This window comes from Nipponia nippon, unplaced genomic scaffold, assembly GCF_047370975.1.
Source record: "Nipponia nippon isolate SJK-2023a ecotype South Korea unplaced genomic scaffold, ASM4737097v1 scaffold_11, whole genome shotgun sequence".
NCBI classification, from domain to species: Eukaryota; Metazoa; Chordata; class Aves; order Pelecaniformes; family Threskiornithidae; genus Nipponia; species Nipponia nippon.
In genome coordinates this window covers 23,482,330-23,940,259 of record NW_028262302.1, presented here as the reverse complement: position 1 = coordinate 23,940,259, position 457,930 = coordinate 23,482,330, and the positions used below count along the sequence as shown (strand labels likewise).

General features: G+C 43.1%; 8 protein-coding genes and 2 long non-coding RNA genes across 32 annotated transcripts; 7 read left to right on the top strand and 3 right to left on the bottom strand.

Annotated features, from left to right (window-relative positions):
• Positions 1-9,041: 9,041 nt before the first annotated feature.
• On the bottom strand, positions 9,042-13,579 carry LOC148056881 (uncharacterized). Of its 2 annotated transcripts, none has more exons than XR_015702367.1 (3): positions 13,188-13,579; positions 11,568-12,398; positions 9,042-11,348 (listed from the first exon to the last, which is right to left on the bottom strand). It is a non-coding gene; the product is annotated as an uncharacterized LOC148056881 (long non-coding RNA). The 2 variants fall into 2 exon arrangements; XR_015702368.1 differs by having other exon boundaries at positions 11,568-11,718.
• SYNE2 (spectrin repeat containing nuclear envelope protein 2) lies at positions 12,880-213,091 on the top strand. 5 transcript variants are annotated; one of them, XM_087747929.1, is made up of 118 exons: positions 12,880-13,000; positions 31,266-31,381; positions 42,147-42,208; positions 43,155-43,250; positions 43,517-43,594; positions 43,686-43,778; positions 45,005-45,186; positions 46,861-47,057; positions 47,576-47,676; positions 48,448-48,549; positions 49,308-49,445; positions 50,296-50,460; positions 52,335-52,447; positions 53,129-53,285; positions 55,237-55,333; positions 55,477-55,664; positions 55,834-55,998; positions 57,298-57,471; positions 59,240-59,398; positions 59,669-59,842; positions 60,789-60,923; positions 61,080-61,235; positions 62,428-62,639; positions 62,917-62,992; positions 64,080-64,198; positions 64,786-64,909; positions 65,764-65,921; positions 66,379-66,526; positions 67,717-68,315; positions 69,159-69,338; positions 70,338-70,488; positions 72,962-73,120; positions 73,823-73,984; positions 76,400-76,501; positions 77,842-78,042; positions 79,054-79,219; positions 79,974-80,086; positions 80,861-81,063; positions 81,440-81,559; positions 81,661-81,949; positions 82,731-82,900; positions 84,920-85,232; positions 85,537-85,701; positions 86,589-86,942; positions 87,455-87,589; positions 88,374-88,535; positions 89,905-90,051; positions 95,047-95,202; positions 95,608-95,873; positions 97,022-99,131; positions 100,662-100,984; positions 101,994-102,138; positions 102,821-103,036; positions 103,418-103,683; positions 104,476-104,632; positions 107,399-107,554; positions 110,360-110,500; positions 110,842-111,024; positions 111,539-111,676; positions 113,718-113,903; positions 115,371-115,493; positions 117,528-117,710; positions 121,546-121,671; positions 124,065-124,259; positions 124,850-124,924; positions 126,226-126,345; positions 127,007-127,114; positions 133,794-134,027; positions 135,885-136,052; positions 137,093-137,218; positions 138,168-138,280; positions 138,753-138,894; positions 139,835-139,966; positions 140,547-140,699; positions 140,957-141,166; positions 142,296-142,397; positions 143,418-143,537; positions 143,709-143,909; positions 145,717-145,890; positions 146,469-146,600; positions 148,527-148,723; positions 149,813-149,945; positions 150,872-151,054; positions 151,505-151,651; positions 153,319-153,495; positions 155,297-155,452; positions 157,089-157,238; positions 159,622-159,792; positions 161,989-162,122; positions 162,433-162,637; positions 164,647-164,826; positions 166,309-166,437; positions 166,992-167,146; positions 167,493-167,640; positions 168,866-168,960; positions 170,335-170,569; positions 171,983-172,177; positions 172,955-173,080; positions 175,031-175,186; positions 178,837-178,995; positions 180,011-180,177; positions 193,160-193,322; positions 196,946-197,133; positions 197,293-197,443; positions 197,931-198,113; positions 199,760-199,897; positions 200,747-200,941; positions 201,793-202,075; positions 202,435-202,503; positions 203,308-203,444; positions 204,372-204,501; positions 205,706-205,917; positions 208,628-208,828; positions 209,198-209,326; positions 209,832-210,020; positions 210,706-210,795; positions 211,015-211,064; positions 211,882-213,091. In XM_087747929.1, the coding sequence occupies exons 2-118, from the start codon at positions 31,303-31,305 to the stop codon at positions 212,105-212,107; spliced, it is 21,051 nt and encodes a 7,016-aa protein (XP_087604055.1). In that variant the 5' UTR covers positions 12,880-13,000; positions 31,266-31,302; the 3' UTR covers positions 212,108-213,091. The 5 variants fall into 5 exon arrangements, with proteins under 5 accessions (XP_087604055.1, XP_087604060.1, XP_087604059.1 ...); XM_087747930.1 differs by lacking the exon at positions 12,880-13,000 and adding an exon at positions 18,868-19,179; XM_087747934.1 differs by lacking the exon at positions 55,237-55,333 and having other exon boundaries at positions 55,575-55,664.
• An 87-nt stretch (positions 213,092-213,178) lies between these two features.
• ESR2 (estrogen receptor 2) lies at positions 213,179-269,380 on the bottom strand. Of its 10 annotated transcripts, none has more exons than XR_015702363.1 (10): positions 257,902-258,111; positions 254,045-254,517; positions 246,440-246,615; positions 243,557-243,673; positions 233,279-233,578; positions 228,024-228,162; positions 225,568-225,701; positions 223,744-223,918; positions 213,540-221,320; positions 213,179-213,307 (listed from the first exon to the last, which is right to left on the bottom strand). XR_015702363.1 is itself a non-coding variant. In XM_009462205.2 (9 exons), exons 2-9 carry the CDS (start codon positions 254,476-254,478, stop codon positions 221,131-221,133), a joined length of 1,665 nt encoding a protein of 554 aa, XP_009460480.2. In that variant the 5' UTR covers positions 254,479-254,517; positions 269,297-269,380; the 3' UTR covers positions 213,222-221,130. The 10 variants fall into 10 exon arrangements, 3 of the variants coding, with proteins under 3 accessions (XP_009460480.2, XP_087604061.1, XP_087604062.1); XR_015702361.1 differs by having other exon boundaries at positions 213,222-215,828; positions 217,648-221,320; XR_015702364.1 differs by having other exon boundaries at positions 213,222-214,381; positions 217,648-221,320.
• A 44,959-nt stretch (positions 269,381-314,339) lies between these two features.
• Positions 314,340-358,217, top strand: MTHFD1 (methylenetetrahydrofolate dehydrogenase, cyclohydrolase and formyltetrahydrofolate synthetase 1). The gene is made up of 28 exons (XM_087747928.1): positions 314,340-314,496; positions 323,631-323,715; positions 326,046-326,105; positions 326,817-326,870; positions 327,241-327,377; positions 327,512-327,612; positions 327,950-328,086; positions 329,498-329,609; positions 334,228-334,355; positions 335,026-335,123; positions 335,850-336,023; positions 336,550-336,686; positions 336,977-337,023; positions 339,095-339,202; positions 339,304-339,378; positions 341,001-341,103; positions 342,288-342,364; positions 343,326-343,466; positions 346,474-346,542; positions 347,079-347,190; positions 347,381-347,520; positions 347,964-348,005; positions 349,061-349,161; positions 350,111-350,288; positions 351,401-351,508; positions 352,751-352,903; positions 356,993-357,101; positions 357,277-358,217. Exons 1-27 carry the CDS (start codon positions 314,456-314,458, stop codon positions 357,080-357,082), a joined length of 2,808 nt encoding a protein of 935 aa, XP_087604054.1. The 5' UTR covers positions 314,340-314,455; the 3' UTR covers positions 357,083-357,101; positions 357,277-358,217.
• A 2,291-nt stretch (positions 358,218-360,508) lies between these two features.
• AKAP5 (A-kinase anchoring protein 5) lies at positions 360,509-367,043 on the top strand. Of its 3 annotated transcripts, none has more exons than XM_087747927.1 (2): positions 360,509-360,665; positions 362,595-367,043. In XM_087747927.1, exon 2 carries the CDS (start codon positions 363,247-363,249, stop codon positions 364,636-364,638), a length of 1,392 nt encoding a protein of 463 aa, XP_087604053.1. In that variant the 5' UTR covers positions 360,509-360,665; positions 362,595-363,246; the 3' UTR covers positions 364,639-367,043. The 3 variants fall into 3 exon arrangements, with proteins under 3 accessions (XP_087604053.1, XP_087604052.1, XP_087604051.1); XM_087747926.1 differs by lacking the exon at positions 360,509-360,665 and adding an exon at positions 361,020-361,203; XM_087747925.1 differs by lacking the exon at positions 360,509-360,665 and adding an exon at positions 361,316-361,389.
• Positions 367,044-375,346: 8,303 nt separating this feature from the next.
• ZBTB25 (zinc finger and BTB domain containing 25) lies at positions 375,347-379,364 on the bottom strand. The gene is made up of 3 exons (XM_087747923.1): positions 378,901-379,364; positions 378,172-378,351; positions 375,347-376,949 (listed from the first exon to the last, which is right to left on the bottom strand). The coding sequence occupies exons 1-3, from the start codon at positions 379,362-379,364 to the stop codon at positions 375,923-375,925; spliced, it is 1,671 nt and encodes a 556-aa protein (XP_087604049.1). The 3' UTR covers positions 375,347-375,922.
• On the top strand, positions 379,192-381,507 carry LOC148056880 (uncharacterized). Its single transcript, XR_015702359.1, has 3 exons — positions 379,192-379,288; positions 379,992-380,308; positions 380,482-381,507. It is a non-coding gene; the product is annotated as an uncharacterized LOC148056880 (long non-coding RNA).
• Positions 381,508-381,995: 488 nt separating this feature from the next.
• ZBTB1 (zinc finger and BTB domain containing 1) lies at positions 381,996-408,570 on the top strand. Of its 7 annotated transcripts, none has more exons than XM_087747922.1 (3): positions 382,586-382,765; positions 392,521-394,260; positions 405,381-408,570. In XM_087747922.1, exons 2-3 carry the CDS (start codon positions 392,541-392,543, stop codon positions 405,389-405,391), a joined length of 1,731 nt encoding a protein of 576 aa, XP_087604048.1. In that variant the 5' UTR covers positions 382,586-382,765; positions 392,521-392,540; the 3' UTR covers positions 405,392-408,570. The 7 variants fall into 7 exon arrangements, with proteins under 7 accessions (XP_087604045.1, XP_087604048.1, XP_087604047.1 ...); XM_087747921.1 differs by having other exon boundaries at positions 392,521-394,432; positions 405,381-408,567; XM_087747919.1 differs by lacking the exons at positions 382,586-382,765; positions 405,381-408,570 and adding an exon at positions 381,996-382,115 and having other exon boundaries at positions 392,521-395,030.
• Positions 408,571-413,197: 4,627 nt separating this feature from the next.
• On the top strand, positions 413,198-415,645 carry HSPA2 (heat shock protein family A (Hsp70) member 2). Its single transcript, XM_009462210.2, has one exon. It carries the CDS (start codon positions 413,347-413,349, stop codon positions 415,249-415,251), a length of 1,905 nt encoding a protein of 634 aa, XP_009460485.1. The 5' UTR covers positions 413,198-413,346; the 3' UTR covers positions 415,252-415,645.
• Positions 415,646-427,692: 12,047 nt separating this feature from the next.
• Positions 427,693-442,529, top strand: PPP1R36 (protein phosphatase 1 regulatory subunit 36). Its single transcript, XM_087747092.1, has 8 exons — positions 427,693-427,704; positions 428,263-428,313; positions 428,663-428,834; positions 428,956-429,022; positions 433,940-434,083; positions 440,052-440,248; positions 440,336-440,524; positions 441,798-442,529. Exons 1-6 carry the CDS (start codon positions 427,693-427,695, stop codon positions 440,113-440,115), a joined length of 510 nt encoding a protein of 169 aa, XP_087603218.1. The 3' UTR covers positions 440,116-440,248; positions 440,336-440,524; positions 441,798-442,529.
• The last annotated feature ends 15,401 nt before the right edge of the window (positions 442,530-457,930 follow it).

Below are 457,930 nucleotides of genomic sequence, written 5' to 3'. Positions count from 1 at the left end.
GGACTATAAAACCAGCTATTGCCTTTTCAGGTTTCTAGGGAAACACCTTCTCCTTTAACTTCTGATCCAACTTGTTGGCAAACTGACCTTTAAAAGCACACAGAGAGGCACGGACTACAGGCATAAAAATTCAGATTTCTCAGGTTTTCACAGCTAACGTCAGATACGATTGCAGAGGAGCAATATATAGTGCGTGCCACTATTCGGTGCTTACCTAAGCATGCAACTTTAATCTCCATAGTACAAAATGGGCAAAACACAAGAGTTAAGCTCAACAGCGAGATCCCTTCCTTCTGCTGCTTTAACCCTTCCGTTTTAAGGCTGGAACAAGAAAGTTTGATTCCATGGTGCTTAAAACTGACAGACAACAGGGCTGGTCTCAGCGCCGGGCACCAGCTCCCCCCCAGAAACTCGGGGTCACGTAACGTTTACAAGTCATTGGGACGGACTTTGAAAACGTTCACTGTTGGTGCCTTTCCAGCCGCTACCAGCAGTGGTGGTAATTCCTCCTTGGGAAATTCCCTCCCAAATACTCATGACCTGCCGGCCCGCAGCATTAATTGGGATTTCCCCCTTGGCGTGACTGATGCGCTTCCCCGCTAGATGTCATCGTTGCTTCTGCAAATCACATGGGTTTTGATTAAAAGCATTTAATGAAGGTCCCTCGTTCAGACAGGCCTTCACCGCACTGGTGGGAGCCCGGACCTGGAGGAAACGCTTGCTGCAGGAGCTTTGCACCAAAGCACTTTTGACCTCATGAGGAGGATTTGCCATGCCGATGCGTGTCGCCAGGATCCCACCTCCTACCACAGCTCTTGGCACCACTCTCCGAAAAACCACTAACCATTGGAGTTGTTTAATTGTATTTGCTCCTTTGGCAATGAGGCTATTTGTAATTAAATATGACCCACGACAGCCTCAGTTTTACATAGCTGTAAAGTCCCTGCAGGTTGCAGTGCCGACCTCCTGACGGGGTGCTCTGCTCTGAGGCTCCCAGCGCTGGTGCAAGGCAGAGTCCTGGCTTCGACAAGACCCTGTTCTACAGGAGCAGAAGGAGTATTTCTTGTTTTCAGTGTATTCAGCTACCTGGTTAAGGATATCTCAAGAAACCGATTGACAACTGACAAGGCAGGAAAACTTGTTTTCTTCCTCTTACCTGAGACAGGCAGAGAGCTGAGGATGACAGCTAGCCCTTCCGAAATCTTGAAATCCAGGAAAAAAGTCCAAATCCAATTACAGGAAATGCTCCTTTCTTTAATAAATCAGTTATTTTATTTTTTTTTTTTAAATGTAAGTTCTATGTCTTTTCCTGTATGTATTCAGGACAGTTAAGATATTTTGTACAGTAAAGATACATTGTAAAGCACCTGTTTACTCATTTTTAATTGCAATCCAACCTCCATCCAGTCTGACCTAAGTAAAAAATAATCTTGTTAAAAAAAAAGCATCGTTCACTGTTTCTAGTAGTTTTATTTAAAAGATAATTAGGAACCTGAATAAATGCATATAAGATACAGACTCACTTGAATAAGTAAAAACTACAGGCACCCTCCTGGTTAGTCACAGCTAATTCATTCTAACAGTCACTGAAATCAATCTTTCTTTAAAAATTGAAATAACTATGGAGACCCAACGTAAAAAGAAAATAAAAATACCAAATAGATTTTTAAAATTAAGATTTCCTGATTGTTGAACTCTGTCATTGTTAAAACTCATCTTTTCAATCCATCCCTGGGATATACAGTTAATTGCCTTTTCTAAATACAATGCACAGTAGGCAATTACCCTTTTGCAGCTACATCTCTGGATTCAGCTTTTTCATTAAATTATAATTATAATGGGTCGTCGAAGTTGTCATGAAAATGCAAGATTAGTAGCACTGAAAATGAAGGTTTAATGGCACGAACTAAACAGCAGCTGTGAGGAACTTCTCTGCGTTTCAGCTCTGGCCTCTTACCCCATTCCCATTTCACTTTTGGACTTGCCTGAAGTGGATAAGGAGCACGGAGCCAAATTACACAGTGAACTTTGTTACTAAAACAGCATGGAGTAATACTTCGACCTTGAGAGAGATTTAAATTTTGTTTTAGGCCATGGTGGCAGTGGAATAACAGCATCTCCCTGTCAATCAGGGCTTTCTTGGGGGCCCATCTGGAACTTGCAGATGAGTCGTTTCATTGCTCCAACAAGCACGGGCTCTCCCACATCCAGCTTACCTTCACCCTAAAAGGTGTGTTCTTTTATAGAAATACAGTCTGCTCATGCACGGCTGCCTGCAGCTTGTTTGGAGAGACCTTGACCTGGCTTTTCATTCCAGGTTGGTGAAACATCCAGAGCCCAGCGCTGCATCTTGCTACAGAAGCGTGAGCTGCCCCACAGCAGGGCAGTTCACTGCACATTTGCTTGCAAGCATCGGTTTCTGCCCGCCGGCTGGCACTGCAGGTCCTGCCGTGGCCCAGCTCTGCTGTCAGGTCATGCTGGAGGGGCGGCTTTAGGGTACGGCTCAGCTCATCAAACCGCTGGCAAATCCAGTTCCCCTGATCCCTCACTTCGGTGCTCACTGGCACGGTGAGTCAGGGCGCTCAACCAGCCCAGCCAGAAGCTATTTTTATTTTTTGCAACGAGCTGTTGGTTGCTTCAGCTCCCTGAAGGGCGAGATCGCTGCGTGGCCAGTGGGTACCAGTGCCAGCGCTGCAGTCCTGCCCAGCCAGAGGTGCGATGGGGAGAGGAACAGGGACCCGGCCCTGCGCGCTGGGGGCTGTGGGCAGGTAAACGGGCTCAGCCACATCACAAAAACACACGCTTAAGATTACTCCCTTTGCACTGCAGCTAGTAATGACATGACCATGGGATGAATTTGCTCAGTAAGCTGACCTGATTGATCAGAAGCATCCCAGAAAGTACCTCCATGAAAGAGTAGAATAGAATAGAATATTTTCAGTTGGAAGGGACCTACAACAATCATCTAATCCAACTGCCTGACCACTTCAGGGCTGACCAAAAGTTAAAGCATGTTATTAAGGGTGTTTTCCAAATGCCTCTTAAATATTGACAAGCTTGGGGCATCAACCACCTCTCAAGGAAGCCTGTTCCAGTGTTTGACCACCCTCTCGGTAAAGAGACGCTTCCCGGTAGCTTTCTGTTGGATCTGCTAGTTGAGCTGACTCACCCTGCAGGCCTCTCATCACCAAATCTGGTGCAGGACGGAGGGAGAGGGCATGGCTGGGGCGGCTCAGGATGGGATCACCCTACTGTGACCACCCCACTTAGATCAGCTTAAACAAAATGCTGGCTCACGCCCACCCACATGGGCAGAGCTGCCAGAACCTGCAGCCTGTGCCCTGCCTGCTCCCCCCTTCTCTGCTCCGTCGACCATGGACCCTTGCGCTGGCTCCAGCCAGCCAACTGAAAACCAACTACGTGTCTTTTCCCAGACCGTTCTGCAGCTGCATCGGCTCATTTAAGCTGGGATTTATGGCTTCCATAAGTGCCAGTCCTGGTGCGGAGGAGATGTGAGGACCATCCGGCTAGAGGTGGTGGGGAAGGACAGAAACGCCTCTTGGAGCAGCAGTAAGGTCTTGCGTCAGCCGCCCTCCAGCCGAGCCCTGGCCCTGCCAGGACTTCATCGCTCTTCACGCCCACGTTTCCCCCCTCTTTGGCCTGCCCCTTCTCATCTGCACGAGTTTCTGCTCTGCTGGGGACTCCTCTGCTCCTGCCTTCCTCCAGACACTCACCAGGACCATTTTGCTCCCTGCCCACCAAACCCTGAGGAGGCTCAAGTGTCAGTTCGACCAGCTTAGGCTTGAACTGGTCCAACCTCCACCTGTCTCCAGCAGGAACGAGCTCCTGCAAGGGTACCCACGACAACTCCATTACCTCTGACAGCTCCAGGGCCGTGCACAGGCTCCTCTTACCCTTTTTCTGCCGGTGGCAGCAATATGCCCCTTTGACACAGGAGAGCCCTGGATGTTATGCCCTACAAACCCTAATAATAACAACTCCTGGAAGAACTGCAATCATCACAAAATTTCTGCCATGCCTGCAAGGTGTACTTCTTTGACCTTGCTTTTCCCAGTGCAAGCAGTATATGATACGTGATAATATATTGCACTGGCCTACGTATCAGTAGATATTCTCCAGAAACTAAAATTTGGAAAAAGCATTTACTTTGTTTCTGCAGAATAAGGTCAAGGGATTCACTGTGCGGCAGCCGGGAGATGTCCAGCAGCTTCCTCTGGTGCCCAAGGCTGGAGGGGGCAGCTCGGCTCCCCGCTGCACACCGAGACCCGGTCTTGGTCGTGTGTATCTGAGTAAGAGATCTGGGACTTGCCGCAGGACAAGCCCACGTCAGGGGCAATTCAGGAGTGATAATGAGAGGAGTAACTCTGATCGGCAGAGGGGACAAGGGGTTATCGCTGCCCTCCGAGGCTGAGGAAGCCCAAAACTGGCTGTAGGAGGTGTGATCGGCTGCCTCCGAGCCGGGCTCCGAGCCGGGGCTGGCAGCCAGCACGGTGGGTGAGCTCACCCTGACAGGTTGGCCGTGGGGTGCAGCATCCCTGGGGTGGGGAGGGCAGGTTGCAAGGCCATGGAGACATGTGGGGAGAACGGGGGTCGTGGGTCCCACCCGTGGGGCCCTGCAGGGGCTGGGGTGGGATGACAGCAGCGCTGCACCAATCCCGCTGATTTAACCCCAGCTTTGTGCCGGTACGGGCACTTTTTGTTGTCATTTTCCTTCCCTTTCTTTGAAATATGAGGGTGACTGCTGATTGCCGACAGCCTGATGTTTGGGCTAAACACAAAATAACATGTTTGTTTTTTCCCTCCGCAAACTGCAAGCAAGGTGTTGCTCTGTGGTCAGCCCCAGGCAGCGGATGAGCAAGCAAACCCGTGACCAGTACTACTAACGCGTGGCTGGTGGCTGCCCACACACGATGCGATGGTGGTACATGTGCTCCCATGGAGCAGAAGTTCCCCCAGCGCCTGGCACCATGGCCTCGACGGCCAAAAATAGCTGGGCCTGTCTCAGCGAGGGTGATACTGCCGGGGGGCTGGGGCCACGCTTCAAGGGACAGTCTGTCATGCGGTCAGAAAACACAACCGCGTCATATTTGGCATGCATTTCCCTTGGTTTCAGGAAAACTATTTACAAATAAATACCAAATCGTTTGCCCAGGAGGAGAGGACTTGGCTAAAAACCTGCCATGCCACTGCACAAGTGTTTGGCAGCTCAGGATCCTCACGGCGGGTTTAAGGGAGAGGACGTGTCCCCTAACGCTGCTTTTAAAATAGACCAGTGTGTAAATGAAAGAGCAATTTAAGGACTCTGGGCGATGCAGGACAGTGAACATTTCTCAAAATATAGGAGCTGTCCCCACACAAATTATAACAGATGACAGTTTACTAAATATATCCGCAATGCCAAAACAAACAGCACTAAGTACCAAAACAAGAGGTCACTGCGGTCCGTCTTCCATCCGCCACTTTTCTTTCTGATCTGCGAGGGATTTTCACCGGGAGGACTGAAAGATGAAGCAGAGAGGTAAAGCGTATGCAAGCGTCTGCCAGGCAGATGGATTCCCATTTTGGCAAATGCTATCAGTTGTGCCTTCGAGGGTCAGTGCAATATCTCATTATAGTCCCTGCCTATCCCCTGTGACCAAAAAAGTCACAGTCGCCCAGAAAATCTTACACTGAAGACAACAGCAGCTTTACACAGGTAAGGACTGAATGAGACTTTCAAGCTAGAGACCAGGATAAATTGCAAAATAATAAAGGTAATGAGAAGTTAATTGTATCTCTTGCCCTGAAGTACATTTTAAATATCGTCTGCTTTTCAGGCTTGTGCATAAATACGCATAATTCTGCATCTTTAATTGAAATATGTATTCAGCTCGGCTGTTTTTCTGCTGACAGCTCAGTGGAGTTACACTGTTAATAATCATAACAATTATTTAGTGGTATTGCGATCCTGCTAAGAGATCTGAGCCATGGTCTAAGATTATAGAAACCTGGAACCAAAATATATGCCCAGCCCAAGAGCTGAAATCCACTCATAAATTTGATAGTAAAAACCCCTTTTCTAGCCTTTTGTATGAAAATATCAGCCTAAGGGAGGCAGGAACCCACATCGAACTGAAATTTTTAGAAACCATAAATCTAATTCCCTCAGCCCTTCTTGCAAATCTCAGCCAACTGAGTCATCAGTGAAGAAATAATCATTTTAGTGGGATTCCTAAATAGCCCCTGCGCAGGACTCATCCCAAGTGAGAGCAGTACACGGAGTAGGGCAGTATCCAGGCAGGCTCGTGTTCGCCTGGGCTTTAATCCCCTTGCAGACAAAATCCTGAACTCGAATGCATGGAAAATTGCTGTTGCTAATCTTATTTTGCAGGAAAAAATTGATGTACTTCAACCAGCATCGTTGGCTAAAAGGCAAGGTACTGCCTTTTAGCTTCTGACTTAGAAGAAACCTTGTATGCACATACACTCCACTGGCTGGCAAAGTTTCTGGAACTACATTTTTTCCTTTAAAATTCTGAAGATAGATACAATAGCAGCCTGAATTCCTCTTTTTTGTGTTCTGTATCACTGCACAGTGGCAGCAGGGCAGTAGACATTTCATAGGCCATAAAACCAGAATGGGCTTAATCCTCTTCTCACACTAGATTTACATTTGTGTGACTGTTAGTGAAGTTGGCAGTAAAGATGTTGACAGAGCTGAGGGCTGGCTGGGGCCCAAGGGCACTGATTTTTAAAGGTGGTGATCAGGATTACTAAATCCTGCTTCCAAAGAAGCCTTAGCCCCACTTCCTACCCTCGAGAGCTTTTTTGTTCTCCATTGAATCACGGTTGAAAATGGGCTGTAGCCACCCAAGACATGTAGGTGTTGCAGTGGAAGCAGAGGCAAATCAAACCTTTTCCTGGAGGCAGCAAGGAAGGAAAAGGCTGTCAAGAGATTAAAACAGTCGTTGCTCGAAGTGAAACTACTGCAGGTCTTGTCTGAGCCTCAGAGAAGGGGCTTCAGGGGTGAGAGAAGGCCATTAAACGAAAAATGCGTAAGCCCTTGGGTGCCTTCTGGTGCCCAGTTTTGCTTTACAAGCACCTGGAGCTTGCAGATGGCCCGTTGGAGCTATTTTGCAAAGAAGCTGCTTGCCCAGCCGCTGTTATTTCCTTGTACGTCCTGCAGGTTCCTGAATCCAGACCTGGCATTTGACCACTACACTGTGTTTCTCCAGCTTCTGCTATGGTCAGCTGAATACAGTGTTTCTTGGAAGGTTTCTCTTACCCAACTTCTGAAAAATAGAGCCAAAATTGAGATGCCAAACTGCTGGTAGGATGCAGTGTGCTTGGGAGGCACCAGCCAGCCTTGGAGCATGAGGGTAACGCTGATAGGACCGGTGTTGTCTTGATTGCAGGCTCATTACAGTGCTCTTACAAATATGCTGCAGTACAAGTGCTGCAGCAGCGACAGGCCAAGGATAGAAGAGGCAATAATTTTTATTAGACAGACTAACGTAAGTGAAAAAAGTGGATAAACTTTTGGGTTTAAGATAAGGGGATTCTGAGCCCAAAACCTGTCCTGAGTTTACTGAGATCTGGTCAAGGTCTTACAGACTCCTAAAGGTCCATTAAGACCTTGACCTGACCTTATCAGGAGTCTGACAGACTCCTAAAACACAGTCTCCTGAGCCCACTAAGGCCATCAAGAATGTAAGGCTTCAAGTGGGATCCAAAAAGGCACTTAAATACCTGAAGCAGGACTTGGACAGGTCGCAGGTACCTCAGCAAAAACCTGTGGTCCGAGAGACTCCACTGAGCTGGTATTGAGGGCTGGGGGTGCTCAGCTTTGAATTTTAATTTTCAGGGTGGAACCTGAAGTTACGTCTCTTTACGCAACAAACCCGCCTCACCTGTAACCAAGGAGCTGGTGCACTTTGGGAGGTGGGAAAATGTAGACTGGAAACCTTTATTCATGCACAACGCCTGCATTATAAGTGGAGCAAAATGAGCCCTGCTCAGTTCAGATACAGGTAGCCGTCCTCAGGAGACTAACCTGGGCTGTGCCTCCGTATGAGCAGGGTCCGGTGCCTCTGCTCGGAAAAATTTGGGAGCTCACCCCAAACTTAACTGAAACACCTCACTCATATAGTGCTGCATAGGAAGATGAAAGTGCATGGTGCAGGCTCCTGGATGCTGCTATAACATTCAGGAACTGATTTGTAAGCATAGGAGTCTTCAGTTTGTCCTGTCTTTAGCCAGGACCCATAGTCCACAGGTAAAATCAGGGGAAACAGGGAACTGAAGAAAAGGTAAGGATATTTACTTTGAGAAGCGTAGATTTCCTAATTATGAACCTATTCCAGGAGATTTCCTACAGATTTGCTGCAACTTCAGTGTTACTAACCTATTTTTCTCTTTTGGAGCTGTGCTTTTCTGTCCTTAAATTAGCTCGTGACCTAACAAAGCATTTAAGCACGTGCAACTTTAACCATCTAGATGTTTCCACTGACCTCAGCAGGAATAATCAGGTGTTAAAGCCAGTGTCCATGCCTAAGTAGCCTGCTGGATTGCCGTCTTACATGCTGGGGACAGTGTCATACATAAATGTTTAGATTAAATGGGAAGGGAAAAGGGAGCATTTCTAACATGATTACAGTCAGATTTCCTTTTATGTTTGTCGTGGTTTAACCCCAGCCGGCAACTGAGCCCCACACAGCCGCTCGCTCACTCCCCCCACCCCAGTGGGATGGGGGAGAGAATCGGAAAGGTGAAAGTCAGAAAACTCATGGGTTGAGATAAGAACAGTTTAATAATTGAAGCAAAATGAAATAGAATAGTAGTAATAATAATAATATAATAATAAATAATAACATACAAAGCAAGTGATACACTATACAATTGCTCACCACCTGCCGACCAATGCCAAGCACATCCCCGAGCAGCGATCTCTGCCCCCCGGCCAGCTCCCCCAGTTTCTATACTGGCATGACACCATACGGTATGGAACAGCCCTTTGGCCAGTCGGGGTCAGCTGCCCTGGCTGTGCCCCCTCCCAGCTTCTTGTGCACTGGGCAGAGCATGGGAAGCTAAAAAGTCCTTGACTGGTGTAAGCACTACGTAGCAACAACTAAAACGTCAGTGTGTTATCAACATTGTTCTCATACTAAATCCAAAACACAGCACTATACCAGCTACTAGGAAGAAAAATCTATCCCAGCTGAAACCAGGACAATGTTTTGCAGAGGAAAATAGTATGCAAAAGCTGCACACGCCTACATGGATTCAACCTTTCTTTCCTCTTTTTTGAACTCCTTAATTCTGAAAAACAAGTTGCGCGTGATTGCTGAAGAGAAATTCTCCCCGAGGCACTGGGCCATGGGCATTTTTTGAGGGGCACTGTAGATTTAGGCAGACCCCTGTTCACCTACTTCTGGCTACGCTTTCCCACTCCAACTCTCTTCCTCCAGTTGCACCTCGGTGGAAATGAGGTGAATTGTGCCTGGGAACTGAGCCAGGGTAAAAATAATTGAGGTGGGGAGGGTGCTGCTTTTGTTTAAGGAGTCTCCTGGTCTGTTTGACAACACAACAGCACAAAGAGCTGCACCAGCACAACAGAGGGAGCGTAACCCCACTGCTCCATCAAAGCGCTGCCACCAAAATTGGCGTCTGCCGAGCCGCAGCCTTATCTCCTCAGCATTGCTGTGCCAGCAGGGTGGAAGGTAGGAGAGTCCCAAGCTGAGTTTCGACTCTCACTTCTCCCTCCCCTTTCCCAATCCTTCTCTCTCCTGTGAGGGATGGGGTGAGCAGAGAGCAGCTGGGCACAGAGGCTGAGGTTTCTGGCATGGTGCTGGTCCCTTGTTCTTTTGCTGTATTGTCCTGTTCCCAGCTCCAGCTTGTGCTGTGCGTTCCCGTCTCTGTGCTGGATCCTGCTGCCCCCTCAGTTGTGCTGACATACCTCTTTGTGTGTCCATACCGCAATCAAATCCTGGAAGCAATCCAGCTGAAAACAAAGTATTCTTCTCCTGGACTAATTTTCATCCGGCTCCCAGCTCCAGCTCCAGCATGCACACCGTGCCAGCATGGCACAGTGGGTTGCACGCAGGGGAAAGAGAGGGTCACCGGGCCAAAGGTTTGTTCTGGCAGACTACAGAGCAAACATGACTTGGAGTATTTAAACAAACTTAGTTTACACAGCCATCACTATCCTTCAGAGTTAACACTTTATCCAGCAGACTTGGGGAACTTGATCTCCCTCCATTGTTGGAATCCAGTTGTGCAAATTCTGCACTACAGAAGGGATGTCCTACCACGAAGCTCATGCCGTTCATCCATGTGGGACCTGCAAGTGCGAGATACCTGGATGCCTTGTACAAGAGACATCCTGTGGCATCCAGCTCTGTGAGTTTGCTGTTCGGGGTGGTGTGGGAAGGTTGGGGCAAGACGCACTGCTGAACTGATCATAGACTCCTTCAGGAGGCACATGGGAATTGTGAGAGCTTCTCATCCCCTCCACAGTTACCTTCACCATTGCCGGTTGTAGCCTGTAGTGCTGCTGTGCAGGTCTTTTCCCCAGTGCCCCGTGCATCTGTCCGGACAGCTCATTTCGGACACCCATGGGCAGTAGGTGAGAGCCCTGATCACACAGCTTCCAGCTGTTCACCTTCCACGAAGACTGACCCATGGCAGTCACTTGCTAGCCTCGCTGGCAGCACCCATATACCTGTCAAAGCAATAGTCTGAGCACAGGGCTTTAGCAGTTCCTAGCTGGAAGGCTGTGTATAAAAAGAGAGACGAAAGCTTATTTTCAGGGTGTCAGGATGTACAGAGTAATCAACAGCCAGAAGATGTGTATATAAAGTAGGCATATATGACTTAATTCTGTCTTTGTGTCACACACCTTTTTTTTTATGGTTTTATTATTTAATTACTCACATTATGCCTGTCCAATAACAGCAATTAGCATTAGTAATATTTAGTGTCATATCTTCAAAGTGCTTTACAACTAGTTATGAAATGCATAATTTGAGTGAAAACAAACACCTTGGGCTGGGACCTGCGCTTGTGTTTGAGAAAGCCTGGCAGGTGCCTGCAGTGCTGCGTATGCTGGAACGAGGAGCTGTGTAATTCATGGTGGGGTTAAGCCAGCGGGAAGAGCACGGAGCGATAATTCGGGGTGGTGTTCTCCAAGGCACAGAAGGTCGAGACTCTGTGAGACTTCTTTTGCTGAGTTTAATGGCATGTGGAAGAGCCTCAAGTGATCAAGAGGGGGGGTTGAAATAATTCTTCAATTAATAAAGCTTGGCTTTGATATTGCATCTTCTCTCATTCCTTAAACACAAGACTGAAATCTGGCAGTCAAAAGTAGTAGATCAGTCAGAAATGCTTGTTTCACTTTGAGGATATGCATTACAGTAGCCATAACATAGAAGTTAGGAAACTACAGCACAGCCTGAATGCAGCTCTTTGCTTTCAACTGTGTCCCTGGAGTATCAGACAACTGTGTCTCTTTACAAACACTAATTAATCCTCGATAAAACAAGTAAAAAAAGTACACAAAGAGCACTCACAGGTCAATTTGTTGCAAGGACGGCATGAATCGGAGCAGGTGTTTGCAGGGCAGTCAAGTTGTAACCAGCTTTAACTGATGCTTTTGCAAGACATCATGTTCTTGGGCTCCAGCTGAAATAGCACTTAAAAAGGTGCAGGGTTCACTTTTGTCTGGGAAAGAAAAAAAAATCCTTACAGAAAATCAGGGCTCCAAATCTGGCAGAACTTCTTTACACACATCTGTGGGTATAAAGAGAAACTTGAGTAACTAGGTACATTTGGCTTTGTAGCCTTCAAATACAGGACCTCGCTTGCTTCCACGTTTTTAAGTTGGTTGATGTATTATCAGCACAGATTGAGCAGAAACCCAATGTATCGGCACTGGCAGAAAGTGGCTTTTGGAAAGTTACATTTTTCTTTGGATAGCTGGATGACCTCTGGCTGTGTAAAGCAAATCTCAATATTTATATCCTCTCACTTTGTGAAGTCTACAGCCCAAAGCTCTCCAGTATCAAATGGAACAAATCTGAGAAATTCCTTCCTCTCCCCCTCAAAAAAAACTTCTCTGAAGGTCCAAAAAACCCCTAATTTGCTGCACGTTCATGTAACTGGCCCCCATTGACCCCTTCAGAGATCCGGCTGGGCAAGGCCAGGCGATGTGGTCCCTGGGGCCGAGGAAAGAGCCTGGATCTGACAGAGGGGAAGGCGGCTCCTGCCTGGGATCTGCGGCTGAGGTGAAGGGAGCTGAGCTTGGTGAGGGCTATGGAGGCCGTGCAGGAACCGCAGGGGTCTCCAATTTTTGCCTGCTTGTATTTCTGATCTTCTAAATTTGATGTGGAGGTGCTGCAGATCTGTGACAACACAAAAGCCGTTTATTTCTTTGTATCACCTGTGACCAGAACGTGGTTATCAACACGCAGGTTTTCTTACTTATTTCCAGCACAAACCTGTACCCGAAGCGCAGGGACACACACGCACACACAGGGTGCTTGCGGCCTTGCCTGGCGGCCTTGCCTGGCTGTTTCCCAGCGGTGGGACGGGCAGTGCCGTCCCGGTTGGCGCTGGGAGGGAAAACACCGGGAAGCCCCGAGCACGAAAAACGAAGCCCGGTGAGGGCGGAGTGCGCGGGGAGCGGGGCACCGTCCCCCTGCTCTCGCTGGGGCGTCCCACGGCACAGGCACAGCCGCGGGCCCGCCCGGGGCGCTCCTGCGGCGGCCTGCCGCAGGCAAACACCACACGCGTGGGCAGAGCCGGGAGGCCGCCCCGGGGAGGCGGAGCGCGGGCCGGGCCGGGCTGCGGGGGCCGCGGCCGCGCCGCCTTCCCGCCCGCGGGCGAGGAGCGCGTTCGCTCGCTGGCAGCGGCCGGTCCCTCCTCCCCCTCCGCCTCCCGCCCGCCCTCGCCGCCGCCGCCACCCGCGCCCGCCGCCGCCGCCGATGCCGGGACTGCGCCCGCGGTGAGTCTGCCCCGCCGGGAGCCGCCCGCGGGAAGTTGCGGCGCGGCCCGGCCCGGCCGCGCCTTTGTGAGGGGAGCAGCGGTTCTGCCTGACCCGGCCCCAGCCCCGCCGCCCCCGGCCCGCCGGTGTCGCCGCCGCCCCGCCCGGCCCCGCTCCGCTCCCCTCAGCTGCTCCGCCGCGGCCGTACCTGCCGCTCTTTGTTCCCCGCCGCCGCCTTTGTTCCCTCGGTGCCGGCTTCACCTTCGGCACCGCCCGCGTCCCCCGCGGGACGCCGCTGCAGGGTGGGCGCGGAGAGACCCGGCTCCCGGAGCGGGTTCCCCCCCCCCCCCAAGCCCTTTTTGCCGGGGAAAGGGGGGAAAACAACCGCGGGGCAGCGGCGGGAGTTCAGCCGGCGGGGGGGCACGGCCGGCGGCGTGAGCCGGGTTTTGTGGGAACTCCCGCCTCCGCCGGGCCCGGGCCGGCCCTCCCGGGAGCGGTGTCCGGCCGGGAGCGTCCCCGGCCGGGAGCCGGCGTCGGCGGGCTCGGGGGCGGCGGGGAGCGAGGCCCGGGGGAGGGAGAGCGCGGGGGTGCGGGCAGGTAAACGGCCTTTCCTGCGGCTCCGCGTCTGGGGCGCCCGGGGTTATCGCCTGCGAAGTCGTTATCTCTTGGGTTGCGTATTTCGAAACGGATGGTGGACACTTATTCAGGCGAAGTTCTCGGGAGGAGGAGGGACTGCTTTCCTGCGAGGGCCACAGGCGGCACGGGCATTTCTTCAGTCGCTGCTGCTGCCCTGGATAAAACGTTGCCTGCTGAGGACTCGCGCTTTCCGTTCTTCCCGCCGCACATGGGCTCCTCTCTCCTCCCGCCTTGCGTGCCGTCTTCCCGCCTGCCTTCCCTCCCTCCCGTCTTTCCAGGACTCCTGGCAGCCTCCTGTTTCCTCTCGGAGCAGTTATTACGGATCCGCGTTACTGCGGCCCATGGGATGCCGCGCGTGGGGCGTCTGTAACTTGGCGCTGACTTTGTGTCAGGTGCTGCGTGTGCGTGGATTTCAGGGAAGTCTCTCTGTCCTCCTTTCACCTCGGTCCTCTCCCTGGCCCCCCCAAAACAGGGTCATTTTTCTTCTCTGTTTGCCTGAGAGCTGCTGGAGGAATTGGGAGGTAGAGCAGGTGCACGTTCCTTGGGTTATTCAAAGTGTACAGAGAAAAAACTTTGAGCAAGTTTGTTGGAGAGTTTCTCACAACCTTTGTCAGGTCAGTCACTGTGTGTTCCTCACGCCTCTGCTTCCCTCTTTCAGGGTGCCCCACGTCCTGTCTGTCCTCTCCCCTCTCTTTCTATCATTCCCTCTTTTTCCTCCCTCTCAGGGCGATCTCCGTCGCAGGACAGACAGACAAAGACGTAAGCGCCATGTGCAGGATCTTGGTTAGTTGTTGGGACTGTTGGCCAAGCTAACAAAACCGTAGCTTGGCGGGCACGTCTGTTTATACCTCTGTTTGAAACGCAATACCTGCAGAACGCACACACATGGCCTCTGGCGCCCAGTTAGCTGAGTCACGGGCCTCGGCCACTTCTGGGGTGGTTTTAGAGCTCCGAGAAGGAGCACGGTGGCGGCTGTTAACGCGCTGCCCGCAGTAACAGCACCCGCCACCCTGCAGGCACACACACGGCCACCTCACGTTGAAATCAGGGCAGCCTAAATAATTGATTTCCAAGGCAGAAGAAGGCATGGCATAGCAGGAGGGGACGGCGCAGTCTGGAAGCAGGGGAGCGGAGGCCCTGGCACCTGCCAGCGAGGGCGATGGGGACAAGTTGGAGCAGAGAGGGGTGGGCAGTGACACACGGGAGTCAGGAGGGGTGATGAAGAATCAGCGGTGACTGCGATAAGCATATCGCCCTGTGCTGATTTGTACAGTGGCAGTGTTTGGGCCCCCCTCGTGCGAGGTGCTGTGCAAACACATATTCAGAAATGTGTAAACGATGTTTGTTCTCCCCTTCTTCATAATTTCATAGATTTCATAGAATGGCTTGGGCTGGAAGGGACCTTCAAGATCATCTAACTCCAACCCCGCTGCCGTGGGCAGGGACGCCACCCACCAGACCAGGTTGCTCAGGGCCCCGTCCAACCTGGCCTTGAACACTGCCAGGGACGAGGTGTCCACAACCTCTCTGGGCAACCTGTGCCGGTGCCTCACCACCCTCTGAGTAAAGAAGTTTTTCCTAACATCTAATCCAAATCTCCTCTCTTGCAGTTTGAAACCGTTCCCCCTTGTCCTATCGCTATCTGCCCTTATAAAGAGTCTGAAGGGTATGATATAATGAAGGGTAATGAATGATAATTGCCTTTTTACCCTAGTTATCTACAAAAACATACATCATCAAAGTTCCTTTATTTAAACAGTTCTTTACAAATAACCTCAGGAAACTGTATTTTAAGTGCTGTTGATATCATACCGTGTTAAGAATTGAGCATGATGGTTTAAGAGGGGCAAAGGAACTTATTTTTCTCCAATTAAATCTGACTAAAAGTTCATGAATATAAATGAGAACTGTGTTGGTGTCAGTAGCACTCGGCCAGTCCCGTAGTGTGCTAGCTATTTTATATTTATTTGTCAGGCAAAGATTTTAAGCATAGACACAATGAAGTAATTCAAGAAGCGGCATGCATTGCTGGGTAATGATCTAATAGGTTGAAAATGCTTTATCTCCCTAGCCGTTAATTTTAAGTTTTACGGTAGAAGGGAAAGTAACAAAAGAAAAAATTGTTACTATTTGTTCCTTTGCAGTTTTTAACTGTGGGGTTTATGTTATTTTTTCTGATAGGTTTTTGGGCAAAGTTGCTTCTTGTTTCAGGAGAAAAATGCTTTGTTTCAGGGGAAAAAAGAGCCACAGTTTAGTCCTTTTACTTAGTTCATTGTAAGTGTTGTAAAACCCCTTTACCAGTAATTAATTCCACAAACAGCAAATTTAGCGCCGCTCGGTTTCCTCTCCATCTGAATGTAGAAATGAATTAAAGAAAAATCCCAAAGAGAGCATGAAGAAGCACAGCTTGGAAGATCAGGTATAAAGAGCCTCATTCATTTTGGTTTATCTGTAGTACAGGGATATGCCCTTACTCCATGAATCATCTCCTGACATCTGTTTGCAGCGCTGTTTTCTTAGCAACTGTGTCTCTGTTTTAGGTCTGGACTCTCAATGGCTGGGTTTGTACGGAGAGATGCAAAGAGATGATCCAAACTCTTCCTAGCAAAGCCGTGCCTTTCAGCCAGTTTACCCAATTTCTTTTCTTCCCTGGGGCACAATAAATACCGGTTTTAAAAGTCTACCAGCCGAGATGCTTTTTCTGTCTATGCAAAGAGATGCTTATCTGTTGCTTACCACAACTGAAGTGTTTCCCCAACATGATCTGGCAGCGTGGGAGAGCACCTATCAGGTTGCAATGGGCTGTGTCATTTCTGATGTTGCAGGAATGAGCCGTGTGTGCCACCACGCTTGCCCTAGGTTTCCCACAGTTTATTTTGAACTGTCACGGGGCTTTTAGATGTGGGAGAGGACGTGGTCTCGGAGGAATGCTGGAAATGTGGATGGTGATGGCAAGGACCCACTCCTAGCAACGTGCCTGTTTGAACAAGCGCTTGGATTAGGTGGTGGGATTATACGTGTGGAGTGCTGTATGAGTAACGCTTTGGGACTGGATCCTTAAGCTGCGATTAAAGAGAAGGTGACATTTCATATACCTCTCACCTAATCTTCCTTTGCCTGAATTTCATCCCTGGCTGGTGTGGGTGGAAGACTCCTGTAACTAAGACAGATGTGGCCATAGCTGCTGGGAGATCAGGTTGATCTGATTTTTGCCCGCTGTGCTCTGCGGAGGGGATCAAGACCTGGTTTGCATCTGGGAGAGTTTTTTACTTCAGCTGATGTGGCTGAATTGGTCTGGAGCATAAATGTATGTCTGGGAGTACAAGTGTTATGTCCATACTAAGGGACAGGCTATGTTCACCCAGCTCCCTCCTGTGCAGATGTGCAGCTTCCCCAGGAGGAGCAGGAGATTATACCTACTGGAATATGAATCCAAAAATGTAGTGTATGTTATCCCATAGGACGTGGATTTGACTGCCTGCCCTTCCTGGACTGACTTGTGTCCTGTGGAGCATGAAGGGTGTCAGCAGCAAGTAGTCACTGTGAAGGATGAACGTATTTTGGCTTGGGATAATGTCGAGAGGGGAAAGACCCCCAATGCCTGGAGCATTTTGTCTGCGAAGGGATTGCAGAGCGGAGACAGGAAGGCTAAACAGTGTCTCTGAATACTGGCCAGCTTCCTGCAACCTTCATGGTTTGCACACAAGTCCCAGTGTTAGGGAGGATACGAAGAAGACAGCCTCTATAGATCACCTAAATCACAGTGTTCACAGAAGGACACGAAGAAAGCTGCTTCTGTGGAGATGCTAAAGGGCCAGGACAGGGACAGAGGAGGGAGTGGGGAAAAAACTTCTGTTTAGCTCAGCCGCGCACACGGGTAGGGAGCAGAAAGCTGGGCTGGGGAAAGGGCTGGTGCAGAACAGGCTGTTCTCTCCCCACAGGAGGGGAAGTGGGGCAGAGCTTTGACTCGGCTTAACTTTGGTCTCTGGTCTCTCATAGGGAGGCATGTTTGCTTTCTAACCTTCCTGCAGCCTGCTGATAACTCCCGACACAATGCGGCCGCACAGATTGGCTCGAGAGGTTTTTAAGGAATTGCTGACCCTGATGCAAGCAGTACTGTTTGTGGCCAGGGATGGGGAAGAAGAGAGAAGAATGGTATTAGTGATTTGAGCTTTAAGACTCAACTTGCAAGTTCTATCAAAGGAAATGACAATTAAGATGGAAAACAAAGCACTTGTAATTACTTTTGTGGAAGTGTAGGGAGGAGGAAGAAATGTGGGTTTTACAGGAAAAAGTTTTGCTTGCTGAATCTTTTGGCCTGTTGGTTGCCAGGAGAAAGACAAGAAGTTGGTGAATGATGGAGTGAAAGGGCAAGGCAGAGAGGGGAATGAATCCGCTGCTGAACATGCCTTGTTGGTCTGCGGTCAGCAGCCCATGTACAACTGGCCACGAAGTGGTTGTAAAGACACTTCAGAAATGGGTTTGGTTCAGTTTGCGTTACTCTGTTTCATGTTGGATTGGTTTTTGTTGTTAATAACCACCTAAACGCCGCAGGGAGAGAAATGAAAGCTGCCCTGTGAGCAGCATGTCCTGCTTCTTCAAGGCTCTTGTGTAGGGAGCAACATGGAGCTTTCGTTGTAGGAATATTTGATGAAAGCTTCAAGTTCAATGACTAAATGAAGCTCTTCTAGCAAAGCCAAGCCCTCGGTGAGGGTGGTTGCATGTTGTCTAGTTACAAGATATTTACGAGGGAGGCAAGCACAGCGCGCTTGCCCCATGTGTTTCTGGTGGAGACACTCTTTCTCACTTAAGTGTAAACTGAGGGGGTGCTTCTTTGTTTACTTCTTTTCCCCCATCTTAAAGGGGTGAGATTCATCTTGCCAGACTACAACATAACTATCTGCATGAGGGACAGTTGTCCAGACTCCTTTCATAGTCACTAGAGAGGAGCAAACACTTTTGGGCCATGATTCATCCCCACTGAATTGGACATCTAAAAATATATCGGACGAGCTGCCCTAAAAGTGCCTGTTTCTCTCCATTGTTTCTGCAGAGTTCAAACAATGAACGCACATGAAGGCATCTCTCTTGTAGCTGTTTAGTGTCAGGAGAGCTGAATCTCGGCCAAAGTGTCTCATATCCCAGCAGAGATTCTAGGAGGGCTGCTGGTGTCCTCATTTCGACCAGACTTGGCGTCCGTGTAGGTTGCACACTGTGAGGCGGTGTGCCTGGGCGGCTTTATCAGAGACTGGAGAGCAGACAGCAATGTCCAGTTCAAAACCTTCCTCCTCCCCTGGTCAATCATTGGATTCAGAAAAGCTTCGGGCTGGACCCATAGCGCCAGACAATCTTCTGCTATAAATAAGAGGCCGAAAGGGATTTGCGGAGTGGCTTTTTCACGGTCGCACATCAGGTTAGCGGCAGAGGTGGAAGCAATGAGGACGACTGCAGGCTCCCAGAGGTGTGTTCCTTCCCCTGCCCAGGCTCCTTCCAGCTGCCTTGCAATGTGCTGCTCTCCCGGGGGTGAGACCGGCTGCCTGGCGCTTGGTGGTGGACGGCACCCGGTAGGTACTCGGTTCCTTTTCACAAAAACTTTTTGCAAAATTATTTAAGCTGTTACTCATCCTCCTTTCCCTGTCCTTTCTCTTACAAAAATCCATAGTTCAGGGACATAGTTGAATTATTGTGTATCTGCTGGACTGGTGTGGATGATTGTATGTGTGCTCTCCATCTGCAGCACATGGCTAAACCTTGAAGGGGTAAGTGTGCTTCACTTCAGGCTCGCAGTGGCCTAAGGCAGCATGTGTGGTGCTCAGATGATGTTTAAACCGATATATCTAAAACTTGCAATGCGTATCTAAATGCAAAGCTCAGGGAGCTTTGGAGCTGCGCAGGGAGCTGTGACCTGGTCTGCTCTGAAGTGTTGCTGCCACCGCTGTGTTATTTAGTAGCCTGGAAAAAAACAATCACTAGCTCTTCTGGAAAAAGCCTAACTTATCTGCAGAAGTAAACCAGGTAGGTTAAGGATAAAATTCCTCCTGTGTGGAGAGCTAGTTTACAGCAGAAAGACTTCCTTTGCTAAATGAGCTGAGTGTCTAGGGGGAGAATTTGTTCAAGGAATTTGCTTGTATAGCAGAGATACGAAGTACAGGCAAGTACTGAGTGTCAAATGGATCCTGTGCACTTCTGATTTTGGACAAATACCAGAGCATTTCCTATCTTTTTTGATACGTGAGAAAGAATATGATAGCAGTGAAATAGAAAGAACGTGTTGTCTGAGCCAGGATTTGATTCCTGAAGTTCTGCTTAGGGGGTCTGTGGGTGAGCTCCAAGAGGTGAAACAAATTGCAATTTGATCCCAGAGAGAACAACTGGGGAGAGGAGGGAAAGAGCAAACTATTAAATAAGAGCTGGGAGAAAAGCCAGTCTCCAAAAATAAACATTGAAGATCAATTCCAGGTATTTCCTGGTATTGTCACCTTGCTTCATCAACCACTTGGACTGTAACAAGCGGTTTCACAGTTAGCAGACTGGCAGGTTTAGGGTTGTTTGTTTGTTTGTTTGTTTTTGAAGAAAAAAAAAAGTGTCTGATAGATTATTTGCAATGTTGTTTCTTATGCAGAACTGGGCGGGATGTTGGTGATGAAATACCCCTGGGATGGAGAAGGCAGAGCTTGTTATTGTAAGAGGGAAGTAAGAGCAGAGCCGGCTTTGTTTCAGGGGAGTGGAAAGTCTGAATTTTCTTCCCAGTTATGTGCCCAGGGCACCTCAGGAGTTCCTGCAGGGGAGGCAGCAAACACTTGTGCAATGTAGGTGTGAGCAAACGCTGTTCCTGCAGACCAGTTGTGCCTCACTAGATCTATAGGTAGACTTGGAATGGCTTTACAGATACTGTTTGCAAGTGAAAGCTTCACCTTTGAAAAGCTTGGAGGTGACTCTGAACATGTTTCTTCTTGCAAAGTTTTTCCGAAAAGCTGGTCCAGGATTTTACTGTACCGAAAGCCAATGCCTGGATTGTAAGGAAATGGAAGCATATCCTGTTCCAAGGACTTGCATTGGCGGTCACACACCAGCTCCTTGCTGGATTTCCATCCTGGATGGTGACTCTGAGAGGTGTGTCTCTGCAAACCATACAGAAACATGCCCCAGTGGGCTGGAGTTGGCTGGGGCGGCCAGCCGTGGCTCGCAGCTCGCCTCACCTGCTTGGCCACGGCCTTGCTGCGGCTGCCTGGCCCAGGGGAGAATGGTACAGCAGCTCTGCTTACACAACACGCGTCTTCTGTTGCTTGACTGAACTTGTCTATAAGTAACTTTGTGTTAGTAATATTGCTGCCTTTCAGCAAGGGAGATGCACGGGGCTCACAGGCATTTGTCGTGTTTTGTCTTCTTTGTAAGAAATCCTGATTCCCAAAGAAAGCAGCCTGCAGCTCTGCGATTCATGCACTGATGAGGAGACTCTGTTATCCTGCATGTGCAGACGGGAAATGCATGAAAGAAGTAAGGCATCCTTTAGCCTTTGCTGCTTCTGATTTGGATTCCTTGGCTTTGCAATTGCAAGTGTATTTTTTTAATTTGGTTTAGTGAGAACAATTTATTCTAGCAGGTTACTGTGTAGCACCAAGTTCTTTCTCTTGGGTTGTCTGTGTGTAGTTTGGCTGTTTGGTCCTCTCTGGCAACAGTACTGGTAAGAATAACAGTGTTTGGCCTCGTTTTCACTGCACACACAAAGTTATTCTACAGGCTTGAAACTACGCTATAAATCAGAGATTTAGGTTTGTGTGTTGTTTTTTTTTTTTTTTTTCTCCTAAAGCAACTAATTCTTTGAAAGCAAAGAGAAAGACATTTTATTTGTCTTAAGCAGTAAACAAAAGTGCTTTACTTTGCGGAGCAGTGTAGAGGCTCTGCTGAGTTGCCTGAGCAAAGCGCTGATTTTCTCCTGCAGCGGAGGGTCCGGCACAGCCAGCGTGGGAGGCAACACCATCGAAAGGCCCTTTTCATCTGTGCAAAACTGGCATAGACATGCGAACGTGCAGGCTGCACTTGTGGAAAGGCTGCTTTGCCCACAAACTTTGAAGTGCATGGGACAGAAAGTGGAAAAACGAACAAACAAGTCCCTGACTAGCGTTTGGGGGGGAGTTTTCAGCCGAAAGGATTATATGGACATGAAAAACTTGCTCTTCAGAGAGGCAGACCCTGCAGGTCAGAGCAGAGGTGTGCTGGGGAAGAGCGGTAGTTTGCATTGCTGTAGCCTCGATTGGACATGCTTGAGAGAGCAGCTGATGAATTCACAGCTGCCAGGCTAGGACCCATCATTTAAATTTTAATTTGCCCTTCAAATTTTGGCAAGCTTCGTTTGCCGTTTGCTTGACAAATCTCTCTTTTGTGTCCTCCTCCTGCCTGCGTAAAACAGCAAGTGCTACTGGAGAGAGCTACTTGCAGTAGATTCCTTTTCTCTGCTATATTTAGTGATCAAAACAGGTTTGTGATCCTTACTGGAATACTGCCAAAGCAGATAGGTTTAGCATGAGACATGCCCTTTCTCTTTTGGCTCCCAAATACACATTGCATTTCACTTTCCTCCCCTTCCCTGACACCATCAATGGCTCTGTCTGCGGAGGTCTGTTGTGCAAACATTGCACTGCTGCTTCCAGTGATTTTGCTCTGTAAGAACAAGTCCTCACTCTAGTGAAAACTCCTGCATTTAGATTGCTGCTATCCCTACCTTTCCCTTTTCTTAATTGCCTGAAAGAGCAGATTACTGGTTTTCAGGAAGATGTTTCTGAACAAGAACAGCCTTATGACTTAATTGAGAAACTCCAGGCCTTTTATTGCTTAGGCGAGCTTCACTCAACGGAATAATCTGTTTGTTAACCATCTGACTGTTTCCTTTATTTGGGGAAAAAGGGAATTAGGAAGGCAGTGGAAAGGAAACATTTGTATTCCTTCAAAGGCAGAATATTACTAGGAGCCTGATTCTCATTAATATCATGTCATTAATGCAAAGCAGGTGTAGTTATTATATACTGCTATTTTAAATACCCTTTACACCATGTAAAGTGGCTCCAGTGTTAATGGCTGTGAGTCTCTATTAAAACACTAACCAAAGAATTTTGGTTGCAGTCCGAGGGAAGGGAAGAAACATTTGTAAAAAAACAGAAGAACTTCTTGCAATACATCTTGCTTGGTTAAAGCAGGCAGCGTTGTCCAGTTTGTTCTGATGAGGCAGTCCCCTGTGTGCGAGTTAAGCTTGCTCTGACTGCAGCCGATTCCCTCCCCCTTCCCTTCCCGATGGTAAAAGCTGACTCTGGGCCGGGAAGTGCGGAGGAAGGGGTATGATGAGCTGTGCGCAGCCCTTCGCTTTTGCGATGGGAACTGCACGCCTAAAGGTCAGCGGTCTGTCCGCATCCCGCGGCGCCGGGACTGCTGTGGCCACGCTGCACCCTTTCCCCTTGCCGAAAGGAGCCCAGGCAGAGCGCGGCTACTCAGTGCTGTGCCTGGCTACCAGCCTCGCCTGAGCCCAGGTAGCTGGGGCAAGGGGGTCAGATAGGGGCGTCTTTCGTGTGAAAATGGAGAAGGGCTTGTAGGAGTGAAACGACAGCTCTTGTCATCTTGTTGCATGCTTTCCTAGTTAGCCAAGTGGGTAGGAAGAGGTCGTGTTTATGCACTGGATGTGCTTCCCAGGTACGGCGCGGATCTTGAGCCAGCTTGTGTTTCTCATGTTGTTTTTACGATAACCCTTCCCGTTATCTGTGGGAAGCGGCCTTGGGGCTGTGGTGCGGCTGGCGTGCCAGGCGGCAGGGAAGCCTGTGAACGACCGCTGCTTTGGAAAAGCTTTTCCATTCTGGTCTCACAGCAACACACCATATAAACGACATGGCTTTTTGCACATACTTGGAGGCTTCCAGGCACTGCACAGGCAGATTTGGGCTGGGATGTGCTTATGGGCTGTATTGTCACCCAAACCCTTGACTTTGATGGAGCCATGAAGTCACCATAGTATTTTTGGCTTCCTGCATAGCAATGTACCCTGGGGTGATCGAGGGGCATGGCATCAGCCTTCTGACCTCCAGGCATTCATCACTCTCTCATTTTACGTTAACAACTGTGATTTTGAGTTCTGAGCAGTTCTTGTTTTTATTAACGACATGGGAAAACTTGGAAACGAGTCGAGATGTGAATGTTTTCTCCAACTTTAGTAAGTATGCTTTGGCACTGCATTTCCACTTGGGGACAGATAAATGTGAGAGAGACTCTTATTCTGAGGGCAAACAAATGCATCGTGCACCTCCACAGGTCAGCTTTCGTGAATATGTGAACGAGGCGTACCTCTGTTAATAAAACCATTTGTGTGTGTGTTAACAGCGTGGAGTTAGTGCAGTTTTCAAACTGTGTAATTGTACCAGAATGACTGATATATTACCACCCCCCGAAAAAATAAAAGGTCCAGAAAGACACTTTCCTAACCACGTTTTTAAATTGATTAATGCCATGGGAAGATCCATTGTGCTTCTGTAACAGGAAGTATTACTGGTGTGTAAATCAAAGACAAAGCAGCAACATTTGCTGGCCTTAAAAAGTGGTGCGGCTTTTGTATACTCATATGCTTGTTCTGGCACGTTTTCAGAAATTATAAATAGATCACTGGGAAGTCCCTGGGTAACAAAAATGTACTGCTGCTGTTTGTCATAAATAAACTAATAAGACATGTCTTGGTCTTGCAGCTCTTATTCTTTGGAGGAGTCCTTACTTGTGCATATAGTTTCAGCGCGTCTGTTCACACGAGGCAGGACTATTTCTGTGGCAATGGGGTGTAGCTTTGTGTCCATCTCTCTGTCTCTTGCAGATCTAATGCTCTCTGGGCTTGGTTCTTTCTGTTCAGCCTTTTCCAAGCTTTTCCCTTTTCATTCCTTCATCTCCAGCTACTGATTGCTTAGGAAGACCCAAGGCCAGAGTTGTTTCAGCCTTATCCCTGGCAGTGCAGTCTCTCTAAGGCTACATGCTCTAATACTGCTTCTTAAAGGACTGGCTGATACCCTTCTGACTGTAGTAGGGTATTATGAAGGATCAGAAGGCTATGGCCTCTTCTCCCTATCACCTTCAAAGTGATGGAAACCTAATGGAAGCCCTTTTCTTCCTCCAGGAAAGCGCATTTAAGTGCCATTATTGCCTACTGGATGATAACAAATATTTTTTTTCTGCCAGACAGGGAGAAGTTGTCAGCTCCTCAAGCAGGGAAGTCAAGGTAGATCTGTCAGTGGTGCTGTCCTGATTTTTGCTGTCTGAGGATCTGGCTCTGAAGGGAAGGGGATCAGTATGTTTGCTGTGTGATCCCATCCCATTGCTATGTGGACCTGTAGAGCAATGTTGGCAAGCATTTTAAATGTGGAAGGCATGGAATTCAGTCTGGAGTAGGACCTTAAGCAAAGAGGGTGATTTAGTGTAAAGATCTTGGAAAATGCATGCTTTAAACAAACCTTCCTCCCCACCCCTGTCACTGGGTGAAAAAATGGTGAAACCCTTGTAAATGAAGTGTTGAGGAGAAAGCGTGATCACCAAACTTCAGTGCTGTGTGAACTTCTCCGACTTAACAGAGGCACGAGTACATCAGAAGCAAGGGGAATAGGCAGTATTGTAAAAAAGCAAAACCCCAAACCATGTAAGGGATTTTCTGTGATAATTCTTCAGGTCATATTATCATGATCTGGATCCCAACAATTTGCTTTTAAGGAGACTGTGACAGACAGAGAAAAATAGTTTACCAAAAGAAGGCGGCTCAGCAGCCCTTCGCAGGGCTCAAGACTTGCACTTCTGAATGTTGCTGCTTCTTTCTGAATGTAAAATAAACTGAGATCTTTGTTGATAACCAAAAAGGAAAAGGGTCTTCAGTTGGCCTGCATTGTGGAGCTCTACTTCCTTTGGACTAGTTCACCAGAGATAAAAATCTGCCGTTTCTGTTCATGACGTTGGCTTGCCTGAACACATGAGTAATAGTAATCTGTTGCTAGGAACAGACTTCAGTTTACATGTAGAGGCCACTATGGAGGGAAAGTCTTTTGAGTCCCTGAGTGGGTCATAAATAATCAGTGGCACTTCAAAGGAGGAAAAGTAAAAACAAACGGTTGGAGATGCCATGCAAAGATGTCTGTAATTCCTGTTGCAACACCAGTGGAAAGCACGTAGCCTACATAATTGGGAAAATATGGGGCATGTGTCTACAAAGGCAAAACCAGTGAAGCAGAGATTTCCTAACAGTGGGTTATAATATTCAGCCACCTCTAGCTGGGCTTGTTTGCAAGGTATCTGCTGCTTTCAGCTTTAAGGAGTGCACATCTGAGCTAATTTCATGCCATATGATTTTTCAAGATTGGCTCATGGGGAGGGGTCTGAGGGTATATCGGTGTGGCAGGCTGTGGCACCGTATAGGGATGTGGGAGTTAGCTGTAAACTCAGAGGCTGCAGACGGTCTTACCTGGGACAGTATGGAAATCACACCAACTAGTTTACCTTGCTTCCTAATTTTGCAGAAGTAACTTTAAATAATGAACGAAATACACATTTTATATTTTAACTCTAGTTACATACATTCTTTTGAAAATGGCAGCGGTTTCGCCGTAGAGGAGCGTACTGTGTAACTGCTATGTTTTTGGTACAATGAAATCTTACCGTGCTCAGTACTTGGAACAGCTGAAAGACAAGGTTTGCAAACGACCTTGATCCAAACTGTGCTGTTAAGGCCATGAAATCCTTGCTAATGAATCCTCCAAATCCATCTGAAGTGTTTTTTTCCCCCTTTCTTCTGAGACAAGAATGTCCTTATAAAGACTCTGCTTAAGAAGAGCATCTCTTAGGTCTCATTGGGACTTAAGCCTCACTGGAGACATGGTATTTAAATCAGTGTTGTCTATTCTCATGATAAAACCTCTGGAATGAAAAGCTCGGGTGTGATTATTTTCAGGTTAGTTCCTTGAGATTTCTAGTCCACTACCTGCTCTTAGGTTTCTCTCTGTCAATGTGCTTATGTCTTTGTGTTACTACCCAGTACATTTTTTCAGTCTGCTGGCTAATTTCAGCTTAATTTGGGAAAGGAAGAGAGATTCCAAGGAAGTTAAGTTGAAATTACGTGATATGACTGTGCTGATCTAATTTCCAGCTATGTTTTTACGTGCCCATTGTGAGAACGGCTGGAGAGGTCAGGGAAGAAGTACTCTATCCAATACCCACTAGAGGAAAGCCTGGATTTGAGTCTTATGAGTGCCCTTATTGTGGGAAAAGCTTTTATTGATGGTTGAACCATTTGAGCTGCAGGTTGAGCCCAGGTGGTCAAGAAATTACTCCTTTGGAGAACACCAGTGGAAAGCTTTTCTCTTGAGGAGGATATTGGCAATGCATCTTTCTTGTGTGACTTCTCCCATGCCGAAGACAAGATGAGCTTGCGCAACAGCTCTGGTGCAGTTCACTTAAGTTGATGAACAGGAAACAAATCTATTGGAAACAAGGTCCCAGTGTTCCTGGAACTCTGTCTTTGGCTCTGTGATACTTCACAGGTTATTTCACAGATTATCCCAAGGTATAAGCACTTAAATGCTTTATTAATGCTAGACTCTCCAGAAAGAGGGAATGACAAGGTCATTTTCTTTACCTTTGGTTTTATCCCCACTGAAAAGGCACGCTATCATTTGAAAGCATTCGATTTCTTTTCAACACTATGGGTATATATTTCATAGTTGTCCAGCATTTCATGGAAATGAAGGATTTGGTTTAGCTCTGCAGGTTCGTTGAGTTGTTACAAAACAAAATAATCAACTTAAATATGAAGTAGAAAAGGTGATTGTTCCTAATGCCTATGTAAAGCATTACTAAGCAATCTTACCAATAGCTTGATGGTTTTAGACTCTTCAGAGGTTGATATGATATAGTTACACTTAATATGCTTTATTTGAATGAAATTCGGGGGGAAGGAGGGGCAAAGGGACTAGCATATTGTCCCTGTATAATCCCTTCTCAGACAATCTGTACCTTGTACCTTTTAAAGAATACTAATCCTTGCAGGTATGTCCTCCAAGAGTGTCCGTGTGTCTCCCTTTCAGCGTGGCTGGGAGTCTTCTGTTGGGGCAGGGCAGGAATCAGAGGCAGCGCAAGATGTCTGTGCTGTGTTGGATGGTGAAGAGGGTTTCAGGGACGTGAAAGCTTTAGCATAAATTTACCTCGTATTAGCTGCACGTTTTTATAGCCTGCACTGTGGATTTGTTGAGTGGATTTCTGTGTTTAAAAAAAGAAATATTTTTAAAAATCCCATCCTTTTGGGAAGGAGGCCTTAATTTGACCTTAAAAGAAAATAGGAGCATATGCCTTTTTATTTATACATGTTCTATGAACGTGTGCCATAATTAAGGTAATTAATTAATAAATTAAGTAACTTAATTAAAGTTAATTAATGCTTTAAAGCTTAACATACTTTCTGCTCTAAAATCCTGAAAATTTTATTAACTTCAGCTACGTTCATGCTTAGAGATCTGAACTCAAGATTCAGAGGCCGCAAGCTGCGCCAGGGGAGGTTTAGGTTAGATATTAGGAAAAACTTCTTCACCGAGAGGGTGGTGAAGCATTGGAACAGGCTGCCCAGGGAAGTGGTTGAGTCTCCATCCCTGGAGGTATTTAAAGAACGGATAGATACAGTGCTTGAAGACATGGTATAGATTCTATGATTCTATAACTGAGACTGGGGTCCCGTCACATGAAGTGCAGTACAAGCACATAGAAGGAGACGCTATGTACTGTGTGGTTGCTGTAGCTGGCGAGGGATGAGGACAGAGGAGGAACAGTCACAGAAAGGTTGAAAATGCATTTTGTTTTGTTTATGAAACTTCCATTAATTCAGTTTGTGGCTCTTGCATATTTTTTCTGTTATCATAGAGGAATTTTAGTGCCAAATCCTGTTCCCTTTCTCTGCACTATACTCCCAATGACCTTATCATCGTGCAAGTTAGGTGAACATGACTTGGCTTCGCCTGTGTCATCGTCTCAAATTTGGATGCATTAAAGTCAAACAGATATATATGTTTTCACTCTTTGGGAATTTTGTGCTGCTTTTGTACCTTTAAATGAAAATCCTTAAATAGTATTGAATTTAAACTAAAATGAAAAAAATGAGAATAAACTTGTGTTAAAGAGAACAAGGGCATGCATTGCCACTGATGTTGAGTGCATGCCCCAGAACCACAGGAACGTACGTACATAGTTTTGGGGACGTCTTGCTTGTAGGTTATGCTGATGTGGCAACGGCGGGTCTCTATGTGTGTGCTTCTAGTCCTATCCCTCTTCCTTTACATGGACACCCAATTTGGGTTATAACCTTAGATCCAAATTCAGGCAGGCTCATTGATTTCACCTGTGGATTCACTGTTGCCCAGTATTTACTATTTCTTAAATATCCCTGAAGGCCTACAGTTGGCCCCTGGAAATTTCAAGGTGGAGGGGATGCAGGTAACTACCTCTGTGTCCTGGGGGCAAAAAGCAACAGATCTGATGATGTGGTTTAGATTTTGCTTACGTGGTGCCCATTTGGGTCTTGCTGCTAACATAACAGCCTTCAAGGTGGCAATCACAAAATCAAATTCAAGACAAACAGTGATACCTGAAAGATATTAAGGCCGCCTGACATTTTGCATTTTTAGACTTTGGTTTTGTATTGCTTGATCTTGAGAGAAAAAGGCAGGAGTTTCCCAGGAAAGATTGCATCGCCTTGGGCAGTGCTGCTGGGAGAACTGGATTCTCACCCAGCCCCTGCAAGATGCTAGCCCTGGCTCTTAAAGCCTGATTTGTATCAGTGGCAGATATCTGCTTGGTTATTTTTTGGCTGTCTGACTCACACTTCTAGCTCAGGAACAGAGGACCTCTGAGAGCTCTCCGGGCTTCGAAGTCCAAGTGTCCTTTAATAAAGGCAACCACTTTATGTTGTCTATTTCTGAACAGATCAAATCTTAAAATCACATAAAGCCTTTGTGCCAGTTGCCTGTATTGGGAGGCTTTGTTAGAACCCAGTATTTAGAAATCTTCTTCTGATTTCCATCCTAACCTCAAGGCATGCCTTATTTATATCATCTTGTTCTTGTGCCGGCTAAAGCTCAAATACCCCTTTTCCTCCTCTTTTTGCTAGGCTAGGCAAGCCACGCTCTTGTAAGATATTTAGATAGCTCTCATCTTTACCTGCCCCAGGTAGAACTCCCCTTTCTTGAATCTGGTGTCTTGAGTTTTAGTTGTAAGTTGTCGGTGACGTGCAGAAATGCTGCGTGCTCACTGCAGCAGTTGGAATGAGTGCTTTGGCCATATGAACTAATATCTATTTCTCTGGGAAACCAGAGTCAGATTAGCAACTCCTTTTTCCCCTTTATTCTCTCTGTGCCTTTTCTTGTCATCAGTAAAATGATGTCCCATGGCAGGGGGGTTGGACTAGGTGATCTTTAAAGGTCTGTCCCAACCCGAACTGTTCTGTGATTCTACAGGTGGGCAATAACCCCTGATCTCACGTAGGTGCTGTAAATGTGAATTGATCGATGTTTGTGAAGCGTTCAGATGCTGGGGTGATGAGTGCCGTAGAAAATCTTGTGAGGGACTTAATAATCCTGTCATCAGAGCAGCTCTTGGATAAAGCACAAGGACGCACATTGTTCAGGGTGAGGAAAACAAAATAGTGAATAGCTCCTCATTAAATGCGCGTTGTCCTTTCAGTGCAGGGAGTGAGGCAGGGAGCGAGGAGAAATAGTATATAGTGGAGTAAACAAAGGCTGCCTCGTGAGCCATATGCACAGGGGACTGAATGTAAAAATTGCTCTGGCATTCTTTAATGTTGTATTTCCTTACTCATCTATTCACACCCTTTATTTTGACGTATACTTAGTAGATGAGTTATTAATATATGGTGTGTAAATCCTAGTACTTCTGATGAAAAGATTACAGTTATTTAGGCAACAAAGCTTAAGGTGAGCCCTTATTTAATTTTCAGCTTTATTTCTTTTTGAATTTGTTTGACTTGGAAGTTCTTGATAAAAATGAATCTGTATCTCAGTATCCAATTTTTCCTACAGTGGAAAATTGAACTGCAGTAACAGAAACAGTGTTAGACTTTTAAGAAAGACATAGCATATTGTTCACTAAAATTGCATTAGGGATAGGGGAGGTATCCAAGGAGAGGAAAATGGAGGAGCTGGAAAAAGAAACGCCTTCGTGGGGGTTGAGGAATAACAAAGATACCAGACAGAAACAGCAGTTGTGGTTGTTCTCATCTGATAACCGCTACTTTTTCATTTGTAAGCCTTTGTCACCTTGGCTTTCTCAAAGAAAGCAACGATATTTGAATTTTCGTAATCCTAGTGCTTTTGTTTTCATGGCAAGACAGACTAGGGTCTATGGTTTGTGTTATGGAGTACTGCCGGCCACCGTTAGAAAAGAGTCAAGGGACCAAAACTTGGATTCACGCGGTAGGAACTGGTGCTTTATTCTGTATGAGCTGAGGAAACGGCCAACCAAGGGAAGAAAGCCCAAACCAAAACACGTGTCTCAGCGCCAGACACTTGAGCATCTTTGATATCATCAATTTTAATTTAAAACTGTACTGATTTTCTTCTTTTTTCCTTTTTTTTAATAATTTCAGTTTGGAAATTGATTGAAGAATTTCCATAGGATTTAATATGGCATCAAAGCAGTCATCTCCCTCAACAGAGGAGCAGGCTTCCTCCGAAATAGATGATCTCTGTCTGTTGCTGCAAGGTAAGTTACTGTAGTTTTCTGCACCTTTTTAATGTAGATTTTTGGCAAAAATCTGTGACTGTGCACAAGTTGAAGGGAATTCTGAGAAACCTGTTAAAACTAGTGTTATGATCAGTGTAGTTAGTTCATGTCTGTGCTTCTTTGCAGATGTTTCTGTTTTTCATGAGAGATGTTTCAGCAGTGAAATGAAAGATAACAGCTCTCGTACTACTTTCTCGCGGTATTTTCAGATCTGTTGCCTTTTTTGGTACAGATGTGCTCACTGGTTTTTATAGTTTGTTACTCAGAATACATGTTACTGTAAACTGTTTTCAAGGGAACCCCCAGCATGAAAACAGTTATGCCATTTCATTAGTTTCCTTGTTTTCAATTTGCTGGCAATTAGTTGGTTGCATTAAGCTGTCTTAGTGAGGCTATTAACTACAGTACTGTTTTATTTTATTTGATTTGTTTTTCTGTTCTTACTGCTATGTCCCCTGCATGTGTAGAAAGATAGCTTGTGGCCAAAACAAATAGAAAATTTTTGTGGCTTCTAAACAATTTTCTAACAGGTCAGAATCTTTCGTCCTTCCTTACAATGAGTTATAACTTGTTAGGCAAGCACTCACTGGCGGATTTTTAATTGTTCCAATTTAACGGCAGCTACCTGAACAGTTAAGTGATAATGAGTGCATCAGAGCTGGCCTCTCAGATAAGCTTTCTGGGTTTTCCTTAATTGTGTGTTGAGTTTTCTTCTCTAAGAATTTCCTGGGAAGACTGATTTTCCTCTAAACATACTCATGAAAACATTCATGGCGGTTATCAAGGAGGCTAGTCCAGGCAGCAGGACTAGTACTGCTGGAAAGCCTGTCTTCGGTGTGTTTAGAGCTCGGTTATCCTAGAACGGATGGGCTAAGTCATGTTTCCACAGAGCTATTTCCTTTTAGCTCACTTGCAATGAAATTACTGTGCTTAGTTGAGAGAAAATATGTTTAAAACAGATGGTGCAAAAGAATATTCTGCCAAGTCACTTTTATGATCCATATTTGCACTAATGTTGTCATTGAAGCCATGTGTTTTGATGAGTGAGTGTTAACAGTGGTCTAAAGCCAAATGTCTTTAATGGTGAATTTTCTTCCATTTTGCTTCAGTGTTACATTTTCAGGAGAGCAAGCAAAAACTCCCAGCAGACAGGAGCTAGTCCGACTGTTGCACTGAGCACAGCTTGTCAGACACGCATTTGTTGTGCCAGTCAAACTCAGCCTTTGGTAGAAAGAGTGAGGTGGCTGTTGTCATGAGACGGGTTTGGAAAACGCTATCGAGCTTTAAGGCAGAGGGTGCTGAATTAAAGTTACATGGCATTTTAGAATAGGGTTTTATTTTGAAATAATATTCGTGCTGTTTTCTGAAAAGTCAGATTTGTGTTTGTGTGTCAAATAACAGTAGGGTGTTTTTGTCAATATCTCAGTGAAAGAGCCCTGCTTATTAAAATTGAAATTACTATATTTCTTTCCTGTTAATAATTCCTGGATCATGCTGAAATGAACACACTGCAAATCTGGGGCCAAGCTGTATGTGCCTGACTGTTGTAAAACACCCGGAGACGTCCCTTAGAAGTGACATAAGCAATTTTTGTAATGATTAAAGATGCAACAACTGGTGCAGACACGTTCTGTGTATGGAGTTGTGATGCTGCTGCATCTGCTCTGAGTCAAACAAACAAATGGCGACACAGCTGCGATGAAGCACCAAAGACACGTTCCCTGATGTGACGTACAGAAAACATTGGTAAACCTGCAGATCTGTGGTGGCAAAGGTCAAATAAGAATAATAGTGTCACTCAAGGAAATGGGTTTTTCCATTAATAGCAATCTTGGGATGAGATTTGCAAAGCGGCCAGACTTTGATTACTCTAAGTCTTCAGCTTCACCTGGAGAAGTTTTAGAGAAATCTCAGTTTCAAGGAATGGCTGCTTATAACTATTAGAAAAGCAGCTTACTTTCTGGGTGACTAAAGGTGGGTGTAAAACTGGTTATGATCTGCTTTTTGAATTGTTAAGGTATAGCTTCAAAGAGTATGTCCGGCGTTGTATAATGCACAGCATAACAGGAGATATGTGTAAGTAGTTGGCACAGAAGAAAAAAATAGGAACAAGATCTGGTCTGGATTGCTAATATTTTATTCTATATTTAAATTCTTTGTGATCCAATCTTCTATTATTTCTGAAAGGCATCCAGTGATGGTAGAGCACTTGTCTGGTCTGGTTAATGAGAACAAGATCAACTTAATGTGCATATTGGTTTTGTAACTGTGAAGTTATATGCCTAAAAAATGTAACAAAATGGTTAGCTTTTTTTTTTTTTTTTCTTCCTTACCATGCATGAAACCAAACACTCATTTTAGGTATGTTTGACTGTGATTTAAGTCACAATCTTCTGTGCGGAGGACAGCACTTCTGGGAAGAAAAGGAAGGAAGGAGGGGAAGAAGAGCCTCCTTAAAATAATTAGAACAGAGGTTACTACTTAGTAGCTCTAATTATTATACAAATCCTATTAAATTAATGCCAGTGGCTTAATATTGTAAAAACCTGCTTTAGTGGACTTTCTGTTAGTGGGTTTTTAGGTATAAGAGTGTTCAAGGATGAACGTTCACTTTCCTTAATAGTGTTTGGCCTAAAAGAAGCAGTAAAGGAAGTCAATGGAAAATAGGTAAAAATGTAACTTTGTTCTCAGTGAGTCTTTCTTTTCAACTAAACTTTAAGGAGATTTAATGAAGTTTGAAAGACACGTAGAAAATAGGTAAAGAAATGAAAGCAGCATGGTTTCTAATGTTCCCATCTCCAGACATTTTCAAATGATGAAGCTAGGCACAAAATCATGAGGCTAAAGTAAAAGTTGCAGGAATATAAGTGCTTATATATGTATCTTTTCAGATTTATGTGTTTTTCTTTAACATCTTACAGTTTTCAAGCTGATCTCCACAACCAAAAGAGTAATAGTTAACCCCCTCCCTCCCTGCCAAGAAAATTGAAATTGCTATGAAATTGCATGATGTCAGGACTTGGCCTCCTTTTTTTCTCTTCTTTTTTCCTTCCCTCTGTCATAGATATTATAATAAAATTCAATCACAATAAGATCAACATTATCTGTGCCCTGTCCTCCAGCACCTCGCTGCTTTCTCCCAGTTTTTGCATGCAGCACAGCTTACAGCAGCTGCGAAAACTGTTTTGTGTCCTGGCATAGCCACCTAAAAATGCACGTGAAAAGCCTGGAGCTGGACCTATTATGGATATATCCTATGGGGAAATATTTAAGGGAGGGATTTCTCCTGCCAGGCAGGCTGCCAACATTTTGGTGAACAGAGGATGCTTGCCAGGGAGATGCTGTGTTATGGCATGTGGTCCATCTTTGAAACCTGAAGTCACTTTTGCTGCATCTGTGGAGGGAGCAGGCAGGAGCTCAGGGCTGGCAATGAGCACGGGAGGAATCACGCGGGAGCCCTGTCCTAGGTCTCCTCCTCCCATAGCTTCCCTCCCAGCATTGCATTACGGGCTGGCCCCATAGAGGGATCCAGCCTGGCGCTCAGCCTTCTATAAATGGAAGAGGCACATTCAGGGTCCAAAATTGTTTTCGGCTACCTGAAATGAGGTGGCATGTCCCCTCCTTTGGTAAGAGAAGGGCTTCATGGCAATGTTTTGAGAACTGTTGAAGATATGACAACTCTTTGCTGATGAGCCTGAGCGCCGGATTGCAGAATCGGGAACGCGCAGCCACTTCCAGATGGGTGGCTGCAGCAGAAACTCAACAGTTTGTGGCGCACTGGAGCGGGAATATTTTTTGCTTTCGGGATGTAAATCTGTTTACCGGTGGTAGGATCCAACCTCCACTTTCCCTCCCATGCACAAATCCTTCCACTTTCTTCCCTAGGACAGCAAACGGACCCTATGTGTGGCATTTCCCACCAAGCCTGTGCAGAACTCGTTTTGCCTTTTCTTTCCATACTTGCTGAGCTAATTCAGACACAAGAGAGTGTGTTTTAGCTCTCGGAGTTTGGGGCACGTACTTACTCTTTTGCTGTTTAATTAACTGCAGGGGTCCTAATTTTGGCTCTGCTTATTAATCCGTGTGCATGTTACTGTTTATTACTGTAACCTAAAGGATGATCATATAAGGATGTGGCTGATAAAACTCTTTTTGAAGAGTGTTTAGTGATAAAAATGAATTATGCTATTTTCATGCAGTTATGTCTAATCCTTTATGAATGATTTCCCTTCAAGTGAAATCGAAAATATGGTGATATGTGCGGATAGATTTTGTTGTACAGCTTGTAGCAGATTGCGCTCATTTCCGTGTAAAGGAAGATACCTCTCTGAGACCCGCTTAATTCATCCAGAGGTCAGGTAGACTACTAATTCTTACCCAGCGTTTTGGTTTTTCTTAGCCGTATACTTCATCTGTAGGGGCCAGTATGTTACTACAGCTACACTTTTCTTTCTTTAACCAGAAGGATCAAAAAGGTTCATTAAACATTTATTATGATTTTTCAAGGGTGACTTTTACAAATCTAAAAGCTCCCATAGGAGCTGCACAGAAATTTGTGCCCTGTTTATGCTGCCTAGGTGAGGATCTGGTCTGCAGTTCCCCTAACTGTGTGGCGTCGTGGCCTGTGATGGGACTGATGGCACCCGAGAGGCAACCGACACGACTGCCTAAAAAAATCAGTCATGGGTATTTTTATCTGTTCGCATGCCTAATGAAAAAAATCGATTGTATAGTTCTATAAATGTGTTCCCTGCTAGATAAATTTCAATTTGTTAAGGGCATTATCAGGTGCCCTTATTGGTTAAAAACTGCCGTTAAAATGCCTAAGGAGTGGATGGCTTCTGAGGCACCTGTATAGGGCACTAAAGGCCACTTACGTTCAAGTCCCTGCTTCACGATGGATTTTCTTTAAAATGTTAGAAAAGCCACTTAAGCCCTTATCTTTAAAAGTATGTTGATATCTAAATGATGTGACTTAGTGCCTTTAAGAATTTAACCTGCAGCCTCTGTCTATGCCCCCAAGTACTGCAGTGCCTCACTTCAGGGGCTGTTGGGGCAGTAAAGCCGCTTCAGAGCAGAGCGGCTCCAGGATCCTGGCAGTGAGAAGAGCAAAAGTGTTTAAGAAAGCTGGGAGGGCAAAACTCAGTGTGAACACGCTTCCTGAGTTAGCAGCACTTTTGGTAAATTGGATAATTTGCTTTCAAAAGGAAAAGGAGGTTGAAGGGAATAGTGTAGGAAAGTTCCCACTTGCTGCACAGACATGGTAGTAGTTAATTAGTTAATATTTATACGATATTTGGTTTTGAAAAGACCCATTCCTGTAGAAATATTTTCGTCACTTTCATTGCGCTTTGGATAAACTTCTTAATCTTAACAAAAAATACTGTGTTTGTTTTTAATTGCTTAACACCATGTTGCTGAACATAAATGCTGGAAATAACTCTTTTCCCCAGCTTTCCTGTCTGCAGAAAATGAAACTGTTACTGGGTGGAAGGGAAGGGACTATATAAAGGGCTCAGGGGTGAATTGCTCACCCTCTCCCTGGGTTGGCAAGTACTTAACGGTTCTTCTGATAGTTCCTATCATTTCCAGCATGTACCTTCTTGGTGTTTTAGTTCATATCAGCAGTGCTGTCTTGAAGGAGCTCTCCCAGTTATCCCTGCTGACCATGCTTTCGTTCATTTTGCTGAGCTGTCAGGGAGTGTGGAAATAGTTATTTTGAATGAAACAGGAATAAATGCTCCAAGAAGGTACCATGGCTGTCTGTGGGCATTCAGGCTAGAGCTAGTCCAACACAACCTTTCTTCCCTACACACGTGGTGGGTACGCTACCTCCTGAACACCAGCTCTTTCGATCTGCCGATCCGTTCCTGTTGAGCTGTGCTGCTTGCTACTGTAGACGTAGCCTCAGCTGACCTGAATGGTGAAAGGAAGATATAAAAATATCATACACAAGAGCTAATTCCTTCTGGTGAAACAGAGATGGGAAGATGACAGACAGGCTTGCGCTCATTAATTTCAGATAATTGTTTTAATTTTTTTTTTTTTTAAAGAAAAAAGCCACACAGTTGTAAATGGTTCACTGGCAGCAATGCACTGGTCCTCGCGACAGAAGAAAACCTCTTTGCTGTTTGGTGACGTTGTTTGACGAGTGCGGACAGACAGGGTACATCTGCTGTCCCGCTTCCCCCAGCTCCCTGCCGAGGGAGGAGACGGTGCTTTCCTGTGAGCTGCCATCTCCGACCTTGGGGAAGGGAGGCACGAAAGGCAACAGAAGAGAGGAGATTAATTTTAAGTCTGGCTTTTCTGTATTCCCATTAAAGGAAGGCTGAGAGTAAAACCATGGCTGGCGGCGTTCCTGCCCTCCCCTCCTCTTCCTCCTGGGAGAGTGCAGCGCCGCTGCAGTCCCTGCCATGTCCCCTTAATGATTAGTCTGCTTTGTAGCACTTGTTGATAGCTCATTACTGGATAAAACAGTCATTGTCCAGCAGCCTGTATTGATTTTCAGCTAGCCTACGTGACACACTGCTTCTATGTGTTATTCCTCCCTAAAGAGTTGTTCTGAAGATTAGCTTTAAAACACAGGGTGAAACATGATACATTTTGGGTGTTTTCAGATTAGCAGGTTCTTATTTTGTTCTCTCAGATCCACTTTTTGGCTCGGCGAGTTTTGGCCCAAAAGTAAAGGTAACGATCAGTTTCTTTCTGATAGCTTTTTTTATTCTGGGTCAGTGACATTTTGAAAACTAGGGCAAGAGAAAACCAAGGTCACTTAGAGTCCTATAAAAAGGCCTAACAAAGAATCCATTCATCCTCATAAAAATAAAAATCCGTATTAATTAACCACGTGGTAGAGATAAGAATTTGAGAGCTTGATTAAATCATTAACACCTCTGAGCAGTGGAGTAAGGGGGAAGCTGGGAGGGAAAACACATTCGGACTGAAAATTGAAATACGACTGTCTGCTGTGGTGCCAGAAGCATATCTGTACTGAGCTGTGTGTTGTGTGGCCTGGATGGAAGCTGAGTGACTGCTGCACTACAGTCCAGGGAGATATTGGCAGGCATGGAGTTTTGTTGTTCATTCACAATGAGATTTTTTTATTATTATTATTTATTTGCATAGGAAAATAAGCCACACTGCAGCTGAGGCTGCGGCTGCTTGGAAGGCAGCCCGGTGGGTTGCACTAGGCAGCGGCTGTAGCTTGGGGAGGGTGTAAGGTCTCCTTAAATGCATGCAGTGAAATAACCGCCTTGTAGTTTCGCCAGGTGAGATGTTTGCCTGAGAGCTGCCCATTTGAATCAACACTTGCAGTATCTGGCCCACATTGCATGATGCTTCTGGACATTAATATGGAGAGATTCAACCAAAACGAGACCAAATGTCCTCATCCTAACCATCTTTCTGTAACCAACCCCAAAAGCAAGTTCTCCAAATCAGTAGCTGTAGTGAGTGTTTGGCAAGAGCTACAGCTGAAAGAGTCACTGGCGTCAGGCAGAGTAGTTAATATTTGCTTTCCGTCTGTTTTGAAGTGCCAGCAATACCAGCCTTGCCTGCCTGATAAAATTGAGCACAGCTACTCAATAATCACTCATTAGGTAATTGGAAAGGCTCCCACATGGGTATTCAACCAAAGGGTGTGGCTGGGTCCTGTGCTAACATGAAGCCAATATCTCCATGCTATTTATGTCCTCCTTGTGAGCATTGCAATGTTGATTGGTCTGTGTGTCATGTTTGCACTTATTTTCCGTTTTCCAAACAAAACAGAATTTTGAGATTGCATTTTTGTCCGTGTCTTTTAAGACTGCCCTTATCTTACTGTTCGTCATGATCTCTGTGATGTTTAAAAAGAAGCATAAAACAATCCAGCAAGCAGGGGAAATCGACTGTTTCATGCTCCGACAGGATCATAGTCTTGCAGATTAGAGGAGGACTGTTGAAAGACGTGTTGGCTACAGGATGCAAAACAGCCCTCGACACACGTAATCCATGAACGTTTTTGTCACCACTCGCCCGCCGGGTGAAGCAGAAGGAGGTCTGTGGGTTGGATGGTGGGGTTAGGAGCGGGAGGCTGCATTACCCTTAAGCGGCTTGCTTCGGTTCGCAAGCTAACGAAGCTCTGCGTGGCAAGCCCTTCAGGCTGTCTTGGATGATGAAAAGACACCCAAGACTGGGGCTTGCGTTTGCCAAATTACCAGAGTGTAATAAAGTGTGGGACATTTTCCTCTGAGTCGCATTTTCATTTTCATGGGCAGAGCAGTCAGGATTTTTTTTTCCCCCCAAGGGCTTGATATTTTTGGTAACTTTCATCCTGCCCAGCCTACGAAAACAAACATATCTATGGCTGAGTAGTCTTGCACTTGCCTTATTATGTCAACCTTGCCTTCACATTAATCTTCTGTGCAAGAGCGTGCTTTCAGAGGCAGAAGAGATCATCTGCTCCCACCTCATCTCCCAGATTTGTTTCTTCTTGCAAGCCAGTGGCCTGGTCGGAGTCTCCCACTGCCTCTCCCGTGTGGCGGTAGGATTTACCCTGGCGGGGAAGTGGGCAGCGAGTACCCCCACAGCTGCCTTGCCCGCCATCTCCTTCCAGGCCCAGGCCATGCACACTGCCCTACCGCCCGCCGCTCCTCAGGGAGCTGCACCGGGGCCATGGTACAGGACATGCACTGTCCTCTCCTGTCCTCCCAGCAGGGCAGTGGGCCAGCAGCCCATCCCATCTGCATCCCTGTATGCAGGAGCTCCGAGCCTCTGTGTTGCCATGACCCCAGCGCCCAAAGCCCCATCCTCTGCTCCTGGCTGCTCGAAGCAGCCCCTCCTGCCACCCAGCATAGCAGGGAGAGGGGCTCGTGCTTTCTCTCTGCTTCATACCTCTCCTGCCTCTCAGTCTTTGCCTTCCTGCTTGCCTGTTGAGAGGCAAGCTGGCAGGAGAGGCAGGAGCACTGCAGACGGCTGCCCGTAGCTGTGCTCAGAGGGGCTGGCATCTGCCTCAGCCCTCAGAGGGAAGGGCCGAGACCAGCCGTGCAGCTGGCGCAGGCCAAAGGTGGTGGTTTGGTGACCAAAACATCACCTCTCCAAACTGCATCATCTTGCCTTCCCTCGGTTAATAGTCTATTTGACCTGCTTTGTAATTTCTGGGCTATTAAAAACCAGTGCAGCCTTTTGCATTTTTATTCAAATGGGGAAGAAGGAGGGGATGGCCGCCCTTCTGCAGCTCCAGGCAGGCCTCTTGCAGGGGTGGTACTGCTTTTTGGCCTGTTTGTTGGGAAGCCAGCCCCAACACTTCCAGTCAAAGCTGATGTGGAAAGGGAGAGAAAAAGGAGTTTGTGTTCACGCCTGCTCCCACGAGCCACTGGGATGGCTGCGGGTGGCAGTGCCTGCGCAATGGTGAGGCCTGAAAGGCTGTGATCTCAGGGGCCAGCACCTCCTGCTCTTACCTCAGACCTGTACGTAGACGTCCAGCAGGGATGTATGATTTTGGTGGTGCTGCGTCTTGGGAATGGGGTGGTTTTTTGGGAGGGAGCGTGGGCTGGGGGGTCATGTGAGGCACAAGTATTAAGATGAGCGGCTGAGGGAGCTGGGGTTGTTTAGCCTGGAGAAGAGGAGGCTGAGGGGAGACCTTATCGCTCTCTACAACTACCTGAAAGGAGGTTGTAGCGAGGTGGGGGTCGGTCTCTTCTCCCCAGTAACAAGCAACAGGACAAGAGGAAACGGCCTCAAGCTGCTCCAGGGGAGGTTTAGATTGGGTATGAAGAAAAACTTCTTCACTGAGAGGGTAGTCAGGCACTGGAACAGGCTGCCCAGGGAAGTGGTTGAGTCTCCATCCCTGGAGGTATTTAAAAGACAGGTAGACGTGGTGCCTAGGGACATGGTTTAGTGGTGGACTTGGCAGTGCTAGGTTAACGGTTGGACTTGATGATCTTAGAGGTCTTTTCCAACCTAAACAATTCCATGATTCTAGTTTATCAGTGCGTCCCAGCCTGAAGGACCTGGAAGAGCTGAAGAGCTGGATCTCTGTGTGACCAGGTCACGTTTTGAGTCCCGTTTCACTGTTTTTTACTGGGGCATGAGTTCAAGCACTTCCTTCTTCCTCCCTCCTATTTTAAGACCCCGTGTGCCCCTTTTTGGCCAGATTAATGGTCTACATACCCTAGGGAGGGCTTAGCCCTGAAAAGGATGCTGTTAGAGGATATATTCCCCAATGACAGCCTAATAACCCTCCCTAGCCCTTCAGTTAGCCTAGATATCCTGTTGGATGGCTTCACCTACAGATTTGCATTTATCTCCTAACCCCAGCCTCCATCCTGGTCTCATCACCCAACTCCATGCATGGCTTTTCCCAAATTTCAAGATGAATCTTGTACTGATGATGGCCCTGAGTCTTTCAAGGAACGCTTAGGAATGGATGGAGTTATTCTAGACATACCGCTCTGTAGGATGATATGTTCACACCTCTGTTTGCATTTGCTGAGCTTTTGAGAAAATGTTCATTAGTTGCTCTTTGCAGCATCCAGTAGAAGTATGCTTGATGGTTGTGGAGGTCCTTGCAGTATTGTCTCTGCAAGCAAGAAAATGTCAGCACTAAAATAAGAGTTGAGAAAAACTAATATTAAATTGTATCTTAATATCTGGAAGAACGGACCTTAGGTTTGAGATAGATGCCATGTGTCTTTTTGAGAAAGAGAAATAAAACCAGATCATTTTTTCCATTAAACATTTTTTTCTTTTTTTTTTTTTTTCCCAGTGCAGCGAGAGTTTACACAGAAGAAAACCTTCACTAGCTGGATAAATTCAATACTGGCAAAGGTAAGAAGGGGATTCTTTAGGAAAGATGTGCCTTTTGCCCTTTTGATTTGGACATGCTGTATGGAGATTAAATTCTGTAGGAATAAACAAAATTAATATAAGATTTTAGGTACTGATTGGAAAAAGTAGCCTCTGGAAAGCATTTGTTTAATAGGTGTAACAGCATTGTATTGGTGTTGATCCAAAGACATTTGTAAGAGATGGTGTTTAAGTAGATGACAGTATCTTTCTTGCTGATGTGGTAAAACATACTTGTGCTGGATTGTGGCACATGTCTCAGGGTTTTATGAGGTTCTGTATTTATTATTAGTTTTACTGTGTTTAGGTAAGTATTATTGTATTATGCAATCCAAAAACATGAGTTTAATGGGATCACCTGAGTGACTGGTATTAAGACAAACCACATAGCTTTCACAAAGCAGCTCATGCAGCATGTGCTGGGGTTCTGACTTGGTCAGGTAAAAAAAAAAAATCCTGTTTTGGTCCCCCCTTGAGCAGAAGCTGGTGAGCTCTTGGTAGGTTTGTGTTGTCCACTAGTGGCTGAAAAGAGTGAGCGTTTAGTTATTCAGCTCTATAGTAAAATTTGTACTCGGGATACATTGAGTAAGAAGTCAAAATAGGAATTAACTGCTTCTCTTAACTTTCCCTTTTTCAAAGTTTTTTGGGTTTTTGCCACATACCTTCTTGAAAAGTATAAACACGTGAAAATGAGGGCTAAAATTACCCTCATAAAACTGAGAGGCAGGGCAAGAGGGAATAAGAGACAGACATAATGGGTTAGAAGAAGCAGGATATGGCTGATTAGATGCAGGATTTATATTTCAGCTTATTGAAAAAATAAAGGATGCTAAACATTTTTTTCACAGAGTAATCTGTGATATTCTGTAGTATGTTGAATTCAGAATGACAAAAGATGGTGTGACAAGCACTGAAATTTATTTTGCAGCATACACCTCCTTCTGTTATCTCAGACCTGTATACAGACATACAGCAAGGACATTTGCTTTTGGATCTGCTGGAAGTGCTTTCGGGTCAACATCTGGTAAGACAGAGTAATAAAAATATTACTTCAATCCTTCATCAAATCCAGCAAAGATTTCTGGATGCTTAATTTTAAGCGTATGAATGATCCCTCTGGAGTCATAGAGCTATTTGCAAGTAACTTACTCTTACACCACTGACACTGAACACACTGAAATAAGTTGATCTGAAGTAATTTGTGAATCTTTGCAGGACTTCCCTTACCAAAATACAAAATAAATTTAATTTTTACAACTGAGGATGTAACCTGTTCTTTTTGCTTCACAGCCACGGGAAAAAGGATTTAATACCTTCCAGTGCAGAAGCAACATAGAAAATGCTTTGACATTTTTAAAGAGCAGATCAGTGAGTATTAACTTCAAAATTCACAACTAAAGCCAGTTTAGCTGGTGGAACACTTTCTTTGTTAACAATGATCCTTTTTTTTTTCCCCTAGCTCAAGCTCATAAATATTCATGTTGCTGACATTATTGAAGGAAAACCTTCCATTGTGCTTGGCCTAATTTGGACAATTATATTTCATTTTCAAGTAAGTATTTCAGCGATGTAAGAGAGTTTTAGTAGAGCAAAAAAGCACAAAAATGTGTTGACTTACGTGGTTGCCAAATGAGATGAATTATTACAAAGCAGAAGATTATTTTCTGACATCTGGAAGTGGCGGCTCAGGGAAGAGACGCACCAGTGCATCTTGCCTGTGTCTCTGAGCTGCTTCGCCAATGCAACGATGGCATTACAGCCTGATGAACAGTATCTGGCTGCAAATGGTAGGAAGGAAAGATATTGAGATTTTTTTTAAAGTAACCAGTTAAAAAATAGGCTAAACTTTGCCTATCTGTCTAAGGCCTGCAATGATTACGCTCCAAATAGAGCAAATAGTGCCAAGTGTCTCACATCCATCTCCCTCAGGGGCAGCCTCTCTCTTCAGTGTTGGCTGTGCTCGCAATGTGTAATTCTTGCTATTATTTTTTTCAGTACCAGGTGCCCAAAATAGCATGAAGGCTGTCGTAGCGATGTTTCTTATACAAGATACTGAGCATGCATCTCGTGTGGGGTGGTTTGAAAGCACAGGGCCTTGCTTTATTCATGTTGTAGGACTGCAGAGGATCATGGAGCCAAACAGTCATCTAGCCAGAGCCCAGCAGTGAATTAACACAGGTGCACTGGGGGTGAACTGGTGACTGGGGCTCAGGAGAGCACTAAGAAGCAAAATTACTTAGCAGTATTTTAGCCCATATTTTTCTTGGTAAAGGTGCTTTGGTGCTGAAGATTCTTGTGCTGCACATAGCCTATGCATTATCTTTTTACCTAAATCAAGCTTCTCTAAGCAAATGTAGATCTCTGAGGTCTGTGGAGTAGGTTTTCTTGCACCCTGAGTGAGCAGGCAAACTCTGAGCGTGTCTAATGCATGACGCTGTTGACAGCAGAAAACACAGCTGCCCCGGGCTGCTTTCACTGGGAGGAGGAGTAGAAAAGAGCATTGAGTGAGAAGGTCCCTTGATACCATTGCTGGTACCCCCAGTATAACATGGAAGTCTTTGGGTGAATATTTCCTACCAAAAAAATCACTTAAAGATGGGAATTCAGCACGAAATAGTTCAGGTTGAACAGATAAAAAACCCTGATCTGTTCTTTGGGGGCAGGGAACTACTATTACAGCTTTGATTGAGTCCTTTCTAGTTCTCTGTGGTTTTCTGCCATTGATGTCTTGGTAATTTTTCACTGAAGCCTGATTGACTCTCCTGTCATCTCTCATAGATTGAAGAACTTGCCAGGACACTTGCTTGTACTTACAATCAGCCTTCACGTGATTGTTCAAGTGCTGTTGACTCCTTTCCAAAGGCAAGCCGATCAGCTAAAAAAAGTGCTAAAATTAAGGAACGGTGGAAGATCTCTGCTACAAAGGCTCTTTTGTTGTGGGCAAAAGAACAGTGTTCACTGTAAGTTCCATCCAAGACTTATAAATAGTATGTTACACATTGTATTTACTGCTTTCCTCTAAACGTGGTGATATTTTCCCCTGGTTTTTTAACATTAGTGACAGCTTAGCAGAAAATCCTTTAGATTTCAGGTGTTGTTACCAGTACTTTTAGCATCAATCAGGCCCTAAAAGTTTTGACATGAGCCCTTTAAATATGGTAACATGAAGCTAATCCTGCTGATAAAATACCACAGTGTAAGTTGAGTTGTTTGGCTTTTCTCTTTTAGGGGCTCCTGTGTGTTAAGTCTAGTTGAATGTTTACATGATTTGCTAGTTTTAATCCTCATGGCTGGCGCTGGTTAACAAAGTTTCAATAATTTATTTTTTTTTTAAAATGGAAAATGTAGGATTTCTAGGGTTCCCACATCTCGCGGTTTTGTGTCAAAACACTGTGTGATCCCCAAGAAGGACCCTAGTCCTAGAGGTCCTAGTCCCCAGTTCTAACAAGATGTTTGCTTATGCTTGATGTCCAGATAGCTCTGTTGATTTCAGCAGGAGTATTCACAGCGCGCGATCTAGAGCAGATACAGGTATTTCTTGCAAGGGACAGGCTCTACATTTTCTTCAAGGGCTACTGCTTCACTCCGGGACATTTCAAATATGTTTTACAATAATGACAGCCCTTTCTCTCCAGCTCTTTGGTTGCTTTATGTTCTAATAACATTCTACTAATATTCCGTGTTGTTAGTGGGAGATAAAGGCCTTCATCAGCACATCAGAGGCTTAATGCTTGGGAAATGTTTTCAGGCACTGAAGTTTCCCTTTTAGCTGTGTTTTATCAGAACAAGGTTGATTGGCATGTAAAAAACAGCTCTCTGTCCATTTAGTCTTCCTCTTTCTTTTGCTTGTTTTGCTTTTTCAGCAATATTGCTGTCTGTTTTGTAGCATCCTTTCTGAACTGTGATTACGTTAAATGATTTTGTTATCAGTGAATCCTATACTTTTTGGTAAAAGAACAAATCTTGTAAGTCCTGGCCCATCGTTTTGTAACTAAATTTGATCACCTGAAACCCCACATCTTTTCCATGCCATAACATGCTCATAATATATGGGCTCTTTCTGGAAAGTTGTCCCAGAATTCACTGCGGCTTGCAGAGCTGGGCACCTCACAGCACTGTCCAGGCTCCGCTTAACAGAAGATGTTTTAAAGACACTAAGCTAAAAAAGAAATATTTTTCCTGCGGTAATAGATCACTTTTAAGGTTTGGATTTTCTAAAATGCCAGGGGCGATTCCAATACTCCATGCCCTTACAGACAAATACCTACATGTTCTTCAGTGCTTTGCTTGTTGTTTTTTCCATCCCATAGAATGCATAGATACTGTGCACAAAGGTGATGTTCAGAAAGGATATTGGATCAGCAAGGTTTTATCTTCAGAATGCAACATAAGATAAAAACATTGAGTCATTTTGCAAAAACAGTATAAAAATATATAATTGTAGCAATTGGTAGTACTGGCTGTATTGTTGTCTGACCCAGCTTCTGCAGAAGTTCAGTGGCAACGTTCTCTATAACTCCTTGGATTTGTTTCATACTCTGTTTTACTGAATTTATATCCTATTCCTAAATTTGTACTTAGGACATCTGAGGAAACAGGCTATAACATTTTGTTTCTAATCATTTTTGGGATAGGCATGGCTCTATCAATGTGACTGATTTCAAGTCAAGCTGGCGAAGCGGACTGCCTTTTTTAGCCATCATCCAAACCTTACGACCAGGTCTAGTTGATTTGGAAAAGGCAAAAGCTAGAAGCAATAAAGAAAACCTTAAAGAGGCTTTCAGAATTGCAGAACTAGAGCTGAATATTCCACGGCTTCTTGAACCTGAAGGTAAATGATCTGCTTTTTTTAAATCTTTGTTATCAGAAGTGAGATTAATATAATCCTATATGCGTTAACTTGTAATACAGGAAAAAGTAAGACTGTGCTTAAGTTTGAAATGGAACATTGATCTTTACTGTAATGCTCAAACCTGAGGTTCTTTATTTCATAACACTGACTGTAGTTAGGATTTGTAGGGTTGTTGAATTGGCAGCAAATGCAGGAACAATATGCAGAAGAAAGGATATGAAACTTTCCCGTTCATGGGAGAAACTTTTTCATTAGTTAATCATGCTATATTAACATGGGAGAAACTTTTTCATTAGTTAATCATGCTATATTAAAATATTCCCAAGGAAAAAAAATGTTCATTACATATTAATTTCTGTCCATGGTATGTTAACTGAGCTGCTGCAAAATAAGCATGTTTATGGTAATGTGTTTTAATAACTGCAGTATAGCGTGTAATTATGTGATCAGGCCTAGAAGGCTGCATAATTATGTAAATGGTGTATTGGCTCTTGTAGATGTTGACATTATGAATCCGGATGAAAAATCAATCATGACTTATGTGACTCAATTTTTACAATACTCCAGGAATTTGCATGAGTCTGAAGAAGACATGCAGGTATGTCATATGGCTTGTCACTGAGGCATTTTTAAATGAATGTGCATCATGGATGTGAAGAATTATCAGTACTTTCTTTGCCCAGTTTATAACCTGACTCAAGAACAGTTAGATAGTAGATCCTCAGATTCCGCTACTGAGAGGGCTGAATTGGCTTGACTGTTCTGATGCTCCTGTGTGGTAGTCAAGACTCAATGTGATAGATTTTTGATGATACAGGTGGAATTGCCGTGCAAGTTGTCTTGTTTTTTCATTTAACTGTTACAGAAGACATTCTCAACCCTGTTTGTCTTCATGTGTGCTCTGAAGTCTATATGTAAATATTGGGGTAGAGGCAGACAGATTTGCAAGTGTGCAGAGCAGCCCAGCGTTGAATTTAATAGCTCACATGTAAAATGGACAGATGTTGTGACTCACAGATTATACTGGTTGGAAAACCAAGTTTTCTATTCTCTATATTCTCCTATGAGAGTTTATGTATTAATTGGTTAGTCACATATCTCCATACTGATAATCTCCTTTCAATAGGACTGCAATCAGGCTCTTCTTTTAAGATGTCTCCACGTATCCAGGTGCCAGGTTTAAAACTTTGGCCTTGCTCTATAATAGTGCCTGACCCAAAACTCATTAGAGTCCCCAGGAATTATTTATTTTTCAATAGCTTTGAACGGGGTTTATCATATGCTCAATGTGTGTTGTTTTATGGAACAATGTAAATGAAAAACAAGTCTTGCGAAATGGAAAAAGGAAATTTTCTGCTCTAATTACCAGGAAAAAGTAAGAGAGGCCGTGAGCTGGTTGGCTGCACAGGAGAAGAAGTTAGCAAAGTTGCTTATCGACACAGAGAATGAAACATATTACCATAAGTCCAAAGTAAGTTGCATTTCATATTTAACTGCTTTTGCAAAAAGAAATATTAAAAATATTCCCAGAAACATAGCTTTTCATCTTCATTGCCTAAACTGAAGTGTTAAATAAACTTTTAAACAAGAGTTGGAAATCTGACGAGTTTGGTAAATGCCCTCAAATGATTGAGGGAAGGATAGGATGAAATTCTTTGTTAGGAAACAGATACATGCTGCTTGGTTTCTGAGCAGAGCAAGTTTTTTTGGAGAGAGTAAAGTAGTGTCTTTTAATTAATTGACATAGTTGAGGACTTGGGACAACATTCAAGCACATAGGCCCTTTACAGGGTCACCTTTGCCATTTCCGTGATAATAATAACTGTAGGTTTTACCCAACTAATGTTGTAGAGGAGCGGTTGAAATGTTGGCTATAGATTGCCCCAGAAGTAAAATTTCTTTTGGTTTATATTGTAGCCAGAGTTTGTAATAAAATGGCCCATGGGGGACTGTGAGGGGAGGAATTTTCCCTTTCTCTTGGTGGGAGGGGAGAACCATGTCCTGGCTGCACTGACATTATATTAAATACAGATTTTGCTAGTGAGTGGCACCTATAATTTCAGATGCAAATACTGCCTGGAGACAAGTATGCCTCTTTCCTGCTATCTTGCCTTTCCATGCCTCACACCCTTTGAAGTTCATGGAAGTCATACCAATGTGTTCAAAGGCAGTACTTGGCTCCATGAGCTTCCACCTGAAGTCTTCTGTGAATTACTCTTTTATCCCTAGGAAATGATGTCATTTATACAAGCATTTAACCAAGAAAAAAACGCCTTTCTGCCTGTGTTGTCATCAAAAAGAAGTGAAGCTGAGCTGAGCGAAGGCCAGCAGCAGATGAGAGAAGAGTGGGATAAACTGCTCTCTCAGGTCAGAGGCATTTCTAGCTTACTTTGTTACCAGCGTGAGTGTGTTTGATGAAGAAGCCTAAGTCTACCCCACGAACTTGCACAGGGAAAAGCGGGGAGGTGATACTTTATTTGGATTGATATTGACTCTGAACCTGAAGTCCAAACTGAGTGGTGTACAGGGCCCAAGAGGAGGCAGAAGGTGACTGTGTATTACCCTTCTGCCTCCTCAGCCTCAGGACTGTGAGGCATCTGTGAAAAATGGCCTGTGTCAGATTATCTTTGAGCACTCTTCTGATCAAAGTTTTTGGCCTATTTATGCTTAAAAGGTTCTTTTGGGACGTAATTATGGCTCAGATAACGATGCAGCTGGGAAATGTGTGTTAATATACTCTTTCCCACGGCACAGACAGTGATATAGTGAGATCTGGTTGGTCAGCGCTTCGCAATGAGGTTGGCTGTGTTGTCTCCTTCTGCCACAAGTGGGATGTGTTGGGCCTTGCTGGTAATTGCTCTTTATGGATGAGATGTTCCCCTGTCAGCCCCAAGATAGAAAGCTGTCCAGAGCATCCCTGTTTCCCCTCTATTTTGCAACGAATTTACTATAAATCTCCCTGTTGCTGGGCCTTGAGATGGTCACCAGCCGATGATAGTAACTGCCAAATTCTCTGTAGTGTTTCAGAGCAAATCTGGGTCTCAGGTAAACATAGCTGATTTGCAGCTGACTTCACTGGAAGCTCCTTTTCTGAATGGTGACAGGTGTTTTTTTTCTGGAATGTCTAGAGCATCAGCTTACGGAGCATATGTCAGTATCTTGGGAATGGGGAAGAAAATAATAGTGAGAAATTTAATCACTTGTTTTCCTTTTTAAGATTAACGAATGGAAAGTGAAGCTGGACCAGATGTTGCCCTCCCCTCTGGATAGCATTGAGGCCTGGCTTCAGGAGGTAGAACATCTGCAGGCAGAAGATTTGCCTGATTTGCAGGACCCATTTAAAGCAATGTTTGTCTTCAGAGAAATAATTATAATATTTAAGGTATGCTGATCACAAAGGAACATTCTGCTTCAGTCTGACCTAGCAAAGCACTTGTTATGGAATTGCTCTTTGACATTTTGGGAAGCGATGTGGATATGTTTATCTTCTGAAGATGAAAAGCTCTTCTGAACATACCTTTGAACAATGATGAGTTTAATTAAATAACTGCATGGGTCTATAAGGAAGGTTTCTGACTTCACTGGGATGAGATTAAATTTGAGTACTCTCTGAATGAGTAAATGATGGTATTCTTTTTTATGTGGTTCCTGCAACTTGTTTGTTTGTTAAGTAATAACACACAGTAATTGCATCTTTATCTTTAAATCTATGCTTAATGCATACCTATTCAGAAAAGCACTTGGGCCCAGGGTTACGTTCCAGTGAGTTCATGCAGTTTGTGTATTTAAAGTTAAGTATTTGCTGAATCACTCTGTAATTCCATTCAAAGCAATGGGAGGTATTTTGGTACCTTGGTACCATGCAAGTTATTTATTCTGATCTTGAAATCTTTACACTGATAAGAGTTTAAATGTCCTTTGGAGTTTGAAAACTTTAAAAAGAGTAGATGTGTTGATGCCTGGTTGATCATCATAATGCTGTACTTGGGTTTTTTTATTAAAAAGGGGGAAGTTGGATGTTTTTGTGACGTGTCCTTAGAGAGAATTTGAAGGAATGGGAAATAGAGGTTCTTGTGAGTGGCTTGATAACATCCCTTTTTTGTACTGTTGCTAATCAGTTCCTGATATGAGAGATGGCTTTTGAACTAAGAACAGCTTTGCCAGAATTTAGCCATTTGATCTATGATTTTTGTTGTTCAGCCTAAGTAGTTAAAGCATTTCTAAGAATGAGACAGAAAGAGATGTTGTTTTTTATTCCCATTGAACATATCGATAAAATCATTAAGTTCCTTAAGGAGAAGAAACCCAAGATACTTAATTTCTGTCAAATCCTCTTTTTCTGATGGGATGACATTCTGCTGAGAACTTTTTTTTTGCCCTCCTTCCTCTAGTCAGTCCTTTTAGTAAGTCTCATGTAGGAATCCTGTTACCAAGGTGGTGCCTTATAATGGAAATTTTACTTTCTCTTAAGATCTAGGAAATTACCCACCAATGCTCATAATTGTCTGACTGGAATAGTATTAACATTGCAAAATCAAGTGTTTAAAATCTGTGTACTATTTTGGGGGTTCAGGGCTGCCCCAGGATTTAGCCATTTCCATTAACATGCTTTGTGGCAGGTTTTATTACATAGTAATGAACTTTTAGCATATTTCTTTATATGCCATTTATAAATATGGTTATCTTCTGTACAATGCATTTTATGTTTAATTTTTACATTGAGAATTTGGTGCTGAGATACATGCCCACAAAATATTCCCCAATTATGTAATACTGGCCATCAGAGGGATAATGCAATATGCATCTAATGGTATTAGATGGAAATCTTTTGAGCATTCAAATAAAGTATTAAGCAAGTGTGACATAATAGGTTTATTCAACAGGTTTTCCTGCCAGTCTTTGCTAACACATAGCAAAGAACAACTTAATATCCTGAAACAGTTACAATGCCACTTTTTTCTCCTAAAGATGATAGTGAAAGTGAGGAAAAAGGTAACAGCATGGGTAGTGTAGATTCATGTTCCTTATATTTAACTAGATGCACAGTGGTAAAAAATCATGTGGTACTGCACTAAATATGCACTTTAGAAGGTGATGAGTACTTTCATTGCATTTTAATGAGTAAAGACACTGGAAGATTGTCTTGTGCTGACTAGTTCTTAATAGCCCTCACCCTAATGGCATGTGACTTGCAGGTTCCCAGGTGAAATACTCTAGAATTAAAACGAATGGCTTACTATATCTTTTTCTCCCCAGGGTCTGATGGATTGTTTTGATTCTCACTTGGACACCCTTCAGTCATTTAAGAATGAAGATGAGAAGAATATGCCACTAGTCTTGCCTGAAAAGTTAGAGGAAATGAAAAGAAGGTTGTGATCCTCAAATTCCCTCTCTTTGACTATGTTGTATTCTAGCTTTGCTATTGACTTGCTGTGCTATTCTGAACAGAGCACATAATTTATAATTTGCAGAAAAAGAGCATTTTCCACCTAAGCAGATTAATACTGTCATGCGGAACAGGCAGGTTCCCTCATTGGTCCCATGAATGTCTAATTATTTGTAGAAAGTGGAGCTCATTAATGGGAACTTTTTAGATGCCCCTTTCTAGTGTGGATAGGAAACACCCACTAAGGGTAGGAAACATGAATATTTTGAATATAAAAATTTCTCTGGGGGTGTGCATTCTCTAATTTTTAATTTCCACCTTTTAAAATCACTACAGGTTGTGCAACCCCATATAACTGTTGGAGGATATTTTCAAAAATGACCAGTGAATTGTGTCTGTAACCTGAGACCCTTTGACATACAGATGGCAGATGCCCCTTTTCTGGGCATTTAAGATTTTTCATAAGTTGAGCAGTCAATATTGACTGAAAATTGTTGCTACTTAAAAAAATGAACTGTTGTTATCTTAAAATTTTACTCCTGTCGTAACAAAATAATGTTTACAAATATGGAATTCTGAGTTTTTAGGCTAAAAACCTTATCCATTAATGCCTTCCATATCCAATGATTTTGAGTCAACTTTTGGAACATTTCACTGTTTGCAGATTCAGCAGTATCCGTTTCACAAACTCCAGCACCTTTCTTGAATACCACTATGGACTGTGCTCAGCGATTGTCAATGAGGTGATGATAAAGCTAAATATCTGGGACATGAAATATGGGACAAAAGAGTCCGTGGAATCACTGCTGGAAAATTGGAATGTAAGTTTAAAATATATGTGTCACACCCTGACAATAATTCTTCCCCACCTCTCTTTGATTGAAGCTTATGTCTGTCCTCATCTGAAGATACTATGGTAGTTGGTAGAAGCGTGGGAGGCTTGTCAGATCTGGGATTTATGCAAAGGAGGACAGGTAGACTTCCATAGAAGTTTTCTCCATGTCTTCCCATTTTCCTCTGAATGAGAGTTCTTTCTTCAGTTTGGAGAAATAGAGCGAGCTGTGACTGCTTGTCATTTTCTCTCTGCCCTTTATTATTCTTTATTGAGAAGATTTATGGCCTCAAGCTGCGCCAGGGGAAGTTTAGGTTGGATATTAGGAAAAACTTCTTCACCGAAAGGGCTGTCAGGCCCTGGCACAGGCTGCCCAGGGAAGTGGTTGAGTCCCCATCCCTGGAGGTATTTAAAAGACAGGTAGACGTGGTGCCTAGGGACATGGTTTCGTGGTGGACTTGGCAGTGCTAGGTTAACGGTTGGACTCGATGATCTTAAGGGTCTTTTCCAACCTTAACGATTCTATGATTTCTTTCTTTCTAGACTATTTATAGCACCAGCAGTAGCAGGCCTTCCCTAGCTCAAACCTCTCTGGGGTAGTTCAGTAGTTGCTACCTTCAGAAACAACCATTACCCACAGTGCTGGATAATACTGCCTTTTGCTGTTGCCTCTTCCTTTTCCAGTTCCCTTACCTTCTTAGGCTTCGCAGTGAATACGAATTGTCTTGTTGTGTTATATTTTGTGCTTAGCTCAGCTTCTGGGCTCAAGTTATTAAAGTGATGCCACGTGTAGGCCTATGGGAGGGGATGGATTACCCTGCCCCAAATACTGCCAAAGATGCATCAAGAATAGGGGCAGAGAGATGAAAATGCTGATGCCATCATTTTTGCCCCATCTCCAGTTAATGGGACTCCCCCTGAATTCCATCTTAGTGGAGTTTCTAAAGAGTTTCTCATAAGCTTTTCAGACTGGCAGATCCCTAGTTAAATTAGTGGGAATTTCACCAGCATCAGAACTGTGGACGGAGGAAACAAGAGGTTGTATAAAATATCAGTTTCCTGAGCAGTATTAACCTTACCCTGTGGTGAGATGGGAGTACAGAGTTGATCATCTGTGCTGAGTTTCTTGATTCAGTTGGTTTCATAAATACTTACTATCATGTTATTTCTACAGTTGTGGTTCACAGTCTTTCTCAAGCTGATAGAATATAGAGCTTTCCCTAGGAGCTTAAGGCTTGTTGCTCGCTCTCCTTCTGGTCCTATGATGTGCAGTCCTGGCTGAGTGGTGGCATGGCAGCCCAGGTTTGTAATGGCCACAGGAGAGGTTGCTTTGTAGCCTGCTAGATCAGACATTTGAGGATTGGGGAGCTCTGGGGTGAGATGCAGCTCAGACAGAGGGGGGCTGAGGATCAACCCTCTCATTCCTGTGTGAAAGTTCAAAGTGCAAGTCTCCTCCTCTGCTCCCGTTTCTTCCTCTCTCACCCTTTCTGTCCCCAGTTTGGATGTCACTTGATCTGTGGCAGGAGCTAGGCATGTCGACATTTCTGTTCATGCAAGGAAACCCACCTCTCACTTTCATCACTTTTTTGACTTATGTGACTAAATTCTGCCTGACTTGTTCTAGATGCCATTTCTCAATGTTGCCCTAGGGCCTTAGCTTTTTGAAATAAACAGTCCTGACTCATGCAGGGCTGTGACTCAGGCAATGGCATTCAGGAGTTAATATTGCCATTTAAGTTCCTGTCTGCATGAGCAGAAGAAAGAACAGGTCTACTTCAGGCTAAAGGGTGCAGATGAGTTGCTGGATTGGCTTTGCTCAGTTTACATTTAACCTGCAGGTTATAGGCTCATATTGAAAAAACTGTATCCCAAGCTGCATTTCCTACCTAGTTTTATGTGGGTTAGTGTTACCCACGCCAATTACTTTTCACTTTGGGCAGAATTTCATTGAAGAAAAGAGACTTGAAACGCAACTAGAAACTGCTACTCACATCTGTGAAGATTTGAAAAACAAAAACATAAGCGATCCTGTCTTAGGTAAGTTCGTGCACAGAAACTGATATGAAGACCTCTATTTTGAACTGATGTGCTGTCACCAGTTTTAATTTCCACTTATGTTTTGTGTAAAATAACCTCTCTGTTTCCAAATGTATAATAATATTCCCTATTTGATGTCCTAGCTGGAGATGCTCAAGAAATTAGCAAACTTTTTAAGGCAGTGGAGTCAAAGATTTCTATGTGCAGAGACTATATTTCCAATGTAAATACCACCCTACAGAAAGTCCTGTCTTCCTGGAGTAATTATACAGAAAACATCCACTTACTGAAGATGTGGCTGGAAGAAAAACGAAACGCACATCCGAAAGAGGTATGTGGTTGGATTTCTCTTTGTAATGACAGACAGAGATACATGGAAGCCTCCTGGAAGGAAATCATTACACATGACAGTGGTGGTTGTTGTTGCTTTTCTGTTCCACATTTTGGAAATAAACTTTTGGCAGAGTTCTGCTTTAAATGCTGTCAATGCCTCTGTCTAGATCCCTGCTGAGATCCTGGCGAAGTGGAATTCAGTTCATGGTTGCTTAAATGAAGCTGGAAACTATCTCATCGAAGTCAGCAAAGAGCAAGTTGGATCAAATATTGCCAAAGAGCTGAAGAAACTGAACAGGAGATGGGCTAAGTTCATCAAGAGGACACGCTTTGTAAGTTACTAGTTTCATGTGGCTCTTTTGCTATGCAGCCTTCAAAACCATATTTTCTAGACTTATCAGCTTGCTAATCAGAGGTTAATAAATGTTTCAGTCAACTCAGTATTGCCAGTTTTAAAACAGGAGGAACAGAGAATACACAGAGGCATCCCATTCTTAAGTCTTTGTGACTCAGTTAAATGCTCTTTATGGCACGATGGAAAATGTTCAATTTTTTAAATGGAAATTTTAAAACCACTTATAAAAGGAAATCTTATTGCAGAATAAAGCTCTTTATTCAGTTCTAGAGATGGAAGTAATCAATTTGTTAAGAGCTTGTGAGTCTTTGCTAAATTGTATAATCTCTGCCTCAGCTAGTAAAAAGTAATTATCGCTGCATAGATATTTCTAGGGTTGTGCAACTTTACACCAGCTCACTTGACAGGTTTTTAGGCTGCTGTAAATTCCTATAAAACCTGCTTAATGTTACATATATTATATTTCCTAGAATGCTTTCACAAGAATGACATTTTCACTCTGCCTGGGAATATTAGAACTCTTAATTTTCTAAGCTGAGCCTTTCATTGACATTTATTAAAGGTACTGCTGTGATAATAAACGGTGGCAAAAAATTACAGCATTTTTATAGGAGATGAGCTTAATGAGAATGCAAGAACATCAAAGGAAACATGTTCCCAAGAGTGAAGGAAGTTCGGAGTTTCCTAGAAAAACCCATAGTAAGAGACGTTTTTAGGAAATATATTCAGAAAACAGAGATAAAGAGGCCTCTTGCACCCTTACAAGGGCTTAAGGACTTCAGGAGTTATTTTTCTGGCATTGCTTTGGACATTGTGGCTATAATATACATTATATTTATTTTTATATATAAAAAGGTGAGGGCAAATGCTTGAGCTCTGGCCTGTGACTGACAATACCATTAAACTGTTAGCACGCTCCCTAATCTTGATTGGGTCAATACCAGCTATCCTTCTCTTGGACAATTCCCTGGCATAGCCCTGGGGATGCTGCAGCCCAGGAGTTATTCTCCACAGCAGTGTGGCTGTGGCTGCTTGCTTATAGGGGAGCGGGCATGCCATATGGGCACAGGTTGTGCTGTCCCACTTGCTCTCAGGGTTGAAAAACTGAGCCTTACATGGTTTATTTACCAGTATGTTTGGCATTTCTTTCTCCTTTGATCCCTGTTGGGTGCAAAAGCTGGAAAGTAACCTAGGTGGTGACTGTGTTGCAGGAGGGTAGCGGAGACCCATGAACCGATGACGGGTATGAACATCTTACCCTGCTCTTTCTTTATAGCTTGGTGAAGAGAGCACAGATGCTGCTGAAAAGACCAGGGAGCTTCTGGGGGGCCTGAAGAAAATTGAAGAGCTCCTTGGAGGGGTGGACAGCTGGGCAGCAGAGACTGAACGCCTGCTCGGCAAGATCAGTCATGAGGGGCCTGTGCAACCTGAGATGGAGGAACATTTGCAGGTGAAAAGGGAAATACACTGCTTAAAATATTTGTTCATCATCTTTCAGCACGGATTCATGGCTGGGGTAAAATGAGCCGTCATCAGTGAAGCAGAAATGAATGTGGATTTTGTGCTGTAATACTGGTAAAAAGTCAAGGCAATGCTAGTGTTTTGATGTTATTTCCCAGGATTGCTCCCAGACGAGCTCTAAATGAATCTTCCAACATCAGTGTGTCCAGATGACAAGCAGGTGCCAATGAAGTGCTGTTGGTGTCACTGATCAGCAGCTTGCTCTTGAGCGATAATAATTAAATTATTAATTAATTAATTAATTCGCAGCAGACTAAAACTTTGCAAAGTGCCGAGTTGAGAATTTCCCCTGGTCATACGGTGCTTTCTGTCATCTACCCTGCAGTGCAGAGAGGAGGCTTGGGACAACTTGTCTGTATTCAGGGCTCACCTGTCAAAAACTGGAATACTTGAAGTATTTTCAGCAGCATGCTGGATAATTTGTGCATCTCAGCGTATAGGAAGTTGCTCTAAACACCCATAATGAGCATTGATGAATTTCTTGTTACTTCCACTAGCCTCTATTGTTTCCCACGTCTCTCTGCCAGGGATTACTGTTTCCCCTCTTAGCAGATGGCAGGTAGAAATATGTATATATACCTCAGCAGCTTCAGTACAAAGTCTGATTTATTTTCTTCGCCTGCCAGTGAAGGTAAGACTGAACAAAGATGCCAAGCGTTGCACTGGAAAAGCTGAAGTCTTACGTTGCCTTTTGCTATGTCTGCAACAGGGCCAGTATAATCTAACGGTAGGAGGGTGACCACCGGCAGGAGGTTTCATTGGAGCTCTTCTGTCTAAGGGCTAAAATTAAACATAGATCTTCTTTGGTACATTACATCCACCTACAATAACTGTGTTAGTTTACTTTTGGTTTGTGCCTTCTTGCACTGTGTTTAGTTGACAGAATTAGGAGTGTGAGCCTATGAAAAAAATCTATTAATCTTTTTGTAATTGTGGGCATATGTTTATAAAAAAACCTTCATTTTGCAGTGTGACACTAGTTTGTTAAAAACAGTGAAGTAACAAAAGACATCCTGAAATATAGCCTCCAAAAATGTGACTGGTATTGTATCTCCATATTTGTGAGCAGAAGAGATCAGGTCGCTTATTACCTGCGGTACAATAGGTTGAGATCCAGAATAAAGCGCTGATTATCATTAGAAGAATGCTAATTGTCAACTTCAAACAGGAGAACATGTTGAATATTCATAGATCAAAACAGCTCTAGTAATGACATTTCATGATAAATATTCAAATATGACACACTACTTTCGCATGTAAAATACCCAGCTGCTTCCTGCCTTTTGTTACTGAATACCACAAGAAAATCTGAGCCTTGATATGTGCTTACTTCTGGATGACTTCATGATCAGCTGATACATAGCCAAATGTGTGGTTTGTACATTCATTTGGAAAGCTGTCTAGATGGGAGAGCGTATTTAAAAAATACTTCTAATTGGCTCTGAGGCAAAGACATGGGAGGTATCACATTGACAGAAAGACTGTTTCAGCAAACAGAATCCCCTGTGGATGGCAGCAGACTTCTTTCTCTCTACACAGAGATTTTGCAATGTAACACACTGACCATAATTGGAATATAAGATTTTTCCTTGACCAAACATTGACCATCTGTGATCAAGGCTGGCTTTTTCACTCAGTTCCTTTAAACAAAAAGACATAAATACTGTAGAAGCTTCTAATGCTTTTCTTTCAACCAGAGCTTGGCTGCAAGGGGAACCTCATGCCAAGAACAAGTTGTGGCAGCAGAAGAGATTTTGCAATACCTGACGCAAGATGTTTCAAGTCAGGTGTCCCAACAGCATTCTCACACCACTGGGCTGCAGGCACGAATTAAAGAAGCCAGAGACAAAACAGAGGTACTCCTTTTTTATTGTTGTTGTACTTTATACACACAGACATCTCTAATTTTAACATTATGTGATTAGGAAGTCTCCTTTTCATTTATGTAAAATAAAAAAGGGTTTATACTATTGGAATCAGTCTCCCAGACTCTTGCCAAGGCAAAAACTAGAACATTTCAAAGATCAGTATCTCAACTCAAAGAACTTGAGTGATTTTATGAAGCAATAGTTTTATGTAATTACTGACACTCAGGCATGTTCTGAAAAGAGTCTCTTTCTTCCAAGGCCGTCATGGGTGACATGAACAACATCTTGTCCAAATCTGAGAGGAGACCCTCAGAGAAGGAGGCTTTGCTCAATTTTGAAGAATCCCAAAAAGAACTTGAGGCCTCCATTTCAAAGGCTGTGCAACTTATCAGTCAAAAATTAAGTCCTGAAGAATGTATTTCAAGATATGAGGTGGGTTTGTTTTCTCAGCCAGCTGAATTTGAGTATTTCTTAGTGCTATTTAGTATCTAAAAGGCTAAGGTACCACAGTGAGAAAAATATTGGAATTTTTTTTTGGTAGCTATTAATGCTTTTATCAGATTTTTGATTTATTACAGTTAGCATATATTAGGTTGGCAGACAGCTTGAATGAAGAAATGTACATCTGTATGGCAGTTTATTCAGTGTCCTGTCTTAACTTAAATTACTTCATCATCCCATCAGTACTCATCATGTTCTGAACTACAGCCATTTTTTTTGCCTGATTAATAATTAAGATTCCCATCAAGAATCACATGCCTGAATTCTTGGACAAGTTTTTAAAATGTGATTATGAATACTGAATCACCTCTTTTTCCTAGTGGCTTACTGGTAAAGAAAGTGTCCAATCTCAAAATCTGGATCTCTTAAAGGAGTCCTTTAAGTCCTTCCTTAAAATGGAATTGCCCAAAATCTGTGTTGCCTCATCTTGCACTGCAAGTCCTGGGCGGCCATGTGCAGGAGCAGCACAGAGCCTCACTCCGGGCCATCTCATAGGGTCCCATCGCACTGAGGTAGACCTTTCACCCGCTCACTGACAGGCATGGGACATGGCCATGTACATCGCCTAGAAATGATGCAGAGTTCAGGGACCTTAATCTTTCTTCTTTGGTACCAAATTTGCCCCTAAAAGAGGGATTATAAGAACAACATCTGCTTTTCTCCAAAAAAGCGTACACTGATATTGTTTGCAACCTTTTTGCAGGTGTGCAAGGATGGGGAATGCGCTCATACTCACCCATGCAAGAGCTATCACAGCCCATACATGCAATGCATGCATGCTTTATTCATGGGTTTTGTATGCTACTGATGTAATTTTATTAAGTAAATAAGCTACATTCAGTTCTGTTTATTTTTCATTATGATGCTTTTCTTGCAGGAAGCTTTTAATGCTCTGGACAATAAAGTTCTTGACAAATTTTTGAAAGCAGCGGAACAACTGAAAAATATTTCATCTGATCGTGAAAAGCTGGTAGTGGAAGAAAAGAGTAAAGATGTTCGTAAAAGATGGGAGGTGAGATAATATAGGAAGGAGAATCCACTGTCTGTTCTCATTAGGCCTGGCATCTTTGAAAAACAATTTTTTTGCCACAATATATTCTGAGGTTTTTATTTGCTTTGTAATACTGTCTCACCATCTCACAGAGATAATGTGTTCTGAATTTTGCAGGCAGTTCATCATGAAATTATATCCTGTGTCCAGCTCCTAGTAGAAAGGGAAAAAAAGAAATTTAACACAATTTTTAAAAAAATCAATAAGCAATTAGGCAAAGAGAAGAAACACCTAAGTATGGATAAAACCAAAGGGCTCATCAAGGAACATGAGGTACCTGCCACACTCCGTTTCTGCTCGCCTACCTCTCTTTGTGAATGCATTGTCTGTCCTTCTTGCTCCTTTTTAGGTACATTATTGCAGCCTGTGTTTGTGGAACAGGGCCCTTGTGCTCCGTGGTATGTGTACACAGAACAAAGAGGCCACCCAAATTATTTCTTTACCTTTTTTGACTGCAGGTATTAGCCTCCTCGCAGACTGTTAGAATTACCTCCTTCTTACATGGATGGTATCTTTTTCCTTTTTTTTTTAAAAGACAACCTTGAAGCATTAAAACACATTTAGCTGTGCAAAGTGTAAAAATAAGAAATGATTATGTGTTCTGTGACTCCCTTGATTTGTTACAGTTGCATAGTTGGTGTTAGGTGCCTTCAGGTAAGAGTATCTTCTCACAGTGCAATAGCTGCACTTTACCTCTGTGTTTGCGCTGTGTATAAATTAACCACAGAGTTAGACTAAAACATTCATGTTTCACTTGCCAGGGTGAGTCATGGTGAATCTTACATATTCTTTAAGCAATGGGGTTTACCCTTCATTGCTTCCAGTATTTTCTTTCATCCTCCTCTTTGAGATGCATTGATGTGGCCAGTTTACCACTTACGAGGGTAAGAAATTGCTCTCCTGATGTAAGCTGGCCTTCATTGAATTTAGTGGAGTTTTAGTCTTTGCTTTTCACGGGTTCATCTTCAGCAAATATTACATATGCAAGAGTAAAGAGAAATAAGCATTCTCAGGTGCATTCCTGCTGCTCATATGTTTGTTAGATTTTTAGTATATATTGATTTCACCCTAGAAAGTACAATTATTGATGGGGAATATCTTAAATAAATTTTCCAATTCTATTTTTTCTATAGTCAATGGGACATGTATTTCTGATGTCAGTGAGAAGAGGACTTGGGACCAAAAGTAGCTAAAATTGTAGTAACAGAATGAATTTCAAAATCAAGCAAGAGTCAGTATAGTCTTGTGAATGCAGCTGGAGAACATGTTGCCAGAAATCCTAATTTCTTTCCTGGCTCTATTTGAAAAAGAATCAAGGGAAAATAGATGTTTCTCTCCTGGTTTGACAGCTTACGCTTTAAGTGCATTCATCCAAGAAGGCAATGGCAGTAGAAAAAATGCATGAGAATAATTGCATATTCTTGTGACTTAACATGAGTTTATTATATTGTTTTTCTTTGTTTAGACCTTTTTTTCCCACGAAGGCAGCCTGAGGGAACTTAGCAAGTCATTAGAAGACCTTAAAATATTGGGAAGACTATCAGAAGAAACTGTCCCAGGCATACAGACATTGACTGCAGACTGTGAACAAAAGCTAGAAAAGCTTCAACAAATTGTGGCAGATACTCACGCGGCCCTGCTGTCTCATGCTGGAAAAGGACAGTCATCTAAGAAAGAGTGGGTGACAGTGCATGATGTGTTGTAGATTCATAGAAATCAGATATATGGATAAATTTTGTGATATTGTAAATGTACTGCCAAGTACATTAGTATGTACATTACTACGGGCAGCTGTACATTTAAACATTTAGTATTAAGTTTCATAAACTAGCAAGTACAATATTTGATTACCCTTCATCACAGCTGCGCTGTTTTTAATCATTAGGCAGGATTTCTTTTTTTCCCTTTGTATTTCATATTTTTTTCTTAAGCTGAAATTTCTTTTAAACCATAGGGGCTCCATTGTTGCTTCTGAGAATGGAGAAAAGCCTGGTTCTTCTGAACAAATTGATATCCTTTCGGTACAGGAGGTAAGAAGTCCATACTTACTATTAGAAAACAGTGCTATGTCTAGGGGAGATCATTGGCAAAAGGAAAAACTGATTATTTCTGTTACTATTCTTATTGTGGTAGGACCTCAGGCCTCTGGTCAGACATCAAAACCCATTGTACTTGGGAACGTAGATTAAGTAAATATTAAAAACTAACATGCAAGGAACAGCACTAGGCATCCTGAGGAGATGTGAGTCTCCAGCCTTGCATTATATTTTGCTAAAGAGTGGGTTTCAACTGAAAGAGTCTTGTGTGAAGCTGTGTTCAAGTGCAAATTCCCAGTAACTTGAACAAGTTTCAGAGGACACAGAGAAGAAAAACAGTGAAGGGTGGGAAGCATTTGCTTTAGAAAAATACAGGGAAAACCAGAACACATGTAACTTCCTAGAAATAATTTCAGAGAGGCAAGATACTTCAATTCATCATTTCGATGCCACAGAAGATGTCTCATTTAGGATAAACATTCATGTAAGTAAGGCTGCAGACAGCTCATCAGACAGCCTCCAGAGTGGGGATTTATAGGAAGGGACCCATTGCATTTACATGAAGTTTGAAGATATGTAGGAATTAGCTATTATCAAGGAATATCTCTTGTAAGGGTACTAATATTATCTCTGATACAATGATGAAATCTGTTCTCTCATGGATAATCAAAGTATGAATTGTATGACTAACACCAGCCAGCCTCAAACTGAGGAGAAGAGTATATGCAAAGGCATTTGGTATAAGCAGCCTGACAAAAGCTGCAGAAGACAGTGCCTTGTGGTTGCCCAAGGATGTCCACGGAGCCGCAGCAAAAATTTGCACAAGTGGATTGTGCTTGACGAAGACCCAGTATCAGTGGAAGGAATGAATGACCTTGGCTGCAAGTGTTCAAAAATTTGCTCTTTTGGTTCATGACTGAGTTTAAACACATCCTGTATACACGAATGGTATCTCTTGTCTCCTTTGGGACACATAAAGCAATTGCTTCTTTCAGGAGTTCACAGATATCTGTTAATATTCACTAGGTATTGACACAGCATGATGCAGAAGTCATCGTTACCTTTTATTATTTTTACTTAGACCTCAAGACCTGCTGCAGATATAGTTTTGGAACCAGACGTGAAACATCACAATGGAGAAAGCTATGCAAAGAAATTTGAGGAAGACAGTGATTTGCCCATACCAGCTTTATTAGAGAGGTATTTTTTAAAGGATAAAATGCATGTATATTGAGATGATACTATGCTAGACATTCCTAAATTAATTGAATGTATCAAACATAGGGTGCACTTTTGCTATGCAGAACTCTGTTCTTGTTTGACTACAGTTTACTTAATATTGCTCTGTAATTGATAAGGAGGCACTACAGTAGCTAAATGCTTCAAACATTAGGATTTTGTAGCAAGAACAGTTAGAGCTGGAAAACTTCTCCTCTTTTCTTGGGCCAGAAAAATCTGTATCTGCCTTACTAATAACTTCAAATATTGCAAAATAAAAAAAAAGTGTCAAGTTTTTAAAAAACTGACATTTTTACGTTCATAAAACTGAATTTCAAGAATGAGGGCAGGCATTCACACTTCAAAATTAGCCAGGTGAGCAATTTCTCAGCTCTTTTATTTGTTGCTCATTTATGCCCATTCATTTGGGACTTAGGTAAAAATATGCATTTGCAATAGACTGTGCTTATTTTATACAGTAATCTATTGGTCAGCAAGTCCCAGCCCCTGCCATGTTCCACTAAATTAGAAGTAATATTCTGTCTGAAAGTGATTGCATCTTTCTTTAGCTATAACACACAAAGAAGTAACCTGGAGGAACTTTTGCAAATCAGCAGAGATAAAGTAGCATCTGGCTTTACTGATGAAATAAAAGGCACTTCATGCCTTCAGAATAAGCTGCTTGAACTACAGGTAAGTATTCATCTTTTAAAAACCTACTTGGAGCCTAAATTGTTATTTTCTCATGTAGAGCCCTCACCTCTCTGCGTTCATGTGTATTGCCAAGGGAAAAGGAGTGTCCTTACCACCAGGTTTGTCAGAAGTAGAAGGGAAATCAAGGGTTTAGCATTCAGCAGAACTGCATTCCTACTTAGCAGTGGAGTTTTTCTAAGTGTTGCTGATAGAAGAAATTGGTGGCGCTCAGTTTGAGATCTGTAGGCTGAAATAGGTCTAATGGAAAAATTAACTATGGAAAGTGGCTTTTTTGTCAGCAGGAGTGGTAAGTGATGGACCATGGTCAGGGCTGGAGGAGTCATCAGAGCTGAATGATCAAATGGCAGTGGTGTATGTGCAAATGAAACTGTTTCAGGACTTATAACTTGATCAGGTTTGTGAGAACCCTAAGGGAATGATAAAAGGCATTATCCAGCTGATGTTGGAGAATTTATTACTGCAATTTTTCAAGTCCTTGCTTGAAGGGAGTACAAAGGTTATCTAGCATCTCAGCACTTCATTCAATTCTACGTTTGTTTTTTGTTCTTTTGAACGTAACTAAGTTGAGATATTTTCCATTCATTCTTGTAGTAAAAATCGCTGAATCATATTTATTGAACCTTTTATAAAATGTGGCCAAGGCATATATTTGACATGGAAATTTTCATCATAAAAAGTGGTAGAGATTTGCATGCAGCTAAAAATGGAGTCTTAAAGAAAACGAAAGCAATAAATACTCTTACTTTCGGGTGATGTTTTCACTTTTTCTGCAGAGACTCTTGTGACTGTAATACGGTATCATACAAATGCAATTAACGGTGGATATCTTTTAGGTGATAGAGAGTGAAACCAATTCTGGTTGGACACAATTGGAAAACATCTCATCTACCTTAGAAAATCTTGTGGACGAAGTGCAGCAGGCTGCTATCTCTGAGACAAGAGGCAAACTGAAAGGAGAATGGGAAGAGCTTCAGGGTATTATAAGTACCAGGTATAAAAAAACAATTCATGATATTAGCTAAGGAATAGTTCATTGTAACTAATGTGTGTATTGTGAAGGGAATAGTGTGCGTTACAGAAAATACTTGCACATTTTTAACCTTTTTTTTTTAATTGCATAAGACTAAGCTTTTCTTCATTATACTTGGTTCCTATATACATTGCAGGCAGTGTGAATCTCTCCAAGAAGCGAAGAGCCAGGTCTTTGTAGCATCACCGTGCAGTATTCCAAGTTTACTCTTATTTCCTTCAGCCTTTTGGTTAAATTCGCTGGGATTCATACTGCTTTTCTTATTAATCAATGGAAGAACTCATTTGACCTCAGGAGGAGGAGGATTAGATCTGTTAGACAGTCAATTACATTATCTTTGTGGCTTTTTGTGCTGTAAAATGTTGAGTGTCTTTTCTTGCTTGCTTTCCCAGTTCATGTTTTGTTACCTTTCTTGTAGAACAAACTCTTTAAGGACTGCTTTGGAAATTGTTTTGCCAATAGAAAATGAATCCATTCTTCTATGTGAATTAGATCAGCGGCTGAAGAAAAAGGACATCCAGCAGTTTAATCTGATGAATAGTGATCTTGCTTATAGTGAGCTAAAGGTAAGGGAAAATGCAGAGACCATACTCTAGCCAGAATAGTTTTTAATATGTCTAGGAACTAGAGACCTTAATGGGATTTTCACTCAGAAGTTTGGGACCGCTCACAAGACTTTCCAAACCTTCTAACATCTAACAGCATTTTAGTCCCTTTCCTTTAAACGTCATTGTTGCTGTAGAGCCAGCCAGAGACCCTCAATAGGCTCTACTGTAAAAAGCATAGTGGTGAACATTTTGTCTTAGGTTAGGACTTCCCAGATTTATAATTTTCGCACCTGGCTTTATATCACTTTATGGAGTCATATACATAATGTGGTGTTAATTTGTGAGCTAAGCTAAGCTGCCTTGTCTCACATCTGCTGAGGTACCTGAGCACACCCCAGGATGGTTTCGGAAGCTCTGCATGTATGCAATAACTTGTTCACCTGCTATCAGTATCTTATGCTGGGGCTCTGGTCTGTCTATTAAGCAGGGTGAATATTGTTTTGTTCTTGATATGCACTCCAAGCTGAACACACCAACTGCTACGCGGAACTGAAAGTTTGCATTTCTCTGCCCTTGGCTCTCGAGCTAAGTAGGGTTTAGGTCTCTCCAGCTGTAGGGCAGAGAGCATGTGCGCTCTCTGTCTGAGATGACTCTTTTTGGCTGGAAGGGCCCTGCATTCTTTCCCAGCTCTCTGCACAATTGGAGTTTGACAACACTGACACACTGCTGTTTGTCTGACGGCTGTAACCAGATATCACGCAGACTTCACCAAGAGATTTTTAAATGTGTGTAAGTCTCCTCCAAAAGTATAGCATAAAGAGCTTAAAAGATAGCAGAGCAACAAATATCTATGTGCCTGCCTGTGCTCTGAGTGATCTCCTGCAGTGAGAGCCTGCTGGTTTCAGTCCCGGGAGTCTCATCATCTTTCTCTCCTTTTTGTCTGATTGCTGGAAAGATGCTTGGGCTTTCTGTAGCGCTGACCAAATTCCCTGTGTGTGGATTACCATTTTATTTGATTTTTCATATTTTTCCTTCCCTCCACCACAGTCCAGAGTAGGAAAAAAGAGGTTTTCTTTCTTAACCACCCTGTTTAGCATAGTTATTTTATTGCAAGTATAATTTATTTTTCAGTCATAATGTTCAGCTTGAATGCAGGATACAGATTTTCTTTCACTTGCTAACACTGTTGGTCGTTCTCTCAATTTCAGGAGCTGCAGAGATCCATATTAAATCAGATTGAAGTGTGCAAACAATTGAAACACCTAGATAGTTCAGCAAGAGATGAATTTAATCCAATAGACCTGCAAGCTGCAAGTAAAATTATGATTTACTATCAAAACCAGCTTGAAGAAATGAGCCATAAAATGCAGATCCGTGAGACAGTCCTTAAAGATCTGGAAGCTTTTATGGCCTCATTGAGGAAGATTCAGTCTTCCATCAAATGTCTCACAGATCTCTCAGGTCAACCTGAAATACAGGGAAAAGCACTGAGAGAGGCTGCACAAGAAGTTTCTCATATGGCAGAAGAGGCTAAATGTTTGGATGAACGCTTGAAAACAGTTGATATCTGTTTGGAAGATGCTGAATGTGGGAGAAAGACTTGCTGTAAAAACCTTGTTCTGACTTTATCTGAAGAGCTGAATGCCACTTATGATCCCTCAAGTGAACAGATGCTTACAGAGGAGAAAGACTTATACAAGATTTTTTGCACAAAAAATGGTGAAGTCCTTAAAAACATTCAGGATCTACGTGACAGAATTAACAAAATAGGCTTGAAGGATCCAACAATTCCAGCTATTCAACAAAGGTGAATTCTTTTTTAAAGAATAATTTCATAATTTCAGTGAAGTCAGAGGGCCTGTGGCCCCTTTTCAGTAGAGCGTTGAAACTTGAATGTATCTGTGGAGCACTGAAAGCAGTTGTGAGCTTATGGTTTATTCTCTGCCTCACAGCCTAAATAACTTTTCCTTTAACTTCTATGTCTGCATTTGAAGCAGCATTACTGAAGAAAAAATAGAAAGAGAGTGATTGTTATGATCATAGTTTTCAGTAAGAAAACTGTCAAACAGGGAGACAGGTCTTCTTGCTGAGCACTGACACGTGATGTAAAGCTCTGTGCCGTAGAAGCCTTGTGTTATTTTACCACACCCCAAGAAAGCCACGAACATGATTTGCGTGTCTCCGATACTGTTTCAGAGGAGCTCTCTGCAGCCTTGCAAAGGATGAATAAACAATTCACTGCTGTTTATGCAGGTGGAAAAAGGGAGAGGAGAGGAGTTTATAAGCTGTGACTGTTTTTTAAGTTCTGAAATCCCGTTCTATGGCATAGTTTCCTTTCTTAGACCATGTTTTAAGATAGCCAGAATGCACTTACCTTTTAATAGAAAATAATTCACTGTGTTCATACAGACCCTGTTGAACTTCAGGATTTTGGATTACTTTCTCAAAGGGCTTAGGTCAGCATAACTCATCTGAGGGACTGTGTCAAATTACACGAACTGAAGATCAAATTAGACTTTTTATGATGTCATTTAATATAGTTGGTATGTGCAGCTCAGGATGAATTTCTAGGGAACTTAATAATTACACTGGGGAAAAAAATCAAAGACTTACTTTAATATAAGGCTGTATTTCATTTTTTCTAATAAAGGGTAAAATCATTAACGGAACTGGAAAAGGAAATGGATTGTGCTGCTGTTGAAATGAAACCTATGCGAGAAATTGCTAATAAGCTCCCACAGATCAAAGAGGAAAAAGCAGAGGAAGCAAATGAACAGTGCAGAGTTACAGAGAGGTTATGGGAGGATACAAAACTCTTGCTTGCTGAATGGTAAGGAGAAAAGTTACATTTTAAAGTAGTATTGTACAAGTAAGAAGTTTGCTTGTAAAATGAAACAGTAGAAAAGCATTAGACCATACTTTAAAGTAAATGAAATACTGATACAGCAGCAAATGTTACTATTATGTTGCTGTAAACTATCATAATGCCAAGAATTGCGCATAGAAGTTTGCAGCCAAAGCTCATGAATTTTTTTCATTTTTAAGACATCACGGTCCCATCATTTAGCAAGTATGCAGTGATGTGTTGGACTTAACTGATATCCAAAAGAAAAACCTGGCTGCTGCTGGGAATGATGTGTCTTCTATATTTGCTGTGAATTTCATGCCAGCACATTCAAAAAGAAAAGTCAAACTGAAAAAAATGGAAGAGGACAGCTAGGAAAACAGTTTCTTATGGAGGAGGAGACTAAAGGAGCTTGGTTTGATAAGCCTGTGAGAGTGAGGATTGGGAAAGGCTATGATTGATCACCCAGGGCATCTGTCTTTCTCTTACAGTTTTTAAAGATGCCTGGCGGCTTTGCATGGACTGGCACAGTTCTGGTTAGTCCTCATGGCTTGCACAGGTGTCAGTGGGAGTAATCTGTTTTCATATCCCGTTGAAGGCTGGTCTGAGGTGGTGTTTCCCACTGTCCAGCACTCAAGCTGTTGTGATATCTGATGCACATCATATTTCGGTTTACTGGTGGCTGAGCTCACCTTTCAGGTGGAGAGTATCATGTAAACAGAACTGCTCAGGTCACATCACAGTTAAATGTGAATCAGAGGCATGTGATGGTGAAGGGCATTTCTGATTCCAAAAGCTGTCCACATACCAGGTATCACACAGTACTGCAGGGTTTATGACCGGTACAGTTTATCTCCCCTTTTCTCTCTTCCAAACTTAGTGGTCAAACTCCCCACATGTTTGAATATAGGAGAAGGAAGCAGACAAGAGGTTGAGGCTGCTGTTTTATGCTTAGGCCATAAATAATACATCTCTTTTTAATAGCCAGGAGCAGTGTGCAAGGGCTCTGGAGCTCCTGAAGCAATATCAAAGCTGCAAAACTAGTCTGACCAGCATCATCCAGAAACAGGAGATTATGCTTTCACAGCAAACTTCTTACATGGGGAAGGAGAATTTGAACAGATTAATAGCAAAGGTGAGTAACAAGAACTTACTGAAAAGGAAAGAAAAGCCTTTCCTGGGAGCTTTCGGGTGTAGGGTTGCCCTTGCACACCCAGCCTTCAGGGCAAATGTTAAGACCTTGCTTTCACTTTGGCTTCCAAAATACATTTAGGGACCATACCCTCGTTCTGTTTTAAGTTGATATCCTGCTTTGCTTAGTGAATCAAGGTCTTGTTAAAGGGGAAGGATTAAAAAAAAAAAAGCCAACTTGGAAAAACTATGATCTAGTATTAAAATGAGATGAAATCCTTTCCTACCAAAAATACATATTAAAATCAGGTATATTCACGCACATCCTTTAGAATATATCTATATTTTGTACCGAGTTAAACCTTAAAAACCTTATAGAGAGCAGTTTGTAAATATACAAAACCAGCAAATTCATTTGTTACTAAAAAAACTTTAAAATGTTGTGCCACATAAAGCAAAGATAATAGGTAATGCAACTCCTTGGGGCTGCTTGTTTCTCTGCTGTTGCTGTAGCTTATAACCAAGAACTTAGATCCGTGTCCTCTCCTCGCTTGTGTCACTGGGTCCCAGGTAGGGCTGCGGGGTTTGTCTGCGCTGTGCAGTGCTGTGCAGAGATCTTCAGCTAGCCCTGAGCAAGCAGGGTCAGGAACAGGAGCTGTGTCAGCAGGGCACATCTGCTCAGAGGCTGGGCCATGACAGATCTATCCTGCTTCCCAGGCTGGAGCTTGTGTACCTCGCTGTGTGTCATTGCCACCGCGCTCAGAGACAGCTTGTGGATTGCCAGCAAGGTGCTGTGTTGGGGTGTGGACTTCTGGAGGCCAAAATGGTTTTGACTGGGCTGATGATAAAGTATTTCCTTGAGTTGGTTACATTTGCAGCATGAATCTCTGCCCTCACAGTGACTTTGCCGACCAAACTGTGTTGCGGTTAGAAGCCATAACAACATAGTTCGGTATTTCTCCTCTCACTTCTCCTGTGTTACAAACCTACTCAGAAGACAGACCTTCTATATGCAAACCTTGGCCTCCATAACCAATATTTCCTCCATGCTGTGTTTGGTTAAACGTTTGCAGTAGCTTTTACATTAGCTGATGAGTCTGAATGAGCAGGTATTGCTGGACACCCCCTCATTTAGTTTAAAGTTTACCACTTTTTCAGACAAAAATTTGACGGCCAGCTACATTCTTCTTGGCTAAATGAATACAACTGCTGGACATAATTGTCCATGGCTAATGGATTAGCGAACAGCAGCGTGTCCATCGTGACCATTTTACTGTACAAGTTTCACATTTCTTGGCTGGGTTATATAACTGGTTGTTCACATCCCATTTTTAGGCTTTCTGATGAGGCATCCCCCATATCATTCAGGAACATTTGCTCTCAGGCAGTGCCTGAGGTGGTTGCATTTAAGAAGAATGTAAGAGGTTTCTTTCTTCAGGCGATGGGGTGGTGTCCGTGTGTGCCACCCCGCCTTCAGCTGAGGCAGGGTCTTTTCTTGGTTTCAGCAGTGAGACCTGCATACCCTGGCCCCTGCTTGTATGGAGACCCCGCGCTGTGTTAACAACCCTTCCTCCTCACCTTGAGTTTTGCAACTCCCACTCTCAGAATTGTGGTCCGCAATACCTTGTGGCACAGTGCAAGGCATGTCCTTGAGTGCTGATGATTTGTTATTTATAATTATATAAAATAATAACAGAGAAGATTCTTTGCCTTGTTCTGGTGTGTGAGTGCTGCTCTGCCATCCCTCCCCTTATCTCAGTGGCTGGCAGTATCTATATGAGAAGATGTAGTGCTGGCCTCTGGGAAATAAGGAGAGTTTTTAATATCAAATCGCCCAACACTAGAGGTCAGTGTTTCTTTTCCAGCCGGCTTCCATGTTGTTTGTAAACACTGACATTACAATCAAGCACAAAGAAGCAGTCTAGTGTTTAAATAGAAACTAGGAAAAACAGACATTTCAGTTTCTGGCAATGGCATATTTGACAATGACTATGTTTAAGTAGGATTTAAGCTTTTTTTTTTTAAAGTACTTCAAAACCTGTGGGTCAGAATGCTTAGTTATATTTTGTAGTTGTAATATCTCAGGTGATTATTACGTTGTGCATTGTTTATTTCTGTAACCGAGGTTCTGTGTATGGATGTACAGTCGCCTTGGATCTTGCGATTATGACTTTTAAAGTAAGCTGTGGTTTTGGCTCTCCTAGTGAGAAATATATTATCCATAGTTCCCACTCAGCTGTTTTGCAGTCAATAACAGAATGATATGGATTTCTAACAGGGAAATGTTCCTATTGGCGTGACAGGGATATAACAACACAGGATACATTCCTAGTCTCATCATATTATATAAAATAAATTATTTTGTGTAATGCTGTTGTTTCTCTAAACTAAATAGAATAGCACATCAGTTAATGTTTAGCTGAATAAACAGTCGTAAGTAAACATGCTTGTAAATACTTGTTTGGTCTTTTTCACAGATTGAAGAGGCAAAAGAGGAATTTAATGATCACTCTGAAGATGTAGACAAAATAAATCAGATCTGCAAAAACCTTCAATTCCAGCTCAATAAAATGAGAAGCTTTGAGGAGCCTCCGTTCGAGAATGAGGCTAACATTATTGTGGACAGATGGCTGGATGTATGTAAAAAGTAAATTATCAGGGTGGTCTTATCTGTTATGCATTATAGTAATTGATTCTGACGCGTGTGTAATATTTGGAATAAATTAAGTGCAATATGGCAAAGATTCTTAAGAGATAAATCCAAGTGTTTACCAGAGCAAAGCTTGCAGAGTGTCTATTGGCGTAATGTTTCTGATCTCTCAGGTAGTTTATATCATGGGTACTCCTTGACAGTAAATAATTCTAGAAAATGCAGAAAGGCAATATTTGTGCTTTCTACATGAATCTGTAAGCTTCCATAACAACTTCTGTGGATTTAGACTTTGGACACAATCTGGAGAATTACAATGCTGGTGCTTTTGGTGAGAAATGTTTGCCACTGTCGATCTAAGCAGTGCATCAATACTGAGATTAGATGGTATTTACTGAGAGTAGATAAACATTAAGGAGCAAGGCTCCTTCCTAAACCTGCCTTAAAACTGGCAAGCTGCTGTTGTGATTGGTATGTTTGGCGACATGTGTGGCAGGGATTTAAATATTTTCTCCATGACCAGTTCACTGTGAAGACACATGAGATTTTTTTTTTTCCCTTGCTGCACTTGTTGTTTTTGTGGGTGGTTTCATCTCGCCCCAATTTTATTATGCTGCTTTTGCTTTTAGAATATAACTCAACATTTTTTAAATCTGTGTGTGTTTTCTGTATATAAATCTCATGGTAGATCAATGAAAAGACTGAAAACTACTGTGATAATTTGGGAAGAGCTCAGGCTTTGTGGGAAAAACTTCTTAGTTTATCTGGCACAATCGACGCTTGGGCAAATGCAGAACTTAAGAACGCAGAAGACCATTGTCTGACCGAAGAGGACCTTACGCAGTTGAAGGTAATTTGAATGGAAATTTTTTACCCTTAACTTACACTGTAGTGATGTGGACTTTGGACTATAAACATGCACATCGCATAGAAATATCAGCACTGCAAAAGCAGAGGAAGTTGTAACATTTGCAATTGTATCTGCATGGATAGTTCCACTGAAGGTATTGCATAATGTATTGGGGATGCAGGTCTTGAAAACTGATAAATAGATAGCATATATGTATACTAAATTGTCATAAATTAATGGAACACTGCAAATGCTGCTTTAGAGTACAAAAGCTTCCTCATTCCTTTGTGCTGTACAAACATACAGCAAAGAGAAGGCCTGGAAAGCTTGTAGTCTAAGTACAGGGGTGCACATATTTCCTTGTGCCTAGAGAAGAAAGGGAAGAGAGTGTGTACAGACTAATGATTAGTTTGCTAGTTAGAAATTGCCTATCAGTGAAGATACTGGAGCCTCAAAAATGGCTGGGCAATGCATAGTTCAAGAAGAGGTTGCAGAGGTGACTTATTTGCTCCTGTGATCCTTGTCCCGATCTGCTCCCCAGCGTAGCTTAATGCAGCCTTAATAGTGGCTGGCTGCTAAGGGTCTCCAGGGGCTGCAGGCGGGCCGGCATCAGCAGAGCCTGGGCTGCCCATGCCCCTTTCACACACATTATAGCATTAACTCGGTATCGGGGTGCACTAGCCCTGTGCCATTGAAGAGCCTCACATACAGCGGTAAATATTTTAATTTCTGACTTTAGGGCCATAATCGATAAGCTGTGCTGCTTCATTGTGGTTATAGCCCGTACCTACTAAACAAAAGTAATTTCCTGCTTGAGTGGGGTTGAGACATAAATGTGTTCCATATCTGCTTGTTTGAAAATATGCAGGCAGTTTTTTCTCAGTGTTTACATGCTACAAATGCCCTGGGTTTTATTATGCTTATTTGCAGCATTACTGCTACTGTTAGCACTGCTCATTTGTTTTAATTTGCAGAGCAGTAAAAAACCAAAGTGTTCCTTGTATATAGATCTTCCCAGTGAAACAGTAGTATCCATGCTGTGCAGAGGTGGATATTTTGTCACATTGTTATTGCCTTTACTGTTGTATTGTTAGAATTCACCTGGAGTAGTTCAGGTCCCCGAGGGCTCCAGTAAAAATGCACCAGCTGGCAACTGCATCTTCAGAGCCATTTTGTTACCTGGAAACTGCTCAAGCCTGCATGATGTGACCATGCCCCTGATGTGCCTCTACTGGTGCTTAGGAAGGGCTGTGCTGGAGATGGCTGCGCTAAGGTTACTCCGCTGCTCCCATGTGAGAGGATCATTCTCAAAAGAGAGGGGAGGAAAGGGCAAGGGAGAGAGAAACCATGTTTCCCATGAGCTACTACAAAAGTGGAATAGAAGGAAAGAAAACTGAACTCAGTGCATTTGTATTTTTGTAAAATGATTTAAAGTGCAGAGGGTGTCAGGTTCATTTATCAATTTATTATTATTTCTTTTGTTATTGATCCTGAAACATCTCTACATCAATGTTAATTACAAAAAAAAACCCAACTGTTGCAGTGTGTATCATGTTACATAGGGTCGAAACCCAGGGTCCTTTGTGACCGCCCAGCAGAGCACCGGTGCATGTGCTTTCAAGAAGCCTGTCACAAAGGAACAGAGTAATGAATTATTAGACTTTATATTTAAAGATAATTTCAGTATAAATAATGTGAGAGAAGTTCTGCTTTCCCCTATAGCCAGTATGCAGATGGGAACTCTTTTAAGGGCTGCAGCACGTGAATGGGTTTTGATGATTGCTTGTCCAGAGACTACAAAGGAATTCTTTGTCCTGAGGGAGTTTGGAATATTGATTTGGGAATATGCAGCAACGTGACTATTTTAGATACATCCTGTTTCATAAGTTGAAGCTGGTATTTTACTTTCACATTACTGGCTTGTTCCAAAATCCATTCAAATGAGTAGAGGTCTTCTCATATGCAAATGATTTACATTTAAAAAGTGCTTACAGAATGTGTTTTATTTTATCACATCCCTATCAAAGTGTATCATCAGGATGCGAATTCTTGACTTTAAGTCTATAACATCTGAGAATATCCCTTTTTAATAGAAGCAGCAAGAAATAAATACAAAATTAAGATTATTTTCCTGCAAATTTACTTGGGTTAATATAGAAGTTAAATAACTAAGATTGTTAAATTTTTGCTAGATTTGCATTAACAACTACTTTGCCTGAGAAACATAGAGTGTTTCTGACTCTAATACAAAAAAAGTCTAAATTGCTAAAATGAAAATCAGGAAATGGACCAGTTGTGGGAGCTCTATATGCCAAAATGCAGAAGCAGAATACTAGTAATGTAATTTTCTAACAGAAACATGGAAATTTAATTTGGGGAGAAACTCCGTTACCGATGTGTTTTTTCCACCTTTAGGCATGCTTACGAGTCCAAGAGCAGAAACTTCAGAAATTTGATAACACGGTGGCTGAGATAGAAGAACTTCTGAATAGTAATGAACCTCCACTGGAGCTACAGGTACGAAGAAGCTTTTACAGCTAATACGCCAATACTCATTACTACAGCCTTGCTTTTAATACTGTCTTTGCCACAATCATTTCTTGGTTTGACTTAAGTCTACCCAGAGAGAATTGGAGGCATTTTGTCAGCTATTAGCAGTGACATTTAATTTGTTGTCTTTCTCAAGCTGTTTGAGCCAAACCTGTCATTTTAAACACAAAGGCCTCTCTCGGTCCTGTGCCTTTTAGGGACTTAGACCTGACCCAGCTGTTTTGCAGGCCTGCTGGAAGAGGCAATGCCAGTGATATCTGGCTTTTAGCTGTTGGCCAAGAACAAGGCACAATGGACCTCGTCATCCCTTTGGGGATCCCAGCAACTCAGCATGCTGACCGTCTATTTTAAACTGTACCTTTACCTGGATATGGCTTAATGTAGCTTGGTAGTATGTAGCTATTTGCGTAGAGTGGTGTTTGCTGTGATGATTTCCTTTGGGATATCACAAGGAAATCTTAATCTTTTTGTGTTAACTTCACACAGCAAAGAATAAATCCTTCTCCAGTGTTTGAGACCATGTTAGCCTACCTTGATCCTATAGCAGTTCCCTAAGCTTCCGCTCCCAGTCTCTGTCAGATGCACCTTGAGCTTGACCTGGTTTGGCTATTTGTGTGTTTATCCTCAGCAGGCAGTGAACTCCTCTGGGTTTCACTGGGTAAAGTGATCTAAGGAGCTTAGGAAAGGACTCAGCAACCTTGTACTGTGCACACTATGCTCCTTGGGAGCACTAGACGCCCTGAGCCCCCTGGGGTGGTGTTTCAGCATGTGGCCATGATCCCACTGAGTTGCTGTCTCATGCAAATCTGTGGGAGCCGTAAGGATAAGGTTAAGGACCTGTTGCTCCTTAGTGACTAGTCTTGAGCCAGAGCTCCCCACGTCTCTGTTGTCCTTGGCTGTTTTTTGTATTGCTGTGGGGAATTTGCCCTGGTGGGGCACTGCAGGGAGGTGTTACAGAGAGAGCTGGCACCCTCTTTTTCCTGGTAGCTGAAGCAAACGTAAGGTCGTTATCCAGCTGAGAGTAGACACTGGAGTAGACTGACAAATAAATTTATTAGTAAAGCAACATCAGTAAATGCATTGCTAATAAAGATGAACTGAGATCATTCCTCCTTGGAAAAGCAGGGCTTAAATACTGTTATTTTTCAATTTGTGGAGTGGGAGGGAAGGAAACTGGAACAAGCTGTGATTGAGACGTTTGGACTTCAGATCGTTTCATTGCTTTTTATGTCTGTCATGGAGTTCTGTAATATTCTAAGAAATCAATCCTGTATAATTTCTTACGTATGTTTATTTCCAATTTTAAGGTCATCAGATCATCTGTTGTGCAAAAAATGGAGCTAATCAAAGAGCTCTTGTCAACAAAGCGGGGGAGCAGTGAACTCAGCGTGAATACAGCAGAACTAAAAGGAGACCTTGATCTGGCCAAGACACAGATTGGAATGACTGAATCACTTTTAAAAGCTTTATCTCCTTCTGACACCTTAGAGATCTTTACTAAATTAGAGGTAGTGTGCTACAAATTACACATCTTTTATAATTTTGTTCATTATTTCTCTGCTGGGCAAGTCTTCATAAGTGTTTCTCCTGTGTATGTTGTAAACTGCTGGAATAACTCAAGTGAAGAGCCTGGCTTGAATATTTCCTTAAGCTGCCAGAAACGTGAAGGAAAAGCCTGTTTTCACTGGATGTTATCAGATAGTTAACCCTTGCAGCTATTGGATGTGGTTAGTGATAGGCATGACAACAGTATACCACCCAAGATATGTTGAAGCAGTAGTGGAGGTACTGGATTGTATCTTTTCCAAGACTGGGTACTACACAGAAGTTGTCTTTGTGCCACCTGAGCCTGCCTGCAAGGGGAGCTCTCAATAGCCAATTTAAGCCAACTTTCCATCCTCCTTGCACCAGGGAGAGAGGTGAAGAAAGAGCTGCTTCCTGCTTGGAGGTTCAAGGCTGGCAAGATTTAAACCTCCTGTTGGGCAGTGAGTGGATTATGCACATTCTGGGTGTCAGACCACTAGTGTTTGGGGCAGTGAAATCACAGGCATTGGAAGAAAGATGTAACTTTTAATTAATTCTCCCAGCTCCCTCTAAGTTATTTTTCAACTCGCTTGAAAGGCATTTGACATACAGAATAAGGCATTTAGGGGTGGAATAGTGCCTATGGCAGCTAAGGCGTTATAGCTTCTAGGTATTATATGCTCTGGAACATACTATATTACTGTGCACTTCACATATCTATTCTGTGTGATGCCAAAATGTGCGTGAGAGAATGTGTGTGTGATTATGTATGCATACAGATGTACACACACTGCTCAAGGAGAGTTTAGTGCTTATGTCTACCTGTGACTGCCTCGTTAATGTCCATATACTTTGAGAAATTATTTTGACACATAGGCAGGACTAAACCGTTTTGCAAAACTCTAGTTTGCACTAAAGCAGCTCTGTACAGTGAACTTCTGCTTGCGCTTCAAATTTTGCTTTTTAACAGTTGTCCTTTTTTTTTTTAACTTTAGGAGATACACCAGAAAATTCTGCAACAGAAACACCATGTGACATTACTCCAAGAAGAGACGGATTGTCCTGATGTGGATGAATTAAATAAGCAGCTTAAATGTGTCACTGATTTATTTAATAAGAAGAAACATGTGTTCCAAGATCACTTTATCGGTGTTTTGAACCGTAAGCAAACACATTTCACATTTATGTAGTTTTATAGGTTTGTATTGGCCATCATAATCACTTAAAGGTTACGCAGTTAATTTATTTTTGGTTCGGTGTCTGAAACTGCTTTGATATCTCAAACTTCTTCAGGGTTCTGAACAAGATAAAGATTTGAATAAAAATGGCTTTTGATTCCAACAAACCACTCAATCTGAATCAATTTTTTTTTTTCTTATTTTTACATTTTAAAAAACAGATAAAAGAAGTATAAGGCGTAACTCAGGAACAAATGTCAGAACATGTCATTTAAAAATACAGAAATCAAACTTTTTCATTTTTTCCAGTAATTTTTTATTTAATCTTAGTTATGAGAATGAATAGCATTATTAGTTACTTTTTGTTTTATGTAGACACAGGATTGTGCAGGTGTAGACTTAGGCCCAAAGGAAGTTTCATCTTCAAATAGTTTTTGAGTAATATTTATTTATGTGGAAATGAGAAAAGTTGCCAATAGGCTAATCCAGGTCTTGTTTACTGAAACGGCTATGTATAGCAGACTGTCCCTCCCAAGTGCACAGCTATGTTTATTGTCAATTAATGTTGGGTAAAAAAATCCTGCAGCATTTTCTGTCACATGGTCTGTAGTGCAAAGCAACCTTTGACAGTAGCACTGATAAACGTAATTACAAATTGTCTGAAATCTTCATGTTAAATAGGATTTTCTTTTATAGAATACAATTAATGAAGAAAATCGGAATGTATCTTTTTTCAGGTCAGTGCAAGAATTTTAATGACTGGTTCAGCAGCACTCAGCTGTCTTTGAAGGACTGCTTTGACCCCTCAGAAACAAAACTGATACTGGAAGAAAAACTGCAGAGGCTAAAGGTAAAGTATTAAAATGTTCTAATTTCTAAAGCTGATTGTTCTTGAAGTTTTACATTTTTACACAGGAGTCTGTTCTTGGGAGTGAATTCACCTGGAGCGGTTTTGTAACTTGAGGCCAGAAGAACATTTCATGTAACTTAAAGCACTAGGACAAGAAGTGGAATGAAAATAAAACTTTGTTAAAATGCAGTATCACTGTTCAGCTTCCTACATAGTTGGGCAAGTGAGAGAGAGGACAGTAGTTAAAGTCAATGGACTTTGACCAAGTACTTCAGTGTGCGAAGATGCAGAACGTCAAATATGTAGACAGTAAAATGAAATTCTGACCCCATTGGACTCCAATGTGAAAAATTTGCATTCACTTTGTCGTAGCCAGATTTTCGCTCCTAAGTCAGACAGAATCAACAGAAAAGAGATGGAAAAGCCACAACATCTGCAAGAAGCAATCACAGTTAAGTGGCAGGAGACGACATAGTTATGTCAGTGCTAGATCTGGATGCTGCTTACCTATTTCTTCTGTGTGTATTTGTGCCGTAGAGAAGAAAATCCAAGTCGTCTACTTCACTTTCTCCTTATTCTACAAACAGCAACTTTTCCACTTGCAAGTGGAATAGTCAGCAAACTGCGAATTAACATATATTCCTTTTCAGGAACTGGAATTGCTGTAGAAAATATTGGTGGAGATAACAGGAGTTGAAAAAGTCTTGTAACATAAATATCTATTATACAACAGCAAATTTGACAAATGCATCTTGTGTTTGTGCTCTTGTTCAGCACTTCCTAACATCTGAAGGCAAAGACAGAGATATCCAAGAGGTTAAAACTTTATTGAATAAAGTGAAGCATTACTTGCCCAAAGCAAGCATTAACCACCTTAACAGCCGTGTGAGAGATCAAGAAGCAGAACTACAAAGATTGATCTCCAAATGTCAGAAACGGGAAAAGGAACTTGGTGCTTCTCTCCAGCAGCTCAGTAGGTAGGGAACTAATGCAGTTTCTGACATTTTAATCACAAGTAATATAAAATGATTCATTATTAAACAGCCATAGTGAATGGCAAGCAACCCTACTTTTTATTAAAGATGTTATTTTAATAAAGGATAGTGAGTGTTTTGTTGTATGCTTCGTGTATTTTTTGCTTTGTAGCAGACTCAGTGTTATATGGGAGTATGTGCTTATGGATAGTTTCAGTAACATGCACGAAGATACTTAAAATTAAGCTTGTGCTTAAAACTTTGCTTGATCAGGTGCATGATATTTATGTTACTTTTACAGAAAAACACTGCTGTCAGCAGGTTTTGGTCATGTAATGCCTCTCATTTTGACCTGTGTCTCTATTTATACTCTCTTTAGCCTTGAAGAAAGCGGTATGGTTTTGGAAGAATGGCTCACTGCTCAGGAAGAAAATCTAGAAGAGATCAAAAAAGATGAGACAAAACTTGAAAACTTCTGTAAAACACTATTAATGCAGAGGTATTGTTTTCTTTGGTCTCTATCTAAGAACTGTCTTCTAAAGAAGATTGCTCCTTGTTTTTACAACAAATACATGTTTATTATTTTTTTTTATTTTTCAGAAAACCATTTGACTCCATGGCTCAGCTAGCAAATTCCTTGAGGGAGGCTGGGTTGACAGAATATGAAACCGTTTCAGAAGCCAGTGATCTTTTTAGTAGATACCAGACACTGATAATACATGTAAGTGAGATGGCAGGGAATACTGAGAGACTTCCAGTGGAAGGACAAGATTTTGAAGAACTTGCCCAGGATGTTTCTTGTTGGATCAAAAAGCTTGAGGAGGCTGTTATTAACCTGAGTTCACAAGAAAGTGAGTTGCCATCAGACGAAAGGATTAATCAGATAAAGGTATTGTGTTAAATGTATTCCTTTTCCACTTCACAGCTCATGCTAATATCAGAGGAATGCTTGATGAGTCAGTACCCCGTAAAAGATACTGTCACTGCTGATTGCCTGTGGTTTTGTGGCTTATTTGGGGAGGAGGGGTGTGTTTGGGTGGGGTTTTTTTTGGTTTTTGCGTAGTTTATTACGCACGTGAGATGAGATTCTCTGCTGCATCTCTGGGTGGAGCAGCACTGAACTCATAAGGTGCTGGTGCCTGTGCACCTTCCCATCATAGCCTACTCCAGAGGTGGAGAGGGAGGTCAGTAATGTAGCTGGGACATCTGGAGAGCCTCTGCAAAGTGTGTGGCTTCTCAGGTGTCCTGCAGTGCCGTTGTGCTGGGCTGCTCCACTGCCTGGGTGGGTCTCTCAGGCCCCAGTGTCCTCTTTGGTGTTTCCTTTCTCTGACTCCTTAGGATGAGGATGCTGGGATTTACATGTTTTGTTCTGTGGAAGGGGCAGTGTTGTGACAAATATCTCTCCCTAAGATTTGGAGCAATTTTTTTATTTGTCAGCATAATACTGGTTTTGTTACGTAGAGAATAATTAATAAATCAGCTTCATTATCCCAGACTTTCTAAAAGTAAATGATCTATTGATTGATGTATCAGTTATGTTATATATTGGAAGGAGAATTCTTTTGTCTTGAACAGCAGTGTACAAAGTATGAAAAAAATCATTGGTAATACTTTTTATTCTATAACCAAAAACAGTTGTATACCTACTGCTTCTGCTTCTTTTAATACAGGAAATCACAGCTCTCAAAGATGTAGGAGAGACCAAAATACAGAACATGGTAGCTCTAGGAGAAACTTTAATGAGAAATGAGAAAATTAAGAAGCCAGTGGTTCAGCAGACTATTTCTGAGCTCCAGAACCAGTGGGAAAGCACCTGTCAGTTAGCCACTGGATATAGAAGGTAATGTGAAATTTGCCAAGAGGCGGTACAGATCACTTACTGCTGTATCAACTTTCTTCACTTTTTCCTGCACCAGTTCCATTTAATTTGTGTTCTTTGGGGACAGAACAAGAAACCTACAAAAATACTTGTATTTCTGCAGCGTTGTGGAGGGGCAGGTCACAGTTTGGACTGAATTGTCAAGTCGGGGGCTGTAGCCAGGAGATGTAAGGGGGGTGACAGGACAGCTGATAGGGTCTGCCCTGCTCCCCTCAGATTCCCTTTTGATACTGAAGCAGCTCAGCTGCTCTTGTAAAAAAAAAAATACATGTGCACCCAATGCTCCTTGTTTCATTAGACTGTGCAGTGAGGGCACAGTGATTTAACCACTGTGGTGGCCCTTCCTTGCAATGTGATCTGGACTTTGTGCCCCAGGTATGGTCCCCTAGCAGACATGGGATCTACCTTTGCACAGATTTGTACTGCTTCAGAAGAGAGTTTGGGGTAAATCCAGGAGGCTGGGATTTTTAGAGTAGAATTTTTAAAGCCTGGTTTGTTCTGGCTCTATGAGAGGCTTTCTTGGCTGTGGCAGCTGGTATCGTTAGGTCAGCAAAGGCACTTTAGTGTCACTGGCACTGCAGCAGCTTTGTCTGAGAGTCAAATTGATCCTTAAAAACATGTCAGATGATTCCAGGTGTGTTGTGTAAACATAAACTGAAGTTCTGATTTTGCACATGCAGGCACTTTCAAGATATTTGTCTGCCATAAGGCTCTTGAACTGACTTTCAGTAAAATCACTGGGAACTTTGCTGTTGAGATTAATGGAAGCTAGAGTAGGCCTACTGTATACTTTTTTAAAAAATGACCAGGGAATGAATTATTAAAAACAAGTATTTTTGAGAATATTCAGTTGCCTTCTCTTATTGCTGAGCACTCAGTGCAAGCAATACAAGTGGCATTCAGAAAGACAGAGCATCGGCTGTATTGGATCCAACACAGCAGAATGCAGAGCACCCTCTTCACAGTACGTTGAAGACAGGAGATGAGGTGTTCAGCACATCTGAAGAGATGCTCAGGACCTTGTAGGATCAGGCATGTGAATAACAGATGCGACACAGTAATGGCAGCAGTGTGAAGCTGGAATAGGGAACTTGAAGCAAGAGTACTTAACGTATGTGTGAGGCTATGCTTTATTTGTCATTTGCCCAGAAATATGAATCTTGAGGGGCAAAAACCAAAACACTTAAGCTTTGCTTTTGTCCTCATTTGTCCTGCTGTACTTTACAGAATTATAACCAGACTTTATTTATTTGGATTTGTTTGTGTGAGATCATATTTTCAAATGTTGGCATTTAAGTTCCATCTGGAAAATATCTGAGTGTCATCACTAAATGTGAACATAAAAATGTTACTTTTGTCTCACTGGTCGTAGTTGCATATTTCCTGTGGACAAATGCAACCTGTTCACCTGCAGCAGATCAGCATGCATGCTTATAAAGCACACAAATTGAAATCCAATGTCAAGGTCAGGAAAGTAGGCACTGGATTGTGCCTAACATGACCCATATTGCATACGCTGGTTTTGTTGTCTGTATCTCTAAAACACTCCTCCACCCCCATCTCAACCAATGCAATAGTGTATCTTCTACAGAACATTCCCTTTCAGGAGACTGTCATAAGGAGTTGTCAAGGAAAATAGATTCATAACCATATTGTAGTTTTTAAACAGAAATTCTGCTGTAATGAAAAGCAGAAAAATACAGAGCATGAGCATCACGTCTCAGATGCTAGAAACTATGGGTTTATAGGTTAAGGTTTAAGAGGGTTAGTCACTTGTCCTGCATTTAAGTCCAATTCAGCAGCAGTAACTTCAATGTTTTTCATCACCTTGAAAATTCCAATAAAGCTGATCAGTAATTTAAAACCTGAAGAAAAGTATTCAGTATGCTCAAGTTCATTCTAATCTAAAACAATTTGACATGTTGTAGGTAATGATTAAAAATTTTTTTAATACTATTAAATGCAGTATTTTTTTCTTAGCGCTCAAGAGCAACTTCAGTTCAACAGGGAGCAATATGAGCAAAGCAAAGAAGATCTGAGACTGGCTCTAACTGAACTGGAGAAACAGCAACAGGAGATAGATTTTGCCCTTCAGCCTGGTTTGCAGGAGAAGCAAGCTCAGCTGACAAACTATGCCGACCTCCTGCAGAAAGCAGAAGACTTAACTTCACGATTTAATGAATTGGAAAGCCAGGAAGATCCCCTACAGGGTCACATGGGGGATCCCAGCTTCACAGAGGTGGAATGGCTGGAATTAAAGCACCAACATGAAAATCTGCTCAGCCAGCTACAGGTTGGAACCTCACTCTCTTTCCTTACAAGATTATTGGTATGCCTGTTGATTGCAGTTCTCACTGTTTGCCTGTAGCGTCATTCAGCTGGCGAGTTTATGGGTAAAAACTGGGAGTGGTGAAAGTTCCTCTGTAGAAGGGCAAGGAATTCTCCCCTCCTCCCGCTCTTACTGTGGGAAAAAGAGCACCAGAAACTCAAATTTTATTTGTTCCACTGAGGTCCTGGAAAAGCTGTGATGGTTTGTGGATGAGTTATATTTGTTTGAGTTAGTGGTGGACTAATCCTAGAAACTCCTTGGTTTCTAGACCATAGTGCAGACATTGGAAAGTCGTGTTCAAGAGCATCAGCAGTTTCAGGATATGGTAGCAGGCCTGAGGACTGAGCTGAAAACTGTCTCTGAGAAGCTTGCTGATTGTGAAGGTCCAGCAATGGAACAACCATCAGCTGAGCAAAACCAGTTGAAATCACAGGTATGTTGCAGGTTTTGCATCATGGAGAAAGTGGGTCCATGCCCTGGGGCCTTGTAGACACCATCACATTTATAAATGAGATGAACATTTATATAAAAGAGAACTGCTAATGATGTCAAACTGAAAAACTAAGAAACCTTTCTAAAATATAAAGTATATGTGGTGTTCCTTTTATCAAGATAATTGTAGGCCTAAAACCACTCCTAATGAACTGGGTTGAACTGTCAGCCGAACTGAAGGTAGAATTGTCCTAGCTCAAGCACACAGGCTTCTTCCATTTGTTTGGTTGTGGTTTTTTTCTCCTCTCTGGGCATGATGAGGAAAGAGATAATTAAATTTGGAGGTAGTAAGTGTCTTTAAATTAGCCAGAGTGGAAAGCTTAGGCAAATGTCAGTGAGCCAAGTTCAGTTTTAAGAAGTGTCCTTCATGCACAAGTAGACATTCTTTCGCACTTTGGCAGAATAGATAACAGTTTTGTAGCTGTGAGCGTAGAGAGCTACTGAAAGCTGAAACCATAGCTCAGATATGGATCACTGCAATTCCCCTTCCTCCAGAATTTGCTATACCTCTAACAAGTAAAAAGGAATAGGAGAGGGAGGGTATTATCTGTTCAGAACTTGGGAAGATCACCATGCACCTAGCAGCATACTATCTGATTATTTTATCATTGTCGTAATGCTTGTAGCTTCAGGTGTTCTCTGTTCATAAAAATGGCTGACTAAAATTATTGGTTTGACTTTCTGCAGCAAATAGGTCTGCACGTACTTTTCAGCATGGTTTGTTGTTCACAACAAATATTTACGATTTTAGTGGCTGGCTTTAGATCTTAGCATTAAGTATATTGAGTGAAGATACTTTTCAATAAAATGTTTTCTTCATGTTTAAAGGAACAAGCACCTCTTAGTCGATGCGAAGACACGTTAAAGAAGATTTTGGTTTTAGCAGAAACTGTTAAACAAAACACCTCTTCACCAGGACAGAAGTTTATTAAGGATGAGATTGAAACACTTCAGAGTGAACACAGGAGTCTGGAAGAAAGACTTGAAAATGTCAAGGAAAAGAAAGAAAATATTTTCAGTGAAGCCCTTGAGTTAAAAGATGAGTTTGGTAATGAAACACAAATGGAAGATAAGGCAGATAGAATGCTGAAGAGAGAGACACAGATCACTTCTGATACTCCTGTCACTTCAGAAGAGAGCCCCACAGCAGTAGAGCTAAATAAGCCTTTGGAAATGCATGATGTGAGTATATTTGTTGACAGTAATGACAGTGGCAGACTGGTTAAAGAGGCATCTGTCTCTCAAATGCCTTTTGTGTATTGCATCCTATATTGCATCCTTAATTTCATTGAAATTAAGCCTTCTGTAAATATATGTGTGTAAATCAAAGATGTGGAGAGCAACTCCCTTAACTTGTTATAACAAGTCTGTAATAAGCCAATACTGTCTATTCAAAACTGCAGTTTTCCATTTAAACACAACCTGTGTATAGCTTTCTCTTACACATAATTAGAGCAGGTATCCTTGGTCAAGACACAAAGGGAAAAGGTGTATAGATGAGAAAATTGCAGATGCACCTCTGCCAAAGAACTCTGAAAGCTTCTCTTAAACCAGTAAGACTTGTTAAGAGCCGCAGCATGATACTTGTCATGTTTGGTTTTGTAGACAATAATTTTTGCCACTCAGAGATTTAATGTTAAAATACAATGTTTACAGTCACACAAGCAGATTTTCTTTTATATCATTTCTCTTAGGGTCAAGATGTAAATGGAAATATGTCAGAGAAAGACAAGCAAAATGATCCACTTCTGGAGGAAAGCAGTGTGTTGTCAGACAGCCCATTACAGGGTATCCGTCAAAGCAAGGACAGATTGGGGCAGACTGTTCAGGTGCCTGACAAATATGTTCTAATATATGTCAGTATGTGTGTGTGTGTGTGTGTCTGTTCACTAGAAATGCATATGTAATTCCTTAAAATCTGTAGTCTTACAGAGACATACTTTCTTTACCTGATGAAAGGTAAAGCCTTGCACATGTGAAGTGTGCAAGGGATCATTTTGATGATCTCTACAAGCCCACAGGGCTTGGCCCCATTTTCTCTATGATGCAAAACCTGCAACATACCTGTGATTTCAACGGGTTTTGCCACCCGCACTCACAAGGTAGGTAATGAGAGGTCACTAACCTGGAACCGCTGATCTTTGGGGGACCTCAGGACATTCGCACTGTAAATGACTTCATGTATGCAGGGATCCTGAGGGAACGATTTGGAGAACTCCCTCATTGACCTGACCATTGAGTGGTAACAGTAGCTGGGGGAGATGACGATCAAAATATCAGAGTGGAAACTGGGATTTCTGGAGAAGGAGCAAGATCAATAGTTAAGAGTTGCCAAATGTGTCTAAGCAGAAACTTCTATGATAGTATTAAAAATCATGTGAGTGCTTACTCCTGTTTGGTTTGTGTTTCATAGTGCTTACAGTCCCGATACGGCAAACTGGTCTGAGCAGGCGTTTCCAGGAGACTCTGTGTTTGGGTTACCTCAGCCTTTTCCTTCTTTAAGCTAAACTGAAGATAGAGTAGACAGCTTGTGGAGTGTGATGTTCCTTAGTAAACTTATATTTTGGACTGTGACTTCTACTGGCTGTAAACATTTTGTATTTTTCAAATCAGGGGAACGGTGATAAAGAGAGCGCAGGTATGGACAAGCATGACAGGGTCCAAGAGGATGTTCTGGACAGTGTGGTTCAGGGTGGTGAAGCAGAACCGGACAGGCATCAGGATGATGTTGGTATTGAAGGTGATGAAACAAGAAAGGAAACCTGTCCAGCCGAGGTAATTGGATGTGAGATTACACAAGAGTGAGTGAGTTTGACGGTATATGTATACAGTTTAGTTGGAGTGGGGATGATACTACTAATAAGTAAATAATAAAAATCTCAAGTTATGCTGAGGTATTTTTGCCTGATGTGCTGTATGCTTAGTATATGTTAACTCTCTGAATCCTTTCCTGTACATTTAAAATTAGTATGGCGGGTTTTGGGTTTTCTTTATTACCATGGGTTGCTACAAAGTGGTTTACTGAGGATATTGCATTCCAGGTCACCTGGACTTATTGTGAAGTCTTCTTACCATTTTGCTTGAATAATGTTATTTTGTTTGAGTCTCTTTCATTTATTTAGATTTCTTATTTACTTTGCACATATGAGGCTGCATTTGAAATGCTGTGTCCTGTTTGGTGCACCCTGGTAGAAGGGGAATTTCAACAAACTAGAGCAGTGTTTAGGAGCTGGAGCCATAATGAGTGGGAAGAGGCTAAGTTCTTGTTGGAGATAAAAAGGCTAACAGGGGTCTCATTGCTGTCATCCCCTCCCTTCTCTATAGAGAAGACGGCCAGACTCCTCTCAGACCTTGAGTTTTAGCAAACTGTCTGAGATGCTGAAAGTAGTGTAGTTGTGACAAGGTGAAGCACAGTGTGCACTCATGAGCTTGCTGAGAACGGGTAAATTTGTTCATTCTGGGTTGTGGGTGGGCTACTTTCAGTACATATCCTATCTGACTGGCAGCCACTAGCTCAGATATCTGTGCAGCATGGATAGCCCCCGATGCTGTGCTCTCCACCATGGTCGTGCTGTAATGATTTGCCATTTTTTATTTTGTGTAGGTGGCTGTTTTATTTTATCTGTCCCCAGATGATAAACAAACTCAGGCAGAACTTACAGTCAGCAAATACCTCAGCATGTACATACAGCAAATCCCTGGGCTGCCCACGGGAATATCCTGCCTGGTAATCGGCTGGATGTCTAACCACAGGCTCTCTGTCTACAGTACAAGTACAAGATTGGAGCCTCAGGAAAAAGCTAAACCTTTTAAAAAACGCATTCAAGACTGCATCCAGGGGTACACAGTTCAAGGTCCATGCTTAGAATAATAAAACACGAACAGCATAGGTCAGAGGAAGAATACTTGCAATCTGTAATTTTTTTAAAAATTTACAAGAAAATTACAGCATTGCTGCTTCTAAATGATTTCCTTTGCCCTAACCTTACCCACAATAAATTGTGAGATATAGTTGTGGTTTACCTCATCTACCTATAAGTATGGGCTTTGTAACTTTGTCATCTCAAGCACTGTAATTACTACTCAGCAGGTTTGATTAGGGCTTTTTGGTTACTTGTTTCTTTTCTTTTTCTTACACCAAAAGGAGAAACCTAGTGATGTCAAGAATGAAACATATAGAGAAGATGTGGAGCTGGTTCAACAAAGGGTGTGCCAGAAGACTCGAGTCCTGAAATCTGCAGCAGCTGAGAAAGATGGTCTGGAATGTAATCTCCCGGTTTTGGCACATGAGGTAAGCCACATTCTGTTATTCCAAGCTGCGTTTGTCGGAGTCATTGATTTTTTGTTTCCACATGGGCTTCAGCTTAAGTTCTGTTATAAAAGAAGAGGCAAATACTGTCTCATCAAAGTCAAGACCATTGTGTATAGTTCTGCTTTATGTCTGTGCTAGTTTTGAACTTTATCCAAAGTGCTAGCCACATCATGTTTTTCAGTGGATCTGTTCAAAAGAGCAATTTTGCTTTTCAGAGCCATCATAATCAGTCATTATTTTATGTTATTTAGAGTTTCTATTTAAATTGTTAATCAATACAACTTCTTTCCATGTTATTATAGTTAGCTGGGATAGTCTTTGCCACCATAAGGAAGGCAGATCAGAAAACTGAAATCCAAGGGTGATCCAGCATAAGAAAATAAATGAAATGAAGTAGAGAAAGGAGAATGAATTCAAGCTGAATGAATAACAAGATACATTACTAAATGACATTACTGAATCTATTCTTCTTTAAGAGTAAGGATGTTACATCACAAGTGCCCCATGACTGCTGATCCTTGGTCACCACATTCTTAAACTGAAGGTAGGGCCAGATCTAATCTTCACAGTTAAATCTATAGGCAGGTCCACAGCTGGCCTGTCCATTGGCAGGTCTTACCTGGGACTTGAACATCTGCTGTAACTGGAAACCCCAACAAGATCTCCCAAAGGTCTTGGGAGTCAGGGGAGGTCCCTGCTGACGAGAAGCTAGCCAGTGTTATGCCAGTTTACAAGAAGGGGGTGAGAGAAGACCCAGGAAACTACAGACCTGTTAGTCTAACCTCCGTTCCTGGAAAAAATATGGAGAAGATCGTACTGGGTACTATTGAAAAGCATTTAAAGAACAATGCAATCATAACAGAATCATAGAATCATTTAGGTTGGAGAAGACCTTTAAGATCATCAAGTCCAATTGTAAACCTAGCACTGCGAAGTCCACCACTAAACCATGTCCCTAAGCACCACGTCTACCTGTCTTTTAAATACCTCCAGGGATGGGGACTCAACCACTTCCCTGGGCAGCCTGTTCCCATGCCTGACTACCCTTTCAGTGAAGAAATTTTTCCTAGTATCCAATCTAAACCTCCCCTGGTGCAGCTTGAGGCTGTTTCCCCTTGTCCTATTGCTTGTTACTTGGGAGAGAGACGAACGCCCACCTCGCTACAGCCTCCTTTCAGGTAGTTGTAGAGAGCAATAAGGTCTCCCCTCAGCCTCCTTTTCTCCAGGCTAAACAACCCCAGCTCCCTCAGGCGCTCCTCATAAGACTTGTGCTCCAGACCCTTCACCAGCTTTGTTGCCCTCCTCTGGACACGCTCCAGCCCCTCCATGTCCTTCTTGTAGTGAGGGGCCCAAAACTGAACAGAGTACTCGAGGTGCAGCCTCACCAGTTCCCAGTACAGGGGCAGTATCACCTCCCTGGTCCTGCTGGCCACACTATTTCTGATACAAGCCAGGATGCTCTTCGCCTTCTTGGCCACCTGAGCACACTGCTGGCTCATGTTCAGGCGGCTGTCAACCAACACCCTCAGGTCCTTTACTGCCAGGCAGCTCTCCAGCCACTCCTCCCCCAGCCTGTAGCGTTGCATGGGGTTGTTGTGACCCAAGTGCAGGACCCAGCACTGAGCCTTGTTGAACGTTACACAGTTGGCCCCGGCCCATTGATCCAGCCTGTCCAGGTCCCTCTGTAGGGCCTTCCTACCCTCCAGCAGATCGACATTTCCACCCAACTTCGTGTCATCTGCAAACTTACTGAGGGTGCACTCGATCCCCTCATCCAGATCATTGATACAGAGATTAAACAGAACTGGCACAGATCAGACACAGTCAACACGGGCTCACAAAGGTAAAGTCCTGTTTAACTACTTTGATATCCTTCTATGATAAGGTCACCCACCTAGTGGATGAAGAAAAGGTGGTAGATGTAGTTTTTCTGGATTTTTGTAAGGCTTTTGATACTGTCCCTCACAGCATCCTTCTGGACAAGTTGTCCAACTGTGGGATGAGCAGGTTCATGGTGTGCTGGGTGAAGAACTGGCTGAAGGGCAGAGCTCAAAGGGTTGTAGTGAATGGGGCTACATCTGGCTGGAGACTGGTCACCAGCGGTGTTCCTCAGCTTTAATTCTAGGGCCAGTTCTGTTCAATGTATTTATCAATGATCTAGATGCAGGAGTTGAATGCACCATTAGCAAGTTTGATGATAATACCAAACTGGGAGGTGCTGTTTACTCTCTTGAGGAACAAGATGCCTTGCAGAGGCATCTAGATAGATTGGAGCATTGGGCAATGATTAATGGGATGAAATTTAATAAGTCCAAATGCCAGATTCTGCACCTGGGACAGAGTAACGCTGGGCACATGTATAAATTGGGAGAGGAGTGGCTGGAGAGCAGCCCTGCAGAAAGGGATCTGGGGGGTGCCGGTCAAAAGCAGGCTCAATGTGAGCCAGCAGTGTGCCCTGGCAGCCAAGAGGGCAAACCACAGCCTGGGGCACATCAAACACAGTATAACCAGCCGGTCCAAGGAGGTGATTATTCCTCTGTATTTAGTGCTGATGTGGCCTCACTTGGAGTACCGTGTGCAGTTCTGGGCCCCACCATTTCAGAAGGATGGGAAGGTCCTTGAATGCATCCAGAGGAGGGCAACAAGGCTGGTGAAAGGGCTGGAAGGCATGTCCTATGAGGAGTGGCTAAGGACTTTGGGCTTGTCTGGTTTGGAGAAAAGGAGGCTGAGGGGCGACCTCACTGCTCTCTACGGCTTCCTGAGGAGGGGATGTGGAGAGGGAGGTGCTGAGCTCTTCTCCCTGGGATCCAGTGATAGGACACCTGGGAATGGTTCAAAGCTGCACCAGGGGAGGTTTAGACTGGACATTAAGAAGCGTTTCTTTACTGAGAGGGTGGTCAAACACTGGAACAGGCTTCCTCGAGAGGTGGTTGATGCCCCAAGCCTGTTGGTGTTTAAGAGGCAGTGCCCTTAATATGCTTTAACTTTTGGTCAGCCCTGGAGTGGTCAGGCAGTTGGACTAGATGATCATTGTAGGTCCCTTCCAACTGAGAATATTCTGTTCTATTCTATCCTATTCTAAATTGATTGATTTTCACTTTTAAACGTGATCTGTAAATGTTTGTATTCATTCAATTTGGAGTTTGTAAAGGGAAGGGAAAGTAGGTTCTGCTGATTTCCTGAGGAAGGTGTTGGATAAGAAAGGATTTAGACTGTGGGCTATACCCTAGCCTGAAGCCAGAGTCATGTTTGGCATTTTCCCTGCACTGTGAAGAGTCAGCAGGGGAGTCCTGGCTTTGTGTCTGAAGGACAGTAGCTGGTTAGCAACCCCCATTATCTTCCCTTCTCATGTTTTCCTCTCTCTCCAACCATCTGATGGACTGAAAAACTCTGAGAAACATTAGAACTATTGTGTGGGGAGATTGACACTATCTATGTGTCTGTGTATCCGGGGAGGCAGTGCCACAGCGTATGTTGAGAACGTCATAGAAACAAGTGAAACATGTACACAGCAATCCTGAGGTTTTTCTTAGTGTCAGGACACTTATTTTTCTGTGTGTTTTGCTGCGTTTATATTTCAGTCTGGTAAAGTGGATTTCCTCATCACTCTGTGACAGCTTAGCTGAGTTTTTCTGCTTGCTTCAGTTCTATGGCACTTAAGTCTCTTAAGATGCAATCTTATGTCTGAATTGATACAGCTGTTACGGATGTATACACAGAGAAATGGAAACGTTCTCTGATTGACTGAAAATAACCCAAAGAGTTCAAATAAATAGAATTATTCTCTTCTGGTAATGTCTACAATGTGCTACATGTTTCCCACACCTGGAAGCAGGTGTATTTTGGACAGCTCATGACCCACAGAGACACAGACAACAGTGACAGCTTACAAGTGATATGGCTGCAGGGATAGCTGGCTGCTTCCTAGTAAAATAGTAATGAAGTAGCAATACAGTAAGTTTATCAAACAAGAGGTCTTTATCATTGCTCATTTTATATGTTGGTACCATGGAGAAGCTCACACTGTAGTCATATCTGTATATTTGTATGCATTCACTCACATGAAGTCTATATGTGGAACAGATCACAGTTTACACCAGGTATAGACAGGTACTGGGGGAAGGGAAATGCAGAAAGATTTTTAAGGTATCGCCATGTGACCCAATAAGCCTGTGACATTTCATTTATGTTGTTGACTGCAATAGCTGAAGATGATTTAGAGGATTATGTTTTACATCTGAACTGGGGCTGGGTAAGAGCATCCACTTCGGCAATGACCTCAGCTCAGCTGATGGGCTGTTAAACCTGGTCACACCCCAAGTGACTTGTCTTTCTGTCATTGTGGAAATTGATGGCAGTGCCAGGGACTGGCTTTGGAGCCCCCATTCCCTTCCTCCCCACCCTGATTGAGACATGGCTCCCTAACGCTCTCATGTTACTCCTGATTTCAGATAGCACTAGTGGCAGTAGCAGCCGTGGCTTTGCGTCACAGCCAAGCTGCTTCATGCATGAGTTGGCCTGTGAAGAACAGTTGAAGAGGTGATCCTGGTGAAGGACACAGCAGTATATCAAGGCAGGTGCTGAGCAGAGGGAATGTAGGTGTGAGGAGAGGTTAAAGGTCCGTGAATATGTAAGGAGGAGGGGGAGAAGACAGGACAGACCTGTGAATTTATCAGTAGCAGAGGTGGGGGCAGGGACGATGTTATATGAAGGTGGGGATATCAGAGTTTCAAACTTAAAATGATGGGCAGAGATTTCATAGCTATCTGAGCAGTGCTGGCAAGCCAGGGTGACTGCAGAGGTGGGCGGCAGTGATTCAGGTTCCAGCCTCTGGGCCCTGGTTGACACACAGACACTGCGGGGGAAGCCACGGCAGGATTTAGGCATGGCTTAAACATGTGAAGCAAAGTGTTGCAGTGAGAAGACTTTTCGGTTTAGGACCTTCAGAAATAAGAATCCTGTTTTGCGTTGTAGGACACAGGTGCAGAAGTGGTTGTCCAGAAGGAACTGTCTCCTAGAGTGCAAGTAAACACTGAATATTATGAAGAAGAACAAAAGGTCAATGAGCTGAAAAATGAAGTGGCTGAACTGGATATCGTGCTCATAAATGAACAACTAAAAGAGCTGGAGGTATGGAAATTGCAAAGCCATTCCTCGTTGTTAATGTAGTGATACGCTTACAGAATTATGATTCACTTGGGCAATACAAAATTGTTGCATATAGTCTTGTCTAAGGTTTGACTGCATGATTAGTCAGTTTGTCTATCAGGTAATGTACAAACACTGTGCCTTAATGCAAATATGTCCATGTAAATACCATATTTTGTACTGCTCTTCTAGAGTGCAGTAGTAGATACACCTGTGTAGATTGCACGTGTGCTTCCATGATGTGCACAGGCATGCGTGCTCATTTGCATGTGACTGAGCAAGCATATGTTTGTAGATCTATCAGTATTTAACTGTATTTTTTGCTGAAAGCTGAAAGTGTTTTAAGATCCTCTTTTAATCTTCTCTCTGTGGTGGGCTTGATTGTAGAATTTACAAACTGAACTGGAAACATGGAAAGCAAAGTCTTTTTGTCATAGTCAAGAAGCGTTTCCCAGTGCAACGGGATCAAACAGAGCAGAGCTGCAAACCACAGAGCCTACAATGCCCTGCTGGGACAGGCTGCTTCAAGAACTAGATGCCGTTAAGGCAGTGAAGCAACAACAGTACTGTTTAATTAATGAATACCAGAAAAATCTTTCTGCTGTGCAGTCCTCCATGAAAAATTTGTCAACAGAAAAAGATAACATAAAAATGTAAGTATAGTTGAGGGTTTCTGTTAATAGGTTGCAGAACAAATATGGTCCTAGACTGAATTTCGTGCCATACTTCAATAATGCTCAGGCAAGAATACGTGTTTTATCCATCTCGTTAATGTTGGGTAGCAAGAGAAGTCTCCCAGGTTTGTAAGTTTAAACAGAAGCATTTCTGGTGCTTCTCTGCTATCCTTTAGTGATATCTACTCTTTTTATTTTTTAGGCAAAACAAAGAAATGGTTGCTGTGTTAAAAACCTATATAAAAGCCATATTAAAATATTTTTGCAAAAATATGGCAGATGTGGAATATTAATTTTTCTTTAAGGACTCATCAGTTCTAATTTTTTTCTGAATGAAATATCTTATTACTCTGCAAATTAACCTTACTTGATAGGAAGAATTCTGTGGCAATAAATAAGTCTACAGTACCAATTCAGAGGTAACCAACGCACACAAAATATTTAGTACCTTTTATGAATTAGCCTTCAAAACATGGAACTAGCCTATCGGTCACAATAGTGTATCACAATAATTTGAAAATTTTTAAAATAATTTATAAAATTGTTAATTTACAGCAAAGAGGTTGAAAAAATTGAATAAAAATCTAGCTGCTAAATGTATTGTAGGTGGGAATTTCAAAATACTCCTGAAAATAAACGATGAGCAGATAAACTCCTCCAAATGAATCTTGACTGAATGGGCATTTTCGAAGTTTTTCTTATAACTAAGTTTTCTCTTCAACGTAAATCAGAAATTACCATAAAATGTTGTTAATTCACTTAGAGATGACTTACCACTGTTGTTGATTTTTAAAATTTTATTTATTTTCATTTTAAAGGGAGGCTACATTCCTTTAGGAAATGACACATTCTGTGTTAGTATATGCTGCAGTTTTAGAGAATATACAGTAGAATATACCTTTCCTGCAGAGGTATCTAGAAATAACTAATGCTGTACAGATAAGGAAGAAGTAATGATATTGCAGTGATGGTTAGGAAATTTGTGAGAGAACATTGAGAGATACATGTGAGTAAGTGAATAAAGTGAGTGAATCATTTTCTAAACAGTTAAATTCTCTTTTTAAAATGTATCTAGTCCATGTTTTAGCAGAAATGTTTTTTTTAAATGCTGCTCATATTTTTGACAGGGGTCCTATGAACAACACAGTTCTTCTGGAGAAAATTAAAGCATGCATTGAGTCCTTACAAGAAGAAAGAGATGTCTTAAACCAGCTGAAAACTCAGCAAGAAAGTTTATCTCGGCATCTAACATGCATGGATAAAGTGTTAACTGAAAGCCAAATGAGGCAACTGGAGCAATGGTGGCAACACATGGAACAAACAGTGCAAAAGAAACATGATCGAGTTGTGGCAGAAATCGATGAATTTAACCTGCTTATGAATAAAGCACAGCATATTCAGAGACTGATTGAAGAACAGTATTCACAAGCAGAGTTATATTCCTCATCTGAAGGAAAAGCCAAATGCCCTGTACTTTGGACCACAGAGCTACAGGACATTAAACATGGTCTTTCTCTATTAAAAAGAAGGATTGAACTGCAGATGAAGAGAATTTGGAGTGATCAAGAGAAGGCAGCTTTAGAGAACTCTATCCATGATTTGCAGAGCAAATTGGAAGCATTATCAGCGCAACAAACTCCTCGAGAGGATGTTCAGATCACTGGTCCTGCTCTCATGAAACATGAAATGATGAAGAGGCTGAAAGAAAATATTTCGTGGGTCAACAATTCACTGTCCTCTCTTGATCAGAAAGCAGCACTTTTCCCCAGTGATGTTAAATCACAGATCAGAAGTTGTCAGCTTATGAGCACAGAAGTTCTCAACAGAGAGCCTGTGATTGTATCACTGGATTATGGGCTCCAGCACATCGTTCCCAGCTTGAAGCCAGAGGAGATCTCTGATATGACCTGCCTTTTACAAACATTGCAGAATTCATACAAGGCTCTTGTTTTAAAATCAGCTCAAAGATTACAGCACCTAGAGCTTCAGCTGGAGGAGAGGCAAAGACTTATTGCAGAAGTAGAAAAAGTTCACTGTCAGCTTCGAAATGCTGAGATGATTGCCAGGCCTGACGTGAACCAAACCAGCACATGGTCAGAATTAATCAATCAACAAGCCATTTTAAAGGAGATTTTAAAAGACATACAGGAAATAGAAGGGCTTATCTCATCCCACTGTAAGGAGAGTCAGGTCACAGCTGGGGAACTGAGCCTGTCTGAACAACTGTTCTTGACTGATCAATTAAGAAGTCTGAAGAATAGAGCAAGGAAGACACAGAGGCAAGTTCAGAGTAAACTTCATGAAGTAGAAAAAAAGATAGCTGTCTGCAGGGAGTTTGCTGAAGGAATAATTTCATTGCAGCAGGATCTTAATGATCTACAGTATGGTGAAATGAACCTGGAAGAAGATGAATTATTAGGTGCCAAGCAGCAAGTGAAGGATAAATGCAAAGCACTTAAAGAAAAAGTATTAGCTTTTCAGTCCAGTTTGTCACAAATAATGAAGTACAAAGAAATCTTCAAATGCTTAGGTCTAAAATGGGACTCACTGCAGCTGGATGAATTGCAAACTGAATTTTTTAAAATTAAAAATAAAATTAAAGGGAAGATAATACACTTTGATAATGTTGTTAGGGAATGTGACAAGATTCAAGCATTGCTAAATGAAATCCAGACTGTGACATCCACTGTAAGAAGAGAAGCTAACGTCCTGAATGATAGCTCTAGCTCTTCTCCTGCTGAGAATCTTATATCTGCACAGGTTCTGTTTCACACAGTTCAACAAATCTTCTACTTAACCCAGGAGGCAGCAAATCAAATAAACAAAAATGAGGTCTTTGATACACCATTCAAAGAATATAAGAGGAAAGAAATAAAGAGCCTGGAGAAAGATGTTGAGGAATTGAATCAGTTTCTTCAAAACTTAGTCTCTGGTCTCCAGTGTGTAAACAAGGAAGATACCCAAAATGAAGTAGAACATATATTCCACATCATAAAGCATATTCAATTAGAGCTCCAGCAGCCACTTCTGATAGACATAAAAATAATGCAGTATGAAAAGATGCGATGGGAAGCGATTCAGAATATGATGCAAGCAAAGTTTTCTGCTATTAAATGTATAATGGAAAAAGAGAGGGAAAACCAAGGAGAAAAATCTCTTCCTGCTGGTATAGAAACAAAATTAGAAACACTGCAAGATCATGAAATAGAACTGAAGACAGATATTGCTGCCCGTGTTGTAAGTATATTTAATAAAAGTAAGGTATGGCCATATGTCTTTTACCAATAATTAGATTAGGTGTCTGTGACTGTAGTGTTTATATTTTCATTACTTATACCTTCCTTTTATTCTAATAACTGAATTGGCCCATCATCATCTCTGCATTAGTGGATATGATGGGAATCATGATAAGAAACTAAGGATACAAAGAAATTAGTTGTATTCAGTTTAATTATAATCAAGCAGTGGGGATTAGCACAAGAAAAGAAAGGTAAAGGGGAAGAAGAAAAAGGTTGTATTGAAGTATTGAGCTGAAGAGACACTGGGTGCAATTGTTCTGGCATTATTCTTGGGACTGATTTTATGTAATATTTTCAATAGTGACAATGAAAAAAACAGAGGTTCCTTGTTTCTATTGTAAAGAAAAAGCTTACCAGTTGGGAATGATCAAGGAGAGTAAAGCACAGGTCAAACCAATGTGATCAGGCCTCAGGGAGGGTGAGCAAAGGAAAGGCAACCAGGATCCAAGGCTTTGACACAAGTATATAAGGCATTGATAAGGCATTGCTGGAAGATCGACCCGATTCTTCATGTCTTTGTCAGGAAAGGTCCACTCAAACTGGAACAGATGCTGTTAGAGGGATGAGGAATGTTGAGGGCAGTTAATAAAACTGGATTTGCTCAACCTGGTAAGCTCAGGGCAAGCGGGAAATCTAGCTGAGAAATGTAATTAGGCTGGAGGTAGACTTAATGGGTGGAAAAGGACTGCTTAAGCTAAAGGGCAGTGTTAATACAAGGAGAAGGAATTAGCAAATAAATTTATATTGGAAACCAGAAGAGTGATAACCTTCATAGCAGAGAGGTTCTGGAACTGTGTACTGGTCAAGAAGACCTGTGCCCTGACTGCCCAAGAGATCAGTGGGTACAAGTGAGGAAATAGGAGATAGTAGCTAGTAACAGGAGGAGTGACTCAGCGTCCCTCATGGACTTATGGTCCTGCTGTCAGATTTCCTGGTTTGCTGTGCTTCATCTTCACTGCTTGGGTATTGTGTGGGAAGCACAATGCCAAAGTTTCTCTGCCCTGTGGGAATCCAAGAGCTGGCAAAGTCACACATCATTCTCTGTATACATACATACGAGAAGAGGGTTTAGCGAGAAGCTGTTTGGCAAGTCGTAGTGGAGATATCCCCTGGAGCAGAATAAAGCATCAATGTGTGGGCTTTCCTTGTCTGAACAGGATGTATACTGCCATGTCCATAAGGGATAGCTCTTGTGTCCCGCCATCCTTCTCTCTGGACTTTTCCAGTATTGGCAGTTCCCTCTCTTCCTACGGTTGAGGGCAGTCAATCCATAGGTTACAGCACTGCTCTGTGACTACCTAGGTAGCAGAGTGCATTTGCCATGTGTCCTTCCTCACCTCCTCAGGCCAATTCTAGGAGCATTGGCCTCAAAGACAACCAGGTGTGAAATTCTGAGAAAACCATCCGGTGATCCAGAGGAGCACAGAAGTCTTTCTTGATTCTTCCTTTGTCTTTTTAACACTTTCAGAGTGCTCTGGAGGAGGCATGTAAGACTGGTGAGCTTTATACCGAGGCTGTTCAGAAGGCTGCCAGGTTCCTTGAGGACTATGAAGCTCAAGTCAAGTCTGCTGCAGCAGAGCTTGGTAGCTCAGAGGAGGTCTGTCAAACCCCACAATGGAAACAAGAAGAGTTCAACTCTGTAAAGGCTAACATAGAAAACCTGTACTGCAAGCTGAAAAACCTAGTGAAACCAGAAGACAAAATATGTCTGGAAAATACTTTAACAGAACTAGTCAATAAGAGTTTGGCATTAAGGGAGAAGGCTCAAAGAAAGGAAGCTGATGAACAGAGGTAGGTTTAAGAGATCTTCCTAGATCGTGTTGCTTGTTACGAGAAATTTGACTGGTAATAGATGCAGTGTTGTTTCTGCTCTGATAGAACCAGGTAATTCAGCAGAAAGAAATGTAAGCATTTCTGTTGTTCCCAGATGTGACTGCAATGGAAGGGAAATTGCCAGACAATAAGCATATTGCTAATAATTTACAATGCACTAATTTTTAGTATATTCCAGAAGGTATGGGGCTCGACTGAGTGCCATATGGTGCCAGAATCAGAAGAAAGCACATTTCCACAGTCTCTAGCGCAGTGCTGGTGCAGGTTAGAATAGTTTTCAGAGGGGCCCTAATGCCCCTAATGTCTTCCATAGGCTATTCTGATGGCTTGAGAAAGTAAAGACCAAACAAGATGCAGGCCATAGTTTCCTTCCTTCAAATATAGGCACAGAGGAAATCTGAAGGGCCTTCAGATACATGTACAGAAAAAGTTGGGAGATAGAGTAAAGGATTTTTAAATTGCTTGCTCATGATCCAGTGCTTCTGGTTCTATTGAGCATAATCTTAAAATCTGCTTTTATAATCAAAGAATTGGATGACTTTAAAGGCTTTGGTAATAGAAAAGAGATGATAAGATACAGAAATAAGAAATTGGAATTGTACATACCACACATCGCAGGGACAAATAGAATGTGTGTCACAAACCGGGAACTAATTTTTGGGAATGTCTGAGGAGGATGGAGACTTAGATCAACACATACAATTCTGTTGAGCAGCTCCATGGCTGATATATGGACACACATACCTATATTTCTTTACCTCTGGGGCATTTGTACCTGCATCTCTAAAGTATCTCAGATATCGGACCGGAAGTGTATAACAAATGCTAATTGAAGATAACTTGCAATATAGTAAGGACTATTGGTTCAGAAGATTTGGGTTTTTTTTTTTATTTCTAGTGGGCATTATGGTTGGAGAGAGGAGCAACCACAACAAATTTTAATTGGTCTATTAATTGTTTCCTACAGGTATTTTGAAAAATACAAAAGCTACACAAAAACCAAAGATAAGGTGTGTGATAATCTTAACAAACTGGAAAAGATGCTTAGACAGGCTTTGTCTCAAATACCAATGTCTTATAAAGAAGCTTTGGAGCACTTAGAAGAAAGTAAGGTAAGAGAGGCTCTGAAGAACTTGAAAAGCTCATGCAAAACTGTGATGTAGCAGCCATGCACACCATATGATATTGTAGTAGAAAGAAGTTAAATTCTTTATCCTGTATTTGTGTATATATAAAACCACAGAATATATTTATATGCTTAGAAAAAGACTGGATGATAATAGGCCATGTAAAATGAGTACATCTTATTGCTGTAGAAATCAAACATTATCTGTGCTTAAGATAGTGTTGCATTTCTGTTCAGATCCCTCATTGCTTCTTTGCAGGACCAGGACTGATCAGATTTCTAACATTGCTGCTGTTTTCCCTCAGAAGTGAAAATCCCCTTGCGCTCTTGCTGCCTTCCCACCAGACCTCTGCTATAACTCATCATATTACAGGCTTGTCATTTTATATATCTGTAACTCTTGCTCATTTCTCTTCCCTTCCAAATAACCAGGAAGAAGTAAGAACAACCTAATTGCCTGGGCACACTGTTCTTCTGTTTGTTTCGTTTATTTACCCCATCTTTCTCCACAGCCTTAGCCAACAGAATTCTCTCATTACAACTGTATTTAACCAGCTCAGTGGAGTGATTGCCATTTTATTAGAGGATCCTAATCATGTCACTGAATGCTTCATTAACACTTCTGACTGTATTGTTTTATTTATTTACTTGTTTATTTTTCCAATAAGATTTTAGTATCCAACATTGACTCGGCTGAAGATGATCTTGTGAAGCTGAGGCAGGTCTCTGGAGAGCTGAAGAGATTATGCAAGAGAAGTGACAGGGCACTGGGCAGGATTGTAACAGTGCTGTGGGAAAATTGGCTGGGTTTGCTTGAGGCGGCGAAAGGGCTGAAAATTAACTGTGAAGAACTAAAGCAGGAATGGAAATTCATCAATGAAGAGGTGAGTTGCTCAACAAACTAAGTTTTGGGGAATGTGGTAGGGATGGGGCCCTCAGTAAAATGGCATGTAAAGGGCTGAGGTCAGCGCAGAACATCATTTCCCACCCACTGATCAGCCAGTTATCCCCAGCCTTTCTTGAACCTGGAGTCAAAAATGATGGGGTATTTATAGTACAAATTCTCTGAACCCAGAACAACTCTGTGTGTGGTTATGTGCTTTGTTAGAGCAAACTCAAATGTTTTGATACACTTCAGAGGTTCAAGCTCTCTGGCTATGTAATTCCCAGTACTTAGTCATGTGTATCAGTAAATGAATAATGTAACTTAAGGTGATAGAATAAAAAAGCACTTTATCTCATGCTTTGACATGCTGTTTACTTAGCTGGAACGAGAAACAATAATTCTAGATAAGCTCCAGGAAGAACAGCCAGAAAGCCTTAAAGAGAAAGAAAAGGCCACCAGAGAGGAACTGGTAGAATTACTAGATTTTGTGAAGTCATTTGAGGAAAACATCAACCAGCAGCAGCTCCTCTTACTCTTACTTCTTCACCGAATAAGAAACATCCTGAATACATCTGAAAATACTGAGGCAGAAGCTGCCCTTCCCGCCTTATGTGAGATAAAGGCAATGCAGGATCGCTGTAAAAAGTAAGTGGTGTGAAATTTCTGTTGAAGACATGTCATAGGACTACTTAAAAGCACAGCGTTTTATTGGGTATTAAAGAATATATGAAAGCTGTAATGCACTTAGAAAGATAGTGAATGCCCTACTGGGTCAGACCAATGCTCTGTCTAACCCATCTGCTGCCTCCAGCATGGGCATTGGGAGATAGTAGTTAGGGAGAAGACCTGAGCCTGGCTATATTGTGTGGGCTGCAATTTGTGTTCAAACGTAGAAGGAATCAGAAGGGATGATGGTCGATTTTGGAGGCTCCAAGATCTTGTGAACTTGAATGAGATGTGTGGGTCTTCCAGTCGTAGAAAAGCAGGTGTTGTGCTTTTTGCAGCAATGCAACTTTTGCCTTACTGAGTGCCACTGTTTAAAATCTGCCTCAACTATTTTTTGCAAATCTGTGATTGTACTCGCCCTTCTCCATGCCTGCTTTTTGACATGGAAATCTTGATGAACATATTCTGCTCTGCCAACTTTTTCAGACTCTGAGAACCTGAGCTCTGTTTGCTGTTTAAATATACATGCTATCTGATTTGGTCTACCAAACATACTTTGTTTAGCCATATCTGAAGACTCATTTTTGAAGAAACTGAAACAATAAAGGACAGAAACTCAGAGATTTAGTTACAGAAAATAATATTAAAATACAGACAAATGTGGTTCTGGATATATATTTTAAAAATATCTGTATTAAGCATGCTCTTTGTTTACTCCTACTTGGTGTAGAGTCTAACACTTGATATATTCTTGCTGGAAATCTTTCATAGGTTGTATGAAAAGACTCAAGACCATAAGGATTCTGTACAAGCTGAGATTCAAGAGAGGAACAAGATCACTGAAGAAATAAGTGCTGTGACAAATGCATTACAGAGTGCTGCATCTGTGTTATTACAAGATGCTACTGGGAAGGCAGGACAACTGGAGGTTGGTAACGGCTCTGTTATTGTGTGGGGACATTCAGAAAATGTTCTCTTTTATGCTGGGGCTTGAACTTGCTCCATAGGAAATTAGTGGCAAAGTATATGCATATGGATATGCAGATAGACTTAAAGAGAATGAATCTGGCTCAGCAGAATATGACTGGCCCTGCCACGTCCTTGGTTTGCATTCCTCTCCCTCTGTGTGGACCAGTTAGCAGCCATAGAAGTCTTTGCAGATTGCAGATTCACAGCCAGTTGCATGTCTTTTAGGAAGGATTGCTTACTGTACATCTTGCGCCCCTTCCCCGTCTGTGTACCTAGCCAGGGCAGCTTCAGATGCTCTGGATTTGATGTCCTACATCAGGGGGTTAACCTGGTAAATCCTTTCTAGAAATCAAATTGTGATCAAGATCACAGTCTCCACCAGCAGCAGCCAGCACTCTGCAGCAACCCAGTCTATACATTTCTATCATTTCAGTATATTTTTGTTACCCTTCTTTGAATTCTTGACTTTATGAAATGCTATTATTCCTAACACTTCCTGAATGTGGGTTTGTTTATTTATTATTAATTATATTTGTTTCAATTTAATCTTATTGTGTTTATATTACTATCTTAATTTTTAAATCTTGATCAAAAATTTATTTTAATTATATTTAATCGAGTTATCTTTTAACTATAGAACTTTATAATTTATTTATTCTAGCCTCCTAAGGTCTATTACAAATTTAGGCTCTCTTTGCTGAGTTTTGTATAAAAACTAGCTGGGGGTCCCCACCATCTATTTTCTTTAGAAGGTGGATGCTTGAAGCTGGCAGAGGGCTAGGAAAAGGACGGAAGCCAAAGACTGTGGTGGCAGATACGAGCATTTTCCTAGGGGTTAGCATGAGAGAGAAATGTTAACTATACCTTTAGGAAGTTCTGAAAACCCGTGAGCCAGCATTACTGTGGTAAAACCTTGTGGATTTGTCTGAAAGAGCTGGTTTTCTATTTAAAACTATTTAGAATTAGAATTTAGAGTTGGGTCTGCTCTTTTCCTCAGTTCTTTGTATCCAGGAGGAGAGGTTACCACTGCAGGTGCTTGATGCCTGCTTTTTTTCCTCACATCCAAATTGTGCTACTCTGAGCACCTAAAACTCACCCAAAGGTGCGTTTGGACCCTGTTCCTGACAGCAATCGGCACAAGTAAATGTCAGCAGCAATCCTGTCACATGATTTCTCTGTAGCAGTATGTCCCAGCAGGCTGTTCCTTTTGAGAAGATTCAGCTGAAAAGATTGAAAAATTCCTTCATTTTACCTAATGCCTAATACCAGTAAGCCAAAATCTGGAGGGCAATTTCATCCCTACTACCAAAGAAAAGCTAGTTTCTATAAAATCTGTAGCAGTATTCAGGGCTCCATTGCATTTATTGAATGGAAATGCCTATTTCACTTTCAGATGACAAATCTAGGTTAGTCAGGTGGCAAAGTCTTAACTCGCCAACATAGGTGAATATGCAAATGGGAAGTGATATCGTCTAGTCCCCTAGGAAAAAAATTTGGACAGTTTTGACAGGCATCTGCTTTCCAGCTAAATAATCTGCGAAGTGTGGACATGCATTTATATACAGAAACCAGTTTGCAGAGACATGCTTTGTTTTGGAGGTGAATGTTGTAACTGATTCTTTCAAATTCAAGTCAGGGAATCTATAAACTCCCGTAAATGTTGGCACAATCTTAATTGGGCCATTTGACAACAACAGCCTTCTCTATAGTAGTATGAGGCACACAGCTGTTTCATGGTTTTGTGTTTTTTAATATCAGACCCCGTTGTCGTGGGATGCCAGGAAATAAATCAATCTCAGATTCTTACATATTTCTTCTGTGCATTGCATTTGTATGAGGGAAAAGATTTCCAAGTGAAGACTCGGAGTTAATGGATTACCGTTACCCCTGATTGAAAAAGAAAATGTTAATTTTAATGTCTTTCATTGCCTGTTAGGAGCTTTAGATCATTTTCCCCAATAACTTGAGTTAGCATTTGAGTTCCTCAAACAGCTGAGCATTGGGAAAAGGAACCATAAAGCAAACAAACAGAACTTTCCAACTTGAAATTCTAGAAAACCTTCAAAACAAATGAGTTTCTTCATTCTTTCTGCAAGAGGACTTAGATCGGATTTTATTTCTAGGCCACGGGCTGTAGACAGTTGTTCAAGTTTCTTTTATCATAAAACCTACATTCTTCATGCAGAACTGGAAACTACTGTTTTGAAAGGAGCCTGCTGGGCTGCTCTGCATAATTGCCTGAAAGGAGACACTTCGGCTTGAAACCTGTTGCTTTTTGTGGCCTTTGTGTTGTTTAGCATAATGAAGGAATGAACGCTGGCTATTACACGTCTTTCAAAGAGAAAATGCACTTTTGGCAAAAGGGAGAGCACAAAGGTTAACATTTAACCATAGGAGCACTTCAAATGATTACGTTGCTATACCTGTCAGTAATCATCACTGTGTCAGTTGCCTGACATGGAGTAGTATCAAGTTTAATTAATTGTTACAGATTGAAAAGTGTCATTTCATTAAATGAGAGAGTATTTGTCAAAGTTAATCTGCTCGCAGAGGTAGTCAAACTAGGTTTGATATCACAAAAACAACTTTTCCAAACCATAATCATGGTAGGAAATATAAAGCACAGTATGTATGTGTGTATATATATACATATATGTACATATACACACATGCACATGCACCCAGTAAAAGCTGGATAAAATTGCTGATGTTCTTAATTTTCTAGGAGGTTCAGAGTGTGATTGGTAAAGAAAGTCAAACACTAAAGGATATCATGGAGAAACTCCGCATCAGGTATTCTGAAATGTATACAATAGTTCCTGCAGAGATCGAAACACAGTTGGAAGACTGCAAGAAAGTATTGCAAGACCTAGAAGACAAGGTAATTTTTGATGTAATTTTCATATTTATCTTTTTGTAATGTGTAAATAAGTACAGCAATATTTGATGAATGTTGTAACTATAAATTTCAACTTGAAACATTGATTATTTTCATTTGCATTTTCCTCTCGGTGAAAATATATAACTGTCTCCTTTTAGAATAACCTTACAGTAAGCAGTGTGAATATAATGTTTTTCTTTTCTGTTAAAAGAGGACAGGCAGAAGCACTAGCAATAAAGTCTTGCATATGAGATGGATCCTGTCTTCCATCCAGTCTGATTCTTAAACTGAACTAGTAGGGAAAGTTGATTGGGAAGTTTGTATAACTTAACTGAGAAGATATTTTCAAAACTGAATTCAAAGAGGACTTTGAAACTAGGTTTTTTTCATCTAATTTGCACACATGGTAGTGTATCATGGCATGGTTCTTTATACCACCCCTCGGGACATGGTTGCATTCATTTAAAAGCAGGCAGGGGATTTAAATAACTAAATAACATTGCCTTGGCTTTTTGCAATGTTTTCTATCTACAGGGGGTATAAACAGTTAACTGAAAGCAAAACTAAAAGAAAATGGAGTAATACTATAAGTTTGGGGTCAAATTTTAGCCTGGTATAATTATTATCATTGTTATTTATTCATTTGTGCTACTTTTAAAAAGAAAAAATCTTTCAGTTCTCTTATTTCAGAAATAATAATGTTTAATGCTAATTTTAAAGGCTAAATCTTGGTTAATTTGATAAAACTTGAAAGTTTAATAAAACAATTTTGAAATCCAGTTACTTGTTAGTGTCTGTCAGATTATTCATTCATTTTATGTTGCATTAAATATTTAGAGATATTCATTACAGCTTATTAGTTTTAATTTGGTTAACTTTGTAGTTTCTGTTTCAAAATGGAACCAGTCTTTTTAGAACCAACAGCTGGGTCGGAGAGAGAATGAGAAGGAAAGTAAAACAGTATTTATCCTTTGGGTTTTTTTTTTTTGTTGTTTACTGTTTCATTTACTGAGATAAAAGATTATCCCAATGCACACATTACATGTTGGAGTGAAAGAACTGGTCCTAGAAACTAGATAACATTTGCTTTTCACATTTAGGTAGTGGAAAACAGTATAAACTATCTTGGAATTTTTTAAAATGCATTTAGGAAACAAAATGAATCCTGCTGGAACTGGAGATCAGTTTAGGTACATACTAGGAGATACCAGCATGTGTTAAATTGAATTAACTTGTCATATTTTAATGGCATTCTGCTTTCTTCTAAATCTGCTAACCTAAAAATTAAAATAAATTGTACGTTTGATGCCATGGATTTTATGTGAAAAATATAATAAATTTTTCCCAGTAAGAAGTCTTGAAATCAAAATCCTGCCCTCCCAACGACTAGAGCAATAACAGATGCAGTGTTTTTTCTGAGGAAAGATAGGAAGCCAGTGCTTGGTCTGCTTTCTCATTTCCAACTGTGTCGCATCACTCATACATGTTTCTCTTCTCTTGTGGAGACTAGCACTACAAACATCAGTAATTTTTCATGTTTGGTATACTCCAGGATAGGAGTAATGGTCAAGTGTTTGGTGATTACCATCTGAGTTCCTTTTTCCAAGGAGTCTTGGGCACTAAGTACAGACTGGACTTCATAGCTTTTTTGTGTAAGCATGAGTATTTGAGAGGAGCACTGTAGTTCTTTTTGCTATATATTTATTCTCATGAATGCAGTTTTATCAATACAATACCTTACTATGGGTATTATTATATTCATCTGACACTACATGTGGGAATCTATAAATAATGTTAATAAAATTAAGAAATAAAAATGGATAAATAATTTATTAACTAAATAATGACCTTAATTCCTCTTCCCACAAAAAGGATAAAGTATTTCAGTGTAAGGAGCTTCAAACCAGCATAACTACTAAACTAGATATCTTTTGCATCAATGCAGCATACAGCTGTTCAATGTCCTTATGCCCCATAAATCCTAAGGCTGCATCACACAAAGGATTTACCATGATTTAACAATTTCCTGGCGCTTGGCTGACCCTAACAGCTCGCAGGGTTTAGTAAGAAAAGATGTTACTTTGGGCTAAGAGCAAGGACTTTCTCACTCCTTGCACTTCATCTAATCCATGGTAACCTGGTACCTTGCTGTGTCGCTCAGTTCTGTGCTCAGGCAATTATTCAACTTCAGCTTACTTGAGAGTTTTTCTCTTTACGTAGAAAACCAGGCCCTCCAGTGTACCGTTTTTTCACTTCTGTGGAGTTCTGCAGAGCAAAATTAAATTCCACATACTTTATGGGGCTCAGAGCCTTTTATTTTAGTAATAAATCTCTAACTTTATATTGAGAAATTCACTACACATTGGTGCACTTCCATATTCCCTTATTTGTTACATGGAAGTAATAGCTGTCAGCTGAGATGTAAAGGTGTCATTCTAGGTTTCTTACAGCACGAATCTAAGTGTGACCCTTTCCACAATGCAGCATAATGAGCCTCTGTTACAGATTAGAACAGGGGCAGCTGAAGTGAAGCACCCAGGGGGTTGCAGTGTCTTATTCTTTGTTTCTTCAGGGATTGCTTTTCTTGATCAGTCATTTTTAAGTGAGAGGAAATTCTTGAACAACATATAAACGTTGAACCTGCTCACATTAACGCTTCTCCCTGCTAATGTAATTCCATTCCTGTGTTTTTAAGTGACTCGTCAAGAGACACATAAAAAGAATTTGAATATTTTTGGTGAGGTGGCACATGGAAACAAGCAGATCTTTGTAATCTCCCCTATCGTTTTCTCTTTACTCTGACAGGTTAGCTTTGAAATCTTGCAAAGCTCTCCTCAGTATGTGCTGAAAAGAAAAGCAGAAACTATTAACAATGGCCTTCAAGCTATTGAAAAGATGTTACAACAGAAGAGTGAAAACATTTCAAAAGCCAAAGAAGTTCAGAAGGTAATCTTGCCAAAAAAATTCTGTGGGTGCTAAAAGATTTTTGGTTGTTTCTACAGAGCCTGGTTTAGCAGGAGTGTAAAGTGGCCCTCCATTCATTTTATGTCTGTAAAAGGAGAAGTACAAGCAAGCATTTAGCTGGTGAATATTTACCAATTCTTTCTCACAGGGAAATACGTGTTTTTTTCAACTGTGAATTACACTGGTAGATGCAGAGTGTTCTGTTCCTGTCATATCAGTTCTGAAATCTTTGCAATTCCCCATGCCCCACATGCAGAACAAATAATTCTGCTGTTATCTTTGAGCCTGACCTGATGTTTCATTTCCCCTCTCTCCACATGCAGCAAATCTGGGATATGCTGGACCTTTGGCATTACAAACTCAATGAACTGGATGCTGAAGTGCAAGATATAGTAGAGCAGGATCCCTGCCACGCACAGGAGTTGATGGATATCTTAGTGAGCCCCCTTCAGCAGTACCAACAGGTCTCGCAGCTTGCTGAGCGCAGAACTGCCATTTTAAACAAGGTAGATGCAAATGTAAAGTTTTTAAAAAATCACATCTTATAAAAAACAAAATAAAGCCTTTGCATAAAACATTATCAAAGGCTGTCAAATGAGTAGAGTCAAAAGCCTGCTGTAGGTGTGTTGGCTTATTGTAGCTAAGAGTTTCTGGAGTGGCATCAGCCGTGGTTGATGGGGGTTAGCGTTGGGAATTCATGCCCCTGGATGGGTGATGAGGTGGTTCTCTATGACTTCTAATGGGCTATCTGTTAAAGGAACATTGCCCTATAAATCACAACAATGCCCCCGTGAAATGTAAGCACATAAAAACCAAAATTACCTTTGATTAGAGGAGACGATAGCCTGAAATCATGAAACTGTTTCAGAAAAGTTATGATCCTTATTTCACCGTACTGATTTAACTGACCTTGATGAAAATGCATCCTGTTTTCTTTTAATCTTGTCTGTAGATGTGTTTATCCTGTACAGCGAATAGAAATGCATTTGTGCCTTTCTGAAAAATCCTGTCATTTCCTAGGCTGCCAACAAGATGGAAGAATATGATGAACTCTTGAAGAATGTGAAAGTTTGGATAGAAAACACCAACTGCTTGCTAAGAGCAGATGCTCAAAATGACTCTGCAAAAAGCTTACGCAAACATACTGACGACCTTCAGGTAAGTGTTAATGCAGATATATGGTCTTGTTAGAACTGGTTGCTCTGTACAGACACAATTTTGCATTCTTAAGTCTTACTGACATAAATTATTTACCATTTTCAATAAATCCTTTACGTGAAAAACAGTTATAGTTGACACTCATGAAATATAGATGGATACTTTTCAGTGTTGGACATATCTGTCTTGTGAAAGTGCTGAACTGTTGTACCTCTGTCTTCTAAAAATACAACATTGTCTTCTGTTACCTTACTGTGTGGCTATAATCAGTTTTTACTACCTGAATATGTATGGTTCTTTCTATATTGTGTGTATGTGATCCAAAAAGGATAAAGGGGTATTTTGATGTCTGTGTGTTACATGGAAACTTTGAAGTGAATTGTGATTTGGAAGGCAGTTCTCACTGTATTTTGAAGGTAATTCTGACTGGTAATTTAAAGAATCAAATGTTTGTAATATTGCAGGGAAGATCAGGGCCAGGCAAGTGCCAAGAGGATTTCTGGCAATTTCTTTTTTGAAATTTGAGTTTTCTATATGTCCACTCCTTGGCTTAGGCCAAGAGAGGAAGCTGGTGCTCTGAACATAGGTTTTTTTGTATTAAAACTAATAACAATGCTTTATAAGAAGTAGCTAACTGTTCCGGGCTGATATGTTACAGAGCACATAGCCACGATGGGGAGATTATGATTTCCGATCTCTGTGAACGTTTTTGTGACAAAACCTTACTGTCTCCTGTGTTTGTGGTTTGGAGTGTTTTATGTGTTGTGGGCTGGGAAACGAGTGGATTTGGAAATGCACCCAAGGCTTGCATTAGAGTTGAGACATTCATTCAGTCCTTTCCTTCAGTGGATCCCATACATTTCTTGCAACCCTCACTGTGCTTCATTGAGACATTCACTGTAATTAATCCAAAAGCTCATCCAGGTGGCTGCAGGAGTTGGGAAGAATCTTCCCATCATGCACAACTGGCCAGGTATTTTCTGGAGCATTCTGTTACATCTGGTGTCTGCAGGCTGGTGTTCAGAAAACCCTTTTCAGGTGTCTGGCGGACATGTCTTGTTCATGTACTTGGGGTCAGCCTGACCATGGCACAGGAGCTGGAGAGGAATCTTCTCCAGGATCTCATATTTTTCTTTTTTTGGGGTGGGACCGCTCTCTGAGTTTAAAATCTTCCTCTTCGTGCCTTTTGCCATGCTCATGTAGACTTATTTTATCTAACTGATTCCCTGTCCTGGTTTTAGCTGGGATAGAGTTAATTTTCTTCTTGGTAGCCAGTATCGTGCTGTATTTTGGGTTTAGGATGAGAACAATGTTGATAACACACTGATGCTTTGGTTCTTGCTAAGTAGTGCTAAGTTGTTGCTAAATAGTTGGTAAGTAGTGCTTACACAAGTCAAGGACTTTTCAGCTTCCCATGCTCTGCCCGGTGCACAAGAAGCTGGGAGGGGGCACAGCCAGGACAGCTGACCCCGACTGGCCAAAGGGCTACTCCATAGCACATGGCGTCATGCTCAGTATACAAGTTGGGAGAGTTGGCCGGGGGGCAGAGACCGCGGCTCAGGGACAGGCTGGGCATCGGTCGGCAGGTGGTGAGCAAGTATCACTTGCTTTGTATTACTATTGTATTATTACTATTACTATTACTATTACTATTACTACTGTTCTATTTCTATTTTACTTCAATTATTAAACTGTTCTTATCTCAACCCACGAGTTTTCCCCTTTTACCCTTCCGATTCTCTCCCCCATCCCACCGGTGGGGGAGTGAGCAAGCAGCGGTGTGGGGCTTAGTTGCTGGCTGGGGTTAAACCACGACATTCCCTTAAAATCATGGCATCAGTCTCTCAGTTTTTTGCCTGCAGGCTGCAGCAGTTTGGTTCCCTTAGGAGTGAAGTGTTCTAATCTGAACTAAGCTTTTGGGAATATATGCAATGGTCAGTGACATACAGGAAATTAAAGCTGATTCCTTCTGGTCCTAACCTCTGTGAAACTTTCATGTTCACCGTTGATGGATCAAACTAAGCTCTTATTTTGTTTCCAGATGGCTTTGGAAGACTCGGAGCAAAAGCAGAATCTTCTACACAATGTTTACTTGGAGCTGGAGGAGCTAACACCAGTCTTTGAAACAGACAGTGTAATGCAACAGCTAAATGAAATAGATGCTCAAGTAGCAACTTTACAGCATGAGATAGCAGAGATTCTTCCACAGATCCAGCATGCGGCTGATGTAAGTTTGGGTGACCTATATATATACAGCTTATATTACCTGCATAGAAAAAAGGTGTGCTGGTTTTGGTAGGTGTGGCAAGTGAGGAAATCAATTCCTTGGAAACAAACCATCAGAAAGTGTTTGGTATCTAATTAAGCTGTAAAGTTCAGGAGTATTGATGACACTCCTAGTTCAGGAGGAGAAATGCAGGGCTTGTTGACTGGCAAATTAAAAGGGCTTGCCTTGCTGGAGGGCTGGAGGGTAGGGCTCCTATTCAGAGACACCCGGACAGGCTGGAGAAATGGGCTGACAGAAACCTCATGAAGTTCAACAGAGGCAAATGTAAAGTCTTGCACCCAGGAGGGAATATATTCAAATACCGGTACAGGCTGGAGGCGAACCAGCTGGAAAGCAGCTTTGCTAAAAGTGTTTCTGGTGGACAAGACGTTGATCATGACACAGCAGCATGGCCTTACAACAAGAAGGCCAACAGCATCCTGGGCTGCCTGAGCAAGAGTGTAGCCAGGAGGTCCATGGGAGCGATCTTTCTTTTTGGCACCTGTGAGATCATACGTGGGTGCTCTGCTCAGTTTTAGATTTCCCATTGTAACACAGGCATAGACATATCTGGATTGAGTCCAGGAAGGCCACCAATGTGGTTGGGGGGCTGTAGGACAGGATGTAGGAGGAACGGCTGGGAAACCTGGGTCAGTTCAGCCTGGAGAAGAGACAGCTTGGGAGTAGGGGGGCGGGTATTACTGCCATCTACTGCTGCATAATGGGAGGCTATAGACAAGACAGAGCCAGACTCTTCTTGGGGTGTGCAGAGAAAAGATGAGCAGTAACAGACCCAAATTATAACAAAGGAAATTCCATCTACATGTAGGAAGGATTTTTTTTCAAGTGAGATTGGTCAAACACCAGATCAGGGGCCCAAAGAGGAGGTAAAATCCCCATCCCAGGAGATACCCAAATCTCAACAGGATCAGGCCCCAAACAACCTGCTCTGATGGGCACCGAGGCCTCCCGAGATTCCTTCCAACCTAATTTATTCTGTGACTCTGTCTCCATGAGAGTTCACAAGCAGCTGTACTGTATGTGGATCCATTTTCCATCTGACATAAAATTCTTCATATAGGAAGCTGCAACAGCGTAATTAGACCAGTTTCCTATGCTGATAACTATCACCGCTGGAAAAGTGTCCTGTCACTACTGGTAATTTATAATGTGACTTCTCCATGATATATCAATTCTGTATTCAGGGTTTAAAACAGACCAGGTGACCTTAGATATATAATTCCTCCAGAAGTTATGATTATACATAATATATAATAACTAGCCTTTTGATTGGTACCATCCATTAACATATCCTGCATATGCTGCACTTGTTTTTCAGTATTTCTTTTTAAATTAAGTGAAAGGCAGAAATGCAAGTTGCCTTTGGTATTTGTACTATCTACAGATTCTCTTGTTTTCAAAATCTAGGAACTGGATGCCATTGAATCTCATGTGAAGGTGTTTGAGAAGGAAGTTGCCAAAATGAAGACAATCCTGTCATCAGAAGATCTGTTAGAATTTTCTCCTAAAGACCAACTTAAACATGGACAGGTCTGTGAAAACTCCTATATAGGCTTTTTTCCCCTGTATATTTATGCATAAGTTAGCATAAATATGCTTTCATAAGCATAAGGCTGTTTTGTGACTGCAAACTACCATGAACAAATTTTTAGTATATGACTTTGAAATGTTAGTATCACACAAATTCTAACTCTCGGATCAAAGGTTGAAAGTATTATTTCAGTCATGATTTTGGCTACATGTTTCTACAGTAGCAAGTAGTGCAATCCAAGAGGAGCACATTGGTAGGGCAAAAACAGTTGGTGCAGAGGACCTGATACCTGTGTTGTATGTGTCTTGGGGGCTTACTTTGGACTGATCCTGTAGAACGGACATCCATTAGTGGCTGGTTGTCTTCAGAGGCTCTTCTGGAGAGTATCTTCTGCTTTACTTTCATTTGAAAAGAATCCAGTTTGTATGCTCCAAGACAACTGTGCAATGTAAACCCTAAGGTGAGGCTGTTGGGAGATCCCTTCAAGAAGCACAGTCATGGTTTGAATGAAAACATTTGAAATTAAAGCACTCTTGAGAACATGCCCATAAGGAACTTGAATATGTAACTTAAGCACACGTTGTCAGACATACCTGCCATATTTGAATGTCTTCATTTTTGGAAAGTTTATGGCCTGACTTTCAGAGACACTTGCTGCACATCACTCTACTTAGCATAAAACAGTAAGTAATCTGAAAGTCTGAAAATCAGGCCCTATTTTTTCAAAAATGGAGGCAAAATGTAGCAGATGTTTCTGCAAATGTAGGCTGGAATGACTTACCATAAAACCGTTTCATCATGCAGGGACTTCACTGCAAAGATACCTTGGCCAGACGATTTTCCTTTCTCTGCTTGAGTAAAGTAAAGCAAAGCATTATGGTATCTTTTCTTTTATACCACATGCAGTCCATGTTGTTAGCTGACTGAAAAGCAAAAAGCATGCGTTCAGTCTAGGGGAGGGATAAAAATGTCATCCTATCTCTCGTAGCTTTGTTATCCGGAGATCAATTTTGTAATAGCTACATTACATGGAAAAACTGAAGTAATATTTTTTCTGGAAAATAATGTTCACCTACTTCCTTATTTTAAATTGAAGCCTGGATATTACGCTAATACTAAAAAATTCCTGATAACGGGCTGCTTATGAATGAGAGAATAAGCGTCTCTATTCCAATTGGGGTCTTTTAAAATGAAATCTTCTTGAGAGGGAATTTAACAAAAGTGTTAGTAACTGAAAGGCCCATGAGGTGGTGTGTATTTATGTTTTTTTTCCTTCTGAAATTCCCACCTGAATGAGGTCTCAGTAGGATTTCATGTTTCTTTAGGAGAACCAAGAAGTTGTGAGTTGGCATTGCCATTCTGTCTTTCTTAAGTTGATCACCGAGTCTTCCGTAAAACATGTATTGTGCTATGAAACTGCACATTTCTGTTCATCCAAAAGTGATACAGGTGGTTGTAAACTGTGCATCCACTCGGGGTGTTTTGATATGAAATGCTGTCTTTGACAGGAAAGACAACTTCAGAGGTTTCTCCTGGCTTCCATCCTGGTTCATCATCTCAGCTACGTTGATAAGACTGTTTATAGGATGATCATAAAATGGCTGGCTTTAATATAGGACATTTCATGGCTGCTTTGCAGCACAAAAAAAGAAAAACCAGAGTTGGCTAGAGTGACATTAAAGGGTTTGCACCAGCTTTTTAAATGTCTTCGCTTCCAAAGATGCACGACTTTGAAATGACATGCTTAGTAAATAGTAACTAGTCTGAATGTGTCCCTTTTTCTGTCAGTGTGCAAACTTTATGTATGTATACGCAGAAAAAGCAGAACTGTAAATGTAAGTTATATCTTCCTCTTGCTTTAGAGAACCTCACCATGGATTTTCACTTATTTGTTGCAAGATTAAAATATTCTTCCTTCTTAAATGGGAAACTCACCAAAGAGAACTTTTGCACACCCTGACCACAGTATATATTTTCAGTGTTGATTTTTCCAACTCAGTATCACATCCATCATCTATCCTGTATCCTAATAGGTTATACTTGACCACGTTGGTACCATGCAGAAGACCGTTGTTCATATACAGTCCTTCAAAGAAGCACTTCAGCTACCAGTGGTGAAAATGCAACCTTTCTCAGTCTTCCAAAGAGCAAGACAACTCTTGAGAGAATTGAAGAAATTAGAAAAAATTACTAAGGAACAAAATGACCTACTAGAGGTAATTGGCTTGGTGGTTTGTTTGTTTTTTTTTTTACTGTCACCTAAACCACCTTTATTTTATAATAATTTTGATCACTAGACAATATTGTTTTTACAGGCATATAGTACACCTACTTTTTCTTCTGTATAATGGTTTGGGGATTTTTTTGTTCTGTTTTTTTCCTGTGTAATTTGATGCTACGACAAGGCACACTGGATAGTCATGAAATTAATTTCAGTTTTCCAATTCAGTCACAGCTGACAACATGTGTTTTACCATATTGTAGAAGAAATGAAGGCCCAAGTGTCTCATGACCCAGGTTTGCACAACTGATGATCGAAGTCCAGTGTTACATGCAGGTGCTCACATCTGCAATGTTCAAGGCCTTAAACGTGTCTTGAACATGGAAATTCTTTGTTGACAGCCATTAGATAGAAATTGCTGAAAATTAATAGCAGAAAGTCTTTTACTAAAGATGATCTTCGCAAATCAGTGAGCCAGGAAAGTGAGCATTTTCTGCCACTGTCGCTTGTTGGCCAGTCCAGCTTTGGAAACAGAAGTCATATAACAACACTGGTGTGACACTTGGCTGTAGGAGAAGGCACTGCCGGTGGGGTCAGCGAGCGTTAATTCATGGGCAGTATGAGTTATGAAACAGCTATGCTGGCTCCAAACCTGAAGCACCAACCTCTGCAGCACTTCACGGAGCGATGTGGCTGTACCAGCTCAGGAAGGTTTTAACTCGGGGATATCTGCATCACACCACAATGCCCGGCATAGATATACTTGGAGGCACTCTGGAGTTCGGTTACGCATGTTCCCACATCAGCAGAGATATGAAAATTCTCATGTGACCCATCCATTTCTTGGCAGGATGATAGCAGCACCTAGAAAAAATGACACAGTATCTTTGCTGCTTTGGTTTTCCAAACCTATTACAGTAAAGCAGAATGCTTCAGAACATCTAACTTCTTACTGGGTATTTCGGAGGCCAGGGAGACACAAGTGGCAGCTAAAATGTGAACATCCGTCTTTGATTTTCAGTTTGTGAAATTAAGAGCACCACACCAAGGGAAAACTCAAACATGCTACATGACTAATGCACGCTTGGAGTTTGGAAAAAAGCAATGACTGTGAGATCTGTATGATCCCTGCAGCCTTTTTTTTTTTTTTTTTTTAGTCCATACAATTTCTTATGTCTGAAAAATGGATGTGGTAAAATGTACCTTTTCCAGAGAGTTACCAGATCAAATACTCAAGAATTTTCAAAACACTTTGAAACCATCAGAAACAGAGTGCTTTGCAATTTTAAAGTGTTAACATGAGACTTCTAACTGGTTTATGTGGAGCATTAGGTCAAGGTTTAGATTTTCCTACTTTTTGAAAGAGCTGTAGCCTTTTTTACTCAGCATTTGCCTTTATCTTATAGGCATCCAACAATCTGTAGCTGAGTGAAATTTCTTTGTGAGAAAACAGATTGGAAAAATTGCGATTCTTGGCAGCTAGGATATCAAACTGTGCAAAAAAGATTTTCCAGTCTTGTTGAATGGGTTGAAAGCAGCAGTACTACAGTACAAGTCTAGCACCAGCTAAGACATAACAAAGGATAAAGCTGGTAAAGGATGACATTTTGCCTGCTGCATTAGAAAGGCAGTAAGTATCCTGATAGAGAGGAAAGCAAATGTGAGGCAAGCTTCCTGTACAAATATATACATAGTTATTTTTTTCCTGAGGATTAGTTTTGAAATTTTAGTGTTCGGATGCGTTTGCCCATATTTTGCTATCAATGATGCAATAGGCTATTGCACTAGCAACTTTTGTATAATTAAGTTTCAGTGTAACATTTGAAAAAGTATAACAGAAACAAAACCTGTAATAGGTAGTATAAATGCATTGGGGCAAGATTTCAGGTGATTTATATCTGTGTTGAATGTTTCCCTCTGTTTTTTATTATGGCCTGTCATGTACCACACCTATCACTACCTAAATAACGTCATCAGGAAGAGGAGCTGGAAGCCACAGCTGCTTCTACTGGTTTTCTGTGCAAGAGAGTGGCAGTATTTGCATATTTGATGATTTACTGTGCTCATTTTTAGTAAGCTCTTCCATAACAAATACAACGCCTGTCTGCACGTAAGCTGTGGCAGGTGGGCCCTTTCCATGGGTAGGTCTTCTAGTATTACAATATGAAAAGTAAAAAGCAAACGTTAAGCAGGAAATAACTCAAAAGGGAGGCAACACTTCTAGGAAGAGACTCAGTCCCACATAATTTATATTGTATTAGGAAAAGGATAAAATAAGATCTTTTGCCTCTCAGTGGAAGGCAGGGAATTTTAGATGAGGTATCTTCAGGTAAGTGGCTATATTCACATATTGGCCTGTGACAGAAGACATTGGAGTCTCTATACAGAGTATTCATATTCTTTAGTTAGTCAAGGAAACTTCAGGTAGTACACATTTTACCTATTACTAAACAGTCCTGTTCATGTGGAAGTGAAGGTATGGGTAAGAGAATCTCTCTTGTAGAAGGACTTTTAGTTTCCGATTAAAACTGAGCAGGAGAAGACCTACTCTTTTTTACCTCCTCTGATTCTTTAGCTATGGCATTAAGACTAAAGTTCACAATTAAATATCTTCCTCTCCAATCTGGCTTTTTTTTTAAGTGGGGAAAATAGTTTTTTCTTCCTTTTAAAACCTGTAAGTAAAAAAAAACAACCAACCAACCAACCATTTAGAACCTTATTAATTTGTGGTTTACTGAGAAGGAGTGCTACTGCGAGAAAGTGACTGAAGAAACGGCACTGTTACTGTTCAGAGCAGGAGAGACTCTTTGCTCTGAAAGGCAGAGTCTGTGCACGCTTTGCAGAGAGATTGTTCAACCTGTCAGGCTGTTCGGGTGCTGCTGTCAGCAGAGTAAGTTCAAGCCTGTTGACGGTAGGCTGCATTTTCTTCATTACGTTTTGCAGACACCTGAGGAATAGTCCTTAGATATTCTTTGGTTCTCAGACCACGGGTTGGAAAGCACAGAGCCACCAAATGTTCTGCAAATAAAATGTTTTCACAAAATATTCTGATTTGTAGATGTAACAATTTCTTAATGACCTGAGACATTGTGACAGGCTGTGGCTGACAAACATGAACAATGTGTGTGGGGAGATTGCCGATTTCTGCACGAACAGTAAAGCATGGGGGGTTGATGAGATTTTTCTGTCACTGTCAAATGAGTAAAAAGGGAATTTGGCTGCTTATAACATAATATGTTTTCATTTAAGTCATGTGAGAAGAGGAAGCTTAAACAAAGTGGAAATACTTACCATTTTTATAGGAAGTATTCAAATTGTCAGATACTGTGGTTGGCTTATCCTCTGAGCTGCAGTCTCTGCCTGGTGTACAGCACAGTTCATTTTCGGTCAGTGCAGAACTAGCTGGCAGTAAAGACCTGAGCACCAGTAAAAACCAGGTAGGCTTTCTAACGTGACGTGAAATCCTATAATTTCTCTTTTTTTTTTTTTTTTTTTCAGCCTGTTTTAAATTGTAGTGAATGTGATTAAATATGCTCCATTTGTATTTTATAGCCAAATTCATAGCTCTGCTCTTGAGTAAGCAAAGATGTGCTCCTAGGCAGAATACCCCACCATACTTTGACTTATGAATAGAGCAGTTTGTTTGTCTTTAGCAAGTGAATAATAAACTTTGTGAGGACAGGGTGGTGCAAAGTTAGCCGAACAAACAGTTTCTTTTACATGTAACTACAGATGCAAAGAAGGCTTCAGTACAAGTTTGTTGCATTACTGACTAGTTTGTTTCTGTACTAGTTAATTCAAAATGATTTATGAGAATTACTATTTCACAGGAAGCTGTAAAGAAAACAGAAGAATGTGAGCAAGAAATTGAAAAGTTGAAACAATTCTTAAAGAACCACTTGGTTGAAGTATCACATGAAGATCAACCACTGGCTCAGAAGACTCATTGTCCAGAGGTGGGTTTCATTGTTTTCTCTCTCTTGTCTGATATTTGTCCTGACTGACACTAATCATGACGACGCAGAGCACTGAGAAATGTCAGTGTGCTTCCCCTCCCCACCACATTCAAGCAGGCATTGAATGCCATGGTGTGACTACGCATACGTAAGCTGATATATACAAAGAGATATTACAATTAATATTAGTTTGCAAGTTGGGTGTATCTTTTATAATATAATCCTTATTGACATTGATGTATCATTTGTACCTATATCAACTTCTAAGGAAAATTTAGAGTGCTGTTTTCATGACAGCTGACAGCCGTTTCGGAGAACAATATGCAGCACTGAGCTTGCCTATGCTCAACATCCTGCTAGTGGTGCTGAGGCAGCAGCTTGGGATAGTGCATAAGAAGAGAACTGAGTCCATTTCTGATCACTGACCGTGCGAGGGTGCTGTTGGTGATTCTGGTTAGGGTTAGATTCTTTAGACGCCTTTCCTTGTCCTCACTGCCACACTGTGTTTTCATCAACTGATAAACATGTGTTGCTTTTCTCCCTGCAGTCGGCTGCTTTCTGTAATGCATTAATTGATTATTTAAAGCAAAAATAGGATGTGTTTTAAGGACAGCACTGCAGAAGTCAGGAAATGACTAATTAAGTGTAATAACTATTTATAATGCCTCTGAAATGTTCAGCTTTTTGCAGTCAGTCACAATAAAGTTAATACACATACATTGTACTTGCCTAATAACTATAATCACTCGGTAGGCTCCTAAGTACATAGCTGCTATGCTTTCAGGTGGTTGGATGTTGGAGGCTTGATGCTAGTACCAGGTGTGACTCATTTCCTGATTCTTACTTGTTTTTGTCTTCGAGTGTAGGACTTTCTGTTTAATAGCTCTTGTTTTAGAAGAAAACCTGTTTCACAACTGTAGCATTTCATGAATAGAAGTGGGCAATGGAACTGCCCATCTTTTTGAGGGGCTTCAGATGACAAAGTGATGTTAATAAAGATTTGGTTTCTCAGGAGGTTTTTGGCTAGTTGCAAAGCCATAGCTGGTAAATGTATGCTGTAAAGTCTCCTCCTGCAGGGAAACAAATAGAAATACTGTTCTTAGTGGACATTTATAAAAATCTGCTAAAGTATCATGGATGGCTGTTTCTTCATTCTAAGGACTTTTTCTTGCCTCTACCTTTGGAAGATTTTACCCTGTGTTTTTGAGTGTACAAAAAGGAAAAACATCCTTGTCTGAGCAGAATTCCCATGTCCTTTGAAAATTTGCTGGGGTTCCTGTCTCCACCTTCCCTGTCATGCAGCCACACTAGTGGTATTAACAGAAGAACCCGTAGTAGAGACAGAACCAGCAGTCTTACTGCTTTCATCTGTCACAGATTATTACTTGCGTAGCATTATTCACACCATGATAGAGCATGGTGTGGAATCAATGCTGTTCTTATTTCAAGCCTAGCATCAAAGCTTCCTCTGATGGACTAAGCCCAGCGTGCAGTGGAATATTTAGCCGTGTTTCCATTTTCTGAGCAAGCAACAATGCTTCAAAGAGCTTTCGCACTTTCAGTAATGAAGGGAGTAGGGCATTTTATTCATTGCCCTGTCTTACTCTGTTATTTGTTGTGCTTTCTTTGCTCACCTGGAGACTGGGTGGTAAGGAAAGGCCCTGGTAGAAAGCTCTAAGGGCAGAACACCGGCTAGAGCAATAGTCATGGCCAAGGAGGAGACCAAGACAGATTTATTTCCCCCTTTGTTAGTGCAGAGTTACTTGGATTATTGTTTAATCCCTGCAAAACATTAAATATTTTCCTTGTACTTTGTTGGGCACCGTTGCTCCCAGTATCACATTCAAAGACACAGGATAGTTTTGGCCCTAGCCATGTCACTAAAACCTCCCAAATGGCTTGTTGCCTTCTTTTAGACCAGCTTCAGCACAGATGACTCAGCCCTGAGCTACCCTTATTGCTGTCTTTGCCCTCATCAAGGCTATCCCAAGTGTTTTGTGTCAGGTTTCCAGAAGGTAGTTGGAAGTAACATCACCTGCGCTGACACACAGAGTAATGTAACCCAGCTGCATTCCTGCTGTCCTGAAGCAAACTCGTATTCCCATGGCTATGCAGGACCTAGTTAGAATTAATTATCCAGCCTTTCACATTTCCTTCCAGACTACCAACTTCTGCATTACAGATGGCAAGTGCTGTCCTGAGCTGAATCTGTTGTTGCTGTTTTGCATGTATCTGGACAGCTCCTGCAGTGACAATGGGGAACTGTCCCGATGCCCTGAAAAAGGAAAAAGGGGAAATAGTCCCAGTAAGATGCATCACTGGTATCATCTGTTACGTTACTGTTTGGTTAAAAGTAAGAAAAATGGATGCGTACAGATGTTGTTGCTCCTTAGGGAGAAATGGAAGCTGTAAAAGAAGAAATCATAAAGCTGTGCCAACGAAAGGAAGATATCCTTACCAGGACAAAGAATTCAATGTCTGAGCTTCACCAGCGCCTACAGCAAGAAGTGCCTGAATCAGGAGATGAACCCACAGCCTCTGTATTAGCACAAAGTGACTTGATTGAGACTGATGTTTCTGGTCAGCAGGTAAGTGGAGCAGCATGTTGTGATCACTTACCCGAGAGCCAAAGAGGAAGGTAAATAACCCTTCTTCCTCCAGGAGGAGTGGCATGTGAGAGAGGAGCACCCCTGCAGCTGTGAATCAATACTACTTCTCCTCCCCTTTGTGCTTCCGAATGGTCCCAGAAGGACTAAGTATGATGATGCATGTCTAGGAGAAGATGGGAGAGAGGTGTGCCTCTGGTTATTTTTTAGCATGAGCAGATCCAACATGAAGTTTGCATCAAGCAATCAAAGCAAAATGCTCAACGTGTAGTTCTGTTGATAATCAGTTGTTCTGGGATTTTTGGTAATTGTTTTCATGGAACAAAATGAAATTTCTCCCAATTATAGCTGTGATATTGAAACATTTACAGCATAGAGAAAAGTCCCAATTTTCAGAGGTGCTTAGTACCTGCAGCTTTCAATTACTTTAATGCAGGGTGGCAGATGTTCAGTGCTTCTCCAAAAGCAGACCCCAAGTGGTAACTTTCTTTTGGTTTGCAGGCAGAAGAGAAAAGGTTTTTACTGTTCTTGTCATGAATAATTGGGCTGTCTCTTTGTGTGTATTTTTGTAGTTGAAAAAAAGAGGAATGATGTTTCTTCTGCCTTCCTTAGATGAAGAATCAGAAGACTGTTCTTTCCACAGCAAGGCGAGTTCAGTATATATCTTATATATACAGCTGTATATGTAAGATACAAGATTTTGGTACAGGACAAATTATGAAAAATGTGTAAATCCGAAATACTTCAGAACAAATTCAAATATCTGTTATCGCTCCAGGATACTAAGAAATTGCACTCGAGCCAGCCTACCAATATTAGAATGCCAGTATTACACAGCACCTCGTTCTGTGATGTGTGATCCTGCTTTTGGTGGGATTGTTTATACAGTAATACCCCCTTTATGGAAGTGTTAGTGGCAAAATATGGGCCTAAATACCAATGTTTATATGTGGGAGTGGGGTTCAGACGGAATTAGACAGTCTGAAGTGCTAAAACTTAAAAGAAACAACCAAAATTATTTGTATGTATGAGCTTAAGAAAAAAAGGGCCTGATCAGACTATTGGGAATGAAGTTAAGATAGGAGAGATTTCTGGGAGAATGAGAGAAACTGGGAAACACTGCTCAACAGGTTGCTCTGAATCTGGGGAGTCTGAATGCCCAGGTGAACTGCAGAGAAGCAAAGCTGGGAGTAAAGTTTCATGATAAAGTTAATAGCTTTCGGAAAAAGAAAAAAAAAATCCATTAAATTTTCTGCACATTTCCCTGCACCCTAGGGACTAAACAAGATGTATTCGAATGAAATCAGGAACGTGCAGAAGTGCTGGTGAGCTTGTAGCCTAGCTACCTGCTTGCACAGCAGTTCACAGACTGCCTAGGCTGGTAGGGACCAGCTACTGTCATCTGCATCTCCTGGGAGGGGCTGTGGCCTCAGCCAAGTTTTGAAGAATCTCCATTTCTCTGAAGTCCTCGCTGTGGATATTAATTAGCCCTTTTGCTACGTCCTTGCAACAAGAATCAAAAGGAAATGTGGCAAAGGGGTGACAGAGTATTGGAGGGGTTGCTTTAGGCTAGGCAAGGAGGAAACTCCATGGCTAGACAGTGTGACCTTCATTGGTGCAGTTTTCTTTACCTACAGGACTTTTTAGGGGACAGGACAGGAGAAAGTGTTTCTTGTTGGTTTTTAAATTTTTTTTAAATAGTGTGAAAAAAGTGAGGATACTCTGAGGTCTCTAGAGAAAACCATCAGTGTCATCCAGCTGCCATTCCTCTTGCAGCAGAGCTATAGAGCAAGGGAAGAGGTGGGATTTGGGAAACACAATAAAGATAGATAAACAAGGCAGAAATAGAGCAAAGTGTTACTAAAGGTTTGCAGTAATTTACATTGCCTGAAGGAATATCTGAGCTTCTTGTTCATGGGCTAATGCTGAGCTGTTACTACTTTCAAAGGGAAGTACAGCCACAGAGAAAGATGCAAGCTTTTGGCCTTCAGAAAGAGATGATGAAAGGCACAAGGAAGACAGTGCAACCTCCTGGTCTTCTGGTACCTTGTCGGATGGCATCGCTCAGGTAATGCACTCAGGTTTATCTCCGCGGGGATGGGAACTCATCTTTGTGGAAAAGATCTGCACAGTCCTAGGTATTGCTGAAGTCTGCAAAGCAAGAGAACTGTAGAAATGTAGGACATGATGGCCTTATTCAGATCCTCCATCTTCCATATCACACTAAATCTTGCCATTTAAAATCTCCTTTTCTGTTGCGCATATTGGTTGGCCTCAATGACCTTAAGGGTCTTTTCCAACCTAAATGATTCTATGATTCTATATTAATTTCTTCTAGCCTGAAAAAACCCTCAAAGATAGAAACGCACATTTGGTAGCAGCAATTTATTTCACTAATTCCTGGAAAGGCTGTAAAATGTGCGTTTTGTTGGGGGATGATTTGTGGAAGACGTTCTCTTTGTACATGAGAAGATCAGCATCTAAGACACTCAATCAGCTACAATTTTGGTGGCGTACTGCTCTGTTCTTCATGGTGTCTCGCTAATGTTGTGATAGCTGCAGTTGCCCATTTCTGTACATCAATGTCACACGCATAAGAGAACTTCTCTCTATGAATACTCTTGGGCCAGGACCACTATAGGTTGAGTGGCTGCTGCCCTTCGAGGCTTCTCTAGCACAACAAGGCAATAACGATACAAATACTTCCACTGTTGCCTCTCTCTCTACAGGATGCTGATGAAACAATGCAATCGCACAGTAAACATGGTGAGGAAACATCTATGCAAACTTTGCAGAGCACTGAAGGCCCTGGCACAGGTGATGGCAGTCAGGCTATGGTGAGTTTGAAGGCCTGAAGAAGGCTGAACAAGATGATCTTCTGAACTTGTTGTATAACCTACCTAGTGGGCAGAAGCCCTGTTTCATTATGGTTATGCTACTGGAATTTGTTGTGGTATTTATGATATGGTAGAATACCTACAACCCTTTGTGGGCCTCTTCATATTTCTGCTTTGGGTGATAATAAATACATTTTGATTTGTTTGTTGAAAATGCAATTTACTAGGGAACAAAATGGAGTATTTTCAGGAAGTAAGGTGCTGGCATTCATACAGGCATGAACGGAAGGATTCAAGTGATGTAAACATACATCAACTATGGGATTTTTAAGTGGCAGTTAAGGGAGAAAAGAAGATCAACACTCCTATATGTTGCTGCTTTGTGGAAGGCATGCACAGGCTAAGGGAGGAGTGGGCAGCAGCCTATAGGCTATATACAAAATAGCATATGGAGACAGACATGAATGCTTCAGGAAGCCCAGGGGCCTCAGACTAGTCACAGAGCACCTCAGCTCTTCATGGGTTTTGAGCGTGGAAGAAGACAGAATCCATCATTACCTGGGGCAGGAGCAGGCCCTCAGGTCACTTTGTTTGCCGCTCCCCCTGACTCCTTCCATCATGCTTTAACCTTTAACTTAATAGTTAAAAAACCATAGCAAACTATTAAAACCCAGCCAGCAGCACAATATATCTGTATTGGTATTAAAGAAATAGCCTCTTGTGAGTGTATTATATATGATGTAATTGTATGTGTGATCTCTCTGTGTTTTTTCTCTCTGCCACCCTGTGATGCTGTTGATTTCTGCATGTGCAGGACGTGTCTAAGCTCCCTTCGCAGCTGCAGATGCCCTGCAGTACCCAAGCACAGCGAGCAGTGCAGCTGAGCTTGCACTGTTTGTCTGTATTAGGCTGAGCTGAGCCCCTGGCTGCACTGAGTGAATCTCCATAGAGGATAATGGGATTTTAGACACCTGTATTCAACCTCCAGCTGAACATTTTGGGTTTCCAGGAGCCTTACAAGACAACATACGCCCTCCTGGCACCTCTGTGTGCCACCACTGTGTTTTGTCAGCGTCTTGCCTTCAGGGGCACCCAAAGCCTGTCGGACCCAGCAATACAAAAGTTCGGTGGAGCGGTTTCTTGAGCCGGACACGGTGGCTCTGTGGTCTGTGGAGAGAGTGCTGTCAGGCTGTGAGCCAGGGTCCTTTCTGCTCAAGCAGGCAGGTTTTTTACAGAAGGCCTCCTTTCTGAAACCATACCAGACAGCTTTTTTGCTGCAACATCTTTTCCACTTCAAAGTTTTGCTACACTGTGACATTTCCATATGCTACACAACTCCCTGTAGGGAGTGATTTTTTTTTTTTACTTTTTTTGTTTTGTTAAATGATTTATTTACAAGATCAACTACTATTTAGAGACAGGAAGACATTTATATTTATAAACGGTAAATCTATTTGTTTTCCCTAGAGATGTGTGTATGTGTAGAGATTTATGAAGTCGATTATATTTATGTTCTTCATTTAGAGCTTAACTGCATGCTAAAATTAAATAATTCCTACTATCGTAGTGATTGCTAAATCATACCATTTCCTCCCTCTGGCATGTTGTCCCTACCATGCAAACATACCTGCTTCCAAATTCAGTCATAGCATCCTAAAACACAATTTAGGATTCAGAAAAACATTTGAATTATTGGATGAGGAAGAAAAGATGGGTTATAGTTGTAGGTGACTCCCTTCTGAGGGGAACAGATGGTCCGATATGCTGGACAGACCCTCCTCTTAGGGAAACCTGCTGCCTCCCTGGGGCTCGGGTTAAGGACATCACTAGGAAACTTCCTAGCCTGGTACAGCCCTCAGACTAGTACCCATTATTGCTCTTCCATGTGGGTGGTGATGAAGCCGTAACATGTAGTCCAGGGGCAATCAGGCTTCAGGGCCTTGGAACAGTTGCTAAGGGAATCTGGAGCACAGGTAATTTTTTCTTCTATCCTTCCAGTTGCAGGCAGCAACATTGGAAGAAACAGATGGACCCAGCCTATAAATACGTGGCTCCATGGCTGATGTCACTGCCACAATGTTGGGTTTTTCAATAAAACGATTTTGGGTTTTTCAATAGTGGGATGGTCTACACGGGACCAGGTGTGCTGGTGTCGGATGGGATTCACCTTTCTCAAAGCAGGAAGAGGGTCTTTGCTCATGAGCTAGCGGGGCTCATTGACAGAGCTTTAAACTAGACTTGAAGGGGGAGGGGGTTGATATCAGGCTTGCATGTGACAAGCTGTGGGATGACATGCCCAGGTTAGAGGAATGGGGTGCTAGCGAGGGCCCTCAGCCTGTTGCTCTGAGATGTGATGGGTACCCTGGAGCACACTTGAAGTCTTACGTAGATGACCCAGGGGCTCCTGAGGTAATAGGATCCAACAGGGAAACACTGATGAAATACCTCAAAGGAATTAAGGGGTGTTCCTCTAAGAAGGTGACACAACCAACAGCCCAGCTGAAGTGCCTCTACACCAATGCACGCAGCATGGGCAACAAACAGGAGGAGTCGGAAGCCACTGTGCTGCTAGAAAGCTATGACCTAGTTGCCATTACTGAAACTTAGTGGGACAAATCCCATGACTGGAGCATGGCTAGGAATGACTACAGACTGTTCAGAAGGGACAGGTGAGGAAGGAGGGGTAGAGGGGTTGTCCTCTACATCAAGGAATGGATAGATTGTGAAGAGCTGTCTCTGAAGAATAGCCACGGGCAGGTTGAAAGCTTGTGGGTAAGAATTAGAGACCGAGGCAATAAAGGGAACCTTGTGGTTGGTATCTACTACAGGCCGCCTGATCAAGGGGAGCCTATTGACAAAGCCTTCTTACTCCAGCTGCAGGAGGCATCATGCTCACAGGCTCTCCTCCTGCTGGCGGACTTCAACCATCCTGACATCTGCTGGAAAAGTAGCATGGTGAGCTGTAGGCAATCCAGGAGACTCCTGGAATGCATTGAGGATAACTTCTTAAACCAGGTACTAGACAGCCCTACCAGAGGGGCTGCGGTACTGGACCTGATGGTCACCAACACAAGTGAGCTAATCAGCGACGTCAAGATTGGAGGCAGCCTGGGCTACAGTGATCATGCACTGGTGGAATTTGCAGTCCTGAGGGATATGGGTCAGGCAAAGAGTAAAGTCAGGACCCTGAATTTTAGGAAGGCAAACTTCCAGGTGTTCGAGTTAGTCAATAGGACCCCCTGGGAAACTGCCCTCAGGGACAAGGGAGCAGAGCAGAGCTGGCAGGCCTTTAAGGATGCTTTCCATAGAGTGCAAGAGCTCTTGATCCCCAGGTGTAAGAAATCAGGAAAGGAAGGCAAGAGACCAGTATGGCTGAATCAAGACCTGCTGATCAAACTAAAGGACAAGAAGGAAATGCACAGGCAGTGGAAGCAGGGACAGGTATCCTAGAAAGAGCATAGGGACGCTGCCCAGTTGTGTAGGGATGGGGTCAGGAAGGCCAAGGCATGGCTGGAGCTGAACTTGGCAAGGGGTGCAAAGAATAATAAAAAGGGCTTCTATAGGTGTATCAGCCAGAAAAGGAAGGTCAAAGAAAGTGTAGCCCCCCTGATGAACACAACTGGCAAACTGGTAACAACGGACAAAGAGAAGGCTGATGTACTCAACAACGTTTTTGTCTCAGTCTCCACTGGCAACCTCTCTTCCCACATATCTTGAGTGGACGGACCGCAAGGCAGGGACTGGGGGGAACAAAGTCCTTCCCACTGTAAGAGAAGATCAGGTTCATGACCACCTGAGGAACCCGAACGTACATAAGTCTATGGGACCTGACAAGATGCATCGCAGAGTCCTGAGGGAATTGGCTGATGTAGTTGCCAAGCCACTCTCCGTGATATTTGAAAAGTCATGGCAGTCAGGTGAAGTCCCTGGGAACTGGAAAAAGGGAAATATTGCACCCATTTTTGAAAAGGGTAAAAAGCATGACTGTGGGAACTACCGACATGTCAGCCTCACCTCTGTGCCTGGGAAGATCATGGAACGGATCCTCCTAGAAGCTGTGCTAAGGCACGTGGAGGACAGGGAGGTGATTCAAGACAGCCAGCATGGCTTCACCAAGGGCAAGTCTTGCCTGACCAACCTAGTGGCCTTCTATGATGGAGTGACTACACCAGTGGACAAGGGAAAAGCTACAGATGTCATCTATCTGGACTTCCATAAGGCTCCCCACAACATCCGTATCTCAAAATTGGAGAGATATGGATTTGATGGATGGGCTGTTTGGTAGATGAGGAATTGGTTGGATGGCCACATCCAGAGGGTAGTGGTCAATGGCTCGATGTCCAGATGGAGATCAGTGACAAGTGGTGTCCCTCAGGGGTCCGTATTGGGACCAGTACTGTTTAATATCTTCATCAATGACATAGTGGGATTGCATGCACCCTCAGCAAGTTTGCAGAGAGCACCAAGCTGAGTGGTGCAGCTGACACACCTGAGGAACAGGATGCCATCCGGAGGGACGTAGACAAGCTCAAGAAGTCGGCCCATGTGAACCTCATGAGATATAACAAGGCCAAGTGCAAGATCCGGCACTTGGGTCAGGGCAACCCCTGGTATCAGTACAGACTGGGGGATGAAGGGATTGAGAGCAACCCTGAGGAGAAGGACTTGGGAGTACTGGTGGATGAAAAACTGGATGTCAGCCGGCAATGTGCACTCAGCCCAGAAAGCCAACCGTATCCTGGGCTGCATCAAAAGAAGCATAGCCAGCAGGGCGAGGGAGGTGATTCTGCCCCTCTACTCTGGTCTGGTGAGACCTCACCTGGAGTCCTGTGTCCAGCTCTGGGGTCCTCAGCACAGGAAAGACATGGACCTGTTGGAGTGGGTCCAGAGGAGGGCCACAAAAATGATCAGAGGGGTGGAACTCCCCTGCTATGAGGAAAAGCTGAGAGAGTTGGGGTTGTTCAGCCTGGAGAAGAGAAGGCTGCGGGGAGACCTTATAGCAGCCTTTCAGTACTTCAAGGGGGCTTATAGAAAAGATGGGGACAGACTTTTTAGTAGGGCCTGTTGTGATAGGACAAGGGGTAATGGTTTTAAACTAAAGGAGGGTAGACTTAGACTGAACACAAGGAAGAAAATTTTACGATGAGGGTGGTGAAACACTGGCACAGGTTGCCCAGAGAGGTGGTAGATGCCCCATCCCTGGAAACATTCAAGGTCAGGCTGCTCTCAGGGCTCTGAGCAACCTGATCTAGTTAACGATGTCCCTGCTCACTGCAGGGGGGTTGGACCAGGTGACCTTTAAAGGTCCATTCCACCCCAAACCATTCTATGATTCTGTGATTCTGTTTGTCAGTGGAGTGATGGTAACAGCCCACTCCACGGTGCTTCCATGGCACCTCCGTGGTCTCAGTCTTGGCAAACAAAAGCATTGTGTGCATGAACACCTGTGCAGATGGTGCCAGTTTGCTTTATTCAATTAATTTGACTATCTAACTGTTTCTATTTCTGTAGAGGAAGGGGATAAAGTTTACTGCAGTAACAATGTCTAGCTGGGGAGGGGCAGAGCACGCCGTAAGTGTAAACTAAATGCTTATGTACACATACATGTGTGACAGAAGGGTGTCATGCACAATATTATACATGTATAATGGGTTTTTATTTAAATGAATGAACTAAAACAAACAGGCTTAGAACTAGAGCTGGAAATTTCAGGTGGAGGTTGAAGTAAACTGGTACTTTTTTATTTCTTCAGTCATGTATACCTCAATAGACATATTTAGACTGTTCGGGGATTTACTTTCTATGTTTAATGGCACCATCCCATACTACTAAATTAAGTAAGATTAAAGTAAGACATTGATAGCTGAAACAGTGCATCTCTGATTTTCTGCAAATCTCATTTTAACACGGAGCTTGTGCACTACCGCTGACCACCTCAGTTGCCCGAATGTATGCTCTAGAGCCGTGGGAGAGGACAGGTAGTTTTGTTCTTGTGGTGTCGTGCTTGATTTACTTACTAAGTACTAGTATTTGCATGTGTGGAGGTATATACCTACCTGTATAGCCTTCCAAGCAACTGCTGATATCTCCAAGCACTTTAGACTTCTCCTTATTACGAAAGTGTGCAATATTGCTTCTTAAAGGAGGACAAATAAGAAGAAAGACTTACACAAGACATACTTAAAAATACACAATTTTTTTCTGCGTGACCTAGAGCCCCGAACAAAGCATGTTTGACTGTTGGAACTGAACATACAAGTAGTTTATAAGTGTTGCCCAACATCTTGCTTTGCAGCTTTAAACTGCATTGCTTTTACATCTACCTCCCACAGAAAAACATCTCACCTCAGGGGAGAACTGGTTAATGGTGAGTCATCCCACTTCCTGCGCGCTCAGGTGGACCTGTGCAAATGCAAATCGCTGCCTGGAAACCTGTTACACCAGATCCTGGATCGCCTGGCTGCTGAGTTTGCCTTTCTTTTTCTCTTCTCCTTTTTTTTTTTTTTCTTTTTTACTTTTTTTTTTCTTCTTTTTTTTTTTTTATATCTGGGGACACAGTGGCAGAGTGGTTTCGAAGCTCTGTGAGTGTGAAAGTTAAACATTTCCCGCTGGTAAGGGGAGGGGAAAGAAAGAAAAAACCAGATAGATAACCTCGTTTCTTTCATGTGCTTTGCTTCAGAGCGACACGCCACCTCCTGTCCCCAATGCTACCTGGAGATCTCGAGGGAAAGCTGGAGACTCAGAGGAAGCGGTGGATGGCAGTAGGCCTGAGCCAGAAATGATCCTCCAGGTGTGCCACGCCCAGGTTGCTGAGGTGGAACAATGGCTAGACAAAACTAAATTGTCCCTGAGGTCAGACCCCCAAACCCCCAAAATGCAGCAGATGGTGGAGCTGCAGCTTGCAGATTTCCAGGTAAGACAGAGCGGTCAGTTTGCTGCTGCCATCCAAATGAGTTGCCCTTCCCTGGGGGTGTGTCTGCAGAAAAGCTGTGCTCACTGCTTCTCCTCTCCCTGCTTAATCGGCTTCATCACACTGTGCAGAAAACAGGTTACCATTTGGCTTCAGTTTCAGGTGCAGCTTTCCAGGGGCTTACTTAAAATACCCATTTTGAGAGTTAGGATCTTTATATCCAGGGGGTTTCAGTTTAAGTCTTGAGTATTTTTAAAGCTTTGTTTTTCTTTGGATTATTCATGGCTCAATATAGTTTGAATCCTCTATTAAAAGGCAATTTTTCATTGGTCTCAATCATGATAAATCACCTAGAAGATACGGAATATTTTTTTTCTTTTGACATTTTCACTTTCTATGTGTGTCAGAGTGATTTAAAAGACTGGTCTAAAATAGCTTCCAAGCTGGTAAATTCTTCTTTTGCACTTTTTGCAAAAAGCTGCCAGCATAGGTAGAAAGATAGGGGCTTTTCCCCTGCCCTCTGTGAGCAGTGGCGATATTTGGACCTACTGCCGTACTTCTAGGGCAGCCTTTTGCCCCGGACGGCAGCGGAAGGAAAGGAGTGGGTGGTACCTGTTGGTGAAAAAGGATGGAGGAAAACAGGATTGGCATGAGAGGCTGGGGTGGGTGGCAATCCTGGAACACAGCTTCTTTCTCTGGCGTGCAGATTAAAAGAAAATGTGCAGGCATGCCACTTTTGAAGTTCCCTGTGGTGCCAGTGTGGTGTACCAGTTTGCTTCAATGATTGAGTCTACCTAAAGCCACAAACTTCGCTCACCATGAAGGAGCCAATATCAAAATGTCCCCATTTTAAATTACTAGGAGACATTTCCAGCTGTTTTGTTGTTGTCGTTGGGTGGAGTTTTTTTAATAGAAACTGAGTCTATGCCAAGAAGTGGCTCTGGATTTAGGCTGTGATTCAGCCAAGTGCTCGGGTGCTGAACTGTGTGGTAAGGAGGATCCTGAATGCACCTAAGTAGCTGGCTGTCTCTGGATCCCATTCAGGGTCAGTGTCAGCATGGGCTTCGACAGGGCAGTTCCAACCAGTAAAAACAAGCAGGCTTCAGGCAGCTGTAAGCACTGCTGAATTCCTGTCAGCTTTTAACAGTTTGGCTCAATGTTAAGATGTGGACTTGGAGGGGGGGGAAGGTTTTTCTAAGCTAGTGAAGATCTACACAGGAAAATATACATAGCACGAAGCAGAAGCAGTCTCTAGATATGGACATATGATGTAAAGCAGTTAATTTATTGCAGTTGATTAATTTGCAGTTGAACCATGGTACCTGTCTCCACACTTACCTTAAAAACATGAGTTTAAAGTAATGCAGAGATACACTTTGATTCACAGCAGCTTGAACCAAAAACCAGATCCCAACGGTTTACAATGGCCTGGCTGACACATGGTTACGTTACTACGTTTTGGTAATTCAGCATCATTCCTCCCAAAGGCTGATGTGATCAGTCTGTGCACTGCCTCCTTCTTGCCCAGCAGGGTGTGTTGTCTTCTTGGTTGCATCCAAATGGAGTCTTATAATTTCTGCTTTCCTCTTTTATTCCTTCATATCTGAGTTAATATAACTTCCTGCAGAGGCTGTTGTTTGAAACAGTTTTAAGACTAACTCTGTATAAAATTTATGTAATTGTTCAGAATAAAAAGAGACTATATTGGAGAAAATCTAGGGGGTTTGCAGCTATTTCTCTTTTTGCCTGTATGTTTCTATTCTTTTCAGATAGGGGAAGTGTGAGCATTGACTTCAGAATGTTATCAAGAAAGGAGTGTTGTACTTCTAAGAATAAATAATTGACTGCTGTCCCTTCTAGGTGATGTTATCAGAGATTGAACAAAAGGTCCTTTCTTTAACGGAAGATTGTGGAGATAGTGCAGACTACCAACAAGAGAGAGAGGCTCTTTCCTTGAAGCTGAAGGAAGTGAAGTGCAATTTGGAAATAGTCCAGATGATGCTTCAAGACAAATACAACGAAGAGCAGGTAAAGCATATGAATGCTATGCAGAGTGAGAGTGTCAAGGTGCTTTAATGTGCTGCAGTTGCAGAAGAACAGTTAGAGCTCACCATGTGAAGCAAGGAAGGGAGAAGAGTCAATCAGAAATGTTAAACTTGCTATTATTCTACTTTACAGTGCTGTATAATTATTTGTAGTTTGCAGCAAGTAGTGGGTTTTTAATGAGTCTCTGAACACCTTTTCTGCTTTAAGTGCTCAGTAACAGAGGTCAAGATTTTGCAAGGAGCACAGGAAAAGGATAAATAGGTTTTTTGTTTTGGTTTTGTTTTTTAAGTGCCTTTAAAATGCCATGACATTTGTCTGCAACAGTACCACAGCAGAGGTGCCTTTAAGCAGTAACTTTCTCTTTGAAGAATGAGTAAATGGCGAGGGCAGTGACACGGCCAGCCCTCCTGCGCCACAGCTGCACACTCTTTGCTGAATTTCCCCATTGGTGAGACAGTAACTCCCAGCTGCAGAGCTAATTCCCACTCTGTTGTGCAAGGGGCCAGAGAAGCCCACCTGATGTGTTTGTGTAAGAGCAGCCACAGTCACTCCGGTTCTGGAGGAGCACAGTCTAAAAGGGAGCTTGCATGGTCAAGGCGAGGAGAGAATTAGCGCTGGTAAAGGCTCCTGTTGAAATATCTCTGTGAGCACAGACAGATAGAAAATCCAGGTGCATGAGCAAATTTATAAGCATAGATCGCACATCCCTGTAATTTGGTCAAACAATAAGAATGGAGGGTTAGTATCAATTAATCTGCTAACAGGAAAAGCAAGACAAGCCTTGTAACTGTCAGGGAGAGAAATGTGAGGATTTTAGCAGCAGGTTAGAGTGGATCAAACTTTCAGTAAATGGGACTGGACAGAAAGCTTTGCAGGAGAAGCAACTGTGTTTCACGCACTGCTGCTTCTATGTATGGTAAATCCGAGACAGCTTCACTTTTGCCATTTCCCCAAACTGCACCTGTGGGTTCTGACCTCTTGTCAAGTCTGGAAGCCTTCCCACAACGGGTCTCTCTTTACAGATTCACAACAGGGAGAGCATCGACCCAGAGCCCCTTGAGATCCTACACTCAAACGGCTCCAGCACGCCCCAGCTCGCCCTTGCTGAACAGCCGCTCATTTGGCACAACAGTTTCCAGCACCCACAGGTAATTCTCCTGCCGTCCAGGAGCCAGGCTGCTCCACATCCCCTGTGGGGGACAGCTGCATTGATTACTTGCTGCAGTTTTCACTGTGGGATCAAGTCTGTCAAGGGCAGGTTTCAGTCACCCCTCTTCTCCAGAATTAGGGGAGTTTCTCAGGATGGAGAAAGGCCTCACCCCTAAAATCCCATGTCCAAAAGGTTTAGTAATACTGCAAAGCTGGATGGTACCCTAACACTTGCCTTGTATCATAATGATTCAGATGGCATCACCCATCCCTCCAATCTCCTGTCTTTGAAGCACTGATGTATTATGAAATCTGAATCTATATATTGACATTGCTTTTGAAGGTGAGGCTGAAGCTAAAGCTTTATGAACATTTTCCTATGGCCTAACTCACAATGACTTTTAAGGTTGTTGTTAACACAATAAAAAAATCCCGTGATGTTCTGTGCTCTATAAACAACTTCTGTTTTGGTAACTGAAAATTAGCTTTTGCCCTTTTCATGCTATTAGAAAAGAGTTGGAGAAAATGATCCAGCCTGAGCTGCTAAAATTGTTCACTTTTCACTTGACTCTCTCTTTTTAACTAATGGAACTCAACCTCATATTTGAGCAAATCCCCATTTTCCCTTGCCGCCTTCTCTGTATAAGGATGGCAGACAATGGCCTTTAAATTTCCATATGTGCATAATTTGTTTCTGACTGATGGTTTTTGCTTTTAAAACTTTAGCTCAGACAGAAATATATTCCATAAAAATACACGTTTTCAGAAAACGGTTTGTTTGGTAAACTCATGTTTACACATAAACTGCATTTTATTCTGATAGATGTATTCTTATTTTCTTTGCTAAATGAATTCATGTAAAATGTCATTGGAAAAGCACAATCATGATTTCAGATTAATAGAGCGCACACAACTGATTTTACTGTTCACTCTATTCTTTGTGCACAGGATCTTAAAGTAAAAGCAGCTGAGCAGAAAAGCCTCATTGACTTCATTGAGTCGTGCGTGGAAAAAATGCAGCCACAGTTTGACGACAGCGTGACTCAGAAATTAGAATCAAGGTACACAATAACAAAATCAGTTACCAGATTCAGTGATGTAAAACTGCCTAAACCTGCTGAAACTTCGCAGTGGCACTGTTGGTTCTGTGCAGGGATGCATGCCTTTAGAAGGAAAATTGCAGAAGCTGGGAGATTTCTGCCATCAAGAGTCTAGAGAAATGGAGTCTCATTTATGTGACAGCCCCCTTGATACTGGGCTGACTCCAGTTTTTAGAGTCAGTCTGATATCAGGCAGGACTGACACCTGCCATAAACTAAAGCAGGCCCATCCGGAGGCATGTTGGTATCTCTGTTCACAACCTTTGTTGTACAAATGGACAGAGCTTGGATTAAAGGTCATCCATGCCCTTGGTTTCACTCTGGTTTTGAGGCAGAAGCAATAGAAACTAATCTTATACAAGAAGTCTTACAAATCTAATTTTGCTTATTCTGCTTCAGTATTTGCCATTCTAACAATGTTTTCTCAATACAGCAATGAAGAATCTGGTCCAAAGAGCAAGCAGGCTGATCCCACCTTAGCTCCAAAGGACCAAACGGGTAATAAATGGCAATATTTACAACAAGAGCTGTCATCAAAGATGAAATCTCCTCTCTGCCAGCTTGTGGAACCTCAGGTCCGTTTAAGTGCAGTGAAACGCTCTCTGCAGGCAGTTGGTTGTAGTAAAGATAGCAATTAGTGTATCTTCCTACATCATTGTATCATGTCTCTTCATCAGATAACTGAAATCTGTGCAGGCATTCTCTAGAGGAAATTGTTACTGCATACTGTTTTCATGATTGTCTTTTAATTTGAGGTAAATAATGTCTCTGAAGTAGTGACTACTAAGCATAGTGTGGGAGCACAGAAGTGAATCCTTGTAGTTAACATTCAGACCAGATGTTATCTGCTTAATTCTTTCAAGAGAACTAAGAGAGTTAGCCAGCAAGCTCCTAGCTGATTTTCGGGGATGTGGGTTAAGTCTCAGTTCTTGCAAATGAGAACATCTTGGTCAAAACAAACTCTGGCTTAAATTTTGTTCTGCCATCACCATTGTGTTCTCTCTTTCTCACATATCAAAAGCAGAGTTTGGACTGCAGCAAGAGCATGCTATGTATTTATGCTGAACAGACTGCTGAATTTTACTGCTTGGACAAAACTATAATTTCTGTTATTGACAGCTTTGTTCACATTAAATTAGAATGACTAGATTTCCTGTTCTCTGAAATTACTGCATTACATGGAAGAATATCACTCATGTAAAAGGATGAATGTCGGCTCTTTCAGACAAGACTTAAACTGCAGTGGGCAGCAGGGCTGCCTTAACACAAACTACAACTTGTAGCCCTTGAAGCTGGGAATCGGAGGCTCCTTTTTCAGTCAATCTCCCATCAGGACAGAGCCTACCCAACTAATTTTTGCCGGTAAAAGGGGAACTCTGCTATCCAGATGCTTTATATTAATGCCTTGAAACTTTCATTTTAATGCTTTTTGAGAGGAGTGTTAGCTAGTTGCCCATAGCCCTGTCTTCATTTGAGCTGTTCACCTAATTGCAATGTTCTTTTTCCAAATGTTAGATTACAACAAAGATGAACATGCTGCCCCGAGGCACATTCAGTAGTGCAGGAACCCCAACTGTGGAAGAACTGAAAACTTACACTGTCCAGCTGGGAGATCTAAGCCAAGAAGCAAATGTGGTGCATGCACAGGTAAAAATGGCATGTCCTAGCATTGCAAAAAATACCAGGGATTCTAGACACAAGACACTCTTTGGGCACTGGGAAACATAGCCAATAATCATATTATTGCAGGTGGCGTTCACTGTAGTGTAGCTTTTGCATCAGGTATGGACTATAATGTAGAAATCAGCTTAGGATTTTGAGAGGAAACACCTCAAGTTTCAGCTATGATACTTCTGCTACCTGAATCCAAAGATTTGCTAGTGTGGGTAAAACTCCTCAAACTGTATAAAGCAAGGAGCCTGTGAATGATTTCAGTAAATCTGCAGTATTGGAGCTGACAAGACAAATTGTGATGTGCCCATTCCTGAGATTAGAGACCTGTGAGACCACAGCCCCTCCCAATGCATAACGAGTCATTGTCTCAGCTTTGGCTTTGACAGCTCTGAATATTACGTGCATATAACTGATTCATCCAAGTCTGTCCCTCAGTATTTCATTAATTCCATTTTATTATTAGCTGACTGAACTTCTAACCTTGTATGAGTGAATAAATCTTAGCCATGCCTTGAGTGAACGTGCTGAAAACTTCTGACTTGCCTTTACCCAGGATAATGTGGCAGAGAAAGTCTCTTCCAATTTGGACAGAAAATTGTTTGAGCTGCTTTTGGCCATCAGCCGATGTTTGAATAACATGGAGGAGATGTTAAACACCTCAGTCCTCTCCACAGAAGAGGCAGCCTTGCAGCAGGCTCTTTATGAGGTAACTGTCTTAAAGTACCCAGGGAAGGAGAAACCCCAGTGGATTTCTATTACAACAGAATATATATGGCCTGATATTTCCTCTCTGTTTTGCTGGTATTATTCAGGAATAACACGACCAAACTATTTGGTGTTGCACAGATTTGGGCCTATGGCTTTTAGCAACAATTATCAGCTTGAGTCCTGCTGCCTTTTACAGGCAAGAGTCCTTGGACAGAGACCATTTTCACTCATGTTATCTTTCTTTCAACCCTTCAGACTCTTTCTGTCGAGCTGCAAAAACTTCACACTGATCTGAGTGATAAAAAGGACGATCTTCTAAAGTCTATTAGCTGCGCTGGTGGGAGCACAGATGTGTTCTGCGAGTGCTTTAACAACTTGCAGGCACGGCTTGAACAAACTCAAGCTGCCACTGCTTCGAGGAGCAACTCAATGAAAGCTGGGCTGGATCATAATAGCAATTATCAGGTACTCCACTGCCAAATGCACATCTTGTTTCACAGCATCTGTTAGACTTGTCAGTGTTAATGCATTTGGGTTACAGATGAGCAATCTATAATGGGCTTTCTTTTTTTTGTGGTACTAAACACACTTGTCTTGGCCTCTCAAGAAGCAAATTAATTTTGCTGTTTACAGTGCTGTTTGCAATGCTGCCTACCTTAGAGGCCTTGATCACAGTAGAAAATTTGCATGCAGAAAGGATGGAAGTAACCTGGGATCCCATGCACGCTGAGCTACAGGCTAAAGCAAGTTTCTGTGTGTAGGGATTAGGCCAAGGAGGGTTTCCTATATTCTTTCTGCTGCTGTGTGGACTCAGGGGAGGCAGCCTTCTTCCCTTTTGGTGCCATGTCTGGCACTGGGCTACTTTTAGCTCTGTATTGGAGGTTGATTTGACCCTTTGTATTTACTGTTCCTTTAGATTTTGTGCCACTGTAGCAGAAGCCATAGTTTTGCAAATTTGCATTTTTTTGTTCTTTTTTGGAAAAGCAGATAGTGAGAAACTTTTCTATAGATTCTCGTGATGGGCTAAATCTACTAGCTGTTGCTGGAAAATATTCAGATCAGGTATTTAGGATGAAATAAGGAAAGAAGAGCCTGGTCTTTGAAATACGGTTTCCAATGCCCAGCAAAACTCCAGCATGCTCATCATCTGCAAGTCAGCCTAGCTCTTTACTACTGAATAATAAAACAGTTCCTTTGAAGAACACTGGGATGTTGTCTCCAAACAGTAGCCAGACTAGCCTTGCAATGTTTACTTATGCAGAATCCATGGAGCTCCATCAGTTGCCAGTAATGGGCTCATTTTCTCATTTTCAGAAGAGAAGAATTTGTTTCTCTGTAGGTTTCACAGATTTTTACAGTCATAGAGGATCATTGTGACAGAGTAATCTGCTTTCTTACCCTACACAGACTACAGAATTTCCCTCTCTAAATTACTGCTTTAAGCCCATAATGCACATGCTTTATTTTGTTTTTTTAAAGAAGAAAAAAGTTCTTCTGCTGTAAGAGGTAACCCTTTTGTTTGCTGTGCAATTTTGTCTGGTCCTTACTATATTCCTGATATGTCATATACTTCTGATGTTTGTTTCTTTTGCAGAATGAAACCAGGCTGCTTTATGATCAGTTAACTGAGAAAAAAGCTACTCTGCAGCAATGCTTGAATGCAATACGTGGACATAATGTTTCTGAACAGCTTCAGGTAATTTCATTCAAAGGAAAGGAGAGGAGAAGCTCACAGCATTAGCTATTAGTTCCAGTTTTCTGCAATCTGTTAAGTTTCCTATTTTCTAAAGTTTGAGTCTCAGTTAGGTTTTAAGAATGGGGGAAGGAGAGAGTTCAGTTTTTGCCACTTTTTGTTTTTTTACTACACCCCAGTCCACAGTCAGACCTAACTCAAGCCCTTTCAGTAGCTGGAGTGGAGGAACCAGTCTCTCCACAACCTCTCAGAGCAAATACACCCCACACTATGGCATGGAGGAAAAAGAGCTGCACAGAGTACAGCACTTCATATTATGCCTTTTGTATGCAAAACTAGCTTTTCTTAGTGGGAATAGGACTCCACTATTTATATCTACTCATTCAGCATTTATGAGCGCTTTTATCGTATGGCATTTGACAAGTTAAGCTATTTTGTTCAACCTTCATAGGGATTAGCAGAGAATTAAAAATTAACAGACTGCATGTCCTCCCCAGAATGGTCATCGGCTACCTGTCTACTTGTTGGTGAAGCAAAGAGGGTGTCCTGAAACTTTTTTGTTACAGGCTCATAACCTTGTTTATAGGCATAATTTCCTGCCAGGCTGAAACCTATGTTCAGAACTGCAGAATCCCGTAGCAGGGACTGCTGCCTTAGATATATTCTGTCAAGTAACCACTCTTGGAAAAGGAATGCCAGAAGTACATAGCTTCCCTTCCTCCAGAAAAAACCTGTCTCAATTCATCCCTGACTGAGTCTTTCTGCTTCATAAGAAAAAATGGTATTTTCTGAGTCCGTGATTCCTTTGAATGGCTGCTCTTGAATTAGTAAACTGAAATGCATGCTGAATGTTGGGCTGAGACACAAGACCTGAATTCCCTTCCTGGCTGTGCCATGTGAACCCAGTAAGCTGTGTCGTGAACAGTCTTGTCTATTTAGCTTATAAGCTCGTTGGATCTCAGAGTCTCTTTGTGGACTTATGCACAGAACTCTTCCTAATAGCTTATTTTGTCCTTAATTCAGAAAACTGATGCCTGTGCTTTGGAGCTGGAAAACTTTGAAAACCAAGTAGCAAAATTGAGAGGCTATGGGGAAAGATTTCAGTTACCTATCACCTTAATCCAGGAAGCTTATAAATTAGAGGTAAGAGTACAGTACAGTTTCCACTTACTCAGCAAGGTTTGATTCTTCTAAGCAAGGTATTTTTAGCATCAAAAGGCTGATGGTTATTTTGCATTCTGGGAATGGGGGGGGGGGGGGTTGTAGGATTCATTTCTGTCTTCCATGAATCACTAAACTGTGTTTACACTGTAGGATGTTTTGGATGACATGTGGGGGATTCTGAAAGCAAAGTACGTGGAACTGAACTCTCCTTCCATCAGTGAGAGCCAGTATGAGGACTTACTTCATGGATTTGCAGAGCTAGTAGCTATTGGACGAGAGAAGATTGCCCAAGATCCAAAGCAGCTAACGAGAAGCAGAGCAGCTCTACAGTCTCACCTGGAAAATCACAAGGTATAAGTTGCTTATCACAGCACTGCTCAGATCAGCATAGCAGGAGCACTGTTTTCTGTGACTGGTTTCTCTCCAGTGTTATGGAGAAAAATAACTAGCTCATAGCATAGGGGAGGAACTGGAATATGTGCAGAAAACAAAGCAAAGTTTTTCAGTAGACCAAAGTAGGACGCACTAAAATGTGAGAGAGAGGTTGTTATTACAACTGCAGCTTTGGTGATAAATTAAGATCAAGATTTCAGTTTTGTCAGTTTAATACTACTTTGGCTTACCTCAGAACATACTGATATGTGAGCAAAACACATGTCCTTCTAATTACTGGTAATAAATCAGTAGTGAGGTTCCTGAAGTTGCTATCTAGCAACTGGGAGTTGAGCATTCTGAAAATTCTGAAAGGCATTCTGTGCTGTTATGATCTGATGGAGGAAACTTACCCATAACAGCTCCTTTTCCAAAGGGAGGATAGTTTAGATCCTCCCCTTGACAGCCCAGTGTCCCCTGTACCCAGTTGCTACATGCTTGATGGGAGATGGCTGAGAATGCACCTGCATCCTCACTGTCCTGCCACTTGGCAAGAAGCCCTGGCCAATGCTAGTCACTCAAAGATGTCTCTGTCGTGTCAATGCCTTGATTTAACTGCTCCACATAGCTCAAACTTCTTTAAGAATTGCTTCAGGATGCTAAGCACTGCAAACTGCTACTCCAGAGTCATAGGAATTGTGTTTGTCACTCACAAATTGCCCTTAGCAAAGCAAAATGTTAGGAATTTATTTACAAAGGAAAACAAATAATCTATCTCTAGTCCAAATATATATACATTGATTTACAAAAGCAAAAGAAAACTGCCATTTTCCCTGCCGTGGTTATCAAGACTTATCAGGATGCTCACACAGCCTATGCCTGGGATGTGGTCCTTAAGTGAAATTCTTGTACTAGTTATTAGTTCTTAGTGAAGAAGATCTTGATTGAAGAGTGTGGTCTTAAACCCTCGAAGCTTTTTTGTGGGGGAAAGTGTTCTGTTGAGATTCAGATGTTTCCCAAGAGCTCATCTGAGCTGTAACTAAATCAAACTGTTACCCAGTTACCCCAAAGGATTATTGTGCCCTACCCAGTACGTAGGCCTTAGAACTGCTAGTACCCTTGGTGCTTGGAGTCACCTCCCATCCAGGTGAAACAAACTGGATAATGGCTGTCTGGTGATAACTACTTCATGCTAAACTATGAATTTATTTATAGTTAAACTCTTCCTTCCATCATCTTCCTACAACATCTTTATATTTCATATGAACTGAAGGTAAAAACATAGATTTTTTTTTTTCTTAAATGTATAATTGAAAATAGCATATGCAACTCATCTGCACCAGGGGAGGTTTAGACTGGACATTAGGAAGCCTTTCTTTACGGAGAGTGTGGTCAAACACTGGAGCAGGCTTCCTCGAGAGGTGGTTGATGCCCCAAGCTTGTCAGTGTTTAAGAGGCATTTGGACAATACGTGCTTTAACTTTTGGTCAGCCCTGAAGTGTTCAGGCAGTTGGACTAGATGGTCGTTGTAGGACCCTTCCAGCTGAAAATATTCTATTCTGTTCTATTCTATCCTATCCTATCACTGGTTCTTGACTAACGGTAAAATGATCAGTAACTGCCCAACTTGGGGTGATGCGGAATGTGGGTAGAAGGCTCCTGACTCCAGCTATGAGAGACCCTGAAACTGGCTACTCTTCTCAGTGAGCCTTCTCTGTCTTCTTCATACTCCTGCTGTGGGTGTGTGATCTCTCTTAAAGAGCAAGCTGTAACTTGTTTTTTTCAGGACTTTTTCCACAACCTCATGACCCACATGGCTTTCATGCAAGCATTTTCCAAGAGAGTGACTCCCGCCGTCCTACAAAAGAGAGAGGAATTCTGGAAAGAGCTGGTGAATGAAGTCAAGTTGCTGGAGCAGAAGGCCTGCCAGTATGGTATACACTTAGAGAGCCTGTTAAAGGTAATGAGTCAAAAGAAACCCAGAGTAAAAGCTGGAGGAACCGTCTAGGGGAACCCTTTCTGCACCAGTGATTCTTTGGCTAGTAGTTGTCCTTTCCTGTCTCCATTGGCCAGCAACAGTCTATTGTTCTGTGTGTGTCAGTAAATTGAGTTTTTTCCTTGAAAACCTCTAAAAATTGGAAATTTCAGCCCATTACTCTGACATGGGTAGGACCTTATGACTTTTTGCAGTAATTTTTGAGTGCCTGGACTGACAGGAGAGCCATTTAAAGCACAAAAATACCAGCACCACTTTAAAGTAAAACGTGAAAATTGATCTTAAAACACGCCTAGAGAATAAAAAATTAAGTATACCATTTTAAAATAAGAAACCTTGAAGATACTAGAGAATCAATTAATTAATTAATCTGTGGTGAAATCATGTCTCACTTTAATATTTCCATATTGTTCACCTATTTTCATGTTCTGTTTCATTAAAGTAAGAGCTGCTGATGCTACAATAAGCGTTAAGGCCTCAGTCTGGTGTAGCAGAAATGCAGGTAGATGTGTGTTATGTTAATGATGCAATGTATTTTTTAGGAATGGGTGGAATTTGATGATGAATGCCTAGTTTTCAGTAAGGAGTTAGAGGCACTTGCCTCTACATTGCCTTCTGTGAATTTGGTTGAAGAAACAGAAGAAAGATTAATGGAAAGGATTGCACTTCTGCAGGTATTTATGTGTCTGTCTCTGATTGATTTTCTTTGTGGATCTGTAGAGCTTTGTGCCCTTGTGTGGATGCAAGCTGAAAACTTACTTTTAAAAGTAGCAGGAGATGGGGCTGCTAATTTCAGCCAGGGGCTCTAAGTTCTTAAGTGGGAGTAATGATAATAGCTACTTTAGCACTTGGTCTTCAAATGCAAATATTTGGGAGAAGATGGTGTGCAGGCTACGTGGATCCCAAGAACAGCAGGGAGCCTTGGAGTGAACACAGAGCCACTTCTCTGTAATTCAGGAATGATTTTCATGCCATGATTTAAAACTTATGGAAGAGGAGAATCAGCCCAGTGCCTTCAAATATCTGAACCCCTGGTTGCAATAGAAGGTCTGCAGGTTTACCAGCTCCTTTTAAAACCCTGAAAATTCGAAATAAGATGTCCTGATTTCTATCATAACAAAGAGAATAAAATTCCTTTTGTACAGAATGGCAAATAGACTCCTGGTTTGTTCTCAGCTGCATCTCTGATGGCAGAGCTACACCTTTATTTAGAACCTCAAGTCCAGTTGGAAACATTTTATCTATGTTTTGAACACGTTTGAATGTAAGGGTATGAAAGCAGCCTTTCTGGTTGTTTTATAAAATTAAGAAGAAATAATGTTCAGTAAACTTAGTGATGTATCTTCAGAGAGTGCTCTGTGTTCCTCACAGGTTTGTCCTTTCTCGGTCTTCAGAGGACTCACTGTATTAGAAATTTTTGAATTAATGAGTCTTTGGGTCTATACTGAGTCCAGTTTGATATTTAGATTCATAGACTATTAAGGCAAAAAGGACTACTGTGTTTTAATCTAGTTGACTGTATGAAAGAGATCATTGGATGTTCCCAGAGAATTCTGAGCTACAGTAAAGCTTTTGAAATAAATCAACAGTAGATATTTACAATCACAGTGGCCCTGTGGTGCTTTTGATGCCTGTCGCACTGAGACAGGAGACATGCAATATTTGCATAGCCATTGATTGCGAAGCTGCCTGGTTCACTTCTGTTTTTTAAGTTCTTAACTAGCTTTTCACTCTTAAGTCTTTATTTGTCTTTAAAGACATCAGAAAAAAAGTAGTAAGGTGCTTTTGGGGGGAGTCCCAACACTGGAGCTTCACAGTTGCAAGGACAGAGCACAATAAAATTCTCTGGGGCTTAATTCCTGTGAGAGAAATATCCCTATTAATAATATTATACAAGCCCTTATGCCTGGAGAGCAGTGAGATACTTGCACATCACACAATTGCTATTTTCTGCCTTCTTCCTAGGACTTATCTACTTTCTGGTTTTTTTTCTTTTTTTCCCTTTTCTTGTTTTGATCTTCCAGTGAAGTGTAGCAATGGTAAAATAATGCTTTGTTTTTATTCAGCTGTCTAAGCAAACCAGATCATTCCTATGTCTTTTACTTCATGTCTTCACTGTTCAGTCTTCATTCCTCCCTGCCACCATTATTCAATAATTATCCCAACAGCTTCCTTCAAAATACTGGTAACATTTTTTTAAATAGGATAGCGCCAGAAGGCCCCCTAAGAACAGGAAGGCAGTACCTTTCTGCTGGGGACAGTCAAATGTTTGGACAATACAGCTAGATCTGACAGAGAGTGTTTGTCCATTGCTTGAGGTTTACGTGTGTCAAAAAAGCCCATCAAATCATAACACATTTATTCTGATAATGTATGAAATTATATTGAGATCTGTCTTGATCTATCCAGAGGAAACAAAAAAACCCAACCTGTGTCCCTTTTGCATGTAATGAAGTACAGATTCCTTCCATTTGGAAAATAAAATACATGACAAAGGAAATGTGAGATTAAGAAGTTAGAACAAATGATATGTGTTTTGCTAGCTGTGTTTTCAGTTTTTAAAATATTAATTGTTTTGCAAACTTCCCATATTCTGATAGCAAATCAAAAGCAGTGTTGATGAAAAGCATGCCAGGCTGTACCAGATGGTGAAAGAAGGGAAGAAATTGCTGACTGCTGTGAGCTGTCCAGAAATAAGAAGCCAGATTGGGAAGCTGGAAGAGCAGTGGTTGTCTTTAACCAAAAAAGTTGGCCATGAATTGCACCGACTTCAGACATTGCTCAAACTCTTGGTCAGGTGGGTATAACTCAGAAAGCAATTAGAGATATCAGCTAGAAATTAGTTTCTGACCTTCTATACATGTATTTTCTGAAATATCACAGCGAATTAATATATAACATAGCACCTTTAACTTAAAAATGAAAAAAAGAAAAAAAAAAAGAAGTGATCAGAAAAGTGGCCCTTTATTACACAGCTGATCTTCCCTCACTGTGTAGACAAGTGTTTCACTTCCTGCTTACTTTTGTAGGAAAAATACTTTGATTGCTTCCATTGCAAAGTCAGTGCATCTAGGTGAGAGTTAGCTGCATCGTGCTGAAGTTTGTACGTTGGAAGTGTTAACAGAAGCTCTAATGATGCTGCCCTAAGCATTTTGTCCTGCTACGAATGCAAGCTAGCCTTGATTCCCATGCAAAGGCATAATGCGCCTGTCTGTGCACGTACACTATCCAACTTAGAAACATTCAAGACCTGGCTGAAATGCTCCCTCAGCTTGTGTTTTGAAGCTCTACAAAGAAGAAGTACCCAAGCATGCTCAATGCTTTCACATGGCCCAAGCCAACTGTCAATGCAGTCCTGGCAGTCAGGTGGAGGCAGTTTGGGGCTCTACAGCCCAGTCCACCAGCTGATGTACCAAGCTCAGCTCTCCCTGGACCTGGTCTGTGTGCTCTGAGCTCAGGCTGGCTGGACCCATAGTGTGGACAGAGCATGCCAGTGTTTGTTGGTATTTGCCCCTGCTGTGTATTCTGCACCGTATCTTGCAGTGTGCACAATCTCCTCTGGTGGCTTTGACCTCCAGCAAAGCTCTTTTCACCCATGTGAGCTTGTCCTGGCAACTGCTGGGTGGATACAGAAAGAGGATGTTTTCAGGGAGAGCAGACCAGCTGAAAAGAGCTGATAGGAACAGTCTCGTGTGTACCTCCAGCAGAACTGCTGTGCTGCACATCGATTCATGCTGTAGCCATGCTTCTGCAGGGTTATGTAGCAGGATGGGTGCCAGAATAGCACATGCCTCCTCACAGAGAGGAAGACAACTTGGAGGGTAAGAAATGTATCCTAGACTCAGCTAAGAGACGTATGTTTGTGTGTTTTGTTTTTTCCTTGTAGCTACAACAGAGACTCGGAGGAATTAATGAAATGGCTGGATTCTGCTCAGCAGAGAATGAATTTTTGGAAGGAGCAGTCTCTCAACGTGTCACAAGATCTTCCCACCATCAGGGATAACATCAACAGCTTGTTTGTAAGTCAGTTCTCCTGCCAGATTGAGATAAGACATCATGACTTCCAGTGAAAATGACACTTTTGAGTGGTTTTTGTATTTATTTGCCACGACCCAGAAGCTTCCCACAGAATATAGCACTGAATGGCTTTGTGCCCCAGAGCCAACCCATTATCTGTGTGGGAAGCCATGAGGATGGGAGGCCACCAGAGACCTTCCTTCAGATTGTGAAGCCAGCCAGAATGCATAAATCAGAATGGAATCCTCTTGTAATGAGCTCCCAACTGCAACATATCACAACCCAGCCAGGATTTCCTATGCACCTTCAGTGTAATAGCATGGTTTCTGTCTTGTTCCTGATGCCAAATACCAGATACAGCAGTTCAGCCAAGCTGATGGGCTATTTACCAACTGAATCTGGAGTGTGGGCTCAGGGAGCAGGGGTGAAGACAGTGGGGCTGTGAAGATGATGACCCGAAGTCAGGGAAGAGAAACATGCTGAATTGCATTTCATGTCTTTCCCTGCCTCCCAGTGCTGTGCTCCCTTTGCATGACTAGCCAGGAGGTTCAGCCCCAGTGTGAGGCCTGACAGAGGGAGTCTTGCATAGTGAGAAAGCAAAGCATCATTAAGGTTGGACTGGTAGGTGTGAGCTGGCCAGAGACTCAAGGACTGGCGTTGTTCCGTGGACCTCTGTGTGAAGTGGGGATCAGGATATTCCCAATCCCTGTGGAGCAAAAGGTGGCATTCAGCATTGTATCAAGCTGGGCAGAAAAAGGCCTTACCTGCTGCCAGAACATGTTGAGTTTAGGTTTTCTGAACTTTACAAACTTGCTAAAATCTTTTTGTTGAGGCAGTTCATCTTGTGACTGAAAACCTGGTTTGTCTTCTTTATTTAAATAGATACATAAATATTTACCCTTTCTTAAATTTCTCCCGTACACCTCAGACATTCACTAAGGAAGTTGATGAAAAATCTTCGCTGAAGTCATCTGTGGTGAGCACTGCCAACCAGCTCTTTCATGTGAAGCAAGCTGATACTGCAGCACTTAGGTCATCTTTGGCAAAGTTTGAGCAAAAATGGGGAGAATTGATTATACAGCTCCCAGCCATCCAAGAAAAGCTTCACCAGGTGAGGAGAAACTCTGCTGCCATCTCTCAGTTCAAGCTAAATAATTACTTTTAAATGTTGCTGCTGGGATTCAGACGGCTGCTGCATAAGGCCTGCAAAGCACCTCTTCCCTAATTAGCTGTCTGTCTTGCTTTCAGAATATCCCCAATGTTGTACTGCAGTTTAATTATTGCAGTGTTCTTCCTGGGCTGTTATGCACATATCTATCATCTTTACAGTTTTATATGAAAGTCTGTTACAATTAGAAAGAAGTTTATTTCAAATTTCTGAATTCTTGAACTTTTCTTAATTTAAGTCGTATGCCCCTTTGGAGCACAGGGCTCACTTTCAAGTTCATACCCTGATAATTGCAATTATAGTGCCTGAGCCTTTCTAAAAATACAGATACCATCTTCCTTGATATTTCTAACAAGCAGAGTGTAGAGGATTCATTATATGCTTTACCCCCAGCTTCAGATGGAAAAACTTTCATCACGGGAAGCTATTGCTGAACTAATGACCTGGCTGGACAATGTGGAACAACAGCAGGGACATGAGGAGCCAATAAATTCACAATGTAGTGCTGCCCAAGTCAGAAGCCTCCTTCAGAAGTACAAGGTAAATGGGAAGCTGTAAGTCCAGGTCTTCTGCAAGGTGTTTGGCTGTAACAAGGATGGAAACAGCCTATAGGCACTGTCATATCCTTCACCTTGCTCTCAGGAGGGTTCCTCAGTCTCAAAGGTGCCTTAACATCTTCCTTTATAAAAACCTTTTACTTCCATGACGCACAAAACGCTGCCAGCCCTGCAATACAGCTACTGCCTGCTGTGCTATAATCTCCTTTTCCTCATGCTGTCCCATCTGTCTCGCTTGTTCTCTCTCTTACATTTAGATTATAAAGTGTGTTGAGCAGGAAGGCTTTGCTTCCTTAGGAAGACAAACTCTCTGTTTGTGCTGTGTTTTAGTCTGCCTTTTCAACAAAGTGTACTTCATAATTTTGGAGCTCCGTAGCCAGGATTCATTTAGCTAGAGAACAGCGTTTTTGAATATTATGCTTCATAAAAAGAGATAACCTGCTAGGAAAGAGGGACAAGATGAATGTCCCTGCAGAGAGAGAGTCTGCAGCAGACTCTTGTCTCTGTTCAGATGCTAAAGCACCAATGGCAGATGCTGATTGCCCCAGCCACAGGAAGGATTCAAGCCATGCTTGTAACTCCATAGATGCTAGGGAGCCCAGTCTCAGGGCACGAATCCCTACAGAGCCATATTTTGCTCTGCCCTTGCAGAGCTACCGAGTGGTGCTCTGGGCTCAGACAGGATGACAGTTCTCAGTCTGCAGCTGCAGTTCTCAGACACTTTGGTACTGCATGTAAGGCAAGTGCCAACGTAAGCATTTCTTTCAAAGTGCCTTAGTATAGCAGATGTATAACATTTTGGTCTATATCAGTTGGATTTGGAAGCTGGAACATGTAGGTGAGATGCTGTTTTTAACCCTTTGGATTTTTAGAGATCAGTTTGTAGGTGTGCCTTGTGCACCTGTCAGCAATGTGGGCATGTGTATGCTGAGAAGAAAGCTGAGATGAAGGTCACGAATTGCTACAGGGAAGCAGCTATGGCTTCAGTACCTCTACTGTGGTATTCCCTGATTGCTTTTTTCTGGGTGCTACTGTATACAGTGAGGAGCCCTTTCCTCCCCTCTTCTAAGACCTTCTGAAATAAAAAGGCATTCCCTTATGTTGTTCTCACTTTGCACGTAGTTTCTCACTCATCTCTGTGGGCAAGGGCAGTGGTGCTTCAGGACACTTTTTCCTCCCAGATATTCTGATATTCTCTTCCGATATTCTGTTCTGATACCAGATATTTTGATAAAGGAGCACAAGCTCTTGTCTGCAGTTGTCTGTGAGTCGCAGGAGTGTGGGAAGGCCTCGGTCTTAGCCCATGGCGGTGTGATGGTATTGTCCAATGGATAAAGTACTGAGTCTGGTACCTCTAGGTTTTATTCCCTGCTCCGGCACTAGCCTGTTCTTACCTTGAGCTACCCACGTAATGATAGTGATTTTCTGCAAAAGTTTCAGTGGATGGAAATAGCTACACAAATATAGAATGGTAAAAATTGAGAATTATTCCTACAGCCAGGTCTCTTTCAGAAAAATATTTTAGGCCATGATTCAGAATAAGCCATGAATGTCCCATAACTGTGCCTTGAAGCATCATTGGAACTGATCAGATTAAAACTGCCAAACTAATTGTTTTATGGTTTTGTTCTTTTTTTTTTCCCCCTCCAGGAATATATGATGGAAATGAACTTTAAACAGTGGATGGTAGATTTTGTTAACCAGTCGCTCTTGCAGATGAGCACTTGTGATGTGGAAAGCAAGCGGTATGAAAGGACAGAATTTGCCGAGTGTCTTGGAGAGATGAACCTGCGGTGGCACAGGCTGCAGGCGTCTCTGAACAGAAAGGTTTGACTGAGTTCTCATTGCTTTCTCTCACAACTCTGATCTTGGCTGTGCCAGTGCTCTGTATTTTGCAAGCAGCCTTTCTCCCTGAGTGTGAAAACACTGTTGAACACAGTGAGACTCCCTGTGCTCTCTGCTGTCTGTCCATCCTGCTGTCTCATGGGCAGCCTATGGAGTGGTCTTGCAGCACATCAGCTGTCAGGTGGTGGACAGGCATCCAAACCTCAGCACGGTCTGGGAGGGCAAACTCTCCTGTAACTTGCAGGGAGGGAAAATAGACAAAATCTGCTTTGCAAGACAGCCTGGGATTTACCCTAGTTGACTGTATTAGGTGGAAAAAATAAGATTCCTCATGTGAAGAAAATACAGTCAGTGACATGTCAACAAAGAAGACCTATATTGAGAAAACTATCAAAAAGGAAGAATTCAGGGTAGTGTCTGCAGGGGAACCTGTTAGTGAAATCTGTTGAAGCTTTGGGATGCTGTGAAGGCTGGGACATTTAAAATTTAATGGGAGAAAACACTGGATGGTTTGTGGAGAGGAGAGGTGCTACACTTCTGGGTACAAACAGTCAGGCCCTGCTCAGCAAACACGGCACCAAAAAAGCAAACAACCCCTCCACATGCCATATGATGGGAATGAGAAATAAGGATATATTAAGCTACCACCTGTTTTCCTGTTGTAGCAGTTGGATTTGCCAAAAAAGTAATTATTAAGTAAGTAGTGTTGACAGCCATATTCAGATGGGGACATATGACCCTGCTGGAAAAGGCACAGCAGGGATCTGTTCCCAGCCCTGCTCCAGCTCTCCTGGGTCACTGGAAATGTGTTACTCTGTGTCTGTGTCCTCCTTCTGCAGTAAATGAAATATGCTTTCCCAATGGAGTGCTTTGAAGATCAGCAGCTGATAGGCAAATTCTACATGTAGACTAACTATACCAGCACATCTTCTGCATTTCTCTGTAGTAAATCTGTTTCAGGCAGTGCCTCAGTATTACTTTACTCTGGTGAGGCTAGAAATAATCCATGCATCCAGAATTAGATGCTGGTGCTTGTGTGCCCCAGTGCCCAGAAAAGCTAGTGTGACTCATGTGATATGGAAAAGACCAGGGGAAGGTTAGCATCCCAAAATGCAAACATGACGCTGCTGGAACAAATCCCTCCACCAGCACATTCCTCTTTCATCTCTGTTTCTCTCCCGAACTTACAGGGCTTTGGGAGAAGCTGCCCTCACTGAATCCAGATACAAAGACAGCCGATGAAACAGAAAATTCCCAAATTTTTCTGACTCAGAAAGTCTTCCAGAAACATTTTCAAGTGGAAAATTCAGTTCCTGCACAACTGAAAACTTCCGTGATGAAATTTCAGTTTTGTGGGGGGAAAAAAGCTATCTTCTCTAACCATTTTCAGGAAACTGCATTCTAAGAGTTAATGGATCCTCAGGGCCAAAATTGAAGATAGGAGACTTGAGGTCCCTTGCTTCTTAGTAACTTTGTTGGTGGGTTTTAGGGAGGATGAGGTTTTCAGACTCCATATGAATGTGTCCATGGAGCCCAGGGTCCCCCAACTTGTCAGGTCCACAGGTTGCCAGCTCCAGAACCCACACTGCATTGTTTCCTTCCCAGGGAAAAGGTCAGATCCTAAAGAGCCAGTAAAACTTTTTAGCTTTTCCTTTCAAAATATTTTCTCTAAATAGTATTTTCAGTGTAAATATGGTAATCTCAAATTTTGTCATGGAAGGGGGAGTCCTGTTTCTGCCCACCTCTAGGTTTAAGTAAGTTAAAATAGTTCTGTAACTTTCAGATACAAGACCTGCAGCACATTTTGGAGGATATTACTGAAAATGAGAACAAAGCACAGACTCTACGCAACTGGCTGGAAGCTCAGAGCGATCGACTGAGATCTTTACAAACCCCATCAAGTCTGATCTCTGCACAGAACACATTAGATGATTGCAAGGTAAAGCATTATATGTGTGATATTATTGTAAAAAACATATTTAGCACTTTGCTGAATCCAGACTAAAGAACTGCACAGATTGTAACAGAAAAAAATGTAAAGGAAGTTGCCATTTCGTAGAAGAATACTACAATGTAATTTTAATTAAAGCATGTTAGGTTCAGCTGATAAAAAGCCAGATCCACTTTTAACGTGAATTGCTATTTTATGGTTTTTTTCCTCCAGTTGAAGATGCATCTGCTGTTGTTCCGTGGTATTTGGAGTGTTGTGCAGCAATATTGTAGATCTTATTCTGAGACGCCTCCAAAAGAAGTAGTTCTCAGTTCAGCAGAGCCATGGCAAAAGCTATCGATTCCATTAGTTTGAAGAGCTCTGTGGTGACAGTGTCGTGGAAACTACACAGTCCCACTTGGAAAAACAGCAACTCTCTATACTCCTGCCCTAGAACGTAGGCTCTCTGCATCACCCTTAAGAATCTGGGCGTACTTTGGGTTTGTTGTGTTTTTCTAGGCATAAGCTCCCTCCAAATTAGTACAGGTGCAGCCAGCTAATAATTGGCTCCTATCACTCTGACAGTCTGCTGTTTTCATTCAGTACAGTGTTCCCTCTCTATTTTTTAACATGGAATATTTGTTCTTTCATTGCTATGGTTACGTGTCTCTCTCTTGTAGTAGGCTGCTTTTATTGCCTAGAGTGCTCTGTTACACACCAAACTACTTGTTTCTCTGAAGCACTCTGAAACGTATTGAGGGGCCAGAATGGAAGAAAGGCACGGGATATCTTTGACTAAAACACCAACCTGCTCACAGCAAGCTACAGTGCTAGGATGCAGGTGGCTAAAATGTTTCATTAAAATTAATTTGCTCAATAAAAATGAGGTCCAAATTTGAAAATGTTTTGGGGACAGTAAGTGGCAGGAAAGAAGGTCGTGGCTTTAAGCGTAGTACTATAGGAAAATGTTACAGCCCATTGTGCATATGGATATTTACTCATGTCAAAAACTTATTGCTGAGCTTTCCCCAGCATGTCAAGATTAGCTTATAAACTTGCTGATTGTGTTAGGGGAGAAGTTATTCTCCCAGGCCTCTCCATTGATTTCAGTGGGTTTTTTCCCAATGCAGAAAGCCTCTGACTAAGAGGACAAGCTGAAAACAACTTTCTAGAAGTTGTTAGCATGTCAGGGACCCTCATATTGCAAAGTCAGTTCCTATCTTACCTTTGTCTGCTGGAGCGGAGGAGGACCCGAATGCTAACCTGCCCAAGGAAAAGTTCAGCTGCATTAACACAAAAACTTTTTGCATCTGGAGAGGTACAGAGAGGCTTGCATGGTGGCTGAGGAATTAGCTCCTGATGATTTCCTTCCCAAGCATGATGTCCAGTGCTCATGCTGATGCTAAATGTACTGATTCTAGCTCTACCTGCAGGAGACTGACTAAAGCAGCCACTGTCATTTTGAATTCCTGTAAAGCAGCTGTTCTGTATCAGAGTTGAAATGGGGGTGGTGTTGCATGGCTGAAGAATTACACAGAACTGGTTTTAAAGAGGGAATATTTATCTAAGCTTCTCACACAGAAGGTTTATTCTATGGTCTTGTTAAAAGATCTTATTTCTTTTTTTTTTTTCTTTTTTCATTTAGGAGCTAGAAAATCAACTCACAACTAAATCCAAAACTCTTGATGAGCTCAAAGAGAGTTTGGCTTTGAATGGTAGTGCAGAACAAACCCCAGAAGCTTTGTCTCTCAGGATAGCTGAGCTGTGTGAAATGGTGGACAGCATTGTAAGCCAGGTAAAAGCTTTGTTTGCATTCAGATTTCCTACAGTACATATTATTACCACCAGTGTTATTCTGTATTCAGTATTATATCTTCTTCATGGGATGGCAGGAGCTGGTACAAAAAAGATGCAAAGTATTCCTTACTCAACCTTCCTAAGAACTTCCTTTTAAGTCTTCACCGTAATGTAAACGAATGTATTTCCAAGGTTGAGAGAGAAAAACAAAATCTGATCTTGAAGTAGTTTGAATACAGGGGGAGGAGGGACAGACCCCCATCTGCAGTTTAAGAAAATAAAGAAATAGCAATGCTATTTTTCTGTCAAGTTGAAAATGGAAACCTTAAACTCTCTTACTTGATCTGCTTCTCTTTCATACCCTGCTCTTTCTCCCCTGTAGTACGCTGGTGGAAGCTGCCTGCTCCTGCCTGATTCTCACTGTAGCTTTTCCATCTCCCAGTTACTCTTTCATCCACACACCTAGATGGCTTTTGCTATCTTCAAATCCTATGTAGCTTCCAGTTGCTTCAAGGAGAGTCTGGCAGATTGGTTTCCCATGCAAATTGACTCCCCAGCAGTTTGCATTTATGGTTTTATTATCTTTATACTTGGAACTGATCGTTTTTATCTAGATGTAATTGATAGGCGCAGAAGATACAATAATGCGTAGATTTATGGATGTAAATTTGTGATAATAAATAACCATATACTGTAGAAGATTACATGTGATGCAGTGATTGTGTTTCTAGTTAAGATTCCCTTGCACTTTCTATTATAAATGCCTTGCTTTTGTTCCTCAAAACTTTGTGAAACCTGAACCCTTTTGCTTGAACTCTTCCACATGAGACGTTGGTCCAGGATGGGTCTGCCACTTCTTGTTTTAGGTTCCAACAGAAATGATGTGGCTGTTTCATACCAAGAAAGCAGAGAAATTCGTGTGTGTGTACGCGATGAAAGTTTTTCCTTCCACTGTAGAGCTGGGGATTGAAATTGGCAAGATTGATAGCCTAGTGCTTTTTTCTTCTTACAGTCACCATGGGTCACGTTAATTTTAGTATTTTTATGACTTAAGTATCGAACTTACAAACTGCAGAATGTTCTTACAGCCTAGTTGTCTGCATGTGCAATGAAACACTGAGTGCAGCTTTCTTCCCACAGGTGACTGCTCTCAGCAGAGCGAGGCTGTGATTTCAAATATAGGTGTAAGGAAATGTTATATCTTGATTGTATTGTCCATACGTTGATCTCAAGACTGTGAGTCTGTGGCCCAGAGACATTTCACGAGCATGATGTCTTTCCATCTTCCTTGTGTGGGCAGTAATTAGCTGCAGGCTACAAAAAGCAATTAGAGATTCCTCCCACCTATACCATGATTCAGATGAGAACAGGGATGATTAATGCATCTACTCCTGCGTGCCTGGAACTAGGATACTAGGATACAATGATCCATGCAGTCTATTTAGCATGCACTATGGTGTAGAAAAGTCTTCATCTTCCATTGTGTGGATGCATAGTCAGAACTGACATCTGGCATCTGGCTTTGCCAGGTCCCACGAAGACATGCTTGTTTACTTGCCTGGTTTTCATGCTCTTCTCAAAGCATCTGGTACTGGCATGACTGAAAATAGATATTGAACTAGATGAATGTTTTGTCTAACCCAGGACATGCCTTACGTACTTACCTGATACAGAAGATAAAAATGACAAATCACACCAAAGCAGGATTGTGGGTTTGTGTTTGCGATATCTAGGAGTATGTGGCAAATGGAAACCATGCTTGGCCTCATATAGATTAAACAACTGTAATAATGAAAGAGGCATAGAAAACAAAGAGAATATCCATAATTTAATTTTATATGAGAATCCTGAAGTTCCTAGACTGCAATTCAGGTGGGCCTGCGTTATTAGAGCACAATGGCATAAGAGGGATGATAGCTCTCCAGAGTATTGTAGTAGCATCTTCTTCCATACAAAACAATTTCTGTTCAAATTTTCATTAAAAGGAAACTTGATCTCTGGATCAAACTATCTGCTTCCTAAGAAGATTAAGGCTCTCAACTTCCTCCCACTTGACGTTGATTTTGGCAGGAAGGAATAAGCAGTTCATTTTTAAAGTACTTTTTACTTTTTCAGGAGTTCTGGAGCTGTGGCTGACAGAATAGTGCTACCTTGAACTCTGGTTAAATTTTTATTTCCAGCAAATTCTTATACTTCACTCTAAATACTGTTTACTGCTTGGTTTGAAGCCTGCACAATTCCTTACCAAGTAGGAAAATACTCCAACTTGTGAAATTTTTGTGGATTGTCATGAAGTGAGCATTGCGCTTAGATTTTTAAGTCAATTTAAAGGTGATGTCAGGACTGCCCAAGAAATAGTAACAAAAGTGGTTTGTTTTCAGGTTGCACAGTTAAAGACCTCAATGCAGTCAATACTGGAGCAGTGGAGGGTATATGACGAAGTTTATGCAGAAGTCAGCCTGATGACGACAAGATATTTGTACTGCATAGACCAGTGCAAACCTTCTGTGGTGTCACTGGAAGCTTTGAAAAACCAGGTCAAAACTCTCCAGGTAAATCTGCTGAAGTTGTCTTATTTCTGTACTTCCTTCTGTGTCTTTAAACAAATAAACAAACAAACTCCACTGAAAAAAAAAAAAAAAAACAGAAAAACTTATCTGAGCAACTTCCTCTTTACTATAGTGCCATTGAAGTTGGTGGAATTTTTTTTTTTTTTACCTCCAGGGGCACTGAGGACTATTTTTAGACTTCTTACTTTATTTAGCACATAAGTTCAACTTCGGTGCAATTTAGGGATCAAGGTTCAAGAGAAAAGTACAGGTCAGCTGCTACCATGTCTGTCTTACCGTGGGCTAGCAGAGCCTCCATTTCGGATTGCAAAGATCCCTTGACGTCTTAGCCTTCTGCACATGCTGGAAGGCATCCCCCTATGAAGGACCAGGTCCTCCTGCTCCCTTGCACTACAGAGTCCAGATGGATATGTGCCATCTCCACCACCATCCCTCATGCTAACGTCTACTCAGTCCATGTATAATCCACATGGACAGCAGGAAGTTTGGCTGAAAATACAGCTGGCAAAGCAAACACTAATGCCATCACTGTATGTGTTTGCCTAAAGGTTACTCACCATTCAAGTGAAAGATACTGGTTCTTGGCTCATTGGTTGAAAGGAAATTTGCCCCTTCGCTTGCGCTTCCCAGGGAAATGCCCTGCCATAAGGCTGTAGCATAACCTGGAAGGAGATGCCTGTGCAGGAGGTGCTGGGACTCAGTGCAGAAATGAAGAGGACCTGGGAGAAAATTGGCGAAGGGACCATGTCTGTACATCTGTGATTTGAACACTCCACTTGGGGTGCTATGTCCCAGCGGCTGTGCCAGTGACCACTGACACATTTTGCATCAAAGCGTTGTTCGTATTAAAGCATTAGGACGAGAGGAAACGGCCTCAAGCTGCACCAGGGGAGATTTAGGTTGGATATCAGGAAAAACTTCTTCACCAAAAGGGTAGTCAGGCCCTGGCACAGGCTGCCCAGGGAAGTGGTTGAGTCCCCATCCCTGAAGGTATTTAAAAGATGGGTAGACGTGGTGCTTGAGGACATGGTTTAGTGGTGGGCTTGGCAGTGCTAGGTTAATGGTTGGACTCGATGATCTTAAAGGTCTTTTCCAAGCTTAACGATTCTATGATTCTATGATCTTTCCCTGTATAAACAGCACTGGAGTCAAGGCCCAGGACCCAGACTTCCCCTTCTCAAAAGCTGTGGCTTGGGTTGGGTGGGTGCAGCAGCCTTGGATCAGAGCAGAGGGATCCCCAAGCCTGGCATTTCTGATTCTTCCAGCGCAAAGTCAACTCTTCAGTCACCCTCCAGAGAGCTGGAGTCTCCTGCACAGCACCTGAATGGGGCTGGGCATAAATACCAGGCATAAATGCTCTGGATCGTCCTGCTGCTCTGCTTGGCTATTGCAGAGTCTAAGTGGGGCATCTAGAGTAGGCAGTTAGGCCGGCCCTGGGTCTGAACATTTTACAGATAAGGCTAAAATCCCCTTACCTGGCTTTAAACAAATGTTGAAAGTCTGTATAAACACTCCCTGTTTTGGTGTAAATAAGGCTTCTTTTGGTTTATTTTTAAGTTATATCAGAAGTTGTGCGGGACAGACTGAGGCTGTGAATCCCGGGTTCGTCTCTCTGCAGTAAAGCCTGCGTAAGCGCTTTCCACCCTCACCTGGGAACACGTAATAAATGGAAGGAACTGGGTACCTTCTTACCTCCTTCCTTCCATCGCCCTCTTTATTTTTAATCTGGATCAGTTCACAGATACGATCCATGGCAGGGTTCTGCCATTGCCTCTATCAGGAGAGGGAACATGCAGGTGGGGACAGGAGTTGTCAAGCCAGCTACTGCCAGTAGAAATTTTGCTGAAACAGTGGCTTAAAATAAAAACATTTTTGGTTTCCAGTGAATTAATTTAATCAGTTCAAGGCTGTGGGTTTGTTAAATGAGCTGTTTCTTTAAAAGCAAATAAATGACTTTGGTTTAAAATAGGCCTCCTGAATGATTTTTTTAACTTGGACCCCATTTCACCTCTTCTTTAGATTCCTAATTTTTAGCATCAGATGTTACATTTTTCACAAACATTTTAATCTGTGCTGCAAACGTGTGGCATTATTGCTACCCTATCCCTAGTAATCTGTAGGGGAAGCTATACATAGGTTGTTTATCTCCACAACTAATTGCAATAATCCATTTTGCAGTCTCTTCAAGATGAACTGGAGAACAGCGAAGAAAGTTGGGCCAAGCTCCAGGCTGCTGCCAGTAACCTGAAGAAGAACTGCTCCCCCTCCTTTGCAGAGGTTATTGAACAGAAGTGCACGGAGGCACACACTAGGTAAGCTTGCAAAAAAGACCTCCAGTTATTAGTATTTAAAAAAAAAAGTTGCTGAGGCAGGACTTGAGCATCTGTCAGATTATTAAATCTCTGTATAAATACGACTCACCTGTCTAAGGGTACCTGTGTGAGGAGTAGCTGATACTACCTTTTTTGCGATGGATCACAGAGCACAAAACAGTGCTGTGTCAGTGGGCTTTCAGTAACGTGGGTATGAATGCAAACAAACTCCCACAGGAATCCTACACCAAATCATATTGTGGAGGAGAATCTACTAGGAAAATGCTCTTATCTTTTGATATGTTGGCAGGTGGAACTCAGTAAATGAAGACATCACAGATCAACTGCAGGCAGCGCAAGCGACCCTGCAGCTTTTGGAGCCCTTTGATACTTCATGCACTGAGGCAGCAGCCCAATTACAACAGCACAAAGAGCAGTGCACTCAGCTCTTGGATGCTCACATGCCCGAGGATAACACAACAGAAACCCTGAAGCAGAGGATACAGGATATAAAGGTGCATGAATATGTTTCTGCTGCCTGGTACAAATCTGGATTTATTTTTGAGAAACAAATCAAAAGAACACCGTCTTCCCCCCTCCTCCCCCAAAACCAGTCAGTGGAAAACAAAATCTGTGGTTTTTTTCTGTTAACAGGCACCTTTTTATTTCCTTTAAATACTTGACAAGATCCTGAGACCAAACCAAACTAGAGTTAGCATAGGATGAGAAGAGAGCAGAAGGGAGCGATCATATTCCGTCTCTGCCCCTTTCCACTCTATACAAAGAATCAGGCCTGTGTTGGATGGAATCATTGAACCAAAAATTATTTACTATATGGGGCACTGCTTGGCAGGAGAGATAATATCTATTAGAACAATAGCTGGGGAAAAAAGACCAGTTTTCCAGAACACAGGACCATCCTGAGGTCTTCTACAGTCTTCAAATTGATTTTATTTGGGTTTGGTACTTTTTTTGGCCTGGTATGATAAGTTCACAGATTTCTCAGCTCATTAGATTATTCTAAATGCTTCTGACTTTAGGCAAATGAGATCTCATGCTGAGACCACAGGGTACATTTGACTCTCTCAGGCAGCAAAGCTGTCATTAGGTTCTGACATTTTTGGTTTCTTCAGACTGCAATAAAGAAATATAATAATCCTTATTTCAGGACAGAGCAATGATTCATCATGCTTGATGAACCTCTAGCCACATATTGGAAGAAGTCCAAAGTACTCCATTTTGCATGTGGCCAATTAAGAAACTTTACATTATGGGAAAGAGGACTCAAATATTTCTTCCTGTGTCAGAAACAACTGAGAGCAGCAAAGCCTTGACCAAAACATTTTAACTTTCTTCTGATCTATTAATGGCTGTGACATAAATTCATCAATATGTCAGCAAAAAGGCATCACATTTTCTGGAAATTTTTGGGAAGAGTTTTGCACCTACTAAGCAAGGCATGGCCACTAGAGTGCCATTAGCACCGTAGATCCTGTCCTGGTATATGTGGGTAGGACACACGGAATTTATTGTATTTTTTTGAAAGTGGTGACTTAGAAGAATGGAAATCAGTGATGTGGCACATGAGATACGTGTATTTGAAAATACATGTGCATTGCAAAATGGTATTTTAATCTCTCTAATCTTTTTCTCTATAAATATTAGGAAAAGTTTCCTCTCTATATATTTTAGGAAAGATTATTGTTTTATGGAACTCTGTCACCACAATAAATAAAAATAAAGTCCTCTATAGAGAGTAAGAAATCAAAATGGGTTATTTACTAAATGGCTGAAGTGGCAGTTTACAATATGATCCATTCCAAAGACAGGGGTCAGGAACTAAGAGCCATTTTGCTTTTTAGGGAAACATGTCTGCTCTTTGCTATCAATTAGAAGTCTTTGTTCATTACTCACAGAAAAGACAATATACAGTGGCAAATTTCAGGGGGTTTCATGGCTAAAAGTAAATGACAGTTGTCCAGGTCAAAAAAAAATAAATGGAGTACATTGAACGAGTATAAAATTACTCCCTTTGTTCTTGTACTGCCTTCAGAGTTTAATTTTATAGCATCATTTCTGTAGTAAAGGGGAACAAATAAAACCAAAACCATAGTCCCCAGTCACTAAGGGATCCAAAGTAGTGGTATGTTTGTAACATAATAGCATTTCTCATCTGCAGCATGGGCCAGTTTGTCCATCTGCTAGTGTAAATCCATTCTGTAGAGAGGAATATTCTGATTTCTCTCCTTGATGTCCTCTGTAGCAGTAGTATCCCACTGCCTGGAGTCACTGGTGTTCCATTGAACTTTGAACTGTGCCTTTCCCAGCACTAGAGTCAATGGATGCGATTCCCATTATCCTCCGAGTAAAAGACTGAAGCTTTCACCATAGCTGAATTTGGCTCCCAGAGGAGATCAACAAAAAGAGCTTAGTTACAGCAACAAAAGATACTAAATGAAAGTGGCACATGAATGACGATCTGATTCATTTGCTGACTTTTTTTTCTTTCCCCTTCTCTCATCAGAATTTACAGCATGGCCTTCAAAACATAACAGGATGCCGTACCCAGGTTTCTTTGCTGGCTGATGGGATAAAACAGCAGGCTGGGACAGCTGCACAAGCCATTCTGTTGGAGAAGCTGCAGCCGCTCCAGAAAGCATGCTATTTGGAAAAGATGTTGCAGAGGAAGTTAGATGAATTTGAGGTATTTTTTGAATATTAAATTAGCTGTCAGTGTGAGGTAACTTCTTCACTAGAGCCCTGTGTGAGCTACCTTCTTCACTAGAGCCCTGTAGTTCTTGAACTGAAATGAAATTTCAGTAAAATAAAACTTGACAGTATGATCAACTATGTAAAGAAATAATACATGAAGTCAGAGGCACAGATGAAGGAAGGGTTTCACCTTTCTTACCTGCTCGTGTTGCTCTAACAAGCCTTTGTAAGTGGACCTATTACAGTCAAGCAGTACAGGACCCTCAGATGATTAGAGGTTAGGAAACGTATTTTTATTCTATGAACTTCAAAGTAAGTTGTAAACTTTCTCAGCTCCACCTTGGAAAAAAACTAAGGGTTTCAGTTTGCTTTGACAACAGTGCACACAATGTGCCTAAAATCAAACAGAAACCTGGTCATTTGATGTACTTTTGAAGACCACATTCACATCCCTGTTCAGGCAGAGCAGGGAGGGACCTGGATCCAGGTTTCTCCGTATGATGCTCTGCTCACAGGATTGTTGTGGGATTGACTTCCCCTCTGTGCGGGTGTTCCTGAGAAAACTTCCAAGCAAATGTACTGCTTTACATTTACATTTACTGGTGTAAAACTAGTCTGTTCCTGTGAAAAAGTCTGGTTTCAATGAATTGTTCTGTTCTAAAGTAAACCCAAATTCATCAAGAAATTTTCAGCCAGCCCTATTTATGACTTCATCTACCAGCACAGTTCAATGGCTGGAAGCCAGATCTCTTTGTGGAGATAACAGATTTCTCATATTCCCTGTGAACTTCTCGCTCCATGATAAATTTCATTTCTGGATAGTCATTTTCTCTGGTGTAGCTCTGTAGATTACCACAGAACTGTCTCTCTTCCCACACCAATTCTTGCCATTCATTCCTTATAAAAATGTTGCTGTTTCAGTGTTCTTAGAGATGTGGAGCTTAATTCTTGCAAGAAAGAAAAAGCTTCCCCAGTGCTCTTCTCCCTGACCCAAAGAAGCCAACGTAATGAATAAAAAACTTGAATTCCAGCCCTAGTTATTTCTCTCCACAGAGCTCATGTAATCTGCACAGCCTTGGCTGTAGGCCCATGGGAGCAGGCCCTATGTGTAGCTCAAAGGAAGCTCATTTTCACAAGTTTTTTCCCTCTGATAAACTAAATTTTGGCTTTCCAATTTCAGAATAAATCAAACAGCCCAAAGCTACAAAAAGATATTGCAGATGCCCCTGTTCCTTCCATATATATTTGAATCTCTTGGGATTTAGAGATTCAGCTTCTGGCTCTCTGCTTTGGCTTAAATTTTCCCCTTATCCAGTGCAAAAACTGAAAAAATTCAGTTAGTGAGTTATAAATACATTGGAATTTGTATTTAACATCTGTTCATTTTCCTGATGATACTGCTTACTGCTCCTTTTTGTATACTGAATATGTATATCAAATCATAATTAACATAAATATGCAATATTCACCCTAGTTCAATCTTTCACAACTGGAGGATTTCGAGAACTGCCTTGAAACGCTGGAAGGTCATGTCAAGAATTGCACAGATGCCTTTGATAGTCTCTGTCTAGAGGGAGAAACAGACAACTCAGAATTGCTTATGGTATGTTTGGATTCCCAAGTACATGCATACTCAGGCTTTAAGTGTCCGTAGAATAGCAGCTCTTGCTTATTTCAAGAAACTCTTTGTGTCCTAAATATCGTAGTTATAACACTTCCATCAGAGTAACTATAATCTCATCCAAAACACAAAGAGCAATGATTTAAGTTCATGAAAACTCTAGATAGGCATTGCCAGACAAATGCCTGCATGGAGGGGAGAATAGTTACATAGATTTGGGGTTGATGGGAGATCTTTTTCCCCAGCTTTGCTCTGGAGCTACCCTATTGCCCTCAATGTAGGGTACAAAGTAAATCTGCAAGTACCAGCTCCTGAGTATCTGTTCAGTACTGTTGGAAAAGTGGGCCCTGTGTAAGGGAATTGTGACTTTTTTGTTTCCTATGTTCTTTGAAGTTAACACAGAAATGTTGTGGGGTTTTGGGTTAGCATTTTGGATGCATAACATTCAGATGCTTCCTACAGAAGAGGCTTCTGTATTTCTTTGAAATGAAAGAAAGGCAGTATTTTTTGCAATTCATTTATTTTTTTACTTTCAGAATCACACACTGGAGCTTGCTGCACTTTCTCCAAGCATAGAGAGTTTGAATGAAGCAAGCATTAAGGTGCCACTCAGTGACTTCACCTTGAAGAAAATGCAGAGCCTGACTCGGCAGTGGAGTCAGAAAACAGCAGCTGCTCTGGAACGCTACAGGTCTGAAATGCAAACAAAAAATCACTACTAACCATTTCCTCTTCTGTGAGGAAAATCAAAACCAAGTTAAAGCATGGGAAGTCTTGCAATCTGTTCTCAGCTTTCTCAGGGGCTTTCAGAGTTTAATTCCTGCCCTTTCAACTTACTCCAGATGATTCAGTGGCTATTTGTATTCCAAGTCACTTGAAGCAAAAATCTGGATGTTCGTAGGTGAATAATGTAGCAAAGTGCCAAGCAAAACCCTACTATGTTAGTATTACTAACCACCACGTTAGACTGTATGCAAACATATCCAGAAAAACAACCACCAACACAATAGTTTATGATGATTTCTTTTGTTTTACAGTGTGCTTGAGGGAACTCAAAATGATGAAAAGAAATTCTTTCAGAAATGTGAAAACTGGATGAAATTCCTAGAAAAAATGAAAGAGGCCTTAAAAACAAATATTCCAGGACGGTTTGAAGAACTGCAGGAGCAACAGAGAGTTTATGAGGTAAAGCTAACTCTAAAAATGGAAGCATCTTCTTGAATGGTGAAGGTGGGGGGAAATCACTAGAAAATACCATACCTTTTGAAATTAGATCTGGGCAGAGTTTTACAGAACATTTCATTCTTGAAACGTGGCCTTGTATTTATTCAGAGGAAAACTTTGAAATGTGAAAATCCTTTTTCAAAATGGATGGATCCCTTTTTGCAGGGATCACACCTTTAGGAGTGTGTCCTCAAGTGTTGCGTCATGGAAGTCCTGGATTTCTCCAACCCAGAGGTTACTTGCCTGTCTGCCTGTCCTACAGTGCTGAAGCCTGTGGCAACTAGCTAGGCAGTTTGCTGTAGATCTGGCAGGAACCTTACCAGTTTCTGGAAGAACTGCATTTAAAATCAAATGTTTTCACAGCATATTTCCATTTTGACCACTTGTTAGATTTTGGTGGAAATCTGTTTCACTGGCATTTTTCTAAGCACTTGCTATTTGTTATAGAGAGAGAGTGCTTCACACATGTATGACAGTATCCATTCAGAGGAGAAGGTTCACTGCATGCTACCAGTAGCATGTGGATGCAATTCTAAGCAAAGTGTCTATCTGTAGACTTTGTCCTAGGGGCGGGAGGATGGAAAGACAACCAAAATACAGAAGAAAACCCCATGTGGTAAATGCTAAACAGCATGAACTGTTAGGGTGAGCTTTGTGCTGCCGCAGTGGACCACAGCTTCACACTACCCAAAGTAGTGCTGCTAATTCCACGGGGTATCAAATCTCTGCATGTTAGTGATATTTATTAGGGTCCACAGAAAGTTATTTTCTCTCTTTTACTTAGACCTCTCCAATTATTTCATTGCAATGAAATTATTTATACAATAAACTTTTGCTCATTGTGATAAAGAGTAAATTCACCCTTATATGTAGCTTTTTTATAGTTTTTCTATGGGTTTCTGTCTAGATTGTGTTTCTCATTCATGACTCCAGCAAACTTTAGGCTTCAGATTACTGGTAAGATACAGCTCCTGGTGGGTTCTGCTATCACATATGTGCAAATTCCCCCTGGTATCCAAAAAGTGTGGAATTTTTTAGGATGCATGTGACACTAGCAGTTGAAAATATTAGAGCTTTCAGCATCTAAAACTAAATAAATGCTGTCACTCTAGAGGAGCAGAACCAGCTTTCATAGCAAAAGTTGTTCAGTAAAGAGTTAAAACTGCTGTTCTCCTGGTATTTTCAGATGCTGCAAACTGAGATTTCCATAAATCAGCAGACATTTAATTCTATCATAGCAAAAGTTCTACTGTTTTTGGAATCTGAAGAAGCAGAGAAAAGGTAATCTATTTGGTTTTCTCCCTAAGAAATTGGTAATTCAGTGAATATGCTCTCTTTCTTGGAGTGGTATTGAATCTTTGCTCTCATGAGGACATAAACCCAAATTCTTGACTGGGTTCACTCTTTAAATAGCCCCCTGGCACATTTTGCAGAAGTGTGAGGAGGTGCAATAAGAATGAAACACAGGTGCCCTGGCCAGACTGCATTTTAGATAGTAACTGGATGTCCTGCCTAACAAAAATAATTGTGCCTGGACAGGAGGCTTCCTTGTCTACTGCTACACTGCAGTTGTTGAAACTGTAACTGTGGTTGAGAAGCTGCCTTCCTGCAGAGGGTGATGAGGATGCTGCATATGAAGGATCCTTTCTCTCTTCCTAGACGTCTCTACTTTTTAAAGTGCAGAGGTGTGAGACTATCCATGTTGCCCCTGGCACACATGATAGGGTATTGAGTCATCGGCCACGCAATCAAAAACATGGTAGCTAAACCTGGTTTTTATCAGAATGGTCTTATACTTTTCTCTTAATCAATGTAGAGTGAGAATCAGCAAGTAATATTTGTGAGCAGAGGTTCAACTGCCTCAGGCATTTCTGCTGTGAAGACATTACCCCTCTCTGCCAGAGCTTGCTGCTCCCAGAGAGCTGGCAGGACAGTGTGCATGCTTGCCTCGGCCACTTCAGTATGAAGTCCATAGCTTGGCTTAAAAATGCCAGGGAAGGTAGGGCTAAACTAAGCAAAGCTGCTGGATTTTTGTGTTGAAGCTAGCCGTGCAAACACAGGTGTTTGTATAAGAGCTAATCTGGGGGCCATGGCCTCCTGCAGAGGAGCAGAATTGATAGATGGGTGTTGTCTTAACCACTCCAGCTAGATCTGCTGGATCATCTAACCATGTTGCAGGAAAGGCCAAAAAAGTACTTGAATGGGTTCAATAACAACACAGAGCCTTTTCACTTTGCAATTAGGTGCCACTGCTGTAGGATACAGTGATGGCTGAACTCCCGCCTACGGCCTGGTAAAAGCACAGATTCAATTTTGCAGCATCATCAGAGATCTTGTCTCACTTGCATTGACCTCCTTCTTCAGAGAAGTGTTCAGTGCATATTGTTTCTGTGATTGCTGTACTATATATGTTCCCATACCACAACAGCAAGAATGACTTGTATTATCCGTTCTTGTATCATGCAAAAGTCTTTTTTGGATTGCTTAAAAGATGGAATACAGAGAGCAGGGCTGAGCTTAGGGCTGCACAGAGCTTTTTGCATAGTTGGGTATTGTAACTGGAATACAATATTGCAAATGGAAATCCATCACCATTATTGTAAAATGCAGCTTTGAGGTCAAAATGTATTAACACTCAACACTTGTCATCTTCAGAACAGAGTTTATTTCCAAGCTCACGTTGCTGAAAGAGCAGTGGCAGAATGTTATCCGGATGGTTCAGCAGAGGAAGAAAGATATCGATGGACTCGTGAGCCAGTGGCAGCTCTTCAGGAGTTCACTGCGGAGTCTCAGCAGATTTCTTGCTGATACAAATGGCTTCCTCATAGCTGTGAAGAGCCAGGACTGCTATAGCCTTTACCAGCTTAGAAATCTAATTCATTATTTCAAGGTACTGTATTTATTTCTCATAAATCTAAAACCTGTGTTTTTTCTCAGACCGAAACAACTTCTGTCCAGTAAGGTAAAAAGCTTTAAAATCACATGGATTTGGGGGAAAAACAATTGCTGACACTTTTTCTTAAAGCTGAGCACAGATGAGAAAACAGCGACAGTGTGAAAGGCTCATTATAGTAGGAAACTTCCTGGTCAACATTGTCATTTAGTAGCCTTGTGTGCTTTAAAAACATTACTGATATGAACATGGAAATGCAGGGTGCCAGGGAGATGAGGCAGGAACCCTGGTCAGCAGGTACCCTCTAGGTCTGTATGCACCTTATTGACATGGCTGCTGAATGCAGGCCTTGCAGTTTTCCTGAAGGAAGCAGGCCCATATGCGGCAAGACAGGCCACGTGGGTCCTGTCTGCGCAGGGATGGGCAGGAGGTGCCGGGAGCCGAGGATAAAGCACTTGCAAGGGAGTCTGTACGTGGAGCCACCACTCCAGGATGCACAGACCTGGGCAGCAGTTCTTCAGGGCAGTGAGTTCTGCGTTTTACGTGCAGTGGAAAAAAATATTTTCCTTTGTTAATTTTGGGTATCTTGGTTTTCCATTTAATTATGCACCTCTTTGTTTTATACGAAAGTAAAACAAGCAGTGAACCTGATGGTTGCTTAAGGCAATCTAAAACCTTTCAAAAATACATTATTGAATGCTATTTGCATGGTCCAAGATTTATTGTGTTCCCACACACCTAATGTTGATGGATTAACACATTACCAGTATTCCATTTGGTGCTTGCCCTGTTTATTTCATCTTTATTTTTACCTCCTGTGTAAAGATGGTTTTCAGTAGACTTCACAAGTTAGTGCTCATGCTTTTCCTTAGTGAGAAAAGCCAGAAAGTCTTCTCCCTCCTACTCCAAATTGCCCTTCCCTCCTGGTCTTGTTTTACAGAAAGAAACAATGATCATATCTGCTTGTGTTGTAGGCAAATTATTATTGATGTCTTACTTCACTTGGAGTATGTCATGATTAACAGAGCTGTTATCTCTGAAAAAATTGTGATAGCTGTTGATGCTAGAGCTGCTAGCAGAACTTAAACTGTTTCTTTATTCTGAAGAACTCATACAACTGAATTTCCATCTTTTTGTAACTGCTGCACTTTCACTCTATAGATTCAGTCTGTGAAAAGCCATTGTAGAGTTTTATAGATCAGGAGATCAGAAAGAATCTGAATTTTCTGAAATTAAAAAAGCAGACAGGAGGAGATCTATTCATTACTTTTTCATGAATGTGAACAAACTAATGCCTTGTAACTCCCTTCGTGAGTCTTCACTTCTTCCCAAGTGAAATGCCAGGAGTGCGCTTCTAAAGCTTGCTAAGAACAGCTTAGAAACTTAAAATTACTTTTTTTTCTTTTAAAGAGTAAGGCAGTGATTCTTCAGAGGTGGCAAGCCATGTACTCCTTAATCATCGATGTCGGGGAGAAGTTGCGCACTGTCTCTGATCCCGAGACCAACGCTGTTCTGCAGGAGGAGCTCAGCCAGTTACAGCAGAGTTGGGGGGACACTCAGGCCCAGCTGGAGAAGAAGAAGATGCAGCTCAGCAGCACCCTACAGGTAGATGATGCCCTCCCCAGGGAGGAGCAGCACCTGCTTCTCTGGCGTTGGGTCTTGAGAGCTTCCCTGCCCCACCGTCCCCAGGGCTGAGCTCTGTAACAAGGCTCAAATGCTGAGCTGCTGCTCGCTGCCGAGGGGCTTTGAGGGAAGTGCCTGTCACGTGCCACCAGGGCATGTGGGAAGCTAAAACTGTGGTCCCGATTCTCCAAAGGAAAATGGAGTTGGCATCTATTTGTTGTTACAATGGATGTTCCCACTCTGATTGGTCTCATGCTCCCCGTGGCCTGGAGCTCTCTCCTGCTTTGGGCTGCAAAGCCTGAGCTAAAATTTAGCTTAGAGGGAGTTAGCATGTCTTGTTGCTCCTCCTGTTGTTGCACCTCTAAACAGAATGGTAGGTCATATTTATTTCCTTAGAGCAATGAATTTGCTTTCATGGCTAGACAGCACATAGGTGTGTCTTAAAATTGAACACCGTCATCGATACGATCCCCAGCCCAAAAACTATGCTTAAAGCTTCTCGGTTTGGACAACACAAAATGAGCAGAAATGCTCTGTAAGGCAAACCTTAAATACAAGAGAGGTTTCAAGTTCTGTAAATCCATGCACCAAATTCTTGTGGGTGGCGTTATGTATCAAAAAGAAAATTCAAATAACCAGAGCACATGATTATTTCCTTCGGTGGGTTAAAGAAGCTATTTTGTAACATATCCATATGGTTCAGTATGTTGTGAGAAAGTATCTTCACCTTTTATAACTTCCTTGGATCTCCTTGAGCAGAGGTGGGACTGCTGTGAAAAGCAAATCAAGGAATTAGAAGGCAGGCTGCAAGAGCTAAAGGAGAAAGTAAAAGATCCACTTCCAGTTGAACATGAAGAGCTCTACAAAGCCAAGGAACACATCAAGGTATTGAACAGCCACATTTTATTTAAATAGATGTAGTCTTTGCACAACACCTGATCCCTGTAAAATCAGTTTTCCCTCTTACCTGCTCTTCAGTGACACTGAATTTCTCTCCTTTATACCATCCTGATTGCTGCCAATCTGCAAAGTCCAGCTGACCAAAAAGATTACAAGAGTAATCTTATTACTGTTTGGATTTTTTTTTCCTGCTCCTGCTCCCTTTCCACGGTCTGAATTTATAAAATGAGCAATTTCTCAGACAAAAGGGAAAAAACTCCCTGGTCTCAGCTCAATTGGCTGCTCCTCTAATGGCTGAATCTCCCTTTTTGTTTTCCAATCCATTTTGGACAGGGAGCTCCTCAGGCGAGAGACCTTGTAAGTCTGCAAAGCACCATGCACACCTGTGGGATCTGAGAATAATTAAAGAGAAGGAAAATTAAGAGTAAGGGAGTGGCAAAAGCCCTTGCAGCCCATAGTGCACCACAAAAATTAAATTGCAAGGAAAGCATTTCCAAGGCATAGGAGACATTTTGTCTGGACTGGTCAGTCTTTCGTCATCCCTTTATGAAGTGAATTGTTGACCTATGTAGTGGGAACAAATAAGCTTATTAACGAGCCAAGGCTTTGAACTCATTATCAGCTGTCTGAAATCTTCTTTGTGAGTGCTGGCTGCCTTTCCCACGGCAGCAGTCTTGCTGTAGCCCTGAATTATTTGTGCGATGGCAGCACACAGCTCCTGCCTCTTATTCCAGAAAGAGAAATTCAGCCGCAGGGTCAGACAGTGCCAGTGCAGTTGCTGCTCTTGGGTGTCACAGTATAATAAAATAAAGGACCAAAATAGCATGGGGGAGAAAGGACCTCCTTTCCTCTCCCTGCATTTCACTCTTCTATGGAATAAAGCTGTTTTCCTCTCAGGCCTGAACCTTATACAAGGCTAGCGAAGTCCCATGAAATTCCATCATTAGCTCCATTAATGCAGGGATTCGACCCTTGTTAAGGTATATAAATGCATCTGTGTACATCTGTAGGGAGTAATTTTTTGTGAGCTCAGGTACATTTTAGTCTCAGGTTTGTTTGGTTTTTTTCCTCCAGTGTTGAAGCAGATCAGATTTTTTTTTTTTTTTTTTATCATTTAGATAAGTGACTGGATCAAAAGACCCGTGAAAATGTTCACAGGGCTTGGAACCAGCACACTTCTGGTACTAACACAATTTTTTTCCCCTTTAAAATGAGGCAAATTGGATCCTTTGTAAGAGCTTTTTTTGTTAGAGGAGCCGGTGACACTTCCCAGCAACCACCTTGCAAAACGGGACCTAGTACCTCGTGTGCGGAGTGTTGTGTTTCCCAGCTGCGTGCAGTGGTGTCTCCGCTTTTTGGGTGGCATTTTGAACCCTGAAAAGGAAATGCATAACCTCGTTATAAAGGGAACGGGGAATCAGGGGAACGAAGCAGAAGAGAGAGCGTGTTTCTGTGAATGAGCAGTTTAAAAGCACCACATTTCTGACAAATCTGATGAAGTCCCTGGGAAATCCTTCATTAGAGAAGGAAACCAGATTTTTTAGCATTTAAATAAATAACCTGAAACTGGAACAAATGCAGGTGGAAAGCAGCTTGGCCAAAATAAAAAGGAAAACCCAAAGAAGCGGGCATGTTCCCTCCTGGACGTGAAACCCCGAACGCTGCCCTGGAGCATGGGGAGCCGGAGGGGGCCCGGCAGCCTTTCGGCACCGCTGGGTGCAGCGGGGGCAGCTCTGGCCGGGGCTCCGGGGGGCGCCGGGTCAGGCCCCCAGCCCGACACCCGGGGACCCCGTCCAGCCCAGCCGGAGAGCGCTGCACCACGGCTGCACATTCCCCTCCTCTCCTCCCCCACAGGCCGGGCAGGGGATTAACGAGCAGGTTTGGAAACCAGAGGAGCTCAGTGCCAAGGCTTGTTCTGGGTGCGTTTCCATGCAGGAGCTGGAGCAGTCGCTGGCGGACTGGGCCCACAACATGAAGGAGCTGCGGGCCATGAAGGTGGAGCTGGCTCACTGCATCCTCACCGAGGACATGATGGTGCTCAAGGAGCAAGTTGAACATTTGCACAGGCAGTGGGAAGAGCTCTGCTTGCGAGTAAGTCTTCCACCTCCTCTGGGGTTTTATAGCGGGATATTCAGAGGGCCTGGCAGAAAAGGGGGAGCGGGTTAGCAAGCGGATTTCTCTCCCTTTTGCTCCCTTTTGCAGACTTGGGTGGGGATGGGACTTCCCCTGGTGCAGCTGACCAGGGCTGAAGTTTGCTCTTTGTTTCCTGAGCACTGACTGCTGAGAGATTTTTTGCAAAGTAGCGAGTGCCTGCACTGCACAGAGCTGAAATGCAGCTGTTTACTGAAATAGGTGGCTTTGTTCTGGGCTGCCAAAGGCAGGGCGGGGGCGGGGAGAGGGAGAAACACAGGAATTGCCTGAGGGCATGAAGCAGGGGAGGGAAGGGGAGGTCTCCACAATTTGATGTTAAAAAAAAACGCCAGGAGAGTTGATAAAGAAAACTTAAATGTGTTTAAATACTGACTCCTTGGGTTCAAACACATGAAGAACCGACTTGTCTTTTCTGTACCAGTAAAATACTGTGAAACATTTGCATTCTTTGTGGCTTGTTGCTGCATTACACTTAATTTAGTGTTGCATGTAAAATTGCTGGGGAACATTTACCAGCAAAGTCACATGAACTTGATTCATTAGGTTATTATGCAGTTTGAATGTGTGTTTACTTTGCCCTGTTAACAGGATTGGAAGAAGTAAAATACTTCGGGGTCTTAAGTTACTCTGGATGTCTCTACATGTCAGCAAGCCAAACTCTTGCCTCTCTTTACTCACAAGTCAATAGCTTTTATTTTACAGTTTGTAAAAAAGTATTGAAGCAAGTTAGTATTTCGTGTCTAAACCTTACTCAGGCAACGGTAAAGCAATCTTGGTGAGAATATTGCCAGAGTAATGAACAGCTATGCTTATTTCACAAACTTTGTTGTGATGAAACAGTTATTTGGGTTTGGTTTTTGCATTGCAACGGGAAAGAAGAATTTAGTATCTTTGCCTTAAACTGTATGGTTAATTTACAACCAATGTTTTCTCTTTTATTGTTTCTGAACTCTGAAAATAATGCCAGAGACACCCTCCCCCCTCCTGACAAATAGAGGCCATTATTTTTAAATCAAAATGCCCGAACCATTTTCCTAATGGAAATCTGTAGTTAAGCCTATAAATGAGACAACTTTGTTGTTTTTCCTGTTTTGGTGAACTGCTGATGCCTGCTGTTTCAACTGTGGTGAACAGCCCTGAGAATTAAGCTATCTTTTGTATGTACCCCACTACAGTCTATCCAAGTAGCAATTCCCTGAAGTAATTTAAGTTCAGATTTTATTCAAAATTTCTATTTTAATTTCCTGAGGGAGCAACGTTTAGTTCAGTCTATCTTGGAGAGAAGAAAGGGGTGACATTAATTTGAGTGTGTTAGGCACACAAAAATCTGTCGTGGGAGGAATCTATTCAGTGCTGCAGTGGAGGGACATACTGAAATGTTTACACAGCCCTAATGAGCCTCCGGAGAGCCTGCACTGATGCTCAGCGCTGGACATGAGGGTAGGAAAGCAGCCTTGATCGGTTCTGCTGCTAGTGTGGCTGCTTTGTTTTGGCTAACAAATTAGAGGAGTCAAGATGTATTGTGTGAAGACAAATCTGCAGTATAAATGCAGAGAGGTGAAAGCCTTGAAGAGCGAGACGCGGCTGCAGCTGTCACGGCCGCGGGAGCGGGGCAGCCAGATGCCCCTGCCGGACTGGGCAGGGGCACAAACACACATAGTGAGCAGATGCACTCAAAGAGATTAGCGTTCACATAGCAGCCCTTGCAAGGTACATGTAGGTCAAAGATTTAACTGTTCATATCAGTGAGTATCCTGTCCTAATGAATGCTAGTATACGGGTTGGATGCCTGGGCCTTGATATTCTTTTAGCCTCCCTTGGGAATGCCCACATTGCTCCTGTATCACGCCGTGGATGCAAAACTGGAGCTGGTATCCCGGAGCAGCAGGTCCAAGGAGAAAGTGCTCAAAGCAAGGCCTGGCTTGAAGAGCTCATGTTCCCAGAAGCTTGTCTGGGATTTTTTGTCTCATTCTTCTTTTACCCTCAATCTGTATTGCTTAGCCAGCTAAAAGGTGCTTCCTGCTCTTAAAATCCTGCCTGGCCCCGTGCTTAGCAGGCAAAAATGGAGTCAGGATCATTTCAGGATTTACTGATGGGTTTGCTGACATGCATGGTCTCTTCTTCCACAGACCAGCTTAACTTTCCTCTGCACATGGGAAATGCTGCAAGTGGTAGAGGAAGGATGAGGGATTTACCCTTCGTACCACTGAGGCTGAGGGTACAAGGGAGCATCCCGGAGCAGAGGCCCTCTTAGGGAGACTTTCTGAGTTCCCTGGAGTCTCCAGGAGACTTTTTCCCAGTGAGAACTTTAGAGATTGTTTTCCTGTGTCCCAAGACAGTGCTTTTGGCCTCACCTCTTTGCTTAGATCAGCATAAAAGATTTAGAAATCACTTTCACTTCCCCATCCCCTCCTTAAAAAAAAGTCAGAATTTAAAGAACAAAAGCAATATAGTGGGAGATCACTTGGTGCTTCCTATTTTGATCCTGGTGTTACATGGAGCTGGTCTTGCTTCTGCACTGCACACTTAGACTTCGCTCTGAGGTACGAAGTAGTGTTAGAATTAGTCTAGGAGAATCAGTAATGGCATCTTGAGGAGTCTTATCCTGTATAAGGTGCATGTTAGATGTGAAGAGGGAATGTTTCCTGCCATGGGGTGATATTTAGAGTGGCCATTTGCAGCCAAGGCAAGCAAAATGTTTTGCTCAGTCTTCTTTACACAAAGCTTATTGGTGAAGGTGAGGGGTTAGTTGTTTGTCTTGGGTTTTTTTAGTAGAACTTGTACAGTTTTTTGCTTCCTTTGTCCCATACATATTACTACAGGAATCCATCAAAGTAGATAAATTAATACAAATACATATTTAAGACTCCTAGGCTAGAAATAAGTACTGTTAGGTAGTGGAAGAGTGATCCTGCTTCTTTCTGAGATACTGGAGCAGTGATATTAGCTTTGCTGGTTCAGGCATCATCAGACCTTTATTTCTCTGTCTAGACAATTTGTTTATCCATCCTGGCAAATGTAATTTTGAGGAAAAAAATCTATAGTTTTCAATAAAAAGGGTAGATTGTTGATGCTGATTTTTTTGGAAGTTCTCCAAGAACTGGAGAGCAAATGGAAAGAAAAGAGGGAAGTTTTTGTAGAGATAAAATAATTGCAAAGTTTCTCTTACGGTTGCAGAAAAATAAGAACTTACCGAGGTGTCATTTCTCTTGTGTTATATATGAGACTGTACTAAACAGTATGTAGTAATTATATGTTTTATATTCCTCCTTTGTTTGGCATTTTCAGGTTTTCACTGAGTAATATTTAAATTGTTATATAAGCTCATTATTTATAAAGCTGTGACTCAGTTTAATTCTTCTGAGGGAGAGAATCTGGTGTTTGCTAGTCAACTTTTGGCCCTGCTATCCAAAATAAGATGTAATAACAATCTACTTGCTGGCTTTGAAAAGAAAGCTAGCAGTATTTGATAACTGCTCCTGCAAAATGGAATGTGATCAAACGCAGACTAGAAATTAGAAGGCTCGTAATTGCTGGTTTCCTTCCTGAGAAAGATGTTGCCAGCAATTAATGTGTGTGCTTATCCATAGGTGTCTCTGCGTAAGCAGGAGATCGAGGACAAGCTCAATGCCTGGATTGTGTTTAATGAAAAGAATAAAGAGCTGTGCTCCTGGCTGGTACAAATGGAGAGCAAAGTGTTGCAGACTGCAGATGTTAGCATTGAAGACATGATAGATAAATTGCAGAAGGTAAGTAGTAACACCACTTTCCTTCAATTGCAGTCTGATAGCTCGTTATAGAGACACCATTCCTCATTTCTTCCTTGCCTCTCAGAAGCGATACATGATATAAAACCAGCACGTACAGGCTTTTGTGAGAAGATGACCTTTTCTAGCCTCAGCTCTTGTCATCTTCTTGATGTTCAGACTTGGAGCATAATGTAAAACAGAAATGCCACCTGTCTGCATTTAGGCACGGAGTGTGACGTATGTGAGTTGGGGAGGTCTGGGTTGTTGGGGTTGTTGGACACACATGCACGTACAGCGCGGCTCAGAGCTTTCCCTGCCGGGGATCAGTGCTGTCCTGGGAGCGTCTTGCTGCTCTCACCGCCTCTGCCTGTGCCAGCAGTTACGAAACTGGTAGTCAAACGGCAAAGAAAAGATTGAAGGACGGGATAGGTCTTATGCCAGGCGTCCAAGCAGTTACCACAGACAAAAATAAAACCTAATTCTGCCCCTTGTCCCTGGTAGTCAATGCAGTTAGTGCTTTCTAATATTTCCATATTAGCTTGATTTTAAACAGGACCATTATTTTGCTGCAGTGTTCCTCCCTATGGCTTAAAGGTCTCGATATCTAATCCCAGATCTCCTCTGGATAAGAGTGCCAGCAAAATAAAGCTGTTCTAGGCTCGAATTTGGGTTCTTTTGAGGTAGCTTGATTGAAAAATTACATTAAATTGGGAAAACAGAGATAAAATTAGAATAAAGCGCTATTTTTAGGAGTACTTACTCCTGGCACTTGCAAGTCTTTAAGCTGCTTATATTTTCATAGTGGTTTCATTGTGAGAGTACTTTTCCATTGAGAGTGTTTTTTGTTTCGTTTTAAGTGAAAGTTCTGCATGCTAATGTAGAAACCTCAGCCATCACAAGTGAAACCTGACTTCACATCACACACGTGGGAAAAGAAACAGATAGTTTTGTTTTGGTTTTGTTGTTTTGTTTTGTTTTGCCCAGGAATTAAGCAATGTTTGTGTATATTTATCAGGATTGCATGGAAGAAATAAACCTGTTCAGTGAAAATAAGCTTCACCTGAAACAAATGGGTGATCAGCTAATCAAGGCTAGCAACAAGAGCCGAGTTGCAGAAATAGATGATAAACTCAACAAAATCAATGATCGCTGGCAGCATCTCTTTGATGTCATTGGAGCACGGTAAGAAAATGATTTTCAATGTTTTATGTGAGATAAAAGCCAGAGGCTAGTGTCCTTGACCATCAGAAACAGACTGACACGACTTTTCAGTTCTGTTGAAATTTATTATTGAGAGTCAAATTAAACGGAAGTTAATGCTTTTTCATTCTGACTTGTTGCTGTATTATGACACCAAATGTCTTAATTTATCTAATGGTAGAGGGCAGGGTGTAAGAATTCATATAAAATATAATTTCAATCATGGGAGCTATGTAAAAGGAAGAGTCAAAGTGATTTCTCTGTTGCATGTGTTGAATTGCAACTTAATTTTAAGGCAATATGGTAGGAGTTCAGGGAATAGATTCCTGGCCTATCTCTGTAGACAGTTTTATATAATGATAATTGTTCCTTTTTTACATTCAAAAGTGTATGAAATTTCGTTTAATATTAGTGCTATTTCTTTACTTAGTCTGTTTCCTAAAAACAACCATACCACAAATTTATTTTTTAAATTCAGGATCTTCTGCATGATGGTGAAATGGAAAATACTATCAGTTGAAATTAAAACAAAAACTTGCATATTCTAGGCAATGACCTCTTGTTAAAGGATTAAGCATCTTTATTATACTTGACAGAGTTAAGAACATCATGATCATGTTAGTATTAGCCTTACTGAGACATTTCACTATTATCTCTGAGTTTCTACCACAGCTTGGGAGGAGGATGCTGGGCTGGTCTCACCCCCTGCCTGAGTTTATTAGTAATCCAGAAATAATAAGGCCAAATTAGCATTGGTTTAAACTTCTCCCCCAAGGTTTTGTCTTGCCTGTAACCCCCTTCTCTGGGCCCTCAGAAGCTCTCTTGCTGAGTTACATTTGGGACGGATAAGGCCGGTGGTTGTGCTGTGACAATGTCGTGCTAAGTGTGCTGGATCTTAATCAGGACCGAAATCTGAATTAATGGTGACACATGAGCCGTGAATGATTAAGCAGAAGCTGCCTTCTTAAGATCTAACACTCTGCAGATAGTCTTGCAGTGGTTTGTCTCAAGGTGTCTTTTTATTTGATCTGGTGTAGGGAAGAAAGCTTCACTTTTATAACAGCACTTTTTCTGTTCTTATGGTAACATGCCACTTTAAAAACACTTTTATGATCGTTTGTGTTCTGCCGTGTTAGTTTTGAATTGTAGCAATTTTTAAATGCAGATTAAAATGTACTATTTTAAAACTGAGGTAAACATGGCACATTTCCAGTAATATTTAGGAAAATATGCTAAAGAACTGATGGGATATTTACAGAGAGATCTGGCAGTCTTATTCAAGTAGTCTGTGACAACAGAGCATTTGCTTGTCTACCTGGGACGTCTTAAAACTTTACCTTCAGAAAAGTGTATGGTGGTGCTTTGAGGTACATTAATGCGGATTTGCGTAGAGCATCAACATAGCTCCCAGTATTGGATATCTAAGTGGATATTGCAGCTACTGGGGAGTTGGTGTCTTGCTTTATGATTGTTCCCGTGTTCTTAATCCCAAAAGCTCTGGAACATGCCAGCTTCTATTTGTGATTTCCACCAGCTTTGTGCTCAGGACCAGGATAATGAACTGGAAGGACCTGACAAAATGTGGGTTTAAGCAGCTCCCTCGGTGGTCCAAGGTTACCAGGCAGCCCAGTGGGCTCTGCTAGTACTCTTGGACTTAATGCTAACAGAGGTTCAGTATATTGCAGCATTTTGCAGCATGGGTGTAGCACAACTCCTTCCTCATCTAATCCACCTCACTGGAGCTTGACTTACAGCTTGGCTGTTCTCGGCTGCTAAGCGATAAATATACCAGGCTAGACACTCAAAATAGAATCTGAGTATGGTCCTAAGAGTTTATTTTGCCCTGTTTACAACCTTGCAACTTTCTGTTTTGAGATTACTGTTATGGTGGTGGCTTGCTGCTGAGATTTGAATTCTGAAGGAATTAAATTAGACTTCAGTTGACTGAAGTGTCCACCTCACCCACAGGTATGCTTTGGGGCACTAAAGAGGAGGCTTCTCCTGTGCTTTTGGGTAGCCTCTCTTAAGCTCAGGCGATGGAGAGGAGGCAGCAGTTCTACCGATCACAGATGTGATACAAGTTGGGCCTCTTCTGGGGGAGCGGGGCAGAGCAAGGAGGCTTGGGCTAGCGGCAAGATGACCTGTGAGCATGGGTTGCAATGCCCCATGATGACAGACTCTCTCCTTCCTTTTCCGTTCGCTTTTGCAAAAACTTCAATAAAAATCGTATTTAAGCTGCGCTGAAAGAGCACATGAAAATAAAGTGGTGGCAAAATTCGTGCTGACCCTGTTGCATGAAGCCATCACAATCCAGACATCTTCACAGCATCTCAAACATCCGCCATCACCAGTGAATAGGATTCGGTTGGGTTCAGGGAGCTGTAAGGCATGGTATGGGGGCAGTGTGCCCAAAGAAGGGGAATGAAGCTGGTGAAGGGTCTAGAGCACAAGTCTTATGAGGAGTGGCTGAGGAAGCTGGGGTTCTTTAGTTTGGAGAAGAGGAGGCTGAGGGGAGACCTTATCGCTCTCTACAACTACCTGACAGGAGGCTGTAGCGAGGTGGGGGTCGGTCTCTTCTCCCCAGTAACGAGTGATAGGAGGAGAGGAAACGGCCTCAAGCTGCGCCAGGGGAGGTTTAGGTTAGATATTAGGAAAAACTTCTTCACCAAAGGGGTAGTCAGGCACTGGCACAGGCTGCCCAGGGAAGTGGTTGAGTCCCCATCCCTGGAGGTATTTAAAAGACAGGTAGATGTGGTGCTTAGGGACATGGTTTGGGGGTGGGCTTGTCAGTGCTAGGCTAACGGTTGGACTTGATGATCTTAAAGGTCTTTTCCAACCTAAACAATTGTATGATTCTGTGCTGCCTGGCGGAAGAGAGACTGCAGCGCTGCACAACTGCTGCATACCTGGACGAAGCCCTTTTTATTGGGCACTGCTTCATTTCTTGGGGAAGATAAAAGGGATGGAGGAGATGCTTCAGGACAGTACTGCCAGAGGGCCTTGGAGGGTTTGAGGCAATTGAGGTAGGAGAATGCTACCTGGAGGGAAATGATTAATTTTGACTGTGGCAGGGGGCCAATCTTGTCTTGCTCCTGAAAAAACTACTTGTAGAAACTTATTTTCACAGCACCTCCATGAAATGAAGAGGTGGGTTTGCTCCTGGCTTTTCAGATCAGTAGCTGCAGCAAGTAAACAGAAGTGAAAATTTTCTGAGGCTTTGGGTGCCGAATCTGTGACCACTTGAAGCTTTTTCTTGACGAGTATTACAGCTTCAGCACTTTCTGTTAAAAACATAACCAGCTGCTGCCTTTGTTTGCACGTGCGGCTGCACCGCAGCCCACTGCACCGCTTCCCTGGCCCAGTGGCCGTCCATCATGGGGGCAAGGACCAAATCTCACGATGTCTTCATGGCAGGCCAAGACTTGGCCAGTAAGTAAACTCCAGAGCCATGCACTGAGTGGGAGGAGAAAATGTACATTGAATAGCTGTGTGTTCGAAGCCAATCCTCCATTCTGGGCGCTGAATCTTTCTAGTAGACAAGCATTTTATGATCCTGTGGTTAAAGAGTATAAAATAACCTGTATCCACGAAAGAGTCTAATTGATATTTATAGCCAGTTTCAGTTTTGTGGTTTCTAATGTCTCCATGGCTGACCCTGCAACCTGAGTAACATTTTATCTTTTCTGTAGTGCAGTGTATGGCTACGTGATACCAACATGAAACCAAACCAGCCTTGAGCCAATGTATCCATACAGAGCACTCCTCCTGTTAGCTTATTTCACCTTTTTAAACCAATAAACGTCCTGGGACAGATGGGCAAATTAGGTGAGCTCTCCATTTAGTCCTTGAAGCGATTCTCTTAGTTCATGGTAACAAGCTCAGATTTGCCATATGGCTGCACTTGCAGGACTTAACACTTCCATGATATGCCTGTGCTCAGCTCGTGCGGTGACAAAACCTTTGCCGCATGTGTTGCAGCCGGAGGGTGGCTTGGTGCAAACTTGGAAAAGTCTCAAAATGTTAATTCTCACGGGATAAAGTAACCATCAAGACATTAGCATGCCTGGAAAGGAGAACAAATGAATCTCTGTTCAGCTCAGAAGATAGGCTTACCAGGGGGGGTTCTCGTGCTGAAGTCTCTGTTGATAGAGGGGGAATACAAACATACTAACAGGCAGAAAGGAAGCGTTGTGCTGACTGTAAAAATGGACACAGAAAACCTCTTGCTTTTATTCCCTCGTCACCAGCCTCGTAGCAGTGCTTTACCGGAAGAACCTGCTGCATGCTTGCACGTGCACCTAAGCGAAGGCCTGAAACAGCAGAAGAAGGAGTGCACAGGCTGCACGTGGGTGGTAGACGGCCAAAAGCCCGTGGAGTGGGATTTACATCCCTGGCATGCTCTGGAGGAGCACGCCCTGGCCGTGCATTAACCGGCAAGAATTGCCAGGGAGCTGTGTTGTGCACAGCCATGTTCCTCGATGTCCTTCCCTGGCCCATCCACCACTGATACTAACTCCACGCTTTGCTTCCCAGCCCAGCAGGAAGGTGTTTGCCTTCTGCGTGGCTGTTTGCATAGTGCCTGCTGGCAGACCGGAGGAGCGCCCACATGTCGTGGGAGGGTGTCTGTGCCACCTGGGGTTGTGCAAAGCGTTTGGATGGTGCTTGAGCCTTCATTATAGCCACCAGCTTCATCAGGGGCTGCATCCGGTGGTTTTGGGCCTGCAGACTGGTCTCTACAGTAGCAGACATTGCATTTCGGTACCTCTGGGCATCCTGCAGGTCTACCCGCTGCTGCTAAGCTGTGGAAGGGGGATGCCATTTCTCAGCTGCTCTGGCTGTGGGCACACAGTGATGTGTTGTCTTACTTGGTGGGTCTGGTCCGTGTTTTCAGCCCTGTGGAGACAGGCATGTTTTTTGTCTATGTAGCAGGAATGGGTTCAAATGACTGTGACCTTTAATGCGAGCATAAAAATACAGGGAAGCTAGCAAGGCCAAATGTGCCTTCTCGTTCTTTTCAATGTGAATCCTTGGCAACTAGGTCTTTTCCCTGTGTCTGCAAGCTGCCAGCCCTCATTGCAGGGTCCAGGAATCTTAAACTGCCACAACCAAAGTCAGCCCCTTCCTTCCCACATCGAACTTGGGAGATTCAAGGTGTTTTCAGCTGGTTTCCTGCATATACCCCAGTTGAAATTCCCAAACAGCCTGAAACTGCTCGGGTTGCAGTAAAACGGGAAGGAGTTGAAGCTCTCGAGTGACACCACCTTGTGCTGTGCAGCGGGTCCACGGAGGTTTTATTGGGGAGCTCCAGTGAGCCACTGCTCTGTGCTTCCCCTTCCTCCCCGCACCCTCCCTGCGGCTGGCCTGCCCCAGTAGCCACTCCGGCAGCAGTGGGCCCCAGCTTGGTAGGTATGGGGAGCGATCGAGCTCGTACCGCCTCTCAGGTGGTCTCTATTTTCTGCCACATTGCTTACCCTTTGGCAGGGCAGACCATCAGGCACCACGTGTTGGTGTCCTGTCCTACCCTGTCACAGCTGCGGCCAGGCAGCCTACAGTCAGTAAAGGCAGCCCAAGTTCAAAGGTCTCTTTAAATTGCTGTAGATCAGTATTGCATGGCAAGGGAAGCAAAGTATGCTGCAGTGAGGCCACTGGGTAAACAATACAGCCATGTTCAGCAGAATTGGACTGGTTTGTATCACATAATTATACTGGCAGTATCACTGTAAAATCTTATTCTTGTAATTATTTTGGTGCAAAAAAAAAAAAATCTGGGCAGTTGAAATCTCACTCGCAAAGTGCCTGCTTTCTTTCCATGTTCTCTGGGCTCCCCATCCTTTAGGGATTACACTTCTCTTCGGTGCAAAAGCTGTGACGGATTTCATTATCGTATCAGGCAGGATGGTTGGGCTTATTTTGGTTATGCAATGTGTGCCGAGGTGTGCCGGGAGCAGGGGGGAGCCATCATCTGCGCGCTGTCACCATTCCTGGTGTCTGCCTGTCAAGCTGGGATGGTTATTTCCCATTTTCTGTCTCAGACCTACCATTCCAAATGCATTTTAGAACCTCCCTGGACCATAATCAGGTTAAACTGTCGAGGTGACTGGGTGTGATTTACTTGTGCAAATGTCTGAAGCCCTCTCACGGTGTCTTCCCAGGCACTTTTTATCCTGCCATGTATTGAATGTGAGCGATTGGCAAGCCAATACAGGTCTGCGGAAGGTGACCTGAATACTGGAAAACCTTTGATTTCAAAATAATTCCTTTCATATTTGGTAGGATTATCATAACTTCTTTTTTTTTTTTTTTCCTGATATTGTCTGGGTGGGGAGCGACTTTTAATCCACGGTTCTCCGACTTCCGCCTCTTTTTCCCACCCCATGATCTCTGGCAGTCATAACACATAGAAATCATGACAGCGTGTTTTTCCACAAACAAATGATATCATAAATGAAGATTAGGGGTTATTTTGTCCTCCAGCATAACAGGCTGCTTGCACTGGAGGCCTTCCACCTGCACTGGAAGGTTAAAAAGAGGACAGGTTAGTGTGTGGGAGATGTAATTCGTACTTAAATACCCGGGATATAATGGTAAAGGCGAGAAGGAAGAATGCAGGGGAAGTAAGGATACATCCAAGTGCGTGGTGCCTGTGCGTGGATGTACGTTTTCTCAGTTTTTTGGGTTCACTTCAAATTGACTCTGCTGCATATCATCCGGGTCTGAGGCTCCAGTTCCTCTTTTGCACAAGAAATGAGCACCGCATCTACCTTTTTTGGTGCCGAAGCCTCCAGCCTGCAACCTTTTTGTCACCAGCCGTGGGCAGCCGCTCGCTCGTCGCGTGCTAATTCTCTTGTGTCAGAATAAAGCTCTGGTGGTTTTGTTCTGAGGAGGGATGCGGCCGTTTGCCAGGTAAAATACCAACCCAAAACGTAGGGGTTAAAACCGGGGAGAGCTATAGTGGCTCCTCAGCTCCGGGGGTCGGGGGTCGGGGAGGAGGACGGGCGAGCCTCCCCCCTACGCGGGATGCTAAAGCAGCGAATAAATAGGGCATCTGTGGAGGAGGGGTTTCCTCTTCCATGCCTGCCGTGGTTGCAGAGACGATTCCCCCTTGCAGCTTGGGATTTGCAAGCTGAGGAATGGTTTTTTCTTGCGAACCGTAAGTGCCATGTTGGTAAGCGGCTGCGGGTTTGGTGGCGGCGGGTTTTGTTGGAGGAGGCGTCGCTGGCGCAGCGGGAGCCGTCGGCCTTGGGCGGCAGGGGGGAAGGGCACTGCAGTGCCGATGATGCGCCAGTGGCTCCCCGCAATTCGCCTTGGACAAGTGGATGGGTGGGAGACGCGACGCGATAGCAGGAGGAATAGTGCTGAGGGGCCTCTGGCTTAAAATCAGCTGTGTTTTGGGGTTTTGCACCCAAGACGGCAGAGGTCTGCGACAACAACCTTTTGGACTCGCTGGCAGGGTAACGCGAGAAAAGCCTCCTCCGGCGTGCCCGCTGTTCGCTCTGCTCACTGTGCTAACGCAGCCCACGAACACGGGGGCTTCCTGTCACTGTACCAGGGCCGGGCGCTGCACAGAAACGTCCTTGCAGTTTATGCGAAGGCCTAAAATTTGCCTTTGACATCAGCCCTCCAAATCGGGTCTTTTGTCCCTCACACGGTTAAGCTCACCCTGCAAGTTACTGAACAAAGGTTTCCTGGGTTGTGCATCTCATTTGCCTTACCGGGTTGTAAACAATTCTGTCAGCTGGCAGGGCAATTTCAGCTCCTCTTCGGTTAAAAAGAAATGTATGTAGTATCTTTTTCTGGTGACATTTGTGTTTGTGAGGGAGAGTTTGGAATATGTGTCAGGATGTTTTTAATTCCTTCAGACAGAAAAAATTTGAATGTTATTTATTACCTTATTTGAGCTTCCCTGTACCTTTACCTGCAGCATTTTGACAGCTTAATGCAATGCAATTGGCAGGCATTTTGCAATTCTTTACGTTTGTGTGAATACATTTCAGTCAACCTGGAAGTTCCTTCTGCTGCTAGGTACTTCCTGAGTAGTTACTACAAAATATCCTGTGTGTTTGTGGGGCTATGCAGTGATTCAGCCTGAAACAGCTTTATGCTTTTCTCTGGTAACCCAATGCTGGCAACTCCATCAACGGTATTAAGACCCAAATCCAATCTCGAGTCAGGTCAGTTAGTCCTTCTGTTCAGTTTTGCAGCCAGCTTTTAGTTATAATCTACTAGTTTTGTTCTTTTTCTGCCACTTCTATTTTGGTGCAAAGATTAAGACATTTAGAAACTGGCTTTGTTTGGCTTATCCCAGGCATCTTATGCATGTGTCTAAGCGCTGTTTTGAATCAGGATATCTTTTAAGCTGGGCCCATTGCAAAGTACAAGAGTTGTTTGATTTTGTTGGGTTTTTTAGATTAGTGGTAGTATTTGATGGATTTTTTTTTATTATTATTATTACTATTTTTTTGCTTCTGGGGCCATGTTGAATGGTGGCAGGTGAGTTCTCATTGGGAAGTGAACGATGGATAGGTAGGCCTTTATTCAGTAAACAGTAAGTTCTGCCAGTTTGGCCAAATAACTTGAGAATGACACTTTGTAAAGGAAGAATTCAATCCACAGTGGTGGCAGCCTCTTCTGCCTTCTGCGTAACTGGGAGGAGCTTGTTTCCTCTGCTGCACTTGAACTTTTACTGCTGGTAATTCACTGTCTGCTGGGTGATGGGTCACCTGGACGTGGGGGGAGCTTTTGCCCCCAGGCTAGATGGCTTGCACTGTGCACCCCCACCAGCTCCCAGGAGGCCTGTCTTTCCAGACACATAGTCCCTTCAGGATGCATCTCAAAAGAGTTCATCAGGTTTCTTTCATGCAAAGAGCAGATAATTTGCAGGAATACTTGCAGTGTGCAGAAATGCATCTGAGAATGGTTGTTGCAAATGTAAGACTCGGATGTAATTAGTCTATTTTACATTTTTCTTTGAGCTGTAGCCAGACAAGTGGCACTTCCCTGTGACTTATGTGCGAGCTGAGGGTGCTCAATGAGGATTCTCAAGTTTTTCATCATTTCGCCTGTTGCTTCAGTGTAGAACCTTACCCTTTACCTTGGGCTCTGTGTCTGCTGACTGCAACAAGAGCAGATCAGCCAATGTGAACATCTGGACGAGGCGGCCTTCCTATTTACACACTGCACTAATGTGAACTTCTGTTAGGTTTTTATTCTTCTCTGGCTGCTTAGCTCAAGTTTGAGATTAATGACTTAGAGCATTAAGCGTGGTTAAATGACTGACAAATCCCATATTCTATCTAACAAATTAAATTACTTAATTACAATGGTGTGTCTGTAATGGCAATTGCTAGAAAGTAAATACAAGCTCGCAGTACCACAGTGATGCTGTCTTTGAGAATGTTGTTTCTAATAACACTAGTAGGTAAAACCCCACATATTTATAGTAATATCCGTTACTTGAATTCTAGAGTGATTTCTAAGTCAAAATAATACTCGGGGGGGGGGGGGGGGAGGTTGGTGCAAAAAACCCCACTTGGATTTTAAAACTGTTGCTTTTTAAATTTATTAAATGTGCTGTCAGTCATAGAGACATTAATTTATAATCTGACATCCTTTGGTTTTGCTTTGGACTTCCTTGGCTATGTTCACCTAACTGTTATCCGATTTGTAGACTGAAGAAAGATGGCTTGCAACCCATGTATTTTTCTGTAAGGCAGCTTCAGGATGGGAAACAGGTGGATGCAGACAGAGAAGGGAGTAGGAGGAAGCAGAGATGATACCGAACAGCAGAGTAAGCTCAGCAGGCCAGTTGTGGCATCAGATGGTCCCAACATGTGCATCTCTTGCAAGTCGCCAGAGAGACATTTCCAAAGCACTAGTGGGGAATGTCATAGAATATGCAGAGAATAAATTGGCACTGGATACAGTCAGGGACAGTGCAGCAATCGAGCCTTGCTTTCCTCCCGACTGGCCTGAAGTCATGCAGAGTTAGCAATGCAGCAGCATAGGTGTTTGGCTCAGACTCTTCCTCAGCCCTGGCTCTTCTAGCGGTTCTTCCCTTCGGTGCTCAACACAGAGCCTATATCATCCCATCTCTCCAGGGAGAAGGGTTCCTGAGTCACCTGTCTTTGGTGGGCCACATGCCCTGGGGAGTCACAGGCCCTGCTGAGCACCATAACCAACTGGATCCAAACTGACTGGTGGGACAGAAGCAGGGGATAGGGTGGAGGAAGAATTAGGTCTCCTGGGTAAGTTACTGCCAGCCCATGATAACGGAAGAAAATGCTGTACAGTTACCAGAGTATGACATGTTCACTGAATACCACTTAATAGAAGCAGAACCAGGAGCAGGAGGATTTATATAGCAGCTGTTTGCTTGGGAGCCAGATGCCTTCTGCATACAGGGTTGAACTTGGGAGCAGAGTTCTGAAAAGACCTTGTTAAGGAAAGTGAGAGCAGCTAAATGCTTTTGTTGTCCGCTGGCTTCCTTCCTGTCAGCTGCAGCAGTAGAAAGCACCATCAGTGGAAAGGGGCAGAGGCAGCTGCTTTGCACAATACACCAATATTGGCGGCTTTGTGGGTGCAAGGCAGGAACAAAGTGGACCATGGACTTGGGCCAAATCTTTCAGGCTGGCTTGCAGGGTTGCATCAACCAGACAAGACTAATTTTAGTTTTGGAGAGTGTAGAGTTGCTAAACAACTGCCAGGAGTCCTAGTGTAGGACCGTGCTCTTCTCACTCTCCTTGTAATACGACGGAAAGTACTGCCTGGTCCTTTTGAGACAAGAGGTAGGGGAAGGTGCTTCCCATGCTGCTAATCCATATGGGACCCCACATTTGCTGGCCTTAGCCTGTATCTTCACAGTAACCAACAGGACTGAACAAATCCAGCAGGATCATTCCCACATGTCCTCCATGAGTGCTTTACCTTAAATCAAGTGTCTAGCTGACGTACGTATCCTCTTTGATTACCTTAAGGTCGCTAATAAGATCAGTTGTTGCTTACAGAGTGGCATATTCATTATGGATTAGCTGTCCTGTATATCTTCTGTCATTGTATCATATGCTGCAGCAGGCAGCTGTAAAAGCCACTCGGTTACAGGCAGTTTGGACCCTTATCCTCTAAAACTTGCTAGGGTAGTCTGGTAGCAGGCAGAACGGTGGGCCAGGAAACTCATTTTTCTTGCAAGGAGGGACAGGTCCTTTGCATGAAGCCAGCATCCAGGTACCCTGTCAGGGAACTTAGGTCTCGGTGTAACCTGTCCCTGCCTGCGCTAGATGAGATGACATACCCCCCACCCTGTCCCAGTCCTAGCTTGCACAACACTGGTGTTGCCAAGTACATTAGGGTTCATCTCAGACCCCTCCACAGTCCCCTGTATTTGGGGGGTTGATCAATGCAGTGATCCCCTTGTACAAGCTGCTCTTCCAGTCCCAGCTGCTGGTTTTGTTTAGCTGGTGACAGTTCCCAGTCATGGAGGCTAATGAATGGAAAATGTTTTGGCCTTTTCACAATGCGTACTTTAACTTTTTCCACTGCACTTGACTTGGATAATGAGGCTCATCTGGGTAGTTGCTAGACCAGGCAGTAACTTAGGGTATAATTCAGAAATTTGCATTTTAAATCATGTGCAAGGTCCAAAAATCCATCCCAAGGCACAGGGACAGAAATAGACATCAGAAGGATGCAAGCAGCCAGGGCAGCATGGGGAAGCAATGCTGGCTAAGAAGTGGGTTCTCCCTAGGACAGGGGTGGAATGATTTCACCTGACTTTAGCATCTGCAGTGTTGATGTTTATAGTACTGTAGGGTAGACCATTGCAGTTCATGGAGAGAAATACGTAGGTTTTGGTACAGTTCATCTCACCTTGTGATCTGGATATTTAAGACAGGTCTGATGGAAATCATGATCTAGATTTTTTTTTCTCCATTAACTACCAAGGTCTAGATGGCAAGCTCCGATATCAGTCTGAAGTCGGAATAGATAAGTGTCACCGCAGTGTTGGGCTTTTTAGTAGTTTTTGTTGGGAATTACAATAAATGAGAATTTCAAGGAAAGATTTGAGAGCAGTGAGGTAGTTTAACAGATACTCCTCCAATACATAGGGACAAATTTGCCAAAATGTACAAACATGCTACTTGGATAATCTGAGAGGCTGATAAGGGGTTTTGACATGGGAATATACTGTAAAGGCTGGAAATAAAGAAAAGTTTGACTGCAGTTTGAGAGCTGTGCTACAAATAGCTGTAAGAAAGGTAAATGGTCTCGATGGTTCATTTGCTTGTCTGCTGCACAACTCTCTCTAGCCATTGGATTTTCTCCCTCTTCAGGATTTTCTTTTTTTTTTTCATTTTCACCCACCAGGAGAGTCTGGCACACCTCCGCACATTTCAGTGTGTTGTTTAGAAGAGCTTTTAATGTCATGGCGCTGTAAGTTCTACAGTGGCCGTTGTTCAGGCCTTCTCCTCTCCTGTGAGCATCCCTTTGCCCAGGGTGTTGGACCTGTGCTTTGGGCAAATTCTGCCTCCATTGGTGGAGCAGTACCTTGCTGATTAGGGTGGAACTGTTGGCTGCTGAAGAAGACACTGAACATAATTCACAGCAGGAAAATCAGACCATAGATACCCATTTTAGTTTAACTGTGGCATGTTACAGTACAAACTCCCACTTAGACAAATGTCCAAGAACTGACTGAAGAGCTCACTAGCCGATGAATGAGGCTACAAAAATTCACTCTGCTCATATAGTTTCATTAAAGAATTCACACAAGACCTTCCTGCAGCTGTAGAGCAGAGGCCTGCTGAGCCAGTTTAGGTAGGTTTTGACTAAAACATGGCTCTGATTTACAGGCAACAGCTTGGTGCGACAGTAAGTGCTTCAGAAAGCCATGCCTGTCATCACCTTCTGCTAGCATCATTTCCACTGACTGCAGATCTTTGTAACAAAATGTTCTTCCTGGTTTGCTTAGGGTGAAGAAACTGAAGGAAACATTTGCTTTTATACAACTATTGGACAAAAACATGAGTAACCTTCGCACCTGGTTGGCCCGGATTGAGTCTGAGCTTTCCAAGCCTGTTGTTTATGACATCTGTGATGACCAAGAAATCCAGAAGAGACTGGCAGAACAGCAGGTGGGAAATAGCAGCAGCAGAGTAAATGAGCTAAAATGCTGCTGATTGCAATTGGTCCTGGTTTAAAATCACCTGTTTCTTTTCTTTAGCAAGGCCTTCTAACTGTTTGGGTTTCACGGCATGTTCCTGTCAAGATGCATTACATGGACAATTTTTATTTGCTTGCTGTAATTTCAGTATGGTGTTGACTCACCCCCACTTCTTCCTTCTCCCTCCACCCAAGGAAAACATACACAATACAAACAAAAGCATTTTTACATTTGATAGTTTGCTCAGTTAAGTACAGCAGACTTCATAAGGGCTAGGCAGGGCACAGACAGTGAGCAAAATCCATGAGGATGACTTAGGTGGACAAGGTGTGAATGCCAGGTCTCCTGCAAACTGACTGTGACAGATTTAAGTGCTGTGATTTGATGTATTGCCCTCACTAGCTCAGTTCTCTTCCCCTCCTTGCAGACAGCAGAGCAAGCTTGGCAGAGAAGGATGTTTGAGCTTTGGAGGGTGGACTTGTGCAAACATACCTTTGACTGAGGCCTGATCCAGTAAGCAGGCTCTGAAGATCCCCTCAGGGTTGGGTGAGATGGTGCGTGAATCCTGCTGAGGCATAAGTGTGAACCAACCTAGCACCGCTGGGTGTTGGTTTAGTGCATGTAGGCATTTAGCCAAGACAGTGGCTTACCAGGGGGATCTTGAGGATCTATGCTAGTTTTAAGTGCTAGAGATGGCGAGCATTGGGCACTGCTGAACATGCCAGCTGTCCTAGCCAAGCGGAAGTGTGAGATGAGTTGGATAATCCTGGAGTAAATGTCTCTCTCCAGCAGCCAAGGAAGGAAAAGGAACTTCTCCAAAGCACAGACTTGCTGGTGGAGTCAGCCTTTGCTCAGGGCTGTGCTATAAGTCTGCCCAGGTTTGAAGTGCCTTCCTGGGAAGGCTGAGAATGACTACGGCTGTCATCTGGCCTTTGTGTTAAACAAGAATATTTGCTCTAAAACTGAGGATCAAGAATAAAGCTGTCAAGCATGGAAGCTTTATGGCATCTGCCTTTAAGAACACCTATGGGTGTTCTTCCTTCCCATCCTTTCCATCTTCTCTCTCTCTGGCTGCTGCTTTCGTGTCTGAGGAAAGATCCCTGAGTGACCCAGACCTGAGGGCTGTGTTCTCTGCTGGCTGATATGGCTCTCCATCCACTCATGTCCCAGACATCGTGGGAAGGGCCAGCACTGCTGCGACAGGAGTGGAGATGGCTCCCACCAACTCCACTGCAGGAGCTGGTCGAACACTAGAAGCCCTGGCCCAGCGCCTCTAATGGTTCATCTGCATTGTGAATGGTCACTTAAACAACAAGGAAATATTTTTTCCCCATCCAAACCTTTTGCATTCTCAAAGGCTATGCTAAATTGCCAGGCAGAGAAGAACATGGAGCACAAAGGAATTGTGTCCAAACTAATTTATTTTTATTATGAGCATTCAAGCTTCAGCTTACTGTAAGAGCCATCATTTGCTGCTCAGAGCTGCTTACTGCTTTGTTGTTTGGGTGCTATTTCAAACACAGACCTCTGGGCACCTCTAGACTCCTACTGTAACCTTTTAGCAGGCTGAGTGTGAGAAGACTGTGCTAACTAAAAGTCCACAGTAAAAAAAAAAAAGCCTCTCTCATTCTGCATTAGAGAAACCTTTATCAGAACACAACAAGTAAAATATCTTTCCTGGTTTTATCTGAACAACTATTTCAGCAAGAGCAGTGATGGTGAGAAATATGCCCTACAGGCTTCTTTTATTTGACATCCATGACAGGAAAAGCTTTACCTGTTCAGTCTTGAATAATGACATTTAAAAGCGTTGTGCATCCACAGAGTTGTTTTATGGCATGTTTGTTCAATTAAAGAATGAAGGTTAAAACATGAATAATACTAATTTTAAGATTTCAAAGCTGTTTCACTAATGCAGCAGTCTAGCAGCATGTAGTCTGTTTAAGTTCTCTGGGCAATGCTGAGCAGAGTTGAAGGAAAAGTACCTTTTTGGGCTCAATGTACGTTCCTGGCCCCATTACTTAGTTTGTTGTGTTGTCTCACCGTAATACAGTCAGGCCATTTGGAATAACAGCTTGGAAAACAGCAAGGATTCTGCCTAGGGTTATTCCATGAACCCAGACATGACCAAAAGTAATGAGATCGTGTCAGCAGCATTATCATAGTGCAAGTAGAGTGGATTTGTAATCTGTGGTCCAGATTCTCATTTTCACTAATACAGCTGTAAATCCAGTGTCATTTAATGAATTCAGAAGAGTCTCTCCAGGTACCAGTAGTGGGGTAGAGCTTGCTTTCAGACGTAGAGCCTATGTTAAAAAGACACTGCTGCCTCGTGGCTCAGAAAACAGCTGTGCATCCTTAATAAGCTGTCAAAAATTATTTTGGGTCTGCCTCTGGCAGTCTCTCACCTATGTAAAGATTTTGGCTTCTACATTCCTTAAAGCTGTATGTTACCACAAATCCCACAAGCCAAATTTTGACCATTTATGGCTCAGCCCTTTCAGGTACCCGTGTAACACCACTGAAGATTGGCACTGGGTGATCCTCAACTCCTTGCAGCTTATTGACGTCTGGGAAGATCTTCCTTCAACTCCTTTTGTATTTACTACAAGCTGTGTCTGTTTTGGGGGTTTTTTGTTTGTTTTATTTTGTTCTGGTTTTGTAAGTTTAGAGCAAACCCAATTCTGCTTCATCTGTTCTCTGAAATCAGTAATACCATTTAATGGGAGTTCCTGTTCACTGTTGTCAGTAAAATATTCATTTCTGTTTGTTGTTCTAGTGTTATTCAGGCAAAAGTCTCCATATCCTTCATTAGGAAAGCCAGAAATGGGTTGAAAAAAATGGAAATGTGGTCAGCATTGTCATTTCATTAATATTTACAGTTGGTAGCATTGTACAGAGCTGCCTTTTCAATAAGAAATATTTAGAGAAGGCTTTCTTGTTCTGTTATTCAATTACATTGACTTTAGGAGTAGTTAAAGGTATAGAATGAGAAGCCAGACTACAATGGAGATACAGGCTCTGGAGAAGAAACCTGTAGTGTAGATTAGACAAAGCGTCTTTGCCAGACCCTTTAAAATAATCTGTCAAAACAGGAGCTCTACAGGAGAGAATAAGAAAAGTAGTGTAACACCAGCTACTTGAGTGCTGTGTTCCGTGATACCAACCTGGGATCATACAGTCACTAAAGTACACAAACTGTACTGTGAGTTCTCTGTCAAGTCTGACAGTGTAGTAAGCTGATATGAGATATTGTCATCTTGTACTGTCAAAATTAATAAGTATGCATTTGCGCTATGTGTAAGGTTTGGATTTTGAATGCCCTTTAAAATTGTCTGGGCTGTTAATGAGAAGATTGAGCTTTCACTGAGAAACCAAAGCTGGACAATCCCTTTTTGCATGGCAGTTCTGTCCTGACCTGTCAGTCTGTCATCTGCACAGCTCATCCTGCAAGTCTGTTTTCCAAAGCTAAATAAGCTTTTCCTGACACACAAATTGCTTTTTCCTCATCCTCTGCAGCATTTTGAAAGGGTATGTCTGAAGTCTAGCTGCGCATGTTTCCTTCTACTCAAGCTATTCTTTTGCCAATGGCAGGATCTGCAACGAGACATAGAGCAACACACTGCAGGGGTGGAATCTGTGTTTAATATTTGTGAAGTCCTGCTACACGATTCAGATGCATGTGCTAATGAGACAGAGTGTGACTCCATCCAGCAAACTACCAGGAGTTTGGACAGACGGTGGAGAAACATTTGCGCCATGTCTATGGAAAGGCGAATGAAGTAAGTCTCTTTTTCTTACCCCTCCTAAAGAAGCCTGTGGCAGCATTTTGTAGAAATGCTGTAGCCTTTGCCACAAGCTGAATTTTGAAAAAGAAAAAAAATCCAAAATTAATAGTTAGCTTGTGATAAAACCTTTCCATTTTTGCATCTCCCTCTCAGAATCGAGGAAACCTGGCGCCTATGGCAGAGGTTTTTGGACGACTATTCTCGCTTTGAAGATTGGCTAAAATCATCTGAAGGGACAGCAGCTAGGCCTAATTCTTCAGAGGTTTTGTACACACATGCAAAGGAGGAGCTGAAGAAATTTGAGGTGAATTTTTTAACTTCATTTTTTTATGCTCAGCAGCAGGCTGAATGGTCAGACTGCTAAATACTTATTGTCTGTGTGAAATGTCTGGATCACTGGAAAACACCAGTTTGGCAGTAGTGGTATAGAGAACATAAATAATTTGGCCAGTGTGTGGCTGCTAGGTATCTAGCCGATTTATTTGTTTCCAGATTTTTTTTTTTAATGTGGAGAATCCAATGCTCTGAACTAACAAGATCCTGCTTATAAGTTAAAGATTTGCTTTTTATAGGCAGGAGACCTTTGTGGCTTGATTTTTTTTTCCCTTCCTTTTCCTAATGAGATAAGTCTGAGCAGATGATTTAAAATATGGGTCTTTCTATGGATTTAATTTTGCAGTTGGAAGGTCTGTTTTTAAGGGGAGGGCATCATCATCTCTCTTGATGGATAGTATCATCCGGATCCTTTCTCTTATCGACAAGGGAACTGAGTTCCTTGATTTGCCTTGCAGGCATTCCAACGTCAAATTCACGAGCGACTCACTCAGTTGGAGCTGATCAATAAACAGTACAGGCGCCTCGCCCGCGAGAACCGCACCGACTCAGCCAGCAAGCTGAAGCAGATGGTACACGAAGGCAACCAGCGCTGGGATAATCTCCAGAAACGAGTCGCTGCCATTCTGAGGAGACTCAAGGTAATTGCACGGTGGGGTGAGAGAGTGAGGAGCACTTGCAAGTTTCTGCAGGAATTACCCAAGGGCAAAACACATACTGGAGTGACTATCCTGTGTTGGTTTGTGTCTCGAGTTACACGTGTAGGAGAGCAGCTCTGGAAAGGTCGCCAAGTACGTGGCATAAACATGTCCTTGGTAGATGGGTTTTTGGTAGTTGAAGAAGCATAAGGGAAAAATGGGTGCAAATTTTGGAAGGTGTGTTGCAGGTCTTACTGCTCCTATCCCACTCTCCTCTTATCCAGTCTTGTCATGGGTGGATGCGTTCATGCACTTGCACCTTTCCATAAATAAGAGGCAGAGAGACAAAAGGGCCCCAGTGCAGATATGGTTTGGAGTTTACAACGCAGCTCTACTTTATGCCAAGTTATGATTCACCTACAAGGCTTTAAAGGTGGAGATGTGATGGAGAGGCATGCTGCTGTCACCAGCTCTGGCTGTGCTCTCTACCTGACTGAAGAATGTTGCCGAAGAGTGTATTTGTGACACCTCAAAGTGTCCTGCTGGTCAAGTGAAACCAATCTCTGGGCAGATACTCTGTGCTGTGCCCTGGGGAAAACTTGTCACTGCCTGATTTTTAAATACAGCAGTGCTGCAAGCAATTGACAGGGAGAACTCTTAGATCCCAAAAGTCAGTGGATGAGGCTGCGAGAGCGCTGATGGGGTTTGGTCTGTGCAGGTGGGAGGTGGTGTGTTTGGGGTGTTACATGTCCTGAACAGTAAATCCACCGAGGAGAACTGGGGCCCTGTAAGCTGCGGCCCTGTTAGCAGCTGCTGTGGGAGACGGCAGCAGAGAGAGCTCCTCCTGGCTTCCACGCCAAATGATGCATTAATTACACTGGCGTGGTCATCCATGATCCAGCTTCTCTATTGTTTTACTGATTTTAATGTCATAGTTTTAATTACTTTAATTAGAGATGGAGCTTGCTTCCTTTGTCTGTCTTTCTTCTACATTTAGAACAAATTAGATGTTAAACCTGAGTCCGAATAACTGTTAGACTAGTATAATGATGTGGGAGAAGGTACACAGTGTGGAAGCAAGAATATAGTTTTATAGAAGCGTCTTGCACTGCTGAAGTTTTATTCCCTCTCCCATACGAATAGCGTACTAACACTGGACACTCTGTTCTATCATCACTACAGGAAGGGGACAGTATTTATACATGACATTTGGGGACAGACTTCTTAGCAGGACCAGTAGCAATAAGACAAGGCGTAATGGTTTTAAACTTAAAGAGGGTAGATTCAGACTGGATATAAGGAAGAAATTTTTTACAATGAGGGTAGTGAAACACTGGAATGGGTTGCCCAGAGAGGTGGTAGATGCCCCATCCTTGGAAACATTCAAGGCCAGGCTGGATGGGGCTCTGAGCAACCTGATCTGATTGTAGATGTCCCTGCCCATTGCAGGGGGGATGGACTCAATGGCCTTTAAAGGTCCCTTCCATCCCAAAGCATTCTGTGATTCTATGACATGCTGCATTTGTGCCCTGAAGGTCTTTAAGGTGAACAGCAGTTTTGAAACAAAACACTGTTTTCAGAGGGCTCCTGTGACTATCTTTTTTTAGTAGCTGAAGTCTTATAACACTGGCTCCCTTCTTCCTATTCAGCACTTCACCAATCGGAGAGATGAGTTTGAGGGGACGAGGGAAAGCATCCTTGTTTGGCTCACAGAAATGGACCTCCAGCTGACAAACGTGGAGCACTTCTCCAAAAGTAACTTTGATGACAAAATGCGCCAGTTAAATGTACGTATCCTTATAAAACAGCTGTTTAATATAGTCCAGCTGATCCTATTGGGCTGCCCTCTCTTGACAGAATCATCTACTTTTCTGGAACTTCAAAATAGCCAACAGATCTCTGAAGATCTTAAGACACCAGTAAATTGTTAAGACTTAAACTCTGAATCAAAATTAAACTGTACAGTATTTAAATTCAGATTCAGTGTTAAAGTGCAGGTCTATTCTGTCATTTTCTCCTAACATCGAGTGTCAGTGACTGTGGTATCTGGCCTGGAAAGGAGCACATGCAGGTTAACAGTAAAAGCTACATTCCTAAATTCAGGCATTCTTTTCTGGTGAGAATTTTTTTGAATTGGCATTAAGGTAGGATCTCTCCTCCGAGTACATTATTTGTAGCTGGGACTATCAAACAGAAATAAGACAGCAGGCATGTTTATTTACGTTCTAAAGAACATACTAGTGGTTTGCTACCTGCTCATATGCTTGTTTCTCCTTTCCCCCTGCACTGTTAATTGTTTTGGGATGTAGAATTACTGTTGTGTAGGCTGGAGCCCCAACCAGCCAAAGTTCTTTGCTACTGAGAAGAAGATTGTGTGTACCCAACAGAAAAATAAACTCTGATTAGCTGAACTCTTGTGATCTCCTGCAGGCTCAGGACACTGCAATGATATTGATGTACACATGGGTGGAAAATGCCACTTCATTTGGCAAAAGTAAAAAGATATTTGCCAAATGAAATTAGACAATGTCAATTGCTGCTTTTCTTTCACTGCAGTGAGTGAGAAAAGAAGGATAAACGTTAGGCTAGAAAGGGACATTGCAGAAGTAATTATTTTTCTTGTATGTTCCCAATAGGGTTTCCAGCAGGAAATAACACTAAACACCAATAAGATTGATCAGCTAATCGTTTTTGGGGAGCAGTTGATTCAGAAGAGTGAGCCTTTGGATGCTACCCTGATTGAAGATGAATTGGAAGAACTTCATAGATACTGTCAGGAAGTGTTTGGGCGAGTTGCCCGGTTCCATCAAAGACTGACTTCAAGACATCCTGTAAGAAGCAACAGTTGTTTTGATGCTTTGGCAAGATTTTGGTGTTTGAACTGCAATGCTCATTGCTTATCTCTAGCATCTTGACTGAGTGGTTTGAGCTCAAACAGATCAGGAGCTCCTCAATAGTTGTGCCAGCTTAGCTAAATCTTTGTCACCAATCTTGTCTCCTCCTGTCTCTCATGTTGGGTCTCCATCTGCAGAATCTGGATAATAGCATGGAAGTAATTCACAAGGGTTAATATTTAGATAATGGTGGTTTAAGGGCTTCAAAAGCTTTTTTGGTGGTTTTAATATCACTTTGTTTTCTTTAATTTCAATAACGTGCTTAGAATATCTCTATGGATTTGTTTGTGAGGCTCCACCTGTCCACTTCCTTGTGGGAACCCTGAATGGGGAACAGCATGCTCTTTACTTTTCACTGGGAACATTTAGCTGATTCTGAGTTTGCTTTGGCTCAAAAAGAAAGAACATCTATTAAAAAGCCAGGTAGAGGAAGTAACATCACCATCTACAAGTAGCTGTTCGCCCCTGCCTGAGCATCATTTCATTGCTGACCTGCGCAGTCCGTTTGGAACTGGGTACCCCTCCTTGCAAGCTAGAAAGAGATGTGATGGTGGTGGTTGAGTGTCTTGAAAGAGGGGAGGTAGCTGCTGATGTGAGGATTGTTTTGGCAAAAGAGGAAGGGAGCAGAAATGATGCTTCCCTTTAATTTTAGGCATGTGGTCTTCAATTACTGCAGCTGACCGCAAAACAGTCCCCAGTAGTACTGTGTGGCTCAATCATTAGCTCATTAAGAAGGGTAGGTCTATTGTCAATCTTATTAATATGCAATAATTGTTATTTATTTTTAGGGATTGGATGATGAAAAAGAGACCTCTGAAAATGAGACAGATCCAGAAGACTCCCGAGAAATCCAGAATGATCCCTGGCATAAGAAGGCCATCAGTGAGGGGCCCTCTTCTCCACAGTCCCTTTGCCACCTTATGCCCCCTACTCAAGGTCATGAAAGATCAGGCTGTGAAACCCCTGTCAGTGTTGACTCCATCCCACTTGAGTGGGATCACACAGGTGATGTGGGAGGTTCTTCCTCTCACGAAGACGAAGAAGAAGCAACATACTACAGTGCTCTGTCAGGTGAGAACCAATTGCCAGCTGTTTGTTTTGACATGGACAACTGCAGGATGTCCCTGTGTGGGAAGGGAGGGGGATTGAGGTCTTGCTCCCATGTTGGTGGTTGGTTTTCAAGTACTATTAATAGACGTGAGCAGTCTTATCTCTTAAATGTCTTGATGAAGGGAATGGTGTTGTCTAAACCAAGCTTATATTTTTAGAAACGTAACGTTTTTAGAAACCTTACTTTTTAAGAGTGTTTGATGAAAATAGTACCAACAGCTTATTTTGTTCTTTGTCTTTGCTGTCCCTCATTGTTTCAGTTGTTTTTAATAGTTGGAAAATATTGAATAGTGAGGAAAATGACATTATTCTTTTTTCAGATGTAGAAATCACTGAAAATCCTGAGGCATATCTTAAAATGACCACAAAAACTTTGAAAGCATCTTCTGGTAGGCACCTGCTAATGCATGTGTCTGAACATGGCAATTTCCCTGTGCTGCACGCTATATTCCTCAACCTCTCTCATATGTAATGTCTGACTTCCTGCCTTGTGTGGACACCATGTCTCCCCCTGCCATGGTGTTCTTACGCTGCAGTATTCACATGTACATTACAAAGCAGTCAAGAACATACCATTTAGATTTTGCCTGGTAAATGCCGAGGTGGTTAATGTGCATTTCATTGTATTGATCTAAAGTCTTTTGGTAATTTCTTGGTGGTTTGCTCTGGGTAGTATCACTTTTTTGGTTGTTTCTAATTTTGATTGCATAATTACTGAAGGAAATAGTTCCAACTCTGCAAGTATTTTTTTGTGTTTTTTGCATGACAGAACCGTGTGTGTCCTGTCTGTTAAATCCAGAACAAATGTTCTCCAAATCAGGACACGCCTATACTTGTCCCCACTGAAATGTGTTGCAGATGTGTGGTAGTATTGTTGAGATGCAAACTTTCCAAAACCACAGTGCAGCCTTTTTCTTTTATTTTTTGAATACCCATACCTGTATTCAAGCATTTTCCAGAAGAAAACAGAATGTCCCATAACTGCATGGCTCCCATCTCATTACCTTTGAAACACTGTTGATGTTTTGCAAATGTGCATGCTTTGCAAGGAAAGCTGCAAAACTGTCATTTTTATGCCATAACTTGATGCCATTTTATTCAGAGCGCTTTCTAACTTAATACAAAGCAACAGCTTCCTTGTGGAGATGGGATTTTGCACTCATGGCATATGGTTTTGGTTTTATTTGTTTCAGGAAAGTCTGTTTCAGAAGCTCATCCTTGGCATTCTCCAGATAGCCCGGTCTGCAGGAAACACCGGTACAACCAGGCAGAGATGGTTGGGAGTGTGTTGTCTGGTCCAAATTCAAGTACTCCCTATAAGCCCGACTATGTGAGTTGGAGGCTCTGTGGGCACTAAACCTGTCTACACAGTCTGTTTGTTGTTTCTGTGTAACTCCATCCTCTTCCCTCCTCCAGCATCAAGGAAAAGATGAGTTGTGCGGGGAATGTTCACTTATGCAAACTTAGACATTATTTCTGGTGGCTCAGGTAACCAGTGAGAGTCTCTATCCACTTGCTAGAAAAGCTGCTTTAAAGCAATTCAGAACAATCATGTTAGGCTCCTGATCAGAGTCAGTGTCTGGGGGAACTTATTTCTTCTGTTGTCATAGGACAAGTCTAGGAGAATTTAACCCCCCCAAGGAGAGGGTGTGAGTACCCTCCCTTGATACTTACTGACCTATCTCCCTTTCCTAAGCAGACCGACTTGAAGGGTCCTTCTCTAGCGTGCAACCCACCATTTAATCTGCTTCTGGGCACTAAAAAATGTGCCAAAATAGCTATTGGTTGTTTATTCCTCAGCCTTGGTAGCTGGTTGTCAGCTGTGGCTTTGCCAGCAGTTGCCAGGCTCAGTGGATCTGGACCAGTTGTCAGCACTCTTCCAGGCAGAAGATGGTGCTGGTATCTGGCTGCTTTTGTCATCATTAATCGAGTCTTAGAGCCTTAGAGCCAGTATTGCCAAGACCCAGAATCCAACAAAGAGCATCTGCAAACGTACATTGTCCGGTACATGTAGTGCAAAAGCAGTTAATTTGCCATGTCCAGTCTTGTAACAATTAGCATCACTATGGTGTGTGTTTGTTTACTGAGAAGGCTCAGAGAGCCAGTATAAACTGTTAGCAAAGATGCAGAAGCCCAGTGCTAAATCTGACATGCAAGAGCTCAGCAGCAGCCCAGCCACCCCAAAGTAACACAAATGAAGCTTGACCTTTGATGGCTTGTTAACCTGCAGGGCTCACCCACCAAAATGTCATTCCAGGTGAAGCAGCTCAGCTCTGCAAGCAGCAGCAGCATCAACAAGGAGAAAATTACATCTGCTAACATGAGTGATGAAGAACCCCAAGATGAGCAAGAGCTTGTGAATATAACAGCTGCAGAGAAGCAGTCAGGTACAGAGCATTAGGAATGGCTTTGGTGCTGTGGTGTTTGTCCTGTGACTCGGGGGGAGACAAAGCAGAGGTGGCACAAAGGCGGCACAAAGGCAGCACAAAGGCAGCACATTTGCCTTGGGATCAAAATAGAAGTAAACCGCTATCCTTTAAGTTACTGTATTTTGCTAAGATTCGCTGAGCTGCCTTCTCACCTGGTACTGTCCAACCCGTGTTTGCTGGTTTACATTTTCTGCCAGAACTGAGATTTTCATCACTGATAATATACTTCTGTCTCTTTGCTAGCTGGAATGAATGGGAACAATTTCACTTTTGTGTGATAATGAATACTTCCGAGACTTTTAGTCAGATTTCAAACCAAAGAAGTGTGTCTCTTTGTCTAAAATAAGATTGCTATAGTTTGTTTTCTTAGTTATTGGTACTCCCTGTAACAAGATGCTACAGCTCCCATTTACAGAAATGTTTTGTCAAAGCTGGTAATGTATTCTGTTCTTCACTGTCTTCACTGTGGTCCGTTCTTCCAAATAGGCCAACAAGCTGGTTCTCTTAACCTTTTAGGACCTCATTCCTGGCTCCAGATGCTTGAGATTGTAATAAGAGCACATCTGTACTGCAGTCACAAAAGCGAATTAAGTGATAAAAAGAAGACTGCAGCTATATGCACCAGCTTACTTAGTTTATGTCTCTGGTCTCAGAAATGGACCAGGGTTGAGTCCCATACATGGGATGAATAGGAAAACCTCTGAGAAGGGCTTAGATGTGCTTCCAGAAACAGTGTTAGTGATGGCACAGGTGGCATCTCCATCTCCTTTAGCACTGAACTGATGAAACATAAACCCACGTCCTAGCTGCTGGATCATACTTTGTCCCATGATGAATTTTTCTGTCTACCAAATCACAGCTCAGCTCACTGAATTCTCTCTCCTTAGATCTGCTCTATTCTTCCAGGTGAATTAAAACATCTTCAATTAATGTGATTAAAATCCTTTGTAGCATTACTATGTGGATAACTTGACCAGTAATATGAAACTTACAGACTGCGGAATCTCAAGAAAAAACGTGTCTGGATAACAGTAGTACCTGGTAGCCATTGTTTGGCCTTGAGTAGATTGGAGAATAATTTACTCATAAAACTCCTTGCATTTGTTTTACACACTCTTCACCTTACTGAAGATGTAAATGTTTGTTGTTCTGTCATTTGTAGGCATTATTGATAGGTGGGAGCTCATCCAAGCTCAAGACCTCAGAAATAAACTTAGGATGAAACAGAAATTGCAGCAGTGGAAGCAGCTGAACTCGGATCTCAGCGACGTGTCTGCTTGGCTTGATAAAACTGAGGAAGAGCTAGAAGAGCTGCAAAAAGTGAAACCTCCAACCAGCGTGCAGGAGTTGGAACAAAGGGTCAAGAAATTGAAAGTAAGTTATGGCATACTGAGAAATGGGATTTCAAGATGCTCACGCTCTTTATCATTGTCTTGTGCTCCTAGGATCTGTCGGCAGCATGAATGCTAATAACAATGTGGTAAGCCACAGAGGAGCTAAGCTGTTTTCGGCTAAGAGGACTAAAGAGGGTAGTTAAGCAAGGTGCTTCTGTCTTCGTATGCAGAGATTTGCAGGCGATATGCCTGGGTACAACAGGCAGCCAGGCTGAAATAAAAAGCTCTCCCTTTCAGTTTTCTCACAGAGACAGTTTATTCTCACTCAAACAAAACATTCAGCCCCAAACTTCTCTTTTCAGGCCTTTCGTTTTAAGAAACAAACATAGAAAAAAGCTAAAGAATGAAGGCTTAGACTCCCCATGTGCCTAGGGTCAGGCCTTGTTTTGGGGCGTTGGGTATTCTGAGCAGTGATACTGGCATTTTTTCCTTGTTCTGTGCTGTTCCCCTCTGTGCAAACCAGAAACAGATTGAAAATTACAGTCTACAGGCTGCAGAGTCTAGGCTGATTTTTTTTTTAATTGAATTAAGGGAGAGGGGGGAGGTTGTGGCTCCAACAGGGAGACTGAGAAAGAACTGCTCTAAAGCTGTGGTTTTTGGCAATACGGCGTTTGCAAAAACTCTTAGCTCTAAATAGCACCTTTGTCCTATAGCTGAAGGACACATCATTTCAAAATGTGCAGTTGTATTTTTTCACTTAGCAAATGGAGTTTTCTCATCGAATAGAATGTATTAGTTGAAAACAAGAAACAAAATTAATTCAGTCTCTGCTACTCTTCAGCCAAGTAATAGAACAGTTAGAGAGACAATGACGTGAACATTTGTCAGCATGTGTGGTCATGGTACGTTGCCTGCTATGACTCTCACCTTCCATAAATTAAGTAGGACTAAGTCAGGTCTGCAGGTTGAACCAGCAGGTTACCAGGGTGCATGTAAGTGCCAGGTCCCTAGGACTTAGGTTACAAAATGCCTCAGGTTGAACTCTGAGAGAGCAAATGTTGCTAACGCTTGTGGGAGCGCAAACTCCCTGTGCGCTCACCCCTCTGCCAGCAGCCTTGTAGGGAGTCACCCAAAACCTGAGGCTACTGGTTTGGCGTCGCGCTCAGGATGACGCTGATGAACAAGACACTCTGCAGGACAGAGGAGGGATTTCTTAAGCGTGTTGAGAGTATGCTTAAGCCTACACATCCTTGAGTAGTCCTGAGGCCCGGGAGAACGACTGTACTCCAGTGTGTGACTCCAGTAAGAATGACTCTGAGTCCATCAGCCAACCTGGCTTAGGCACCAAGCGCTAGGAAAGGTTCAGTGATGCCACGTGAGTGGAGGGAGGTAATTCCCTTCAGGCTGGAGTTGGGTGTCTGGCATCTTCAAGGAGCAGAGCTTCACTTCTCTCTTCTGCATTTTCTTAAGAGGAGTCCAGCTGGCTCTAAATCCCCTTCTCAGACAGCTTGGCTTTCTATGGGTGTCTAAAAGAGCCAGCACGCTCTAAGACGTGAATTTCATGAGATGTCAGGACATCACCATTGCCATGGATAAGGATAAAGCCAGCCTGGCTGCAGACTGACTTACCGGTGTTTAGAAGCCTGTGATGGACCATTTGTATTGTCTGATATTGAAAGAAACTTTGTTGCTTGAAGGAGGGAGACAGAGTTCTTTGTTGGGTGAAATGTAATTTAGACTAGTGGTTTTCAACAAGTGGGACGCAGATCTTGAGAATACACGGATCGACACTCGTAGTTACAAAGGCTGCTAAGAAAAGCAGTCTGAGCTGTGTTGATTGCAGGACTCGTCCTGCAGCTCTTACTTTTCTGCTGCAAGAGCCCACAACTTGAAGATGACTGAGTACCCTTGATTCAAACTGTAAACTTCTTAAGGGTACAAGGTATTGTTTGGCATTCTTTTTTTTTTTTTTTTTGCGAAAAACCTTCAAAAATACAGGCTCTACCTTAACATAAAGGTGGTTAGGTGATACAGCTGTGACTTCACAAATTCCATATTATTTCCCCTGCAATTTTAAGGGAGAGGAGGAAAGCAGGCGGGGCTGCCGTTTGGGGGAACCTTGCCAAGCCAGAGAAATGGGCTGATAGAAGCTCTGACTAAAGAGAAGAAAAAGAATTTCTCACAACGGGGTGGCCTGGCGTGGGACCAGGGGCCCAGAGGGGATGGGGAATCTCCATCCTGCGAGATTCTCCAAATTTGACTGGATGAGGCCCTGAGCAGCCTGCTCAGAGTTTGAAGGTGGTCCTTCTTGGAGCAGGAGGAGGGAGTACAGACCTCCAGATGTCCCTTTCAGCACTGTTCTAGGATTCTCAGGCAGCAAAACCTTCAAACATCCAGAGGAAATACCGTGTGATGACCTATGGGAATATTTGTCCAAATGTCAGGGAAAGAGACAGCTCAGAGGAATGAAGGGCAGATGTGGTTTAAGCCATAATGCCTGTGACTTAGGGAGAAGCACAGACCCAACCAGATTTGTTTTCTTCAGAGTAAGGTTTTTGCTTTAAAAAAGAAATAAAATAACATTAAAAAGGCCACCTACCTTAATACGTTGCTTAGCAGTATCTGAAAAACCACCACATTCAAACAGCTTTCCCGAGTACCTGTGATTCTTTTGAGGGTGTAGTTTTATTGTAAATAAACAACATGTCTTTCATCATTCATAGAAGCTCCTAATCTGCTTTTTCTACCAGGACATGCTTAAAGCATTTGATAACTACAAGGCAGTGGTGCTTTCTGTTAACCTGAGCAGCAAAGAATTCCAGAAAGCAGATAGCACAGAGTTCAAAGAGCTTCAGAACAGGCTTCGGAAGGTGAACTTGCATTGGGAGAAAGCAACTCACACATTGGACAACTGGAGGAAAGGTTTACAGGCAGCCCTGCTGCATTGCCAGGTGCGTACCACGCGCCAGCTTGTAAGGGAAACCCCTCTTTAGGGTGCTACTGCGGGGTAGATAAGGGAGAGGGCAGAGGGGTAACTCCTGCACGTTAGTGGAATGGTTGCTCAGAATCCGAGACACTTAATTTTCTTATAAACTTGACTCTGTTGGGTTTAAAGGGTTTGGTAAAAATCTCTTTGAACTGGATAATACCCTTTTATTACATAGGTGGAATAGTTTAGCTAGGTTGCTGTAGCCTCACAAATCGTGAATTTGTTGTTGGCTCTGTCTAATCTGGGCTAGTCAGTTTGGTTGTAGGCAAAGCTAGGTGAAAGCACTGCAAAAGTGTTTTTTCTGTTATGTGCAAATCTTTTGTTTCTCTAGGACTTCCATGACCAGAGCCAAAAACTAATCCTGTGGTTAGCAAGTGCTGATAGCCGAAGGAATGAAGCACAAATCAGAGATCCAAATGCTGACCTCAATACAGTACTGGAATGCCAAAAGGAGCTAATGGTAAGCGTAGTCTTAACTACAGCACCTCAGCTCTTCTAGCGAGTCAGGAGCTCTCCCCACAAAATGGAGAGCAATGTATTTATTTCTCAAGATGTCTGCAGCTTGTCCTTGAACCTGCTGTATTCAGGCATGTGGCAGCTTTCTGAAAGGGACTAAGATCTTGCCTATATGAGGCATTTTCTCTGTAATTACGCGTCATAATTAAGTTCCTTATGAACAGTCTTTATGCTGGAGTAAGACTTCACGTTTCCAAGATTTAATGCCTTTTCCATATGGATTAATTACTGCTAGAACTATTTCTAAATGTTAGTTCAAGCAGGTACAACCAGTCTCTTGAAGAGAACTTCATTTCATGTGTAGCTGTAATAGCTATTCCTGTGTATTGCGGCTTCTCAGGCAGGTTGAGTTGTTCTTTAAAGCCTTCCAGAGTTCCTCCTTTTATGAGAGCATCTTTAAAGTTGAGAGTAACGATCTGTTGCGCTCGTTTTTGTTTGTTTGTTCTTAGCAACTGGAGAAAGAGCTGCTGGAACAACAGCTTAAAGTAAACACACTTCAGGAACTCACTGCTTACCTGCTGCTTAAATCAGATGGTGATTACATTGAAGCTGATGAGAAGGTCCATGTAATTGGAAGGAAACTGAAACAACTTACTGAACAAGTTTCGCATGACTTAAAAACAATACAAGGAAATCTGGTGAGTCAGAGTTTAAATACTTGTTCATGGATCTTTCTTAGTGAAAAGTAATATTAAGAGTAAAGGTATTTATAAAAGACTGACTTAAAACTTAAGTACTTCCACCTTCATAAGCCAGAAAAAGAACAATTAAGTCTGCCTATAGGAAAAACTTCAGCTCCGTGAGCTGGTACAGTATTGAAATGGATTGCCCAGAGAGGTTGTGCATTCTCCATCCTTGAGGGGTTTGAAGAGCCGACAGGATGAAGCCTTGGGTGAGGCTTTTGGTCTGGTCTCATAGCTGCCCTTGCTTTGAGCAGGAGGCCGGACTAGATGAACTTCCTGAGGTCCCTTCCAACCTGAACTATCCTGTGATCCACACCAAGTACCAGGCTAGGAGTGTGTAACGAACACACGGGAGTTGTAGTTCACAGCAACACATTGCTTATTCCGAGAGCTGTCAGAGAGAGAGATTTTCAAGTTAATACCTGTACACACCTGTTCCATCCTGATTCCTTCGGGTTGTGCAGAGTAAAACACTTCTTTATGCTGGAGAACTGGAGCATCTGTTTACCACTGGTTATGCACATCTAAAGAGGAACGGGCTGTGCACCTGCAGAGAGGCGATGAAAGGTGGCTCTTTGCACTTCATCTGTTGTGAGTTTTGAACGTGCATTTTAAAGAGGAAGGTGTGGTTACCTTTTAGGATGCCAGAGCATTCCTGCTAGTTCCAGATGATTTGGACTCAGGAGTCTATAATCCAGTCGCAGCGAAATCCAGCCCTGCTGTGAAGAAGGCAAGTACTTTTTTTCTAATATCTTGCTATCAGCATATAGCATATTTTGACGTGTTTAGCCTGAAAGTTCCTCAGATGTAATCATTTTACCTTTTAGATGCATGTACCATATTGCAGAATTTACAACAGAACATTAAAGTCTACAACTGTCTTTTTTCAGAAGGAGAAATTCCTTGTAGTTTCTGAAACCTGGATACTAAAAGCTATTTCTCTCAACAGATCGCCGTAAGGAGAACTGGAGATGGCAGAAACAGCAGCAGCAGCACAAGGTATTATTTTATATTAGCCTGATCTCTTGAAGGATAGTGAAAACGGCAGAGGGGAGCTGAGTGCCAGCCTCACGGGCTGACGTGCAGGTGGAGGCGACTTCTGCCTACCTGTGTTGTCTCCTCTGCCCACCAACCAGCTCTGGGCTGCGCCTTGGAGAATGGTTTTCCTTTAGCACTCCTGCTCCTAGGCCTCTGCGCCAATGTGTAACCTTGGCTTGCCTTTACTCTTGAGAAAATATTTTTCGTGCCAAATGGGGGGATATTTTCATTTTAAATCTTCCTTTAATTCCACCAGCATACCTGAACAAAGAAGCTTGCAGCTTAGAGCCACTTATTACAAACAGACCATGAAGGACAAAGGGAAAACTTCACCCCCAGCGTGTTAGGGTCGTTCAAAGGACAGATCGCAGTAATGCCAAGGCAAAGAAGAGCCTCACCAGTGTGAAGGGTGGCTTTCCTTCATACTTCAACACCTCTTTAGAGTGGTTTGGTTGTCTGCTGGGGAAACTTAAGTTTGCATCTGAAAATAGGGTGAAACCCCACTGATCTAAGCTATTACAAAGAAATGTTTCTTCTTCAGCAGTAAGGACAGTAAACCCAAGCCAGCAGCCGGCTTCCCACGGAGCAGTCTTGCACGCTTTCAAGTTCGAGTTAAAGCGTTTCATCTGCAGTGCATTTTCCTGTAGATACACAGCCCTGCATCTCGGAGGGGCAGTGGGAACCCTAGAGAGGGAGTTAAGACGACGTGTTTAATTCAAACTCTAAAGTGCCTTTTTATTTCTTTTTTTCTTTTTTTTTTTTTTTTTCTCCTTTTCAGAGCTGAAAGCCATCCACAACCTATTGAAGCACTTCCTTGGTCTCCCTCCTTCTTTTACCGTGTATTACGAGCAGCTTTACCTCTTCAGTTGTTCTTTCTACTGCTCTTACTTCTGGCTTGCATGATTCCATCTTCTGAGGAGGACTACAGCTGCACCCAGGCAAACAACTTCGCCCGTTCTTTCTATCCCATGCTGCGATACACCAACGGGCCTCCGCCAACTTAGAAAGCAGCCTGTGGATCTTCAGTTATACCAAAATACACTCTCTGCGGTGCTTTTTTCATGCTGCTAGCATCAGTCAGGCAGTGATGTTGCATAATTAAAGACAGAAACTTTTGTGCTGTTAGTTACCCAAAGTAGCCACCACAGCAGTCACTGCTGCAGCTAAACAACGCCTCACCTTTATAGCCTCCTTTTCCTGTCGCAGGGAATGTGTTAGATTTCACATCTCAAAATGTATATCTTGACAAAATTTCAGCATATTTGTACGGAAAACAAACTTTTTCTATAGATTTTTAAACTGTAAGCAACACACTTTATACTTTGATGCAATAGATCCGCTATTTTATAGGTGCAGTGTTCTTAAGCTCACAAGGTGATTTAATACTGAGTTATTAGATGCAAAAACTACATCACAGTCATCTGAAACACAGCAGTCTTTCTCGGGTTAGCACGACAAACAAGCCATTGGGAGGTGCTTTGCCTAAAATGATTACTGCACACCCTTCACGTTACCTGTATCTTTTGGTACTGTAGTCACTTGGTGGAAACAAAAAAATCTACATCTTTTTGAACCTTCGTTATCGTATTTTATTCCTCTAACACGTTCAGTAAACAGATGCACATTTGGATTGGTTTACATAGGCTGTTCTAGTGGTTAGGACTGCTGTGCTGTCTTTTTATACCACCTCTGAAATAAGACATTGTCACATTGCATGGAGATGGTTTATAACGCACATATTTTCTAGATGAACATGATTACGTAGACTATCCCTGATGTATACAAATAATGTAAGGACTTTTTTAATGAAAGATTTTTTCAGTTTTTAACCTGCTGAATAGTGTACAGTATCTTGGGAGAGAATTGTGCATTTTTATAAGCTTCATCTCTAAAATGAACCCGACACTTGGGCAATGGCTAGGGAAACACTGTGTACAGTCCGCGTTGTACAGCTTGAGTACTGTCATTAAAATTTTGGCAATCTCTGCGGGGAGCATCGCTGTGTCTGGCGGGGGCGACTGGCCGTGCGTTCCAGCAGGGCTGACCCTGCCGCGCCGGGGTAAGTCACCTTATTCGCATGCTAACGCAGCAGCGTCCGAAGCAGCATAACCGCTCCTGCTTGTCGGAGCAAGCGTTTGCAAACTCAGAAGTGGAGCCTGTGTTCGGTGGCACAGATCCTTTCCTCTGCAACTGCCTGTGATTGCCTGGAGGAAGAATACAAAGTTGAAGCAACTGGTGCTTATTGCTAGTTTGAAATGCTGAACTGTTTTCCCCCCGGAAATTATTTTCTAAACTGGGAGTTACGGCAGTGCCGGAGGGGGCAAATGCACATCGCAGAGAGCTCAGTGCGATAGTAAAGGGTTTGGGTGAACAGAATTTCTGTGTTTGGTTGCAGTGAAAACCACCCAGGACTTAGCCAATTTCTGTAATCCTTACCTACAGAAAATAGGATTTGTGATTAGCCTGAGAGAGTTCTCCAACCTTTTCTACACTTGCCAGCACTGGCAGTTGCATGTTCCACATCTTCTGGCAGGGGGATTTATGAACCAAGTTGCTTTGCATTCTTATGTTCAGAGAAGGACAGTCTCTGTAGCAAACCACCAGCTTCTTCCCAACTGTGGCGGCAAAAAAAGCCTGCTTTATCTCCAGGATATGAAACTAAACTGATACATTAACTGTGATACAGTTAAGCTTGCCAAGTTAGCAGCATGGTTTGGGAAAGTCAAAGCTTACAATTTGGCACTTTCTAGTAGCGGTACTGTACAGTGGCTCCCATCCACACTGTGTTCCGATACGGGGCAAGGCTGGCTGCCTGCCGGCGTGTCCCCACCGCAGCCCCAGGTAGCAGTGCCCGAGCTCCGTCCTGCTGAAGACACGGGGATCTGGCGGCGCTTCCAGGCCCGGCAGCGCCCGCAGCCCGTAAGCCAGCGAGCTCTGCGTCGCTGCGTCTGCGGAGCCAGACTCGGACTCCGGCTGCCAGTTTCACAGCTACAGCTTGGGCAGCGGCGCTGTATCCAGAGAGAAACGAGGGATCCTCCCCGCCCTCGCCGCACACGGGCACGCACACGCTCGCCTCCCTTCCTCTGCCATCATTATTTTGTATTTTGAAAGCAATTACTTTCAGATGGAGCTCATTTAAGTTTCTGTCTCTGTAGAAGTCAGCCAACTCTAACCATTATTTCATTGCCAGGTTGTCACAAATGCCCATGCAAACCTTTCTGCCAAGAACTAATAGTCAGTTGCTGACATGATATTCAGTCCTTCTGCCATTAAAGAACCTATGCAGGGGGAAAAAAATTGAACAATGTTGAAAGGTCTGAAGAAAATTTCATAGCCTGCAATTTCCTTTCATTATGTACAGTTATATCAAATTGTTGAGCTGATGTAATATATAAAATGAGGAGCTTTCATGAAATTATCTCAAAATGTCACCAAAAAAATAAGTCTGGGAAAATAACTTAAATGGTTTTTTTCCCCCCCAAACCTATTTTAAATAGTTTTACTTCCAGTTGATTATAACCACTGCGCTGTAGGTTGACACTGAAGTCCGCTTCAAACAAGTTGTTCTATCTACCCACCCATTTCTCAGCGTCATCCTCTCGCTCAGGACAGGGTTGTTAGTGGTCAGCGAAGAAAAAAAAAAAAAAAGAGGGCAGGAGCAATAGCGAGAGCAAGCAGGCGCGCGCGCTTCTGCACGTGCAGTGTGTGGGAGTGAAACCGGGCCAAAACTGGCTTTGAGTTGAAGTCGTGTTTCTTCAGCGGGGAGATGAGACCTCAATCTCTTTTCAGCTGTACCTGCCTCCCCCAAATCAGGCAACACCAACTCTGCCAGCATGGGAAGCAGAGGACTCTGCGTTTATGACGACTTGCCCCCCTACCGTTAAATTTGCCGGTCCCTGAAACGCCAGGGCACAACGTGCACCTTCTGCCGTCACTTGGTGCTGGGAAGTGTCCTAAGGACTCGAGTGCCTGACAAGTGAATCAACCTACAGCTTGTGGAGAGACGGCGGGGGTGAGGATGAGACGCTTGCTCACAGACACCGCGGTCACGCACATTATATGTTCATGAAACCACGCTGAGCTCAGCTACAGGAAAGAAATGACCAAGAAGCCGTGTGTTTAGGTTTCATGGTACCTGTTTATTCACCACAACAACCTACACAGCTGAAACACGTCACTAGGCAAATGCTGTAACATCACAGGGCTGAAGAGCAGCTGAGCGAAAGGTAGGGGTTGTGGGGGGTTCCGCACTAGTGTAACATACAGTACTTTAAAAGGCACCAACTTCAGTCCTAAACCCGTTTCCATTACAAAGTTGTGGTGAGGGTGAAAGGTTGAAACTAAAACCACACATAAAGTAGGACTCGGAACAGAAAATTCTGGGGAAAACAGGCATAGGAAATGTGCATAACCACTGGTAACGGCTATGCCAGCTCCTCAGTGCATGACGCTGTGATGAGCGAAGGTTTGGTCTGTTTAGGCAGTAGCAGCAGAAGTTGGCATTTTTATGGCATAGCAATCTTGTCTTTATGGCATAGCAATCTTGTTTTCTTCATGCACTTAAATTGAAATCACTGACAGTCGACAATGCACGAGGAGTGTAGGCAACTCCTACGTGTAAAGATGGAAAGGGTTAAAAAATATCCAGATCATAAATAAAATGAAGTCTTGGCTGTGAAACTGTGTGCCATTTAACTCCCCGCACTTCAGTTCAGTAGTAAAATGCTGTGAAAGATGAATGTAAATAATATTTGGTTTCCATATTTTAGCAATCCACTTGCTTTTCATATTCCTGTTTACAACGCTCTCCTTTTAGTACTGGTTTAGGCCCTGGGTCAGCACAACAGACGACCACATCCTCAACTGCTTTGCTGAGTCATTGTCTCACAGGACATCGATACCATCAAACGATTTCTTCTGAGACGAATGGCGATGACAGCAAAGGCATTTCCGTGCCTCCCAGCTCCGAGTGTGGCTCACGGGACCGTGCACCATGGAAAGACACGGTGCAGCCTACAGCTGGGCTGAGACTAAAAGCAGCTGCCGTGGTGGTGACTGTCCTTGGCTGTGCTCGCTTACAGCAGCCAGGAACAGGAGTTATAAGCTACCCTGCCATCCAAGGAACTGGACAGAGTATATTGATATAGATATTGAATATATATATATATGTATATATACACAATCAGTATTCAGCCCTATAAAACAGTCATTCCTGTGACAGGCCTCAGGCTGTACTCACTTTAAGGCACCTCAGGCAAAGCCATGCCAGTCCAGACTTTGTTTTTAACGTCAGCCCGCAAGGTAAGAGCAACCTGGCTCCCACGGGCACTTGTCTTGGTGGGGAAGGGCAGGGAAGGAGAGGGTGCCATCTCTCTTTGCCGGGTGCTCGCTGTGCTAAGGTCGAAACAGACCCATAATCACAACCAAATTTTTAATCTACGTGGGTTGAAGCACATCCTAGGGAAGAGCAGCCATTTCATCAGTGCACGACTATTTTCTATTATTCAGACAAAGGAACAACCTTGGATGCACAAAAGCAGGCTCTCTGGGCCAGCTTTTAAAGATCATTTAGTGGGAAAAGCTCAGGCTTGCTTTCCGTATAGTTGGGCTCCAAAAGCATCAGGGGCACCGGGCAGCAGCAGCAGCATTGTGCCTTTCAAGACCCTGGCCATGGCCACGGCCATTAGCGATACTGGGCGCGCTCAGGCCGAGCTTCCACGTGAAGCTTTTGTGCCAATTTATACCTATGTATTTTGAATCGTCTGCAAGCCGTTCTAAATTACCTTCACAGGCCCTGATCCTGATAGGGGCACTTCAACCGCCCGGCCACCTGCTGAAAAAGCAGCACCGCGAACTGCAAGCAGTCCTAGTGCGGGTGACTGATGGAGAGCCCGAGCAGAGGCGAGGCACTGCTGGACCTGTTGCTGCCTAGTGCAGAAGAACTTATCGGAGAGGTCAAGACTGGAGGCAGCCTGGGCTGCAGCGATCGTGCCCTGGTGGCATTCTCACTCTTGAGGGGTACAAGGTGGATGAAATGTAGGGTCAGGACCCTAAACCTCAGAAAGGCAAACTTCCATCTGTTTAGGGCGCGAGCGCACGGGATCCCTTGGGAAACTGCCTTCAGGGGCAAAGGAGCGAATGAGAGCTGGGAGATGTTTAAAGACATTTTTCTTGGGGCGCAAGAGCTCTCAGTCCCGGCGTGCTACCTCAAAGATGGAGAGGGACTCTTGATCAGGGCGTGTAGTGCTAGGACGAGGGGTAATGGTTTTAAACAGAAAGAGGGTAGATTTAGATTAGAAATAAGAAAGAAATTCTTTACTGTGAGGGTGGTGAGGCACTGGAACAGGTTGCCCCAAGAAGCTGTGGATGCCCCATGCCTGGAAGTGTTCAAGGCCAGGTTGGATGGGCTTTGAGCAGCCTGGTCTAGTGGAAGGTGTCCCGACCCATGGCAGGGGGTTGGAACCAGATGGTCTTTAAGATGATCTTCCAACCCAAACCATCCTATGATTCTATGGTAAAGTCCAAACAAGACAAAAATTCTTACCTCAGAAGAGGCTGATCACTGGTGACAGCTCGAATAGGACCAAGGGGCACCTTTCTCAAGGCTCACTGCATTTTTAGGCTCTGTTAAACCACTCTAATGACGCAAATACAGCAAATGTCTTCTGTACTCCACAGGCCATCAGGAGGAAAAGAAGAAGTTCCAGCACTTAAAAGGATGCTCTCCTTTCATCACAGTGATCCCTGTATAGATCTATCATTCAGTCAGTAAAGAATTAACATATTATTATTATGGAAATATGCATATTTATTGAAAAAAAAATCTTTAAGTGCTACCTGTCTTAGTTTGCCACACGTTTTATAGGAGCACCCAGCCTGTCAGGCACTATCTCAAGGGAGAATGTTCCAACACATCTTTTCCCTATATTCTCCTCTCTGACTGGCAACGCGACAGCACTAAAAATGGGTAATTTGGAAGAAGATGGAGGTGTGGAAAAGGTCTTACATTCCTGGAGACAAAGCATCTCACCTGCCTGAAATGCTCCAAGATTTACCACATTTCTTAAAAATTAAGGTTGTTTTACGATTTGGTTCTAGTTCCAGACTTGAGGGAGAACCTCAGCATATTTTTAACAGCACACATAAGGAAAAGTTTGGGCTTTTTTCTCTTTCTTTTTTTTTTTTTTTTAAAAACCATGGCAACTGGCACTCCTGCATGAACCAGGTTTGCTCACCTCTGCGACCATCCCAGAACTGCAGCATAATTCCTTCAAGTAGAACCAGCCACCGCTGGCCAGGTCGCGGCTCAGCAGCAGAAGCTGACGTGCAGCAGAGCAGTGACGGAAAGCCGTGAACCAGCCCCGCTCCTCCCCTCCTCACAGCCCTCGCAGCTCCTCAGCGCTCAATTCATTCACGCTGAAACTGGAAAAGCCCCCCAATATCTACGCTGACACACAGCGTGGCAGCTCTGCCCAGGCCTGGCAGGGACACGGACGTGCTCCACACCAGGAATGCAGTGTCTGGGAGAGTCTGCGGGATACAGACCCACGACAAACCCAACATCTCTCTCAAGAGACGAAGGCACCCTTGTTCAGTCGTTTTGTCACACAGCTCCCTGCCTATAAACTGTGCTGCTTTAGAGACGTGCACTTTCTCCTTACCCAACTATGAACACCTCTACATTAATCCAGAGAGTCGACAGCTACTGGCTTTTGCCCATTTTAAAACACTAGTAGTAACTTTTAATAAAATGATGTTCAACAAGACAAAAAATACCTGTTAAAATCACATCATTTTCCTAGTTGCACTGTGCTAGTAATGGCATATGAATCACAACATGTGGCACAAATCTGCAGCGTTACCCTTCTTTTACAAAGGCAGTCCAGAGCAAATTTCCATTTAGAAGTCAATTTTACTATTTATACTCACTCTGCCCCATTTTCTTTTTAAAAGAGGTTTGTTTCAAGATTGCACATAATAAATTCAGCACTTCTAAAGCAAACCAGACAAACAAAAAAAAAATCACTTAAACATTTCTTTGAAAGACTGTATTAAACAAAAAGATTACACAGGGTAAGGAAAATCAGAAAAAGAACCCACAACAGGCATTGAGGCCAGAAGGTGATCAAGTCCAAGAAACACTGAAACACGTCTGGTTCATAGCAAAACTTCCCTCAAAATGAAAGTACCAATGAAGTCCAGACTGTACTCATGTTTTTTCCTTTTTTTGTAGTAAATACTTGTGACACACCACCACAACACTACACTTATTTAGAAGGGCACAGCTATATTACAGTTTCTTAAAAACAATAAAAAGGTAGCTAGTAAAAATTTAGACCATCAGCAGCATCTGGTATAGTACAAGATCAAAACAAGACAATAGATTTGTATAACTCACTGAAAACTCTTTATGCTCCTCCTATAAAAAAATATTGTCCTTGGCTTTGAAAAAACACCAAGATCAAAGGTTTGACTAATATTTAAAGTATGCAAATAGCATACTAATCAAAGTCCCTAATCCAAAAGACCTATTGGCTCAAAATAGACTTTTGGTGTGATCCCAATTTAATTTCACCATACCCGAAATGCCCAGAACATACATGTATTATATTTAAACATATCCGTTTAGAGTGACTGCAACTCTAGCTCACATTAAAATGCGATATTGGCAGTTGCCAGACTGACTGATGCCATCCTGCTCTTCGCTGAGGTCATCGGCCAGGCTGTTTCCTCTGGGTTTTGTGCTTGGTGCAGCTTAAATGCATGCAGAAATCAGCACAACAGGGGGGTTTAAACCCACATCTTCTGTGAAGTTCAAACAAGTCATCACACTTGCGAAGCAAAGGAAGTGCCAGAACCAGCATCCCCCCTGCTCTTTGAGGGATCCTATACAAGATATGAAAACCACAGGGTAAGGTGCCATGCGCTTTGAAAACAAGCAAGCAGCAAACCTGAGGGCAGCAGGCGAAAGCAGGTCCCAGCTTAGGCTCCCATCCACGGCCTCACCCCCTGCAAGACGGCTGCAAGAGGTTTCAGGTGGGCAGGACATAATTCCACACGCGAGTCAAAAGGGGAGGGAAGATGGTTTGTTTCTAGCTGATTTCACGAGCCCTGATTAGCAGATCATATACAAATGCAAACAGTTAATATTCACAGAGCAACCTCTTGTACCTAAATATGACAATAGATTTAACATCATTAATAAATATATAAACCAACATGTTAATCTCACAGACAAAACACATTTCAAAGGTCAGCATTGACTGAAATACCTAGGCAGTTTGGTCATTGTTTAAAGCACTGAAGAATTATACAGATAATAACGTGAGTGTTAAGAACAGGCTCACAAAATACAAACTTAAGCTTGGTTTAACATTTCTGAAGAGGCTCTGAACTGGCCCTAGAAACTTTTCAGAATGGCCTTCATATGAAGGCCCTTGCAGCCATTGCATATTTAAGAACAGAAGAAACTCCTTTACACTCTACATATCTCGGCACTTTATCTAGCTCAGCTGCAAAGCAGGTATTCCCAGGGACCAGCACACACAGGGGAGCGGATCTGTCCCAAACGATGCTGCTCTACGTGTCATACAATCTCACGCTGAAAGAGGAGATCATCTAGTCAGCGCTTAAAAGCCTTGGTCTGGGAGACGGAGACCTAGGTGCTCATTCCTAGCCCTGACACAGACTTCTGTCATCTTAAACCAGGCCCTTTACCTCTCTGTCTCAGTTCACCTGCCTCTGAAAAGGAGAGGCAGTAATTCCCTGTCTTGCAGTACTGTTCTGAGGCTTAATTTCATAAGGTGTTTTTGAAGAGTCTCAGAAAAGGCACTATAAAAGTGCAGCTATTATAATGTCAGAAACACGGACAGAGGTGTGCGTCCCACAAGCCTTTCCCAAGATACCGATGTGCAAATCTAGAAGAGATGAGGAGTTGCACTTGGTCACACCTCAGCAGTCCCATCACAGCAGCTTTGTTTTCTCCCATAGCTTTGAACAAGCGTCACATTTCCAGGTCTTAACAGAATTACTGGGCTGCCCCGTTTCGCAGGTTGTCTCCAATCTCCATTTGTTCTAATGGGCCAAATTCGGGATGTGTGACCGGGGACTTCCTTTGGCCTCGGAGAGTGTGTGCATTCAACATCTCCAGCAGCAAGTCATACACTGGGACCACGTTTTTACACTTCATGCTCAGGAGATGCTCCATTCCCTTGTTACTGTACAGAACAACAGAAAATAAGTCAGCAATCTGAGTCCAACAATGCAGAGAAGGAAAACACGCTCATGGCATCAAGGGAGTCCTTTTTTTAATTAGGAGTTAAGAGGATTTAGGCACTGTAGTCCCTGAGATCACTTACCACTATCAACAGTAACGACATCCCAATGCTTTAAAGCTGAGTGTTTTACTATTTAGAGAAGCAAGATTTGTTTTGCACCGCGCAAACTGACTTCAGAAAATAATGCAGATGTACCAACCCTATTGAAATCAAAAAGAAAACCTCTTTGATGCTGTAAACGTGGGAGGCCCACACGCTGCAGCTTTATACAAAAGAGGAATTTACAACGTGTAGCTCTAGTGACTACCTACTTCTCCTGCCCGGTTGAGTAGGAAGACCTAACTACCCTGGCTAACTTCAAGCAGTTTGTTTCCTCTCTGTGTGGCCAGTGTCAGATCTTGCAGACGGCTACAGGCTTTGAAAGGAAATTTTTTGTTATGCAGTAAGATACAATGACACTGTTTTAGCTTGAACGCTCTGTGGCTGTACCATGATTTGGACAACAGGAGATGGCTATTGCCATTGCAGTTGCACATACATACACTTCAGATGCACTCAAGATTTTGGGGTTGAAATCTAAGTGCGCTTGCTCAACACCAGATTTATCACAGTGGAAATAGCAGCAAACAGCCAACACATAGCTGACCTGGTGGACTGGACTGGGAGGGAGGCCAATGCTTCCAGAAAAATGAGGTTCTGCTACAATTCAAGAGTTATAAATATGTTAATGGCAAAGAAGAAATTGTGGCCTCCCTCCTACACACAGCTTTTGAGAGTCCTGCATCAATTGGTAATCAAGGCTGAGAGCATCAATTATTTCCAGAATGAAGTATAATTGACTGACCAGTGCTAAGCAACGTAAAGGAGACAAGTCACAACAAGTAGCCTCCAGACTTCGGCTGAGGCAGGCACAGCATAAAAACTCTTGTTTTAATAAGAAAATATAAAAATTTTGCAAAGATTCACATTGTTTATTCACACCATGCCAGAACAAGAGCTCCTGTGATGCTGTAACGCAATGCCACGCCACAGCGGGCAGCCCAGGTGAGGGCAGTGCCTCAGAGCCAGGAGTCAGGCTCAGCTCTGGCTGGTGCTGTAGCTTCTGTAGGGCCAGCTCTCACACTCTCCTCCAGTTCACAAACTGGCTGTTAAAAGCCGCCTTTCGGCACAGTCAGGCCCCTGCTGCTGCCACCCGCTCTCTCAGGAAGCTTGTTGCGAAGGTGGCTGGCTCTCTTCCAGTGTCCCCTCACAAAGTCAGATATGGCCATCTCTCCTTTGCACACTCCAGTCTGGTCCCAGGACCGTCTTTCCCTGGACACAGCTTCCAAAGCCAAAACATGACAGCTTTGTGAATAGCTGGTCTCTGGGTAATAATTTAAAATAACAAACAGGCTGATAATTAAAGCATCTGTTTGTAGTGCCCTGCGTTTGAGTCTGCTCTAGTGCAAGCAAAGATGAGCAGCTCAAGGATGTCCAGGAACTGGCAGGGAGCTGCTTCCCTTGGGAAAAGCAGGAGCGTAGCATCGCTGTAGCACAAGTCACTTGGCAAAAATGCTGTGGTTCTGAATAAAAGACAACAAATTTGGCCTGGAACAAACATGGCACGCAAAGTACACTTTAGAATCATAGAATCGTTTAGGTTGGAAAAGACCTTTAAGATCATCAAGTCCAACCGTTAACCTAGCACCACCAGGTCCACCACCAAACCATGTCCTTAAGCACCACGTCTCTCCGTCTTTTAAATACCTCCAGGGATGGGGACTCAACCACTTCCCTGGGCAGCCTGTTCCAATGCTTGACAATCCTTTTGGTGAAGAACTTTTTCCTAATATCCAATCTAAACCTCCCATGGTGTAACTTAAGGCCATTTCCTCTTGTCCTATCAGTTGTTACTTGGGAGAAGAGACCGACGCCCACCTCACTACAACATCCTTTCAGGTAGTTGTAGAGCATGATACAGTCTCCCCTCAGCCTCCTCTGCTCCACCAAAGCCCACGCTGCAGATTAGTTTTGAAAGAGACTTTTATTTTGGACGGAAGAGTTTTGATGTCTGGGTGAGGTATTTTTTGAAAGGCTGAATTTGTGTTATTATTGTTAAACATTTCAGGCAGATACATAATGAACAATTTAATGTAATACAGTTAAGACAGCATTTTAATATCAACACAACATTTTTGAGTGCCGGCAAGCACTTGAGTATATTGCCTGTTTAGTTGTGCTGGGAAGGAAAACCTTACAATGAACAGACATGAAGAGCAGTACCAGGATTCCCTCAGGAGTGCTCTGAAGTTCAAGCCTTGCTTTGTTGCTGTAACAAACAAACACTAGCACCTTACGCATCACACACATTCTGTAAAATTTACCTTGCGTGTCTGATGTGAGAGAGGAGCATCAACAAATTGGCCAGACGAGATGTCTGCTGCTGCGAGGGGATTCCGCTCTTTGCAATAACCCACACCAAAGCATCTGTGACTACATTAAGCAGGTGATGAAGTTTCCTGTTGCTTTCAGGTTCTTCTGCTGACAAGGGAAACATGCCTAACCAGAGAAGAGAAAGAAATACTCCCTGCTCACAAGGAAGAAAAAAAAGCTATGACTCTGGATTTTTTTCTGAATGTAATATTTCAACAGGATTAGAGAAGATAGATACATTTCCTGACACCCCCCCCCCAAGGCTGTACAAACGATGCTCCATGTGCCACGCCAAGCTCTGACTTACATTCCTTTGCCAACATTTGATGGCCGCATCATTTGCAAACTGAATAACTCTCCCAAATCCTCCCAAGACAACATGTTGAATATAGACCCTTCAGTCCAGAGAATGGACATGTTCTCTGTTCTCCAAGGGTTTTCCCTTTGAATCACTCTGTACCTTGTAGTTTAGTAACTATTATGAATTATAGCATTATGCTTGCTCTAATACCTTCTTGCTGGAAAAAAACCCTTTTTCTCTGAGTATATCCTGGGGAGGGAGGAGAACATGGTGAGAGACACTGCTCATAGACCCAGGCTGCCATGGTCTCCCTACAGCTCACTAAGGGTGCTGTAATACAGCACTTGCCTACACTGAGAAACCTTAAAAGTCAGCAAAAGCAAAAAAAGGGGATTGGGGGTATGGAGAGGGAAGAGAAGAAATCACCACTAGGAAGGTTTGGAAACACACAATAACATTATTGACAGAGCAGGAGAGACCTGGGCAAAAAAAAAAAAATCCTCCCAAAGATACTTATGGAAGGACAGAGCTCCAGAACACCTTGAAAATTAGGAGTAAAAGATTAACTTTGACAAGAAAGGAGAGCAGGGAGAGGTGAAAGGAGAGGTTTCTTGAGATGTGAGGCTTTGAAGAAAATAAGGCTGATGAACATGTTTTTTGGTTGGTTATTGTCTCTTTTTTTTTTTTTAAGAAAAAAAGAACAGCTTTTGTTGGCTATTGAAATAAAAAAGTGGGATAACAGCTGGACTATCCCCCTTCAGAACTGGGCTGAGAATTACACAGCAGCTCCTGGCTGAAAACAGTAGATGCAAATATTTAGATGTTATTTTGTTGTTGGGTTTTTTTGATAACATTAATTACAACACATTCTGGGGAATAAAATTATTTTACTGCACACTACCCTAAACTAGCAAACACACACTCCTATTTGCCTTGCGTAAAAGGCTGCAAAGCAAAGTTCCTATCCTGAAATTCATCTTGCAGAACTATTGAGTACTTCCAATCATTTCTACCAATTAAGTACCATTAAATAGGACATTTAAGCCCAATTAATCATGACTCAGTTGAGTAACTAGTTTTACTAGAATTAAGAATTAAGGACAGGTTTGTAGAGCTGTACAGCGACTTTACACATGACCAGGATCCACAGAGATACGAGCAAAAGTTCTCATTGAAAAGGACGTACCCACAGCCTGGGCCATGAGCTCCACCTTGGGAGAACCTTTCAGACTTCAGGTCTTTCATGCAGTTCTTACAACAGGACATAGACCCTAAATCCAGCAAACGATACAGTTTGCTCAAGTTTCTTGAGCAAAAATCCTTACAAACTGACGGTTAGAAATCCTTTCCTATTGTTCTCTTTCAACAGCTTTATCTCATTTGATATTTCTGCCATTTTTAGAGGCTGATTTCCCAGCCATCCTTGAAATGAAAAGTGCAACTTGGTGAGCGTCAGAGTCAACTGCGTACTCACTGGAATTGAGGAGGATCATTGCCTTGACACACAGATACTCCTTGTGCTGTAGTTTCAGCTCTCGGAACCTCGAGGTCATGGCCAGGAGCATATCAAAGATCTCCAAAATTCCCTCTACGCATTTTCCCTCATCCCTATGGAAACACATTTAAAATGTTACCGAAAAAGTAGAATTAATGAACTCTGATTCAGCCAGATAAAAGTCAAAGCACAAAGGCAGCTGCAAAAGGCCTATCCATCTCATCTTTGGGAAATTCAAAAGATTCTATCATGAAATCTAAATTGAAAATTACACTGGTAGAAAAGGTCAGCACCTCTAAAAAACTGGTTTTCTCTTTAAAGTGCATGCAGGATTGACCGCAGGTAAGTATGACCACATTTCTGTAAGAGACTTTATCCTCACGGCCAGTATAATTCTGGATCATCAGTTTGAAAATCTGTAGTGCAGGGCACAGTACCACCTTGAATCATTTTCCAGATGTTTCACAAGGACTTAATACCACAACCGGTGACATCACTATTTGCACCTGACAGAGGCCTCAGGACTTGGTGAATAAGAAAGACCCCCTAAAATAAGTTTCTTGGAACAATAAGACATTTTTAAAGAATAAAACAACCTCTACCCCCAGCACCTTTTTCTTTGAAGATCTTTAAATGTAAATAGATTTTTGGGGGTTTGGTGGTTTTGTGGTTTGGTTATTTTTATAAGTGTTTACTGAATGCAACTTTCTCCGTTTTGGATATTAGAAATGGTGCCATTTTCTGATCTGGAAAAAAAACCCAACAACTCTAAGCCATTCCAATGGGTTAAAAATTAACCAGCAGCAAATTTCAAACCACTGAAGTTACTGTTCCAGTTTTGCAGTTAGTTTTTTTTTTTTAATATGTACCGGACTAAAAAAGCAATTAAGCTCTACAACACAGTATTCAAAGGTTTGCTTCTTATACTATCAGCTGGAATATGAGATTTTTTTCTCTGTAGTGTTTTTGAGATGAGACAGGCTTAAGCACAGCAGTGCAGGAGAATGAAAGAACTTTACTCTTCTACTGGATCCCAAGAGGAAGGTGCTGAGCCTTCAGGCTGCGAGGCAGGCACAGGCAGATAACACTAACCAGGTGCAGCAGGTACTGCCCGCAGAAAGGCAGCTGCCTGAATATTGCCCAGTTTCCCATGGTCCTCATAGCAAAGGAGAATTTTAAGCTTTGGAGAAGGACAGGGAGCTGCCAGTTTCAAAACAAAGACACAAGCATCAGAGAAGTACTTGTCTACAAAGATTATGTAGGAAATGTATCTGAAGTTCAGCTAAGATAAAAACAATCAAGTTACAGACCAGTTTCATATACATGTCTTAAAAAATAAAATTGAATTACAGCATGCCCAGATGCTTGCTAGCTCCCACTCGGCTGTGTCTTGTGGAGACGAAGGAATGCGTCAAATAATAAGCTCACTCTGTTTAGCACATATTAGCTCCCAAGGAACTAAATGTATCATACATCTTCAGCAATTTCTTGTCATTGCATTGAACAACACAGCATGTCCTTGCACTGAATTTTATATGAGCAAATAATAATTTATTTCATACCTTTTGTAAATTAAATTTATTTCTCTTACTAACCCATTTTGCTTTCTGTATCTATAATGATGACTATTATTGAGCTCAAGTCACAGAACTGGTACAGATCTGAATTTCCCCAGGTTGAAAAGGCTAAGAGATGTTTTAAGCCTACCTAAGAGAGTAGATTGTTTCTCTGACTTTTTACCAATGTGAACTCCAGGTCAAATCCTTCTAAGGTCCTGTAGAAAAACATCCTTACTAATCCATATTCTTCCCTGCTGGTACATGATGTTATGGAGAAATAATTTTTAAACTTGCAAACACCCTGCTTTAGCTTGAAAAAATATTGTCAGTATTAAACTGCAAGCTAGTGGTTTTAAAATCCCTTTTGGCTAGTGCTGCAGTGTTCATTATTATTGCTATCTATGAAGTCTGCAGTAGTGGTGGGGAAAAAAAAAAACAGGTAGAAAGGCTACTTAAAATAATTAAAATATGGCCTGACACTATGTCTAGTTTTTTTTGAGGGATGTGGGGAGACATTGACAAAGTAGTGCATTGTGTTGATGTGGCTACAGTTTCAACATCTAGAGACCCGGAGCAAAAGGAATAAAAACAACAAAAGGTGTGAAAAATAGAGAGAAACTCCACACTGTCATGTGCTACAGGAATTCAGGAATTTGCAAGTTCAACAATACTGTTTATGCTTAGCATTCCTTAAGCCCCTGTAAGGATGTGGAACTTCAAGCCATTATTGCAAGCCATAATTACACATACAAGTAAATTTTATTGTTAGATAAAATATTAATAGCATCTCCCATACTTAATCCTCTTCCTCTTACCATTCACCCCATCTCCAAACATGCTAATATGAAGTGTTCTCAAGAAATGCATTTCTCTTACCTGTCTAATACAAGGTCTGGTGCAAAAATCAGTTTCCCAGGATGGTCGATTGATCGCCACATCAAACCAACCATTAAAACTTCCATCCAGCAGCTCTCCAAGAGTCTTACTTGGTCATAGAGGCTGAGATCAATGAAGCCTAAAATGATGAAAATAGCATAAAATAAATCAACCTGTTTATTTCTCTGTTTTTATAAAGATGACTTGAGTATATGAGAAACAAAAAGAAACAGAAAGAATTATGGGTTGTGAAGAAAGCCAGAAAAGGGAGCACCGACATCAAAAACACCATGCTGCCATCTCAAATAGGAACATAAATATTTGTTATTATCATTGTCAAATCTTCCACAAAACATTTGAAATAAAGCAGAGTGATGTTCAAGTGCAATTACTCCCATACAGCTGGTGAATCTCAAGTGACTGCAGAGGACCTGCCTTATGCTTGGCCACCTCTTTAGATGACGGTCCCCCAGCCTCCTGAGAGGCACCAGAAACTCACATTTGTTGGCGATTACTGCATTGCACTGCAGAGGACTCCTAAGAAAATAGTCTGTTCTTTCCGCAGAACGCATATGGTTGTCACTTACAGGGTTTTTTATTTTATCTCATAAGATAGGCATGTTTCTGGGTTCGTTGGGTAACTATAAGGGTGCCTCTGCGTTATCATCCCCTTTGTTAGTGACACGTGTTGACCCCATCCCGTCCTTTTCCTGCCCCCCTTCCCCAAAATTGCAATAAACCACAAAAAAAAAAAAAAAAAGACAAGGATAGTTGGTGAAGGTATTGGTGTTCCCATTGCCTCCATTCACAGTATCCTAGAAGCAAGAACAGAATTAATGCAATGATTATGCATAAGCCTGTTCCTGCATTTAGTTGTCTCCAGAAGTTATAGCAAGGCACCAGATAGCACTGCAACACAGCCAGAAGGGAGAGACAGTCGTTGCCCTCCCTTTCTCTTCCCCTGCAAAAAAGACTGGGGAAAAAAGACACATAGAGGCCAAATAAAGAGAAATAAAATTAACACACATGCAAAAAAAACCCCAACCAACCAACCAACCAAACAAAAAAAAAACCAAAAAACCAAAACCCAACAAAACACACAAAACAGAAAACAGAAGAAGTGTGAATTATCAAAATCAAAATGCTAATGGGAAAGCAGGCTGCTCAGTCAAGGAATAAAACACAGATATGATGACAACCAGTTCAGTGGTCAAAGCGCTGCTGTGTTCAAAACCAAGATCAGGCCGCAGTCTTCAAAGCAGAGCTGCATTAGATAGGTCTCTTAGCAAAGGTGCTTCATTTTCAGACGAGTTGGTATCCACAACTCTGCATAGTGAATAATCATTACACAGCCTGGCCATGGGAGACAGCTTTCCCATAGTTCTTGCCAGTTGTCTGAGGTCTTAAAATACACACAGTACGTTTGCGCTGTCAAAGAATCTGCTGTCAGTAATTTATACAAATGCTCCATATATTTTAATCTTATTAAACTACTAGGCTGGAAGACAGTCGGTGACAGCCCGGGTTGACATAAACTGGGTAACGCACACTCTCTTATCATTGCTAAAAGCGCTGCCTTTCAAAATCGATAGCCTTGCTCCTTATTTTATAAGAAGGGTAAACAGGAGCCTATGAGCGCTACTTTCCCTCCTGGATTTTGCTGTCACAGCCAACAACAGATTATCTGCCAGACGCACACTCATAATTTTACAAGTGCTTTTAGAAAAATAATCATGGAAGTGTGAATAGTATAAACTGACAGTGGCAGTTTCCCGGGAAACAACGGCCCAAAGACATTTTAGAAGTTTATTTAAATAAACATTTACACAGGCATGTGCTGATTTCTCTAGCATAAACAACCAGTTACTGGGTTTAAAATCTATCTCAGCTGAGCAAGATGTCAGACCAAGTCCCAGCATTCAATCTACAGGTACTTAAAGATCCAGATTTATCCCAGACGTCATCTGCTAAACTCACATTATCAGCACCAGCAGTATGATTTATGACCATTGAGCACAGCTATAACAAGGACTATACCTTTTCTTTTCTTAATAATCTTATGGTTTAAAGATTGAGGACAGCACATCACCACCACAGCTACCATTGCGGTGTCAGAAATGCTATTTCATTTGCTGCAGAGTACATTAAACTACTTGTTTTTCCATGGCTGTAGTACATGTCCTTTAAATCGTGTGCTCTATACCTAATCATTTAATTATAAATTACTAAGACAGGCAAGAAAAAACTTGTGCTGGATGTGTAGTAACTAGCAAAAGACATGCTGTTCTGGCCAGCAACACACTAGGTTGCATAATGAATCCAAATTTCAATATTATGACAACATCCTATCGATTAGCAATACAGGTTCAGCTATGAACCATGTTCAACTCCCTTAGACTAGGTCAACAAAGTAAAAGGCAATTACAGAAGTTATGTTCAGCCGTCTGACAACTTAGAATTAAAATACTTGGAATTCAGAAGGAAAAAAATCCAAGTGTCAGTTTCTATTTTACTGAGCAACAACAAAAATACAATCCATTAAGCTGAAAGTACAGACAAAAATACAGTCACAGAGTAAAACTCACAACAAAAGGTCATTAAATATTAAATAAAAAAATAAAACATAAACATTTATCTTCGCTATTTAGGCAAAAAGTTACTGTTAACATCAGCATCTATAAGGAAAAATAAAACGATTTTCTTTCACTTTCAGTGAGTGTCAAAATAACATCCAATAATAATTAAGAGGTGAAAAATGGGCTTCTTACCCAATTACACAAAAGCAAATATTCAGCTTTACAGAAAGTAAAATTACTATTCACTGGGCCATTAGTCAAGAACTCCGTATTTTTTTTTCTAAGCCCTTACCTCCAGGAAGCAGAGCATGGATCTGGATGATTAACCTCAGGCAAGAATTTTTGAAAACTGAAATTCTATGTCCTCAGCTTTAGTCATCACAGTTATTTTAATGGGAGAAAAAAAAAAATCCACATTCAAGTAAATGCTCCAACTACCATGCAATATAGCAATATTCCTTATAATTAGGTACATATTAAACATCACATCTATTTTTGGCATTGTTCTAAAATGGTGTTTACATCTGTTCTGTGTAACAGGAATGATCAGAAACAACAAACATACACAATAAAGTGTCAACATTCCCAGGAACTGTTTTGAAGGGGTTTGACTGCTTCAATGGGTTTTCTTCATGTAGTTCTCTTACTGCCAAGAAAAAGTTTTTATTTCTGACAGATGTTGAAAATAAACTAAAAGTGATCAATGTCAAAACTGGGGTTGGTTTGGAAAATGATCTTTTAAAGAATACAAAAAATTAATCTCAGTTGGCTGAGGTTTTGGGTTTGTGGTTGGTATTTTTTTTAAAAAGCTGACATAGTTAAAGAAATAGAAATTGAGAACAATCAGAAAATGGAAAAGGTTGTTTCAGTTTTTTTTCCCCATTCAAATATTGCTTAAAATGAGGTTGTTTTCTAAGACTTTATCTGGTTTTCCTTCACAATTCACTTCCTACCAGATTAACATAACTGTATGGAGTCCTCTGAAATGGTACCTTTTAATCACATTTTTCTGATCAGACAAGACATTATAGCAATAGACACCGCTTAACCCCTTATGGTTACTTACTTTACAGTTATTTTCAGAGTTTCTTAAATCAGGAAAAATAAGGATTAAGGATTCAGGCTCTCAGTTTGAAACATACCACATTAACGGAAAAACCACTATCGCTCTGCAAATGGCTAGTGTGGTTTAAGATGCTCATGCTGTACAAGTACCTCCTCCCCAGCAGCTCAGCAGCTGACCTGGAATTTGCACACCCTAAAACCATCACACCTGAACCCTCCAACACCGTGGCTGAGCCGTGGAGACTGTAATCTGCAACTAGGAGATGTGGTCCAGCAGCTGGAGCTGGTAGCACCTTCAGCCACCCCAACTAGATCTGAAATAGGATACGCTTCCCTTATCCTAAATTCTTAGTTTAAGGATTATTCTAAATATTCTTCAACAGGTTTGTTTCCTGTGCTGTGTATGCACTCAGTTTATTTCTAAACTGCGCATTCAAGAAGCAGCAAGTGCTGTTTATAGTGCACAAGCGCGACAGGACCAGGGCACACACCAGCACGCTCTGGTTGCCTTCAGCATAAAATCCAAGAGAGGAGCCGTGGTGTGCTGGCTCCTCAGTCCTGATGGACGTGGGGTTAGGACTACCAGACACACTGCAGAATATATTAGCCATGTGAGGTAAGCACAGCCATAGGGATCGCTTCTAGCAGAGCACTATATCTGAAGTTAAGGATTAAGCCCCATGCTGTTATACGTCTATCAATTATTCAAGGCTTCTTTCAGCTCACTATTATTAGTTGGTCACCTTAGCCATCGCTAAAGGGCCACAGTCTGTGGTTTAGTCTATACCAGCCAGCAAGTTTTTCTGCACAACTTTTTGCCAATTATCATCTCTGTGTTCTGGCTGCTTGTATTCTGGCTTTTATTCTTTATTCTGACTGTTTTCATCATGAGCACTTCAGGGAGAAGGAATTGCAAATGCTCACTGCTTCTAGATTGTAAGAAGTGAAATGGTACATTGCCATGATACTGTGGTCGCATTGAGACATTCAAGGCAATAACACATGTAGTTGTACTTCAGTGCATGTTCTTTGTGTTGCCAACAACCAAAAGCATCCTTATTGATTTTTGTTTTGAAGGAGAGTGCACAATAATTCTGAGATCGATACTATGTGCCACTTTGCAATCTGATGCTCTTGTGTAGCAACTATGTCAACTGAAACAATTGCAAACACTCAGTGCTTGGACACCCTTCAGTTTTCATCAACTATATTAGAAACCTTCTATCAGATTCAAGGAAAGAATTTTGTCTTAAATTATTTTTTATAGCAATCTAGTTAATACCCCTTTTAATGAACCTTCTAAATCAGATTAATCAGATATTTATAGTTGATGAAGTAGAAATTACATGCAACACCAACTATGCTTTTTAGCAAAATGAACACGTATTTGACTAACAACAGATAGCAAATTATGGGCTAGGTCATTGTCTAAATCAAAATACATCTAGGTAAATTACTGAGAGCAATAAATTGTCTATTACTTTATAGAATGAAAAGCTTAAGATTTTCATACCACACATTTACTGTGCTGTGCTATTATTTCAGGGTAGAGAATGATACATTGATGGTAAAAGTATTGAATAAAATAAACAAAAACAAGATTGAAATTCTTACCAGGAATTTTTTTGGCCCAACCAATCATGTGAACCAGCTCTTTGTCTGCCAGTTTTGTCAGGGACATCATCATGGAGGCCTCCGTGAATGGTTTGCTGGGACGACTCACCAACACATTGGGAGGCTCCGCTTCAAGCAGTGTTAAAACAAACTGTTCCGGACTGACTGTGCTGAGCAGGATCTCTTTTACGCGGGTTGCTGTCTCATTGTATTTCTTAGCTTTGCCAATGCAATGCACCTGATCTTCTGCATTACGATGGCGACGCAGGATCCGATATCCACAACGTTCTCTTCTTGAGCCTGACACAAAAGACACATGATTGCATTGAAGTATTTTTCTCTCAGTGTTGCATTATGTAAATCCAAATGTTTGGGGAGAAGGGGAAAAACCCTTTAATATTGGATGTTCTAATATTGAACATCAAGTTTCAGAATTTCTAGAGCATTCAGCATTGACTTAACTTTGTTTTCACTGACTTCAGCTGAGGCTTTTGTTTATTCTACTCAACAAAAAATAATGTTAAAAAAATGTTTATTTTTGAATTTCAGTTAAATCACTTTAAAAATCCATGGGAAAATTCCCATTGACATCAAAAAGAGATAAATCGGGTCTTTAAATGGAAATAAAGATAGCTGTTTGTAAATTGTTTTAAAAATCTGTTTTAGATGCAAATGGGGGGAAGAAAAGACTTCTGAAAGTCTGGGCCTTGATACAGACTAAATACCTCAGCCAGACGCACAGTCGGGCCTCACTGCTAGCTGGGTGTTCAGCTAGGGACTTACTGAGATGCAACCCATTTTCTCCCTACGTCCCATTCAGCCAGCAGGAGTTTCCCCAAAGCGAATTCAGATATCTACAACTAGAAGGAGCAAGCCCCCTGTTTGGAGTTCTGCATGCAGAACGCTAGTTCTGTTGCAAAGAGCAGTCCTTTAAATTCCTGGAATTAATTTATCGTTCCTTCTGACAACACCAAACATTCTCCGATTCTCTGTCAGTGTTATTGGTGGGACCACTGTTAGCTGTTCTTGCATAGCTGCCATGGAAAGAGTCTAAAAGCATCTTCAAAAACATGTACGGGGATTTGCTAAAACATTCAGCTATGGCTTCTGCTTCCCTCACCCCTTCCGTATATTCTATTACAAGGCCTATGTTTACTGATTACAAGTAATCCTTGGCAGTTACTAACGTGCAAGATTGTACCATATTGAAAATCAGGCCATTTAAAAATATTAAGTTACTGAAGAGATCCTTAGACTGGAATCCTCCAGCACTTAACATCTCTAATATTACAGCTAAATTGTCCTCTAAATCTTTTAGAAGTTAATTTTTTGTGCTGGTCATCAATACTTTTACTGACATATGATACTCAAAGGTTGAATTTTCATAGATATGAAAACGTCTGTGCTAACATAAATCCATACCAGACCAACATTTATTATTGCACACATAGAAACCGTGGAGTCTTAAGGCATAATAAATTGTCTCATTTGGTTTCAGTCCCACAACAAATTTGACAAAAGAATCCTTTCTGCTACTGCTACTATCTTGACATTACTACATTTATGAAGTCTTTTTGGTGTGTTGCCTAAAAACTTCTTGCCCTGGTCACAGACTCTGGTTCTTCTTCATTAGGGTATGGGTTAAAAGCTTCATAAAGCACATGAAGACAAAGAAGCGAAGGAACAATGAAGATGGAAGAATCACAAGAACGTAATCAGGGACAACAAGCACACTGACTAGGCTACTCTCAGGGCTATCAAAGGAGAGTGATCAGCATGTGGTCTGGGCATGACACCCAGCAGATAAATCAACAGGAAAGGCTTTTCAGTTCACCTAGAGGGACCAGGCACTCCAAGACATCTACTAGAAAGACCAGTGGATCTTGGTGTCAGCTATCAGTAGGGCCATAGGTTTGGACCAGCTGCCAGAGGGTGTGGGGGTGAGGTGGAGAGTGTTACCTGAAAGAACAGAGGATCCAGGGGCCAGCTACTGGATAACATTGACCTTCTAAAGCCAGTTGCTGGAGGGATCCATAGCACATGTGTGTTTCTGTGACCATTTGTGTGGGAGAAGGTCTGAGTACCAGTAACTGGGGGTGAGGTTGCAGACCCAGGGGCCATCAGCTGGGGAGATATGAGGATCCACAGACCAACTATTTGACAGACTGAATGTCTAAACCCAGCTATTGGAAGGATCCATATTGTATGAATGCATATATTTTCCACTGCTGGTGCTTGCATGAGTGCTATATTTTCTGTCTGTGCTGATCTGTGTGGCTGACTGTGGGTACAGGTATTGTGCGTGTATGTACCTAATAACAATACACGCTCAGACTTGCTACTGGACATGGGGACATGGCAATATGGCAGTTTACCTTCTGTCAAGCTACTGGATTCAGCAATTCCTACCATTTTTCATCCATATCCATCAGAGTTATATAGACCATGAGTTGTCTAAATTCCAAGCAGGCAATGCAATTCTGGCCCTGGGCTTCAGTTAGCAAAGAGGTCCAAACATAAGCCAAATTAAAAATAAAGGGTGCAGGGGCAGAAAAAATTAATTTCAGATGCTGTTGACAAGGCTTTGTCTTGCTAAATAAGATGTTGGGTGAATGCAGGCTCTCAGTGGTGGAGGTTCCTCAGATGAGATGGCTTTTCAGGTCATAGTCCTGTCTTGTCTTCAGCAGCTATCCAGCACCATATAAGTCAACCCGTGAGAAGGGTGAGATGCAAAGGCCAAATGGGTACATCCTGAAGGCACTGAAAAGACTGGATAAGGACTAACAAAGTCTGCCAGGACTTTAAAGATGTGGAACTTTCAACTGCTCATTGCTATCATCCTCACTTGCTGCCTGTTCAGTAAACCACCTCAGATGTAAAAGAGAACAGGTTGACCATTAAAGAAGTTCTCAATATTGGAGAACACCCTCTATCTGGAAACCCAAGAGACTGGAGAATACAAACAGGCAAAGCTCGTTCAATGAACAGTTCTCAGGCATGGAGGAATCCAAGTGGAACAAGATATTTGGAACTGGAAGCATTATCAGCTGGAAGTCCAGCTTAAAGTTGGCACCATTTTGGGCAAGGATGATTTTGCATCCTTAAAAGGAATATGGGTAGGATGAAATGGGTTGAGTACTGACAGGACATTTGCACAAATAATGGATTGAAGGAAAACAATTGATGATTTGCAGAACCAAATGCTTAGCTGAATGACATCTAGCTAGAAGTTGCCAGAGCAGCTGAACAGCAGTTAGGGAAAGATAACAATACCAACAGAGATATTCAGAGCTGGAGACATTATCTAATGGTAGATTCATGAAATCAGACTTGATGATACCCAAAAAAAGGTTACCTGCAGAACTACACAAGTCACAGAGCAATTTCTTCAACCATCTGTCTGGGCAAATCCTTTTATTCCTGACAGAGTCAAAGAACAGTGAGGCATAGACTAATTTCTACAAAGACACTTGGATGATGTAGCGAACTCTGTACTAAGTCTCATGTTGGACTAATGCACAAAGGTCAAGAAGAAAATCTTAAAGTGCTTTGTCAGCTTCAGAAAAACATTAGAATGGCATAGTGGGCTACAGACTGTTCTGAAGTCATGTCATGCACAGAAAGTATGTAAATATTTTCCATCAGGGAAGACAAAGAGGAAAGGTCGACAGTGAGCTAAGCAACTGGAACAAAAGTACAACTGGAGACAGATGAGGAAATGCCTAGGTATCAGAGGGGTCTACCTACAGAGATCTCCATGGCTCTGATTTCCATATGAATGTGCATGGTAGAGACCGTAACCACCAGGAGAGAACTGAACTAAAGCAAGAAGCAACACCTCACATTGCTTCCACTATTTAGAAAGCTGAAGCACATTGAACATGGGAATCTTGAAGGACAGAAGAAGAAAAATAGCAGAGAGGGACTAAAAGCCATAGGGAGATGCAGGGCAGAGGATAAATTTTCTTGAGCTATCAAAAAATACCAACTGTTCCATGACATGCACCTGTGAGCTGTGAAGCCCCAAGAAAGAAGACACACGAATAGCAGTCTTTTAATTAAACACATAGAACAGTTGTTCAGTTAGGACCATACCTAAAATGATAAAGTCAGAAAAACTACTGGTTTAAGAGGGAGCTGGGGAGAGGAGGAGATGCCTGATGACACAATGAGGAAGAAATTCCAGCAGTTTGGACACACCTGCCAGAAGCAACACGTGGTTAAGCAAGCACTTGCAACCAGCCCATTGACCCTAGTTCAGGTCCTGGCACTGAAGTGAACCAAGTGCACCCTTGTGGGACTCCACATCCTCTGATCAGTTGTCCTCAGCTCTGTTATACGGTCACCCAGACTTCTCTGTGGCACGGAAAATATCAGACCTTTGGTGCCAAGACACGAGTTATCCTTTAAAATTTACTGGTATAAAGATTTTTAAATAACATTTTCTAGCCTATCGAAAATATAAACACACAGGTAAGTGACCAGGTACTTTAATGAAGATCAAATCAGTAAAATTAAAAAAAAAAAAAAAATAAAAATTAGTAGTCTAGCATCCTGTTCTAGTTGATAAATCTTGTACAATTTTCATCTGTGCAGCTGCACTCCATGCTCCATCTTAAAATAATTCAGTCAGGTTGTGATACTTCTTGACAGTATTAAAGGTCTTAATACTTGTGGAAGGTTCTTACTGGGAAACAGCAAGCCCCTTTAAGTTACTTTAGTTTATTTAACTAAATCAAGTTTCATATATAACCAGTACTTAGTAAAAAAAAATGCTCCAGTTAAAACATAAAAACAGTTTCTACAATCACATCTCCATTGCAGAAAGCCAAACTAGACGTGTTATGACATTTCTGCATCAAAACCTGTTACTAAAAATACAGTTGGTGATGAAAAAAAGGGAAAAAAACTCCCATCCAAACCAGATCCTGAATTATTGTTTGTATTTTTTAATCACCATATATTGCCAAAGCAGGTGAAGGCTGATTCACTGAGTAGTGTGCATAAAACACAGCTCATCAGTGATTAAAGAGATACCATTTGTTTCCACATTAAAAATTATTCTGCTTGTATTAAAAAAAGGGAAAAAAAAGCGTGCATTGTAAGGTTACACGTCTAAGAAAACAGCATTTAAGCTTGCTAGTCAATTGACACATCAGAAAGTAGCAACCTTTCCAATTAAAACAATATTTCAACAACGTAAAGGAACTTTTGTGCTTTTTATTCAAATCCAAAGTTTAGGTGGGACTGAGAAATTTTACCTGTATGTCTATTAGCACCCAACAGGCATGTATAAGTGCTTATAAAACTATATATTATAAATAATTATAGATCAGCTTAATGTTTGGCTTAACTAGATAGAGAGATGTGAATCAATCTGTGTAAAGGCACAGCAGTAAAATACTTAGAACTTCCCAGATTAGAGACTATTTCCAACTTTACCACAAATGCCCTAACTATACTTAATAGCTAACATTAATTCATATAAAGGTAATTCAGGCAATTGGAGAAGCACACAAGATGATTAAATCCCTCATTCTTCCTACAGCATTCTCCTTATTTAGAGCTATTCTTTGCGCAAGAAAATAGCTGTATTCAGCTGAGAATACTGGACCAAGGGCAAGACCTCGAGCTACAGTACCATAGACCACATGGGTAAATGATCACTAGAACATAAGAAATAAGACACATTGAAAAAAAAGTCATTAAAATGAGCCTGTTGTTCACTCATCCATGAACAAGCCCCAACAGGTATTATTGGCAGTGAAACACACTACTTTTAAAGCAACTACTGCTTTACAAATTCTTTGAAAATTGCAAATGCCTCTGCTCTTTGACGTGGTGGGCAGTTACATGGCATGTTGCTCTTAATATTGATTTTGGGTCCTGGCAACTGCTTATGTAACTAACCGGGTCAGCAGCAACTGCAGCTTCTACCACTGAATATATTATAATCAGGTTTTTCTAAGTGTTTGAGCTTAAAACTCACTCGAGTATACATTAGTAAATCATTATCACTCCAGTCACCTTTGAAAGCAAATGCAAATGTTCCGCTGAATACGCCTGTATTCACAGAGCAGACCTACTGACAAAGAAGCTGCCGTCTGCCACACGAGAACACGAGCTGAAATTACAGTAATTTCTATAATAGCTAAAGTACAATTAATACATCTGATGTCCAGAGAATGCCATGAAACGTTTTTCCCCCAACTAACTTTCTGTGTGAAAAGTAATTTACAGTCTTTCAAAGTGCTACCTAGAAACTGCACGCAACAGCCAAGCACAGGAGAAAAAGAGAGCCAAACCCTGAACCATACCAGCCCACAGAGAATTCTGTTTTTCTTTCTGCAAACCTGTGGAATGATCGCTTTTTAGTATGGCCCCTCCGCCTCCTCATTTGGGTCGGGGTGGGGGCAGAAAGGAGCTTTTACTTTGGAACATTTTCAACACGTTGAGAACTGGCACATGGGGAAAAAGATAGAGGAGCGGGGCGGGGAAATAAAAGGTAAGTCTAGTCCAACAGGGAAACTGAAAACTTATGGAAGAAGGTCTATTTGAGCCTCAGGAAGCAAAAAAGAAAAGCACGAGCATAGCTGCTCCCAGAGTGGGATGAAGTGATGATGCAACTCCCCTCTTCTTTACTGCCTTTGGCAAACAGCCCAGTCCATTTCAGGTTCCTCAGGTAAACACCAGAAAGCTCCAAGAGAAGATCAGTTTTATCCCAATCTGTTTTATTCAAGTTTGCTGGGCAGAGTTTACTGCAGTATTTCTGTTTTGCTTGTTCCTGGTGACAGTGCTTTGCAATCATTTTTCTACCATTGCTAGTAGTCTTAGTGCCAAAATTTAGCAGTAGCTTTCTTGATTGGAACAGTAGGCAACACAGGCTTCCTACAGAGAAATTTGCAGATGCAGTGTCTAAAAGACCCTCATTGTGCTTTTGGCAATGATGGTATATTTTGTAAGAAAATCCATTATCACCTTAATACAAAGCACCCCCAAGCTAGCCTCCGCTGAAATACCCGTGGCTTGTTGGGTTGACTTCTCGATGTTTATGAATGCGATGACATCCAAGAGAATTTCAGACCAGAAAACTCCAAAGCAACACTTTCCTACTGCCTCCTACTCTTTTAAAGATGGCATGTACTGCCTAATCATATTTACACACAGAGATGTATGCTATATATACATATACATATTTGTGCATTTTTTCTCAAGGTGTCTATTGATAATACGCAAAATGAGGATTTAAAGATTTGATGCAAAGAGTGCAGAGTTTTTATGAAGAGCTTTCATAAACTACAAAGTGGTAATTGAGGTTCTTTTATCACTTCTGCTGGACAACAAGTCTCCACTGAGCAAAAATGCACTTACAAACCATTCTATCCTATCCAGGGTTTTAGCAGATGTGAACCAATGCATTCACTAAGTGTCCTGGGAAAGGACCAGAGATGGGGAAAAGCCTTCATTAACAAGAAAACATATTCTTTTATGGCTTCCTACAATAAAAAACTGGTATTAAAATATGGCTCTAACAAGAAAAAAATTGAAAGATAATCACCCTGGTCTGCAGGAAATGGCATTTAAATTTCATGTAAGAAATACAGTTTTAAAATCTGGCTGGTTTAAATGTCTGTCACCATGTGTCCATGCATCAGCTTTACTCACAGGTGCCATTTAACTCATCAGGCAACTCAGACAATTCTGAGTAATTTTTATATTCCTTTTTCTGAAATTCAATTATTAAGACTCTCAAATTAAATTCTCAAGAGTCTCAAATTTCAGTGCTATTATTTAAAAAACTAACTTTTTAAAAATATATTTCCTGTTATTTTCTGGTTATAGTTTCAAAGTGTCGTTTTTTGTCTGGCACAGTCATTAATGTCCTATAAACATTCATTATTGTAGGAACATGTGTTTATGAATATGTGACACTATTGAAAGGCACACAGGCTAAGACATAAGTACATATTATTATTTATTTCTTGTAATACCATAGTGTCTATGAGGTCTAATCACAAACCAGGACTTCCTGGACAATTGGAATAAAAGGATTAATTTAAGGAAAGCACTGTGGAGGACCACCCTATAATATCATAGTGGAATCAATCTTTACAAAACCTCTCCAACTCCTGAACTGGGTCTTGATAGAAACACCTGTTGGAAAAACTTTGAGTAAAATGCTCAGTCATAAAGATGAACAAAAGACAGTGACACCATTCAGAAAGTAAGGTTTCAAAAGGAGTCTTATTTGCAAGTGTAAGGCTTTCCTTTCTGGAGGCCAGACAGCAAAGGTAGCTAAGGCCATATTAATGAAAAACACCAATAAAGCTGAGATGCATCATCCGTGCAGAACAAGATAGGAGCTTCATATAGAAAGAACTAGTTGACTTGAGCAAAAGAAACTAAATGTACTTAAGGAGTACAAATATAATACAAGGAACAATTGAAATTGTAGCTCTAAGCTGGGAGTTATCAGCTAGAAATGAACAGGGAGGCTGCAATCGTAACAGATCATAGAATGATTATGAACTGCCAGTGTGATGCAACCATGAAAAAGGTAAATAGGATTCTGGGTTGTACGCAGAGAAAAGCTCCCACAGAAACGGATATCTATTAATGCTACTACAGTGAGGAAAATTCACAGGAATATTGTCCATGATTGTGATCAGCCCAGCGCAAAAAGGATTATTTCAGCCTGGAGCAGATTGAGGGATAAGCTGCCCTGACGACTTCCAGATTCTGTCTGCTTTTTTTTTTTTTTGCAAGAGGAGGAGATATCTTGGTTTATTTAGCCTAATAAAACAAAGGTTGTGAGGGGATATGATGTAGTCTGCAAATACAACCAGTCTGTTAACAATAAAGAGAAGAGGAGCCTCTAAGCTACAATACAATGTTGCCACAAGAAGAAGTGGGCATTAATTGTCCAGCAATAAATGCAGGCTGGAATTCTAACGAATGATCCTAATGAAAGAAATAATATTCTGCAAACAGCCTTCAGACCAAAGCAGTGGGAGGATGAAAACACTGCCTAGCTCTGAAATAGAAATAGGTATCTACATTAAATGGGATGGAATGAGATGCACGCCTGCAAATCACGGAGAGCCAAGCACAGCGACCTTCTCCTTTCCACTCCAGTGTTCCTATGTGATGTTCTCCCAGCCTATTTCTATCATGTATATTGATGAATCTATAAGAAACAACAGCAAACCTTGACTGTGAAAGTACATTAGATATTGAAATATCTTTTAAGTTATTTTCTTCTTAAAAGTAACCTTTAAAATATCATCTATAAACGTACAACTACAGTGAAGCCACATCACTGTAAGTACAAGACAGGAATAAGAGAAAAGGCTGGATAATTCTGAGCGGTGCAGTGACAAACAGTGGCTGTTCACTACTTGTTTTGATGGAAGAGCTGGAGGGCATCATATGAAAATAGCCTGTTCAAAAAAAGAACAGCCTGCCCATTGCCTGCCCCACCAAAGTCCCACAAAAAAGCCTGGCAACCAGAGAGCTAGTTCTTCACATGACAGGTGGTCAAGCTGCTATGGGATGTTGTAGATGCTAAGACTTTTCAGGTTTAAAAAGAGGGACAACGGAAAAGTTGCCTTTGTATTAATCCATTAAGGCCTATTAAATACAAGAAACCTCTTCTTGACCAGAAGTCCCCAACTGCTAATTTTTGGAAGCTGAGAGTTGTCAGCAGTAGTGTCACTTAGGTGCTAGTCTCATTCTTACACTGCCTCCGAGGCACTCACTCTTGCCACTGTTGGAGGCAGGATACTGGGTTAATTAACTGCTGCTTTGATGGGGCACTGCTCTTCTTGCATTACATTCAACCAGCAGAGCACAGTACAGGCTCATTTACCCCATATTAGATGAGATTTCAGTTTGGTTTGAGGCTCAGGCAGAAGCAGGTCTTGGCTTCCCATTCTGCAGAACACAGCATGCAAGTAGAATCAGAGTCAGAGGATCATAGATTCTATGTAAGTAAGCTGCCTTCACAGGCCTCGTCAGAGGTACTATGGTTTTCAAGTGCTTAACCTAGACCTTACTCCTTCCCACAGTTTTTCTTCTGAAAATGAAAAGCCTTCTGCTTTAAGAATCAGTACATTCCTTCCTATAAAACCAGCTTAAACCTTGCTGTAATTGCCTGTTGTGCCTTTTTAGGATTCCAATAAAAAAAAAAGAAAAAAAAAAAGCTATACAGAATTGACTGAAGGGGGAAAAAAAAAGCCAGCAAAACCCAAGCAAACAACACAGACATAAAAAACTCACCACATTTCATCATTCCCACTTCATAACATTTCCGTAGCCGGCATGCCTGGCAGCTTTTGCGCCTGTTTTTGTCTATCGTGCATTGATTGGTAGCTGGGCAGATGTAATCGTTATGTCCTGCAGCAGAGTAAGAAGAGAAAATTTAACATCTCCAACAGTCTCTCTTGGTCATTTCCCAAATCAGGACCTTTTAAGCATCTCAACTTTTTCATATGCATATATCTAAGCTCCATTGATTTAACTGATGCAAAAATGCATATTTATCCTATACTGAAAACATCAATCTGTGGCCTCAAAAAGTAACCAGACAACATAGGCAGGCTTTCACTGATGACTGTTAGATAACCAAGCACCTTCTAATACCAACTCATTTTTGAAAATGGGACATATGCTCTTGTAGAAATTTGGTCCCAGCCTCCAACTTCTTACTGTATATTGGGACTCTACAGATGGCAGATAGCAGATTTTTATTTCCTCAGCAGAGTTGAAACAGCAGTGCACACAGCTTCAGTCCTGCAAAGATTTAAGTAAACTACAGCTCTGTTTACTGAACTCACTGACGTAGTGAGTTCCAGGAATGAAGAAGCCTTTGGAGGACTGACCCTGGACCAAAGTTAATAAAAAAAAGTATCCCAAGAGAGAAAGAAGACTAGTATAAAATAATGCATACTGTATAGTATAAAGAAAAGCACAATCAGAAGGTAAAACTTTTAGATATTGTGGACAAGTGTTTCTCTTATTTTCATCAGTTTCCACTACAGCTTCTTCTGTTGCCTCCTCCTTCTCTCCCACCTCACCTAGCCCCCACCCAAACCCCTTTACATTATTGTATTTCATTAATCAATAATCTGATCCAAAGGTTTATTACTGTAAACTGGACTTGAGTATGCTCTTGGTGTAAATAGAGTCAAATCACCTCCTGCCAAATACTGGAAATCTCTCTTGCAGTAGTTACCAAAGGATGCAAAAAATGTTCCCTCATTTACATTTCTTAACATCTTTTCTCTCAGGTTGTTTTTTAAGTTATTTTTTCAAACTTTTAGAATAGTTCAGGCAAAGATACAGCTACTAGAGTTTTTTTTTGTTTGATGCAAGTCCAAGAGTTCATGTCCCCAAGAGTAATTATTTAACTGAACCATTGTGACTATTTCCTTGCAAAATTAAAATAATTTTAACCTTGAATTTTTGAACCGACAATTTTAAAAAGAAGCGATCAGGTTACAGTTTGTCCTGTTTCCTACTGGCAGATATGACTGAAAAACAAATTACTGTTTATCACTCTTCACACAACATGGGGGGAAAGGAGGAGGAAGCTCTCTGTTGCACTATAACCAAAGCACACTAGGGTATAAAGTGGTTTAAAACTCCTGTGGCCTTGGGATAATTTAGCTTGCAGGCAGATGTTCAGAGATGTGGGACGAATACACTACACTACAAACTTGGACAAGCAGAGGAGACCACACACAGTTGCTCAGTCATACCATCTAATTTTAATTAGACATTAGCCCAACATTTGGGACTATGGTAAGCCCAGAAGTTTTTTATTTTTATAAGCAATATCCTTCATAACAACAGTTGCAACTGAATGCTTGATAGTGTTTTATGCCAAGAACTTACTTTCATTTATTTGAATTACAAACAAGCGTTACCTGACAGGTTACATTAAGGTGTACAAAAGGCCACAATGGGTAACTTGCTTACAGCCAAAGCACATGTGAGCAGCCTGGAGCAGGCAAATAATTTTCCTGACAGAAAACACTTTGAGATCAAATTCAGTCTCCATTTGTGTCAAACTGCAGACAAAGTTCTCTTCAATTATTTTAGAAATCAAAAGAACTTGCACAGCTTTATAGAAATTGGTGTTCACCCATGAAAAACTTGCACAATAAATCGAAAATGCAAACAAGTTTTGAATTAAATTTGATTCTAATGGTGACACCAACTCTGCCATATTGATCCAAAAGAAAATGTCTCAAGATTGCTAAAGGCTTTGCGTGCAGAAGAGGAAGGGAACATTACAGACCAAAAAATCACAGGATTTTCTGTGTCAGTATCTGCATGTAGTATCCAGTGTCAGTCCAATCACGTTTCCACGAAAAGGCCTCAGATGAGGCCAAAGAACATGATAACTAGAGCCAAGGTTAAGAAATGAAGTGCTCCAAAGCTGCAATATGGTGCAGAGGTCACTGCCCATAGGCTGTGATAACAAACATGGAGACCTACATTTACTTCATACTGCAATCATTCAGCAAATTTGAACTAAATACCAAATATTTAAGAATTTAAACACTGAAGTGGAAATTTTCAATAGAGAGATCTAGCAGAGTAAGAAATACTGCAGTGTAGGCTCTGGGGGGTGGAGGGCAGAGAAATAACAATAATCAGGTTTGTACCTCATACTTGCTACACATATTTTTATATCCTACATACGGTGTAGATATTATGTGCTATGACTCAACAGCTCCAGGCAATATACTCTTGTTAAGAATAGTTCCTGGCACGAAAAGTCTCCAGACAATTATCTACTCTAACTCTGTCTATTATAATAAATTCATAAGTACTATGTCTACTTTGGGACACAAACTGCAATCAGATTCAGAGCTCTGCAGTGCCACCTCACCAAGGCCTTTGCTGCAGGCCCTTCCCGTGCTATGTATTCCACCTCTTCTCTAAAGAAATCAATTGCTCACTTTGTAATGTTTCCAGATCTTGATAATGTAAAAGCCAAACGATAAAGTAGTCAAATCATGTGTTGCTTTATTTTCAGTGTGCAGCACCATACACCAGGATTTTAGATCAACTCATTACTAGATCAACTGCTGCAGCCCCTGATCATATGAAACAACTTATTTGAGCAAAGTTATCAAAAGCTGATTCTCCTACCTTGAATACTTCTTTTAAAGAATGCTTTGCAGCCTTCACATGACCAGACCCCGTAGTGGTATCCTGAAGCATAGTCACTGCAGACTGCACAGAAGTGGGCATCCCTTTTTGAGCCAGGATTATTTGCAATTGGGCTTGTACAGTCATTGCCATTAGTTTTTCTTTTTAACGTTTCTCTGATAAAAAAGAAAAACATCTGTTATAAAATTAATCTACATTGCAAAGAGTTTCGTTATTTTCCATTGTCTTCTATTTTCTCTGTATTGAGTTCTTATTACTGAATGCAGGATAGTGTGAAACACTGTTAAGCCTTTTTCTGATAAGTTTATTTAAAGCATATAGTCTGATCCCAGAGCTTTCAATGACGACAGACTATGAAGTTTTAAAATACTCAAAGGCATAAAACTGGACTGCTGACGTGTCATTCACATGAACGCTGGGAAAATCATATAGAATGCTGATGGACCTTGAAGAATACTTGGAAATGTACAAGTGCAGGAATTTGTGAACCAAATCGCCTTTCCCTTTGGGAAGCTTCTCATGCAAAATGTGAACTCACACAGCTCAGCCTGACACGATAAACACTACCACGGACAGAGCTGCAGTTGCTTTGTACTGTTCGCAAGCCAAAATACTAGATGGAGCAATACACATCTAGTCTCAAATATTTCATCCTTTAAACAAGGCTTTATTCATTCAATGAGATGCTGGAGACAAATATCTTGAGATGTGAATCTCAGCCTACAAGATCAACTCACAATGTTAGACAAAGTTTTCTATTCAAGGTGATGGCCCACATTGATCACCCTAATGCTAAATAAAAGTAAGTCTGAATACAAGAAGAATGGAGAAACACAATTAATAAAATACTTTCATACATAAATTATTGCTCCATATAAATTAATAAGATATACGCTTTCCTGAAGTACTGCAAATAGTTCCAGTTTACTGGAACTGTTCTTACTGACTGGATTAAAATTAGAACAGGATAAAAACGTGAAATAACAACCAATTCCTGACACCAAGATCCTGTAAACAAACAGCAAGAGGAAAGGAACTTAGATTATCAGTAAAGTGGTTTTTAGGTATAGGAAGTGCATCCATTGTGTACTTTTTCTCTGGACTTCATTTTCTTGGTGGTCTTAGCATGCCTTACGTTCATGGTCAATACAGTTTCTAGATAGAGAGAAAATAATGATGTCATGTGCAAACTCTCAGCAGCAGTTTGACAAAGGGAAAGCTGTACAGTCAACTTATAGGTATACACTTAAGCACAGAGGCAGAAGTTAGAAACTGCAGAATTTTCCTCATCCCACCTTCCAGCATGATTAGGGAGAAGAAATACCAGTTGGGAAAAGACAGCAGGCAGCAAGGTTTATGACTTCTAAAGAACAAGGGTATGTTGCCAGGGCAGAAGAAACCTGTTCACCAACAAGAGTAAGTTTAAACAGAACAGTAGAAACATGCTGAAAGTGCTGTCAAAGAGGCTTTCACTAACATATTAAAAGTAGACTTTGTGCTGGTTTCATGACAGGAGGTAAGGACAAACACACCCACATGCCAACTAAAAATCATCAAGTTTGTACGTATTTGAGGAGAACGTGTTCCAATTTCCTAGTAGAAAATTTGGAAAGGAAAAAAGGTGGTTCTTTGAGCAAATTCCAAAACAGAAAAATTAAGGTATTTGTTGTACAATTAAGTTACTGCAAGCTTTTAAAAAAACGTTAATTCATTCAGATATTACAGGGCATAAGGGTGTTTAAATGTTTAACAAGCCCGGTCTTTGATTACACACATACCCCCCTTAATGGATTGCTGAATCACTAAATCATTTCCTCTTCTGCCATGCTGGGAAGACCAGTGTGCCCCATCCTCCATGTTGTCCCCTGCCCACACCCTGCCCACCCCCTGCCTGCTCCCTGCCCACTCCCTGCCTGCTCCTTGCCAGCACCAGCCCACACTGCCCAGTCTCTCCCCAGTAACCAGCTCTGCTCCCACCCCAGGCTGAGCCAGCCCAGGGAGACCCAAAACAGGGACAAGTTTTGGGGGACTGCATTTCCAGGAGGAGCACGGGGCTGGGGAGCACTGCCAGTTTCCAAGGAGACGGGGGACAGTTACTGAAAAAAGATGGATTTAGGGAATTGCAGCAGAGCTTCCCCACCTGGCATGGGGTGGGGGGCACAGGGACCCCCAAAACCTCCACTCACAGCCCTGGCACTGCCCTTACCTGGGGTGGGGATAGGGCTGGAGGCTTGGGTGTGGGTTTGGGTTTGGGAGGGCTGAATTTGGGTCTGGGAAAGTTAGGAAGAGGATTGGGAACTCTCCCTTAGAATAAAGGGACTGTATCACACACGCCTAACATGCTGCTAATGCAAGGACGAAAAAGCATTGCTATTCCTTCCTGTTTCCTTATATTTGGGAAAAAAAGTAAATTTGTGTTTCACATTAGTAGAAGAGGTATATTTTTAAGCTCTACTTGGGAATTATGATCCAATTGTGAGAGTCAGAGGAGAATCAAAATCAGCTAGAGAGCATCTCAGTGACTGATTGATATGCTGTAGGGAGCGATGTTTATTGCCCTCATTAAAGCACCAAGATGTTATGGATGAAAATAAAGAAAAAGCACACACCGTAACATCTCACTGAGGAGTAGTGTTTTTTAACCTTCCAGATATGAAAAGTATTTTAAAAAACACTTTTTCTTTCCCTGCTTAAAAGTTTAACGACAGTCACCCTGCACACATGCAAGCTGCATGACTTCCACAGACTGTGGCAAACAGCTTGCACGCAGAGCAACAATCTGGAACAAATTCCTCCTGCAGGCCAAGCGGGCAGCAAATCTGCTTGTCTGCAATAGCCGCAGCAGCGCAGCAGGAGGGTCAAACCTGATCGTTTTGTTACTGTTGTCTTTAAGGACAACAGAACCAGGAAACAGTCAAGAGCTTTAAATTACATGTTCCTTACCCTGAGAACCTGGCGATCAGAGAGCATATCCACACAAACAGCAAACCAGAGTGGGTAGCCCCACGCGTGGTTAGAGACCGCCTCCCAGCGCTCTTGGGACTGGTGCACTCCAGCGTGCTCAGCAGATGAATGAGCTGCCAGGTCCTCCAGAAGAACGGGCGGCAGCTGGCTGTATGCCCAGAAAGCTCCCCCGCCGAAGGATGCAGGAAAATGGGGGATGTACCTGGCTGCTACTGAGGAACCGCATGAGCAAAGATTTATCGCTTTACACCTCCTAATACTCCTCTCTATTTTATGATGATGGTTTCTATATAGAGATATTATGTTTCCATAAAAAGAATTAAGATTTTTTGGAAGTAACAAGTCAGTGATTTCCTACTAGTCATCAACAGTGACAAGATGATCACCCTAAAGGAGAAGGAATTAGCAAGACTATTTAGGTTATTCAGTATCTATCCTGTCTCCTAATTACCTCTAGCTTTGCCACAGCAAGTGTTTGTTGCATATGCCACACCTGGAAAACTTGAACCTAAATTCAACTTTTTATTAAAAATGAAGAAGAGTGGCAAGGATTTGACCTAGAAAGTAGCAAGATTTGCTCATGGCATTTGTTGTCTGTCAGGTTTTTTTTAAAACCTAAACTATTACACATTATAAAAAGAAAGAGAGAAAAAAACCTCTGAGAAAATGAAAAAAATCCATTAAGTCAAAAAATAATACTCCAGATTTTATAATTTCTTATAACTCTTCCCTCCCTCTCACAGGCCACTGCCTCATTCAATGCCTGGAGATAATTCAATCCCATACAAGCCTAAGCTGTAGGATGAAGAAGGCTTCTCCTTTCTCTCCCAGAATGTGTGCAAGATGACAGGCAAAAATCAGCTGAAGAATACTTTTCAATTTTTATCTTCCTCATTTTCTAGAGACTCCCTGCACTATAACTTCTAGAATTGTTAATACCACATAACTGTCAATATTTATATCTCCAAAGCACAGGTTCTGTTACGCTCCAAACTTTGATTAATATGCTGAAAATCATGATGCAGAGATCTTCTCAAAATTAAGGGACGTATTTTTGCTTAACTATTCCATCATAAAATGGAGATGCCAACCCATCATCCCAAAGAGACTTCAATGTACCTTTAAGTGCTCTGCAGAATGAGCACAATAAAAAAAGCATAGAATAATGCAAATAATTATGGCTTCAGAGCAGAGTTTAAGCAATGTATAAATATGATATTAGCACACGGTGAACAAGACAAAGTTACTAAATAATTTCTAATTAAGCAAGCATTTCTAGCCTCTGTACCCAAAAACCTTTACTTGCACACTCTACCTGTAATTAGTCAGAAGCACAGAGAAAATAATAGAAGACTAAATTAGGTTCCAGAAACATCAGTCTGGCAACTTCATTAAAGTTTCCTAATACTTTTTAGGAAGCAGTATATCTGTTCATTTTGGAAATAAACTTTTTGTTTCTTTAATTAAAACCTTTTTATTTAGGAGATGAAGACAGAAATCAATTTCAGACTACTTTTAAGTATAATTACACTGTCACATTCCTTTTCTCTTCATGTCATTTTAATATAAATTGAGTGATTCTGGATCAACAGAATTTATGAGACTATTTCACTAGGTGCAGGACCTATAATGCAAATAAATATAGCAGAGCCTTTATCACCAAATTATTGCCATTTCATACGAAAAAAAGGAACTCTAAAAATTCACATCTAATTTTACATGGAATACAATTTATTTTTGCTGAACTAGTGGTGCAAAGTAACACTGCACTGCATATACATTTGCATTTAACAAAGTTAAATTTCTTCTGTGTTCGTATAATGAACCTATTTGTGAGGAAACGGAATGCTGAGAATTGAGATTCCTTATTTTAAGTGGATCTACAAGGAGATCCAACTTACACAGTGATCAGCTTTAGCAAAGTGGACTACATTAGTTTAGCTAATGTTAACAGAAATTTACACCCACGGAAAATACACTGCTCTCACGGTGAGACTCTTGCTTTATTTTGAAAGGTAAAATAAATTGTGTAACAGGCCCAAATATGTAGTAATGCTTTCTTACTCATCTTTCAAACAAAATCCCTTTTCTCAAACTACAATGATGTTTAAAATTACACTTTACAGCATTAGTCTCTCCCTTCCCCCAGAGCTATTTCTTTAAGTTTCAGTCCCAAGAACTCTTCCTTCTAGTTATAATCTAGAAATCTGTAGTGTCACAGTCATTGTTCCCATGGCAATAAATACAATGTTCATGACATTAATTTAAGACTTCACCAAAGGATAAAGCAAAAGGAAACGCAGGGCTTTTTTTTCTTTACAGCCTTATTTCAGGACAGATATCCACAATAAGGGAATTACAGCTCTTGCTTTTTGTGTTTCCACGTCAATTTTTTTTTCTTTTTTACAAATTCTATACACAAAGTGGGGGTTAAAATGCCTCATACTGAGACGAACCACTGAGAAGGTCCAGCTAGCAACACGGTAGTTACTTGCTGCTGAACAATAAAGATCATCCATGAATTTAGACTCCAGATTTCATTTCTCCTCTTTAACTTAGGTCATCATCAGCTACAAAAGCAATAGTCTGTATGAATCTATACAAGTGGCTGAAGAGTTATTTACTTAAACTCCACTGTGGCAGGTTTGTCTTCCTTCTGTCTATGTAGAGAGCACACTGCAGAGCATCAGATGGGGTGCTCTTGCTCTTGGGCTATTCCAGCTGCTGTCCTGTCATCTGGACAGCTTCAAACACTACCCTACAGCAGCCTTCCCAGGACTGTCAAAGTTTTGAAACACTAACCAAAGCAGGAAGAGTTTGAATGTTAGCCCTATTCACATTAGACCCGCTTGGGGAATTCTTCTGTATATAAGTGCTACCCAAACAGCCTCTCCCAATCCACACACCTACACTTAAAGTAGATTTGCACTCCAGAAGTGCCTGCTACTCTCTGTTGACTCCAAATAGAGACTAGTCAGGTGGCCGGGCTGAAGATCCGTGCAGCCTACAAGTCTGAAGTAGACGTAGATCTCACGCCTTAGCCCTGTGCAGTCAACATAAGAGCCACCCATTGCAGAAGGAATGTGGGTAGTCTCAAAAATAGCACAAATCCTTTATTAACAATTGAACTAAAACTGTTGCCAGGACACACTATTTTTCATACTGACAATGACTGCTGAAGTTAAATAAGGAGCCCTATGAATAAACATGCAGCTGCTAAAACAGGAACAGCACCTGCAACACCCTGTGCTTTTATCCATCTCACAGCTGTTGTGCCCATGAACGGAGTAATTTCATCAGCTGATGATCTACACACTGTTTATGGTTTGTAAAATGAGCAAATGTGCAGAATGGACACATGTTTTTGCAAATACCGTTTATTTACAGCTGAAAATTTAGCCCATGAATCTGCTGTTCACAATGCCTTCATAAAGTCAGTTGAGAACAGCAACAAGAAACAATGTCAGACTTTTCAGTAGCAGCACCCTTTTGAACATGATGCGTGCTGCTGTGTGACTGTTGATACTTGTGCTGGTTTTGGCTGGGATAGGGTTAATTTTCTTCACAGTAGCTAGCATGGGGCTAAGTTTTGGATTTGTGCTGAAAACAGTGTTGATAACATAGGGATGGTTTTTTTATTGCTGAGCAGTGCTTACACAGAGTCAAGGCCTTTTCTGCTCCTCACCCCACCCCACCAGCGAGCAGGCTGGGGGTGCACAAGAAGCTGGGAGGGGACACAGCCGGGACAGCTGACCCCAGCTGACCAAAGGGATGTCCCACACCATGTGGCGTCATGCTCAGCATGTAAAGCTGGGGGAAGGAGAAGGAAGGGGGGGATGTTTGGAGTGATGGTGTTTGTCTTCCCAAGTAGCCGTTACTCGTGACGGAGCCCTGCTTTCCTGGAGATGGTTGAACACCTGCCTGCCCATGGGAAGTAGTGAATGAATTCCTTGTTTTGGTTTGCTTGCAGCTTTTACTTTACCTATTAAACTGTCTTTATCTCAACCCATGAGTTTTCTCATTTTTACCCTTCCGATTCTCTCCCCCATCCCACCGGGGAGGGGAGCGAGCGAGAGGCTGTGTGGTGCTTAGTTGCTGGCTGGGGTTAAACCACGACAATACTAAAACCAAAAAACAGAAAAAATATTTCCCTCGAATTCTAAGTTCGTGAAAAGCCTTCACAACTATTAGATGCGGTTTAAAAAAAAAATCCAGATCAAATGGAATTCAAACAACGTTGTATGAAAAGGGAAAAAGAATGAACCTTTACTTGTTTCACTCAAAGGACTTCATTTTTATTACACAGAGTAGTACCTAGAAGTCTTGAACTTTTGTTTATACACAGTAAACCGTTCCCACATTGAAGGCAGTTGTAGTGCTTTGTGTCGTGTATAGTTCTCTAAGGAGCTATTGAAAAAGAAATCCTACTTCAGAAGTTCCATTTAAAAAAACCCACAAAACCCAGGACTGATTTGGTGTTTGGTGGAGGTTTTTTGGTTTTGTTTTGTTTCTCAGAGAGACCAACACATAGAAGCCAAATGTAAAAAGAAAAGACTTAAAAGAACTAAAGAAACTGTAAATAATTTTCAGCAAAGTTTTAAAGAAATGAGTAGTCCTGACCTGGTCACAGGTAGCACTGGCTCCATCGGTCTTGCTTCGCACCACGGACTCTTTGGCTGCTCTGCATACAGAAGAGATGACTGACAGTGCAATGTCAGAGGCGAGAGGTGGCCAGGAGCAGACCATAACACATTGGGGCTTGATGTTTGCCTCACAGATGCACTCTCTGAATCACCAAAATTGCTGGTAATGTTGTAATTCATCATAGCAGGACTGCAGAATGCCATTGCAGAATATTCATGTCTGTTTTCCATGTAAGATGAGGAAATATAGACTGGACTGTGTTCTGCTGTCAACGTTGCCTGAGTACAGCTGTAGGGAACTGGAGAGACGATACCAGCGGGTGAGTTTTTGATTTCCGTTTTATTGCATCTAATATCCTGAAGTGGCAGCAACTGAGAAAAGTCCTTGTGAGAAGATGTACACAGGGACATTTTGAAGCAAGACTGAAGATTGTTGTTTAAATATTCATCCTAAGATGGTAAGGTATAAAAAAAGTTGAATTAAAAAGTAAGAAAGTTCCATATTAAGTCTTTTCTATAAAAGAAAAAAGGAATCAGTAAAACAGAAAATATAAAAATATCTTGTTAGAACAGATTACATACCAAATGCACTTAAACAGTCAATTTACAAATTTACTACCTTTAAGAAAAATTAAGCTTTCTAGAACTTCCTTAAAAATAAAGGCTAAGTCACACATTGAGTTTAGACTCCCTTAAAAAAAAACTGAAAAAAAATAACAAATCACTTGAAGTCTGAAACAAAGATGCTGGTGACAACTTGGATCTTAACTAAAGTAACTCATTAGAACGAGGGTAAAACTGCTCTATGTCAGAAGCAAAATTACCCCATGGTCCACAGCTATGGAGCGAGTGCCCTGCGAAATCAATTCTCTTTATGAAAACTCACCACCTCCTGCTCCCGCTGTAAGTGTGCTACTTCAGCCTTCCCTTTATCAACACAAACATGCAACAGTAAATGTTTTGAACACACACACAAACACACACACATCTCTCTCCGTTACCTTCCAAACCCAGAACTCCACTGCATATCCCTCTCCACGGAGGAGGAAGACATGTAATGGATGTCGGTAAGCAATGCAACTTCATCACTGAGAGGTCCCTGGGTACGGCACCTCTGAACAGAGCCATTATAAAAGTAGAAGTCACAAAATGTAGGTATTTCCAAAGCTGACAAGACAGAACTCGAGCGATTTCATAAGGTCCGGAAGTTTTATAATTTCCTGCCATTCTTCATCCCCATCCCAACTACTCTTCATCCTTCCTCCCATCTGAATCAACTATCAAAACAGATACCTTAATTTGCCCACAGTAAATACTCTCTGTCAGATTTAGGTATATCCAAATTATTTAAGGGAGGAAAAATTTTGAAAAGAAAAAAAAAAAAAAGCCCACCAAAATCATCCCCCTAAGACATACCCCCTTGTCTTGGAAGCATTACTGTTACAGTAGCATTTAAAAATATTTATTTTTTATTCTTCACTATGGGTTTCATCTGCAATTCGTTCCAGCTTTGAAGACAAACATGCAGCCCTCCTATAGCTTGCAATCCATACCAATTCTGCTTCCAAAATAGCAAGTTGCAGCCCCCGGAACTGATATTGTAGTGAACTTTTACAGGTGGTAATAAGATCTTAACATGAAAAATCATGGGATAATTAAAAAGTCACCCACAGCTTTGCTATTCTAGAAGTGGCCGAAGTATTGATGCTAAATATTCTCACCTTTTTTCACCTCACGTGACCATAAAGCCAGATGAGGAAGATTCAAACACAGGTCTGCGGAAGTACCAGCAACCTCCCTGTCCCAAAAATTCTCAGCCAGATGGCATTTCTACTATGCCACCTTGGGGCATTGACATATTTTTCTTCTCTAGGGCCAGGACAGAGGGTAGAAGCATTAACAAAAAATGTAAGAAATAGTCTTTTAGAACAAAATGAATAGTTTAAGGTCCGTCCTTCCTTCTTACTTTGCACTCTGTTTATGAAACTGAAGATATCTGTAGAAACAACCAGGAACTCATTTAAATCATCTCAGGCAATTCAGACCCAGCTGCTGTTTTTTCCTTTGTGGGAAACAGGAAAATGAGATATCTCAGCAGCTGTTTATGTCCAGCAGTTTTTGCACTGGAACTGCGATGCAGCCAAAGCAGGAGAATCTGACCTCACCCCTCACACAATCTACACGCTTCATTTGCCCCAGCCAGATGTTTCACAGTCTTCTCTAAGAGAAACCAAGCACCATTCAACTTTCACTGCAAAAAGCACTGAAAATCCCAAAGGTGCTTTTGCTCCCATAGCATGGGGTGGGTAGCCCAAATAATTTTTAAGCAGCAAATGACGGAACTAAGAAATGATCTCAAGACTGTTTTCAGTGGTTACTACAAATGGGCCCAATGAGCACACTGAATTCAAAATGCATTTAAAGCTTCTGTGTGGGTAAAGCTGTATACCACTTGTGATCTCAGAGGCTGCACATATTCCAGGTGTGCGTGGACACCCTGCAAGAGCATCTGGGATGTCCAGCAAGAGCTGACTGTGCTAACAGTGTCCCTCTGCCCCCCTGCCAAGGGCACACAGCGCAGGGTAACCCCAAACCCTTCTGAGAGAAGGACCTGAGAGGCATTACAGCATCATCTCTGTTATAGTCAGCTACAGACGTTCTGCTATGATACTTTGATAGTTTTTGCAGCAGGCAACTGGTTGTGTAGTTTCCCTCAGACATTTGGAAAATATATGCATGTACGCTGTAGAAGCAGAGAGAACACAGAGCTGGTACTACACAATTTTATGAACTGAAATCAGCTGAGCTTTAAGTCCTGTTTTTCTGGAGAGGTAATCCTCTAGAGCGGTATGCAGGATAACTACCTGTTTAGCGGAAGGACGTATTGTCTCCAAAAGGCAACACACACTCTTTAGAAACATATACTGAAGTTATGAGAAGCAAGAGTGAAGTTTTGTTTTAGAGTCCATGCAAGCATGAAAAGTCAGTACAGCCTTCCTCAAACATAGACTGCTTATGACTTATTTGCAAGAGAAGGGACTCTGGGTTCCAGGAGGTTAAAGAAACCTGTACTCATGGTCTTCAGCAGACTGCAAGATAGTGAAAAAATAACAGCATTGGCTTAAGATGATTGACTTGGGTCACAGAAACAGTTTAGCCGCAGGAGACTATGGATCTACATGCGATCACGTTGTTCACATTTCCTTATACCTAGAGAGTTTAGAACGGGAAGCCCAGAGCCTCACAAATGAAGTGAAGCTGCTGAAATTATCCAGTATTGCTCAGAAGGTCCTAAAAACTGACTGCTGGACTGTGAAGTCCTAAGGACTGTGAAGTTAAAGAAGGACTGCAGATTCAGGGAACCAGATCTTAAGATTTAAGGCTAGAGAAAACAAACTCCACCAGCGCCAATACCTCAGAAGGAAGCACGACCACATTTAAGTCAAGGATCAGAATAAGTTGTGCAACAAGCTAATAAATTTCCTCCATCCTGGTATAATATCCTCATATCTTAAGCACAGTTCATTAAACAGAAATTAACTCCTACATAAGGTGAACTCTCATTCCAATATCTCCTCCTTCTCTGAAGAAAGATTTTAAAAGCAAGATTCAATTTTTAAGCACATTATTTCGATCTAATCTATCAGCACTGCACTAGATCTGTACCAGACACAGAAACAAAACAGGTATCTGTTGGTTTTATACTACAGTCTTCTGGGAGACTGTAAATGTTTCAGTCCACTTAAGTCAGTGTAGCTTAGCAAGATACTCAGCAACTGAAATGCCATTATTAAGCAAATAACCATTTTGTCCGATTCCTTGAGTAACACTTACCATTCACAAATCTAAGTCACTAAGGGCAGGGTTCACATCTGGTGTAAGAGAAAATAGTTCCATTGGCTCCAGTACACAGAGGATGACATTGCTATCCGTGAGGATGTAGGAAAAAAATGTGATGTTATCGATGTTCTCCAGGAAAAAAGTTAGGTTTCTGGTCTTTAAACAGCTCTACTTAATGAACTCGATGTATCTCGAGAGTCGCCATGCAAGACACACCAGATCAGGCACAAGAACTGGTTTAGATGTCATAGTCAAACAGATACATGGGTAAATAATTAAGCCATCTGACCTATTTGAACAAACTCAAAAGCCAGTTATTACACATTACCTATAACAAGTATCTTCTTTTTAAAAGCCTTGTATAAAATAATTTTTTTTTTTTTTTTTTTTTTAGTTTTGGTAAGGAGAAAAAATAGGTAGAGAGGGCAGGCTGCCATGTTTTAGAGCCTGCTTGGAAACATAATACAATAGTTTTTCCTAGAAAAACACAACAGTCTGCAAAAAGCAATAAAGTGATGGATGTTCTCAGGCACCATTCCATCAACATATACTACATGTTCAGAATTTTATAGGCAAGTCATATATTTTGAGCAAAGACTTTTTGCAATAGAGAATTAAGATGACCTTTTCTCTGCTAGGCTTAATTTAAAGTGCAATCATTCTTCCTTTCGTTTTAATAGAGGTGATTCAGCAAGCGTGCATTCCACTACCCCACAGCCTAAGCCCCTCAGTCATCTTGCAAAGCCTTCTATTAATATTCTGCTAAGTTAAACTTTACACAACCCACTGCAACAATGAACTGAATCATTTTCTCAAAAACTGATCATTAATGGAAAGTCATTCCTGATGCATAAAATGGCACTTGTGCTTCAAGTTTTGTGAAAAATTTATTACTCATTAAACACAGCAGTGCCAGATACTGCCAACAGAAGGCATATAAGTAAACAAGTTTATTATTACCTGAGAAGGACTAGATGCAACAAGTAGAGGACAGCTAGGGAAATAAAATGAAAATAAAGAAGAAAATACCGCACATTAAAAGCATAGGGGCAAGAATACTTTGAAACACTTAAGCAAAATGAGCACTCTCTTTGGCCTGTCTTAGCCTTTCTGTACTGAAGATGCTGACAACTGCCAGGTTATTCTATATATTCTAAACATTCATAAATATATTTTAGGGCTCAATGCATATGACACACATGGAGGCACCAAGGGAACTGGGTTTGTTCCACCAGAGGAACACGACTGCAGGAGGGTGTAACTCCAGTCTTCTACTCCCTAAAGTGGAGTTACAAAGATGACAAAGCCAGGCTCTTTTCAGAAAAAGTGCACAAGCCAGGATAAGAGATGACAGTCACAGGTCAGTGCAAGGGAAATTCCAGTTGGACATATGAAAAAATTCTCCACAGTGAGAATTAAGTACAGGAACAGGACACTCAGAAAGGCCATGAAATCTCCATCTTTGGAGATATAAAAAAACCTTGACTGATAAAGGCCCTAAGCAGCCAGACCTCACTTTAAGCAGGATGATGGATTAGTTGCTCTCCAGATGTCCCTTCCCACCAGGATTTTTTTATGACTATGTTCCTCCACTCATAGCATTCATAGCAGAGGAAATTCTATTTTACCAGTGCTAGAAAGAGTGAAGCATATCAAAGGATCATTAATTACCCTGGACACTGGCCACCTGGTCAAGTTTGTTCAAGAAGGTAAGAGCTGTGGGTCCTGTCCAAAGACAACCAGTGTTTAACACCTCATGGTACATGAAAACAGCTGTCTTGCATATACTGCAATGGGATTAGTTCACTAGAAGAAGGTATGCATACAACTGGAAAAGATTTTCAGATCTCAATTCAAACTAGAGTTAAGATTGACTGCAGTAGGTTTTAGCCTTTCAGTTTGTAGACCCTTAAAATATTATGACCTCAGAATGGGTTATAAGCTTTCAGTGATTTGCATTTCTTAGGTATGTTTCATAGACTTAGGGATCCAGAGACCAGAAATAGAAAGCCACTGTCCTGCTCAAGAACACAAACGGAGAGACTTCAGCTCCTTTACTCTCCATGTCATTACTTTGAAGTACAGTGTAGACACTCAATACATATTCCATCAAAAAGAATATTTGAATTTCAGTGTGAAAATTTTAGCATGTTCCATTAGAAAAGAAACATTATTAAAACTGTTACACAAGTAGCACTTACAAGGATCTGTCCGAGGATTTTGTAATCACACTTCAATCCGCAGCAGTATCCTGGCAGAAGCCGGTACACAGAATATCACCCTTGTCCAATACGAACTTTATCATTAAAAGAAAGCATCTTTCTCTGATGCAAGGAAGAGGAGTGGAGGAGTGGTAGAGGCTGGCCTACACCTGGAACTCAGATTTTCGCATAGTTGGGATGTGCATCTGTATCCAGCATCCCTGAAGCACACTTGGGTCTCTCAGCACACGCTAATTAATTAAGCTAATTCCTAAGAAGTTAATTCTGAGAAATTAATTCTTAGTTTGATGATCAGAACATAGCTCTGTGCCAACAGCAGCTAATACACCAGTTCCTTGGCTCCAGGAGAAGTTAATTCCTTCAACCACCCTTTCTCCCTTAATGACAGTGAAAAACAAGCGTATAGGAGCCTTCCTCCACCTCACTACCTTCTAGTCATTACAAAAGCCTGTATTGAGGGACATCTTTAATCCATGAGACTCTGCTGAGAAACAGAGCACCACGCTCAATCATCTGCCTTCAAAAAGGGCAAATATATATGGAGAAACAGCCTCATTTTGCCCAGTAGGACTTATACACAGCATGGCGGGTTACTGAATAACTGTCTCTTAGTTATTGGCATGCTGTAGACATGAGCTGGCACAGGGGCTGAGATTCTTTACCTCAAGTCAAGTTCTTTCTCTTTACTCTTATAACAATTCAGCATTTCCCATATTAGAAATAAATAAAACGGGGACTGAATATACCACTGCATTTATTCCCTGTTCCCACAGCAGTTCCCCCACACAACTCTGGGAGGATATACAGCAGGCACACACAGAGCAGTGCCAGCAGCAATGCACTCATGCCAGACACAAATTTAAGAGAGAAAAGGGAAGGGGAAAAAAAGTCAGTATGTGAAAAAAACCAGGTAAATCAGGCAATAGGAATAGAGCAGGAATTAAAATTCCCTATTCTCTCAGGAAGAGAGACCATCTGTTTTGCTTTCTGAGGAAAGCAAAGATGAGAGATTTTCCCTGGCAGCATTTGTCCATCACTAGGCATAAAAACCTGTGATGAGATTAAGAAGCCCTTTGGCCAATGGACAGTACAGTAAGGTCATAACTGCCTCTAAAACCTAGACCCCCTGGCAATCTATAGGCAACAAGATTAGATTGGTGGGTAGACAAACAGGACATATCCCCAGATGACATGAACTAATTTATTTCTGCAGCACATGCTACACCACCCGAGGATCTGACCTGCCATCGCTCCAAAACATGGGGTGGGAGTTTCTGTTTGGCATGTATGTCAGTGAATGTGGGATTTCGTTGCTCCTGGTTAAGGAGACATGATGCATTGGCTGTTCCCTGGAGCACACCATGCCTCAGGCTCCTCAAATGACCTCGTCCTTTATGAGGCTGAGAGGGAACGGTGATAACCAGGCTTGTCTTTGGCATAAGAAAACCCTTCTTGCTGTCAGGGAATCATTTTTTCAGATCTAAGTGACCTGAAGAGCAGACAAAAAGCAGCAGACTTTTTCCTGTCAGACCAATGTGCAATATCCTTCACTCCACTCTCTCTTCCCCCAGAAAAACCCATATTATTTACTGTGTTTTTTCCACACAGCCTCTTTACTATGCAAATTATTTACGTTGGAGGACTAATTTACATAAGAAAAGAGACTGTTTCACTGGTGATCTTATTAAGCAACAAGCCCAAAGCCTCTTCAGCTAACAGCACTTGTCAGCATTGTTTTCAAGACAGCCTGTTGTGTCTGTCCAAGAAAAACATGCCACATGCAAGGTGCCTTTTCCATCACTGCCACTCAGGCAGCAACTACAGCTGCGGAGTTGAACTGTGCTTTGGGAGACACCGAGAGACTGGCTTCATGTGTTTGACTATGACAGCAAGGAGCGTCCAGTTTGCATCTTGCTGTACTCAGCAGCCAAACAACACATTTCATAAATCTGTGGCTGCCTTACCTTTTACTGCACAAAGCAAACTTTTGTCTTTTTAGTCATAAAACTTGAATAAACAACCTTTTCTATAACTGGATAGAAATGAAATCTATGTATGAATATGTATGAAACACAGAACAATTTTAGCTGCTTTTCTGGTTTTAGCTATAATTCAATTTGTTTCCTTATTGGAATTTATGTAAAATACCATTTCATATGTATTCGTTTTGCCATACATCTTCCCACTAACAGAAAATTTAAGACTAAGTATTTTTGCCCCTGCAATTTTATTCTAACTTCTTTAGAAAAAATTTTTTTGCAAAGCAGTTATTTGATACCCAATTTTGATGACTTAAAAGACTTACAGCTGCCTGACAAATTACTAATTGTGCCATAACTTTTCCCTCATCATCACTAATTTACTGAAATAACACAGAAATAAAGGTATTGCGTATTCTTGCCTTTCAAGCTATGAAACACTGTTAGAATGCTGCATGAAATCCCAGATCAGATATGTTTATCTGGTCCACAAAATCTGGTAACAAAAGTTTGTGTATATGTTTTAGTCCCTTAAACAAAAAAGCTATTCTAGATTTGTCTCATCATTAACCTGGACATGAAAAACTGCCTTTTACTGTGGGTAAAATCCTGTCTCAACTGAGTTAGGCAGAATTTTGTCATTGATTCACAAGGTGGACATTTGTCTAATATATTAATCAAGAGAAAAATTGAATGTCCTCCTAGTCTTATCAAAATGAAATGAGAGAAATGATTCTGAGATTTCTGCTCTCTGACCTTCATATTTCCTGTCTCTGGAGGAACGGACCAGCAAACTCTTCTATGTGAATATTTTTTGCTGTTAGCAAAAGCATGTTGCAGATAACTGAAGAAGAGCACAATAACATAGTGGATATAAAATCAATTCAGCCCCTCGGATCACCATCCCTTTTCACTGTAAGTTCTTTTCTACCTTACCTTCAAGTCAATATTCAAGAACCAGAACTAAACTAAGTGTATTTAAAGAAATCATATACTAACATGGCTTTATAGTGGTTTTAATTAATACATTTTAATCCATTCTTTATCAAAATATCATCATAGACAGCCACAGTGGCTAACTCTTATTGAAGGCAATTCTGGAAGTGCAACATTTTAAGACGATCTCTAAAACTCTGGGTATTTTCTTCCTGTGATATTTTAAATTTATCAGGTTACCAACAAACAAATTCACTGGGATATAAAATAATTTTTGTGATTCCACTTTCTCCAGCAATACTTGAAGCTCAGTTAACTGGTTCTCATAATTTACAGCACTTAAGGGATCAACTGTAAAGAAGATTTAGTCCATCCCTTCAGGTCTAAGATTTTTATTGTTATTTCTCCTTTGAAAGTCCAAGGAAGCTGAACTGCTCACTCACACACACACACAGTTACCAGTCTGAGAATGGAGACACTACAGCTGTCTTCCTCTAACACTGTGTTACAGTCACTGTGTCTGCAAAATGTAAGTTACATCTTATTTAAAAAGATATAGGAAAGTTAAGAAAGGAAAGCAAAAAGGAAGATAGCGACAGAGGGGTGATTTGATGTTTAAACTTTGTTCAGAAACATAAAAAGGAATTTTGATAAAGCTCTGAAATAGCAAGTGAAAGTTCCAAAGCTTTAAATTAGAAATACAAAATGTATTTGTTACTTCAGTTAAGGCACCATACTTCGGTCTTAGATTTCTCCCCCTCATGGGGGGGGACAACAGATGAGCAAGGAATTTCAAGGATACAGATGAGGAAACATATTGCTGGTAATACTCAGCACATCAGAATCAAATGCTAAATGCTTTTATGTTCAAAACCTGTTTCTCATGCAACTCATAACCATATCGAAACTTTCTCTGCACATAAATGGTAATTATGCATCATTCTCCATATGACAAGGCTGAACCCTTTCCCAAAAAGAAATAGCATGTTTACCAGCCATTCCAAGGTCTAAATTGCAACATTTGCTGTTTATCCCATCCTCTCTCCAGACTGACATTTATTTTCTCTAATAAAACCTCACTTATAAAACCTCCAAGACAAAAAGACCAGATCATTCTTGTCATTGCTAGCCAAAATTCTTTACTGGCATTCAGGCAGAGGTTCTGATAGGTTTGATGAAGATTTACACATGTGCTGCCCAGTCTTTAGTTATTGCTGAATATACCTTTTAGCATTTCCAAAAGCAAATGTAAGAAACAGGCTTGTATCTTCTTGTCTAATTAGGAAGATTCTTTTCAAAACTGAAGTTCTCATTAAAAGAATGTAAACCTATATCACCGACTTTGAAACTACTATGGGGAAACTACTTAGGTAGACACAGCAACTGTAAGAACAAAACCTGAAGTATTTATCAGTATGAGACCTAGAATTTAAAAAGCCTGATCCACAGTCCAGTCAAGTCAATGAGGAAACTTCCAATAACTCCAATCTGCTTTGGATCAGTTCCTAAAAAATACTATGATGCTACAAAGTGGCTTTTACCTTTTATTAGCATATTCATTTGTGCAGTTTTCCATAAACCTTCAAAAACCCAACCCCCTAAGTTATGTTCAAAAATACTCTTTCTGCTTTCAGTGCAGCAATCCTATTCTAATTAGATTCTTAAGCCAAAGTCCTAAAATATAGCAAACTTCCACAATTTTCTCTGAATCCTCACAGAACTTTTAAAACAAACCTGTTGAAAGATCATTTTATATGCATAAACTGTTAGACTTTAAGAACAAATGTGCACTGAAACTAAAACAAAAACTCTTGGTAATTTAACTATCCCATTTCACTATAGAGGTTACTGTTCATAAATCCAGTGGCTATCAATTGCAGAGCTTTGGTAACATTTAAAATAATAAATATTTCATTCAATATAGCACGTACCTGATTGACACTGAATAGGGTTTCTGTTCTTTATAAATGTTCTGACAGCATTACATGTCAGCAAGGTTTTCACATGGCAATTCTGGATTTATTTTCCTTCTTTCCTTTATCTCTTGATTCTAAAGCAGCTGTGCCCACCACCACTTAGTCATCAGATTTCAAATATGAATCTTTTCAAAGCAATGTGATGCCAGCTCATCAGTGCAAGATTACATAGATACTATCAGTGTTTCCTTTCCCTGTGAAGGCAAGACCTAAACAGAAGTTCCTCCTCCTCCTTTCTGACATAACAAGCTTCTGAATTTGTCGTTCACTGCAGTTAAAGCTCTTACATGATTGAATAATTTTATAAGCCAAGCATTCTCATATTTAGCACAGAATTATGAATGATTAACTAACCAGCAATTCTGGAAGCAAATACTGAGATTTAAAAAAGCTAAATCAAACTTTTTATATCTTTGTCACAGGAAAACCTGAAACATATTTAATGTTTGCTCTGAACCAGCAATGTACTCATCTTAAACATTCTGGGCAACATAATTAATAAACTACTTTGGCATTGTTTTTAAACACCAGATGCATAAACAGACAAGGAGGGATTTTTTTTTTTTTCAGTGTAACTACATTCTTCTCAAATAAAGTAAATTAACTAGAAGCCATTTAAGGTGATATCTTTATTTTACCGAGTTAACATTTATTAAAAAAAAAAAAAAAAAAAAAAAAGACATGCAGCAAGGTCCAATTCTCAATTATACATTGGGATTGCTGGATTAGTTGCACAGCATTACCCTCATTTACCCTAGGGAAGCTGACATGCTTGTAGATTTGCTTGGATAAAGCCTGATGTTATTCATTCTTGCATTTTAGACCCAAAATATCTCCAAGTCTACACAACCTTCTGAAATCTCTTGTCTGAGTTAGGAGATTTGACTGTTGTCAACCTGTGCAGCTGAAATCGTCCTGCCCCCTTTGCTATCAACAGCTTCTCTGCAAGCACAGCCAGGACCAAACCAAGTTAGTATTACTATCCACTCAGTCAGCCATTCCTATAATTACTTCATGCTAATGCAATTTTTCTCAACATCAAATCCAGTTGGCGGCCAGTCACAAGTGGTGTTCCCCAGGGCTCAGCACTGGGGCCAGTCCTGTTCAATATCTTCATTGATGATCTCGATGAGGGGATTGAGGGCACCCTCAGTAAGTTTGCAGATGACACCAAGTTGGGTGGAAATGTCGATCTGCTGGAGGGTAGGAAGGCCCTACAGAGGGACCTGGACAGGCTGGATTGTTGGGCCGGGGCCAACTGTATGAGGTTCAACAAGGCTCAGTGCTGGGTCCTGCACTTTGGTCACAACAACCCCATGCAATGCTACAGGCTTGGGGAGGAGTGGCTGGAGAGCTGTCTGGCAGAAAAGGACCTGGGGGTGTTGGTTGACAGCTGCCTGAACACGAGCCAGCAGTGTGCTCAGGTGGCCAAGAGGGCCAATGGCATCCTGGCTTGTGTCAGGAATAGTGTGGCCAGCAGGACCAGGGAGGTGATACTGCCCTTGCACTGGGGACTGGTGAGGCTGCACCCTGAGTACTGTGTTCAGCATTGCGCCCCTCACTACAAGAAGGACATCGAGGTGCTGGAGCGTGTCCAGAGGAGGGCAATGAAGTTGGTGAAGGGTCTAGAGCACAAGTCTTATGAGGAGTGGCTGAGGGAGCTGGAGTTGTTTAGTCTGGAGAAGAGGAGGCTGAGGGGAGACCTTATTGCTCTCTACAGCTACCTGAAAGGAGGCTGTAGCGAGGTGGGGGTCGGTCTCTTCTCCCAAGTAACAAGCGCTAGGATGAGAGGAAATGGCCTCAAGCTGCACCAGGGGAGGTTTAGGTTGGATATTAGGAAAAACTTCTTCACTGAAAGGGCTGTCAGGCATTGGAACAGGCTGCCCAGGGAAGTGGTTGAGTCTCCATCCCTGGAGGTATTTAAAAGACAGGTAGATGTGGTACTTAGGGACATGATTTAGTGATGGATTTGGCAGTGATAGGTTAACAGTTGGACTCGATGTTAAGGGTCTTTTCCAACCTTAATGATTCTATGATTCTATGATCAGATTTGCTTTTCTACCTTGTTTCTATGTTCTTTTCCTTAAGCCTCCCCATCTCCTCTCATTACTATTTTGCAGGTCCAAAGACAGCTACTTTTAATCTGAAATTCCTTTTATTTTTACAGATAGAGCCTTTTGCAAGCTACAGGAGATTCAAGTCCTTACTGCCAGCACTTTTTGGTGATTAGTTCTTATATAGTTGGACCTGTGTCTATCCAATCCCATTTGTGCCTGTAGTAACCCTTAAACACTGTTTAAGGGCAAGGTCATGTTCTCTACCGTCCTCAGTACTAATGGGATAGGAACATAAATGTTTACTGCTAAATACTACAGAAGTGCACCTTAGTCGTTCACACATATAACGGCTGCTTTCCCCTCTTGTCCTGACGTAGCCCCTAAACCATCCATACCAGGCCCTGGTCCCGTGAGTCCCTTTACTCTATATACCTGACCCTTCCCAAAGCTCCCCTCTGTTTTTAGCAGCTGTCCTCCTGCCCCTTTCACAACAGAGACTCTACTGCTAAAAGGCCCCTTATTTTCCACAAATGGATGGCAAAAACTTTCAAAATCAGAAAGGACAGAGGGGATGCTACCCATAGCCATCAGCAGAAGTTAGACTTGTGAGGACATCAGTGGGGTCAAAGGATCCTTATTTCCAGGATGATACATGTGCACCTCTGCAGAAGTGTCCACAAAATGCAGATCTAAGAGGGGAAAGGGGAACAAGGACTATGGATACCAAATAAGCATTAGGAGCAGCCTTAAGTAGTTACCTGTGAATTTTATCTTTCCTCTCCATTCAGATCTTCTTTCAGTTAGGAGCCACAGCTGTTTTGGGTAATATAAGCAAAAACCTTCAATCAAGGCCAATTAAGATTTTATGTGTTAGCTAAACAGATGGAATAAAGAGTAACTAAAGAAACAATCAGAAACAGGTTGGCAGTAGACAAAGAAAAATAAGTCAAGTTCTCTTCTCTCTCTTTTCTATATATAATGTATATTAATGTTTCCTAAAACAATATAAAATGAGAAGGCCTTTCATTAATGTATTTTCCTCATAGCTATTTTTGGGGGGGTGAGTGTCAAGACAGGAGTTTTCATGCATAGAAAGGGATGATTAGACTCTGAGCTACAGCAGTTTGTAACTGGAGCAGCACCTGTCTAGCAGACATGTGGAGCAGCTACAAGGAGCCTTGAGACAATACGCAAGACAAAAATAATCCAAATAAGATGTAGCTCAGGATGGTACACTCCCCTGTGTGTACAAGTGCATGAAGGAGAATACATGAATGCCAATAGATTCAAAAAGCAGTTCCCTTAGACAAAAGTGTTGTAGTGAATAAAATGGGTAAACTTACCTACTTGACAACCCAGGCCCATCATTGATGAATGGATAAATTCTGTATTGTCCCAGATACAAAGAGTTACTTACATCATTATCACCTAAAATTATTCAAGGTTGAGCAGCTCCTGGGACCACAGGGTTCACCATGCCAACTGTATGGTGTATACTGTCTGTATATTCCCCAAGTAAAGCACCAAGCTTTCTTCTCAGCATTCCCACTATATTTAGCACCCCAGGTCTCAGAGTCATGACTTGGCTTTCTAGCAAATTCATACTATAGAAGCAATTTGAAGAGTGGCTTGACTTGAGGATTCACCTAACAAAGAACCTTTTTACTATCTCCTGGAAGTTTTAAAGGTGTTATAGTAAAAGGATCACACTGAAGGAAGAGTGAAGAAAAAGGGCCAGAACAGAACTGCAGAGAGAATCTTTTTGGACAGTGTTCACCAGTGGTTACGTGATCTTGCATACTGATTATTTAATTGCTGTGGCAATCTCCTTAAGGACACCTGCTGCTAGCTGTAAAAAAAAACCTACACAATTTCATTGCAGTATCTCACATATCCATAAAAAGAAGTAAACTTTAAGGAAAAGAGGGATGCAATATTAAATTTGCAGAAATAAATACCACAATTGTGCCTAAAAGAATTTGAAGGAAACTAGCTATCCCTGTATTATCTGGGCAAAGGTATATTCTCCTCATCACCTGTAAGTATCCAGTGGGTGAATACCACCTTGCTTTGCTAACACAGTTTCTACCCCAGCACCATACACTTCATTCCGTAACTATTGCCAAAAGAACTGAAAAATCAGCATCACAAGGGAAGGCTTATTTCCACTCCATACAGAAAAGCTGCTGTGAAAAACTACCAGCTTTAAATACACCCACCTGGTTCACAGCACCTCCAAATCTGATAAAGCTTTCAGCCACAATACTAGACCCTCTCCTTGAGGCTCCTAGCTTCAAGCTGAGCAGGGACATGTGACACATCTGGATGCTGCAATACATTCAGATCAGATCCAATGCTAGCCGCAGGTTCTGAAGGTCCACTCTTTTGAAGGTCAGCTGCAGTGATAAGCAGCTCTGCCATTGCACTAGGGAAAGACCAATAAACACATGGAGTCCACACTGCTAAGGATTCATTCTTGCTTGCATTCCAAGGAACCCCTTTATGCAGGTCTCTTATCTAGTAGGCTGAAATTAAAGAAAACCATTTCTAATATGCTCATCCCTTAGAGAGAAAAAAAAAAGGCATCTCAAGTTTTAAATGTTAAATATTAAATTATTGCAACATACATTAGGATTCAAGATTGCTATTTTATTTTATTTTATTTTCAATTAGTTGCAGTCTTGGCAGCAGACAACTGAGGTCAAAGGCTGAAAGTCACCAGCTGAGCATGTGGAACTTGTATTTCTTGATCCTGTGCAAGAGAGAATTCTCTCTTTCTCCAATTTACCTCGTCCAATAAAGATTCAGCAGAGGTGGTTTTGAATTTAACTTGGTTTTTAAAAGTAGGAAACCTAGGTTTCCAGATACTCAACATGGATCCAAAACTTTTATATAAATCATATCTGAAAAAACAAGCAGTCTCCATATCACATATGCAGTATAGGGTATTACTAAATAGGAGATTTGTTCTGCTGGGTCTAAAGCATTTCCCCTACTGCCAAAGCTCAAACTCCCTTCTGTCCTCACTGAGGTCTTTCCAGATACAGCTCCCAGCCATGATTCATGGTCTTGCAGCATATTCCTGTATCTTCCCTTGGATGCCTGGGCCTCGAATACACTGATATAGTAGAACATATCTATTAGGACTCATATGTCCTGCAATAGCGATTGAGTTATCATAAATAAATATTAATTTTCTTCTGAGATCTTAGCTTACTTGCTGATGCTATGAAGAGGGCAACCCTGCTCCCCCAAAACCAAAACCAGACCTTTTTTCAGCCTTTCTGCTTCTAGAGAAGTTGGCCTCTAGAGGTGACAGAAACAAAGTCCTTTCCATAGCATGAGTCCTTTCTTGCCCATACACAACCACAGTCAGGTCACAGGGCAGGATTTTGCTTCTTGTTGTCCAGGAGATAAAGGTCCATTTCCTTCTTATCCTTTTCACTTACTTCCTATGCTCTCCAGGGCCCCAACCTGCTACTTTTTCCCCAAAGGAATTCCCTCCTATGCACTGCAGGGGAAAAGGCAATAGGTTCATTTCCCATCTACCCTACAGTTACACTAGCCAAAACTCTCTTTTGAGGAGGGTCTTAGCAATTCCTCTTCATTTGATCTAGCTACATTTAGTCTACTAGACCAGTTCAGAAAAAAAAACAAACAAACACCAAACATATAATCCTTATAGCATAGGAGCCCTTGGAGTAGGCTGCTTTCTATAAAGCCACAAAGATTCAGCAGAGAGAAATAACTACCTTACATATAGATATATATATATATACTGGACAGGTGATATAGAATGGAAATCATGAAATTACAGAAACAACTGCTTTGAAGGACGTGACTGATGCCATATACCTGTTTATTAGATCTACTCAACCTAAGCTTACAAATGATTGCTGCCTCCTTTTTTGCTATGATTTTACAAGAAAGTAGGCAACGGGAGGGGGAAGAATAGTTGGGAAAGAGAGAAGGCCTGCTAGCTCAAAGTAATCACTAATGAAGTGGCTTTAGTACACGGATGAAATGTAATTGGTCACACCCACTGCTGTTCAACAGAGATCAAGAGCAGCTGCCCTTAATTCAGAGTCTCTCTTACAATACAACTAATATACTCAAACAAACTGAAATATATTTTCTTTCCTCAGCAGACAACCTGAATCATCTAACTAGCAAAGCAAAGTTCAAGATGCAGAAGATTCTGCCAGTGGAAGAACAAGAGAAGAGAGTTACAAAGCCACCTGAAGTGGCTGAAAGATTCCCACAGTATTTACAACACTTGAAGCAACTGAGCTTTATTCTTTGATCAATGCAGACACTTAAAAACAACTTGCCCTTTAAGGAGTCTCTTTAAAAAGAAATCAAACCATCACAAACACCATAGTGGTGAAAATGCCTGTTTCTCTTTTCAATGTCACCACAAAGAAGTAGATAAAAAAAAAAAAAAAAAAGGTGATTCTTCCCACATATCTTTTTAATTCACAGTTTTCTGAATCAGACCTCATTTTGCAGCAGATTGTAGTTCAACTTCTTCAACGCTTCTTTTGATGCAGCCTAGGATACGGTTGGCTTTCTGGGCTGCAAGTGCACATTGCCAGCTTATGTTGAGCTTCTCATCAACCAACACCCCCAAGTCCTTCTCTTCAGGGCTGCTTCATTCTGCACCCAGCCTGTATTTGTGCTTGGGATTGCCCCGATCCATATATGGGACCTTGCACTTGGCCTTAATGAATTTCATGAGGTTCACACAGGCCCACCTCTCAAGTCTGTCAAGGTCCCTCTCGACGGCATCCCTTCCCTCCAGTGTGTCAACCGCACCACACAGCTTGGTGTTGTCAGCCAACCTCCTGAGGGTGCACTCAATCCCACTGTCCATGTCACCAACAAAGATGTTAAACAGCGCCGGTCCCAATACTGACGCCTGAGGAACAATACCACTTGTCACTGGTCTCCACCTGGACATTGGGCCATTGACCGCAACTCTTTGAGTGCAACCATCCAGCCAATTCCTTGTCCACTGGGTGGTCCATCCGTCAAATCCATGTCTCTCCAATTTAGAGACAAGGATGTCGTGCGGGACAGTATCAAATGCTTTGTACAAGTCCAGGTGGATGATGTCAGTCACTCTTTCCTTATCCACCAATGCTGTAACCCTGTTGTAGAAGGCCACCAAATTTGTCAGGCATGATTTGCCCTTAGTGAAGCCATGTTGACTGTCACCAGTAACCTCCTTATTTTCCATGTGCCCTAGCATAGTTTCCAGGAGGATCTGCTCCATGATCTTGCCAGGCACAGAGGTGAGAATGACTGGCCTGTAGTTCCCTGGGTCTTCCTTTTTTCCCTTTTTAAAAATGGGAATTATGTTTCCACTTTTCCGGTCAGCAAGAACTTCAACAGACTGCTACAACTTCTCAAATATGATGGCTAGTGACTTAGCAACTTCATCTGCCACTTCTCTCAGAACCCTTGGATGCATCTCATCAGGTCCCATGGACTTGTGCACCTTCAGGTTCTTTAGATAGTCTTGAACCTGATCTTCTCATACAGTGGGTGGTTCTTCATTCTCCCAGTCCCTGCCTTTGCCTTCTGCAACTTGGGCAGTGTGGCTTGAGCACTTGCTGGTGAAGACTGAGACAAAAAAGTCATTGAGTACCTCAGCCTTCTCCATGCTGCTTGTAACCAGGTCTCCCATTTCCTTCCAGAGAGGGCCCACATTTTCCCTAGTTTTTCTTTTATCACCGACGTACCTATAGAAGCTTTTCTTGTTGACCTTGACATCCCTGGCCAGATTTAATTCTATCAGGGCTTTAGCTTTCCTAACATGATCCCTGGTTACTTGGACAATTTCTCTGTATTCCTCCCAGGCTACCTGTCCTTGCTTCCACCCTCTGTAAGCTTCCTTTTTGTGTATGAGTTTGTCCAGGAGCTCCTTGTTCATCCATGCAGGCCCCCTGGCGTTCTTGCCCGATTTCCTCTTTGTTGGGATGCATCACTCCTGAGCTTGGAGGAGGTGATCCTTGAATATTAACCAGCTTTCCTGGGTCCCTCTTCCCTCCAGGGCTTTATCCCGTGCTACTTTACCAAGCAGATCCCTGAAGAGGCCAAAGTCTGCTCTCCTGAAGTCCAGGGTAGTGAGCTTGCTGTGCACCCTCCTTGATGCCTTAAGGATCTTGAACTCCACCATTTCATGGTCACTGCAGCAAGGCTGCCCTTAAGCTTCACATTCCCCATCAGCCCCTCCTTGTTGGTGAGAAAAAGGTCCAACATAGCACCTCTCCTCTATCCCTTGGAGAAGGAAGTTATCATCAATGCAGTCTTGGAAGCTCCTGGATTGCTTGTGCCCTGCTGTCTCATCCCTCCAACAGATATCGGGGTGGCTGAAGTCCCCCATGAGGACCAGGGCTTATGAATGTGAGGCTACTCCTATCTGTCTATAGAAGGCCTCATCCGCTTGGTCTTCCTGGTCAGATGACCAGACTTCCAGTATAATGTCACCTGTCCCTGCCCTCCCTTTAATCCTGACCCATAAGTTCTCGATTGGCTCCTCATCCATCCCCAGGTGGAGCTCCATGCATTCCAGCTGGTCATTGACATAGAGGGCAACAGCCCTTCCTTGTCTCTGCTGCGCTGCCTGTCCTTCCTAAGGAGCCTGTATCCTTCCATTCCAACACTCCAGTCAGAGGAACCATCCCACCATGTCTCTGTGATACCAATAAGTTCATAGCCCTGCAGGCATGCACACATCTCTAACTCCTCTTGTTTATTCCCCATGCTATGTGTGTTTGCATAGAGGCATTTAAGTTGGGCCCCTGATGAAGCTGACTTACTGGCTGGAGTGGCTGGAATTCCTTTTTGCTGCTCTTCAGGTGCTCTCCTGTTGATCCGTGATCCTTCTCCAGGCTCTGGGCACTGGCATCAAACTGGTAGGAGAGGGATGGATTGAAGTTCCCCTCCGCCGGCAACTTTAGTTTAAAGCCCTCTTCACCAGCTTGGCAACCCTATGGCTGAAGACGCTCTTCCCCTTCTCTGACAGATGGACCCCATCAGCCCCCAGTAGACCCAGGTTTCTCAAAGTGAGTCCCATGATCTAAGTAGCTGAAGTTCTTTTTTACTCTTCCTGAAATATCCTGCACAAAAAGCTCCAAGCAATTTTTGTTTTTCTCTCAAGCTCGTACTAGAAGCACTTCTCTTTTTAGTTGCCTCTTTCCTTGCTTACTTTTAAAAAGACCCACCTACAAGCAGATCAAAACTTCCCAGCTTGTACTTGCATTCAGAGTGGTCTCAGAAGTAGCTTCCCATGTTCCAATTATTGTTAATCAAAGGGGCACATCATTGTTCCCACTTTCAGCCAGAATGGAAAGCAACTAGCACACCCATCAGCTTCAAGGAGACTTTTACCCAGCCTTGAAGGCTGTGAAAAGCAAGAAGCAACAATGGTTAGTTTTCAAAGGGCAGCTTCCATCTAAAAGTCCAATAATGCAGAGTGCACTTGAAAGGATCAGGGCCTGGACACATAAAATCAGCACCCAAAATTGAGAGAAACTTGACATGTTAACCTTAATCTCTTTCTGTGAGTTTCCTCATCTACAAGATGAAGGACAGAGCTCTGAGAGATCCTCATATGAAACCAGGAGGCAGGAAGAAAGACAGGAAAGGACATTCACAAAATCTGCAGGATTGTGAAAACTGAAAACAGCAGAGACGGCAGTCATTTATTTCTGCTGCACTAGTTCTGAATGTAATAAAGAGGGTGTTAGAGACTAGCAACAATGGCTCTAGTTGAGTGCAAACAGCATTCTTACTCATGTCTTAAAGCTATTTTATTTGAATAGCCAAAAAATTCATGACCATTAGAGACATTTCACCAATTAATTTCCTATTTTGTCAAATCTCTGCCTGGGCAGCATTATGCAGAGATGTAGTAGTAGTGATGGTAGGAATTAGGAAGGAATAGAACAGGTCTCTCAATAGAGGTCCATGCCTGAACAAATTTAACACATAAAATAATGACTCTATTAAATTATTCCATGCAGATGAAACCTTTGTAACATGCAAACTAAAGACATTTGCCTAGTTCATCTCTTTTGAGAGATTCAGAGAAAAAAGTCAGAAGTGTGTATATATGAAGTCACAGTCAAAAGAAACAAGAGATAAAGGTGCATCCAGTCTAGGGCTAACGGGGAAATTGCCAAGAAGACAATACCAGAGTCTACTACCTGAAGAAGAAAGAAAAACATTAGAAATGGATTAGGGGGAGAAATATAGGGATAAAAGGCATAGATATTCACCAAGTTGCATTTTTTTTTGTGATTCTGTGCATGAACTAGAAAACCAAACTGTCTTTATTTCTCCTGTCTCCCCCCTCCCTACCTGCAGTAGCCTCAAATTTATTCCAAAGTCTCTAGTTATATATATGGATTTTAAATTCTTTCTGGCAACATTTCAATCTAGTGGGCACTGAACACACTTAAAAGAGGCCCACAACCATTAATTGTCCAAACATATTTAGAATTTAGCATATAGTCCCAGCTTGTTTTATATTAGAAAAGACCTTTGGGCTTCTGCACAGCCCATCCCACTTCCTTACTCCACTGACAAAGAATAATTTCACACAATTGCAGTCCCACTGGAGCAGAGCATACCACCAATTAGATCAAAGCTTCAACCAGTTCTCACAAGGGTGGTCCATGTGAGATGAGAGCAAAGGAAAAATTTATCTTCCCCGTAAGAAGCAAAAAGCACACAAGGATCTGCATTTCATGATTTTTACCCTCAGTTTCTTATCACATCTCTCATAGGATGACACTAGAGGAGCACCATCTAGCAATGCTGAACTAGGATCAATATTTACAAGCACTCATTAGTTTTTTTGAGAAGTTAAAGTTGAACACACTAGGTCCTTTAACTATTGGAAGTGCATATGCTCAAAACAGCTAAACAGAGCTCCTAGGAGCTGTAAAGTTTTAACAGTGACAGCATTTAGGACAACTGAAGTAGATTTATAGAGAAGAAGGAGGCTGGAGGAAAACTGTTCTCTCTTATACTCTGCAGCACATTTCATGTTATAGAACTGAAGAGCAGCTGCAGCTACCGGTATATCTCTAAGTGACAGTCATCCATCTCCTGCGACCACAAACAAAATCTAGAAATAACAGTAGTCTGTGTCCTGTTGCATCTTTACTATGCTGATTTCTGTTTCAAGCAAAGAGTATCTGCTGGAAGCTCATGGCCAGTTGCTGAGATGCAAATACGAGAGTGCTTTATTCCATCTCTCTTTTGCCTCTATGCTCACTGCTGAAACTTCAGCAGGTGTAAGAACCAGGAGATCTTTCTTTGGCACTTGCTGAATTGCTGTTGTTGCTGGGTAATGCACTAGTCACAAATCAGAAACAAGAATCCACATCAGGGCTAGCATGCCTCAAGGAGACTCTCACAGGCCAAGCCAGCAGACCTTTCCTATGAACGCTTTGAAAGAGATGAGCCTGTCTTTGGTAGCCACCCCTCAAGGCTGATGACTATTGTAGAAGCACCAGGAAGAATTGACTGCATACTGCTGGTTAATCCGCTCTCCTCCAAATGTTAAACTAGATTTTTTTTTAAAGTGTGTTCAGCACTGAAAGAAGAGCCTGTAATTCTGAAGCAGACAGATTTCTATACAACGTATTTGTGACGTTCAAATTATTTCTGCTGATGCCTTTTGCAGACTTGGAAAAAAGAGAAAGCCAGCACAATGAAGGATGCTTTTGTGTAATTTACATAGTTAGTTTCTGGTTGATATTTAAACTATTTCTTGCACATGCATTGTATATTCTGCATCACTGATCAGCAAATTGCATTCAGCATCTAACTTGTTAAATGGTTTCCTCTGTCAGGAGAATGTTCCTGGTGTAATAGTGATATTTTATCCTGTCAAAAAAATGATTAGGCTAAAACATCTTAGTAAATACCATAAACTACCCAATAACATCAAAAATTGAAGATGTACAAAGGCTATTCAATTACTCAGGAAACTTCTAAATTTTCAGGTAACAGAACTCATTTTCTGCTTGAATGAGTAATCAAGGAAATATCATTTTCTTTTATATTGATCATGGTATAAGGCACAGCCTAAGGACAGGAGCATAAAATGGTCTATTACATTTTCTTTATTAGTGTTAGAAAATCATTTTCAAAACTATTTCACTGATTTTTTTCCAGGAAAGGAACCTCCTTTCTAGATATTTTTATGCCCTGTCTCCAAATTCTTAGCTGCGTGAAACTGTCGCTGGTGGAATGGTATGGTCTCTCTGAGAAGTTCTGTCCTTGCGGAAGTCAGTGGAAGTCTTGCCATTAAATTCACCAGGGCCAGGACCTCTTTTTCCACATGGGATTAAACTGCAGGAAAATTACCATTCAAAATCCAGAATAATCCCAAGACTTCATTGACTAGGCTTTACTTGCATTCTGTGCCAAAAATAACCAAAGAAGAGCAAGCACAAACAGCATATTCAGGTTCTGAGCATCTAAATGTCCTGCATCCAGTTATTTGAGCTCACCGAAACAAGAGAGGTTTTATATCACCATAAGAGGTTCTGATTTGAAGGCTACTTGTAGACTACTTCTGTGCCTCAGGGAAACTAAAACCACCCCGGGATGCTCTTCTCTCCCTTGACCACACCCACTTGCCAACATCCGCTTTTGTCACAGGGTGGACCTCAAGTGTGGGGCACTGTAATGCCAAACTCCACTCTCATTAGTGAAACAGCCTTGATTAAACATGTCTTCCAGAGCTGGGATACACTACTAACATATAATCAGAAACGTATCAGCTTGAAGGTGATCCAAAGGTAGCAAAAATATTTTTCCCCAGAAGTCACAATTCATAGCCTTGGGGAAACAGACTGTTTTACCATGATGTAGCATGCAGTAAAACTGGACTTGCTTATTTCCTGAGTTGCATTTTTGAGAATAAGAAATCCACGTATTAGACCTACATGTAATAGATTGAATTATCTCCTGACTCCAACTTGCACTCATTTTGATTTTGACTTCATTTTAGTTCTTTCCCATTTCCCAAACTGAAAAGTGGATTACGCTACTAGGACAATTTATACAATCTTAATTGGAAAAGCACACTGTAAATACTTTCCATGTTCTGGAATATGAGATGTTTAATCTAGATACAAGTTTGTTTAAATGACTTTCTAAACGGTGAGTGTTTGCTTACTGCCTATAAATGATCCTATAATATTCCACATAGTTTGTAATCCCTAGGTTTCTCCCATGAAAAACCCAAGGCGTGTTCCTTAATACAAATACATTTCCAGTCAATAAGAAGGTAATAGCTGTCAATAATAAGTGAAGAACCTGTCCATAGTCTAATACTTCCTGGTTTTTCTTTCTTCTAGTAATAAATTTGAAGTTCTTTGGTACAATTACAATTACAGTAACTGGATGTTTTTCATCCAACAGGTTATGTTCCCAGAAGTATAATGAAGAGCAGTGAGGCAGAGATAAGAAAGATACTGAACATTCCATTTCTTATAATGAGAAAGAAAATGTTGCTCCTGAACACTTGCAACAACTTTGCATCTCTTACAATCGTCATTATCCAGCTGCACCTGAAGATGCACCCAACTTAACAATAAGGCTGCTTGAAGCACAAAATTAAATATATATATGTATACACATATATATACACAGACATATATATGTATTTTTTACTTCCTTCTACATATAGTTCAATATATAATTCTAAGTACAGTTCTGCAAGAACAAAACGAAAGACATCCACCCAGATGTTTCTCAGAGTTTTTGGATTGGCAACTGGTCACTTGTGATAATTTCTTCTTCTTCTACCTCCTATTCAGACACAATGGAATGGGAGTCATGAAAATGTGCAGATAAGTAGGCAAGAGGAGGAGGGCTTTTTTCTGAATTCTGCTTGCTTTTTTTAACATCCAGCCTCCCAAAGGAAGGACGGCAGTGTAAGAACTCAATTAGGGGACGCAATGCAATAAGCAAGTAAGTAAAAGGAGTAAGCGTACTTCAAAATAAATCTCTGAATCTACATCTAGATGAGATTAGCATTGCAATTCTAGAAGTGCTATCAAGCGAACAACCATCCCTCTCACATTTTGTACTTTAAATGGCTTAAGGAAAATAAATATTCTGATTTTGTAATATGCTTTGAATTAGATATTTTTTAATTTGTCACACATGGAAAGAATGCAAATATTAATGAATGCATTACATTAAGCTGGCCTACTGGATTAAAGTCTACCAGGAACTGCTAGAAGTCCAGAGGCTATCCGTTCATTAAGTTCAAGTGCAAAGCACGAGAAAAATATATGTAGTTCTTCACCAGTTATATGATGGAAAGCTTACCAAGCATATGTTCTCATGAAATTTGACATTCACTTGTTTGTATTATCCTGGATCAAAAAAACCCAATCACAAAAATACACAAGAAGAAGTAACAAATAGTTCCTATACTACAATTTATGTTAACCACCATGGCATAAATTAAAGGCATATATTCTTGAGACCTCAGAAATGCCTAATTTGGTCCAAATATTTGAGCCAGAGACCACAAAACTGAAAGTAGTATGGAGCGTACGTAAAATATGTCTCTAAGATGGGTGTGCAGCAGAATTGTAGGATTTCTGCAAGACAATTGGTCAGTGAAGGACAGTGTCAGGAAGTTAATTGGAATGTAATTAGAATTCAGAATTCCTGATGTTAATTCCTCTCTTTAGGGCTTACATATATTCTTCACCAGCTTTAAACAATGAGAACACATGGGATGAAATTAACCACTTTAAGAGATTTTAAGAGATTTTTTCCCAGCTTGGCAGCTGTTCTTCTGGAATACATTATTTTTCTTCCTCTGCAAAGTATTCAGATTCAACAGCAATAGGAATGAACCTCACTGACTCCCTGGCAATTTTAAAGAAGGCTGGCAGACTTTGAGAAGACATTGATGTGGACCATAATATCACTGCTGGTGCTACCTGCAGTTTGAGGTCTCTCTCAAAAATTAGACCTGGGCGGTCAGACAGAAGAAAAAGTTTAGCAAGAAAAGGTGGCACAGTTACTTCATTGCCTGTGTTTTGAGTTCCCTTCTCTGTGTTTTATCCCCTAGAACATTTCCCCTGATCAGATCCACAACTACACCTATTTATTTTATTGTATCTTTTCTGTAGGTTTACTTTCTTGACCATGCTTACGTGATATTTTTAACTCCCCTATATGTTGTAAGAAGGATGAATGTTAGAAAGATACCATAGCAATGGGTGTTGGTATAGAAAAACTGTAAGACTGAACTGGGGCAGAACAGTGAGAATGAGAGAGTTGTTTAAGATAAACAAACACAATGTATAGAGACATTCTAATAATCCTGCTCATAAGGTGTATCTATTTCCTGAACCTTTGGTCAGTCTTCATCTCTCTACATTCCATAGGAAAAGAACCTGTTTTCTCTTTAGCTTAAAATGTCCACAATATTTTGAACATCTGCAGTCTCCGTATAAATAAACAGAAAGGCAATGGGAAACAGAGCTACTCTGTGTATTGCAAATAAGAGCAAAGCCAGACATAGAATCCAGTCTCATATTTTGATCACTTGAAACTAGTGCCCATATCATCCCAATTCTGATTTTACTGAACATATTTCCTAACACCCAGGTTGCTCTGATGCTAAAAAACCCCAACGGTTTCAAAGTTCTAATTCATTCCTTAAGTAACTTCAACAGTCAGTCTACTTATCTAATGTTTACATTTGATACAACCAACGCATTTATATTAAAGCACATCATTATCTTCATAACATATGCTGTGAAGCCAGCAAGCTGTAGTGAACCAGTGAATATGGTTACTTCCACAGCAATGTGCTGGTAATAGTAGTGGTATGAAAGCAAGGATTTTTAGGATAAAAGATCAAGATTGTTTTTAATTAAATCTCTGAAGTTGTTCTTTGTTAATTTTTTAAAACTCCGGATAAACCAACTCCTGATCGCCTTTTAAAAGAACAATACAGTTCTTGTGACTCCTCTCTTACAAACAGTACTTTTCTTCTGCAGTGTATTGTATCTCCGTGACAAAAATCATTCTTTCAGGTTGCTGAAGAAGTCTCTTAAAAACTCCTTAAGCTAACATCACATGAACAGAGAGTCAACTTGTATTAGCTAGAGCACCCAAAAACTGTTTAATAAGCTTTTAAAGAGTCTCTTAAGAGACCTTAATGATTTGCTCTAATAGCAATACAGAGAAAAAAAAGTACCTGGCTCTTTTTTTTCCTCGTCTTGCTATTTCTTCAAGTGCTCTTTTGGCTGAGTACAGCTCATTAGTGACTGCTTCCAGCATATGCTGTCTTCGTCTTTCTCTATTTCATAGTCTGTGGAGACTTGTTCTGTTTTCAAAATGACCACCTTTCCAGATACTTCTTTTTCTTTAGTCTTCTAAAATCCTTCCAAAATATTTAGGGTTCTGCTGTGACTTTTTTCTGCAAAATATATTTCATAAAGTGAGGAAATAAATCAGAAATTGCATTCAAGTATTCAACTTGTGAACAAGGAGCTAAATTCCCCAAACTAGCGGCTTTGTCAGACACATCTTTGGTGTAATTAATCCAATAAGCAGTTTAAAGCGGAAAGAATAAGATGGGGCAAATGATTATCTAAATTTTGAGAAATATTTAGGTGCTAGAAGAAACAGACATGTACCTACTGATTTGCTTGAAGCACCTCTGGTCAGATGGAGACCTCTTGTTCCAGCTGGTACAGATTTGGGTTAAAATGTTAAAACTACATCAGCTGATTGCTTTTGCTCACTGCTGTAACTTGGGTAACATTGTGCTCAGTCACCTGACTTGAAATGAGCTCCCTAAAATTGTCTGCCTTGGTGCTGCTGTGTTAGCAATCAGCAGCAATGTCCTCTACCTGGTCAGTAAAATAGGATTGCTGTACTTAATGTTCAGATAGTAAATTGAGCCTGTAGCTGTTGATTTAGCATCTTCCTTTCACTGAGATATTCCTGAAGTTTCTCAGCATCGTTATGAGTTTTGAGGTTCTGAGAAACTTTCAGCATTCAAACAAACTTGATGCCCTTTGTCTTTCTCAGGCTGCTGAAATCTCCTCTTGTCTTTGCTTATCTGCTGTTCTGCACATTTATTTCCCCCGCTTTGGAAACCTTACCCATATTACAAGAATTAATTTTATACAACATGTGCTGTGAAAAACTTGAATTCTTCCTGTTAACATTTGATATCTCTTCCCTAAAACAATCTGATGAACAGGTTTGAATGAAAGGGCAGGATGACACAGTTGCTTCTCAACATACATACATTACTATTCCGAAGTGCTTTCATGCATTTATGAATTTACTGTTTTAGTAACAGTTAATGGCTTATATCATGTTTGGGAAGTAAACTAGAATTGTTTCTAAGCACTTAAAATGCCCTAGTTCTCTAGCAATCTCTGAGGGAGAAAAGGAGTCTGTTCCTCTTGTAAAACAGTAGGAAGACCCAACTTTCCATCACGATGAGGCTCACCAGGAAAAATATTGCCAAAGACCTGCGTGAGATCCACGTGTGATGTGCTCCCTGTCTACTCTCAGATAAGATTACCAAAGACAGATTGTTTTTTCAACTCTACTAATCAGATTTTTCATCTGAAGTTTGCTTCAAGAAAACTTGCCTTAATATATGGAACCTATTGTTGCCTTTTTAGTAGCACTTTGTGACCCAATATTGTATCTGAAGTACTTGCAGATTAAAGTTACAGATTTCTGTACCTTGTAGGAAGGGTCTGTAGTTGAAAGGGGAATATATTTTTGTATTTTTAATTCTAATTACTCATTCATTAGATTCATAATCCAGTTCTCAATGTATGATGTTTCTGCTCATCCAGTTCCTACATGGTTTCGCATGGAATCACAGAAACTGACACAAAACTACTGCAGCCTGGTAATATTGATTTACTACCCGAAGCCAGGAGAAATCAATCGGACTGTATTTTGCATGTGAAATGGAAAATTTACACGGACTTTCCCTGTGGGTTAGATGTGCAATTTGTACTGAAAGAGATAGTCTGGTCTTGTTCATTGAGCTGCTCCACTTTTTCCAAGAGCGCAATAAGAATCCAGATCTCTGTTAAAATAAACTCCCTAATCTTCAGCATCCACCACCTTTTTTCCATGTCTGTTGTACAGAAAACATAACAGTAAATGGCATTAAATTAATTTTACCATTGTTCTAGCTAAGATTACTAAGAAATCAACTAATAGTCTCTTTTAGAAATCTGCTTAGCATTTTCCTTCCTTTTTGAATCCCCTTGTCTTTAGCACATATTATCTCAAATAGATTTTATGCAAAGACACTGATGGCGTCTACTGTATCTATAAGAAGTGTCACCAAAGCTTTAACCCCAAAGCACCACACTAGAAATGGAAATACCTTGATTCTATTTGATTATTCAGTTCAATTGAGTTAAGAGATGTACCTAGGAATAAAGCATGTAATCCGATGTTCCTTTATACTCTGCGCAGCAGCAAAGGGAACAGAGAAGATGGATGCAGGCAGAAGGACCCTGAAATTAACAGAAGTACCAAGTGTATTTACTCCTTATCTTCTCATAGACCCATGTGTAACATCCTAGAAGAAACAGATGTATGTAATTGGATGAAACATCAGAGAATGTACAATAATGAAAAAAAGCACTAAGGGGAAAAATGGAGTGAAAGGGAAGTGTAACAAACAGAGTTCCCAGTTCATTCGCCTCATCAAAATCTGCGACTTCTCCCTGGAAGTGTTGAGTATTTTAAAACCCCTATGAAATTTGAGAGTTGCCAGTACCTTAAGAGCTGGTCCCCTCCTGCTTTGTACCTAGTGTCGCTGCCTCATCAAGGCTAAATACAGTGTAAGTTAGTCAGCACGATGTCAGAGCTGCTATTGCTAGAATTAGACAATGGCTTTAACAAGGCCCACTATACTTTCTTTTGAATCTCGTTCTCTCTGTATGCAAACTTTCCTCCTCAAGCTGTCTTTTCTGAGCATTTCAAATTTTTCAAGTACATCTGGCTTTACAAGTTGTCCTCAGAGCCTTGTGGCAGTGATCTCACTGCTATTCTAGACAACAGGTTAGTGATGGAGTTTTTTAGAGTAACTGAATAATTTAGGTCATCTTGTCCAACTCCACTGCTCAAAGCAGGGTCCTCTGTAGCTATATTAGGTTGCTCAGGGCAGTCAAATTCTGTGTATCTCCAAGGACTGAGGTTCCAGAACCCCTCTGGGCTGCATGTACCAGTGCTGGTTCAGTCTCATGGCAAAGGATTTTTCTCCTTATATCTGATTGGAATTTTCCTCGCTGCAATTTGTTTCTGTTGCTTCTTGTCCTTTTGTTGTTCACATGAATGGAGAGTCTGGCTGTGTTTTCTAGTGGGCGTTTATAGAAGTATTTGAATTAGATTAATTAGATCATCCCTTTCTTTTCTTCAGACTGAAAAAAACCTGCTCAGTCAGCTTCTCCTTGGGTATCATTTGCTCCATCCCTCTAATCATCTTCATGGCCATTTGCTGGGCTCAACATCGGGTGGCTAGGGGACTGCTACAATTCATCAGTTCTCTCTGGTACTGGACACACTGGTTCCTTCATGGCATCTCTCCTTCAGGCTGTTCACCTCTAAGAGCATTTTCAGACTATGTTCCTTGTAAACAAATCCATGCAGGAGGGGTGGAGGGCAGCAAGAGCTATCGTGGAAGCTTTTTGCCACCACAGATAATGTTTCAACAGGGTAGTGCAGAGGATGCTCTGCAGAAGGGTATGCCCATGTGCGCCTGCATCCAGTTTTTGCTTACAAAACTAGACAGCTCAATGACCAAGGGATTGTAACGCTTGCCAGTTAACTAATCATTTCCCACTTGAGACCGTATTTCATCAGGCAATTCAGTACCATTTGCTTCCAGACTCTCAATTAACAGTAAAGTGAGAATGCTGCCCTGCAAAAACACTGGATAAAAGAGCTGTGCTCTGCCTTTATTAATTTGCATTTGCAGTGTGGGGAAGTGAATATCCTGAATGCTCCTATATTGCTCCAGAAGTCAAGGAGTTCAGGAACAGCAGACTGCAGTAGTCAGGGAAATCAATTACCCGTTTTGTTACTTATTCTGCCTCCTGTCAAAACAGTCATCACTATATCAAACAGTCTGCCTGTACTGTAGAGATCATCAAGATAGCTTTACTAAGTGCAAGTTCCAGGAGCAGCTAACTGTGACAATTTGGTGTTTCACACGGCCTTCATTTCTCTACCAAGAAGTTCTTACCTCTCTGATGCCGCGGCTAGTTGGCTTCCAGTAGGTATATATGAAGCTGCCATCTGCAATGCAGACAAACACTGAGGAAAATAAAACCATTCATAATGTTTCAGCCTAGGTGTCCAATATTAAACAGTATTGCCTGTATCTTCCTGGTTACCAGCAACAGAATTGTGAATTCTGAAGATTGCATAATTACTTTTAATTAAGTGACAGCAGATGCTATGTTATTTTGTGTAGGAGTGCATTTTATTTTAAAATTTCACAGAAAACTGGTCATGAGTTTGTTTTTAATTTGAAATTTTTGAGAACAAGAGTAAATGCAATAGATCAAAAGCAAAAATATTGCTAAATGTCTTATTAGCTCTAGTATAATTTCATCAAAATTATATTACATAACTACTCATCTGCTTCTTTTATAATACAGTGGGGAAGAGGAGGAAAAAACCTCCAAAAAATCATTGAGAAAAAAGTTATTTAAGTACTTTCAGGAACAATATAATTAATGAAGGGATCTTTTCACAGTCTGATAAAACTAAAATAAAATCAATGACATTTCACCAACTGTGAACTTTATTATTCTAGTCACAAAGTAAAATATTTTTTAAAAAGACATTTGTAATTTAAAGCAAAGTGATTCCATTACATGCTTATGTCTATCCCTTCCCTTATGTAAGGAATACATTATCTGATAGCAAACAGTATCTGTACTGATCCTATGATCACATTCCTCAAACTGTTTTTAGTCCAAAAACTACAAGGGAAGGGAACAAGGTATTTTTTTGAGGACACTACAGGAAAGCAACAGAAGGGGAAAGACTGATGGTGGGAAAGGAGAAAAAGGAAATTTCCTGACTTCTAGGAAGAAGCAAGAAGACAGAATGGTTTCCTGTGAAAGAGCAAAATGAGGAAATTCAGAAGATCACGTGTGGGACCACAAAGAAACATGCATTATTACTTGAGTTTGTGGTGTATCATCTTGCTACTACACCGGCTATAGTGATTACCATTCCTTCTCAGGAAGCAGGCCCATTGCATGTGTGGTATAAGGCTGGGAAAAGGAGTAAGCATCCTTCCAGCCAGAAAACCTGTAGTGCCCTGGGAACTAGGCTGGAGTAAGGGCTAAGGAAATTTTCAGCTCTGCATTTCCTCACCCCCCCCAGGAATGAGTGCCTCTGAGACTGGTGTTTGCCATCAGGACAAAGCAGCTTGCTTGTACAGCAAATTTCAGGAAGAGTTATGAGGCTTGCAAGGACTACCCATGCAAATGGTGTGCATGGCAGGAGGGCCTGCCCAGAAGTGGTGGTGTAGCTGTGTGAGGCAGCAGGCTTGTGTGACACTCTCCTATCAAAACACAGTGTGGATATCGGAGGCAAGGAACAGAACGGACACAGCTGGCTTGAACTGTTTGGCTCTGTGAAACTGTAGCCAGGTTTGGGCTCAGTTATAGAAGAGAGTAGCAAGGGATTCTATAGTTCTCTAGTTTGAGCTCCTTCCAGTGCAGATCCAAAAAATACTTGTGCTCAGAAAAACACTCTCACTTCTCTGTCTGCTAGAAGTATATACCAATGAAAAGAGAACATCTTTAAAACAAGACCTCTTCCCATAATACAGCTAACTTACACAAAAATATCTGGTAGAGGCTATAAATGTCTGGAAATTTTGTATTAACACTTTTGGGGTTTTGTGCCATTTTAAAAATAGAGATAGTGGAAGCATATGTCCAAATACCACTGATTTACTGTAATAATTTTAGCAAGACTTTTCAGGAAAAATTCATCCATGTTACCTTTTCTTCATAATCTGTGAAGTTTCACTATAGATTAATTTAGCCCATTGTCACACTGGGTTATTCCAAAAACTAATAGGGCAGGCATACGGAGAGTAAGCATTTTTCAACACAATCACATATCATGCAGGATATATTGCTTTCAGATTTATCAGACAGGCTGAAAAGCAGCAGGGATGTCTGCCACATCTGTGCAAAGTCATTATGTTCAATCTGCATCTCACATGTGGAGAAAAATCAAATAACAGAACTGCTGTAGCAGGTATAAGGGAAGCCTGAAAAAGAAGAAAGCTTCACTGAAGTAAACCTCACATATTCTACTCAAACCCTCCCGTTAGTTTTTCTCAAAAGCACAGGGCTAAAAAGCAGTTTAAATCTGCATAAATGCTTGTGGATTTTCATGATGCTGAAGTGAAGCAGAAAACAAAAACAAAGACATTTTAGAAAAACACATGTGGTTCTGTATGCCATATTTTGCCAACTGATGCAACTGCAGCACTTCAAATCCTTCTATTGGAAATAATTTATACTGCAGAATTGCAGAAAAGTGATGTACCCAGTGTTAAAGTGGAAGATACAAAGTTCTACTACATCTGAGGACTTACTATAAATTGTACAGGAAACGGCAATTTAAATTAGACAGATCCATCTTGCACATTTCTGGAATCTTCATTGCCACAGATTTATTATATCATTTTTGGTTGTTTTTGTCTCAATCGGTCATGCAGCTGTTGCTCAGGAGTGCGGCCAACCGAGGTAGGTTCTGGGTAGTTTTAGTCTTGTCCTTGGAGGCAAACAGAATTTTAACTTAGTGCTTTTTTTTCCTCTTTATGTGGAAGTTTGTGGAATTAGACCTTGGCAAATATTTTGCCTGTCTCTAGGAAAATATTATTGTTCCTTTCAGTATTTTGCATGGTCAGTACAGCCTCATCTCTGTCAACAGTACCAAATTACATCAAGGCTTGCTTCTCAGGCTATGAAGATGGTCACAATGAACTAACACCAGCTTCACTCAGAAAAATGGCAATCATTTTCTCCTGACTATTAAATAGTGTATGTTACTGCTGTTTTCTCAGAGAAAGATTGTGACTTTCTTGCATTTTTTTGCTAAATCTTTTTATGACTCCTAAATACACCAGTATTCCCATAATGCAATTTTCACAGGAAGGTACTCCCTTTCCTTGAAAGTTGTACATCTCCAAAAAGGATAAAAACCCTTTTATACTTCACTATCTTTGGCTTTTTTTCTTTTATAGGACAAAACCAGAATGCTTTGCTCATGCCTGAGGCAAGGATGGCACGTGTACTTTGTGCTCTTTACTGCAGAATTAGTTTCAGGACCCTCCTGCATCATCCAGCACCCCCATAACTTTTTAACCAGGACGTATGTGGGCACCAAAGCCCAGCAACAAGGGAAAGTGACCTACTGTTGAACTTGAGAACAGCAAGTACTATGCCCTAGATAAGTACTTCCTTTAGCATCAACAGGTAGCAGTTTGAGGTACCATAAATTAATGCTATTTTTCTCACAAGTTAAAAAGGGCATCTTGCTTTCCTCTTTTGCTAAATAACACAGCTCACAATGATGCTAGCCAACTGATAGTTATCAGGAGAGGTAAATAAGAAGAATTTCCTACCTTTTCTTGGCATCACTTGTTGTTCAACAAAGCCAGCTGCTACTGCTTGTTCCCTTTACTGTATTTCTCAAAGTAAAGCCGCTTTAGCTTCCCTACTAATTTTAAATTTAATTTCCTGAGCAGTCAATGCCTTTTCAAGAGTGCAGTGCTGGTCTTCCCCAGTGAATGTTCTTCCAAGGTATTGTGAATTATATACTTAAAAAAGGCAGATGGCCAAAGGAAGTGCTACATTTTGCTATCCTACTTATGGCTCAAGTCAGAGAATGAAAGTAATATTGAACAGTATATAACGCAATATGGGAACACCAGTGTCATTCAAAAACAAACACCCTTCGTTATTTACACAAACCTTTACTGTACTTGTGGATATACCAAGCAAACAGCAAGTCAACAAAGGAGTTATTTTGCACCTCTGAGATGCCATTGATTACTCTGACCTGGAGCAGCTGGCAAGGATGTTTCTTCTAGGGACACTTCACCAGTTGGAAATTGCTGCACAGGAATATGTTGGTTACCGTGAGGAATCCAAGTGCATAAGGCTTCACAGAGAGCATCGGGTCTCCCTAGAAACTTTTCTTTCAGCACAAAAATACATACCATGTATGCTCTGCCAGCACTGCTCTATCACTATCTTTTTTAGCTAGAGTTCACCTCAGGAAGGAATGGAGAGAGGCAAATTGCTTCAAAATTATAGAGGAGATACTACTGGTTTCTCTTAGAGGAGCTGTTGATTCTCACCACATCTACTGAGGTCTTAGTCCAAGACACAGCATGTCTGCTAATATACTGCATGTACAAAAAGATTTGGTATGCTAGCCCACAGCTAAATCCACTTCTGCACTTTTAGAAAGTGGTCTCAGGTGGGAGTTGGTACTAATAGTTAAGAGGTGATTAGGAGCATGTGTTTACATTTCCATTCAGCTGTTACTGACTATGGATAAGATTATTGAGTGTCAGGAAAAAGTTGGAGCTGAACATCACTCACAGTTGGGTATCCCAACTTACCTCCTTGATAGCTAAGCCACTAGACTTCATAACAACACAGCAGGGAGTGTGTGCTCAGTCTTTGCCATCCTGAAGGACTATTTTTTCAGCTAAAAGTCAGTTGCATCCAATGACACAGAAATATGCTCCATGCATGCCCGAGTTTCTGATCTGGGCACAAAAGCTCCCTCACCATCTCCTATTAAGTCAGTGCTGGTGGATCTGACCAGAGACAACAATAAAAGCAAGCGTCCCCTCTGGAAAGAGTTTTATAACTGACAAAAGATTCTTTCCTTTGGCAGCATGGAGGAGTGCAGCCAAGAAAACCGTATCATGGCAAGTCACTGCGATGATTCCCCTCATAATCTCTGCAAATAAAGAGGGAGCTGGATACTCTCACCTTTATTAGTAGAAATCCCAGCAGATCCTCTTGCCATTAACATCATATAAGGGGATAACCTGTCTCTGGCCTCTCAGATTCTTCCCTAGGCTGTTTATGCTCTTCTTTCTCTCCCTCTATAGAGACATCCAGAATAAAATATTAATGAGCACCCTTCAGAACAAAATTGGCTGAAAATGGTATCTAGGGATAAGCGAGTATCAAGAAAGTTAAGACTGCACACATCTCTTGGATATTTCTTGGCTTCTCAGGGGTAAGAAAGCTCTAAGTTAGGAAAACTTTTCAAGGAATATTTACTTTTGTTGATAACAAGCTGCAGCATAGCATATGTGTGAGGGCTAGAATATCTTTCCAGCTAGATTTTCACAAAGACAATGTATGCTCTTATATATTGGACATGGGACTATATATGACAGTCCATAATAGTTATTTTTTTAATTCAAATATTTGAAAATGCATGTTAAGACATAGCTTCAGTGTAGTGTCAAGATTTTAACATTGTTCAAACTGCATCTCCTTAAAGGAAGCAGTAAATGACATTGTTCACGTACTGTTCTCACAGTCATTACTACTAGTGAGAGGCAATCCAAATATATTTTGATAGCATCATATTTCTTAAATGCACATGATAGTAATTAACGCCAAAAATTATGAGGTATCCATACTCTGATGGTATTTGAAAGAGTATTCTTGTGTACCATCTGTGCTGCCTTCCAATGGCTTATCCTGACTCTAATCAGTACTACCCTGCCATACTGTCTCTTCATGTGTCCCGCTGTTCAGAGGATGCCAGCATTATTTGTGTTGACCCACCACTCCAGGAGCAGGGAAAGGGGCAAGAGAGGCTGTGATCAGGTAAAGAATTCTGTACCACAAGGAGAATAGGAGAGTTCCAGTGCCCCCAGTCCTACCTCGTGGTGCAACCTCCAATGCAGAACGAAGTCCCCAGGAAGAGTCCCAGACTCCTACTGAAAGAGACTCTCCAACCCACCATCATCTGCTCTGAAACCCCACTGAAACCTGCCTAGTGACGCGACTATCATGAAAGAATAAAAATGTCACTGATTATGATTATTACTCATGGCATTCAAGCCAGTAATCACAGGAAAAGCCTGGATGATCCACATCTTGTAAGTCCAGGGGTAATAATACTCCAAATCCCATCACCCTGCACATTCCTTAGCCACTCTCTAGAGTCCCATAACATATGCATTGTGGCTGAGCGATGCCTGAACTCTCTCCTAACTCCTGGCAGAGATACATCACGGGCGTGCTGAATCAAGACAGGCTATCATGGTTCCCTTTCATTTAGAGCATCACGTATCATACTGTTACAGTCAAATTGTTAACAATCGTAATAGCTGTAAAACTGACACTTTTGAAAAGGATCTGGAATTCTACTTCAGACACTTTTTAAATTCTCAGACTCTGTCACTTAGTTCTCCCTACTGAGTGTATAAATACTGATATTTGACTGTGACTCTACAGTGATTACAGAGGCAGCAATTTCTTTCAGCTACTTGACATGAGCTTTCAAGGACTGAATGTGAGATGACTGCCAAGAATGATCTTTTTTTTGCAGATTCCTAATTCTGACTTCTTTCCTTGCAAAGGTGATTCTTTGGTTACCAGCTGGCTTTGGAGAAGCCACACCACAGAAACAAAATGATAGAAAAGCAGAGGAAGTACCTGTACTTGCAAAAGACAGAATTACAGAATGGTTGAGGCTGGCAGGGACCTCTGGAGATCATCTAATCCAGCCTCCCTGCTCAAAGTAAGGTCAGCTAGAGCAGGATGCTCAGAGCCACGTCCCATTGGGTTTTGAGTATCTCCAGGGATGGTGACTCTACAACCTCTCTGAGCAACCTTTTCCAGCGTTTGACCATCTTCACAGTAAAAAAGGTTTTTCTTATGTTTTAAATGGAATTTCCTTTATTTCAGTTTGTGCCCATTGCCTCTTGTCTTTTCACTGGGCACCACTGAGAAGAGTCTGGCTCTGTCTTTACACCCTCCCATCAGGTATTTATATAGAATCAGAGAATCATTTAGGTTGGAACAGACCTTTAAGATCATCATTAAGATATACATTAATAAGATCCATGCTGAGCCTTTTCTTGACAATGCTAAACAATCCCAGATCTCTCAGCCTTTCCTCATATGGCAGATGCTCCAGTCCCTTCAGTGGACTCACTCCAGTATGTCCATGTCTCTCCTGTGCTAGGGTGCCCAGCACTGGCCCAGCACTTCAGATGCTGCCTCACCAGTGCTGAGGCGAGGGGAAGGATCACCTTCCTTGACCTGCTGGCAGTAGTCCTCCTAAGGCAGGCCAGACTGCTGTTGGTCACCTTTGCTGCAGGAGCACATTTCTGGCTCGTGGCCAGCTTGCTGTCCACCAGGACCCCTGGGGCTTTTCCTGCGAAGCTGCTTTCCAGCCAGTTGGCCCCTGGATTGTATTAGTGCGTGGGTTTTTTCCTCAGCAGGTGTAGGACTTTGCATTGTCCTTTGTTGAATTTCATGAGGTTGCCCATTTCTCCAGTCTGCTGAGGTCCCTCTGAATGGTGGCACAACCACCTCCCAATTTTTAACATCTGCAAATTTGCTGAGGGTGCACTCTGTCCCATTATCCAGGTCATTAACGAAGATGTTACACAGTACTGAGCCTAGTATTGACCCTTGGAATACACCAGTAGTCACTGGTCCAGCTGGACTTTGTGTTGTTGTTCACAACTTTTGAGACCAGAAGTTCAGTCCTCAATCCACTTTGCAGTCTATTTATCTAACCTGTAGTTCATCAGTTTGTCTGTGAGGATGTTATGGGAGACAGTATCAAAAGCCTTGCTAAAGTCCAAATAAACAACATGCCCCTTATTCACTGAGCTTGTCATTTCATCATAGAAAGCAATCAGGTTGGTCAGCCCTTTGCTGTTGATATACATGTAGAAGTCCTTCTTGTTGCCTTTCACTTCCCCAACTGGATTCCATTCCAGGTGAGCTTTGGCTTTCCTAACCCCATTTCTATACACTTGACCGTGTCTCCATATTCCTCCCAGGTCACCTGTGCCTGCTTCCACCTCTTTATGCATCCTTTCCGTGTTTGCATTTATTCAGGAGCTCCTTGTTCATACATGCTGGCCTCCTGCTACCTTTGCTTGATTCCCTACACATGTGGATGGACTATTTTTGGCAATATCTTTGAAAATCAGCCAGCTCTCCTGGGCCCTTCTTCTTCCCAGCATCATATGTTACGGGACTCTTCCAGCAAATCCCCTGATAAGGCCAAAATCTGCTTTCCTGAAGTCCAGGGCTATGATCCTGCTATTTGCCTTGTTCCCTTCTCACAGAATGCTGAGCTCCACCATCTTATGGTCAGCTTCACACAACATCTGTAATCTGGAAGGATAAGGTAGCTCAGAAATGAAAAACTTCTTCTGGTGGATATTGCCATGCTTTGTGTGATGCTAACTGGAAGAACAGCAGCAAAATTACACCTCAATTATATGTCACAGCTACAAAACTCAGTACCTTTTAAAATAACTTCTCCAGTGGCTAAAGTAAAGTGGTCTGAAAGAACTTGCAGACAAAACTGAGATGTTCAGTGTCACTCCAACTTTACAGCATTATTGAAGTGCAGTATTCCCCAAATCCCTAAATGTAAGTAGAAACTGCAAATATAAGTTAATTGTTTAGTTCTCTACATAATCATTGCCCAGGTTCTGGCTCAAGCTAAAGAATTTATGTTTGGAATGAAGTTTGTTTAGCTTGCTCACAGCTATCTCCTCCTTTTGGTGTGAGGAGTCCACAGGAGACATGTCACAGTCAAAGCAGAAAAGCAGGATTCCCTGATAAAACTTATCATGTTGATCTCAAAGGTGGAAAGGGAGCACAGAGTAGGAATGACCTCTATCGTGAGGTAGTGTATGCTTCTTGCTTCTCTCTCCTCTGACCTCTACCCCTTGCCAAACTCTCTTCTACTGAAACTGAGGACGTTGTCCCTGGGTTCAAGTCTTGCAAAGCTGTGCTTTTCTTAACTAGAATCCCAAGGTGCCAATAAGCAGAATAAAGCACTTAATTCTTGCAGTGGTTGTATCATTTCTTGGCGGGGCTGTTAGTGTTTGCTGTGGGATCTGCCTGGCAGTTAACACAAGGAATTGGCTGTGAACCATTTCCTATGTCCTTATTTTGCAAAAAATCTCCCTGCATTAAAATGTTATGTTCTTCAATGTCATGCTGACAGCTCCCTCGCTCTCTCACACATACATACATGTTCTAATTGCTTGTAAATATGAAAAATACTGAAATAGGAAATTTGAGGTAGCTGTTTGGTGGCCATTAAGGTCTTCAACTATAACATTCTGTTCTAATCTACTTCGTTCAAATTTCTTATTAAGCGGCCTAGTGTATAACACCATCCTTGAGAACTAGCAGGAGAGGACTAGGAACGATATTTGATTTTACTTGACATACTAAAAGTACATTTGCTTTGTGATCAACAAAAGGTCAGAAACATTTTGTTATTGCAAGAAATTGCATCAATTACAAGCTGTCCAACGTCTCTGCAAAAGTAACATGCACACGAGTCACTTGCAGCCTCCAGGCTTTGGTCCTTGTTTTTTTCTGGGTTTTTCCTTTGGGAAAAAAAGTTGCCTTTAGATAGGCTCAGCACAATTAACTAAATACTGTTGAACAAGGCATGCAACACCTTATTGAAGAAAGAGCTTAAGAAAACAGATTGCACAATTAAGTCCATGTATCCAGATACAGGAAAAAGGGTTTTATACCTTCACACAAAAACTAAACTTCGATTACTGATTGCCAGGAATAGTTGTACCAAGGAAGGATCACTCCATACATGAGCCTTTCCTTATACTTTTCCTTGGACATCAACTACTGACCAGTATTAGAAATGAAATATTGTTCTAAGTAGAACTTTGTTCTAAACTACCTATTAATTCATAGGTGTTACGAATCATAAATTATGTTTTTAATACACTCTCTGGATGAAGGAATGGTCTGCATTTCTTTGGAGAAAGAGTCAATTTGTGGAAGCAGTAGGAAGCTGTCATACCTAGTCCAGGGCTGCTCAGATTTGCAGTTTTACAAATATTCAGAGATTTTGCAGTTCATAATCAAAGCTGAAATCAGGTGAGTTTTGATGGTTTGATGCAGTACCTGTACCTGTACCTGTAGTTGCAGTCACTGAGGTTCTCCCTGCACCTTAGGGTTATGTTTTTCTCTGCCCACAACTGAAATAATAGATATTTTAAAATGACTGCACAAATGGCCACACCTTCATTTTACATGAAAGACATCTGAATGACAGCTTCCCCAGAAGTGTAATACTCCATCATGCTGGTTATGTACCTTTCCAGATTTTACACTATTGCCCAACTAAGTAGGAATTCATGCCTGAATTTTCCATTGCAAAACACTTCTGGTCCAAGATATTTAGGCAAATCACATAGAAAACTAAGACTGTTCTTCGTAATTCACTCCAAGTAAACACATGATTCAGCAACACATGAAAATATGTTTTGCTAGCACATATTAAAATTAGAGGTCATGGAATACCATTAAGGAAAGGATGTGATATAAGGCAAATAAGTGCTTATCAGGCAGTTTTGCAGGCACAGAATGATACATTAATGAGGTTACACTTAGTTTCTCTTTTTCAAGCCTCATGTTATTAGCTGTTTGAGAGGTGCAGTTTTCCAAAGCAAAATCTACTTCTTACTAACTGTTTTAGCTTTAAATGGAAAATTACCTTTTAAAATAATTTTTATTAAAAAAATAACAGTAATATTAGCTGTAAGCAGTTCCTATAAGGATATTAAGGGATTTTAAAACCTTCCTCTTCTCCTGACAACACTATGCTGACTGGTCCTAATGCTTGTATATGTGATATCTGCAGTTTCCTCCGTCTGTGCAACCAACAAGAACTCCAGTGATGTGATTTCTAGCTGCTGCTCCTGTTCTCATGGAAACAGGGGTCAGAAGTAGGTACTTTAAACCAATCACAGTTTCATTTAAAGAAAGAGTTTTGAGAAAGCATGATTAGGTATAGACATGAGTGCCCCTCCTCTTCTTTTCTTTAAATATGATCTTTGGAAGATGTTTTCCCTACCATCAATTATTTGTTGTTCTCTTGGTGCAATCATTGGAGTGAAAGCTAATGAGTTTCAATCGGTGCATGTTTGCGGTGCTTGGTACAGTCTCCAGGTAACAAAGTACCGGTTCTTATCACACCTATTTTATAACTGATGTAGTACGAATCTGCTAGCAATACTGCAATTAGTTTGAAATTTTAATCTATTTTAGCACATTACTGAATCCAAAATCCAATCAGTTACTCCCAGTTACTTCCTGGCTGCTTTTTTGCGTAAAGTTGACCAGTGTCATACCATAAGAGTGGCTTTCATCATTTACTGAGTATCCTAAAGTCATTACTATTTTTGTATCAGGTCTGGCTGAGTCGCACCAGCCTTCTGACAACATCTTTCAGGAAGCACTTGCCAGGGGAAAGGCAAGCAGCTGACCCATGATCTTTTTGGCCCCAAAAGCAATGTTGGTCTCTCAGCTTACAGAAGCTCTCAGTTTCAAAAACAAATCTGCTACTCTGTGGTATCTTTTAAAATAAGCTGATGTAACATAGAAGCCAACCAGCTAGCCAGAAACAAAACCAGTGAAATTCTGACATAAGCAATGATACACAAATTTCATCTGGGAGACCGGGGGTTTGAAATTGTCCATCTGATCTTGATGTATCTATGTACTTATTAAGAGCATGCCTAGATTGCAAGAGCCAAAATCATAAGGTGAAATGAAGCATCTGACTGTCTAAGTAGGCAGGTGCAATACATGGAACAGGTGCAAGCAATCATGGCTTAGCATCAGAAACAAGAGGTGTGTTACTGGAAATGCAGGAGATTAAAACAGGGAGGACACAAACAACTTTATCCCAATGTAAAATTCTTATTTGCCAGAAGAACTAACCAGGTTTTCACGCAGACACCATTATCTCCCTACCTGCTACCACAATACCTGTCAGATCACACAGTTCCACCTGACAAAATGTGAGGATTGTAAGACCCATAGGAAAATGGCAGAGACCTAGCCATGATGAAGACAGTACTAACCAAACAAGAAACCATCACATCTTGTTGATTACAGGCTCTAGACTTGTCTTTCACAGACAAAAATCTGTGGTGATACCAAAGATGGTGATACCCTTACACTGAGCAGCACCTTCCTAAACAACGCTGACAGTCAGAGGAGAGAAGTACTACTGGGCTAACTGGGGTACCGTAACATAAAAGATAACAGAAATTATGTAAGTTTGCAGCCAAAATTCAAACTGGGCTGTTTATCAGATTTGGACAGAAAATGCAGCCAGGACAAGAAAAGGCTTTTTTTTTTTTTTTTCTCAAGCTTGAGCCAGTCCATCATGCAAACATATAGCAAGTGAGCAACCAACAAATGATCTGGCATACCAAGAAGTAAACCAGTTAATAACTTGCTCAGACAAACATCTCCAGATGCTAGAGTGCAAAGGTATCATAATTAAAATAAACTCCCTTCTGTAAAAGAACGAAGTGCTCCTTTTTCAAAAAGCATATGAGTTTGTTTCTTATGAATTGTGCTGTTCATGTTAAAAGCAAATGGGAAGTATTAAGCCAGTTATCTTTTGGGTGTAAATAAGGAAACAATTCCTGCCATTCATGCTGCAGCCAGAAAAAGGCTGCACCGCAAGTTGTAGTGCTTTAAAAACCCTTGTTATGCCATGACAAAAATCCAGATGAGCCATGATTAATAATTAGAGTTTTCACTACCATGACTAGAACTAAAATTACAGAAGTCCCAACTGATGATATTTTTTTTCCCTACTTCACTGTGTCTCTGAAGGATCTATAATCCATGATGCAGCCTAACAATATTTATTTTACATATCTCAGTATCATAGAATCATAGAATGCTTTGGGATGGAAGGGACCTTTAAAGGTCTAAAGCTTGTCTCCAGCCTGTCTTTGTCCTTGTCTCCCGGATGGACTCTGGACCCATGTAGTAGCCCTGTCTCTGGCCCTGTCTCTATTTACTCCTGACTCCCTGTTTGGACCCTGGATCTGGGTCATCACTTGCCTGGTCTGGGACTGCTGATGGACCCTGTTACCACCATGCAGCTCTGCCCACCATGTTCAGACAGGACATGGCCATCCATCAGTGAGGGCCCTGCCCAGGCTGGGGTCACCCTCAGCTCCTGGCTCGCCTTCCCTTAGGGAACAACCAGCCCTTGCTGCTCCCTGACAATTATTTTGCAACCCAAAAAAATTTAAGCTAGTCTTAACTTTCCTTCTGCCTTTGTCCTGCCCATAAGAAAACAGAAAAGGATGAATAACATTATAGTATTTTGTTTCCTTTGTTAATAATAACGGGGGCAATACATATGAGATCATCTTACAACACAGGATCTTGCCTTCAGATAAAGTATGTACCCTGTTTTTTAGACTAGGCACAAACCAAGGGGTTATAAGGAATGAACTAATTTGTAGCCAGTAGAACTGTGGGTGAAACCGAAAAGATTAGAAAGACAAAAAGAAAGCTTTTGTCTTCAGCCAGACAAGCAGGAGCTCAGTAGCACATAGGCATGTGTGATTATTTCACTAGCTGTATGAGCTGTAGCTGCCTGCATATAAAGAGCTCTTTTTTAACAAATGAGGTAAATACACTTAGCTTTTGCAAAATAAATCCGTAAGACTAGCCTAACGCTACAAGCAGCCTTACACCATCTTTTCCTGTTCAGTGCCCATAAAAGATGTACGGCATGTGTCTCTTCTCTGCGACAAGAGCTCCCCTTAGTGTCAAATGTGTGAATAACAGCTTTAGCTGCACAATTTATTTGCGGTCTGCGTCGGTCCCGTCTTCCAGATTCTGGCACGCAAGAGCCATATGGACACCAAACTCAGCGTGCAGTGGAGCGTATTTACTACACGCTGGAGTGAAAATGCAGTACCGAAATACTCAGATGGAAATGTGTGTAACCTACTCCAGCTGTACAACTGTAGGAGGAGTTCTGAGGAGAAAACCAAAGGCAGGTCACTGACTATCTGTTCTCAGTCTACTGGTCTCATACCAGGCGCTGGGAAACTGCTTTGTCTTTAACATTTTCGATTTTACCAGATTTACTCCAGGAATGGTTTTGGTACTAGGACAAATGGCAGAATACACAGTTAGATCCGTGAAGTTCTTGTTCAAGTTAATGAAAGCTGTAAATATTCATAAAACAGGCTTGAGCGGTGGGTCTGTGCTTAATTCCTAGATTGTTGAATTCAGCCTAATATGTCTCCCATTTTTTTGAACGGTGCAGAGGACTCTCCAACAAAGCTGCAGGGTATCTAGACTCTCCCAAGAGAGACCTCTGACTATATTACCACTTGCAGGACATGGCACTGCCAAAAAAAATCTTGAAAAGCCAGTGGGTTGCAGGGAAAAGACTGATATAGGAGAACTCACATTGCTTTTCTGTAAGTAACTGGTTCCCTTCAACTAGAATTGGGAGCATGGAAAGGCCTTAGGCAAAATGCTGTCTGGCCTAGCCAGCTCCGCTCCTGAAGCTCAGGGGAGCATGTGCTTCACTGGGAACGCTGCCACTGTCTGAATGGGTTCAGCATGTGCTGTTGCTGCTGCTTGTCATGAGAGGGTGGGGGGAGAGGTTCAGTTCATATCCATCGCTCCCTCAGAACTGGAAGCGACAGCACTGCGTTTTGCTAAGAGAGTCCTTCAGGATTACTTAAATACAGCTGTTGGGGTTTTGTGGGAAAGCACTGAGAGAGTGAGCTTGTGACATTCATTATGTGCAGCTTAAAATGCCCCTTCTGCTCTGTGCAGATTTTCATCTTGTGCTCACCTCGACCATTAGCGGATGCAGTATCTGCCATACCTGATGCAGAGTCAGGGACATATTCAGAAAGTCTAAAAACACATCTGAAGTGATTGCTTTTGGCTGGCCCCTTGGCTTTCAGTGGTCTCAGCCCACATGCACACAGCTGACAGATAACCCAATCTAGACCACAGAGTGTAATATTAAGTTCTTTGTGAAATTTATATTTCTACAGCACTGAGGAAAGAAGCACTGATTTCTGCTCTTGCTGTGTAAGGAGCATTTACTTTGGACTTCTGCTATCATCAAAATGTTTCTCACTACTTAAGAAATGTTGACTAATTCTTCTTCAAAGATAATTAACAACAACAACAGAAATTCTGTGTGTATCCAGAACACTTTGTAAAAGTTAAAAAAAAATCCTGAGCAACTTATCTTCCTCCAATTCTTTATTTGCCTTGGCTGGCTGCTACTGTTACTGTTTGTTTGCTTTTTTGCCACAGGGTCAAGCACCTACCTTGTGACATTTGTATCATTGTACCAGGGATATTGCATCACCTGCGATAAGAGAAGTCACTGACACAGTCATAGAACAAATGGCAAGATTCCCCCTGACTTGGGTGGGCTGGGATTTCACAGTGTGTACCATCGCAACACCACAGCAGGAACAGCACTACACCAGGACCCTACGTGGGGTGCCATATCATCGTGGCACCCAAAACCAAACGAGGGACTTTTTTAGCCGGTTATCTTGGGCAGAGCCTGTTTGAATGGGTCTGCCCAAGTATGGATTTTGGTATGGGTACTCTTCATATCACTCTCTATTTGTTCGCCCCTGAACCCTGCCATAAAGAAGTATCTGGGATCTACTAATTCTGGGGTATGGAACATAATTTTGTGACTTCAGCACTGTAATGAGTAGTGGTTTATGCTTGTATCTTCAGGAAAATCCCTCTTCCTCCCACCAGAAATGTTAGCTCTCACTAGGCACTTAACGTGAGTGTACAAAGTCTTCAGTAAATTCTAGATTAAAAAGTAATTGGGCTGGGTTGATTATAGCCTCTTTCTTTGATGATAGCAACCTTGCTGTTAAAAAGCCCACAAAACAAATGAATTCTCTGGACTTCTTAAAATACAGTGCTGAAAACTATGAAGTTTTACAAGAAGCAACTGATAGAAACTTTTCCACAAGTTATGCTGTCCTTTTTATGTACTAATAAACTGCTCATTCATCTCTGTAAGGCTGACTCAGAAAGGCTTTCCTCTGTTTAAGGACTTGCAAGCTTCAGGTGTCTTTTTGCCTTGATGACATTCAGGGCACCTACTGCATTTAAGTATTTAAGAATTTGAGAAGATTGTCTGTGGCTGAAAAAGCACAGAAGTTACTCTCAGTTGATAGGCAAAGCTCTTGGTTTATAAAACAAGTTATGATTTCTTGACTGGTCCAAGCATATATTCAAGTAGTGCCAAGAAGAAAAGCTTTCTAGGATTATTGTCCTGTGGTGGTATTACCAACTGTTCTGTTTTGGCTCACTGCTTCCTAAATACGAGGTGGGCCTCAGGAGGGAGATGTGCAAGTGTTAAAGCTGGATAGAGCACAGAGTGCACAGTCCAGCATAAGGAAGTGGTTCAAGGAAGCAATAGCTGAGACAAGGGGGAAAAAGCAACACTAATAAAGGAGATGTGAGGGTGGATGAACACTGGAATAGGTTGCCCAGGGAGGTTATGGACTCTGCATCCTTGGAGATATTCAAAATCCAACTGGACACAGTCCTGGGCAAACTGATCTAGCTGACCCTGCTTGAGTAGAGCGGTTTGACCAGATATTCTCAAGAGGTCCCTTCCAGCCTCAACTATTGGCACAACAGCAGAGAGAGCAACTGGACCCAGAGGCCAGGGCTCAGAAGAAGGCATCAGAAAAGCCTGCTAAAATAAGGCCAGGAACTACTGTTACAACGAGATTATGACAGAAATGTCAGATGTTCTCAATCGATGTTTCTGGGAATAGAATGTTTCTGAAGGGACCATCAATATAATCAAATTCCTAATGTGTAAGAGCCAACTCTGTATAAGAAGTGCTAAGAGCTCCAGAGTTCACCCTGTCTTCCTTAAAAAGTATCAGGGAGGCATGAACACTTGAACTATGCCCACATTTTCTAACTTCCTCACACATGAAGGCACTCCCTGTCAGACTTTACCAACTGCATAGCTATAGGGAGCACTGTAGAAACAGGATACTGGTTCATGTTCATATGTTTGCCCTTCCACCCTGGAGTATTCTGACTGATTACTGAAGGGGCATGCAGTAGGTAGCTGGAAGATTTGTTCCCAGGAAAACCTGGAAAGTACTCCAGCTAACAAGGCTTTGAACACCTTAAATTTTAGATTAAAGAAAGCCCAATGCCAAAGGTAGCAGTTATTAGAGCAAATTATCTTCACATCTTCCATTAACCCAGAGTACACTCATCACTGGGTCAACGGAAGAGCATGTCCTCCTCATTAGTGTCACCTTTTGCAAGAACTAGCATAATGCAACCCAAACACTGAAGAAAAATACCCTTTTTTTCCCTTGGTTCCATTTTAAAGTGTCACTGCAGAAAGTGCTTTCCCTAAATGTCTCCCACCTTGTATGAATTTTCTTCTTTCTTCCCCCATCACAACTTCCTTGGCTCCAAAGATGCAACAAAGCTTGGACATCAAGAGTGGCCATTTGCCCCCAGCCTTTTTGTTCTTCTGATCCAAAAATGACTATAAAGAAATTTTAAATGTATTTGTTATGCCAGTTTTACACAATTACCTGGAGTTCAAGCTGTGGAGGGCTGAAATAAGCTAGACAGAAGTGCAAGCAATTATGTACGTGGATAGGAAGGAAGGGCCTCCATCCTAATGCCTTGAACCCATGGGTTTAACACTGGCTCTGCCCATTGAGAATACTGATTCACCTGTGAGGACGTCAGCAGTTAGAGATTGCATACATATATTTGACTGCATCCCATTGCCCAAACATAGAAAGCTGGTGTCCCTTTGCAGGAAATCTTGCTGCCATGAGTACAATAATGGACAGACCAACACAAGGTACCTTTTCCCTGACTGGGTATGCTATGTCTGCAGCGATTAGCACAAGAGACCATGAGCTGGGAAGTTCGTTATGGACCTGTGTACTGCTGTTGATTCACTCTAAGTCAGTCCCTTCAGTTTTTAAGCCCAAATTCATCTTGCAGTCAAGCTGCCCAGTTACGAGTCCAAGCTCAGAAGCACATGTTTATGTCATGGTGAGATTTGGGACAGTTCAGGAAAGCCTGAGCTCATCCAGATGCTCAGCACAAGCTCTGCCACACCTACCCTGCAGTGCAGTTTGGCAGGACACCAGCTGCCCACCAGACTCCTCCATCCCCTACCTCTCAGAGCCTTCAAGGGATGTCCTATGGCCAATGGCACACGGACAAATTGGCCAGGCTCCTTCACAGGAGCCCTCTGTTATAATATGATACAAAGCCTGCATAATCTGTAAGAAGGGTACTGGTGGGAAACAGCCAGGACAAAAGCCAAGCTCCATCTCCCAACTGCTTTTCCTGCTCACTGAGCAGCGCTGGGGCAATTGAAAACGGTAAATCATAGAGACTAAAGGAAAGTGTGAGTGTATGTTTGTGTTTGTAAGCAATTTTAGCTAATAACATGGATGTTCTTTCCCTTGTAAGAATCCCACTTAAGTAAGATATAATAAACATTACGCTAAGAGCTACCAGCATCGGTTGTTACATTTAAAAGGTAATTGTGAAATGGTTCACACAGGATGCAGTAAGGTGAGGAAGGAGTTGTAGCTGCTGAGATAGGAGGCAAGGGCAACGCAGGTGTAAACACAGCCCCCTGTGCCCAGACTCATGCCTGCAACCACACAGACCTGTGACCTCTCAGGATTCACCCCCTCATCCCACCCTACAGCTTCCTCATGTGCAGCAAGAGAATTTATATTACCTACCACATGGCGGTTTCATTTCGGCAGCCACACCAAGAGCAGTCTCCCTGAGAGGCTGCCCCTCAGATCCTGCCACTCTTCCCTTTCTGTCAGTGGCGGCCATGACACCTGCCTGTCTGCCTCGACAGATCCCGCTGTTTCACCTTCAGAAACCATGTATTTTACTTCAGTTTTCCTGTAAGGTCTATCTGTGGAGAGATGTTGGTGTTAAACTAAAGAAAGATCTGGTGTATACAACTGGATCATGAGCACCTATGCCAGGGTAGTCTCTTTCAGGCAAAGACAAGCCCACTTACAAAATGGCGCCTGGAAGTGAAGGGGAAAGCTTCAGCAAGGCGGCCCTTGGCATCCAGCTAACATCAACTGAAAAGGACACAGCAAGTGTAGAATTTGAAAGCACCCAAAACATATCCTTTCCCATGCTACTAGCACCTTAGATTATTGACAGATTTGTCAATTCAATTCCAGCATAGAGTAATTTTTGGTTTGGTTTTATGGTTCTTTAGCTGCGGCTGTGGGAGACACCGGTGCCACACGAGAGAAGAGGCTGCTCCCAGGAGTGCGGGGACAGCCTCCCCCTACTCCTGGTAATCCAGCCCTAATGTACAGCAATAGCACAGTCCTATATGCTGAGTTTAAAAGGCTTAACTCTGTTATTCTTGCAAATAAAAAGTTCTCTATATAAAATAAATTAAAACATTTCTGTTAATAAGGCCATTGACAGCATAATTTTTTACAAAATCTAAGGTCTAGGCCTAGATAAGGATGGTGGTTTCTTTTTATAGAGCAACAAATTTTTACCTTTTTACTCTTAAAAATGCCATTAATGTTGCTAATTTCAGTGATGATGAACAACGTCAGACCTGAAGAGAAATCCACTGGTAAAGGGACGTAGACATGCCTGACATACAAGTATTTCTGAACCAAGAGACATTGAAAAACCCCACTGATTTCAACAGCACTTGGATCTAGCAAAGTAAGAACTGATTGAAAGGAATTTGGGCCAAAAACTTATTAAAAAGCCCTTTCCCAAAACAGAAAAATATTCCTACACAAACAACAAAACCACAACCACCCCTGTCCCGTCTGAGTTGTTCTGGGATACTCCTCTTCCTCCTGCAGAGCCGTGTACCTCCACAGAAAGCAGGAGCGGGGACAGTCCTGCAGCCACAGCTGGGAAGGTGAAACAGGGGCACAAACCATCCCACGGCAGGGTCCCAGGCAACAGACAGGTGGAGCAGCAAAGGCTCCTTTCTTTCTCTCCATCCTCAAGGCCTGATCCTTTGAATTCAAAGCCATTTATGGGCACTCAGCATCACTGTGGATGCAGGCTGTGAGCAGTTCTCTGGTATGTTAACTTTTTCCAAGACTGAGCTAAAGAAAAAGACATTTTCTTCAGAGTCCTAAGTCTCAGCATGCTTTGTCCATCCCCACTGTACAGAAACACCACCTAGTAAGCACATTTCACATTAAACTGCCATAAACTTGCCATTAATCCAAATATTTCAACCAGGAAGTGTCCTCTCATAAGAAAATATTAACAAGCAAATTTGGGAACAGGCTCATTTTTATATGTCATCAAGCACTTCATTTTACATCTGCTTTAAAAGGCACAGTGTCACCTGAAAGTATACCAAGAATTGACACTTACTGATTTTCCATAGACTATTTCCTTCATACTCAGGGTTCTCCTAGTTCCAGGAGCACGTCTGTGTGTATACATGCTGTCACCGATACATATATGTGTGGTACATGGAGTTCAGACTCTTTTGATCACCAACACCAGGTAACAGATCAAAAGCATAAAGTGAGGTGGGGAACCCAAGAAAGCCATCGTTCCTCCTCTCTGTCTGTGTGTAAGCTGGGGATATCTGAACCTCTCTTTTCCCTGGAAGAGGTAAAGACAGATGAATACTGATCAATATAAATGCTACAGAACGGTTACACTCTTCTCTTTGAAAAAGGAACTCACTTATTTATTTGCCTATGTGTCACTCTATTTCCCAATCAGTGAATACAATTTAAGACAACTCTTCAGGCTTTAGAAATCACCCTTCATGTGAAGCCGTAACGCTTTTCTGTCACAAGCACTCATGCTTGCTGTGCCTAAGTGAAGGGCACCTTCCTAAGTGAAGGATGCCATGTGTGCTGTCTCAAAACCAGACTTTTTTAAAGAAAATCCAAATTGCCAGGGAGTCCTGTGTGAAAATGTTCCTGCTTAAAATGTCAAGGCACCCCTCTTCAGATCCCAGGACAGCCAGGAAAGCAGCTTCTCAGCATTCCTCTGAAAGTCATGCGGGCTGCCTGCAGTACAAAAGCTCCATCATCCTATAACTTGTAAAAATGATAGGAAATAAGAGGGATTGGGAATAAAAAACTGTCCACAAAGGGGAAAAATTCTTTGCCCCATTCACCAGATCCTTTCACAAAGCTCCAGGAATGCTACTGAATCCTCAAAGAAAAAGGGAAGGAAGACTCAGGCCCCAAATGTGTTCCTGTGGCAGCAGCTCAGACCATACTGTTTATCTTGTCCTATACTGACATCTCACCACCTATGGCCACAGGGTCAACGCCTGCACTAGTGTCAATGTTACAGTGCAGGAAAGGCCTTAGGGCCAAATCTGTTGTCTGTCTCATTGACCTGCTGCTACAGTACCTTCTTTGCTGATCCTGTATGACTAGTACGGGGTCTCAATCTCCTTCAGAATCTGCCTGCTGGTCCTACACTGCTATGGTGGGCACAAGGGACACCAACGACATCACAGCTCAGCACAGCTCCTCTTGGAAGGATTATTCATTTTCTTCTCCAGGCTTCTAGGCCATAAAGAGAAATCACAGGCCCAGCAGACTTCCCTCGACTGAGCTTGCCATATTCCTGTTCCACACCAAGTCTACAGGCTCTTAATCTTCCTGTGGCCCGGGCAAGTGTCAATCACTGTTTCTTCCCTAGGCCCTGTTTCTAAGCTCATGGTTTGCTCTGCAAAGCAGCAGGGTTCCAAAGCAAAACTACTCCATGAGCAACCACAGCAACTGCACCAGGGTGCGCAGGCTAGAGATGTCAAAATGCTTTGCTTCAAAATGATGGCTGGAGGGGACCAGAAGGGCCCTTAATGTGCTTTTTGCCAGCTACAGCTGACACAGGCCACAGGACAAAACATTACACTGCCCTGCTGGATTATTTAAAGCTCTTGGAGATAGCAGCGAAGGACAGGCCGTTTCATAGCACAGACTTTCTAATAAGATCTCAAGCTGGCTTATAAATTGGAAAGCTCAGAGAGAGTTTACAGTAGTAGACATGAGCAAGACTTGCTGTTCTTTTGAGAAATCTTTCTCCCAGAGACGTGCAGGACAAACACTAGAGCTCTGCAGACTTGTGAGGTTAATTTACTGCTTCTCTGATGCAGCCGAGCATGTGGGAACAGACACGCTCCACAGCTTCAGGGCAAACATTAGCAATGTGCCTCTGAATCCAGTGCCTCCACCAGGCTCTGCATCATTTATAAATGGAGCAGTTCTAGTTTTAAATACCAGACAAATCACACAGCTCTTAGGCAAAAGGAAAGGGCAGAAATGTGATCACTCTGACTAGAAGCTGACAAACTTTTGGGATACAAAGGTTTGTAATATAAGGCATATAAACTCGGAGATACATGCACACATATAGAGGCATGCATATAAATGAGCGTGGAACAAGCTTACAGTGAGCTTGCTTATGTTCATACTGTTCAGAGTGAAAAAGAATGACATACTTGAATAGTCTGTACATCACTACTTTTTAACTCCTTTCAAGCTGTGCTCACAAGAAGCTGAAACTCAGCTCCGAATACTTAGGATTAGGAGACCTTCAAGGAAAGAAAAATCTTTTTGTTCCATATATGTGTGTGCATGTGCTCATATGAACAGCACATTGCACAAAGGTCTGCTTTTCCAGAGCAGTCGAGTTAGGCCTCTTCCTCCTTCAATTTCCTGTTCCTTTCTGATTACAAACAATGGTCATCAAACATGGGCAATGGGGGATAAATATGGATTTTTATTTTTAATGCTAAGAAATTATAGTCTAATTATGAACAACCCCAACAGGGAGATAATGAAGCACAGTGGGCAAATATATCCATATTTCAGAGATTGAAAACAATATGCACATATCAAATAAGGGAAAAAATCATTCACTACAGCATGCAAAGGTACCTTATCAATACTGTTTCCATTAAAAATAACTAACAGCTCACATGGCCAAGAAGTGTTATGCAAAAGGGGAAGCACACAAAGCTCCTGTGTGTTAAGAAAAATGGAAATATTCTATATATTATATATCATAAGGAAATGATCTGTGTCTCTCATGAACCTCTCAGAAGCATGGGGCTTCAAATCATTCTGTTTGTCCCTAACTTTACCTTATTTCTCCCCCACTTCCATTATCTGTTTGTCTTAGAAATTCTTTCAGCTGTAAATGGTTGGAGACCAGGAATATCATCTGTATACGTATCTGCAGCTGGCCACCATTAGAGACACGACCCTGAGCTGGGACAACCTTTTGTCTGATCTGCAGGCAATTACGTAGAAAGAAGGACGCATATTGGAATCAGGAATGCTCTAAGAAAAAGCACATTGAAGGTACAACTTCTTAAGCTTGCTTCATATTATGAACTGTGTGCACACATCAACATCAAACACCACTCAGTGTTTCAAACTGGGTATTAAGACATGCATAAAGACGGTATCACCCAAGTCTGAAGCGCAAAACTCCATTTACCTGCTTTTATCTCCAAATACCCCACTTGCTGGAATTACGGTCTGTGGGAAAGCTGGTTTCGTGCCAGCCTTGGACTTCCCCTACCACAGACTTCACAGGATCTGTTCACCCTCCTCCTGTCTCTGCAGGACACTGCAAGGCCAGGAATTGCTTGGTTGAGAGAGCACCCTGTGAAGGTTCTTGCAGGGATGGCATGTAACTAGCTATGCAGTCTTGCCCTGCCAGGGATGTCCTTGCTTGGGCTGGGGGAATTATTTGAGAGGCTGTGTGGATTAAACTGCAATGGAAAGATAGTCTCCTGGACGTCCTACCTGCAGCCCTGAAACTCACCCTTCTCCCTGCCTACCTCTGCCTGTGTCAGCGCGTGCAACTCCCAATGCAGTTAGAAAGGTGGAACTGGTATAATGAGTTCCATAGAAAATATTGAAAATGTATTTTTCATAGTCTTCTAGTGAAATTTAGCAGTTGGGAAAAAAGGAGGAAAGTCCTATGCAGCCACAAGCAATTAACTAAAAATTATTAGCCAAAAAGAATTAGGAGGAGCTGGAAATGACAAGCTAGTTAATCGCAGCTCCATTGCTTATGTTTGTATTTTGCTTTAGGCAATGAATTAATCCCTCTTTCTCAGTTACTTTATCTGGAAAACGTGGTAATACGCAACTCACAAGCAGGCTGGTATAGTGAATTAGGCTGTTGTTTATTGCAGGGAGTGCCACAACATGCTGTAGAAGTATTAGGAATGGCTATTATGTGAGAGAGGACTACTTAGAAAATGGTTTCTTTGCTCTGAATTATCTCTTAACATCAAAGAGTCAGGGCAACCTAGGGCCCATATTTACCAAGCACTCTGGCACTGTTCTCAGTGGAACCAAGTGCGACACAAAATTCTTCAAATGGTTAACAAGACATCTTTCTTCTGCAGGCTCCCTAAGAGGTCAATGAGAAGTGTTGGAAGATTTCTGTGCGCAGGTAGGGTGACGTAGCTAAAGGAAGTTAGCTAAAAGAGCAAGAAGAAAAGCAGCCAATGGAAAATGCACTCAAGCATGTACAAATTTTTGTCACTGGCATAGTAATGCAAGTGGAAGTTCGGAGATAGTCTGAACTGGTTGTTGCTATCTTTAGAGTGACAGATACACTGTGGTCAATACCAAACCCCTGCATGGTAGGCAAGTGAATGGCAAGCTTGAGACAGGGGTCAGAAAAGCACTTCAGAGGCCTGTTTCTTACTGCCACTCTGTTGGACACAAACAGCTTTACCTCCCTCCCAGAAAAACCTACGATGAAAGTCCGCTTCACTTGCTTTATAGAAAATCAGCTCATTGTAGTTAAAACCGCGCTTGGAAGTGATTTGATTAATCTGTTTGCCCTTGCACTGAAGTGGATGAGGAACACTCCAAGTCCCTGTTCTGCTAGTTCAGGCATCAGACCAGGAACCCTGAGGAGAAAGCCAGAGAGCAAAGACCATCTTAACCCAGCACAGCTACTTTTGCAGTGACTGTCCAACAGCTGGCTGCATCACCAACTCGTTATTTCCCTGACATGTCTAAAATGGATGGGGCACATGAGAGAGCTAAACAGATCAGGGGATAACTACTCTCAGGAAACCCTCTGTGATGGACCAAATGTTAGCTCATGCTACCTGGTATTACATTAACACAGCTTAGCTATGAGGGCTATTTCAAAGCATGTACACTGAGGTCAATCTGAAGCCTTACGTCAAAGTTCAGTCATCTTCTGATCAAAGGGAGAGTTGACCGATAGCATGTATTTAAATGTGTCACTGTTACCCCATTACAAAGTTGTGTTCTCCATCATGGTAGACAAGGTACATTCTAGAGTAACGTCATTCATTCAACCAATCCTGCTTTGCTCAGTGGGGCATCTCTAAGCAGGAAAGGTTCCCTGTAAATGTTTGAAAAATCAAAGTCTAATACTGTTTTTCTGGTGTGCTCCTGCAAACAGGCTTTCTCAAAACCTCTTTTCTGACCAAGGTTTATGAAGCTAATCTAAGTTTTCTGTTCCTCCTCCTTTACTGGAGCCAATGTCCTACCCTAACTGTCCCACTTAATGGGTGAAGCAAAGCCTAATGTTCTTCCTTAGTTTGCCGATTCGGGGTCAGTTTCTCATAACAAACTGCAGCTTCTAGGGCCCTGTGCCATCAGAGGCACAGCTGTTAGCTCAGCAGTAACAACGAAAGTCCTTCTGGCATGCACTTTACAGCCTTCACGGCTGTTTTAAAGAACAAGCTCCATGACTTTGGACATGTTGGGTAAGAGGGGGTGGATGCAAAGGTAAACAATCAAACTGTGGGAGTTGCCAAACCAAACCCAGGGATGGCTGGCAGGGAGGTGAGTGAGGCAGAACAGCTGTTCTGGGGCAACACTCAGAGCAGAGAGGTCTCTCTTATTCTGAGGCTTCAGCCTGTCCTGAAGTAACTGCTTTTCTCCTTCTTCATCCTAACAGCCATTAGAAAATAAGTCTGCTTTGGTACAAAACAGACCATGCTCAGAGCTGTCTGTTCTTATCATGGCATTAGTTTTTTTCTCATTCTTTTGCATTAATATGGTCAAAAGAATCGTATTGAAAGCATAAAACATTGATCGTTGCTGTCAACTTTGTAAACATTTTCACAATGTTTATCTCCTTTGCCACCGTGTTTCTCTGAGATTGCCCATACATTAATAGTAGCTTTAACTTTTTTACTGCATTTTGGGGCTGGATTTGGCTCTGATATGAACTGAGCAGAAGGGTCTGTTCAGCCATTTCTCGTCACATAATCCCTTTTCTGCTCCCCTCCCATCCCATTCCCAGTATTTCGACCTCAGGATGACAATTAAGAATGAATGTTAAAGAACATGTTCTTACATAAAGGCATAACACATACAACTTCTGAGTAACAATCTCAGTTTTAGTACCTGACTGCCACGAGACAAGTCAGAAACACAAAAGGACTTCCCGCTATGATAGAAGGAGGTTAGCTAGTCTGATTTTCTGGCACAAGCATTTAAAATTCATGAGTCTGCCCCTTCCCAAAAATAAAAATCCGTCTCAAAAAGAATTAAATAATAAAATATGTTGTTTAGGGTTATTTTTATTTCATTTCCTATTTTTTAGACTCTACAATAAATTCAGGTCATTTTCAAAGTTCTACCTGTCATCACAAGACATCTTTTTTTCAGGAGCTGGCGCACTATGAAAAGCAGCAAGTGATGTTAATGCTCAAACACACATGCAAATCGTGCAAGTTAGCAACTCTGGGTAGGAATCTACAGCTCCTGATGGCAATAGCTTCTTCTGCGCACTCTGCAAATAAGGTCATCTGAAACCTTTCAAAGAAGGTGGCTTTCTTCTTTTTCTTTTCCTGCCTGATATTTTTACACTATCATCCCAAGTGGCAAATCTTTTTTGGCAAAAGCTGTTTCTAAGAGTTTATCCTGTCCTTAACTGAAGGAGTCCATCTTTTGCATTTTTTTTAAACGTAGTTTGTTTCCCCCCCCCCCCCCCCAAGAGTTCATTCAGGCCTCAGATAAAGGCAACAGAAGAAACAAACAAGGCACAGAATTTTAAGCAGCCTAGAAAAATTCCTCCTTTCAGTTAATTGAATAATCTCAGTTTTGATTGTATAATACTGCAACTGCCTGTTGGAACATTCCAGGAAATACAAGGAATACATAATGAAAGAAGAGAAAAAGAAGTTTTCGAGCTTTTTTTATTTAGCATATAAAAGCCCCAAAATGCAAAGCCTTCCCTCTTTTCCAAGTCACTTTTAAAGAGAAATTTCTGACCTTTAATCCTACAATTACACCACGTTGTTAACTTAAGGTGGTTTAACCACTCAAGGTAAGAAGCTCTCCTCTGAACAGAAAAGAAAGCAGAAAAGACGTCACTTGTTAGGCTATGAAAGGAAACACAAACAAAAGCATTATCCCCCGAGAAGTTTTGAACTATGTATGGTTTATACCGCCCTCCTGAAACACCAGAGAAGCAACCCTAAGGCTTCTAAGCTTCTGAAACAGAAGGGCCCATATACTTCCATCCTCATAGTTTTGTGCCCTAGGCAGAAGCTGCGAGGCCTACACTTCTCCCTTCTCAAAATCTAACAGCTCCCAAAATCCCTGTGTGAACTGATTACATTATGGAGTAACGGGATGGAAAGCTTTCTCAGTCAACTCTTTGGAACAGGCACTTCCCTTTTTCCAAACCTCTGCATTCTATGTAAAGCAAAAATCTACGTGAAAGCACTTCACCCAGGCCTTTTTAAGCCTCGAAGTCTCAGCGGGAACCCTGCTGTTGTAGTATCCGACCCCTCTTGTCCATAGCTTGTTAATCTGCAGTAGTGTTCTCCTCTTTCTCTGCGGTACTGCCACCACACATGGCAAATGTGGCTAGGTCCCAAAACAGCACTGCTTTACTGCAGGCAGGGGCACGTGCTACTACTCCCCACCAGCAACCTAACGCTGTGGGTCCACCCCATCAGTAATCCCAATTTGCCAGTTCCCTGTCCCTGACCTTTTTATCATTGGTTTATTGAATTGCAGACCTGTTCTCTAACCACATGCCAGATATTAGCAGGAAAAACTGTCGAGTTCCTTAACGTCTCTGGGTCGTGACGCTATCTTGCCTGAGCAAGTCTGCCTCAGCGACATTTAAATACTTTTCCCATCCCCAACTCTGGCTGGACCCTAATCGCTTATTTGCCATATGCGTGAGAAAACCACTGAAAGCTGACTCTCTCCGCAAGGTCCTAAAACGCCTGTGCTGGGCTGCAGAGTGAGGAAAAGCCCTGGTTACGTAGATGACGGTACACATGGAGGGGGGGCAGGGATCCCCGCAGCTGCCCGACACGAAACCACACCTTCGCCAGTCCCAACGGGATTACTTACTTCGAGTACATCCCTTGCAAGTAACCATTAGGAACCTGTTTCTCACTCTTGACAACTCCTGTGAACTTTAGGCCACAATCCCACCCTCTTCTTCTCTGCCCTTTTTCCATGCTGGCTACCCAGCAGTTTGGTGACTTTACATGTGTTGAAATCCTGAAGAATAAAAATTACTCTTAGCATAACCTCTGAGGAGTACCACAGTATTACCCCAGGACATGAAACACAGAGATTCTTCTTATACTGATTTGCAATTTTTCTAAAGATACGGCCCGGAATTCACTGTGCAGAGCCCACCACCAGCAGACCGGCACCGCCAGCCCCTCCGGACCGGCGGGCAGCGTCCCACCGCCGCCCGCTCCTCAGCCCCTGGCTCCGGCGGCAGCTTTCGGCCTCCCCTCCCAGCGCCTCAGCCGACCCTGCCGCCCAGCCCCTTCTCCGCAGAGCGGGGCGCCAGGAAAGGCCGGGGCCGGCAGCGCCGCTCCTAAAGCGTTTTGGCAGCCATTTCGCCGCACCGCTCATCCCCGCTCCCCTCAGCGGCGGGCGGGCGCCGCGCTCCCCACGGCGGCGGGAGGGACTGGGGAGGAGACGCGGCACCACCGCCCCCCAGCCGCCGCCACCGCCCCTCGGAGCCCCTCTCCTCCCCGCCCCGGGGCGGGGGCAGCGCTTGCGCGGTGGGGCCGGCGGCCGCCGAAAGTTTGGGCCCACGTGGGGCGCGGAGTAGGGCAGTGGAGGGGGCGGCCCGTCCCGCAGACGTCCCGGGGGTCCCGCCGCGCTCGGCCGCTGCCTCCCCGCCCTCGCCATGGCTCCCGCCGAGGTCCTCAGCGGCAAGATAGTCTCCGCGTACGTACTCTGGGGCCGCCCGCCCGCCCGCCCTTCCCGCCATGCGCCCGGCGCTGCGCAGGGCGCGGGTTTTCCTCGGGCGGGGAAGGTCTGTGGGGAGCCGCGGGGTTTTTACCCCGTGGGATAACCGCGAAACCGGTGCGGCTGGGGGGTGCCCGGGGGACCCAGCCCTGCTGGCCGGGGGAATGGGGCTGTGGTGGCCTTTGCTCTGGCTCGGCCCACGGGACAAAGTGGTTTGAAGACACCCTAAAAGCTTTTTCACTACGTTGCATTCAAAGCTCGCTTCTTCCTGGCTGAAAATGGCGGGAGTTATTAAATGAAGGTAGTATTAAAGATCTTCAGAAGAACCTAAAGTGCTGTCAGGGCTGCGTTGCCCCCCAGAAGCCCAGCGCCGCGTCTGCTCGCTTCTCGGTGGCGGCGCCCAGCATCGGCACTCGCGGTCCCCCAGCATCTCGGCACGAAGCGCCCGGGCCGGCGTGAAGCGGCTGGCTGACGTACAGCTCTCCTGGGGTTATGCGGTGCCCTGGGGATGCTTTACGAGCAGGAGCTGGGAACCCGTGCTTTGGGTATGGTCCCTGCGTTCATACTGTACAGGTGTTGGCCGCTTTTTTTAAGCAAGATAAATTAATCCATGTATTGGATAATATCAAGATGAATGTTCACAGGTGTCCTTTGGGTAACGTCAAGATGAATGTTCACAGGTGTCCTTTGGGTAACGTCAAGATGAATGTTCACAGGTGTCCTGCCAAAGGTATTTGAAACATTTGGCAGACCCTAAAGGAGAAGGCTTTCTTGTGCTTTTCAGCTTTTACTTAGCTGGCAAGCTCTGAGTATAGGTGACCCTGCATTGTGCCTTTTAGTTTGCTTATTTTTCCTGTTGCTGCTATACATACAATCCAGTAAGAAAGCAAAATGGATTTCCGTAACCCTAGGAAAATGCAGTGTTTAGCAAAACATCTGTTATATTCTGTGCAAACGGGGTTTGGTTAAGTAAGTTTGTTGGGTTCCTTCTCTCTATAACCAGGGAATTTGGACAGAAAGTATGAATTTGAAATGGCCTAAAGTAATCTCAGAAAAGTTGTTAGACCTGATCTTAGGTATTGCTACACATCTCCATCTAACGGCCAGTGGAGCATTTCTGAAAAGTAGGCCTAATGTGTCTTGAATCTGAATATCCATGATGATATATTGCATATTTTTTTACCCAGTAATTTTTGGGCCAGTACCACTTGGGTATTGCAGTCTCTCAGTCTTGTGTGCTTCATTACACCATATGCTTTTGGCAGTCCTGAAGCCAGCGCGCTCTGCAATGCCGATGTGTGGTGCTGGTGGTACTTAGTGATTTGCCTGTTGCAGGTTTCCTTTTTCTGGCATAGAAAGTGCCCCTGAAGTGTAATAGGTCCTTTCAAGCTACACGTTTTTAGCGTGATTAGAAATCTGGAAAGATGCTGCCTTGGGTACAGTGAGTGCATTTTGGAGGTATTCAGAGCATTCACCGTAGAACTTCTGGCTTCCTCGGCAGTGCGTATAGCATTACTTACTTGCTTCAAATTTACAGATAGAGTGGTCAAATTTCTTATTTCTGTTTGTTTTCGGTATTATAGTAGCAACTGTTTTCAGAGATGAGGACCTTTGTGATGTGCAAATACCTGGGAAGAGGCATAAGCTTTTAATAGGCACATACAGGAGAAAGGATTGCTTAGTTTCGAGCACACCTCTAAGGCGTTTGGCTGAAGCCTGTCTTCCAAAGGCATCAAATCTTGACCTGAAGGCAACACAAAATGGAAAAATAATTGCAGCTGTACAGCTGTCCTCCTTCAGTGCCTCTATTTCTGCTGTATTTATATCCAGTATGGCAAAACCGTCATGTGCCCCACAGAAATGGGCCTTATGTAGTTCTCTGCTTCTTCCTAGTGGAGTACTTGAAGGAGGCATGAGGAAATGGGCTATCCACCCTGCAGATACCGGTCCTTTCTTCCAGACCCTCTAGAGAAGTGCTCGTCCAGAGGATTCTCATTGTCCAGAGTTCACCTCCAGGCCAAGAGTCTGGCAGCAGCAGGAGACACGATAGGCGTGTGGTTTTTCTAGGAATTTTCAACTGAATTGCCTGTTGTAGAAAGGGAGTGTTTCTTACTTTACATCAACTGCAAAATCTTTTCAGTTACTATCTTGTAGGGGGCGTTTTTTGTTACTTTATCCTCTAATTGAGAAAAGTGTTTGTTTGTAAGTCAGTCAAATATTAACGAATGAGGTGACTCAATCAAGTAGTGTTCCAGCTACGTAATTCTGGGTTTCTGTGTGTGCTTTAAATCAAAACTCGTAAGTATTTTGAACTTTCTTCTCCTGCCACCAAGCACCCCTTCCCCAAAGAGAGGTGAAAAGAATACCTAATTGAGAGTCATGCCAGTTATTTAAACAAAAACCAGGCAGATAGTGACATTCTTGTTTTTGTGAAACATGTAGAGAATAAAAAGAGAGAGAGAGCGCTTCCTTGTCTCTATAAATAAGGAAAAACTTGATGAGGAGATAAAGCTAGTTCACACCTAGAAAGTCTTGGAAGGCTCAGAAGAGGTGCAAAGGAAAATAGACATTTTCAGTGGCTTTGAATATTACCTGTGAGGATAGTAAACGTGGTTACGTTGTGCATGGGAAGGAGAACATACAGGGTGGCAGACATTGCTCTGTGTGTAGGATTTTGCTGTTTAAGTTAATGCTTCTCTGGCTAAGGCTGCTTCTTTCAGTAGAAACCTAAACAGTTTGTGAAAGGTATTAAATGTTGGATGGGTTATGCATCAGTCTGAGCTGGCTAGTTATCTCTGAGTGGCTTTCCCCTACTTCTCTGAGTGGCTGTTTAGTAATTCAGACTTAGGTTTTGCTGCAAGTTAAATTTGCCTCATTGGCAAATGAGTTGCAAAAGATGAGTTATTGTGTAACAGTACAGTAAACAAACGATTAATAAGAGGCAGAGAAACAGTGCTTTAAGTGTGCAGAATATGGAGGGTTGGAGGGAATCAAAATACAGTATTCTTAACCTTTTTTTTTTTTATTTATTACTAGTATATACCCTTAAAATAAAAATAGCCTGTTCCTGTGTCTGAAATAGATACTCGGAGCAAAACATTGTAGTGCAGAAATGGCCCAGGTCTGGAAACCCCTGGCTTGGCCTGAATTGGCTGATAGCACCAGGAATGGACCAGCATTCCTGGTCTGGATGAGTGGCTGATGAGTTGTGATTTAACACGCCTCCCAGCCCCTAGGGATGGGCCAGGTAATGCTTTGAGTTTAAAGTACCATTAAAGTACTGGATGTAGGAATGATCAGGCTCAGCTTATAACTGGAGGTAAGAGTGCAGTAGAGACAACCCTTGAGCTTTTTCAGACTGGGCCTCAAAAGTTCTTTTGGAGTTCCTATTGAAACTCCAGCTAAATCTAGTCTGAACTGAAAAAATTTCCCTGATCTGTGAGATCTCGTTTACCAGATCCTACCTAGAATGTTTCAGGCACACACTGAAGGGTACCGCACTGCAGATGTGCTGTGTTAAAGTGAACTGTGTGGTCCAGTACTGCTCAGTGCCACCGACCAGCCCCAAATATGAGCAAGAACCCTTTGTGTACAGACAGAATTAAAAAAATGGGACCCTGCTCCAAAGAGGTCATAAGCTAGGAGCAAACATTGTCTGGTGGACAACAGGGCCACAGTGCTGGCATCTGTGCATCCAGGTTACATGGGAAGCAGGAGTCCTAAGGGAAAGAATGTGTAGGGGACTGCCATGTCCCCTTTGTGGAAGGAAGAAAATCTTAATATAGCTCTTCGTGAAGACAAACCATTGTAAATATGGCCTAGGGTATTGTCTGAAGTGCTTGCAGCCCAACAAATGTGGTTTGAGTCCTTATCTATTTCTGTTATGTTGTTCTCTGATTAAATCACCTGATAGTTGGCTGTTGTGTGTGGTAGCTGTTTTGGGATGCAGACGTGATTGGTGTGATTGATGTTGCAGCATGGGAAGCTGGTCATGCCAGTTCATGGTATTGTAACTCATGTTTGGGGCAAACTCTTCTGTGTAAGGTTTAAAGGCTCAGGTTTATGTGAAATGTAAACTCTGTTCTGTTGGCAGCTGGCCACATTTGAGAAGTTCCTCAAATGCTGTCTATCCCATCCCCTATGGATGATTGCTTCTTCAGCTCAGCTGTTTTGTGGCCCTCATTGGACTAGTGTTCTGGACATGATGAAAAAGCCTATAAAAAAGCAAAAACATCTTAATGTATTTATCTGGCCCGAAGAGTGCTCGGACTAGTATCTGAGCTGACGCAACCGAAAGAGTGGTTAAAAACTGTGGGAGTGTGGAAGTGGTAGAAAGAAGCAGGCAGTTCCCCTGTGAGATGATGACAGTGTGCCAGGATCATGCAGTGGTAGGGCAGGAGACTTGTGAAGAGATTCCAGCTCAGTTCTCTAAACAGTGTCTTCCCTCAACTGGATCCATCTGTTGAATTGCCAGCAGTGTTCAGATGGACTTTCCCGAGGCAGTTCCCATCCCAGTGCCACTCCTTTGGGACAGCCAACCTGTGATTCCCCCCAGGAGAGGCTCCTTTCTGTCTCTCCTTTGGGATGCCAGTAGGATGTTTCGTGGCACGCTTGCTTGCAGCCTCTTCATAGTATTTGAAGATAAAGCAGTTGTCCTGCTAGTTAGGATGTGGTGCCACGGAGGTTTGCAGTGTGGAGAGACAAGCTTCCCCTTCTCTAGTTTTGTTTCTTTTCTTCTTTTGGGGGCAACAGAAAGTGAGCGGTGGCAGTGCTGCAGGCTCTAAGGAGGAATGGCTACAGGGACAACGGCCCTGACCAAGATAGTGCCGGACCTGGGGAGGACCATCAGCCTTATACAGCTATTTCTGGAGGGCTACAGCAAGAGCACTTCTGATGTACATTTCTGAAACTTTTGGGAAATCAGTGAGGCCAAACCTTCCTCTTTGCAGGCAGGCCTCCTCTAGACCATCATTGTCTCTGAAGGAGGTTTTTGCCAGGTCATACGTTTGGCAGTATTCACATAGACCCAGGGCCCTATTACCCAGAAAACGGACAGAAACGCAGCTTGGGGTCATCTTCAGTATGGTGATGTGTATGCTCACACCACAGCCACCAGGGCCATTGTGTCTACATAATCCCGTAGGTGTAGTGGTGGGGTCTGCCTGAGGAGGCACTAGCATGGCAGCTGTGCATCTCCATTTACAGCAGAGCTGGAAAGTGTGTTTTGTCCTTTGCTGTTCTGGGAAATTCATTTAATAAATTTAAATTCAGCTCACTCTTACAGTCTAGAGAAAGAAAGGCTAACAGGTTTTGTTTTTTTTTTTTAATCTTTGGAGCTGGCTTTTGCACTGTGTGCTTAGAGCTGTGTGCTGTCCTTAACCTGTGTGGACCCTGGACCCTTGTTTGCAGTGTGAGTTTGTTTGTGGAAGAGTTTGTGGGCACAGGAGGGTCTTAGTGTCAGAAGGAAGGCTTTTGGAGGACCTGCCACGTACAATTGCTAATTTACGTTTGAAGACTTAAGTGTGTTCTCATACAGCTAACTAATAATATTGATTTGTCAACATCAACTTTTATCTTTGTGAAGGCCTGAAGTCCACAATAGAATTTTGCAAACTGTATCACTAAATGGCTGCTGGGTTGCAAAGTTTATTTCATAATGTATTTGTAAGTCTGCAGAGTTAAAACAAGTATTTTAATTATTTTTTTCCTTAATTTTCTCTCAAACCTTTGCACTTGTGGCTTTTCTGGTAACTAGAGAGCAGTGGTAGTTAACACTAGGTGGCTGTCTAACAAGTGATTTCTTGATCTAAGGCTCCTAAAGCAAATCAGCTTCCACAGCACCACTTTGTGTGTTTGTGCACGTTACCTTCTGTAGCTGAAGGGGAAGTGAGCTAGTGCCTAATTACAGAAAATGACAGCAATATAACGGGTGAACGTTCATGGCTGCTGGGGGTGAAAGCACGCGACAGCCCTGCTTCACAGAGGACGGAGGGAAACTAGACCCTTGGGTAGACCTGGTTCTCCTCCACTGAGAACACTGGCTTAAAAGTAAAACCCAGACCTGAGACCCTTTCCAGTGGACTGTCCCTTATGAGGGCTTTACTGTGTCATAAGTTATGATACATTTCACCTTTGTTTGCATTTCTTTTTGTTTGCAGGCCACAAACCAGTGCTGTGCCTTCCTTGCTGGGACACTGGAGCCTGTTCTCAGAAACAGCTCCCTCAAAGAGCTGGCCCGCAGCACCCGCTCAGAGGCCATGCACAGCGGGCTTCTGACGCTCCTTGAGATCGCTGCGTTGTTCTTACGGGCTGCTCGTGAGCTTAGGCCCCGTTGTGTCTGCAGCTGTAGATTTGGTACCTTCCTTAGGGGCTTACAGCTGGAGTGTAAGGAGAGGCAGTTCGTGCTTTGCCACCCAGCAGATGAACTTTTGTCACTTTAGCATGAAGAATTGCTAGGACAAGGCTTGCTATGACACTGTTTTCTGAACTCATCAGCCAGTCTTAGTGTCAAATCTTTTACAGAGGTGATAGCTAAAGGAAGCCTAGGAACTACTACTTCAAATAAGGTTGAAAACAACCTCTTTTACCAAAGCACCTTAAGAGACTTCGAGCAGCTTGGCCACACACAAACACCTATAAATACTCTGAACCCGCTCTTCAGGTGTGGCGGAGCTCTGACTGTGTGATTTGGGATGCAGCAGGAAAGATGCATGATTTGGGACAGAGCAGGAGGCTGGGTGATTCCCTTGAGATGGGACTTGGAACAGCCTCAGGGCTGCTTCTGGCTGGGCCAGCTGCAGCCATCCCCTGAGATCAGTGCTGCTGGGTTGCAGCAGAGCCATGTGCTGCTCCCGTTTCCCTTTCTTCTTGCCTCTGGCATTTCTGATTTGGAGCTCTTAGTTGCAGGGTAGAGTTGACTTCACTGGCTATCTGTCATCCTGGAATTTTCCTATATGGCAGGAATTGCAGCCTCCCAGCTGACATCAGCTGCTTACTCTGTCCCTGTACCCTTGCTGTTCACATTTTTAGTGAACTGGCACCAACAGCACCTCCTCCAGTCTGGGAATTCTGGTTCCACTTGGGAAGTAGCAGACCTAGTGATAATGATATGAGGGTAGATGAGCACAAGGAGACCATCTGTGTATTAAATGGTAGGGTGTTTGGAGCAGGGTAGATTTGCTAAGCATGGTGGTAGTGCCTTCTCATCTGTTTGAGAATAGCGTATGGGATGCAGGCTGGAGATCACGTGCAGGAGGACAGACATGTCAAGCCTCTAGAGTCCTGTGAGGCTTGCTTACCTGGCTTTTGCGTCTGAGTGAGTATCTCCTACATTTGCAGTGAAGTGCCACAGTCTCCTTCCAGCGCTGTGAGCCCATGAGATGGGCATGACCGGTCAGTTCCTTCTGAATCCCAACTGCCTCTGGTGAGGAGACGGAGCAGTGGTGCTGGGGCTGCACCCAGGCTTAAGAGCAGCTGGGCCTGGCACCAGGACCTCTTCCCCACTACCTTCCCTGGTGAAGGATCCTGCACATGGGGCCAGACAGTGATTGAGAAATTAGAGAGGAGTGCAAGGCTGGGGAGGGTGGTGATAGTGGCTTTTGAGCTGTCTGTGGCTAATTTATCATTGATGAGTACTTGTTATCTCTAAAACATTGCATAGTAAACTGGGTATGAGTTAACATCTGAGCTAGATTAACTAATCAGTGAATCCTCTCATGCTTCCATTTGAAAGTTTTAATAATTGTATCCTTAATCTTGTCTTCACTGAAGAGTTGACCTGAGCTGTGTACCAGGGTTTAGCTAATTTTCCTCACTGGTTCACCTCTGTCCACATCCCATTCTCCCTCCTGCTCCCATGGAAAAATCTTTGCCTTGTTTGGAAGCTCTTGGGCTGGGGGCATTTTCTCGCATGAGTGTTGGCAAGCACAGAAGCAGACTGGAGGCAGGAAGGTGGGTGTAGGACTGCAGCGGGCTCAGCCTGGGTTAGGCCAAAGAGGCAGGAAATAGAAATGCATAGTATTGACCAGCGGTAGAAGAGGTGTATCTTGGGGTGCCTGTTGTGGTTTAACCTGGGAGGCAGCTAAACACCACACAGCCGTTTGCTCGCTCCCCCCCACAGTGGGATGGGGAAGAGAATCGGGGGGGGGGGGGGGGGGCGCGGAAGACAGATTTGTGGATTGAGATAAAGACAGTTTAATAGGACAGAAAAGGAAGGGAAAATAATAATAACAATAATAATAATAGAATAGAATATGCAAAATAAGTGATGTACGATGCAGTTGCTCACCACCCGCCCACTGATGCCCAGCCTGTCTCCAAGCAGCGGCCCCGCAGCCAGCTTTCCCCCAGTTTATATACTAAGCGTGACGCCGTATGGTATGGAACATCCCTTTGGCCAGTCTGGGCCAGCTGTCCTGGCTGTGCCCCCTCCCAGCTTCTTGTGCATCTCCAGCCTTCTCAGTCAGCAGAGCATGAGAAGCTGAAAAGTCCAGGACTTGGTGTAAGCACTACTTAGCAACAACTAAAACATCAGTGTGTTATTGACATTATTCTCATACTAAATCCAAAATCCAACACTATACCAGCTACTAGGAAGAAAGTTAACTCTATCCCAGCCGAAACCAGGACAGTACCTCCTGTTTTTTTAGCTATTTTCCAGAGTTTTACCATTGTAGATTCATCATCCTTTACCAGGACAGCATGTGCGACAGTGTTGACTGGTGCCTGTGGAAGACAGGTAGACTTGGTATGGCATATGTGGAAAGAGAATTTGCTTTTGAGTAGGAAGTTTGAAATCCCAGGAGTTTCCACACCAGATTTTGTACTTTTTTTTACCCTTGTATCCTATGAGACCATGAAGAGGAGGGTGAAGAAGCACAATGTGGACTTTAAAAAAAAATTTTTTTAAAAATAATTTTGAATGAAACTTCCAAAGTGTCTTAGTGATTTATGGAGATTAATCTTATTTGGAGATTGCTGGGACTTGTGTACTCAAGGCATAAGTGTTTGCCAGTCTGCCTGTCTGTCATCTTTTCAACTCCTGACTTATCACTGTATAAGAATTCAGCCCCTTGATTAACTTCTATCTTGTGTCTTTTTTTTTTCCTCTTCAGACAAGTGAGAGAGAGACTGAAGCAGCAAGTCGTTGAGATGAAAGAGAAATTTCCAGGCTTCAGACCAGGACTCGCAATTTTGCAGGTATTGTTTTCTTTAATGACAATTACAGAAAATCTGTGTTGCTTTGCAATGGTAAGTGCACAGCTGATGAGCTTCATCGAAGATGAGCTTCATCAAAGCTGCCTTGCAATGTTAACATTTTATAAGGAATAGAAGAGCAGAGTTCCCTGTGGGATGGTAACACAGTTCTGTGATGTCTTTTCCCCAGGTGCTGGGGCCCAGAAACATTTTGGGGTTTTGGGGTTGGTTTTATTTTTTCTTTCATCAGACCCTTGCGGTTTTCCGAGTGTTATGTTTGTGAAATGGTGAAAGTAGGCCTCTTGCCTGTTAAGAGAAAGCAGTGCTTGTAAACTCTTATTCCAAGCCTCTGCATTTGTGTGAGCCCCAAAGCCTGTCAGCTTTCAGAGATGTGTTTGTACCAGAAATCTTTGAAATGGGGTGTTTATTAAGGGATTTAGTCTGCTGTTATGTCAGAACATGGAGTAGAGGGAGCGGGACGGACCCAACCAAAAACACCTTTGGCCAGGACGACTTTGAGTGCAGGGGGTGGAACAAAATCCCATTGCTGAATTTGATGTCTGTCCAGAAGTGTAAGTGCTAGAATCTACACAGAAACGCTTGTGGAGGACAAAAACACTCATCAGTACAGGGTCTTGGCCGTGTTTGGCAGACTTAAGCTGATTTTTTTTTTTTTTTTTCCTTGCAGCTATAAAAAATGGAAACTCTTTGTGCTTAGAACAGAAGGTGACTAGCAGTAGCAAGTGTCATGTAACAGGAAGGAACTGTGTGGCCACAAAGGATTGATGGGCTGCTTAGAGAAGTGGCTTCTGTCCTTATTCAGTGTTTTGGTGCCTGTCTCTGGATTCCAGTGCTAAGACCACTATAGTACACAAAGACCATGCTCCTCTTCAATGCCAGGAACAAATTTGTTTGTGGTTTCATTTTTTTTTTTCTGGTTTTCTGTTCCATTAGCTTTAAGAAGACTTTTCTTCAGGTGTTTAGAAGGAAGGAGGAAGGTCTTTTATTTAAAATTTAGTAAGGGATGCTTTGATGGAAGTTGCTGAACTGCTGACTGTATAAACTGTCTTCAAAAATTGCTGTCTTGTAGTGTTATTGGATTTTCTTCTTGGTTGGCCTGTGTTCTTTTCAATCCTGGGTTGTCTCAGAGTCCTTTACAACCTGTTTGCTCTTTGGCTCTCTAACACTTTTGTAAGCTACCAGACAGTCTGGACTTGGAGTTCATCTCCTAATACTGATAGTCTCAGCTGTCCGTTTTTCAGTTAAGTCAGGACAATTAGCTGTTTCTGATGCATAGCACCCCACACAATATGTGCTCTTTTCTTGCAAGGTGTCTGGTGTCCTCTGAGCTCAAAGAATAAGTCAGTTAATCTTTATTTTTTGCCCTGTAGTCAGGAATGTCCTCTTTTGCACAATATATGTGGTCTGTTTGCTGATATCTCCTGATGCCTGCTCTCTTCCTTCTTTTCTGCCCTGTTTGAGGCATACCTTTTCCTGAACCCAGCAGGCTTTAAAGGGGAGACAGCCCCTTTGTCTAACCCTAGGGCAGAAGAGCCAGCGTATGCTGAGTGATCAGATAATGCAGTCACCCCTGCAGCTTGTAATCTATGAGAGAACCAGGCATAGCTACCGAGAACCAGGGAACGGCATCTCAAGAGTTTGCTTATCAGCTTTTCCTTATTCGCCCCTCATTTTCTTATGGTTACAAGGAGTATTGCCTTTAACAAAACATAATGGATGTTGCAAGCAGTCTTCTGAAAAGCAGTTGTGCTGTAATCACCCAATACTGCCAAAAACTACAGGCATTTGTTCCACTTGCTGCTTTCTCTTTGTGCATCACTTTGTTTTGTTGGTTTTTCTTTGGCAGGAAAATTCTCAAGGTACAAAACAGCAGTGGAAGAAATCTCTCCATCAAGGCACACATATGTGCATAAAATTAAGATTTCTGGGTATCAAAGAGGCCTAAATTTTCTGAAAGCCTTAATCAGATAATTGGATGTTATCAGCACATGCTGATCATGTTAATTAGCTAGAGATGTAACTTTCTCAGATGAGATGGCAGGCAGTATTTTCTGCTGTGGAGAACGCTGTTTTTCAACAGGTAAAAATAGTGTTTATGCTTTATATCTTTAGCTACCTCTTACTTGAAAAACACTTTTCTTTTAGCTCCAGCTACTTACAGCCTCTATCAGTGTGTTTTACAGTTATTCAAGAATACCTCTGTCTCCTTGGTCTAGCTCAAAGGAAGCCAAGGAAGCTAAGGGTTAAGCCCATCTCAGCCTCTGACTGGGTCTCTATTCTGCAGTGTGACTCAACTGTCTTTTCATCCTTAGGTTGGAAATCGGGATGATTCAAACCTCTACATTAATATGAAGCTGAAGGCTGCTGCTGAGGTAATGCCCAAACTCGTAATATTTCTTTTTACCCTCCTACAGTAGGTCAAATCTGAATACGAAAAAAAAAAGACACAAATCAAATAGTTTTGTCTAACCTTTGCCCATATTGGAGAAACCAGCGCTGGCCTGAATTCTTTGTTGCAAGGAAGTAGTATAGGTGTGTAACCTAACACTTAGCCGAGTGCAGTAACAAGAGTGTGGGTTGATGCTACTTTTTGTGTGATTGTCTCCTAGATTATATGTGTCTGAAGTGCTGGTGCTCTGTCTTTCCTGACCTGTGGCCGTGTGCTTGTCTTCCCTGAATGTCTTGTACCTGCAGTTGACTTACATCTCTCACCAAGTGGCACATTACGTGCTACAGCAGGGCTGGGAATGTAGATGAGTCCCTGTTTCCCTACATGATAGCTGGCATCTTCTTTGCTGACATTTCAAGGCAGTATGGTGTCAAGCCAAGAAGTTGTTGTTCATGTCAAAAGGTGAATAGGACAGTTGAAGTATGGACCAATCTAAGTAGGCAAAGCACTAATTTTTTTCTTCTCTTCCGTTGATGTTATTTCTAAATAATAGGACTGTAGCCACAGGAACAGGAGATCGACCTGGGAAATGTGACATAATGTAGCTGTGACTGGGCTGGACTGAGAGAATAGCCAGATCAATCTCTGATGTCAATTCAGAAATCAGATAATTTGTTGGTATTCTCATTTGCAGATTGGGATCAGTGCCAATCACATAAAACTGCCAAACACAGCAACAGAAGCTGACGTAAGTAACATAGCCAATAATGAAAAAATACATAATTCTGGTCTTGAGCTCAAGAGATGAACTTATATTTGCCCTCTCATTTTTATAAAAAAACACTCTTTGCCCATAGATATTAACTCATGAAAAAAGAACGGGAACCTGCTGAGATTTTCTTATTTTAAAATGAAAACTAAAACACTACAATGTAAAATTTAGAGATTTTAACAGGTATTTTTCTAAAAATAAAAAATGTGAGTCATTTATACTCTTGGGTTGAAAAACTAAACATATTGTGTGTGTCTTTTAATCTGGATAGGATTGTGCTTTTTCCTTTGTATCAGTCATATTTCAGTTTATCGGCCATTAGGTTTTTGGTCTTTACTTCTTGTAGGTCCTCAAGTGCATTGCCTCTTTGAATGGAGACCCTGCTGTTCATGGCTTTATAGTGCAGCTGCCACTTGACTCTGATAAACCCATCAATACAGAAAAAATAACCAATGCTGTTGCACCTGAGAAGGATGTAGATGGGTAAACTGACTTCACCCCTGGAGAGCTTGACAGCTACTCCAGAAAGAAACCTCTTTTTTTTTTTTTTTTTTTAGATTTTGAACAGTGATCATGAGGCTGGGAATCTTACTGGCCTTTATTCTTTCAAAATACAGCTTAAGCAGCATCAATGCTGGGAAACTCTCTAGAGGGGACCTTGGAGACTGCTTTATTCCTTGCACACCAAAAGGATGCATGGAACTTATCAGGCAGACAGGTAAGGAGGTTTCCATCCATTATTCATGAGTACAGTAGTGTTCAATAAGGGGAGAAATTATGCACCTCTCAAGGGTATGCTTCGCATTGAAACTTTTGTTGAGACGCCACATGTCACCTCTGTCTTTTCAGATAGGAAAAGAGCTAGTTTTAACGTGGTCCCTCCTTCCTCCCTCCCAACTCCAATTCACTATCACACACAACCCAGAAGAATAGTATATCCTGAAGTACCAGAGACAGACTTAAACTGACCAAAAGACTCCGGAACTGTGTGAGTTAGTTTGTACTAGAATGCACAATGACCTATTTTTACTTTCTCCTAACTTCCTGTGGTGCAGGCATCCAGGTTGCAGGGAAGAGAGCTGTAGTGGTTGGTCGCAGTAAGATCGTTGGTGCTCCCATGCACGACCTTCTGCTCTGGAATCACGCAACAGTAACCACTTGCCATTCAAAGACCTCAACACTGGCTGAGGAGGTAATGACAGGATGGATGCATGAGGCTGTAGTTATCTGCTGCAAGCCAGTGCTGCCTGCTGCACGTTGCTACTCGGTGTATTGCTACTCTAAGTCATTGGATCTGGGTTGTGTTTCATCTGAGTTTCCCAGTCCTGTTCATTGGACGGTTGTGTAAATACTTCTGTTGGAATACGATCCTGATTATTTTTGGCCCTTAATTAGAGGCTTTTAATTATAACAATAAAATTACTATTTTTGTTTTCTTTGGGCAAGTGCTGAGAATTTAATCATCCCTTCCTAATCTCCAAGTAGTGGCCTGCAAGACAGTATATGTTTTTGTTTTTTCTTGAAGAGGCCAGGTGGTCTTTTTGCTTTAATGGCTGGGAAATGCTAGACCAAATGTTTTCTCCAGTTTTTTTTTTTTTTTTTTCTCCAGTCTATTTTCTATGACTGGGAGTTGGTACCATTTTCCTCTTTAGCAGTGAGAGTGACAGAAATAGTGTGTTGCCGTGCTGCCACCTACTTGGATTTCGTAGAGCCATCAACACTGCCAGGCTCTGTAGGCAAGTATTAAAGCTGAAAAGAGGGTAGGTGTATTTGAGTATAACTCACAAGCAAGATCAGAAACACTGCAGTGCTTCATGCCGTTAAGTTGCTGTTCAGTAAGACTGTCATTGGGTTGATTAACAATTGAAGTGCTAATTCTTAATGAAATCTTAAAAGTAGTTAATCTCCCTTGAAGATTAAAAGAAAAAATTCCAAGGGATAGCAGCTTCCTAAGCAAACGTGAATGAAGCAGTGCAAGAACTGACAACGAGCTTTAGTCAGAGTCTCTAGCACCAGCTTTGTGACCAGATCTGTGAAATTTACTGAGTACTGTCTGAACGAATATTAGTGCTGAATTACAGTCAGCTTTCCCTGGAGTTGCATGTTACACAGTCCTGGACTTAAAAACCACAAGGCAGTGCTACCACAAGTGAAGTGCTGCTTAGAGTTCTGTGCAGGGGTTGTTCTTGGCTGCCGTCTGATGAGTGCTGGGTATATTTCTAGCATTGAAAAGAGCAGCTGAATATGCAGGGATATTTGAAGGGAGGAAGATAAGAATATGCAGAAGGCTTTAATTTTGTCTAAAAGTAGTCTGTGTGATCCACTTGGGAATCATGGAGGAGTTCAAAGGAGGTTGTTGACTAGCAATAGTTCAGGGTAGGAGTGTGAAAATAGGCCCTAATTTCTGGCTGCAGAAATTTGTGCTTGCCAAGGAACTGCTAGCTACCTTTAATTGCTGACGATGCCCTTCCATCCCTCCGATGGCAGTGGGTGAGCACGCAGTTTCACTGCAGTTGAAGCTGATCTAAGTTGCTGCTGAAGCAGCTCTGTGTTTTTTCCACTGCTGGTATGATACAGAGTTGTTTATTTGGCTTTCTTTATAGGTTGGTAAAGCTGATATCCTGGTGGTTGCAGCTGGTAAAGCTGAAATGGTGAAAGGTGAATGGATCAAACCTGGTGCAATTGTAATAGACTGTGGAATTAACCATGTGCCAGGTGCGTGGGTAATGTATAAAGAGTGGGGATGTGTTTATTTGTATATAAATGCAGTTGCTAAGTAAGTACATGGATACTGTTTCCTTGGTGTTTCTAGTCAATGCAGGCTTCTTTCTCTTTTAAGTCTGTCTTAGGTAATGATGGCAACCTCTGAAGATGCCAGAATAAAAAAGGTTGGTCTGAAGTACTGTCCTAAAGCAGATCAGTGGCGGTTTTATTTCTGTCTTCAATGAGGCTGGTGATCAGTAGGGGAAGGAGGAGGCCTAGGAAATATTGCAGCAGAATATCCATGTAATTCGCTGCACCTATATGGTGAAGTCCTGCTGCTGTCGTCACTTCTGAGCGTGCAGCTTTGCTGTCATTACTTTGCAGTTAGATCTGATGAAGCTGTTCTGTTTGAAATACATAAATGGCAAGCAGTTTCTTAAAGTAGCTGTGGATTTGTTGAATCACAACAATAACTTCTTAGGCTTGAATGGCTGTTCTCTTGAAACAAAGCAGCTTCTGCAAGGGTATTGGTGACAGTGGCTCTGGCATAGAATAAAGTACTTGAACATAATGGATTTTAGGGTAGGGTTTCACTTAGCTACTCCTTCCTCATAAAGGAGGAACAGACAGTCTGGCAATTTCTGTTTTCATCTCATTTTAAATCCAAATTACAGATATTGAATGATATAGAAAATTAGTCACCATCCAACTATCTCCGTGCTACACCCACAAGCCTTTTAAAAGGTAGTTTTCATAATTAATCAGTCATTTTGTTGCCATTATTTAATGGAATGTAAAGAAATTTCTGTTCAGCAGTCTTGTTCCTCAAAGATGACACTGAGCTGCAGTTAAAAACATTAGTCTTCTGTCTAATTAAGATTAAAAAGTCATCTGCTGTTGCTGTTTGTTGCTTGATGTATTTGTGCCAAGCTACCCAAACTTAGGCAATTTGCCAAAACCCACAGGGTCACGGCTGATTTGCTTGAAGCAGAATGGCTTGGAGTCTCCCCCACCAACATGTTGCAAATAAAACCACCATTATGTTTCTGACATGTGATGGTATCACCTTTTTTTCAGGCTTGATGTGAACTGCATCTCTGAGGACACATCCCTGCCTCTTTGCAATTAGTCTGCCTTGGGCAGTGCACTGAGATCTGAGCTTCTTGTACAGCCAGACTAGTCAGCTTTGCATGGCAATGTGCTTAATGGCATTGTGAGACTTAGGAATCAGGGCTTGATAGACTACCATAGAAATTGTCAGATTGTGGCATCCATCATTTTGAAGACTTTTCTGTGGTTTTCTGAAGCTGCTGAGTTTTTCTGCCCCTTTCTTCCCTTCTGACAGGTTACGAAGAAGTTTTCAGATGAATCTTTTGGGAAATCAGTGCCACATTTGTGGGAATTGCAGAGCTACGGAAAGAACAGCAGCTAGTTTGCCAGCTTCTCCAGCTACATCACTGTACAGATAGAATATTGCTGCTAGCTGTGGTGGTGTTTTGAAAGTGGCACGGGGAGAAATAGCACACTTGCCATATATTTTACCATAGCTGTCAGTGCACCCAGCTAGGTGCGTCCTAGGTGTAGATGTGAGTTGCAGCCGGAGGACACTGCAGTCTCTGGATATGCCTATACTTTGCAAGTTGGGGTGCCCTGTACAGGCAAATCCCAATATGATTTGTCATATCAGGACATTAACTTCATCCAGTCTTGCCAAGTTAGAGTTAATAAAAGTTATAGCCATGTAGCGCCGTGCAAATGCAGCTGTCGTGCTTTTGAATGGAGGGTGGCCTGCATACTCCAAAGGCTGCTAGTTTGGAGGCTAGAATAGACAGTTTAGGCACATCTGGCTTTGTGTTCATGTGTACGACAGCTGAACAGAATTTTTCCAGGTCTCCAGGTAGAGAAAGAGGAAGAGACTATCTCCTGAAACCTCTTAGAGCAGACAAGTGTGTCTTATTCCTTTTCCAAACCGGATTATATTTGTCTTTCTCTCCCCACTGCTGCAGTCAGAGGGCTAGTCCAGTAAATATTCTGAATGCCTTATTCCAGGCCTGTAGAAATTGCTCTGCTACACGAAGGGAGTGCAGGCAGAGGATATTCCCAGAGGTGGCATAGTCTCTGGAGTGTCCCTCTGTGAGTCCTGATGGAGGAAGCAACCCTGTTCATAGCAGAGGACTCTGGGATTTTGCAGCCCTAGCCAACAGGGAGCCTTGAACAGTGGGATATGAGAGCAGCAAAGGAGGATCAGCTTCTGTGGATCTTGGTGCCATGCTCTTCAGACACCAGAGGAGCTAGAAAGATATAGAAGCCTTAACTTGGTGCTCTGTTTATATCTTCATGTACTGGGAATCAAGCTGGCATCACAAGCCCATAAGATCAGATTGTGTTGGATACCTCATGAAACACCTTTCCCAGCGGTGTCCAGAAAAAGAAGCGAACTGCAAGCAGGTGGTCTCATGTTTTATAGATGAGGGCCATGTATGGTCTTGTGTGCTTGCAGTCATATAGCCACCAGAAACATGTTACAGTTGGATGTACATTGGCACAAGTTTGCTTGGAAGCCATGTGGATAATCCTTGTCTGTGAATTAGCTGCGGTCCAGAAGCTGCACTCAGGCTGCCTCTCAGGCAGCTGTCTCTGGAGATAGATGGAGATCACCATACCTGTTCATTCCATATGCGTAGGCATGTCTTTCACTTCTTTGATCTCAAAGTCCTTGGATGCTCTCTCTCTCATGTATTCCAGCTGGCTAGAGAACCTACTGGACCAAAGAAAACACAGGCACTGGGAGGGGTTATAGTGTCACTGATACTCTCTGTAACTAGTTTGGTTTTTTTAAGAGTGAGATGATGAATATTGAGAAGATGAAATAATGAGGAGAGGCGGAAAGTGTTGTACGTGAGCTTTCCTTCAGAAGAATATTTTAAAGGTAATTGAATAGCTCCTAGGTTGTGCTCAGCAGTGCTTGGCGTGAGGTGCGGATGCAGAGGCAGGGACTGGGGGTTTGTTTGGCTTGCGCTCCTCACTGTGTCTGTGTAACAGATTAGGCTGTTTGTGCTTGGAGTGCCTCATTCATCGCTTGCTTTCTTCATTCTGGGGCCTAGAGTCTTCCTGGCCAGGGTGGCTGGTAAGCCTGCTTGGCATCCTTGGAAGAAAATATGATTATGTTATTTGCCTTTTGCAACCTTAATTAAACTGGTCTCTAGGCCGGAAGGCCAGATTAGTCTGCAGTTCAGGCAGCAAAGCTGAATGGCTGTAGAAACACTGTTTAACAGCTGTGATGTTGTTCAAGCTTTGAACTTCAGGGAGAAGAAGTGTTGCTTAAAACACAAACACAGCAAAACATCCAAGCTGCTAATTGTCAGTAACAGTGCAGCTAAAAATTAGCGTTGGCAGGAGCTGCTTTTGTTCCCTCTTTGGTTTTAACATAATCAGCTGTTTAGGAGTTTGGTTTTTCTTCCACTCCTCCCCCTCGCCAAATGTATGTTAAAGTTATTGTGTTCTGTTCAAACATACACTTACTGTATCCAATGTAATATTTCAATGTAACAACATTAAAATCTATCTTCAGGTTTTTCACACTGCTTAAAAAAAAGTTCCCTAGAGTCCTCATACCTGAAATGAGGATCTGCCACTTCAGGAGAAACTTAAATTTTCTTTTTTTGATATGTTGTGTCTGTAATCAGCTAGTTCCTTAGATGACTGTGCTAGTTTACTAATGCATGTTGTGTTTTTCTGTCTTTATGGGTGAGCTTAAAGGTCACCACTGGAAAGAAGTGCTATATCTGCTTCTGAATTGTCAGGTCATGTAGTGCAGCAGGATATAGCAATTTTTTTTTTGTTTGCCAGAGAAAAAGGAGATTATTCTACTGGAGCTCTCTTAAGCCACCTATGAGGTTTGTTTTGACAAGACTTTGATCTCTGTGAACTGCAGTATTTACCAGTCCAGCATTAGAGTGGCAATGACTGATTGAAAAGCTCAGCACTTTCTGTCTTCACTTTCTGTAAAGGCAGGTGATTTTATTCAATAGTAAGGCTTAGATGTCCTCCAAAATGGAACAGAGCAAATGTAAACTTGGGTTTTGGAACAAGTCAGCCATATTTCTTCTCTCACTTCTTCCAGACCATTGATTTATATCTTCTTCAAATTGGAAGCTGTACTCGTCCTTCAGAGCAATACAGCAGGAGCTGTGACAGGAGGGTTCAGGTGACATCTCTATTGTATGTCCCACTTGTGGTTTTTTTATTGCACAGATGTAAGACTTGGTCTGTGCTTTGGTCCCCCTGCATTTGTTTTGGAGTCGTCTTCAGACTGCCCTGTGGGCCACGTGCCACTGAGAAAATACTTGCATCCTCAAGGAAAGGGAGATCTATCTGGCTGAGGATAAATGGCATGTAATAGGAAGATATGTTGCATGAGCTGTTGACACTCTCTGAGTGAAGTATGATGATAACAGCTTCATCTTGTGATATTGTTTTAACTTTTTATCTTTCTTTACAGCTTCCTGGGTACTTAGCTTCTGTTTTGTTTACTCCAACAGAGGAAGAAAATTCAGCTTCAGTCAGTGCTGCCTCCTCTGTTGTTTTGGTGAAATGTGATGAGTAACTTACTTTTTCCTTAAATCCCCAGACAGCACAAAGGCCAGTGGAAAAAGAGTTGTAGGAGATGTGGCGTACAATACGGCAAAGGAAAAAGCTTCCTACATCACCCCAGTCCCTGGTGGCGTTGGGCCTATGACTGTGGCCATGTTAATGCAGGTACGTGGGCAGACTGCGAGACTGCTGGTCATCTCCTCTGCGTTTGCCTTTGGGGTATGTTGCTGCTGACCATCAGCACACTACCAAAGCGACTGGTGCTTCCTTCTTGCTCTTGCAGAGGTCTAGGTAGGATTTCCAACTTCTAGTCCAAGCAATTTGAATTCAGTTAACTGAGGAAGAAGATGGACCATAAGGAAATGTTAGATCAGAGTTTTCTTGGTTGCGTTTTTTTGGGGGTGTTGGGTTTTTTTGGTTTTTTGAGTGTGGTGTCTCAAAACAGTGAGAAAGGGGGCTTGTCTTACAATGCTCTGGCTGTAATTCTAAAACTATCTGTAGGGTGATTGGATAAAAAGGAGAGTTACAGTATAAGCCAGCTCCCTCTGTTTCCTACTTTGCTTAAGAAACCCTACTGGCACAGAACACCCCCAAAAATCCAGGACACTGGAAGATAAGATAGGTATAAGGATAGATAGATATGGTGGGGTTTTTTTGTTTTTAAGAAAACTATGAGCAGAATCTCATTTTGGATTGTTAGCAAATGCTTTAATCAAAGCACTTTGTGTTAATCCCAAACTGAGACAGATGGGAGGGGAAAACCTTTCTGAGTCTCTGCTAACCAGCACGGTTCATACAGCGTGATTGCTATAATGCATTCTCATGCTCATTTTAGAGCACAGTGGAGAGCGCACAGCGTTTTCTGGAGAAGTTCCAGCCTGGAAAATGGAACATCCAATATAACAAGCTTACCCTAAAGATGCCTGTTCCAAGGTAATGCTTTCAAATGAAGCCACTGGCAGTATTCATGCAGTATGGTATTCAGTTCTGTTCCCAAGCTTTGCGTAATACGGGACATACGTGTGTGTAGACTGTAGCTGGCATTGAAGTTTGGAGAGAAGTATAAAGCACTGTGAGGCCTTCCTGAGGGAGCAGAACTAACCTGCAGTGGTGCTGTGACGTATGCTGAAGTGTAGGCTTGGGTCATCCTGATAATACTAAGGTGTAGACATGACTTCCACAGACTTTTTAGGCCAGCTAGATAGTTGCTGATTCAGCAAATAGCAAGACACTTGTATTTTGGAAAATTTTCAGTCTGACATGGCAAAAACCTAGCATCTTGAAGTAGGGGTTGTTGGTGTCAAGTCCCCAAGGAGCAGTTGAAAATATACAAAATACCATAAGGGAGCATAACACTTTGCCTACAAAAAGGCATTCTTGGGGTGGGAGGAGAGGGGGGAGGGTTGGGGGGGGTGTTGTTGTTTGTTTTGTTTTGTTTTGTGGGGGTTTTTTTGTTTGGTTGGTTTTTAAAAAAGGCAACTCTGAGGACGTGTCTATTCTAATGTAGCCAGTATCAGTGGAATTGGTTCATTTAATTAGGAGGGGTTAAAGCTTCCCTTTTAAAATACGGATTAGGTGTTTGTAGTTTATGCTGTCCAGAAGCGGGGAATTTGTGAGAAGTCTTTGACTTATAAATTGACCTTGCTCTTTTTCTTTAAGTGATATTGAAATATCGCAGTCTTGCATGCCCAAGCCCATTGATCAAGTTGGAAAAGAAGTTGGCCTGCTCCCTGATGAGGTGGAGCTCTACGGCCAAACTAAAGCCAAGGTTCAGCTGTCAGCTCTGAAACGGCTGAAGAACCAGCCAGATGGCAAATACATTGTTGTTACTGGGTAGGTACTTCCTTAACTGGGGTATCACTTACATGATGTCCATGCAAAAAGAAATTTTACTAGCATGGCTTGTCATTGTATTGTCTTTTTGTAAGGTGACTGTATGGGGTTCTCTAGGTTTTAGTAAATCACACTGAAAATCTAGTGGTTTGGGAAACAGATTTGTCTCTTGTGACAAATGGTGGGAATGTAGTTTAACATTTCTCTCCTGGAGATGAATTCTTTTGGTCTGCAGGCCAAGGTTATGAAGGGCAGACTGGTTTGTAGTCAGTGTTCTCCTAGTCTAGTAGCCTGCCTAAAACAGTAACTAGCAAGTTGTTTCAGAGGAAAGTCTTCAGCAGTTATGTGATAATTTGCCGATCTCATTCCAGTTTCGAACTGATGAAGATTAGCTGAAGTCTGAACCAATCCAGAATTTGACTTGGCATTAACTGCAGTCACTGGGTGACTGTTTTATCCCTGTAAGTGTTTTGAGTCTCACCCACTGCAAACGTTTAATTATGTCTGTTCTGCTTTTTCACTGCAGGATAACTCCTACTCCCCTGGGAGAGGGGAAAAGCACCACCACTGTCGGTCTTGTTCAAGCCTTAGGAGCACACCTTCACCAGAATGCCTTTGCCTGTGTTCGGCAGCCTTCTCAGGGGCCAACCTTTGGTATAAAAGGTATGAGCTGTTCTGTTCCTTGCAGTTGGACTAAATGGGGAAAGATGGCATTCAGAGGTTTTATTCTGCTGCATTGTAGTTTTACGTAATTCTCTGTTACAATTGCATTTCTTTTAAGAAAGAAAAACATTGGGTAAGTTCTTCAGTGTTGTGTTCAAGTGCTGTGCTGGGATTTAAACTAAGCTGCTCAACAGTAGCTGCTTTCTTAAAGCCATTAATCAAACACATGTAATACCACTCTGGGCTAGAGAGACCTTTATTTGCATGATTTGACTATTGTCTCTCTGTAGGTGGAGCTGCAGGTGGTGGCTATTGTCAAGTTATCCCCATGGAAGAGGTAATTCTTTATACAAAGCCTCATGGCACATATAGGTTATAGACCTTGAAGAGATACTGCAGTCAAATAACTTACAAAATCTTTTTTGCTTATGGCCCAGTGTAGCACTCCCACGAACTGGATGCTTGATTTCAGCAAAGCTTTTCTCTCTTTTTTTTTTTTTTTTTTTTTTTTTTTTTTGAAGGGTCAGGGAACTTCATAGAACTGGGAATTCCCAGTTCCTCTGTTCCCTCCCCTTCTCTGCCGTGAATTGCTGTATATACTTCAGCAAAGTACATCCTGTGCCTCTTTTTCCCAGCACTGAAATGAAGATGATAATGACTTAATATGTTTTGGAAGCATATTAAGTAGTTCTGTCAGCAGCGGTGGTCACTGACTCTTTCTGTGAGCTATTTTGGTGTACTTGTGTTTTAGATTACTAACATGAAATGGGAAAAGGGAAGTTGGGAATCGGTAATGCCAAGACCTCAGCCTGTGGGGGACTGGCACAGCAGCATATTTCTGACGTGACTTGGCAGCAAGTAAAATCCCCTGTCTGGGGGCAGGGAATTGAAAGGCACGTGTAGCACATGCTCTCATGCTTCTCTCAACTCTCAAAGTAATTGCCTGTGGAATTCTACCTTTGTCTTGTGCACTTGACACAGGGCAATTTTAGGAAGAAAAGCAGAAATGATCAAAAGGGCTGTTTGTTCCAATTGATGCAGCAAGTCCATAAAATATAAAAATGTTAAGGAGGCAGAATATTGATTTAGTCAGGTGCCAAGAACATGTGTGAATGATAGATGTGACAGTAAAAATAATCTCCTCCTCTTTGGGAGTGTTAATAAGATGAGCCAAAATACTTGACTATGTGCAGCAGTGTGAAACAGCCCCACTCTTGGAACCAAACTGACTGAAAGGACTTTCTTTAAGTATGACCCACATGGTATAAATACACATAGTTTTGTGGGGGTGTTTTAATCGATGCATGTCTCGTAAAATTGAAGTATCTAGAGTCACTCCTTGCAGTAATGACCTTGATACATCACTTCATATTTCTGCACGCAGCTTTCATCCTAGGAAAAGATTAGCAAGTGAAAAACTTTTGAGTTCATACTGCAGAACCAAGGTAGTAATAACTGCTTCTTGTTGCATGTATGTAGAATGAGACAACAATTAGCATTTACTAATTAGGATTTATAATCAGTGTGTGAGTAGCTGCATTCTGCTTGGAGCTATCTGTTTTTTAAGACCACAGTAGCAAGGCTTCAACAAAATGGTGTTGTAAGGTCTTCTGTCATATCACCTTTTTTAATGTCCCCTTTTCATCTTCCTCCTTTGCTGTTCTGCTACAGAGGGAAAGGATTGGTTTAACCACACCTTTTACTCCCCTGCTATAATGCAAGTTTGTCACGTAAGCTATATATCCCAAGCCATTTGTCAGTATAGCTACAGTGCAGGCAGATAACTCATGTAGACAAACTCCCCCAAACTACCTTTTAATGAGATAGAACTGAGAAAACTACTAGCAGTGTCACTGCGTAGTACATGGTCTACAAGTTCTGCCTACGATACTGTGTGTTTGAGTGGTTAGCTTATGCAGAGCTCTGTGCAACCACAGCTCTTACTGCTAGCGCTACCCAAGGTTGCTAGTTTCAATTTAGCTCCGATATCTTTGTGGGAGCAGCAGCAGCTTCAGCTAATGTATGTGTGAAACCTGAGGTGCAAATAATGAGAGTGGGTCAGAAGGAAGGTGAAGGAGGAGTAGTGCAGATATGCCATACCATGGTCTTCTCAGGTGTCAAGAAGCCTATGAGAACTGTTCTCATGGGGGAAAAAAAAGCAAACAACTTTTTATTTGGAAGCTTCGTTCTGGAAGTTTGTAAAATGACATAAATGTGGGGGAGGCATTTTTCTGTTTTAGAGAAATTCTTTCCTCTCTTCCACATACTACACTGAGCAATCTCTCCCCCTCCACCCTCACCCACTTTAACATTGCTATTAATACTTCTCTTTCCATCTGTCTACGGTGAATTGAAATAAATGAAAATTGCAGCAGGATGAGGTAACTGATATGGTTTATCTCCTCTAGTTTAACCTTCACCTCACGGGTGACATCCATGCTATCACTGCAGCCAACAACCTGGTCGCTGCTGCTGTCGATGCACGTATATTCCATGAGCTAACTCAGACTGACCAGGTACGATCCTTTCTTATGATGTATTTGAGCCCAGCCCACTCTGGCCAAGATGTTTTGGGTGTGCCAGCAGTGCTCATTAACTACCTGTTTCATTCTGCAAGGCTCTCTACAACCGTTTGGTGCCTTCTGTTAATGGTGTTAGGAAGTTCTCGGACATTCAGATTCGAAGACTACAGGTAAGTTCACTGGTTTCGCGTTGGTTTCCAGTTCTGTTCCATTTACTTATCCTTTATGTAGGCAGAGCTAGGTTACAGAAACCCTTGTGTTGTCCTCTAAGTCATTCTGCTGGCATTTATTTTTTACATAAAGTGTGCAGAAGCGTGGTAGCCTTTCTTACAGCACAGAAAACAGTGAGATGCAGCCCCAAGGGGAAGAATCATTGATGTAACTGTCTTCATCATATGCTGTATGAGTAATACAATGGGAAGAGGCAAAGGGATTAGTGCCCTTTATTAATAGTGTCAATTCAGTGTCCTTAATGCAGTTTAAGAATGGACCAGAATCAGTCTCTGTACCTTACGTCCAGTTACAGCTAGAGATGAATAGTTCCCATGTGACAGCTATATAGATAATGCCGCACAAAAAAAGGCAACTTACAAAATTCAGCGAAAAGAGAACATAGAGAATTTTTTGTCTTATCCAGATTGAGAAAACAGGGAAAAATGGAAAAAATACCTGTCCCCTACATTGCCCACTCCTCCTCTCCCCAAAAAAGAATTTCCAGTTAGGTGAGTCGCACTGTCATTGAGTGGCAGTCCCTGAGCAGACCACAGCTCCTCTGATCCTCAGAAATTAATGTAACGTTGCCCATTTGGAAGTCGGGAGCAATAGTCAGGCTACATAGGAAGCTAAAACTGATTTATTAATTGGCTATAATGTCTCAGCTATTAGAAAATGTGTGGTTTGCTTCCACTGCTGAGCTATGAGGCTATGTCATATTGCTTGGTGTTCCTGACGGACTGCTGAGGGAACTCTACCCTAACCACTCTTCTGGTTATTAAACATCGAGATGTGAACAGGATGCTAATACTCCAGAAAGATGATATCTTCTTGGGTTTTTTAATTTCTTTTTCTAAGTGATGTGCTTGAAGAGGAAGAGAACAGGCTTTCTTTTTCCCTGCTGTTCTTCAGGAGAAAAATATGACTTAGCTGTCTAGTTAATTAAAAAAAGCCTGCTTGTTCATAAATCAACTCAATTGTTTTCCTCATTCCTAAGCTTGTGCTTCTATCAGGCTTCTTGAGATAATTCTTCTCTCAATTAAGCAACTTGGCAAACTGCCCATCCTCTCAGTATGTTCAAGATCAGCTTTCTGGGATGCTGACAGCTTTGTTACTGAGTTGTTTAATTCCTCCTTTGTGCTGCTTAACCAGCATGCTGAAAGCAGCGTCTTTAAATACGTATGTCTGTGTGCAGTGACCCTAGGCAAACTAATGAGAAATGGATGTAAGCATGTGAGACTAATGATTAGAACAAGGCATGTAAGGAACTGCAGAGCTCTCTTGCTCTTTCTGTAGATGCCTTGCACAAAGCTTGGTGACAGCCTGCCCTAATGAGCTCTGTTGTCTGCCTTGCCCTTTACTAGCTGGCCAGCAGCAAGCTCTGCTTCCAGATATACACTGATAAGGATCATCTTACGTTGTTGTGGGGTCTAGGAGAAGGGGCGCCAACAAGGCAGCCCCTCCTTATTTCTGAATATGCAGATGCTGCTGCCGAAGGCTCATTGCCCTAGTGAAAGGTTCATTTCTGTGAATCTTTTCATTATACCTTTTTTCTTTTATTTGTCCTTTCCTCCCATAGAAATTGGGCATTAACAAAACTGATCCTACGTCTTTGACAATGGAAGAAGTAAACTTATTTGTGAGATTGGACATTGACCCAGGCACCATAACATGGCAAAGAGGTACAAGAGCAATTAAATGAAAGAATCATTAAGAAACAAAACGTGTCAAAAGAGAGGTTTGCAAGTGCAGCAGGAACTGCGTTTCCTGGGAAAATGGGAAAGAGGGCAGGGCTGGCCTCTCCTTCTGCGTGTATGGTGGGATAGATGCCTGCAGCTGGGATCCCATTTCTAAGGGTCTGATGCAGGGGCTTGAATCTGCTCTGAATTCACAACAATTAAGATTTCACTATTTGGTGCAAGTTTGTGTTTCTGCATTTGTCAGTCACTGAGGAAGTTGAGTTTGGCAACTGTAGCCAACAGCCTTTTTACCTGACTGAGAAAGTTCTGTGAGCAAGGAGAGGGTTCTGGGATTAAACTCAGTTTTAATCTGCCCACTTGCTCTGCTGGGGACTGATAACAAATAAAGGCCATATTTTTAAAAGGTTTTTAAAAGATGCCTAAAGGTAAGATCAGTCTCTGGTCTGGCAGATTTAATATTTCACTAGTAAAAGAAATTTCAAATCTGGACATTTTTTTCTGATTTAGACCCCAAGAGTGTTGCTTTTTCTTTTTTTTATTAAAATACAGTGTGAAATGTAGTCTCCAAAATTTGCTTCATAACCTGTAATGAGGCTAAAGTAGTCTGCCTCATGGGAAATATTTTATAAAATACTTAGTATTTTTCAAGCAGATATTAAGAAACGGCAAATTTAAGCCGGTATTTGATAGTTTTTGTTTCCAAGGTAATTTGAGTTAATGGGGCTGGGTGAAACTATTCTTACTAAATGGTAGAATCTGACCATTTTATCACTTAACTTATAAAATGATAATTTTATATCTTTTTGGCCATAATAATTTCCTGATTTCACATTGTCTGATGATGTTGAAAAAGCAATTGGAATAATACTAGCATCTCTGCTTTTCAGAGAGGCTTTGGACTTGTGGTTAATGTATGCAAAGGGAGGTGGGCTCCCTCTGGATGCAGTGCAGGGTCTGCATGGGACTGTGGGTATCTTAACTTCGTTGCAGTTCGGTTTTGGGGAAGAATCACGTTGAGTAGCACTTGCCATTCTCGAGGAGAGGATGGTATCTCAAACTGCCATCGTCTCTTCATAAGTGATCTAGCTAAGTGTTTGTCATAGAGCATAGATGTGACTTATGACTTGCAACGTGACTTCTCATCTTTCTCTCTGCATTCCTTGCAGTACTGGATACAAATGACAGGTTCCTTAGGAAAATCACTATTGGACAGTCTCCAACAGAAAAAGGCTTCTCACGAATGGTACTTCTTCCCTTTTCTTGCATGTTTTAAAAAGTACTTTGAAAAATGTGGTCCTAAAACAAGTTTCTGTAACTCCCAAGTATTTCCATGTTTTACCAGTACCTTGTTAAAGACAAAGCAGAAAGTCCCTTGAGCCAAGCAGTTAAATTTGCTACTGGTGCAATGTTTAATTTTATTGTCTGTTCCCTCCTTCCCTGTTTCCCGAATGCTGGCTTCCCAAACTGGGATGACTATGGCATAGTAACAGTGGTACCCAAATGCCCTCTGTAAATAGGATGCATGGCAATGGCTAATCTTCACCACTGCAGATGCTTTGGGTGGGATGTATCTGGCCAAAACTAGACACACCATCTGAGCTTGTTGCCTAGATTCATTATATAATCAATAGAGTAAAATAGGCAATCTGGGCTGTGACTCCTCTCATCCCTTAAGTAACTGTCAAATTAATAGTTCAAATGAATTGTGCTCAGAAAAGCCTTTCTATTGACTTGAAATGTCCCTAGGGTGCTTAGCTTCAATGGAGGTGTCTGTGTTATATCAGATGAATTCTACCCTTCATTTCCTATAGAATCTTTTTTTTTTTTTTGTCATTTACTGTACTGTTCAGTGATAGTTAGATGAGTTAGTAAGCTCAGTCTTCAAAAATATAATTTATTACTGTTAAGCGTTCTTACATGAATCACTAATGTATGTGCCAGGAGAGAGTCATGTAATATCAATGGAATAAGTAGCTTTCCTTAATTTTGCAGAAAAAAAATCCAGTTTAAAATGGCCAAATCAAATGAAGTATGTTCTGAGAGTAATGCTTTGGATTTCTTTTATATTTGTATGTCTGGGTTGGTTTTTTTTTGTTTTTGTTGTTATGATGGTGATGATTGGTCTTGTTTCAAGAATTTAGCGGAGGTAAGGATTGCTGCTACGGAATTTTGGTGAGTTCACGTTCTTTATTCATCTCTTGCAGGCTCAGTTTGACATCACGGTGAGCAGTGAAATCATGGCAGTCCTAGCGCTCTCTGATGGGTTGGATGATATGAAAAAGCGACTGGGCAGAATGGTAGTAGCTTCCAGCAAGAGAGGAGAACCAGTTACAGCAGATGACCTTGTAAGAGAGTCATTCAGTTCTTAAATGCTAACTTTTTCCTATTACTTCTGAAAGTCCTTGGACTAAAAAGCATAGAGACAGTTCTGTACAGAAAAGACCATAGCATATTAGCATATAGAAGAACAAAGATGAAATTTAACCCCTGGAGTTAATGAAGGTTTTTTACTTCAGTGTGCCTAGCAGCTTACCCAGAGAGTGTGTGTATGCAAGTGACCTGGACAGGAACAAAAGGTCCCATGTTCTGTGCCGTGTGTCAAGTTGAAGCTAGCACCATAGGAATTAATGGGGAAATACATGGTGTCTTCTAGATAAAAAGCATATTTACGAATCGGAAGAACTCAAAATGCATCCTGCTGGCCATCCTGTTTCTCAGGCTCCCTGGAGTGAGGAAAACGTTGAGCAGGAACAAAACCTCATGCAAATTTAATTACAGATTATGAAATATCTTATTCTGGGAGACTGTGAATGCTATAAAAGCCAAACCCTTTGCAAAAAGTGCAAGGTCTCTATAGTGCAGCCTTTGAGGGGCACAAATCCTTCATTTCCACTGCATGAAATGCTGAATGTAGTAGCACTGGTGATGTCTATTGCCAGTATGTAAAGCAGTTGCAAGCCACAGCACTATCTTGCAGCTGTCCATACAATAAGTATTAGTACAGTTCTTGACATGTTTGTGGAGTGTGTCAACTAGCACGCTCCCAAATGGTGCTTCAGTGTGGTTTCAGGGGAATAGCCTATGCCCCAGACACTTCTTCCAATAAATGCTTTGAAGATGGCAACCCTGTCTGGAGAAGGGAAGGGGCATCGAGCCCTATGTGTGAACTGTGCCCTGCCACTTGGCCTCAAGTCAGAGAACAGGCTCAGGACTGTTGCACTAGTCAATAGAGATATGATATTGATGCTTACTGCTGTCCTGTATAGTAGGTATTTCACAGCCTGCTTTGCAAAAGACAAGAGTATTACAAATTTGCATGATGTGGTGTTAATGAGGTTTGTCTTGCATTTTCTGAATGAACCTTTCCAGTGGGATAGAAGAATCCACAAGGTGGGTGTCCTGACCTGTGTTTCCAGCAAGGTGGGACACGGCACTAAGGCTTACCCAGCTCTTGCTGTGGGGTTTTTTGTTTTCTTGTGTGTTTGGGGGTTTTTTTGGTTTGTTTTACTTCCTCCCAGGATAAGTCTAAGAAACAGTAGATTAGCAATGTGGCCTGACTCTGGCCTTGCAGGAAAAGGGCTGTGCTGGGAACCATTTATCTGTAAATGTCCTTACGTGAGACATTTGTTGGGAATGAGGGAGGGTGTGTGCCAAATTTCTGTAGGCAGCTTTGAGATTTTAATTCCTACTGCTACCTGAGTTAAACTGTGTTCTGAAAACAGGAGTCTCTCCTGCTGCCCATCAGCAGTGGAAGCAGATGGTGCTTGGGTAGGGAGTTGCTTTGAGTTTTCTCTAGAGTCCGGGTGATGGAAGTCTTTCATCTCAAGATTTTTTTTACCTTTTTCTTTTTTAAATCTAACTGTATTTAATTTTGTCCATTGCAACTGCAGAATGAAGGATGGTATCAGACCTGTCCCACAGGTTCTCTTGAATGTTATATGTTTGCACTGATGGTGGCTATTGGCTTGCATCATTAGGACTGTGTTACGTGCTCCTCGTGCAGGCAGAAATGTGGTGATTGCGGAGACTAGGCTGGCACAATAAGATGTCTGGGTCCTTCTGCTGTGATATAACCGGTCTCATGAGTGTGCTACCAGGAAGCCCAAAGAAACAGGGAAGAAATGTGGAATCAAAACCTGACTACAGGTTTTTAGAGATGGGATGTATTGAAGTGCAGCTGAATGACACAGGCCTGAAATGTCGCCATGGAAATCTTGCTCTGTGGTTTTCATTATTCTGGAGATGACTGAAGTTTAAAGCTTATCCATTAAACGTTAAATAAGCTTTCATGTGGCAAGATTGAAACTAATGAAACAAAGCAGTGAATGTCTTTAAAAAAAAAAAAAATCTTTTGTATAATTGAGTGCTGCAATCCAATTGAAATTAAAAGGGAAGAAAAAGAAATCACGGTTCAAGGTTTTCATAACTGCTGTGAACATTTGGCTCAGTACCCATGATAGCAATTCTAGTTACTTTTGCAAGTGCTGGGTAACAGCCGGTTTGGTTTCTACTGGACTGTGTCAATCACAAGGATGACCAAACCCTCATTTTCTTTTCCCAAAGCAGATGTGGATAAAATCACAAGTTTCACTTTGCGGGAAGCAGAATTGCAGCAGGGTATATTGCTGCACCTCAGAGGAAGCATGGCCTCCAGTGTTTGCCTTTCATGATGTCAGCCTGGTGTTTCTCATGAGCACAGAGGTTCACTTCAAAAGTTATTTCTGCACGAGAGACCTGGCTGGGATGTAGCTGCTTGTTATGATGTTTTAAGGCCAATATGTAGAGCCTAGTTGCTGAAATGAGGAAGGAAAAAAGTCCAAGAGAAGTCTACCTGCAAAACCCAAGAACATTGACATAGGTGTAACTTTAAACTTCTTAGTGTGTTTAGGTTCTGCAAAAGACAGACAGTAATGCTACAGTTGAGATACCAGGGTGATGAGTGTGGTCCAGTATATCAACGTGTATAGGAACTGTCCTGAAAAACTCCCTGCTTTGTGCCACTAAATGGGCTACGGTGAACCACGTGTACCTAAGGGTTATTCTCTCGCTGCCATTGTTTACTAACCTTGCTATAGCATTGAAACAGCGATTGTTCTTCATGCCTTCACTGCAAAGTGATGGCCAAGCAAGGTCACAACCAAGAGGCTGCCCCCAGCAGAAATCACAGATCCTCTTACAAGGATGTAAAGGCCATTCTGCCTTGCCCTGGCTAGAGTTAGGTATAGCTAGAACAACTGCTGGTTCTGGTCCTGAAAGCTCACCAGGACAAAAGCAGAGCCTTGACACTGCATGGGAACTGTCTTAAGGTCTTGCTACATCTGGAAACTGATTGCCCTTTTTTTTTTTTTTTAGGGAGTGACTGGTGCTCTGGCTGTCTTGATGAAAGATGCTATTAAACCAAACCTCATGCAGACACTAGAGGTGAGCACAGATGATTTGCTATATGTGCGTTCTCAGAGCCAAGAAGCAACTGGCTTAGTTCATTCATCACAATCAGCGTGGGCTTACTCAGCTTAGAATTGGAGGTTTACTGTGGTTTCCTACCTGAGGTTCAGGGCTAGGGGAGGAGGCTGGCTTCTTTCTAGGTCTGCCTGAGGAAATGCACTAAACTTTGCTGTGTCTCTGTTCTGTTCTCTTTAATGCCAGGAAGCGTTTGGGGACTCTGAATGGTGTGGATGCAGAATGGCAAAGAGTTGCTGGGATTTAGCCATCCTTTTTCTAAGCGAATTAATATCTCCACTTATGCAGATTATTATAATCCTGTTTGCCCTGTAGTCCTTATTACTGATAACAAATGTTTGATCAGAAGGCTTTAAGATCTGTCTTCTAAAAGTATTTTTCTTTACCTTCAGGTACCATAGTACTTAGCTCCTGAAATGCTGCAGATTTGCTAAAGTGTACCCTCTGATTTTCTCTTTCTCTCTCTCTCTCCCACCCCCACTCCCCCCCTTTTCTAGGGAACACCAGTGTTTGTTCATGCTGGACCTTTTGCCAATATTGCACATGGGAATTCTTCAGTGTTGGCAGACAAAATAGCGCTGAAGCTTGTGGGTAAAGAGGGATTTGTTGGTAAGTGTGGGGGGTGGTTTTTTGTTTGCTTTTTGTTTATTTGTTCTGCAGGGAGGGATCTGCCTTTTTTATTGTGACTGTCTTTGGGTTTTTTTTGTCTTGGAAGAAGCTTCTGATTTATATAATCAGAGCATGATTTCTCCACCCAGCAACCTCTCACAAGCTTCTTTTCTTTTAATTCCTACTCTAGTTACAGAAGCAGGATTTGGTGCAGACATAGGCATGGAGAAATTCTTTAATATTAAGTGCCGCTATTCTGGTCTCCGGCCTCATGTGGTGGTGTTGGTTGCTACTGTCCGAGCTCTGAAAATGCATGGAGGAGGGCCTGCAGTAAGTACTAGGCAGGGTTTTCTTTAGGCCTGAGGGGTTGTTACTGTTGTTCTGATCCAATCACTTAAAGCCCTGTAGGGTTTGATCTGCTTGTAATTAATTGTCTTGAGATTTGCAGTTGTAAAATGAATCCATATGTCCCTGTTGCTTGTAAGCTGTTTCACTGTCATATGTTATAGGTACATACCTGCTTGTTTTATTGTCCTAATGAAGTGCTTGTGTGCTGGGGCACTTGTGATATTACCACAGTCAGTCGTTTGTTGTATTGTGAGTGCATCTTGCAGTCTTTTATTTTTCGTTTTATTTTTTTCTTAGAAAAAAAGGATTAGCCTAGAGTAGAATGTTGTATCTTGATGCCATTTAATAAGAATCAAGCACGAATTGCTGTCATGGATAAAAGTCTTATGGCATTCCATCTTTTCTTTTCTTCCTTTTTTTCCCAGGTCACTGCTGGGGTACCTTTACCGAAGGAGTACATGGAAGAGGTAACCTTCTTTAGCTGTTGTGACAGTTGACCAACTAACTGCGGTCATGACACAATATCGTCATGCAGTGCACGCCTGGATAGCTAGTGTGTGTCATTTCTTTAGCTGCCAGGGAAATGCTTCCTCGTACAAGCTGTAATGTTCTTTTTTTTTTTTTTTTTATGATGTTACTTTGGCTCTGCTCTTTCAAGCATTTATTGTACTTGACCTAGCCAGTATTCAGAGTCTTTTCGTTTCTCCTGAGCTCATGCAATTGTCTGTGCGCTCAATTTTTCATAGTAATATCTACTCTCTGTCTCCTGACCCTCTCAGTATGGAGTAATTTCTTGGCTGAAATATTGTCTCTGAAAATATTCAGAGTGCCTCTCTAATTACTCTCTTAGCAGCAGCAGTTTCTGTTTTTATTCACCCCCCTCCTTTGTAAGCAGAGAGGAAAATGAACTAAAGTCTCAGCTTCTATCCTTGTGCCTTGAATGGTTGTGTATACTTAGGTAATTGGTTTGGCTCTCTTTACAGTGCTGCAGCTTTTTCACATGTGGAGCTTCTGTAGGAATTATTCTTTGCATAGGAAGGGGTGAAATGTCTGGATTTCCATGAATAGTCTCTGATGCTGCAAAATGTAAATATGTGTAAACAGAAAGCTGTTGCCACAGACTTCAAACAAGTGTCATGAACTTCACTGCTAATGATATTTAATACATAAAGAGGAACGTGTCAGAGAGGAAAATGAGGCTTTAGTGTGGGGAGTTAATGAGCATGGGTATTGGCTTACTAAGAATAACAAAAAAAAAAAAAAAAGATAAATCAAGTGATTTCTCTTACCTTGGCTTGGCACCTGAAACCAGTGATCATTAGAAGTAGTCATTCCTTTTCCTGGCTTCCATCCAAGAGCATGCACTGCTCTGGACCGTTCAGAAAGCAGCACTGGGGATTTGCCTTTGTGGTTTCATTCCCATTTTGACATTTTTATCATTAGCTGTGGACGTAGTGGATTTGGAACAAAAGTTTCACTGCCCCTGATAAAATGTGCTTCCTGCTTGCTGTCGTCTTTACAGAATCTTCAACTGTTGGCAAAAGGCTGTAGTAACCTAAACAAGCAAATCCAAAATGCACGGATGTTTGGTGTCCCAGTAGTAGTGGCTGTCAATGCTTTCAAGTAAGTGAGCTGGGACATGGAAGTGATGCATGGGAATAAAATTGTGGCACTTTATATGCTGTGTTTATACACAGAGTTATAAAACTCTTGTTTTCAGTGCTGTTGATGTGTTGTTTGCAGCATTTTGCATTGTTGGAAGATGCTGAATAAATAGGGGAGCTCCGCTTAGTCATTTCAAATGCATTACTTAGTTTAAATTAGCTTACGATTTTATGATCTGTGACTATTACCTACCATCACTTACATCCTGACTGGCCAAATTACTGTGGATAAAAGGTGCCTGTGATGATGTAGAATCCAAGCTCATAATAGATGGTGAGCTGCCTGTGCTGTCGACCACGCTGTGCTCAGTGGTCTGCTGTATGGAATAATTATGCCCCGCTAAGATGCATTTTGGGCTCCGCATGTTCTGCTGCACAGGAAATAGAATCTGTGTGTGGTCTTTTTATGCAAGCAGAAGGGCTTTGAACTGGTGTGTTAAAGCTGATGCCAGCTGAAGCGGAGTAGCCAGCTAAGGGTTCTTCATCTGAAGTAAATTCATATTGGCTGATTTAGAGAAATTGTGGGTTTTAGCTTGTTGGGTGCACATGATATAGCACCTCTAAATCAGCAATACTAACGCCTTTTTGAGTTTGCTTCTGAAAACAGGAGTTGCATTGCCGATACAGGACAGATACAACAGGAAGCCTGGAACGCTGTTCTGTCAGTAGTCCATGGGTTTGTGTATGTAGTTCCAGAGTTCCCTGTTGCTGTCTTTTCCTCTGTGGAGTAGCTTCCTTCACCAAGGTGGAGAAGGCTGTGGTGGATAGCCCCTCAGCAGCTTCCCGATGGCTGGATTCTGATTTTTGGACAGCTTCTGGATGTTGTCAATAAGAGTGAAAAATGGTTAGAACAGTTAATTTGCTGTGTGTGCATTCTGGTACAAATGCGCAAACTTTTCTCCTTGCAGAACAGATACAAAGGCTGAACTGGCCCTTGTAGTACAACTGGCAAAGGAAGCGGGAGCGTTCGATGCTGTGGAGTGCACTCACTGGGCAGAGGGAGGTAAAGGAGCAGTTGCACTGGCCCAAGCTGTTCAGAGAGCATCGCAGGCACCCAGCAACTTCAGGTTCCTCTATAATGTGGAGGTAAGAACTTGCAGTATTACAGAGGTACTTTGTTTGTAAGGTGGAGATCAGTTGGTTCCACTAGCTTCAGTTGCTGAAGGCTGTCTGGAAGGCTGCTCTGAGAAATTGAGAAGAAATTTGGTTTTAGAACATAACATTTATTCCACCAGTCTGAAAGACCTAGTTAGTCAGTTCTTGTTGTTTTGACTACCAAGTGAAATACCGTTTACTTTTGACACCGAGAGATGCTGCTGTGACTCTGCTAGAGATGACAAACAGGTTTCTACCATGGCAGCCATGTTCCCGGGTAGGGGGAAGTTTATCTCATGAACTTGAGATGTGCATTCCTGTCAGAGCGTGGACTGGAACAAGCCTGACCAAACCTGTTACCTACCGCAGAGCTTCTGGGTGCACTTGTTGCTCAGGATGGGAATCTATGCAACAGGCTATGGAACAGAATTTGTCCATTTTTAACTTTTTTTTTTTTTTTTCTCTGCAAGTAAGTCAAACTATAGGTTGGGGTGGAAGAGAGTGTGTGTGTGTATTTTCTAATGGCTTTGTACTTAAGCAAATTTGGCAGATGATTTGGAGGTAATGAAGTCACTGTTAGTTCCCAGGTTATGGCCTGAATCCTCCTTTAATAGCATGCATGTATCCAAGAACCTAATGAGGTACAGAGCTATGTCATTATATCTATTTTAGCTCTCTAACAGATGCTTTCAATTTTTCTTTTTTAACCTGTTTTATTTGTGCTTTTATTTAACCATTAACTTGTATTCCCTCAAATTATTTTTGTCCGCTTTTTGACTTAGACTTGAGAAAGAATAAAGATGTCTCTTTTGCAGCTGGCATAATTAATATGCAAGCACAGCTTATAAGAGATACTGTTGTGTATCTCTGTTTCTGACTGTAGTAAACTAGTTTTGCCCTCTTACTAAGAGAAACAACAAGATAAATGAAACCTGTTCTGAAAACCCTCAAATTACTGTATAGCTTTGTTCTACAGCAAATGGGAATAGCTCTTGTATCTGCAGATGGGCCTTGCACAACATGTATGAAGGATTGTGAAGCTGCTGTGAGATTACAGCTGTTTGTAGTTTGGCCACACTGACTTGCCTGTCTTTTTTTTCTAGCTCCCTGTTATAGAGAAGATCAGGCTTATTGCACAGCAGATCTACGGGGCCAGTGACATTGAGCTACTTCCAGAAGCACAGGAGAAAGTCGCCTTGTACACTAAGCAAGTGAGTCTTGCACGTCACCTGATACCAATGGTGCTTTTCATTTGAAATGTTGGTATTGAACAGTGGTGTTCAAACTGTGCGTGAATGGAATCATTACCCAAACCATGTCCTTTGTCCAGGACTCATTGGATGCTGCTATGGCAGAGGAGGAAGAGGAGGTGGTATGGGGAGGGAGAAACTGGCTCTGGCTTCTAGTGGAGAAGACAGAACTCATCTGGCCCAGAAGCACATCTATGATAGTGTATGGGGAGAGAAGAGCAGGAATATTCAGTGACCTTTCTCTACTCTTCTCTCCAGTCCTTCAGCAATTTGGGAATTAGGGAACTACAAGTGGCCAGACTGGTGCTAAATAGTCTCTGATGATTTTTTTTTTTTTAAATCTTGTTCCACTGAGTTGTCTAGTCAGTTTTTGAACCCATATGGATTTTTGACCATCGCAATTATGTTGGGGAAAGAGTTCCAGAGGTGACATGATACTTCTTGTGGAAAAAACATCTACTTTTATAGGTTTTGAACCCGGCATCTGGTTGTTGAATTAAATGCTTTCTGGCTGTTGTGTTGCTTCTACTCTTCTCTAGCGTGATGTTCTTGTGAATTTACCTGCTTCTGCATTAATGAAGGTCTGTAAAGGGCTTTGAAGAGAAGAGCAATGTGAGAACTAGCCACTCTTTGTTTACAGCGTCCTCGAATAATTTTGCTTTTGCAGCCTATTTACTACTGGCATATATGGTTTCTCACTTTCATGTTTCTTGTATATTCCTTTACAAGTCTATCAAAATACCATAGCCATGTAATTGCTACTTCCTTACGACCTCCAATTATATTGATCAAACATTTCTAATTAACTGACCTCAGCTGAACAAGAACTTTAGTTGTGAGCTGTTTAAATTAACATTTTGGAAAGACAGTAAAAAATAAGTTAGCTATCAAGGTTGTATATCTAACACTTCTATACCATTTAATTTTTTCCTTGGTTGGATGTGCTGGGAGCTCGGTGGTTCTTTCTTTAATACTTAGCAGGGAGTAGGGAGAGACTTTGAGAGAGAAGGAATGGGGATGCAGAATGGTCAATGGATCTGACAGGCTGTGGATGAAGCAGTCGGTGAGGAGTAAAATGTCCTGATAAAATGTCCCATGTCTGCAGAGAATGGCGGAATAGAGCAGTTACGTTTGTGTACTGGAAAGGTTACTGTTTTTTCACTTCTCTCTTTTTTCTCTCTCTCTTTTCATTGCCTTTCCCAGGGATTTGGAAACCTGCCAATCTGCATGGCTAAAACGCACTTATCGTTGTCTCATGACCCTGAACAAAAAGGAGCACCTACGGGCTTTATTCTGCCAATCCGAGACATTCGGGCCAGTGTTGGTGCTGGATTCCTGTATCCGCTAGTAGGAACGGTACGTGATTGAGTGAAACCCTCTACTGTGGGGTGAGGAAAAAAACTTCATGTGTGTTCCAGTAAGCAGTTACAAAAGATATCTTAAATTAGGGTAGTCCTTGTCATTTACAGATGGTGTTTTAATAGTCCAGTGTATTAGATGCCCTTAATAGGTTTTTTTCATGGGGAAGAGGGAAGTTAAAATAGACCCTCTGGCCATTTGAATACTTAGCGAGGCCGCGGTGTACTCCTCAGGTTCCACATCTCTGTCTTCCTGGATTTTGAGGAAAGGGTGAGCTCTCTAGCTAATGAATTCTGGGAACTGCAGTCCAGTAGAGGGGATGGGAGAAGTCCTTGGGCCACCTAATTGCCATTGTGACTTTGCATTCCTGATGAAAGCACTTTGCAGTATTGCAGGTGAAGCCTGTACACCTGCAGATCAGGGTAGAACAAGACAACTCTTACAAAGCAAACACCTCCAAAGTGAAGCTGACCTGTGCTGTTAGTCATTTGTCAGTCTCCCCTCCCATTTGGTTCTCATGGTTTTGCTGACCATCTGTTTGCTGTTCAGCCTGCATCAGTTCCAACAATTCGTTTCACTATGCCCTTGAGTTTTTAGTTTCTGTTCTTTGACATGATTGGCATAATGTCGGCTGAGAGAAGAGAGAGTAGCTACAATGGAAACAGGATCCTGGAATAGCTTTGATATGAATTGCCTGGCAGAAGCAGGAGCTACCTGCAGAATGAGCTAACATTCAGGTTTGCATCCAAAGAAAGAATGTTAGGATGAAAGGACCCACTGGAAATTTTATCTGGGGAATCTTTTCTGGGCAAAAGTTAAGTAAATTGTTAGATTATTTTAGGGGATGGAGCAGTTGGAGCAAGCAGCTCTGTCTATTTCTTATTTTGGGGGCCTGAACCTCTTTCTGAAGTCTGTTTTAATAAGCTTTCAAAAGCATTAGGGGTGCATGGCTCAGATGATGAAATTTGCTGATTTATGAGTTGGATCCCTTCTTCCTTCAAATACTAGCTAGAGCCAAATATTGGATATCTTCTTTTAATTCTTTTTTTTTTTTTTTTTTTTTAAAAAAAGGTAGGTTAACGGTTTCCAGATTACCCAACATAAATAAAATAACCACATCCTGATTAAAGTCTGGCTCATCCATCTTTTTAGAGAGTAATGTGTGTTTTGGGATAAAATGACAGATAGCATGCTTGTTCCTGTTATTAATGGCACTTTTTTGCAAGCCAAGATTTAATCCAAACAATGATTTTTTTAAATTTTTTTTTATAAGCACTGGAGAAGGAAAGGGTACACAGCATTAATGAGCTACACAAGAGAGATGTTTTCAGACATTAAAACTAACATTTTGGCTTTTTTTCTGATGTCTTCAGTTTCTATGAAGTTGGACTCTTTCCTTTCTGCTCCATTCCCAGATTCCTAATGTTTTCTTGGACATGTAGTAAATCATGGTGTTAATTCTGCCAGTAAGTCTTCTGGTTAGGGACATGAAGATCACTTTTCTGTGGTGTCTACAAAGCCAGGGAAGGGATGTCCTTTCAAGAAGCAATCCCCAGGGCATTTTGAAACAGATCACTATTTTAAACCCATTCAGCAGGAGGTGTGTTAGCCTCAAAATAAATTTTTGGCAGCAGCCATTGAACTGTGAGCTGAAAATGCAGCAAATATGTAACTCTATGCAGAAGCTGATATGAGAAATTTGAGGTGAAATTAGTCACCGGTGCATGTATATTCTTGTTATCAGAGTTAATAACAAAGGTATGTCACATTTTATTTTTTCTCAGCTTCTGAGTTTTGCGTTTTTCCCTTTCTGGCTCAAAGTTGAAGCTGTTATACTCTAATGAAATACTTTGAGGTTTTAAAGGAAATATAATTTCAAAGATTATCTAGATTTAACGTCGAGCATGGAAGATAATGAAAGTGAAATAAATCATTGGACTCAAATTGGTTGAGTTTCTTTTCTGGTGCTGCTGATGAATTGGAAACAAATTATTTATTCAGCTCTGTGTGTTTAGTTCCTAAATAGCATTTTTTTTTTTTTGGAAGTTCCACAAGTGCAATAAATAATACATTCTTAGTTGGTATTGGTTTTATTTGAAATCTTGCAGGGGGATTGATGATATCCACATGGTCTAATTTTTTCATGTAAGTAAGTAGTGGGAATTGCCCTGTGTTCTTTTTCAGCACATGTGATATTGAAGGGGAGGAGGATAATGCAGGCAAAGTTCATTTCTTCAGCTCTGAAAATAACTGAGTGCATTAAACATTGTAGACACTTGTACAGAAAATGAGTAGCCTGGATGGAAGTTATCCTGTATTGCATAGAAATTCAGGGTTTAAGCAGACTGTCTTTAAGAAATAGATAGCAGAGCAGCTGCTGCGGCCTGCCCTGTGGGTCGGAAAGAAGGAAAATTGACCATTCCTTTCAAAATAGAAAGTGCAAGAAATAGTAAGTCAGGCCCATCTTCAGCAATATGGCACCTCCTACTCTATTGAATGTCACTGTCTCAGCGCCTGCTGTGGCCCTCTGAATCTGTAGGTGGAGATCTGCAAAGCTCTATGATTCGTCAGTGATACATAAATAAATAGGAAGTTTCTTGCTCTGCGTGACCGGAGACTGGCAGTGACTGTGGTGAAAACAGGAAAACCCTTCCAGGCACTTGGGATCTCTTAATGCCTTGGCTCTTGAGAGCAAAATATTCATACAACTAAACACAAAGACAAGGAATGAGGGTCTTCTCTGTAGTCCCCCTGTTCTCTGTCTGGGAAAGCAGCAGCTCTGTCAAAAAGCTAGTGCAGTCCTAGAAATCATTACAAAGGGTAGGCTTGAAGTGATTTTTACCTCCGCACAAGCCATGCAAGGCCTGCAGTGGTACGGTACATGTGGGACTGGTGTTAGCGCTTGTAAACGGCTTAGGAAAATGGGATGGGACTCCAGAAGCTCCCTGAACAGTTTTGAGAACTGCAGAAAATGCCTAACCAATAGAGCTTTCCCTCCTTGCTCCTTAGCTTATTATCAAAAGGAAGAATGGGAGGTGATTTGATTAGCGTGCAAAACACTTGCTCAGGGAGAAAATACCGGGTTGCCAAAGAGATCTTTAATCTAATGGAGACAGGCATAACAACACTGATTGTGAAAGCTGAGGCCAGATGATGCAGACAGAAAATGAGACCTTGAATTTTTTATTAAAGGGGTTAATGACCACTGGCACAAACTACCAAGCGTGGCCACGAGTTGCCTGCCTTTGTAGAGCATCCATGTTTAGCCTACATGTGCTGCTGGGCTAAACGCTGAGTTAGGGAAGGGGAAATCCTGTCAGCTGCATTAGTAAATCAGGCCAAGCGTAGTCCCCGTCGGCCTTGCGTTCTGCAGCTCTGAAACTGGGTGCTCAGCAGTGGGACAACTGGAGAGGACTGGCCTGAGGCAGGGGTAGTGCTGGCAGCTGTTGTGCTAGCTTCAGTTCTGCCACTGCACAGCTCTTCTGACTTGAATGCCTCGGAAATGTTCCAGTCAGGAGAACCGACCTCTCCATCTCCGTTTAAGCTTTATCCCAGTTAAAAAAAAAACAAAACAAAAAACCTATTTAAACTCTCTTCTCGACAATAATTATTCCTAATTATTTAACACTTCTTGTTCTAGACTCTTAAAGAATTGCAATCAACTGAGACTTTACAGTCAGCAAAGTTGCATTAAAACATGTATCCTCCTTTTAATAACCAGGAAGCTGCCACAAGTAATTATTGTCTCACCACAGCAAAGCCCATGAATGCTCCTCTGACAGTTAACTGGTCAGCTGGATATCTAAGTACTTTGCCAAATCTTGGGCTCAGTCACTGGCAAAGGCAGAAGCCAAACTAAATCCTCATCATAAAAACAAAACCCTCAGATCTGTCTGCTGAGCCGGGAGTTCCTGATTCTCGCGGTATGCTTCAAAACGGTTACATGACCATCATCCAACTAGTATGCACATGTGCAAGGAGTTGCATCAGCTGTTGCCATTGTAATCTTCAGCAGTGATTTAGTATTATATCTTCTGCACGAAACTATGCTGCTTCCATTGTAATGTTTTATCTTTCGTTGTCCAGATGAGCACTATGCCAGGACTCCCTACAAGACCCTGTTTCTATGATATAGACTTGGACCCGGTGTCAGGAGAAGTACATGGGCTCTTTTGAAAGGAACTATTAACCAAAGGTAGGTGCCTTCTTGAAGGCTTTCAATATTTGGGCTTTATTTCTCATCTTGAGATAATGGAGTTAATCCAATCTCACATTATGCCGTATGTTTCCAAATGACATTTGATTATAATTCAGCCTGAAAGTTGCCTGCAGTACTATGTAACAGTAATTAAATTTATTTTTCTTTTTAGCTCCCAGAAGAGCACCTGATGAGTCATGTAAACAGAACTATGCCCTGATTTTTTGTTTTAAGTCAAAACAAGATATGACTGAGAATATAGTGCACGAAGTGACTGGAAGGAGGAGTGCTAAAGAATCAGCCACTTACTTTTAATCCGTAATAATTTTTAAACTGCTGTGTTCCAAGCTAGTTGACCCTGAGCATATAAAGCATACTTCGCCTGCAAACCATCCGGCTTCATAATTGTAACTGAAGCAGAATACAGAAGCTTGGGTTTAGTGACCTCTTTTGATTCGGTGACATGATTTTAATAATTAAAAATCCTAAAGGTGGAGCTGTTTGAAACAGTCTTGAGGCTTGATTGTCTTAACCATGGGGTTTTTGTAGCATATGTTATCTTTGAAAGTCTTGTACACTGCATATTCCTATTTGCCATACTGAATTCTGTGTTCTACTTCTTGCACTATGGGAGAAACCGCTGTGCTCTGAAACTGCACCGATGTCATTTCAAAGAGGGAGCAAGGAGAACCCCCTTTGCTTCTCATCTCTCTCCAGAAGCGCTTACCCTGGCTTCTGCTGTGAATTATTCCTGCAGGCACCTGAGCTACGTCAATTTTCCCTTTTAGAAAGCCCATCTGTGACTACTATATTCTACTGTTAATGGAAATTGAACCTCTGGATATCAGATCTGTAGGGACTGGATCTCTGGCCTGTATCTGTGGCTTCTACCAAATTTGTCTTTTGGACCATTTTATGCTTCAACAATGAGTACAGTTAGGCTGTTGACGAGCCTTGTTTCCTAAGGTACCTCTTGGTGAACAGAGACAATGTGACTAGTGATCGAGTCGTTCGTAGCAAGTTTTGTCAGCAGGCCAAAAATCATTTTGTAACATAAAAATGTAGTTGCTGCCAATTTTTTAACTAATACAAATAAACTGGTGAATACTTCGAGTGATTTTTGGGTTTCAATGTATGCACTGAGATTACTGAAGTAGAACTTATTTCTCTGATTAACTGTACGCAGCAGCAATCCTGGTATTGACAAGTAGAAGTGATTATTGCAGTAATAAGTTGCCTGCAATGCACCACTGTGTGCGCATTTAATCTTTTTTCCTTTCCTAGATGATGTGTGTCATCTATAGGAGATAAACTACCTGAGTTATCCTGTGGATTTGGGATACTTGCAGTTGGCTGCGAAAGATCTGAATTGAGACTTGCAAGGCCCATCTGCTTGCATCAGAACTGAATCTAAAAACATTCCGATTTTGGTGAGAACTGGGAGAATCAGGCTGTAGGTGTGCACCCATGTAAGGGCGCTGCTGTAGTACACAGATACTGTGTATGTATATGGAGACAGAGAGAGATCTGTATCTCTCGAGTTATTCAGTAGGGGAGAATAATTAAATAAAAATTACCTGGCTGTCACAGAAGCAAAGAGAGAATAGCTTAAATCGTCCTAAGAGCATTTGAGATGCATTCACAGCCTCCTAAAATTTTCTTTTCGATGGTACTCAGCTGGGGATTTATTGGCAGCCAGGTTGGCCACTTGCAGGGGGCCAGAAGGGGGGTGCCCCAGACCCCACGCCTGGCTGCAAGCGCCTCTTCACCGGCGGCACCTCGGCTGAGCCTTCCCTCGAAGCAGGTTGCCAGCGCTGATGCTGCCAAGTCTGCTGTCAGTTCCTACATTTAATCTTCCCTGCTACACTGCTTTCCCGCAAGTGCTCTGCGTTCCACCTTCATTTTATGCTTATGAAAGATGGGAAAAGTGCAAATTTATGCTAAGATTAGCCTCCTTTTAGTTTAGCATGAGATCATAGACATGTGCTTGAGAGAGATGGTTCAAGAGGTTGCTAGTCCACCTCCTGCAGCCAGGCAAAGCAGCGGCTCGGGCATGCAACTGCTGAAGGGTTTGCTACACGCCGGGGGACTGGAGGCAACAAAGCGTAAGGGCCAAAAAAAAGCCCCAAGCATCTCTCTAAGTTAGTGGGGAAGCTTTTCTAACTTGCACTTTAAACCTGGTGGGCTGTGAGATCTCCAGTCTCCCAACTCTAGGTCTTGTGGGGCAGGTTCATAAATAGGTTGGTTTTTTTTTAACTCTCTCCTTTGTAACTAAGTATGCCAGCTAGTTCTTGCCCTGTCAAATAGGACACAAAGGACACTTGATCTCTTCTAACTAAATACTGGAAGGTTGTCTTCTCTTCCCGTTGCCTAGAGAAAAAACTAATTACATACGGATTTGTTCTCTGTGGGCCCAGAGCCCTTGGCTGGTGTTACGGCCATCCATTCCCCGAGCTGCGCTCTGATGAGAGTCCTGCATCATGTCATGTAAGAAATAACACAGATTTTTGGGGGGACAAAAGAAAAAGGAGGAAGTGTTGCTTGGCTGGCTTGCTGCGCTTCTGTGTGGGCCCAGAAAGAAAACCGGAGCCTACAGCTGGGCCGGGATCTTCTTTCAAGCTTATCCATCTTCAGACCAGATCCTCTGCTTGCTTCAGACCCTGACGTTTATTTCCCTCGCACCGTAGCCTTCGGTGCTACCATCGTCCCCTGGAGCAGCAGGAATAATTGAATTCCACGCGAGGTGTTTCTGAATGGGATTGATGAGAACCTGCCTCCTTCACGCCACCCCCGAGGCAGCGCGCGCACGTGAGCCACCCTCCCCACCGCTGCCTGCTTTCTTCCCTCCTGCCCCCGACTGCAGCCAGGGAAAATCTCGTGCTGAGGAGCCTTGCTCGGCTCTAATGCAGAAGTGGATCCTAATTAGAACCCACCGCCCACCCCGGGGAGAGGAGCCGTTTCCAAATGAAGGTTATTCTGAGTGAACGTGAGCAAACGCATCTCATAGGGGAGCTTTTAGAAAGGCAATTCCTTGTAGTTGCTTGATCCACTTTTCTGCCCTACTGGCTGAAATTTCAGCCAAAAGAACCCATTTTGTACCTTTTTTTTTCCATAAAGAAGCTGGGGGGGGCATGTGTATTTTTCTAAGGCTGGCCTACACTGGAAGCCACGTGCAGGTTCCAAGCACACTGCTATGTGCAAACATGCTGTGAAGTAGTTAATGTCCTTAAAACGTTTGTGGGCGTCAGTCAGCTCCCCGTGGAGATGAATGGGGACATTCAGGCATCTCGAGCTATAGTTTTGTGTAGTTCATCAGCTGCACTTGGTAGTCCTCTTTCCGGAGGCCCTACCATCAATCATAACAGCTGGAGATGCAATTTTTTTAAAGTTAGATCTCAGCTGCTTTGGAGAAAAAGGGTTTATCTGAAAGAGGCACTTTCTCTGGTATTTTGGGCGAGGATTAGTTTAAACGCAAGAACCGGCTGTCCTTACCACCACCTCTGACGGTGTTGCTCCTACAGGGACCCAAGCAGTGCGTGCGTAAAGCTGCAAAGGTTTCAGGTAGGACAAAAAAAAAAGAGCTGCCGAGAGCGAGACCCCCTACCTTCCTTCCTTCCCACACAGCCAGGGAAACGCCAGCGCTCCCTTCTCTCCTGGGCCTGCGTCCGCTCTCTTAGAGCGCACCTTGCTGCCCTTGGCATCCAAATTGAAAACCAGAGCTCGGGCCCTCCAGGCCCTTTGCCTTGAGCGTAGTTTGCGGTTTGTGCGTCTGCCGCTGCTGTGCGCAACCCGGGAGGGGAAGAAAGGTTACTCTGCAAGAGGGAGAGGGACCCTGCCCCGCCAGGGGGGACTGCTGCCTGTCCCGAAGGGAGGGATGCTACCCCGCAAGCAGGGAGAGATGCTGCCTTGCGAAGAGGGATGCTGCCCGGCGAGAAGAGGGGGTGCTACCCCGTAAGGGACGCACAAAGGACGGGATGCTGCTCTGCAAACAGGGAGCGATGCTTTCCCGGAGGAGGAGGGACGCTGCCCCGCACGCAGGGCCGGGCCGGGGTCCCGGCGCCCCCTCCGCAGCCCCGCGCTGCCCGGAGGCTGCCGGCAGGTGCGGGCAGAGCCGCGCCGGGGGCGGGGGCGGGCCGGGGGCTGGCGGCGGGGGGCGGGGGGCTGCCGGCAGCGCCCTCCCCGCCGGCCCGGGGGGCGCGGCTGCGGCGGGAGGGAGGCGGCGGCAGCGCAGCCGCTGCGCGGAGCGGCGCGGAGCGGGGCCGGGCCGGGCCGGGCCGGGCCGCAGGTGAGGGCGCGGAGCGGAGCGGAGCGGGGCGGCGGGGGCGGGCACCGCCGCGGGGGAGGCGACACGCGTGGGGTTCCCGGCTCGGCCTCTGCAGCCGCCGCCGCTGCCCGAGGAGCCCCCCCGTCCCCTCGGAGGGGCCCGGCTGTCGGGGGGCGCCCCTCGCCCGGGGCCGGGGGCACCGGTGGGGGAGCGGCGGCGCCGGGCGGCTCCCGCGAACGCCCCCGAACTTCCCGGGGCTGCGGAGGCTGCGGCGGAGCCGGGCTGCGGGCTCCGCGCCCCGCTCCGGGCACCGGCAGCTGCGGGCTTCGCTCTCGCACGCGCCCCTGTCAGCCTGGCTCGTTTTCCCCTACAAAATTAAAATAAATTTGAAAAAAAATAAAGTAAAAAAACCCACCCAAATCTGCTCCGTGGGGGAGCGCGCCCCGCCGGAGCCCCCGGTTTAATCACCTTACTACTTAAAAGCAGAGTACAAAATCCTGTGTAAGGGATCGCCTGGAGCCCCGGAGCCAGTCCCAGAGAAGTTGGGCTGTTTGCGGCAACACGTTTTGCGTCTTTATATCCAAAAATGTTCCGATGATGTTTTGAGGCAGCGCTTTTTTTTTTTTTTTTTTGAAGGGTGACATATACCTTACAATATCATATATTTGATGAGCACATGCGGTGTTAATTGAGGTTGCCATGGAAGGCATGCACGTAGTATAAATAAGCTCCCTTCTTCCCATGTGATTTCGCTTTTGTATTCCACAAGCCTCCTTTTTGTATTCTGTGTTTTTGCATATTGTCATATGGTGCATTAAAGATAAAAATATCTGCTGTCTTAGGGTGTAATTTCCCTAGCTGGAACTATGAGTGCATATGGAGTAGTGGGGAAAAGATGTAGCTAACCGTAGGAGAAGAAAATACATAGGTGTGCGTGCATAATATGTATTTGCCATTATATGGGCAATTAAAAAAAAATATCCCCTTTTACCACACAAAATAGCAAAATAGTATTTTCCGTGGTGGAAGGTCACTGGGTTGACATCTTGGTGGCCTGATTTTGCCTTTGGATATTGATGCTAATTAGTGGAAAAAACTGCTGTGGTGCATCCAGAGGTAGAACTGCTTTTCTAGCCCTGGTCTGCCTCTCAAAGTGAAAGGTTCTTTTAAAAAAATGTACTTTTTAATCACTCTACAGGTCTTATCGTTTGTTTGTTGTGTTACAGATAAGAGAGGGAAGCGTTGGCCGTGCTTCGCAGCAAACCTCACATAACCTGCGAGGGGAACTGAAGCAGAAAGCAAAGCTGAGGGAAAGCAGCATCTGACCTTGTCACTGGGGGGCAGAAAACAGCCACTGGCCGCCGCTGGTTTTACTGGTGCTTCAATCAAGCTCCCTGTGCGATGTGGAACTGCAGACAGCTCAGGAAGCACAAGTTCTTTCCAGGTCCGTGGGGTGAATAAAAATTGTTAACTCTTGGCTTGATTTGTCATCCTTTGGGGGAAAAAAAAAGTCATGTCAGACCGGCAATTAAATAGTCGTGCTGTTAGACCGAGCGCAACTTGAAGTGGGTTGTCCCGGAGGTGAGAGTGACTCTGGCCAGCAAAGCCGAGGAGAAGCCTGTGCAACTTCACGTCTACCCGGGACTCCTTGGAGAGGTGATAAAGTGAGTAATAAGACAAAGTGGGAGTTATAAAGCAGATGCGATAGCTTCAGCAGAACTTCTCTTCACTGCCACATCCGCTCGTTAAAAAGCAACTAACGTTATTTTGAAAACAATTTGAGGAAAAAATGCACTTTGAGCATCTCTGCAGTTCTTGTGTCTGATGCATTCATCAAGAAAATCAATAATATAACACAAACGAAGGAGAGGAGCGAATATGGCGAAGGCAGCTAAGGAAATTCAAATGGAGAACCCAAGAGAGGTAGATACTCACAGCACAGGGGCGACGTGCTCCCCGTCGGAGGAACAGGCAGAAAAACCCTCCATGCTCTGTTTCAAGAAGCGGAAGAAGCCCTGTAAGAAGGGGCTGGCCACGAAGGATGCATGCGAAGGAGCCTCGGAGGAGAAAAGCCAATGCGCCAGCGCTGACCAAGGCGAGGCGAAAGTTTCTAATCAATCGCGATCCTCCAAAGGAGCCTGGGCAGCCATCAAAAACCTCGCAAGACCTCGGAGAAGGCAGAAATCCTCCTCGTGGAAGAAGGCGCCCTCCAGTTCCCAAGTGCAGCTGGAGGTGGACGTTGAGGAGGGCTGTGCGCAAGGCTTCCCGAAAAAACGGGCGAGCTCTGGGGTGAAGATGCCCTGCGTGCGGTTCTCCAGAGGCAAGAAAAAAGCCAGCCCCTCTGAAGCAGTGGAGGAGTCGGAGGGCAGCGTTCAAGCAAATGAAGTGATGGGCATTTCGAATAAAGCTAGTGAAGAGCCAGAGGATTTGGCCCCGACGGACAAGTCAGAATCCTTCAGCCCGGTCTCTGCAGAGGAGGACCAGGATGCGGCGAAGGAAAGCACCGACTCTGTTGCGAAGAGCGAGCCCGTGACAGAGCCCGCACCTGACGTGGAGGAGCAGATGGAGCGCACCGCTCAGTCAGAGGGGACCGATTCGGAGCCTGTTGATGAAACAGCCCAGGAAAAACTGCAGGAGGGGAGCCTACCCCAAGCCACAGAACATGCGGAAGGCAAGGATGTTGCTCCCGAAGCTCCCGTTTCCAAGGATCAATCCAACAGCGCCCCTGAAACCACCGAGCCGCAGGAAATCACCAATATCTGCGAAGAGCTGCCTGAAGGGGATGAATCAGGAAAGAGCATAAATCTTCCTGAGGAGAGCAAAGCCGAAGAGACTGCAATGGATTTCAGTCCATCGGCGTTTAAAGATGACGCAGCGAGCGTGCAGGGCTGCTCCAGCCATCAGGTGACATTGGAAGCAAGCGCAGGCGTCGGCATTGTCATCACTGTCACCGAAGCCGAGGACTCTGAGGACACCGACTCTGACCAGGCCTACGAGCCGTCCCCGGTTTTGCACCAAAATAAGCAAAAAGGGAACAAAAAATCAAGTGGGAGCTTTGATTTTGGTAAAAAAGAGGGCCCTGAGGCTGGCGGCGGTCCCCAGGCCGAGGAGAAAGGTCCGGGCGAGCAGGGGCACAGAACTGGGGAGCAGTACGAATTGCTCCTCATAGAAACTGCATCTTCCCTCGTGAAGGCGGCCATTCAGTCGTCCATAGAGCAGCTGGTCAATGAAATGGCCCTGGAACAGAATAAACACAACAGTTTTCTGTGATGGCAGTGATGCCCCCAAAATAACGCATACAGGGAGTGATTTAAAGCTCCATTTGGCCTGGGGCGGGGAGAGCTCGAAGGGCTCCCGGGGCCGAGGTGTAGTTAATTCTGCATGCCTGTTCAGTTGTGTGTCTATGTGAAACAGATCCTGGGACGTGGGGCAGACCCGGCTATGTACAGCGTGTCCCCCGGGGCTGGGGCTTCAGACAGCGCCGTCGACCGCAGCTGTGGAAAAATGAAGGTGTCACAGCGACTGTATTTTCATTTATTGGCATCTTTATGTCAAGGCCATGTTTCTGCTGTCATCCATGCCAGGTTTCCCCACTGTTCATGCTGTAGATCTGTATGGACCGGGCATTTAGTGAAAGGTCCCGAGAGGCGGCGAGCGCCCGACCCACTGCTGGGCTGGATTCGGGGCACGTTGGACGTGGCTGGAGGTTTGTCCGGGGGTTCGGCGGAGACGAGGGAGGGTGAAGTGACTGCAATGTTAACACAAAGACGTCAATGCCAGACAGGCTCAGGCTGGTGTTTAGTATTGCAAACAGGTACTCGCTACGTAAAGATGCCAGAAACCACGGTCACCTCTGCTGTCGCCTCGCATGAAGCCGGATGGTTGCGGCGAGCGGTGTTTTTCATTTGGCCTCTTCCCCTGTCACAAGCAGCCTGTGCATTTCCAGACATGTTAAAGCACGGCATCAGCTGCTCGCCTTGCTGACCCTGGGCTGCGCGAACGCCAAGAAAACGACAGCGCTTCGTTTGCCGCGGGGCCTGTTCTCGCACCGTTAAGCTCAACGGGCAAAATCCCAGCAGCATCGGTGGCGCGGGCTGGGCGGGAGCGTGCCTGCTGCGGGCAGCCCTTGTCCTTCCCTCGCCTTCCTCCATCCCAGTCACGATGTCACGGTGAAGCTGTCCTCGGATATAGCATATTTTTGCTCTATGGCATGTGATATAAATAGCAGTGAGCTGCATGCGTGTTAGCAGTCAACTATTGCCTCGGTGTTGACATAGTTTGGGTAGCTGCGATGTGCTGCCGGCGCTGGAATTGCTTTGGCTGGGGAGGAGATTTGGTGCGAGTGCTGCCGGCACCCCTGGGTGCAGGCGGCAGCCTGTCCCGCACGGCTCCCCCCTTGCTGCAAAGCCCGCCTGGCGTCAGCGAGCCCCGGCATCCCCTGGGAAACGTGCGTTACGTCCGGCTCGCTGCTGCCGGGCTCTGGCTGGCTCCGGCACGCCACGTAGCTTGCTCTGAGACATGCAGGGAAATGCCAGAATGATTTTACCAAAGTCCTCAGGGAAAAAAATCTAGACATGAGGGCCTGGGGACACGGCCGTAAAATGCCTGGACAGGCCAATCGCCATCAAAACCCACAAACTGCCCTGCTCTGAGGGGGTTTGCACTGGTGTAGCGTGTGTGTGCGAGCATCGCCTCTAACTACCAGCTCTCCAAGAGAAAGGGGCCTTTTAATAATTTGGGCTTGCATCTGTGCAGCTGGGATTTACGTACAGCTGCGGGCAAGTCAGCCTGTTCTTCTGAGAAAATTCTCCTGCGTATTTCTCAGCCGATACAGAAATAGCAGCCTCGCTTGGCAATTGCTCACTGACCATAGGCGGTACGCTGAGATTTCCCTTCCCAGCGTAGGATTTGGATTCCTGTTAAAATACAAGGGCTGTAAACTTTCCTAGTACCTGGTACACAACCACATTTTAAACTTCGATAAAGCATCTCCGTTGTTACGAGAGGACTGTGAGCAGCGAGTGCCACAGCTTGTTTCTGTGCAAGTAAAACTTAAGAAAAATGAGAGGATGTTAAAAAAAAAAAGCGTCTTCTTTTTCTGTGAATTTATTTAATAAGTTATCAGATATCAATAATTCAGTATGTACAATTTTAATGGCTTTGTACTTCATACTGGTCCTTCCAGGTATTTTGCCATAGTTTTGAAAGGGACTTTTTAAGGACTTTTATACGTACCTTTGGAGCTGCTGCAGCACCCTGAGAAGAGGCATACTGGTGCTGGAGGTTGCTTATGGGATTACGCTGGGCACGGCAGCAGGTCGGTGCCAAGCAAAGGGCCTCAGCATCTCTGTGGGGCCCCGCTGGCGTTGGCTGCAGGGGAGGCTGTCCGGGCTCTAGTGAAGAAACACAAAATGACCCCGCAGGGCCTGGCTGTCATCTCCTGTCAGCCTGCTAAGCAGTTTCAGGAGGATTTCATGTATTTCAGTATTGCCTTTTAGGCAAAACATGTCTTCAAAAGAAGAGGAGAATGGCAGAAATGCTTTGGTCCAGCCCGGCCCCTGTGACCTGCTCCATATCCAGGGTTGTGTTTGCATCCTTTCTGTAGCTGGTTTTTCCCTTGGTTATAGCTGTACATAAAACTGACGATTATTTCATTAAAGTTGAATGTACCTGTTGTTTTCTTGCCTTGTGACTGAGTGGGCAGCTATGGAGAGATTTTATATACGAAAGGATAAACTCACAGTGGTGCTCTGTTGTGTCCAGCCTTTTCAGGCAGCCATACGGTGATCAGAAAGTAATCTTTAAAGTTGTTAACAGACCTGAAATCTTTGGAGGCTTGCTCTTCCTGTGCTCTTTTTTATAAGGTTTCCTTGCGGTTGCTGGCCAGGCATTTCCATTAGCAGAGTCCTGGCTGCTATAAGGTATTTGCAAAGGATCACAAATCTCCAGTGGCTAAGAAAAGCCGTCATCCTGCTGCCCGACAGTTAAATTCCCTATCGGATGCTCCGTACTGCCAGAGGAAAATGAGGCTCTGCAGACTGACCGGGGTCAAACCCCCCTGCACGTGGAGTGGCACAGCTCTTGCCGATCCCATGCGGATGGTTTGGTTTTCTCTGTGAGCTGCTGGTTCCTGCTGTCAGCTCCCGAGGCTCCGGGTTGCTGTTTCCAGGCATGGTTTGGTGCTGACAGGGTCCGCGGGACGGGGAGCAGCAAGTTTGGTGCTTCTGCACTTTCTGTACGGCTCAAATGGACCCCCCCCCCTAATTTTTTTTTTTTTGCATAACATCTTTCATGTAATTTCTTGAGGTACTTTACAACATAGAGAAAATATGGGGAAAAAAGTTATACATTTTTAATTGCATTAATACTATTTATTCTTTCAGGTTTACAGAACAAAATATAGACTCATAACAGCCACTAATGACTTAATTAAGACTCTCTGCTCCTTCATTATGATTAGAGAGTTGAACATTAACAAAATATTTATTCTTTCAGAGAAGGAATGATAAATTTGCTCTTGTGAAGGAATACAGGGCCAGGAAACCTGTGAGGACGTGACTGCTTGGTTGTGCCAGAGCACCAAAGGGTGGCCTGGCCTTAGGACTGCGTTCCTCACCGGCAGCTGGAATAAACTGGAATAATACATAACCTTGGTTTCTTATAGCCTCATTCAGATTGCTTTGGGGCCATCCAGCTCCTCATCCAGGAGCTTGTTGCTTGCTGCCCCTCTGAATGATGGAAGTGGTTGCTTTGCAGCAGCATCTTAATGAATTATTGGGTTCTTCTGCTCACCCCACGGCTTGTGCTGCTGCTTTTCTCCCAGATGTTTCCAGCGCTCGCCTCAGCGGGGACAATTTGGCTTTATGTTCAACAAGTCCCCTATCCCTGCTTTGCCGTGTCATTTTGAGTGTTTTCATTTCCCACAGCTTTTTTATATTAGTAGCAAAGAAAAGAGTGTTTAAATAGTGTAACTCGTGCCCAGGAAGGCTTCCAGGGAGATAAAAAGCTTTTCTGTTGTGTCAACACTGAGCCCAGCAGAAAACAAGTGTATCCTCTGAAAAGTTCCTTGTGGAAATTGCTGGGTAGACAATGATGGCACAAACAAATATTGCATTTTCTTTCCTGCCCTGGGACTCCAGAAGTGCATTAGAAAGGCGCCGGCTGCTTAGGGCCCGATCTCCAGCCGCTGAGGGTCACTGCAGCTCCGTACGCTTCAAAGGACCACATCTACAGCAGCCAGGACTCCAGCGTTTGAATTTAAGATGCTGTCCCTGCATAAATGATGGACATTTTCTTATGTGTGCTTCTGTATAAAAACAAAAATCTAAAAGTTGTTTTCACAAATGCATATAAAAAATTGAGTAAACTCATGAAACACATGTGAATCCTGGTCTGTGCTTGGGATGGATGGATGGAAGCCGGACCCCGCTGACAGACCCATGTGTTAGGAGCAGCGAAGCCCTAATATTGCCTGTCTTGTAGATACAGGGTTTCAACAAGAGTAACTCAAACCAATGAAATACTCCAAGAGAACAGATTGATTTAAATAATTTGCTTTAATATTATTTTATGTCTGCAGTTTTATTTCCCAGAGAAATAGTTCTTGTTATGTCTTGTTGGGTGGTATTAAAATAATGAAATATTTTAATTTGCAACCAGATAAAATCTTTACATTAAATGTGATTTTTAAAAAAAAAATGATCAGAGGATGTTATTTCTTACACAGTTATTTAAGCAACAATATAGGTTAACTTTTTTTAGGAGGCACAACTTTCACATTTCTTTCTTTGTGCAGAGAACTGTGAAGGGCGCAGTTTTTCTGTGATAAATCATGGGATTTTCCTGCAATGGGGTGAAAGTCCATTTAGCTGGAAAGTGGATTTCAGCGCAAATACCCAAACCCAGCATTTTAAAATAGGTTTCGTTACATAAAAACTGACAAACATACTGGATACAAAAGGGGGGGGAGATGTTAAGGAAACACGTTTTGCAATTCAGATTGCTAAGATGAAAGTATCATCTGCAGCTACAGAGCTGCGTGGCAGTCACGCCATCCGTCCCTCAGTTAGACCTAGCAGAGATCATCCTTTCAAACCTCTTTATTCTGGAAGAGGAGACGCCCCCCGCCAAGGTGGGTGCCCCAGCAGGGTCCCTTCTGCAGGTACCCCTGTCCTTTCAGGTGGTGCCTTTCCAGCGCCAAGGCCTTACCGGTGCACAGAGACACCGAGCATCACCTTGCCGTTGTCCCAGAGAGCAAAGTTTAATCTTGAGCGGGATGTCATCTCTGCGATGTAACCACAGTCATTCGTGTCACGTTTGCTCTCACTGTTTGCCATTTTAATGAAGACACGAGGCTGAGGTGCCGATGCGTCAAGGCTCAGTGCCGTGACAGCTCCGTGTGATGTGAGACTGGTGAGATGGCAGCTGGGTGGGAAGCGCAAGTACTCCGACTCCTACGGTGCTTCTGAGCATCCCCACCGGGGAGGAGGAGCGAGGCATCCTTGCTCCTGCCAGCAGCCTCAGCCGCTTTGCTTTCTGCCTGCCAAAATCTCCCCCAGACTGCCGCTGCACAAAGGCGTCGGGCGTTGTCGTTGCAGCGCGGGTGGGCGCTGTGCAGCGCTTCGTCGCAGCCCAGACAGCCTGCAACTGAATTTGCATTTCGTTTGCTAGCCGGAGCAAGGCAGGGAAGGCCAAAGCGCTGAAAGCCTCTCGTCCCGAATCTCCCTGAAGTTTGTAGAGCAGCTGCGAGCCTGTGGGCACGACGCAGCGGGCTGGGGGACCGGCTGGCTCGCCAGCGCCTGGCCGGCAGGCGTGTGCAACAGGCACAACAGGAATGCACACCTGCACCCTGCTCATTAAAGCGATGAGTAAGCGGCTCACAACCGCACCGCCGGGATAAACAGAGGCTGGTGGGGGATGCTCGGCCCCTAATGACAGGCTTCAGCGCCTGCTCTGCTGGGTCCGGCGTTGCTGCGGGGCGGTGGAGGCGACCGCTGCTGGAGCAGGGCCCTCCCGGGATGGCTGCAGGGAAAAGGGGGTGACGCTGAGCATCAGCCTCCACCCCCGGCATGGCGGCGCTTTCGGCCGGAGCTTGGCGGGGCTGCACACCCAGCACTGGCACCAGCCCCACGGAGGCCTGACTTGATGGTTGACACCGCACTTCTGCCTGCCATGAGGTTTCTTCCCCTGCATCACCCCCAATGGCTCACAGCCCTGGTTTCCCTGCCCCGGCACCTATAGCTGGCTTTACATCCTGCGACCAGCGGGTTGCAAATCCAGCGCCAGGAGGGACAGAGGGCTTTACACAATGTTTTCTTATGCTGGTTTCCCAGTAACAGAAGGGTTAACATGGACTAAAATTTGTCCAACTGCCACTGGAAGCCTTTAGCAGCATTGCCCTAGCATCCCAGGAGGGTAAAGCCACGCGCGGGCTGCCCAGAGCCCTGCAAAGCTTCCCAGGGGCATCTCAGCTCAGGTGAAAACCAGCCTGATGGAGCAGATAAGGTTTTGAGCTTTGCTGCACCTTTGTTCCGAGGGTGCAGCGTCTGGTTTAGGATAGTTAGTGGAAACATTTCCTCTCTTAGGCTGCTTTTGAAGTTGTGTCATTCCTTTTTCTTAATGAAACATGCAAATGCTGCAATTGCATCTCAGGGAATTCAGTCCTGACACAGGTCTGGTTGTAAATATCTGACTGGCATGTAATTTAGGGCAGATCCATCCTCATGACCTTTTTCCTCGCCGTTTCTTATTCCTCAGAATATATTTTCCTAATGCTGGACTGCTGGGAAGCCCACTTGGTAGCAGCCCTTTTTGGCGTACCATGGCAGGAGGGGGAAAGAAAAGGCTGGGTTTTATTAAACAGTGAAGCCGAAGATGATGGCAGCAGTATGGCACGACCTGCTGTTGGCAGATTGCCATGGCAGGGCTTTGACAAGCCAAGAAGAAACCTCCTGCTTGGCCACTCATGGTCCTATTCAATGATGCTGAATTGCATATGTTGAGATCACTTTTCTCTGCACTTCTGAAGGCTTGGCTTACATGGGATTTATACCTTCTGCCTCCAAAATAGTAGAAAACTATTCAGTAACAGCATTACACTCTTTCTAGAAAGCTCGTGCTAGCGGTATTTCATGGCTTTGTTTTTAACTGCAATGCTCCCTGCTTCAGGTTTACATCCTGGCAGCAAATTTCTTTTCCCTTTTTAACCTTCTCCGTGTGCACAAATGTCCCAGACCCCCCTGGTGAGGGGCACTGCACCCACGGCCGGGCGGCCAGCCCCCCCGCACCCCCTGGATGCCACTGCTGCCCGATTTGGCAGTGATTTGAGAGACAACATGCGAGCGAAGAGCCTGCCCGAGTGGCTGGTGTAGCCAGATGGCTGAGGGCACATGTTGTAACCACAGCCTGCGCAGAAGGTAAAATGAGCTGAAGGGTTTTTTTTTATCCTGCGTGGAGATGCGGCGAGCACAACCCGGCCATCAGCATCCCCTCCTGGGCAGCCAGCAGGCAAGTGCCAGCATGGCTCTCCCCCAGCTGCCCAAAAATTCAAGGTGGAAGAGGTAAAACCCGAACGTTTGCAGGTGAACATTGAGAGGGGACGGGTTACCTTTTAAGGACGGCCTGTGCAAGTAACAGGCATCGAAGTCTCGCTCCTCTGGCACCGGTAATGCAGAAGTTCAGCCTAACGCTTTCATTGCACAAAATGGCATCTCCAGCCAGCACTGCAGGTGGTGAAAAACAAGTTTCTCAGTAAAATAGCCAGACCCCATGCTGGAAGGGGGGATAAATACCCTCTATTCCACATCCCTTACTGCACCCTAAGCAGCCTGGGAACCATGGCGCCTGTTGGACCTGGCCTGTTCAGCATCAGAGCACTAAAAATATTTCAAAATACCTATCTTGAAGTTGTTTAGCATACTTTGGTCAATAAGCCACCTAACCTACAGGTGACATATTCAGACCAGCACCCAGATACCTATGAAAGTGATGGTAGCCACTGCAGCGCTTACTGGCATTTCAGAGGTTAACTTGAGCTGGCCGCGGAGTCTGCTCACACTGCGGGGCACTGGCAGGGGTCTGAGCCCCATCTTCCCACGTTTTCATGAAACATGAGCTGCAGAGCCCACAGACAAGGCACTTCAATGCCTGTGGCTCGTCAGCTCTGCACCCTTGACGCGGGGACCCCTTCGCAGCACAGGGCAAAGCTCTGGGGATCCCCTGGAGCTTTTAAACTTCCAGCCTTCAAGTATCAGCACCCCGGGGCTTTCCTTGCCTAAGCCCATGTGCATCTATCAACCAGTTGCAGATATCTGGAAGGAATCACCAGTATCATTATTCTGCACGCTGTGACAAATTCTTCTATGTTTTCATTAAAAAAAAAAAAAACCAGAAGAAATGAATATTTGCCAAGCCCAGCTGTGCAAGTCAGGCAGATTTTCAAGCATGCACCGGCACAAAGGTTAAGCACTCGGTAATTCAAGTGTCTTCTACATACAGTAATAAAACTTCTTATGATGTATCCAGGAGCAGCTGCTGCCCTGCCCTTGCTTAGCAAACCTAACTGTCTTCTAAAATTATTTTCTATTCATACGACTTAGAGAGAATGATGTTCTAAGTTAACGTAACTCGGAGCTGATGACTTCTGTCTCCCAAGCTTTTTCTACGGCTTTAATTATAACAGCACTTTAACGCTTGCAGTAGAAAACTGCTGAAAATGCGTTTCTTGTCTTGCAAATGATGCAAAAAAATGCCCTTTGCAGATGTTTGATGTCACAGATGTTCAGTACCGCAAAGCTTAACCAAAGTACACCCTAAAAAGGGGTGTGACGATAAAAAAAAAAAAAATTGCTTACACTCATAACTTTTCAAAGACATACGGAACACGTGGATGAACACAGTGCTGATTTCAGTATGCTTTCAGCTTTGCTGATGTATTTGCAGTCAGTACTAAGGAGTCACTCCTACAACACATAGGCACATACAGCTGATAGAATCACAGATTGGAAGGGACCTTAAAGATCATCTGGTTCCAACCCCCTGCCATGGGCAGGGACACCTGCCACCAGATCACGTTGCTCAAGGCACCAGTCCCAACAGACATTTGGATCTTCTACCCGAGCTCATAGTTTTTATTAAAGCTCCCTTTTAATAGCCAAGAAGTGAAGAAAACAATCCTGCCCACAAACCTGAAGAGGAGCAGCATGTCCCAGGGACACCTTTGGGCACTGCTGCTTGCTGTCCCCAGTACTGACCTCTGTTGTCACTGCCTGCTTTATCTTTGCAGAGACATCAAGGGCCATTTGACTTTCAATATCAATTAGTTCAGGCAAGTTAGGCATCTAGTTGAAGTTCCAAGGTGCTCATCTACTGACTGAATAGTCCGAAAACTCACTTTTAGCTCTTCTCCACAGCTATACCCACCCCATAAAGTGTTGCACACAAATAGGGAATGACTATAAAATACCATTTTTTTTTTTTAACCATCATGTAGCAATAGAGGTCAGCAGAAGCCAGAGGCTGTTTGTCCAGTTATAAGCAGTCAGTGCTGGATGTGATTTAGCTGACGCTATTAGCCCGGGAGAGACCCAGAAGGCTCTCTTCGAGGAAACGCTCCATGAGAATCGCTCCGAGCTCAGATGCAGCATTTGCAGGCCTGGATGTCGACGGGGTTTTGTTTGTTTTCTTGTTTTAAAGAAAGACTTTTTAGGCAGAGTTAAAATGCATTCACACCAGAGCAGCTTTAACGGGTACACACAGCTAGAGGAGCACTCGGTCTAGCAGGCAAGCACACACCAAACCGCAGCATGCATTTTGTAACATCATCCGTGCAGGCTCAGAGGCTGTTTGTTTTTACCCTTTGTCTTAAAACACAATTTGGCAGCCCTCAGCGGCCCTTCCATCCCCTGGAGTGTGCAGCTCCCTGCCCAGGAGAAGCAGCAGCCGCCCTTACAAAGACCTCAGATGGTCTTTTAATTCAGCAGCGATTTAATTGCAGCCCTTGCTCCAGGACAGTTTCAAAGACGACAGCTCAAGGGTCCTGACTACAAAGAGCTTTGGAGCGGGCATTTTGACAATAAACTGTTCTCACCATTGTTCAGGCTCCCCCTTTCCGAAGGCAATGACTCAACTCCACCCGGACTGGCAGGGAGCCTCCAGCTTCTCAAAAACTGGGTAATGAGATTACGGGAGCAGCTCGCAAGGCTTTTGCTCTTCGCTGCGAAAGAAACCTCTGCGCTGTAAGAACTTTGTGTGCCTCTTAGGGGCCTTCTGATTCAGAGCATCTCCTGAGGGACGGGTTGGAGACCGCCTGGTAGGAAGCCAGGGGTATCTCAGGTGAAAAACTACGGAGGGACAAAACATGAATCCAAGAGGAACGTGTACAATTTTAAACCCCTCTTTGATAAGTTATTACTCTTCAGCTATCAAGGAATGATAAATGAAAGGCAAAAAGCTTGCACTTTACCATTTTATGGTGGCTCCACAAGTAGAGAAGAAATAACACATTATATATTTGCTCTTAGTAAATATACAGATTGTAATAGTTAAGAATGGGCTTGGTCCAAGCTGTTTATAGAGTCAGAAATCATTTTCACTGAGAAAATCCGTGTGTGGTATTGAACCCTGTAAAGACTTAGGCTAGGATGTGCCTCCTCTCTGAGAGGAGAGGACAATTCTTTGCAGCTTTCATTCCTCCTTGCAGAGAGGACGCTCCAATAACGGGACGTGGTCCTAGAGGGGCACCAAAGTTTGCCTCTCCTCATGCAGTAGTGGTTGAAGAGGGAGGAGTAGGAATGAGCAAACACGCATGCAAACCCCTTGAGTCTAAAAGTAAATTGACAAGATTGTGCTGACGAGGACCCCAGGGCTTGTCAAAGTGAAGGCTGCCGCCCCGACATCAATGCCACCACTTCCCTTGAAAAGACCAGCCTTACGGCTCCCGCATGTATTTATGCAGAGATTTATTAACTGCAGTTATACAACACGAACTTCAGGATTCATCTCCTTGAGATATTTATTTTAATTAAAAACAAACTGTTTGGGAAACACAATACATATTTCCCTCCATCTAGTTTCAGAAGAGCAACTCTATGGGATACAAACAGTCCTAGGCACTGCGCAGCGTATTAGATGATGGTTAAACCTCACACCCAGCAATACAGTCTTAACTCTAGTAAAGCAGAGCAGGAACAAATTTACATTTATGAAAAATGTAACCGAATTACACAGAGGCTTCCAAGAAGGACTTAGATGGGAATTAGTTTGAGCTTAAGTTAGAGAAGTAAAAAAAAGGCAAGTACACAAATCTCAGTGTGAAGGTCTTCACAGTTATCTCAGAGGCAACGGGAATGGTGAAGACAATCAATCAGCTGCGGAGAGCAGCCACTCACTAGATGGAAAATGCCAAAATATCCAGTTTCAGCACCTAAAGGCTACACAAGGGGAGACCTACTCTACCAGGATCGTATCAACACTTTCTTGGATGAGATCCGACTCCAGTATACATTCATCTCAGTGGTCTTGGGATAAACTGGAGCTTTTCCCCACGCTCTCGCTGTCACAGCAAGGACGAAACCTGGGGGTCGCGGGGCTCTCCAGCCGCTGGCAGCGGCTGTATTTGTGCTGTTTCCCTCTGTGTGTGTACACGTGTTCGAGCAGCTGGCTCTTCGGGAAAAACGTGCGGCCAGACTGTGCAGCTGATTTTTCTCTTTCTTGAGAAAGAAAAGTTACAGTTCAACTCTACTGGTTCGTGGTCCTTGGAGATGAGGGAGAGCTGGCTGATCTGCAGAGGCTCCAAGTCGCTGCAGCTCAGATGCTCCAGCTGATGCTCATCCTCCTTGAGGAGGAAGGCCCCGAGCCGGTGGCCATCCCCAGCCTCCCTGTCCTCAGCCAGAGGCTGCACTTCCCCCAGGTCGCTGCTCTCCAGGATGGAGGCCGGCACGCCGAACGGCAGCGAGCCCGAGACGTGGGTGTGCAAGTGCTCCCGCAGCCCCCCCCGGGAGTCAAAACGCTCCCCGCAGTAGTGACACAAGTGCACCCTGAGGCTGGCCTTAGCAAAGATGGGGCCTGCTACCTCCGGAGAAGGAGGGGCGCAGCTCTGGGACACCACGGGCTCCGAGTCGCACCTCTCCTGCTTTATGGAGACCGAGAGCTTCGGACGCTCTTCTGCCGGCTTGGCGAGAGCAGCGGGCTGAGCGGAGGGGCGAGCGACCTGCTGGTCGAGGGAGCTGTCGTCCAGGCCGATGGCCAGAGAGAGCTGCAGCTGCGGGTGATCGCCCTGGGCAGCAGACCTGCTGCCCACCTTGGGCAGACTCTCCTTCGCTCCCAGGCGTTCCTTCGCCGGTTTGTGTGCGGCCGAGATCTGGATGCCGTACAAGTTTGAAGACTGGACCGGCTCTGGGGAGAACACTTGGTTCATCTCGATCGCGATATGGGAGAGGTGGTCTGCGTGGAGAAAGCGGATGCCCTCCTCCAGTCGGCTCTGGCTGACGGTCTGCTTTGGCCCTTTTCCGGTGTACATGATATGCAACAAGTAACTAAATATGTCAGGCTGAATGTCTGTAGGCTGAATCTTTATGCATTCGCTGAAACAAGACAGATGATTAAGTACATACAGGGCTCCAAATTACAGTCCCAATCCATTACCTGCCCATACATTTGCTTCGCCGTTTGCTGCTGGAGCGTGTGCGCTGCTGCCTGCCTCCTGCCTCACAACGAGCCGCGCTCCCCGCCCAGACCCGCAGAAGCGCATGTGCCCTGTTTGCACAGCAAAGTGCCTGAGCATGTATTTATCCCTGCGATTGTGAAGACCGTGCGCACAACCGCAGCCAGGGACGGTGAGAGCGGCCAGCTCCCGGTCACCCCGTCACTCGTACGCACGGCCGACTGCCGCCGCACGGCACCGCAGCGATGCCACGCAAGCTACGCGTCGCCAGTGTGTGCCACTCCAGTAATACGAGGCAAAGAATATTTGTGTGTTTAAGTAATAAATTCAGCTGCCGCTACTGTGTAATCTTTATGAGCTTTGCACTTAAGTGTCAGTAAACAACATCTATTGGAAAGGAAGTTAACTGATCTTCTCACTTCCAGCCGACTGGCGAGGCGGCTGATGGCTAATGATTACCCTGCAAAGGTGCTGGGCGCAGGTCCCTCAGAAAGGAACGAGAACGGAGAAGGGTTTAATCGATTACAAGCAGCAAGCTCCAGCTCAGAGGCGAGATTAGACCTCGGCACTGCTGTTGTTATTCCTGCAGAACCACTCCTGACCCGGCTGGGTGAAGCATCTGAACAGCAGCTTGGAATAAACTGATGATCTCAGTCTCGGCCCTTATCTGCAAGAGTCTGAAGCGCAGAACTGCGATAAGGCTACAGCTTCTCAATTGCTTCAAGCCCATGGATCCTTCCAGAAGGGACAGTCCCACCCAGCACGCTTGCCTACAAGCCAACGCACGCTGTGTATGGGCAGGAGGTACCTGTACATCCCTAGACTGCAACTCTGTGAGGTCTCACTGCAGGAGGGCTGTGGTACTTACGTGTTTATTTTCTCTGGTCACACAAATCTCTCCTCTTCAAAATGCGGGACCTGATGTTGGCACATGCTGACTAAGAGGGTGGTTTTAAAGGACAGCACATTCTGGACTGGGAATGTTTAGAGAACTGAGGCGTGTGCTGGGTTAGGAAAATAATCTCAGGCCATCTAACATCCCCACTTACGCTCTTTTAGACTATAATACCTTTAGAAAGGGGAAAAAGCAGAAAGTTGAACAGCGTGGTTAACAGGTTAGGAGGAGAGCTGTGTGTCCTTACCTCGTCTGATGAATAAATATCATCTTAAAATAGTTTGAAAAAGCAGCGAGCACCGCTCTGTGGGCTTTGAAGTAAACATCTCCAATGGCAACTGTGCAGTCACACAGAAAGCCAAACTCCCGCTGCATGTTCAGCTGCTGGAGGAGGAGGACGCTGTGGCCGGTGGTATCCATGGCGTGCCTGAGAGCAAGAGAACAAGATGTTCATCTCGTGAAGAAATCACAGAGCTCCCGAAGCCTCAAACGTGGGTTTCTCACCACTGAAAGGAGACGGGCGCTCAGTGAGCTCAAAACCTGTCCGGGACTTTTGGACGTGCCAGCTACAAGCCAAGCTGTTTCTCCTACAAATTAACCACGCTCCGTGGTGTATCGGCGCTAACTTTACACGTCGCTGGCGCTTTTGCTCTGACCTCGGATCGTGCTTTCCGCCGCACCGCCGGCTGCCCTCCCCATCGCTCCCCGTCCCCGCAGCGGAGGCGAGGAGCGCAGGGAGCGGCGGGGCCGCCGCGCACAGAGGGGCCCTGTGCCGCCCCACAAAGCCCCCATTGTGCCGGGCCGCGCCGCCCTCACCCCGCGCCGGCGGCCCCTTTGCAAATAAATGCTGATATTTGCTATTGTTTCAGCTCTAAATTATTGGGGGGGGGGGGGTGAGCGCGGCCTCCCCGGGGAGCGCACCCAGCGCCCTCCCCGCCCGGCCCCCGCGGCTCCCCGCGCCCGCGCAGCCGCTTACCCCCGCGGAAGCCCGGCTCGGCACCGCCCGCCCCCGCTGCCAGCCCGGCGGATGGGGTGGGCGCCGCCCCCCCGCGCTTCCTGCCGCCGGGGCGGGCCGGGCCGCGCCGGCCCAGCCGCCCCCGCCGCGCCGGCAACAGCGAGCGCGGCCCCCTGCGCGCTCCTTGCGCGGCTGCTGCGCGGCCCGGCCGTGGGGTGGGCGCGGCGCTCAGCGCGCTGCGCGCCCGCAGCCCCTGGGGGAGGGAGGGGCCGCGCTCCCCGCCGGGGGCATTTTGGAGGGTGCTGTCTTCCTCTGGGCTGCCGGAGACCTCCGCCCGGGCGGGGGGACTGCGCTGCTTGGAGCGCCCTGGGACAGCGTCGTCTGCTGAGCTCCTCAGCTCTTGGCATAGGTTGTTTTTTTGTTGTCTTGTTTTTGCTAACAGGAAAAAAAACTGTAACAGGCGCCTCCCCGGTCTGCCTGCTCATGAAAATGGACGCGAAGATACGATCTGGCTTTTTCACTCATGTCTGTAGCCTCAGTGCTTTCTTTAACCACCGGTGAATCCTGTGGATGCACCATTTCGCTCTCAGGCCTCCTCCAATCTCTTATGAATTTTTAAACCAGGGGTTATTTTGGGCGAGAGCAGCTGCGCTGGGTCGGGCCGCAGCCCCCCACCCCGATCTCCCGGCCTCCAGCAGCTCCTGGAGCATCGTCCCGAGCCGCAGCCTGTGCTTTGGTGTTCAGGACAATCTTTGAGGTGTCTTCCCCATGAATTTTATCAAATTGCCTTCTGAACCTGTTTAAACTTCCAGACCCTGCAGCATCCTGCTGCCACCAGGTTAATTTGGTGTCCACAGGTTGTTTTTTGGCTGGAAAAGGCAGTGAAAATCGCTGTTTGTGTGCTTTCACCGTGGTTTTGGTGCAGTTTCAGAGATCTGTCACACTCACCTCCTCGGTGGCATCTCTCCTGGCTCAGGGCCTCTGCCGAAGGCATTCGGTGCCTCGGATCATCCCTCTTGGTTTTCGCTCAGCATCCGATACTTTGCAGTTCATTTTCCTATTGCATTCCCATAATGGTGGTTTTTTTTATTGGGCTGTTCACAAATCTTTAGGGCAAATAATGCCCCTGGCCTCCCAGAATCCAGCAGTTTATGGGGCTGTTTCCAGCGGTGCCTCGATGCGGCCTGAGCCTGGGCGGAGGATGGAGACAGGCCGAGAGACGGTGAAGCGTATGCTCCGAGGCGTTTTGCTCCGGGCAGTGTTTGCTGCTTATCCCACTGACCAGTACAGCCTTCTCTTTTCCATTGCTCCATGTATGATTTCTTCTGTCTTAAATAAAAAGCTCACAGGGCTCGGGGACCATCTTTCCCTCCTGTATTTGTGCAGCAGCAGGACTGAGCGTCGACAGAGCTATAATCCTGCTGCTCCTGTAAGTATCGGTAGCCGCTTTTCTTCCCCAAAAAGGGTGGCAGTAGGTGGCTCAAGGTTTTGTAGCCCTTTCTGCGTTATTTAACATATTTATTAACCCGTGTACAGAGTGAGTCGCTATTTGCAGATGGGATGTTATTTATTTAAAAGATTAATTATTTACATGTTATTTAGGTTGACTCCGGTCCAAAGGACTTTGAAGAGCTTCAGAGAAACTGGAGCGAAAATGATGGAAGCGATGACGAGAAATGAAATTTGGCGTTTTGCTGTAAGACGCGGGCGATGGTATCATACACCTCAGCAGATATAAAGTGATACAGCTGACGCCGATGGGTCAAAAAACAGAGCAGGACATAATCGCCCTTATCTTTGTGAGTGCTTCTGCTTGCTCCTCCTCTGTGGCCAGAAAATAATAATTAAAAAAATAAATTAGAAAGGCAAGTATGGTGGGAGGGCACCGAGAGAATGGGGACTGGGAGAAAGGGGGGCTGCCTCGTGCCCCGTCTTACCGGGTGTGGGAGAAGCTCCCTGCGTGATGCACGTGGGAGGGAGCGAGCGGCGGCCCGAGCCCCGCGTGGGTGCTCTTTGCTTGTGTTGCCCTGAGATGTGTAAGGAGCTGGGGAGAAAAAGACCCTTCAACCATGAGAAGAAAAAACTTTTCAGTGTGATTTGAAAACCACGACCACGTCGGCTTATGGAGGCCATTTATTTAACTTCCTATCAAACAGGAAAACCTTCGAAGAAGAAGAACTGCGGGGGGTCCCTCACCTTTCGCGGGGGCTGGTGCCTTGCAGCCGCGGAGGCTTTTTGTCCCTCGGCGCTGCTGCAGGCATCGCGGCCCTGAGCCAAGGCTGCGGCGTAGTGCGGGGGGAAACAAGGGGATTTTTTTGAGACACATTTTGAAAGCCTCACTTTTATTCCGTAGGGGTTAGAAAATCCCCAGGCAGACCCGGGAGGAAGGGCTGGTGTCCCATTTGGAAACTAGGATTCTATTAACGGGGTTCGTCCTGTTTGCCTTCACGGTGGAGGGAGGCTTCAGGAAAACCTTGGGGGGCATTGAAGCAGGGATCGATGGTGGTACATTTTAACATCGTGGTATTTTATTTTGTTGCTATTTTTCATTACTTTTGTCATTTTCAAATTTGTAATCAAATCTTTTAACTTTGCTACAATTAAATTCTCCCTTTCGGCTTGTCTGGAGCTAAGAGGGATCTTGGATAGGTGCGGCAGACATAGAAACGATGGTATCTCTAGAAACTGTGTCCGAATGAAGGAGCCGTGCAGATTAAACGCTTCCGATGCTTGTGCTGAATGACAAATGTCACTTTGGGGGTGGAAAAGTCAAGTGGCAAGACCAGGAGGAAAGCCTGGCCTGGCTTATGTTTTCCCGCAGCCCCGTGGCAGGTAGCAGACGGGCCGCCCGCAGCTTCAGGAAATCCCATTTGCTCCCGCGGGCCAGCTCAAGAGGAGCTGGATGTTGTCAGGCAGGAGAGGTCCGGAGAGGGATGGGAAGAGGGCCTGGGAAAGCTCCTAGAAAGATAAAAAAAAAAAAAAAAAAAAAAAAAAAAAAAGTGCTGTCCTCGGGATCTGTGATAAAGCACGGCCGTGGCTGCCAGCCCCTGCGCTCCCTGCATCACCGCAACACTCCAAGGGGGAAGGCGGTGATACAACGTGTGAAATTGCAGCAAAAAGGAAATACTTTCTCATGCAACTTGCAGTTGTTTTTCTTGCAGCTCGCAATTAAACTGTCACGCGCAGGAGGCCGAAGGGCTGCGGGTACAAAACTCAGGCGCGGGACGTCCGCAGGGGTAACCGAGACTTCCCCGTTACCGCCGGCCACGGCTGGTGTGCGGCGAAAGGCGAGCACCCCCCGTTCCGCGGGGCGAGAGCTGCCCCCGGGGGAAGGGGAGCGCTGCCATCCGGCTGCGCGGGGCCCGGCGGAGGAGCGGGAGGGGAGGGGGCGGCCCGGCAGCGAGGGTCCCGCCCGGGCGCCCGCCGGCGGAGGAGGCCCCGCTCCGGGTCCCCCTCTGCGCTCCGGGGGTGGGGGTGGGGGGGGCGCTTCGCCGGGGCGGGGAGGGGGGGGTGGGCAGCGGAGGGGCCGGGCTTGCGGCTGATGGGGAGGGGGCGCCGGCAGCGCCAGCCCGGGCCGCGCCGCGCCGGCCCCGCCGCCTCCCCGGCGGCATGGGAGGAGAGGGGAGCGCGGCAGGGAGCCGCCCGCCGGGCCCCGGCATTGGCGGCGGCGCAGCAGCGCTGGCAGGGGCGGGGCCGGGAGCCGCCGGCCGCCGAGGGGAGGGGTCCGGCTCCGTGCGGTCGCGGCGGAGCCGGCGCTGCGGCAGCAGCAGGCGCGGCGGGGCGGAAGTCCTTTGTTGCAGCCGCGGCGGCAGCGGCAGCAGCAGCAGCGGCGGGAGCGGCGCGGGAAGCTCCCCCTCGGCGGCCGCCGCCTCTCCCCGCGCCGCGGGTAAGCGGGGCTGCGCGCCCCTCCGCGCCCTCCCCGGGGGCCGCCGCCGGGGAGCCGCCGCGGGGGGGGGGGGGGCGAGGCGGGAGGCGGTGCGCGGCGCGGCGGCCGCAGCTCCGCCGGCGGCGGGAGGTGGGAAGTGCCGAGCGGCGCCGGCCGCGGCATGGCCCGGCGCGGCGCGGTGCGGCCCGCCATAGTGGCGCGGGGGCGGGGGGGGGCAGCGGCGCTGCCAGGTAGGGGCTCTCGAGCCGCCGCCGGTCCCTGGCGAGCGGCCGCCGCGGTGACCTTGCGCCCGGCGGCCTGGCGCGGCGCGGCGCCGCCCGGGCTGACGCGGGGGCCGAGCGGCGCGGTTCGGGCGGGGGGCGGCGCGGGGGCCGCTCCACCTGCGGGGCGGGCGGGGGCGGCGGGCGGCGGCGGGGCCGCGCGGAAGCGGGCGGGGGCGGCGGGGGGATGCTGCGCCGCGCGGCGGGGCGCCGGCGCCGAGGAACGAGAAGCGGCCTAGGGAGGTGCAGGGGCGCGCGGCGGGGACGGGCAGCGCGCTGCCCTGCGCGCCCTGGGGCTCGCAGTCACGGTAGACATCTCGAGTGCCGCTATCGCCGCCTGGCCCCGGCCCCCGCCGGCGGATCCCAGCGCTGCGTCCTCTTTCTTTTTTTTTTCTTTCAAAAGAAAAAAAAACAAAACAAAAAAAAAAACCCCAAAAAAACCCCAACCTGAAAACTTCGAGCGAGTTGCAGTAGTTGAGCGAAAAACTGAGCTGCAGCCTGGAGGGAATGCTCCACCCTGCCAGGCAGGAGACTTGGGTTTCACTCGGGGCTGGCAGTGGACAGGATCGCCTCGGAGGCGGCTGGAAAGGAAGGGGAATAGTTTTGTCACATAAAAACAAGCCCTGTGTTGCTCTGGGAGTGGTGTCGAAAGTCTCGTTCCTCAAAGGACTCCCCGGATAGAAAGGTAGTAAAAAGAGTAGAGGAAAGGGGACTGAAAACGCTGTGGGTTTGGGGCTGGGGTTGTATTCCTTTTTTTTTTTTTTTTTCCCCAGGGTTTTTTGTAACTCAGATTCTCAAGTTTGGCCTGTTTGTCGGCTGATAGTCGAGTGCGGGTTCCTCTTGACACGTAGGCATTGGTAAACGGATAGCATAGGTTGGATGCTGTTTAATATTTGGATATTTACTGCCAGATTATGTCATTTGCTTGCATTATTTCCCTTGCACTAGAGTATCGCAAGGTACAGCACATACTGCAGAACTATCCAGGGCTGCAACAGTGGTGTTCCTTAGGCATTTAATTACATTAAACAAACATTCCTTTAATTAAAGGTGTTTGTTTAACGTTCCTCATTACAGCTCTTGGAAAAACCCACACAGCAGCCGGGAGCAGGGGGGATGCGGGCTTCTCATTTTTACCGAATTACAACTTAAGCTTTCATGGCGGGCGGGGGAGAGGCGTTGAGACCATATGGCCGTGGGGAAAACCGGCCAAACGCGAACGGTTGCAGCGCTGGCAGAGATTTTCCTAGGCAGCAGCATAGCAAGTTGACAGGGCTGCGGAGAGATTTTTGGATGACTGGCCAGAAAACCTGAGGAGTAACAAGTCATATTAGTTGCGCTCTGCTGCTGTTGGAGGTAGCAGGGAGCCAGCAGGCACCGGGGGGGGGTTCAGTGGGTGAGGGGTGGCTGCAGGAGGATGCAGGTAGCGAAGACATGGGTTGGTGCTGCGTAGGAAGCTCGGAGAAGCAATAGAAGCCCCTTCTTCCCGCTAGCCAGAAAGTCTTGCGTGGAATAAGATCACAGGCTTAACAGTTGCTTCGGCTCTGCTTGCACAAGTCTTTTCTTCATGCCATGTTGTCACTGGCACAGGAATTTGCAGCAGTTATGTTGAGAGTGCTCGTATCAACCAGTGATTTGGGTTTTTAGATGCTTTCTTACTTGAGTGGGTGAGGTTAACTGCTTCTTTCACAGATTTCCATTGCTGCTGACAGTGGAGAGCCCTGTAAGTCCGGGAGGGACAAAGCCGTAGGAGTTACCTATCTGCTGTATGGAACCAAAATAGCTGCTCAGAATTGAGATAATGAAAGTTTCCTGGTAAAAATCCCGGTGTCCTTTCTCTTAGTTGTTACAGCTGGAGCTCTCACTGGAGTCCTTCCGGCCCTCGCGCACAGAGCGTGAGAAGCCCCATGTGCGTTTTTCAGTTTGACCGGTGGTTGCCCAGCGGTTGGGTTATCCTGCCCTGCCCCTGCTTGGGCACGGCAGACACCGGCACCCAAAGAGGTCTGCTGCAGACACAGCCTGTGGGCCCAACAGCTGACATAATTTGCATGAAGACCATTTATATCCTCAAATTTGTCTGGTAATTTTTACTTTGTTGGGCCATTGCAAAAGTCTCTAGAATTAGCTGGCTGTTTCCTTTTTTCCCATATTAAACCTGTTTCATTGGATGGAGACCTTAACAGCTTTATTTTTATTTTATGTGCTGCAAATAAAATGTGAAACATTTAAGACCAGAGTCAGCGAAATCTGTAGTCTGACCTGTGTGTCACAAGTTACTGTGCCTCATTCATGTGCATCCAGCAAGCTGTTAGCCAGAGTACGACTTGTATGTAGCCAAGGATGCTTTCCTGGAAGGCACGCGGATCTTCATTTGAGGGTCTCAAGAGATGGCTAAACCACCAAGATGCCTCTTGAAGTTGAAAGTTAGGGTAACTCGGAGAGCCTAGATAAAAAGGCTCCTCTTTCTGCTACAAGGCATAAATGGGGTGTCATAATTTTTCCCCACTAGTTGTTTCTTTTAAACATATCATTACCACGTTGCCTAACAACTTTTTACAACTGTAGAGGTGTCAGATAAAAGATAACTGTGACTTTCTAGAGTAATCATTTGTGGCTAGCAAGTTACTTTAAAAGACTGCATAAGCTCTCTCTAGTACTTTTATTCCGTAGATCTGATCTGAAGTTGTTTGAAGTTGAGATGGGGCTTTAGTGCAAACTCCGTGTTCTTAATTGATTCACTCATGCTTTTCTGACACCTTATTCCTTGTCTTTCGAGGAGTGTTCTTAGCCAAGAACATCTTAAGTAATTCTCAGTTAGCAGCCGAGAATCATAACTTGCTAAATTTTGACGGCTGTTTCTCATTTGCGGACATGGATGCTGAATCAGCGGAGAACTGCCTGCTGAGGAGGGATCGAGTGGCTCCGACAGCTCGTGGCTGGGGGCTCTGGAGCATCGTACCTCTTCTCCCTGGTTCAGATCTAGCCCAGGTGTCAGCTAAAGCTTGTTTCTGTGTGTTGGCCACAAGTCTGTTTAAAATGAGTTGATTCAGCCATCAGGATGTGTCTGAAGATGAGTATCTACATCATTGGAAATGGCTTCACAACTAGCCCGCCTGAAGGCAGCTGATTGGAAGGGCTATGGGAGGAGGATAAATTATACCTTCAGTCCTTCGTAGCCCGAATAATGGAGCTTAATTAGATTTTCCCTGGCAGTACATGGAATTCTCATAATTGTTTTAATTCACGATCAAGGCTACGCTTGCGATGCGAACTGCATCTTATCCATACCTGCTGTTGAGGTGGACGGTGGTCACCTGGCCCCAAGTTCTTTGCCATTTTTGCAAAGTTTGTGTAAACTGAGGCACTCTCTGGGACTCTATAGTACCAGAGCGATCTCGGCGGCTTCCTCTTGAGTATGTCTGGATAAAAGCTGTAGCCTGTCAACAGCTCCATGGGCAATGGACTAGCTGAACACCTAAGCTTCTCAGGCATCACGCGGAGAATTTAGACATGTCGTGTAGGATTTTCTCCTGAGCATCTAGATGCGGTCATTTAGGAATCCAGATTCTTCGGTGGATCTGACCCACAGAGGCAAAATAACTCTTTAGGGAGGAGAGTTCTTGGGAACCCGCGCCAGGGTGGGATATGGTGTCAGGCTGCGAGGGGGAATTGGCTTTCTGCTGCCCACGCGCTTGTTTCTTTGGATAACTGGGCGTTGTTTTCTTGAGGTTTTCCAGTCTCGTTTTCTATTAGCACCAAATTCTCCACTCATTTATTATACTTTTGTCCAGCCTGCTCTTGGTTTCCAAAGAAAAGCAGCCAGTAACTCAGCATGTAAGCGTTCCGTTTTTGCCTGCTCAGCAGTGGAAATGCTGGGTTTTGAAAACCACCTACTAATTTTAGGAGCCGAAAGGCTCCTAAATTCTGAACCTTGTGGTACATCTTTTTTAAAGACAGAGAAGTTAGCAAAAGAACTTTTCCAGTTCTTTGCTTGAGGACTCTTTTTTACTTCTTTAGTTTTAAAACATCTCGGAAAATTTTAAACTTGAGGAAATGACAGAAGGCATGGAGCTATGGTAAATGCCTGTTCTTTCTTGTTAGCAGACTTCTAAACAACATGTTTGGTTAGTGTAATAGTGCAACCTTGTTCAGGGTAACATCAGAATAGTAATGGTATCTGTGTGGTGACTCAAAAGGAAAGAAAAAATCTGGTGGCAGACAAACAGCTTGAAACGAAGCGTGGCAGTGTAAAAACAAAACATTTACTAGGAAAATAAAATGCATACGGAGACCTGGAGTTTGCAAATGGGAGTGAAATTACCTGACTCAAGTATCTTCACTTTTCATTCTCATATCAGATGCTTTTCTAGCATATTTCTTCAGAGCACCTCTGCATCGTTCGCTATTGCTTACGGTGTGGCCCGTTGCCGTGTTTACTGCACAAATCGATCATTGCTGAAGATGGGGTTACCTGCGTTCCTCCTGGACTTCCCTGTGATGTTTGTGACTACAGTATTTGGGTGCTTCACAAAGGCAGCCTGCTAGTCCCTCAGGCAAGTGGCTGGCATTTCTCCTCTTTTTGAAACAGAAAAGAGTCAGAGAGGATCAGAAATACTTAAAAATTTTGGATTGACAAACTTGCCTCTGTGGAGCTTTAATTTTCCAAGGTACTTGGTGATTAATACATACAGAGGATAGCTTTCATTGGCCTCAGTTGCTGCCGATGGTGTTTCCCTGTGTGAAGAAATTGGACATCCAAAAAATGCAAGCCAGACTTACCAAAAAAAAAAAAAAAAAAAAAGGTTGACATGACCTGTCCTGGCACTGGCGGCAATGGGATGCTGTTCTCCAAGGCGGTGTTCGTCGCTGTGAGAGTCTCCTTTTTGTCCCCTGGTCTCATTCACTTCACATCCTCCAAATGCTGTGCCGACTGAGCGGGGATCTTGTGCTGTTGCTGCTCAGATCCATCCCTGGACAGATCCAGATGCACTGAGTAAGGAAGGGAGCCTTTGGTAAGAGGAGAGCTTGGGAGACTGTGCTACAATATATACATAAATGGCAGCTGAATTAATCCTGCATAAATTACGGCATTTCTTGTGTATACACTTAACTTTGAAACCTTGGGTTTTCTGTAAAAAGGACCTGTTTTTATTCCAATGCCTGCTTTTTTTCCAAAGCAACCTTCAAAAATAGTTTGCAGCGTTGAACCACCCACATGGGTGATAAATGCAGATCTCTGCCATTTTAGCAATTAAAGTAACAAAATAATGGTAAATGATCATTTTCTGAGAGCTTGCTCTTGGTGGGAAGTAGTTTGTCAGCAAGCCTGTGGTATTTGCTGATGGCAAAGGGATGGCAGAATTGGGAATTTGGGGTTCAGTTCCAGTTCTGATAGGGTGAATGCTATAATTGTTTTCCACCCATGCCCCAGCAAAAGCATGTCTATTTTTTTTTACCCCTTCTGCCCTAGCCCCTGCAACTTGGCTCTTCCCAGCCCCTTGCCCAAGCACCTACCCCCCATCATTTAGACCTTCATTGCACCCATTTTTAATTCCCACTGCTGCTTCCTAATCCCAGTCCCCCCCTCTTGGCTCAGCACTCCACTCCCAGCCTGCCTCTCCCTGCCCTCCCGATTTCCAGAAGCTTCCCCTCCCTTACAGTTCCCAATCTCCCTGAGTTTTCTCTAAGTCTGCTCCTGGGTCTGGCTCTCATCAGCCAGAACCAGGCGTGTTTTCCACCCAGCTGCCAGGAGGGATGCTAAAACCCAGCAGCGAGTCATGGTGCGGAGCAATCTCCAGCAAGCCCCGCTGCCGGTTCGTGACCTTGTAGAGGTGGCACATAGAATCACAGAATGGTTTGGGCTGGAAGGGACCTTTAGTGGTCACCTGGTCCAACCCCCCTGCAATGGGCAGGGACACCTTCAACTCGATCAGGTTGCTCAGAGCCCCGTCCAGCCTGACTTTGGACGTTTCCAGGGATGGGGCATCTACCACCTCTCTGGGCAACCTGTGCCAGTGCTTCACCACCCTCATCGTAAAAAAGTTTCTTCCTTATAGCTAGCCTGAATCTACCCTCTTGTAGTTCAAAACCGTGGCAGAGCTCTGTGTGAAAGGGGGGTTTCACCCTGGGTGGGATGGCGCAGGCAGGCCCCTATGTACAAAGGAGCTGCTTGCAGCGAGGCTGTAATCTGAGATTCTAGTAACTAACAAAAGTCTTAAGTGTGAACAAACTGATAATTTTTATCTTCTCCTCCTCAAGCTTATAGCTTGGCCAAATTCAGGCAGATTTTTATATTGTCACAACATACCCAAGACATAGCACTTTCTCCCATATGAAATCTCCCTTGAAAGATTTTGGAAGAGAAACTTTTTTTTATTTTTAAAAGAAAAAGTAATAATCTACATATATGAAAGCTTTTTCTTGGCCTCATTTTGGCTGAAATTTTCTGTGGAGGGGAAAAAAAAAAATCAGTTCGAAGCAGACAATTCAGAAGGAAAGTTTTGCCTTTGCTGATTGAAATACGTCAAAGTTTTAAATAGCCCAACACAGGCTCTCATAGTGGGAAGTGTTGGCAGCTGTAAATATATAGTTACATGCAGCAGGTTAATACAGCATCCAGAGGGACGATGCCAGTACTTTCATTGACATAAATAACTTCAAACGCTCTCTATTTTAGTACCTATGTGTAGTACTACCGCGACAGAGGCCGGGTACATATCTGAGCACCTTGTCATCCTGGCCAAGTGACCTCATGCTTAGGCTGTTTTTTCCCGGAGTGGTGGTAGGAGGTAGGCATTGCCAGTGTGTCGTTGTGTATCAGGACAGTGCTGAAAGCTCTGCAAGAGTTCCCCTGTCAAAAGGGGAAATAAATTTCACCTTTTTCAAAGAAGAAGGAAACTTAGAAACAATGAGTTTGTGTGCTGTCACTCCAGCGGCTGCCAGAGCGTTCCCACCACGTGGAAATGCCCCGGTCTGCGGTGTGTGCAGATAGTTTGTGACCTTCTTTTTCAGTACAGGCTTGCTGCTTGTACTGCTCTTCTGCTGTTGGAAGATAGGATGGAGTACTTTTAGTGTACAAAAAAAATTTTAAATGAAAAAAATTAAAACTTGCCACTTTATGAGGATGAGATTAAAACCCGCTGTCCTCAGCCTTTTCTTGTCGTGATGGCAGTTCACACCAAGAGGCCAGTGGTGCCTTAGACTGCATCTGCTCACTTTCTTGTTGGTTTTCACTCTTACAACGTGGAAGTTGAAGTCAATTCTTTGTCGTTATGCAGCTGCTGTTCTTAATACTTGATGTAGTATACTGCATTATATTTTAAGTATCTAATGAATTACCTCAAATCCAAAACACATTAGCACTTGGAAGAAGATGAAGTGCCCTTTTATTATTACTGGATGTTGAGAACTTTGCTATTTTTCAGAGAAACAACTGAACTCACCCAGTGAATTAGACAATAATCAGTCTTCTGTAGAAAAGACATGAAGTTGTTTCAGAGATTGTCCTACTTTCAAAGCCACCCTTTTGCAAATTAGTAAGAAAGCCATTAAATTAATTTCGTGCAATGAGTTGTATTTCTGCAGTGGACATCACTGGGCCACACTGGTCAGAGAATTATTATGGCAGGGTGCTCGCCTTGAGTTTTGGGTTTGGGGGATTGGGTTGAGAGGAGAGGAGCAGCTGCCATTCAGATGCTCATCATCAGTGTAGTTCAACCCAAATCTCAAGGTTCCTGTTGCCAGACAAGGTCTTGTGCTGGTGGTGATCCGTAAGTACTGCTACATGAATGGGCAGTAAGGGAATATTGCTGGGCACAGTGAGCGTGTTCTCGTCTTGAGAGCTTGAACGCGTTTCTTCCATGGCAGTGCTTCGTGGAATGAAGAAGAACGGTGACTTAACGTTAGGTTTGCTACTTAACAAGCCAGGCAACGCCTACGACTTGCAACTTCAGAGCTAATTGTGGAATTTGATTCCTCCACCCATTTCCCAGCCTTTAGGAGATGTAAGCTGTCAGGGGAATAAGAAGAAATAGGGAGCGTTTTTGTGTGTATTTTTTAAAATTTTGGACAGTTGAAAGAATGGTTGCAAGTCAATCCGTGCATTTCATTGAGTCATAAAATGCCATTTAATATATGTTGTTTGCTACTTTATTTGTACAACTCTCTTGCAGTTACTTGCATTGTTTGCAATAACCTTTCAAGATGTTCAGAATGCTCGTTATTGCTTTAGGTTTTTCATTTCAGTTAGGGCGTTCTTTATACCTTCGTTTGGTTTCTCACCCCCCTCCCTGTGCAGTTAGTACAGATTATGTACATCAGTGAAGGTTTTCCAAAGTGAGTAGTGACTAGCTGTTGGATCTGGCCATACTTGGTTAGGTTTATCTTCTGTAAATCAAATGCACACCTTCTGTCTATGATAAGTTTTTCTGGATGTTTTTGTTGATATAAACCATTATGTTTTCTTCCTCTTTTCTCTTGAGGACAAATTAGTCCTTTCACTTACAGCAACTTTCAGCACTCGCAGACCTTTCCCTCTAGTCTTTATCGAGGCTTCATTTCGCTGTGGCTCCACCTCTGCCTTGCTGTCCTTCACGGTTCTCCAGTGCTGAATTTTTCTTTGTCCAGTGTCCCGTCCACGTGTTTTGGTTGTGCTACAGCGCTCTGACCGAGTGGTTCTGAGAGCAGCTGGAGGCACGGCGTGCACCACTTCCTGCTCGCTGCAGTCCGCGCGGCTGTCGCGCAGCTAGCCTGCTCACCGCCCGCGGCGGCCTTCTGCGCGGGACGTGCCACCGCGGCCGGGATGCCCTCTGCTTCCCAGAACGCGTCTGAGTTTGCAGTTCCTGGTTTGCAAGGCGCCGTGCAGAGAAGATTGGGACTGTGCCTGAGCTGCCCTGCGGAGCAAAACGTGTGTGGATGTAGCTTGTGTGGATGCTCCACTGATGTATCTTCTTAGTTTCTTTTAATGGGGAGGGAAAGACCAGTTTGAGCCTGGTCTGGTTTCCAGTATGTGTTGCATCATATGCCCGTTGGACTGACAGGTGAAAAAGGCAAGTTGAGACTGAAGAGTGGTTTCTTACAGTCAGCTTACCTTGTATAGGTGTTGTCCTGGGGCCATCTTACAGAAGTCTACCCTGTGAAGTTTTTGAAGATCTGCATTCAGAATTCGTATCTGAAAATCTTGGCTGTAGGACTTTGAGATATATTTGCTAATTTATATTCTAGCAGCGTTGCTCTGATTGACATGTGTGGTGGTTATGTTTATTAGTTTACTAGTCTTGTAAGTCTAGTGGTGAGAACGTGGAATTATGGATGTTTTCGCTGGCATCAATACTTGTAGTAGTTACCAGTAAAGATATCCAGACGGGAAGCTGTACCGCAAACGGTGTGAGAGTAGGACAATCTAGAGAAGAAAAAGATGGCAGTTCCTCCCTACATTTAAGTACGTTTTGCTTTTTTTGTGCTCACGATTTAACAGATGTCTTCTTCTTTATGCAGGGCTGTAATTGAAGTACAAGATGGCAAGAACCAGCCACAGCAACTATGTCCTTCAGCAGCTAAACAACCAAAGAGAGTGGGGCTTTCTGTGCGACTGCTGTATCGCTATCGATGATATTTATTTTCAAGCACATAAAGCAGTTCTTGCTGCGTGCAGCTCCTATTTTAGGATGTTTTTTATGAACCATCAACACACTACAGCCCAGCTGAATCTAAGCAACATGAAGATTAGCGCTGAATGCTTTGATCTTATTTTACAGTTCATGTATTTAGGAAAAATTATGACAGCCCCTGCCAATTTTGAGCAATTTAAAGTGGCCATGAACTATTTACAGCTATATAATGTACCTGAATGTCTAGAAGATATACAGGATACAGACTCATCTAGTTTAAAATGTTCGTCTTCTGCCTCTAGCACCCAGAATAGTAAAATGATATTTGGCGTGAGAATGTACGAAGACACGCTCGCTAGAAATGGCAGCGAAGCAAACAGGTGGGGCATGGAGCCGCCAAGTTCAACAGTAAATACATCCCATAACAAAGAGCCTGATGAAGAAGCTTTGCAGCTAAGTAGCTTCCCCGAACAACTGTTTGACGTCTGCAAAAAAAGCACCACGTCCAAGTTCTCTCACACAAAAGAGCGCGTGTCCCACTCGCGCCGTTTTGGAAGGAGCTTCACCTGCGACAGCTGCGGGTTCAGTTTTAGCTGCGAAAAGCTACTGGATGAGCACGTGTTAACGTGCACTAACAGGCATTCTTACCAAAGTGCCCGGTACTACAGTGCCGAAAAAATAGACTTTAACGAAAAGGACTCTACTTCTAAAATAATCTCCACGCAAACAGAAAAATACAAGGGGGACTCGAGCCAAGCTGCAGACGATTCTTCGTCTCCCGTGTCCAACATCACAAGCAGAAAAAGCAGCACGGTTGCCTCCGAGACATCAGGTGAAGAAGGAAGTAGAGCCTCTGAGAGGAAGAGGATTATCATCAAGATGGAACCAGAGGACAATCCTGTAGATGAGCTGAAGGATTTTAATATTATTAAGGTGACAGATAAAGACTGCAACGAGTCTTCTGACAACGATGACCTAGATGATGAACAGGAAGAGCCGCTTTACAGATACTATGTTGAGGAAGAGATCAGAGAGAAGAGAAATGCTCGGAAGACTTTAAAACCCCGTTTATCCATGGATGAGGATGAACGAAAGTGCTTGAAGAGTCCGCGGCACCTTAGCAGGAAGGCTCCTTCAGTGCAGGAAGATGTGGAGAACGCTCCCTGTGAACTTTGTGGGCTAACCATCACCGAGGAAGATTTGTCCTCTCATTATTTATCCAAACACATAGAAAATATATGTGCTTGTGGCAAGTGTGGTCAAATACTGGTCAAAGGCAAGCAGTTACAGGACCATGCGCAGACATGTGGAGAACCCCAGGATCTGACCATGAACGGTATCAGAAATTCTGAGGAGAAAATGGACTTAGAAGAAAACCCCGAGGAGCAGTCAGAAATAAGGGACATGATGTTTGCAGAGATGCTAGAGGACTTCAGGGACAGTCATTTCCAAATGAACAGCCTTCAAAAAAAACAGTTATACAAGCATTCTGCCTGTCCTTTCCGATGCCCTAATTGCGGTCAGCGTTTTGAAACTGAAAACCTAGTGGTTGAACATATGTCAAACTGCCTGGAGCAAGATCTGTTCAAGAACTCCATGATGGAAGAGAACGAGAGGGATCACAGACGTAAGCATTTCTGCAATCTTTGTGGGAAAGGATTTTATCAGCGTTGCCACTTGCGGGAACACTATACCGTTCATACCAAGGAAAAACAGTTTGTTTGTCAGACATGTGGGAAGCAGTTCTTAAGAGAGCGCCAGTTGCGGCTCCACAATGATATGCACAAAGGCATGGCCAGGTATGTCTGTTCCATTTGTGATCAAGGAAACTTCCGAAAACATGACCATGTACGGCATATGATATCTCACTTATCAGCTGGAGAGACTATATGCCAGGTCTGCTTTCAGATATTCCCAAATAATGAGCAACTGGAGCAGCACATGGATGTTCACCTGTATACATGTGGAGTATGTGGAGCAAAATTTAATTTGAGGAAAGATATGAGATCTCACTATAATGCCAAGCATTTGAAAAGAACATAAGCGTAAACATACTGTTAAAGCATTAAGTTGGCAGCAGAGAGAACACCAAAGCAAGGCATACAGTATAGTAGACAAAAATTGAAAAAAAAAAAAAAAAATTGAAAATAAGTCTCTTTTTTATTATTTTTTTTTAAGACCCTCCTAACCATAGGTGTCTATTTAGGCTCATTAAGTATATAGCTTTGAAAAGCATCATGTGTTTAATTATTACATTTTCACTGTTTCCTAATACCAGTTTCTGTTCTTAATTTTATTGTTTTACTAAGTAGATATACAAATCATTATTTTTAAACTGTAGATTAAAAGCACAATGTTACCCCTTCACTGACTGCTATTAAACAGTTCTCGGATCCATGTCCGTAAGATGAGTGCTTTAATATTTCCATGTGTTGTTTCTTCATGTGAAAATTTTAGATCACAGCGATTAACGTGCAAAAGCATAATTGTTCATAATCCCCAAATTAATTTTCAAAATGAAAAAAAAAAAAAAACAAAAAACAACCCAATGCCGAGAAATAATCCTTTGCTCTCTGACTCTGCTGTAAGGGCAGAGCTGGCTGTCCTGGTCCTCTGCTTCTTGGCTTTGTTGGAACGTGCATCCCAGGGGTGAGAGCACATAGGCTCAGTTAAACCTTGCAGACTTGGACTGGTGTGCGCAAGGGGAAAGGGAGTTAATGACTGTCGGGATAACCGAGGAGTTCCCAGCAGAGTGGTCATTTTCCAGACTTGAAATCCTAGCAGAACTGTACAACTGACGTTGGCCTTTCGTTTTCTGTCTGTCCCTACGTGGGTATATATAACCTGCTTGTTCTGATATACAAGGGAAGAGTGGCTGTGGTGGATTGCTAGGAATGCAGAATGGCGATGTGCATTGAAGACTGCATTTCTCAGCCTAGCTGTAAATGGTGCCTTGCTGCTTGGGTTGGAAAGTTAAAAGTGGGATGGGTGTGAAGATAGTCCCATCGCTTGGGCGGGGAGGGAAAGGGGGAGCGCGGCTCATGTGAACCTTAGTTTTTTTTGTTTCTTGTTTTCATAATGCTTTCTGAATGTTCTGTTTTTCAACAAGAATATAACAAGAAAAGACTGCAGAGTTTGCTTAATAAATGTAAAGACATTTTATGCCTTTTAAGATTCCTTTCTGATTCTAGTATAGCCCTAATCTGCGTAGCTTGTCTCTTAATTTAATTGAATTTAAAAATCCTACTAAGTACCAGCTGACATCAATTCGGTGAGGCAGTTTGGCCTTTCAGAGAACAACTGGCTTTGACTCTTACACACCAGCTGTCTAAACGTTCGTTAAGTACGTGATTTTTATGGGGGGAGGAAAGGATCCTAATATGTAACGGTGGAGAAAACTATTAAAAAATAAAAGCTAGCAGTACTTTCTCCCAGCAGATCTCGCTTTATCAAAGAGGGTAGTAATGCTGTTTCCCACTGAGCTGTGGAGGAAGGAAAGCAATTTAGATCAGCAATTAAGGCAGTTAGACTACATGATCGTTGTAGGTCCCTCCCAACTGAAATACTCTATTCTGTCACCTCGCGCACCAGTGGTGGGGTTGAGAATAGGAGCTAGGAGCTGAGGGTCTAGCCCAGGGCTTTCACGTGCTAGTCGCTGTTGGAGTTGAGTTTTGATCCCTTGTTTCTTGGAGATTACAAGGGGTATCAAGCTTTAATGTTAGACGATTAGAGAAATTAATACAGTTCAGAATCTCCACTATAGCTATTTAAATTAGTATGAGTTGCCTCACATTTATTTAGTTTTAGATGTGCATTAGAATTTCTCTTGGTTGGTAGACGTGTGTGTTTCTGCAGTGGTGGAGAAGGACCCCGCCACCAGACCTCCGGCCTGAGCCGGCGGCTGGCTCCCCAGGCACCGACTGCTTCAGGTGCAGTCCGGGCCTTCAGCATTTTCCCCTAACTGCTCAGTCCAGTGTTTTCTTGTATGATGCCGAAGCCAACCGAGTCCTGAATAACACTGGGGCCAAAAAGACCACGGACATGAATGCACTCCCGCATTTAAATTAATTCTGAGCTTCCCCCTTCTTCGGATTTATTCCACATTCCCCATCCCAATCCAGACTGAAGCTCAGTGTGTAAGTTCAAAGAATATGTGGGATGGGTATTTTAACACTTTTTAGCACTGGAATCAGTGCTAAGGTGATTATAAGACTCTTCAAGAGACAAAATATTGAACTATAATGATCGTCTTTGAGATGAAGTAGCTAGTCAGGTGCTGTAGTGGAAGAGTTGGGTTAATACACTGCACACAGCAATTCTCTGTCATGCAGGTTATCCCTTACAGAATCGGCTATGGCTGGACTGGGAAAAGCAGCCAAGGGAAATGAGGGACAACTGGAGGGCTCTGGGGGAGTTGGCAGAAGAGTCTTGTGGCGCTGGGGGAGTGGGAAGGCTGAGTGGGAAAGGAGGTCCTGAGTGGGAGGGAGTGGCGAAGGCTGGGGGGCAGGGTTAAAGCTGTGCAGTAGGAAGCAAATCCCAAAGGTGGCATGGAGGGGGAGGCTGGAGGAGTGGATAAAATGTCCCATAGACGCCTGTGAGACCCGAGTGAGAATGACTCGGCTTGGCTGGGAGAGCTGTCGGCCTGGGTGACGAGCTCACGGCAGCACAAACTCGGAGCGCGGATTGCGTACAGCCAGCCCCGGTGCTACAGTGGCACAGCAAAGCCTAGATTAAAGACCTTGCTGAGGAGGTGACCTCTGCGAACTAAGAGATAATTCCTGAACACAGCGAAGGGCTAAGGGTGATTTATGGAGACTCCTGCTCAGGGTCAGGAGCCCTTGTTTACAATGTATTGGTCTGAACTTGACCCAAAAACGTTTCACAAGAAAAGTTACTTCCTAGTGTAAGTAGACCTGCCAACTACAGAAGTTAAATGGAGGAACGGGGAATGATGGTATTTATGTGTACTATCTAATTTTATAAAACACCCTGGAATATCTTTGTTTTTCAATTATAAGCTGTGTTGTAGTAGCCTTTCAAAGGAAAGTTTGTTAAACCTTTCCAGCTGAACTTGAATTAATGTTTTTTCCTGTTCTTGTGAAACAAAACCCAGTGCCTTGGAGATCACGTCTATGAATGTCCAGACTAAGGCTTGACAAGAGCATGAATTGCACGGCAGGGGAGCTTAGGAGTGGATCTACTTGTATGTAGGCAGAGAAAACCAGAATGACTGAAGTAGCCTGAAAAGTGATCAAGGGGAGTATAGGGGAACAAATCAAAGGTACTAGGGCATAAACAAGACAGCCTGGCTTGCAAGTAGATGGGGAGAGTGTTTATGGTGCTGTGTAAAGGCATGCAGGGGAACAGCATGGGACTATTGAAGAAAAGGCCTGGAGTGACAGGAGGAATTTCGCTGCTGTCAACAGGGAGAAGGGGTGGGTGCTGAGGGCTGGGACTGGTCACTCCTGGGAACAGGGGTGTTCTCCCCAGAATGGGACAACATCCGCAAGAGAGTGAGATGATGGTGTTTCAGCACTCTTAGCGTGATAAAAATGACTTACTGTGGAGACAGAATGAAAGCAGACCCGAAAAAACAACAATTGCAGTTACGATATCCTAGAAGTCTTGCTGTTACTTGAAAGATAGTGAAGGGGAAGCAAAAATACTTCATTTAGAGTTCTGTTTCCTCTAACAAATTTGTACTTCTCAGTCATCATAACATAGTTCCTTTGCATCTCCTTATTGCACTACGTAGAGTGTAAAAGCACTTAAGGATCTTTGAGGATGGAGATGTAAGCGTATCACATTGCACAAGGCGTAGCCAGAAAGAAAAAGGCTTGCTGGATGCTCTGACTTATATTTTTAAGTGATTTGCTATTCTCATTTTCGGAGGACCTCTCTCTGTTCTGTTGTTGTCCTCATTTTGGCAGTGGTGTGCGCTGCGACCCTGAAAATAATTTGTAAGTAGCCAGTCTAGCTCTTAGCTTTCAGGATTTATTGAAAGTTTAAAAAAAGGAATTCATGAAGACCTGGAATGAGCTATAAAATATCACAGAAGCTGTCGAGCTTCTTTTTCCGTTTCAGAGGAGATGTTTCAAATGTTAATATATATATATGTATATACTTGTAAATGCTTATTGGCAACTTGTTAATTCAAAGAGTATTTACATTTGTGTATAACGATATTTGTAGCCAACAGGTCTGTGGAGATATCTTGATTTGAATAGATTAGAATATCACAGAATTCTAAGAATTTATGCTTTTATTAGGGGACTTCTCTATGTAATATTTTCAGTTAATGGAGAAAATACAATTCAGCATATTTTTTATTCAAAGCTGAAGACAGAAAATGTACTGCTCTGGAGAATATATTAAAAATACATTGTTATAAAAGTGAATACTTTGACTACACTATTGTATTTGAACACACTAGCGCTAAAACATCCAGAGTATCTTGGCTATCGGTGAGGACCGAAGTTTGCTCCTGAAGGCAGTGCCACCTTGAGCCCCAGCAGCCCCTTCCTCCTCCCCACCTAGTTTCAGCTCTCGTATCCCGTGTGTGCCACCCTCCCCGTTGTCAAAAGGCGCGTATTTGTGTAGCTTCACAATGAACTGAATCGAACAACGGGCTTTTTTTGGGGCTATTTTTTGGCTGGACCGGTTCCCTGCTGTATTTCCCTCTCCAGCTCTATGTCAGATCTTGGGCTAGGACAACAGAAGGGGTGGCACGGGGGAGAAACGAGTGGCTGGGAGGGGGCTCGTTTGCTTAAACCAGCTGTGCCAGAACTCGACGCACGGCCCAAGCTTAACTCGGTCTCTGTCTCCCCCAAGCATCCTCGTGGAAGCTGAACTCTTACATTCGTCTCCTATTTCCTGATAAGGAAAAAAGGCAGCCCAGCCTCTCACATACAAATGAGACATATCTATGCTATCTGCCCTCTTTATGAGAACTGGAAACCTTCCTGCGTTCAGCTCACCCCTCAGATATGCTCTGGAGCTTTCTTAGTCTTTCTTAAAACAGACTACGTAGCGCTCCACGCCACTGGGTTTGTGTGGCTGGCCTGGCCCGAGGCCGGGAATGAGCTGGGCCCCTTCTCCGGCCGAACACCAGGAGCGGCTCCCACCTTCCTCTGGCCTTGGTGCCCTCCAGCTGTGGGCCCAGCTGCGGCCGTGCTGCCCACGCTCGGCAGCTGGGCCCCCGCGCTCCTGCTGCCCTGTGCCCCTTGCCGCTCACAGCGTGCGCTTTTCTGGGTGTCGCCATAAGGGGAGACATCTCATTTTTGGTCTAATATTGAAAGCTCGGGGTAATTCCTTGAGTAAGTTAAGGAGATGCTGGCAGTATCTGTTACTATCCCCGTGTGCCTGCTTCTGACTATTAAGTGCCTCCTAATGTGAAAGGGTTAAAAACCAAATATTCTGACTTCCCCAATTCTCCGTTGGTTTGATGCTTGTCACAGACTTAAAGACCTACAAGATGAAGCATGACTAATCTGACTTTATAAAGTCTGCTGAAGGCTAGAAATTAGGAACATGTTTTTAAAAGCTGACATTTCTGTAGTTCTCGGCTATAAATCAGTTTTCTGTGTTTTCTTCCAACTTCCAAAAAACTCCTAAAATATTGCTGTGCAGTGTATTCTTGAGACGTGTTAGTAGGCTGAGATTTTGAAGGGGGAAGATGCCAAAAAACAGGGCATATTTTATAAATTAAGTGTCTTCTGCCACTTTTACAGTCACTTATACAATTCTGGAATGAATTGTGATTTTATTTTATTTTTTCATGCAGAAAGACAAATCTTAATTTGTTACAGGGCAACAGAGCTCATGACTCAGGAGTCAGTTCATCATGACTATAAATACTCGGCCCTGAAACAAACAGCCCATGTTCCTTTTCATATACTTGAATGACCAGTGCCAACTTTACAAGAGAAATGCTATTGGATCTTTCATTGGGTCATTTTTGCCCTCAAATGTCTTGTAGGGGTATTTTTTTTATTTAAGTCATAGGAAAACAATATTGTGCATCATGCTTTTAGACAAGCTGTTCTCAGTAATTTGTTGCACATTCCCTATATAAAAGTAGTTGAAAATATGTTTTTAAAGTTTCGTATTAATCTATTCAAGGGAACATAACAAAATTATGAGATATCAGCAGATAGTCCAAGGCCAGATTTTTTTTTTTGCGTAGCTAGCGTGGCACACCTCACCCCAAGAACACAGAATTTCAGAAGTGGTCAGTATCTTTGATTCTCTTGCAAGAAAACAAAAGGGTTTAATCCTTTCCTGTGCCTTCTGGCATACTAAAGCTATAGTAAATCTTCCTGCAGCTACAACCACAAAAACAATGCTGCATTTAGCATTTCCTATGGGAGAAAAAAAAAAAACCCTAGCCCTTTCAGAGCTGTTCAAGAACTTCCCTCTTTGACGAAGTCCTGATGCTGCTGTTGTTTTTACTCAAACTCAACTGTGATTCGCATCAATGAGATTTTGGGGTGTACTTTATTTTTGCTTGCAAATAAGAGATGATCTCAGATAAGCATGTCTTGTGGTTCTGTAGACATTCCAAGACTCCTGACAGGGAATGAGAACAGAGCATTCCTTAAAGGCCTCCAAATCCTGGAAGCTGTGCGGATTGTGGGAAATCCACGGGAAATCAGGACTGTCTGCAAATCCTTGGTTTCTCAAGCTGTCTGTCAGGCAAAGTGCCACCAGTGTCAGCAATCGCCAAGGTCTCTGCAGCAGCAGCGTTGCCAACGTGAAAGATGCAAAAATCAGTCTTTCCCCATCTCTTCTCTGCCATCCCCCCTGACGACATGGTTGCTATTTTAAAAATTCATCCTTTTGGCTCTTCTATTTGCCTTCTGTTTTTTTGGAAATGGGAAGATGTGCTTTCTTCCTGTTTTAAAGCAATGAGTAGGGCTAAGAACTTGCCTTTTTTAATAGTTCTCATATGTTCAATTGAACCTACACAACTCAGTAATACCTATTCTCTCCTTTTTTAGGTGACCATCCCACTACATTGGGCATGGTCACCAGCGGGACTTCTGCTTCTGACTCCCCAGAAAATGAATGGGAGAAATAATATAATGTCCTTCTCTCCATGGCAAAAGCCCCAAGACCATGAAAGTTTGTGGAAATGCAGATATGTTGGCTAAAAATAGAGTTTGCTGAATACCATAGATTACTTTTGGTTTTGGCAATAGATACACCAGACTTCTGGTATCAGTTACACTCCTTCCTTTTACACAAGTCATCATCAGAGCATGTATTCAGGAAGCTAAAGATGGTGCCTCTGTTTCTTCCCTGCCTGGGGGGTTCCTACTGGTACCTACTGGTAGAGAGTCCCAGCTACCAAACTACTGAGGTTCTGGTTTCTGGCCATTGGTTATTTAATTATTTATACAAAGCAGAAACATTTTAAGAGATGAAAACTAGAATATCCCTCCTTCAGGAAAAGGATAGATACAGTAGTATTGTAGAAGGAGGAAAAACAGGGCAGGATCCCTTGGAACTGATGAAGAAGTTGTCTTAGTATGTCCCACAGCCCAGGAGAGAGCTCGGATCTCCGAGCTGCATTGCTGTCAGGTAGATTAAATATGATTTGTGTACACTTACATATGCTGTAAAGGATGACACTGGCACAGTCTGCATGCCTGGAACTATGAGGATCAGCCCCACCTAGTCTGCTTTCAGACCGGGTTGTGTTTCACTCACATTTTACTGGCTGTTGCTAACATGGTCAGTTCTGCCAGAAAAGACAGAGGTCCTGATGAGCGGTAACTTAAAAACTGAAAAGTAAGTCAATTAAGACACAAGAAATCTTACAGTAATTGTTAGAGTTCTTTCAGCTTTTGTTTGCTGTGCAAAGAGTTAAATAGTTCAAAGGCAGTTTCCTTTGGAGAATGTTTATTTGATTGAGTTCAGTGTGGCTTAGACCCCAAATAGAAATACTAGCTTCAAACAGAGCACTACTATGAAAGTAGGAGTCGTCTGTGGCCTTCCAGACCTCACAAGCTATGTTGGTTTGTTACACAGAGTCAAAACAAAGATGTCCCTTAAAACACATGTACATTAATTCAGTGTATTTCACACACCACGATCTTTTATCTCAGATCTGCTTTTCTCCCCAGTCACTGGGGCTGTGCCAAAGTCACAGAGATCCTGGATGAGTGATAGATTTCTCAGTAAAAAGCATATATGGTAGACCATCCAAGCTACTTAGATCATTAGAGAACAGGCGTTGAGCGCTACTGCTCCTATTCACTAAGCTTGAAGTCCTACATCCTTAGGATTTTGGAACAGTGATTATCTTGATTCCCTTTACATTACAGAAAACAGCGTGAGGAAGAACCCAGTGGGTGCTTCTCTTTTAAATGGAGCCTGGAAGATCTTGTTAGCTGGGGGGTGTTGTTTTTTTGTTTTTTCAGGTCCTTAGCTGGCTGAATCTTCAGACTTCTAATAAATGCGCTAAGCATTAAAAAACCATTATTAATACATGATGAGATACGCCAAGTTCAACCACTTAATGTAACAGTCAAACCCATGCAGATGCTATTAGTACAGGAACCTGATATCATGCCAAATCTGGAGAGTTATCTTTGATCTCTCTCCAGATCCTCCTTTTATTTGTAAACATCCAGCTAATCACAGACTTCCTCTGACTTTTATGAAGTGGAAGAAACTGCATCCTTTGCAATGTCTCTGAAGTGCTTTAACTTTGCAGATGTTCACGGATTTGTGTGATGGGGAGGGATGAGCTCCATCTGGTGGCTAACTGGAAACATGCATATTTCTATTTCAAAAGCTCTAACGTTTCTACAGTTGAGCAGAGTTTACTGTGTGAAGAGTGAAGCAGATCCTCTTGCAGCTGTGCATTCCTAAAACGACTTCTGTTTTTAGTGTAGCTAGAGGATTTTGGAGTCTGGGAGGAGGGCACAACATTTTACCTCTAATCTAGCATACTGGGGGCTGAAAGCTATTACGAATGCCAGCAGTTCTCTGGTGTTCACAGTTCTGTATGTACACTGCACCACCACAGTTGGCACCGATTAACAGTATTTTTGCAGTCTCATCAGAAAAATGTAATTTAATATTCACAGGCAACCCACCTTCCCACACTCAGAGGTGGTCCCAACACAGCATAGTCGGTGTATTTGAGGGCGGTGGTGTAAAGAAGCTCAGTCGTGCTGCGTGAGCCGTGTATGATCTGCAAATAAGAGAGATCTTTGACTGTAAAATGCAGGCTGGCATCTTAATAAACATCAATGTTAAACACTGATGTTGCCTGGGGAAAAATAATGTTCACATGCATACTGTAGTTAGAATACCTTTTTTTCTCCTTTGTTAGCTTACGAACAAAAAAAAGGCATTTCCTAACCTTTGAGCTAGTCAAGTAAGGGCTACTTTGAGATAACAGCATCAGTCCAATGAATCCCCCACCAAGATTCGAAGAATGTATTAGGTAGACACGTGGACCTGCTGCCAGAACCAGCAGTACTTTGAAGCTAGCAGTTTGCCTGCTTCCCCATGTTCACATCGCCCTCCTGGCATGAAACAAAAGCCATTTGTCCCAGGTTGCTTTTTTGCCCACCACCAAGTATGTGGCATGGCACAGAGGGCAGATATAATAGACAGACAGTTCTGGGCCTGGCATATGCTGGGTGGGTCCGGCCACACGGCACACGGGGCATCCTATAATGCACGCTGAAGTGTGGAGCACCACTCTCAAGGCTTTCCTCTCAAGGGTGTGCCAGGAAATTCAGCCCTGAGCTGGCCTTGAGGATGCTCTAGCAGGTAAGTAATGCAGACAGCTGATAAACGTGGCTTCACGTGCAGCCTTCAAGCCTTTCCTGCTCTGCAGCGTAGACACAACCAGGCCTGCCACAGCGTGCATAGAAACATCAAGTGTAAATCAGCCAGAAGTCGGACAATTGTATACTTTGTACAATGTGATTTACATATCCAGAGAAAGAAGTCAGTGTACCCAGAAAAACAACCCTGAGGATTGTCTTTAAAAGTTACATCCGCGTGTTTCCAATTTCTTGACTGTTCATACTGAATACAAAGCTGCTCGTATTTGTCGTAAATTAGTTTGGTCGAAAGAGACTTACAGGAATTGTAAATATTTATATCATTTATCTACATTTAACCTAAAATAAGAATTTGGGGAGGGGGGGTAAGTAAATGTATAACAGTTACCTCTGAGTTAGGCAAAGGAAAAAAAAAACCACAAACAAACCAAACAGAGGCAAATACGAAGCCCTAAGAAGTATTCCAGGGTGGGGGTGTTCCAAGCTATGGGAAGTCCAGATTGAGGGGAAATAATACTGGTGCAATTTTTTGAGCATCCACTAAGCCAAGCCATAAACCACTGCTGGAAAGTAACGCGTACAGTATCAAAAATAACTTCTGGGAGGCTTGGGAAGTGAAGTTTTTCTTTAGCAAATCTTTAGCTGTTTTGAAAAGGCAAAGGAGAAAGAAACCAACAAAAGTTTCTGAATCAAGATCAAAACATTGTTTAGGGTTAAGTTGTGTTTTGGTGGGGTAGGGGCTGAAGGAGATGAACCATACGGCTTTTAAACAGAGCTCCTGACTGTGCTGGGTGCTCTGAATAAGGCTGAAGGACGGGTATTTAGAGCAAAACCACACCGTAGTGAGGTGGGAGGGACCACATCATGTTAGCAAATACAGTACTGGCGTGTGGGCTTCTGACTTTTAATATTTTTCTTGCATTTCTTTTCTGCATGGCAGTAGTGAAATAGGGACTTCTAAGCTTCTGAACAACTGAGAGAACCAGGTTTGAAGAAGACATGAGGAAGAACTGGTCGGCAAAAGATTTCATAAAAACTCAGAACCACGTGTGCCAGGTCTGAATTGGCACCACCTTTGCTTTTTTGACATACTGCAGCAGTCGCAAAAGGTACCAAAGCAGTCAAATTAGAACATGCAGTAAAAATTGTTTTGGACTCTTCTTGTATTATAAAACTTACTTCCTTGTGACTACTACTTACTCCTGTTAAAGACAAATTTGAAGTCTCCTTTCGTGGAGCAGACAGCCAAAAGAGGCAGATGCCAGGTGTTAAGGGCTGCACTGAAATGAGTTTGCAGAATTTGCTGTTCGTGTGCTGGAGTGCTCCTTTTCTGAAATGAGGCTTCTTAGAGTGTCTGTCAAAAACTGTTTAGATTTTTTAGTTCAAACATTAGAAGTGTATACTCGTGAACTAAAACTTATGTATTTTCAGACAGTTACAATGCTAAACTATCAAGTGTTAAAAAAGAGGAAAAAAAAATTAATCTGGAATACAAGGTGAAAAAAAAATCTTAAAAACTGAGGACAGAGGGTCCCTGAGGAAGGACAGGATGGTGAGAAAGATCCCGCTGACCCGATTCCCCCTGCTGCCATGATCATCATTTGCAAGCTGAAGAGGACCTTCCATGGAGCACAGTGCTTGTATGTGGAGAGTAAAGAAATGGTGCTCTGGTCTTATCACAAGAACGGTGAAAAATTTTTACCAACAAGGAGCTGAGTAAATGTGAAATAATCTTCACAGGGCACAGGGTGCACCTTGTTCTGGATCTAAGCCTTGCAAAAGCTGGCTTGAAGAGGAGAATCAGGCATTCATGTTCAGATTTGAGCATTTTAGGAATCCTAATGTTTCCAGCTAAAATAATGGGGGGGAAAAAACCCAAAAAACCAACAAGGCAGTAAATGTTTCAAATTAGGGCCAGCATGGATTAAAAAAACATTAATTTCTCTCGCTTCCCCCAGACAACAGTGGATCAGATTGAGACATGTAAGCAGACTAAACGTGCTGATCTATATTCTGCTGTAGTTACGCATCTTACTAATTCTGCTCATGACTATAAAAGGATGTTTCATTGTGCAGTATAACTGTTATCTCAAGAAGAGTCTGTCTATAATTTTATTTATAATTGGCATCATTTTCATTACTGTTGTTATGAAGTGTGTAAAATATTGTCTGTATTGCAGCTTGTATAGGGCATGTGTCTGTGCTTGCTTTACTCTTTTTGAGTTTATAAAGTTGCTATACAAATGCAAGAAAAGATGTTCAGATATCTTTGAATGTGGTTGCTTAATCTAATTACATAGCCCCAAACATTTCAGCCTATAGATGTTGAAGGTATCGGCTCTATTAACACATAACACCTTAAACATTAATATAGGCATTTTAAAAGCCTTCAGTGCAATACCAGAATGCCAACACTTCTGTCCCAGTGGCTGTGCTGCAGCAAATGGGAAGATGGTGAATATCTGGGCAAAGCCAGATACCACTGGGGACTCCCCAGGGAGAAGGCACAATATAGCTGGGAAATCTAACAGAAAATGGGATGTCATTTCCATAGAGAATAGGAAGGACCTTCACGGTAGGACCACCACGATGCAGAGGAGAGAAGGGAAATATGTTTATAGCATCACCTAGAGACAGGCCTTCAACAGTATACTAAGCGTAGGACATGTAGAACAGGCTGTGACTGTTCTGTAACTTAGCAATTACTTGTAGTCTATGTAGAGTATCAGTGAAGCCATTCCAGGTTAGTTTTCATCATCTTTAAAGCTTATTCTGTGCTTTGATACAGTATCTTTAATAAAATATTCTTACAAATCTGCTTATTATTCTCATTTAATTCCATCTTATACGTGAGTTAATAACAGTCCCAGCAACAGGGTGAAGTTCCAGTTCCCACCTGCTTCATCTGCTCCTGTGTTTTTCCCATTCACCTGCTAAGAATGACAAGAGGGAAAACTGAGCTGAGTAAAAATCAAATAATCATAGGAATGAGAAAAATAAGAGAAGTGTATAGCACTGCCATAGTTCAATTATAAAAATTCTTCACACTCTGCATTCAAGTGAATCTGAGAGATTAATCGAATTATATTGATCTCTGAGTATCAAGTATTGGTCTTTGCCTGTGTTTACAGTACACCATTTCCCTTGTTTAAGACTTACCATCATTTTCCAGCTTTACAGGTACTGCCAATAATTACAGCATGTTGTTTAACCCCATTCACAGCAGTTCTAGGCAAAATTCTCTGTTTTCATTTATTCACCCCCTGGACCATATAGAGTATCCTTTTAATATCTTCAGACAAGACCAAGCAGAGTTCGACTTCAAGTATACTAGAAGATAAGATTAGAATTCAAAATAATCCTGGCAAGGTGCAGACATGAGCTGAAAACACGAGATGTTATTTAATAGGAACAAGCGCAAGCTGGAATCATTAGCTGGGCGAGTAAAGGAACAGCTGCTTAATTTCCATTGAAAAGAATCGATGTGTTATTTTGGATCAAATTCTGAAAATGAGTCTGCAACATCATGCTGTTGCAAATAAAGGTAAAAACTGAAATGTCTAAACTGGAGTATAGTCTGCTCCTTCAGAACTGCTAAGGCGTGAGCTAGGAACATCTCCAGTTTTGATCATGGCACTTGAAAAATAAGATACAAGTTGCATGCAGAGAATCCAGGAGAAAGCAATGAGAATGTCTAGAAGCCAAGAAAACTTCTCCTTTGAGCACAGATTGAATGATTTTAGGTCATCTTACAGAAGAGATGGAAGAGGGGAAACATGATGATCTTCATATATATAAAAGCTGGTTGGAAAGAAAAATGGAGTAACGTTTTCTCATATCCACAATCGATAGGAATAGAAATAATTGCTGTAAATTGCAAGAAAGGAGATTTTGGTTAGACACAAAATGAGGCTGAATGACCTATTCAGGTCCTTTTCTGATCTGATTCTATGATTACTTGGAAACTATCTATCTGCTTTAAAGTCCCTGTTTTATTACTGTCAGTAGAGCTGGCACTGGCTGCAAGAAAAGGAGCTGCAGTTATTAGGAAAGTAAAGAATCGACTGCCTAAAATGCACAGCGCACCAGTTTATCTAGTTAGCACTAGTGATACTAACCTCAGCTTTTAATCATGCCTCAGCAAACTGTCAGAAGTCTATGTAAATAAATGCGCTTTAAAACCACTTAATTATAAAGTAATTATTCCTTGAAACATCAAGCATTAGTTTAATCAGTGTTGACAACTTCCATGATTTTATTGAGTCTAATCAATCTGAGGCAGCCTGTTTTCAGTTGTGAGATGGTGTAATCAGCTATTTTATTTATTTAAAAAAATTAGCTCTGCAAATTACATGGAAAATCCTAAAAGTGTAATCTGAACATATGCTAAAGATTAAAAAGCCAGAAGGTGAATAAAGCCACGTGTGTTTTTTAAGCTCATAATTTTATACTAGTTTTGTAATTTTAGGAGATCTGACTCATGATTTTTGAACTTCTGGTTTGGCAATACCAAATTACTGTGCCCTGTATTCTGCTCTTCTCAATATTTCCATATTACTAATCATGCATTTGCGTAATTTGCCGAAAACAAGTTATACTGATTTGCAGAACTTTATTTTGTTATTCCCAATAACAAAGGAACACTTATTTAAGAACGATCATGTATTGTGGCTGCCTTTCAAATTAACAAGGAGCATCTGTGTGCAAAAAGTGAAGGTATATGAAAACAAAATAACACCAAAAAGTTACATAGTTCCCCCCAGGTACACTATGATTTTTAACACAACAGCACCTTCTCAGAAGAATCTGTTGTCATTTCATACACTGCTAGTTCTTGTCTGAATTCCGGTTACTAGACATATATTCACAAATATAAACAAGATGAAGAATTCCAGCGATGAAAATGTATTATGACAAAGTATCATTTGTTCTTAGAACAGCTGTTGCTTAGACTTTTCTGAACGGCTTGCGGTATTATAAAATAATTCATTTATCCTCACCAATACAATCTGATTTATGCAATTTTCTGGATAGTTTTACTAGGGAAATGGACACTAGGGAAATGGGTATGAGGGAGATGGATACCAGAATTCAAGGTCTAAGCTCTTCTGACCGTCAAACCTGAACAGACCGCTGCATTTCAACTTTATCATTTTAATGATCCAAATGGCTGATGTCTGACTGAACTGTAACTTGTGTTCACTCCTATTTTTATTCTGCATTGCCTTATGAAATATATGGGGAAAAGTCTTCCTTTTATCAAGATAAAGATAAGGGTTGAATTCTCAGTTCTGCTCCAGATACTGAGCTCTTGCTTCACCGAAGAAATCTAAATGTCATCTTCACTTCTGGCTGGGCGGTGTAATGGAGAACAGCCGACAGCGTATTACATAACGCTGCCAAACAGGAGACATGGGTGCGTTATCGATCTGAAACACGAATAAATGGATCAGAAAGAGGCCTGCTACTTCCAGAGGTGCCGACTTGCTGTTCTGGAAGTTACTATGAAAATATGGCTTACAGATTCGGGATGGGGGAATAACAGCGAATGTTTTGTTAAAGGAAAAATCAAACTTGGGCTGAAGTCCTCACCATAAAGCTCACTCTTTAATTTCTGAACCAGTCTGTTTGGCTTACCTATAACATGACTGCATAGGAAGCAACATAAAAGAAAATCATGTGGCTCTTGCCATATGAGAGGATGACTGCATAGATGAGTTGGTTCACAAATTGTGCTGCAAGTCTTAGAGAACTGCTGACAAAAAGCAGGCTTGTAATAGCTCTGCTGAGAAGAGAGAGTAAGCCTAATGAGGTTTTAGAGGTTGCTCACTCTAGTTAGACTGGACTTTCTCTAAGGACATCGGTAAGAGATGAGAGGTGATGATAGCAAGAACATCACGTGAACTTCTGATGATGAACAAAAGCTTAAAAAGCAGCTCAGACCTAGACATATTGTTGTACAAGAAGAAAACAGCACCTGCGTGCTCAACTGGAAAAGAAATACTTCTGCAACAGGCTAAATGAAATATTTGGTAGCCTGAGTCTACAGACCTTTCGATTTTTCCTGAGACTGGCCACGAGTGTGTCATTTACCCCACTGGCATTAAAATGGCATGCTCATGCATTCCTCCAAGGTTTTTTCCCCAAAGTTATTACAGCAAAACAACAATTCAAATGATGAAATAAATAGGACCGAGGGAGTACTATCAGGGTGAGCAATAATCCAGTCAATGCCAACACCTCTTTAGCAGGTTATCAGCACATCTGGGTATCAGCACAACCATATCCGGGCCATACTAGTTATTGGGCCAACGAAACCCCAAATAAGTTTTGTCTGGAGCTGTTGTACATATTTTGTGCCTGGGCTGATAAAACATATAGCTAAAAGCTTTGGGCTAAATTAATGAAACGTCACTTCTAAATCTGATAAACCCTGTTTGATTACAGCTACACTTAAATGAGATATCAAATTAATTTTGCTGCAAAGACTGCTTATTGCACTAATCAATATTGTTGTGTTCTTTCTTAGTCCATTTGTTCTCTCCATCTCTTGTTTCTGTACATACATTTTTGAGGGAATCCTCTTTTTATTCTGAAATAACAGGGTCTGAGTTTGTACTGCAGCTATCGAAACAGGGTTCTCGTGCCGTACTAGTGCTCCTAAGGGACAATCCTCACAAGGACACAAATAATAAATAACATCAACTTTTCAGCTGAAACGGAATTTATAAACCAACTCTCTTTGTATTGCTGTGGCGTTTCTCCGTGCTCCATATGATACCATCAACTGAATGAAGCAGCAGTGAATTACAGGAAGAGATAGTTCAGAGATGAATCAGTCACTGGTCTAACTACAAGAGAACCTGACACCCTTCCCATCAAAGAAACATGCATACAGTATATACTGAGCAGCTCCTGTTGGAGGCAGGGAGAGAGCAGCTCCTGTTGGAGGTAGGGAGAGCTGACGGTTTCCATTTTCCATATTGACTTCTTTCTGATTCCTCCAAGGTCAGAACCCATGTGAAAGAAGACCAGGATCTGTGGAAGAATATAATAGTTATTTAAGCATGTACAATATTTACCATCAGAAATTGAAGCTCTTCCACCTCAAAACTACATACACACATACTACACGGAAGAGGTGGAATCCTCATGTCTTGTAAAAAGGCTTTGAATAATACACTAACTGAAACAAGGATGTTTTTGAACCGGAGTTAGAGTACCTGTAGTAACTGCATGAACACAAATCATGCTGGGAAAAGCTGTAACTTATTTTCTATGAGGGCTGCTACAGCATAATGCTGAAGGCTGGGGACCAAGGTAGTGAAAGATGATTTAAGCATACAGCACATTTATTCCTTCTCTCACGTAACATGTAAAGGTAGCAGACTTTTAGCCACACTTTTAAAGCAGCTACCGAAAAGGAGCTACTGACTAAGCCTCCGAGGAAAAAGGATCTCAGTGTGGTATTCTGCTCTCCTTACTAGAGCTGGAATATTTTGAAGTGTTTGTCTCAAAGTAAGGAGCAATAATTTGGAGGAACCACAGCAGATTTTCATGTTTAATATATTTGCATCAAAGCACTTTCCTAGTTCCGAGTTAATAGCTTCATAGCTTTTGCTAAATGTAGGCGTGACGACATTTTACATGAGCACAACAGGCAAAAATTTGGAGGCGTTTCAAGAATGGCCACCACGCAGAATCAGGCGGCAACAGGGCTCCGCAACCCCTAACTGCCCCTTCCCGAGGGGAAAGCCAGAAGCCGTCCCCCGCCTCCTGAAGCCGGGGCAGGCCACCCACCGCCCCGGCAGCAGCGGCCACGGGCTCCCGCGGCTCAGGGCGGCCGGGCCAGGGGGGAGACCGCCCTCGGTGCCGCCGAGAGGGGCTGTGCGCAGGGAGGGCTGTCCGCCTGCCAAGTTCGGCCAAAATAAGGCTAAAAACCGCCTGAGCCTTTGCTCGCCGCGGGGCTTCCCCGCTGCCATAGAGGGAGGGCGCGAAGCCACTCGCGCCGCCGAGAACTTTCCTCAGGCGGGCGGCACCTCAGCCCCCGCCGCCGGTGGCCGCGGCGGGAGGGGGCGGCTGGGCGGCCGCTTCGCCCTGGCGGGACGGGGGGAGGCTGGAAGGAGGGGGGGGGGGGGGTGCGTGTGTGGAGGAGGGTTGAATTTCTGCCGCCTTGCGACCAAATAAGGGTAAATTCCCCACCAGCCGGCGGCTGGCTGGGAGATGACACGCAGCGCTGGACCGAGCGCTCAGGAATTACAAACACTGCGAGCGCGGCCCCGCTCCCGCCTCACCCCCCGCGCCCCTGAAGGCCGCCGCTCGCCGGCTCCGTGCCGGGGCGGGGGGGGGGGGGTAGGGGAGCCGAGGCGGGGCGCATAGCGACCACCCGGCCCGCCCCGCGCCCCGCCCCTCACCCGCCTGCCCCATTCCCATTGGGTAGCGCTGACGTCAATCCCCAACCATCGCCTCTAACGGCCACTGGAACTTTCTAGTCGCGTTTCGGGGCGGGGGGCGGGGCGAGCGGGAAGCGCGGGCGGTGATTGGCCGAGGGGGGTGGCGCACGCCGCGAGCCGAGAGGGATCGAGAAAAAGCAGGAAGAGGTACGGTCCGTCCGCCGTGCGGCGGGGAGGGCTGGGCTGAGGGGCGGGCGCCACGGTTCCGATTGGCCGGGAGGCAGAGGGCGGGTGCTCTTCGGCGACGGGCGGAGGCGATTGGCCAGTGGCGGCGGGCGGGCGTCTAGATTGGCCAGCAGGGTTCTGGCAGGTTCCAGAAGGCGGCGGAGCCGGCTATAAAGCGGGCGGCAGGGGCACCGTCGGGGCACATCGCGCCGCGGACGGCAGCGAGAGCGGGCGGCGGGAGAGGCGAGCGCGAGCGAGTGAGGGGCTGATCAGAGGAGACCTGTCATCATGTCTGGCAAAGGGCCGGCAATCGGCATCGACTTGGGCACCACGTACTCCTGCGTGGGCGTCTTTCAGCATGGCAAAGTGGAGATCATCGCCAACGACCAGGGCAACCGCACCACGCCCAGCTATGTGGCCTTCACCGACACAGAGCGCCTCATCGGTGATGCTGCCAAGAACCAGGTGGCTATGAACCCTACCAACACCATCTTCGATGCCAAGCGTCTCATCGGCCGCAAGTACGATGACCCCACGGTGCAATCTGACATGAAGCACTGGCCCTTCCGTGTGGTGAACGAGAGTGGCAAGCCCAAGGTGCAGGTGGAGTACAAGGGTGAGATGAAGACCTTCTTCCCGGAGGAGATCAGCTCCATGGTCCTTACCAAGATGAAGGAGATCGCTGAGGCCTATCTGGGGTGCAAGGTGCAGAATGCTGTCATCACAGTGCCTGCTTACTTCAACGACTCCCAGCGCCAGGCCACCAAAGACGCCGGCACCATCACTGGCCTTAACGTGATGCGTATTATCAACGAGCCCACGGCAGCTGCTATAGCCTATGGCTTGGACAAGAAAGGTACGCGGGCTGGCGAGAAGAACGTGCTCATCTTTGACTTGGGAGGGGGCACTTTCGATGTGTCCATCCTTACCATTGAGGATGGCATCTTTGAGGTGAAGTCCACAGCTGGTGACACCCATCTGGGTGGCGAGGACTTTGACAACCGCATGGTGAACCATTTTGTGGAAGAATTCAAGCGTAAGCACAAGCGTGACATTGCTGGCAACAAGCGAGCAGTGAGGCGACTGCGTACGGCTTGTGAGAGGGCGAAGCGCACCCTCAGCTCTTCCACGCAAGCTAGCATTGAGATCGACTCCCTCTACGAGGGCATTGACTTCTACACCTCCATTACTCGTGCCCGCTTTGAGGAGCTGAATGCCGATCTCTTCCGCGGCACCCTGGAGCCAGTGGAGAAGGCTCTGCGCGATGCTAAGCTAGACAAGGGCCAGATCCAGGAGATCGTGCTGGTGGGTGGCTCTACCCGTATCCCCAAGATCCAAAAGCTGCTACAGGACTTCTTCAATGGCAAAGAGCTCAACAAGAGCATCAACCCTGATGAGGCTGTTGCTTACGGCGCTGCTGTGCAAGCAGCTATACTCATGGGAGACAAGTCTGAGAACGTGCAGGATCTGCTGCTGTTGGATGTCACCCCTCTGTCCCTGGGCATAGAGACAGCTGGTGGAGTGATGACCGCTCTCATCAAGCGCAACACCACCATTCCCACCAAACAAACTCAGACCTTCACCACCTACTCAGACAACCAGAGCAGCGTCCTGGTCCAGGTGTACGAGGGCGAGAGGGCTATGACGAAGGACAACAACTTGCTGGGCAAATTTGACCTAACGGGCATCCCCCCGGCACCCCGCGGAGTCCCCCAGATCGAGGTCACTTTTGACATCGATGCCAATGGTATCCTGAACGTCAGCGCCGTGGACAAGAGCACGGGTAAGGAGAACAAGATCACCATCACCAATGATAAGGGTCGCCTTAGCAAGGATGACATTGACCGTATGGTGCAAGAAGCGGAGAAGTACAAAGCGGAGGATGAAGCTAACCGAGATCGGGTGGCAGCCAAGAACTCCCTCGAGTCCTACACTTACAACATGAAGCAGACGGTGGAGGATGATAAACTGAAGGGAAAGATCAGTGACCAGGACAAGCAGAGAGTGCTCGACAAGTGCAGGGAGGTGGTCTCTTGGCTCGATCGCAACCAGATGGCCGAGAAGGAAGAGTACGAGCACAAGCAGAAAGAGCTGGAGAAACTCTGCAACCCAATCGTCACAAAATTGTACCAGGGAGCTGGAGGAGCCGGGGCGGGTGGCTCCGGTGGCCCGACCATTGAAGAAGTAGATTAAAGAGGACTGAAGTATAGACTGGTTTATGGACAGTCACTCCATTCTTTGCTTTGTATTTTTTTTTTCTAACGTTTAAGGAAAACGTCCTTGCCGATAACAGAGTTTATTCTGTTGGGTGTGTATAAAGGCAGATCTGTCAGCTTGGTTTTGATAAAAGGGAAGGCACGTCCTGCTTTATAAGGTTAGTAATAGACAAGTTTTGTTAATTCAGATACAGCTGTTTGTACTCTGGATGTTTGTCTCTGTTCAAGTGTCTCTTCTAAAGTAACCACTCGACTGTTGCAGTTGACAATTTTCAAGTTATGCATGAAAATCTTGACAGATTAAAAAAAAAAAATGCCAAATTCGGCTTCTGGAAATTTTGGTAATAAATAAAACATATTTAAAGCATAAACCTATCTTCTTCCTCTCTGTGAAGGGGCAGTAGTGGGGTGGGGGGGTGAGGAAGACCTTCCTGGCAGTGTCTGCGGCGCCGGAGCTCTGCCCCACCGCCGGGCGGGTGCTGGCAGCCCGCTGAGCCGGGGCGGTTTGAGCCGAAAACGGGTAAGGCGGCTGCTGCGGCCCTGATACGGTATCGGGGCGCGGGGCAGGGGCTCACCCACATGGAGCCCGGCCCGGGGAGCAGCCGGCTTCCCCCCTTCCGCTGGTGTCGCAGACCCCAAACCCTGGGGCCGGTGCGAGCGTGACCACCGTCGCAGCCGGGGAAAAGTTCCCCCGAGTGGGGGGGGAAGTGGTGTTTTCGGGCAGGACTTGCTCTTCGTCCGTAACTTGTGGATTGGGCTGTGGCGCACAGCCTGGCTGCTCCGGCAGTGGAAATGCGGAGTGGCTTGTGTTCATGTTGCTGAAATAAAACAGTGTGGAAATAAGTACAACAAAAATAGTCCTGCTTGGCAGGCGGCTGGGCTTGATAAGATAGAGACTGGTTTGTGGCCAGCTGTATAAATTGCTGAGTTATTCTTGGGTTGCTTGTATGCAAGCTGAGCTTTTGCTATTTTACTGAATGTGGGGGGTTTTTTTCCCCTCCTAAGATGATCAAAAGTACAGCTGCCAAGGGGACCCTGAGAGCCGGGAGTGCTGAGTAAAGAGCTGGGACGTTGAACTTGATAGAATAAGCAAAATTTGTGGTAGTTAAACTTGTCTGGCTTTACTACAAACCGTCCCCGGAGCTCTTCATTTGTTTCAGAAAGCAAAAAAAAAAAATGCCGTGTTTAGAGTTGGAGGAGCTGCGAATTAATTAGCTCTAATGGAGGAGCCTGATGACATGCACATTTTGGACTGCCTTGTCCTTTAAGGGAAAAAACCGCAGAGCGGCGTGCAGCTGAAGGAATCATCCGCCGTGTGTTTGTTTGGTTGCTGGTGAGGGAGCGGGAGCCTGGGCGTGCTGGGGAGCGAGGCAGGCGCTGCCCTGCTGCCTCTCCGGGCCGCAAAGAACTTTTAGGATTCTTTAAGCTTGCAAGTCATGTATGTACAAAAATGTATAAAAAAATATTTTGTGATGAGAGGGCAGACAAAAATAAACTTGTTTAGTATTTAATATTCAGCGGAGATGTGAAGCTCCGGTTTGCGATGTTACTTCTCTTGGCTGGTTTGCCAGGGCACTGACTGCGGGTTTCTCTTCACTGTCTACAGGCAGGGGTTGCAGTCGCCACTGGGGAACGCGGGGCTTGTGAAAAGCTTGTTTGATCAGCTGTTGTTGCAAATGATTCAAGACCACTGCAAGTTCATTGAGTGGTTGGTAGGTAAATGGCAGCGCCATCAGTGAGACCTGAGAAGTCAATTACAGCAGCTTCAGCACCTGCTGGGTGCGTCGGTGAGATCTGGAAAGGCTGCAGTCAGGCTGGGTGCTTTTGGTGTTTACGTACACAGCATTTTTCTGGCAATCAGCCTCTTAATTTCCAGGCTGTGACGTATAGAGGACCCCTGAGAATGAGAAGATACCGTGACTTTTTAATTTTTTTTTCTAGCAACTAATAGGTAGATATGTTTATGAATAGCAGTAGATTATCTGTAAGTGAAAGTTGTTGCTGCAAACTGTAATACTTTGTCAGATACACTCTTCCTAACCGAAATCCCACTACCATGGGACAACAATAAGGATCAGGTAGCGCCCATGTTCATTGTAAATGCAGGTTAACTATTTTTTCTGTGAACTGACTGGTAATTGCCCTTGCCACATAGTTTCCTTTACTTTTCAGCCCTTGGTGTACATTCCTCAGCGTCGCTTCCCAGTTATTAAACACAATTTTTTGTTGTTTTCCCCAAACGTCTACTTAAGTGTATTGCAGAGCTAATGTAGCAGATAGTTTGTCACACGCCTGCGCTGTCCTCTGTCCTTTCCCTCACCTCGGCCGCTGCTGCTCTGTGCCCGTTTCAGCAGTGGGGCAGGCAGGGAGTAACAGACATCAAGAACCCATCCAGATGGTAAAATACCCCAGAGGCTGAGGACACGAACAGGTTAGCACTGGAGTAATTGTGTGGTTTTTTTTTTTTCCTGGGAAAGGTGTATTTTTTATTATGAACACACCTAGATGGTGTGGGACACGTAAAGGACAAGAAGCTCCTGCTGACTTACGTGATTGGAAAAAGATTTGAAGTCTCGAGGCACAAAGTAGCCTTTCAAATACGTGAACAACCCCCCAAAATGCAAGAGGCAGAAAACTCGAAGGGCTTGGAGCTAGATTCCTTGCATTCATTCGCTTAGTTTATAAAACAAAGAATAACTTCAGGTTGATTTTCAGTGTGTTGTACTTACTGTAGAGCAAAACTCTGATCCTGTTTAAGTTAGTGGAAGCTTCCCACTGACTCTAGGGGGTCTACATGTTTCTCCCCAGTTTCTTAAAGAAGTAAATGTCAGAGGGGAAGATGCTCTTCCTCCTCTGCAAATAGGTGTATTTGGTGTGTACATGTGGTTCTGGGGAGTAGGTGCATGTTTCAAATGAATTTGGCAAAGCTAGGAAAATAATCTTGTCTAAAATCTGCAGGTTCATTGCTTCCACGCTCAGCATCTCTCCTCCTTTGTACTGTCCTGACTCACAGGGGAAGCCACCTCCTCCTGCCAAAATCATGGGCCTGGGTTTCTGCGCTTTGCTTATTCTTTAACAGGGCTCTGTTGAAAGACCAAGCCCATAGGAAGGATATCAAGTGGTTATAACTTCGCAGCACTTGTGTAACGACAGCGTTAACTTTTCATGCCTCCTTATGTTTGCTGATCCAGTTTATATGGATGATATTATTTTATATAGAGGAACACCCGTAGCATTAATACTGGAGAATTTAATCACCCAAATTAAAACCCTGAAGCGCCTTAGCACCTCCCTCACAGTACAGCCAGGTGCGTAGCAATGCAAAGCAACCACTCCTGCGTGCAGTGCAGGTCGCCTCCAATTCCCCACCGTCACTTTGCAGGGGAGAGCCTAAAAAAGACAAAGCCGAAAGCGTTACTAAAATAACATGCCATGTGAGAGCCCTCGGAGGGAGCTGAGTACGAGAGAGCTGTCTGAGGGCAACCCACTCAGGAGCTGGAAAGCTGAGACGTGCTTGGACAGGCTGTGTCCACCCAGCCGGCCGGGTGAGTCAGCCCCGTGCCCTGCCGCCTCCAGAGCATCTGTTTGAAGTTCTGCACAGAGGACTGAGCAGACAGGCTGCAGCCCTGCTCATCCCCTTGTGATACCATCTTTTAAAGAGAGGAATGAATATATCCTGGCAGCCTGCCTTTCATCTCTCGGGAGACACTGCATAGAGCCCTGCAGGCTGGGCAGCCTTTCTCTTGGGAGCTGCCTGTCATTTATTTGAAAGGTTCACTCCTTGATAGTTTGGGGCACTGTGGGGCGCAGCCAAGGGGAGACGACTCTGAAGGAGATGTGGCATCTCAGGACTGCACCATAAATTTTGTCTTCCCCATTGCGAGCCACTCCCACAGATACATAGCAGGAACAGGAAGAAAAGGGAAAAATGTTCAGGGAATTCACACTTCCAGTCTTGGCACTACGTTAAATGCAAGGCATCATGTTGAAAAGCATGCACTTACACCCAGCCTGCATACTTAATTTTAAAGTTCCTTTTTTCAGTCTTGGCAGTGCATTGCAATGTAACAGCATTTCAAGCTCTACTTATTTAAAAGGTGTTCATGTTTCTCCTCCTTTGCCCTGTGCCTGGCATGAGTTTCCTTTACTGTGTCCCTTTAGAAAGCGCACGGTGGTCTAATCTCTGCCTACATCAGGGACACTGTACCTTGGCATATGGGAGTCCTGTGATATTAAACCAGCAAAGCATGTGGATGCTCTTACAGCAGCAAAATTATGTCTGTAGCTGTTCATCACAGGAAAGTTATCACCCCTCCCTGCCCCGCAGCGAAACAAGTTATGCTAGTAAAGCTTCTTTAGCACACCTATGTGGGTCAGGTATCACATCTCTCCGCCACTCTCATCCTCATATTTATGCAGGCAGAAGCCTATAGCGTAGACCTGCCTTTAGAGTAGATTTTGCTTGCAGCAGCGTGGTGATTATGTAGTTGGGCAGGCCAGCATTTCCAGATGCAACAACATATTTCACTTCCACATATGAAACAGCAGTATTAAAAACCCCTGATCCACCCTTGCATGACCCATTTGCCTTTACTCTCTCCTGCATCAGTAGGGTGGAGACACAGACAAGCTGGTTCCTCTTGTCATCCCAATAACAGCACCAGCCAGGAATTTTAGAGAGGGGTTAAATTTCCCTCTAAGAGCCCACGCTTTTTTGGTAGACTTTCTTTTAAGGAAAATTGAGAGCAGTACAGGACATTTTTGTTCCTTTTCCATTGACAAAGGTACTCTCTCCCACCACTCAGGAATTGGTATTTGTGTGTTGGCCGGTACACAAGTTGACGGATCACTGTTGCATCCTCCACCAAGAAGCGTGAGGTCATTCTTGCTCATGCTTAGGTAGCACTTAGCAGCACCTCTACCCTATCTATTGGAGCAGTTCAAATGCCATTGCTGCAAATGATAGCGGTTAAAAATCTATTTTGAGTTGAATTAAGGAGACAAGAACACTTCCAGAAGTGCTAATGCTATGTATTTCAGCAAGACTTTATAGAAAACCCATGTGTTTAGAGGTCTTGGTTGCCTTGCTATTCACTGACAAGCATCATGAAATTTTTTCTAACTATCAATGCCTCTAAGAGCTGTAGCACAGCTGAACTGACAGTCTAGCAATCACACGTCACCACTGAAAGCAGCATTTCTTTTTGCCAGGCTGTGTCTAAAAACATAAACATATTTCTTTCAAAACCACATTTATTTCTCATTTGGCAGACTCCTTATTTTCCTGCTGCAGACCTCATTCACAACATGTTTGCAAATGTACTAACGCAGCCTGGGTAAAGACAACTGATGCTAGCAAGTCCTTAGTCCTATCCCAGGCGCTACAGGTGGAAGATGATAACTAAACTAAAACTTCTAAGCTAAAAAGTCTCTGTAATAAACTAAAACCTAAAAATAAAGTTCTCTGCAACAATTACCTTCAAAGCTCACAGAATTGAACAGAGAAGATTTTGTCTATAGTACATCTATATTAAATTTTCAGGTTTTTTTCCCCCTAGTTCTATAGCAGGGAGATGGTTATTATATCCTACAGAAGAACTAGAAGCTAGGCTATGACATTTTTTTTAAGCTCCATAGACTTCTGAGCATCTCAGATACAGAATCAAAATCATATTTTTGAAAATACCTATTGAGTATGAGGTACATTTAAATACTTCTTCCTTTCTGTTAGAGGCATGTTAATAACAAAAGGTTGATTGTTAGGAGCACAAGGCAAATGCCTAGCTGCACGAAACTAGCTGACAACTGCTAATGTTCAATAATCTCATCTGATAAAACCACGCAGAGGGAGTAACTGCATGAGGATTTCAGTGAAAGAATGCGCAGCTGGTTTTTCTGGCTTGCCAAAAGCAGCCTGCGTTCCCGTAAGCGGTGCTGGGCAATCATTGCCTCCCGATTTCCCTGAGACCTTTGGTCTGGACTCAGTAGCTAATTCTGCCTTTGCCTATTGAACATTTCTAGCCAGTTTGCCTCTGTGGATATAGTTGCCGCTGACCGCGGCAGGTAGCCAGGCCACAGAGCTCTGAATCTGGGGCAAGGCTGGTGCTGGTGTCCCAGGAAGATGAGGACGTGAGGTGGACACGGTACCTCCCCAGAAGTTGCAGTGCAGCTGTCTAACTGCCCTTTGCTTTGGATCATCCAAGGGATGGGACTGAAACGCAGCAGTGTTAACCTGTGAAAACAGTGAAAATATTGCTGAAAACAAAGAATTAGGAGCTTCAATTCTGCACAAATCTGAAGTGAAAAACCACACCAGTGCTCATAGTATTATGCCTAAGGACATTATTTATTCCATTCATATAGCATGATCCTGTTCTTAATGAGCAGGCAGAAGTACTTGGCAGGTAAATGGCATAGTCATGGACTAAGTATTAGCTACTGTGAAATTGAATTCTGTACTTGTGTGTCTAATACAAACAGTAGTGCGTGCACACGGAGTCTAATATTCCCAGAGAAACCAGGGCTGACATTTAGCTGCCCCTGGGAAGAGAGGAGGAAATGAATACGGTGGGTATGGAAGACAGAGACTTCACACAACAAGAAGAAACAAGAGGCAGAAAAGAGGTGGATAACTGGGTGGTGAGTCAGTGATATTTTTGTTGAGTTTGTGCGTGTGTTTATTTTCTGGGTGTGATACCCAAATTAAACATTAGATATACCTAAAGAATGGATACATATGCATACTGTTGAGTGTTCTCAGCTACTGGGAGGCACATGGACACACAAACACCACAAGAAACAACATTAAAAGAAGCCTATTAAGGCCGCAAGGTCACTTGTTCAGAATTATGACCATCAGAGCAATCCTATTTCTTCTTTCTTTGTGCTTATGCATCATAACCCAGTTTTTGATTAAACAGTAACAGGTTTTTTAATTTTTTTTTTCTTCTGTTGGGCACCTGCCTCAGTCAGTGCATGCAATGGGCAGCGTACGCTCTAAGAAAGTAATATTTCCCAGTTCAATATACACCTTTACTGTGTGCTGTCCAGCTCCAGCTCTAGAGAAGAATTATCCCTTAGGATGTTGCCTGTGGATCTCATCACCATCACATCTTGAGTGCTTCGCAACATTAAACATTAAGTTTTCACCCCTGAGATGTGTATAATTCCCACAGAGAGAAGGTGATAGAACACCAAAAGCCAAACGCCATCTGTCTATTATTATGGGGTCTTTGACTGGAAATGCCAAGGAACTGGTTTTTCAGACAAATTAGTATTGTACATTTCTTGGACTGTTCAAAGGAGGGTTGCTGTTGGCTTCGGTCACAGCTGTGGGTACCCAGTCCTGCACTTCAGACTGCCATGAAGCCAGGCCATTCGCTCAGAGAGAAAAGAGCACGCAAATAATGGTCATTAGGGTTAAATGCGGGTTGGAGTGATTTGCCTGGCATTCTGTGACTGAAGCCCATATGGAAATCAGTTTCCCACGTAGCCTTCAACTGCTTCAACCATTACGCTTTAATTTCACTTCTTGTAATCTGGCTCACTCATAGCTTCCAACTCCTGCAACAGCTGAAGCAGGGATCCAACAGACACGAATCTCCTTTGCTATACAATGCCAGGCTTTTAATTTTTTTTTTTTCCAGACTGACACCCATTTGGGCCATCAGCACGGGTGGGATGTTTGGTGCTCACCTCTGCACCCTTAGCTCATGAAATACCTGGGCTGAACTGATCTCCTCCAGCAAGCACTTGGTTAGGGGTAGTACAGTGCTGCATCTGAGCATCCCATGTCTCCTGCTCTGGTAACTCAGTCAGTCTCGGGGTTCCCCCTAACACTGTTGTCTCTCCTGGCCCCTGTGCTTGGCCAGAGCCAATTCTGTCCCACTCTCCCCAAATCCCTTCCAGATTTTCTTCATTTTCCCCTAGTTATCTGTCTGCTGCACTGATTCCCAGGCCTTCCCTGCCTGCCTAGCCAGCTCTGTCTTTAGCTCTCAGTCCCAGTCTTTACATTCACAGTCCTTCTCCCTGTAGGTAGTTCTGACTCTTAGTTTCTCCCCATCTTTCATCTGGGCTTTTTGTGCCAATTTGCTCCTAACTCTAGTACAGCCAAAGGCCTGTCTCCCCTGCCTCCTGCACCACGAACGCTAATACAGGTGGCCCTGACTATCTGCAACACGTCCTTTACTTTTCCCAGTTCTTTTGGCACGACTTTTACTGGAGCCAAGATGGGCCGATGGTCTCCTGAGGCTGATGACAGCCCTGCTCTATAAAAATGAGTCGATGAGCCATCAGTTCCATACCTCAACTTTCCCCTGATGGGGAGCCTATTTCTATAGAGCTGCCTGGCTCCCATGGGTGAGATTTGAGGTTGTTCCCAAACCTGCTTCTCTCATCCTCTTAAATATGTAACTTGGCTGCCAAGTCATGGACATGTACTTGGCAGCCGGCAATAGCAACTGGAAACACAACGTACACAATATGATTGTCAAAAAAAAAAAAAAAAAAGAGATGGCTGTAGAGAACAGAGCCAGACCTGAATTTTCAGGCTGATTTGAGATTCTTGCTTAGCTATCCACGGAGTGATTGTGTTTGCATGGCTAAACCTTTACAGAGTACCTACAGGAGAAAAGATGCAGTGTTTGGAAGGCTATGGAAATGGGGGGAAGTTAGGGACAGGTTGTTTTATGGAAATTTTCTTTCCCCGCATTGTATTGTCCATGTGTTCTTCCATGTGGTCATGGACATCTCAGTGCTGCTTTCAGGAGTATTTTCCCTAGTTAGAAACTACTGCAAAAATGAATGATGCCATCTTTAAAAGCTGAAAGCACAGGAAATGTTCCTTTTGTCTTACTGAACTGACGTGTCTAAAAGTCTTAGGTCAGGTGTTTTCATCTCTTCAAAGTACATACTGGCTTAGTGCAGCTGTACTAGCAAAATTTTCCTAAATTGTGGCTGGTTTTCACCTTATAGCTGGCCTGATCTACCCAGAGGTGTGGTGCTCGCCATCCCCTTATCTTTATCTGCATCTCTGCTGGCCCTTCTCTGACTCCACCATGAACTTATGTAAAATACTAACTCAACAGAAAGCTTCTGATTTATTTTTGCTGGATTACTATTTTTGACAGTTTAGGGAGCCACCTTGCCATGGGGACAGACAAGATAAAGAATCAACACAAATATGAATGATGGGAAAACTTTGATGGGAGCAAGAATGCCTCTTCCATCAACAACTGGCTATTAGGCTGGCTTAGCTGTAACGCAAAACCTCACCCTTCATGGAGACTTGACTTCTATTGGCAAAAAGGGCCAATGTCAATATAACTTGTACCAATTTGGGGTGCGATCTAAGCAGTACCAGTTATACACAACACTGTTCCACTGTGAATGATAGTATGAAAGATTTTCTGCTTGCAAAAGCAATGCTTCACAATATCCCAAAGATCAAAACCCCTCCCTCAAAATCATGCCCTTAAGCAACCTGCCTTAACGTACGGGAATTATTTCCAGGGGCAACTTGCAAATCTTGAGCTGATTGCTCACATAGGGAACTAGGTCATGTCACAGGAGACTTGTGACCTGATAGATATACTTTTAAATCTTGTAAAGTCCCAAGCTAAAGTATGTTTAACATTCAGAGGGCTGTACAGACATCAGTGCCCATACCCGAGGGACCGGGTGCAGCTGCCTTCACTGCTGCCAGTCCTGGGCCAGTAACCAGGAAAACCTCTGCTGCTCCCGTCCGCCAAAGAGCACAGTAAGCCCAAATGAGCGGCTGCGGAGATGTGACTGCATGGAAAACACTTAATTTCCCTGTTTGGACTAAAATGTTACCCAGGGAAGCTGTTTAGCAGAGCTGGGAAGGAGCAGAGCGCACAGACCGTGAGTCCCAGTCCACAGCACAGGCTGGAGGGGGATTTGCATGCTGGGATCTGTGGTTCCCGGAGGACAGCGGGCTGTCACCAGGATACTGCCGTCAACAGTGCCTGCCTTGTCCCCTGCGCTCCTGGCGTGTCCCAGGCAAGCGCCATGCTATCTGTGAGTCTCCTCTCCTTCCCTGGCTCCGTCTTGTTGCCGCTGTTCATGTTTCCCTCTGCAGCAGACCCCGGGGGCAACGGGAGGCCCCGTGGGGTGGCCAGGGCAGGGCAGGGCAGGGGGGACCTGTCCCACTGCCCTAGCCAGGGAGCAGGGTGGCCGGGGACAGTCATTCAGCCATCCGTACTAGTGAGAAGCAGCTGAGATGTATTTTGAAGACACAGGAGTGGTATTTTCTCCTTCCTGTGCTGCGTTGGTAGGCCTTGCTCTGCCATACTCCCACCTTTTCTATTTTTCTGGTTTTCTTTCATGGTTCATAATCCCTTGTGTGTAACATGAAGGCATAGCATTTGCATGGCCTTTTTCTTCTGAGAGTTGTAAACCAGTATTAGAAAGCTGGAACAGAAGACTAGAACAGACAAGTTGAAATCACCACTTTTTGTCAAAGGGTTAGGGCCATGGTTTCCTAATAGTCATCTCTGTGGTCTAACCATTGCATGGGCTGCTGGCTGCTGATGTGAAATTATTCTGGTGTCCCGTATCCAGCGCTCTACTACCAAACTACATTGAGCAAGAATTTGTGAGAGCCTTTTGGCTGGCTGGCTGAATGCTACCTGGCAAAAAGTCACAGAAAGCCTTAAAGTTTCACTCGGTTTAAATTTGTAGGCAGAAGGATTTCAGCAATAAGAATAATTTTGCTTTAAAGGTGACCTGCAAATAATAGTTTAGGGCTTGAAAGTCTTTCTTGTTAATTAAGAAAGGACTAATAGATCTTATTTATTTCCAGGGGATTTTTTTGGTATGGATTTTTTAAAAATATATAGATACTGTAAAATGCTGTTACTAGTGGTTTTGTCCAGCGTCCCCTGAAGGGTCTCTCTGGTGTTTATTTAAAGCTCTCAGAATATCAGGGAAGTGCATAACATATTCCATTATTAAACAAAGGTTTCTATTCTCCTGATACTGAGTCTCTACGATTACATAAATATTATAAAAAAACCCAAATAAAAGCAATGTGTTGTTTAATGCATGGCTCCATTTCCATTTCTCAGTCTTTATTGATTCACTGGCAATCAAAGAACTGATGTTCCTTAGCAAACTTTCCATTATTTTTTCATAACCTGAAAGACATAAAAAAGGACAGATACACGTTTTCCTTTCTTATGCTGGCAACCTTTAATCTCCGAGAACTTCTGTTGAAATAACTCACGCACAAACAACATCTGGGTGAAAAGCAGACTGAAGAAAGAGAGAAAGTGGCCCATATGTACAGTGCTTGTTATAAATGCTTTGTTGGGCTAAGAACTTGAGCATAGATTTATGACATGTACTCTATATGCTGTTTTCTTGCAGACGATAAAACTAACTCCAGGCGTGTGGTACTGGAAAGATGATACTAACACACTTGAATTTGCAAGGTAAAAGAATGATGTTTAGTTTCAAATTATGCGGGTTTAGGCCTTGATACAGCAGCTCCAAGTAAGGCAAAGTCAGAGTCTAATATTGTTTTGCCTGAACACCAACTGCAGGACAATTTTTTTTTATTACTTTTAATTTTTGATTGAGACTGAAGCTCCTTAACTGTTGCTCTGTGGCATTTATCCCACCATGGTCATGTAGAAAATCAGAAATATGCATGTACTGCACACTGCTCTCAAGCTGAACCCAGTGCAGAGGGACGGCTAAAAGCATGTGGCGAGTCCTGCCACGTGTCAGAAATGTGCACGGTGCACTGGAGCAGCAGTGCTGGACGCGAGGGCCTATAGGTGTCTATAGGTGGAGGTCCTCAGACTGATGTTCCCTGTTGCCGGTGTTACATATGACCCTGTGCAATGGTGAGCACCGGAGGACTGCAAGCCTTTAGGGAAACCACAGCTCTGCAGGGGACAAAGTGCACGTAACTGTGCTTTGAATTTCTGTGGCAGCTGTGGATTAAGACTTTATCATTTAAACTATTGGGGCAAAAAAACCCAACACCCAAACTGTATCCCCCTGCTCTCTTCCCAAGCGTGGGGCAGGGAGTGTCGTGGAGCGTGGCGGCGGTGGGTCAGTCACACACTCCCTGCTGCTGCCTCCCTGCCCCACCGGGCATTTTCCAAGCCTTTGTCACGGTGGAGCCAGGCTGCTCACCTCTTCCCTGGCTACATGGCTACTGCAGGTGCCTTTCATGGTCTGTGTCTCAGCAGCTCTGGCCAACTTCTCTGCTGGGTTTGGGAACGCTGCTGACTCTGCCCAGTAGCTCTCCAGGGAGAGGAGTGAGCTTCCCAGTGACCTCTGCCTGTCTCTGCCCTCAGTGATCCCAAAGAAAAGCTCTGGAACTGAGCAGTTTACATTTAAAATCTTCCTGAAGCCACTTGAGACACTGATTGCTTGAAGGGTTTACATGGCGCAGTGCGTACGGTCGCAGGAGACAGCGGGAAGACCCCGGGAAGCCCCTTTACTCTTTCCTTCTGTGTTCTTGAAAGCAATGTCTCATGTGGACCTCACCACAACCCATGTGTTTTCTTAGTGTCAGTTAGAGGCCAAAATAGATATGCCTTTGTATTACGGGATGTTGACCTCTTTGCACTGCTGCTAGTAATTTAGATTCATACTACTGCATGCTCATACTCTGTATTTCAGCTCCAGTCCAGCAGCTGAGGAAAACCTTAAGGAAGGAAAAAATGCTCGCTTTCAGGAAATGCGTGTCAAGACATTAAAGAGGTATTTCAATTTGACTAGCCTAGCTCAAAAAGAAACAAGACCATTTGGGTGGGAATATTTTCATCCATTGTCTGAGGATCATGTCTGAACAGAACACGTGAAACGGGAAGCCAGCTGTCATTTCGAGAGGGTGGATGAGTGGTCTGAACATAAAAACAGAGCCAGACATGCCTGGTGTTGAATGCTAGCTCGGGCACTAGCCTGGTATGACTTTGGTAAAGTCATTCAGCATCTTTGTTGCTGTTTCCAGATCTCTCAGAACGAGGTAATAATTCTCATCTACCCTGAAGAGTATTGTGAGGTAATTAATTCATCTGTGTAAGGCACTTCAAAGATTAAAGTATTATTATTACTATTATTAATTTTATAAATTCACAACATGGTACAGCTGACTTTCATCCATTACTTAAAACCTCTTTGATCTAAATAATATAGTCACAATTTACTATATTAGCAACTAAAAGAGCAACTTCAGACGCAACCTTAGAGGTGAAATGTCCTATTTCTCTCAACATCCCCAGCCTGTTTTGTGGTTATAATAGTTGAAAGTTAGTTCAGGATACCTGCCAAGGACATTTCACTGCCTGTCCCTTTGAAACTGAGTGCAATGAAGAGAGTGCATACCAGGTAGATAATCTTAATATTTTCAGACTGGAATTAACGCTGTGTCCTTAAATGTTATGTATTGGTCAACCGCTGGCATCTACCAAGATGATTGCAGTGCAATGCTCCCTGAAAGAAGGCTGGCTGACACAGAAGGAAAATTGCATAGGCTGTCAAAGTGGGTACAACATGAGTATGTGACGTTGGATGATGTCAAATGTGAGTAATTGCTGGTATTTCATATCAGCAAGGCATTGCCCATACAAGTTAGAAACCTATTTCTACTAACACTAGCAATTTTTCTGAGGAAATATTGTTTTTCTCTTCTGTATGTTTTCAGATGCTGCTTTGCTTTTGAAAGAAACAGATGAGTCACATCACATGCTATCATTTGCAGCAGTTATGAGGTATGTCATTTGGAGTATGTTTCAAGAATTATGTGTGTGTAGCTGGTAGCAGAGGGACCAGGGTGTATTAGAAGCAGAACATGAAATATCAGAGGTTTAAAATCTCTCATCTGTGAGGTTCAGTGGGAAAAAATACCAAATGCATGTTGTTCTCGACATGTGCAGAGAAATAATCCTATCACCTGTTTGAAAGCCTTCCACTCTGTTACCTAAAGGAAGGCAAGAACATGGGCTTAAATGTCTGGAGATTGTTATCCATTTTACTCCAAATGCCACGTTAGCCAGCTCATCCGCAACACCGTGTGCACCAGCAGTGCTAACACGACTGGGAATCTGGGCTGCCTTGCTCTGCTGCTGCTGTTCCCGTCAGAGCCACAGGGCTCATTATTTGCTGCTGTCACTTATCACCAGTACTTCTCTATAGGCTAAAAGCGAGGAGGCAGCAGGCGGAGCATTATATCTCAAAGGCGTATCCCTGAGATCACCTGAGCCATGCAGTGGCTTCATTGCCTTTGACTTAGGAAGGTATCTGTAGACCTTGCTGAGCCTTAGCCATACTGTCCTTTCAGAAGGGGAGAGGTGTCCGAGTTGTCCCCCTTTCCCTTTGAACGTGAATGCCACTCTTACAGCATGTTCAGTGCAGAAAACATGCTTCTTGGAAGTATGCCTGGTAATATCCAATTCAATTCACTCTTCGGCATGTTTATTGGACTCTGTTAGCAATTCTCTAAAAGCCTTCGAAGTCTTAATGTGGGGTGGAGCGCTTGCTATGACTAAGTCTCAACAATATAGCTAATATTTGGTATAATATTTGGTATAATGCAGGCCCTTGAGCAGAGACTTTGTTCTTTTTCATAATGGTGGTGTCTATATCTGCAAATCTCCAGACTTCACAGCAACCTTTCCACCTTCCATTTAGGAATGAGAAACTGGATGAGTTTCTCATGGCCCTGCTCTTCTACCTATCTTTTTACCTGGAAAAATTTGCCCTGGAAAAGAAATGCAGCTCCTTGATTTCGTGAGTACAAGACTTTAGGGGTGTAAGTACACAGGGCTTGCCCCAGCAAATCTGGAATCACGTGGCAGTCTTTCATGGCAGAATCAGTGGGATTCTGCATATGAGCAAGGACTGCTTGCTATACTGGCCCAGTCTATATATGGAATACTAAGGAGAAAACCCCCTTGGTCTCACCATTTATGTCTTTCGTCCCCTTGTCCTCTGTGCTCGCCGGGACATAGGCTCTTCTGACTAGGTACAGAGACAGATTTTCTGGGAGGGTTTGAACGCCGCTTTGCCCCAGCCTTGCCCTGAGCAGCGTGCACTGCTGTTCACGTGGCATGGCATCACCGGAGTCTCCCTTTCAAGATCGTGGCTGGATCCAGTCCTGCTGCAATGGGGTCACCAAATAATTTGGCTCCTCAAGGTAATGCTGCAGTTTGAATAAATCATTACTACTACCACCAACGTTACATCTATGTGAGTGCTCTGGATTGAATTACCATCCCTTAATGCCGTTTCCCAGCAATAACTTTAGCATCCAGTCATTTCTGCTTGCAATACAGAGCATCAAATAGTCACAACTGAGTCTGCTGGGTGTTAATTTGTGCTGTGGGTCACATTGCTTTAAGACTTCATTTCTAAATACTTTGCAAAGCAGGTTCAGATGACTCTTAGGTGCTAGAAACATGTTACAACATGAGGACTATATGCTAGGAAAGCAGTTCTCAAGTAAGGGTGTGTGACCACACTTGCTACCTTGCAGAGTGGAAGCGGGGATGCCAGAGGAATAGGTTAGCAGCTGCTGTGTTAGAGGGTTATATGCCTTGGCAGAAAGCGTTACAGAGCTACAAACTATGATTGTAAGAAACATCAGTGATTTTCTGGGGTCTATAATAGTCTCTGAGAATTGATTGACCATTCTCTTAAAACACCTAATGCTTACTTACTTCACAATTCATGAAGCCTGGATATAGAGAGGGGCTGATTTATCTGGATTGAAGAAAAGACTGTTGGAGGATTGCTGGCCTTAAGGAATTGGTTTGTTTTACATCCATAGACTGACAGGTGTTTCTTTCATTGTGCAAGGAATAATTCATAAATAAAGAAAACCATCAGCATAGTTTCATACACAAAGGTCGTAGATTCAGTTGAGGTGCTCTGGGCTGCAGTTTACAAAATGATCCCCTTGCTCTTGGCTGGTAAAGGACAAGGAGGCCACTCCGTGGGCCATGACATCTCCAAATGCCTCATATCATCTACTGGTGTGGCAAATACAGAAACAGACTGAAACGAGGAGGAGTTTGGACCTATTGCAATATAGTTTCCTGGATCAAGGGGACTCTGATTAGTTGATATCAGCTATGAGCACTGGATAAACCCTGCCAGGAGAGACTTTTCAGTGTGTTCTAGAATGCAGTGCTCCCAAAGTGACTCCTGCCTTTCGGTGGGAAGCATATACTGACTTTATGCTTCCCAAAGGGATAGTCTACAATACTGTTTTATTAAGATTCATTACCTCCCCTGAAGGGAAGCGGCTTGCCTGTCAGGATTACCTGCATGCAGTGCAGGTGCATCAGAGAAGCTTAAAGAGACACCGTGCAGAAGCAGAAAGTCAGGATATTGATCTACTGAAGTATAAATACAGAGAAGGAAAGTAAAACGACAAAAGGCAATTTTAGGTCCTATTTAATGTTGAAGTTCATCCTTAATTATTGTAGCATCTTAGCTGACTTGGAGGAGCAGGGAGATATTAATCATGGTGTGAAGAGCTTTCTGGCATTGCATCTTTTCCCTGTTCAAGACCTCTTATTTCCTCTGTTATCCACCTGGTCTAATTCCGAACTTGCTATGTGCCATATTTCAAATCAAATGTAGCAAGGACTGTCTTTTTTCTCCTGTGGAATAAAGTTCTGGAATGGTCTTCCACTAGGAAGCAGTGGGGGCAGGCAAGAAAATGACTTTTTTTCTGAAGATGGAACTCCGTGAGCTTGTGAAAGAGATTTTGTAACTACATAATAGAATCATAATGACATAAAATTACACTTGTGATAAGAATCCTTGGGTTTGTGATATGCTGATGTATTTGAGAGAATGTGAAAGAAGATTGCATAGCCATTTGTTTTCCTATATCTATCCCGCATAAATCCCATGCTCAGGGCTGTTGCTAGTGGCCTGCTTAGGAAGAAAACTCCCTCCCCCTTCTTCCGAGATGTAATTTAGTTGCAGAGGCTTTTTTGCTTTCCTATGTAGTACTGGCTATGTGCCACAAGTAGAGACAGACTGGAGGCAAGACATGCCGGTACCATTTCATGTGTCTCCTTAGTGACACCTATAATTTGCTCCCAGTTAATCTGACAGACAGATTATTTGGAGACTGGGCTTGGTGACCCACCTAGTCCTTTATCAGCCTGATGTTCCTATATGACAGACGCATCCAACGGCTGTGCAGTTCTCGAGCTGCTCTTCCTGTAGACCCTGTGTGATAACCTAGTAACACAGAAAACAAGGCTGGTTTTTCCTGCTCCTAGTTGGTGTGTTTTGGGGTTCCTGCCATTTGGGCTGCCTATAAGAGATGCCTAACAACTCATCTGTTGGGACTACTCTTGTCCACAGGGAGCCAGGCCTGATGGTCTGAATAGTTCCTCAACTGTCTTGAACCTAGGTCATGTAGAAGTACCAGTGTCCACAGTGCCTCAAGAGAACATCTAAGATCGTCCTGGCTTCAGAAGTCGTTGGTTCTGTGAATTAAACTTTCTTTGGAAAAGAAAGTATAGGAACTCTCCTATCAGAGAACGTCAGGATGAATATGGACATATTTGTCTTCTTGTGACTTTGTCTTTTGTTGATGCTGTGCTGATTCCTTGTAAATCCAAGCCTGAGGCTTTCCTGGCTTCTTCTAGGTTCAGGAAGATCTCATAACTAACTTCAAAAACAACCAGCAGTGGGCATGAGGCATTCCCCCACTGGAGACATCTTAGGAGTATTCACCTCTGAAATATGTGACTCTAAGAACAAAAACTCAGCAGTGGTGGATGAGACATGAAGGGAACAAGGGCTATTATTTCTGTCCTGCATTTTCTTTCCCCTTTAGTTTCTGTCTGTTTCTGCTTCCAACCCTTTCATGTCTTTTGAGGAAAACCTGCTGAATTTTATTAGCAATTATCCTTGAGAAGCCCAGAGTAATTGCCCTAATTTATTAAAGGTGGGTAGTGTAGGAAGCTTTAGGGCTGGAGGCCATCAGGGATAGGACAGATAAAACCAACTCTCCTGACCGTGAAAGGAGGCTGGTAACTTTTAGGCTGGCAGCGCTCCCAGGCACCGGCAGACAGCTGGGTGGATTACAGGGGAAGCAGAGGAAATAGAAAGCTCTTTGGTTTGGCATTTCCTTAGTGTTTGATCTGAATTGGTTTAAAATACAGGCTTGTGGTGTCAGCCGTTCCTGTTTAGAGGCGGTCCCAAAAGCACTTCATGTGCCTTTTTGAAGAGGAGTAAGTGCTGTCTCTGAGTGAGCCAGACCCACAGCTCCAGGCTGCCCGGTGACGGAGCCTGTGCCTGGAGATATCTAAATGCACCTGCAGGGCTTTTATGCAGGCTGCAAAAAGGGTTCATAAGCTATGCAGGATCAAAGACAGCAACCTGATGGGCTGTAGGTATGCAGCGTATAAGTTGTGTGGGGCAAGAGAGACTGTCTGGGGCCAAGCCCCGGGCCTGGTGGCCCCACCGGCATTGCTAAGCTGTGCTGGAAGTGTCTGAGCCCAGCCTTGCTGCAGAGGTGTCCCCTGATGGTGGTGTCACGCAGAGCGTTGGTTTATGTGCCTGAAAACCACACTTACTTCTCAGGAACGGTCACTTTTTCTAGCATCCCTTCTGTCCAGAGCACCTTCCCTGAAAACTCTTTTCCCGTCTTGTTTTGACAGGACAATGATAATTTTAGAGAAGAAAGAAAAGGACGATGTGTTGGCGAAGTTAGCGGTGGCCAGGATTCACCTCGCCAAGGTGTACTGTAAGCTTATCGTCGGACGAGGAGGCATGGCACAGCAGTGCCACATGCCTAGAGGAAAGTAAGCCAATCCCTTCTGGGGACTCTCGCTATGTCAAGGGCCACAGCAGCCCAAGGCCAAGTCCTCTGTTGAGTGACACAAGGGAATGCCCAGGGTAATAAAAGTCTTGTGAGCCAAGGAGTCATAGAGGGCTAAGGGACCATGAGACAGAGAAGTGTCCTGATCTCCCTGCAGCTCTGTCTCATCTCATCTCATTACTGACTCCAAAAGTGTTTCTGGTCAGCTGTTGCCAACTGATTTGGCCACAATGAGTTGCAGCAGAGCTCTGGATACCAGACTGGAAAGCTCTAGCCCTGGTATGCGGAAGCCTTGCTAGATATACAGAGCAGGAAACTTTAATGGGTTCAACATGAAAGTCAGCAGGGCAAAAATCGGTGCCAGCCCTGGATCTTACCCCTGCCACTTCCACTTAACTAAATCTTGAAAGCAAATGGTTATGTACCTGCTGGTTGCCACTGATCCCTGCATAAATTTCCTCTTATGCCAAGTCTGAAATAGCATAAGACTAGTCTAGCAAGTGAAGGGAGTAGAGACACGAAGAAGTTGTGCTTGGGCATTGGGAGTGTAGGACTCTTACCTCTGAGCGGGGAAGATGGTGCATGGCTTTTTCAGAGTGGTGGAGACCAACTGCTCTTTAGATGAGGTCCCAGTGATGCACTGAAAGGGGAGAGAAACCTATAGTGGGAATTAAAAAAGAAACTGAAGAAGGCAGGAGAGGATGGGAGGAGGGTGTTTGAAAAGGGAGGACAAGAAAAGCCAAGGGAGGACAAGAAAAGGGGAGTTTTAGCAGGAGATGAAGGTGTTGTGGTTTAACCCTGGCTGGTTTAACCAGAAAATGGTTAGTGGAAGGAGAACATAATGACAGAGAGATCACACACCGTGCTAGTGTTAGGGACTCTTTCCTCAGCCATGTGTGTTCCTGCACAATGTTTCCTTTCCCTGGCAGTAGAAAGGAGCTGGTAGTCCCCACCCTGCACCCCAGTCCCATGGGATCTTCTCGAGCAGTTTTAGGCAAATTTTTTCAGTCAGTTGGTGTAAAACTGCTGCCAGTCCCCCAGAGGAGTCACAAACATTCACCTGCCTTCCTGCAACACAGCTCCGAGCAACCTTGCTCCTGGCTGGGGTGGGGGAACCTGGGTTTCCTTCTAATCAAGAGGAGAAGGTAACCTGTGAAATGATGGAGTCAAAGGGAAGCTGAAACTGCTGTCCCAACAGGGCTTTCATTTCAGTGTGCCCCATCCCACAAGATGCTGGACCCTGAGAATTAAGAACGTGTTCCCTCTGCATCCTGGGACACGGGCATTTCACCAGGCACTCCTGGGAGCAGCCTTCTGTGCCCAGCCCCTGCTCCCAGATTCCTGCTGAGCAGAGGCATCCCCTTAACCTTCTCGCTGCTTGGACAGGGAGAGTCATGGCAGCGTTTCACTATTTCTGTTGGATGGTCCTAATGTCTGTGTTATGAGACTCAATTGGAGGAACCTATTGCAGAAACTAACTTGAATCCAAGAACTGGATGCAGCTGGATAAAACAGCCTGTCGTATACCCAGCTAGTTAGCTCTGCTGCCTCTTCACTCGCTTGTGTTGTCTGGTTGGTGGGAATGTGCAGGGTTGAGGCAAGAAAGAGGTCTGCTGGCAAAAAACCAGCAGCATGGGAGTGAGAGCAGAGAGCTGAAACAAGAAACTATGTTCTTTGATATTTCCATCACAGCGGGGGTTCGAAGCTGGCAGCAGGTTGGGATGTCGGTGTCCAGGCTGGAAAAGAGCTGTGTCTTAAAGCCTTCATGATGTAAGGTGCTGTATCGGTGCTCTCGGTAAGAGAGACCTCACCGAGTTACTCATAGCAGGGTGGCGGTAGCTGACTACAGCTGACTTCAGAGTTAGGCTAATGCTGCGCGTGTTGTAATATATGGCACTTCCCATACCATACTGCAATTATATAAATATAATCTTTTCCAGGCTGACTCAGTTTAGCCTTAAATGTTATCTGGATCCTCCCAGACCATTATATGAACTGCCAAAACCAAGAGCTAAGGGACAGAACTGATTAACACTCATAATTATAAAAGATGGTTAGGAATTTTTTGAGCACACGTGTTTTTGGATGGGAAAGGTCCTTCATCAAAATGGAAACTCTGGTGAGGGTTACTTTTGATGAGGTTTTTTAACCTGAAAAATGATTAGATTAAAAAGCTGAGAAACTATTGATAATATACCACCCCCAGTTTTACTATATTTTCTTATAACCCAACTATGGGTTCATGATGGTGTGGAAGTTTTCGCTTTTCACTCTAATTCACCATAGCAACATTTTAATGAAATCTTATACTATCTTGGTAAACTGCTTTCCCTTCCAGATCTGCCAAATGCCTATGTGTTCATATGAAATTATTGATTCTTCATGTAAAGGTTTTCTCTGAAATTTTAAAAAGGGAGGCTTAGGTGGAGAACATCTTCATCTTAACAATTTACATTATTTGTAAAATGCAGCATTAAAATCCTATCTGGATACTATCCCAGACTGGAATTTGAGAGAGTTCCTCCAGACCTGTTATTTGTGTATGGTAACATTAGCCTTTTGTGCCTCCAACGCCAAGGAAGGAATAGGTGTGTCTGGCTTTCTCCTTTTAAGTCGATGGGGGTTGTGCAACCTTTTTGTAGTGCCAGTTTCCTTATGGGCATTTGTCATAATGGGAAAAATACAGAGTATTCCCAAAGCTGCATGCATCAATGGCACAAACACGGTCGAGCCAGCCCTTACTGATCCTTGAAGCTGGCTTGATCCATGGGCAATTAAAGTCATGGCTGCAGTGGAGGGAGCTGCTAAATGGCACGGGAAGCATTTCTTCCCCATGTGCCCCCACGCACAGCAGTAGTTCTTGTAGATGTCTGAAGCCACTGTCATCTTGCATCCAAACCCCACGCTTACTGCGCTGTCTGCCCTTGGCTGTGCTGTCCTCCTCTTTTATGCATGAACTCATCCCGTCCCCCTCACAGCTCTGAGAAATCAATATTACTATATTACTAGAAGGCATGATGCTTTTTGCACACTCTTTCACGTTTCTTACAAGTCCCGTCCTGAAGCTTGTTGCAAGTTTGATGTTTTCCTGGCCGTTTCTGTATTTTCCTAGGTAATTAGCAACTGTGCCCTAGACATGGGAGGTGCCTCCTAGTTCAACACTTATTTTAGGAAACTTTACTTCAAGCAGGTCTCTTAGCTTAATACCTCACCTGAGGGAAAAAAGCACTGGGAGAAAGAAGGGTGGAGACCCCTGGCCTTATTTGACTCTAATTATTAGCATTATTTTCTGTTGCTGGCCTCCACGTAGGTTTCTCTGCTAAATTAGGTACCGGTTCTAAGACACTGCATGAGCTGTGTAATGTTAAAAGGTGAAGCTGGGTTTCACATTTAGGTTTAAGAAGCTGGGGTCACTTTAGGTTTCTCCACCTCTGGTATTCTGAAGACAGAATACTGTGCTATACCAGAATTCATAAGGAATCAAAAGCATCAGAGCTGTTCTGGGAGTTCTGCTTTGGCAAACAGCCATGCCATGCTTGCAGAGTCAAGCTTCTTTTCCCTTGCACAATATGTGAAGTGTCAGCAGGATTATGGCTGGTGGGAGCCAGATACGGAGATACATGGCCGTCTTGATCAAAAAATCAATAAATAAAAGTCAGAAGATGGTAAATAGAGCTATAGGGCTGAAAGGTAATATCTTCATGGTCTGCTCTGCGTTGATGTTTCTGAGGTGATGGCAGCTGGGGATACCCGAGATGTGTGGAACACTTGATGTTATCAGGAAGATAAGGGACATGTCAGGAGTTAGTGAGTTGATGTGGGGACAGGCTTTCCTGTGCGTCTGGCAGGACCAAGCCAGATCTGTGGGGATCTGTAGGCTAGCAGGGAAAATTTGCTTTTATTTCCATGAGGGTGAGTTGTGCCATCTCCAGGAGAACTGAGTGGCTGCTGGGATGTGTGCGTCACCCTCCACTTTAATGGCCATTTCCATGATGGACAGTCATTTGGCTTTGCGTGAGAATCCTCGGGCTCAAGTGGGTGGCGAGAGCATCTCTCAGGCTTCCACTGGGCAAATTGCTGCTTCTTTAACAAAGGCCCTTTGTCATTCTTGGGCATGTTTTATATTTCTTCTTGGAGATACACCAGGCATCTCCTTCCTGGTTTTCAAGTTTATTGTCTCAGCATCGGACTGGCTTTGTGCCCTCGGTAATTCTGCTCATTGCTCTTCCAGTGATGTCAGGAAGAGTTTTTTTTATTGACTTCAGTGGGAACTGGGTTAGATCAGCGCTGACCACTTTTGAGAGGCCCATGCAGAGAGCTCAGTCTCAATGATAGCGTAGCAGGGGAGTCTCGCCTGCTCATCACATCCAGCTTTGTTCTTCGTCAGATTTAATTAACTGAGCCATACAATATTTTGCATTTTCTCTCTGAGGCAATGCAGAAGTCCTGCCTTTCTCTTGGACAGTGGGTCTCCACATGCTAGTAATGAGGATCTTCCAGTAACAACTTTATTGCTCTGGTAAAATGCCAGCTTGGCATAGCCCCATGAGTCATATTCAATGCTCTGTTCAGAGAACTGAAAGGACGACTGCTGCTATTAATTTTGTGCTCTTGTTCGCTGCCTTAGGAGAAAAACATCATTGCAGAAAGATCAGAACTTCTTTGAGGTAAGAAAGACACAAAGATAAATGGAGAGTGTGACTGAGTGTCAGCCCAGACCCTCCCTGTGCACATCCAAATGCTCCTTTCCTTTTTGGTTCCCCCAGTAGTTTACTTGTAGGGCAGAATACCTAGAATAAAATTTTACCTCTAGGGCCTAGATGTCACTGTAAAATACCATCTCTTTGCCCTTCAGCCCAAGCCTTTTCCCCTTGGAGCCCTCAGCTGGGGAATTTCAGTCCCTCTGTGGCTCTTGGACCCCAGGCAGTTCCCACCACAGCCTAAGGTCCCTCTGGGAAATCTGGTCTATAGGTTTCTTCTCATCGTCGGCCTCATAGTTTCACTCTGTAGGTAACAAATTTTATAGCCTTCTTTTATTTCCATTGCCCTTGGTGACATTTCTAGCTCTTCTGACCTGCAACATACAGCTCCATCAGCCATTTATGAGACTCACTATGTAGCAGGGCTTCAGCAAATTAATACAAAACAGCTGAGCCCAAATTATACTTTGTACTTCATAAACTGGGAAGCCTTTCCTTGAAAGAGGGGAACTGTGCGTTCAATTCCAAGGATACACAGCAGTCCCAGTTATGCCATATTTCCAAGAACAAACTTAGTAGAGATTTGAATTATTGGGAGTTGATTCATCTTATGCTAGGGATCACAAACGTTAAATAGGTGTGAAAAGCTAGATTTTGTTTTTTTAATCAGCAAGCAGACATGCGGAGGTGAGATGCGATGAGTTCATATTTGGTAGCAATATTTTCTGTGATCATAATGCCGTCATTTGGCGTGGGAATCATGAATCATAGGAATCATCTACCTGCAGCTGCCCAAACAATAGATGTCCAGTCAGACCATGCCCTTCGGCTGCCTTGACAGTCAATGCAGAAAAGAGAAGCTCAGCCAGAAGGTGAATTGTTGCCTCTTGAGACAGATTCATGTGATAGGAACCACCACAGAATGACTCATCCCATCAATCTCTTTCCATTGATTATTGAGGGAAACTGGGTGGTGATCTCAGGTTCTCTCCTTAGTTTCTAGCAGCAAGACTAAGCCAAATTGGTCAGAGTTGAGCAAGATGAAATCTGTCTGAGCTAACCCTGTTTCTAGCCTTATCTGTCTGCATACCTCTAAAAAACCAGTCCTTTCCAGTCTTCAATGATGTATGGTAAAGTTTGATGCCAAATGGTTGCTGGCATTTTAGTGGAGTCATGCCAACTTCCACTCTGGGATGCAGTGGGATTCTGGGCCTTTCCCCAGTGAAAAGGGGATCTGTGTTTTCAATTTAGGGCTTCTACAACTTCTGCAGCTATGTGGCTTGGCTTGTGTTCAGACGGAAGCACTTCCAAGTGATTTGGGAAGAAATTGGCAGGCTTCTTTGCTCCGACATGTTCAATCCCGCCTTAAGAGACAGGAGCGATGTTGACTTGCAGAAAGCAGCAGACCAGACTGCTGATGCAAATACAGTGCGATTGCTGTATCTGAGGTACACATTTGATGCACTGGTGAGTCCTTAGGGAACCTGCCCTGTCCGAATACACTGAGGTAACACCTGCATCTGTTTTCTTTCAAGAAAAGCCCATGCCAAGCATCCTTCCATAAACAGCATGGTTCACCAGTGCTCGCCACTGCTCAGCACGCTGCTGCCCTTACTGAAGAACAGCGCTCAATACCTCTCCCAGAACCACTGCTGTCGGGGCAGAGACCCGTGACCCTGCAGCTGTGACGGGCTGCTGGACTTCTCAGAACTGTTCACTACCAAGTAAGGGGCTATTTCTCTGCATAAATACATTTGGTAGTGCTATGAGGAAGGATGTCGGACAGCTAGCTCTTCCTCACCAGGAGAGGGGCCATCGGACTGAGGATTTGGTCTAGGCAGGAGTCAGAGAGGAACAGGAGTGAAGGCAAGACAGGCATGAATGAGCCTGAAACTTGCACAGGTAGTGCTCTTGGTTAACTGATGGCAAAGCTACTGTCCATCGTAGTGCTTTGTTAAAACTGAAAAGTTTTCTGGGGAAAGGAAATATGCTTTAACATAAATTTGAACAGAAGTTAATCAAAACCTCTCAAAATCAAAATGGGATGTTTATTTTTTTTCCCTCTCATGATTCATTCCTATTTCTTATTTCTTCTTGACTGTTAGTTTTTAATAGTGTTCTGATCAAACATCACTGATGTACTGTTTTGACAAAATCATTGTGTAACTACATTGTACTTTTAAAATATAATTTCAATTGTAATAGAAATAGAACCTTTTCTTCTGATTCATGATAAAACCAAAATTTTTCAAGCCTGGGTATGCCATATGAGAGGAATTCCATTTTCCATCCAGCCATGGTTAACAGAAGTATTACTACAGTACTTTTTAATGTAATAACTCATGTAAACAAGACCACTGTAAATCAGTTTTGCTCTGTTGAAGTGTATCTAAGGCTCCCTGTAAGACTTTCCCACATAAGTCTTCTTTTTCAGCCAGGAAATTAGAATTTAAGAGTTGCCTTAATTTGTCTGGACCTTCCAGAGTTCTGGCAATCTAATGAATGCTACAACAGTGTACATGCAAAATCTTTGGAGATATCTACAACACACGACCAGCAAGCCCGGTATTTCTTGAGAGTCTGAAATTTGCTACAGATGCACATGTAATTGTTTTGTGCATGCTTTGGAAGCTGGGTGCATCCTGAGCATCTTGACTTTATAGCTTATGCACGGAGTCATGTAACTCGGATGCCATGGGGCCAACCTTTCCAGAAAGCGCTGAGCTTCGCTTGGACGTATGCAATTCATGTTGTGGGCATACATGCTCCAGACAGAAACATGACATCATGTGCAAGATGCTGAGAGTATGAGCACGGTTGTTTGTTTTTCCCTGGGGGAGAGCAGATATTCTTTGCATAATGTGTTATGCAGAATCCAGCTAAAGGAGGCAAGGTTCCTTTCTGGTTTACCTAGGAAACATTACAAATCTGTCCCCCTTTCTCCTGTTTTCCTTTGCTTCATCGTGTCAAGCAGATTAACACAATGTTTTCTAACAGGGTGGGCATCATTGGAGCTCATTGTAGTGAGTTAAAATCTTTTATGAGCATGCCTGACGGGGTGATGGAGGAGGAGGAGGAGGAAGAACAAGAACAAGAAGAAGAACAAGAACAAGGAAGAATAAGGAGCGTTTTCTCCATCCTGACAAATGACCTCAGTTTGCCACCTCTGAGAAGCCCCCAAAACAGGCTTAGCAGTCAGAGCGCTGTGCTCTCAAGAGCCACGGCAGAAGGTGACTGTAATCAGAGCAACTAGCAGAAGTGGTATCTTCTCATGTTGAGTGGCGTGGTTTCGCATTGCTAAGTAAATCACTTTGAAACTGCAGCTTAAGAAGCCGAACTCATTTGTCAGAGGTGGGGTAGTTTAGCACACAAGGGCCTTGACTGGGTGACTGGAGACCTGGACTGTAATTTCTTCACCTTAATGCCTTCATTGCACCATTTCTGAGAAGATTACTTTACTGACTTATTTTGGGAAGTGCTTTGACACCTGCAGATGAATATGATTATTGATTTTAATGTCAACCCTCTTTTTCTAAAGGGTTAGCAAAGCAACCAGGAGACATGACTTACTAGAGTCTAAAAGTTGCTGAAATTTTGCTTTTAAAGAGAGTTACTCTGGAATCTTTAATATATTGTGTTTACTTCTTTTTTTATTTCCATCATCTCTCATTTTGTTCTCAGATATAGCTAGCCTAATTTATGACTCATTGTGAAATAAGTATAGCAAAGAGAAATGCTGTTACTTAAAATATCTACCAAGTCTTCATTTCATTTTATCTTTTTAATGAGATATATATATATATATTTATTTTTATCATTGATATTACATGATTGGGAAAGCAGATCTTAGATGTTCAAACTTAAAATATGCAGTTGGGATGTCAGTATCTTGAAACAAACTGAATTCATGGTAAGAAATGGTATCATTTTACCTATGAGACTATCTGTACATGCTAATCATTAGCATCAGGTAGAAAATTTAGGATGAAATCCTGACTTTGTCAGAGTCAATAAGAATCAATGAAAAAATAATGGATGATTAAACAGTGAAGAAAACCAAAGAGGTAATATTTTCATCATTGTTAAGAGGAGAAATTTGACACATTAGTGCTGGTTTAGAAGTTTTTGAGCAAAACATATCTATGCTGGATAAAAATAATACAATTTTCCCTTGCAATGTGTTTTGAAAAGTTTTTTAAAGGATGAAATTTTGCAGCACAATTAGGATGAGGAATTTACTTCTTCTGGAGTAATCAATAGTCCAGGGACTAGATCACTTCTGTGGGATGGCCCTGCACTGCCTTATTGAGACAGACACTTGAACTGCAGATTCACAGCTATTATTTAGTCTTTTCACTTAGACTGGCACATGCTACATTAACGCTAAGTAGCATTGTGGCTTAGGCTTGTTTTCCATGTGTCAGGTGAGTCTTTTACATTGGATGAGGCTGTTGTGGCCTGCAATTTCTCTCTCAAGCTTTTCATTAGACATCTGTTCTGGTACAGAGCAAAAATATTTAAAAATAGCCTCTTAGAAATTTTGTGGGATGGAAAACACATATTGTCTCCCAAAGGAGAAGAAATATAAAAGATGTATTTAGAACTGTGTGAGAAACTGCTATATCTTCCTCATATACGTGATGTGGAATGGTACACTCTTCATTCAAAATTAACATTTCTAGGTTATACATTCATTTTAGGCAGGCAGGTTAGTGCTCATATGGTCTGAAAAATGGTGACGAGACCTTGAGATGGTGCTTTAGTTGCAGGTGTCCTGAGAGCTTGGCTGGGCCAAAGCATGTGCAACTGTCTTTCCTGGTTGCATGGGTGACTCCTGGATGGTGCATACCTGGCCGAACACGCAAGAGGCAGTTGTGGTATCACTGCCCTGCAGCAGCATGGTTTCCCTACCAAATGATGGAGCAAGATGTTGGCTAATACCTGGAGTTGAGAGAGGCTACAGCACAGCTTCCTTCTCATCGTCTTGGGAGAAATCTTTCAGTTCCTTCATTAGGAGTCCTCTATATCCTAAAGGGTGGGTACAGCTTTGTCTCTCTAGCTGTGACACTCTGATCTGTGGATTGACATCCCAGTACACAAGTCCTTGCAAAAGTGCCTTGCTTTGTCATGTTCAAGCAAACAAGCATTGTACGGGACCTTAGAAAGAGTATGAGGGAAAAGTGTCCTTGCCACATCAGTCCTGCAGGGCAATGTAGCCTGTGGTATTTGCTAATAACTGGGATTTGTGAAAAGTCCCTGCTGTGCCTGGGGGAGAGATTTCACAGAGTTGCGCAGTTGGCCTGTGGTGGGCCTGGGACGACAGGAGAAGACCGAAGGGTGGAGCACGCACTCACGTAGGCAGCAGAGCTCCTGGAGGCCAACGAGCTTTTTGTGCACTGTCACTTACCTGCAAGGTTTCTGTCACTGCAGAAAGGAAGAAGCACTGAGCAGCTACCGGCGTTGCTGAAAAGCAGTCGATGAGCTACTCGGGCTGAGAGATGATATTCAACGTGCTATGTTTGCCCCTCTTCAGATTCAAGGCAGGTTCCTCACAGTCTCCTTAAGTGGAGCAGCCCCATGGGGGTACTTTTTTTACCATAAAATATTGAGCAACAAGTGGGTGCTTCTAGCAGGCTGTTTTCCTTGGACAAAAAGCAGCTGCAGACCAGGCATGGTCTCGGTCAGTTCTGTCTGCACCTAGAACGTGCTGCCTGGCTCACTCTGCAGGAATTACCTGGGTAAAATCTGATGGTCCTGGTGAGTCGTGGTTTTAAAACACTGTGATCGTCAGCCAAGCCCTCAGCCATGGCTTTGGGACTATGGTTTCTGTAGTAATCTTACAACAGCCTTGAACTTTCCAGAAAGCATTGAGAAATACCTTGCAGTTCAGATCCTTTAGTCAGCAGAGTCTTTTCCAGGGCTGCCTTCTCAGCGTTAAGTGTCTGCTTCTCCTGAGGTAATGTATGTCTAACACAGAGAACCCATGCTTGTTTAAGCATGTAAGCAAGACCTGGCAGCCTTTCACACATGACAGTGAGTCATCCCTCCAGCAGGAGAGAGTGAGTCAGAAAGGGCAGTTGGCAAGCTTTATTTATCAGTCTCCTGTTATTTGGCCCAGGAGAATTTTACCCTGAAAAACCCACCCTTGTTAATGACAGGCACAGCTCAGACTTGTATCCTACGACTACTAGCTCTTTCCCCCATAGGCTTTGCATGCAGATTCATATCAGGAAATCACGGCAGGTTGGCCATTTCCATGAATTCTTATTTTTAAAGGGGTTCTGAATGTGCCAGCTGTATTGGAATAACTCATCCGAGCTAGAGTTACCATAAAGAGTACAAGCTCAAATGCCTCTCAGTGATGAAAAGAGCCTGTGGGGATCTATGCAACGGCGTTTATAGAATTCCCATTTACTTTCTTCTCTTAGGGCTGCTTTGCTCAGAGCCTTAACTGAATGCTGCTAGCATGGCCTAGTGCCTTGACTGGCTTTCGATTATGGTTCTGCCACTCATAGGCTCCATATAGGGTGTGTCAGGCTTTCCAGTGTAAGTGTCTATTTTCAGAAGTTATATTGCTCTGTTGCAGAAATTCACGCCAAGCAGAAAGTTGGCAGGAAACATCGCAACTCAGAAATGGAAAAAGAGACAGAGAAAAAAAAAGTCTGCCTGATGATTAATTAAGGAAACTCTGCCCTTGGGGGTTTGAGGCGTTGCAGCTGGGAGAAAGATGGCAGTGTAGTAAGGGGAGCCATCAAGAAGTGGGGTGACCATAATGCATAGTTGGGTGTCTTGAGGTATGGAAAGAAGCAAAGTAAGGTCAAGCCCATTCTACTCCTGTTGCAGGTGGGTTTGGAGCAGTAACATATGAAGGCAGCAGCCACGTAGTAGCAGGGCTACAGGGCTCAGCAAGTTCTCTGTGAGCCGGCATGGCAGGACCTGGAGGTCTTGCAGGTTCCTTGTGTCTGGCCCCTCCGGTTCAGTCCTGTTCTTCTTGTCCTGTTAGGGGCCAGTGTCTGATATATAGGGAAAAGCGAGGCAGTCTGAGCCTGCTCATTTTTCTGTGCAAGAGAGACAGGCCAAAAGCAGCAATTCATCAGCAAATAACAGTTTTTCTCCATTTTTGCTTGGACTCATACAGGCATTTTAGTAGTGTTAAGCCCCAGTGAGATCAGGGGACTAACACTCCTGTATGCGTTCAAGAATGTGGCTCTTTGTCACTACTAGCCAAGCGGGGACTCACTGGGTGCTGCAGTGGTGAAAGATGCCATCATGTTTCCTGATCCTGCCAGTGTCCCCTCTCTGCCTGGGGCAGGGGGGAGTATTTTTCAGTCCATCTTCTTTCCCCTCTCAGATAGACAAAACACTCCATGAATCCTTGACAGAGCTCTGAAGATGCTTCTTATTGCTCCTGTTTTGTTCTGTGGCTCATCTCCCTTGTCCTCTCAAAGCCAAAGCTGCACCTACCAACCAACCATCCTTCCAGCCAAGGAGGACCAGTGGCAGCTCCTTTGTACAGACAGCTGGCACCATCACCTCACTTGCTCCTTGCCTGGGGACGGCGTGTTGCTTGTGATGTCTTTTTACCTGCGGGTGTGCTGGGGGAATGAGAGCAGCAGTCAAACTGGAAATTGGCCCAGGCAGTGATTTGCAGTAGGAAGAGAGGTTGTCCCTCTGGATTTCCTTAAGCAAGGCTTCCAAATGTCAGTGGTATGCATTCCTGCTCTGGCTAGGACTAAAGCCTTCATCTTGTAAACAAACTGCATTGGAAGCACCATGTACCAGTTACAGCTCCTGTGGCTCAGACTAAATTGTAAATGTTTGCAGTGAGATTTTTACAGCTTGCAGCAAAGAAACCAAACTGCAATTCGCAGAATGTGAAGATGTTCTTACCCTCGTTCTTCCTCCATGTGAGAGAGAGCATTGAAAGGTTCAAAGAACAGTCTGTAAGTATATTGTCACCTGTTACAGCCTTTCTATTTGGAAGAAACACTGATAATACATAAATGTAGTGTTTTTCTCTGTGTGATCTTGTTTGTTTACAGAAGAATAAGCAGAGCGTTTTTTCCTTTCCTTGAAAGTAGAAACAAACACAAAAAAAGTAGTTTCTGGACACACATTCCCAAGTCTGCTGGTCCTAACAAGATCTGACCTCAAAAGGGTCCTCCTCTATGTGGCTCCTTGCTTTCCTCTCTCCTGTATCAAGGCAACACAAGCACATCAACCACGACCATTTCTGGGCAAGCAGGGAAGTCCCTGACTTTGTGAAGCCCTGCCATGGAAAATAGATCCTTGGGAGAGGGCTTCCATTGTTCATCTGCCTTTACTACATTAGAAAAGGATAGTTATTCTTTCTACTGAATCTGGAAGAGTATGTATGACATATTTCTGACTATAATGGGATGTGTGGGGATTGTGGATTAAAGACTTGCCCCAAGGCTGTTATTAGCATTTTTCAGTGTAATAATCAGGAGATGAAGGTGCACCATCTAATTAAGGTGTTCATAGCAAGTCATCTCAAGACAGTGCCCAGATGTCTATATTGATTGGATTGGGAGACACAGTATTGCAGCCCTGGATAGGCAGGGGATTGACCCACCCATTGCTCCTTTGTACTTAGAAGCTATAAGAGCTCGAACAGCTGAAATGTTGTGATGGATGGATACGTGCTTTTTAGAAGGAGGAAGGTGAGATGTGCGAGAAGGTTATGCTCTGCACAGAGAGGAGCAGCTCAGATGCATGGAGTTCTGCTATGGACTGTGTGATGGGCTGGCCAGGAGCTTATGGGCCAGGATCAGAGGGAAGGCCAACACAGGTAACATCGTGGTAGGCGTCTGCTACAGATCACGTGGTCAAGAAGACAAAATAGATGAAGCCTTCTCTAGACAAGTGGAAGAAGCGTCACTGTTTCAAGCCCTGACTTTTATAAGACATACTGACCTACCTGAAATCTGCTGGGCAGGAAACACAGTAGGGCACAAGCAATCCAGATTTCTGGAGTGGGTCAGGGACAACTTCTTGACACAGGTGCTGGACAGGGTGAGTAGGGAGATGCTCTGACTGATTTTCTACTCACAAACAAGAAAGAAATGGTTGGGGTTGTGATGGTTAATGGCAGTCTTGGAGAGACCAAGAGGTGGTGGAATTTAAGATCATGAGAAAACAGAGAAAGCTGAGTAGCAGAACAATGACCCTGGGTTCAGGAGAGCAGACTTTGGCTTGTTTAGGGAACTAGCAAGCAACTTCCCTTGGGATATTGCTGTGAAGAGTAAAGGGGCACGGAGGGTTAGGTGATCTTCAAGGACCATCTCCTCAAAGCCCAAGAATGGTCCGTACTGTTATGCAGGAGGCTAAGCAGGCAGTGCATGAGACCAGCTTGGGTGTACAGGGAACTACTGACTGAACTCAAACATAAAAAGAAAACATTTAATAGGGGGAAGCAGGGACAGGCAAGCAAGGAGCAGTGTAGAACTGCAGAGGCATGCAGGGATGGGATTAAGAAGGCCAAAGCTTGGCTTGAGCTGATACTGGTGATGAGGTGAAGAACAACAGGAAGGGCCTCTACAGGTACATTAGTAGCAAAAGGAAGACCAAGAAAATGTGGGTCTACTGCTGAATAGGGCAGGTGATCTAATGACAAAGGATACACAAAAGTCTGAGGTTCTCAACATTTTCTTTACTGGCAGAGTCTGCTCCCAGGCATCCATGTCTAATGGCAGAGTTTGGAAAAGAGAGTTACTACCCACAGTTGAAGAGGGTGATGCTGGGATCACTTAAGTAAACTGGACATATACAAATCCATGGGACCAGATGGGATGCAGTCCAGTAAGGAAGAAAATGCGTAGTAGTGAGGGTTGTCAGGCACTACAGCAAGTTGCCCAGAAAGTGTGTGCAATTTCATTTCTTGGAGGCACTCAAAATGCAGCTACATGAGGCCTTGAGAACCTTCTGTTTCATTAAACAGAAGATTGCATGAGAGTCCTGCAGAAGTCCTTTCCAACCTAATTTTTTCTATGATTCTTAGTAGGCATCTGAATATAAACTGAAGATCCCCCGCAAATGTGCCCTAAATTGCACAACATTGAATGTAGCATGGCCTAAATGCCACACAGCCCCCAAATGGGCCATGGGACATGGAAACCTAGAGGAGAGGGTAAGTGGTGGTACATGGACTGCAGCTGCCAGGAAGGTCTCTAACCTCTGGCCGTGAGGATTACCAGGGTTTAAACAGCGCTCTCTGCTGCCCCACTCTAATCTGTCACCCTTTAGGTGTGCTGTAGGTACTCCAGGAATTCCTGTCCTGAACCTCCTAGTGCTCAAGGTGTTGGTGTCACACTCTCCAAAGACTTAATGAGTCCCTAACAGGTCTTTCTCCACGAATTCTGGGTAGGCTGAGATCTCTCTGAGACCGTGTTAACATGAATGTGAGCAACTGTGGCACCTGATAGCAGAATCTGTTCTTGTTTTACCAAGCTGGAAGAGGTTACAATAGCAGTAGAGTGCAGTGAAGGTCTTGCCAGGGGATAGCCACCAGCAGACAAGCTCTCTGAGATCCCTGGGCACGTATTCAAGTTTCTAGGGTGGGCTGGCACCTATGCTACTGTATTTTCACAGGTCTTGGTACCTCTCCTAGGAGCTTGCACTGTGCACACCTTCAGTGCACAGTGCAAACATACGCCAAGAAGACCTTGGTTTTCTTGTTACACTTTTACCTTGTCCCTGAACAGCTACTGCTTCAGATGTTGCACAGCCGCTGGTTCAGCAGGTTCACACCAACAGAAAGGCTACCATAAGTACTTCAGGTTTAATTTAGGTTTAATCAGTGTTTTGGACATGTTAACATTCTTTATTTCAACACTATTTCAGAAGGGCTGCCTTGGAGGCTGCTTAATCCTCTGGAGACTTCTGGTTGGAAGCATGAGCAGATTTTCCAGGCCCATAGCAACAGACTATCTCCACAAGCGAGACTCTCTGTCCCCTGCTGACTGACTAGATGGAGCCATGAATGTCATGGAGCAAAACTCAGAGAGTTTCTGAAGCCTCTCTATGGATGATGAAATCTTGGGAGCAAAACCCTAAAGGAACTGAGCTTAACTTTGCAGTAAGGATGTAACTCTAAACAGGACAAAGTTGCATGTGCCTATTCACAATTACATAGACATTTTATATCACCTCTTTGAAAAGTCCTTCTTCTTGATGTTGAGTCTGAAGTATTGGCTGATTAAAGTCCAAACGTCAGTCCCATGTATAGTCTTTCAGCACAAGTTGTGCGACTATGCAAACGTGAGATACCTTGCTGAGAGGCTATCTGCAGTAAAAGAATAGGTTTCTGTGCAATTCTAAGTGTTCATTTCCAAACCGGGTTTGATTGCTGTGTTACTGTCTGCTTGGCATGAGTAGAACTATGTTCTTTTTTAGTTTTAGGCCTTCTCTCCACGGTCAGAAACACCTGACTGTTGTGACTAGAATACCACTCGAGAGGGGACATTCTCTTCAAAGAAGCGAAAACTGATGTACAACACTGAGCAGAAGGTTGGTAGCAAAGCACGGAAGTCAGGTAAAAATTCAGGAATCTAGCTTTAATATCAAGAGTCATTTACTGCTTAGATGGGCTTACAGGTAATACAATAAGCACGGCAGGATAAGAATTGTCTCTGGATTATTTTTTTTCTTTTTAGCAAAGGTCACTGAAAGATTCCTTTCAAAATAAACATCAGTGTACCCAGGACAGCAAAAGAGTTATCGAGTGAGAACAAACAGACACATTGGCTCTGAGTTTTGGATTTCTCCCTAATGTTCTAATTTAAAACAGAATAAGCAAAGAAAAAAGGAAGCAGTGGAATAGTAAATTTGTAGGGTAAAAGAACAGAATTCAACTGTTGAGAGGACATTTACAAAAATCGTTATTAATGCCAAAACATTGTTTTACCTTTCCAATGAAGATTAGAAGCTTCTCTGTATATTGTATTTTGACAGAATACTTTTCTGTGGTTTCACATTCTCATCTGAGGTATCATCCAAGCCAACCTTGTCTCTGATGAATTAGTATCAATGGAGTTACATGCCAGGAGTGTGGGTCTTTCAGTACCCATTAGTCTAGGATCAAATTGGTGTTTAATTGGTCCGGTCTGCAGAACTGACCCCTGGCTCTCACTCAAGCCACCCACTGCAACAAAACGTGCATTTTGGACCTGTCACATCCTTCTCTTCCCTCGCTTTCCCAAGCACCATGGACTTTCTCACCCAAATTGGTGAGATGCATTCAGGCAAAATATGCCACTTGGCTTAGCCCAAATATTTCTGCCATGCTTCTGCTTCTCAATGAAATCACCCATTTGTATGTTTTAGTTTATTTGCACCATTTGTAAACCTCCTCTGGGGGTACAGAGCACAGCACCTGGCATGGCTGAAACTCCCAGAAGGAGACCTGTGAGCTGCTAAAGAGACCCCGTGGCTGCAAGGGAGGGCTAGAGGGAGAGAGGAAGAGTCCATACGGGTGCTCATATTTCGCCTGGGATCTTCATAGCTCTGAGAGGGTCAGCAGATTTCGGAGACCGAGCACTGTTACTCACAGTGTACTTACGAGTAGGTCCCAGCTTCTCAGTGTCACTGTCTAGGAGGGACAGAGAGGAGCCCCATGGCTTTTGAAGTCACACGTGCTTTTTGCCTTTCAGGGGAAGACAAGGACCCTGGCTGGTAACAGCAGGTACACGACAGCCAGCAGAAGGTACTTTCAGTGCACAGCATGGAGTTATTTTGGTTTCACAAAATGCAGTACCTTTGCTATTTATCCTTGAGTGCCTTTTACTAGCACTGTGTTTATTTATACTCACACAACTATAGCACCTTCTGTAACAACCTCAATAATTCTCAAAGCAATGGCATTTGTAGTGGTGAGCAAAACGCAGGAGCCAGCCCCCGTCCGTGGCAGACTGTCCAGCGACAACAGCCGTATAGCACAGAGAACTTGCTAATTCTTGGCTTGCTCTCACCTGGAAAAGGAACAGAAAGAGGGAGATGGAGCTCAAAAAGGCAAGTCGCAAAGGCATCCCCATAAAGGCTCAGTGGTATTTCCAAGACAATTAAAAATGTTTTACAAGGAATCCAGTAGGTTTATAGGAAACTTGGAGATCTATGAATGTCAAGAGCTTCTCATCCTTACAAGGCAAAGCTGTTAGCACTGTGCTTCTTATAGTTACTTCCTGAGGTATCCCATGCTTAGCAAATTCCTCAGCTCACTCAATTCATGCTCCAGTGACGGTATTCTAGTTTGGCAAAAGGGAAATTAATTGTGTCCAACAACATGCCATTTTACTCTCTTCAGGAAAGAGGTGATACAGGGAGAGAGCATATTCAACATACTCATTAGTTAATATTTACATCAAAGAAATGAGCCAGTCTTTTGGCTGACCTCTGAAAAAGGAAGCTTAATTTGTTTGAGCAGGACATTTTAAGGGTTTTAAGAAATCCTATTTGATAATATTATGCAATAATCAAGGCACACATAGCATCTGGACCTGCATGCTCTGTTGGTAAGTGTGCCTGCCTGTTCAGAGGGACACACATTTCCTGGCACCGACAGGAGTGATACCTCAGGGCTTTTTGAGGATTAAGCCTTGGTTCCCTGTGCTGGCATTCTCCGTAAAGGTCAGTTACCCTTTCCTGTGTCCCCTGTCAAACTCACTGACACTGAGCCCCTTTCCTTTGCTAAAGATGATTCAAGCCTTGGAATATGCCCTTGACTAATGAGCTATTTTGGTTTCTGAACCAGCTGTTTCTCTGGTGCAAATCAGTGTAGCTCTGATTTGAAGTAAAAGAAGACAACTTTGGCTTTGACAACCTTAGCTGCTTTGCCAGTATATCTGTTTTGGCAAACCCTCCTAGCAGAAACACAGCTTATATCCACAAGAGAGTGCTCTGAGCAGTGGGTCTGATTCCAGCTCCCTGCATGAAGGGACGCAGAGCGGCAGAGGCTGCTTGGCTGATGTAACGGCATCAGTACGAGGCTTTAGCTCTCATTGCCATGAGCATGATTCTTTTGCAATCACGATGGAAAAGGCTAGTCTGACAAATATCTGGAGTGTGGGCCAACCTGAGGACCTGGCTGTATATTTAGATGACCCCTACTGTCATTTTCAGACTCTTTCCCGAAAGATCTGTGGGCTTCTCCATTCATCACTCTCTCCTTGATATGAGGTCTCTTAAAAACTTCCCCCTTCTCTCCCTGCCCTCTGTGCCTTTCCAGCATGCCAGCCACAGTGCCCCACTGTCAGCCATGGCTTTGCCTGGTCAAACCTGTGCCTTCCTCCCAGCCAGGTCTTTCCTCCCCACTACGCTAATGCTCCTGACAGCTCAACAGCGATCCTGGTCCCACCAGCTCACCACCATGCCATCTGCGTGGGTTAAGCCTCTCCTTTGGCCCCCAAGCTTGCCAAACCTGTGCTTTCCTTGTTTCTTGGATCAGGTCACATTCATCTTTGAGTGGATTCTTCCACCTCATCCTTCCTTTCCTTCATGGTCCAAGAAATCTCGCTCTTGGTTATGTCTCTACATAACAATATAGGAGAGCCAAAGAAACAGAGAATAAGGGGCTTTATGTATCCATATCTCCATTTTATAGAGAGATAACTTGGAGTCAGCAACATCTGGTGGGTAGCCCAAGGTCAGAAAGAAAGTCTGTGTCAGAGCCTGCAATTGTATCCAGTTTTCCTGAATCCGAGACCCTTATCCTAGTCATTAGGGTACCCGTAACAGCTCCCTTCTACACTTCTCCATGCATGTACTAATGAATGTTTTTCCTTCCGTATTTTAACAATTTCTGTCATGAACTCTTTATTGCGTACTCAGATGCAGTCTGACAAAACCATGCTTTCCCTTTACTAAAGTGATGGAAGCATATAATTCTGGAGAGATTTGGCTTCTTCAGCTAATGGACCAGCAAAGTTTTTTCTGTTGCTGAATTTTCCTTAATTCTTTAAATCAGTGCTGAGACAAGTCTATTTGCATGACATTTATCTGCTGATAAACTGTGATCGTGAATATAAAATCCAGACTTCTTACATCAGTCCGAACATACCAGACATTCTCTAGTTCAGTATTTGGAAAAAGCTCTCATGGGCAGCTTATGGGGCAACAGTGGATTTTATACATATGACTTATACTCTAGTTTTAGCATAGGAATATCTGAAGCATGTATCAGTGACTCATTTGTTAAAATATTGAATCTTGAAGCAAGGAAATCATCTTGCTGATTGTGTTTCTGTGCTTTCTAGTATGTGTCATGGAAAAAACTAGCTGTCATGCCAGACTTTGCCTCTGAGGAAGGTTATATTCCTTTAGCACCTGTTGATTAACACAATACCTGAAACACCTTTCCCTACTTTTAATTATTAAGCATGATTGAAACCTCTGTGGGTATTTCTAATAGTTGCTGGAATGCTGAGATAGTAGATATTTACCTGTTCTGGCCTGCTGGGCTGGAAGAACACAGAAGCAGTCATTTGTTTACATTAAGATTCGTGTTCTGATGAAGCTTGCCCCGGAAGACTCCACAGCTGGAGGGTGCTATATCTGCTGCTAACGTCCTGAGGAGTGCTGCGCTGCTCTTCCAGACCTCCTTCAGAGCTGGCCAGATTTTGTCATTTGGATCTCTCAGGCACCTCTTCTAGTACAGAGATAATGCAAAGCTTTTTGCACCCTGGAGGAAATGTTGGCTAGGTGGCACTATGTGACAGTGAAGGGCCAAAGTGGCAGAGCTGTGGACAGTGGGAAGCTCTGATGGGTCATGGTCCTGTGGGAAATGACGGGCTGAAAACAATATATGAGCTACTCAGTGGAATTGCACGGAGATAGATGGCACCTCCCTAGTCTTGCTTTCTCTCTGAGACCCCGTAGGGCAGAGGTAGCCATCCCATGAATCACGGTGCAGGAGGGCAGTCATGCAGAAGGAAAGAGGCCACAGTGTGGTACCATGGGTATGTGTGCTATGAGCTCATCTGCAGGGGAGTTTGGCTGAGATGGTCTCGCCTTCAAGTCATGGGATTTGATGGATTGGATTGGGCTGATGAAGACATGAAAGGGTTCTTGGGTAAGCTGGACCATGGTATCCCAGCCATGCCCTTGTGGATGCTGCATGTCAGCATCCCCCCATGTCAGTAATGGAAAGCAAGAGCTCTGTTGACATGGAGAATATATACCTGAAGCCAGTTACATCAGCTCTGTCCCAGCTGCCAGGCATGTTGTAGCAGAAACGCAGGATTTCAGCAATGCTGTTCAAGGTTCACAGGCTTTTCAAGAGAATTGTCAACCCAGGCCAGTGCTGGTTGCATTACAACTAAGTGAAAAATGGTGTGGAGGGAACCTAAATCGGCAGGTTAGGATTTTATTTCTGGACTGGAAAAGAACATTTGCCTTGTGATTTCCCAGCTCAAACTCTCATTATTCCTATAATTTAATTCCTATAATTTAATTGTGGGATTTACTCTTTGGGAAAAAAAAGACAAACAAACCCCAACAAAACCAAAACACCACAACAACCTTTCAGTTCTGCTAATCAAAAGAAAATTTATTAGCAGGATACATGCACTTATTAAATTAGAATGTTTATTAGTTGCTCATTTATTCCTTAAACTATGAGAGGAAATTTTCTCTTTCTCATTTTTCCCAACCTGGTTCTGTCTGGGAAAGCTGATAACATCTCACCTTTTAACTGCAATTTCTCATCCTGTTTTTAGCAGACATGATGGTTGCAAATGAAAGGTGACCACAGAGGGAGTGGCTAAAATGTCATTGTTGTACATTGTTGTATGGGCTGAAGATTATTAGTCACAGTATGTATTGGGAAAGGCTCTTCATAATTTTATATGCCACAAAAATAGTTTGTTTTTCCTCTGAGCCTGCTAAATTGCTGTTTCAGCTGGATATTTGTTGCAGCTTGTTTGATTACAAAATCTTTGGTCATCTGGATAGTATTTCTCTAGCATGGGTGAGAAGTCACAGTAGTAGCTCTAAAGCTTTATTAGGAAGAAAGTTCTACTCACTGCTTAGCATGGGATAGACTATGAAGGGAAGACAGGATATTTGTTAGAAATGCCAACACTATAATTTTATTCTTTTTTGGACATCCTTTCTACTCACATCATATATAAAGCTCCTTTCAGTCGGGGCTGTATATGTGTAAAATATCATAGGCAAAAAATGTATAGGAACGTCCTCTTCTAGCTTTCCCTTCTAAAGGAAATCGTATAGTAGTAAAGCTTAACATTTTCTGAAATGCTGCCTGCATATGGGTGTGGAATTGAACATGCTTAGAGCTCTCTGAAATGCTTCTCATGCTGCTATTAATACACACACTTTACTAACAACACGCATTATTGACAACATTATTGTCTACTGTACTCATTTCAAAAATAATGCTTTTGTGTAATTCTCAGCAATATGATACAAACATAATTCATGTAATGAAAACTGGTTCAAAAAGGGACTGAAGACCTCATTGTTCAGTGGAATACATAATCTGCTGACTGCTCTGTTCAGTTTGGGCTTCAGACTGTAAATTCCTGGGTCAGGTTTTTTATAATCTTGGTGTGAGCTGACTGATTGAAGCACAGACAATGGAAGGGCAAGCCAAAGGCTCCAGATCTTACTGGCATATTGTTATATCCGATTCCCAATTTTAATTTACTGAAAAAAATCCATGTTTATCCCAGCAGATGGGGAAGAACAACCAAAAAACAGTGACAGGTGGTAGTCTGAATCTGCAGCACCTTGAAACAGAGAGCTAAGAGATGTGAACCAACTGTTCCTCCCAGGGTAGTGCTAATTTCCAGACTTGTCCCTCAGTCAGACCATCAGTGCTGCAGCTCCCAGTTCCCATCTAAGAGGGTGCACTGTAAAATGCAGAAGACAGGGATGATCCCAACCCCTTCTGGGTAAAGCAGACATCCGGATGGCCATGGTTACAGAATTCCCCCTTTGCACTACTGCTGTGGCTTTATTTTTGTGAAGAACTGGCAAGATTTACTGCTTTGGGGAGGGATCCTGTTCTGCTTCTGGAGGTGTAAAAGAGATTTCCTACCTTTGAGTGAGAGTGGGGAAGGAAAGATGTGGCTTGCACAGCACTAGCATTTTTCTCTTAAACTATTTTTTAATAAAAAAAAATATTTATGCACTGAGACCTAAACTGATTATAAATGTCTCATTTTGAAAATTGTGGCAGATGTTACCCTTTTGATAATTTCACATTTAAAGAAAATATTTAAATGATTTAAGTAATTTTCTTTTTCTTTGTAATTTAGGCTAACTGAAATTATCGGTATGAAATAGTTTGATTTACTCTAGGCATTTTTAATGGCTGCCCTCTGAAAAATGTTAGTCATCTAATTTATTCAACTAATTCAAACTAGGAAATCTGCCAAATCCTTGAAAATTCTCCAGTGACAGGAAAGAACTGTGGCTTCTCTAAAATGTAGTGTTGTTTTTATTTAACCTGCTCATAGCTTTAGATAGTGGACAACAACCTGTAGTATTGACTGGCGGTTTCTTTAGCACTGGGTTAACTTTGGCATATTTGAGGTATTGGGACTCTCTCCGCAGAAAAGCAGGCAATGACACGCAGCTCATTGAAAGGGTAATTCTTTGATGTCTTTTATGACCCAAACAGGAGAGACCTGGCCTCACCCACAGGCCAACCTGTACTTATCCAAGTTGCTTGCTCCATCGTACCTTTTCCTGCTGCTAACGGGCTGTGTGAAGGAGGACACTGCGTTCCTTACCCTGCTTCCAGCCCTTCTTCAAAGGAAGAGGCTTGTGTGTGGCTGCAGCAATGTTCTCTCCTATCTCTGCAGGTTTCAGTCTGAAGGGGGTCCCTGATGGCCAAAGGAGTCGTGACATTATCATACACAAATACACACTTTTGTCTCTATGTTGACACACAGATGTTTCATGGTCTTAAATAACACTTGACTGGCATATTCTTCTTTGATGCTAGCACAGTCATTCTGATTATGGCAGACTTCTGCCTATGAAATGCGAATAAAGAGAGTTTGGACTATTAATACCAGCTGGTGACAGCAGGATTTTTAATATCCTGCCCTAATGTAGCTAGTGAACTCCTGTTTAAGAGCCTATCATTT

Coding starts and splice junctions, on each gene's coding strand:
- HSPA2 (XM_009462210.2), top strand. CDS start 413,347: ATGTCTGGCAAAGGGCCGGCAATCGGCATCGACTTGGGCACCACGTAC.
- ZBTB1 (XM_087747919.1), top strand. CDS start 392,541: ATGGCAAGAACCAGCCACAGCAACTATGTCCTTCAGCAGCTAAACAAC.
- ZBTB25 (XM_087747923.1), bottom strand. CDS start 379,364: ATGAGCAGGCAGACCGGGGAGGCGCCTGTTACAGTTTTTTTTCCTGTT. Junction 378,352..378,900: donor CGAGCCGGGCTTCCGCGGGG/GTAAGCGGCTGC, acceptor TCTTGCTCTCAG/GCACGCCATGGATACCACCG. Junction 376,950..378,171: donor ATATTTATTCATCAGACGAG/GTAAGGACACAC, acceptor GTCTTGTTTCAG/CGAATGCATAAAGATTCAGC.
- AKAP5 (XM_087747927.1), top strand. CDS start 363,247: ATGGCGAAGGCAGCTAAGGAAATTCAAATGGAGAACCCAAGAGAGGTA.
- ESR2 (XM_087747935.1), bottom strand. Junction 233,579..243,556: donor AGTGGGAATGATGAAATGTG/GTGAGTTTTTTA, acceptor CTTTTGTGTCAG/GCTCAAGAAGAGAACGTTGT. Junction 223,919..225,567: donor AATGATCCTCCTCAATTCCA/GTGAGTACGCAG, acceptor TTCTCTGGTTAG/GCATGTTTCCCTTGTCAGCA.
- PPP1R36 (XM_087747092.1), top strand. Junction 428,314..428,662: donor ACCCTGAAGAGTATTGTGAG/GTAATTAATTCA, acceptor TAATATTTTCAG/ACTGGAATTAACGCTGTGTC. Junction 428,835..428,955: donor GACGTTGGATGATGTCAAAT/GTGAGTAATTGC, acceptor GTATGTTTTCAG/ATGCTGCTTTGCTTTTGAAA.
- SYNE2 (XM_087747929.1), top strand. CDS start 31,303: ATGGCATCAAAGCAGTCATCTCCCTCAACAGAGGAGCAGGCTTCCTCC. Junction 42,209..43,154: donor TAAATTCAATACTGGCAAAG/GTAAGAAGGGGA, acceptor TTTATTTTGCAG/CATACACCTCCTTCTGTTAT. Junction 78,043..79,053: donor AGATCTTTACTAAATTAGAG/GTAGTGTGCTAC, acceptor TTTTAACTTTAG/GAGATACACCAGAAAATTCT.
- MTHFD1 (XM_087747928.1), top strand. CDS start 314,456: ATGGCTCCCGCCGAGGTCCTCAGCGGCAAGATAGTCTCCGC. Junction 328,087..329,497: donor CCTCAACACTGGCTGAGGAG/GTAATGACAGGA, acceptor CTTTCTTTATAG/GTTGGTAAAGCTGATATCCT. Junction 350,289..351,400: donor GGTTCCTCTATAATGTGGAG/GTAAGAACTTGC, acceptor TTTTTTTTCTAG/CTCCCTGTTATAGAGAAGAT.